Here is a 576,716-nt window from a genome sequence, read left to right as displayed (position 1 = left end):
TCAGATCTGGGCGGTGAGTGAGATGCCACTTAACACACACGCGCAGACACACAGTGCCCTACGGTGTCAGCCTTCACGCTGCAGGGAGGGGCATATGGGCCCGATAAATGTCTAAAGGACACGGCCCTGCCCCAGGGCCTCGGTGCACCCCCAGGATCACTGCCAAGAAGGCAGCAGGAGAGGGTGCGGTCAGCTGAGACCACTGCGTCATGGGGGCACAGGAGAGCCCGCTGGGAAAGCTCAAGGCCCCGTGTGCAAGGCGAGAGGATGTTCGCAAAGTTCGCGGACGATTTGGGATGAAGGCATTATCCGGTGACTAGGCTGGCTTGAATGGGTTCCTACTCAGAGTGCACAGCTGCCTTCAGTGTACGCACAGCTCAGCAAAAGGAATCAAGTCTCTCACATAAGCCAAGACTGTCCGTTTATCTGCATAAAATATTAATAGTAATAATAAACTAACAGCAGCTGCCATATGCCCAGGACTAGAGTGTGTGCTGGGGGCTGCTCTGGGCACTCACAGAAACACACTGCGGTAGGGGGTATGACCTCACAGTGCTGACGAGAAAATGAAACATCAGGGAGGCGAGGACGTGCCCACATTCACACACTTGCAGTGGCTGAACGAGGGTTTGGACGCAGGCTGCACCTCCGCGCTCTTAACTGCTCGGCCATCCTGCTTCTAAGTGCCCTTCACTGGCCAGGTGGCGAGAAGTCCCCTGCAGGAGGGGCAGGGCAGCGCCTCCCCGGGTCAGCCTGACCGCAAGCTTCCAAGGTAACGCCCACAAGTCAGTTATAAAGAATGGTAGGTTTTCATACTTGAAATCCGGTCCCTTTCCTTTCAAAGAAATCCCGAAGGACAAAATAAGCTTGATGAGATACCAGATAGAGAGGCCGCCTCTGCACAATACCTTCGGAGTGGCCAATGGACAGGCCAAAGGGACACGAAAATTTGGAGTAGAAAAGGTAAGTAATCTCACCTAAATTAGAGACAATTGGTGCTGGGATGGCACTGATGACAAAGTTAATACAGCATAACCAAGGGTCAAAAACAGTTCTAAGATACAAAGTTTTAAATGAAGGACACAAATAGTGTAGAGCTTCCGGGGGGATTTCAGACCACCAAGAAGCAGCAGGTACCGAAGAGCCAGGGATCTTTCAGCTCAACCTGCACAGACCAGGTACCTGAGCACCTGCTGCCAGTGTCCTTGGTCCAAATGTCACCATCCCCTGCGAGGATCTGCTACGCGAGGCCCCAGGGCAGTGCTGGCTGGTCTCTGCTCCCTTCCTCCCACCCCCTCCCAGCGGCTCCCAGATCCCTCACCCAGGGTGGGTGGCTGCAGGTGTGGAGAGGCCGACCCGCAGCTGTGGGTGCCCCTGCGTCTCTTCTGTGCTGTGGGGTAAACACGAAGAGACGGTGGTCCTCGCTCTCTGTGTCTGCCTCCATTTCTGTTAGCAACAGGTGCACCCAGAATTCGGCACACCTGTAATTCTCGCTTATCCTCATGAAGGGAGGGGCACGGCAGTACCCACTGTAAAGTCACAACTGTCAGCAGAAACTGACCATTCGCAGAGAACTCTAACTCCAACACAAACTGGAAGTGAACACCATTAACTTTAAAAATCAAGTTGGTCACAGCGGTGACATTAACTTCTAAAGCTCTTCTTGACACCTCTCTTAAACTTCTGAACTACTGGGTATTTCACTTTGGGGAAAAAACTCACTCAGCCATAGAAATCTAATCCCTTAACATGTTTTGCCCCCCTCTCCACAAACAATAAGCTTCTTGATTCTTGTAGTGGAATTACAGCAAGGGGTTTAGATACAAGCAAAAGCTTGAACTGTTACTCACACATCCGAATGTCTTTCAAGATCTCTTCACTCATGTAGCAAACAGGCACCGTGCTCGACACTGGGAACACAGCTGACAGCTCAGTCAGGCTCCTGCCTGTGGCATCTGCACCCTGCTGAGGTGGCAGGCACTAGACCACACAGCAAACCTGAGTGGGTCATGTGCTAAAACACAGTCAGAGCAGGGCAACGCGCTGGCCCAGGATGGGGAGAGAAGGCCTCTCTGAGGAGGAACCCTGAGTGAAGGTCCACTGGGTGGAAAGAACGTGGTCCTCTGGCAAGCAGGAAGATGGCTGCAGGCAGTGCCGTGGGCCGTGCGAGGCCCAGACGCGGGAGAGGAGGGGCGAGTGCCTGGCTGGAGCGGACTGTGTGGGGCACAGTGTGCAGGGGGCCGAGGTCACACTTCCAGGGGCTTCAGGCTGTAGGGGGGAGGGGCCGGGGCTGGGGCCTCCTTAGGAGTCCACAGCGGCAAGAGCGAGGTTTGAAATAGGACAGACCTGGCCTCAAATTCCAACTCTACCATTTTATAAGCTCTGTTACTTTGGGCAATTTATACAACTCACCAAGGTACACCTGGACAGGTCGCGTGTGAGGGTGACGGGAGGGGACCTTAGTCATGTCTCGCCTGGCACACAGCACTCGGCACACCTGACAGGTGCCGGAGCCTCTGCTCCAGCTGGGCCTGGGCGGCTGCAGAGGAAGCCCCAGCCCCTCTGCTGCTGCCATACAATGAGTCCTAAGAAATGCTTGTTCGGTCACTCGGATGACCAAGTAGGTATTTCCCAGGTATATTCGGCCTTCATCCACAGCTCCTGAAGATACTGCACAATCTTAAGGGTGAAATGGGTGCCTGGTCATGTTAAAGAGAGACTTTTGGACCCCACCCAAGGGCAGGGGAGGTTGAATCAGCCAATGGCCAATAATTTGGTCAATCGTGACTATGCAATGAAGCCCTCACAAAACCCCTTGAGATCTCATCGCTCTCCATGCCTGGGGAGACAGAATGCTCCCATGTGCCACCGAGGCAGGCCCCAAGCTAGAAGCTCCTTTATTTGGGACCTTGCTGTATGTCTCTCCTCATCTGGCTGTTAACTTGTATCCTTTATTACACTGGTAAATTTAAGTGTTTTCCTGAGTTCTGTCAATTGCTCTAGCAAATTAATCACACCCAAGGGGGAGGTCATGGATGGGAACCTCCAATCTGTAGCCAGTAGGTCAGAAGCACAGGGAACTGCCTGGGGCTTGCGGCCCGCGTCTCGAGTGGGGGTGGAGGGCAGTCTCATAGGACGGAGCCCTTAGCCTGGGAATCTGGCGCGGTCTCCGAGCGGAGAGCATCAGATCGAGTCGAGTTCCCGGACACCCTGCTGGTGTCGGAGAATCCCCTGGTGGTGTATATGTGGGAAGAACCCCCCTCCCCACCAACACACATTGGAATTGGGTCCAGGAAGCCGAAAAGAGTTAAGAACCTTCCCAGCTGGGCACAGGACTTCACTCCCTTTTGCCTCAGTTTCCTCATCTATACAAGGGGGAGGCAAACGACTTTCCAATGTGTCAAATGATGGCAGGAGACAGACAGATCAAGTCCTTGGGCCCTCAAGTCAGAAAGTCCACGTTCAAACTGCCATCCCTACTGTTCACCAGCTCACGGCCATGGCCGTTTACAAAGCCTTTCTGCCTCAATCTCCTCTTTTATAATGGGGATGATAGTATCCACCTCACGGAATGGTCATGAAGCTCAAATAAAGCCACAATGCCAGGCATCAGAGAGGCACTCTATAACATCAGCTATTCTTCTGAAACACACAGATCTGATATTGCTGCTATTGTCAGAGATTTACTGAGGTCAACAAAGCTGGGCTATGGACTGTGGGTAACAGAAAAAGCCAGGTCAATATTCCATTCGGTTATCCACGCCAATTAGTTCTCTGGCTGCTGCCATGCCACCCAAGGGGATGCGGCCCGGTTACGCTTCTTATCAGTCACTTTCCCAGCCAGCACCTGAAGCCACACGCAGATTCGTTAGGCAGGACACCAGGGCTGCATTCCCCCTATGGCGGTTTTCAGTGAAGAGATGGAGGTAAAGGGGAGGGAGGAAGGCGCGGAGCTGGTGGGTCTGTGGGTGGGTCTGTGCGTATTCACCCGTTTGCTCACTGGGCACCAGCTACGTGGCCGAGACATGGAAGGCCCATGGCAGGGGTCCTGATCTTCCTGGAACTTTCAATAGGAATAAACATGTAATTACAAACTGTTGTAACTGCTGCAAGGTTAAATGACAGGATAAGATGAAACAATGCAAGAGGCCTTGTTTGAACTGGGATCATGGAAGACTCCTCTCAAATAAGTAACTTTTAACACTGCAGGCAGGGCAGGAGTGTACGTGCTGGGTGGGATGAGCTTGAGGAGCCGGTGGGCGAGAAGGGAGGCTTGGGAGGGCTGATGGACACGGGACAGGACACAGCGATCGGGGAGGGCCGGGAAGCCGTGCCCCCCGTGCAAGCCAGCACTACCTGCCCTCCGTGCCAGGGACCACCGAAAACGAAGTAGATCAGGTGTGGTCTGCCCGCAGGGAGCTTGTAGTCAAGCATGAAGTGGTGGGTCTAGCAAGGGCATGTTGGGCTCTGGGACCAGAGGCTTCCTAAGGGTGAGGCCTGGGCTGCTTGCTCCAGAGAAGCCGATGTGCCCGTCCTCAAGAACTGCAGGCTCCGCGCGAGTGCTGACAGCATCTTCTCCTGGGCCACCACTGCATCCCCGGCAGCTGGAACAGTGGCCGCACATGACAGAGCAGATACTCGAGAAACACGTGCTGAGTGGACGAAAGTGGTGATGAGGACACCAGCGGGCTGTGTGCAGCAGCACAGGGAACGGATCACGAGGGAGGTCGTCAGCATTTGGAATGCGCTCTACCTGGTATGGAGATGACAGTGTCGTGGTGATGAAGATAGTTTAGTATCGCACAGGGTAGAGAACACAATCAACATTTTGAATGGAGAAGGGACAGCAGAAATACATTCATGCCCACAGGACAGACTTATGCAAGGTGGCCCTGCACAGTCACAGGCAAAAGGGAGGTGTTTTCAATACTGGGACAACCAATAGCCACAGAGGGGACAAAACTGAGCCCCTGCTGTGCACCACAAGAAAGAGTTAACTTCTGGGAGATACTTTGGATCCAAACGGGAAAGGCTGGACTGTAAAGCTTTCACATGAAAATACAGAAGAATGTCCTTATGACCTCAGATCTTCAATAAGACACAGAAACCACGAACCATAGAGGGGAAAATGCATCACACACCACAGAAGCCAGAAGAGAGGTTAGGCCTGGGGGTTGGTGCTGGGTGAGGAGAGGAGCAAGGGGGTCTCCTGGGGGGCAGGAAGGTTCTCAGTCTCCATCTAGGCACACACATGCACTCGGACATTCAGTGACAAGTTCCATATTGTACTGTAAGTTACATCTCAAGAATAATAGATACCATAAAGGAAAACAAAAGATAAAAACAGAACAAAACATGCCCCAGGTTGGGTGAGACTAATTTTAATACACATGAATGAATAAAGGATTTATAACTTGAATATGGAAAAAATTACTATGAACCAATAAAAAGTCAGAAAACGTAAATATAGGCAAAAAAAAAAACAAACCTGAACAGCTTTGTCACAACACAGGAAATCCAAACGGTCAACAAAACATAAAAATGTGCTTATTACTGATTGGAGAAATCAAACCACCACCAAATGAATGACATAATAAACCCACCAGAATGGTTAAAAGTTAAAAACCAACTGCATCAAGTGTTGGCAAGAACATGGAGCTGAGGAAACTCTCACACACTGATGGTGGAGTATAAATGGGCACAACCGAATTTGAAGTTTGTCATCACCTAGAATAAAGTCGAAGATGCAGAAGCCACAACACAGAAGTTCTGTAACTAGGAAAAAGCCCATGCTCACGTGCCCAGATCTGTGTGCTGTGCAGCAGTACCTCCAACAGCCCCAAAGTGGACATAAGCGAATGTCCACCAACAGCCGAGGGAATGAATAAATGCTCAGTGTCCTTGCCGTGGACTACATGGCAATCTGCACGCAGCCACCTCGGTGTGTCTCACAATCACGACTGTGAAAGACAGATGACAAAACAGTGCAAGCCATGATCTGACTTACTTGAATTTCAAAAGAGGCCAACCCACGGCACACCGCGGGGATGTGTGCACTGGAGCCGAGGAGTGCAGGGCGGGCGTGTGCCCGTCAGCTCGGCAGAGCTCTGCTGGGAGGCCTGTTTTCTGTCTTGTCCTGGACATTGGTTACATGTATGTCTGTTTTGTAATTATTTGCAACAGCACATATGTGCTCTTTCTGCTTTTTGCTATGAACCTTTTATTTCAAGATAAATGCAGTTTTAAAAAACTAGGGCTAGGGCTGGACTGAGACCTGAGTGTGGGCTGGCTGGCCAGATGCAGGTCCTGGGTCCCCTCACCCGGATGGCACTAGGAACTACTGCCCCCAACACCTCAAGCCTTTCTGGTTCTGTGGGTCCCACTGTCCTGCTGTTTCCCCACTGTCACCCACGATGTACCGCCCCTGCCACCTAGGTATCCGATGGCTGGGTAGGAGGGGGGTGGTGGCCTTCCCCATCATTTCCTTCATGAAGACCTGTTAGGGTTTCCAGTGCTTTCTACTAATGCCCAGAGGAAGTACCTGTCCTTGTTTATAAGGAAGCTTTAGGAGAGACATAAGTATTTTTTATTCTGACATATTTGTTCCTCTCAAAACTTGGGAAACTGTTTTGGCTTGTTACTGGTGTTTCCTACCCTTAACTGGAAAGTGTGGCTCTCTATCTGCACTTGACCAAGTCATTGTTCTGTGAGCCTCTATGTGAATGTGAAATTAGGCCAGTAACAAAAATGACAAGCATCCCTTGCAAAAGGAGCCTCAACGCACTCACGTGGAAACCTAAGGGCCGTGCTGGTCCTCGGCAAACTGCGACCCACCTCCAGTTTTGCCTGGTTTCTATCCACCAGTGGGGCTTTCACACAGCACGGGCAGTTCTCAGCTGCACTCACTTAGCCCTGAAGAAAAGGTCTGTCCGTTCCTCAAACAGCCTTGGCAGGCAGCTCACGGAAACCCATTGCCGCTGTCAGACGCGGGCAGGCAATTTCTCCCAGCCACACGGCACTGCCCGCTGCCCTGGGGTCCAAGCCCTGTCTCTCCCTCCGAGAATGGCAGAGTGGAAAGGGTGACTATATCCGAAACTTAGCTTTATTTTGACATTTTCTGGATTTGTGACCATTGTCTAAGTGAAGGGATTGTGTGGATCTACAAAACCACAAGGGGAAGAAAGCCCAGAGTAACTGGAGGCTTCCCTCCCCTTGCCGCTGCCCCGCGTGAGGCTGCCGACTCCAGGCAGAAGCAGGCCCCCCATTCCTCCAGGTTACTGCGGCCCCCCAGCTCGCCCCTGGCCCAGCCCGCAGCACCCGGTCCAGGAGACGCCTCCCCCAGCCTGTGGGTGGGTTTCACGCCTTCACTGTGGCTCCGGGCTCGGCGCACGGCTCCTTCACTCACTCAGAGGGCTGTGAGCGCCTGCTCCACGGAGCTCATTCCTTCACACACTCAAACACTCAAACTCACAGAAAAATGAGTGCTACAGAGGACACAGTACTTCCTGCTAAGAATGATGATCCCCAAACAAAACAGCCGGGGAGTTACTGTTGAACAGGGCTGAGGCGGTTCTGGCACACTGATGTTTTGACCAGACCCTCTTCTGTCACTGCTAAATTTGGCTAAGGTCATTTTAGACAAAAATACTGACATTAGTCAGGGTTAGCAGGAACATGTTTCTCTATGCCACAACCAGGCAACCCAGTCTCTCAAGTTTCTTAGGAAACATGTATTCTGTGTGGCAATGGCATTTAAGTACGTCAATTAAAAAAAGTTATTTATTAACATCCTAAACATATTCAAAAGCCACTGCTTTTTAATAAAGTGAATGTAAAAGGAAAAATGGCAAATAATTAAGTTTAGAAGAAAATGTACACAACCTAATAATGATGATGATACTAATTCAGCAGACACCATGTGCCAGCACGGCCCTGGGCAGGCACACGTCGGTCCCAAACTCGCAGCTCTTCTGAAGGCAGGGCTTCATCCTCAGCACTGCTGGGATCCTGAACCATCGGGAGGACAACAGCAAGTGGGACTGGCCAAGGTGCTGCGTACTAACGTGTACTAATACTAATTTCAGGACAGACGTAAGGTATGGGTACCCAGCACGCTCTGTGCACACAGGCTCTCTGCAGTGGGAGTGCGGCCGCACAAGGGCAGCGTTTGAAGGAACCTGTCATGCATGTGAATTTCAGGCTGTTTCAGACTTACTCCTTTGTGGTCTGATCTATATGTTAGATGTAAAATTTCTGAAATACAATGTTCAGAACTGTAAAAGCTCTCCTTATAATATACCTCACACTATACAGAGACCCTGGGGAGGACTTCAGAATGACTATGATATAAATAAACACTGTTTGAGAAAACACTTTTGAAAACCAAGTCTTTAGTCCATTCAGACAGTGGAATTACCGCTCAGCACTAGAAATGAAATGAGCTATCAAGCCTGAAAACACATGGAGGAAACTTAAACGCTTATTATTAAGCGAAAGAAGCTAATCTGAAAAAACTACGTACTGTGTGATTCCACCTATCTGACACTCTGGAAAGGGCAAAACTACGGAGTCAGTCAGAAGGGCAGGGAGGGATGAACTGAGGGTTTAGGGCAGTGAAAACCCTCTGTGTGACCCTGCAATGGTGGACATGGCATTACACATTTGTCCAAGCCAACAGACTGTAGAACACTCACAATGAACCCTGGTCACTATGGACTTTGGGTGACACGACATGTGAATGTAGGTCCACCAATTGTGGCAAAAGTACCAACCATCTGGCGGGGATGCTGGTAATGGGGGAGGCCATGCACGTGAGGGTAGGGAATATGGGAAATCTCTGTACTGCCCTCTCAATTTTGTTGTAAACCTAAAACTGCTTTAAAAAAATAGTCTTAAAAAAAAACCCACAACTGCTCCACATCACTAATCATCAGAGAAATGCAAATTAAAACCACAATGAGATATCAACCTCACACCAGTTAGGATGGCCACCATCCAAAAGACAAACAACAACAAATGTTGGCGAGGTTGTGGAGAAAGGGGAACCCTCCTACACTGCTGGTGGGAATGTAAATTAGTTCAACCATTGTGGAAAGCAGTATGGAGGTTCCTCAAAAAACTGAAAATAGAAATACCATTTGACCCGGGAATTCCACTCCTAGGAATTTACCCTAAGAATGCAGCAGCCCAGTTTGAAAAAGACAGATGCACCCCTATGTTTATCGCAGCACTATTTACAATAGCCAAGAAATGCAAGCAACTTAAATGTCCATCGGTAGATGAATGGATAAAGAAGATGTGGTACATATACACAATGGAATATTATTCAGCCATAAGAAGAAAACAAATCCTACCATTTGCAACAGCGGGGATGGGGCTAGAGGGTATTATGCTCAGTGAAATAAGCCAGGTGGAGAAAGACAAGAACCAAATGATTTCACTCATCTGTAGAGCATAAGAACAAAGAAAAACTGAAGGAACAAAACAGCAGCAGACTCCCAGAACCCAAGAATGGACTAACAGTTACCAAAGGGAAAGGGACTTGGGAGGATGGGTGGGAAGGGAGGGACAAGGGAGAAAACGGGGCATTACGATTAGCACACATAATGTAGCAGGGGCACGGGGAAGGCAGGATAGCACAGAGAAGACAGGTAGTGATACTATAGCATCTTACTGCACTGATGGACAGTGACTGTAATGGGGTATGTGGGGGGAACTTGATAATAGGGGGACTCTAGTAACCATAATGTTGTTCAAGTAACTGTACATTAATGATATAAAAAAAAACACAAAACCCCAAAAAACCCCAACAGTGCTTTATGATAAATAAAAAGCTTTTGCCAAAAAAAAAAAAACCCCACAACACTGAGGAAAAAAATCAGAATGATGTAACAATAAACAAATATTTCATGTAGTTTTTTATCGTTTCCAAGTTAAAAATACTTTCTTAGGTCAGCAAACTCATAACTGCCATGGAAGGACTATTAAGGTGAAATTATTTAGGCAATGATTTCTAGATGTTTTCCCAGGGATGTTGATATCTTAAAGTTGTACTCATCAGACAGCACCCCTTAAATTAACCAGCCACGAGGAGCTGATCCGAAACAATGAGAATTAAAGGCAATAAATGTTTGCATAAAGTTTTGTTTCTGGTTTCAAATGAATTTACACAGTGGCACCTAAAACAGTTACAGTAACCACTGAGAAGTAAAATTAAATAACACTGTGTCATCTCAAAGCCAGATGGCTAGTGACAGGAAGTCCAAGGAGGCAGCTTCCAAGGCCACTTGCAGGGTAAGTACAGCCCTGCCACGGTCCCTACTCAGGCTGTGCGAGAACGAGAGTGACAGGCCCACTGCAGACCACGTTCATACTGGGCACTTACCCTGGGAAAGGACAGACTCCCATTTTCTCACCTAAGTGAGAGTATGTCTCAAGCAATTTTGTTCTTAGTGCAAAAAGATAAAGCAGAACCTGATGCACTCTGACCTCCCAGAGGCAGGGAAATGGCTGAGCAAACCAGGCTTTGCAAGCCAAAGCAAAGGACTCTGTGGCTTGTGCGAGGACCCCAGGGTGCTCCTGGGAAGAACCTCGTGCTCGCCCTCGTGGCGCGCTGCCATACTGTTTATCTCCAGCCTGTCTGATTTTAGGGACGCAAGAAAATGTGAGACACGTAACTAAAAGCTTAGTAGACAATCTGACAATCTGAAGAAGTACAATTTGGAGCGCTTCATTTCAGTCTAATTTTAAAATAGTTTGACTATTTGCTAAATAAAACACCTGAACAAGGAAAGAGTCCCTCTTGTGAAAGCCTCCATAGGTTACATCTGACTCCAATGTTTGGCTTCAGGGCCTGGGGAGCTAGTTGCTAGGATACCATCACTGCTACATAAAAAGGGTCTCCTTCCTTCCACCACTTTGAATGGGTCTATTCAGGTGAGCCCTCTACCTGCATGTGCATGTGTGTGGCGCACTGAGGTACTTGTCCTGCCACTGTGCTGCACCCGTGCATCACCCCATCCTTAGCCCCACGCTGGGCGCACGGCACACGGGGCCCCAGGGGGCCGCTGCTCACGGGAGAAATTGTGTGTGCGCTGGTTTGCTTTGGTTGGCGGGGAAGAGTTTGCCCATCTTCACCTGCACTAGGTGAGGGGTAAGGGAATCAGTGAGAGGCTTAAAAAAAAAACAAATTTTACCATTGGGAAGCCAAACCCAAAGGCTATCTTTTTAAAGCAAAACAGCATTAAAAGGTTTTCTAGTTTTCAACTAGTATCAGTTCAACGACTGAAGAAATGATCAGTGAGGGTTTATCAGCTGTTTAATAAAGGGACACAAATAAACAGAAGACAGTCCCTTCCCCTCCAGGGGAGGAGAGGCTGACTTCCGTCACCACAAATCAGTCTAGCTTGTTCTTGAGCTTCCTGCAAAGGGAACCACACGGTATTTACTCGCTTTGAATCTGGCTTCTTCAGCTCAGTAATGTTAATGAGACCCACCCCCTGGTTGACAGGGCAGTTCATTCCTCTTCGTGCTGTGTAGTATCCATGTATGGACCGACACTGTTCGTATGTTCTACCACTGATGAACACTGGGGGAGTTTCCACCTCGGGGCTATTATAAATAAAGCCACTGTGAGCGCTCCTGCACACCCCCTGGTAGCCACACGTACGTGTTCCTCTTGGGGAGGTGCCCGGGGGTGGAACTGCAGGCCTGCAGGGCAGGTGTGTGGTTGGTGTTAGGAGACACTGCCAAAAGTTCTCCAAGGGATTTTCCAATCTGCATTTTCACCAGCCACGTATTAGAGCCCAGGCTGCTCCCCCTCCTTGCCGATGTCGCTTGTCAGCCATTCTGCCGGGCTCCTTACTCCGGGTTAAATTTGCATTCCCCAGACCCGTGAGCTGAGTGCCTCCCCTGCGCTCATCGGCCACCGGGATTCCCTCTTCTGTGAACTGCTGTGAGTCTTTTGTCCATTTTTAAAAACTGAAGGATTTTTCCTTGGTTTTGGTAAGAGTTCTTTGTGTATCATGGATATGAGTCCTTTGTAAGGTACCAGTAATGCAGATGTCTTTTCCAAGTCTCCCAGAGTTAGCATTTTTCAGTTACAACTTTCATGTCTTATTTGAGAAATCTCTGCTTGCCCCACGACAGTAACCATGTTCTCCTAGGAGTTCTTCTCCTCTTTTGTCTCACCTTTCACATCGACGTCTATGACTCATCTTGAATTAGCATTTGTGAATGGTGTGAGGTAGGGGTGGTGGGTTTTTCCCCACTACGGATACTAAATTGGTCCAGCACCAACTATGGAAAGAACCATTCTTTTCTTCCTGAACTGCAGTGGGCCTCTGCTGTGTGTGTGTGAATCTGTTTCTGAATTCTCTGTGAGTTTTACCACTGACTCACAGTACAATCACAGTTGAAAATTCACCTTTCTCATAGGGATTAAGAGCTCTAATAGGATATTTGTACAAGAACATTTATTTGTTGAGAAAGTATATGCTGGGCACTTCACAAATATGACATCTCACATTCACCATAGCCTGTGGGGCTGGGCCCTGTTTCACAGACAAAGAAGCTAAAACTCAATGGGTTAAGTGAAGTGCGTGGAAGTTATAAGTGGCAGAACTTGGGTCTGTTTAGCACCAGAGCTGACGATCCTGCCGCTCTGCCATATTCCCTCAACATAGGACACTGGGAAAAATACTGGTTATTATTCCGATAACCTGCAACGTTTCTGTATGCAACTGAAGCCTCAAAATGAGGTCTTACATCCTCCTCACCCCCTGCAAAAAAAAAAAGGAGAGAGAAAGGAAGGAAAAAAGAAAAGAATAGGAAAAAAAGCCCTGTTTGCACTCTCATTCTCTCCCTCCCCTCCCCCTTCCAATAAAAACAATATAAAAACCCCACATCAAGGACAGCTGATCAAAACATAGATCAAACAAGGATGAAAGAAAAATATTTCAAATAAAGTTCAGCTGTTTCTATTTGGAAACAACAACAAGAAAAAATTCCCACTTGCCACAATAAACTGACAAATAAGAAATTGACTCCATGGTAGGGGTGCTGGAATTTTCCGAAGGCGGCTGCTACTATGTCATTACTGTGGGTGACCCACAGTGAGCGGGCGGGTGAACAGCTGGGCTGGCGCCCCCGGAAGCAGCGGCCGCAGGAGCTGAGGGGCTCCTCCAGAGGTAGGCACCCCTTCAAATGCTGGTTTTCCCTGAAACTGGAAATCCCTGTTGGCCTCTAGAAGCTCCCCGAAGAAATGGGGCAGTAAGCCTCCCAGCCTCGCTGCTGATCTGGGGGAATTTTCCTCTTGTTTACTCTGAGCTGCAGGCCAGAAGTTCCTGTTTGCAAGGGTGGCCGAGAAAGCAGAAGTCTTTCACAGGGTCCTAACCACAGATTTCCCATGGACAGCAAGGACTGCCACCCAAAGGCACTGCGAGCCCTCACCCCCATCCCGTGGACGGCGCTTGTACGTGCACATGGCCGACTGATCCACAGGGATCAGAGGATGGAGGTATTTTTTATTAACTAATATTTAACATCAGCACCGATCCTTAGTCTAAGCATATCCAAAATATCTATTTCTCTTTAAAACAAAATACTGAAATTGAAGTTCATGAAAAGCTTGGCTGGTGTTAATTATCAGAAGAAGGGGTTAAAAACCGAACAAACCTGAAATAATATCACTGCCAAACCAAGCTTGCTTAATGAACAAAGGAACCACGGGGGACATTTCTCTTGTGCTTACAACCACTCCCCTGTCAAAATAAACACGCACACTCCACCAAGCTGCTATCTGTTCACTGTTTGACTCATTCATCTGTCCATCTGAGGAATACTTGTTGGACATGCACTATGTGCTAGACAGTGGCGTATGGCGTGAAGGCGAAAGCAGAGAAAACGGTCCTGCCCTCACGGTGCTTGGTCCAGAGGGTGACGAAGATGTAGACGCACACATGTTCAATGACAGACTGTGCGAGAAGGCAGAGGGGGCGCTCACAGGGGCGACTTCACCTCGACTGGGCTCCAGACACTTGGCTGAGGCAGAGAGGAAGGAAGCTGGCATGGAGTAAGGAGGGCCCAGCCAGGGCACAGTAGTGCAGGGAAAGGGGTCTGCCTAGAGGGAAGAAATCAGCTGCATCTGAGCAATGGAAAGGAGGGAGTGTCTGAGAACGCTAAATAAGGAGGAGTAGGACTTTGGAGAAAAATGAAGAGGCAGGTAGGGGCAAGATCACAGAGGACCGTTCAGGGTGTGCTAGAGACTTCCGATGTATTCTAAGTACACTGGGCGGCCACGGAGGTGAAGGGACAGGGAGAGCCAAGAGGCAGAGGGATGATTCCATTCTGGTTTTGAAAGACCACACTGAATGGGTGGGAATCAAAGACCACCTGGACACAAGAGCAGAAGGTGACAGGGGGGCTAGGAAGCCACAGCCGACACTGTGGCATGGAGGACACCAGCCACTACAGAGGGTGCAGATGCCATTCTAGAAACAGTGGAATTAACTCAATGCATATATATTGAAATGTTGAGATTGTGCAGCTATCCCAACAAAATGCTGGCATCAGGCACACATGTTCAAACAAACTCTACGAGTTCTCCACCTATGGCTCCACTTTTAAAGGCAATTTTAAAGGAAGGACTTTACGCAGAGGGAAAATGATCCCTGATATGTGAATGGAAATAAAGAAAAAGGGGTGAAGGACAGGGAAACTACTAAATATGTGAATAGATCTAAATGAACGCCGACTTTAAAGAACAACAATATTTTATGGGGTTTGAAAACAGATCTAAAATGTACAACAATAAAAGCATATAAGTTGGGGGATGCTAAAAGGTCCTGTGTTATCTGGGAAGGGGGTAGTTTTGAGGAACACTGGACTTTCCTTTAAGGCAAGTTAAGGATGTATGTTGTATTTTCCCAGGTAACTATTAATAGAAGGGAAAACTTATTTATTATTATTATTATTAATTATTACTAAAAGGATAAAGAGCTTTTAAACTAGAAAAAGACATTTAATTATATAAAACAAGCAACCCAAAAGAAAGCAAGAAAGAGAGGAACAGAAAATAAAGTAGGAAGGACAAATAGAGAGGCTTAATATCCTACAGCTGACCCTTGAACAACATGGGTCTGAACTGCCTGGGTGCACTTATTTTCAATAAATACATTGAAAAAATGGAGATTTGAGACAATTAAAAACATTTTCTTTTCTCTAGCTTACTTTACTGTAAGAATACAGTATATAATACATATAATACACAAAATAGGTGTTAACTGACTATTTATGTTATCAGGAAGGCTTCCAGTCAACAGCAGGCTAAGTAGTTAAGTTTTGGGGGAGTCAAAAGTTATACATGGATTTTAGACTGTGCAGGGGGTCAGCACCCCTAACCCCATGTTGTTCAAGGACCAACTATAAGTCGGTCAGTCATTACATTAAATATAAATGTGCTAAATGCAACAGCTAAAAGGCAAACATCTTTGAACTAGATTAAGAAAGAGACCAACTATACGTTGTTTACAGGAAACCCCTGTGATACAGAAAGGTTGAAAATGAGAGGACTGAAAACGTTATATCATGTAAATACCTATCAAAAGCAATCTAGAGTAGCTATATTAATATTAGGCAAAAATAATTTTTAGAGGTAAAGAAAACTTCATAATGGAACCAGGGCCATTTTTCAGGACCTATTATATACCTTTACCTAATAACATTGCTTCAAGACATTTAAGGGAAAATGCATGTACCTAACAAGAGAAACACCCAAATTTATAATCATAGGTTGATGTTTTAAAACATCTCTCTCTGTAACTGATAAACCAAAGTAAACAAAAACATCAGTAAAAATATAAAAACTTTATAAACTTGACCTAATGTACATGTATAAAATACTGCACTGTACTGAAGAATAGGTGTGCTTTCCAAACACACACAGAATGTTGACAAAAACTGTCCATATACTCGGTCATTAAGCAAATCTTGATAAGATTTCACAGGATGAAGAACATTATGAATATGCTCTTTGATCATGATGCATTTATGCTAGAAATCAATCTCTGAAAGATAACTAGGAAATACTATTTGTTTAGAAATTAAGAAATGCATTTCTAAACAACCCATGGATCAGAAAGAAGCCATAATAAAAATTAGAAATGTATGGTAACCAAAATCATGCAGGCCCAAATCCATGCAGTGGAGCTGAAAACGTGTGTGTGTGTGTGCGTGTGTGCGTGTGTGTGTGTGTGTGTGTAAAGCTGAAAATTAATCATCCTAGATATAATTAATGAAACTTGAAACTGCATTCAGTTGTCTCTGCATGATAATATCAGTAGTTATCTTGAGCCATTATTTAGATAATTAGTTTAAAGCAAATGGGTAATTAATGTCATTAGGAACAGATTTCCAGCATCAAAAAGAAGTGTTAAATCAAAGAAGTTAATTCCACATTTAAACTAAAAATACCAGCATGATTTCACGACATACTTCTTTCTAAAAAATACTTAATTCCTAGCTGATTACTGAAAAGGCCTAGAAGCAGAAAAGCAACTGGAGAGCATTCCTAGTATGAGATGAACTACAGATCTTCCTTGACGTATGGTGGGGTTATGTCCCGATAAGCTCCTTGTAACGTGAAAATATTCTAAGTTGAAAATGCATTTAATATGTCAAACCTACTGACACCATAGCTGAGCCCAGCCTACCTTAAATGGGCTCGGAATGCTCACATTAGCCTAGATTTGGGCAAGATCATCTCACACAAAGTTCATGGGGTAGAAAACTCAGTATTGTTTAGATGTCAGTTCTCATCAAATTGATTTTAGTCAATGTAATATCAATGAATAGCTCAATATGTGGGGATTTTAAACTGTTTTTGCTGGAGTGATTTCACGTGTGCACATATGTGAATATGTATATGTGTGCACATAAGCACACAAGGACTAATGTGCAGAATTTGACTAGCTGGTTCTAAAGCCTCTATGTGAAAATATAAATAACCAAAAATATGCATAACACTCTTAGAAGAGAGAAGACTCTACTGATATCAAGAAATGTTAGTAAGCAATGTACTTAAGATTGTGGTATTACAGGGACAGACAAAGAGACTGATGAAAAAGTAAACAGAGTCCAAATATGGACCCACATATCTACGGATATTTATGATAAAAGTGGCAGCACCATCAGCAACCATGTTTTTTTCAATAACCTGGCTGGATAACTGTGTCCATATGGAGAAATTAAGAAATAGGCCCCTAACTCACACCATACACAAAAATCAACTCCAAATGAATTAGAGGCCAAAATATAAAAGGTAAAACTAGATGGTACTAAGAAGAATATACAGATTATCATCATGATCTGAGGTAGGAAACTATTTCTTTAATATTTCTTTTGATAATATCAAGATTTGATATATCAAGAGATATAACAAAGACAATAATAGCAAAGCGTGTTACTTAGATATATATTTTAGATATATAAAAGCAACTATAAGAAAAAAGAGCTATGAAAGGGAATTGAAAAATATGAAGGGTGGAGCCAGAGATGGCATTCCCCCATCAACAGCTGGTGGCATTTTTAAAAAGGTGTACCGATGAATAAAAAATACAGGGCAGGATAAAATATAAGAATAGGGGGGAAATAAGTGAATGAGGGCTGAGGCAGGGTCAGGGTATTCAGGTAGCTCTTCAGAAACCATGCCTGTGGGCAGGAGCGGAGAAACAGCATGGGGGGGCCGTGCTGTGTTTTTACCCTGTGACCCGTGTCAGGTCCCCACGCGCTCTGGCTACTAGGACGGGCAGGGTCTGATTTATGGCTCACACCTAAAAACCGAATCCCTAGGCTCTGATGCTATTCATTTCTGGCCTTTCTCCATCATTCTCCCTTTCTCTGAAAATTTAGTATGTATCTCCTATCTTATGCATATTTTACATGCCTTTTCAACCTGGTAGGCTTTAACAAATAAAACTCCAAAGAATTACTGACTATGTACAACACTAAATGTAATACTTTTAACTTTTCTTGACAATTTAGAAGAGATTCCGTGATACCGCAGTGTTTCATTATCACTATAAAAACCAGTTATCTGGTTTTAAAAACCATATTATCCACGTAAATGTTCTCCATTTATAATTTTGAATGATTTCTCTGCCACACGAGCATGTTCCTGGGGTTTCTCTGTGTGTGTTCTGCCCCCTCCCAGTGACTCTAAGGAGGCAGCATTGCAAGGGGCTCGGAGTCTGGTGCACAGCAAGCGTAAATTCTGGGTCTGACTTCAGGACAGGCCCTTGGGAGTCTCACCTTAGTTATCTCCTCATCTAAAAAATGGGGATGATGATGACAGCACCCACATCATGGGGTTGTCAGGATTAAGTAAGGCAGGTGTGTAAACAGAGGAAGGACTCGATAGATGCCTGTGAGGGAAGAAGGGAATGAACGAACGATGCTGGCAGGACGCAGCCCAGGCAAAGCCCTGTAAGCCTGACTCCCACGCAGCCTGGCTGCAGAGCTGCGACGTGCCCTGTGCAATAGCCAGTGACCACTGATAACAAAGCTTTTTCACTAGAAGGTCAATTCAGGGAATATGAAAGTAAAACTGGGGAGGGTTCATTTTTCATAGTAAGTCATCTTTTTCATGAGGAAACGCAGCACCTGCAGCTGCCCCAGAACCTTCCTACCTAAGAGCTTTTCCCTCCCTTTCCTTTTTTGGGGACCTGCAGTGCCTGATCACAACACAGCACACAGTGCAGGGAACCAACCCTGTCGCCTTGGAGAGGAGCCTTCTGAGGCTGTCTTTCCGCGAGCTTGTCAGCTATCGCGCTCTTTCAAACAGGAGACTTTCCTCCATCGCTCATCAGCTGAGTGACAGCATCTTTGGCACAGTGATAAGTGTTTCTCAATCTACTTACTTTGAAACACATGTTTTTCATCAGCTCCTTCTCTCTTCCTGACAGACACAGCGAGGGGAATTGTTTTAAATGCCCCTACTCCTCTGTCCCTTGGTCTGAGGATGGGCTCCCCACGGTCCCCCACAGGGTCATACTCCCACGGCCCTTACTCAAGCCCCTCCCTGCCCCACAGGCAATCAGCACAAGGTCATGCAGAGCCGGGCAAGCAACTGGGCTGTTTGGCTTTCTCACCGGGGAAGGTCTTCTCACGCCTGCTAGCCGGTACCCCGTCCCAGGTTCCTCACCACTGTACTCGATCAGTTTCTGACAGTACGACTGCCTGGTGAAGTGGCAGGGAACACAGGACCGTCAAAAACGAGAATCCAGGGCCCCTGAAACGGTTCTCCCTGTTCCAGGGGGTCAGAGTGCTCCTGTTTCTATGAGGCCAAACCACTGTTAAAATAGTAGGACTGGATGTGTATACTCTCTATAGCAAAAAAAGAAAATTCTTCACATACACTCCAAGGACAGGTACACAGTTTAAAAAGGTGACGCTGGTGACATGCAGCACACAGGGGCCATGGATGAGCTGTTTGTGCCCCAGAGCTTAAAAGCACTTCCTGCAGGAATGCTGGATTAGAGGGTCCCATTCACCCAGAAAACCTGAGCTCACTACACTGCATAGGCTGCAGGAGTGACACTCCAGCACCCTGACTTTGAGAAAGTGGCTTAGTTCTTAAAAACAAGCGAACAAGAAAGCCAGCCCACTACACTTTGCAAATGAACACCAGGAAGGCCCCCCGACTGTGAGCGGATGCTCAGGGAGTCACATGCAAGGATACAGGGGTTACTGTCATCGATGCTGCAGCTGTCCAGGATCAAGGGAATGCCATCCAGTTCATTTACCTAGAGAGAAGGAGGATACAAATTACACAGTGAACACGGCCTGGGTGGGGTCAGAGACTGCACAGGATTTTTCCCCTTTTTTATTTCCTTACTCTTTGCTAGAATACTGTTTGTGCAATTACAGGTATCCCCCACTTTTCAAAAGTTCATGCTGTGTCACCGTATTAGTACCTGCTTTGTTAACTGAGAAAATCTAAAGAGGATTTTGCTTTTACAAAAAAAAGGTGAAAAGCCAAATTAGTGCCCAGTGTTTGCTCTGCAGTGGGCGTTAAAGCAGCAGCAAGCTCCCCTCCCGGGAGCCATGCTTGGCACGTCACGTCAGTGTCCAGCTTCCATAGTTTTGGACTGTCTGGGAGCAGCTGTACTTAATCTCGATTTATTTCAGCAACACGGGTCCCTAGGTATCAGAAAAGCCTTAAGAGAGCTTGCAAGGGTGTTACACTTAGTGTAACCGGATGTAGTTAAGCATGTTGACAGTGGCGGATGACATGACACTGTGTAGCATTGAAGCTGCCTACATCCACTGTTGGTACCATTTGCACACGCAGCGAACAGCTCCTGAGAGCGGCCGGAGCTATCACTGGTTCCGCTGGCAGCAGAGTGGTCCCCTTGGTCAGCATTCAACAGTGGCTGGAACAGAAGTGCGGCTGGAGTGGACTGATGGGTGTGCGGAGGGTGGTGTCTGTAATGCTGCCTTACACTCGAGCGGATCCAGTCTTTGTAACAAGCTGAGAGGGAGGCATGGGACAACGGCAGTGCGAGTCTCATGAGAGTGGGACTTAAAGGGGGTCATGGGAGGTCTGACGGGTTCTTAGGCGAGGGCAGCTTCACAGCTTAAAGTTACTGGTGACACCGCTGTGGCTGATCCTGAAGCTGCCAGCAAGTTCCCGGATCTGAAGAAAGCAACTGCAGAAAGCAGTCACTTGTAGAAGTAAGTGTTGAACTGTGATGAAACTACAATTTACTGGGGAAAATGGCCTAGCGAGGCATTTATTTCCGTAGAAGGAAAGCAGGCTGAGGGTCACAGCCTCACGGGGCAGGCTGACCCTACTGCCTGTCATCAGCACCCCGGTGACGCTTCGGCCTCTCCTCATGAGCCACTCAGGAAATTCAGGGGCGCACGCCGGGGGGCGTTTCCTTCATATCCACGCGGCTGGAATACTCAAGCTCTCTCCCCCTGAGTGCTGAGTTTCGATCTGTTGGGTTTTTTTTTGCTGAAAATAATGTAGAGGAAACTACCTTGGCAGTGAGTGTCCCCTGATTGTCAATCACTGTGCCACCCGCCCACCTGGCATTACCAAGCACAGCGGTAACATGGTTCACGTTCTTACCCCAAACACGACTCCGTTGCTGCCGCTGTATGCCCAAGGCCTAACAGCCGCAATTAAGGCTCATTACATGCAAAGTGGGATGCGTTTTATTGTGCGTGCAGAGTGGGCACCTCCACAGCATCTTTAGAGACATCTGGAAAGACCATATAAAACTGGCAATCACCAGCCCCTGGAGATGCTCTCAATAGGCTGACAGTCTCAGTAAGTAATGGCATTTGGAGGGAACTGCATCCTGATGCAGTGAACAACTTCAAAGGCTTCGAATCAACAACAATAAATGTGCCAGCAGTGATGCTGGCTAAGGAGACTGGCTTTGGGAAATCGACAGGGATGACACTGAGGCAGCTCTGGATCTGTGGCCAAGAACTGGCAGAAAAGAGCAGAGGCGACTGCAAGAGAAAAGGACACAAATCAAAACTGGCCTGGAAGGGAAGCTGTGCGGGACCTGAACGTGATCCCTTGTGTGAGATTTCTGCTACGACTACCAGCGCTGCCTGTGAAGATTGCAGAAAAGCATGCCTTTCCTTCTGAAAGGGCACAAGCTTCAGGGCAGGTCTGCAGGATGTCTGAGCGCCTTCGGAGACTGTGTGACAGAAAAAGGTGTGAGGCTAAGCAGTCAAGCACACTGCCATATTTCAGGCCTTCCACAGCAGCCACGTCAGCCGTAGCAGACGACAAACCTCTCCCGTGGACGCCGAGGCAGGCAGGCAGAAGGTGTGGACATTACAACCTGCCTGCCCTCAGGTGCTGAGACAACGATGAGATGTTAACACAGGCCCCCTCTCTTCTCTCTCCTGCACCTCGGTGTCCTGTCCCTCCCAGAACCCCAACCCCATCACCACCTCCTCTGAGCCTTCCAGGGGGCTTGCCGCAGCCCTGACCCTTTCCCAGGAAACCACACGGTACACACATCATCTCCACTTTTACAGGCTGTGTACTTACCACATCACTCCTGCTTTTACTGCACGTTAGTGTTACTTGGCATGATCTGCTAGGTTATTTTTTGGGCCTGGGAACGCCCAAGAATTTGTCCCTATAAATTAACGGTAACTGTTTCTTCGCTTTATGCCACTTCAGCTTACAGAAGGTTTCACAGAAAGCGCTTTACTTTTGCAGAGCAGGGGAAAATCTGTATCTGAGTCACCTACACTCACACAGAAATATTTAAAAACATTATTTTTCTCTTCACCTTTCTGCAAAAATGTTGGGGCAACTGGGTAGCTGTATAAAAGATAAAAGTGGACCTCTTCCCAACACTGTTTACCAGGACAAACTCCAAATGGATCTGAGTTCATCAGAGTTTACTAGTCCTCGTAAATGAACTCTTTTCCTAAGAGACAAGTAAGAAAAGCTTTTCTCAGACAATTCAAAATGCAGAAACAATAGAGAAAAGGTGTTAAAATTTGACTATACTTTTTAAAAAGGCAAATGAAAACTGGGAGAATTATCTGTACAATATCACAGGAAAAGGATTAATATTTTAACATATAAAGAACTTACAAAAATTGAGAAAAGACCAATAGTAAATAGTAAAATGAAATATGTAAACAGAAATGGCACAGAAAAAAAGAAATGCAAATGGACCATAGAGATACCAGAATACTTTCAACCTTGCTCATAAAATGAAAGACAGGCAATTTATTGTTATTCCTGATACCATTTTTCACCTGTCAGAAGGGCAAATAACCAAGTTTTACAACATATACAAGCAACAGGGAAACAGCCACCTCGATGCACTATTAGAGGGAATGTGAAATGGCACAACTCCCAGGGAGGGGAATTACAAATATCAAGTCTGTATGCTGTACACCTGAAACTAATATAATTTTATGTGTCAATTACACCTCAATTAAAAATTAAATTTATAAAGTTATAAAAACAGCCAATAGAAACAAATTAATCTGATGACATATAAACAAAAATCCTTTCACAGAATGACAACAGCACTCTGACTTTATGCCCTGGTGAGATGGACCCTAGGCTCGTAAAGAGCGGCACAGAAATCTCAAAACCGCATTCAGTTGTCTCCACATTATAATATCAGCATTGTTATCTTGAACCATTATTTAGATATTTAGCTTAAAGCAAATGGGTAATTAATATCATTAGGAACTGAGATTTCCAGCATCAAAAGAGAAGTGTCAAATCAAACATTAATTTTAGAGTTAAGTTCAAAATATCAGCATGATTTCATGATGTACTTTTCTCTTTCTAAAAAATACTTATTCCTTAGCTGTTTACTGAAAAGGCCTAGAAGCAGAAAGCCAGCTGCCAGGGAGCATTCCCAGTATGAGATCAACTATGGATCTTCCTTGACTTATGATGGGGTTATGTCCCGATAAGCCCCTTGTAACTTGAGAATATTTTAAGTAAAAAATGCATTTAATATGTCAAACCCACTGAGCACCACAGCTTAGCCCAGCCTCGCTTAAATGAGCTCAAAACGCTCACATTAGCCTGCAGTTGGGCAAAATCATTTCACACAAAGACTGTTTCATAATCAAGTATGGGTATCTCATGTGATGCACTGAATACCGTACTGAAAGCGGATGACAGAATGGTTGTCGGTGTATTGGCTGTTTATCCAAGTGATCGCGCGGCTGACTGGGAGCTGCGCTCACTGCTGCTGCCCAGCAACACGAGAGAGGATGTACCATGAACCACTAGCGTGAGAACAGATCCAAATTCAAAATTTGAAGTATGGCTTCTACTGAGTGCATACTGCTTTTGCACCATCACGGAGTCAAGAAAGCTTAAGTTGAGCCATTATAAGTCAGGGACTGTCTGTAGTCTGCACGCCCCATCCCACTGAGAGAAACCAGGTTTCCAGCTGACAGCGAGCACAGGCTTGTTGCATAAGAGTCACCGTTACTGACGGTTCTCAGTTTCACCAAGGCAGGGGAGAAGAGAATAAATATAATTTCTACAATTTCTTCTAGGAATTGGAGGTTGGGTGGGTCATGAATTATTATTTGATAGACATCTAGTGCAGACACTTTAAATGATTCCCTTCAATCCCAACAGGGTATTATTGGTTCCATTTCAGAGATCAAGGCAGTAAGGCTCACAAGTTAGGTGCCCTCCCTGTTGTCACCCCACTAACAAGTGTTACCCAGAGTAAGGTCTGGAGGCCACTGCAAGGACGGGGGAAAAAGTGAGAAACTGTACTAGCGACTTACGAGTTCTGCTCTGTCCGTACAGTCTTGTAACAAAATTTAGGCTTGAATGCTCTTTGTCTAGTTTAAAATTCTATTTTTCTGGTATTCCTTTCTATCATATTTTATAAACATACTGGTCCAGGACGCCTTGGCAGAAAGGTATCTGGCTCTTCACTGTAGATGTTTGAGAAGCACTGGCATGGAGGTTAGACCTCGCCTGAGGGACCTGGGAGGGTCATACGACCGTGTGTCTGAGAAGCACAGAGGAAGCTTTTATGGCCAGACTTGCAGTGGCTCCACCTGAGATTGTCTTCACAACTTCCCGATGCAGGCCTCACACCCCACTTCTCCCCCAGTAACCTGCCATGCACCTGCCAGTAGGACAGGGTTAACAATGAAGTCTCCCGATAATGAAGGAGAGCTGCGGCCAGATGCACCTGCCTGGGGGTGAAGAGGAGAGACCCAGAAAAGGAGCAGGGCCTGGTGGCTGGCACAGGGAGGAAGGAAGACCAACAGATCTTCACCAGCTGTCAGACAGGGTGTAACTCAAACCCTCCTGCAGCACGGTGCGTCTCCATGCAGGAGTGTGCCGGGTGCTGGGCTGATTTCCGTGCAGCTAAGGGACCACAAAGCACGGGGCTCCCAGGGGAGGCCTCCCCCAAGACGTGATATTTAGCTTGAGATGAGAAGAATAAACAGGCATTAAATAACAAACAAAGGGGGCTGTGAAGGATGTTTTGGGTCGGGGAGAACATGTGCAAATTGCTGGGAGATCAGAAGTGAGGAACACAAAGCGCTCCAGGACCGGGGGCAAAAGAGCAGAGGGATGCAGGGCGCGGGTGCGCGGGGTCAGGGTGGCACTGCAGGATGAGGGTGTGCAGCAGAGGGATGCACAGTGGAGGGTTGCAGGGTGAGGGTATGCTGAGCGTGGGGGGGGGATGCAGGGTGAGGGCGCACGGTGAGGGATGCACAGTGGGGGGTTGCACGGTGCGCAGCTGAGGGACGCAGGGTGGGGGCACGTGGTGGGGGGATGCAGGGCGAGGGCGCGCAGCACGGGGTCACAGCTTAGCTGTCCAGCACTTACGAGAGGGTGGCGTGGGGCACGTGACCTAAATTTTTGGTCAGTTTTCCTGCCTGTAAAATGAGGAAGACTGGGGCTACCTCAAAGGGGGACCGAGGACAGAACAGGTTCCTAGAGCAGCCACACAGAGTAGCTGCTCAGATTACTCAGCCAGTCATCTCCGTGCTGGTCACTGCAAGCTTAGCTGGCAGGGCGAGGAGTGGAGGGGCAGCTCCGGAAGGACAAGGGAATGGCAGGTAACTTTCACATGGCTGAGTTTACAGTCCTACTTTGAATTAGGTACAAATGAAAACTGACTTTCAAAAACCAGTTTTACTGGCAAATGAGAAATAAAAGTATCCAGGATCTATTAGGCAATGCAAACAAAATTGTTTTTCCTGGAGGGGGGAAATAGAATCCTCAGATATGCTACATGAGTAGGAGTTTCTTTGAATGAAACAAAATCACATAAAAACTGAAATTTAAGCAGGCAATAAGGGTGCATTAAAGAGCTCTTGAAAAATCACAGTATACTCGGGCTGTCACTGAATTGAGTGTATGCTTTCCTAGACAGGCATTTTGTATTCAAACCACTGCATTATGAAATGATATAAATACATTTTCACAGAAATTCGCTAGATGTTTATAACATAAATGATCAGTTCTAGACATGGACGATGGCAGCATTATGACAAATACCTAACTGTGCACTTAAGAACGAACACAGGCTAAGGTCACCTAAGAAGAACGCTCGGATACAAGCCCCTGAGAAGCGTCACCACCAGGCGTGAGGTCCCCACGGCAGCCACCCGAGCCCCTGCCTGTGGCACGGAGAACACTGAGACCCCAACTCTCATAACACCTGAGCTCCTCTGGGAAAAGAGCAGGTTGACAGAAAACAGCTTCAATTGTCTGGCTGCTCTGCCACTGAACGGCACACGCAAAAATCCAAAAACCTGAAGAAGGGCAAGGGTGCGATCCTAACGCGGGGCCGAACCTCCTATCAGACTTACAGTGAATCAAGCCTGACATTTGTAAAACCGTGTTCACCCACAGCTCCTCAAAACAAATGCACACAAACAGGTAAAGAGATCACCAGAGTACTGCTGAAGGGAGTACGCGATGACGGTGCGGCCGCTCCCACAAGGTTCCCATGGGGACGAAGCATCCCAGATGTGCTGACGGCTGACGCGGAGGGCTCGATCGCAGGGGCAGATGCTGGATGAAACGGACCATCCGGTACGAGACGCGCAAGCACTTGCCCGCAGGACGAGACTCAACTCCCAACAACGCGGAGAGAAGAAGGGCACTTTGGGGGCAGGCAGACCTACAGGGAATTCCAGATCGTCCTTTGGCTGTTCGACCTCGAGGAGGCTTCCGACCTTGACGAAGTCTACATTCCCTTATGTGTGAGCAGCGGGCCTTGCCCACCTCATGGGGCCGCATTTACACGAGTTGGCACAGTGCCGGCACATGAGGACAGTACTGTTTTCACCTGGTTCTGAGCTTTTAGGTTTCCTTTACCACCAACACTTGAAAAGGGCTGGGCAGAGTAATCCTTTACCAACCATGTCTTCCCTCAGCGAAGCTCAATTACATCAAGATTTACTCCTACAATCACAGCAGGTTTGTAGGTACCCTAAGTTGTTAGTGCCATGTTTTCCTCGACTTTCTCGTGAGCTGGGTGCACTTCTGGGCTATGATTTCCATCTGAACCCCTCCGCTGGCTTTCCTCACGCGACCATTCTAAGTCGCACAAAAATACAGCATCGTTTATCTCTGTACTGCATTTATTTCCATGGCGTTGTGTGCAGGGTAATACTGGATATTTCATGACTGAGCCACCACTTCTGTTCCCAGACCAGAGGGACAACTGACGGTGTCCCTCAGGGAGTAACATGGCCTGCGTTCTGCAGACGGTCTTTCTCTAGAGCTCAGGGCAGAAGTCGGGGCCAGTGGTTCTCAACCCTGGCTCGACATCGGAATCGCCAGGGGAGGATTCAAAGGGTATCACAGCCATGGCCCCAAGCACGGAACAGCTGATCAGCACCTCTGGGAGTGAAGCCTGGGCACCACTGTCTTGGACAAGCTCTTCGGGTGATTCTGAGATGCCAGTGGGTTGAGGACTCCGGACTTCGCAGTCCCAAACCACCCACCGAGCTGAAGTCTGTGAGACCTGCTGCGAGCCCTAGAAGAAACTCTGCCAATGGAACACGCTGCCCTTCACAGCCCACCAGCCCCTGTGCTGTTTTACTTCCAAAATGACCTTTGTTGAGATATACTTACACCCAGTGCACCATGCCTGCACATGTGCGACCACCGACAAATCACACAGAGCGTTTCCATCACCCCTCCAAGCTCCCTGGGCCCCTCGGCGACCACGGCTGCTCCTGCTCGTCAACCGCTACCTGCTCTGTCCCTCTCAGTGTGTTCTGTCTGTCCCACAGTACAAATGAGACCATATCAAGAAGGTGTTTGATGTTTCTGAGATTAATCCAAGCTGTTATCTGTATCAGGGGTTTGTTTCTCTTTATGTGGTTATGAATATACCATCACTTATTTATCTGTTCACATGTGGAGGGCCATTTCGGCTGGTCCACTTGTACCTGTATGAACAGAGGTGCTCTGAATACGCGTATCCATGTCGTTTTTGTAGATGTGCTGATACTGAGTAGAATGCCTGGGTCATCTGCTAAGTGCATGTTCAACTTTGTAAGAACTGCCAAGCTATTTTCCAACGGGATGGACTATTTCACATTCCCTCCATCAATGTAACTGAGTTACTGCAGAGCCTTCCCAACAGACTTCAGGTGGTATCACATTGTGATTTTCATTTCCATTTCTCTAATGACACGATACGGAGCATTGTCTCAAGCGCTTATGGGACACTCCTGTGTCTTCTTTTATAAAGTGTTGTTCAAACAGTTCACCTATTTTGTTAATTGGGTTGTTCTTTCTTACTTAGAGTTCTTCACATAATTTTGACATGAGTACTATATGCATTGATATATTCTCGCCTAGTCTGTGGTTTGTCTTTTCATTTTCTTAATAGTGTGTTTCAAAGAGTGTAACTTTTTCATTTAGATGAAGAACAATTTACCAATTTTCGTGACTACTGCTTTTTGTCTCCTAAGAAATCATGGCTTGCGCCACCATGTCCACAACGTTTTTCCTTCTGTGAGTTTTATAGTTGCAGCTTTCACATTTCCATCTAAGTCAATTTCGAATTTGGTGTAAGTTTAGGGTTGAGGTTTCTTTTTTCTTCTATAAGGATATACAATTTTTCCAGTACCATTTGTTGAAAAGATTATCATTTCCCCATCAGTTTATTTCTGGATTCTCTATTCCATTCTATGTATATATTTATGCCAACATGACTGTCTTAATTAGCCTTGTAGTAACTCATGAAAGAAGAAAAATTCTCCACCTTTTTTTTCAAAGTTGTTTTGGCTATTGTATTGGTTGGTAGGGGTGCTGTAACAAAGTGCCACAAACTGAGTGGCTTAAATAACAAAATTTACTCTCTCACCGGTCTGGAGGCTAGAAATCTGAGATGAAGGTGTTGGCAGGATGTTCCTTCTGAGGGTCGTTCTCTCTGTGCTCCTGGGGGTCTGCTGACAATCTCTGGTGTTTCCTCGCTTGTAGATCTGTCTCCGCCTTCATCTTCACGTGGCATTCTTCTTGTGTGTGTCTCTATGTCCAGATTTCCCCTTTTAATGAGGACACCAGTCACACTGGATTAGAGGCCACCCTATCCCAGCATGACCTCATCTTAACTGATACATCTGAAGCAACCTATTTCCAAATGAGGTCACATTCTAAATAACTTGGAGTTAGCACTTCACACGTGAATTTTGGGGTGACACAACTTCCCTAAAAGCTATTCTAAGTCTGTTACATTTACATAGAAAGTTTAAAACCAGCATGTCAGCTTTTACAAAAACAGCCTCCTGAAATTTTGACTGGTATATAGCATTCACTCCATAGACATGGGGAGAACAGGTATCTTAACAATATTAAACTGTCCCTTAAATGAATACAGGAGACCTCTTATTTAGGTCATTTCACTTCTCTGACCAGTGTTATATGACTTCCGGCATATATATTCTTGTGTATATTTTGTTAAAACTTATCCCTAAGTATTTCATGTTTTATGATGCTACTGTAGAGGTATTAAAAAACTTGTTTCCCTAATTTTTCTTTACTAGGTCTAGATAATATAGTTAAGTTGTATGTGTGTTTCATTTATATATTTATATATTTTTTCACACACACACATGCACACATCCTGTGACCACTCACAATTCCCTTATCACAGTAACTTTCTTGTAAATTCCTGAACACACACCATCTCACTTATGAATAAAGATAGTTTTACTCCTTCCTTTCAATACGTATGTCTCTTATTTCTTTTTCTTGCTCAGTGGATCGCTTAGGATCTCCGGGTTGGTGTTAATGAGCGTTATGAGAGCGGACATCTTCGCCCTGCTCCTGCTGTTAAGGGGGTGGGGGGGGCAGTCAGTCTCTCATCACAAAGTATGAAATTAGCTGGTGAACTTTTTTTAGTAGATGCCCTTTATAAAGTTGAGGAAGTTCCTTTCTACTCTTGGCAGGCTGAAAATTTTTATTATGAATGGGTGCTGAATTTTGTTAAATGCTTTCCCTCTATCTATTGAGATAATCTCATCTTTCTCCCTTTTATTCTGTTAATATGGGGGAATACAGCAATTTTCTAATGTTAACAGTACATGACTGAGATACAGTATTATTATTCATGATGCATTATCACTTTATATAGTACAGGATTCAGTAAATATTTTTAAAAGAATTCTCTGTGTTTCATTTCACGATTCTGCTCATGTTCATGTTTCTGTATTTCTTTTTTCTTTGTAAGGCTTTTGTCGGAATATTGGTATCAAGAGTGTTTCTGGCTTCATAAAACATGCTGGAGAGTGAGCGCTCCTCCTTTATTTTCTTAAAAGAGAAAGACCGGCTCTTCTTTCTTTCTCAAGTGCTATTAAAAGTCACTATTGAACTGTGTATGCCTCAAGGTCCTATTGTGGAAAAAGTTTTTAATTACATTTTAAAAAACATAGGGTATGGAGATTTTCTTTTTATTCTTAATTCAGTTTTGGTATCTTGCCTCTTGCAAGAAAATTTTCCATGCTTTCTAATTTGTTGAAAGTTTTGGCATAAAGTTGTTTATAATATTCCCTTATTATCCTTTTAATGCCTACAGCATCTGTAGTGATGGCCCCCTCTTTCATAGGCCGTTTGTATCTTTTTTCTTGGCAGATTTATTGATCTCTTCAAGTATCCAGCTTTTGATTGTACTGATTTTCTCTACCCTGTATCTGCTTTCTATTTCAATGATTTCCATTCCTATTTATTATTTCTTTTCTTCTACTTACTATGGTTGAATTTATTCTTGGTTTTTACTAGTTTTTTAAGTTGGAAACTGAGATCACTAGTTTTAAACCTTTTTTTGTTTTCTAATATAAGTATTTGAAACAGTGATTTCCAAAACACTATTTACATGAATCTCACTAATTAGGCATGTTGTGTTTTCATTTCATTCAGTTCAAAATATTTTCTAATTTCCATATGATTTCATCTTTGACATACGGGCTATTTAGAAGTACACTGTTTGATTGTCAAATATTCTGGGATTTTAAAGATACTTTATGGCTACTGATTCCTAATTCAACTCTACTGTAGTCAGAGAACATACTGTCTGATTTGAATTCACTTAAATGTATTGAGGTTTGTTTTATGGAATGTTCCATGGGTACTGCAAAGAATGTAAACTCTGCAGGTGGTACAGGGTTCTGTAAATTTTAATTGTTCAAGCTGGCTGACGGTGTTCAAGTTTCCTATAGTATTGAGTTTCTTTCTTCTTGTTCTAGAATTTGCTTAAAATGTTGAAATCTTTGATTATAATTAGAGATCCAATTCTCCTTTCAGTTCTGTTGGTTTTTGCTTTGTGCATGTGAGGTTTATGATGCTACTGTAGAGATACTAAAAAACTTGTTTTTCTAATTATTCTTTACTTGATCTAGATAATATAGCTAAGTTGTATGTGTTTTATTTATATATGTATTTTCACACACACACATGCACACATCCTATGACCATTCAAAATTCCCTTATCACAATAACTTTCTTGTAAATTCCCTAATACACACCATCTCACTTATGAATAAAGATAGTGCTATCAGCAATATATGTTTAGGTTATTATGCCTTTTTTTTCAACTGCAAAAGTTTTATTTTTTTAAGTATCAAGTGAGATTATCATACACAAACAGCTTCCAGAATCTCACATACACAAGTTAAGTCTTTTTGATAACTGGTCCTTTAAACATTATGAATTATCCCTCTGTGCATCTAGGGACATTCCTGTTTGAAGTTCCTCCAGCTTTCTCATAAGTGTTTGCATAATGCATTATTTTCATTTTCTTGCTTTTCACCTACCTTCATCTTTACACTCAAAATGTATTTCTTGTAGACATCATATAATTGAGTCTTGCTTTTGAACCCAGTCTAACAGTCTCTGTCTTTTGATTGGAGTATTTAGACCACTTGCTTTTAATGTACTTATCAATACAATTGTGTTTAAGTTTATTATCTGTTATCTGTATTCTATGTGTCCTAAACTGCTCTTTGCTCCCTTTTTCCTCTTTTCCTGGCTTCTTCTAAGCTAAGGACTTTTTAATATTTCACTATTTTCTCCACCATTGACTTATTAACTATTTCTCTCTCCTTTTTTTTTTTTAAGTGGTTGCTCCAGGGCTTAAGAGTACGTGTCTGTGGTCTATCTACAAATCATACTATTTCATATGCAGCATAAGAATCTTACAACTGTTATCTCCTCTTGACATCTGGGCAATCGCTCTTGTATGGTTCACTTCTACATACATTATAAACCTCAAAATACATTGCTATGATTGCTTCAAAGAGACCACTGTATTTTAAATAAATTTAAAAGTGAGGACAAAGGCATTTCATTTTTACTCACATATCTAACTTTTCTAGTGCTTTTGGTTTGTCTAGAACCAGGTTTCACTTGGTATCATCTTCCTTCAGTTTGTACAACTTCTTTTAACTCTTTTTGAAGCAGTTCTGTGAAAGACAAGTTCTTTCAACTTCTGCTTGTTTGGAAATGTCTTTATTTGGCCCTCATTTTTGAAGGATATTTTGGCTGAATGTTTAATTCTAGATTAACAGGTTTTTTTTAGCATTTTGAAGACGTTATCCCTCTGATTCATGTTTCACGTGATTTCCGGAGAGAAGGCTGCGACCAGTCTTCTCTTCCTTCTTGAATGGCGGGCAGACGTCAGGGAGTCAGGGGGGGACAACACCGCAGGGAAGAGACTCAAGCCAGACCCACGCTGTTCCTTTGTAAACATTAATAGAAAGGAAAAACTCCAGCTTGGGAAAGGAAAAGAGAGAGAATGTTTAAAAAGAATACAATGAAAAGAGACAAATAGGTATAGAAAACACACATAAAGTAATATTACAAACTTTAGGAAAAAAATTAAAAATCTAGGTGCAACGGCTATTTCTGAGAAAAGTAGAAAATGTCAACACTGACACAATAAAAGGCTTGACCAGAACAATAAACACTTAAATTTAAATAATTTAAAAATATGAAAATGACCAAGACACATATAAAAACAGTAAAAGACCCAGACAGCATTCCAAGCGAGTGCCATCAAATTTTTAAGGAACAGGTAACGTATTATGTATATAAGTTGCTCCAAAACCATAGAAAAAGAGAGAGAGCTTCCCAGATCGTTTTATGGGACTACTGTGACTTGGTTCCAAAACCAGGGTGAGAGACAGACCAGTACAAGAAAACTGCAGGCCTATTTACCTTACAGATACAGACAAGCCCCTCCCCACCCCAAAATTCCTGGAGTATTATTAAATTAACTCAATTAAACATGCTAGAAAAATTCATCCTGAGCTTAATGTAGATCAGAAAACCTGTAATTATCCTAATTTGTACTAATAATTATCTCAGTTTCACAGAAAAAGCATCTGATAATGTTTAGCACCTATTTTTTTTTTTTTTTTTTTTGCAGAAAACTAGAGAACTTTTTTAACTTGGAAAAGATTATGTGCCAGAAACCTGCAGTAAATATCACACCTAAGAGAATATTTAGGTAGATTCCAAGACCAGAAAAACACAAGGATAGTGTTTTGTTATTCTAATGTAGAAAATCAACTCAGGGAAACACTTCAATTTGAAAAGGTCTTTGGAGCAATCTGTCTCTAAAATCCAGAGGTGCTCAGGAAATCTAAAAGCTAGAGTGGTATGTATGCAAAGCGGCTCTGTTTTACTATCAGAACAGCAGCAGTGAAAGAATGAAAACAAAAGACAGCTATCGAGCTGATTTAGGTGAAGGAAGAGTGACTTTTTATTTTTAGGGGCAAAAGTTGCAACCTTAGAGGATGGATTACCCAGATATAAAATGGAAAATAATTAACTTGATGGTCAGGATAAAAACATCTAAAAGGGGAATAAAGATGCATCTAGTCCTAACTGTTCCTAAAGGGAATTTTAGAAAATCTTAGTTGTTACTAGGGCAGAAACTACGACTGGGGCCCTTCACGCCCAGGCGAGGGAGAGAAGCATGGCCTTGGCTCACAGGGATTTTTCACCCCAAGAAATAGTGAGGAGGCTGCTCCCAAATGTCACAGGCCACCAAACCGTCCGGACTTTGGGAAATGCTGGCGAAGCAGAGACCAAGCCTCTCTGCTGTGGTGTGCTAGTGGCACCAGATGCCAGGTGCTGGCGTCTGGGGACACCCTTTTGCTCGGGTTAACTTGGGAGGCTGCAAACTGGCATTTTTTCTTCCTTTGAGGCCAGTGCGTTGATGAGCCTGTGGCTCTGTAAACCTTTTTACGTTTTATAAGGGAGACCTATCAGAGATTTGGTATTAGGGTTTGTGAAACTGCAGGCCACCAACCCAGACTCCAGCAGAGAAGAACCCTGACCCTCATACAGGCATCACTGAGCCCCTCCAGCTGGGACCCAGCAGAATCAGAGACTGGGGAGGACACATTCGGAACTTCAAGGTCTTTGAATTTTAACTCATCTGAGCACAGAATCTGGCTTTAATGTCTTTGGACTTGAATTTAAAAGGAAATGTAATCTTTGGATTTACAATCTCCCTGGGAATTTGATAATGAGATAGAATTAATATTCAAATATAGAGTATCTCTTATGGGCATTTTGTTACTACAATGAATTTAGTATTTTAATATGGAATAAATTTTCTGCCCTGAGGTCAAAGTGATTTTGGAGTTAATTTAATGCATGTATTGGTCTGACCCACTTCAGAGTCTTCTGGGGACAAAATCTCCAGTTCCCACCAGTGGCTCAGAGAGACACAGGAGAGCGGTTGGTACAGGTGGGTGTAGGCCTCATCAAGGTGGGGGCAGAATGGGCCTGAAAAACCAAGTTTCCCTCCAAAGAAGGGGCCTGCCCTGGGCTACTACATGAGCAGAACAATAAGAAAAGGAATTCTGAGAGGGGTGGAAGATTCCTCGCCTCTCTCCATGTGTGGGAAGAGCTTTATAAACACGGTATCTGTTGGCTTCTCTAGGTCCTAGGCTGGCTCCTTCCCAGGATGGGGACGGTCAGGTGAGAGTCTGGCTGCATGTAATCCACAGTATATACAGCAGCTATTTATCTGCGTATCTGACTCTTTCATTAAACTCTGAGATTTCCAACTGTATGCTTCATTCATTCTTGCATCCCTTGCCTTGACCTTAGCTGTCAAGTTATTTGCTGAAAAAAAATAAATGCATGTGAAGGAAGCAAAATAGCTCCTATGACCGACCCCATCTACACATCCCCCAGGAGACCAGTGAACAGGTCCCTGTGCTCAAGAAACTTAGCAGGAGAGGGGGCACACCTGGGAGGGCATAAGCGAGAAATAAGTGAACAAATAAACATATTTACAGATGGTGGTAATTCCTATAAAGGAAATGAACAGGACGATCAACTAGGGAGTGACAAGGGAGGCTCCGTGCTACCTTCACGTGGCTATTTTCAGATTTTACTTTATTCTTATTAACAAAGCTGAGCATTTTTCCTTCTTATTCTTATTAGAAAGGCTGAGCATTTTCCACCTAAGTTTTGCAAGCTGAGGTTTTAGGAGACAAAGGCCTTTAATAGTAATATCTTGTTGACCAGCTACAATGCACTGTAGAGTTATCTGTACCTGAAGTGGGTTCTGAAACCCGAGTAAGGAGGAACTAATAGTTCTTCCAATGGGTGAACTAATGTGCTGGCAGGAAAGGAAACAAACTATGGGACAAGCATTTGCCCCACTTCCCACGGAGGACGGAGACAGGGCAGCACCTCAATGCTAACATCAGTGCAGGGCTGACAGCACCGAGGGCAGGGATATAGGGGGGGCGGGGGCCGAGAAGGGATCCACACATTCAGCGGCTGCATCTCATCAGCTAACTGCGCCCCAGACACTGCAAGGCCGAGCACCGTAGAAGGAAGAACACATGAAAATGAGCCATGGAGCAGCTCAGAGCAGAACCCAGGGGAGCAGTACCACAGGGCCCAGAGCAACAGCCCGGTAAGGCCGCGGTGCTCTCAAAGTGCTTTTGGAGCAACAAAGAAGCTCTCCAAGAGGAGTGACACTGCAACTCTGAACGCACCAGAAGTGCAAAGAACAAGGTGATCAGCAAAACTGTTTTTTTAAGTCACTACCAGATTCCAGGAAGATGAACCTACTTTAGCAGACATCTGCATCTGAATTTGGTGCCATTTTCTCAGGAATTCTCCAGCCAGCAGATAAAATCTTTGTTTAAAGGCTGAATGCAATAAGCTGGTTTTAAAGAAGCTTACTATATTCTGCTTATGAGATTGAAAAAAAAAAAGCTAATTGTTTTTAAGTGAAAAGGGAATGGATCTCACATGGTAGAAACTTGAATATCTGGTGAATGAATGTTAAATCACTGCATAGCTGCGAGATGTGTCTGCTTCAACACTCACCAATTACACAACAACCAGAAACCTTGGGGCTACATGTCAGAAAGGTATTTTCAACTGATTTGGAATGTAAAACATCTCCCCTGCCAGGAGGCTGCCCCCTCTGCACAGCACTGCCCCTGCTCCCAGCCCCTCACCTTCCTCACACTCCCACCGAACATGGGGCAATGGCAGGAAGCTGGAGTAGGACCCTGGCACTGCCACCCGCTCAGCCACATGCACTTAGATGAGGCACCTCGGTCTCACTGGAAACAGGCAAGGGGCTCTACTGCAAAGCAGAGGGTGTCATTTAGGCAGATGGTGAGAAAAGGGCATGCCTTGCACAACACCTGGCTTCTAGAAAGTGCTCAATAAAACAACAGATTAATATAATCTCTGTTCTACTAAAGGCATTTGTGTGGCATTCTTTTTAAAGAACTTTAAACTAGCTGAATCATAAGAGAAAAAAGTATAAGCATAGTGTTACTTTTCCATTACAGTAATTTCTTTAAAATAGTTTTAATCCAGTGAAATGTCAAAAGCTGACCAGTGAAATATCTGAAGAGCAAGAAGACAGACTTCTGATTTAAGCACAAGCAGGGGAATATATGAATCCCAAGGTGAACTTATCTCTGATACACTGGGGTGCACATGACTCCAGCCCCACCCCAGGTAGCAGCCACCTTAAAGTGCCACAAGACACAGCTTGAGGAAGTAGTCATACCAGGAAGGGATCAGTAAACCGTGTCAGTGGCAGAGAAAACAAAGCAGCTCAGAAAAGCTCTTTTGGCATATTTGTGCTAACACGCACAGCTACATTAGAACAAAAATATCCCATACAGCAAGTTTGCAAAAATATGCATTCCACCCCTGCTACTTTGGGGTGATCCCCACCCATAATGCATCAAACACAACGTCGCACCTCAGTGCCTAAACAAACAGAATCCTCTCCTGAGTGCATTCAGTCTTTAATTTTTAACCCGCAGACAGAATCTCAACTGCTTGTATTACGATGAGCTCCGTGCCACCATTAAATGTAGCCTTGGAAACTGTTTATCAACTTGCCCCTGGCATTAAGGAAAAGACTTGCTGGGAGCTCCAGTCTCATGTCACACATCCCTTGGAAGGAAGTGTGTACGAACAGCCCTGAGGCCACGCGTCCTTCTGTGCACAGGGAGGAATGAGGCCAGCAGGTGACTGAAGGGAAACCCCTCTCTGCCAACTACGAAGCCTGACTAGCTGACTGACAGCGTCACAGCCTCTGGAGTGTCACGGGGACGCCCCTGGACACCTTGCAGGCACACTTCACAACGAGGGGAATGTGTGAATAAAGATGACATGTCAGCAGCACGGTGAGCCCTGCCGGAGATCAGGGAACGGGAAGGAAGGGAGAGCGCCGAATGCCTTCTCGTGCCGACGTTTACACGCGAAGATTTGGTGCTCATGACCACTTTGCTGAGGAAGAACCGGAGCCCCTTTGTGACACACAGAGAGAAGGAGCTCTGCAAGGGTCAACCCATCTGCTCAGTACAGAGGGAGTAGCCGCAAAGCCCAGGGCTGTGCAATTAAAAAATGCACACTTTTTAAAAATCACACCATAGAATTATAGGAGGATATTTCTAATCTTTGGAGGAGAGATAAGGGCTTAGATAGCAGTAAATGTGCTAGAAAGCCTCAAAGTGTATGGTGAGAGTGCTCAGGGTTGGGGGGAGTGGGGCAATGAATGGTCCTGGGCCGTGACACGGTAGCCAGGCCCTGGAGCAGCCAGGACACGGCGATGGCACGGGGCCAGCCTCGCCAGCCCCGACCAGCCGGAAGGAACTAACTCTGCCCATGTCTTCAGTGCCCTCCCTCAGGATGTGACCACGAGCGTGGCGTGAGCGCAACAGCATCGTTCTCCGGCCCTTTCTCCATGATTGAGTTCCCTGTTTGCTAGCAGATGAATGCCTGAAAAAATTTCAATCTACAACCATTTTTACTCACTTGACAAAAATGTAAAAGGAAAGCTACTTTGTGACAGACCTTGTATTGGGAACGAGGCGACAAATCAGGCATACTTACTGCTCTTACTGAAGTCAGGATGGGAGGCGGATGCAGGAGAGAGAGGAAGGCCCTAGAGACGAGCAGAAAGCATGCCCCCTCTCCAGGTGTGGAGGAGCATGAGGCGCCACGGGGCACAGCAGGGAACGCGCCTGACCGACCGGGTCGCAGGCTTGGAGGCCACACTCATGAGTCTCAATTTCACCTTGAAGGCAAGGGGAAGAGTTTGCAGAGAGATCTGGGCTTCAGGGCACACACATATTTTATTCTAAAATTAACTTCAGTGAAGTACACAAATCTTCAGCCCACGGCTTACAGAGAATTTATGCACATGTGCCACCACCACCCAGATTGAGGTGGAGAATATTCCAGCGCCAGGGGCTCCCTCGTGTCCCTGACTAGCTGACAAGTCCTCACGTAACTGATACTCTCACCTCTATCTTCTTAGGTCACTTCTGCCTCTCCTGGAGTCTGGGGTGAGCGCAGACATACAGCGCGCTCTCTGTGTCCCTTTGCCAAATGCACTGCCGCCTATCACAGCAGCTCGTCCGTTCGCAGCGTGGGCACTGCTCCCATGTGCGCACGGCACAGTGGATGCATCCGTTCAGCGGGTGACAGGCAGAGGGCTGTCCCCAGCTTGGGGCTGGTATGATGGGGCTGCTGTGAACACCTGTGTACATAGCAGCAGGTGGACATACATGCTCATTTCCACCAGTCACACGCCAAGGTGGCTGCTGGTTTAGGAAAGTGTAAGATATGCAAAACCATCTTCTTATGTTTTATTGGAAACACTAGCGGATGTAACCCAGACTAAGATAAAGCAAGTGGGTCTTGGTCAGAGAGAATAAGACTGAAAACAAGATCCTTCCATGTTTCAATAGGATGGATGCATTAATGGGTCATAAAAATTTCCAGAGGTGGCCCATTTACTACCCACAATCCAGTCCGAGGAAATGCGCCCAAGCCTTGGCCCTCCTAAATCCGGGTAGGGTTTTGCCAAATTTGGGAAACTGTTTCCTTGAACGCTTTCTCAGCCCCACCCTCCTTCTTCTGTCCTTCTGGGACTCTGAGGGCAGAAGGTTAGACCATTTATCACACTTCTACCTTCCCTGAGGCTGTCATTCTTCCCGGTCTTTCTCCTTCTGTTGTTCACACCGGATAACTGCGTTCTGGCCTCAAGCCCCCCGATTCTTCCCGCTCACCCCCTCCGCTATGGTGCCGAGCCCATACGCACCGAGTTCTTGAATTTCATTTCAAGTTATTGTGTTTTCCACCCCTAAACTTCCCTTTGGCTTTTCTATCTTCCGTCTCCCTGCCGAGCTCCCTCAGTGCTTCACACGTCCAGGGCTCGTACTGCTCACTGGAGCCCTTCCACGCCGGCTGCCCTGAAGGCCGCTCAGGCTGGGAAGCTGTGGGCTGCCTTTCTCACTCCAGCTGAGATGCTCCCGGTTCCTGGTATAATGCATGATTTTTAATTCTGTTCTAAACATTTGGGGTTTAACGTCAAGAGACTGTGAACCTTGAATAAATCTCCTTTAGCTGGCCTCCTCTAACCAGGGAAATGGGAATGCAAGGCAAGGGGCCATCTTGCTACTGCCATGTTGGGGGGCCATCCAGGTCCCCCACTCGGCCTCTTTTAACACCAGAGATGTGAGGTGGGGGAAGGGTGCCTCCTCACTGCTGGGGAGAAGGTCGAGCCACAGCTTCGTGCCTGTGGTTCTCCAACAGGTGGGAGCTGCGGTCCTCCGCCTGGCCTCCACTGGCCGCCGGGCAGAGGACGGAGGGCGCCTTGTCACTGCTGAGTGGGGATGGAAGTCCTGGCCCCCCACCCAGTCTTCTCTGACACCACCCCGAGGGATGAGGGGTGCTTCCGTACGTCCAGGGGAAGGTGTGAGTCCCCGCTCACTTGGCCTTAGCTGGTAAGGGTGGGGCTACATTTTCCCCGCAGTGTTCGTAGGGCGGGCATTGTCTAAGGGTCTGTCTTGCTTTAGAGCAGGCTGTCCGGGGGGCTTCTTGCGTCTGCACCCACAGGCCCTTCTGGACCAACGGCTTCTCTGACGTCCAGTTGGAGATCGACGGGGGAAAAGGAGACCCAGGAAAGTCACCTTTGGGCCTCCCCTCAAGTCCCTGGGTCCCTGGGCAGGCTGCCCTGTTCTCTTGCCTTTCGGAATGTTCCTGAGTTCGTTTCACAGGACAGCCAGGGCATTCTGGCTGAGCGCAGCAGGAGGAATACCTCGACACCATTCTGATCCAGAACCGGAAGTCCAATTCCCAACACAGTGTTTCAAAAGGTGCCAGAGGATTTCCATTAGGAGGCAGAGAAGGAAGTTGATGACCCGCGTTTAGATTTCCAGGATGCACTTGTGCTAACAAAAATGACTGCAGTTAATGTAAAGTAAGTCATAGCCCAGCACTATTCATGTTACACGAGCTCTCTGATCGAGTCTTCCCAAGATTAGGGGAGCCTCTGAGGTAGGACTTCACGTCACCCCGTTTCCGAGGGGAAGCAGGGTCACTCCGCTGTGCATCGCAGGGGTGGGTTTGGACCTGGATCTCTCTGACCCTAGAAACAGAGCTCCTGACCGTCACACCACCTCGGCGCCGTTCCCCGTGAGCAACCCTCTAAAACGGGCAGTAGGGAGGCCTTTTCTCACACCCTGTTTCCTGTCTTCAAAACATACGATGCGAACACAGGCTCAGCAGCAGCGGCTTAAAATGATACCATCTGACCCTGTACCCATACAGGCCCTTTAGGTGGAATTTCATGTACTTGGAATACTATAGGTATTAAAGTCATAGATAATATTAACTTTATATTTTTAAGGGCAATGACTCCTGATCGGTAAAATCATTGGAGTCTATTTTTCCACTTCAATTCTTTACTAACTGGAGATCTTTCAAAAACATCTCACTTTTAACTACTCAATACCCTAAAAGTGAAAGTTCCAGAAGAATGGCATGTTTTCAAATAAAGTATAAATTTTTTTTTCTTTTTCTTTTCAGAAAGTGTATATGAATTTTATTTAATCTCTGCCAGGTCACAGACCACAAACTATAGATTTCAAGTCTTAGTTTTCATGCCTATAACACAGGCAATCTTGAATTGGTCATTTCACATCAGATATGCTTTTAGGTGTAAACATTTCCTACAGTTATTTGCCAAACGGGGAGCTTGACAGGAAAAAGGATACACTGCAGAAGCACCGCGGCAGCGACGCCCCGAGATCTGAAATCAGCCCCTGAGCTCCCAGGATTGGAGGCTTCCCTTCTTTTCCTCCTTAACAAAACAAACACAGCCCTCTCCCTCCCAGTGCATCTTCAGTCTTCTGAGTCATACTCTAGACTCTTAGGAAGTCGGACAGAACTGAAAGGCGCTTCGGGGAATCATGGGGCCCATCAGTTACACCGTCACCCACAGGGACGGGTTACAAAAGGAAATTGCCCCGAGAAAGACGGTGCAGACTGACTGAGAACGAGGAGAGCGGCCCCGTTACTCCAGTGTCACGCGTTCTACCCAAGAGACACAAAGACGCAGAGGCACAGGGTCGCTACGCCAGGAGGGAAGCAACGGTTTCTAGCGGGAGAGAAAAACGGCCACAAGGCCTCTACTTCGGGGCATCTGGTCAGAGAGAAGATTCACAAATCACATCGTTGGAGCTGAAAAGGACCTAGAGCACCTTGGTCTACTCTCCTTACTTTAGGAATGAGAACATTAGCAAAGTTAAGTTATTTTCCGCCCAGTCACACCTTCAGGGGTCCCCAGGCCCTCTGCCGTGGTGCCTTCGTTCCGCTCCCCATGGCCTCTACTCCGCTCCTGTGCGAGCCCGAGCCCCGCGGGGCAGAGCACCCGGGTCCTAGAACCCTGTGCACAGACCCCAATTTAATTAGGTCATCAATACAGGATAGTTAATGTATACAAAGAAGCTAGCATTAATTTCATATTTTCAAACTTCCACTTTAAAACATAATCACTACTCCAAAGAATATTAATCTAAGCTGACCCTTACATTCCTGAGTACCTTTCCTCCCATTCCTTCCTATATGGATTCAAAGACCCTCAGAAGTCCAAGGGATCCGAAGTCCAATGAGAATTTTAAAATATGCAGTGAGCATAAGATCCCAGGAGTCAACTCCAAGCTCCACGCCTATGTGTCAGAGGATCAGAGGCATCGGCATTTTTGCCCTTCCTGCTGTCACCTCCGCCCAAGCAGTCCTCTGTACCAAGAATACCCTGAATCCGCGCTGCGCTCAACGGGCAGGGCTGCTGTTTCATTCACTTTGCAGAGATTAGAGTTTCATGAGCCATCCTGTCTTTATACACCAGCTATGATCCTGTATACTCCTCACTACTGTTCGTTATTCACGTTCAGTAAACCCTTAGTGACCGTAAACTTGGAATTTAAGGGTGCCCCCCCGAACTGAGGTCCTGCTTCATTTCCCACATTAACCCCGCTATAGGAGCATTGTAACAATAACCAGCATCACTGGGCATGTATTCTACTTATGACTGCTTGTGTCAAGGTTCTAAATGTGCTCACGAGCATTCACTCATCTAGGTCTCCCTGTATGCACTAGCATGGTCCCCACTGAACAGGTCACTAAAATGTAAGCTCCGAAGGGCAGGTATTTGTGTCTATTTTGCTCACTACTGCACTTCCTGAGCTTAGAACAGTGCTTGACACATGACAGGCACACAGTATTCACTGAAGGAGTGTATAAATGACATTTACAGAGGAAAAATTAGGTACAAAGAGGTCACAGAACATGATCAGGGTCACTCTGTCACTGAGTGGAAGAGCTCAGACTCAAACCAGTTTTTTTCAATATCTGGGGTCAGCACAGTTTTCCATAAAGGGACAGAAAGTACATAGTCTAGGCTTTGCAGGCCACACGGTCGCCTGTGTCACGACTACCCAACTGTGCTGGTGTAGTGGGTGAATGGCCATAAACAAGGCCATAGGAATGGATGTGGCTTGTCTCAATAAAACTTTATTTACAAAAAGAGGCCTGCAGGCTATAATCTGCCAGCGCTACATTAAATTCTCACAATAATCAATCAAGGCAGATTTATGAGAACCAGCGCCTCAGCTATTAAGGGCTTCATCCAAGGTCACACAGCGGACAGCAAGTTCATGCTCTTCCCATTAAACCTCACAGTCTCTAGGAAAGGGAGGCCTGCAAATCTACTGTGCACTAAAAAACTTGCTTTTGCAATTTTATGCTACAGAGCAGAACCTCTTTTGCATCTTGAAATTGGAACCGTGGCCTCGGCAGGCTGCTGGAGCTCAAGTGCACAGACAGGTCTGGAGAGGTGTGCGCAGTTAATCCAAAATCTGTTTTCACAAGAAAATCTGACCTCACGTTAAGCACCGTGATCTGGCAACAATGCAAAGCCTCCATCTGGAAGACAGGCAGGGCACAGGATTGGCCATTCCTGTTCTCCTAAGGAAAACAGCCTGACCAAAACTAAACACTAACCTGGTTAAACGTGAGGCTGAACATAGCTGAATGCATTAATCATCAGACAGGATAATAAAGGAAAATATGCAAGCTCTCTCCCAGCTGTTTACCACTTATATTTTTCTTGGAACAGAAATGCATTTTATATATTATATGAACCTGTAAAAAACACATACCTGGTGAAATATTTGAACACATACTCTGCACCAGGAGTATTAAAACATGAAATATTCCATCATTATAAAAGAATTTTGAGTTCACAAAGGTTTAAACACCCACCCGACTCCAGCTATGGTAACAACTACATAACAAAACTAAACTGCACTTTATGCTAACTGGATAATCTTGATGATTATAGGCTATTCAGTATGTAACAAAGTATGACAAACTTCTGAAAGCTGGCCAACCTCAGTAAGTAAGGTATCACTTAGGAGTAACATAATAAATAGAAAAATCCAAATTAATTATTCCTCAAAATTAAAAGCCTTTGCTTTATTTAACGTTACTGCTCATATATATAATCATTCAAGTTCAATGCTGTCCATTATTCGACTGACATAAATATTCCTTGGCTCAAAAAGCTCGACTCAACACATTTACTGAGAAATTATGTGCAAATTTGTGAAAACAAGAAGCTGAGAAACAGCCCAGTCTCTCCATCAAGACATGCTTAAAAACTCCCATTTTTCTCAGACTCACTGGCACAAAAACCTATTTAATTAGAATATAAATGCTTAGTAGCAGTAGCAGTTAGTATTTTTGGGTGACTGTCATATACCAAGTGTCACTTGATGTACGGTACATATATTATCTTAAATGCTGCTAGCAACCCTGCAGAATATAATGCATGCATTATTTTTCTCCACTGAGGAAACAGGGGTTCACTGACTCTTGCCCCAAACCACACAGCTGGTAACTACCAGAGCCACTGCTCTTGAGCCCCTGGAGGAGTTAAAACCAGGTCTGCCTGGTCTTCAAGCCCACAGTTTCCTTCTACATTGTGAGCAGTTCAATTCCCTCACAGTAAGGCTCCAACTTTGAGGTCCAGAAACTCCCTGAGGTCTCAGGAAGCTCATGGACCCCTGCAAAGTGTCTCACACTATGGTACGTGAGCTTTCCTGAAAATGGAAATTTCTAAAGAAGAAAAAATTGAAGGATGGTCAGATGAAAAGTATCACCCCTGAAAAATGTCACCATGGTGTTGTGAGCCCTTTCAAAGACCTACGGCTCCCAGTGGTTCATGCAATTCTGAAAAAAGAGTGATTTATCCTTGCTTCTTTTACCATGAGAACAGAAATGCTCTAATATAACCCAACCCCACAGACTCTCAGCTCTCTCACCAGAATGGCAGGCACTGTCCATTCTCCCTTTCAGCCTGAGAAATACACAGTACACATGCATGAGTCACAGTCCCAAGACAGACACTCTGCAAAATGGTCCACTAAGTGGGAAACATTTATGCTTGCTTTTCTAGAAATAGAAAATTTCACAATTCTCTGGTTTATCCAGAGGGGCCATCACCATGCAATGAGGAACCTATAAACCACTCAAATACTCCCATCAACCACTGATATTTTTTCATACACACCACGGATCTTTGAATGTGTTTTAAGCAAAGACAATTATTTTGCAAACCTTCCTCAGTGACGCACATGTGAAAGTGCTTTATGACATGCAATGCACTGTAAAAAGCTTAGTTATCATTGAACTAATAAATGGGTGATTTATGATTAAGGTAAAACATGGTCCATATTTCTTAAGTTTTAGATGGAAAAAATGGAAACAAACATTGCAGCCTTTCTACTGTGGGTGTCTGTACTTCTGCAGAGTATCACCTGTTTACCACGGGACTGTACAGCACATCACATCTTGATTTTAAGGACATGACATGAAATGAAAACTAAAATTTATAAAGATCGTGTGACATGCACGAGATGGACAGCCCTGGGCTCTGATCAGGCAGAGGGGTGATGTGTAGGCTCGGGATGGAGCCCCCTGGCTGTGGAGTCACTGAAGTCAGTGCCCACGTGGCCCCATTTCACTTCCCGACCCCAGGTTTCTAACCAACAACAAAGGGACACTGATCTTACTGTAGCTTAAGGAGGCTTGTTGTGAGGGGCTGAGTGATATACTGACAGTGTCTATTGTTCGTATTACTGTGTCAAATAAGCTGAACATGCATGTTCTCCCATAAGCACTAAAGAAGAGATGAAATCTTTAAGCACGGAAACTACTCAGATGTTGTATTTCAAAAAGCTTTCTTCGTAAACAGTATTCCAAGTCATATTTGCATCATAAACAGTCACACCAAAGAGAGAACCGTGTTATTAATACAGACCAAAATTCCCAAAGCCATTTTGGCAGTCACCTAATTCTAACCGTATTTTCCAATATTAATTAATTGTAATAAAATAGAAACATTATAGAGTATTTCTGAATATGATTCAACAAGCAAATAAGTACATGTTTGCACAGAATAAAGAAAGCTAAATATGAACTTACTATAAGCTTTAGGCAAGTGCACGCCCCTTCTTTAAACCCTGTTTGTGTTTTCCAACTTTAGTCTGAATCTCTTATAAAATCTCAACGAAGCCACCTAACAGAGCCCTTAAGCTATCAGTCCCTATGTGAGGTCCTGAATGTGAGTGCAGGGACACGGACACAGGGCCCCCTTTCAGAGCCAGTGAGTTGCCAGCTGAACATAAAGAGGCATCCTGATGGGTCAGGCGCCAACCTCCTTTCGTGCACACTAAACTTCATACTGAGCACAAAGGCTAACTCAGACAGAACGAAGATCTGAATGTAAAACATAAAACCATGACACTCTAAGGTAAAAATGTGTGTGAAAGCCCTCATGATTCTGTCTTAGGCGGGGTTCTGCGAAAGACAGCACAATCCATTAAAGAAAACACTGATAAAATGAACATCAAAATGATGAAACTCTTGCTCTGCCCCAAAACACTAAGAAAATAGACAAACCAGACAGAGACTGAGAGGAAATATTCTGGATTACATTATCCAACAGAAAATGTATCCAGAATACATAAAGAACTCTCACAAGTCAATGACAACAACTAAAAAACAATTCAATTACAAAATGGGCAAAGGATGGAATAGACCCTTCACCAAAGAAGAGATAAAGATGGCAAATGAAGCACAGGAAAAAATGTTCAGCATCATTAGCCATTAGGAAAATGGCTCAGCATCATGAGCCAAAACACAATGAGATACCACCACACACCTATTAAAATGGCTAAAATAAAAATATAGACAATACCAAGTGCTAATCAGGATGTGGGGCGCTTGGAATTCTAATACATTGCTGGTGAAAATGCAAAATTGTACGGCTGCTCTGGAAAGTGGTTTGGCAGCTTCTTATGAAATTAAACACATACCATCATAAAATCCAGGGGTCTGATTCCCAGATAGTTATCCTAGAGAAATGAAAACTTAAGCCTATACACAAATGTTCAAAGCAGTTTGTGAAAACCGGAAGATGGGAACAGTCCAGATGTTCTTCAGGGGGAGAATGGATAAACAGCGGCACGTCTGCACGTGGAGTTATCACCCCACAGTAAGAAGGAATCAGATCTGCATGACCTGGATGATGCTCCAAGGAACTATGAGGAGTGAGAGAAGTCAGTTCCAAGATGTCACATATTATATGATACCATTATATGAAACTTCCAGAAAGATCAAAGTAGGGGTAGGAAAGAGATCACTGGTTGCCAGGGGTTACGGCAAGGGCGTAACTATAAAGAGACAGCATGAGAGATTTCTTGGGGGTGGTGGGACTGTGGTAGTGGTGGTTACATGAATCCACATGTAAATAAGAAAATTCAAAGCACTCTAAACTCATCCCCAAAAGTCAGTTTTACTGTATAATAATTAAAAAAGGAAAAAGGCTGAGAAGGCAGAGCTCTAAGGAGATGGAGGAAGTGGGCATCCGTGTTTTTCTCAGGGGGCTAGACTGCAGGAGGCGCACCAGCCAGACGGGAAGGTCCACCTGCAGGAGGTGGCCACCACCGGTTCCCTGGAACTCCTCCCCCCAGCAGAGCCTCAGTGCTGACCTTCCCGCTAGGACAGGCCTTGGTGCCCATCATGCAGGAAGCGGTAGGCCATCGGCCCACCTATGTGCTCCAGAGACCATGGAAATGTCTGTGGTCCCTGGACACAGAGGCCTTCTCGGGAGAGCTGCCACAGTGGCTGGACTGGCCCATGGGGCCGGTCAGGGATGAAGTCTCCCAGGAGGAAGCGGTGACAGCCCCAGTGGCAAGCTGAGGAGAAGACGGCCTGGGAGAATGGGGTCCTCTAGAGGTGGCCAAACTGTGCTAGCGAGCAAGTGGGAAAAAGGTCGCTCTGACAAGCCAGAGCAGCTGACCCAGCACTTTCCCAGGACTGATGACAGTTCTGCTTGGGAAGGTTGCTGCCTTCTTTTTCCAAGTGAACAGTGTATGCAAGGCCACATGGAGCAGTGAGGGAAGCAGCAGGTCATTCCCAGGCCATGAGACCAAAACAACTCACTGGCTAATGAGTCAAGGCAAGGGATGGAGAGAGTGAGGCTCCTGGCTCCTGGCCCTTAGCGTCCCTCCCCTGGAGAAGCCCTCTGATCTGGGCCAGGCCTGGCAGCAGTGCACTCTCACATTCCCATGTCTGCCTTCCCACGACGGCCAGGCTTCACTGGGTGCTTCCCATGTCGGACACATGCTGGTGGAGAGCCCCTGTATATCCCGGACATTCAAGGACACTTCAGAACCCAGTCTGGCTACCTTCCAGCGCACTTGGACAGCCCTCTGCAATGTTATTTAAATTTTCTGAACTTGTCCCATAGTAAGGAATGTATTTTATATTGAACCTAATACACATGCACAAACTCACACAGAAACATACACATGTGGGGACATAGAGTCACTGCATGTACTCATCACATACCCTCCCCACCTGCTTGCAGCATTTGTTCCAGCTGGCCACAATCATCTATTACAGTGTGTGTAGCTAAATCCTCACGTGATCCATGAAACCTTTTCTATTCCATTTTATCCTATCTCATTTTTTAAGATCCTGGCTATGTCCAATTTCATTGGTTTTATTTGACCTTAAAGGGTTGCAATTTACACTTTTTTTCAAAAAATTCTACATAAGGAATTCAAGCAGATCTCAGTTTCAATTAAACTTTGCTACAGCTGGTTTGGGCAAATAACTTCTATGACTTTGGTTCGTCATCTGTGAAACGGGGTGACCCCCTCTCACAGGTAGAGCGGACGCGTGAAGCTGCGGGCCTGATGCACAGGAGCTGCCGAGGAGAGGCAGCACTCTGAGCCCATAAACCCTGAAACCCGCCTCCCTGGCTCTCAGTCTTACCATCTGGGACGCAGCCTGCTCTGTGAAACTGCACCCGTGAATCCTTATTTAGAAATGTACTTACAGAGTGGCAAAGCACTTGTGGCAAAGTTTACTTTTCATTCACCCAACAGATCTATACGTTGTGTCCCATCAGAACACTCTTCCTATTTTTAAACTCCCTGACACTCACACAAGCTTTTTATTCAGAGTAGGCTGTGTACAGAGTAATCATTCATCGAATATTTTCTGAGTTCCTAGCAGGCACTGTACCAGGCTACTCAGGGAGACAAATAAAGGAGGCACGGCTTCAGGCCAGGAGGCCCTCCAAACCGGCTCCCCAGTCCTCCAGAACCCAGCCTCGGTCACTGTACTCCACCAAGTCTGTTCGAGATTCTCCCTGGCTGCAGCCAAGCTGCGACTCACTCTTTATTCTTCTCTGTACCTTCACTGGTAATGCATTCCTTCTGAATGTTCTCTATTGCCACATAACTGACACCCACCCTTCCTCAAGGCCCAGTCCAAGCATCTCCTTCTCCCGTCAGTCTCTGCTGTGGCTACACTGTGGTGCCTGCAGCCTTCTGTCCTACTCATGGGGCAGGACGCTAGCCTTTCATCTTGATTCCCCTACCAACCTGCCAGTGCCCTGCACCAACCAGATGGTGTGGGAATACCTGTTGTCTATAAATATGACACTTAAACACACAGACATTTCGTGTGTCCAGGGGCGGGGCACCGATCTGCACTACCAGATTCTGCTCTATGGGTGAAGCTGACTTCCATGTCCCATGGACTCCCCCTGCCTACCAAGGGCTTTCCATCGAAGGTCAACAATAGAAACAACTTAAAATGTTTTTTAACCAGTTTTTAAGATGGAAATTTCCAAACATACCACAAAGTAGAGTGGGAAGTCTAATGAACACCCACACACACAATGCCCAGCCTCACAAACAAGTCACCCGTCTTGTTTCATCTGTCCTCTTCCTGGGCTTTTTTCCCCAAGAGTATTTAAAATAAATCTCAGACATCATAGCACTTCACTGGCTAACACTTCAGTATTTCTAAGATACCACCTTAACAGAAACCACCAGAATGCCATTATTTTGCTTTGTAACATCAACTGTAATTCCTTAATATTATCTAATAGCCAATGTGCAAGTATCCATGAGCATCTCAGAAACATCCTTTTACAACCGGTTTGCTCAAAGCCACCCTCAAGGCCTACCTGGATCCCTTGGGTGGTCAGCTTCCGAAACTGTCTTACATCTGTGCCCATCGGTCCTCCCCTCCCTCTTCACGTGAGGCTTTAATGAAGACGCTGGCTGTTTATCTGGTACACGTCCTCACCTCTGCACTAGCTGGCTGCGCTCGTTAGTCTCTCTGGCACCTATATGGTCTTCAAGTGGGACTTCACCTGGAGATTTGATAAAATTCATTTCCCCAAGAAAACATCACAGAACCCCAGGAAGTACAGTCTGGCTTCTCCCTTTCAGTGGCCCATGCGTGGGCTCTGGGGCTGGGGGCCAATACATCCCTTGCAGAATTCCATGCCAACTTTCACCCTAGGTGTTGGCAGTTATTGCTGACGGCTACCCAAACCCAGTATTTCTTTAAGGGTTGCAAACGGAGGACTTCCTCACGACTCTATTCCTTCCTGCACTCAGATGGAGTTCTCCTAAAAATCAACTGCTTGATTTCAGACTTGAAAGGCAGGGTAAACACTTGACTCTTGCCCTTTATTTATCAGTTTCCATAGTAGTGAACTGGTGCCTTAGTTATCTTCAAGAGTAATGGAAGAGAATTCTTACATTTTAGCATTTCATCTTAGGTTGTGAACATATATATTCTTATGAATTTGATGTTTTTCAATCCCCTGCATTTTTCTTTTTTAATCCATAAACCACTGCATCTTTGGCAAGTGGACAACCCTTCAAGTAGGCACCTGTGTCCTTGTGACCGAGCTCCAAGTCCCCTTTGAAAACTTTCTTGCACACACGTTAGTCCAAGGTACATCGTCCCTATTTCCTGCCCTATGGAGAACCAAGGAGCCCCGGTTCCTTTTAGAGAGAAATGGTATTAAGGAAACACAATTTGGATGCCACAGGAGCTCACTGATTTTGGTCTTTTGCAGTGAACATAGCTAGGAAATATGTACTTTCTGGAAGGAAAAACTGCCAATCATGAATTCTTACTGCTATTTGCAGCTCAAACTTTATAACTGCTTTGCTTTTATATTTCTATCTTTCATGCTGAAAATCTTGCTTCCTAACAGCTTAAACGTAATTTCTTATTTTCTTCATCCTAAATGCAAAATATATGGCATGTATATATGTGTGTAAACATCTGTGTGTGTGTAAATAAATATTTCAGAACACCATTACCAATACTGCTAACAACAGAACACAGGCCTTAATTTCTCCATGGTTCTTTTGATACTAGTATATATCCCACTAGCACTACAGTCAAAATATGACAAGAAAAATTGCTTCACAAAACAAATGAACAAACAAAACAGAAACAGACTCATAAACACAGAGAACAGACTGGTGGTTGCCACAGAGGAGGGAGGTGAGGGCATGGGTACAACAGATGAAGGGGATAAAAGGGACAAACTTGCAATTACAAAATAAATTAATCACAGAGATGAAAGTACAGCATAGGGAACATAGTAATATAGTAGTGTATTCGTATGTTGACAGACGGGGACTACACCCGTCACGGTGAGCATTTAGTAATGCATACAATTGTTGAACCACCATGCTGTAGCTGCACACCTGAAACGAATATAATATTGTATGGCAACTACACTTTAATAAAAACTACGTCATCTGCAAAAAAAACAAAAAAATGACTTCAAATAATTATCACTGTGTAATAGTTGGATTCTTCTCTCCCTTTTTTCTCTTTCATTCAAGGGACTGCATTTGTAACTTTTTTCTTTTTGATTTGTTAAATTAAGTAAAACATACACATGATTTTGAAGTAAATACTATAAAGCAGAAGCCTTCAGAGAATTCTAGTTTCTATCTGTTGTCTACTCTCCTGTCCCTTCCTCTTAATGTTTTAACAATTAGTTTTTCAGTTTATTCAATGGTTTTTCTTCGAAAACATATGAGAAATGTGTGTGTGTACATACACATCTGTGACCTCCATTCATATTTCTCCCCCTGTATCAGACCACAGGGCACACTGTGAAAGCCTTCTGTCGTTGCTGTGCTCCCACAGTGATGCAGTGCTGGGACCACTCCACCGAGCACATGGGGATGGCTTCATTTTACCTTCACAAAGCACTGCATTTCACTGTATACTGTAACTCTCTCCTGAGGAACATTTGGGTTGTTTCTGATTGCTTAGGATTATAAACAACATTGCAATTAATTAATTAGTCTTGAGCTGGTCGGTCTCTGGGACAGATTCCTAAAATCAAGATTGCTGAGTCACAGAATAAATGCACATTAATTGTGCTGGACTCGACCAAATGCCTAGCCACAAGGACTGCTTCATTTCATTTGTCCACCACAACATGAAGAGAACCGTTTCTGCCACACACAGTCTTGCCCACTACATTTATTGTCAAATAGGTGAGAAATGGCATCTCAGTGTATAGTTTAGCATGCATGTTTTTTTTTAAGGGCGGGGTTGAGCATTATTTCCTTGGTTTGAGGACCCTTTGAATTTATTTTTCTGTGAATTATTTATATTTTTTATCCATTTTTATTTGGGGCTGCTGGTTTTTGTCTTCTTAATTTTTAGAAACCATGTAACATGGATGTTGGCTCTCTGTGACTTCAGCTGTAAATGTCATCCCCATTTTGTCTTTTATCGTTTGCTCTGCTGACTGTTTTGTGCATGCAAAGGGTTTATTTATTCCCTCATCCTCTAGCCTCGACTATACTTTCCTAAGTGACGTCTTTGTCCTTGGTTTTTCCTGCCAGCAGTTCAATCCTCATATTAACAAAGGGTTTGCTTTTGAGTATGTTTTAAGTATACTTATATTTATTGAGCTTTTCTCTTACTGCTTTCAGACTGAGCTACATAGGAAATTTTCTCTACTGTCAGTTTTTAAAGGAATTCATTCATGTTTTCCCCTTATTGTAGGATCCAGGCATTTTAACATTTATACTTCTGCCATTTTGAATAAATCTAAACCAGTGTGTAAGGGTGGGTCCAATTTTATCAAAAAGACACCGAATATCCACTTGTCCCTCTGCCACTTATTAAACAGCCCTTCTTTTCCCTCCAGTGATCTGAGATGCCTTCTTTATCATATATAAAATTTCCAAAAACAACTGTATCTATTTCTAGATTTTCTACGCTGTTCTATTAGCCTGTCTCTTCATGTGCCAATCAATACCAGACTGTTTTTAGTTGTGGAAGCTTTATGCTTTAGTATCTGATAGAACTCCTGGTCTTTTTTCTTTCTCAGATGCTTTGCTGGCTATAAGTGTTCATTTATGAACAGGGACGACCGAGGGTAACATCTAAATAAACCTTATAATCAAGTTATCCGGCCCCAGAAGAAAACCTGAGCATTTACTGAGATCAGACTCAGTCTGTGCACTCAGGTGAGGAGGGCCACCTGCATGAAACGGAGCCCTCCGATCTGAGCACGCGTGAGCGTGAACAGGGCTGTTTTCAGGGGGGTGCTTCCCTTCTAGTCGTGTCTTTATGCAACAAACTATTCTGAACAGCGAGATTAAGATTTGCAAATTGCTGGGAAATAACTTATGTTTGAAGAGTGACAGGTCACAGGGGAGAACTTGGGCACTGCCAGGGTACAAGCAGAGCAGGGAACAGATCAGCATTCAGACCCTCTACCCCAGTCTGCGCCTCAGAGCAACACCTTGCGATCTGCAACTGGGTTCAGAGGAATTACAATGCGCCCCAAGTCCTCGAAGAGAGACTTGTGTGAGGGGGCCAACCCTCTCTCTGTGAGCACTTATCAAAGTCTGGCTTTACTGGAAAGCCTGTGGGTTCCCAGCTCCGGGTCCTCTGCCACTGGCTCTCAGGTCTTAGCCTCTGAGTTTCTGTCTCTGAGGCTGATGGTCAGCCACAACCTGCCGCTTTTCATCATCCCTGCACTGAGTCAAGATTTCCTTCTGCAGCTGCTCTGGGAAGAATGGACCCAGGGCTAGGAGGATGATCTCCTGGGATCCCTGCCGTGTTTCTACTTAACTTGACATTGCTTTCCTATCAGCACAGCTCTTTAAAATTCCTGAAAAGGGTTTTTCTCATTTACGAAATAGAAAATTTAGCCTATAATCATTTAAACTGTAAAAAACAGGATTACAGAAAACCATGGCTGGTGAGCATTAACTGATGATAAATGAACAGAATATACTAAGGATGTTAGGCTGTTCATAATCAAATTCAAAAACAGACAATTCCCATGGTGGCTGGTACACTGGAGAAGGGCTGACATTTTGTGTCTGACTGAGACAGACGTGCGAGGAAGAGAAGTGTCAGTGAATTTCAAATAACTCCACAGCTTACTAAATTTATGTATGGTTTTGGAATTTTGTTACTTGTTCCATCCAGAGAATCTTGTTTGAACCATTATAAATAAATTTCTTGGTTGCTTAAAAGCTTGTTTAGACCCTCTTCACCAAAGTGTGCAGGGGTTTGATACCAGAAAAGGAGAAACCCTATCTCACCTTAAGCCCACCCACAAAGGGTGATGGGGAAACAGTCAACTGAGCTGCCACTGGGGAAGACCGAGGGTGACAACCAGCAGGCCGGACTGTGGAGTCGGAGACGGCAAAGCACACCTGGGTTAACCACCTGCAGAGGAGACACCTGCTGGGGTTCAGACTCACAGGTGAAGGGCATGGGATGGAGGGGAGAACAGGGGCACACATGCTGTAGGAAGGAGGCTGCTGAGAGCAGCCTTCCCACCACACCCAATAGATGCCCTGGCTCTGGGCCGACCTGCAGAAGCCTGGGAGCACCAGGCGCTGGCTGGAGCGGGGACAGGGAGGCGTTGGGAATTGGCCCCCAAGGGGAAGAATTCTCCTGTATGCGGGGAAAGGGAACGATGACTCCATGCGGGGACTTCAGATTCAGACGAAGCTCAGACAGCCTTGATACGAAGCACATGCTCTGCAGCAGGTGCGAGTGACTTGGGTGAGCAGTATAACTTGAGGCACTACAGGATCAGAGATGAGGAGAAAGGCCGCTGGGAAGGCCCGGGGGAAGCTGGTTGGCAAAATTTTGGAAAGGAACTCATTAATCTCTCCAGTAACATGTGGCCACCTGAGGAGGAAGGGGGCCTGCAGGACACTGGGGGAGGCAAAGGTGGGAAAGGGCCCACAGCCGCTGGCGTCCCGAGCCCTGCTGGGCTCCCTGCAGACCCGTGTTCGCCGGCCAGTCTGCTCCGAGGGCCTGCTGCCTGCCTGCTGCTGGTCTGGGCGCAGGGCAAAGAGCAGGAACACGGTCCTGGCCCGCCCTCACTGTGCTCACACTCAAAGAGCGCACGTGGGGATGGGGAGCAGACAAAACACATGTCCTAGAAATTCGCAGTGTGACAGATGGCAGTAAATGTGACAGAGAAAAAGGAAGTGGATGCCAAAGGAACAGGAGCAGGGAGGGGTTGAGGGAGGGGGGCTACAGTTTAAAGGGGGCGGGGCAGGAAAGGCCTCTGGCAGGATTCACAGGATCCTGAAGGAAGGGAGGAAGGGAGCTGGCACCTTTCTGGAGAATCAGGCAGAGAGAAGGGTAAGCATGAAGGCTGCAGCTGGGAACTGGACCAGCAGGGCAGCAGGACTGCCCGGGCTCGGCGCCAAGAGGGCGAGGAGGATCACGTCCAAAGTCCGCCGCCTGACACGTGAAGCCCTGCACTATCTTGGCCAAATCCTGCCTTGTCTCTTAGGAGCACCGCAGAAAGAACCCTCCGGCCAGGCCAGGCGCCTCTCGCCCTCCCATGCTCACAGCGGGCCATCCCGCTGCTAGGTCTGCACTGAGCCTCTCTACCTGAATATGCTTTTCCCCATCGTCCTGCCCACCACCCAGGGCACTGTACCCATGGTCGACCTTCCCGCAGTGGACAGTCACCAAGGTGGGTTAGGGAGGGGAGGACGGGCCCAGCAGGCCATTTTCTAGGCTTCTTTCCCAACTAAAACGCTGTGGTCAAGCCTCCTGCTCCAGGAAACCTCTTCGCTGCTCTGTGCACATGAGTGACCATGGTCTACACAAGTGCTTCCTAAACTTACTGGACATTCCAATCACGTGAGACCTTGTCAACACACAGGTGCTAATTCGGCAGGTCTGACGTAGACCCTGAGATTCTGCATTTCAGACAAAGCCCCAGAGGGTGCCTCTCTGCTTGGTCCAGGGTCAGGACCCTAAGTAGTGAGGGACCTACAGAGATGGAAGCGGGCCCAGGAGAAGCCATGCCATCATTCTCACATTGGGGTTTGTAGCCAAGATGCAGAGGGCACTACCTGCCAGCTGTAGGTCCCACAGCAGCGATGTGAGGCTGACTGAGGCTGACGCAGTCAGGCAGAGGGTGAGGCCTCTGAGGGGCCACTGGGCGGCTCTGGCTCCCGATGGCTGCAGAGTTCCGAGGGCCTGGAGGCCTTCAGTCCCTGCCGTAGGATTCCATGTTCTCAAAGCACCCTTGAAATACACGCTCCGGCCCAGCATTTTTGGAGCCCGCTTGAGAGGAATCAGAAGGAAGGGGCTTGAGCGGGACAAGCCTGGGTGTGCACAGGGGGGCCCGCAGGTTCAGGGGCACACTTCTGTTTACGGTTGAGCACATCAGGGTTAAGAAGACTGTTTTATTAAAGAACAAATACAGTGCAGACACATTCAAAGATGTCACATTCCAAGTGTGAGTATATATGTTAAGCACAGAACATACAACAGCCAACAAGACTACTGCTTACATTTACTTTTGACTGGAATAATCTGCTCCACCTGTTATCTGTTATTATAAAGATAAAAAGCAACAGTCATCCCTCTGTCTAGCAGAGGGAGGCATTCATGAATATCTGGCACCTACTCGCAGCCAGGCCCTCTGTTAGGCAAATTTACATACAGAGAAAAGGAAGCTAAGGTACCTGCTCCTCAAGAAAGAAATACAGCCCAGTCAAGAGAGACACACAAAGAGAAAATAATATACAAATAGCTTCCAAAATGCCTAGACAGAAGCCAGTGTGGACAGAGGAAGTTAATTTACTTTTTACCTTCAAGCCTTTCCCCTTTTCTGTAATTGTTCTGATTATATTACTATCTTTTATGTTTGATTTTTGTTGTTTATCTCACTGAAACCATAAAGTGAAGTAAAAAGATGTATTTAAATAGAAAATACATTTAAAGTCAGAAAAATCATGGAGTCAGAAGACTCTTAAAGGCTGACCTGGTCCAGTCACTTGCTTAAAATTAGGACCACACCTGCAACACCCCAGACAGATGTTTTTTTTAATTATACTTTTTAAAAATTATACTTTAATCCACTCAAGTACAAACAGCTTCAATCTGATTGCACTTAAATCAGCCACTTCTGTTCTAGCCAACATTTAAAAATATCTCTATCATGATGGCCTAATTTTTTTTCAGCTTTAATTAAAGACCATTTAGCCAAGCAACCAACTTTTGCCATTCCCTGGGGAGTAGCTGAAAAAGACAAATTTTTATCTAATTACTAATAAAGCCTAGGCAACAGCAGGGAAGAGGTGTTACGGTAAAAAATTAAAGAGCAAAGGCTTGTATAAAATGTCCCATTCACTGTATTTGGAAAGTTAAAAAAAAAAAAAAGAGGTGTTTTCTATCACAACTGTATTACAATATTACATTTAATTTTCACCTCTTACAAATAGTTTGTATTATACTGTATTACAATTTTATCAATAATCATTTTTGTCCCTAGTTTTCCTATGAAGGTTAGAAGGAAATGAACGTTAAACAAATACAGTGTTAAGTAAGAGCTTAGAGAAATTTAACTGTAAAAAAAAAAATTTATATTTAAGAACATTCATTTGTTCATCCCTAAAAATGTACAGAGCACTCACCCTGGGCAGGGCACTGTGCCAGGGGCAGAAAAGAGGGGGACGAGCAAAGGCATGGCAGGGGCTGCCTCGCAGCATTTGAGGTGCCACTTTAATCTGCGCTCAACATCCCCAATATAAATATGCTAAAATACCAAGGTAGTCCTTAAAATTGTAGGGCAACAATGAAGAGCTACCTTCTTTCCCAAAAGAATAATAACCAAGCACAAGACCCACCAAAAGAAAAACACCCTCCTGCATTCCTGTCTTCCTCAGATTCTTTCCTCTCCAATCTGTCCCTTTATCTCCAGTCTTATCACCACGCTCTTTCCTCATCAGGCCTCCAGCTCCTCCAGCTCCAGGTGCCTGTGGCCACCTGCTAACTGGTTCTCCAAGCTCTTCTGCTCTCATCAGTCAGCTAGGCGAGGCTAATGCACGCTGCAGCTAACAAACAACATGAAAAACCCCGAGGGGCGTGAAGCAGCACAGCTCATTTTTCAGCTTCTCTGACCCTCTGGTTCCTCATCTGCAAAATGGGAAAAACAGTATCAAGAGATTAAGTGAATTAGGCGGTAAGTACTCAGAACTGTGCCTAGCACTCAGTAAGCGCTCAGTGAGTGGTGACCGTTCTTACTGCTCTCGTCACTCCCGGGGAGCTGGAAGAGAAGCTTTGTGCTTACCCCTATCCCACCCTGGCCAGACCCTGTTGCAGCTCCCCGTTTAACCGTCTGTGTCCCCTATTAGACCATAAGTGACTTGAGAGTACAGATTGCATCGACTCAATTTTTGAACCCGAGCTTAACAGACAGTTTGCCAGGTGGCAGACACTTAGTGACTGTGAGCTAAGCAATGAATAACCCTGCACATGCTGGATGTACGTAGAGAGTACTGGCAATGACGACACACTCACGGCAGCATCTGGGCTGCAAGAAACCTGACAAAAGCTCAAGACGAGGGTCAGGTGCATCATCATCTGTGGACGGGAAAGCCTCACGGCTCTAAGACCTGAACCATGCCTCCACGTGAGCCAGGACCACCAGGACCACGAGCAACTGGGCTACTGCTCTCAGGGAGTGTAAGCAAAGGAATGCAGCTGGCTTAGCACACGTCTATCTCCAGCAGAGGAAAAGAATGCAATCCAGGATTCCGCCCTGTTCCTCATTCCATCCTCAGGGTCATTATTCCCCCACCCCACCCCCGGCAATGCTGCACGGGCATTCGAAGGTGATAAACATGTTCTGTACATCCTGATTTGGGCAATAGTTACACAGGTGTGTATATCCGTCACCCTTAGCAAACCCCTCGTTACCAATGTGTGCATCTGTATGCAAATGAGAGAGAGGAGCAAGCCTGGGACACCACCGACCTTCTGGTTTCCTCAGCTTCCAGCTCTCCCCAAAACTAGAGCCTTAGGAAGACAAGGAGGGAAAAATGTATGAACCGCTGGGCGAGCCGGGCCTCTGCTGCTGACACCATTAAACACCACTTGTCCTGGGAGCTTGGCAGTGTCCATGCCCTCGGCAAGCCATTCCTTCAGGCTCAGACCCACACGAAGGGCCTGGAATTCTCCGCCGGCCCGCTCTGTCCCCCTCCACACAGGACTGCCTTCTTGCTCTGTCATAAAAACACAACTTTCCAGACAGTTTTGGCCTCTTTCCCTTTTCAGCACCTTCCTTCAGGCTGAGAGTTAATGAAGGGCTAGGACCATTTCTTCCCTTCTTGTTGCCAGCACTTAGCCTAATGCTTGGCATACAGTATGCTCTTAATAAACACTTGTTTCTCTGGCAGTATGTTTTTAAAGTTACCTTCAAAGATAGGAAATATACTGCCTTAGATAAGAATGTTATTCTGAGTAAGAATAATGTCTAAATTACATTAAATCTTGGTAACTCTGTAAAGATTTAAATCCCTTCTTTTCGGGATATGTATGAATCCTACTGTCATGATTTATAAGTCCATAAAAGCCATATATTTACTGGGCAGAATAGACAGTAAGCCTGGAATGCATAACACAGCACTAGAGTCTTGCTGTAAAGATTACTGATGCCTCAGGCTTTTAAAAAACGAGATGTCACATGAAGCTGTACACCAGGAACTTGCCCTAAATATGAAACATTACATACTGTTCTATCAATTCCACTTTAAATTACAGCTCCTGGCACTCAGCTGTGAGTGTGTAGGCATGCGTGTATGCACAAGCACACAGGCCTGCGTGTGTTTGAATTAACACCTGGTAACCTAAAAACATCTTAAAGATAATTGTCAGAGCATGAAACATTGCACTAACTGAGAATTTCCAAGTTGTGGACTGGCACAGTAACACACCAAAAGCAATCTTGAAATTAGGTGTGTTATTCCTTAGCAAACATCAGCTTTTAAGATCAATAGTTCGAATCTAATGTTTTGAACCAGGAATGTCCAACACTAAAAGTGGGTGTATCTCAGGTCATGAATATGTAATTTCAAAAAAGGAAAACTTGTTTTTTCTGAGCTTCTACATGGATTCAAAATGCCCTAAGGTTTGCGGTGCTACATGTAGACACTGACAGGCAAGACACACAGGGGTTCACGCAACTCTCAGAGCAGCGCTAAGAGGTCAGCGGAGCGCTGGGAGCCTAGGAAGGCGGGCCGACATGGAGGTAAGAGGTCCCCTCACCACTGCAGGGGCCTCGCGCTGCTTTTCTAGTAACACACAGAACAAATGGTTAAGTCAGCCTCTGCTTACAAACTCGGAACATCAACTGGAGCTTGAATTGGTACATCTCATCACAAAGGCTGAACTCTGTGTTTTCTTTTCTACAAGTTCAAATAAGATTAATAAACAGTGTATGTACACAGACATCCACTAAATGCCACTAACAAGTGTGGCCCCAGTGAGAGACACTGACCAGAGAAAGTGTTTCAGTGCTTCACGTTCCGGTAAAGCCAAGCTGAACTGCTTATAAAAACTATTAAAAGAAAACAACACTTAAAAGAGAAGAAAGTACCAATTAACTTAGATGAGAATTTCTAATCACAATATGGCCTTAATAACTAAAATTTCAAAACAATTTGACTTGCAAGGTCAGTATACTAAAAATTCCTTGAATCCTATGTGCATGTGGGAAAAAAAACATTTAAAAAAATCCTATCCTGTTTCCCAATGCTGTACTAATGTTCTTTCTTCTATAACTGTTAGAGATGATTTTTCAGGATTAAAAACCTATCTGTCTACAGAGAAAACAAGAAGGATGGATTTCTTTCTCCCTTCAAAGTGCTGAATGAGACATCCACTCCTGCTTTCTGGAAAGGTTCTCCAGGGGCCCACGGGGAACAGCAAAACCCTATCCCAGTGAATTAGTGGGGGGACCCCAGCCCCAGCCAGGGCTCACGCCTTGCAGCCCCAGGAGTACGGGGCTCTGCTAGCACTTGGGTGGCACTGTGGGGATGGGGCAGACCGCCAGGTGGGGCGGGAGCCCACTGCTCAGCCACACTTCACCCATCAGCTGGTACTGCCCCTCTCCCACTGGAGCACCGGGATATTTTTGTTTTGTTTTGTTTTGTTTTGTTTTTGGTTGGGGGAGGGAGGAGGATGTAGTTGAAAGTTGTCAGGGTTGAAATTCCAGCAGGCAAGGGACACGCCCTCCCCGCGCCCCTCCCAGAGGCCCGACAGCGGATTGTTCCTGTCAACAGCACCCGCAGCCACCTCCCTGCTCAGACTCCCGGCCCTCCTCCCCACGCCCCCAGCCCCCGGCTCTCTGCTCCCCAGATGCAGGTGCAGACCCGAAGTCACTCCTTGCCGCAGGGAGGAGGAGGGCATGATGAGCCTCAAGAAACATTCGAAACTGTATTTCTCATCTTGGCCCCTGCCTCTGTCTGGTTCCTTCTTCCTCTGTTTTCATGCACCAGCAGCACAGGATTAAAAAGATAAAAATTCAACTCCAGTACCCCTCCTGCCCCCAGCTCTAAAATGGAGAGGACTTATTTTTAAAGTTTCCTGTTGGATTTTTCCAGTGGGTAAATTCAACATTGTCACTAAATCAAACCAAGTAAACAGCACTGAATCATTCCCAGCAATTAGTCTCACGTTAAACCAATTATTCAAATGTCCAGGAGTAACATGAGCTAAGCACAGCTTGGGGAAGGATTTGTAACACAAGATGTACAATAATACAAACAACACAAATAGTTCAACCTGAAAAGGACAATCACAGCAACCCCCCACCACCACCACCTTCCCCGCAATCACACAAACTTCTGAGAGGCCATCTCAGCTCAGGAGGGGAACACGGGTTCCCGCGGTGCTCAGCAGAGGGGCTGGAAATGCTGCCAAGGGGCCTCCTCAGGAAATGCCAGGCAAACAAAAATTGGAAATATCCTTTATGAAGTCCATCAGAGCAATTGAGCTATTTTCTTTAAATGTCAAAAGTTTATTTTTCTTTAAATGATTAAAGAACATATATTCTCTCTTCTTATGTATGTATATGTGTATACATATACACCATATGTATAGTATGTACTAGTAGACCAAGTTTTCCTTAATAAATATACCTCTTTGGAAATGTCAGTCTTTCAAAGCTGTACTCAGAAGATTAATTACTTAAAAACAGCCTGGATAAGCAGAGAGAAACCTATTTTAAATACAATTTACAAAAACTATCTTTATTCCTACCACACCTGAGAGATTGATACTGGATATTCGGCATGCATTGACTTGCAAAGCAGAAACTGAATCTGTGATCATAAATAAAAAACTGGAAGATTCATGTGGCTAACAATATCCCCAGTGGACAATTATCCCAGACTAGGCCCATGCTGAGTCCGGGCCAACCACGGAAAGAGAAACAGGCAGTTGGGAGGCCATGTTGCCTGGTCAAGAGTGTGGGTCTGGAGCCGGGCTGCCTGGGTTCCTAAGTGGCTGGTTTGACTACTGGCCATGTGTGACCGGGGGCAGGTTATTTAACCGATGGGCCAACATTGACAAATTTATAAGACGGGGGTAATTTTACCTACTCTAGGAAATGTGTTGACGATAAATGTACTGAAAGGGCTTAGACGTCTGTCACAGCGTGAGCATGATACAATGCGTGCTCCCAATATTGGGATTATTATTACTCTAGAAGTAGTTTACTTTTCTAGGGTCTTGAATAAGGCTTAAGATTTTATTTTCCAATCTAAATAAGTGGCCATGGTAACTAATGTCTTTTCTCCAAAAGAAAACGGAGGTCACTTCCAACTGCAGACAAATTACCACTAATGGCAGCACCAAAAGCGTGAGCATGTCCTAACCGTGCTACCGAGTTTGCCCTCAGGAAAGACAGACCTACATACACCGAGTATGTAAGAGACGGATGCAGGCTGAGATCATTTCCCCTCCAAGATGTATTTGCATTTTAACATAAATCTGAATGACAGGAAATGAAAGGCTAATAATGGAATTCCTAGTAAGATGGAAACTGGGAAGATGGAGGGGGCCATGGGGATTCAGGCGGCCCTTTGCTCACCAGAAGGGAAGCGCCGCACAGGCCTTGTAAGTACTGCGTAAGTGCGAGAATTCCTGAAGCAGACCTCGGCCCGCTCTGCTCTGAGGCTCGCCCAGCAGGGCACTGCATGTGGCCTTCCTCAGGGCCCTGGGCCCCAGCCTTCGTGATGCTGCTTTGCAAGAGAGAGGCAGCCAGTCCTTGTGGAGAGGGAGGGCGCAGCCATATGGCAGCTCGCGGTGGGAAGGGAACTGGCATGGACCCCAGCCTTCTCCCTCTCTGGCTCCCGTCCATGGGTGCTGCCTGCTCAGGAGCCTGCTCAGCGAGGCTGAGGCCCTGCTCCCAGAGCCACAGGAGCGGTTACCTTCTGGGAGCCTGGCCTTTCCTGCACACTGACCTCAGACAGGAAGAATGACATAGCAGACATGGGCTGTGGGATCAGACAGGGTAAAATAATACACGTCTATAAAATGCCCCACTCCAGTACACACAGAGGCCCTCACAGGAGGCAGCTATTAATGCCACCACAGTCACTAACAACTTGCTCCCCACAGCAAACATGATGCAGGCAGAATTACCTCACCTCACAGGGGAAGAAACCGAGCCTCTGAGGAGTTAGGTGACACATACACAGCTGCCTTGTTAGTAAGTACAGCATCTGGAACCTAAACCTTCACTCCCCCACATCAAAACTTCCCTGCGCACTGTGCTGAAGGGAGGGGTGTGAAGGCGCCAGGAACAGGCAGGCGGGGCGTGAGCTCCCGGTACCCGCAGCCCAGGGCTCACACCATCGCCCAGCAGCGCTGCTTGGCTGGCAGGCCTCACTTTTGTGCCTAACCCCTGGAGGGTTCAGGGGACCTGGGCGTCATTCTGCCACAGGGTGGCCTTTGTATCACTGAAGATGCCAGAAATCAAGAGCCAGAGTGGTAGCCAAGAGTGCGGTATCTGGAATCCAAGCAGGACAAAGCCCCCAGAAGCCGGGGTTTTAGGGCCACTGTGAGGGTGCAGGCCTTCAGGTTACCCAGGGCAGTGACAGGGAATGAAAAACTCCAGTCTACAGTGAGGCCCCACCACAGGCTGCCCCTTCAGGAAAAACTGCCCGCTAGTTCAATAAGGCTTGCGGTTTGCCCAGAGGCCACACGCAGGCCCCGGGCGACATGCACACTATGGGTAAGATAGTGAAATCCCTGGTCAGTTACTATAAAAACAGGTAAAAGGTGAGGAGCTGTGGTCCTCCAGGACCCAAGGGGACAGAACAAAAGCAAATCACTCTGAGGACAAGTCCACAACCCCGGGCCCAGGGACTCCCACCAAAAACCTATCTCCATGGGAGGTGAGGCTGCAGTGTGACTCCAGCAGCAAGAATCCCTGGGGGAAGGGGAGGGGAGGGGAGGAGAGGAGGGGACAGGAGAGGACAGGAGAGGACAGGACGAGGGAGGGGGAGACCAAGGAGAGAGATTACATCCTCTGACCAGAAACCATAACACAGTGTGACAGAGAAAACAAGCACAGTGGGGGGAAGAGTGGATCTGAAAAAGCAGCAAAGGCCACTCTCCGAGATTTTAATGAAGCTACAAAGACTAAAACCGTGCTAAGACTCACAACTCCTCCCTCACAGCCAAGAGCTGTCAGCCTGGCAAACGGCCCCACGTGGCCTCGCCCGCCAGCCCTCGGCAGCCCCACCCCCTGCCTGCCACCCCGCAGGTCCTTGGTAGGACTGGCACACAGCAGCAGGTCCACACACCTGCTCACAGGTGCTCTTCTGCCAGCGAGACCGACCCTCCCCTCCACCTGCCGCCTCCTTCTCACTCGTCCTTGAAGGCCCGGGTCCTTGAGGCTCTGCTCAAAGCTCCGCGGTGAGCCATTCAAGCACGGAGAACGTTTCTTCTACGCACTCTGAATACTTCTCACTCACCACTTACTCCACTCTGTTGACATGATCCAATTTTACACCCGTCTCCCCCTTACCCTGTGAATTCCTAGAGGGTAAACACGTGGCCAAATCCATTCCTGCACCCCCAGTGTCGAGAGCACCGGCAGAGACTCAGCACATGGGAGATACACGCGTGCTGGGCTCAGCCGAGTGCTCCTAACACGACGCCAAGCACCGCGTTCGTTCATATTTGGAGTCAACGTTATTCCAGACTTGACTCTCAACTGCAATACAGCGGACTTAAATTCAAGCTAAAAGCTACAGCTTGAGACTAAATATCACTTTTGGTCCATTAGGATGTGATGGGTGTGAAATTAAATTCTATCAGAGTAAGATAAGCAGTAGGTTTTAAAATGGGGGGCAGTCCGACAGTGACTTCAAGTGCTGGCGAAGAAGAGCCCTATAGGAATGTGACTTCGATCCTCTTAATTTTCATTTGCTGCCAGAAAAACACCAAAACACCAGATACGCTGAAGATCAAAGCTGTTTTACATGTGTGACAGACAGTTCCATTTTGTTCTCGTAGAAAAGGGAACATTCTCCAACATCTGAAATAAGAGCACTCCTCTCATTAAACCAAAGAAATGAAGCCTGGGGAGATGCAAAGAAATTGCCAACATAAAAAGTGCTCAGGTTTTCATTAGGTTGAGGGATGTAATAAAAATCTTGAACACTCAGGCGCTCAGCAAAAGCTGATGTACCCAAATCAGAACACCTGACAAATTTCTATTCCTTTTAAGGGAAAAAAAATACTTAACACACTGGAAGGTAACCTTTGCATTTTCTCTCCCCCACTGCCTTCACCTACCACCTACAACTCCTGTCCCAGGTATTATTTGTCAGCAAAATTATCCAAATCCTATGCTAATGTTTCACTTTTTAAAATCTCTCAATGAAAAATGTAATTGCAACTGTAATTGTTAAAGCCCGCAGAGCCAGGTTAAGGAAGGGTTAAAGAAGGGTTGTACAACTATGAAATACAGTAAAGAATTACTCCAGTCATGAACTAAGCACATTCTCTTCTTATTGCAGAGAAAAACAGGAATTCTAGACATGTGCCCTTTTCCTTTTTAAATAGTATCTTCTTCTTATTAAAGTAATTCACGTTTCCTATAAAGACTAAAAAAAGGATCTGAGAAAAAAGAAACTAATCCTTGATTCTACCAGCCAGAGATAACTGCTATTAATATTATAGTGCATTTCTGTTGGGTGATTCTGCCATGCACATATGTATTTATTTATGTTTAATATATATTTATCATAGATAAAAATATATAAAGCTACGGACTTATTAGATACAGTATTATGTCCACTGACGATGGTATCACGAGCATTGTAGCAATACAGTAAACATTCTCTGAAAATATATTTATTGGAACAGATAACAAATTACCATAATTTATTTAAACATTTCCAACTGATGGAAAAGTAGACTATTCCTAATATTATCAATAATGCTGAAATAAACCTAAGTATAAATACAGCTAATTACTTGCCGTATGTCTTACAAGGATTATTTAATTTACTCCTCACAACCAGCCTTTCCCAAAACTATTAATAATACTTTGGTTTTGACCGAGTAAACTGAGTCCCAGAGAGGCTAAATGATTTGCTCGAGGTCACCCAGTTATTACGTAGCAGAACCCAGATTCAAATCTATTTTGGCTGGTTAGAGCCTGAGCTCTTCATTTATTTATAGTCGTATCTTTGATGATCTTCATCATCTCTAATCCATAAAACATCCTTGGTCATTCCGAAAAATCAATTACATAATATTGTAGGTTCCCATGATTCCATCTTACTCTTTATTCAATCAAAATTTTATTTTGGTTTTTGCTACAGGTGAAGTTAGCTTTTTCCAAAGAGTTAACCAATTACCCCTGTTTCACTTTTACAACAGGTTTTCCTTTTTCCTCCAGGGCTGTTGGACTATCCCTGTCACATGTTAACTTCTTACAACTTCTCAGAAGTCTGTTTCTAAAGTACATTAACTATCCATTTCTGTACAGTGTTGATTATTTTAGCTTTAAAATATATTTTAATGTTGTTAGGACAAGTTCCCAAGTATTTTCATTTTTTGTCAAAATTCTGGGCTTTTATTCCACTCAGTGGGATTTTAATTAGCTTAGCAATAAACAGATAAGTGAGTCAAAAACAAATGCTCTCTTTACAATATTCCATATTCCCGTTTAGGAACAAAAGAGAGCTGTCAGTTTTATGTAGCTGGTTTCTTTCACCTACGTCTCAGATTCCTGTTATGGATACCGTGAAATAATTGTTTTTCTTATTAAACATAAATCCATTTAAAATCTCTGTTGTCTAGAATCATGATCATACAGCACAGTAAAGAAAACGGAGTAGCAGTTAAAAAAACTGAATTCCAGGCCTTTCAGCTGCTGAGTCATCATAGGCAAATTACTTCTCCAAAGTCTTCCTTTTGTTATCTAGGATATGGGTAAATTACGCTTCTCAGAAATATGCATGGCCCAGAAATGTAGTTCTGCACGCTAATCTCCAGGAAGTCACATGCTACTAGAACACTTTGGACCACAAAGGAAACAAGTCCACAAGAACTACGGAATGCAGCCCCATCAAGAACGACATCTGAAGTCAGTCCCCCATGCTCTTTCTTACAGAAGATGCCCACTCTGAGGATTCACACAAAATTGGTCAAGGATTTCAAAGGACAAGCTTCACACATCTCTTTTCCTGGTGAAGGTGGATGTGGTGGCATACACCAGGAAAAGCTTGGATGTGGAATCAGAATTCGGCCAGCTATCACTCCCACCATGTAACTGGACTGCTCTAGGCCGATTAACCAGTAAACCGGGCCCTCACCCGTGTCCATGAGTGCCTTGTGGGACATACCAGGTTTCCACCAGACACAGTATGTTCTGCCCTTTCAGCTAGTGAGGACAGAGTGGTGGTGGGACTCACAGGGAGAGAGCACAGGGCCCGGAGCCTCGTTAGTACGCAGCAGTAATAAGAAGAAATGACAATAAACTGGTACACTTTATATATTTAGTCTGATGCTTCCTTTTGAATAATGTTACACCTTCTGTACAAAATAACAAGCTGGTCACCCTATGACAGGACAAAATGAGCTTGGGGGTCTTTAAAAAGAAAGAAAACCTTTACAGCTGCAGCAAATGAAACCACAATCTGTGTCCTCTACATAGGAATTTTAAGTTCATTTACTGTAACAGCAACTGTAAGTTCAGGAAACTAATGGTGACAGCTTGATTTATGAATTTTGACATATTTCTTGAACTGGGATTACGTGACAAAGAAGTGGAATTCTAAGCAAGCCAGATCTTGCCTATACATTGAATCCTCAAATCAATAAGCTGGGGTTCTGTGCAACTTGTTTCTGACAGAGGGAAAACACAGTCTGACACAGGCCATATACCTGTAATTTAAAAGCTCCTTAAAATGCTCTCAAAATTGAGCTGGAACAGATTTTGGTATCCACATAGGAAACACTTCACCTCTTTGCTAGATAATAACAAAAGAGAAATCCAACTTGGAAAGCATTTGGCATAAAAACTGACAAGAAAAAAAAAGATTCTCATCCTAAAGAAAGTCCCCCACTTGTTTTCATTTTCACTTTACTTCCTCCAAGTCTCATCTATTGAAAATAAACACAGAAAATGGAATGATAGGGTTACTTTAAACTTTGTAAATAGCTGTGAAATGTTGTCTACAATTTGTATTAAAATACACGCAAAGGGGAGATCAGAAATGAACTAGATCTCCTTGTTCACAGTGAGACTGGTGGGGAAGAGGGGGTGAGGGAAGGAGGTGGAGAGAGAGGGCATGTAATCTAGTAGATACTTCATACACGTGATCATATTCAATCCTTCCAAACCTGCAAGGTGGGTACAACAGTCTTCATTTTACACATGAAGATGCTGAGATTCAGAGAGGTTAAGTTACTTGTCCAAATTTACACAGCTGAGCGATGTTTTGTAAGAGACAAATCTGGGTTTACCTAAATCTAAGTTCTATCTGGACTATGTACTATTACAATTCCAAGCCTTCTGTCTGCTGTAAGGTTCCTCCGTGAGCATCGTACATATTGATGGATCCTTATAAGCCAAGCAAAGACAGATGAGCAGTGACAGGGGTGCCCACCACTAGGGTGTTTTCAATACCCTACCTGGAATTTCCCAATTAGTCAGACACAGAATAATGGGATTAAAGCTTTCTATAAAAATGGAGAAATATGTACTGGGAAAGAGGGCAGATTAAGTTATTATCAAGCAGGAAGACCCAGGCAGAGGGGTTTCATGAAAAACTAATCATCAGGGGGGAAGCAGGGAAAAAGTGGTGGTGGTGGGATGCCCAGGAAGGAACCAGGCTTAGTACATTAAACTGAGTGACACCCAAATCAGATTTTGCATATGTCATGGCTATGCCAGTGGTCAGTCATGCGTGTGCGTCACCGTAAAGCCTCAAGTAAAAACAACAGCAAACATATACTGCAACATGCACCAGGATGAACAAGCACTGATGCACCCGCACACAGACTGAGGGTACAGGTAGAGTACAGGGCAGGGGAGCAGAGAGCAGGTGGACAGGGCGTGGGCGGCAGGGGAGAGAAAGCCTGTCTGCATTGACCTGAGAAGGTGCCCTAGAGAAGACACCTTGTGACCTTGAGTACCAAAGGCCAAGTTAAGGTCATTCAGGTAACGCACGCATGTCGGGAAACCTACACAGTCCCAGGATAGGCCAAGAGTGGGCATGGGGCACCGAGGGCCATGTGACACACCCATTTCACAGCAGCGTAACACTAGTCACACACCTGCTTCTCTGCAGAGCACCCACTCCACCAATGATCCGGGCAACTGACAAGTCAGCCACATAAAAAACCCACCTTTTTAATAGATGACTCTGAGGAATGGCCAATAGTTTAGTGTCTTTACCTGTTGAATGTTCCCACATAGCACAGATTTATTTCTAAAATGAAGTCATACCTGTAACAAAAGCTCTGTCTGTGCCTATGTCTGAACACATGAGATCAAACATGTATGAAGAAAAGAGAAGGAGGAGGAGACGGTGAGCAGCGTCTCCACAGAACCCTCAGCAGAATGAACTCAGCAGGCGGCGCGGCAGACGGCCCATCTTGGCGTGACGTCTTTGCGGAAAGAAGAAGGTGGGCAAGCTAGACCGCTGACCTAGCCATTCTGAAAACTGCATTTAGCTTTACAAAAAAAAAAAAAATCCATGTTTGGTTTTTCTTCTAATAAAGCATTCACTTAAAGAATTTATGGCAATAGTAAAGGAGAGAAGAATGGGGAAGAAACAAGTAAACCACACATTCTTTTTTCTAAGCAGCAGCCATTAGTACCCATGCGCTCTGGCAGCAGAAAACCAAAACGCAGTCTCCACCTCAGGCCCACAAAGGTTTAAAAGTAAAGTAATCACTACAGATGTAGCAAGGAAAAACCATGTAAGTTGTCACAATAACAAGGTAAGACTATAAGTCACTTAGGAATAAGAGAACCTCCCCACCATGACTTGGCAAAGAAAGTCCAGCGATTCCTTCGCCAGCCAGGAAGCACTACAATCTGTCACGTGCACAGACTCTGCATTCAAGACTCATGGGAAGATGCGTGAGACACTTTCCGAGCAGATTCAACCTGAGGCCAGGCGCCTTGACTGTCTTAAATAAAGGCAGCCCAAAGACATCAACAGAAAGGCCACCAGCCTTCCTCTTTCTATGGTGCCCACCCCTGCTGGGCTCGGCACACAGCCCAGAGGACCACATGACCCAACAGTTCCTCTCTGAAAGGCCTCCCCACACACACTTGTGTTAGCGCTACCGTTGCCCATGCACATGTCCTCTTCTATGGGGTAAATGGACGTTTTCACCCAGAATTTCCCACCTGGCCTTGGCCTGTTTGCACAGCAATGGGTATTTACCACGGCAAAGCCTCTGGTGGATACGGAGTAGGGGGTGGACAGTGGTGGCCATTCTCCTTCCCTCTGTTCCTCATGTGTAATTGGTCTGGTGCCCGCCTGTCACCAGGTACCCACCCATGGAATTCCTGCTAGAAGGGGCGGATGGGGAAGCAAGCGCACCATGGCCAGCAGGGATAGACAGAGCAGGGTCTGGCTAGCAAACCCTAGCAAGCTGTGAGCAGTAAAAACCCTTTCTCCCAACATGCCCTTCCCCTTATCCTCCTTTGGTATCATCACATTCATAGAGAACTTGCCCCAGGCAGAGAACCCCCTTACTCCCAGAGCTACACCTGCTGAGGTGACTTTCTCCAGAGCAAGAGACACGTGGCAGTTCCCATCAAGCTGAATTAAATCATACTTAAGTCTCACTGAGTCTTGGTTTCTTCACTTAGAAAATGATGATACTGTCCTTTAGCCCTTCCCACAGAGGTGTCATAAGGTGCTGATGAACTAATGCAGAGGAAAGAATGCTATAGGAGGGAAGGGGCCACACAAGTGTCGGGTGCCACCCAGGAGGTGGACACCACGCTCAATGCAAAGAATGATGTTGAACCAGACAAGCACAGAGACCCAGTGGGCTTAAATGTCTTCTGATCAAACCTCAGGGCCATCAGGTACTGCACAAAACTCTGGAGAAATGTGACAATAATCTGGGGCCTCTAGTTCAAAGAGGCAAGGATGGTCCTTAGGTGTCACTGGAGAAGAAGCTTCAGAGGAGGAGCTTCCTGCAACCAGGGCTGGGAACACTCCCATTGGATGAATGGAGGCATCAGAGACAGGTGGGCACCAGAAGGGTGCCCAGATTTGAACCAAACAGGAGGCCTAAGGGATCTGGCCAGCCTCAGTGACCCACATTTACCAGCCTCCAGAATATCCAGTCTCAAGTCCTTCAGGAAGTCTATTGTTAAACCTCTTCCTCCAAACCCCTGGAAGGCTCCCAAAGGAGAGGCACCATGGCACAGGGAGAGAGCCCAGGCCCAGGAGCTCACAGTCAGTCAAATCCAGTTCTACTCTGGACTCTGCAACTCACTAACTGGATGGCCTCTCCCTAAAATGTGCTTGGCAGACCTGCTCTGCAGGGCTGACACAGAGATTAAAGCTGATAACATGTAATTCACTAAGCACAATGCTGGGACGGAGTAGACACTGAACAAATCATCCGTCCCTTTTTTCTTCTGGGTGAACAATAAACTAAAAACTAGGCTAAATGACACAAAAGCCGTCTAACTCAGATGTTTAGTCTTAGATCCAAATTTCCCTTCAGGTCCCAATCTGGGGAGAAGTGGGACAGCCCAGCTAAAAGGTACAATGAGCACGCACAGCCAGGTGACAGTCATCTACCTCATCATCCATTTCTCCAAAGTGTCACCAAAGTCATCCGAGGGCTGGTGAACTCCGTCCCGTGAGGCAACAGTGAGCAAGGCAGTATCTGTCCCACCCAGTGGCAGTCAGTGCCTACAAGAATAAAGAAGCTTCTAGCACATCCACAATAAGATTGTGAGGTTGGGTCAGATTCTTTGGAAGGAGAAAAAAAATCTCAGAGGTAAAGCTTTTAGGTAAGGCCTTTTGTTGGCAGAGGTAGAAAGCAGGAGAACGAGGGGCATTCTTACACTCAAAGAATGAGCTCCTTCATGCTGTTGAGAGTGTTTGCTCAGAAGTCAGCACTGCTATTAGCAGCTGCACACGTGAAGGAACAAGCCGGTGACTTCCTGCGCCCCAGTGACCTCCCACAGCAGCACTTCGCACGCTCCGCATTTACCTAGGGTGCAATCTGACCCTGACCTCAACGAGTGACTTCATAAGCCTTTTAAGGGTTACTACATTCTGTTCCTGTAAGAGGCAACCCCAATTAACAACACAAGAAAAACTACCTCTTTTGTGCTCCCCAAGAAAGGCAGCTTTGGCCTTTAAAAAGGTAGTGTTGCTTTCTCTCACAAAAATTAGTCCAGTCATTTTCCAAGAGGGATGAGCAGTCTTCTACTCCTATCTGCATGAAGATGAGGAGAAATCAAAATGGCGATGCAACATGTGTAATGGAGCAAGTACCCGGCATCGGGTTCTTCACCACATCCTGCAGGAACCACTCACTGCCCACGCTGCGGAGCACACTACCCCAGAATTTACCATCTTAGGATGACCGTTCAGTGTTTTCTATCTCCGAGTACAAGGACTCTTTACTCTGTCATCTCTATCGAGTTGTTAGGCTCATTCAGTACAACTTAAATTTCATTTTGGATACCGTACTTTTCAGTCTAGGATTTCCATTTGGTTCTTCATTACAGTTTCTATTTCTCTGCTGAGATATGCGATCTTTTCATTCTTTAGAAGCATATATAAAGGATATCTGCCTTTATATCCTTGCACAGAGTTGCTATAAAATCCTTTCTTTCGGCCAAACCTGAGAGCTGTGACATTGCACAGTCTCCAGCATCTTTTTTCTCTAGGGAATGGGTCATATTTTCCTGTGTTTCAACTAAGTTTGGATTGTATCCTAGACACTGGGAATGCTATGCTGTGGAAACACTGGATTCTAGTATGTTCCTCTAAAGAATGCTATTTTTGTTTTAGCAGGCAATTATCTTGGTTGAACTTAAGCTGTAGACTCTAGGGTGGCAGCTCAAATCTCAGTACAGTTACTTTATCATTACCCTGGCTGCTTGGGGCCTGGCTGTCGAATGTGTGATTTGGGCGTCAGCAAGAGTTTAAGTGGCTGGTACACAGAATTTGGGGCTTGCTATTTCCTTTCCAGGATTCCCTGTGACACTTTCCAGTGGCTGTGATTGCTCCAAACTCTTCTTTGATTCTTGAATCTACTAGGACTGTAGATTTTCTTCCAGAGTTTTCCTTGCCCTGCATGGCACACACCATGCTGTTCCCTTCCTCCAAGTGTTGATTTGATTCCAAAATCTGCCTGCTTGTGTCAAATTTGAATGTCTTCCCATTGCTGCCTCTTGTCCGAGTTTGTAGTTATTGGCAGGAGAATTGGTCCAATAGTAGCTTCCAAGACCATTAACAGAAGCAGAACCTCCACGACTTTTTTGCCCAATATTTTACTTCTCCTCCCAATGTTGTGGGTCATAAATTCAGAAAGGGCTTTGCTGGGCAGGCTGTCCCTGATTCATCTGGCATCTGCTGGGCAACTAGGACATGGAGCTTGGAACTAAGGAACCGAGCAACTACCTGAAGAACCTCCAAGGCAGCTTCTCATGCACACACCTGGTGCGTGACACTCCCCGACCGGTCTTTTCTCTCCTCATTGCGTCTCATCCCCCAGTGTTTATCCATGTGGACACGGCCACTCACAGCGCAGAGATCTCAGGGAATCTGTACTTCTTACGTGGTGCCTAGATTCTAAAAGGCTAGAAATGGAACCTGCCAAACTAGCCAGGGGCTTCCCCGAGCTGGCAGAGGATCACTCCCACCGTATTTTATTATTCAAAGCAGTCACAGTGCTGCAGTCATCCAGATTCAAGAGGAAGAGAAATGAAACGCCGACCCTGGATGGAGGAGTGGCGAAGTGGCCTTGTAGGAATACATGCGGAACGAAAGACGGTTTCACTGCCATCTTGGAAAAATATAATCCGACACACGTATATTCAATATCTGATGAAGCGAAACAAAAGCCACCCAAAGGACGACTCTGGGAAGATTCAGGCAGGCTGGTTAAATGTGAAGCATGAGGTCCAATTCTCCCACCACCCTCTTTATCATCCTCTCATATTATTGATATAACGACCTCTAAGTGCTTCAGCACAGAAGAGTTTTCTAATGACAGTCTACTGAGTTTCCAAAGATTTAATACTTAAATATTATGTCCATTTTAAAATGCCTAGAAGAAATGCTTATGATTTACCCTCAGGCCCACTGAGTTACCCCCAGCTCCCGATCATCTGTAGAAGCAGGCCTCAGTGTGGTGTCTCTCCATGGCTGCCCCTCTCTGCCTCACCATCAAGTTCACAGTAGCTGAGGAGTTGGGGTTGTGCCAGTTAGAATGGGCCTGGGGTCATTTCACAGGAGAGAATCAGAGCTGTTCTGGGGCTTGAAGCTCTGCATTTGCTAGACTTTCCTTTCCAGGAAGGCAGCCAGCCTCAGAGGCTCTCTCTTGCCCCCTTTCCTGTTCTGCACAGTCATCACAACTAAGCAGGAAGGGCAAGAGATTTGGGAGAATGTCTCTGACATAACGGAAATCAATGTTAAAACAAGATTTGCTTTATAGAATTTACAGTATACCAACTCTTTAGGAATGCTTGTGTTACAAAGCTAAGTACACCTGTCTGATAAAAAAAAGGCCTCAAAATGGAATATTATTGCCAACATTTTTCTGCATCGCTTAGAGATTCAACTTGGGTCTGAGTCAAGCTGTATTGTCTTCACACACAACAGTGGCAGAAGCTTCTGATACATACGTGAATTCATATCGGCTGGGAATTCCAAGTGAGTGTGGGGTAGACCCTGCTTGCATTTGCTTGCATAAACAGGCACAGATCTAAGATTTATTTTTGTGTAGATAAGGGTCAATGACAACTAGAGGTCAGTAATTATCCCTGTCTTTGAACATTCCTAGGCTCTTTAAATGCCTGTTTCTATCAAGTATTCTCTAGATGACATAAGAGTGTATTTAAATGCACTGGCAATTCATAACTAAGGAGACTGGTTCAAACACACTAAAGACAAATGCAATGCAAAATCACAAAAATACAAACAAATATGATAATTTGTGCTTATTGGGGGGGAATATATACATACACATAAATCTTAGCTGCTTTCTAAGCACCTCGAGCTTTCATTCCAAAAAAGTGAACACATTCTAAATTCTAAGTACTATATTCTAAATGAAGCCACGTATGTATGTATCATGTATGAATGAGAAATAATCTTACCTTGTCTTGGTTATCTTTATTCTTGTAACACAGATTTCCAATCAGACGAATGAGATGAGACTTAAACCCCTCGGCCATGTTGGAGACGTCACCTTCCCCTTTTAGGCACCCACAGGTGCTGAAGACATTTGTGGTGTCATTGCCAGCTACGTGAATCAGTCGTAAAAGGTCTGTAACAGAAAAGAATAGACTTCATTTTCCATAGAAAATGCTCAGTATTTTGTCTTAGTTTTCACAAACAGATCTAATTTATTTTGATGAAATAAAACAAGAAAGGCAGAGTGCTGAAAACTCCCTTTAAATAATAATTAGAAGTCCTTTTGCTTAAAAAATTAACACATGACTCTAGTTCGGGGAGGTAAGCCACGGTATTGCCCTCGCTTGGACTTTCTACTTACCCGCAAAGAAAAGTTAGCTAAAGATTCTCCACCATCTTTCTTGGAAAAATGTTTCCAATTCCAACTTCTTAATGAAGGAACTCATGTGGCAACTAGAGTAGCCAAGTCTGAATGCAACAGCCTATCTGTAATGCGCCGTATGGCAGAAACCAAGAAGCACGTTGACTGTTTTCTCATTGTCCAGGTAACCAGAAGGCAGTGTGCATTCTCCATGGGGCTATTTTGGCTATATTTAGAAGAAATAATTCTACATTGTTATGCTCTACAAAAGGCCTCTAGGCATCCCATGCAATGGACAGTCTTCTAGGAGCTGAATTTAAATGTTTCTACATTATCTCATTTACCCCAACAAACCTATTAAAGGCAGATATTCCTTTTCCAATTTTATAATGAAGAAATCCAGCTCAAAGAAGTTAGCGATCTGGCAGAGGCGGGATGACAACCCGTGTCTGCTCCGGCTCCAAACACATGCTCTTCCCACAGTGATTCAAAACAAAACACCGGTATGAAACCCTAAGAGTGTCCCACAGCTCACTGCCAAGGCATCCGCCCATCTGGATACAATTCAGCTTTCTGGTGCCATTTTCGTAGTGTAGTGATTATAACGTTCACCTCACCATCCATCTTCCCTAGCATATGGGTCTCCAAAATAAGCACAATCTTTTTTTAAAGACCAAAATTGCAAACAGTGAATAACACCACCATAATAGGCATGTGTAAACACAAGAAACAGGTTCTACCTTAATTATTTTGCAAACAGCTTTTCAGCAAAGATGGTAATATCCCAAACAATGGCTTCTTGTTTAAAAGTTTTCTTATAAGAGTCGAATATATCATTATTATGTGTAAAGTACTATATTTCATGCCCCACAAATGTAACAGGGAAAAATTCGCTAACAAATTTGGTAAAACTATAGTCATATAAAAACTGCCATCATTACCACCGAACCCCCCATCATCCCAACTACTACCCATAAAACATCCACTATGTGCCCTGTGCTTTAGAAGCACCGCTGTCCTCACCCACCGAGCAGGCATCCTGAGTTAAACAGCAGGTAAGTGAGCTCTTACCAAAACACCGTGATTCCTCTCAAGAAGAAATAGTCCAAAAAAAAATCTCAAAAATATACCAATACAATGAAAGTAAAGGATCTGCATTTGGACTTATCTTATAGTGACCAGTCAAAGATTTCTTAATAAAAAACTCACCAATCACTCTTTCCAGCAAACCAGGAAAAACCTGCAGATAGCTGAGCAAATCGGTATTAGCAGTCATCTCACACAGGACATCAAGGAGCCTGATTGTAGCCAGTGCCTCCTAAAAAGAAAAGAAAACCTGGCTTTTAAGTCAAGCTAAATGATTTGACTGCCATAAATAACTGTGAGAGAATGAAACAGTCCAATAAATATTAAAGAGCCAGTGCTTGTAACACATCCAAAGAGAGAAGCAAAACTATGGGGACCAAAACCAGAGTATTAAGTGTGTACATGAGCGATCATTTTCACCAGGAGCAACATCTGCCATCAGAGTGCAAGACTCTGTGTCATTTTACATCTTCTCGGAGCAGAGAGTCAGAAAAGTTCTTACTCAAGCAAAAAGACCTTCCAACAGTGGAATAAATGTTCAACATTGCTAGCTATGTACATAACATTTATGCAAATACTTTCTTTTTAAAGTGTTTCCAGCAAGCAAGTTCTACTTTAGAGATACAAATACCCCATGAAATATATTAATTTCTTGTCCACAGGAATCCTGTAAAAATGCGGTGGTCAAAAAAACTCTGGCTGCAAGAACTTGCATTATTTCTGGGTAAATATAAACTCGTGCAGAATCTTGGTAGGTTGAAGAGATATTATTATTTGAAAATGTCAGTTCATAGAACTGCTAAATGATTTATTATCAAACAGACTACATGATCAAGAAACTACCAACAGGGGGTAGTCTGAACAAAATTTTTTTTTTTTTTTTTTTTTTTTTAAGAGTATCTTTATTTTATTTTATAACAGTATTTTAATGACCTGATATTGTGCTTTTTTTTTTTTTTTTTTTTTTTTTTGAGAGGGCATCTCTCATATTTATTGATCAAATGGTTGTTAACAACAATAAAATTCAGTATAGGGGGGTCAATGCTCAATGTACAATCATTAATCCATCTCAAGCCTAATTCTCGTCAGTCTCCAATCTTCTGAAGCATAACGAACAAGTTCTTACATGGTGAACGAATTCTTACAGAGTGAATAAATTCTTACATGGTGAACAGTACAAGGGCATTCATCACAGAAACTTTCGGTTTTGATCATGCAATATGACCTATAAACCATCAGGTCAAATATGAATATTCGTTTGATTTTTGTACTTGATTTATATGTTGATCCCACATTTCTCCTATTATTATTATTATTTTTATTTTTAATAAAATGCTGAAGTGGTAGGTAGATGCAAGATAAAGGTAGAAAACATAGTTTAGTGCTGTAAGAGGGCAAATGTAGATGATCAGATGATCAGGTGTGTGCCTATGGACTAAGTATTACTCCAGGCTAGACAAGGGCAGCAAAACATCCACGGATGCAGAAGATTTCTCTCAAAGCAGGGGGGGTGAGGTTCTGAGCCTCACCTCTGTTGATCCCCAATTTCTCACCTGATGGCCCCCCTGCGACTGTGCCTGTCTTAGGTTGTTCCTCCCTTGAGGAATCTTACCCGTCTCTGGCTAACCAGTCATCTTCCGGGGCCATACAGGGAAATGTAAAGTTGGTAAGTGAGAGAGAAGCCATATTGTTTGCAAAGGTTAGCTTTTAACTTCTTTGCAGATTTATGCCCTGTGGCTTCTATGCCCAGCACTTGTCTCGAGGTATCTTTACCACCTGGAGGAATTATGATACTCGGTAAATTCGATATGAGGCACGAATTCTATTTAAGGTTTGTAATTAGGAAGGAAGAAGAAAAGCTATAGATGTAGCATATGAAGGAAACATGGGAGGATTGATTATTTCTTTGACATATCTTCTTGTAGAGTACCTTAAGTATGTACAGGTTTTAAACTACTAACTAATTTGCACACACATATTAACATAATAGGAATACGGTGACATAAACAAAGCAAATCTATAATTACCAGCCATCTCCAGTGAAGCCAAGAAAACCATTTAGGCACCCTAGGCATTTGTGAAAATTTATCTATGATATGATGGATATTTTCGAACTGTACTTGAACCATCAGACAAATTAAAGCAGCCCATTTCTGGGATCTGTTCACATCCCATATGTTCTTTTAACCATAGATAGTCTATAGTCATGAGATTTTGGGGTGCTACAACTTGCACCCCTCCCAACTCCTGGTTGAGTTCCAACAGTACAGATCCGGTCAAATTCGTTGTCTCACTGTACGCACATGCCAGCCTAGACATCTCCCTCCTCATTCCTATGGCAAGTCCAGGAGACGGTGGGCTGGATGCAGCCACAACCGCAGCATCGTCCGGATCCCTGTGGAGGCTTTTTGATGATCATCCCCCGGCACGAGTCCTCCAGAGAGTGCTGATGCCGGAAGCTCCTCCTCATATCGTATCTTAGTTCATTTTCTGGGTATCCAAGCTAGGCCTTGATCTTCTGCCTAGAAACAAACAGACCCTTTGCCCACACTTTGACATGCCCTCTATACCACTGTGCAGAACTCATTGGAGGTCAGCACACAGTAACTGCTTTTTTTTTTTTTTTTTTTAATTAAGAGAAAGGAATATTATCAGAAAAGAGTACCTCCATAGCTGATCATCTGACACCCTTTAAGTGATCAACATTAAGGATATTTAAAGCATGCGTTGATCTTTGATTTACCAATAGTTTTATCCTGTTAAGGAGTAATCCCCCTTTTCTTTCTTTCTTTCTTTTTTTTTTTTTTAATTTTTAATCTACACTTACCTGAAGAATACTATGTTTACTATGCTCTCCCCTATATCAGGTCCCCCCTAACAACCACATTACGGTTACTGTCCATCAGCTTAGCAAAATGTGGTAGAGTCACTACTTGTCCTCTCTGTGTTGTGCAGCCCACCCTCCCCTTTCTCCCTCCCCCCCATGCATGCTAATCTTAATACCCCCCTTCTTCTTCCCCCCCCTTATCCCTCCCTGCCCACCCATCCTCCCCAGTTCCTTTCCCTTTGGTACCTGTTAGTCCATTTTTGGGTTCTGTAATTCTGCTGCTGTTTTGTTCCTTCAGTTTTTCCTTTGTTCCTATACTCCTCAGATGAGTGAAATCATTTGGTATTTCTCTTTCTCCGCTTGGCTTATTTCACTGAGCATAATACTCTCCAGCTCCATCCATGTTGCTGCAAATGGTTGGATTTTTCCACTTCTTATGGCTGAGTAGTATTCCATTGTGTATATGTACCACATCTTCTTTATCCATTCATCTACAGATGGACATTTAGGTTGCTTCCAATTCTTGGCTATTGTAAATAGTGCTGCGATAAACATAGGAGTGCATCTGTCTTTCTCAAACTTGATTGCTGCGTTCTTAGGGTAAATTCCTAGGAGTGGAATTCCTGGGTCAAATGGTAGGTCTGTTTTGAGCATTTTGATGCACCTCCATACTGCTTTCCACAATGGTTGAACTAATTTACATTCCCACCAGCAGTGTAGGAGGGTTCCCCTTTCTCCACAGCCTCGCCAACATTTGTTGTTGTTTGTCTTTTGGATGGCAGCTATCCTTACTGGTGTGAGGTGATACCTCATTGTAGTTTTAATTTGCATTTCTCTGATAATTAGCGATGTGGAGCATCTTTTCATGTGTCTCTTGGCCATCTGTATTTCTTTTTTGGAGAACTGTCTGTTCAGTTCCTCTGCCCATTTTTTAATTGGGTTATTTGTTTTTTGTTTGTTGAGGCGTGTGAGCTCTTTATATATTCTGGACGTCAAGCCTTTATCAGATCTGTCATTTTCAAATATATTCTCCCATACTGTAGGGTTCCTTTTTGTTCTATTGATGGTGTCTTTCGCTGTACAGAAGCTTTTCAGCTTAATGTAGTCCCACTTGCTCATTTTTGCTGTTGTTTTCCTTGCCCGGGGAGATATGTTCAAGAAGAGATCACTCATGTTTATGTCTAAGAGGTTTTTGCCTATGTTTTTTTCCAAGAGTTTAATGGTTTCGTGACTTACATTCAGGTCTTTGATCCATTTTGAGTTTACCTTTGTATATGGGGTTAGACAATGGTCCAGTTTCATTCTCCTACATGTAGCTGTCCAGTTTTGCCAGCACCATCTGTTGAAGAGACTGTCATTTTGCCATTGTATGTCCATGGCTCCTTTATCAAATATTAATTGACCATATATGTTTGGGTTAATTTCTGGGGTCTCTAATCTGTTCCACTGGTCTGTGGCTCTGTTCTTGTGCCAGTACCAAATTCTCTTGATTACTATGGCTTTGTAGTAGAGCTTGAAGTTGGGGAGTGAGATCCCCCCTACTTTATTCTTCTTTTTCAGGATTGCTTTGGCTATTCGGGGTCTTTGGTGTTTCCATATGAATTTTTGAATTATTTGTTCCAATTCATTGAAGAATGTTGCTGGTAATTTGAGAGGGATTGCATCAAATTTGTATATTGCTTTCGGCAGGATGGCCATTTTGACGATATTAATTCTTCCTAGCCATGAGCATGGGATGAGTTTCCATTTATTAGTGTCCCCTTTAATTTCTCTTAAGAGTGACTTGTAGTTTTCAGAGTATAAGTCTTTCACTTCCTTGGTTAGGTTTATTCCTAGGTATTTTATTCTTTTTGATGCAATGGTGAATGGAATTGTTTTCCTGATTTCTCTTTCTATTGATTCGTTGTTAGTGTATAGGAAAGCTACAGATTTCTGTGTGTTGATTTTGTATCCTGCAACTTTGCTGTATTCCGATATCAGTTCTAGTAGTTTTGGAGTGGAGTCTTTAGGGTTTTTTATGTACAGTATCATATCATCTGCAAATAGTGACAGTTTAACTTCTTCTTTACCAATCTGGATTCCTTGTATTTCTTTGTTTTGTCTGATTGCCGTGGCTAGGACCTCCAGTACTATGTTAAATAACAGTGGGGAGAGTGGGCATCCCTGTCTGGTTCCCGATCTCAGTGGAAATGCTTTCAGCTTCTCGCTGTTCAGTATAATGCTGGCTGTGGGTTTATCATATATGGCCTTTATTATGTTGAGGTACTTGCCCTCTATTCCCATTTTGCTGAGAGTTTTTATCATGAATGGATGTTGAATTTTGTCAAATGCTTTTTCAGCATCTATGGAGATGATCATGTGGTTTTTGTCTTTCTTTTTGTTGATGTGGTGGATGATGTTGATGGATTTTCGAATGTTGTACCATCCTTGCATCCCTGGGATGAACCCCACTTGGTCATGGTGTATGATCCTTTTGATATACTGTTGAATTCTGTTTGCTAATATTTTATTGAGTATTTTTGCATCTACATTCATCAGGGATATTGGTCTGTAATTTTCTTTTTTGGTGGGGTCTTTTCCTGGTTTTGGTATTAGGGTGATGTTGGCTTCATAGAATGAGTTTGGGAGTATTCCCTCTTCTTCTATTTTGTGGAACACTTTAAGGAGAATGGGTATTATGTCTTCTCTGTGTGTCTGATAAAATTCCGAGGTAAATCCGTCCGGCCCCGGGGTTTTGTTCTTGGGTAGTTTTTTGATTACTGTTTCAATTTCTTTGCTTGTAATTGGTTTGTTTAACTTTTGTGTTTCTTCCTTGGTCAGTCTTGGAAGGTTGTATTTTTCTAGGAAGTTGTCCATTTCTTCTAGGTTTTCCAGCTTGTTGGCATATAGGTTTTCATAGTAGTCTTTAATAATTCTTTGTATTTCTGTGGAGTCTGTCGTGATTTTTCCATTCTCATTTCTGATTATGTTGATTTGTGTTGACTCTCTTTTTCTCTTAATAAGTTGGGCTAGAGGCTTATCTATTTTGTTTATTTTCTCAAAGAACCAGCTCTTGGTTTCGTTGATTTTTGCTATTGTTTTATTCTTCTCAATTTTGTTTATTTCTTCTCTGATCTTTATTATGTCCCTCCTTCTGCTGACTTTAGGCCTCATTTGTTCTTCTTTTTCCAGTTTTAATAATTGTGATGTTAGACTATTCATTTGGGATTGTTCTTCCTTCTTCAAGTGTGCCTGGATTGCTATATACTTTCCTCTTAAGACTGCTTTCGCTGCATCCCACAGAAGTTGGGGCTTAGTGTTGTTGTTGTCATTTGTTTCTATATATTCCTTGATCTCTATTTTGATTTGTTCATTGATCCATTGATTATTTAGTAGCATGTTGTTAAGCCTCCATGTGTTTGTGAGCCTTTTTGTTTTCTTTGTAGAATTTATTTCTACTTTCATACCTTTGTGGTCTGAAAAATTGGTTGGTAGAATTTCAATATTGTGGAATTTACTGAGGCTCTTTTTGTGAGCTAGTATGTGGTCTATTCTGGAGAATGTTCCATGTGCACTTGAGAAGAATGTATATCCTGTTGCTTTTGGATGTAAAGTTCTATAGATGTCTATTAGGTCCATCTGTTCTAGTGTGTTGTTCAGTGCCTGTGTGTCTTTACTTATTTTCTGCCCGGTGGATCTATCCTTTGGGGTGAGTGGTGTGTTGAAGTCTCCTACAATGAATGCATTGCAGTCTATTTCCCTCTTTAGTTCTGTTAGTATTTGCTTCACATATGCTGGTGCTCCTGTATTGGGTGCATATATATTTAGAATGGTTATATCCTCTTGTTGGACTAAGCCCTTTATCATTATGTAGTGGCCTTCTTTATCTCTTGTTACTTTCTTTGTTTTGAAGTCTATTTTGTCTGATATTAGTACTGCAACCCCTGCTTTCTTCTCACTGTTGTTTGCCTGAAATATGTTTTTCCATCCCTTGACTTTTAGTCTATGCTTATCTTTGGGTTTAAGGTGAGTTTCTTGTAAGCAGCATATAGATGGGTCTTGCTTTTTTATCCATTCTATTACTCTATGTCTTTTGATTGGTGCATTAAGTCCATTTACATTTAGGGTGACTATTGAAAGATATGTACTTATTGCCATTGCAGGCTTTAGATTCGTGGTTACCAAAGGTTCAAGGTTAGCTTCTTTAGTATCTTACTGCCTAACTTAGCTCGTTTATTGAGCTGTTATATACACTGTCTGGAGAGTCTTTTCTTCTCTCCCTTCTTATTCCTCCTCCTCCATTCTTCATATGTTGTGTGTTTTGTTCTGTGCTCTTTTTAGGGGTGCTCCCATCTAGAGCAGTCCCTGTAGGATGCCCTGTAGAGGTGGTTTGTGGGAAGCAAATTCCCTCAGCTTTTGCTTGTCTGGGAATTGTTTGATCCCACCATCATATTTAAATGATAGTCGTGCTGGATACAGTATCCTTGGTTCAAGGCCCTTCTGTTTCATTGCATTAAGTATATCATGCCATTCTCTTCTGGCCTGTAGGGTTTCTGTTGAGAAGTCTGATGTTAGCCTGATAGGTTTTCCTTTATAGGTGACCTTTTTCTCTCTAGCTGCCTTTAAAACTCTTTCCTTGTCCTTGATCTTTGCCATTTTAATTATTATGTGTCTTGGTGTTGTCCTCCTTGGATCCTTTCTGTTGGGGGTTCTGTATAATTCCATGGTCTGTTCGATTATTTCCTCCCCCAGTTTGGGGAAGTTTTCAGCAATTATTTCTTCAAAGACACTTTCTATCCCTTTTCCTCTTTCTTCCTCTTCTGGTATCCCTATAATACGAATGTTTTTCCTTTTGTATTGGTCACATATTTCTCTTAGTGTTGTTTCATTCCTGGAGATCCTTTTATCTCTCTCTATGTCAGCTTCTATACGTTCCTGTTCTCTGGCTTCTATTCCTTCAATGGCCTCTTGCATCTTATCCATTCTGCTTATAAATCCTTCCAGGGATTGTTTCACTTCTGTGATCTCTTTCCTGACATCTGTGATCTCCTTCCGGACTTCATCCCACTGCTCTTGCATTTTTCTCTGCATCTCATCCCACTGCTCTTGCATTTTTCTCTGCATCTCATCCCATTGCTCTTGCATTTTTCTCTGCATCTCTGTCAGCATGTTCATGATTTTTATTTTGAATTCTTTTTCAGGAAGACTAGTTAGGTCTGTCTCCTTCTCAGGTGTTGTCTCTGTGATCTTTGTCTGCCTGTAGTTTTGCCTTTTCATGGTGATAGAGATAGTTTGCAGAGCTGGTACAAGTGACCGCTGGAAGAGCTTCCCTTCTTGTTGGTTTGTAGCCTTTTCCTGGGAGAATAGCGACCTCTAGTGGCTTGTGCTGGGCAGCTGCGCGCAGACAGGGCTTCTGCTTCCTGCCCAGTTGCTTTGGGGTTTATCTCCGCTGTTGCTGTGGGCTTGGCCTGGCTGGGGCTGTTCCTCCAAAATGGTGGAGCCCCGTTGGAGGGGGAGCAGCCAGGAGACTATTTATCTCCGTAAGGGGCCTCTGTGCTCCCTGCTGCCCAGGGGGTTAGAGTGCCCAGAGATCCCCAGATTCCCTGCTTCTGGTCTAAGTGACCTGTCCTGCCCCTTTAAGATTTCCAAAAAGCACTCTCCAAACCAAAACAACAGCAGCAACAATGAGAGAGGGAACAGAAAGAAAGAGAAAAAAAAAGGAAAAAAAAGGGGAAAAACAAGCGATTTTTTTTTTTTTTTTTTTTTGTCCTCAGGTGCCGGTCCCAGGCACCGGCTCTCTGGTCCTGCTGCCCTGTCTCCCTAGCACCAGGGTCCCTGTCCTTTCAAGGCTTCCAAAAAGCACCCACCCACCGGTCCCTCAGGGAAGGAACGCTCAATATTCTTTGTCCTCAGGCAGTGGTCCCACGCACCCGCTCACCAGTCCCGCCGCCCTGCCTCCCTAGCACCGGGGTCCCTGTCCCTTCAAGGCTTCCAAAAAGCACTCGGCAAAAAGAGAGAAAAAAAAGGGGAAAAACGCGCGATTTCTTCCGTCCTCAGGTGCTGGTCTCAGGCACCCACCCACCGGTCCCACAGGGAAAAATGCGGGATATTCTTTGTCCTCAGGTGCCGGTCCCAGGCACCCGCTCACCAGTCCCGCCGCCCTGCCTCCCTAGCACCGGGGTCCCTGTCCCTTTTAGGCTTCCAAAAAGCACTCACAGAAAAGAGAAAAAAAAAGGGGAAAAACGCGCGATTTCCTCTGTCCTCAAGTGCCGGTCTCAGGCACCCGCCCACCGGTCCCGCAGGGAAAAACGGGGGATATTCTTTGTCCTCAGGCGCCGGTCCCAGCCACCCGCTCACCAGTCCCGCCACCGTGCCTCCCTAGCACTGGGGTCCCCGTCCCTTCAAGGCTTCCAAAAAGCGCTCGCCAAAAAGAGAAAAAAAAAAAAAGGGGAAAAACGCGCGACCTCCTCCGTCCTCAGGCACCGGTCTCAGGCACCCGCCCCCAGGTCTCGCAGGGAGAAACGCAGGATATTCTTTGTCCTCCGGCGCCGTTCCCAGGCACCTCCTCACCGGTCCCGCCACCCTGCCTCCCCAGCAACGGGGGCCCGTCCCTCTAAGGCTTCCAAAAAGCGCTCGCCAAAAAAAAAAAAACCGCTCCGGTTTCTCTCCACCCGCCGGGAGCCGGGGGGAGGGGCGCTCGGGTCCCGCCGGGCTGGGGCTTGTATCTTACCCCCTTCACAAGGCGCTGGGTTCTTGCAGGTGTGGATGTAGTCTGGATGTTGTCCTGTGTCCTGTGGTCTCTATTTTAGGAAGATTTTTCTTTGTTATATTTTCATAGCTCTATGTGTTTTTGGGAGGAGATTTCCACTGCTCTACTCACGCCGCCATCTTGGCTCCGCCCTCTGAACAAAATTTTTAAATGCAATTCTTGCACAGATTTTGAACCTCAATTTTAAAGTATACATTGTCTGACAAAATGTGGCAGATACTCTGAATTTAAGTAATAAAGATAACATTCTTCAAAAGCAAAGTAAATTATTCCTTTTGTTAATTCTAAAAGTGTATTTACTGTTCTCTAGTTATAAGATTTAAATATTTAATATAGCATTCTGAAATTTTAAAATAAATAGCAGAAACAACTTATATTTTTAATCCCTTGTATTAATTTTATTTAATAGATTTCATGTGCTACTTAAGGTAAAATATTTAAATTAGGGTTAAAAAAAAAGGTAGGTAGATTAGAGATCTGAAATTAGTACCATTTTTAAAAGCCTCTTGAGCAAATACATTACTTTACATGGCTTCAGCATCTTCCTTTGTTAAATGCGCAGTCACCCAGATCGTCGCCCCCAGATGCCATTTTTCTTTCAAGAAACAGCTTCCCGGTTCTAGGTCTGGGGCCAAGCACGGATAAGATGACCCCGGACACCTTGTCATGCTAGATGGCAAGGGAGCTCTCAGAGACTACTGGATCATGCCAGGAGGGATGGGAGGCAGCCTGAGGAGGCTCCCGCCGCCCAGCAACGGCCCCTTAGACCATCAGGGAGAACTACAACTGAAACGGACTGCAAACAAATCAAGCGGCTCCAAAGCCATGACTTCATAATGATGATTTAAACCAAAACAAAATGACTCACTGGTCATCTTTGGATGATGCCACAAACCCAACTAATTACTCTGAAGATCGGTAATCAAAAGGGAAAATCAAACATCTATTCTGCCTTTCTTAATCAGAATGCACCCTGTACAACCTAATAGGTGATTAGAAGTTTCTCTTTATAAAACAATCCAATTAATAAAAAAATGAAGATACAGTCAAAAAGCATGATTTCGCAGGCCCTAAAGAATTCATGGATCTAGGTTACATGCCTTTTGATGAAAGTGCACTATCCCTAACACTAAAACATACCGCAAAAAAGACAAAGTAACCCAAATGTGAATAGGCTTCTAGAACTAGCTCTCATTCACAGGAAACGCAAGGAAAAGAAAATGTTAAACACTAGAATGGAGATATACGTATCAAAATCCAAACTACAGAAAGCTCTACAGACAAAACAACCCAGTTTCTTCAACAAAGAACTAGCCAAGGGGGAAAAAAAAGACACAGAAGAGGTGAAGGAAGGGGAGTCTGCATAGTATGGGTTTGAGACATGGCAACTAATGGCAATGCCCCACCTGTATCCTGAGTCAAAGAAATAAACAAAAATTATTAGACAGTGGTGAAATTTTGAATACTGTTTATCTGATACTAAAATTGTATTGTTAATTTTTTAGATGTACTAATTGTAATTTACGTATATGTAAAGGCTCCTTATCTTCTGGAGACACACACAAAATAGTTCACTGATGAAATATGTTCAAGCTCTGTTTCAACCCGGGGAACTGGCATACGAGGTGGGCTGGGGACAAAATAGAATGCTAATGAATAGTTAACTGCTGAAGCTGGGTGATGGAGTTTCAGTAAGTTCTGTACCTTAGTTTGTGTGTGAAATTTTCCATGATAAAAAGACAAAAATAAAATGAGTGTTGGAAGAGATGACCTAAAAATTTCCTTCTAGCTCCTAAATTCTAGGATATTAATTGAAATAAACCCAAAAGAATATTAATCTATGACCACCTAATACTCCTCAATTTTAATCACTAGAATTCTTTTATTAATAAAGTGTCTAATGAGATTCTGGAAACTAACAATGAAATAATAACCAGGAAAAATTATTCTCTTAAAAATAAGAGTCATGAATGTGATGTCCTCCAGTATTTGTATCATAAAACTATTTATTCAGTCAGATACTAGGGGGAAAATAGGCAAGTCAAAGGAACAAGATATTGACGTGGACAAAAGAGAGAAAAAATGATTCATCTCCTGTCTACATCATCTGTCTAGTTAACTTCACCTTTTATTGTCTTTCAGCTCTTTTACAACATTGTTAGTTGTAGAAAATTGTTAAAAATGTAAATGATTCTAGTCTATAGAAATGCAGATTGGTTATATCTGGTTGGAATGCAATTAATTATTGCCTTGTACATAGACCAGGGTTTGCATCTATTTGCAAGTTCATTTTTTAAAATCTGAAGTATAGTTTATTTTTTTATTGAAGCATAGTTGATTATTTGTAAGTTCATTTCAGCATTCCTTTATTGCATATAAATATAGGGCTCTTTGAATTCTCTGAAAGTTGCTAATATCTTACTGTTTCCCTTTGTAAAAAGTCAAAAATCCAGAAATGGATCCAAAAATATCTAAGAATCTAATATATGATATAGGTAGCATTAAAATTAGTGGAAAGGGTATGATTATTCACTAAGTGGTATTGACACAATAATTAAGAGCTAACATTTAGGGAATGTTAGCTATGTACCAGTCAGCACATCCAAGCGCTTGTATTAAAATAAATTCACTTTGCAGATAGAGAGACTGGAGCACAGAGTGACTTTCCAAAGACCACACACCAGGAATAGAAGATCAAGATTTAGAACCCAGCACTCTTCCACCAAAGATTATAATCTTGGAGAGCTGAGACAAAAAATTCATTTGGTTGTATACTTCACTCAAAAATAAATCGAGGTTACTCAGAAATGTGGACAAAGTACTGAAAGAACTAGAATATATAGGTGCATATTTCCACAATCTAAGTGGAGATGGTTTTATTAAATATGCAACAACAACAACAAAAAAAAACCATGGGGATAAAATTAAACAACGTAATTAGTTTAAAAACAAAAATTAAAACTTCTAAAAAAGGCCAATACCATAGATCAATTCAAACAAAAATTAACTATGGGTAAAAAGTTTCCTACATATGTGACATAAGATTAATTTTCTGAAAATGTTCATTAATAAACATATTTTAAAAGGTAAACCTCATATGAAAAAAAAATTCACATATACAATAATTCTTCCAACCTTAGAGAAGAAACTGAAGGAAAAATATAAATTTTCCTAGATATAAAAAGTTACGTCAGGTAACAACTTATTACAATATAAAATATCTACCATATAAGTGCCTCAAAAAGCTTTAAAGCTGTGATTTCACGAATAAGTTTTCCTTCCTTTTCTCTGTCTCCTAGAAAATTAATTTTGAGAACTTTTTGGAGCACAGCTCACTGCTCCTCCTGCTGGAAACAGAGGCAAATCTGTCTCCAGAAACGGAGCAGCCGTCCCCTCTTCTAGCACAGAAATGAGAAGAGAGCTCCGGGCCCCACCAGGGCGACTTAACATGGTCTGCATGACAGAACACAGAACACCAACAGCAGAGTCACCTTGAAAAAAGGATAGTCACAAAGAAAGAGTCACACTTCTCGTGGTAGAACAGTCACAAGCATGGCCTGAACAAGAGTTAAGAAGTTCATGGCATCCCACACAACTCTCCAGGAAGTGCTGTGATCAGGGCCGGCACCCCCCACCTTCCCACCTGGAGACGGTGGCTCCTGTCGAGGGGTGGTCCCTCTCACAGGTTCCCACTCTACTCATCATTCCTAGCAGCACGGAAATGGCTTCTCTAATATGTTTTGAACATGTCCAAATCAATGTTACTGAGAAATAACTTACGTGCAATAAATACATCCATGTTAAGTATATGCTGCAGAGTTGTGTCAATGTACCCAGCCATGAATGACAGTTCCATGACCCAAAACATTACCTCGTCTCCCTCTGCAACCAATCTCACCTTCACTTCCAGCCCCAGGTGACATCTGATCTGCTTTATTATCCATAAATTTTGCCTGCTATAGAATTTCACAAAAAGGGAATCACAAATATGTTCTTTCTGCTGCTGAATCAGAATACATCATTTTTACTGCTGAGTAGTATTCCAGAGAAAGAACAATTCTTATTTAAGACAGAAGGGAAGGAAGGAAGTAGGAATAGACAAAAAGAATTTCTGGACTGAAAGGGAAGGAAACAAAATTAGAGTAAGCTAGTTCTCATCTCCTAAGTAAAGAAAAGCCCTGAAAGATCTAGGGTAGGCTTGAGGATAAAAACATACATGAAGGGACAAACCAGGATAGTATATGATTGGAGATCTCCTATAAGAACAGAAGAAATAACTTTCTGGAAGGCAATTAGAAATGCATATCAAAAGCTTTAAAACTGGACATACTTTTATACACAGCAATTCCACTTGTAAGATTATGTCCTAGGTTAATAACCAGACACATACAAAGCAGTAACCATGCAGACAGGTTCCATAGCACTAGTTACAATAAACAGAAATAAGAACAAACTAACTGTCCAACTATAGAGTTGGACAAATGAATTATGGTGAATTCTTTATTTAGAATGCTACACTGGCATTTTAAAAAGACATCCACAATATACTGTTTTGTTCATCAACAAATACATACTACGAGTGTCTATGACGTACACAGTACTACGACCTTAACAGTCCAAACTTCCGCCCTCATGGCGCTTATATTCAGGAGAAGAAAAAACAGGAAGTTACAGACAGACAGCAACGAATGATTCCATCTTTAATATAGTTACGTTTATGCATATGTGCATGTAGGCATAAATATATCTGATGTTCTCTGCCTAAAAAATACGTTAAGTAGAAATTTTTTTTAGGTTAACTCTGGATGGTAGAAATAGGGGCACTGTTTTCCCTCGTCTGCATTTTCCTAATTGTTCTAAAATAAGGATACTTAGTCCATTTGGGCTCCTACAACAAAATACCACAGACTGGGCAGTTTATAAACAACACACGTTCACTGCTTACAGCTCTGAAGCTCTAAGTCCAAGCCCAGGGTGCCGCCACGGTGGGGTTCTGATGAAGGCTCTCTTGCTGGCTGCAGATGGCCCTGTGTCCTCCTCACATGGCGGGAGCTTTCCAGCGCCTCTCTGATAAGGGCGCTGATCCCGTTCTGGAGGGCTCTGCCCTCATGACCTAATTATCTCCCAATGACCTTACCTCCTAAAACCATCAGCTTGGGAACTAAAGCTTTCAACACACAAATGGGGGTGGGAAGGTTGTGCCCATTCAGTCCATAGCAGATACTTAGGGAATATTTTTTAAAGTTTTTAAAAAATAATGCTCATAGATGTTTTAAGGCCCTTGTCTAGCTCGGATTAACACATAGTCTACAGGCACACACCTGATCATCTACAATTGCTCTCTTACAACACTAAACTATGTTTTCTACCTTTATCTTGCATCTACCTACCACTTCAGCATTTTATTAAAAATAATGATAATAATAATAATAAAGGGAGAAATGTGGGATCCACATATAAATCAAGTATAAAAATCAAACGAATATTCATATTTGACCTGATTGTTTATAATTCATATTGCGTGATCAAAACCTAAAGTTTCTATGATGACTGCCCTTGTACTGTTCACCATGTAAGAACTTATTCACTATGTAAGAATTCGTTCACCATGTAAGAACTTGTTCGTTATGCTTCAGAAGATTGGAGACGGACGAGAATTAGGCTTGAGATGGATTAATGATTGTGCATTGAGCATTGACCCCCCTATTCAGAATTTTATTGTTGTTAACAACCATTTGATCAATAAATATGAGAGCTGGCCTCTCAAAAAAAATAAATAAATAAAAATAATGCTCATAGAGGACCTAGCTGACTTAGAAAACATCCCTGTTCTCTCTCTCATCTGAGTTTTTAATAAAAACTGTCCTCTTACCTCATCGTCAGCATGCTGCTCAGAGGTCAGTTTTAGCACAATTTTGCACTGATCCACAAAAGTGCTTGCAATCAACTCGGCATGGCTCAGAAACACAGGGATGTCATCCTTGGTTAGCGGTTCATCACCCACTATTTTGGCTATTATAAGGTCTAACAATGTAACCCTGTAAAACATGACAAATGTTTACATGAGTAGGAATATTGAAATTGTACAATGCTAAAAATATTTATAGAGACCTCTTTGTGAGAACATTCTCATTTTCAAATTCCTTACTTTGTTTATAATGTCTAGGTAGGCAAAATGTATTTTTTGGTGAATAAAATAAATCACTGACTACTATTTTTTTAAATCTTGATTTGTCTGATGTGACTTGGCCACAGGAACGAGCAACTTTTATATCCCTTAGTTTAGTCTGAGCACTGAAATAATACATTTCAGAAATGCTGTCAGATTAAGTTTTATAAGACATCTACAGTAACAACAGCAAAGCTAAGGGCACTAACACTTACTACTTAGGATTAAGCTATGCATTCTGCATATATTATCTCACTTAGTCCACACAAAAATTCCATGAGGCAGGCACTGGCATTGCCTCACACTAGAGACGGTAAACCCAGCAGAGCAAGGAGAGTTCACCTGCCAGTGTCACATACACGGAGCTGCCGTGTCAGGCTTCAAGCACAGGACAGTCTCTCACTCCTGGGCCAGGTGCCTTAGCCACTCAATTTACTGTGTTTCTCGTGAAGGCTGCTTTTTTATTTGTTCCATGATTTTAGTTTACGGAAACACCGATCTGAAGACCAGACCTGTGCCATTTTTTACAACAGTTAAATCATCAAGTAAATATTTCTATTCAACAATTTCCTTCCTTCTCCTGGGAAAAACAAACCATGCTCAGGGCACTCGAGCCAGTGTAAACCAAAGCGGATGCTTCTCAAAACCACATTTTTGATTTGGGATTGTATGTGTAATTCCCATTTATTTCTATGCCACAAAGGATACGAATATCTAAAATGCTTAGTAAGTGTGGGAAAATACACTTACATTAGGCAGGGATTATTTCTTACCAAAAGAAAAATAGGAACTGTTTACTGCTTCAAGTAGGAACTAAAACTATACTTTACTCTTCTAGTATTATGGCCACAGGATGGGAAAGATCGTCAGTCTAGAAAAATCACCCACAGACCTTAGCAGTTTTCAAAACTGCTAAAACCTCAGATTTCTGATGGCAATTACTAACTGAAAATAAAACACACAAATAATCCACTCAGCTGAGCACAAAAAAACAACAAATAGTTTGGTATTAAGATATTTTTGTTTTCTGTTATTCACATAAAATGTTAAAAAACGAATGGGGATCACGGGAAGATGGCGGCGTTAGTAGTTCAGAGGAAATCTCCTCCCCAAAACATATATATTTATGAAAATACAATAAATACAACTATTCCTAAAAGAGACACCAGTGGATGCAGTACAACAGCCAGGGTACATCTACATCTGCGAGAACTCAGCATCACACGAAGGAGGTAAGATAGAAGCCGCGGCCAGGTGGGACCCGAACGCTCCCCCACCCCAAAACCTGGCGAGAAGAAAGGAGTTGGAACAGGGAGGGAGTGAAAGCCCAAGACTGCTAAACAACCAGCTCTAGAAATCCGCACCCGGAACGCAGACAAAAGGTGCACGGGGTGCTGGATATCAGAGAAATGGAAAAGCAAAACCTATGGGCAGGTCCCCACAAATGGCGCCCCTGAGACAAAAGAAAAGCCAGTGATTTTGACAAGTCTTAAAGAGACAGGGACCCCACAGCTGGATGAAGTTGTCCCGGCAGCTGGGAATACCGGGGAAACTTAGGCACCCTAAACGGAGGCAATGCAGCTTTGAAGCCCCTCACAGCACTAAGCAGCCTGTCAGTCGTTCCTCCAACTGGCGTGGACCCCGACACATGGGCCCAGTAGCAGGAGAGTAGCAGCGCCGGAAGGAACCGAGAGCAGATCTGTGCGCCGCAGGAGAGGCTTGTGCTAGCTCACAGGGGCGCGACCAAACAGCCCGGGCGTGGCTCGCGCGCACCAGCAGCAGTGAAGCCAGAGCCTGGTAGAAGCCTGTGTGGAAGAGCCCCGCGCAAACCTGCAGCGGAGCCAGAGGGAGCAGGCGCGCTCCCAGCAGCCGACCGGAATCCCACTCCAATGCACAGCCGCCCACGCCAGACCCAAAGGCTGCTGCTGCCACACAGCTGCCCGGCAGGGTCGCCGCTACCATGGAGGAGCGCACCTGGCGTGCCTGCCACTCCCCGCAGGGCTCTGTGCTGTTCTGATGGACACCCCGCCCACAGCAGCTTAGGGGACTAACCCAGTGGCTGCTCCAGGAGTGCAGGTAACCAACACAGGCAGCGGAGAAGGGCAAGGCATCCAGCAAGCAGGAAAGGACTTTCTTCTCCCAGCTGACACACCCACAACCTGCCTACAGCCACTGCTATCACCATGAAAAGGCAAAAAAATCTGGTCCAGTCCAAGATAGTTACACCTGAGAAAGGATCTGCAGAGGCAGACCTAACCAGTCTCCCTGAAAAAGAATTCAAAATAAAAATCATAAACATGCTGATAGAGCTGCAGAGAAATATGCAAGAGCTAAGGGATGAAGTCCGAAGGGAGATTACAGGCGTCTGGAGGGAGATTACAGACGTCCGGAGGGACATTACAAAAGTGAAACAAACTCTGGAAGGATTTATAAGCAGAATGGATAAGATGCAAGAGGCCATTGATGGAATAGAAACCAGAGAACAGGAACACACAGAAGCTGATGCAGAGAGAGATAAAAGGATCTCCAGGAATGAAACAATATTAAGAGAACTGTGTGACCAATCCAAAAGGAACAATATCCGCATTATAGGGGTACCAGAGGAAGAAGAGAAAGAAAAAGGGATAGTAAGTGTCTTTGAAGAAATAATTGCTGAGAACTTCCCCAAACTGGGGGAGGAAATAGTTGCTCAGACTACGGAGGCACACAGAATTCCCGAGAGATGGGATCCAAAGAGGACAACACCAAGACACATAATAATTAAAATGGCAATGATCAAGGACAAGGACAGAGTATTAAAGGCAGCCAGAGAGAGTAAAAAGGTCATCGACAAAGGAAAACCCATCAGGCTATCATCAGACTTCTCAACAGAAATCTTACAGGCCAGAAGAGAATGGCATAATATATTCAATGCAATGAAACAGAAGGGTCTTGAACCAAGGATAATGTATCCAGCACGATTATCATTTAAATATGAAGGATGGATTAAACAATTCCCAGACATGCAAAAGTTGAGGGAATTTGTCCCAAGACAAACCACCTCTACAGGGTATCTTAGAGGGACGGCTCTAGATGGGACCACTCCTAAAAGAGCACAGAACAAAAAACCCAGCATATAAAGAATGGAAGAGGAGGAAAAAGAAGGGAAAGAAATAATCATCAGACTGTGTTTATAACAGCTCAATAAGCAAGTGAGGTCAGACAGTAAGGCAGTAAACAAGCTAACCTTGAACCTTTGGTAACAACAAATCTAAAGCCTGCAATGGCAATAAGTACATATCTTTCAATAATCACCCTAAATGTAAATGGACTGAATGCACCAATCAAAAGACACAGAGTAATAGAATGGATAAAAAAGCAAGACCCATCTATATGCTGCTTACGAGACTCACCTCAAACCCAAAGACATGCAAAGATTAAAAGTCAAGGGATGGAGAAAGATATTTCATGCAAACAACAGAGAGAAAAAAAGCAGGTGTTGCAATACTAGTATCAGACAAAATAGACTTCAAAATAAAGAAAGTAACAAGCGATAAAGAAGGACATTACATAATGATAAAGGGCTCAGTCCAACAAGAGGACATAACCATTACAAACATATATGCACCCAACACAGGAGCACCAACATATGTGAAACAAATACTAACAGAATTAAAGGAGGAAATAGAATGCAATGCATTCACTTTGGGAGACTTTAACACACCACTCACTCCAAAGGACAGATCCACCAGACAGAAAATAAGTAAGGACACAGAGGCACTGAACAACACGCTAGAACAGATGGACCTAATAGACATCTATAGAACTCTACATCCAAAAGCAACAGGATACACATTCTTCTCAAGTGCACATGGAACATTCTCCAGAATAGACCACATACTAGGAAACAAAAAGAACCTCAGTAAATTCCAAAAGACTGAAATTCTACCAGCCAACTTTTCAGACCACAAAGGTATAAAACTAGAAATAAATTGTACAAAGAAAGCAAAAAGGCTCACAAACACATGGAGGCTTAACAACATGCTCCTAAATAATCAATGGATCAATGTCCAAATGAAAATGGAGATACAGCAATATATGGAAACAAATGACAACAACACCACAAAGCCCCAACTTCTGTGGGACACAGCAAAAGCAGTCTTAAGAAGAAAATATATAGCAATCCAGGCATATTTAAAGAAGGAAGAACAATCCCAAATGAATAGTCTAATGTCACAATTATTGAAATTGGAAAAAGAAGAACAAATGAGGCCTAAGGTCAGCAGACAGAAGGACATAATAAAGATCAGAGAAGAAATAAATAAAATTGAGAAGAATAAAACAATAGAAAAAAATCAATGAAACCAAGAGCTGGTTCTTCGAGAAAATAAACAAAATAGATAAGCCTCTAGCCAGACTTAGCAAGAGAAAAAGACAGTCAACACACATCAACAGAATCACAAACGAGAAAGGAAAAATCAAGACAGACCCCACAGAAATACAAAGAATTATTAGAGAGTACTATGAAAACCTATATGCTAACAAGCTGGAAAACCTAGGAGAAATGGACAACTTCCTAGAAAAATACAGCCTTCCAAGACTGACCCAGAAAGAAACAGAAAATCTAAACAGACCAATTACCAGCAACGAAATTGAATCGGTAATCAAAAAACTACCCAAGAACAAAACCCCTGGGCCAGATGGATTTACCTCGGAATTTTATCAGACACACAGAGAAGACATAACACCCATTCTCCTTAAAGTTTTCCAAAAAATAGAAGAGGAGGGAATACTCCCAAACTCATTCTATGAAGCCAACAACACCCTAATACCAAAACCAGGCAAAGACCCCACCAAAAAAGAAAATTACAGACCAATATTCCTGATTGAACGTAGATGCAAAAATACTCAACAAAATATTAGCAAACCGAATTCAAAAATACATCAAGAGGATCATACACCATGACCATGTGGGATTCATCCCAGGAATGCAAGGATGGTACAATATTCAAAAATCCATCAACATCATCCACCACATCAACAAAAAGAACAAAAACCACATGATCATGTCCATAGATGCTAAAAAAGCATTTGACAAAATTCAACATCCATTCATGATAAAAACTCTCAACAAAATGGGCATAGAGGGCAAGTACCTCAACATAATAAAGGCCATATATGATAAAACCACAGTTAACATCATACTGAACAGCAAAAAGCTGAAAGCTTTTCCTCTGAGATCGGGAACAAGACAGGGATGCCCACTCTCCCCACTGTTATTTAACATAGTACTGGAGGTCCTAGCCACAGCAATCAGACAAAACAAAAGAAATACAAGGAACCCAGATTGGTAAAGAAGAAGTCAAACTGTCACTATTTGCAGATGACATGAAATTGTACATAAAAAACCCTAAAGACTCCACTCCAAAACTACTAGAACTGATATCGGAATTCAGCAAAGTTGCAGGATACAAAATTAACACACAGAAATCTATAGCTTTCCTATACACTAACAATGAACTAATAGAAAGAGAAATCAGGAAAACAATACCATTCACAATAGCATCCAAAAAAATAAAATACCTAGGAATAAACCTAACCAAGGAAGTGAAAGACCTATACTCTGAAAACTACAAGTCACTCTTAAGAGAAATTACAGAGGTCACTAACAAATGGAAACTCATCCCATACTCCTGGCTAGGAAGAATTAATATCGTCAAAATGGCCATCCTGCCCAAAGCAATATAGATTCAATGCAATCCCTATCAAATTACCAACAGCATTCTTCAATGAACTGGAACAAATAGTTTGAAAATTCATATGGAACCGTCAAAGACCCCGAATAGCCAACGCAATCCTGAGAAGGAAGAATAAGTTGGGGGGATCTTGCTCCCCAACTTCAAGCTCTACTACAAAGCCACAGTAATCAAGACAATTTGGTACTGGCACAAGAACAGAGCCACAGACCAATGAAACAGAATAAAGACTCCAGACATTAACCCAAACATATATGGCCAATTAATATACGATAAAGGAGCCATGGACATACAATAGGGAAATGATAGTCTCTTCAACAGATGGTGCTGGCAAAACCAGACAGCTACATGTAAGTGAATGAAACTGGATCACTGTCTAACCCCATACACAAAAGTAAACTCCAAATGGATCAAAGACCTGAATGTAAGTCATGAAACCATAAAATAAAACTCTTAGAAAAAAACATAGGCAAAAATCTCATGGACATAAACAAGAGTGACTTCTTCATGAACATATCTCCCCAGGCAAGGGAAACAAAGGCAAAAATGAACAAGCGGGACTATATCAAGCTAAAAAACTTCTGTACAGCAAAGGACACCATCAATAGAACAAAAAGGTATCCTACAGTATGGGGAACATATTCATAAATGACAGATCCGATAAAGGATTGACATCCAAAATATATAAAGAGCTCACACACCTCAACAAACAAAAAGCAAATAATCCAATTAAAAAATGGGCAGAGGAGCTGAATAGACAGTTCTCTAAAGAAGAAATTCAGATGGCCAACAGGCACATGAAAAGATGCTCCACATCGCTAATCATCAGAGAAATGCAAATTAAAACCACAATGAGATATCACCTCACACCAGTAAGGATGGCCACCATCCAAAAGACAAACAACAACAAATGTTGGTGAGGTTGTGGAGAAAGGGGAACCCTTCTACACTGCTGGTGGGAATGTAAATTAGTTCAACCATTGTGGAAAGCAGTATGGAGGTTCCTCAGAATGCTCAAAATAGAAATACCATTTGACCCAGGAATTCCACTTACAGGAATTTACCCTAAGAATGCAGCACTCCAGTTTGAAAAAGACAGATGCACCCCTATGTTTATCGCTGCACTGTTTACAATAGCCAAGATACGGAAGCAACCTAAATGTCCATCAGTAGATGAATGGATAAAGAAGATGTGGTACATATACACAATGGAATATTACGCAGCCGTAAGTAAAAGACAGATCCTACCATTCGCAACATGGATGGAGCTAGAGGGTATTATGCTCAGTGAAATAAGCCAGGCGGAGAAAGACAAGTACCAAATGATTTCACTCATATGTGGAGCATAAGAACAAAGGAAAACTGAAGGAACAAAACGGCAGCAGAATCACAGAACTCAAGAATGGACTAATAGTTACCAAAGGGAAAGGGACTGGGGACGATGTGTGGGAAGGGAGGGATAAGGGCAGGAAAAAAGAAAGAGGGCATTACGATTAGCATGTATAGTGCGTGGGGAGGGGTGGGCACGGAAAGGGCTGCGCAACACAGAGAAGACAAGTAGTGATTTTACAGCATCTTACTACGCAGATGGACAGTGACTGTGAAGGGGTATGCGGGGGGGACTTGGTGAAGGGGGGAACCTAGTAAACATAATGTTCCTTCTGTAATTATAGATTAATGATACCAAAATAAAAAAAAAATGAATGGGGTCCTCTAAGGCCAGAAAACCAGGCTTTCCAATTTCCCCAAGCAGGGTAACTCTCCAGGAATGCTGGAAGGAGGAACCCAAAAGTCTGCTCTAAAAATGCTCCTTTTAAGTTGGGGTGAGGCAACAGTTACTGCTAAGTGCAGGAAGTCATGACCCCTGACCTAAGGGAACTGAGGCCCTCGTGTACTGCTACTCACAGCCAGGTGAAGGGGAATGAGCTCATGGGGGAAGAGGACCAAAATCCGGGGCAGGCCCTGGAGGAGCCGGGAGAGACCAGGACAGAAAGGGCAGGCCACAGGGTGCAGCCTCAAGGTTGCCCAGCAGCAGCAAGAGGCCGAGGAGGCCGAGGGGACACACTGGGGGTCTGGAAGCCGGAGCTGAAAGGTAAGAGCAATGCCGCCTTCTTACAAGTTCCCCGGAGCCCCGCTTCCCTCGGACTTGGTGGGTGCACCTCCTCTCTGCCATGTGGGCAAGACAGGCGAGCTAAGGAGAGGGCTGTGAGTGCTTCTGAAGGGAAAGAGGGGAAAGTCAGAAACTGACCTCAAAAATATAAACCAGCCTCGAATATCACCTGGGAATAAATTACACTTCACTAAGCGACCCTCCTTATAGTAAGTCATCCGCCAAGAAAAACTCCCACCGGCTCCCACCGTTAAGGAGTAGGTCCCAAAACTTCAGTCTGCCCTACGGGCCCCTCCCAACCGGAGTGCCCCCTAACTCTCCAACCCCCTCTATTTCTAGCCACCATCAAAAACCACCCTTCTTGTAAAATACAAATCACACACAAGACATAAAACTCAAATAGGACATTTTTTTTCAAAACTATTTATTTCAATCATGCATTACATTTGCTAACCCCATTTCTATGCCAGAAAACATAAGTGCACTGAACAAATGTACTGTGTAATCAGGGAAAAATGGGATACAATGTGGAATGTTCTACTTCCAATTGCAGGGGAACTGCACTAAATACTTCCTTAAATATAACGGCACAGAAGTGGTCTAACAAATGCTACTCACTCACTGATTTATTCACCCAGGGGTAAAGGACACAAAGCAAAAAGACCCAGTTAAAGAGGTCAGAGAGACCAGTTTTCTAAAATTATTACCCATCAGTGTGGAAGTCTTGCTTCCTTTAACCCAGAAATCATCACCCAGGCTGCCTCCGGCTCACCAGACACACCCCTCGATCAGAGTCAAGCTTCTATCATTTTCTCCCACAGCATCTAATTCACTTATGATTAAATAGTTATATACGCTGCCTCAAAACAGGAATCATGATTCCTGTTTCATCAAACATAGGCAGCAATGCACACGTGAAGGATTTTAGGGGCAAATTCTACAGCAAAATTTGTATTTTAAAGTTATACTTAAATTGATGCAGGCTACAATTTTAAAAACTATGTGTGTTCCATCGTGAAATGGGTAATTTTTGTGACAGGACTGGAGTGAGGGGCAAAGAAGGGAAAAGAGTAAGTTTTATGAGCATTCTAGCACAGGAAATAATACTCTGTTATTTTGGAAATAAAATATCTTCAATTCAAATTCAAGGACTGACATCTCCAACAAATTCTGAATTTACGTTTGAACTACTCCGCATGTGAAATTTGCTGAATAGCATGCCACAACGGCCAAAACCCTATTAACCTGGACAAGCTCACCAAGATGCAGGCAGACAGCTCTTGCTGAATTTACCTCATTGGTCCCTTAATAAATTACAGATATAAAAAGTTAGTGTCTTGCAGGGAATAAGATCATTGATCTTGGCATCAGACTGGGTTCAAGTACTACCTCGGTTACCTCTGCAACCTGGGGCAAATCCCAGAAGCTATAAAGCCTCAGATCCCCAATGTGGAAGTGGCAAGAACAAGGCCTGTTTCACAGGGTCATTCTGAGGATTAAACAGCAGCGGCTGCAGGCTCCTCCCGACAGAACAGTGCTGCTACCGGGAGGAAAAGGCGTTAGGGGAGTAGCTGTAGTAGCGGCAGAAATAGCAACTCATTCAGGAGGGACAGTCACATGCCAGCCCCTCCACCCAAAAGCTTTCTACGTATTTCGATTAGTTACACATATTTCCACAACAATTTCACGGGGTGGAAACAATTATCCCCATTCTGCGGATGAAACAGAGCTCCAGAAGCATAGGAACTGACCCAGAGCAGTGGCTGGCAGGACTACCGCCGGGGCTAATCACTCTGCTATGCAGATTACAGACCCAATGACTATGGAAGCTGCTTTCCAAGAGCAGCTAGTTTAACATTGCTCCAATTCACTGGCAAAGGGGACCAGAAAATTGTGTAAATGTGGGCTCTCATGGCTGCTGAATCATACCACGGGAGCTGATTGAGTCTATCCAAAACCCCCTCACCAAGTAATCTGCCCAATAAATCACCAACACAAAGGCATCAATTACCTGTGACAACTCGGAGAAGCCACGCAATACAGGCTTGAGCATCTGCAAGCCAGCCCCCCACCCCACAACCCGTCCAAACCAGGGGCGGCACCTGCCTGCTCGCTGCTGCGCCCAGAGGACCTCCAGCAGGTGCTCAGTGAGTACAGCGCTGTTTTTAGGACAATCCACCAACATTCTGTGATATAGTGGCAGTGAACCCATCCAGACATTCCCTCTCAGCCTGGCTGCAGCTTAGCTGATTCAGACGTGGGTCCGCAGCGTTCCCCAGGGAAGCTCCCCAGCTCAAGCCAGGGCACAGAAACAGTCCGGGTGACTGTCCCCTCAGTTCTCACAAGCACACAGCACCAGCCCAGACACACAGGCAAGAAGTTAACTCATCACATACCCCTGTTGAGAAAAACGAATTATTTCAAACCTGTTCACCTGCCTACATACAGCACTGGCCACAGGACTGTCCATCATTGCCAGAAAGGAATCAGCAGGGACCCCACTGCCCTCCTTCCCAGTCCTCCACCCACCGCCACACACCAGCACAGACCCCGCCAGTCTGAACCCATTGGGCCCTTCATTCAACCATGAGCTCAGGGCCCCAGGTCACCCCGAAACCCCAGATGGCTCTGTGAGCAGTGAGTTCACCCAGTCCCCCTTCCTGGCTTCACACACCTCCGCATCTGGCAGAGCTCGTCAGGCATCACCCGCCCCCAGACATAACTCCATGAGGGCTGGGATCGCGTCTGGTGCGCTGAGGAGGCACTCGGTAAGCTTTTGTTGAATGAACCAAAACGAAGCGAGGCCTAGGAATGCCCCCTGCTCTCTATGAGCATCCTTTATTCCGAGCACACTCAACTTCTCGATGTTCCCCAAAACACACTCAACAATCCCACATCTCTGCCATTTTTTCAACTGGAAAACATCCACATTCTCTTTTTAACACATGCCTGGCAAAATCCTGCCGCCCTACAGGTCTGTCAAATGCTGCGTCCTCTGCACCTTACTCCGAAGGCCACAGCGGCATCTGTCCCCACCCTCCCCATCCCTGAGGCCCTCTATTTGTCCCTTTCCTGTGGCACCTTCCAAATAGGTTTTGCATCACCGTTACGAGGACCCTCACTTCCCCTCTCCCTCCTGGGTGTTCGTGACGTTCACAGGAAGGCTTCTGGTCCAGAGGTCACGCTCTGCGCCTGAGTAACCTGGGCATCTCCCCAGGGAACACAGGGAAGTGCCCTCTTCTGAGCAAGGAATCAACTCACTGGAATGAAGCCAATCAAAGGAATTTTGCTATAACTAAGCCCACAGAGGGGTAAAAAGTGTAGTTTTTGGTCAATGTTCCTTAGAAATTAGGATTGCTGCTGGAAGTCTGGCTGAAGCCATATTACCATGGGACCCACATCCCAAAAAATCTACCTCCCAGGGAAACTGAAGGCTTAGGCCACCACTCGGGTCTTCATTCCCTCAGTGAACACTTGCTGGCCGATCATGACATCCAAACCACTGTGCTCGATGGGACCTCAGTATCGGGGAAACACAGTCATCGGTGGACACTGAGGGGAAGTAAACAGGCAGATGAAGAGAACGATTTCAAATTCAATCGGCACGTGTTCACACAGTGTACTGGCGGGTGTCGAGTTTTCCGGGCACCATGCCAGTGTAATCTGCCTTTACGGCCGTCAGCCATTGGAGGCCCAGTGCAAGAGGATCCGCACAGCCTCCGCAGCCAGCCTGCCTGGCCTGAATCCTGGCTCTGCCATTCCCACGCCATGTGGCCTGGGGCAAGCCACTTAACCTCCTTTCCTCAGTGTACACGTGTACAACGTAGGGACAACCACAGGACGATCTTCTAGGGTTGATGCAATGAGTGAGTTAATATTTGTAAGGGGCTTAGAACGGTGCCTGGCATGCATAACCAAAGCTGTACACATGTGCGTTAAAGAAAAAATTTTAAACTGCTTTCACCGATAACATATTCACATTAGAGGCAATTCATCACCACGGCACAAAATGCAGCACACAATAGGTAGATATTCTCACCTAAAATAAGCATCTTGAAAAGAGCAAGGTCTTAGACTAGAATACCACCCGAATACCTCATTGTGCCTGGAGGGTCGGAACTTAGCATTTGGTGCTGAAGGCCAGCAGTCCAAGCTCTCCCCTGCCATCCTGGAACAGCCTCGCGGTGCCTCCCAGGAGTTCTGAGCTGCTCTTGGCCTCGAGCGCAAACAGAATACACCAGCCCAGGCCTACCTCTGCTGCCCCAAAACATCGGGGGCTGTGAAACGGTTTTGCCTGACAGAGTTACTCCAAAATGATCACACTGCTATCAACTACGTGACAAAAACGACGTTACTGAAAAATAAAAAGCAGGGTCCCCTTCTTGGACACTAGTGTGCTGGGCACTTTGGTGTTCTCAGCATTCAGCACATGACAGAAACTCGGTGAACGCAGGTTCAATTAAAAGTGAAAGGATGAAGAGCCACAGGAACAAAGAATCCGGCAACAGCACGCTTGGGTTCAGTATTCTCCAAGCTTTTTCAGCCAACACAAGAAATCTCATCGCACACCTCCAATATATATGATTCATAGATGACCCACAACTGTCAACGAGATTGCAAATATTATGAAAGTTTAGTTGCTTCCTTATTTTTAGATAAAAATACAAGCAGATGTCCTTCTATATTCCTGCCACACTCAGCAGGTTCGTCTTGCTGACGAACCCCACTCTGGAGTTCTGGGGAGGCTCCACACCCCACTCTGGAGGCGATTACTCTACTGGAGCAACTATAGCACAATAGCTGTCACCAAATAAAAGGAAGACTTAGGGCAGAGGTCCCTGTCCACAAATTCTGCTTGTGACTCAGGCAAGGTGACAGTCGGGGCTTTCCTCCGTCCCCGCCCCTGCTCCTCTGGCAGCTCTTTTCAGCAAGTTTCCAGGTGTCAGGAACCCAGAGATTCCCAAGTCACTGTCTGATACCATTTCCCCAGAACACGACTGAGACAAGGAAGCGGAGCCAGGCACGGCCCAGCTGGCGGTTACAGTAAGAAGCAGCAGGCTCAGCTCAGCACGGCCGCTGAGCAGAGACAGTATCTTGGCGCAGTCCCTGTACCGAGCTTCACCAGAGGTGCCGAGCTGAGCCAGGCCCACGGCTGCAAGCCGCCTAGTCACGGTCGGCCAGCCACCTGCTGTCCGACGGATTGACAAAGGTGCCACCGTAGGCTGTGTTTCAGTAAGTATTTGGTATTAGTTGAGAATTCTGTTCCCATACTGATTCCAGCAGGTATTAATGATGGAGACGCACAAGATTCAGTCTCTGTCCTTAAAGAAAAGCAGATTATTATGATAAACCTGCAGATGAGGACGTGAAGGCTTTTGTGGAGTAAAGTCAGAAAAGCCAGCAGAAGGCAGGTGGCCTCTAAGGGCCTGCAGAGCATGAGCGCACAGGCCCCAGGCGGCGGGGCGGCGGCTGGGCCACTGCAGCAGAGTGCGTCTGAGACGGCAGGGAGACCGGCGCACTGGGAGGAACTGTGCGGCTCCACTGCAGTGACGGGACGGGGGTGGGGGGACGCAGGAGCGGGCAGGGGTGACACCATGCCACACGGCGGAACTGAACTGCATCCGGCGACAGGTCACACACGCGGAAATGGCAGGGCGAGATCAAATAACAGAGGAAGCGAACAACAGAGGGAACAAGCCGACCTGGCTGCTGCCCACTTGTGTTCGCAGCAGGACAATTCGCAACAGCAGAACGGTGGAAGCAGCCCAAGTGTCCACCGACAGACGACGGATGAACGAAACGTGGCCAATCCATGCAATGGAATAGGAAGAACATCCTGACACAGGCTATGACACAGACGGACCCAACGACATATGCCAACTGCAATAAGCCCGTCACAAAAGAACAGACACTATGTGACGCCTCTTACAAGGCATCTAGAAGAGTCAAATCCACAGACAGAAAGTGGGATGGTGGGTGCCAGAGGCCGGGGAGGGGAGACAGGGAGTTGTTCAATGGAAAAATAAGAAGAGAAAGTGCCGGAGCTTGGTTGCACAACAATGAGAATAAGCTTAAGACTCCTGAACTGTACAACTAAGATGTTTATTGCATCACGATTCTGTAAAAGGCCATATAGCCCAAGTGCAGTCAAGAATGACATATAAACCAGAGCCGAGACAAACCAGGGAATTCCCACCACGCTGATGCAGAGGTGAATGTGCCGACTGGCCGCTGTGAACCAGAATGTGGAGGGCGGAGCCGAGAGTAACTCTGAGGTTTCCAACTCAGTAGAGGATAGTATACTAATTAGCATACTAGATAAACTTTTCATGAGTAAGAAAATTTTGTTCAGACAACTTTTTTTAGCACTTGCTATGTGCCAAACACTGTCTGGAAAAGGTGGACATCACAGAACAAAAAAATCACAACAAAAAATCCTGCTCTCACAGAGCTAACAATCTAATGGCAGCGTCATAAAACAGCAAGCAGGTGTGTGACACGATACGGTGCACAGTAAATGATGTGATGAAAGGAAAGCAATTCTCCTTTGGAAGAAATGCAGATGTGGAAGAGCAGACACTTGAGCAGAAACCTGCATGAAGTAGGGAAGCAACAGCTCCAATTTTTTATAAAGAAAAACAGAAAATGTTCAGTCTGTCATCCTCATTTGGTGAGGTCATGGATCAGTCCAGAAATAGATCCTCTGACAGGAATACGGAAAATAGAAACCTAACCAAGGAAGTGAAAGACCTATACTCTGAAAACTACAAGACACTCTTAAGAGAAATTACAGAGGTCACTAACAAATGGAAACTCATCCCATGCTCCTGGCTAGGAAGAATTAAAATGCAATGAAACCGTATTTTTCTTATACTCAGGTGGTCTTACTGCAAAGCACCTCACTAATGTATAGTGCTGCCCTCATATTACTTTAGGTCCAAAAACTACAAAATGCTTCTGTTTTCTGGGACAGAAGTATACATATGGTGGTGATGGCAAGGGGCACTGGATTGATAAACATGAGATTTAAAGAGACTTTTAAGAGCATGAACTTACTTTTTATTAAAGATAATAAAGAAGAAAAAAAACACTACTAAACAAGACTATAAAGGCATGCATAAAGCTGAACTGCTGGAATCCAAATATATAGAATTTCAAAACGATGCCAATTACAAAAATTGTGACTACAATCACAAGATTAACATTTTTTTAAAGTTGTTTGTCATTAGATTTGTGACTTCTGAGTAGGTTTTATTTTCCTAAGGCAACATTTCCAACTGGATTAGGAAACACATATACTATTGGAATGGAAAGAATACTGTGAATGATTTTATTCAATCCTCTAATTTTAAAGGTCCAGGAACTGAATCCACGCAAGGTGAAAAACTGGCTAAGGTCACATAAAGAATGACCATCACAAGGCACAGGGCCAGGTCCCTGGGCTCAGAGGGCATTGCTCTTCCTACTACAGTGGCAATGAGATTGCAGGCAGATACTGATCCTCTTTCAGTCTAAAACAGCTACCAGAAAACTACAGACCTAGGAGGGAATATCCCAAACCAGTACACCAGAGACAGGAACAAATGAGCACATTTCAAATATGCACCTGTAATATACAGCTGCATGGTTTACTATTATAAAATCAAGGGATAAGCACACCATTGTGTTCTTAACATACTTTAATATGCCTTTACTGAATAATGGCGCCAACCTGGATTCTGCAACCCTACATAAATCATAGCCTGTTGTGGCTAAGCTGTAATGTTACCCAACCAATTTAAAACCATTACTGACACAGAAACATGTATTTAGAGATTTTCTGCCAACTAAGAAACCACATGGTTTTCCAGTCATGTGTACAGGATACTCTATATGGAATGTGCTAAATACTCAAAACCACACTGGTTTTGGGGGTTACCTTTCTTGATTGCTCATTTTGGCATACATGGCTTTTACCAATTCCGGGCTTTTCAGAAAATGATCTGTAATAATCAAGAACCTAAGGAAAAAGGAGAAAATAGCTTTGGTTACTAGAGACATAGTAAAATAGACGTGGTTTTACCTACTTTATAGGCATATCTCACACATAAAGTCACTCCTTTTTATTATGCTTTTGATTAACTATAATCTTAAGATGTTTTAAGAGGTTCACATCCTGTTTTTCTGTTGGCAGCTAAAAGAAAATAAAAAACCTCAAAACACTTTTTTCCAATTTTACTTCTGAAAAGCTTATTGAAATGATTCAACGGGCGTACTATGGCTTTTGTCTAAGTGGAGAAAGGAAAATACTTCAGTAATTGTTCAAGGAGTAGAATAAAATTTAGCTACAGGTTCAGGTATAAAAAGAAAGCATATTAAATTGTTTTAGTCAGAAGTTAAGTGGTAAACTTAACCAGAGAAATGGGCATGTCACACTTTTTATTTAAACATATGCCAGCAACACAGTGATACAGCCTGGCTTGATTACCTGCTCTTTGAAAGCTCTCAGGTTTCCAAGAAAACATCCTCACTGTCAAGCGACCGCACTCATCTAAACTTAGAGATCAACTTATGGAAACCCGGAGGCCAAGATTATAAGCCTATTTCTTCAAAGTACCACTGTGACACTTAAAAAGATTGAATAGTATTATTAATTAATTCTGAATCGTATTTGCCAGAGGGCATCTGAAAACTGAAGAACTAAAGAATTCGCCAATATGCTGTTTACAGCCAAGGCTGCAGTACTCAGAGTGATTATAAAGCATTAAATATATCAGTTTATTTAATCACGTTTTATCAAACAATAAAACAAAAGTATGTCTGTCAGTATGATAACAGAACAAAGCATATTACCACAACACACTGGTCACTTCATATAAAAACTAAATCTAAACATTTATCTATTTCTTCTACAACTTTTGAAATAACTGATCAACATTTTGATGTATAATATTTCTAACAAGAATGAATGTTATTTAAAATTCTCAAACAATTTTCATATCAATTTAGGTAGGTCAGCAAACTGCAACAATAGAAGTTCATGCATTTCAAGCCAGGTACACAAAATTGTGATCCTGAATTAGCTCACTCATAATTCAGCTGTTTGGAGCTCAAAACATTTTTCCCACAGGAACATTCATTTAAAAACACAATATTCCAAGTACTGTATTCCAAGTACTCCAAGCTCTAACAGTGAAGGAAAACCCATACATAGATAATTCGAGAAAAATGTCTTGGGTGCAACATGCAGGCACACATTGTGGATTATCGAAACAACAGTTTTCCTAACCAGAGGGCTGGTGCGGAGCTGGGATGAAGGTCAGGAGGCTACAGTAGGTGTTCTGTAAAACCCTAGCTGAAGGAGGAGGGGGAGCATTTAAATTAGAAGTGACAAAAAAACGACTCAGAAACAGCATGAAGGAAACTCAGGGAACTATAAACTATAAAATACTATTAGGGTTTTCAACAACAAATGCTGGCGAGGATGAGGAGAAAGGGGAACCCGCCTACACTGCTGGTGGGAATGTAAAATAGTTCAACCATTGTGGGAAGCAGTATGGAGGTTCCTCAAAAAACTCAAAATAGAAATACCATTTGACCCAGGAATTCCACTCCTAGGAATTTACCCTAAGAATGCAGCAGCCCAGTTTGAAAAAGACAGATACACCCTATGTTTATCGCAGCACTATTTACAGTAGCCAAGAAATGGAAGCAACCTAAGTGTCCATCAGTAGATGAATGGATAGAGAGGGATTCAAGACTGAAGGCTTCTATCCTTGAATGCTACTGGCAAACAGCCCCCAGCTGCCAGCCCTCGTCTGAACTGTCCCCTGCAGGAAGCTGCTTCAACCAACACAGGAGCGTAGAAAAGACAGATGTGGTGGCCAAGCCTTCTTTTATGATACTGGTCATTAGTATCCTCGTTCTTTTTTCTTGATCAATTTTGTTGATCTTTTTAAAAAACCAACTATGCCTTTGTTAAGTTTTTCTAGTGTTTTTCTGTTTTGCATTTCATTGCCTTCTGCCTTTATCTTTTATTACTTTCTTCTTTCTACTTAGGATTTACTGTGTTCTTCTCGATTTTCATAAAGTAGAACCTTAAGTCACTGATTTCAGACCTTCATCTCTGATAGAAACATTTAAAGCTATAAATTTCCCTCTAAGCACTGCCTTAGCTTTATCCCACAAATTCTGTATTTTATTGTGTTGTTCAGAAGACTTTCTGATTTGCCTTATCGTTTCTTCTTTGAGAAATCAATTATTTAGATGTGCGAATTTCCAAAATTTTGGAATTTTTCTAGATTAGCATCCTGTTATGGTTTTCTAATTTAAGTATTATGGTCACAGAACATATCTGTACATTTTCTATCTTTTTCATATATTTACTGAGATTTCTTTTTTTTTTTATAGCCCAGACTATGGTCTAAGTTGGTGAACATAAAACATGCAGTTGAAAATGAAATGGATTTTATAAGTGTTGCCAGAATGTTCTATAAATATCAGTATTAAAATCTCCAAGTATCACTTCCAATTCTGGGCATAACAGGCTAACAATTTACCCTCCTACCTTAAACCTATAAAAGCAGACAAAATAAAAGAAACAATTTTCAAACACTGGAACATAAACCCAAGTCAATCAGGTTGGGGGATAAAAGGCACTTAGGGAATTTCTTCTTAAACAAATAAAATATCCTAAGAAATGTGTGATAAATGTGATTTGATCAGTATAGTTATAAAATCCTTAACGCCTAATAGCAGACAGAGACACACTTAGTGAAGGAAGGAGCACGTTCTCATGCTGGAATGTGTGCTGACGCGGTGGAACTGAAAAGTCTTCCACGTGGAGGGGTGGTGAGGTGGTGAGGGAACCGGGAAGGGGCAAGGGAAGAAGAGAACGGGTCACAGCCACTACGGCGCTCTTTTGCTATGACCACCAGCATCATCTGGGGCAAAAGGAAAGTGTATTCATATTTGACCTTTATGCAAGATAAATTCCAAATGCATCAAACACTTATACATCAAAACTGAAATGATACAATACTGGGAGACAACATTGGTAAAGGAAAGGCCTTTATAGCTACTACCAAAAATAGGCCCCCAAAAGGGCCTTTATAGCCATTGCCATATGAAAAGTCAAAAGACAAAGAAGTAGGGGAAAAAACTGTGTCTTATTTCAAACTATGGGCTAATATCCCTGATTAAGAAAATATTCTTACATATAAATAAGGAAAGGACTGACATCCTAATAGAAAAATGGGTAAAGAAAACGAGAATGCACATAAAGAAATAGGCTCTTGAGCATAAAAAAGATGCTTAACCTCATAACAAGAAAAATACAAAATAAAACTACAATGACACGATTTTAAATGCTGACAGGATCGACAAATCCAAACTCTGAGAGCACACCTGGCGAGCAGCGACGGAGGAAACCAGGCACTCTCAAAACCTGCCAAGAAGGGTGCACACTGGCACCATGTCTGTGAGGGCGTACAGTGGTACCACATCTGTGAGGGTGTCCACTGGTACCATGTCTGTGAGGGTGTCCACTGGTACCATGTATGTGAGGGTGTACAGAGGTACCATGTCTGTGAGGGCATACAGAGGTACCATGTCTGTGAGGGTGTCCACTGGTACCTCGTCTGTGAGGGTGTCCACTGGTACCATGTATGTGAGGGTGTCCACTGGTACCATGTCTGTGAAGGTATCCACTGGTACCACGTCTGTGAGGGTGTCCACTGGTACCATGTCTGTGAGGGTGTGTACACTGGTACCACATCTGTGAGGGTGTACAGTGGTGCCTCATCTGTGAGGGTGTCCACTGGTACCAGGTCTGTGAGGGTGTACAGTGATACCACCTCTGTGAGGGTGCACACTGGTACCATGTATGTGAGGGCGTACAGTGGTACCACATCTGTGAGGGTGTACAGTGATACCACGTATGTGAGGGTGTACACTGGTACCACGTCTGTGAGGGTGTACACTGGTACCATGTATGTGAGGGTGTACAGTGATACCACCTCTGTGAGGGTGTACAGTGGTGCCTCGTCTGTGAGGGTGTCCACTGGTACCACGTCTGTGAGGGTGTCCACTGGTACCATGTATGTGAGGGCGTACAGTGGTACCACATCTGTGAGGGTGTACAGTGATACCACGTATGTGAGGGTGTACACTGGTACCACGTCTGTGAGGGTGTACACTGGTACCATGTATGTGAGGGTGTACAGTGATACCACCTCTGTGAGGGTGTACAGTGGTACCACGTGTATGAGGGTGCACACTGGCACGTCTGTGAGGGTGTACACTGGTACCATGTATGTGAGGGTGTACAGTGATACCACCTCTGTGAGGGTGTACACGGGTACCATGTCTGTGAGGGTGTACACCGGTACCATGTATGTGAGGGTGTACAGTGATACCACCTCTGTGAGGGTGTACACTGGTACCATGTCTGTGAGGGTGTACACCGGTACCATGTATGTGAGGGTGTACAGTGATACCACCTCTGTGAGGGTGTACACTGGTACCATGTCTGTGAGGGTGTACACCGGTACCATGTATGTGAGGGTGTACAGTGATACCACCTCTGTGAGGGTGTACAGTGGTACCATGTGTATGAGGGTGCACACTGGCACCACGTCTGTGAGGGTGTACACTGGTACCAGGTTTGTGAGGGTGTCCACTGGTACCACATATGTGAGGGTGTACAGTGGCACCATGTCTGTGAGGGTGTACACTGGCACCATGTCTGTGAGGGTGTCCACTGGTACCACATATGTGAGGGTGTACACTGGCACCACGTCTGTGAGGGTGTACACTGGTACCACATCTGTGAGGGTGTCCACTGGTACCATGTCTGTGAAGGTGTCCACTGGTACCATGTATGTGAGGGCGTACAGTGGTACCACATCTGTGAGGGTGTACACTGGTACCACGTCTGTGAGGGTGTATACTGGTACCATGTATGTGAGGGCGTACAGTGGTACCACATCTGTGAGGGTATATAGTGGTACCATGTCTGTGAGGGTGTCCACTGGCACCATGTCTGTGAGGGTGTCCACTGGTACCACATCTGTGAGGGTGTACACTGGTACCATGTATATGAGGGTGTACACTGGTACCATGTATATGAGGGTGTACACTGGTACCATGTATGTGAGGGTGTACACTGGTACCATGTATATGAGGGTGTACACTGGTACCATGTATGTGAGGGTGTACAGTGGTACCACGTCTATGAGGGTGCACACTGGCACCACGTCTGTGTGTACACTGGTACCACGTCTGTGAGGGTGTACAGTGGTACCACATCTGCAAGGGTGTCCACTGGTACCACATCTGTGAGGGTATACAGTGGTATCATGTCTGTGAAAGTGTACACTGATACCACGTCTGTGAGGGTGTACACTGGTACCATGTCTGTGAAGGTGTACACTGTACCTCATCTGTGAGAGTGTACACTGGTACCATGTATGTGAGGGTGTCCACTGGTACCATGTCTGTGAGGGTATACAGTGGTACCTTGTCTGTGAGGGTGTACAGTAGTACCACATCTGTGAGGGTGTACAGTGGTACCTCATCTGTGAGAGTGTACACTGGTACCACATCTGTGAGGGTGTAGACTGGTATCACATCTGTGAGGGTGTACACTGGTACCACATCTGTGAGGGTGTACACTGGTACCATGTCTGTGAGGGTGTAGACTGGTACCACATCTGTGAGGGTGTACACTGGTACCGTATCTGTGAGGGTGTACATTGGTACCATGTCTATGAGGGTGTACAGAGGTACCATGTCTGTGAGGGTGTACAGAGGTACCATGTCTGTGAGGGTGTGTACACTGGTACCACATCTGTGAGGGTGTACACTGGTACCATATCTGTGAGGGTGTACACTGGTACCATGTCTATGAGGGTGTGTACACTGGTACCACATCTGTGAGGGTGTAGACTGGTACCATGTCTGTGAGGGTGTACACTGGTGCCACGTCTGTAAGGGTGTACACTGGTATCACGTCTATGAATGACAACTAGGACATGTTTGTCAAAATTGGAAAAGCATGTTCCCTTTGACTCAGTGACCGCACTAATGAGTTTACCTCCAGTCACACTTGCTCACAGGCAGGATGACACATGTAAGAACAAAGCTATTCACCGCAGCAGTTTGTAGTTATGAGACATTGGAAACAACCTACATGTCACCAATAAGGGACTGATTAAATTAATCATGGTATATTCATACAATGGAAGATAAAAGAATGAGAAGTACTTTCTATGCTGGTGTGGAAAGATCTCAAAATACATTATGCAGTGAAACAAAGCAAGAGGCACAACAGTGTGGCGGGAGGGAAGAAACAGCAGCTTACCTGTTTAGGGAATGGGGTCGGGGGAGCTAGGTGAACGGTGGAGAGAAATACATTCTGGTACCTAAACTACATGCATGTATTAGCTATCCCCACAAATTTAAATTTGCAATTTAAATAACGTATCCAGGCAAACTAATCTCAAATGTATTTCTGCTTAACAGACATCCTGCCATATGCTGGTGGGACAACCATTTGGGTAACCCTGGTTCATCAGCCTGCAACGGACAGTGGGTGAGTTTCATCTCGGCTGGGTGGGCCAAGTCCAGGCACTCCTCCAAAACACCAAATCATAGATCTCTGCCTCTCTTCTCAGACAGGCAAAGGAAAATAGAAACAAAAGATGAATTAATGTCACCTTCTATCATGGCGACTCAGGGACCCAATAATGCAGGTTCTCTAAAACCTACAATGCAGGCTCCAGCACCTCAGATCACGTCACAGACTGAACGTTGCCAAGGGAGGCTCCTCCCCATGGGCCTGCCTCGTACTCTCTTCCCACCCCAGCCCCCTTGTTACAGCAGGTAAATGACCAGACATGAACAGAGAGGGGGCCGGGGACTTCCGGGGACTTCGGCTGGTGTTTACATTGAGCTAGATGCTTACTTACATTCTAACCATTCCCTGTAAACTGTTCTGAGGGATGTGGGGAGTGAGGGGGTAGATAACAGACCTGCCAAAATTGGCTGGTTCCAATACAGAGAAGTTGACCTTGACTTCACCTCTGAATACATTATATACTCATTACCATACTAAAAATCACACCCCTTGGCACTATGACAGTTCCAAGGCAGAGCACCTAAGGACAAAAAGAGGGCATCACCCTGTTTCCCAGAAATCCCTTCCCTATTCTGAGAAAGCCCCATCCACCCTGATGAATATTCCACCCCCGCTTAAACTCCGGCTCTACACCACCCAACCCGGGCCCCACCAGCTGCCCGCCCCTGGAGCGCACCCACACTCCCTCGTTCAGCGCGGACTTCGCCTTAGTGACCTGCTCTCTGCCTGCACCTGCTCATGAGTTCCTTCTTGATCAGAGTTCAGAACCCTCTCTCAGGCTAAGGCCCCACCTAGTGCACAGGGAGATCTCCCCGGCTGGATTTCCTGGTAACACCTTCAGGCATGGTTCCCCCGTCCCCTTCAGTCCCAGGAAGGCCTCCCCTGCTGCCGCTGGCATGCTGCACCACCAGGTGCTCCTGTGCAGGTGTGCGCTGGCAACTTAGCGGAGCAAGACCCCAGCACAGCGCCCCATCCTCCCACCACGCCCCACACTGTCCCGCCACCTGGCTCCTCAAACCCAAACAGCTCCCCTGCCTGCCCTTGTCTCCCCACCACCCCACACACTGGGCCCCGGGAACCTGAAAGCCAAAACTAGCACCCAGCTTCCTGACTTCCATGGTTCCTCCTAGAATGCTCCCCTATTTAAAGTTGGCCCTTTGAGCAAGCAGCCTCTCTAGAAAGAAGTTTCAGGTAGACTTAAAACCTGAGTGAGGGTCTGACTCTGCTTGTTGCCGTCAGTTCAAAATGATGAGAGGTAAAATTCCCTCACTCTTCCTTTCATTTAGCAAATAGGGAAAAATGCTGAGTGAGTAAAGACAGTGCCATTTTCACATTAACTTTAGAACTATTTAGAGGATAAGAACAACTGTCACTCATATCCATTTTACAAACACAGGCAGAAAAAGGTGTCCTGTGTAGATATCCATACTAACAAATGGAATTCTTTGTGTGACGACCTATAACATACATTTACTATGTAACACTGACAACAAATAATACTACACGCACGAAGCAATGATGACAGACAGCCAATGGAAGGTAGGTTTCCTCTTGCAACTTTTAGATGGTAATTTAAATGTTGTCAATTATGTCTAAGTTTTTATGTGTTAATTGTTGGGATTGTTTGTCTAAATATAATGTACACTCCATTTAGTGGGCTACATAAAGTGACAAGTAAATTCTCAACTTTCACTCAGAATTCATTGCATTTACTTTCTTACCAAATCTACTCAAGGTAAACCAATGATGAAGATATTTATAAGGAGAAGAGACCCAATTATGTTCAATATTCTCTAAGTTACAGACTTCAAATATTGATTAAATTCTTTTGCAGAACTACAATCTGTAAACTCAGAAATTATGTGCTAATATTATATGGGGAAGGTGGAGTTCCTTCCACTAATCTGAAACCTAAAATGCCACAAGGACATTTAGAGACTATAAGTAATACTCAAATAATACTCCAACTTTATGGAAAATAGAAGAAAACGTTTGTGGGAGATGCAAATAGAGTCTATCAAAGGCAGAAGTCAGGGTGGAAGGGGCGTTAGAGAAACACATTTATTTTACAAAAAGAAAACCCTAGGAGTATGGCACTTCCCTACATCCTGCGTCTCACGTGCACGCGGCCCCCTCGCGTAGGCCACAGGAGGTCTGGCTTTTCATCTACTATTTTCTACCTCTGGGGCCAGAACTGACCCACCCCGCAGCCAGAGGCAGAGCGCCTCAGTTTAATCTTGGAATTCACCATCGAAATATGATTATAGAAAAGCAACGTTTACAAATCAAGGTGCTGATGTCACAGTTACCCTGTAAAGTTAGGAAGTGGGATGGCAAAAAATAGGCTTTCTCTAATTTTCAGGGAAGGATTCATATTTAGCAAGGTAACAATTTTGTTGGCAGCCTCTAGATATTTTGTGACCCCATTTTTGTTTGCCAAATGTAGAGTTCCTCTCAGATAAATCAAAGTATTCAGGGTCCTGCCTGCAGAAGACATCAGCTAACTATTACTACCCTCCACCCCTTTTCCTGTCTAATTCCATCTAGTGACCTTGGATATTTTAACTTGAGCTATCCTGAAGTAGACTGAAAATACTGCTCTTTATGACCTTTTACCCTTTCTTTATACAATGCTGCTGCTAAAAAATTGCAAATGGTTAAAATATACATCCAAGGTACTCAACAGAATGAAACAGAATTCTGCTACTTACAGAAAATTTCTCTAAGCAAGCTGACTCTGATTCATCCCTCATGTTTACAAGACATTTGCATACTGAGGTAGGTCTTCTAAATCAAGCACGCTATCATATTTTCATGTACCAACTTCTGTTTGCAAGTGGTAATTCAAATACAAATGAATGTTTAGAAAAATAAATTATTTAAAATCAGGTATAATTTCAACAGAACAATAAAGTTTACACTGAAAGGCCAAAACTAAAAGCTCCTACCTCACCTTTGAAATGCAAGTGAATCCCACCCAGTTGACCATCTGTGCCCTAAACCCGTTGACCACTATGTGGAAACACGCATAAAAACAGATTTTAACGAAAACAGGAGAGAAGCATTATTAAAAACAACAAAACTCTTGATGAATTTTATAATGATAAAAGGGTCAGTTCCTCAAGAAGTTGTAACAATTACAAACACATATATTATCTAACAACAGAGCTGAAATAAGTGAAGCAAAAACTAATAGACTTGAAGGGATAAACAAAATAATCCACTGTCAGTAATGAAGTCTAGACAACTAGACAGAAGACCATCAGGCAAACAGAAGACTTGAACAACACAGTAAGTCAAGTGGACCCCACAGACATCTACAGGACACAGTAAGTCAAGTGGACCCAACAGACATCTACAGGACACAGTAAGTCAAGTGGACCCAACAGACATCTACAGGACACCCCACCAAGCACAGAACACAGTGCTCTCAGGTGCGCATGGAACATTCTCTATTACAGACCAGATGCCAGGCTATAAAATAAGCCTCGATGTGTTTGAGAAGAATGAAACTACTGTTCTCCAACCACAGTGGAATGAAATTAGAAACCAGTAATGAAAGGACAATTTAGGAAATACACAAATCTGAGAAACTAAACAACAAACTCCTAAATGAATCAAACAAAATATCATAAGAGAAATTAGAACATAATTTGAGATGAATGAAAATGAAAACACAACATACCAAAATATGAGATACTGCTAACAGTTCTTACAAAGAAATTTATAAACCTCTATAAATAAGAAGGAAGACCTCTTAAGAAACGAGAAAAATAGCAAACTAAACCCAAAGCATACGGAACGATATGAGAATTACAGCAGAAATAAGTAAAATACAGAATAAAAAACTAATCTAAAAAATCAATGAAATAAAAAATTGGTTCTCTGAAAAGAGCAGGAAAGCTGACAAATCTTAAGCTATAGTACCCCAAAATAGAAGACTAAAATTACAAAAATCAGGAATGAAGAGTGCAGCCTTACATAAGTTTCTGCCAACCTTACATAAATAAGGAGGGTTCTAAGGGAATACTATAAATAACTGTGTGCCAACAATTACACTCATAGGCCAAATGGACTCCTAGAAAGACACAAACTACCAAGACTGACCCAAGAAGTAAATCTGCACAGACCCCGAACAAGGAGAGACTAAATTAGTGATCAGGAAACTTTCACAAGAAAAATGCCAGGACCAGATGGCTTTACTGGTAAAGCCTACCAAATATTTAAAGAATTAACACCAATCTTTCAAAACTCCTCCCAAAAGTAACACAAGGCAAAAAGAAGAGAAGGGTACACTTTTCAACTCATTCCGTGAGGCCAGTATTAACCTGATACTAAAACCTGACAAAAACATCTCAAAAAAAGAAAACTCCAGACCAGTATTTCTTACCAGCATAGACAAAAAAATGTCCAACAAAATATGAGGCTAATTCAGAAATATATAAAAATGATTATATACCATAAGACAGCGGGAATGAAAAGTTGTTTTAAAATAAAACAAAATTAATCACTGTAATATACTACACTAATAGGATAAAGAACAAAAACCTCAATAGATGCAGAAAAAGCACTTGATTAAATCTAATGCCCTTTCAGGATAAAAACATTCAACAACTAAAAGTAGAAGGAACGTTCTTTTTCCTGATAAAAGATACCCGTGAAAAACCCACAGCTATCATCAAACTCTATGGTGAAAGACTTGAGAGCTTTGCCCTCAAGAACAGGAATAAGACAGATTTCTGCTCTCACCACTTCTATTCAACATTGTACTAGAATTTCTAGTCAAAGCAATTAGATAAGAAAAAGAAATAAAAGGCAACTTGAATGAAAAAAGTAAAACTATATCTATTTGCAGATGACATGATCCTGTATACAAAAAAAAATCCTAAAAAAAAACTATTAAAACTAATAAAGAGTTCAGCAAGCTTACAGGATATATAATCAATATACAGAAATCAATTGTATTTCTATATACTAGCAATTAGCCATCCACAAATGAAATTAAGAAAATAGTTCCATTTTACAATAGCACCATAAAGAATAAAATAATTAGAATAAACGTAACTAAAGAAATGCAAGACTTACAACACTAGAAAAATTTACAAACATCACTGAAGAAATTAAAGGCCTAAGTAAGTGGAAAGATATCCCCTTTTCATCAATTAGAAAATTTAATCTAGTTAAAATGGCAATATTCCCCAAATTGATCTGCAGTTTCATGTACTCCCTAACAAACTTCCAGCTGCTTTTCTGAACAAACTGAAAAGCTGAACCTAAAATTAGTCCATAATGCAAGGGACCCAGAAAAGCCAAAAAAAATCTTGGAAAAGAGCAACACTGAAAGACACAGAGTTTCCAATTACAAAAGTTATACAAAGCTATAGTAATCAAGGCAGGGAGGTGGTACTGGTGTAAGAGGGAGAACAGACTGCAAAACAAACAAACAAACAAACTGCAGAGCCTCAGGGACCTCTGGGGTAACAGCAGAGCAGCCCTGATACCAGCAGAGCGCAGGGCACAGGGCACTGCTCCACCACGTCCCGCCAACCTCACGCACAACTGCACAGGCCACCCAGGCAGGAGCTCCACACTCGGTGGGCCTCCCGGAACTCGAGACGATGGTGGTCTAAGGCTTCGGAGGCTCTCCTAGCCCCTTGGAAGGCTGTCCTGGGACAGACCTGATGGGACATGGGGCTTTCCAGCCCACCCCCGCTCCAGGCATCAAGAAGTGGCCCTTCAGCAATGGGGCATCTCACAATTGTCATTCCGCTCATCCAGCCCCTTTTCTGGAGTGTGGGACAAGGACCACAGGGACGTGGCTTACTCTTCTCTTCCCTGTCCACGTAAGTGACAAGCTGGCTAAGTCTAAAAGTAGCCTGCTGTGTCTTCATGATCACAGTCACCCTCAGCCTTGGCCTTGCTGTGGCCTGACACGGAGTCCCAGAAGGAGAGAAGAAGGAGCGTGGGCTGAAAAAGTATTCAAAACAAATAATGGCCAAAAACTTCCCAAATGTGGAGATATGAACTGATAGATTCAGGAAGCTGAAGAACCCCAAATAGGATAAACCCAAAGAAATCCATGCCAAGACATCATAATTAAACTTCTGAACAGACAGGGAAGAATCTTACAAGCAACCACAGAGAAATGATGCATAATGTAAATGTGTACAATTTGAACACTAGTGAATTTCTCCTCCAAACAGATGCCCACAAGACACATACCAATCTGAGATTGTGAACGTCCCACCTACCGCAGCCGCGGCAGTGTGATCGGTGAACTCCACAAGTGCCTGTGCGCTCTCACGCCGTGCGGGGTCCTGCGCCAGGTGTGCCCTCCCTTCCTCGCCCACCTGAAGGACACTCCCGACCCTTCAAGGCCCAGCTCAAACCTCACTGCACCTCTTCCACAGGCCCCCTGGGTCCGCGGAGAAAACTGAGAAACACTTCTTATTGTGTCAACGTATGTTAACTTTTAACTTATCACTCAATTACTATAGTTCAATCTTTCACTTAAACCCTCCACAGGAAAGTGATCTGTCAGGATGTTCTTAAGCAATCACATTTCTAGCAAAATACTTACGGCCATTCTGACTCAGGCTGCTTTTGGTGAGCTTCTATGACATTAATTGCAATATTGAGGTTTTCTTCCAGTTCTTTCATTCTTTCAGAATTAAGTGATGTGAACAAAATCATTGATGAGTAGGCAACGATTTTTTTGTCTGGATGATTTAAGCAAGACCTTCCAAATAAAGAGAGAAGCATTAGCCCAATTTAGCAACATAATACAATATGATTATAACACATAAATAATAATAATCCCTTTAACAAATTCAGCACATACAGATATTTTTAAGGACCTAATGAAGAAGTAGAACACTTTGAAACCAGCACATTATTTACTGTAGAAATAGCAAATATAACGTCAGTTAAAGTCAGTTGCAACACAAAGTATTCAGTATTAAAGTTACAGTTGACATATGACTCAGAAGCAAAAAAACAAATATCTGATTAAAGAAAAAGATAAAATGATTATATTTATAAAGCGTTAAAGTGTTCATTCTTGTTAAAAAGAAAAATCAAAAGGCATTAAATGATACCTCTTTCCTTTAACAGTTATAAGGGACAGAATGCCTAAGGGCAAGAAATAGAACCAGGGGTCAAGAGCCTCAGGGCAAGTCCTAGCTTGTCTGCCTATCAGTCGTGTCATCTTCGAAAGGCCACTGACACACTGACTGTCAATTAGACGGCTGCTTCTGCACTACGGCAGAATTTTTTTTCCCCTTATACTTCATAATACTCTTCTGGAGGACATATTATCCTTATATTACAGATAAAAATGTGCTGACTTTACTTGCCCAAGGGCAAAAAGCCAGTACCTGCCAAAGCAGGAATTCAAATTTGGTTATATTTGTCTTATGAATACATATAGAGTGAAGTCACATAACCTCTTTTAGCATTTTCTGGTATGAAAATGGAATACAATCACAAGACCTCCTCAGCCTGTCTCACAGGCTTCTGGGGGCTCAGATCTGATGACGCATGTAAAACCACCACGTAACCCCTCCTGACCTCTCCGACTGCCCTGCTCAAAGCCTCTCCTCTGGTTTCCATGACACTTGAATTTATCCCAGTCAGGTCAGTTCTTACACTACGGTGTGCCTACCTGTTCCTTTATTTCCCCACCAAAGCATGGGCTTTTGGGGAGTGATGAATATATCTAAATTATCCATATTCCACACCCATCTAGCTCAGACCTGACAGACAGTAGGGTGCAAAATGTTTTAAAGAAATTAATTCTCAAAAATGAGTAATTGCTATTTCTTTAGCCTGAGTTCCACAAGTCTTCCCTTCCACTTAAGCTCTTATTGTTAAATCATAAAGATTTTACCCCTTCAACTCTAATTATGTACAGGAATCTGAGAGTCAGTTATGGACTCAGTGAGCTAGAGGCCACATCAGAGTGTACCTGATCCTGACCCATACTTCACAGGTAAGCCCAGAAATCCTACACAACCGGGGAAGGCAGCACAGAATTTAGGCGGCTGGTATTTAAAAAGAGTGTGGACTTTGGACCCAGACAGCAGCAGGGGGTTTATATTCTAGCTACACCATTTACTGGCAGTAATCTGTCCAAACAGGGACAGGACCGCCGCCCTGCAGAGCTGCTACGCAGGCCAGGGACAATACACAAGAAATTCCCAGCTCAGGGCATTCAAACAATAGCTTCTACTCTGCTGCCTATATGGTAGCCCGCACCAGAGACACCCCAGTCACTGGACACAGAGCCCGGCTTGAAGGAGAAGCCAGGCTTCCTCCTTCCAGACAGTGCCTTTCTTACTACCTGCCTCATGGCTCACCTTTTATCTCAATGCTTGATTTCTTATGAACAAACAGAGTGGTCAAAACAAAGCAGGAAACCACTGGGAGAAGTACTGTGAACCAACCTAGATACACAGACGGGCTGTCCACGTCTTACAGTTCTCCATATCTACCAAAACATGCAGCCCTGTGCTGAGAATATAAGTACTCAGTGAATAAATAATCATTAATTCACTGCCCAGACTTCAATGTTCTGTGGCTTTTTCTTGTCAACTGGATGCTTTTATTCTATTATAGTCAACAAATGGTTTTTGAATGAGAAATTGTTTTTCATTACAAACAGTCTTGAACAAAATATAATGTACTTTAACCCTATGTCCTTTTTTAGTTTTCTCTCTTAGTACACAAAAATAAAAAGCCTAATAAATTTATGATGGCACTAACACATCAGTTGCATATGTAAACAAACATATCTAACGTGTGCAAAAGCAGGGAAACAAACCTAGATCTGCGTCTAAACTGCTTTAAACCACAGCCTTGTAGCTCAAGCACAGGCAGCTTTTTTTCTTAGGAACTTTTTTCTTTTTATGTCCTTAACAATATTTCTTACTTTAACCCAAACTTTCATTTTTTTTAAAGTAAAACTGACATATACCAAAGGGCATAAATCTTAAGTGTACAGCCCAGTAAATTATTAGATATGTATATACCACCACCCAGATCAAGGAACTAAACGTTCCCAGAACCCTGGGAGCCTCCCCCACATCCTCTCCCAGCCAATACTGAACCTAGACACACCAAGAACAACCACTATCTTCAATTTTGGTACCAAAGGGTGTAGTTTTTCCTGGTTTGGGACTTGATATGAATGGCATGATATAACCATGATAGAAAAGGTAGAAAAACTCTTACTCACAAGAAGAGTTCTGGGAAAGCATGCACCCAAACAATAGACTGGGACTCTTCATTCCGAGAGGCAATGTTGCCTACAAACTGCAGGCCACAGCGGAAAGCTGAGGGTTTACAAAAGCAAAAATGACATTGATTAAAACAGTTTTTAACACACTGAAGAAATGCATCTTAATAAGAACTATTTCATGTTTTATTAAGCAGGACATTTCCATTATCTTCTTTTAACTATAAATGTCTTTCTCCACAGTGAAACTTTGGGCATGACATTCAATTTAAAATGCCTTACCACATCAGTGCGCTCTAAGCAGAATTTCTTAAAAAGGTTGTAAATGTAAAGACGAATATGCCTATAATTCGTATTTCACAACTGGAATATGTGCTCCAATTGAGGGAGAATTACTCTTTGACTGGATTTTTAAAAACCCAACTAACTACATGCCATTTAACACAGGTTATCTAACATAAGGCTATAGAAATATTCTACACTAAGGAATGTAAGAAGGTATACTAGGCAAATACCAGCCTAAAAGGAGGTCACACCCCTCTTAAAACCAGACAAAATATACCTTAAAGCAAAAAGTATTATTGGAGATTTTTTTAAAGTCATTTAAGAATACCTTAACTCACCAGAAAGATACATTTTAAAATTGGAATCACCTAATAATATGGCCTCAAATACACACGAGAGAAAAACTGGCAGAAGTATAGCGGAAACAGAAAAATTCACAATTAAATTCGGTAATAACACCTCTCTCAGTAACTTCTAGAACAAGTAGACAAAAATATCAGTACATTTAAAAGACTTGAGTAAGATTTAATAACAACATAGTTGACATACTTGGAATATCTCACCAAATGGAGCTGCAGAATATTGGACAACATCCAGAATGCTGACAGAATGCTGTATGCGAGGGTGTGGAACAGCAGAAACGCTCACACTCTCAGCGTGCAACCCAGCAGTCACGCTCCCTGGTATTTACCCAATGTAACTGAAGACTTATGTCCACACAAAACCCTACATGTGAATGTTTATAGCAGCTTTACCTGAAATTGCCGAAACTTGGCAGCAACTAAGATGTCCTTCAGCAGGTGAACAGATAAACTGTGGTCTCTAGACAATGGAATATTATTTAGCACTAAAAAGAAATGAGCTATCGAGCCACGAGAAGACGTGGAAGAAGGTGCGCATATTACCGAGTGAAAGAAGTCAAACTGAAGGGCTGCACGGTGTGGGATTCCAACTCGGTGCCATTCCGGAGAAGACAAAACAGCAGAGACACTAAAACAAGACCTGCGGTTGCCAGGAGCAGGGAGGAGATGACTGGGCAGAGCGCAGGCAGTGTCAGGGCAGTGGACACAGGTCGTTACATGTGTCCAAACCCGCAGACTGTGGACTTCGGGCAACTGTGATGTGACAAATGCACTACGCTGGCACCAGAGGTTGGCAGTCAGTGTGGCTGTGCATATGTGGGGGTAGGAGACACCTGAGAAATCTCTGCTTTCTTCTCAATTTTGCTGTGAACCTACAACTGCTCTAAGAAATAGTCTGTTTAAAAAACACATAGAACAGTAAAATAAAACTGCTTATTGACCCCAAAAAAAGATCTAAGTTAATTCCCAACTTAGTGTGAACCTGCGCAAGTTATTTAACCTTTGTGAGATCCAATTTCCTCACCATAAAATTCAGATAATATCTATTTTGCAGAGTTACTGCAAGGATGAAATGTGAGCTCACTGACATGGCTGAGCACGCAGCAGGGAACACAAACGCTCCTCTGGCCACTCTCTTTACCAGCACAGTGCACAATATGGACTTGATAAATATTAATTCAAAATGCCAGGTTTCCAAATGTTCAATGAAAATATGTGTTTGCTCCTGTGGTCAGAGACAGTAAATGGAAACCTTGATTGCTTACTATATAAATCCTTACTAAGAATCTTACTATTGAGACAGGTACTTTTATCCTTCTGATAGAGCACAGGAAACCAAAACTCACAAAAGTTATAAGTAACCTGACCAAAGTTACACACTTATAAAGTATCACAATTCTGGATTTATCCCTGTGATTGTCTCAATCCAATATGGTAAGAGTGTTGTCTCATGTTTATCAGAACATCTACTTGGTAATTATATATGAAGTTATTAATAAAAAAGGAAAAAATTATTTTAAAAACCAGAACATGCAGTCTTCTCAAGGACATAGAGCATATTGTAAAACAATTATTTCACCATATATTGGAGCAAAAGACAATTCTCAACAAATTTTAAAGGACTGATACACAGATAATATTCATTTACCACATTGCAATTATGCTTATATGCAATCATTTTGAGGAGATAAATCCTAAAATTAACTAGAAAATCTACCATTTAAAACTAAAAGATATACTTCTAAGTAACCCATAGGAACAAAAAAAGAAACATAATGGAAATAAAATATTTCAAAATAAATGTTAACAGAAATGTAACAAGCCAAAACTTTTGAGATGCAGCTAAAACAGTACACAGAGGAAAATTTTTAGCTTTAAAATGCATACGTTGGGAAAGAAGAACAATGAAAATAAATATGTGAAGCATCTGCTTCAAGAAATTACAAAAACACTAGCAAAACCACCCAAAAAATGAAGAAAATAAAAATAAAGAGCAAGAAATTATTGATATTGAAAACAATATAAAATGAAGACTCAACAAATCCCACATTCCGGTCTTCCAAAATCTCAATACTGACCAAACTTTGGAAAGACTGATCAAAAATGAGAAAAGGCACAATAACAAAGACACCAAATTCTCAGAAATGAGGAGAGGATACTGGCATCAGAAAAAAAACATGTTACAGACATCAGGAAAGAAAACAAGAAGATACTAAAATAGCATGTGTTTAAAAATTTAAATGAAATGAACAAAACCCTAAAACTAACAAAAACTGACTGCAAAACCTCTGTAAACGACTTAGGTAACACACTGAGGAAACTGAATTGGTAGTCAAAAATTTTCCTACAAAGAAAATCCTAGATTCAGATGGTTTCACTGGCCAGTTCACATTCAAGGAAGAAATAATTCCAGTTTATACAACTTGTCCAGAGAACAGAAAGAGAGTAGGCTCCTAAATCAACTCTACAAAGCTAGCATAGCTGTGATACCCAAGTCAGAATACAAACAGTATGAGAAAGGAAAATGATACCGCTCATGTGAAAAACACTAAAAATACGCTAACCAAATGAATCTGGTAATATAGAACCTGATGAAGGTGAATTTATACCTGCACTGAAAGCGGCTTTAACATTAGAAAATCAAAATTTATAGCTGACCACATTAACCTGTAAAGGACAAAATCATATGATCATCTCAAGTAATGTAGAAAATGTATTTGAGAAGATTTAACACCCATTAGTAATTAAAAAGAAAAACTAGTCATCCGAGAATAGAAAGGGTTTGAATCGATTTCCAGCAAGTTCCGCCAGTACCACTGTAACAATGGCTACAGTGTGGTTTCCGTCTCCTGGTTGCACCCCAGCTGGCAGACCAGGCAGAGGGAAAGAAGGGAAGGAGGGAGGAGGCAGAGAAGGAGGGTCCCAGAGAAAACCAGAGAAGGCACCAAGCACAGGCCTTAGAAAATGATGAGAGCTAGATTAATCAGCACCAAATTAGGCAAACGGAAAACCAAACTAGTTATTTTAACCAAAGAAAAAATTGAATATGATAACCAGCTAAACTAAAAATGCAACACTGAACTGACTGACCCAGAGATTAAGGCTCCAGGAAACAGCTCCCCCCCTTAGACCCGGGGCCCAAAGGGAAGAGGGCAAGGTTCCGGACCGCTGCAGAACGCTGGGAGGAGGGCCAGCGCTCAGCCAGTTCCCACGCGGCCGCGGACGTGACCCAGAAACCGCTTCCTACACTGCTGTACTTCGTGGTACACAGAACCGCCATGAACCCCGGCGTGCCCACCCCCGGCCCGGCCCGGCCCCAGCTCTGCCTGGTGTCCACGCCGAGGGGTCGGTGCCTACACCCCACCATTGGCTAACTCCTTCTAAAGCGGTCCTGCTGGGGCCGAGGCAATCCACGCCGAGGGAAGAGCCTATGATGAGACGCTGAGCGGACAGAGAGAGACACTTCTGAGGATTAACACCGGCATGAACCCCACACGGAGAACCGTGGAGGAGGCAGAGGTAATAATAATGACAAAAGTGTTTTGTTGCTCAAACACCTTACCAGGTGCTTGGCACTGTGTTGTCACTGCATTAGCTCATCTAATCCCCACAACAACCCGTGGCAGGCACGCATTTCTCCCCTGGCACCGCAGTGAACCAAAGCTCCGAAGGTCACGTAACTCGCCCCAGGCGGTGGAAGAAAGGCTGGCACACACACGTGGGGGCTCCTCCCGGGGGGGCAGGAAGCAGGCCACAGGCCAGAGAGATGAAACGGAAACTCTGGCTCCGCTAAAGGAAGTCCCACCAGGCAGCGACCAGGGGGCATTTTTAAGGGCAAAAGGATTTCTGAAGCCCTAAACTTTCTAGACCTCTGGCTTTGCTAAAGGAAAGGGGTGGCCTTCAGATCCAGCCCCAGGTCCCGTCCCCCATTCTCAGACTTTCCCAGGATCTAGGCCATCCCTTCAAGCCCTGGCTGAGTGCAGGGCAGGCTGCAGCTCCAAGGCCTCAGAGGCAGGGGAGCTGTAAAGATAAAAAGGACACGCGTGTTACGCGCCTCTGCTACTCACTCACAGCAGCTCAACAAGTGATTGTGGCCAAAAATCAAAACACTGAGATAAAAAAAAGTATACAAAGAAAATGATGAACCAAGAACCTCAAAACTCAATTAAATTCATATTATAATCTAAAATAAAGAAGGAGAAGACAAAACTGCAAGTACACATGAATTCCTATACATACAAGTATTGAAAAATGACTTAAAAAAAGTCAAGTGTTTATCTAATGTAGACTGCATAAGGCAATGTTGTTTTTCTATTCACTTTTCTGAGTCTTTAAAAACTGCTCTAAAATGAAATTATAAAAAATGTTTCTAATAAAAAAACCTTCACTTTTAATTCAGTTTAAAATGACATTTATATCGTTACTGAATATTAATATGCAAATCCTTGTTAAATTAATTTAACACACAAAAAAAGCAACAATATAATATAAGCTGGTCTGAAAACCAAGTGACCCACCCGACAATTCACGAGGCATCTAGAAGCTCGCACTCTGAATCAGAGCACAGTTCTGGGAAGGAAAAGGTTTGAAGCCGAGACATAAGAAAAGAAAACTCCAGACAAGTACAAATGACAGTTTACTTTTACCAAACTGCTTATCGACTGATCTTTATGTAAATATTGCAAATGTAACAAAGCCCCTCAAAAATCCCAACCTTATTTTTACAGAATAAAAAAGAATAAAGGCCAAAAACAACACCAATAACTCAATTAAAATAACTCATGCTTGTGTTTACATAAAATTTGATGAGTATAATATATTCGTCACACCACTGCAATTATTCTCTGAAAATAATACTCTAAATATTATTTTGACAATGTAATTATAGTTTTTACCTCAAGAGTGGTAACAAAAAGCTGGCACAGATACCAAGAATAATGTTCTCACAGAGAAACAGTCAAAACACAATACAGGCACTTTATTAGGAACCAGAATGCTTTTTAAAAGATTGGTATTAGGTTTGAACTAACAGACTATAAAATTTTTTTAAGTTGTTTTGTTGAATCCAAGTTTCACTGTTGAATTCCGTAAAATTAAGTAACATGGTCAACTGCCTTTTTCAAGCAGCTCGTGAGAAGAATGTGTATATTCCTTCTTGCCTCAGTTGTACCCTTCCCACTCTGCCTAAACACAAGTCATCTAATTGAAATTGACACAACTGAAAATCAAAGAAGACCTAAATAAAGAGAGATGTTCCATATTCATGGACTGGGAGATTCAATATCCCTAAGATGGCAATTCTCCCCAAAATCGATCTACAGATTCAACGTAATCCTTAGTATCCACCATATATAAAGAACTCTTAGAACCCAGCAACAAAAAGAAAACACCCCAATTAAAAACTAGACAAAGGACTCAGACATTTCCCCAAAGATGACTTACAAATAGCTAACAAGCACATGAGATGGCCAACATCACCAGTCATTAGGGAAATGACAAACAAAAGCATGATGACATACCACTTCCCACCCACTGGGACGGCTACAGTCCAGAAGAAGGAAACCAAATGTTGGCAAGGATGCAGAAAAACGGGAACCTTGTACCTGACTGGAGAAAAGGCAAAACTGCGCAGCTGCTGTGGGACATTTCGGCTGTTCCTTAAAAGGTGAAATATAAAACCGACCCAACCATTCCACAGCAAGGTATACACCCAAAAGAACTGAGTACAGGCACTCAGATAAGCACATGTGCACGCATGCTCACAGCAGCACTATTCTAAAGGGCCACATGGTGGGACAACAGACGAAGGGGACAAATGACCCAAATGTCCATCAGCAGGTGAGGGGTGACCACGTGCGGCGCGTGCATGATGGAACAGTATTGGTCATAAAAAGAAAGGAAGTGTGATACATGTTACTGGCAGGTGAACCTTGAAAATCATGCTAAGTGAAAGAAGCGAGACACAAAAGATCACTAGCTCTATGATTCCATTTATATAAGAAATCTGGCAGAGCTAAGTCCACACGGACAGAGGTGGGATGGTGGTAGCCAGGGGTTCAGGGCAGTGGGTTCAGGGTTTCCTTTTGGGGTGAAGATATGTGCAGTTAGGCAGAGATGGTGTCTGCACAATATTGTGAGTGCCACTAACTAAATGCCACTCAAGTGTTCACCTTGAAGTGGTTAATTTTATGTTGTACCAATCTCATGTAGAAAAAAACACATATACATTAAACTGATACAATTGCAGCTACTTATATTGTGAACAGCTCTTAACACACCTAACATAAAGGCGGTCCCCAACGCTCTACCCTCTGACTGGTGGAGCCCGATGAATAGCCAGGCCACCAACCAATTCGTTCACCAATGACAAGCTGATGAATAAAAGTTTTGGAAATCTGGTCCTTTAAATTTGTTAGATCATCTGCTTGGTTCAGTGAAGAAAAAAATTAATCCTGTGAAAAAGAAAGGATGAAATATTCTTTATCATCTGTCATAAACACTAAATAAGAAATCTCTTATAGTAGACTTGGGATAAAGCAAAGGGATAACGGTGTGAGGGGGACATGGAGTCAAGGGAAGACATGCTTAAGATGCAAAAGAGAACACACTACACGCTGATGAAACGACAAGTAAAGAGGGAGAAGTGATGTTGCCTGACAGGAAGAGGATAATTTCAGGCCGAGCGTTTCTGAGCCGCCGCGTGGGGGAGGCACTCGGGCCCACGGGGAGGGCCGCTCTGCCCTGACAGTCATTTAATCACAGCGTCGGCACAGCACTTCCTCTGGCGTCTTATTTGGGAATCCATCATTACCGGAGAAACCAACTTCTGCCCACCACGGCCCTGCAGCCATGCCAGGGACACAGTATCCACCATGTCGGTGTTTTTCAGCAGTTTATAAAAGGTAGCACATTCTGAACTCTTTCAGAATTACCATACCACACACAGACTTCAAAAACAGCTGTCTTGCCATGCAACAGACTGAAATTGGCTATTTTATTGCTGAATTTTGATCCCCTAATTGGAGCACTGAGGTTTCTGTTTTATTAGAAAATGGAGATACAAAAAATATTTTTAAATACATAGCACCTTAAAAACACCTTTCAACTAAATCCTACACTTATCAATTTCTTGAGAATACTCGAGAAATTATTACTGTTCAAAAAACAGAGCGGTCTGTGTGCAAAAACACTAAGAAGTCACAGGATAGAATGAGAATTGAACCGAGCGCGGCAACAGCTCTAACAGCTCACTTAGCCTGTTTCACACTGTACCTGTTTCTCGGCCTGTAAACAGAGACTGTCACCTCTACCCACCCTTCTACCTTCTGACAGCAGCATGCACATTAACACTTAGATAAGTATGCCTCACTTTCCATAAGAAGTCTACACATTAAGAACTGTGTATAAATCAATTTTATAAATCAAATTGTATTTTTAAATACAGCTGGGGATTTCTCATTTAAAGGGAAGTATTTACTGAATTATTATTAAAAAGAATTTTTTGACCAATAATCTAGTACATCGTCTTGTATGTTAGATATTTACATTAAGATTTTCTTCTTCAATGACTTAAGTTTATCTGTAAATATTTCAATTCCTTTCCTTGGATAGAGAGATCATGTTAGAATTCTATGTTTTTTCAGTATGATGTTACAATTAACCTCTGTCCAAAGGAAAACAGTTCATGCTAAGAGTTCAAGAAGCAAAAATGTTCAAAAAAGTCTAGGAAAAATTCCTGGTCTTTAAATTAAGAAACTTTTTCTCTTAATCCCTTACAACAGTCATTAACAATCAGAGGTCACTTCCCCGGTCACACTGTGTACTTGACTCACTTAACAGGGTCAGTCTCAGGCTCCTCTCACCGCAGTGCAGACACCCTGAGGGCAGCGCCCGTCTGCTCGGGTCACTGCTCTGACCACACCCAACACATGGAGCAGGGCCTGCCATGCCCACACATGTCGATGCTGTATTACAGTAGAGTTCTGTTGTCACCGTTTGGGAGGCTGAATGTGAGACCAAGGTGTCCGCAGGTTGATTTAATGACCTCGCCCCTTGGCTTGCCGACGGCTGTCCCCTCTGTCCTCACGTGGTCTCCCCTCTGTACCTGTCTGTGTCCTAATCTCATCCCCTTATAGGGACACCAGTCATAATAGACAGCCCACCACACAGCCTCATTTTATCCTAACTGTCCCTTTAAAGGCCTGTCTCCAGATACAGTTCCATTTAGAGTAGGTGGGGTTGGGACCTCAGCGTATGGATGAGGGGGCACAAACCGAGCCCACGGCAGAGGGAGGAAAGGAACTTGTGACAACTCCCTTTTACAGTAATTCTTTAATATCACTAACGAAGTTTCTCTGAATCATGAAATACAGAACACCTGCTTTAGTGATGATGTAATACCAAAAGTCTGGGTTCTTAAACTCTTTTCAAAGATACAAATAATCCATGAATCACACTGTAAATTACCTGTCAAGAGGGCTTCCTGCTCCACTCGAAGCTCACGAAAGAGAAGAATCAAGCCAACAGCCACACCAATTGTATCCAAGTTCCTGCATGAGGGTGTAGAAACAAGAAAAGGGAGACACATTATTTCCTTTTAACTTGCATTTCAAATGGTGCCACACTGGGTGGTGCTTCAACTACTGGTTCCCATGGGGACAGAACAAGGGCCCTCCAAGGCGTCCCCATTTAATCCCCAAAACCTGTGGAGGGATATACCTCACATGCAAAGGGGGCTTTAAGGTCCTGAGGAAATTCAGGATCTTGAGAAGGGATGACTACCCTGGATTAACTGGGTGGGCCCAATGTATTTACAAAGGTCCTTTTAGGACGAACGTAAGAGGCCCAGAGCCGGGCAAGGGGCCATGAGCCAAGGAAAGTAGGCAGCTTCCAGAAACTCTTAAAGGCAAGGAAAATGATTCCGCCCTAGAGCCTCCAAAGGAATTCCACCACTTAAACCCATTTTAAGACTTCTGAATTTCAGAACTATAAAACATGTGTACTGGTTTAAGCCACTAAGTTTTCGGTAATTTGTCACAGCAGCAAGAGGAAACTAATAGAGATTTGAGTAGCAGAAATGGGGTGCTGCTATAACAAACACTAAAAGTGTGGAAGTGGCTTTGGAACTTGGCAATGGGTTTCAAGGACTGTAATAGAAATAGCCTATATTGCCTTAAACAGACTGTTAGAAATGTGGACATTGAAAGCACTGCTGGTGAGGCTCAGAAGGAAATGAGGGATATGTTACTAGAGACAAGAGACAAGAGGGAAGGTATACAGTATACCCTTTGTGTATAGTAGCAGAAGTGCTGCAAAACCATGTATGTGGATACTTAGCTGACTAGCTTTCTAAGCAACATGAAGGTGTGTAACCTGATTTCTTCTTCTGCATGTAATAAAATGCAAGAAGCTGAGATAAACGTGATTAAAAAGGAACCAGGTCTTGATATGTAAAAGTCTCAGTCTATCCAGATCGCTAAAGTTGCTACAACTAGAATATTCACCATCAGGTGATTCCCTGAGTTCTGGAAATTGTTCTATTGAATTATCAAACCCAAGCGATGTCATGGAGACCCCTGAATTTGTAGTCATATGGCCAGAAGGGTAGCCTGGGTACCCCATTTGCAGCTGGCATCTTAAGTGGGGCTACTTTGTGGGACTGAGTCTTTTAAGTTATGGAATCTAACCCTGCTAGCTCCAGAATTGAATTTTTGGACACCCAGCTGGTGTTGGAGAATCAGAACTGGTCAGAAAATACAAGAGACTTTTTCGATGTGATTAAGTTCACCATTTTGAGATGGGGGGATTATTCTGAATTATCAGGGTGGGCCTCAGGTCATCATAAAAGTCTTTATAAGGGAATGCAGGACGGTCAGTGTCAGACAGGGAGTGGAAGATTCTATGGTGTCGCTTTGGAGACAAGCAACACAGGTGCCTCTAGGGGATAGAAAAGCAAGGGAACAGATTCTCTACTAGGGGCTCCAGAAGGAGCCGGCCCAGCTGACACTCTGACTTTAGGTCAGTGCAACTGACTTTGGGCTTCTGACCTCCAGAACTCTGAGATAATAAATTTCTGTTGTTTTAGGCCACTAAGGGTGCAGTAATTTGTTGTAACAGCAAAGGATACTAATCCAGCTCCCTACCCACTTTACTTCCCCTCAACGGGAATCAGAATTAAGCCAACATAATTACTCCTAGAGGAAAAGTGGGTGAGGGTCGCGGAGCCTGGGCCATGGCTCCCCCTCGCGCGGCCTCCGTGTGAGGCTGGCGTCCGCTCCCCCACCCCTCTCTTCCCGCTCCTGCCTCTACCCAGGCAGGATCTCCAGGTTACCAGGCAAATGAGGCCACTGCCTATTTCTGTATGGCCAAACTTTTTGAGAAAAATGTAATTTCATGGCATGAAAATTTTATGAAATTCCAATGTCACTTTCCCAAATGAAGATCCATTGGAACACAGCCACACATGTCCACTCACATATTATCTGTGGCTGCTTCCACACTGCAAGGGAAGAACGAAGGACTTCTGACAGGGATCACACAGCCTGAGCAATCTGTCTGGCTCTTTGCAGCACGAGCACAGTGACCCCCGCAACAGGGTTCTGCTTACATGGCTCTGAGCCCTTGGAGCACCCGCTGAAATCTCCTATGACTCAGACTGTTTGCTTTGCAGTATTATACCCAGTTCCATATATCCCAGCAAAATGTAAGCCCAGTCCGCACAACGATCAGACACAAGAAGTAAAAAGATCTAGGACTTAACAGCATCTTACCTTCCGACTAACTCTTTAATAACGTAAAATAGAACACCAGAAAAATACAGATTGGTTGCAATCTGAATCTTGACAGGCTCAGAAACACTGGCTTCATGAATCCCTGTTGCATTTCTGACAAGAAAAATGCTTTTTCCAGGAGCCAATAAAACAAATGGTTGGAATTTTTCCCAAAGATCAACAGTGAATAATAAAACAATCATAGAAGGTAAGAGGGAGAAAAACTAACACTTTTAAATGTTCATTTTCCTTTCAGCCCAAGTTGCGTGCAAGAAAAAACTGCCCTGACCACAACATGGATGGCCCTACCAGGGGATAGCTGGCATTTTCTTTCTCACGATTTATTTTGTGCTCTTTCAATTTTTATAGTTTACATTTTATTTTTGCACTCAGAACAGAAAATAAAAGTGAATTGTTTTTAAAGAAAGTAATATCGTAAATCCTTACTGCACGATCATTCCCGAGGCAGGGCGGAGACAGTCGGCGTCACTGAGCACTACACACGGGAACTGCCAGGCATCGCACACAGGTGACCTGATCTAAAACCCACAACAATCCTGTGTGCAAGTTACCGCTTACCCTATTTTACAGACAAAACTGGTACCTGGAAAGGGTAAGGCCCGTGTACGGGGCCGCATGACATGTCAGGGATGGGGAAGCCACACTCAGCGGGGCCACTGTGGGTCTGGGGGTAGTTATGGAGACTGCTTCTGGGCCCAGCTGCAGAGCCCGGCAGTCGGGAGTGGGAGAGAGCGTCCCCAGGCTCTGTCACTTACTGAATGAGTGACTCTCAGGCAAGCTCTCTGAACCTGCATCCCAGTGTCTTCTTTTGTGAAAATGGGAAAATTGTGACATGCTATGTCTTGAGTTTGTTCTAAGCATTAAACCAGATACAACAAGTCAAGCTCTTGGGGCAAAGACTGGTGCGTAGGGTGGGCTCACCGAATGCTCACTTCCTTCCCCAGGAGGCTGGCAGAGAACTGAGCTAAGTCTGCCAGCCCATGGGCAAGGCTTCCGTGCTGAGGCTCTCCTTCCCCACCCCCGCCACTCTAAAGGGCCTCCCTGCCTGGAAAAGGACAAAATAAACTAGCCTCTGGCCCACTGCTTCTAGCACGCAACTAGTAATGCTCTTTACGTGTTAACTGTTATTATCAAGATGAAGATTGTTTCTGTCCATTTTTCTGCAAATGGATGGCAGGTCGTTCACTACTGAAATTAAACAACCCTAGCTTTTTTCTCCTCTCCTTTGATCTTAAAAACCTCATTAATCATATCAAAGCCTCAGGTATAAGACTGTCTAGGCGGCACAGGGAGCCCCCCAGGTGGCTTCTGGATCAGGCCCCCTTCACCCATCACAGGAGTGACCGCGAAGCCTGGAGGCTCTGTCTCCACCCAAGCCCAGGAAAGAACAGCGAGCGTGCTCTTTGTGGCTTCTGACTTCTCAAGTTAAAATTTTTAATGAGAAGTAGATTCCATAAAACCAAAAAGGAAAGGTGCTCAGTTCTGGAGAAGAGAGTAACATGTAAAAGAACAAGAACAGCACTTAGCAATCCCCTTGCTCATATATTTAACCACCTTTAAAAATGTGCACATTATAAAATAGGTGGAAATACAGCTTGCAACTTTACACGATCTTAAGGAAATCTTGAGATAGATCATCTTAGAAATTTAAAACAGATGTTCTTTGTTCAAGGTAAACACAGGGTAGCTAATTAAAACACTAAAATAAAATTAAAACTTTTACAGCTAAGAAAAGTGAGGTCCAGAAATGCATATGCATTTAGGCAGGCAGAATCTAGGGTCACAGAATCAAAATTAAGTTCAAATTGCCATGTTACATAGAAAACCAAATACCTCAAAACATTTTAGAAATACAAAGAAGAAACCTAAATAACCCCTCATGTTAAGCAGACTCTATTAAATGCTGTGCCATTAGATATTCATCTAAGATTCTCCAGTGGAAGGCCTGCAGAGAACTTCTCACCTGGAGACATCCCCAAAGTCTTGTAATACAAATGGGTGATCTTACTATAATGCCAAAGCAATCTGTAACAGGTCAACTACATGATGGAACTCACATGAACATACACAAAGAAATAGGATCAAAGGTATATCTGTAACTACAAACAACACTACCTGATTGAATTTTGGTTCACAGAACACTCTATGCAAGCATTTCGGAGACATCTGAAGCATTCTGTTATTAACTGCAGACTGGAAGCCAGATGCTCCACTTGGGACGGATCTCTGCAGGCCAGCTCAACAGCATGAGAAGACTTCTTTAAGATATCCAGGACTCTTTGGAAGATAGTCCTGGGCGCTGTTTCTCTGAAAAAGGATAACATTGTTACACACCAGAAAAAAAGAATCTAATTTCCCCATGGCCTGTTCAGAACACCGCTTACACTTATTTCTGTGGGGAGGTAGGCTAGCCTGTCTGTTCTGGCTCCTTAATTCACAACACCAAATAAAAGAGCTACATATATTGTGCGTGTAGCCAGACACTTCTTATCAATCTTTTCACGTATTATCTCATTTAATCTTTGCATTAGCCTTATGGAGCCCATTCTGTCATCTCCATTTTAAAGATAACTGGAGCAGAGGAGTTTAAGTAACTTGCCGTATCACCGGGCTGGTAACTGGCAGACCCACAATTCCAACCGAGCAGTCTGACTTTAGTACCGCCACTCCCTAGAACACCTCAAGTCCCAGCTTCAGATGACTGTTTATGCTTATGGATCTGTCCTTAATCAAAGCAGAACAGCTGCAATCGTGTTCTAGATGGAGACTATAACCATGTCCCCTGTCACCCAATATGTATCTAAATTACAATTATGAAAAATAATATTCATGAAAGACTGCCAGGGAGGCAAATATACTATCCATTCTCTAGAAACAGAAGCCAGCAACATGTGCTCTGAGCTTATATATATCCAACTACATAGACAAGAGGGAGAGGAGGCAGGGAGGCTGACAGCACGAGACTTTGGGGGAGAGGGGCTGAGTGAGAGCCCTCTCCCACCGAGATGTACGCCCGGGGGAGAAAAGGAACCTGCGGCTGCTCCCTCCGGGCATCCTAGTTCCCACATGCCTCTATGCCAGGAGCGCGGTTGGCATTCACTATCTATCATTCCAGAGCTGTGAAGGTAAGAATTTTTTTGTGCAACATGGCACCTAAATGCAAGCCAACTTCCCCATTCTGTGAATCGCCTAAAGAAACAGCAGTCTGTTTTAATGATAAAAGAAAAATTGCTATGTTGGACAATTAAGAGATTCTCACAGATCAATTCTGACCATATGAATGCTCTCCCTTTACTCTCATTGCAGAAACAAAGCACCTACATATCATCCTTGGCTTAATAAATTAGACCAGCAGGGAGCTTCCCGTTTACACAGAACTACTGACAGAGTCACCCCAAGTTACTGTGCTTGCTCAGGGAGTCACTGCCCATCGCCCCTCCCCTCCTTGCACTTCAGGGCCATGAGTACTCATGCTCCAAGTGCTGGGGGTTTATCTCATGGAAAGACTATGTGAGTCACATCTTTCATCACGTTTTCCTCTCGGTCTGGAGTCAAACCTAGGACCTGTCTTTAACACTGAACCCGCAGCCGGACTCTTGAGCCCTAACCTGATTTTTCCTATTTGGCTGTTTTCGCTTTTCACCAATTTCCTTCCTTATCTTTTATTCTATTTAGCTGCATTTATTTTTTTAAGGCGCCTCAAATGAGGCTTTGGAAAGAGGCAGAGTATAAATTAATCCCATAAAATTGGGAAATCACACATAAGATAAAATAACTTAGCTCATCTCCCCCAACCAGCTCTCAATGTGGATCAAGAAGCTTTAGCTCGGTATCTGTGACTGAGTGACCACACACAGAAGTGAAAGTTCAAGGGGACAGCATTAATCCTGCCTCAATAACCAGATGAAACAAGTGTGCATCATTTCGGTGACAATATGCCACAAAAAAGACATCTGCCAACACACCCAAGATAACGTTAAGGAGTACATAGAGCGCAGACAGTAATACGTTAAGAAAATATCCAAGAGTTTAAAACATTTTGAAGAGTGCCAGGAGTGACAATGAAGATTTCTACAACAAAGAATAAATCTAATTACCTCCACCTGCCCCATCGCATGAAGTTTTAATAACACTATTTAATCTACAGTCAAGTAAAAGGAGAGCTCTACAATTTGAATCATCTACAGGAATGCCCCTTCTTTCGAGGACGGCTAAACCATGCGTATTTGCACCTGTGATAAGAATGCCTCTACGATTTCTTTCCGTTGGCCCTTCGAAGTCTACCTCTCCCAAGGGCAGCATCTTCCCACTGTGAATGGCCTTCCCTGATGTCACCAGTTGAAATCTTAACATCTATTTGACTCAATATTAACATCTACACACCAAAAGCTTTGGAATCAAACTATGGGGTAGATTAAACAAAACAGAAGAAAAGCACTGTTCTTAGGAAAACTGGATACTGATATTCCAGCCATTGAACAATTAGTAGATTCCTGAACCACCCTGTGAATAATGCCCAATGTTACCTGTTGATCTGTCATATATGTATGGACTATGCATTTCTCCTTTCTCACACTTCAGTCAAAAGAAAAATGTTTGACCGAGCTAAGGCCAACCAAGATTCCTGAAATCCCAATAACGAGTAATAGCTACTAAAGAGTAACCATGGCAGCATCTATTCGGCACACAGTTCACATTTGCGGAACAAAGAGAAAATAAATTGGGACTGTGATCACTGTCATTTGCTCTCCTCACACTGCATATACCCTTGGATTCCTGAGAACATCAAGCATTTGCAATCCTGTGTCTGCTCAAATGTGTATCTCCCATCAGAATGCCCTTTCCATACCATCCCCACCCAAGATTCTGCCTGGAGAATTTGCATCTCCCTTTAGGCCTTTTGAAAGCTCACAGCCCTGATGAAACTCCTCCAGTAGCCAAGGTGAGCCAGTTCCCGTCTCTGTGCTCTGCTGGAAGTCCGTCTGTAAGACTGATCTAACACGTACCCACATCAGATTATACTCGTTTATGTCGTCTATCTCCTCAGCTAGCCTATAAAACCCTGGAAAAATGTATTTTTTACTCTACCTCTAGGGTCTAGAACTGGCATTCACTAACTGTATGCATTCAATTCAAGTTTAAAACAGTGATGGGACTATTCACATACTCGTTACATAATCCGAATCCCGAGCACAGCCCTGAGCAGGTGCCCGGCCTGATGTGGGCCATGAAGCAGCATCTGTGCAGTGGCAACGGGAGAAAGGGAGACACCGAGCCACCTGCGCACCCTGTGCACTTACACGGACAAGTCCACAAATCCTGGACTCAGAAACTTGAAAAATGGCCCTATTTTAAGATGTAGATATCTTATGATTGACATTTAACATCTAATTTGTCCTTCCCTACTAAATGACACAATGGATACGCTAAAAGCAGTGGTTGTGGGAGGTGGGGATAACCCAATTAACCATGTTTTAAATTTCTTGAGAGCAGAGTCTATTTGTTAGATGTCTGACTCCCTCTATAAAGGGAGGGAGAAAAAAAACCCTTTCCTCAAGAGCCATATAATAAATAAATACAGATTTCATTCACCTTATTTTTATATACCACATTAACAACTATCATCAGTTAAGAACAAAAAGGCTTTAACTTACTAAGAGTGAATACTATGAAAGCATTCAACTGTCTTCTGTACTTCTCTCCCTTCCCCATGGCCGGGAAAGAAAGCTACTTGGCATTACAGATCCAAAGGGGTCCTGTGCGCTCTGTCTGTAAATTCTATGTTCACTGTCAGCTATGCAGCTAAATACGTATGTGTAACGATTAACAACAGTGAAATAGCTGGTAAAGATCAGTCAATTGTTCCTACGTTACAAATGTTATTATTAACAATAGCACTGTCATTTCTGCTTTAACCAAACTAACACAAAATACTCACAAAGCCTTTAAAAGCTTAGCTACTTCATTCACGGAAGGCAGAAAGTACTTACAAGGACAATTAAAATTCAACCGTTAGACACTCCTATTAGACAGGAATGTATACCCTGAAGACAACGTATAGATGAAATGTTACACTGCAGAACAACAAAAAAGCGCCTTTGAATTATACAAAAGGTAGAATTTCTTTTCTTTCAAGTTTGAACAGATCTGTAGGTTTAATCTTGGCAGGTCTATTTCAGTAAAATTAAACTACCCGTGATTATATGTAACAGGTTAGAAGAACACAACATCTACACACATTTTACAGTTAACTCATCAGGTAGGACCTCCTCCTGAAAAGGAAACTAAATGCTAGCCACTGTAATGCTACAATTAAGACTTTCATACTTGTTAAAAGATTTATTCTAATACCTTAGATTTAATTAAAAACTGGCATCTGTGGTTTAGAGTAGTTTAACCACTGTCACTGAGAAAAACTATTAGAATACACACAAGTGTGGAGATTAAAGTAACAATCACTGGTTGCTATTCAAAACCATAAGCCCTGCTTACAGACTTGACTGGGCTGGATTCAACAAAAACAGAAAATACGCACGTTATCATCTCCTGCCAGAAATGGCCTAGGGCAAAATTTTGAAATTCATCCTTGCAGACCTCAGAACTCCTTCCACTCCCTCCCCTCCTGTCACATCCAGACCGTCCAGCTGCCCCCAGCAGCCCGGACAGATCCATCTGCAGGCTCGGCAAACTTCTGTAAAGGGCCAGCGAGTGACTATTTTGGGCTTTGAGGGCCTGACAATCTGTCACAACCTCTCAACTCTGCTGTCGTGCACAAAAGCAGCCAGAGACGAGGGGAACCAAACGAACATGGTGCATCTAATAAAACTCTATTTATGGACACTATTTATGGAAAATTAAAGTTCATGTAATTTTCATGTGCCACAAAATTTTTACCGTTCTCAACCATTTTAAAATGTAAAAGCCATTCTTAACTCACAGGCCATAAAAAACAAAAAGGTGAGTGGCCAGATTTGGCCCACGGACCATGGCTTGGGGACCCCTCCCTTAAAGAGTTCCAAACCTACTAGTTCTCTCCCCACTCCCAGATAATCCCCCTTTCCCACTGACCCCTCCATGGTCAAAATTTATCTCTCATCAAAACAAATAACTCAAATGCATTATGCCAAATGAAAGAAGCAAAGAAAAGGTGAAAATGGCATAGAGGCAGAAAAATAACCCACTGGAAAGTGTTGGGAACAGAAGTGGGTATGAAGAGAAACCTGATGAATGACAGGAAGGCCGGACTGTTCTGTAAGCGGTGCTATGACAACTGGTATCCATACGGGAAAAACTGAATTGGATCCTTACTTAAAATAACCACACAAAGAAAAGAACTCCAGATGGGTTAGGAGTATATGTCAGGCAAAACTATAGAACTTTGGAAGAAAATAGACGGAGACTGTCTTTATAAAATTCTTAGGTTGAGAAAGATTCTGTATATTACACCTTATTAAGAACCTTATTAAAAACCTCACTTAGTTCCTTCATATGCTACATCTGTAGCTTTTCTTCTTCCTTCCTAATTACAACCCTTAAATAGAATTCGTGCCTCATATCGAATTTACCGAGTATCATAATTCCTCCAGGTGGTAAAGATACCTCGAGACAAGTGCTGGGCATAGAAGCCACAGGGCATAAATCTGCAAAGAAGTAAAAAGCTAACCTTTGCAAACAATATGGCTTCTCTCTCACTTACCAACTTTACATTTCCCTGTGTGGCCCCGGAAGATGACTGGTTAGCCAGAGACGGGTAAGATTCCTCAAGGGAGGAACAACCCAAGACAGGCACAGTCGCAGGGGGGCCATCAGGTGAGAATTTGGGGATCAACAGAGGTGAGGCGCAGAACCTCACCCCCCCTGCTTTGAGAGAAATCTTCTGCATCCGTGGATGTCTTGCTGCCCTTGTCTAGCCTGGATTAATACTTAGTCCATAGGCACACACCTGATCATCTGATCATCTACATTTGCCACCTACATTCTACCTTTATCTTGCATCTACCTACCACCTCAGCATTTTATTAAAAATAAAAATAATAATAATAATAGGAGAAATGTGGGATCAACATATAAATCAAGTACAAAAATCAAACGAATATTCATATTTGACCTGATGGTTTATAGTTCATAATGCGTGATCAAAACCGAAAGTTTCTGTGATGACTGCCCTTGCACTGTTCACCATGTAAGAATTTATTCACTATGTAAGAATTCGTTCACCATTTAAGAACTTGTTCGTTATGCTTCAGAAGATTGGAGACTGACGAGAATTAGGCTTGGGGTGGATTAATGATTGTACATTGAGCGTTGACCCCCCTATACTGAATTTTATTGTTGCTAACAACCATTTGATCAATAAATATGAGAGATGCCCTCTCAAAAAAACCTCACTTAGAAAGCGACATCGGAGCATAGACCCAAAGGCGGCGATGAAGCGAACTGTACCTTCCGGGGAAAACAGCTTGGATGGAAGGCACAAGACAACGGGGACTGTCCCGGAAGCCCCCGGCCAGGTGAGACGGAGCCCAGCCGCACAGGCTGACAGGCCTTCACCCTTCTCCCAATGCCAGGCCGGGTGTGTGTGTCCTCTGAGGGGCAGGAGGTGGGGGGTTCTGAGGACAGAAGTGACCTCCTCTGACTTCCTCTGGAAGGATCCCCTGGCTGCTCTGTAAAGAACTGACCAGAGCGGCTGGAAGAGAAGACAGCAGGAGACCAGCTGGGACTCTATTCTTGGAGCGACAACAGCAGAAATAGTGAGCGGAGACTGGACTCTGGACACATTGTGAAGATACAGCCAATGACATCTGATGATGACCTGTCATGATGGGTGCCTGAGAAAGGGGACTGAGGATGACTCCCTAACTTCAGCCTGAACAATAAATGGAAAGGGGTACTTGCTGTTTACTGAAACAGAGGACTGCCTGGGGGGTCAGGAGCTCAGTGGGGGCTGGTTCAATGTGAGGCGCCTATCAGAAACGGTGGAAGTGAACAGACAGGCCTGGAGTTCAGAAGCAAAGTCCGCCAGAAAAAAATACAACCATCACCAGCAAATGGAAAGTAGTAAAGCCGCTAGGTTGAACGAGGTCACCACGGGAGTAAGAATGCCAAATGAAAGCAGGTGAGTAAGTTATCTCTTCAGGTAGAAGAGAGACGTGGTCTGAGGAATGAGCTCTGGGCCCCGAGAAGGAACAGCCTATCAGAGAGGACAGTCAGAGGCAGCGGCTTTCTAGAAGCCAAGGGAAACGTGCTTCAAGGGGAAAGAAGGCGTCAGCTACATCAAACTCAGCTGAGAGGTCAACTAAGCCAAGGATTTGAGATGAAGGCCACGGGGCTTGGCGATGTGGGAGGGGGCTGGGAGAAGACAGATGCCGTCAGCGAGGGTGAAAAACTCTTCGGAGAAGCTTTATAAAACAGAACAGGAATAAAGGGATTCTGGTTCAGGGAAATGGGGGTAGAGATTTTTTCTTAGGATGGGAAAAGTTACAGATCTATAAACTGATGAGAATAATCCAATGGAAAGAGTAAATTTCATGTTTTAAAAAAGAGAGGGAGGGGAAAAAGAGAATTCTTGGAGCAAGGTATGCAAAAGGGAGTGGATTTAGCGCAGACCCGAGGGCAACGCGGTTCATCCATACTAGGAGAAAAGAAGGCATGTTATTAGCACAGAATCAGGTAGGTGAGGCAAGAGGGTCATGGGAGTTCCTGGAAATTTTCTGGCTGCTCCAATTTTCTCAGGAAAATCGGAAGCAGAAAGCAAAGAAGAGGGAGCAGCAATGGAGATTTAAGGACAGAGAAGGGCATGGAATAGTGGATAGGAAAGCAGGAGATTCAATGGACCAGGGAAATACAGTAGGATCACCAGGCAGCTCTAAATGCCTACCCGAGGTTAGTGATCAATTTAAAGAAAGGCCAGTCAGTGCGGCTGTGCAGTAATCAATTTAAGTGAAACCAAGCAGCACGGTTATAAAGTTTTTCTTCAGCCTTGTGCAGTTGTTTGGGGGCAGGAAAAAGGAAACAGCAAGCTGGAGTTAACTGGAGTTTTTACCCAGAAAGCATAACAAAGTTAAGGGTCGAGAGAACTGAGGATGCATACAAGGAAATACTTTCATTACTGATCCCCACACGTAAACGGGATTAAGAGGGAAAATGTAAATATAAGGAACAGGAGGGTCAGCAAACAGGGAGCGGCAGGATGACTAGACTGTAGGTCCCGGGTGGGGGCAGGGGACCCCGAGAGGGGATGGGGCAGGCAGCCAGAGTGGGACTCTTGACCTGAGACAGTGGAGGCAAAGCAGGGATCGTGAATGGTAAGGTCCGGAGAGCACGTGGCCGTGTGCCATTAGATGGGGTGGAGGCCAAGCTCACCGAGGGAAAGTTGAGGAGCTCAAAGGCAGAGTGCTGGCACGATAATTTAGGTACACAGTGAAATAACCAAGATCTAAGACAGGAGAAGTACTGCAGAGTCCACAGCACACCAGAATGGAATTCTTCGAGGCAGAGGCGGAGTGACCCGCAGAGCTGTGAATGGCAAACCCGGTGCAGGTGGCACACGGACGGCATCAGGCGAGGAGCTGGAGGCAACAGGTCTGGAAGCAGGATGACAATCAGGGAGAAGAACGGCCGAGCTTTACGCCAAGCAGTCAGTCCGTTAGAGGCAGGACAGAAAACAGCCTTCACTGTGCAGCCCTGGGAAAGGCGTGACCTCAGAAGTGAGCCATGTCTCACTGGGACCAAGGCGAGCGTTCAGAGAAGATGAGGACACAGAGAATTTAGCTGAGGGCAAAGGGACGAGGGGACAGGAAAGGACCCCTACAAAGCCTTGAGGGAGTCAGGAAATAACAGAAAACCAAGGCGTTTACCACATAAATTGGAAAATCAACTTGTGAATTCCTAGCAAAGACCCAGCTGAAATTTCATTTTGAATGTCACTGAAAGCACAGGTCAGTTTGGGGGGAACTACTGTCTTTATGCTATCGAGGTTTCCATTGGTGTCTTCTTTAATATCGTTTGATAAAGTTTTATAATATTCAGAATGTTAGCCACTAACACTTAAATTGTGCTTATGACATGCAAGGCACTTTCTAAGCAATGTAACGGGACTAGCACCTACTTACAGGACGTCCTAACCTTGGTATGACTTGTGTAAGCTCCGACCGCCAGGCAGCTGACTCAGCCCAGAGTTCGTGGGGCGGGGAGGTCCCTGGCCTCTGATCGAGTTTCCCCACCCACAGCCCAGTGGCCACACCCTGGGTCTGGGCGCCACCACAAAGGGCTGCAAGAGTGAGAGCGAGAAACCCCTCTGAGGGGGCAGCTGCCCGCACTCTGACCTTACTTCTTTCCATTTTCTGGCTCAGACTTGTTCCTGTCTTATTTGTCCTTTTAAGCTAATTAAATGTGAAGGGAGGCTCACACTGACTGACCACACATCTGTACTTGAAAATTAAGTCAGGACCCCTTACCAAATAGTTCCATGTGGTATTCCAGCTCACAGCATAGGTAAAAATAAAAGAAACTATCATCGCACTCTAAAAAGTTACTTTTTTAACTTAATTGATGTTCTCCTTCAACAAAGTTGATCTGAGTCATGGTTGAGTCAGGATGCCATTTGGCACCCGTGGCTAAGCTGACAACTCATGTGGGTTTTGGGGGATTTTCATTTTCATTTTTCGTTTTGTTTTTGGTGTAAAGACTTCTTGGCCGGAAGCTCAGTAATGTTTGGGGAAAACCTGGATGAATGTGTGTACACACAAGATGGATGGGTTTATTTTTGAGTTCTGCAGTATACTGACCTCTAACATACTCAATCTATTCCCTTTCTTTATGAAAGTGAGTCAATATATTCATATAAGCAATTAAGAATACCAAGACTTTTTTACCTCTTAAAATCATAGTCACCTGTCATATTTGGTAATTTCCTATGCCTTCCTTACTGGAGTCTTTCCTCTATGCTTTCACTTTACCTCTAATGACTCAAGAAAATTAAGTACTCAAGGAAATAAGATAATCATCAAGTGCTCATTCCGTGCTAGGTCTTAAACGGGTATTGAGAGTACTGAGGTAAATAAGAATCCTCGGTTGCTCTCATTCCAGTGGGGCTAATAAGTGGGTAAGTGCTTACACTACTTCAGGGTAAGCATAAAGTGCCAAAGGGAATACAGGGCACAGGCACCTAGAAGATCAAAAAGGTTTTCAGAGGAGGTGAAACGGTAATTAAATCTTGAGAGAAAGCCAGGAGTGTGTGTATGAGCAAAGGAATGAAGGCAGGAGGCACTTACAAGTTTAATACCACAGCATCTGAACTATTCCCACTTTAGTACTAAATATACTTTTATCAGCTAAGGCTGCAGTACTAAGCACAGAGCGCAGCACACAGTGCTAAGAAGTGATCTCGTTACAGCCATGGGCTCCTGGTGGCTCTATCCAGGTCAACGTGTCCTGAGCACCCAAAGTGCACCACAAGTTGTGCTAGAAAGTGCCATGAAGAAGACAGCCCCATCGCGCCACCAAGTCACCATCAAGTAGAGGGAAAGACATGCAAGGTGCTATTTCACTGTGAAACAGCAGTGGGGCGAAAGAGTTCACACCTTGCACACCTCCCCTCCACTCCAAACAATGCAATTACATGATTACAGTTAAAAATTAGAAATACATACAGCTCAACTGTAAAACAAGGCAAATATCTCCATACGCCAAGAATGGGATGGAGAAGCTCAGCTACAATCAGGTCTGAAAGCCAGAGTGGGACGTGCTCTCAGCATGGGCGGTGGCCCCTGCAGCTCGACTCTGCCAGGGTGATAGGAACCCAGCGAAGCCAGTGGCAGTCAGGGCCGCTCCGTACAACGCTGCTAGGACGAGACTCCCGCGCCCGAGGGAGGAGCTGCACGCAGCGCAGGCGGGCGTACAGGTTCTGCGTAAACTGTGAGTCCCCAGCATCAGCAGGAAGCCAAGTCAGCAGCACAGACAGACCTGCTCTGAGATACGGGCCAGCCTAACTACCAGACACAAAATGTTCCCAATAGCACCGATGTGAATCACCAACAGAGCTGATTCTAGGCTAGTCACTGGGGAGACAGGCTGAGGAAAAGGCAAAGCCATTATGCAGGGGTCATCCCAGAGAGGGAGAAAATACAACAAATCTCTCACGCAAGGAGAACTAGCAAAGTAAAGGTTCAGAGAGAAAGACTAACCCTATGAAAACTGGCCCCTCTCCTCACCACTCCCAAGGCCCCACCTGCAGAACTCGCGCTTCCCAGCCCCACATCGCTGGACTGCACTGGACTAAGTCCTGGGTCCGAGGTGAAGAGTGCGCCCATCGGGACCACAGAAAGGGATCTGGTACACCTTGATCCGGGGCCACAGGATGGTCACTTGGGGAGCCTCAAGCCCGTGTGACCAGCAGGCAAAGAAAGGAATTACTCCATTGGCAGGAGGCCCTCACCAAGGGGAGCCAGGGCTGCTCCTGCAGGATGGGGGCAGGGAGGAGTGATCTGGGACTTGGGGATCAGGGGGGTGTCTCAGTACTTCCATGTTAAGGGACACCATAAACAGGCAGCCAAGGGCTCACATGCCCTAGCGTCAGAGCCCACCTAGAGTGCTGGCAGAGTAAGGGAAATCTGGAACGGAGGGTGGAGAAGGGAGGCAATCACTACCAAGTGCGGCCTCGGGACACCTGCCACAGTGGGGACTACAGCTTGCTGCCCTGACACTCCCGCCAGGGTCTGTTCCTTTAGACTCCAACTGGCTACAACCTTGAAGAGCCCAGGGAGAGTGGACAGGGTCAGGCAAGAGTGAGTCTAAGGAGAGGAGCGCACTGTAACAAACCCCTGGGGCGTCCCTATGCTCAGATAATTCCGAGGCCCTCCCCTCAGGGACACCCATGGGAACTGGGTCCCAGGTGCCCACCATGGTCACTAGCTCACTCGGGCACGCTTATGTTGGTGGTCTCGGTGCCAACCTTCACCTCTCCTGCTGGGGTTATCTCCGACTAAATTACTTCACCCAAGTCCTTATCTCAGATCCTACTTTTGGGGAAAAAACAAACTTTAACACTCAGGTATACAAGGGGATGGGTATAAAGATGGTCTCTGCAGTGCTGTTCAAATCACCAAAAATTCAAGTCAATCCAAATATCCATCAGTAAGAAAAAGGGGGAAGTATGATGTATGCCTAGGATGGTGTACTTCACAGCGGAAGTTAATGAAGTGCTTTACAACAAACAGCTTTAGTGAATGATCTGGCTCTCTAGGCATGGAAACTGGCAGCACTCAAAAATACCATGCAAAACCTTTAAATAGAATTCGTGCCTCAGATCGAATTTACCGAGTATCATAATTCTTCCAAGTGGTAAAGATACTTCAAGACAAATGCTGGGCATAGAAGCCACAGGGCATAAATCTGCAAAGAAGTAAAAAGCTAACCTTTTCAAACAATATGGCTTCCCTCTCACTTACCAACTTTACATTTCCCTGTATGGCCCCGGAAGATGACTGGTTAGCCAGAGACGGGTAAGATTCCTCAAGGGAGGAACAACCTAAGACAGGCACAGTCACAGGGGGGCCATCAGGTGAGAAACTGGGGATCAACAGTGGTGAAGCTTAGAACCTCACCCCCCCTGTTTTGAGAGAAATCTTCTGCATCCGTGGATGTTTTATTGCCCTCGTCTAGCTTGGATTAACACTTAGTCTACAGGCACACACCTGATCATCTACATTTGCCCTCTTACAGCACTAAACTATGTTTTCTACCTTTATCTTGCATCTACCTACCACTTCAGCATTTTATTAAAAATAATAATAATAATAATAATAATAATAGAGAAATGTGGGATTCACATATAAATCAAGTATAAAATCAAACGAATATTCATATTTGACCTGATTGTTTATAGTTCATAATGAGTGATCAAAACCGAAAGTTTCTGTGATGACTGCCCTTGTACTGTTCACCATGTAAGAACTTATTCACTATGTAAGAATTCGTTCACCATGTAAGAACTTGTTCGTTATGCTTCAGAAGATCAGAGACTGATGAGAATTAGGCTTGGGGTGGATTAGTGATTGTGCATTGAGTCCCCTATACAGAATTTTATTGTTGTTAACAACCATTTGATCAATAAATATGAGAGATGCCCTCTCAAAAAAAAAAAATACCATGCAAATAAAAAAATGCAAACTGCAGAGCACAGGGCATAAAACATACAGCACAACACTATGGAGGAGGGAGGACTGGGGTCTGGAAGTGACAAGAGCCCCCCACTATGATCCCTGCCTCCAGTATTCCCACCCTTGTGTGTGACCCCTGGGGTCTCCCCTCCCGTGACGTTGGAACACACAGTAGGGAGGGCATGTCATTTCCAAGATTATAGACACTCCAGCTTCCATCTTGAGCGTTCTCTTGGGTCACTCGCTTTGGAACAAGCCACCTGCTGTGTCATGGGCAGCCCTAGGGAGGGGTCCACAGGGTGAGGAACTGAAGCTTGCCGTCCAAAGCCACATGCTCGAGCTTGGAACCAGTCCTTCTGCCCCAGTCAGGCCTTCAGATGACGGCAACCTCATGGAAGACATTAATCAGATCCACCCAGCTAAGCAACTCCAGATTCCTCACCCTCATAAACTGTGTTCAATAATAAATGTGCGTGTCTTTAAGCTGCTAACTTGTGGGGTAATCTGTTCAAATACAGAGGATTTTAACAGTATCAGTAATGTTTTGATTTTGAGAGAATGAGACAAAACTTTAACATTTGTTGATTTTATGAAATACCTCCATGCTTGTGAGATCATCTGTTATATTCAGGAAAGGCATTAACGTTACTAAATATTTGTGGTTTTGATTTGTCAAGTTTAAAAATAAGCAAACAAGCCAACAAAAACACTAGGACGAAAGCTAATGAAAAACCTCAATTTCCTTTTTCCTTAAAGTGTACAAACAGGGTTTTTTAAAATGTCAGTTCCTAAAACACAGTCATTTCATGCAAAATCATCTATATTCCTCTGTTCAAATCACAACACACTTATTTTCAAGTATTTACTTTTTTTACTGGAAACTCATAGCTTTTTAAAATCATTGAAAATTGCTAAGATACCTTTCTACCAAGGAATTAAAATTTTGGCAAGAAATTACTGAAAAACCATTTTTCTTACACTGACTGAGTTAAAATGTTTTTATCCCAAAATTCCAGAGACAGTTCCAAAAGGCTATTAAAACAAAACCTGATCATGGAACTCAGATGAAATTGAAAACTCTATGAGCATTATTTTAAAATATGCAAAACTCCCAAGAATGACCACACATTTCATTTCTTTTCACTCCTTACTCTTGACTAGAGCCTGCAATGATACATAACACTGGTGTTTGCAGGGCAAACTATCTACCAGGCACCATTCTGGACTCTACATACACAGCACACTCTATACCTACATCAACTCTAAAAGGTACCCATTTTACCAATGCGAAAACTGAGCCTCAGAGAAGTTAAAATATTTGCTGGTTCATACAGCTAGAGAGTCATCATACTTGGATGTGAAACTAGAAAAGCCTTCCCTCACAAAAGCCTTTTTCCCCTGAAACTCACTGCCTGAATTCAAAAAGGTGTCGATATTTCATACTGGTGTGTTTCCGGGGGTAAAAAAGGAGAAGGGGAAGAATCCCCACAAAACACAAATTGCTCAAAGAAAAAAACAAACTATTTCAGTCACTCTATAAGAGAGACCCACAGGGGTCTATATTATTCAGACGTCACAAAAAGCTGCGGTAAATTCCCCGAGAAAGATCTCAGATCCCAAACCAGTCAGGTGACAAGATACTCTGGCAATCCCTGCCATGCAAGACCCCGAAAGCACCCTTAAGTTGCACCCCTCAGTGACACTGGACTGGAATTCCACCAGCCGCATCTATGTGCTCCCCTTGTCCTTCCTAGATTACTTCCATTGTTTCCTAATTTGGTCTTAGACATTTCATTCATTCACATATCACCTCGGCTCATTTCAGGCTCTGGAAACGGGGACCACACTGTCTGGCATAGATTAAGCGGAAACAAAACCACTTAGTTCCCCATAGAACGCAAAGCCTAATTCTCTCTTAACAGAAAATTTTACAATTCGAAACATTGTCTTAGGAGTGATAACTCAAACAGTGAGCAGAAAAGGCCAGTGGTATTTCCTCATGCTAGTGAGATTTGGCTGAAAGAAGTTTTGGGGGGTAAGGTGAGAAGGGTAATAATTTATATGCAGAAAATTGAGATGTAACTTACATAAAGACACAGTATCATAAACGTGTAAGGAGTTGTAACAGATGCATGCACCCAGGCAACCAGTGCCCCCATCCAGATACATTTCCTTTACTCCAGAAAATTCCCTCCTGCTTCTTTCCAATTCCCAACCTCCTTGACAACCACCATTCAGATCCGTATCACCATTAATTAGCTATGCCAATTACGGAACTTCTTAACAGTAAGATCATACATACTTCTGTGTCTGGTTTCTTCCATTCAGTATGCTTTTGAGACAGCCCTGTCGCTGTGTGTACTGGTGGTTCATTCACTTTAATCCACGAGTGGTTTTGACCATTCCCTCATTGACGGACACTTGAACTGTTTCTAGGATTTGGCTGTTATTAAAGCTGCTCTGAGCTTCCTTTACAAGTCTTTGTGGACCTATGTTCTTGTTTCTCTTGAGTAAATACCCAAAGTCGTAGTCAGGTCTATGTTTTAACTTTATAAAACTGCCAAGTGTTTCCCAAAGCAGCTGCACCATTTACACTCCCACCAGCCAAGTGTAAGAGTTCCAGTTGCTCCACATCTTTGCCAAAATTTAGTGCTGTCAGTCATTTTAATTTTAGCCATTTGAATAGATGTGCAGAGGTATCTCATTATTTGCTTTATATGCTCATTATTATATTCTTATTTCTAACAACTTTGAGATATAATTACATTGCATACAATTTAACCATTTGAAGTGTATAATTTGATGGATTTTGATATACTGCATTATTAATTCTTTAAATTGTTGTAAAGTACACAGTAGTCCCCCTGTGTTTGCTTTCCAGGGCTTCAGTTACCCATGGTCAGTTGAGGTCCAGGAGCAGATACGTCCTCCTCTGACCTATCGTCAGCAGATCAACAGTAGGCTAAAACCTCATGACGTCATTCACCCCACTTCTCATCATGCAGGCACTGTATCATTTCACATCATCACAAGGGTGAGTACAGTTAAGATATTTTGAGAGAGAAAAAACAGACCACATTAACATAACTTTTATTACAGAATTGTTATAATTGTTCTATTACTTGTTATTGATGACAATCTCTTACTGTGACTAATGTATGAATTACTTTATCACAGAGGTATATGTATAAAAAAATAGTATATAGAGTTCAGTATTATCCACAGATTCATGCATCCACTCCAGACAGCAGAACATATCCCTGGCTGATAAGTGGGGACTAGTGTATATTCAACAAATTTTGCCACATTTGTACAGCCATCACCACTAGCTAATCCCAAAACTCTTTTGATACTGGAAATAGAAATACTGTATCCATTAAACAATAACTCCCTCCCTACTCCCACCCCTTGCCCTCCACCCCCCACCAACCCCTGGTAATCACTAACTTACTTTGTTTTCCATTTGCTTATTCTAAGAACTTCATACAAATGGGATCATACAAGTTTTTCCTTTTATGTGGGGCCTCTTTCACCTAGCATGTTTTCAGGGTTCATCCATATTGTGTATGTATCAGCACTTCACTCCTTTTTATGACTAAATAGTGTTCCAAATAGACACACACACAGTTTGTTTCTCCATTCATCTGTTGAACACTTGGCTCATTCCCACCTTTTGGCTGTTGTGAACGCTACAGTGAGCAACGGCACGCCTGGAGTCCCTGCCTCAGCTCTCTCGGGTGCGCACCTATGAGCCGAGTTGCCGCGGCATATTCCATGCTCAGCGGTTGGAAGAACCACCGAACTGTTTTCCACAGCAGCTGCATCGTCTTACATTCCCACCAGCGATGTACAGGGCTTCCAATTCCTCCACATCATCGCCAATGACTATTTTTCTTTTTCTTTTTTGGTAACAGGCATCCTAAAGAGTAGGAAGTAGGAACTCATTGCTGTTTTAATTTGAATTTCCTTAACGGCCATAGCTATTGAGCACTTTATCCCGTGTTTGTTGACCATTTATGTACTGTACCTTCCTTTGTAAAACATAGTTTTTTGTCCAAGTTTTAAAGTGGGCTGTCTTCTTGAGCTGTAGGAGCACTTCAAATATTCTGAAACAAGTCCTTTGTGAAATTACGTATTGCTAATACTTCCAGTCTGTGGTTTGCCTTTCCATTTTCTTAACAGTTCCTTTTGATGAGCAGAAGTTTTTAATTCTGATGAAGTCTAGCTTGATAAAGTCAATTTTTTCTTGAATGGTGTTACGTAAGATAGTTAACTACACTCAAGGTCACAAAGATATTCTCCCATGCTCTCTTCTAAAGTTTCATAGTTTTAGCCTTTATGATCTATGTAGAAATAGTTTTTGTGTGAATGGTGTGAGGTATGGGTCAAGGTTCTCTTATTCCAATTAGATACCAAATTGTTCTACCATCATTTGGTGAAAGTTTTTAGACTGATTTTGGTTTTGAGTTTACAAATATTGTGCAAAGGGAAGATACCTGGAAATGGCCTCAATTTTTTATATACAACATTCAGCATTCAATAAAAAAGTTAGGACTAAGTGAATAAATACAGAGGACAAAACTGACAATAGAAAATTACCAGGTATATTCTTTGGAGCAACTATATTTTTAAACCCGACAAGTGGCGCCCAAACAGGGACCTGAAAGCTTGTTGGGTCCCTTCCCTGTCTTTGACCCGCAGATGAGGGAAGAGACGCGATTGTTCGTCGAAGATCTTAAGGACCATCCAGGGGACTCAAGGCGTGACAGCGCAAGAGTCATGCCGAGAAGGCATCTCTTATTTATTGATGAAATGGTTGTTAACAACAATATTGGGGTTTCCATGCACAATCATTAATCAAGTCCAACTCTCAACAGTTTCACCTTCTGAAGGATAACGAACAAATCCTCGTGGTGAACGAACACAGAAACTCTTTCTGTCCTGGCTACTGTTTCTATCTTGACTACAATCATGAACCATAAACAAACCATCAAGGCAAAAGTGCTTATACATATGACTTTTATACTTTATATATAAATTCCATATAATTCCCACAAGGACTAAGTGAATAAATACAGAGGACAAAACTGACAATGGAAAATTACCAGGTATATTCTTTGGAGCAACTATATTTTTAAATTCTTTAAAGTAACACTATTATGATAAATATAAAATGAATTTCAACAGAGTAACTATTTTTTAAAATTGAACAGATATTCTACACTACCTCAAAAATACAATACCTAATGGATGACATATGGATACTGACAATGGATGACAGTAGATGATGGAGTAGATTAGCAGAAAAGAGGACTAGAGACTTAGAAGGCAGATGAGTAGAAATTTTTCAAACAAGGTCAAAGAGAATGTAAAATACAGAAAAAAGCCTCTGAGACACATAAATGTACTGAAAGGTTTAACACACATGTAATTGGAGTCTTAGAAGGAAAGAATAGGTGCAAAGCAGTATTTGAAGAAATACTGGCTAACAATTCCCCCAACTGATAAAAACATCAAATTCAGTAAGGATTATCCAAACAGGATATTCCAAACAAAAAACCAAACATCTCTTGTTTTCATGGGCAATCCACTCTGGAAGGAGACAGAAAATAAGTAAGAAATCACTATAAATAACGTATGTTGGAACTATACATAAATAACTACACAGGACGTTGGAATGTACTCTGTTTTTTTAAAAAAACAAAACTGGAGTTTACATGGTAAAGGGGTTCAGAAATATGAAGAGAAGTATTTTCACTATTTATTAAGATGAGTAAAATCTTGAAGGAAGTCAACAGAAGAACCTGGTTTGACTAAACACAGACTAAAGGAGAAACCATAGTGACAGAAGCTGAAAAGAATTATTGCCTACATGAGTATGGAAGAGAAAGACCAAGCATGCAAATGAACAACGAGCTATACAAACAGCAATTCCACAAGAATGTGCTGAACACCCACAATTACCAGACTATGCTAGATGCTGGGGATACAGTGAATGTGCTGAGCTCACTTTATTAAGGAAGCTTACCAGATGGAAGAGCAGCGAGGCGATACCAGGGTAAGTATGAGAAGACTTTACAGAGAGCTGCATCCAAGCATTGCATTATTTCATGAATACTCAAGAACCAGAACATAATCCACTCTACAGAAAAAATAAATTACAGAGCAACGCTATCCAAAAGAACTTTCTACAGTTAACTACTCCATCTCTGCACTGTCCAGTAAGGGAACCACTAGCCCCATGTGGCCGCTGAGTACCTAAAACGTGACTGGTGCACGTAAGGAACAGAATTATTGATTTTACTTATTTCTAATTTAAATAGTCATGTGTAGCTAGTGGCTACTTAACGGACAGCAGAGATGTACAGTATGACAACCATCTCACTTGGCTCTACACTCTAACAGGGGGTCTGGATATATCATGAAGATAGATGACAGAGAGACATATCACAAAGGTAACTAAAGGTTTAGAAAACCTACAGGAAAAGGTCAAAAGTAGAATTTTTAATGTATTTGTCCGGAAAGAATTTAACATGACCTGAAAAGACTCACAGCACAGCAAGAAAAGACATCACTTGTTAAATAAATGCTAAAGATGCAAATATGTACATTAAATAAAAAGAATTAAACACATTTAAAATTAAAAGAATTATCTTCCACAGGAAAAAAAATAGCTTATTATCTTAGTACTGACAATTTATCACCATAAGCAATTTTCTATGGATTTGAATGATTAAGATAGTATTTAAGAGGTAGTTTATAGGATCCAGACCACAAAGGATTTAGATTGGTATATTAATGATCTGTAGCTATATTACAAATTACGCCAACGCTTAGCAGTTTAAAATAATACCATTGTTGGTCTCACACAGGTCTGAGGGTCAGGAATCTGGGATTGGCTGGAAAGGGTCTCATGAGGTTGCACACATGGCTGAAGGCTTGACTGGGACTGAGAGGATCCGCTTCCATGATGGTTCATCACAAGGCTGCTACAGGAGGCCCCAGTTCCTCACCACAGATCTCTCTACAAGAATGCTTCAGTGTCCTCACAACATGGCAGCTGGCTTTGCAAGAGTGAGTGACCCAGAGAGCAGAGAGAGCAGAGAGGAAGCTGTTAATGCCTCATGGGACCCAGTCTCAGAAGTCACACACTGTCCCTTCTGGCAAAATCTACTATTTAAAAGCAGATCATTAAATTCAGCCCATGCTCGGGGGAGAGGAATTAACCTCCTCCTCTCAAAGGACAGAGTATCAGAGGATTTAGGGACATATCTAAGACCACTACAACGGAGTATGAGAATTTCCCCTCACTTGGGGGTTGCTAAAAATTGTAATGAAATCCTGGGATCCCTTGCCCTGGAAACCCAAATATGAGAATAAATCATCATCTTTCTGATACAGATTCCACTGCCTTCTGTAGGCAGGAGATTAAACACAGTTGGGTTCTTGGTTGCTTACAGCCCTGTTCCTTTTTAACAGCAGGTGTAAATCAATGGCATCTACTACGCATAAAACACGGTGCTGTACATATAACATTACAGATTCTCACAATAATCCTGCCAAGTGGGCAGCTTCACCCCCACTTCCAAGATGAGAAATCCGAAGTCCAGAGAGGTAAACCAGGATTCCTGTCCTAGTCTAGCTGATTCCCAAGCCATAGTTCCTTCCACTCCATGCCACTTCCTTCCATTACTCCAGCCACCGCAGAGAGCAGCTGATTTTGTAGCATCAAACACCTGGAAGGACTACAAAATACACTACTTCAGCTACGATGCTTATCTTCTGTTCCATCAGTTACTTTCTCACCTTCCTTGGTCTGTTTTTGTTGTCTGGTGTCTTCTGCTCGCCACTCTGAGGCCTCCTTTGGTTTCACTTTAGGCCCCATTCAGCTCCTGTCTTGGCCCACCCTCCGTCTAGGTCCATCTGCACTGGCGGGGTCCTCTCAGAGCCGCTGGACTCTGGCCTGATGCCCCAGGAGACCCTTCTGAGGGACGGCAGGCAGTCTGCCCAAAGATACACGAGAAGTAGTAGCAGACAGGACAGGACTGGAAGCGAGTCCTTACTAACCCTCAACAGCTCTCCGCACCACCACACAACTATGTCTCCCCATCCCAAGACCTGCACATCAGTTCACCTTCCCTGGTCTCCAAAGTCTGCCTGAACAAGGATTGTATCCTAGAAAAGCTAGAGCCCAACGTGGGAACCGCCTTCATTTCCTGTTCTCCCCCAGCAGTCCAATGGGTCCCTGAATCCTGTCCATTCCACCTTGCAGGTAATTTTTCAGGATTTTTCCTATCCATCCCCCTAGACAATGTCCTCATTTGGCATTTCTTTCACTTGGGCTTCTACATCAGCTTTTAAAAAGTCCCCTGCCTCTAATTTATCCCTCACCATGGCAGCCAGAGACCTAATATGTAGATCTTAACATGCTGTTCCCTCGAAAAAAACTTCCAAGGTTCCCCATCAACTCCCCTCACAAGACTATCAAAGCCTGTAAACTGGCTCAGGGTCTCGGGATTTTATGCTACAGGTTATAAAAAGGGATCTGATGTTTGAATTTCTCCTCTGTCCAAGACACCTTACCTATGTTGTTGCACTTAATCCTCAGGGACCCCACCAAAAAATAAAAAAGAAACAGCATATGGCCCCTTTGCATATACTGATCTTAGCAATTAGCCCTTGTCTGTGAGTCACACAACCAAGCAATCTGAAGCCTTTCATGGCCTGCCAACCCATCCGGCAGATCCACAAGCTCCCTGTGTGTCAGACCCCCATTACCTCTTGTCTAGACCCCCATTACAATTTCTTTACACAGCAATTTCCCTAACACACTTGAAAAAACAGGATCATGTCACGTTCATCTTTGCACCCTCAGCCCTTAGCGAAGAACCCGTTTCAGAGTAGATGCTCAACAAACGGCGGATGGCTGATAATTGCATAAAAGAAGGGTCTGCCCTGGTACAGATGTGCTGAAGCAGTAACTGAAACACATCTCGCGGGAGTATCACATTGACTAACCTATCTCCCAAAAAGCCCAAGGGGTTGAGTCCTAACTTAAAGCACTTTCAATAGTTAACACTTCTACGGGGATCTGAGGTAGCAGACGTGCTCAGATGAAGGAGTCTAGCCTAAAGACCGGAAGACCTCTAGAGAGCACCGCGCCCAATCCAAGCCTAGCTGTTCCTTTCTTCTTTGCTCCCTCTACTCTGTACATACCCCCATGACTGCAAAATTGCCTGCAGGCTCCCCAGAACAGGACTTCCCAGCAGAGGACTCTGTAGTTTACTTCGTCCCCTAGCACAAAACCTGGCACATGGGGGACAGGTCGATAAATGTACTAAATGATAATAGTATCAGCTAACATTTACTTAGCACTATGTGTCAGGTATGCACCAAGGACTTAATGTACATTACCTCATTTAATCCTACCAGGGAGGTACTGGTCAACCCCATTTAACAGATGAGGAAACTGAAGCCGAGGGAACACCAGAAATCAAACAAGCACTAACTGAGGGCGTCACATACTTTATATCTTCACATGCTTTATTTCATGTATTCCTCTGTACAATCCAGCACGAAGTTACGGATTATATTTACGTTCTTAGGCAAGAAATCTAAGGCTTAGAGAAACTGGCCAGTCATGCACAGCTAGTATGGCCAGGGACCAAAGCCTGCTGCGCACCTTTTTACCTGGCTACCCGGCCTCCCAGCGGCAGGCGGGACTTGAGCGGTGACTCCGCACTCCACAAAGCTCTGGCCCACGGAGGGCCAAGCCTGGGCCGACAGGCAGGCGGAGTGGAGCGCCGATCCAGCCCCCGGGCTTGGTGACCGGTGTTCACGCGACCGCCCACCGTGCACATCCGCACCGCGTCTCCCCCCGCCCCAGTGTAATAGATGCTCCGGGACTCGGGGGCAGCCTCGGCGGTCCGCGCCCAGCGGCGCCTAGAGCAGCAGCTCGCGTTACGGGGGCGCCAGCCGCGCGCTCAAGTGACACACCGGGCGCACAGCGGCCAAGGGCTCCCTTGTCACGGTCCCCATCCCGCGCCCGTCTTCACGCCCGCACTGGCGGGCGGGCCGCAGGTGTCAGCCCCCCGGGCCCCGGCGCGGGACCGGATGCGCGGCCCGGGGCGCTCGGCCGCCCGCGGAGGCCTCCGCCCCCGGGGTCCCGGGAGGAGGGCGGCCCGATCCCCCGCGCCGCGCGCCGCCGGGCCGTTACCGATTCCGCTGCTCTTTGAAGAGCGCCGTCAGCGCGCGGAGAGCCTCCAGGTCCTGGATGGGCGCGGGCACCATGACGCCGGACAGCCGGGCGGGGGGCGGCCTGGGCGCCGCCATCTTGCCGCCTGCAGCTCGGGCCGAGCGGGCGACGACGAGGGGGCGGGAGAGGCGCACGGCAGCAGGAGCAGGGGGAGCGGCAGCAGCGCGCCCGCAGACGCCTCCGCGCCGCGGCCGCCCTTCGCCGGCGGAAGACCGAGGACACGCCCCGGGTGGGAGGAGGCCGGCGTGGCGCGGGCGGGGGCGCGGGCGGAAGTCCCGCCTACGGGGCGGGGCGCGAGCGGAAGTCCCGTTGCGCGGCGGGTGCGGTCGTGGAGCTGGGCCCTCCAGGGAGCCGAGGGCTGGGACGCCCACCCTGCTGCGGGTGCGGGGTGGCCGGTGTCCCCGCACGCACCCTGGGAGCTGGGGCGTCTGCCACCAGCTTGCGAGTCTCCGCCTGCACGCCCAGTTCCCAGTACTTAGTGACCACGAACCGCCGCCAGGTCACGTCCCAGGCGCTTCACGTAGGGGAGAACGCGTTGCTCCAACTCATCGAGGGCTTAAAATAAAATTAGTAGTAAAGGAGCTAAATTCTGCATCAGGAGGGTAAGAATATTTTTCTAAGGGAAATGAATGTATTTCCTGGGAATCAGATGGTTCTCAGGCTGGTAGTGGTAACTCACATTTTTCTTTCCCCTGCCCTTTATCATTCACGTATACTTTCTTTGAACAAGCATTATTGCCAAGTCCTGTGCTCGCCAGATGCTCCCCACCCAGAAGGGACGCAGGCCCTGTTGAAAGAGGTGACAATTGCTGTGATGGAGGACTGTGCAACTGCTGTGGGACCACTTAAAATGAGCGAACACATACTATGTAGATTTGAAGACTAGGAGGTCGTTTATAATGTGCCATTTTTTATGTCCTTTGCTAAATACAATTTAAAGACAGCAAATACCAAAAGATACGTTAGAAAAATGAATCAGGCACATCGAGCGAGGATATGTAATCCAGCCTTACCCATTGACCTGACTACATAGTCACTCATTTTGCAAATAGTTCTGTGTGCCTACTGCGTGCCCAGCATCAAAACACCAAGCAGCACCCAAGATAATTAAAAACGTTTAACAATCAATCCTTAGACTAACAGCAAAATCCCCAAATTTTTCCTTGAGGAACAGGGGATAGTAAGATATATTGTCATAGATAGAGACTTTAGCCTTGGTTTTCTCTCCTCAATTGTAAAACAAAAGTAACTGCTGCAATTCTTCCAGTAAACATTCTCCCTAATATTCACGTTTATTGCCTGGAATATTGCAGTATCATCCTGATTGGTTTCTTTGCTTCTACTCTTGCCTCCCTACACTTCAGATTCTTTAAAAATATCTGTCAACATATCCCTTAGCCCAAAACTCTCTGAAGGATTTCCATTTCACTCAGGGTAAAAGCCAAAATTCTCCCAATGGAAAAGTTCCTAAATAGCCTGCCTCCCTCCTCCTCCCCAGCCTCTGATCACCTGGCCTCTTACTCCCTCGTGCTGAACCACGATGGGCTGCTTGTTCTCAGCCAGGGGAGGTACCCGCCTGCTTCAAGACTTCACGCGTGTTCTCCTTGTACGTGGAACACCTTCCACACTCTCCCAGCAGACACTTGCATGGTTTGCTCCCTTCCTTCCTTCAACTGTCCGCCCCAGTGATCTCTTACTGAGTCTTTAAAATTGTAACCCACACCCAAATACCTGATCCTCAAGAACCTTTCTCCATAGCACTTAACGCTTTCTAAATCATACTTTACTTATCCATTTTGTTTATTGTTACTGGTCTATTTTGTTTACTGCGAGAATGTATTCCAGCACCTAGAAAAGGACCCACTATGTGGTGGTGGCTCAATACATTTTAGATGAATTAATGAACAAATGATATTTTTAAAAGATACTTTCAGAAAGGAGGAAGGAAATGGCATGACTCCAGGAGAAGTACAGCAATCCAGAAAGTACGGAAAGAGGGAAGGGGGGGAAAACACATAAGAAAGGAGATTAATAGGACAGATTAAAGTATTGACAAGTATGAGGAACAAACGGATATAAATTGGTCAGAGTGCGTGCTATTCAATGCCCGGAATTGACTAGAGGATTTTCAACCTTGACGGACCTGACAGAACTAAGTTAATATTTCACTTAGGCTAAATGGCATTTTTTGATGTTACGTGATTGTTTGCCATAGATGGACATGCCACCACATTGACATACATGACTTAAGCTTCAGATGAAATTCGTGATATAAACTGCCCACAGAAGAACTGGATCAGCAATGATTCAGTAATCAAGAAGTGAAAAGAAAGGAAATCAGGGAAGGGGTAAAAAGGAAAGCAAGGGAGATAGTTGGTATATTGCAAGACAAAAAAAGTTTGGACCAAGTGCTGGTTTGGACAAGGAAAAGAGAGAGGAAATAGGTGGATACTGGTAAAGAGAATAGAAGATGAGTAACAGATGGGTAGGAAAACTCTTTCCTGTGGGGTCCTTGTCTCTAACACTTTCTCCTTCCATCTCTGCTTTTGATCCTCTCACTGGAGAGTTTATGCTAGTGCCACCTACTCCACCATGTGTCAGTCGGAAAAGCTCAGTCCACGCCCCTCTTTTGGCACTGACTTTCCATAGTCAACCTTGTATACTATAGATGTGTTTATGTACCATCTGCCTGTGTCTGAGGTCCCTCAAGGCAGGGATTCTGTCTTCCTCATTCCATCCAGGACCAATCTCAGTGCCTTGTGCTTAGAAGCAATGCTATAAATATTTGGTGAACTGAAAACTTTGGAGAGAGAAGGAAAAAAAATACCAGAATAGTGTAGTTAAGAGCAGGGATGGGTAAAGTACAGCCTCTGAGCCAGATCTTTCCCACCACCTACTTCCATACATTTTACTGGCAACTGCTTCATTTACATGTTGTCTATGGTTTCTTTGTTGCTACAGTGGCAGAGCTGAATAGTTGTGACAGAGACTGTGTGACCTACGAAGCCTAAAATATTAACTATTTGTCTTTTACAGGAAAGGTTAGCCAATCTCTGGTAAAGAGCATGAGCTCTGACATCAGACAAACCTGCTTTCATCTCCTAGCACCTGACCTTGGACAAGTAACCAGCTCTTTAAGTCTTTTTGTTTTTCACTTGTAAAGTGGAGTAGTCATAATACCTTCTTAATCAGGTGGTTGGTTGGACTTGATGAGATAGTCCATGTCAATCCAGTGCCTATCATATATTTAGCTCAGCTCAATAAATATTAGCATTGAACTATGTATGGAACGAAATTGAGTAAATAGGGGAGAAATTGCGTAAATAAGTGGACGAGAATGTAGAAAGCTGTTAGGTAGTTGAGCAAATTAGGAACACTAGGGAGCAGGTAGGTGTCTACCTGCAGCACCCAGAATGGTAGTGCATTTAGACATATGGCAAATGAAAGAAGCAAATGAAAACCATCTTTGGAGAAAGATGGCATCTTAGGTATCAAATTATTCCTATAAATAATCCTCAAATATGGTGAATAGCACAAAGATAAGTAGGCCTACAAGGAAACAAGACATTATGAGAAGAACCAGCAGGGGCAACATGCAATAGAAACTAACCCTCAAAGACTTAAGATAATGGCAGGATCAGATGTACACAATGAAAGAACAATATTTGTTATGTCCAAAGAAATAGGACATGATTCAAAAGCCCCAGCAAAAACTGGAATATAAAAAGTGAAACCGCATATGTATAAAGAAAGAAATAGAAAATCTGGAATTAAAAAAGAGAATAGCATGGTAAGAACTTGATGGATTTAACAGCAGGTTAGACCTAAAGAGAGAATAAATGAACTGGAAGATACATCAGAAGAAATTATTCCTTGTGAATTGCTAGGAGACACAGAAAATAGGTTGAGAACATCTAACACATATCACTGGAGTCTAAGAAGGAGAGGAGAAATGGGACAGAAGCAATACTTAATAGCTGAGAATTTGCCAAAACTGATGAAAGATTCCAAACCATAAATTCAAGCTCAACGAATACACAGCAGAAGAAATAAGAAGAAATCTATATAAAGATACATCACAATGAAATTGCAGAAAAAGACAAAATCTGATAAGCCACAGGGAAGAAAAGTTGACTTATTTATAAGGGAATGAGGATCTGATGACATTGGGTTCTCTAAAGAAACAATAAACATTAAAATAGTGCAATGCTATCTTCAAAGTTCTGCAAAATATAAATAACTGCTAAAAGATCCATGCTCAGGAAATACAAGGGTGTGAGTAAGAGAAGTAAACAATCCCAAGTGGAAGGTAAGAGACACAGGGAGGAATGAAAAGCAATACAGATGGTCGACATTTAGCTTCATCTAAACAAATACCCAAAACATGAAGCAAGAGTCAACAATGTGTCACAGGTTAAAATAAAGAATGAAATATTTATCACACGGCTGTGCTCTAAACCATCATGACAGCACCCAGGGACTTTCTGCCCTGTGGTACCCCAGCTCATGCTCCCAGATCTCTCAAAATGCCACCTCTGCACAGGCAACAAGAGAAAAAAAAATAAACAAACTGAACTTCATGAAAATTTTAAAACTCTGTGCAACAAAAGATTCTACCTACAGAGTAAAAAGTCAGCTCACAGAATGGAAGAACATATTTGCAAATTACATAACTGATAAGGTTTTAATATAAAAAATAAATAAAGAGCTCCTAAAACTCAACAGTAAAAACAACCTGATTGAAACATGGGCAAAGAACTTGAATAGACATTTCTCCAAAGAAGATACATACAAATGGCCAATAAGCACATGAAAAGATGCTCAACATCACTAATCAGTAGGGAAATGCAAATAAAACTACAATGACATACCACCTCACACCCATTAGGATGGATTCTATTAAAAAGAAAAAAAAACAGAAAATGACAAGTACTGATATTGGTGTGGAGAAATTAAAACTCTTGTGCACTATTGAGCAGAAAGTAAAATGGTACAGCTGTTGTGGAAAACAGTGTGGCAGCTCCTCAAAACATCAAAAATGAAATTACCATATGGCTTAGCCACTCCACTTCTAAGTATATACCCAAAAGAATTGAAAGCAGGGTCTTGAAAGGCTATCTGTGCACCCATGTCCACAGCAGCATTATTCACAACAGGTAAAAGGTGTAAGCAACCCACGTGTCCATTGATGGGTGAATGGATAAGCAAAATGTGATATATCCATACAGCAGAATATTCTTCAGCCTTAAAAAGGAAGGAAATTTGATGATATGCAACAATATGGATGACACCCGAGGACTTGAGGACATGATATTCAATGAAATAAGCCATTCACAAAGGAGACAAATACTTACATGAGGTCCTTAGAGTAGTCAAAACCATAGAGACAGAAAGTAGAATGGTGAGTGCCAGGGGCTGTAGCGAGGGAGGAATGAGAAGCTGTTTTTAAGAGTTTCAGATATACAAGATAAAAAGAATTATGGAGATGAATGATGGTGATGTTTGTACATTATGAAAATGCATTTAATACCACTGAACTCTATACTTAAAATTATTAAAATAGCCAACTTTATGTCATGTGTTTTGCCGCAATGAAAAAAACCCCACCTCTGTGGGCACAGGCCCAGGGAGATCTCGTTGCCTGCTTCACACTTCCCGACAGCAAAGATCACGGAACCCTGAAGGTCAGAAAAGAAAGAAAAAACACTGATAGTCAGAAAGGAAGAGAAATCTTTTGAGAACAACCTGCAAGGCCAGAACTGCTTTATATGAAATGAGCTTTGTTGAGTGGATCAGTACCAAACAATATTCAAATTTTATTTTCATTCCTCTTGCTTGAATTTGGAATTCCTCCACCGGTATTGACATTGTCTGGTATTGAGCCCTTCATTATAAACAGTTCAAGCCACACAGGAAAACTGCCTGCTAAAACAAACACTCAATAGAGAAAAAATAACGCAATCCAGAATCCCTACAACTTGATATTCATAATAGCAGGATGAACTGCAAAAGTTACCTGAAATACAGAGAACAAGAAAATGGAACACATTCTCAAGAGGAAAGAAAATCAGCGGAATCATCCGTGCAATGAGCTAGATGTTAGAATGGACAGAAACAGCTCTTAAGGCGAATGTAACAAAACTCAATGAGTTGAAACAGAACATGACTTTAGTGAATAAAAACCTCAAGAGAGAAGTGGCCAGTCTCAGCAGAGAAATTTGAACAGGCAAAAAGGACCAATGGAAATTGTAGGTCTGAAAAAGACTGACAGAAGAGAGAATGAGATTGAGAAGAGACAAATAGATTGATAGATACATCGTTAAATAGATCAACAGATCAATTACAGACTGATGATAGATAAATAGAGAAATAACATTTCCAAAGATAACAGAAAAAGAAAACAGTGGGGGAAAAAACAATACACAGAATTTCAGGGACCTGAAAGGAGATACCAGATGTTCACATATAAGTGTAATTGTAATAACAGAAGGACAGAAGAGAGAGAACAGGACACACACAAGTATTTGAAGAAAATATGGCCAAATTTTTCTAAATTTGATGAGATAGAAATTTGCAATATAAATGTTAAACTGACACCAAACAAAGTAAATACAAACAAGGCTATGCCAAGACACCGCACATGATTGCGAATCAAAGAGAAAGAACCCACGTGGAGTGTCAAGGGGAAAATAACATACAGAAAAGCAATGATCTGAATAATGGTTGAATTATTAGAAACCATGGAGGCTAGAAAACAGCGGAACAACTTCGTGAAAACACTGAAGGAAAAGCTGTCCATCAGGAATTTTATATCCAGAAAAAACATCATTCAAGAATGAAAACAAAATAAAGATATTTTAAGATAAAATGTGACTAAGAATTCCTCTCCACCAGAACTGCACCTGGAGAAATGCGGAAGAAACTTCTGTGGGCTGAGGCAATTATGGCAAATAGAAGCTCAAGTCCTCAGAAAAACTGAAGAGTATTAGAAATGATAAATATCTGGTGAATGCAAATGACCACTTTTTTCCTTTTTGCTTTTCCTTCCTAATTGTTTTATAAACCACATAATGGTTTATAGCAAAAAAGTATATCATTTTCTTGTGAGGTTTATAACGAATGTAGGTGTATTAACTGTAACAACAAAAACAAAGAGACAGAGGAGGTACTGACCTGTATTGCATATTGTAGTCCGCATTCTTTGGGGCAACAACTGAGAAAAATGCGAGGAAGCATAGTAAGATGCCAACGGGAAACCTGAAATGGAATTCTAGAAACCATTCTGAATGAAAAAGCAACAGAGGGGACAAAGACAGATGAGATAAACAAAACAAAAATAAAATGATGGACCCAGCCCAACCACATCAATAATTACAGTAAAAGATAATGAAATAAACACTCTAATTAAAGGTTGAAGATTGTTGGAATGGATTTTTTTAAAGACAACCATATAAAGACAGGTTGAAAGTTAGTGGATGGAAAACAGACAAACCATGTAAACATCAGCATAAGAAGGTCAGAATGACCATGTTAATATTAGATAAAAATGGATTTCAAGACAGAATTTTTTACCAGGGATAAAGAGGGACACTTCACAATGAGGGAAGAGCAAATTCTTCAGGAAGACACTAAGTCAAAAATGTGTATTTGCCCAATAAGAAAGTTTCAAATACACAGAGCAAAAATTGACAGAGTTAAAGGGAGACAGACAATTCCACAATCATAACTGGAAATTTTAACAGTCCTCTCTTAGCAGTGGCTAGAACAAATAAAGAAAAATTAACAATGATATACAATATATGAACAATGTTCTCAACATTTTTTACTTAATATTATACAATGACACCAATGATAGAATGGACATTCTTTTCAAGTGCATGTGGGTAGGACCATATTCTGGGCCATAAAATAAGTCATAATACATTCATAAAGATTGAAATAATACAGAGTATGTTCTCTGACTGCAGTGGAATTATGCTAGAAGTCAGTAAAAATAGAATAACCTGGAAAATATTGCAAGTATTTGAGAAACTTAAACGTCTAAGTAATCATTGGATTAAAAAATAAATCACAAACATTAAAAAAAGTTTTGGACTGAGTGGTAATGAAAATGTCCTATCAAAATATATGAAATAAAGTAAAAGCAGTGTTTAGGAGAAAATGTATTCTTATATATCTAGATTGGTAAAAAAAGAAAGGTCTCAAATACATTAGCTAAGCTTTCACCTTAAGATACTAGTAAAAGAGACCAAACTAAACCCAAAGCAAGAAAAAGGAAGGAAATAATAAGGATAAGAGAAAAAAATAAATAAAATAATAGAAAAAAAACAATGTGGAATATCAATAAAGAAAAAGTTAGCTCTTTGAAGAGTAATAAAATGGATAAGCTTCTAGTTGGACTGATTAAGAAAAGAGGACACAAATGTCCAATATTAGGAATAAAAGAGACATTACTACAGGTTCTACACACATTAAAAGAATAATAAGGGCATGTTATGAACAACTTTATGGCGATAAACTGTGAACACCTACATGAAATGGACAAATTCTCTGAAAGATTCAAATTACCAAAACTCATCCAAGACAAAATATAAGACTTGAATGACCTAATATCAATTAAATGAATTGAATTTATAAATAAAAATCTTCCCATTAAGTAAACCCCAGAGTGACATGGCTTCAGTAAGTACTATCATGCATTTAAGTAAGAATATCAATCTTACCCAAACTCTTTCAGAGAATAAGAGTGTTACACTTCCAACTTATTTTATGAGGCCAGTATTACCCTGATTCCAAGACCAAACAAAGACCTCCACAGAAGAAGGAACTACAGACCACATCCCTCATAACCATAGATATAAAAGTCCTTAATAAAAGATTAATGAATCAAACCATATATAAAAATAATACATCAGGATCAAGTGGGGCATAGTCTGGGAACACAAGATTAGTTTAACATCCAAAACTCAATCAATATGATTCACCATATTAATAGAATAAAAGAGAAAGTCATATGATCATTTCAATAAATGCAGGTAGAAACATAAAATTCAGTATACTTCCTTGGCAAAAGCTCCTCAAAAGCTAATAATAGAAGGGAACTTTCAAAAGCTGATTAAGAGCATCTACCAGAAAACAGACACAAAACATCAAATTCAATGATAAAAGACCCATTGCTTTCTACATAAAATCAAGAACAAGGCAGGGATGTCTGCTCTTGCTATGTCTACTTACCATTTTACTGACAGTCCTAGTCAAGGCCAGAAAAAGAAATGAAAGACATACAAATTAAGAAAGAAGGAAAAAAAGCCCTTTTTGCAGACTCCTTAATCATGTATATAAAAAACCCTAGTACATAAACACAATGGAACACTATTCAGCCATAAGAAGAAAACAAATCCTACCATTTGCAACAACATGGATGGAGCTGGAGGGTATTATGCTCAGTGAAATAAGCCAGGTGGAGAAAGACAAGTACCAAATGTTTTCCCTCATCTGTGGAGTATAACAACCAAGCAAAACTGAAGGAACAAAACAGCAGCAGACTCACAGACTCCAAGAAGGGACTAGCGGTTACCCAAGGGGAGGGGTGGGGGAGGGCGGGTGGGGAGGAAGGGAGAAGGGGATTGAGGGGTATTATGATTAGTACCCATGGTGTAGGGGGGGGTCACGAGGAAGACAGTGTAGCACAGAGAAGACAAGTAGTGACTCTGGCATCTTACTACACTGATGGACAACTGCATTGGGGTATGTGGGGGACTTGATAATGTGGGTGAATGTAGTAAGCACAGTGTTTTTCATGTGAAACCTTCATAAGAGTGTGTATCAATGATACCTTAATAAAGAAAAAAAACCCTAATGAATCTATCAAAACACTACCAAAACTAAGAAGTGAATATAGCAAAGTTACAAAATACAAGATCAATATATGAAAATCAATTGTATTTCTATATAGTGGCAATGAAAAATTACATTCAATTTAATAAATGACTTCACTTACGATAACATCAGAATTATTTAGGACTAAATTTAATGAAAGATGTATATACTTGTACAATGAGAATAACAAAACATTACAAAAGGAAATTGAAAAAGACCTAAGTGAATAGACGTGACATGTTCATAGATTGGAAGGCTTAATATTGTTAAGACGTCAGCCCTCCTCAAATTGATCTATCGATTCAATGCAATTCCAATTAAAATTTTATAGACTTTTAAAAAGACATTGGCAAGTTGATTTTAAAATTTATATGAAAAGATGAAGGACCTAGAATATCCAAAACAATTTTGAGAACGATGACCAAAGTTGATGGATGTAAACTATTTGATTTCATGACTTAACTTTAAAGCTACATTCATAAAGACAGTGTGGAACTGGTACGTAGAATAGAAATGGAATGGAATAGAGAACACAGAAATACACCCACACTCATGTGATTAACTGGTTTTGACAAAAGCATCAAAGTATTTCAAAGGAGAAACAGTGAGATACCAATAGGCACACATTAATTAGGACAAAGGGGAAACACCTACCTCAATGCACCCATTAATTAGAAGGACCAAAGTTCAAAGAAGTCACCGATGATGTGGAACTGGGATTCCTACTTGTTGCTGTGAGACCACAAATGGGTTTGGCTACTTCACAAAAACAGGGCAATATTAAACATACACTTACAACATGTCCCAGCATCTCCATATACACAAAGTATATGTATATGTCTTTCGACACAAAGATGTATACACAATGTTCATTGATAGCATTCATAACAGCCCCAGACTGGGAAGCAACCCCAGTGTCCATTTATTGATAGATAAACAAATGATAGCATACTCACACAAGGAATATTACTCAGCAATAAAAAAACAAACCATTAACACAAGCAATAATGTGGATAATCTCAGACACATCATGCTAAGTGACAGACCTCAAACACAAAAGACTGTGTACCGTATAATTTCAAAATTATAGGAAAAGCAAAACTATAGCAACAGAGGTGGCAAGTAGAGGGGAGAGGGGGGCGTGTGGAGGGGCCTGAGGAACCGTGTCAGGGTAAGGGAGCTCTCCTCTGTCACGGCTGTGGTGGTGGTTCCCGTCTATACACAGTCACCACAACTGTTCAAACTATACACTTTAAAAGGTATATAATGATAGCGAGTGAAAAAATTCAACAATAAGAAAAGCATGGTTGTCCATAAGTCCCTAAGCTCTCATCATCTCTGTCTACACGGACAGGAGCCCCTTTTGATTGGATGGAGAAGGGAAAATAGCCACATTGGTTCACAGATGGGATCGCCTGGTGTGGTCCTAGCCTCCAGTGGCTGCTATGACAAATCACAGATTGAGTGGCTTGAAACAACACAAATTTAGTGTCTTACTGTTCTGGCGTTCAGAAGACTGAAATGGATCCCTGGGCTAAAATCGAGGTGCTGACAGGGACGGGGCTGCATTTCTTCTGGACACTCCAGGGGAGCATCTGTTTCCTTGGCTTTTCTAAGGAAAGTTGTAGAGACCACCCACGTTCCTGGGCCCACAGCACCTGCTCCATCTCCAAAGCCAGCAGCACAGGGCTGAAGGCTAGTGTCCTCCTCACGGTGCCATCCCTCAGGCCCTCTGCCTCCATCACGCCCCCCGTTTGTGACACTCCTGCCACCCTCCTTCACTTATAACCACCCCTGTGATCACACTGGACCCATTTGTATAATTCAGGAAAATCTCCTATCTCACGATCAACTGCTTAGTAATCTTAATTCCATCTACAGCCCTAATTGCGTCTTGTCATGTAATTAAACATATTCACAGGTTCCAGGGATTAGGACGGGGCCGTCTTTTGGGGGCCGTTATTCTGCTCACCACCTTTGGTAGGTGCGAGCCTAAAGGGGAACGTGTCTGTAGTGCAGCACCATCCAGGGGCAGCTTTGAAAGACAGAGGGAGATGAAATTTTAAGGGGCTGAGCTTAGAGTGGCAGAGAGAGGAGTGACCCACGGTTAGAACAGATGGAGACCAATGAGCCGAAGTCGGCTTGGTCACAGTCTGAGAGAAGAAATACTGGAAAATTGGGAACAAGATCTGCGGAAGAAGATGCGAATGGACCTAAGAGTATGGGCACCAAGAAAAGAGAGCTTTGTGTCCCGAGCTAATGCCCATATGTGTCACATGCTGCTCCACCCCGGGGCAGGGCCCAGGCCATGCGTGGGCAACCACACGCGGAAGCTGACCTGCCTACCGCCTCTTCAAATGTTCGGTCTTCCCCTCCCCCGGTCCTGCTTCCTTCCCTCCCTGCAGGCGTTGATCTCAGGAGCACTTCCCAGTAAGCCTCCTGCGCCCAGATAGCTGTTCCCAGCACCTTGGGACCCATCCCGGGACAGGATTCGGAGGGGCTGGAACTAACCCGCCCCCATGCAGTCAGGGTCATCTTTCCACCAATCACGGAGGAAGGCAGCTACTGGGCCCAGCCCCTAGGAACCTGTTTCCTAGACACACCCCACCACCCTCCCACGTGAGGGCCTCACTAATTCAGCCCCCTGAGCTCATCAGCACACAGAGCACACCTGCTCCAGGTGTCAGGGGGCTGGTTGGCTGGCAGTGGTGTCCATGCAGAGCCCGGGGGAGGCGGACGACGAGCCGGTAGTGAGTGAGGACAGGGGGCCACGACCCCCTTCCCTTCGGGGTCTCCGCTGCCCACCCTGTCTAAGCCAGTCTGCTCAGTTCTGGTCGTTGAACTCCGCATCTTCCTTTGCTGGCACTTACACGGTCTGAATTCGTTTACTTGTTGTCTGCCTGTCCTAAAACGTTAGCTTCATGAGGGCAGGAGCCCTGCCTCTCCTGGTTGCCGCCCAGTCTTTAGCATCTAGCACAGGCCCCGGCTCTGTGGGGGAAGAGCACACATTTGAAGGCACAAGGCCTCCTTTAACCACGTACAGGCGGTGGAACCGGAGGCCAGTCACGGAGTCTCTGGTTCCTAATCTGTAAAATGAGAACGGAGGGAGGCGGTCACGAGGGTCAGCGAGACAGCACAGTAATGAAGCATCTAGCATGTGCAAACACAGAGCAGAGATCCCGACAGGTGGGGGTGCCAGGGTCATGGCGTTCTCCAGGCTCCCCTATTTCCTGCGTGAACCGAAGGCAGGGGGTGGATGCTGCAGGTTTGGAACAGACGCCAAGAAGGGGAGGAGGTGGAGCTGCGTGGTGCCAGCAGCTGCCTCCGCTCCCCATGGCTTTGTGGGCCCGACATCCTCGGCGGGGCTTCCTCCATCCGGTGCAGGAGACCGTGGGGGCTGGAGCAGACAGGTGCTGTGCGAATCCCCTGGCGAGGTTGGCCGGATGGTCAGGAGGAAGGACACGGGGGCGGGGGAGAGGGTGCTGGCAGGAGGCTGGCTGGGAGGATGTCCTGTGTGGGCTGGAGGCTGGAGATGGGGTGCAGGCAGTGCTGGCCCACGAGGGAAAGGCCGGGGATTGGAGGTGAGGCTGAGGTCAGTGGGGATGTGGTGGCTCAGAGGAGCGAGAGGATGGGCAGCGTCGGAAGCTGCGGTCAGGGAGTGGCACCCAGGGTGCAGTCCACGTGATGACAAGGCCCAGGGTGTGGGCGGCCAGAGGGAAGCCGAGGTCGAGGCCACCGGGCCATGCACGGACCAGCAGCCCCTCCCGTCTCTTCTGCTCAGGCATGTCCCCCACTCCGGGGACCTCGGTGCCCAGTTCCTGGGGCACTGCCCCCCGCAGATGACTCACAGATGTGCATCTCTGCCCGCCTCTTACCCTCAGGCCCGCCTTCCACTAGCATGCGAACGAGGTCCCACCAGCGCTGACAACTAAGTATTTCTCAAGTGGAACTTACTTCCTTTCTACCAAGTCCTTCCCTTGTTTGACCACCCTCAGTGTCTTCCCAGTCCTCCGCTTTAATGTCATTCACTTCCCTTTCTTCTTTGCTGGCTCTGCTCCCACCGTCCAGTCTCTTATGAATCCTCATGAATTATTTTGTCCATAATGGTTCTAAGCTAAGCCCCTTCTTGCAATTTTCAGAGCCATGAATGGCAGCACAGATCTGAAAAGTGAGGGTTGAGAAAGGGCTGAATCCATGGTGGGTGGGGGTACCCAGGACACAAGCGGGAAGAAACCGGCAGATGGGGTGGAAACTGCACAACTTCGCAGTCAGACTGAAGTGGGTTCTAGCTCCGGTGTGGTTCTGCCAGCCCCGTGGAGGCCCTCAGACAAGCCACTCCTGTCCGCCTCAGTAAATCGAGAAAAACAATACCTCACAGGGGATATTGTAAATATTGGTTGAGATAAGCTGTTATCGTACCTGAAGCACAGTAGGCACACGATGCATGCGATCAAGGCTCCTTCTGGTCAGACACCTCCAGCTGCAGCCTTACCCAGAGGGCACTGCATGGTGGGATAGGCTCTGGGCCAGCGCAAGCCCTGCTCCGTCCCTGACTGGCCGTCCAGCTAGCAGCCCAGTCTCACTGCCCTCATCTGTAGAATGGGGTTACTGATGTCTGTCTTGCCCGTGGCTCAAGGCTGTTGGGAGAATCAGATATGGTTACATATGTGAAGATGCTTTGCAAACAGTGATGTTTTGTCTCCAGTAAGCTGGCTGACTATTGTCCCAGGCTTCTTAATATGTGCCTACTGCCGGCATGTACCCCGTTCAGTCTGGGTCTGAGGAGAAAACTCTTCCTTAAATGCTGTTTTATGCATATCGCTCAGAACCTTCACAGTGCAGTGTGTCAGTAGAGGCTGTGGTTGGGAGAGCAGCTCCGGGGCCAAGCTCCTGTGCCCAGACTCTGCCATCAGCACCACTGGCCGCACCCCCTGGACGTGTAATGTAACCTCGATGTGACTCCGTTTCCACAGCTGAAAGGCAAGCGAGGACAATGGTGTAGGACCACCTCATCTGGTAACTGTGACCATCCAGTGAGAGGGTGCGGAAGCTCTTAGAACAGTGTCTGTCATATACTAAGTGCTCAATAAATTTTAGCTATCATTATCAGACCTCTTACATATTCACCCCACTACCTAAAAAAATGCCCACATATTCCCCCCAAATGCACAGAGGTCTCTGTCTCCCTCACAATGCTCTCTTACAATGTTCATGCAGCTTGGTGTCTGGGCTGCATCCACAGAGTGACCCCCACCCCCACCCCCAGAGCACCTGTGCTTCCCAACTTTGTTTTCGGTTATTTTTATGCTGCACACAAACGCCACCACCACAGGCAGTACTGCCCAGAAAAACTGTTAAGTAATTGATGGTTTAGCCATTTGTTTTACCTGGGCTTCTGGAAGAGGAGACAAGGGTACACGGCGTGGGACGGGAAGTGAGACCAGGGCAGGCGGGGGTTTGGAGCAGCTCCTGTAACTTACAGGAGTCCCTGGCCGCCCCTCTCCAGCCAAAAGGCCCTATTTGCTTTGTACAGGCATCTCTGGTCTCTGCCTCCGGGCCATAGCAGATGCCTTTCCCACACCTGGGGTGCCCCCATGCCCCTTCCAAGCCCCCTTATGCCCCATCAAGGCCGTCCAAGCCAGCCCCTCGCCAGCCCCAATTCATCCCCTATGCGGACACCCACTCCCTCCCTTCTACGCTGTTTTGATTAGAATTGTTATTGGTGTTGAAAGTGTCCCCTTGTCTCAGTTATTTACGTTTAAACTGTTTCTTTTGCTGCTTTTCCTTCCATGACATCGACCACAAACACCCTCTGCCCTACCATGTGCTTTACTGTGCGGTGACGGGAATAGGAGGTGGGAGCTACCCAGGGCTCCTGGATAGAAGGGGCAGGAGTTCCGGGGCCACCCCTGAAGGGTCGGGGGCCACGCTGCTGCCGGAGGGGCATGCCCAGGAGGCTCACGAGGCCAGGCTGGCCTCTCCTGCTCTGCCAGCTCTCGCAGGGGGCGTTTCCACAGCGCCCTCCAGGCGCTTTAACGGGGCCATACTGTGGGGTTGTGAGCACTGTGGCAGGACACCGGCGATGGAAGGTCCCCAGAAAGGGGAGGAAGGTCACTGAGAGGAGAGAAGACCATTTAGCAGAAAAGTAAAACTACCTGTCATGGAGAATTCTGGCATGTTGGTGCAGGAGATGGAGAGGAAAATGTCAAAAGTCTGAAAAAGCTTTTCTCTGTCTGGGGCACCAGCAAGCAGTCATTCGAGACCTCAGAGTGACACCTAGTGGACGCCTGGGGAACTGTTCCCTGCAGACGAGGCTCACGGAGGCGCTTCTGTGGAGCTCGGGACACTAAGAGCAAGGAGCCCCGGGCCAGGTGCTTACCTCCCGGGGCGCGCCTCCCTCCGCGCTGGAGGGCTCTGGGTTCCAGTCCTGGCTCAGACACCAGCCCAGAGACAGGCCAGCAGCTGTGTGTCTGCCGGGAAGCGGGGACAGGCCTCTTCCGCTCTGGCGTTCTGGGATTCCCACCCTCTGCCCGCCCCCAGCCTCACCAGGCACAGCCCCTGCCTCCACTGTTCCGGCCCCCGCAGCCAACTGGCGTGAGCTCGGAGGAAGGGCAGAGTCCTGGGCATAAGCCCACCTTAAAGAAGCCTTGATATTGCCCCTGGCAGAAGCCTAAATCCCGTCAGGATGCCCAGCTCTCAGAGCAATGCTTTGCTGGCAGCGGAGCTCCAAGAAAGATCTGTTGGAAGAAAGCCCTGAATTCCAGCTCCGTCTAAACATAAGCCCCTTGGGGATGGGAGCTGAACAGTTCTAGAAGGTTCTCCGTGTTCCTTAGTCAAAATTGGCCTCTCTACACTTTCACTCCATTTGTCTTGCTTCAGCAGCCTTCTGAAGCAATTCCGAGTATCCTTTTTTTTTTTTTTTTTTGAGATGCCTGCAAAGAGCTTTCATGTTTCCTGTAAATATTGTCGTTTGGGCCTAAATGTGCCCAACTTCCTGCATTCTTTAGAGCAGTGCTTCTCAACCAAGGACGATTTTGCCCCTCAGGGGACTTTGGCGGTGTCACACCTGGAGGAGGGAGGCCGCTACTGACACCTGGCGGGCAGAGGCCGCGATGCCTCGCCCTGCGCTGTGCTCGGGAAAGCCCGCCCCCACCGCCCACGCCCAAAGAACCGTCCCCCCAAAGCGCGCTGGTGCAGAGGCTGCGGAGCCCCGCGTGAGAGTCCCTTCTGCGGACCCTCCTCGTCGCTGTCCTGCTGTGTTTCTGCTGTGACGTGGTGCAGAACTCCCGACCAGCTCAGGTCCACCGGGGCTCTTGGGGTCCATGCCCCGGATGTCTCTTAGTGCAACCTGAAGATGACAGACATCAGCCTCCCTAGCAATCCTTTGCCTACATGGTCAGTATGTCCTTAAATGTTTCTGAACAAAGAACTTACACATTCAATAAAAGACATGCATTAAATAAAAGACATGTATTACCTAGAAAAACCACTATTATTTTCACACCCCAAAATATTGGGTAAAATGAACATTCCTATGCAATGGAATCAGTTTTAAATGATTACCCTCCTATACATACTTTTTTAAAAAAACTTTCCTCTTAACAAAGAAATGGTGAAGCCCAGCCGAAGCCCTCCAGAGCAGGCAGAACAAAGAGAAAAGATGCTTGTCAAGTAAAATATGAAAGGCGTGCTCCAAGCTCCCCTAATTACATCTTGGAAGGGAAGCTTTGTCCTATTGACATTCAGGATCGTTTTTCACAAGCTCAGGTTACCCCCTTGAAGATTTTTAGGAAGTTTCATGATATGGAGACATTGTTGAAAAATTGGCTTCTTGACTTCTGCTCAGCAATCAGATACAGAGATCAAATCCATTCCTGCCCACTTAGACAGCTTAGAGCAGTTCTGGTTATCTCGGGCAAAATGAGTTTGCAACTTTTAACTCTGACTTTCAAGGAGCCAAGTGGTCCGCCCTGATGGTTTTGTGTGCTGTTCTCACAAAGGACCTCTGAGGAGGCACGGCTGAATGCGTGGGTGGCTCTCTGATATCCGACTGATTCTGGATTCATAAAAATCACAGTATTTAAGGAGGAAACAAATGCTGTTTTTATTTTTATAAATTGGTAGCAGAGGAAATAGAATCTCTTTCACCAGATTCTTAGGTCTTTTCCTTTAGAATACAAAATTCTAAAGGAAATTGTGGGTTACACTTGCTCTGTTCTGTATTTTAAATGTTTGCTTAAACTACCATTAAAACTTAATGAAATCAAACTCACTTGGCTCTGTCAAATCTTGATTTATGCACATCTGTTTATATGCTTGCAGAGACTGGAGGAACAGACTGTTATTTCGGGTCAAGATATTAAGTAGACCTCCTGTTTCTGTGCTAGGCCTTCATTCCAGAGAACAGGAGTGTCTAGCAAATAAGAATATATTATAAATCACATTTTTAGTGAGAATGACAAAACCTAGTAACCCTTGCCTTAGGGAACCTGTCCAATTTGTCAGTTAAAATTCAGCCTTCTGATATAAAACGAGCCCATTCATGTTGTGTGCGGGCTGACCCCCCTGGGGAAGAATCTGTTCGGGAGCTGTCAACACACAGACGGGGGTAGTAACACAGGTGGAATGTGGGACCTCTGCAGAGAGGTCTGCAGTGTTTCCTCAGTTTACCCCCTTCGTCTTTAATTTTTCACCCATCAGGGCCTTTCTCAGGACCACGCAAAACACAGGACTCCCACCCAGGGGAGCTTTTGCTACACAAAATTACAACACAGATTTGAACCTGTTACGTTTATGAACAGGACAATGGAAATATTGAATCTAAAAACAATAGTCAAAGTAAAAAGCATTTCACGGAAAGGAGAGGATGCAGACAGACCCATTTCCATCTTTCTACATTTGGGTCTACACTAGACAGGCCTTCCTGGGATAGGAGGAAGGAGTGGGTTTTGATTCTGTATCTGATTTGATCTCTGTATCTGATTGCTGAGCAGAACCCTGTGATTTATGATTCTGAAGTGGCTGGAGCTCTGAGAATGTGCTGTGAACGGGTTCACCAAAGGGCCTAGCAGGCAGCCAATGAACAGGAACTTAGTCCTTAATAATGACTCTTTGGAGAGGAAAGATAACTGCACTCACTAGGCGTCTAGCCCCACAGCCCAGCACTGCTTCCTCGGTGCCCCAGACGTGGTATCCACACTGAACTCCACTGGCCTGTTCCCCGGGCCCAGCAGCGCTCAGCGCAGCCACCACCAGGGCCAGCACCAGCCCTGGATCAAGGCCTGGGGTGCTGTCCGCAGACCCCCAGCCTCAGGATCTGTCGCCAGTCCAGTTGGCTGAGATCACACCATCTGGGCCCACCCCAAACTGCCAAGTCAGGATCTCCATTGCCTGGCTGACCTGGCTGTTCACTAAATCAGGAGCCAGCCTTCCTTTCCACACCTTGGCCTCATCCAGGGGTGGCCATCCCACGTGGCTGCCCCTCACACCATGGGGCTCCATGCTACTGCTGTGCCAGATTAGAACACAGATTGGAATCTGTGACTTACATGAGCAGGACAACAGAGCCTATGAGGCCCCACCTCTGCCACGTTCCTACAGACTTCACTCCCGCCCCGTCTCCTCCACCTACTGCTGAAGGCCCCTCTGTCCGAGCCCACAGGCCGCAGCGCCATCTCACAGATGGGGCCCGGGTCAGACCTCACACCCACCGCCGTTTCCAGGGCCGCTGCCCCTTGGGCCTCACCCAGTGTGGCCCCAGAATGTGCGAGGTCCACTAAGCCCAGACTTTTCTGCTACTTGGAAGAGAAGGACATCAGGATGGTACGTGAGGTTGGCTGGGAGCACGAGTGGGAGAACACGGGGCATTAGAGAGCGTGGTTCTGGGGCCCAAGCAGCTTCTTCCTAGCTGTGTTGCTTTGGGCATGTTGGTTAACCTCTCTGAAACTCAATCTGCAAAGCAGGGAAAGGAGCACCTCTCTGCCTCTTCTCAAGGGTGAAAGTGCTCTGAACATGCCTGGGCCTCGGGAAGGGGAGGGCGGTGCTGCCCCTCTCTCCTGCTCTCCTCCTCCCATCTGGGCATGGGCTGTGTAGACAGTAATCTGCATGGGGAGAGTGTAGACAGTATTCTGGTACTGGGAGACATGATGCCTGGTGGCCATCAAGGCTGAGTGTGGCTGCCACAAACACTAAGCCCCCGTCTGACTCCATGGGCCACACGGTCCCACATTCTGGGCCTCCCCAGCTTGCAAGCCCCATATGGGCCTTCAAAGGTGCAGCCACACGTGTGTGTCTCAGAGCAGGGGCCAGTGTGCTCAGGAGGGAAATTGGGACACTGCTTCTCACCAGTGCTTCCAAGCCCCCTTGTTTGAGACAGGGGCCCCTCCCACAGCCCTTCCTGCCCAACGCCCAGGACTGCCTCCAGTGACGCTGACGCACAGCTTGGGCCATGCCCCTGCCTGGCCCCAATACAAGGTCCTGACCACAGACCGTAAGTTCTGTGAGTCCACATTCACGAGCGCACCGAGAGCCACTGTCCCCACCATCCTGAGAAGAGAAAACACACAGGATGTCCCAGGCCCCGTTCCAGGGGTTTGAGGAAAGTTAGGATGGGTTTGTCCCCAGAGACCTTAGGGTCTGACAACGGCTTTCTCCTAAATAGACCTCCAAGGACCCAGAGTATGACTGGGAGGAGGGGGAAGGGGAAACAGAGGCCCCCTCTTTCCCTCCTGCTGATCCCACCGAGCTCCCGGGACCCGGGGAAACGAGTGCCCTGGGCACCCTCACATCCACAGCCTTGCTCCCTTGGCTTCCTGGGCCTCTCGGAACTTCTCGTTGCTCCTCAAGACCCGCCTCAAAAGCCACCTCCTCCAGGAAGCCTTCCCTGGTCCTGCCCCTTATGCCCCATCAGCATGAACTGCCTGTGCCTCTTGCTCCCACCTGGTGTTCCAGGCACCTCTGGCTTTCGCGTGCCCGTGGCTGTGGCTTTCCTGTCTTCCACAATGGCTCCTCCCTGCGACAACTGTTTCCTTTCAAACAATAGATACTTAGGGCTTGATCTCCCCGTCACGCATCTCACTGGGTGGTCCTCATCTCAGTCATGCGAGAGCTCACCCCCAGAACAGAGGAGATGCCCCAAATCTGCTGGGTGATGTGAAACCCAGGGTGTATCCTCCTTGGCCAAAAGGGAAGGGATGGACTGGGTGAGGCCTGAGGTGCCTCCTCAGTTAAAGTTCTGTGGAGGCCCTGAAGGCCGCGTGCACCTAGAACGGGCAGGTGGGGGGCTGTTGCCCGCCAGGTTGCAGCTCTGTGGGCCTCGGCTTCCCTTACTGTCGTAATGTCAGCAGTACCCGCAGATCCACCCAGGCCATGCTCTCAAAAACCCTTCAAGGGACGTGCCATGTCTCCCTGGCTTGTGGAGGAGGACACCAAGGCACAGAGAGGTGAAGCAGCCTGCTCAGGTCACACAGCCGGGAAGGTGCAGCTCCAGGAGTCCCCCACGGGCAGGTGCTGTCCGTTCAAACCCCCAGCTGTCCCAGGCTTGGCCGAGCAGGCAGGGGCCTGTCTCCAGCCTCACGCTCCCTGGGGGGCAGTGATGTGAACACAGTTCAGCTGGGTATTTGCAACCCTGAGAGAAAGAGGAGGCCGTTCCTGAGGGGAGGGTTTTCTGAAGGGGATCTGGATCCAGGAGGAAGGCCGAGGAGAAACCCAGCTGGGACAGTTCACCCCCCGCTGACCTCTGCAGTGACCCCCAGGCCTGGTGGGCACCAGAGAGAAAATGCTGACTCACTGGGGCTGGCCTGGGATCACAGGAAGTCACAGCGCAGCCTCCCGGGGCGTTCTGGCCTCGTGCTGGCCCCAGCCTGGGCCCCCTGGGTTTCCACCAGCGCATGGACCTTCCCCGGGTCTGCACCCAGCAGCACCTGCCGCTGGCGACTCACACCACCTCCCTTGAGCCCTGCCACTGGGCCACGAACTCTGGCCACTGAGAAAGGCACCACTAAATCCGACGTAACTGTGGGTCAAGCAGGGTGGCTTTGCCTCTACTGAAATCTGTTGAACCAAAAGGTGCTTTTGTGTTTAAGTCAAACTGTCCTTAATGCATTTTCCATTCTCTACAAAAACCACAGCCGCCAATGGAAAACAAAGCCCCCCGAAGCACGCTTCTCGGGCCTGGTGTGCCAGTTTCTTTGATCCATTAAAATCCGGGAGCGAGCCCTCCTCCGCCTCTGGAGTGGGGCCGAGAGGGGATGATTCTCCATGAAGTGGCCGTCCGAGTGTTTGCTGTGCGATGAAAGAAAACTTTTGAGAACTTAGAATAAAGAGGGAATATGTAAGTCTCTCCAGATCCCATCAGTAATAATATTAATGAATTAATGATTTACTCAAGTTTTATGTCTATTTGCTTTGCTATTCACAAGCATACATCGTTTCCTTAGAAACCTTGACATCAGACCAAACTTCATCTCTGAGAACCAAAGGGCGCCTCTCAAGGAAAGGCATGCAGCTTCTCTCGCTTTTTTCAGTGTTTGCAAAAGGGAAAATGATGAATTGATATAGTCCAAAGAGCCATTTTTCTTCTTTCCTTTCCTTCCCATTACCATTGAAATCTGACATTTGAAACACCTACTGTATCAACACCTAAGCCTCCCACTTTCCTCCCCAACAATGCCTTGAGTCTTAACCAAATATCATGGCTCTCAAATAAATCTGTGTCATTTATTTGTATGTGTGTATGTGCGCGCGCACACATACATGTATATGCCATCAACTTACCAACATGAATGTTGATTTATTTTCTCAGTTGACTTTAAAACTTTAGTAATCTTATTGCCCAGGTACAGGACCGTGATGCACACTTAGTAAGTGTTCACAAAGGGTTGGTTGATGAGCATGGGAAGTTCTGGACTTGCTGAGTAAAAAGCCCATTTATCCACAATAACTCAAAAGGCAGCAAGTCAAATTTCCCTGGTGCAAATACTTATAAAGGAATCTGGTCAGACAGACAAATTCAGATGGCTAAGAATGGAATGAATATAGATTAAGGTTCACACCCAACTTAAAGCACGTTCTTTGATCTGCCACTGCTGCTGAGAATATTCTTGTAAGAGGATTTTGTACTTTCCCTTTTGGGGGACGGGCTGTAAAAGAAATGGAAGAGAGGGAAGGGGAAGCCCGCTTGCTGGGGCAGGGGACTAAAAGGGGAGGTTGATGTTTTCAACAAGCAGATGCCTACGAGGCCAGAACAGCTTCCCCACATCAGCGGAGATTCTCATCTGATAGATGCCCCTTTTCAGCAGTAGCTGCCCTGTCCTGGTCACAGCCAAGGTGAGCCTCTGTGGTAAGAGGGCTCAAGGAAGGAGTCAGTTGCTTGCACCAAAATGAGGGTGTTGTAGGGGTAAGACAGAGCCCTTGGCCTTGGGAAACCCCTGGTCTTGTTGGCTGGGTCCCCAGACACAGATGAAATGGGGTGCTGTTATGGAGATGGGAACACACAAGGGTGCAGATGCATTTGGCCTGAAGGGGTTTGGAAAAGCATCACAGAGGCTGAGCGAGGCCCTGACGGTGTACAAGTCAGGAGAGATGACATTGTTTCGTGACAAATGTCTGATTCCAAAACCATCACTTCCCTTCCCACATTAGCAAAATTCAGCGAGGCAAACAGCTCCCCAGTGCCCCATGTGTTGCTCTCCGGACGGCTATAAAGGCCAACGAAGCCCTTGCTTCCTACCTACATGGGTCAGCATCGTAGGTATTTGGGATATAAACTTAGGGTGAGTAGCTCCAACTCTCCTGATTGGAGTTCAAATGGGAAAAAGCAGCTCTTCCACATGGCCCATTTCGCTGAATACCAGCTGTCCCGGTTTCCTGAAATTAACCGGGGGTCTGAGGTTTTGGCCTGGGAAGGTTAGGACCTCTCCAGGGGAATCAAGTTGGCCCAGGGCCCAAACCATGAGAAACCACTAAAATTTTCCACTGCTTTTACCAAACGTGGCCCTCGCTTGTCTACAATATGACCCAGGTTTTGAGGGAGTGAGCCTACGTTGCTTAAATGTTTGTAGGGGAACCTGAGACCACCTGACTCACACGCTCAGGGTTTCCGGTAAAAATGTGACCGACACTTTTTAGACACTGTTTCCATGACAGAGCAGGCTACCTGCCTGGAAGTACGGGGCAAATGGGCAGGGAACAGTAGCTGGCTACAGGCGGCGGGGAGCTGGAATGCTGTCCACTCCTACCAAACATTACCTGACTCTCTCCCTGTCTGACCTTCAGCCACTGAGCAAAGAACAAGGCCTTAGAAGGCTGGAGACTGGCCTCAGCTACCGTCTTGGCTTCTCACCCGACTGTGATTCTGCAGAATTCTCCCCACATCTCTGTCGCCTCTAAAAAGGCTGGGCTAATCTGAACATATTCCGAAGGGCTTGTAAATAAGAGTCAGAAACAGCTGCTTACAACCCCTCAGTAAATGAACTTCGCCTTGGCTTCCTGCAGTTCATCTGGTTGGGTGAAGTCCGTGTAAAGTGGGGATCTACAACATTTCTATATATGACACAGGCACGGAGGATCCGTGGTCCTGCAAAGCCTTTCTGCGGCCTGCTTGCGCTGTCATCAGTGCCTACTTGGGACTAAGTACTGAAGAGAATATTTTGAAAGCACAGCAGGAGCCTGGCTGGGAGACCTCTGCCCAGCCCCCAGCCACCCAGCATGAGTTCCAGTCATTTAACTCTGGTTTTCCCTGGGGACCCTCACTTTTTTTCTTAAGGACTTTTATTGTGCAAACTTCCACTGGACATTTCAAAAATGAAGGATCCAGTGTAAACAAAGCAGGTGGTTTGAGAATATAGTGTCTTGATTAAACCCCTTCTGAGAGCATGCATTTTAAAAAATACCAAGAGGCCCCAGAGCGTGGGAGCGGAGGGCAGAGTCTGGCCCCGGTGCACCCACCTGAAAATTCTGGCGCTGCTGCTACTGATGTGTGACTTCAGCTCCATGAAGCCACCTTTCTGTGCTTCAGTTTCCCCATCAGCTAGCTGTCTGTGTTGTAAGATTTTGGCTCTCTGCCCTGCTCTCCTCATCTTCAGGCCACTGAGCTGGCGTCCACAGGTCAGCCAGGCTGGTCTTACTGTGAACATTTCTCCAGTGCAGTCTGCCTCAGTGGGTGTCAGAGTCACTGCTCGTGGGATGCAGTGATCGGCTGGCACCTTCTCAGGTCTGGGCACTCATCAGTGCAGTCCCTCATCACGTCTTGGTTTCCATGACTAATATTTTCCAGGGTCGACCCTGAACTACATGCTAAGGTCGCTTCTTGAGACAAAACAATAGAAACACATTCTTGCTTGTGTGGTTTGAAGTTAGGTCACAGTCCCAGGCCATCATTCAGTTAGGAAAATAAACACTGGTGCCCCCACCCACCCAACCCCCGGCCCCCAAGGAAGGGAATGCAGGCTGAGAACCTGAGCACAATGCCTTTCTTTTTCCGTTGCCTTTTCTGGGGGATGTAGAATCCCTTTCAAGGTGGTATTAGCCAGAGGAAAATAGACAACTTCCCCTTGACTCACAGGAAGAGGGACAGAGTGGGCACTTCTCAGGTGGGGGCGGGCCCGGGACCACTGCTGCAGGACTGGTCTGCTCCGGTTGAGTGGGGAGGATGCCAGGCCTGGGCTGCCCAGGAGTCCTGTCCCCTGTTCTGCCTCTGTGTGGAGCCCCCTTCCGCCCACACCTTTCTCCTCCTCCTCCTCCTTTTTCCCTTTGCCCCCTTCTTTTTAGCAATACTCCTTTATGTCTCTGCGGGCAGGACCTCTCTCCTGTTCCTGGGACATTCCCTTCTCAGCATAACCTGTTCTTGTTTGGTGAATGCCGTGTCTTCCCCCATCTCTCGAAGGGGCCTAACCAGAGTTTCCTGTTGACAGGGTGTTGCTGTTTGGCTCCTGCCCATTCCCTTCCTTCTTGGTTATCAGGAATTCTATTCGTTCACTTTGTCCTCGGAAGGCAGAGGTGGTCCTCCAAGGCCGTGGCTCCTGGTTCTTACACTTCCTAAGGAAGCATCCTCGAGCGGAGGTGGAGCCCTCTGCAGGTGGCGCGGCTGAACCGGAGGGCTGCAGTGCCGAGTGCCCAGGCGGGCCGTGGCTCCCTGCACGTCAGAATATGGGAGGCTGGTCTTTAGAAGACCAATTTTTTAGGGGGAGAGTATGGGGCAAATACCTAACCACTTAGGGTTCTCAGTAAGTGGGGGGCTGACTGTTCCAGACTTTTGAACTGATCTCCAAGAGACCCACACTCAACCTGCTTCCACCAGTACAGCCTGGGCAAGTCACAAACCTCCTAAGCCTCTGTTTTCTTGTCTGTAAGGCGATAATTCTAGTTGCTGAGTCGCTGACCCTGCTCCCTCTGGTCTATGTAGCATCATGCAGGCCAGGCACCACACTGCCACACGCACTGTTCATCTGTCTGACCACCCCCCACGTTAAGGGGAGTCACACCAGGTCTGCAGGACCCAGGGGACCTGTGGGCACCCGAGGCTGCGTGTGCCGCTTTTACACAATGCCAGCTTCTTCCCTTCGTGGTTTCATCCTTTGTCTGCTGCACAAGTCCCTCCCAGACATCCTCACCCCCCACCACTTCCTCAAGGCCAGACCATATGTGATTCTCCCTAATTGCAATTTACCTCATTTGCATGTGGCTTTTTCGTTCTAATTCCCTGAACCTAAGTGACTGTGTTGCCAGGGCAACTGCACTCTGAGAGCTCACTGGCTGTTGGGGAGACCCTGGCATTCTGGGTCTGGCTGCAGCTGTGCTTTGGGCCCCCTGAGAAGCCACGGTCTGTGGTTTCCTCCTGCTTGTTTTGTCTGCTTCTCCACCAGGTCTTGGTGACCTTTATGCATGCCCCAGACTCCTGGCTGGCTCGGAGTCCCGCATCCCTCCGGTGAGAAGTGAACCCCGTTCTTATCACTCCTTCCCACCAGCTGCGACGGCCTCTGGGAGTCACATGACGGTAAATGAGACAATGCGCATGAAGCATGGGGCACTGAGCACACCGTTGCCTCTGGATGGGTTAGAGCAGTGCCTGCTGTTCTGCTCCAGGGGGTCCAGTCCACACCCGGAACCCAGTGCCTGTCTGTTGAATCCCCGGCTCTGACCACCCGCCTCCTGGACTCAGGTGGTTGCTGCTTCTCATAGCCTCTCGGTCCCTTCTCGCTCCAGCCCTCGGCGGTCTGTGCCTGGGAGGGCAAATGCTTCCTTCCACGCCACCCCTCTGCTTCCTCTCTTTTTTTTTTTTTTTTGAGAGGGCATCTCTCATATTTATTGATCAAATGGTTGTTAACAACAATAAAATTCTGTATAGGGGAGTCAATGCTCAATGCACAATCATTAATCCATCTCAAGCCTAATTCTCGTCCGTCTCCAATCTTCTGAAGCATAACGAACAAGTTCTTACATGGTGAACGAATTCTTACATAGTGAATAAGTTCTTACATGGTGAACAGTACAAGGGCATTCATCACAGAAACTTTCGGTTCTGATCACGCATTATGAACTATAAACAATCAGGTCAAATATGAATATTCGTTTGATTTTTATACTTGATTTATATGTGGATCCCACATTTCTCCCTTTATTATTATTATTATTTTTATTTTTAATAAAATGCTGAGGTGGTAGGTAGATGCAAGATAAAGGTAGAAAACATAGTTTAGTGTTGTAAGAGAGCAAATGTAGATGATCAGGTGTGTGCCTGTAGACTAAGTGTTAATCCAGGCTAGACAAGGGCAATAAAACATCCACGGATGCAGAAGATTTCTCTCAAAGCAGAGGGGTGAGGTTCTGAGCCTCACCTCTGTTGATCCCCAGTTTCTCACCTGATGGCCCCCCTGCGACTGTGCCTGTCTTAGGTTGTTCCTCCCTTGAGGAATCTTACCTGTCTCTGGCTAACCAGTCATCTTCCGGGGCCATACAGGGAAATGTAAAGTTGGTAAGTGAGAGAGAAGCCATATTGTTTGAAAAGGTTAGCTTTTTACTTCTTTGCAGATTTATGCCCTGTGGCTTCTATGCCCAGCATTTGTCTTGAGGTATCTGTACCACTTGGAGGAATTATGATACTCGGTAAATTCAATATGAGGCACGAATTCTATTTAAGGGTTGTAATTAGGAAGGAAGAAGAAAAGCTATAGATGTAGCATATGAAGGAAACATGGGAGGATTGATTATTTCTTTGACATATCTTCTTGTAGAGTAACTTAAGCATGTATAGGTTTTAAACTACTAACTAAATTGCGCACACATATTAACAGAGTAGGAATACAGTGACATAAACAAAGCAGATCTGTAATTACCAGCCATCTCCCGTGCTCTGCTTCCTCTCTTTAAGACAGCTTTTAAATTGGAAGCTCAGGTGGGTCTAACTGAGCTACAGCTTAATTGGGGTCCTTGGTTCACAGCACACTCTGCCCAATGAATCAATGAATCAAAGAGCCACACTCCACCACCTTCACACCCTACAATTGATTTCCGAGATGTGAATTTTTAGGCTATGTCACAGCTTAACTGGGAGAAAGAGGGCCAAGGACAAAATTCAGTCAACAAGCCATCAGTAGCCCCAGGCCACGTGGTGCCATGAGTCCCACACTTTTCCCTACAGTTAGGAAGTAGCCCAAATGGTGTAACTTTCTCCATGGGCCCCTCAGAGAAGGTGTGAAAACGCTATGAAATTAACAGAGTGTGCATGGGGATGTCATCTATGAGGCACTAATTCGAGCTCAAGTGTATAAACTCTGGCTCACTCTCACCTGGAGAGACTAATTAGGTGTAGCGAGTCCCACAGTGTGTGGACGTACCCAGAATTCCTGCACAGTCCTGCTTCTGACAGGGCAGGGGTGAGGGGAGTACAGTGGGGGAAGAGAAAAGCCCTTACAGTCACTGTCCATAGGACAAATGGGGTGTAAAAGGTTGCATTTCAAAACACTTAAGCAACAAAGAGAGGAAAAGAAACTGCCTTTTAATTCCAGCCCAGCTTCTCACCAGCTTTGTGATCTTAGTCAAGTCATTTAACAGCCTGACGATGTCATTTTCTCACCTCTTACCCAGAATCTAACAGATTCTTAGTAAAAATTCTGGTTAGGCCCACATCCATAGTTCAAATGGAGAGAGCGTATAGTAAATTATAAGCATGGCTGTGATTACACATAAGGACAGCCAGCTCATATTTAGGAATGACTCTGGGCCAGGCTCTGTGCTGTTCATCCAATACCTACAGTGCAAAGCGTGCATCACTATTTCCACTTTATCTACCAGGAAATACACTCAGAAAGTTGAATTGATTTGTGCAGACCCACACAGCCATCAAGTAGGTGGCTACCTGATCTCAGATCTGCCTGGCCCTGCCTGACGTCCCCGTGTTTTCACTCTGGCCGTTCACCTGCTGAGAGCCGTGTTTAAATGACCGCAGCTGTATCTCCCTAATGAGATGCGAGTTTTACTCCGCGTGCCTCCAACAGCTATGATAGCATCACCAAAAAAAAAAAAAAGGCTGCCAAAAAGTCCACCTTAGGGTATGCTGGCAGCGAGGCCCAGATGCTGTTGTCGCAGCAATTCATGCTGCCCCAAGTCATGTTATTTGATTTTTATGTGTTTTGTTGACTGAATTACTCCTGCCGTGAAGTACGACCACTGAACTTGAAGCAGTCACAATGTGATTGCCACAGATCTGTTCTGCTGAAGTGAGTTAATTTACCTTTGAATCTCTTTTGAGTGTCTCCTGAGTCATTTTCAGGCTAGTTCTGGAGAGGAGACAAAACCCTAGTAGTCCCCACCTCGGTGGCGCACCGGCCACTCGGATCCGGAGCTGCCTGGGTGTCTGGAAATATTTTACAGAAGCAAACATGCCTCACTGCAGTATTTTCATTGATTTGCTATATCCCATTTCATCAGAGGTCTGGGGGTTTGTTTTGTTTTATACTGTCCCAGAAAAGGAATTCAAGGGCGAGACCTACCCAGATAAGCAAACCTCTGATGCCACTCCCTCGCCATGAAATGTTTGTGGCCGATGCACTTGCAGATAAGAGATGGGTGCCAGGGGAGTCAACAGGGTGGGAGGGCAGAGCACACATGGCCTCACCTCATCCTGCTCGCAGGCCTGGGGCGTCGCGAGGAAGGGTACAGAATTTCAAAATGTCACATTTCGGTATCTTCAGTAATTGTTTTCAATGCCCTTTGAGGTCGTTGGCCTTTTCTGTTTTGTTTTTCCCCGATTTATATACCTCCACCGTAAATCAGGAGAGCTGGGCTGTGCTCAGACCTGGGTCAGAGTCCAGGGTCTTCTCTCCCTAAAGGTGTGAATGTGGCAAGGGCTGGGCCTCAGTTTCCTCACTTGTCAAGTAGAAATTAAAAAACAGGACCTGTCCTGAGGATGAGAGGCTATGTCCGTGCATGTCTGCAGCGCCCGGCTCAGAGCAGCTGCTGTTATTCGTGTGACCGCCCTCGCCCCAGAGCACTTGGGGTGTGAGAAGGGCCTGTTATACTGCGCACTTGCCCACCTGGCACTGGCCTGGGTGTGTTGCGGGACACAGAAGAGAAGGATAGCAGAATCCTTCCTCGGAAGGAGCTGAAACCAATTTTGAAGACACAGCTTAAGACAAATCAAACAGTACGAATATGGCAGAGGTATTCTACCCTGAACAGGGGTTTCTTCTAAGCTGCTTGAAAATTAAACCCATCCCACAGCTGGCACACGCATTCCTCAACTCTCCAGGCTTCTTTACTTGGTGGCCACGCCCACCTCCCCTGTCCGACCTTAAAGAGGGGTGGGTGTGCCACAGAAGAAGTATTTTTCCCACGCATGTTCCATCCTGGAGCCTGGCAAGCATTGCCAAAGACGACTCAGGTAGACGTGTTGTCAGGCTGCGGGGGGTCAGGCCAGGCATCCACCCCTACTCACCCGTGCAGCTCCCAGAAAGTTCCCGGGCTTGTCTCCATGGGAATCAGGAGACGGAAGAGAAGGAAAGAAGCAAAGGGCTTGCATCCTGCCCCCCAACTCCAGGAGGATGTGCGTGGAGGATGGAGGCAGAGGAAGACCAGCAGGCATGAGCAAATATGAGCAGTGCCAAATACTCGGGTGGGGGCTGGGAGGACGGCCAGGGACAAAATCGGTGTGCCCATTCCTTTCAGGAGCTATGGTCTGTACAGATTACAAAGTTATGTAAATAACAAGACTTACTATATGGTTACAAAGTATGGTAAGTTCTAGAAAGAAAAAAATGAAGGGGTATGATACAGTTATAAAGGGACCTGATTTTAGTTGGGAGATGGGTCAAAATAGATAGCTTTACAAGGAACATTTAAAGGAAGACCTCAGGAGTCGGAGCAGCCAGGTGAAGAGGGTCAGGCCAAGCACACTAACCGAGGGAACAGCATGAAGGAGCCCAAGGCCAAGAGCTTGGGGTGTCTGGGGAACTGAAAAGAGGCCAGAGTAGCTACAGTACTGTGAGCAAGGGAGAGGGTGGCCTGATGCCATACTTTCATATACATAAACATATATTCTCCATTGAACAGACCCACCACGTGGTGAATCCTGTGTTGGGAACTGAGAACCGATTCTGTTTTTAAAACTTTGTGCAATGGATAAAGAAGATGTGGTACATATACACAATGGAATATTATTCAGCCATAAGAAGAAAACAAACCCTACCATTTGCAACAACATGGATGGAGCTAGAGGGTATTGTGCTCAGTGAAATAAGCCAGGTAGAGAAATACAAGTATCAAATGATTTCACTCATATGTGGAGTATAAGAACAAAGAAAAACTGAACAGCAGCAGAATCACAGAACCCTCGAATGGACTAACAGTTACCAAAGGGAAGGGGACTGGGAAGGATGGGTGGGAAGGGAGGGATAAGGGTGGGGAAAGAAAAAGGGGGCATTATGATTAGCATGTATAGTGAAAGGGGGCACGTGGAGGGCTGTGCAACACAGAGAAGACAAGTAGTGATTTTACAGCATCTTACTACACTGATGGACAGTGACTGTGAAGGGGTATGTGGGGGGGACTTGGTGAAGGGGGAGCCTAGTAAACATAATGTTCTTCATGTAATTGTAGATTAATGATAGCAAAAAACAAAACAAAACAGAAAAACAACTTTGTGCAGTTGTGACTGGTCAGGATTTGAATCCCGGCCTGGCTACTTACACGCCTTGACAGGAACCTTTGCTTCATTCTTAGAACTTTGGTCTCCTGTCTGCCATGTGGAGATAGTAGTTCTGGCCTCAGAGGAGGGGGTTCTGAGTTGGCTGAGAAAATGTGTGGGATGTGCCTGGTATGGCATGGGGCATGTGGTGGGCTCTCCTTAGATGGGACCTAGTGTCCCTGCTCCAAATAACCCCCTCCTGCCTCAGCTTGGGGCCACTGTGTCCAAACTAAAAGGGCTGCTTAGTAATGATTGCCACTTAGCTTCCTGGGGACCTGGGTGAGGGCAGAGGGCATTATTATTGCGGCCCTTCTGGAACCCCCGCCCAACAAACACAAAAGCACCCAGGGTGAGTGGGGGACTCAACCTGCCCCTCATTTAAAGGAGGGAGTTAACAGAGAAGCTGAAGAAAGGATGTTTTGTTTTGTTTTCAAGGACCAGTATAAATATCTGGAAACCTGTGCTGCTGCGTACCTGTTCTGGCAGCGTCTATACTGAGGCAGAAAGACACGTGAGAAGATGGCATGGCCCCCCAGGAAGACACGCAGGCGTGTGCAGCATTTCACGTTGTTGGAATAGAGGAGACCATGGAATAACCTCTTTAAATTGTTGAAAGAAGAAAAACAAACCCTGCCAACCTTTTTGAAGAAGATACTCTTCAGAAATGGAGGCTAAACAAAAAGGTCCTCAAACAAAAGCTATGGAGAACTAGTCACTGGCCAATCAGCACTAAGAGAAACCCCGCAGCCGGTCCTTTATCTTCCAGGAGGGAAGCCCCAAACTGCAGGAAGGGATGAAGAACACTTACAAGGGTAAATATAGGGTAATATTAACCATGTAAAGCAATAATAAATGACCAAATGCTAATGCATAATATCAGTGGCACCAGGGAGCCATGGAACATTTACCAAAACAGACCATGTGCTGGGCCCCAGAGCGAGTCCCAACCGATTTCAAAAGGCTGAAATCACACCGAGTGTGCTCTCTGACCACAGCACAATTAAACAAAAATTAACAACAGAAAGATAATCAGAGAATCCCCAAGTGTTTGGAAATTAAGCAACGCACTTCTGAATAAACTCATGGGTCAGAAAAGGAAATCACAATGGAAACTGAAAAATATTTTGAATGGAATGATAATGAAAATAAACATATTAAACTTGTGAGAAGCAGCTGACAAAGGATGTGAGTGAAAATGTTTACTCACAAATGCAGTAATTAGAAAACAAGAAGGTTGAAAATCAATGATGAGCTTCTGTCTCATGAAACTAGAAAACCCCCCTAGCAAATTAAACCAAAAGAAAATGGGAAGAAAATTGTAATCAAGACAAGAGTAGAAATCAATGAACTAGGGACCAAACAACAGAAAAAATAACCACAGTGAAGTTAGGTGTTTGGAAAGATTAATAAAATTGATGATTGCATCAGGGCTGACCAAGGGAAACACATTTTTTCATCCCAATCTCAGAAATAACAAAAGGCCATCACTATAGATCCTGATGACATTTTAAATGGAATGGTAGGATATTATGAACACTTTTATGCCAATAAAAAAGACAACCTGGAAGAAATGGACACATCAGTAAAAACTATGATTTAGCAAAACTAGTACAAAAAGAAATAGAAAATCAAAATAATCCTGTACTGTTAAAAACAATGAAATCTGTAATTAAAAATCTCCTCACAAAGAAAATGGCAGATTCAGGTTGACTTCACTGGTAATTTCCCAAACATTTAAGGTAGAAATCATATCAATTTTATACACACTCTTACTGAGAACAGAGAAAAAGAGAATACCTTCCAACTCATTTTATGGGGCCACCCAAACCCTGATGTTAAAATTTGACAAGGGCATTACAATAAAAGAAATTTATAGGCTTATATCTCCCATGAATATACATGAAAAATCCTAACCAAAACACTGGTAGATCAAATCCAGAGATATGTTAAGAGGACAATATTTCATGACCAAATAGAACTTATTCCAGAAATGCAAGGTTGGCTTAACATTTGAAAATCAATTGACGTTTTTGTCATAGTAACAGAATAAAGGAGAAAAAACATATGATCACACCCACTGATGCACAAAAATATTTGATAAAATTCAACTTATTCATGATAAAAACTGTCCACCAATTAATAATCAAAAGAAATGTATTTAATCTGATAAAGAATATATATTAAAAGCCCCACTACGAATGTAAATGAAACTTTTAAGCACTTTCCTCTTCTCTGCTATAGCACTTCTGTACAACATACTAGAAGTCCTATCCAGTATAATAAGGCTAAAAAAAAATGTATAAAGAGTGAAAAGGAAGAAACTAAAACTGTTTTTATTTTCAAATGACATATTATGTACATAGAAAATCCAAAATAATCTATAAACTATTAGAATTAATAAATGAATCTAGCCAGATCACTGGATAAAATGTCAATATATGAAATGTAGTTTATTTCTATGTGCTGGCAACAAATGACTAGAAAATGAAATTTAAAACAATTTATTATGGGAGTACAATATAAAATACTTTGCAATAAATCTTTTAAAAGATGTGCAAGACCTACACTGAAAACTACAAATATTTCTAAGAGAGATTAAGGAAGACCGAAATAAATGGTGAGCTATACCACATTCACGGATTGGAAAGCTCACTATTGTTATGATGTCAATCTTCCAAATTGATCCATAGATTCAATGTAATCTCATCCAAAATCCCAGAGGTGTTTTTGTAATGGATATTGACAAGCTGATTTACATGATAGATATGCAATATATTTATATTGGAAAGAACCTAGAATAACTGGGACAATTTTGAAGAACAAAAAGTTGGAAGCCTTACCTTAGCAAATAGCAAGATCTTCCGTAAAGCAACCATAATTAAGCTATGATAATTAAACAGTGGGATATATTTTGGGAACAGAAATAGATCCACACATATATGGCCACTTAATGTACAATAAAAGTACTTAAAACAGCAGAGGAAAGGACGGCCTTGTCAATAAATCGATGTTGAATTAGATGTCCATGTGGAAAAAGTAAATCTTGACCCCTACCTCGTAGCATGCGCAAATATGAATTCAAGATGATCTATGTTCCTAACAAGAAAGGTAAAGCAACAAAGCTTCCAGAGGAAAAAGGATAATATCATCATGACACTCAGGTAAGCAAAAATTTCTTAAACAGGACATAAAAGCCATTCACCATAAAAGAGAAGATTGATAAATTGGACTTCATCAAACTAAGAACTTCTGTTCATTAAGAGAAGCCAATAAAGTGATTGAAAAATACAAGCTATGGACTGAGAGAAAATGTTTATGTGCATCCAATAGAGAACTCATCTCCAGAATATGTAAAGAACCTTTACAAAGCAATAAGAAGATAAGCAACTTGATTAAAAATGAGCAAAGACTTGAAGAGGTACCTCACAAAAAAGTGTATCAAAACAACCAGAAAGTAAATAAAAGGAGCTGAACATCATTAGCCATCAAAAAAAATTCAAGTTAAAACTACAATGAGATGCAACTCGGTTGGTTAAGAAAGCAGTCAGCCATACAGCCAAGTTGAATGGCTGAAATGAAAATGGCCATGGAGTGGGGCTGTGGAGTAAGTGACACCCTCATACAACGCTGTGAACTGGTCCAACCATCTGGCCTACACTGAGCCAGTAATTCCACTCCTATATATACGCGCAATAAAAACTGTTGCTTGTGTCCCCTAGAGGGCACAATAAATCAATGATAGTTTATTCAGACCATGGAATACTACATAGTAATGAAAAAGAATGAACTCCTGATATACCCAATAATGTGGGTGATCTCACAGACATAATATTGAATAAACGGAGCCAGATACAGAAGAGTGCATACTACATACTTCCATTTATATTAAGTTCAAGGATAAGTAAGCTGTGACGGAAGCCCAGATACCTCTGGGGGGCTGGGCACTGACAGGGAATGGGCATGGGGGAGTTTTCTGGATACTGGAAATGTTCTATATCTGGGTGATGATTACATGAGTATATACAAATGTAAACATTCTTTAAGCTGCACACTTAAGATTTATGCACTTCACTGTACTTTAAACCTCACTTTAAAAAACTACCAAAGTGTGGAAATCACCTTTCAAAGAAATTATTGAAGTTGGAAAAAAAAAGATATTCTATGAGCCTGATGAAGTATGTTTTTAGTAATATTACTTTATTTTTGTAGGGGAACAGCTCCATTCTAGCTTCAGAATGTACCCAACATAAGTCACATGGACAAGGCACATGGACATGGACACAGCTGGTCTTCGTCTCGTCTTGTGGCCCTCCTGGACCGTAAGAGCGTGGGAGGTTTGTGTGGAGATGTGCAAGACCATTTCTCACTCTTTACCCTGTCCGCCAAAGAGACTCTTGTGAGACAACAGGTGAAGCAATTGGATATCCAGTTTTTCTCCCTACCTCCCATGTTCTGAGACTTCCTGCCTTGACCCCCAGGGGACAGCTGCAGGCTCCAACACCCTTAGCTGCTGTCCAGAGCTGGCTCCCCAGCAGCAGCGCATCCTCTCATCTGTGTGGCAGTCACCTGGCCCCTTTTGTTGTTGCTTGTACCTGTGGCTAAGCTCTACCTTCTCTGTCTACGTCAGTAATAAACCGTCCAAACCCCAAAGGGCCCATTGTTCCTCACTGATGGTTCTGCTGGGCCTTGGCCTCACCTTGTTCTGTGCTCGCCAATTCTTACGTGTAGAAAGCGGATCATTCATATTCCAGAAGAAGAGAAGGGGTCCAGAAGGGACCTGGTATTTACTGCAGGCCGTGTGCTCGGTGCCGCCGTAGGCAGTACACGTATAGCTGAATGGCCTCGTTACACAGTCCTCTGTTTCTTTGGGACTTGATTACTTATCTGTTCATCTCATTATTATCACCTCCACCTGCTTTTTTGGGTTGCAGCCTGCCGTACAGCAGAGACTGGACAGCAGAACATTCACATTGAGCCCTTGGGAATTGGCCCATTTGACTCTGCAGAACACCAGCCCGATAGTTATGAGTGGGGCTGGGCCACTGTCCCTCAGGGTCTGTCCTCCATGGTGCAGGGAAGTCTGTGGCGGATGAGCCGAGCATGCAGGAGGGTGTCAGGAGTCTTGTCACCGAAATCGGCAGGACCATATCCACCACGTGCTGGTAGGGAGGCAGGCAGGGGTAGGGGACCAAGTACCAGGTCCCATGCTAGGAGCTTTCACACATAGCATTAAGGTGCCCATATCAGTCCCAGAGGAGTTTAGCAACTTCACCCACATCACACAGCTTGTTGGTGGCAGTGGGCAGAAATCCAGGCCATCTGGCTGAAATGTGGCTCCACAGTCCAAGCTCTTCACCGCTGTGCTTTGGAGTCAGTAGCCAAGGAAACGGTGTCCCTGCTGTGCTTCAGGCTGACCACCTTCACCCCTGACTCAGGGAGCAGCCCACAAGAGCCCCCAGGTCAGGCTCAAGCACCTGCAGGCTCCGAAGTCACCAGCCAACCTTTAGTGAAAGGGTGTGGAGGGTCCCCCAGAAGGCCGACAGACAGCCCACAAGGCCTTCTCCAGAGAAGCCTTTCTCCAGGCCCGTCCATCACCAGCCAGGGTTAAAGCACAGGGCGCACACAATCACCCCACCCCCCACCCCGTCTTCCTCCTCTCCCAGAGAGAGATTGCTGCTTTTTCTTTCTCATTGCCCCCATATTATTATGGTACCCCCCCTCCCCCAGCCGTTGACAAGCAAAATTGTGGCTGATGATATAATATGACTAATAACGGGGAAGCAGTGTGAATACCCAGAGGCCAGAGATAAAATAAAACAGCGATGACAGTTACTGCTGCCCCTGAAAGCCTACCTTTACGGCGCTCCCTCCCGGCGAGGCCAGTGGGCCGGGGAGGGGCAGCACTGCACCAGCCCTGCCCCGTTGCTGCTCCACAAAGGCCCGGGTGCGTGCGCGTCAGGCCACCGTGGGATGGTGTTAGCTGCTCCTGGGGGCGGGCCAGCATTTGTACGACGTCGCCTCCTTGGCGCGGTCTGGAACACAATTAACGTGGGTCAGAGGGTAGATAAATCAAAATGGGAAGCTTATCCCTCCACTGAGAAAAAAATAGCAGAAATTGGCCTAGAGCACGCTAAGACAAAAGTTTTACGATGTTCGTTTTCAGGTGATTTCTTTTTTTATTAGCCAGATTTTTTTATTGTGGCAAAATACATACAATATAAAACAATGCTTTAGCCACTTTTAAGTGTGTGATTCAATGGTGTGCAGTACATTCGCACTGTGCGCGGCCGTCACCGCTGCCCATTTCCATGACTTGCATCTTCCCAAACTAAAATTCCGTCCCCACTAAACAACCCCTCCTTGCCCCTCCCCGACCTCCTCGCACCCACCCCTCTGCTTCCTGCCTCTGTGACTCTGACCCCTCGAGAATAATGCCCCAGATAAGTGGCATCATAGAGTATTTGTCCTTTTTTTGACTGGTTTGTTTCCCCAAGCATGATGTTCTCAAGGTTCATCCGCATTGTAGCAGGTGTCAGAATGCCCTTCCTTTTCAAGGCTAAATACTGTTCCTTGTATGTACAGACCACATTTCACTTACCCATTCATCTGTTGATAGACACTGGGGTTGCTTCCACTGTTTGGTGATTGTGTCAGGTGATTTCTATTATGATATTCTCTTCATCTTTTACAAAATTATTTATAATGTATGCCTCATTTTAAAAAAGGATATGAGATGACTTCCCTTAAAAAACATGCTTTAGAACAGTATAGAGTAAGAAAATGGAGATCCGAAACAAGGCAAGAAGTTAAATTTTAAATGTCCCCTAGGGTGCTATTCAATTCATTATTGAATTTAGATTTGAGCTTCCCAGTAGCCAAAGTAAGAAGGGATATGCTAATTCTTAGGATTCTAAAAGCATATAGTGATTTTATTAGTAAAGTTGAATTATGACTGACTCATTGTTTGCAAAGAGTAAAGATTGGTTCTGCAACGCCAGAGTCTACAAGAACTGGATGGAAGACGGCCTCCCTGTCTGTTTGTGGTGGAAAGCACGTAGGAGGGCTCCAGGGGAAGAGTGCGAGTCGGCGAGTCCCTTCATTTCAGAGGCGCAGGCTTGTCCTTTGCCAAATGGTAATAATGGTAATGACCTCCCAGTGTTGACTGAAGGTGGTGTCTGCCAACTTGGTGGTATTTCTCTAAAGAAAGTCTCCTAGTCCAGTTGGAAATGTCTTTTCTTCTCCAATCTCCAGCGGACACAGAGCACTGGATGGCTCCCATCTCCAAGCTCTGTGTGCACGTCCCCTGTGGTGCCCGCCCTGCCCCTCCCTAAACACCCACTGTACACAGGCCCCAGGCTGCTGACCCACCAGGCTGGGCCTTACCTCCAGCCGCATCCATCTCACTGCGGCATAATAAACAGAAGGCTTGGCAGGAAAGCCACCGACCGACCTAATAAACTTTCTCATGTTTCCCTAGGTTAGTATTCTCTGCCAAATTTTTGTGGCACAGAAAGAAAAAAAAAGCCCTTTTTTTTCCTTCAACGGAACTGAAGAAGTCTGGAATGTAGAACATGCCCCTAAATCCCAATGGATTAATTATGCTGAAATGAATTTCTTCTTGTTCACCAAAAACACTACTGTTATCAACAGTGAGTCATCACTGGCACAGGCCAGAGTGGGCTCTCCTGAATCCGCAGTGCCATTAGCATGTGGTCTGAGGATGCCCAACACTTTCTCGGCTGAGATTGGCTCCTGGAAGGTCCTCTTTGCTCCTAACAGGAAGGGCTCAGGACAAGCAATCTTAACTAGGGACCTCCGCTCATCTAGGGAGACATGGAAATAGTTCCTGTGTGCAGATGCAAACTCTTCCCACTGAGGCAGGCAGGCTCTGCTCTCTAGAGCAAGAATTAGACGCCTGCTGTGTGGACAGCAGTGTACCAGTCAGAGAAGAAAGGATGTCCAGGGGAGAGCCTTCTTGGGAATCAAGATTTCTCCTAGGTTCTCCCTGACTTTGCCCGCTAGGAATACAGAATAGGCTTTTGCCTCTTAGGAATGATCCCAGATCACTGGCTAATGAACAGACCAAATGGAATAGTTTGCCCATAAAGTACAGGTGTGGGCGACGTGGGCGGCGTGGGCGGGGCGGCCGGCGCGTGGGCCTCTGAGAGCGAGGGTGCTGTGCAGGAGCCCAGGCCGGGGAGAGGTGGTGAGCGTTGCCATCACAGTCGGCTCTGCTGAGCACTTTGGTTTCCCATGCAGGATGCTGGAACTGGCCACTATCCCGAGCAGGGGCATCAGATGGCCGCCTCTGCTCCATGACATTTCCATAGCTTCTGGGTCCCACTCTCCAGGTGAGCCCCTCTTCCTCAACCCAGTTCCACAGCCCCTGCCTCGGCTACTCCCCTTCCTCAGTTCCACAAGGGGCACCTGCCTCTCCCCCTGCCCCCACTTCCCACCGCAGCCTGTCCCTTTTCTTAATAGTCTTACCCAAAGCTAGGGTTCCAGGACAGACTTTGGGTGCATTCAGGATGTAGGGGTGAGAGCGGGTCCTGGAGGGGGCTCTAGGCTTCCCCGTAGCCTGGGCTTCGGCACCAAACCCTAAGGTTACCCCAGGCTCACAGGTAAATGGACACAAGCTGACTATACACAGAGACCATTATTGTGCTTTGTTCCCGGATGACCTGCAGAGGGAGGGAGATGGCAGCACACAGGCCAGCAGCATCATGGTGCTGAGGCCCCCCATGCCTATCCCTCTGGCACCCACAGCTGTGTCTGCCCAGATGGTGGGAGAGCAGAGCGGGGAGAGGCCCTTGGAAGGCTGTGCCTGACAGACGGGGCTCCAGAAGCTGAGCATGGTGGTGATGGTGGTGGAGGCCACGCTGGGGCACATCTGGTCCAGACAGCAGCCCCGAGTGACAGCCCGGCTCCTGAACCTGAGGCCCCCTGGGTGGGGGCTCCAGATGTGACCGCAGAGGTTGCTCCGTGCCCAGGCCTAGCAAAGGGGGAGCCTGGCGACTTTCCAGGGGTCCCTGCACCTAACAGCCACCATCGCTGGGTGCGTTACCTGCACGCAATCAGCTATGCAATTACCTAGGCTGGTTGAGGAGAGCAACCATCAGGTTGTCAAGATGGGCCGTGGGATAAGAGCATTTCCCACTCGGCAGAGTGGAGCACATTCCGGTCTCATTTCTAGATCCCAGAGGACCGGCCGTGCTTAAGCACCTAGTACTCTGGGGATGGCCCAGCGTAGGCACGTAGGTACAGTTTTAAAACCTGAACTGCAGTTACAGAGGTCTCTGTCCGACAGGCCCTTTGTATCGTTACTGCCACCTCTCCTCCGAAAGCTGGCAGTGTTCGCACAGTAGGGCAGCATGGAATTTAAAGAGGATGGGCGGCCTTGGTTCAGGTCGGAGGCCAGACGGCAGGAGGAGGCAGCTGAAATGGCTCCTGGTCCTGCTGACACAGATATCCCATCAGAGAGGCCGGTCCATTCCGTGCGGCGGGGCCCGGGGGACCTGGCTGGGTCCTGGGGTTTTTTGATGAACTCTCTCCTGGAGAGGCTGAAGTCAGAGGATGGGAGAGACGGGCAGGTGAGGAGGGGTGGGTGTGGGTTAGATCTCAGAAATAACACATGCCCGGAGACTCCGGGGTATCTGGATTCCGGGGGGATCAAGAAACCCCCTAGAAACTCATTGCCCTCTTCAACCACCACCGCCAGCTGCGCCCGCCTTCTGCCATACTGACGTGATGGTTGTCGGATGGCACTGCGGTCCTGTGTCTGGGAGCGTTGCAGCCACTCCTGTCTATCTGCAGTGTCTTAGTTCAGGAGCCCACAGCAAAGTACCAAAGACTGGGGGGCTTGAACCGCAGATGTTTGTTTCTCACAGCTCTGGGGTCTGGGAAGTCCCAGATCAGGGGCAGGAAAGTGCACTTTCTGGGGAGGACTATCTTCCTGGCTTGCAAATGGCCACCTGCTCACTGTGTCCTCACATGGTGCAGAGAGACAGATTTCTGGTGTCTCCTCCTCTTCCCATAAGGACAATGACCCTATCAGATCAGGACCCCACCTCCATGACCTCATTTAATCTTAAGTACCTCCTAAAGGCCCCATGTCCAAAGGCAGTCACATTGGGGGTGAGGCTTCAGCATGTGAATTTTAGGGTTGGGGTGCGGGGAAATTCCATCCACAATGCAGTGTCTGTATATCTTCCATCCAATAAGCATTTCCTGAGAGCCTGTTCCCATGCCGGGCACTGCACAGGGGTAATCCAAAGAGCACAGAAGTGAGTCCCTGCCCTCCAGGCACCCCCTGCCTGGCAGGGGACAGACACAGGAATGGACATTTAAAGTGCAGTTCAGCAAGCAAATGCCACGGAAGGATCCTGAATCGCAGCAGAGAAGGGAAGAACTGATCACACCTGGGAAAGGAGGTGTCTCAGAGAAATGGGCATTTCTTTTCTGGTGTTTTTTAAAAATTATAGTAAAATACACATAGCATAACCTCATGTTAACCAGTTGTAAGTGTACAATTCACTGACCCTAAATACATTCACAGTCCCGCTGTATCTCTACTCTGTACCCAAAGGGTTTTCATCAACCCAATGAGAACTCTGTGTCTACTAAACACCAGCTCCCTGTAACTCCTCCTCCCCGCAGCCCCTGGAAACTTCTAATCTGCTTTCTGTCTCTGAGAATCCTTTCTTATAAAGGGGATCACACACTATTTGTCCTTTTGCGTCTGGCTTATTTCATTAAGCATGATGTTTTTAAGGTCCATTCATATTGTAACATATATCAAAATTTCATTCTTTTTTATGGATGAATAAATTTCCTTGTGTGTACAGACCACATTTTGTTTATCCATTCATCTGTTGATGGACACCTGGGTTGCTTCCACCCTTTGGCTATTGTGAGCAATGCCGCTCCGAACGTGCATGTACAAACATCTGTTGGAGTCCCTGTTTCAATTCTTTCGGATCTGCACCTGGAGCAGCCAGCACTGGGTCTCATAGCATTAGGAGAAGCTCACCGGGCAGAGGAGGTGGGAAGGTTATTATTCCAGGTGGCAGGATCTGTGTGTGCAAAGGCTCAGAGGCCTGTACATCAAAGCTAATGAGTTCTTGGATCCTGCATAGAGGAGGTGGGGGCGCTGGGAGGAAGTTGGGTTGGGGCCCAAATGTGAAGGGTCCTGCAGCCACACTGCGAGGCTGGTGTGGGAGCCCCCTAAGGCTCCAAGACTAGGGGGAGCGCCATCTGATCTTGGTTTGGGAAAGATAACCTGACAGCTTCAGGGAGGATTGGACAGTGAGGGGAGGAGCCTCAGGTGAAATAACTTGCTCTTGGGAGGGAGTGAAATGAGGTGAATGAATGAATGAATGAATGAACTAAAGGGAGCCCATAGAAGGAATGGGACCAGAGGTACAGTGTCTTGCAAACGAGGCAGAGGATTGAGATCAAGTATGCTTTCCTCTAAAGGAGCAAGTCACCAGGATGCAGCAGGCCCGGGGGTGGGCGGGCGCAGCCGTAGTGGGCGAGAGGGGTTTGGGTATTTGGAGACCTCATGGACGGTCCAGGAGGAGCTGTGCTGGGAGGAGGCCTGGGCAGCAAATTTATTTCCTGTGGCAGCAAATACATCACCCGGAAGGCAGCTCATGGAATTACAGCACTGGACTCTAAGCGCCTGCAGAGAATCAACAAGACACAAGTCAGAGTGACATTTATCTGCAGGGAGATCAAGTCCAGGAGGTTTTAATGATTCAAAGTAATCACTTCAGCCTGTCTTGTACCGTTGACCCCTTTCCATACCTGACTTCATGTATTACAATACCATCGCTTAAATGACACTGATTCATGCAGGAGTTGCCATAGATATTAATAAAGAAGCTGTGTTAAAAATGGATCACTCATCATCACGTGCCCAAGTCTCCTAATGTCCCATGATGCTTAATTATTAAACGTGACACCTTGAACCTGCAGTGGACACTGAATCTCAATTAAATCCTGCAAATGGAACACGGCTGCCCTCTGTCCTCTGTGCTGCTTGCTGTCCCTGAGGACGTCAGATTTCACGGAAGCAGTCGTGTGGAGGTGGATATTTTCCCGTGCTCTGATTCTCCCTCCTGGCAACAATTCCCAGGAAAACAGGTGCCCCGGATGGAGCTGCTCTGCTCGGGACGGAGACCAAGGGGACACGGAAGGTGCCTGCATCCACACTCGAGTATGCCTTATTGTTCAGAAACATGAGAAAGCAACAGTATTGGCTCGCTGTCTGTGCTCTCAAGAAATATATAAACCAAGAGATATGTTATTATTAGGGCAGGAACTTAAAAATGACCTGTGCACACACGGTCTCAGTCTCCCAGGGCTGCTGGAACAAACCACCTCAGACTCGGTGGCTCAGAACAGCAGATACCTATTCTCTCGCCCTGAGGGAGGCCCTGAGGAGGCTTCTTCCCTGGCCTCTCCCCCGGCCTCTGGGGCTTGTTGGCCAACTTCGGTGTACTCTTTGGCTTGTGGACACATCACTCTACTCTCTGCCTCCTCTCCACCCAGCCTTCCTGCCAGGTCATTGTGTCAAATCTCTCTCTCCTTTCTTTCATAATGACACCAGAGCCCTTAGGTTTAAGGCCTGTCCTAAATCCAGGATCATCTCATCCTGAGATCCTCAACCTGATCACATCTGCAAAGACCTTATTTCCAAACAAGGTCACAGTCCCAGGTTCCTGGGGTTAGGACCTGGGCATATCTTTCTGGGGGACACTATTCAATCGCTTACATGCTGATAAACTGTACCTTCTGACAGCAAACCTTATTTCAATCACCAGAGTGGGGGAGGGGGCAGCCTCCCATCTCTCCTCAGTCCTGCTGCCCTCCTCTGCCCAGACTTGGGAGCTGGTGCCCTGGGGTCCTGTGCACGTTGTCCTGCCTGGCCCCTAGTTCTGGCTCAGGTCACCCAGTCTGTGAGTGGCGGGAGCCCTGCCTGGAACCAGGCGACCATGTCTGGAAACCCAGGTCAGGCAGTCCTGGCACCCCTCGGGGAACGCATTCGAAACCCATGTTGTATAAGGGAGGTCTGTGTCCTGGGTGGTGTGAGCCCAGGAGAAGCCCCAACTCTGGGAGACAAGTTTGGGTTGAGGTTTGAAAGATAAGGGGTGACATGTCCATTTTTTGTATGCCATGAACACAAAGTAGGGGTGGTTTTGTTAAACAGTCCCAGGGTGAATCCTTTGGTAAATGAAAAATTCCTTTTGTTAAGGAAATACAGTTGACCCTTGAATAATGTGAGGGTTGGGGTGCTGATCCCACCACAGTTGAAAATGCAAGTATAATTTTTGACTCCCCCAAAACTTTAACTAATAGCCTACTGTTGTCCCAAAGGCTTACTGATAACATAGTCGATTAACACAAATTTTGTATGCCATATGTATTATTCTTACAGTATGCAATATTCTTACAATAAAGTAAGCTAGAGAAAATTTTTTCAAATTGTCACACATCTCCAAAAATACTTCCAATGTATTTATCAAAAAAATATGCACATGTAAGTGGGTCCACAGTTCCAACCCATGTTGTTCAAGGGTCAACTGTACTTACCTTCTGCTTAGCACCCACACCCCATCCCGGGGAGCTGGGATGCTGTCTTCTTTATCTTTGTGTCTCCCCCAGAGAGACACAAAATGCTTGTTGAGTTGAAGCAGAAATATAAGCCACTTAGAAAATATTAAGGAATCGTTGTTAATACAGTTAGGTGCAACAGGTATGAGGGTTTTAAAAAGTCCCTATCATTAGAACTTTAGACCTACTGTGTAACAGTTCTTGTGCTGTTTTACCTAATCACCCCATTTCATCCTTACAGCCACGCCTGTGAAGCACGTGGGGTTGTTTTCATTTTGTAGTGAAAGCTGAGGCTCTGCAGCATTAAGGAATGTACTCAAGTGGCTGGGTCGGAACCTGAGCCTGCAGAACCCACAGAGCTTTTCTAATGTTAAATTTACTATCTCATCAAATCATCGTTTCTTGGAAATGCAGATCGGTCCTGCAAGATGGCCGCAGTAGGACCTGGACAGCGGTGCCCCTGCATTTACTGCAAAGCATTCCAGCGGTGCCATGTTTCACCGAGGGCAGCTTCCAGCTGAGCCGCTGAGTGTGGGAAGGACCCTCTCCCGGGAGGAGCCGGCATTCCCGTCTTCCCATGGCGCCCCACCCAGGCCTCAGGCTCAGCACTGCCCACTCCCGCAGACTTGCCCCGACGCTGCAGTGGGAAGCCGGACCGCAGTGGCCACCCGGTTTCCTGCTCTTCATCCTGGGGTTGCCATTCCTGCAAACAGACCCCAGGCCCCCCCACTTCCCGGCCAAGACCCCAGTTCACTGGCATCCAGAGGGTTCAGATGGCTCCCAGGGCTGTCTGGCCTCACATCAGTTCTGCCCGGTCCTGCCAGGTCAAGATGCCCAGGCCCCAGTGGGCCAGATGACTGGCTGTCCCAGGCCTGGCTTTGACAGACTGGGGCCCCAAATGAGTGACCCCAGGAATGCTGGGAGTTCCCAAAGGTAGCTAGTGACTGTGCTCTGCTGAGCGGGAGTGGTGCCGGCGTGAATTAGCAGCACACCAGCCACATGGAAATCCCAGAAGGGTGAAGTCCTGCGAGGGGCTGAGAGCTCAGCCAGTGCCGGAGTCCAGGCTGCTGAGCTGAGCTGAGGCATGGGGGTGGGCGGGGGAGAGACCTTGGGCTGAGAAACGGGGTCAGCACCTAAGATGGGATAAAGCCCAGCGAGGATTCCAAGGAGAGGCATGTGTGGACACCAAGGGCCCTGATGCTGAATCCCTGCAGGCCCAGAGGGCCTTGGGGTCAGGGCTGCACCCGGCTTCACCATGAGCTGAGGGTGGTGCTGGGATGCCCTACAAATCCAGTCCACCCACTGCTCTTCTGACCCAGGATTTTAGAGAGAATGGAGTGTGAATCTGACATGCTGAGTTTGAGTCCCCTCTTGGTCTTGGTTGTGTGACTCGGGGCTGTTGGCTTCTTGCTGAGCCACTTGCTCAGCTCACCCTTAAACTGGGGGTGACCACGCCCACCTCACTGAGCTCCAGGAGGAGTAAATGAAGCGCCACAGGCCCAGCGCGTGGGGACCCAGTGCACACAGGTGGTCATGTCTCCTGGCTGAAGAGACTCGTTATTTCTCCCCAGCGACTTCTAGAAGGGATCAGAATGCCCGCAGGGGACACCATCAGAAGTTAGAGCTCCGTGACTTGTCTAGCAGCGCTGGACGTGGGGCATGGAGTGGGCTCGAGAGACATTCCTCAAAGGGCAGGCATGACATCACGTGGGAAGCTTTCCCAGGACACATGCTGGGCTCCACCCCAGGAGGAAGGTCTTGGGGGACATTCCCAGACCTTTTGCTAAGGGAGAGCCTCTTCTTGAAAGACTCACACACAGGCCATCGGGAATACCACAAAGCTGTTTATTTTCCTGCCTACGATAGAAAACATGGATGCAGGGTGCAGAGAACAACCAGCCGTTCCCCTGGTGAATGTCCAGGGGCCACACACGAATCTGACAGGCTGTGTCTTTACCAATGGGTTTTTCTGTTTCAGCAAAACTGCAGTTCACCATCTAAGTGCTCCCAAGGCACTGTGCCGTGCTGCTTTGGGGTAGAATTTATCAGCCCTGCTCTTTATCACTGGGAGACAAATCGAATTGGCAAAAAGTACCAAATGTCACATTCCATACAATCAGGGTGAGCACTCATCTTCTCGTGGCATTTGGACAGGCTGGCCCCTGAAAACTGTTTCTTCCCTTTGTCCTTAGCGATGCCAGCCCACAGGCAGAGAAAGGGAGCTACATTTAACCACTGCATTAAAAAATAAGCAAGGTTTTCAACTAAACAGTTGAGTAATTGGACCCTATTTAAACACCAGAATACATCAGAGGGACTTATTCATCTGGCTCAGCTTAGTACATGTCAACCTAACACTACAAATACATAAAAATAAGAAATGTCTTAGGGGGTACAAACAGGGACAGGGCATAGCCTTGGCAGCAATGACTTGGCCTGGGGGAGCAAACTTGGCTGTGCTGTCCATCAGCCCTCAGAACCAGTACTCGGAGACAAAGATGTGGACGTTGACAACATTTTGGTGGGATACCACACCCCCGACCACGTAGTTCATCTCTAGCTTCAGGACGGCGTGGAAAGGCCCCACGATGGGCCGCACTTGGCGCACGACACCTGGGGAGAGAGCAGAAAGGGCTGAGACCTCACCAAGTCCCATTGTTAGCCAGAGGCTTGGGTCCCTTGCACAGCCTCTTCCTCCCAGGGGTCATCCCTGGGCTCTGCCTCCGCCTCCAGGCATGAGTGGCAGTGAGCCCACCACAGCCATCTACCCGACAGGAATGTAGGGAGCCAGGAAAAGGGCCTGGCATGGTGTGGATGCCCAGTACACACCCGGCCCCTGCCTCCTGCCCACTGTGCCCAGGTCTGACCCTTTGGAAAAAACAAAGCAGGTGTGATGCCTCACTTTGTAGTACTGGAAACCCTATATCCAAGCAGAGCAGCCCCCATGGGACATGGCCCTGGAGCCCTCACAGGCCATGCCTCTGAGGAGGGTGGCACCTCAGCTCATTGTTCAGTGTTTGTGGTAACAGGTGAGCCAGAGGCAATTCCAGCCCCAGGGGCTCGGAGTGGGTCCAGCACGAGCAGTGGGGATGGCCAGGACAACCAGAAGGAGGACGGGGCAGAGGGGAGACAGGTGTCAGCTCTGGGGAAGCAGGAGCCTGCTGTGTGAAGTGGCGTGGGTGCAGATGGCTGTGTCTGGACCAGGGCAGGGGCCACGCACAGGCTATGACTGGTTGCCTCCTCTGCTGGGGCACAGAGCCCGGGGCACAGACCAGCTCAGCTTGGCCGGGTGGAGGGGGAGCACCCCAGGTGTTCTGCAGATGGGCAGGGAGCCGGGCTGTGCGCTAAGAGGACGCTGTAACTCTCCCCAAACCTGGGCCTGGCCTGCTCGCTGCTTCCAGGCCAGGCCCTGCTGGCACCACCTTGCTTCTGCAAGGCACCCAAAGGCCCAGGGAGAACTCCTCTGCACCCTGGATGAGACGGACAGGCCCAGGGTGAGTGCTGTCATCCTGGCTGTGCTATGGGGACTGCTGTCCTTTCTGAGCCTCAGATTTCTCAGCAAGCAAACGATGCCGTGTGACCCTGCGCTTCTACACCAGACGGTCCCGATGACCCAGCACAGTGTCTGCCAAAGGTGTGAGCTCCAGGTGTGCAGGGCGACCTCCCTGCCAGACCGAGAGCTCAGCTCTTCACCTCCATACACATGCACGCCTTCCGCGGTGGGCGCCAGAAGCTGTTCTCAGTGACAGGAAAACTAACAGAGTCCCGGGTGCAAAGCCGGAGGAGGGCCCAGTAAAAGTGTCGTTGCTCTGATAGAAGCCTGCACATTGGCCAGCGGTGCGGAATGGAGGTGAGGAAGGCTGAAGAAGTCAGGGAAGGCTACTCGGAGGAGCTGCCCCCAGCTGTTGATATTTAGGAATGAATGATCTCCAGGGTCCCTCCTCCATTCCACCTGCTCTTATGTTAGGGGGTTTGCCCAAAGCCATTGGGCTGTAGGGGTGTGCTGGTACCTGCAGAACAGCTGGCTCTCTGGTTGTCCTACGTGACGATGTCTATGGCTGATTTCAAGCTACCAATGTGACATCGCTGAAGACGGGTCTGGGAGAGCGCATTACTGGCTCCGTGCACCACACATGCTTGTAAAGAGCATGCTTGAAGCCTACAGCTCCACAGCTGTGCTGAGAAACAGCCACCAATCATTTGCTGCAACAAATTGCCAATTCCAGGCTGGTTTCTACAAACAGTGCCATCACTGACTTAGGCAGCGTGCAGGGGCAGTGCGGTCAGACCCTTGGTGCCCACCCTGCAAGCAGCAGAGGCTCCGGGGAGACTCAAGGGTCACGCTGGCCTCCCACGCTAGAGGCTGGCTCCCGGTCAGGAGCACCAAGTTCATGCTCAAAAGGGGAATTTGGGCGCGCCGTCCTCCCTTTCACCCCCTAGGCTTATGTTTCAGAAGTGCAATGCCCAGCAGCCGGGGTGGAATTCCAGGCTATTCTAAGCAAACAAGGGCTTTAGCTCTGATGGCGAGATAAGCACAGGCTTCTGCGGGCTGTCAGCACCCTTTCTCTGCCCCTACCCGGCGATGACACTGCAGCTTTGTCCTGTTGGAACGCCCACGAACATCTTCAGCTCCCACCTAAAGACGTGGGCCTGTCACCACCCTCGGTTTGCCAGCGGCCCCTGATGACTGGCCCCTCCCTGGGCATAGTCTGACGGGTCGGCTGGGCTCACGGGGGCAAAGTCACACTCGCCTCCCACCCCCATGGGGAGCACTGCCCCATGCCTTCCTGCCCCCTCAGTGCCCCCATCGATGTCACCTCCTCCTCTCCCAGAGACAGGGGCTGCCAATGGCACCCAGCACTCTCAGTGGTCTGGGTTGCCTGCTGGCTTCACCCACCCTAGGGGCAAAGAAGGTTATTAACTGCAGGCCTCAGAATTCCAGAGCCTTGAAGGAAAGAGGCCGGAGGCTGGGTGAGCCTGAGAAGTACTGCAGACACAGGAACAGTGGGAGTGGACAGGGTGTTTCTGCAAGCTATGGTCAGATAGGTATTCATTCCTGCATATCATTATTCTGTTTCTGAGGCATATAATTAATACATAGTATATATTAGTATATAGTATTATTATAAATAAAAAATATCTAATATAATTACATAATATAAAATACATAAATGTATTTAAAATAGATTTAAAAAATCTAACATATATATATATAAAAATATATTTTAAAAATTTACTTTGATACATATCTATATATTGTTTCCTACAAATGTAATTAATATTACTATTGAATATGGTTTGTATATTAATATGTGAAATATATTTGTTATATTAAAAAGTATCATGAAATAATTTTAGTATACACACACAAGTTTAAATACAAATTTCTTGCCGCATGTGGAGGCTTTGAGAGCATCAACAGTTCAGACCCACAGAAGTTTCTGGGCGTACCTCTAAGCACCAGGCACTATTAAATAAGTACAGACAGAGTGATGGGCTATGCTCGGGGGGCTCAGTGTGGGGACAGAGACTGTGGCCCCGGGGGCCAGAAACAGCAGCGCGGCTCCAGAGGAGTCATTAAATTTTCTGAGTCTCAATTTCCTCTTCATGCAACAGGGATTAAACATAGCAAACTTCAAAATCAGAAAGAAAATAAACACAAGGGCCTCCCCCTTTGCCCTCCTCACAAATGACTCCTGGATATCAAAAAGCATCCCAATATTTAAATATGATCTGGTTTTCAGTTAAAGGACAGCTGAATTCTGCATAACTGAAAAACAGAGCAACTGCTGAGGATTCTTATTGGACTGATTTTAAGGTTTTTTTGAGAAAGAAACGCCCTGAATGTGGTGATGTTTGTATCTCAATACACCATACTAGTGTCCTTTCCACGGCTGAGTCTCTGCAATGGCCAAAGACCAGACCCCATGCTGTAGGCTGACTGTTCAGACCGCAGGCAGTGAGGGGGCACATGGAAACCTGAAAGGGGGTGAGGGCTGCTTGTGAGAAGGGCCGGGCAGGGGGTAGGCCCAGTTTCCGGTGCAGGTCACACTCGGCACCTGGGTTTTCACGGGATCTTTGGGAAAAGACTGAGGTGGAACAAATAGGCATGCTGTAGAGTTAAGTGGGGAGCCATATGAGTGCACTTAGCAGGTGTTCAAGGAATGTACCCCTCTTTCTGCCTCCCCACAATCAGCCACTCGGTCGCTTCCTCTGACCTGAAGTCATCGTTGACTCTCCAACTCCATCCATAATCCTAGTCAACCCAGGGCTCCCTTTTGCAGGCTGTGCCCACTCAGGGGACCTGACCACTACTTCTCCAGCCCAGCCACACTTCCCCTGGAGCTCCGGTTTGGGTGAACATGATCCCTCCATTTCTAGGTTAGCTCAAGCTTGAGTTCCACCTCTTAGTCCTTATACCTTGACTGAAGACCAGCTTTCTCCTAATCTCACATCTTTCTTCCTGTCCCTCTATCTACCCACCCACCCATACATCTGTACACACATTTACCCATCCATCCCACAGAGGACAGCCTGCACAGGGGAGGCTTAAGGAAAATTCTACCGAGGAGCTGATATTTAAATTGGATTTTGAAGAATATGTAGGCGCCTAGGAGGCAGGGAGGACAAGTGTGAACCCCCCAATGTATGAAGGTTCAGGCCAGTTCTAGGAACAGTGTCCATCATAGGGGAGAAACAGGCAAATGGGAGGTGGTAAAGGGCTGCTCCGGGGAGCCACACCTCATCAGCCTCACAGAACCAGGAATCTGGGGGGCGTCTTTCCCACCGCCGATTCATTCAGAACCACTGATGACCTTCCTGCTGCGGGGAAACCAAGGAGGGAAGAAGAAGACACACTTGCTGCCCACACGTGGCATCAGGAACATGAGAAAGCCTCCACCAGCCATCCCAGTCCATCTAGCCACTCGATTCTGCAGACAAGCAGCTGGCTTCGCTGGCACTGGGGACCGGCTGGGCCGCTTACATCTTCTTTTGGGAAACCTCCCCACCCCACATCATGCCACCTGTACCTGGTGTCCCTCGGCTGGAACACCGCACCTGCCAACTGCAGGAAACCTCCCGCCCTCCAGGGACATGGTCTGCATCTCTGTCCCACTGTCCCCAGCCCAGGATCTGGGGCAGGACACAGGAGGAGCTCTGTCCTGATTACTGAGTGGGGTGAAGGCAGAGGAAGAGAGGAGAGAGAAGGGGAGCAGAAGGGGAGGAAAGAGGAAGGGACCTCAGTCCTGAGGCCACCCCGCCATCCAGGAAGGGAGGCAAAACTTTGTCCGGAAGGAGAGGGGAGCCACAGAAGGCTCTGAGCCAGAGCAGTTTTACTTGGAAAGACACTCTAGCGGCAAAATGCGGGACAAAGGGAGGGGAGTCCTGCCTGGCTTGTCCGTCGTACCTGTGGGGCATTTACCTGCTCAGCTTTCCAGAGCCCCAGAGGAAAAAAAAAAAAGGCAACATTGCTGAGTTCAACGGTGTTGATCTTGCAAATCCTCGTCCTTGGCATTTCTGCTTCGGGTCTCAGACGCTGCTGGTATTCCTCGGCATGTCTGTGCCTCTTAAAGACATAATTAGGCCTTTTTTTTTTCCCTTTGAAAAATGTAGCCCCCCTCGGGCACTTTGCCTTCTTGCCTTGTCCCTGCTTTGTGAGCTGGAGCTGAGGGGCCGGAAGTCCGGGAGCCTGAACGCGGAGTACATGCTGGGAAACTCAGCCGTGGGGCTCCGGGCTCGACTCTGCGTCTCTGATGTGAGACGCTGGTCCACAAAGAGACCTGGTGTCCCGGCCAGGGGTTCCTGCGCTGGTTCCTTGCTGAGCAGCAGGGTGACCCTGGTAAAGTCACCCTTCTTGTGAAGTTCACCCTCCAACCCCAAAATCCTGCAACTCTAACTCAAAAAGTAGAACGGTGTGAACAAGGTTGTTAAAGACTATTTAACAAGCCAGGTGGTGATTCCGGAGACTTGGTGATATCTCATGCGGATGGATTAATTAACCGTGCTTTTTAAAAGAGATTCGAGTCAGGAAAGAAGGAGGTAAGTCACAACATCAACATCATACAAGTCAGAGGCGGTCACGACCTGACACCAGGTCAGAGAGCCGTCTGCTTTCCTCACTACCACCAATCCGCGTCCCCGCTGCAATGCAAGTCCAGAGGCCAGTGGCACTGTCTTTCTCAGCTACTCCGGCACCTCTGGCTCTTGGAACATAGTATGTCGTTGGTCATACTTTATACCTGACACACGGGAGTCACGCAACCAACAGTCGGGAATGAATCAGTGAGCCAAAGAGCACGGCATTCAGCACAATTTACAAAGTCAAAAATTTATCACCCGAAAATGAAAGTGTTGGGAGAGAATGAATGACAGCCAAAGGCCACTGAGTTTTTGGGTGTTGGCCACTTGGAAGGAGAAGGAAGACAACCGAGAGCCTGACACACTGTCTGGCCTTGGTGGCCACCATGCAGAGCCACAAGCAGGGACGAAGGTGGGATATGGATCTGTGTGGACAAGATGCTGGAAAGGAGAACGCAGGAGCTCAGAGGAGACCCACCTGGTCTCACCAAACACAAACTTAGGTCAGGATGAACAGCAGAGACCAAGGGCAGGAGGAAAAATCAAGAGCACAAAGAAATACTGGCATACATGCCAAGGAAAAACTAGAGAAGGGGTGGCTGGGGAAGAGGCACACAGCAGGGGACCGGGAGTCGTGGACCCCAGGTGCCCATCGCTGCTTTCGGTCCTCACCACAGCCTGTCAGGAGCGACCTCCACCTTCCCTTCCCAGATCACACAGCTCACGGGAATGGACCGCATCCAGACGGGACTGACCCCAAAGCCCAGCTCCTCCTACGCCCCTGCACCTCCCTCCTCACAGTGCCATGTGATGCTCTCAAGGGACTGGAGAAGGGCAACCGGCTTGGGGAGGAGGGCAGGTGTGGTGGGGCTGCCCTTGGCTGAGTCATAAACACAGCAAAAGTGGACACAGGGCGAGAGTGGCAAAGAGAAGTTGTAAGTAATCACATCAGTAACTGGCAGTGAAAAAACTGAGTTCGGAAACCCTGTCTTCTCTTCTCGCTCTGAAAACCCAGGTAGGAGCTTGGAAGGAAGGTCAGGTGTCTGGGCTGCATATTTAAAATACCAAATGGTACTCAACATCTCTCCGCAGTACTCATCACCCGCATCTCTCAGTTACTGTAAACGTGCTCCACAGTCTCCCGGGAGCTGAACCACCAGTTTGGATGGAGCACCTGCAGGCAGCTGAGGAAAGAACTCAAGCCCCAGGGTCCTCTTTCCCTCTGCAGCAGAAATATGGAAAGAAATGTCAGCTTTGTACTGAATTTTCAGCCCTCCTTCCTGATAGGGTAACTAACATTTCTACAGCACTTTGTCACCATGAAACCCGCTCCCCTCCAGTCTCCTTCCCCCTCATCCTGACCCCGTGTCCATGGTCCATGGAGGAGGGAACAGGTGAAGTGGGCTCTGAACATCATTAGGGAGGCCGGAGCCCGTCACAGCCCCTCCACCGAGCCATGCGGCCTGGCAGTTTCCTGGACAGGATTTGCCATCCGATGCACCTGCTGTACCCAAGTTGCCAAAAATGTGACTGACTGGACAGGAAATCATATCCACTCCCTCTGTGGCCTTCCTGCTGGACCAGCTCCTACCCGCCTGCCTGCTGGGTCCTTCACCCCGGAGACCCAAACTCATCAGCCTGCTCAAATCTCTCCAGATGCCCCAGAGGGCAGCTCCCACACAACCTGCCCCCCTCCCCCAAGCCTGTTGCCCTTCTCCAGCCCCTTGAGAGCTTGGAGTCCTCCTGGACAGGCCGCCTGCTGCCATCCCTCACACGCAAACATTGTCTGGTGGGCACGTTCTGTCCGCAAGAGCCTTCAGGAGAGCCTCTGCTCCACTCCCAACCTCACCGTCACAGTGACCACTCACAATGCCCTCCTCCACCCCCGGCATGCACCCTTCCACTGCGGCCACAGCCGGCCCTCTAGAGCACCAGGCGGCCTTGCTAGCGTTGTGGCTCTGCTTAAATCTCTCCTCACCCACTACAGCCCCCAGGCTCGCTGCAGGTAAAGGCCACCTTGCCGTGCTGATTAGGCTCTGGTCACCCTGCCCAGCCCAGATTCTCGGCACACTCTGCCCCAGTCACGCCAAATCCCTGGGAATCCCAAGGAGAGCAAAGGCCACAGAAAGGCAGGATGTGTAAAGGCCTTGCTAACTTGACTTGGCTTAGACCTGGGAATACCAGAGGGTGACAAGCCCTGCCTGGGCTTTCCAGACACTAAGGCTATACAACCTCTTTCCTCAGAGGCAATTAAGGGCTGGGGAATGCAGAATAGGCACCCCAAACCCCATGCCTATGGCTGGAGCCAAGTGCCCTCTCTTCTCCACTCCTTTGGCAAACACGCAGTGTCTGTTCCAGGCACATGCTGGGGGCTGGGGTTACAAGTGCTGGTCTGGCTCCTCATGGAGCTCTTGGCCTGCTGGGGAAGACAGACGTAGATGACAGGGCCCAGAGGCTGGTAAAAGGTAAGCAAAAGCTTCAGTATAGCCACGGAGAAATGTTCACCCCAGACCGGACACCAGGTACTCATGGAAGCTTTGCCAACGAGTCTCAAGCTGACCCTTGGGACAAGGTGGCCTGGCAAGAAATAGTTTGGAGGAGAGCCTCCGAAATGCAGGGAAATACAGATGCAGAGAAATTTTAGGACTGGGCTGGACCTTGAACAGCAGGAATCTGCCCTGCCCAAGGTCATATAGGAAGGTCATAGCAGCAGGAACCCCACACTGAGTCCCAACACTGCATGCACTCCTAACTCATGCTGCCTGAGCCTGAGACCTCTGTGCCTCAGTGTCCTCATTTGGAGAATGGGGATAATCACCTATAGAGTTGCTATAAGGAGCATACAGAACATTCTGGAAGAGTGCCAGGCACAAAGCAAGGGACACCAGGGGGTGAGCTGCTTATTTAACAACTGTGAAAATTGGGACCCGCTTCCTTGTGTCCTGGGCCTCGGCGGCAGGTTGAATGTTCCCAGCAGAGTCTATCTGGAAGCAGCTGACGCGGAGGCTGTAGGATAGTCTCCATGATGGTGGGGGTCGTGGGGGTCTGGGTCCTTTATGTATTTATGGCTGTCAGGTTAGGCCATCGGGAGATCTGTATCATCAACATTTTTTTCCCTAATTTTGCACAACATGCCTCTACTGCTATTTGACTAAAACACTTCAGTTCTTTTAAAAAGAGCAATTTGTGAATGTGCACGATGATATCAAAGGCTTTTCAAAAGGTGCATAACAGCAGCAGTTAGAGGGTCACAAATCATTCTGGCTGGACAGAGATGATCCCCAAGAGAACCTCAAGAGATGCTAAGAGGCTGCTCTGGGCTCCTTACCCCCTTTACGACTCTGGAAGTCAGCAGCTATGTGCGATCCTGCAGGCTGCCAGGTTTCAGGTCTGGGGGACTCCCTAGTGGGTGTGCGTGTGCATGCGTGTGCATGAAAGAAAAACAAGCAGGGTGACAGAAACGGGTATTGCACAAATGAGCCCATCGTAGGTCCTTGCCTCTGGGAATTCACAACTGGAGGAAAAGGAAGTCAAGCAAAAACTCTCAATGACATGACCACCGCGTCCTTCCTGTGCGCAGCCTGTCTCTGCTCCATCCACAGCAGATCTAGGAGGAGTCCGCAGCGCTGCAGCACCGCCAACCAGAGCACCTTCCCTCCACCGCCTTGTGGGGCTGGCCTTGCCAAGGTCACCTGGGTGTTGCTGAGTTCCATGGTGGACCCTTGGTCCTCATCTGACTAGACTCAGCAGGCGTGACATGGTGTCATGACATTGTGGAGACGGGACCGCCTGGATACACTGTCCCCTCTCCTAGAACATCACAGTCCACCTCCGCTCCCTTGGCGGCCCTGCTCATCTCCCCGACCTCTGAGCACAGGAGGGCCACCCTGGCTGCTTCTGTCCACACACGCTCCCCTGGTGAGCCTGTCCGGCCCTGGGGCTCTAACCGCCATCCACACGCAGACATCTCCCAGGCCCATTTATCCCAGTCCATGTTGCCATGAGGCGTACGGGCACCTCAATCTTCGTGTCCACAGTGAGCGTCTGCCCTCCCCAAAGCCGCCGTGTCACAGCCCTCCCTGTCTCAGCCTGGGGCCACCCGTCTTCTCTTTTTCCAGGCCGAAACCTGCGGAATCATCTCTGCCCACACCCAGCTCGTGAGCAGCACCGTCACCACCTGCCGATTATTTGCCGGGGCCGTCACGCCTTCTGCTGGAACCGGCGGCCGGAGCCGCCACCCCCTCCAGCTGCCTGCTTCTAGCCTCAGCAGCACCCAGAGGGAGCCCCCACGTGTTAGGTCAACTCACTCCTCATCTTGAAGCCCTCACTCAGCTCCCACCCTGCCCAGCAGAAAAGCCAGGGGCGTTAGGACGCCTTAAGACCCCACCCGCCTCATCGCCCCGCCTCGTGCCCTGCTGCGCCCTGCTGCCACTCCTTAGGCCCCCTTGCTCTGGTGCACACACAGGATGCCTCTGCCTCAGGGACTTGGCATGTGCAGTTCCTTCTGCCTGGGGCTCTCTGCCTCCAGATGGCTGCAGGGTTCATTTCCTCAGCTCCTTGGGCCTTAGACACACCACCAGGTTTGAAGTTGCTCCTTTACCGCCACCCCTCTGCACAGAACTCACCACCATCTGACTGTGACTATATCATGCCTGTGTCTAGTCCGCTTCTACTCTCTGGACTAGAACATGTGCACATGGGGATTTGCGTGCCGGCCTCGGTTGCTGCTGTGCCCCCTAGAACAGGGCCTGCTCCACAGGCACACATACTGTTTGCCCTAAGAATGTGTATGAGAAAAGAGGGTTCTGAAAAAGGACCACCTAGGGCCCATGGAAGCCCACAGGGAGGAGTTGCATACTCTGCCTATGGAGGAGTTGATGGCTGACCTGGGCTTTGAGGGGTGGATAGGAGTTCACCAAGAGGAGAAGGAGGTGAATGTCATGGTTGAAGTCCAAGAGAAGAGAGAGACTGTGGAATATGTGGCCTGGGGCACAGGCTGGTGTGGCAGGGGCAGAGTAGAGGGGAGAGGAAGGGAGAAGGGTGCTGGATTTTGAGGAGGAGATGGGGAGGCCTGGGCTGAGGATGCCTCAGGATTTAGAACCCAGCAGTCCCAGCAAGAACTGGCTGTAGGGCCAGAAGGAGGGGAGGGCCCCCAGCTTCCAGCTCTAGGAACCAAGTGGCTGGTTTCGCCATGACATGGAAGCACATCTTGCTGGGACCTGGAAGCACATTGCTAGAGTAGAGGAATGCTTCGGCTGGCTCAGTGGCGTGCGCACAGGGCCCTGCAGCCAGGGGAAGACGTCTGGGAGGCAGGGGCACCTGCGTGTCTGAGAAGCAGGCCAAGCCTCACACATGGGGGTACAGTGGGGGCTGTGAGGCCGTAGGAGACATGTGAGAAAGGCAGCATCTTGGGGTCCCAGGACTCACAGCCAGCCTTGTTAGGAGGTCACAAGAGGGGCGTCTGTCCCCACACTGTCCCTGGACTGGGCCATATAGCCAGCTACTGGCCCTACCCATGAGCTCCCAGTGCTGGCAGATGGCCTGATCTCAGCCACCAGAGGGCACTGCTGGACTCCCTCCCCTGGGCCAGGCCCCCTGGTGTCCAGGGTGAATGGACATACTCGTTCCCACCTCTTGTCCCTCTCTATGCCCTCCCAGACTCCCCGCATGGCACTGCGACAGGCTGTGACACTGCTGCCTTTCACTGGCTGGGTGTCCCTCCATGTCTTCACGCACCAGAGATTTGCAGCCGCACTGACTCGGGCACGTGTCTATGGGGACCAAGTAGGCATTGGGGTGCGAATTCACAGATGCCCACCGGGCCAGTGAGTCTTCCAGCCCTAACTGGGTACCACTGCCCACCAGCGAGGCAGGCGTCTTGAGTTCTGTCTCCTCCCACCCTCCTGCTGGGGCTGTAACAGTCCATCTACACCGACCCCACCGGACATGGACACAGGGCTGTCCGGCCTACCAAACCGTTTAACTGTGCCACCTCCTCAGAGCAGCACCACAAAAGCCTGTCCAGGGAGGGCTCAGACCCAGCGTGGTGGGCCTTCTGCCTGGAGCCAGGGTGTCCGCCTCACGTGCTCTTCTCTCCCCCACAGTGTCCCTTCCCCGAGGGGGCTGCTGGCACAGGAGGCACACCCTGGCCAAGTCCTGAGCCGCCAGCCTAAGATCTGGCCCGGAACGCTGATCTGGGCGTGCCGCGCGGTGCTTGGTGGGCAGGCTCCCTCACGGCGGATGCCTCGGGCCCCAGACAGAGCCGTTCACCCAGCTTGGGCCGCCAGGGGCTGCTGGGCAGGGGCAGGGAGGCCCCTGCGGCCTCAGTGTGCCTCATCTGGGGGGCCTCAGAGTGGGCGCTGTGCCCCAGGGAACCCCCGAGCCCTCCTGAGTCCAGCCCGAACCGGAGGGGTGCCGGGGCGTCACCGGCTGTGTGATTGGGGCTGACCTCTGAGAGTTTCTGAGTCTAAGAAGTCAGGGGCTGCGAGCCCCGTGCAGGGCTTCGGAGGGTAAAAGCTGCAGTCTCAGGATGGCTGCACGCTCAGGCAGAGCACTAGGCCAGGGGCCTCCGACCCCTCCTCTGCTCCCTGGGGTCCAGTATGGGGAGCACAGAAATATCTGCCCCCTAGCATCCCCCATCTCGTCCCCTCTGAGAGACGCCCCCACATGCCCTCCGCCCCCCACCACCCTAAGTGACTGCCGGCCTGAAGGTGAAGTCAGGCCGCAGCCCGTCCCAGGCCCGGAGGCAGCTGGGCCATCACCCTGGGAAACAACTTGGCTGCTAGCCAGGGTGTGGCCCCGGGGTGACGGGGCTGTGCCTCCCGAGAAGAGAAAGCGCCTAATCCCTGGGATTTGGCGTGAAAGCCGGGACAGGGCCAATCACTCATCACTAGGCAGGGACAGCCGCACTGTTGTTTTTAGGTGGAATTTCTGAATCTCATTCGTAATGTGTACTGATCCCGGGCCAAGCTTTCCGAACCAGGCTGGAGGATGGGGTCAGCCGCGCACGGTTAACCCCTTAAGAGGTAATGATTGTTAAGAGGTGCTCTGGGTCCTGCTATCTGAGATGGCTGATGGTGACTTGAAGCCAGGTTGCTGGCTCTCGAGCAAGCTCTTTCCTTTGAATGAGGCCTCGCCTGGCCAGGGGCAGAGGTACAGCTAGGTTGGTATCTTATCTCACAAGCTCTTGTACTAGGACGGCTGTGCACAGTTGAGTAGCTTGTGCACTGCACATGGAAGAGGCTGAGGATGGTGCCCACCTCAAGGGTTTTGCAGTGCACAACATATTCAGCTATACATGGCAGTCCTGCCACACACCACTTCTGTCTCTGAGACATTAACAGGTACGAGCCTACTGAAAACCACCATGTTCACCTGCAGGAACTCACCACCTCAGGCCACAAGACGTGCCTATGAAATAGCTCCTAGACAGCTGGAGCCACTGTGGGGTAAACAGACCTGGCACAGTCCCGTGTGCCTCACTCTGGCCTGTTGTCCCCTCAGGGGCCTCTGAGTTCTCCCCAGTTCTCACCTCCAAATGCTTTCCTCACAAAGGCATTTTCTCCCTAACTACCTACCCAGCTATGTTAAAATATGCACACTTCCTCTTATCCTCATGCCACGGAAAGGCAAGTATTGTTACGGCAACATTGCTGAGAAGGAAACAGGCTCAGAGAGGCCACCCCAGCCACCGGTATTTTACAAACAGTAAACCTGAAATAGTAGTATCCTTATAGACTCACAGATGAAATTAAGAATGCTATTGCAAAATGTAAACATTTTTTAGTTCCCTTTAAGAGGAGGATTGAGGGTATTGCATGAGCAGCAACAATAGTCAAATTTAGAGGCTCCCACACCACACTTCGGCATAGACGATGTGGGAGGTGGGGACCGTCAAGCCCATTTTCATGGAAGCCTGTCGGGTTCCTGTTCCTATTGACCTTCCGCACCTATTGTGCACCAGGCAGTGCTCAGAGCGATCACAGGATCCTTTCACCTAATTACATTAATGGGCGTCTGTAATTAGGGGATAGCCCTCCTCCTCATACAGGCAACCGCCTCCACGGTGAGCTGGACACTTGAGGGATCCTCTACTCACTCAGACTTTACTGAGGGCAGGACTGGCCTCCATGCTGCCCAGCCAGCCGGGCCCAGGCCAGAAGCAGGGACTAGAACATTTCAGTTTCTCAGGGGACCCAGGCACCCTCAGAGCCACCAGGGAGGCTGAGGAGCTCGAGGAACGGAGAGACGTGGCATCTTGCCAACCTACTTGCCGATTGCAGCCCTGACTCCCTAGCTTGGGGACCCTGGGCACTTTAGTTTTTTCTTATTTAAGCAGTGATGCCAGCCCAGGGTAGCTGACCCACAAGGCCGCTCAAGGATCCAAGTGTGTAGAGCTCAAGCAGGGCCCTGTGCACAGGGATGAGTGATCTCACATGGGGCCGCCAGGCAATGCCGCCACTCCCATGCAAAACCATGAGCAGGCTTTCCAGACCCTGCCCCTGGGGCCAGGGTGCCCTCAGGCTGGGAGATGAGGCCAGGCCTTGATACTACAGGGCTCTCCTTTCTCCCAGCCAGCGAGTGTGAAACATCTCAGAAATCAAAGCTGGTGCACACACACTTGTGTGAGTCCCCATCTGCATACACATGCACACACGTACACACTCACCTCCATGTACACGCAGCCACACACTCCCTACACATCCACACTGAGTCAGACCAGGGGGCTTTCCCAAAAACAAGTTCCCAAACTGGAGTGGGGTCTGAATTTCTTTTCAGATCTGCAGGTTATAATTAAAGCATATTTCCAGCCAGAGAGGATCCTGCCCAGCCTACAATAATCTCCCTAAATTGCAGCGTCTGCCTGAAGGGGGTGCAGCCCGGCCCAGACTGAGCGGCCCTGCCCTGCAGCCCTGGACCACCCGGCAGCCCTGCTGGCAGATGGGCAGGAGGCAGGCCCGGGGGTCCCAGGCAGCAGCCCCTGGTGCAGCCACCTGTGTAAGCAAGAGCGAGTGGACACTGGCCGGGTGAAGAACCAGAGGGGGACGCTCCATGCTCCAGGACCCTGCTCCTACCCTCAGGACGGTGGTATTTGAACCCCACCTCTTGACCATATAGACTTAAAGGGGTTCTTTACTCACAAAGGGGTGGCCCAAGGCCCCAAGCCCCATCCAGGATCATTGCAACTGCCTAAAAGGAGGTGCTTCACTCCCTGTCCTGTGTGACTGGGGCACAGAGCCCGGCTGGGAGACACCAGCCAGTGTAGACACCAGAGAAAAACAGGGCTGCCCGCAGGACACAGGGACGGGAGGCACTGGAGATGGGTGGTCCTGGGTCTAACTCCGGTCCTCAGATGCTCCCCAGCTGAGAGACCCTGGGGGGCAGCTAAGTTCCTCTGGCCTCGGTCCTCTCATCTGCTAAGTGGGGACAGTCACGCCCCGTGCTGCAGGAGGCTGCAGTGAGATCCAGTAGCATAGGCAGTGCAAGACCCCCAAGGGGCATCATGGACCCCAGAGTCCCGGTGGGCCACAGAAGGGAGCCCTGGCCCTTCGGCCCCTTCCAGCTTCTCCCCTCGCCCCCACACTGGTATACCCTGGGTTCTCCAGCAGTGCCACACTGCATGGGATGCCTTCCCACCTCCCTGCCTCTCTTCATGCCACCCCTGGGCTGGGAATGCCCCTTTGCCTGGCTCACTCCTACTCAACCATCAAGACTCAACCCTGTGTACCTCCTCCAAGAAGCCTCCTTGGCCTGCTCCGTGAGGCCAGCTGGGCTGCCTCTCTTCTGCATGTCCAGTGCATTCCACATGGTATTAGAAGGGTGTGTGGTTTGGCGTCTGTCTCTCTCTGCAGGCTGAGAGCACCCAGGGGTGTGGGGTATGTGTCTCTCAATAGTCTCAGCCTCCCCAGAGCTGACCCAGGGCCTGACCACGGGTGGCCTCAGTCTTACTTGGATGGCAGGGGTGGATAGGCGATGGAGTGACAGTCTCAGCAGGAGCCCCAGGTACATGGGACTCAGCGTGAACCAGGAGGAAGGTGTGGAGGAGAGCTGATGTTTGGGTGCATGAGTGTGTGTGTTGTGCATGAATGTGTCTGTGTGTCTGTGTGTGCGTGCATGCCCATGTGTGTGTGCCTGTGTGTGTGCACACAGCCACAAAGATAAAAGCCCAACCTGCACTTGACACGTGGGGTGGGAGATCCCGGGGCCAATGAAGAGTGTGACAATATTCCAAACCCCAGAACTTGTGGATGTCACCAGTGAGACTTGCCGACCTGCACCGGCATTTAAGGCAAAGAACTGAGCGAGACTCAGGCTAAGTCACTCCGCGGTTTGCATGGGAGCGATTGTCTCGGAGCTTCAAGGCCATCACTGCTATGAGTGAAGAACCACTTCAAGTCTATATGGTCAGGACGTGAGGTTCAGACACTACCATGCTGAGGGAGGGAACATGGTCTTGGAGCACGGAGTATTCCCCTCTGACTCTTCACCCGGCCAGTGCTAAGCCAGCCCAGGGGCCACCTCCTCCCTGCAGCCTGCCCTGATTTGCCCAGAGAGGGGCAACCCACACTTTGCTAAGTGGAATCTCTAGTCCCTAGTATGTGAGTTGAGATTCATAAAATTCAAGCATCCTGGTGGATGTCCCTTATAAGTAAAAATAATTAAAATTAGAACATCTTTAAAACTACTAGCTAGCTAGCATTGCCAGCCCAAAAGTAAACGGAAAAAAAAGATAGATTTGCTAATTGTTCTTTCTGTGGGTTTTTTTAGTTAGTCTTGCATTATGAAAAGGAAGGCTCTACTTTTATTAAAACAAGGACAAACATGGAACAACAAATGCCAGCACCTTGGGACAACACCCCTCTGCATGATCCTGTCACTCTCTGGGGACGGTTAGCCCCCCCTGGAGGCAGAGACTGCATCCTCTTCACCCAGCACATAGTAGGTGCTCAGGAAACACCACCCAGTTAATGGGTTAGCCCTGGTGCCCTCTGGGCCCCCTGCCGACTCTCCACAGCCCAGGGCTTGCTGCCCTCTCCCAGCACAGCCTCAGGGGAGCGAAGCCAGGGTGGGCATGCGTTCATATCTGAAAGGAATCTGGGCGAGAGTCAGACTTGTTCATTGCCTGACCTCTGAAGCTGTGACACAGGGACTGCCACCTTACAGTTTAAGTGAAAATCTCACGGGGGCCAATGCTAACACCCTGGGCAACTCCAACCCTGATGGGTTCTTTTGTGCTTGTCCTTGTTTTAATAAGAGTAGAGCTTTCCTGTTCACTATGCAAAGACTAAAGAAATGCAGAGGGGGGAGCAATTAGCAAATCCATCTTTTATTTGTTTACTTCTGGGCTGGTAGAGCTAACTAGTAGTTCTAGGGATGTTGTTATTTTTATTATTTTTATTTTTAAGGGACATCCACCAGTATGGTTGAATTTTATGAATCTCAACTCATACACCAGTGGCCAGAGCAGCTGATTCCTCTCGACAACAAGAAGTGGAGAGGTAACAGCATAAGGGGCTGTGCATGGTGTCAAGACTCCCTTGTGTTGACGGCCCTTCAGAAGGCTGCTTGCCCGCTGAGCCTGCGGGAGCTCGGTGGGGCCTGCGTGTCTTTTCCACTTGGCCTTCAGTAAATATCCGATTGCATGCTCTATGTCAAATGCCTGGTGGGGAGACAAAGTCCCAGCCCTCCCAGCGCTCATCCTGCGCATGGCTGATGTGACCACACTCTGCGTGTCCTTAACCTCATGAAACATCTGTGGGATCTTGCAAAAAGCTGCTAAATCAATCCGGTCGGCTACCATATGGGCCAAAGCTCAGACGGGCCATACACCAAATCAACCGGCGGGTCTAAAAAGCAACTTAAGCTGAATGCTGTCCAATTCCTCTTGGATATGGAGACGGTTTAACAGAAACACTGGTAAAGCTGACCGTCATCATAGATGAATTTTTTTTTCCATCCTTAGAAAAATAGTTAAAAATAAGGGGTGAGCGTGGAGGACGGCAGAGGGGGCCGAAGCTCGGAGGTCTGCGGAGTCCAGGAGGGGCCCCCCTGTTTGTCATCTCTCGGGAGCTATTACCTGAAAGACCCCCTTCGCAGAGCAGTCCCTGATTACAGCCTGGACCCTGCAGAGCAAAGAATGAATCTGGGGCTGGATAAGGAAGGCTTTGTAGTGGCCTGAGAATACCTCAGGCATTAATAGAGCATTTTTGCACAGGTTGAAAATGCATTCTTCATTTTTCCTTGACAGCTGGTTAAAGAGGAATGCAACAGGCCGGCTGTGCAGGGCTTTAGAAAGACAGCAGGCTCAGCCCAGCTTCAGAGCCGCCTTTATCCCTGCGCAGAACTGGTTTTTAAAGGCTACCTTAGGGGAAGGCCTGACCTTTCTAGGTTCTCAGCCGATGTGAGGTACTTTCTTCTTCTGCCGTCTGGGGGAGGCCCGAGCTCCCCGGCCCAGGGGTTGGGCAGATTGTGTGCTAGTTCTTTTCCTGGGACTCAGACTCTAAGCAACTTTGGCCAAACCAGCCCATCATCCATGGGCCCCAGTTCTGGCGGTCGGGGAAGACGGAGCTTCAGGCCTGCTGCACCCCCAGCCCTGTGGCCCAGGACAGGTCCCTGCCCTCTCTGGTCCTCGTTCCCTCATCTGTTAGGTGTAACTCATCTGTTACAGGGTTGTGGCCATGACGAACACGTGCTCCGGGTATTCACTATTAGTCACTCCTTCACATGCATCAAGGCTCAGCTCGACCTCACCTCTTCCAGGAAGCCCTCCTGACCCCCATATTCAGTGTCCACAAAGGGCATGGGCTAGAGCAGGCAGCGGTTCCACCAACACCTGGAGTAGGTACGTGTCCCTTCCTGGATATTGCAGGAAGCCAGGGGCTGCTTGGTGGTTCCCAATGGGCCTGGAAGCCCCCCCAACCCCTGCCGGGGTGCAACAGATGGGAAGCTTGAGTGGCCCCAGAAAATGCTTTCTCTGTTTCCACTGATGGAGAGGGCTTCTGGCTAAGGTTGATTGAAATGAGAAGAGCATGGGTGCACACCAGTCTGCAAACACGGGACCTGCAGTGTCGGAGGTGCTGGGTCGCAGGTGGTCGTTGCATCAGTTCCACCCTTTGGCCAAGCGATACAAGCACATCCATGGATTTGTGAGGATGGAGGTGTATGGGAGGTATTTGTGAGGCTGCGGGGTGATGTGCTCGGCGATGGCTCCTGGGCTCCCAGCCAGCGGCGGGATGCCCCGCTGCAGGCAGACAGGCCCAGAGCGGCAGCGCCAGGCCCAGGTGTAGGGCCGTGTGTGCCAGGGCTGCCCCCAGAGGCCCAGGAGCTCCTGGGCTGCACAGAAGGTACTTGGGGCAGAAGCAGAGAGGGAAGGAAGCGGGGATAAGGAGGCCCAGGGAAGAGACCCCAAGCAGAGAAATAACGCAGCAGCTGGTGGGTGTGCAGACAAGAGCTCCGCCTGAAACACAGCCTGGGTCCCACCTCAGGGAGAGTTGTGCCCTCTGGTCTTAGTCCTCCGTACTGGCACCAGGCAAACTCCAGGACCCCAGCCAGGTGGACATTCTACAACCACACCGGAAGTGGACGAGCCCACCGGGGAGGCAGGTCTACATGCAGATGAACTCCCAAGGACCGGCCAGGGCCTCCCACGCACAGCACAGGGGGTGCAACTAGGCAGTGAGAGAAGCTGCTCAGCCGGTACTTTCCCACAGTCCACTCCCAGGAAGTCCATGCGGGGTGGCCCCATGGTCGCCCCTCAGCCCCAGGGGCTCTGTTCTGATCCCCCCTCTATCTGAGAGGCACCTGGAGAAGAATGGTGAGCCCTCTCACCTCTCTGGCTCTCAGCTTCCCCCTCTACAAAAGGAAGGGGTGCAGGAAATGGTCTCCAGGAGCCTGCAGGCTCTGGCACACCAGAATTTTCTGCCCCAGTGGATGGGAAGCTGAGAAGCAGAGACTCCCAGGTTGGTTCTGTTTGGAGTATGGATGCCACTAGAAAATGTGCTGGTGGGCACTGGATCTGAGCCCAGACGCTGCCCGACCCTCTGGCATCGGTCACCCCAGGAAGGATTTAGCTGGGACCGAGTACAGGAGCAAACACGGCATGGAGCCCACCCCCAAGACAGCCCTGGCCATGGGGCTTGTTGCAGTCTCTCCAGGCATGCCTGTCTCAGCATCACGTTTTGATGATCCTGTTTATGGGGCTGTCTTTCTCCCCTGCTGGAATGCAAAGCCCTCGGGCAGGGACCGCATGGTACTTATTCATCTGTGCATCCACAATGCCCAGCCCAGGGCCTGGCGCAGGTGGGGGCTCAGGAAGGCGCAGAAATGGAAAGAATGAACAAGTAAATCAGAAAGTTCTGATTCCCGCTCCTCTGGTTCCAAAAGCTGAGAATTACCCCAGGGCAGCCATGGTGCGGATGCCCTGGCAGGCCCCACATCACAGGCAGCAGGAGGTGGGTTTCTGTGCACAAGTGTTGCAGGTTGCTCACCATTCTCCCAATCCAAGCCAGACAAACCCTTGACCCCACCTCCGCCTGTCCGGCCTCCTCCTCAGGCCCCGAGGTCCCTTAGGGGTCTCTTCATCCGAGATGGGGGAAGCTGAGGCTCAGAGCGAGCAGTGACTCAAGGGCAAGCAGCAAGTTTCCTGACTACTGACAATCAAACCTCACTCCCTCCCCTTGGAATCCCAGCAGGACTAATGGACCATTAATTGTAATTAACTAATTATTCCTGCTGCCAACTAGCGGAGGAGGAGGCTGGGGGTGGGGAGCCCCTAAATGAGTCAGTCATGTTTACAACATGCAAACCCATTTAAGAGCTTGTAAAGTCGCTATAAATGGCTCTTGGCAACAGGGGAAATAACGATTCCCGGTCTCCATCAGATGCCAGTTTAACAACCGTCGGGTATGGGACAGACGGCCCGGGATTCTAAGATCCAACAGCGCCACCTAGAGGCCGTGTCCCAGAACGCTCCGCGCCGGTCCCGCCGCTCCGAGGTGCGGAGGAACGCCCCTGTTCACCACCTCACGAATTCAGGGCACAACAGACCCCGAAGCCCACTTCTCCCCGTTCACAATGGGGAAACTAAGGCACAGGTGAGGATATGGCCTGGCCCTCGGTTGCTCATCTGCTTTGAAAATGTTCAGAGTCTAAATCTAAGTCCAAAAGGCAAATGGGAACGTTTTCATTCGCCCATGAACTTAAACTCTTTGAAACATGGCAGTTCAGGAAAGGTACTGTTCCCAGACTCACTCACCTCTCCACCTGGGCCTGTGCGTGCCCTTTCTCCATCCCCCCCACATCCCCGCCAGCCCTCCTCTGCTCCACGGCACTGAATCACCAGGGGGAGGCTCCATATCAGGGGTGGATGCCAACCCCGCACTCTAAGGGACAGCCATGCGGGAGGGCACAAGTGGACACACAGCCAGGCAAGCCAGTTCCAGCCAAGACCAGAGCCAGGCTCCAACTGCCCACCTGCCATTCCTTCTGCTGGGCCACAGGGATAAGAAATCGCACCAGCCCCCTTTGACAGGGGTCTGCGTGAGCCCTGGGACGGCCCGGCCCTGAGACCACCTGTGTGATCTCGTCTTAACTTCACGGTCCTGAGACACAGAGATCTGGTTAATCCACTCACTTACAGGTGGGGAGACCAAGGCCCACGGGGTCACCCTGGAGCCCACCGGGCAGCCGGGGGCAGATCCCGAGCAGGCTCCACCCTGGGTGCTCCTTGAGCTGGGACTGGCTGGGGGCGTGGGGGTCCCGGCTGGGCCCTGAAGGACAAGTGGGACCAGCTACAGGAGGGGGACTCAGGCAGGAGCCAGGGCAGTCCAGGGAGGCTTTCCCTCCCTAATGGCACAACAGGTCCCGGCTGAGCAGCCAGCAGGGGCCGAGGGGGCCCGGATGCCTACCCACAGTCATGCCGTCCATGTAGCGCTTGATGATGTCGAAGGAGTCCCGCAGGTTGCCTTCTGTTATGTCGAAGATGATGTCAGCGTGGTTGGCAGGATACACCGGCATGATGGCCCGGAGAAAGATGATCTCTGTGAGAGAGGGGCACAGCGTGGGAAGGGGTGTGGGGCCGGACCCCACCAGCCCCAGAAGTGGAGAAGATGGAGGAGGGGTCTTGAGGGGCTATACACCACAGCCTAAACCCTTTTCGTCAATGGGGAAACTGAGGCCTGCAGAGATTTTTAGATCTTCCCTGAGGTCGCTGGAGCTTATCAGGGGCAGTGCCAGACCTAAGAAGTAATTAGTGATTAGCCATGAAGCTTCATGAGGCCGGGGAGACAGGGAAGGGGGATGGATGAGGGGGCAAAGGTGGAGAGGTCAGAGGGACAAGGCAGCGGGCTGGTGTCCTGCCCTAGGGTGACTCGGGTCAAAACCACTTCTTAGGGTGGGCTGGGCAGTTTGGCGGCTGAATGCCTCTCCCAGACCACCCGACGTGATGCAGGGCAAACTGCGCTGGGCTGGGGGCACAAGGCCCTGATTCTGCCCAGGCTCTGAGGGTTCTTGGGGGTGTCCTCTCTCCGGGCATCAGTTTCTTCACCCTTAAAGTGAAGAAGGCAGACCCCTGGTGCCCACTAAGTGTCCTTTCAGTGCTACAGGTCAAAGTCTGGATTTCCTGAGCCCAAGATACTAACAAGTGTCTTTAGCCACATTTACTTCCCTGTAGAACCAACTCCCAGATCATCCCGGGCTGAGAAGCCACAGAGCTGGCCCCCAAGGATTTGGGAAGAATTGTATGTGGTTTGGTAGAACCTGTCATTCCACACAAGGCAAACACCACTCAGTGATTTTTTCCGATCCAAGTCCGTGCCACCTGCAAAGATTCTGGGCTTCCCCTTCCTAGAGGAAGGAGTCAGCGAGTAGGGGGCCCGGAGGCCACTGCTCCCAAGGGCACCCAAGCCTTCGGGGAGCCTCTCTGGCCTTGCCCTGCCCCCACCAGGTTTCTGCTCTGGTTGTGCTCCTACGTCACCCTGCAGGGTGCTGCCGTGGCTGTCCCACAGGGGGTGGTCAAGCTGGCCTAATCCTCTCCCCTGAGGGATTCAGAGGGCCCTTCCTGTTGCAGTGTCCCAGAGCCTGGCCTGAGCCGGAAACATAGCCAGCCCAGGCAGTGTTTGCTGAATCAGCCATGGTGAGCTCTTCCCAGGAGGGATGAACACTGCAGAGGAAGTGGGTGGCTGCCCACCGCCAGCCCTGACACCTGGCAGCACTCCTTGCAGGCAAGGCGGACAGAGCATCCTTCTGCTGAGGGCCAGAGAGTGCTGCCCTGAGAAACGGGCACTGTGATGGCAGGTCCACCCCAGAGAAACGGGCACTGTGATGGCAGGTCCACCCCAGAGAAATGGGCACTGTGATGGCAGGTCCACAAAGCAGGCCCAGAGCTGCCTACAGGGAAGGGGCGGGCATGGGAACCCTGGCCGTCTACTCCTCCTGGGCTCCCTGCAGCCCATCTGCCCCTCAGTCTCCAGGGTGCAGCCCTTTGGGGCCTTGGAGTTGGAGCCCTGACACCAAGTTCAGGCTCAGCCTCTCAAGCCCAGCTCTGCCACTCCAGCCAGAAAAACTTGGTTTAGTTCCTCAAATGCCCAGAGCCTTCGCTCACCTCCAGAACTTTCTAGATGAGTTCTGTTCTGTTCGGTACCCTCTGTTCTCCCTGCTCCCTACTTCTACTAGATTACCTCCTATTGACCACTTAGGCCCCAGTGTGGAAATCACTTCCTCCTGGAGGCCCTCCCTGACTCCCCAGTGACTGGCATAGAGCCAGTGCATAAGAGCTGTTTGCTGTAGGACTGCCAAGAGACCCCTGAACTGAGAACCAGGAATAGGCTGGCACAGTGCTGGGCATGCTGGGGACATGGAGGAGGTGGAGGCAGACCCCCTCCTTCCAAGGAGCGGCTCCTTTGGGCCAAGATCTCAGCTCAAGCCCTGGGAGGCCAGGGAGGGGGCTGCCTCACAGAGATGCTTCTTTAGACAATAGCCTCCTCCGGGACTCCCCATGCCAATTCCAGGCCGTGGGAGTCGGCACTCACCTTCCGGGCGGGTGAACTCGCGGAAGGTGGGCAGTGAGACGACAGTGTGGGAGATGGTGTGCACCGGGTCCAACACGCAGGAGACGTCGCTCGGGCGGCAGGACTTGATGCAGCGGACTGTGTCTGTCTTCTCCTGGCGGAGCCTGCAGGGAACCACAGCACAGAGGTGGGTGGGAAAGTCGGAACCGCAGCGCCCACACAGGCTTTGGGAGGAGCGGCAGGTGGCCGGGTGGGGAGCCCCATCCCAGAGGCAGCTCCATCCGAGGACCAAAGCAGCCTCTGCGGCCTGGCTCCGGGCCTTCCTGAAAACTGGACCAGGACCCAAACACCAGAGACACCCTCCAGTTCCCATCTGCTCTGGCTGTGGGTAAGCAAAGCTTTGCTATTCGCCAACTGTACAGACTGAGCTTCAGTTACAACAATTGTAAAATGCGTTCATTCATTCACTCGCTCTGCGGGTGTGTTTGGAGTGTCTGCTGGGTGCCAGGCACCAGGGAAAGCAAAGCAAATGGTCGTGCCTTCCCAGAGCCCTGAGCTAGGGGAAGCCCGGGGGAGTAAGGGAGGGAACACACAGAGTACCCCGCCTGGTGGCCAGCGCGCAGGAGTGAGGTCTGCAGGTCATGGCATGGACGGGAGGGAGGAGAAGTTGAAGTCTGTAACGGGTCTATGTTCCAAGCATTGCGCTAGACTTAGTTTTAGAACCATCATCATCACGTGATTTTTAAAAAATATCAGTATGAACTCACAGATGTCAACTATTTGATGGATTTAAATCCATTACAATTATTATCTTTTGTTGGAGCTCAAGTTTTCCCATCTTCAGCCAGAGGGAAAATCAGGCTGGCTCCTGAGTCCCTTCGACCCGGCCCTAGGAATCTGTGATAGGCCTGCTCTCCGGCCTGACACGGTGGCCCAGCCTTGTCTGGTACTCTGACTGCCCCAGCCATTTCTCCAAGAAGTCTTGGGCTTTTTGTTTTGCATTGTTTTTTAGTGGCAAATTGCATTGCAATCTGGATACCAGGCATGCTCAGGGCTACTGCATTGGTCCTTGTTTCTAAGCCTCTTCAGTGGACATTTTTAAAAAGAAAATACATGGGGAGTTCATACTGATAACTCTTGATTCAAATCAAGAACCACACAGTTCTCTATTACAAAGGATTCTTCTCTTCTATATTGCAAATCTCTTCTCTATTACAAAGGATATATTACTTTCTTCCATATCAGAATCCTGGTTCTTAAGAACACAGGAGATGATAGCCTATCCCATCGTGAGTTATTTAATTTATTTCATATTCTGACATAGTAGTCTCAGAATAGCAAAACTAAAATTACAATAACATAATTACTTAAAATAATATTTTTGGGATGTGTTTTGTTTTACCTACAATTTTTAAATAGATGCACCATAGCTGCATTGTCTGAGCATATAGTGCTTCATACGATACTTTTTTCTCGCTTAGTTGTGGTCCTATGAGTAACCGTGCTTAATGCTTGTATGTTAATAATAGTTTGCACCCTTTGTACACACAGGTCTGTTTTGTTGGGTATAAATCCTTGGCTCACCTTTTCTTAAATATCCTAAGCATTTATCTTCCTCTGGCGTAAGTGTTGCTATGAAAAAGTCTGATGATAATAAACTTTTCCCCTTATAAGTCACTTGCCTTTTTTTGCCTATATGTTCATAGGTGGTTTGTTTTCTCTTTTCTTTAAAGTACAACAATATCTTGGTGCTGATTTCTCTGAGTAGATACGTTCAGCTATGTTGTGTGTTCTTTCAATATGGAATTTCACATCCTTTTTTTTTTTAATTTCTGGGAAGTTTCTTGAGTTACCATTTTTAGTGTTTATTTTGTTGCCCTGTTTTGAGTGAGTTCTTCAGAGGTGTCTATGATCTATACTCATCTTCTTGGCCTCCCCTCAGCACCTGTCACTTTGCCTTCTTATCTTTTTTTCTAACTTAAAAAATGTTTCTTCTTTCTGGTTTCTCTTTTTCGTTAAATATTTATTTCTGAAATTGCTTTTTGCTTTAATTTTAAATCACTTCTAGTTTTGTCACTTCACTTCTCAGTTTTTTCTAATTCCGACTTACATTTTCCTTCCACTTTTGATGGTTTTCCTAATGCTTTTACTTTGTGTTGATACAAGTTGCCTTTTCTATCTCGTCTGTGAGTGGATCTTCCTGTTGTACTTTCATTACCCAGAGGGAGGTCATTCTGGTCCTTGTCAGCCCACAATAACTTGTATGGATTCAACCTTGATACTTTTCGGCTCATCATTTTTAGGTGAAATGAGTTTTCCTGAAATTTTAGACGGAGCCGTGGTTCACGGCGGGTTTTCTGAGTTCACGGAACTCCCTCTCCTGTCACCATGGGCAGCTTGCTTTCCGATATTTCTCTACATTCCCCTGCATCTTCTTCATCTATAGGTGCCTCTATATTGCCTCTTTAGATATCACAACCTATATTGCTTCTTTCCTGCTCCACTTTCCACTGTTGACCCTTGAACAATGCAAGGATTAGAGTTGCTCACTCTCCACAGGGTCAAAAATCCCTGTATAACTTTAACCGCCCAAAAAGTCACTACAAATAGCCTGTGGACTGGAAGCCTTCCTGATGAAATCATTAACACATTCTATATATTTTACATATTATATACTATCTACTGTATTCTTACAATATAGTAAACTAAAGAAAAATCTTTTCAGATTGTCACAAATCTCTAAAACATTTCTCCAATAAATTTTTTGAAAAATACTCCACATATAAACAGACCCACACAATTCAAACCCATTCTTTCCAAGGGTCAAATGTACTTTATATCCAATAGTTTTGCTGGAGTGTGAGATGCTGACCTTATGGGAAACCCTGCTGGCTCAGCTTCAAGAGTTCTTAGGGGCTAAACGGTGCCATCCCTTCTCTCCTTCCGTGAGTTCCTTGCCCACACTGGCCACTGGAATGAGCAGAACGGCCCCCAGTCTCAGCTGCTGTTCCAAAACCGATCTACCGCACTTCCTAGGGAAAACCTGTTGACTATTTTGGGGTCCTCACTGCTTTCCTGAACAGATGCCAGTATCATGCAGGTAGGCACGAACTGTACTGGGGGACTCATAGGGGTTTTGTCACCTTGTTTACTTGTAAATGTTTTCTATGAATTTCTAAATTTTTTATCTAGTTGTTCAGTGTATTTTTTGGCTGGGAGCCAGAGAGCTTCAAACACTATGCTACGGCCTCTTCCCGGGGTCTGCAGACACTGCACCCGGCATCTCATTTGACCTGCCCAGCTCTTCCCTCTCCACCACCCTGCCTCCTGTTTAGCTCATAAAATACCCCGCCTGTACTTGACAATTACAGAATGCACTTAAATACAGGGATTTCTGAGATGAGGCTAGAGTAATAATCTGACCAGGGCTGACTGATCCCAGGAACCCCGCCCTCATCACAAGTTTTAAGCAGCAGGGGCAGAGCATCAGAGAAGAGGGCAGAGCCAGACGCCTGGGTTCGAGTCCCAGCCCCGCCTGATTCCAGCTGTGCAACGTTGGGCAGGTCAATCATCCCCTCTGGGCCTCCATGTTTCCACTGTAAAATGGGGACCATAACAGTCCATCCCCAACAAGACTGCTGTGAGGACTGAGTTGCTTGGACAGGGCCTGGCCCACAGGAAGTAGTAAATGCATTAGCTGTCATAGTTACTATCATTACAATGATACTAATGATTGTCCTTTCCCCTCGGGAGCTTGGCTAGTACAGTGACACACTCAAAAGGTCTACAAGTCAGGCGCTCTACATATCTGGCCCTGCTTGGACACGTCCAGACCCTCTGAACCTTCATTTCCCATTTAAATCAAGATCCAAATGAATATCCAAGTACCTTCCAATGAACGAGAACCAACACTTAGTGACTACCGACTGCATGCTAGATATGGTCTCCTGTGTAATTAATTGCATGCAATCTTCAAAATAACCCAAGGTGGGTTTGAAGCTCTGAGGGCAAATGAGTTATCAAAGATCACAACTAGTAAATGGCAAGGAGGACATTCAAACTGTTGCTTGTTTTTTTCTGCCCCATATGAACTCAGCGGCATATTAGACTACGGCTATGTAGCCACAAGGAACAGCACCCAGGTAATTCAGGTATCACCCCCCACACACGCACTCGGGCACACACAGAGAGCCATCTGAGGTGCCCAGCAGGCCCCCTTACCAGGCAGGGAGCTCCACAAACAAGGGAAGGTGAGGACAGCTGGATGCTCCGTTGGCAGGAATGTTGTGCAGGGACCTTGGCCGGGTATGTAAGGTCACTGGACGGCCTCTAACGCCCCTTAACACTCCCCTTTAACACTCCCATGGACATAAAGGCGGAGGGCTGCTCCCACCCTGGGTTGTCTGAACCGTGATGAGAGAGTAACTGAGAAAAATGACTGAGTGAGTCCCTGCTGTGCCCTGCTGCCTTCTCAGGAGGTAAAAGTTGAGTTAAGCCTTGAAAACACCATCCATCCATCCGTCCGTCCATCTGTCACCCACCCATCCGTCTGTCCATATATTCATTCATGTTTACTGTCTCTTCCACTGGCCAAATACTGTGAAGTCACAGAGACTGGAGACACACTCCCTGCCCTCAAAAAGGCCCTGGTGCGGTGAGGGTGAGGGAAATAACAGCCACAAGATGACAGGGTGAGCGCTCTGATGGGGTATGCCCGGGGCTGGGGGAGCACCACGCAGGAGGGGCTTCACTCAGGAGCTGACTTCCGAGCTGAGCCTTCAGGGAGAATGGTGGTTTGCAGGATGGCGTGGCCCATGGTAAAGCCAGGGGAAGGCACATCCCTGCATGACCAGAACACGGGCAACGGGGTGAGCTGGAGTGGGAGGAGAATGGCGAAGAGGCTGAGGCCGGCGGGGCCTTGAGGGCCATTCCAGGGGAGTTGGGCCTTTTGTTAGTAAGAGAAACACAGAAGGTTCTAAAGAGGAGGGACGTCACCAGACTGGCCCTTCACACAGGTCCTCCGGCTACAGCTTGGAGCACGCACTGGAAGAGGGGAGGCGGGAAGCCCGTCCGGACCAGAGGTGACCAGGGAAGTATTGCTGGCTGCATGGGAGGCCTGGAGACGACTGGCGGGAAGCGTGCGTGCTTCCGCGGCCCGTCACCCGCTGCCTCTGCCATCAGGTTTGCAAGATAGAGTTATCTGCATGCTTGTCTTCCTCACAAGACGGCGAGGCTGGGGACCCCACCCTCACATGTGATTGGAGGAAGAACCTTAGGATCATGCCGGGTCCTTTACTTGATTCCTCTGTGGCGTTCTGCCTTCCCTCCTTCCGGTTTCTGCTTGGAAACAGTGCTGGCAATCACAGAAATGCTAGAGAGTAGCATAAGCTGATGTGGCAGAAAGCTATCCATTCCTCAACAGATATGGGCAGAGTGCCCACTGTGTGCTAGACACCTTGCCAGGAGCTAGGGACGCAGCACTGATGAGACAGACCCGGGTGCTGCTGTCACAGAGCCTTCTGCGTTGTGGGGAAGATGGATACAAAACACAGATAAACGGGAATTGCACTGTGATAAGAATCATGAAGGACTGAGAGGAAACAACTCAAGGGTACCCAGGAAGGCCTCACTGAGAAAGAACACTTTAAGCTGAGGTTTTACCAACATTCAGGCCAAGGGTGCAAAGCACGTGCAAAGGGCCTGAGGCAGCAAAGAGCTTGGCAGCACGGCTCAAGGAAAGAGAGCAAGGGGAGAACAATTTGAGTTCAGGCTGAAGGTGCAAACATGGACCAAATTATGCAGGGCTTTGAGAGGCACGCTGGGGCTTGTGATGAAGGCTTGGCTGGAATCACGAAGGACATGAAGAGAGGGAGGTGGGTCGAGGCCCATGCTGAAGGTATTGTGCCAGAATGGAACAGTAGGAGCGGTGGAATCAGCAGCTGTGGGATCTTGGGCTAACTGCTTGCCCTCTCTGAGTCACTATGGGGATGATACACCTGCCTTGCAGGACTGGAGGTAATGCAGAGGAAGGACCTGATGCACACTTAGTGGTTTCCATGAGCAGCACATGCATCGTGCTGTCCTTGGCCTCCTCCCAACACAGGGCTGGGATCCTCAGTGAGGCAACTGACCTCACTTGGACAAGAGCCGCATCCAAGATGCTGCCCGTGTTCAGCATTTTCCCACCAGGGGCTCAGGCTTCTCGTCCAGACAAACAGAACAGGAGGCTCGATCTCAGGATAGAGCTTTCTCGTCTCCACTGAATGCTCAGCTCCAGGAGGCACAGCAAGGAAAGCAGGCCGGGCCTGAGGACCGGGTTCCGCGGCCTGGCTCTGTCCCCCACAAATAGGCTGTGTAACGTTGGCCAAGCCCTTGACCTTCTCCAGGCCTTGGTTTCCACATTTGTAAAATGCGAGGGGATGGAGCTCAAGAATCTCCGAAGACCCTCCTCAGTCACCTCGTCCTTTGGGTCAGCACAAAACGGAGAAGAGATCATTCATCAGAAATGATACCCTGAGCCTCGTTCTCCTGCCCCCAGGCTCCCTGGTGGCAGGTGAGGTGACCCCCGCTGACAGGGACTCCCAGGCACACACCACCATGTGGAAAACACGGTGGCACCTTCACCCCCTGGGGGCACCAGGCAGTGGCCGATGCTCGGCGTGGCCTGGGGTGACGAGCAGCACAGACTCCCCACCACGCCAAATAAAACCCAGGCACACGAGGCATGCTGTGTGGGATTGCCTGCTCCAGCTTTATTAAAATCCCGGAGGGAGGGTCAGGAAAGCAACAGGAGGGAGCCCCCCACGGCCCAAAGCAAGTGCTCAGAGCTCTGCGGACACAAAGACGTAAAGCTTGGCCACAAAGGAGCTGACGGTGCCGTGGCGATAGAGGTCCATCTTGACGGTCAGGAGCAAGTCCCTGGGCTCAGGGACAGGCTTGGTGAGGGCCACCACCCCACTGTGGTGGCTCACCTTCCGGGTGGTGAAAAAGCCCTCCTCATTGCCGTCGGTGATGGCCAGCTGCATTCTGTCCCCGGGGACGGCATTGGAGGGGCCCATGCGGAAAATTACCGCAGGTACTTGGATGTTGGTGGGGAAAGAGAGGTGGTAGTAGGTTATTCTCAGAGGCAGCTTGGGGCACTCCTGAATCTCATGGCAAGGCAAGCGCTCGCAGCGGCTGTAAGAAAGGTGGACAGAGAGACAAGAAGAGGGTTAGGGCGAACTCAGCAAGCGGAGACACGACAGAGAGCGGGGGAAGCAGGGGCTTGCTGTGCAGGGCCTCCCGCCCCCCCCTGGCCAGTTCAGCCGGGAAGAGCACCCCTCACTCACCTGGGGGAGGTGCCGTGGACCTCCGGCCGCTGACTCAGGCACTAGCCTTGTCCAACACCCTCAGGGGGTGCTGGGTGGCTGGGGTCAAGGGCTGCGCCTGGAGGGAGGTGTGCCCCTCCTCATTGGCAGAGCCCCACCCTGGCCACTCACCAGGCACACCCTGCCCTCTGAGTGTTGTCCGGGCTCCTGGCCCCTCGCCCAGTGCTCAAGGAGACACAGGGCTCATGGGCAGGTTGTGGAGATGCCCCTGAAAGTGATCACCTCCACCCAACCACCATGGCTACTGCCATTTATCAAGCGCTGGCTATTCACCACTGTGGATTCTCTAGCGGGGTCACTACAGCTGCACTGTGCGGATGTGTTGAGCACCATTTGTCCGATGAGGAAACTGAGGCTGAAAGAGGCAGTGACCTCCCCAAGGTCACACAGTGAGGTAAGAAGCCAGATTTGTGCGCAGACAGTGAGGCAGGGTCCCCAGCCCCTCGCCACGGCCTGCACTCCAGGCCCAGTTCCCTGCCTGGGACCACAGGACCAGCCAGGCTTGGCGTGGAGACCAGGACAGGTTCCAGCCGCCTGTGACAGGTGGGGACAGGGACTATCTTTTGCCTTCTGAATGCCAACACCCCTTCCTAGGCAGGCACAGATGCCTTAAGGGGCAAAGCCGAGGCAGGACTCGGCAGAGCCCGCCCCGGCACGTCCTACCGGCTTGACGCGGCTGGGACTCTCTAGGCAGAAGCACGTACTGCCCTCGCCTTCCACATAGCGACCTTCCAGCCTTTCACGTTTCTGTGCCTTGTGTGGGCTTACTCGGACTCATTTTACACTTGGCATTTACTGAGTGGGGTCCTTCTTATATCCTGCTCCCGGATTCCTTCTTGGGCACAACAGGAGTCCTTTCACCTACCGACCTGAGCTCTTGGAAAGGATGGCCTGGAATGGGCTCTGCCGTACTAAATGCATGTGAGGGTCAGGAACGCTGAAGGGGGTGCCTGGGAGGGGCCCAGAGGCAGGGGGTGGGAAGGAGGAGATGGGCTTGGGTGTGGCTGCAGGGCAGTCACCCAGTCCCGGAGCCTCCCAGGCCCAGCCAAACAGGAATGCTCCTGCTGATGCGGGAGACACACGGGGTGGTGCCCGGCACTGTGCTGGGCACGCCAGGGCTCCTGCTTCCACAGTTCACTTCACTGTCCCACATCATTATCCTTATGGTACCAACAGGAAGATGGAGCTGGTGAGAACACCGTCACTTCACACACACACACACACCACACATGCGCGCGCCAGTTGCTTCAGGTCTGGTCAGCAGGTGGCGCCAGAGTCTCCTTCATGCGAATTAAGCTTTTGCACTTCCCCAGTGTGGCCTGTACCGTGTCCAAGGACAGGGCTTTGATTTGCCAGCTGGAAGCATCATTACCCCAGTCTGTGTGGGAGGCAGGGAATTGGGGTGTGCGTGATGTTCGGGTATAGCTCCTGCAGCCATTGCACACGAGAGTCTGATGCTCCCTCCTTGATGTCTCCAGACCCCCAACCCAAGCCATTCACCAGAGCACCCCAAGTCCTTCCTCACAGTACATGTTTTTGGGCCTGGTTCCTTCTATACCGCTCACCTCCAAGGGTGGGGCTGTGTCCCTCCGACTTTATCCCCAGTGACCACAGGCTCGGCACCTACTGTGTGCCTAGCAAATGTGCACACATAAATACAGCCGTCATTTTCCGGTCAGGTCCAACTTCCACTACCCTATCCTGCCTGGCCCCAAACCTCCTGGAACATCCCCGAAGCTACAGCTGCTGCATCCGGCAAACTGCCTGTCGGCCCAGGAGTGGCACCGTCTTTGTCAGCGCGTATTAGGCTTTGAGGAGGGACGGCCATCACGGCAACTACCGCAGAACAGAGCAGGGCCAGGTCCCTGGGACCACACGCCCTGGCTTCCCTCTCATGGTGCATGATGGAATGACATGCCCAAATTTTTCAGTTCAACGAATTTGATGCAAGCCCCCCAAGTTCTGCAGTTACTGAAAGCCACCACACACCAGAGAAACAAGGACCTGAAGGCCCAGTCCCTTCTCCCGGGAGGCATGGCCACTCTGGCTACCCCCGGTCCGTCTGATGCCTGCAGCCGTCCGTGCTGGCACTTCCCTGACTCTCACGCTCTTGTCCTTCTGGAGATGCACCCCAGGAAGCGGCCAGGCTCCACCCCCTCCCCACCAGTGTGGCACCCTTGGGCCAGGAGCTGTGCCTCGGAAGCTGCCCCGCCTCAGCCTTGCTCTGGCCTCCAAGACCATGACTCTCAGGGGCTGGCCCCACCGAGGGGGTAAAGAGGATGTTTTCAGTGTGATCCCAGGCTCCAGGACATGGTGAACACCCCTCCTGTGGGATGGAGGGGATCGTGTGGTCGGTCTTCCCGGCCTGGTTGGTCTGTGAGGCCCAGGCCTGTGGCCTGTGGTCCAGCCTGCTGGGTCATTCTCTAGTTACCGCCCCTCAGCCACTGGGACACTGCCCAGGAGGAGGATGTGTAGGGAGACAGAAGGCTGAGGCCCGGGAGGCGGCGGGGGCAGACGGAAACGGAGAGAGTCTGAGACCTGCCTGCCAAGTCTCCTGAATGTTAACTACAGAAGTGCTGGCCACTGGGTCCTGGAATACAACTCTTTCAGATTTTACTAACTGCTTTCTGAAGGTCAGACAATAAATTCTTCAAAAGGATTTTTGAGGAGGAGGAGGAGGAAAATGGGCTGTAAAATAGGAAACTGCAGGCTTAGGAGTTCTTAGTTTGGAGAAGGTAAGCCCCCATCACCTGGAGCTCCGGCTGGTGTCCAGTGACGGCTTGTCACTACGCTCACACTAAGCTCCTGTGGTTCAGAGTGATTTCCCTGACTGTGAAGGGGCAACCAGGATAAGATCCCCATGGTCCTTCAACTTTGGGTTCCAGGCCCGGCACCCACTTCCTACACCGGACACTGGAACCCTGGCTGGTTCATGATTCCTCAACAGGGATCCACAAAGGAGAAAACTGCAACCAGATGGATTCTTGCGGGCACACAGGCCCTCAGGAGCCCACATGTTGTGCCAGCTGAGAGCCAAGCAACTGGGCAGTCACAGCTGGCAAGCTGCAGAGCTAGAACAGCGACAGTCCCCTGAGGAGCGCTACTCTGACTTGCTGTGTCCCCAGGAAGAGAGACCGGATGGCTAATTATCACCCTCCTCGCCGCCTCCAGCCCTGACCCTCACTGTCCTCCAGCCCTTGGCAAGCAAGTACTCTCAGCCCCGTGTTGCATGCAGAAAGGGCCCCTGGGTGGCCAAGAGACCCAAGGCCTTGGCACTGAGAAACAGGCGCCAGGCCCTGGTTGCTCCCCTCTCCACACAGCCTTGCAGGCTGTGCCCCGCCCCAGACACCAGGGGCACCCCCATCTTCCCTGCATCCGTACATCGGTCAGTTAAGAGCGCCTTGGGGTGCCTAGCACGCTGCACCAGGGCTGAACCCAGGCTGAGCTTCACGGAGGGGCTCTGCAGCACCATCACAGGTCCCCCTGCAGGAACTGGAGGGTGACATCACCAACCCTGGCACAGCTGAGTATGGAGGCTCCAGAGCTTAAGGGACCCACTCAGGGTCAAGGTCCCTGGAATGGACTGAGCTGGGAGGCAAACCCAACGGGCCTGACTTCAAAGCCAGCATCTCCCCAGAAGGCCACAGCGCCCCCACGAGGCTTGAGAACAGCACAGCGGCTTGGCCTGGCCCTCCTCAGGCCAGCACCCTCAGTGCGGGGTCCGCCCCATGCCCGGCTCTATCCTCCTGCACCCCTGCCCAGGGCACTGGGTGGCACTGGTGAGCAACATGTGCATCAATCCCTCGGCCATCTTCCTGGAGGGCCACCTGCTTGGGGCCTCATCCTCCCGTTTCCTGCCTTTACGGTGTGTGGGGGTCCAATTCCTGCCCTTACTTACAGAAAATGATGAGCCACTAACTATCAGCTCCAGGGACAGGCCGACGAATCCACAGCATGGGGACAGATCAGGCCCGGAGCATCCACCCCGACCCTGTGCGCAGGGGTCCCTGCTGACAGCCCATTTCGTTGCGGGGAACTCCTTCCTGCCCCTGCTCGATGCATGACCACAGCTCGACTCCAAGCCTGCCCGGCTCCCTCCTCTCTGCACATCTCAGCTCCACCCTCCCCTGAGCATCGCCTACCCCAGGCACTCCGCCTCCCGCCCAGCCAGGTCTCAGCACCTCACTCTGTGGCCGTTGCTGCCTCTGCACGTGCTCTTGGGAGGTGCAGTGCAGGGTATGGGGACTTTTGGGGCCCACTGTCTGCCCAGGTGCCTGCACATAGTAGGCTCATGGTCCGCAAATAAGTAAATGACTTTCCCCAGCACTTACAGTGGCACTGGATTCAGCAGTATGAGGGGGCAGAGCCAGGTCTGCAAATTTCAGCCACAACCTCAGAACTGAAGCCAACATGCCCACAGTTAGGCTAAGGAGGCATGAAGACCCCTGCACAGAGCGGTCCCCTGCAGTCCCTTCCCCTTTTGGTTTCATGGCTGTGTGTGAGTCAAAGTCGATGTCAAACAACAGCCAGTCTCCCAGAATCCTCAAACCCTGACACAGACAAAAGGCTTGGGAGCAAGGGAACTTATGACAGCAGGGCCTCACATGGAGGACACAGAACTGTTCTGACGGCTCCACAGAGCGCCATCACTGCCCACTGGGCTGCTGCACAACCCGCAAGCTCTTTGGAATGCTGCACACTTGCAAACCCAATTCTGGAGTGGCTTTTCCCTAACTGGGGCACAGGACAGAAGCGACGTGTCTGGTTTCCAGGCAGACAAAAACTCATGCAGTGGGGACAGTGCAGGCCTTGGGGAGGTGGTGAGGCCAGTGGAGGCCCACCCCAAATGCTGGGAGGAACACAAAGGGCTGCCAAGGAGATTGTGCATCAGAGCAATGGCACTTGGCAAGTAGATGGCTGGGCTAAAACCACAACCCTGGGCAGCCAGCCCTCAGTGCTGAACAAGTGAACACTGAGGCAGGGCACATTGTCTAAGAAGGCACTGACCCTTGGTGGGCAGAGCAGGCTCAAGGTCAAGAGGCCAAGGCGCACAGTCAGCCCAGCTGCGTGCTGGCTTTGCACATTTCCAGGGGCTAGAGGCAGGGGTCATGAGTCCAGCTCCTGAAATTGGCTCCCAGCATGGAGCTTGTCCTCAAACTACTGAGAGTGGTGCTAAATGAGACCTGCTGAATAAAACTGGGGGCCAGGTGGGGCGTTGTGAGGACAGAGGGTCCTCCCTGCTCCCTGGGGAAGGTGCTCCTGGACACCCAGGTGGGCGTCCTGGTGGCCTGGGAGGGAATGGGCTCCCAAGAGCAAACAGACACTCAGCTTTAAGCAGATGACAAGGAACCTTCCATGCTGTTCCCGCACAGCCACTGGGCTGGACGGAATCAGGCTTTCAGGTAGGGCTGCCTAATAATGATGCCCCGACAGGCCACAGGCTCACCCGAAATCATTGCCACCTTCCTCTGGGCCAGAGCACATTCTGGTGTCTGTACCTAACAGGTAAGGAAACCGAGGCCCAGAGAAATGAGGCCTGGCTCCCCGCACAGGCTCACCTGAGAGCAGGCCCGTGACCTTCAGTTCATTTGAATTCACTACCTTGGTTTTCTGCAACCAGTTTTGCTGGCGTTAGGGGCCTGAGAACCAGGGGTCCTCGGTCTGATACCCCCATATGGGTGCAGCCAACCAGGCTGGGAGCCGTGCCCCCAGGAAGGCCCACACAGACAGACTAGCGCAGGCTGAGGGACTTACGTGTCTGCGGAGCGGCGGTAGTTCTTGGGGCACTCGAAGGCCAGGCAGCGGAAGCCGCCCTGGATGTTGAAGCAGGTCTCGTTGATGGAGCAGTTGTGGATGCCGGTCACACACTCATCAACGTCTACAAGAGACCCCAGGGCAGCACGGTGAAGGCCAAGGCCCCCAAGCCCCCCTCAGAACCCCCGAGGTGGGGGTGCCCAGGCTTCCCACCAATGGGAGCGTGGGGCAATCAGGCCATCCATGCCCCCACTGGCTGCTCCAGCAAGATTTATATTCATAGAGCTTATTACCCACAGTCGCTGGACGGAGCCGAACAGTGATTACAGCAGGCACCATACAAAGGCCCTGGGAGAGCACTACAGAATTCTCTGAATTCTGTAACAGTTCAAGGACACAAGCACTGTCACCATCCTCGTTTTAGGGAGGGGCTCACAGAGGCTCTGCGCCTCACTGGATGTTTTAAGTGGCAGTGCCGAGCTTTGAACCCAGCACACTGGTGCCAGGGTCTGTGCCCTAATGAGCCAGCACCTCTCCGTGGCTGCGAGCCCATCGCCCTTATCTCCTGTGCAGCATGTACGTAACACCCAGACAGGGAAAGGGCAGAAGTGACTACCCCATGTTACAGAAGAGGAAACTGAGGCTCAAAGGGGTGTCTGGGGGGGTGACATTGGGGCTGGTCCGTGACCAGGCCTGGGGCACTGTCACGAGAGGGTCCTGGGTGGGCACGGGGAGCTGCCCCCACTTCCACAACTCTCTGGAGCAGCCAAATGTGGGGTCCAGGGGACACCGCCAAGCCTGGGAGGCATGTGTTAAGAGGTCCAAACGCCCCATCACTGGGGGCAAACCCTGAGCCTAAAGGCCGAGGCTCAGGAATGTGTTTTGCTGTGTCTGGCAGGACCCCAGGCTGCAATGCAGGAGCCTGGCCAGGAGCAGGGAAGTCATCTGCTCCATGAGAAACACAAAAACAAAGCGACTTCCATCCAGAGCTCTGGGCAGGCTGAGTGGGTCCCTCCCAGGAAACGCCACGGTTCCCGCCCGCCTAGATCAAAGTCACCTTCTTCATGAGCAGAAGTGACATCTGCAGAACACAGGGCCCTGGGAGCCTCTGGGCTGACAGCTGCGCCGAGGGGCCCACGAGGAAGGGGCTGGGCCGACCCAACCTCTGGATCTAGCCTCTGGGGCTGTTCCCAGAGGGGAAGGGACATGTCCGTTCCAGGATCGCTCATTCACAAATATCTACTTACACCCCGTCTCAGCGACTGAAGGGATGGCCCTAGGACACATGCCGACCCCTAGTGTGCTCTTAGGTACGGGCGCTGAGTAAGGACGGAGGCCACCGGCCCCTCATTAGGCCTGTGCTGGCGCAGACCCCCAGCCCCAGAGGGCCCTCAGAGTCACAGTGTTCAGACCTCAGGGCTGGCATCCCCTTGGCTCCTAGGGACAGAAACCTCCACCATCTGCTCACTGTTTGCCCTTAATGACTGTGGTGCCTGGTGGGCAGCAAGGGCTCGCCAAGGGGCTGAGGAGAGCCTGAGCAGCAGTGGGGTTGGGGTCTCCGGGTACCACCTCCCTATTCCACCCCTGGAGGGCAGGCGGTCAGCCCCTGGTCCAGCCTCCCTCGGGCTGCTGAGGGCAGGGCGGGACGGCTCTGAACCCCGAGAACAAGCATTGCAGGTGTGGGACAACAGGGTGCATGTGGCCCCCAGATCAGGGAAGCACATCCCCCCGACAGCACAGGGTGCCAGGCACAGTCTGAGCAGCCCTGGCGAGTCCCACGAGGCTCACCTTGGCAGTTGCGGCCGTTGGGGGCCAGCCTGTATCCGGACAGGGGGCAGCTGCACTGGAAGCTTCCAGGGATGTTGATGCAGCGGTAGGAGCAGATGTGGCCCCCAGTGGGCAGGGCGCACTCGTCAATGTCTGTGATGGCAAAGCCCCCCCTCAGCATCCTGTGTGCACCCCGGCCGGGCTATGTCCCCTCAGTGGGCCAGGCTGAAGCAGCTGCAGAGACTTCTGGTGTCAGAAGGGGAAACTGAGGCCCAGAGAGGGGCGGGGCCCAGCCTAGGGTCTCACAGCAAGTTCATGGTGTGCAGTGTGTATGGATGGGGGAAGGAGGCAGAATGGGCAGCCGGGCAGAGGGGCAAGGCCTGGGGCTTCAGAACAACAGACTGCACAGGTGCCCAGCAGGCTGCAAGCACAGCCTGACGCTAAATATAAATGTATTAATAAGAAATACACCTTACATGGAAACACAAACAATCATAGTAACAGTTGTTGTTTAAGCCCCTACCTACAGTGTGCCAGGCACTTCTGAGTCACCATCCAGTTTAAGGCCCCATAGGCTGGCCAGTCTGGGATTAACCCCTGCCAGGCTAGAGGAGGGCACCCCACCTGGTGAGGGGCTTCAGAAGGCCAGAGGCAGACTGCACGTCACGGGTGTGGGGGGCCCCTAAGCCCCCTCCCCACCCTGGGTCACACTTGACTACGAAGGCCTTCCATAGGCAGCTCAAGGTCCCGGCTGCCAGGGCCATCACACCGCCAGGAGTTCAAGAAAAATCCATGCGTGGATTTGCTCCTTCCTAAACCTCACGCTCGATGACGGGACAAGTGTATCCAAATGAATCTCCGTTCAAGGGGAAAAAGCAAACCACCTGCCAGCCTGAAAGGGCATAACTAGAAGGGGGTGAGGGTGCTCCCCGCTCAGCCAGCGGGGTGCCCTCACCTTCGCAGGTGACCCCGTCCACGTCGCTGAGCTGGTAGCCTCGCCGGCAGTAACACTGGTAGGAGCCGTACACGTTGGCACACTCCTGGCTGCAGGGGCTGCTGTTACATTCGTTCACGTCTGAAAGAGAGAGGGTCCCCACACGCCACCGCTCAGTGCCTCGTCACTTGCCCCTGGAGGGGCCATGGACACAGCACCCCAAGTTAACACACATGGGGAGCCAGGGGACCCACTCTCTCAGTGGAGGCCTGGGGACCCACCTGGGATCATCCAGAGGGAGAGAGGTTCCTGCTGCAGCCCCCCAAAGCTGAAGGATCTGGAACCCCTCCCCACCACTCGCGTCAGGATGACAGTGAAGCCTCCAGGCTCGGCTCCTTCCAGTTTGGCCCCAGGAGGAAGTCTGATCCCGCCCCCATGCCCCACCCTTCACCCTCTCTGCAGATGGGGGCCCTGCTTGACCCAGTTAATAAGCCAGCACTCCTGTGTATCCAACACTTAGAACTCACCCAGCCACTCAGCAACTCTGGACTCTCACTCATTCATTCCCTTTGTCTAGAGCGGGGATCAGCACACATCTGGCCCACCACTTATTTTTATGAATAAAGTTTTATTGGAACACAGCCACACTCATTTACCAGAGTCTATAGCTGATTTTGGGCTACACTGGCAGAGTTACGCAGTTGCAACAGAGACTAAAAAAAGCCTAAAATATTTACTATGTGCCATTTAGGAAAAAAGTTTGCTGACCTCTGGCCTAGGGGCTGCTTTTCACATTTGCTTACTTCTAATTCTTTGCAGAGCAGAAGGGGTGAGCCGCCGGTGAGCAGCTGAGAACATCCACTAGCCTCTCACCCCATAGCTCAGCCCAGCAGCCCCCACAGGCTCAGCATGGCCACCACCTGGTCACCTGTTCACTTGCTTTCTGCCCAGGGCAGTTTCTCAACATATCCTAGACACACTCCCTGAAGGCAGGAGCCATGTTCTTGCTACACACCTTGGGCAGGTAGGTGTGTGTGTGTGTGTGTGTGCACGCACACTTTACAAGAGCTTAGTGGAATAATATAGCAAGGCTGGCCAGTCCCGGCTTTGTGTCCACAACATCGACCATGATGCATATATGGACAGCTACTTCTCAGTCACAAGGAGTGACCGGGGACAGCATCAGCCTGAATGATAATGACAATACCAGCAGTCTCCACACTGCCAGCACTTTAAACATTAGTGTCCAGCTTTTATTTCTCCTTGACACATCACCCCTGGCCCCACGAGGACCCGGATGCCTCCAAAGCCCACGCTCTTAGCCATATCCCACACAGCTTCCTCAGCCAGGGTGTGAAGCCCCACGTGCACAGCCTTGGCTTGTGGATGTCACCAGCCCTTCCAGGGCCCAGAGGGACCGGGGTGAGCCGTGATCCATGGTAAGCTGTCTCTCACAGCCACTTCTGCACTGATGCAGCACTTAATTCACGCTCAGGAAACAGACATGAGTCTGCAGAGCAAAGGCGGCACCCTGCAGAGGAGGCAGAGGTCACGGCCCCCGCCCCCGCCCTCACCTTCACAGGACCGGCCGTCAGCCGACAGCCGGAAGCCCCTGGTGCAGCTGCAGTAGTAGGAGCCCGGCGTGTTCTCACACTTGTGGCCGCACAGACGCCCGGGGTAGCGCCGGCACTCGTTGATGTCTGCAACAGAGCAGAGCGCCGGCTCAGGGGCACGTCCGCCCACGGCAGGACACACTCTGCCTCCTGCCAGTGGCGGTAGCTTAGCACCTTGGTGTCCACCCCCCTCAGAGGAGAGAAGGCGGTGACGCATCTCAAAGGCACAGCGATCGGCAGGGGAGCTGGCGCCACACCCCAGCCTGCCTGCCCTTGGGCAAGTCTCCCACTCCTTCAATAACGGTGTGCTGGGCATGGGCCCACCTGCCAGCTCTCTACCCCAGAGCCCAGAGGGGCCTGACACAGTGGCCAGGGGGGCAGGCAGGACAGGTGCCACCTCCCCCGACCACACTGGCTTGGGGATGGCAGGCGGCGGCCAGAAAGGTCTGTCCTTGCTCCTGCTGGTTGGCCACCGTGCTCTCTGGTTCTTCCGACCATGGACTATGTGCACACATGCAGGTCGCTGGTGAACCCCTAAAATCTCTAATTTTGGGCATGTGTAGAGTGGGCTGGAGTCTCATGAACACTTGAAGGTTTTGGGTCAAGCCGAGCACCTGTTCTGCAGGTGGGGAATCTGGCTCACATGGGGAGGGCAACCGCAGAGCTGCGGCTACAGTGGGGGTCTCCTGACCCAGGGTCTTTTCCCTCGGACTGCCTGCACCCGGGGTTTTCTGGTGAGGAGTGGGCCATGGGCACTGCAGCGTGCCACAGGCTGGATTCTCTTTGGTCCTGCCTGGCTGGGCCCCCAAGGCCTGCAGGGACGCCCACATACCCACACATGTCCTGCTGATTCCATCGAAATAGTAACCAGCCTTGCATTCACAGCGGAAACTTCCAGGGGAGTTCACGCAGAGGTGCCCTGGCCCACAGGGCTCCGAGGACGGCGAACACTCATCCACATCTTGCAAAGGAGAAAGACACATTGAAAAATCTTTAGTGGTTTTTTTCCCTAAGATGATCAGGAAGCAAGAGAAAAAAAGGAGCAAACTAACATGAACACCGATAAAGCAGCACCACTTATCCTTCAACATGATTTCAGAGCACCTACTATGTGCCGGGTCCCAGGCTGGGGAGACAGCTGACCTGGATGCAGCCCCTGCTCTCAGGGGACTCCTGTTTTGGCTGGCCAGCAATGCCCCTAGTTAAGGCAGGAAGTGCCCAATGACCCAGGGGACATGCGGAGCAAGTGCTCTGGGATTATAGAGAGGAAGACCCCTTCCAGCCGGCAGGGGCCTGGGCAGGCTGGGTGCAAGAGCCGTTGCTCAGGATCCCAAGGAATGCAGGCGCAGGTGGGCAGAGAGAGAATAGTGTAAGCAAAAAGTCACAGAGAAGGGGCAGGGCTTGTCTGGGGGGGCGACAAAACCTATTCCATCTGCACTGTAAGGTTTGTGAAGGTGGGGCCAGCTCCGAAGGACTGAATTATAAGCAGGAGCATCTGTCCTCTGTCACCAGTGGGGAACTGTCACCAGTGAGGGCTATGAACAGGGAAGGATGAGGGGGTCTCAGCTCAGGACCAACTAGGCAAAATGAAGAGGAAAGAGCTGAGGGTGGCATTCTACTGCAGTGGTCCAGGCAATAGATGATGAAGACCTATGCTCGGAGGTCTGGGATGGACGGGCAGGTGGAAACAGCCTCACTTTGAGAACTTGCTCTCCCCTTCCAGAAAAGGGAGGGGTGTGCTGGGAGAAGACAAGAGCGCTGATTTCAAACAGACATTGCCTTTTTTAATACCAACCAACACAACGGGTTCCCTCCTCATTGAGATGGTAGCCACGGCCACAGTTGGGCACATTCTTCTGGCATGTATAAGAACCCTCCGTGTTGATGCAAGTCTGCCCAACAGGGCATGGGGCACTGATGCTTAAACACTCATTGATGTCTACAGCAGGGAGAGACGGAGATGGCACCGTTACACAGGGAAGGCTTCCCAAACCCAACAGCCAGATCTCTAAAGAAAACCCACTTCCCTCCTCTTTGCAAAACCACAAACAAGATGTACAACTGTGCCCTCAGCCTGGACCACACAGCGGCCTGGCTCCCAGATTTCGCCAGCACACGCCACCTTAAATACCACCTCCTGGTCCATCTTCCTGCCTGAAACCTTCAAAACCTCCCTGCCTGGTCTGAAGCTGCCTGCCTGGCTGTCAGAGCCTTCCACGATCATGGGGCAACGTCCCTTCCGAGTCCTACAGGACTCCAGCCCACAGCGTGGACTCAGATATCCGGGTGCCACTGACGTGGAATATGGAGCATCTTTACTGAGCAGGGCACAGGGCAAAGGGAGACAGAGAGAGAGCTGTGCCCTCGTTGTCGGAATTCTTGCCCAGCAAGGCTCTGGGCTCCTCCAATGACTAGCTGGGCCCTTCCTGCTCCCAGCCTCTCTCTGGCCAGTGTCCCCTGCAGCCCAGGCTGGAGCCCTAACGACACAGCTACACCTCCCAGAGCGGACCCTCAGGTCCCACCTCGCCTCTATTCACGTCGTCCCTGCCTGGGAGGCCATGTCCCCGTGTGCCTGGTAAATAGTTTTACAGCTTGAGTGCCACCTTCCTGCCCACCCCCATCTGGCTGCTTGGCTGGCTCTGACTCGGCCAGGCCGGGAAGGGCTGCCCACCCCACATCCGCCGCACGGGTCTCCCCCCCCGCCTGTGCCCAGGTCACCCATCTGTCCACTTCTCCGGCTCAAACACAGCGCAAAGTGCACAGACTGAATCCCTACTAGGTTCAAACACTTACAAAGCATCTGGGATGGGGGTGGAGGGAGAAGGGAGTCATGGTAGAAGATCCCTGAGCTGAAGTCAAAAAAAAGGATCAGCTGTGCTGCTCTCCTCCCAGCCCGGCCCCCCTCTTGCCAGTTGAAGGATCAGCCCAGTGCCCTCCCTCCCCTGGAGTCAACCCTCTTGTGCCAGCCAGCACTTTACAGTTTACAAGAGTTTTTATACTCATTCCTGCCCTTGACCACCACGGTGAGCCTGTCAGTCAGTTGGGACCAGGATTACTGTCTGCATTTTATAAGCAGGAAGCTCCCTGACGGCAACGCTGGAGTCAGGGCCCATTCAGGCCTAGAACGAGAGTGTCTTGCCTCCAGCCACTCAAGATTGGGAGCGCATCACACAATCTTGCTCTCAGGGCTCTCCTGGGAAAGGCCTTGATGATCCCAGTCGGAAGGGCCCGTTCGCTTTAACCCGATGCCCACGCAACCCTTCACTGCCCCCAGGGCCCACAGACCTCCGAGATTAGAGCGGGTGGCAAGCCCTGCTCTGGCCATTTGCCCATCCTCAGTGTCATGGGAAGGGCTCAGAAGGAAAAAAATAAAAAGCCAACGAAAATGTAATAATACCCTCAAGGCCCTTGGTAACCAAATCCCAAGATCTAGAACATTCTACATAGGTCTCTGACGTCTAAAAACCCTGTCCCATCCTTTGCGCTGGCCCCGCAGGCAGAGCTCTGCAACTACAGGGCTGTCTGCCGTATGGCCAGGCAGTGGGGGGGGAGACACAGACAGGTTCTGGGGGCCCAGGAAGGGCCCGATGGGTTCTGGCCCCATGTGAGCCAGCTTCCCGCACAGACCTTGCCGTCCTGGTGAGTGAGGGTGCTGTGGGCAGAGGCCCAGGATGCACGCAAAGGACTCTCCCAGACACCCTGAAACTGTTTTCCAACTCAACATGCTTATATTCGGGATGATGCCATTATTTTAAAAGATGACAGAAAGGTACGAATGTAAAATGATGTTAAAATATATCACTAAGTGGTGAGGAAAGAGCAAGTGGCAGAACAGTCGGGACCCACTGCATGAAAGACTGGAAGCCTGGAGGAGCAGAGCCCAGGGGGGCTCATAGACGGCACCAAGCAGGCAAGAAACTTCCCTTCCCATGCTTGCGTTTGTTTTGTAAATAAAGACATATATGTATATAACTTTTGAAATTAAAAAAGATAACTTCAAAAAGAAAGAATCCTGAATTTGGTTACAAGGATTGTGGGCACATGAAAAGGGGGACCCCCCACCCCCCAGTGCTGAGGTGAGGGGCAGCTCTGGGAGCTGAATTTGGTTCACTGAGGACCCAGGTGCTGGCGGGCTGGGCTTCAACGGGCTGCCCTTCCATCTTCCCCCTGCCCAGCACTGTACCCCTTAGAGGGAAAAACCAGGGCTATGTGGGGACTTGCAAACGGTTCTTCTTTATGGAAATCGGGGCTGATTTTGCCATGAGTCAGGGTTTCCACTCCCAGCAGATGCAGCCTCCTCTGTGGGGCCCCCCGCAAGCACACTGCAAGTCCCGGCAGGACCCTCCCTGTCACCGGCCCTGGGAGAGCAGTCAGCCTCCTGCTCACCAGCCCCTGGGCTGGGCGATGACAGCCCCACTGGCAGGAGGCTGGCAAGGGGCCAACCAGAGCCCAGCCGAGGCCCCCACAGCTCAGGTGCCAAGACAGGGGTGGGGTCAGACGGGGCCCCTGTCCTGCAGGGTCGCTGTTCTACTTGTCTTTAAATATCCTGAGGTGGTTAAAAAAAAAAAAAAGCCAAGAGAGAGCTTTCAATCCAAACTACCGTTTCAAATCAAAGATCAGTACATACTGATCTGAGAGAGAGAGAGAGAGAGAGAGAGAGATGAGACAGAAGCTCACCGTCCCTTGCTCACGGAAGGGCCGGCGGCCTTTCGAGGAGGGCAGTGGGGCGGCAGGAGCGGGTGTGTTCTGACTGGGGGATCTGCAGCTCAGATCAGGGGAGAAGTCCCTCTGACCTCAAAGGCAGGGCCCAGAAGCTTCTGCTGAGCAGAGGGCAAGACCAGACCAGCAGACCTGGACTCAAGGGCCAGCTGCCAACAGCGAGCCAGGTGGTTACCCTGGGCACCTCCAGGACAAAGAGGAGCCCTCTCCTGCCCCCAGCTGACTCCCCTCACCGTGCTGGCGCCCTCGCCCCCTGCCCCTCACTGCTTCTCCAGCTTGAGCAGTGCAACCCAGACCTATGGGTACTGAGTTCACATGGGATTTCCTTTCATTTCACATCCATCTTCCTCTGATAGCAACACGGTATTTTTTTAAATTGTGAAATATATGTAACATAAATTCGCCCATTTTAACCACTCTTAAGTGTACAGCTCAGTGGCATTAAGTGCATTCACACTGTTGTGCAACCATTACCACCATCCATCTCAAGAACTTTCTCATTTTCCTGAATGAAACTCCATGCCCATTAAAGACTAATTCTCTGTTGCCCCCTACCGGGGCCCCCTGGCCACCCCCATCCTATTCTCTGTCTCTGAATCTGACTACGAACACAGAGTATATTTTGTAAATATTTTTTTAATATACCAGGCTCTTCACAATCACCTTGTTTAATCCTTGCCTCAAGTCTCTGAGCCAGATACTACGATCATTCCCATTTTATGGAGGAGGCCTCGGAGGCTCAGAGGAAGTAAGTAAATGACCTTAGGCCCCTCAATTAAAAACCAGGTGTCGCTGACTCTAAAATTCCAGCTCTTTTGTCTAAACCAGGGGTTGCTAAACTATAGACAGCTCTGGGGATAACCCCAGCCTGCCACCTGTTTTTAGAAATAAAGTTTTACTGGGACACAGCCCTGCCCACTTGTTCTGGGATTTGCTTCCCCATCTGTGGCTGCTTTCCAGTTACAACAGAGACAATGGCCCACAGTGCCAGACATATCTGCTGTCCAGCCTTGTAGAAAAAGCTTGCCGACCTCTGTTCTAAACACTATGTGGCCCACGACATTCTAGAGACGTGGCCCGTCACTGGACTGCCTAGCCTGCCTGGCGAGCCGCATGGCCCTGGTGGCAGCGTCTTACCAATACAGTTGCCTAGAGCATCTTGTATAAAGCCACTCTTGCACTGTAGCTTGGGTCTGCAGCGGAAGGATCCCAGAGTATTCTGACAGATAAAATCGGGGAGGCAGTTATGAATACCACTCTCACACTCGTCAATATCTGGTACATCATAAAAAAAGGAAATGGTTAGCAAGAGTCCTGCCAAAAGCATCATACAACACTTTAAAATCACAAGAAAGTTTTTTTTTTAATGCTCATTACTCCCAACTATAACCCAAAACATTCCAATCGAGAGGTCACTCATAAAAAGGGCCTTAAGTTAGCCAAATCGTATTCACATTGCTAAAGACTTAACATTTTTCCCCCCAAGGCTTTTAGGAGACAAACTGTTACATAATGAAGCCCAAGCGTTTCCCTGGCACTACGCGCCTTTAATTTTTTTTTCATTTTAGGCTCACTGCATGTTTAGTTTAGATCATAGAGCAATGATCTTAGGGGCAATAAACACTGTCCCCATAAACTTATTCATTTTGGAGTTGTTGCAATATTCCAAATACGTACAATGGTGACTGTCATGATCGGACATGTTGGCTGACCTTCCCCTGAAGTTCATGGCTGTCAAATGTTCAAAAGCATAAACTCAGCTGGCTGGGCCCCTGGGTCCAAACCGCCCAGCGAGTCTGCAGGGGTGGAGTGGAGTGAGCTCGCCCAAAGCCCTCTGACGTCAGAAGGGCGTGCTTTGCTTTTAGAGTTACCCTCGTAATTCAAACAACATTTCTACACAAGTGGTTTTGTCGTTCTGAGGGACTGGAAGCCCTCAGAAGAAAACTATGTTCTAATAGATCCTCATCAAAGCCTTATCTGCCAAATAGCATCTATGGCTTGGCAGGGAAAGGCCGGCAGCCAGAAATGTCATGTTTTTATGAAGCGGAAGGGAATATGCTTTGAACTTCAAGGAAGCCTGGAGTCAGATGGAAGGCAGCTGTTGCCAAAAAAATAATTTTGTTTGTAGGAAGCACATGTGAGCACCTCAAGTTCACCCTGGTCTTGTTTTTAAATGATCATGCTCTGAGCCTTTACAGAAACCCAAACTCGCTGTTGTCATTAGCTGGGTTTTACGGCAAAGGTAAATCTTTACTAACAGAACCGACCAGTGCCCCAGGAAGCCATAGGGGGAAAGATACCACCAAGCCCAGACCCCGGGGGCCCAAGGCTGCCTTTCCCGTCACACCACAGCTACTCCTGGGAGAGGGGGTTCAAGGCTCGGAACATGTGCTACCTTTGCAGTCATTGTCCTCGGTGAGCTCATAGCCAGTCCCACAGCTGCTGTCTCTCTGGCAACGGAACGAGCCCACTGTATTGATGCAGGATTCTCCAAGCCGGCAATTGTGGCTGCCCGTGATGCATTCATTGACATCTAGGGAAGATGGAGGCAATGCGGGAGGAACCAGAGAACCGACCCTCACGCCTCATCAAGAGGAACGTATACAGATCCCCGCAGCCCCCAAATTCCCCACAGGCACGGATTCGGGCTGTGCACCAGGGTGCAATCCTGGGCATTCACTATCAAATCCAAAGCAATGGTTTGTCTACCCTCTTAAGCCTCAGATCTACTGCACTTTCTGAGCACCCACCATGCAAGTACCAGGCCCTGGACTGGAGTCACGTGATCCGATAAACCCCTGTACAGGGCTTTCGTCCGTCACCTTCCTCCTCACAGGTGAGGGGCTGAAGGACGTGCCCAGAGCCACTCAGCAGATCCTAGAGTCAGAGCCCGGGGAAATCCTAAACCCAGCCCTCCTTCCCAACACGGTGTTCACGTGCTCCTGGGTGGGAAGGCCGGAAAGCCATGCTGGGCCCCGCCTGGATGTCAAGTAGAGGCAGAGGCGCTCCACAGCGCAGCCACCTGGCGTCCTGCTGCCAGGGACACAGTGACGTTTACCTTCACAGGAGACGCCGTCGGGCAGCAGCTGGTAGCCCACAAAGCAAGAGCAGACGACCTCCTCCCCTGCGTCTCGGCACTGCTGCTTACAGGGCCCGCCGCCTGGAACCAGAGCAAAAGTGTGCCAGGGGCCAGATGCACACCAAACGCCTTTTGGTTTTCCAGCTCTGTTTGGACTGGGCTGGAGGAAACGGCCTCAGGATGGACTGGCACAGACAGGCAGGCTCCCTGCCCGAGCCCCACCACAGCCCTTACAGCACCCCACCCTTCCCAGGGGAGACCCCCAGGGCCTGGCTCTGGGCACCCCTGGGCTGCTGCTTCAGGTCCTGGCCCCCACGTCTGACAAATTGGGCAGCATGTAGGGCTGTTTCTGCAGGTTGTCGGGGGCTGGAAGGAGCAAGGCCGAGAAGAAAGTATCGCGGCCACCCAGTGTAGACAGGGAGGCAGCAGGCCCCACGAGGAAGGCCGGGCCCTGACGAGCACCCCCATCTCTCTGGCCAGCCCACTGCCCCATCCCCACCAGCACTGCCTCAGCTCCACTATCCCATCACCCGGCTCCCAGAGGGTCCCTGGTACCCCCTCTGCAGCCATGCTTCCTGCAGGGCAGCCGGTATGATGCTCAAAAGAGCAAACCTCATTGAGACAAGTCTCTAGCAGGTAAAGGTTCTACGAGATAAAGTTCTGGCTGCTGCCCAGGGCCGGCTACAGGGCCTGCCCCTCCTCCGGCCTCCCCCATCCCACAGCCCGGCAGCCCCGGCCTGCCGTGTGGGTCTGCATGCCTCCACGCTCTGCTGTCCCCAGTTCCCTTTCAACGTTCCTTTCCGGGCTAACCTAGCCATCCCCTCCCCCAGGAAGACCCTCCCGCATCCCCCAGGGAGGATGAGGCTCTGGGCGGCTCCCTGCCCTCTCTTCCCTGCCCAGGCCTCCGCGCAGACTGTCCCTGTCCACCGGCCCTGTCATTTTGTGATTAAACTGGCTCCCTAATTAACGCCCAAGCACGGCTCAAGCTGCTGGAGGAACCTACGGAGCAGACCTGCCTGTCTGGACGTGCGGGAATGTTCCCTGAGAGAGAAGTGGTTTTATCACTTGGAAAACAAAGCAGTGAAACCCTACTTTACATTTGCAAACGTCTCCCTTGTGAGACAAAAGGCCATTACCAAGCACAGCTGGGGCTCAGGACACAAAGTCCAGGGACACTCCCCTCTCCCGCAGGCCTGCGGGAAGCTGGTGGTGCTGGTCACTGTGATGGCACCAACTCACACGGTCCCTGCCCTAAAAGCCCAGGAGTGCTGGAACCACAGAGCAGCTTACAGGTGATGCCCAGCCAAAGGGCCCTTCCCAGGGGAACCTGAGCAACGTCAGAGGTGGAGCTCCCAGTGAGACTGGCACTGGCTTTGCTTCGGGGTGAGTTACCCCCCAGACGGACGGCCCAGTGGGGCCGGTCTCACCTCTGCAGCGGTCATTTAGGTACGGGTCCTCCTGGTCCTCATCCACCGCGGAGATCTTGGCTGTGGGGAAGGAGACGCACAGACAGACGTTTACTCAAGGACAGTGTCCATCTCATCTCAGGAGGAACCACACCATCTCACAGCTATCAGGCAGTAATGCCCATTTGTCCAGCTTACACTAGCTCAGTATTCATTTTATCCTTCTTAAAAATAGGATTACATTCATAAATGCAGTTAAGTCTCTATAAGACCTAAGACCCATTATAAGAGAAAGAGCACTGGCACAAGGGTCTATAGCAACTTGGTGCTGAGTGAGGTTACGGAGTCCAAATTACTCAAAAATTTCAGCATGAGCAGCCACAGCCCTACTATAAATCAAGTCGGATCCCCCAAGCCTGGAGTAATGCACCGGGGAAAAGCTATTCTCATTCGTTGAGATGCATCCCCCTAAGACATTGCAGTCCTGACCCCCAGCACCTGGGAATGTGACCTCCTTTTGGAGAAGCATCTGCAGATGATCGAGGTAAACTGAGGTCATTAGGGTGGGTGCTAATCCAACATGACTGTGTCCTTATAAAAGGAAAACTGGACGCAGAGACGGACCCGCACAAAGGAAAAGTGATGGAAGGAATCAGAGAGAAGGCCATCCACAGGCAGGGGACACCCGGGCCACCAGCAGCTGGGGGAGGCCTGAGCAGGTGCCCCCTCACAGCCTCAGGAGCTAGCCCTGCCTACACCCTAGTAGGGACTTCCGGCCTCCACGTGGTGAATACTTTTCCTTGTTCAAGCGCCCCCTCCTCCCAACCCTGCCAGTGGTTCTTTGTTCCGGCAGCCCCAGGAAATGAATTATTTTATACAGGTTGCCTCCTGCAAAGCTCTACGTAGGACCAGTTATATTCTCACTCCCAGTTCATTCAACAGCGGGGTTTGAGCATCTGCTGTGAAGCTTGAGGCTGAGGCACAGGCAAGGCCCCTACTCGTAACAGAGAATTTACCAGAGCCACGGGACAGAGAGGGGCCGGTGGAGTGCAGGGACCCTAACTTCATAGGGTGGTATTCCGCTGGAAGTTCTGGCCTGAGAAGAAAACGGACCAGTCCTTTCCACCTGCATGGAGACAGCCAAGGCGGGAAGAATTCCGAGAAACACTGGAGAGCCAAGCCCTCTGACGGTGAGGCCCCTTCCGCGAGACAGAAGGGCAGGGACCACAGGTCAACAGCAATCACAGGACGCAGGGTGGGAAAGCGTAAACCCAGGGGTTTGCACGGCACAATCACGTCTACACGGGAGAAGCCAAAACAGACAGAATAAGACTGAAAGGAAATATGGCCCAATGGAAACAGCATTTATCTCCGTGTCAATTTCCTCTTCCTCCAGCTTTCAGTATCCTCTCAAATGAGCACAGAAGACATGTACACTGGAAAATAACCACTGCTAGGAAGAAATATATTAGTAATTTCAATATCACATATATACAGTTGACTCCTGAACAACACGGGGGTTAAGGGTGCTGAGCCCCACCCCGTGTGGTAGAAAATCCACATATAACTTTGGCTTCCCAAACACTTAACTATTAATACCCTACTGTTGACTGGAAGCCTCACCAATAACAAACAGTCAATGAACACACATTTTATATATGGATTATATACTGTATTCTAATATATAAAGCTAAAGAAAAGAAAATGTTTTTTTCAAGTTGTTACAAACCTCCAAAAATTATTCCAACGTATTTGCTGAAAAAAATCCATATATAAGTGGACCCACACAGTTCCGACTGTATTGTTCAAGTATCAGCTGTCCCAATTATGCACAGGGCATTCTTTTTTAGGGGTTATGTATGGTAGGGGTCCCTAAATAATTGAAAGAACTTTCACCTGGGGAGGAACTGAGCAAAAAACTTTTAGGGTTTGAACCCTCTCTTCTAGTTCAGGAGGTTAGGAGCACCTTTGCTGGGTGACTGAATTGGGGGATTCTTCATTCACTTGGTGCATTCAATCCAGGCAAAGTCCCAAGTCCCTCCCACGTGCCAGGCACAGGCCAGGGTGTCCAGACCCCATCCTCCAAAGGACTTACAGTGACAAGGCCAGGAGGACTGGTGACGAACTGTTTATCACCCGTATATGAGACATCAGATTTCCATGGCATCCTGTGCAAGCCCAGGAGCCTGGCACGGTAACAGCACTATTCCTGGTAGGAGACAAATCCCAACCTGAGCCTCCCCACCTCCGTCTCCCAATCTGCAGAATGGAAATAACCAAGACGGGCCCTAGCACAGGCCTCCCCAAACGCTCTGTGGTGAAGGAGCAGAGTTCCTTCCCCAGGCTCAGAACAACAGCTGGACAACACAAGAGAAAACAGAATGACTAGAAAAACAAAGTTAAGAAAATAAATATCCAAACTTCCATTTTTAAATTTAAATTAAACAGACATAAGTTGCTCTATCAAATGCTTATAGTTTCTAAAAAATTCCTCTGTTTCTGTACTTGTTCTGTCGCGGGCCAGCACTGGGGTCGGGGACCCTCCGCGTGACCTGGCGGTAGCACCCAGTACACCCACAATAAATGACAGAGGGTGGGGGGAGGCTCGTCAGTGACTGGGTGAGCAGCGAGGGTGGGGAGTCCTCAGAGACTCTGAGGAACGTCTGGGGTGAGAGCTGAGGCAGATAAAAGACAAGCAGGAAATAAGACATCTGGGGCAGCAGGGAAGTCCAGAGATGGTTATTAAAACAAGACATAAATCAACAAAAATCCTCCCTAGAGGCACAAAAGAAACACTCCACCAGGAAGAATAGTTTGGGTTTGTTTAAAGCGAGAATATCATCTCTGATTTCAAAAGTCAAGGAGGGAGCCAGAGCGTGGTTCCAATTCCCCTTGATGACTGAGGTATCCGAAATCACCCCCTGGCACCCAGAGTGATAATCTTGAGAATTAAAAACAAGAATGAAAGACCGGTCCATTTGACCCATTTGCCTGGGATCACAAGGCCACAGCCATAGGTGGCCCAGCACAGGGACCACAGGTCTGTGAGCCCTCCCTTCCTAAGCCCTTCCCGCCCCTTACCCATTTTTAACAGTGGGAAAGGAGCTCAGAGTGAGAAGGGAAGGGGCCCAAAGTCACACAGCAAGCTCGGGGCAGGAGGGCGCCTGAGATTTCCCAGGATTATCTAGCGTTTCCACTATGGCACAGGAGACCACTGGAAGAGTTATTGGATAATCAGGAAGTTTCCAGAACTATACGCCCCAAGGCGTTGGGATTCATCTGGCCTTGGAAAAACAGAGGGTGGGGAAACCGGAACGGGGGACACACAGCTGGGAGCTCTCTTCAGGCTGCTTGTAGGGCCACTTGCCCCTGGCTAAGTAAGCACCTATTACTTGAAGGAACATAGCCTGCTTTTACCAAGTGGCACCCTCCCTCCCCCAGCCTCTTGTCTACCCATCATTGGCTCCAGATGGAGAGAGAGGGCACTGGCCAGGGGTCGGGAGGCCAGCGTTCTCCATGCTCCATGTGGCAGCCCGTAACCTTGGGCATCAGGTCCTCATCTGAGAAAAGAGAGCGAGGCCTGGAACCCAGCTGCCCAGGGCTGTTGGAGGGCAGGGAAGAACCGTGGTGACGAACGTTTACAGAGCCAGGCTCTGTGCCAAATACTTTATCCTTGTTCTTCCATTGACTCCTGCCAGCAACCTTATGAAGTAGGATCAAAATTATCCCTATTTCACAGATGAGGGAACTGAGGCCTGGACAAATCTGTTTGCCTGAAATACACATTAGGCCCGGGACAGGAACCCTGGTTTGTCAGATCCCAGAACCCAAGTGCTCAGTCTTGCTTCAGAATAGTGGTTCTCAGACAAGGCAACAAATATGAGATGGCTCTGACACCTAGAATCAGTTAAGGCAAAATGGTAAACATGTGCCCAAACCACCTGTGGTGGTTCATTCTGTGCCAGCTTCAGCAAGCCACGGTGCCCACATATTTGGCCAAACACCAGTCTGGATAGTGCTGTGACAGTATTTTTTAGATGAGATTAACATTTAAATCAACAGATTTTGAGTAAAGCAGATTGCTCTCCACAGTGTGGGTGGGCCTTGTCTAATCAGGGGAAGACCTTAAAAGACTGACCTTCCCCAAGCGAGAAGGAATTCTGCTAGTAGATGGCCTTTGGATTCAAGCTGAAACATCAGTTCTCCCTGCATCTCTGGCCTGCTGGCTCATCCTGCAGACTTCAGACTTGCCAGCCCCACAATTCTGTGATCCAACTCCTCAAATCTCTCTCTCTCTCTCTCTCTCTCTCTCTCTCCACACACACAGACACACAGACACACATTCCATTGGTTCATTTCTCTCAAGAACTCTGACTAATGCAGTGCCCTGGAGGGAAGCGAGAGGGAGTTACCTGTTTCCTGAAGGTCCCCAGTGTCCCCAGGGGCAAAGTCCGTAGTCTCCTGGCCCTTGACACAGCACGCTCGGAAGACCAGCCCACACTGGTAGCCAACCATGAGGCTGTACTCGCAGCTCTGGCCCTGCGCCTGGGCCGCCCTCCCCAGCAGGCAGCAGTGACAGCACCTCTGCAGACACAGGCGGAGACCCAACATGGAGAAGCCAGGCCCCGTGGGCCTCTCCAATCCCCCCATGCCCGCTCACCCTGACAGCAATGACACATGCTGATTCAGCTATCTCTTCTAAATGTTGGTGATAAATAGAGAAGCAAGTCAAGTCCCAGGTCCTGGTTTTGAAAGGAAGCTTAAAGGGGCTTGCACCCCGCACATGCTCTCTAATTCCTGGCTGCCCCCTGCCAGCCCTGCCTTGCCAGCTTATACACTTCCAGGAAGAGACAGCGATGAGGGACCCTCACCCGCTATGGGTCTATTGCTTTTTGTAAGATCTAAGATTGCTTTATCATAACTGGAAGAATAAATATGCACCTTGTCTCTTTCCTCCTGAGTTAGGGTGGTTCAGACAAGAGGAATCACATCGTGCTTGTAAAAAGCACAAGAACCTTAGGACAGTTAAATCAGTAAGCGGGGGACAGAGTCACTGCTTGTCACCTGGACCTGTGTTCCCAAAAGTCACACCTGAATCCTGGGGACATCACCCTGTCTGACACATGAAAAGCCCATTTTAGTCTTTACTACCCTAAGAAAGGCACAGAACTTTCCAAAATGTCCATAGCGGGAGCCAGGGAGGTGTGGCTTCACTCGAGTCTCTGCTGCTGGGCCCCCCATCTGCTCGTTCTAGAAGGCCCACTGCCAGACGGGGTGTGGGGGGGTGCTCGTCACCTCCTCCACCTTTCGGGGCATGAGTGATCCTTCCTGGAAACCTACATCACTCATCTGCTGAAGCGATCTGTTCCCACTCCTGTTAGAATGTTCCATGCCTTTCCACACCTCCCTTCCCCCCAGTCTGGGGACATGGGCTGAGCTGTCGGCCAGGCAGACGGCGTCTGCAGAGCCCCAGCCCTGCCTGGTGAGGCAGCCCCTGAATGCCCTAGGCCCTGGCTCCCGGGGCCCCCTTGGCCAGACCACCCCACCCTCACCCCAACCAGCACCCTCCATGAGGAGGCCCCTCCAGGAAAGCGCACAAAGGCTCAGGTGGGCAGAGGGGCTCTGGACCCCCACTGCCCAATCTGTGTGAAGAGAACTTCCCCAGGAAGGAACCCACAACCCCCATCCTGGAATCCAGGCTTCATTCTGATTCCTGCTTCTTGAAATTACTTCATGGACTTCCTAGGTGGGAATGGGAAATGTTTCTTCCAGGGAATTAATTTTCGCCACCAGTCGCCTCCAGCGGAAACTCAGCTGACTGGCTTTTCCAAACCTGAGCTCCTCTGGCTGGGCTTGTTTTCCCCCTCGCAGGCAGTAAGGGAGGGACAACCTAGTTTCTCTGTAGCAGCATTCAGACTAGGGAACACTCTCAGGATCTTGTCCACACCACGCAAAGATGGACACCTTCCACCATGCCCGAGGCCCTGAGTGACCCGGCCTGGGCCTGGGGGTCCTAGGATGGATTATGTCATTTACTCACAGCTTACTTTAGGGGCAGGCCTCCCTCCGAGCCTGATGGACCCAATCCCAGCTCTTCCTCACTAGACCCCTCCCCGCTGACCCTGAAAGGACCACTGTCAGGGCTGCTGAGAGGCCACGATGGGAAGTGAGCCTCTCTGAACCTCAGCTTTCTCTTCTAGGGAGGGTCGTGGAGGTCATGTGTTACCAGAGGCCTCAGCAGAAACCCATTCTAAACTCTGGGCTCCAACTAAGAAGCTGAAGGGCTTCTTGGGTGGAGTGGGAGTGCCTACCTTGAACTGAGAAGAGGGTTCTAAAGGCCCAGAGCCCAGTCACCCCTGCCCTGATCTCTGCTGGAGGTCCCCAGGGCAAGACTGGGTCACTTCATCCCTATCTCCTCGGTGTGGTCCAGGGTTAACTCACCAAACTGGAGGAGATAGGCAGATGTGAGTGGTCCCTCCTGCCTCCCAGGCTGGGCACCGCTTGCTGCTCTAAAGGACAGGTGGCCAGGGGCAGGTGGTGCAGGGCGAAAAGTGCCCCAGGCCTCCCACTGATGGACAGCAGCTGCTGAGCTGGGTGGGGGATGGGGCCTCACCTTCACGAACGTGGCCTCAAGGCTGGTGTTGTCCCCGGGCGGCGTGGTGCAGCTGTCCTGCTCGTTAGCCAGGTTGATGCCTGTGGCGCAGTGCAACTCCTGCAGCTGGTTATGGCAGCACTGCTCCTGAACCATCCTGCAGGCAAAGGGGCAGCTGGGCCAGGGCCAAGGGCTCGGCAGGGGCGGGGCCCGCCAGGCCGCCCCGTGGAGAGGTGGGTGTGGCCGTCTCTACGTGTCCCCTGCTTCCCAAGCGCCCCCACTCACCCACAGACACACAGAGACACCCACACAACACTTGGCATACAGAAGGTGCTCAATAAGTGTTTAATTAGAAAGGCTGACTACAGGGTGGTGGTGGTGGAGTCGGGACCTAGTGGCAGCTGCCAGAGCCCCAGCTCGCCTCTCTGAGCCTCACCCATAATATGTTCCCACCTACTTAGAAACCGAAAGCAGCTGACTGCTGCCCCTGACCAGGCCCCGCATCCTTCACCGACTTGAATTCTTCTTGACACTCATCCCCACTTGCCAGACTCAGAGGGAACACGTCCAGAGGGGTGGCACAGCTGCCCAAGGCCACCAAGTGAGTGACATGGCAGAGGTGACGCCAGGCTGTGGTGTCATCTCCTGGCCCTGTTAGCCTCCAGGAGGAAGGTCCTCGTATCCCAAGGACACACGTGCATAAAGGACTGTGTGTCCTTTAGCAGAAAGACCGTCACCTGCCAGAATCAGCCCCTCCGACACAGCTCAGGGTGGTGAAGTCTCGCCCTGCTGGCAGGCGAGCAGGCAGGAAGTACCAGCAAGTCACAGGTGTGGCTCCCACCAGACCCAAAATAACCCCGGCTCTGGCCAAAGCCAGCAAGGGCGGGAGGAGCTGCCCGACCCACGCTGTCCAGGGAGGGTGAGGTCTACCGGGCCTCCCTGTGCTGCTAGCTCGGCTGCCTCTGCCCGTGGGCAGCAGCCCCAGCCTGCCCTGCCCCCCCACCACCCTGTGGGGCTTTGGGCCCAGCTTCACCTGTGATTCCAGAACTACCCTCGGGCTCCAGGATGGACTGCCTATACCACAGTGGTACCCCTTTCATCCATGTTTTCAGTGGATTTGTAAATAACAGGCTTTTCACTAAATTGCCAGGAAGAGCAACCAGATATGCAGCCACCTGTCCATTTATTCGAAGATAATAGCTGAACAGAAAACAGTTAAGTGTTGGTGAGGAAGTGGAAATGCTGGAACCCACAAGCAGTGCTGGCCGGAATGTAGAACGGCACAGCTGCTGCGGAAAATGGCACGGAGGTCCCTCAAAAAATTAAAACAGAACGTCCATGTGATCCAGCCATTCCACTTCAAAGGACTGAAAGCAGTGACTCCGACAGATCCTTGCATAGCCACGTTCACAGCAGCACTATTCACAGGAGCCAAAAGGTGGACCAGTCCAAGTGTCCACTGAGGAGTGGATAAATAAAAGGGGTCCAGACAAGGCAACATGGTTCAGCCTCAACAAGGAAGGGAATCCTGACAGGCTACAACATGGGTGCACCCTGAGGACACCTCAGTGCAATGAGCCACTGACCAAAGGACAAATCTCAGTGACCCCACTCGTATAAGGAACCTGAAGGGGTGAAATTCACAGAGACAGAAAGCAGAAGGGTGGTCACCTGGGGCTGGGGTGGGCATAAGTGGGGGTTGGTGTAATGGGTATGGAGTTTCGATCTGGAAAGATGAAAAAGTTCTGGAGATGGATGTGGTGATGGCTGTATACCAATGTGTGTATTGAACTGCACACCTAAAAATGGTTAAGATAGTAAAATTTATGTCACATGTATTTTATTGCAATTTTTAAAAATTTGGCTCTGGCCCTACTGTGGGCCAGGCCCACACGGAGTCTTCAAAGACGCAGAGAGGCATCTCCGGGTGGGGAAGAGCCTCCCATTCCCAGGGGGCTGACTGGCCCTAGTTACTGAGCTCCGCCCTGGCAGCCAGGCGGCGGGCAGGGCCCAGGATGGGCATCAGGACTGCTGCATCCGGATCCCTGCTTCCCTGCTACCGCCTGTGGACTCGGCCCAGAGATCACCCAGCTTGCTTGAGTCCTTCAGATCTTGGCTCAAACGTGTCTTCTCAGGGAGGCATTCCCAACGGCCCTACCTAAACCTGCAAACCTGCCCCACCCAGGAGACCCTGTCTCTCGCCCTTCTCACAAACCATCTAATTTGTTGGTTATCATTTGTATCCTCTGTGGAAGAGATTTTGTCTGTTTAGTTCACCAGTTTACGCCCATCTCATCCAGATCGGGGCCTGGCGCCTAGCAGGTCCCTATGAAGGCAGGAGTTGTGGGAGTGTTCACTGGACTGAAGGGCAGCTGCCCCGGGCCCTGCCCTAGGTTTAGGCCTGCTGTGTATACATATTTCCAAGAGACTCGCGGGCTTAATGAAACATGAGGCTTAGGCTAATTGAGATTTGGAGCCTAGGGAACACTGGCCCCTGCGGGAGGCTAGGTGCACGGCGAAGAAGCGTGGGGCAACATCAGAGCTGCCGCCTCCTATGCCCCCAAACGCGCCAGGTGCTCAAGGCAGAAACTGACTGCACCGGGCTAGAAGCTGTGTGAGCAGAGGTGCCGGCCCCGCCTGAAGCCCTCTCTGATCACTCCCTCACCACCCAAGCCAGCCCCACAGAGCCCCGAGGGACTTCCTCCCTCAACTCTGCCCGGGAGGCTCCCCACCCAGGTCATCCCAGCCCACCTTGGCCGCAGCTAGAGCAACATCTAGGATCAATAAAGACATGCTGAATGGGTGAAAACTGAGCCTGACAGAACACCACTTGGGAAGAAGACAGTGGCCCTGGAACGGAGTCACCGAGTGGTCAGTGATCCTTGTCCCTTGCATCTTTTATCCAGTACTAGTAGGATGATCTTCTTAATCAAATTTGGTTTCTGATCTCTCTCCTGCCTTCATTAAAAACGATGCCACTGAATTCATTAGAAAATCCTGGGACTGGGCGTCCCCGCGCGACTGGTCACACCAGCCCATGCAGCCTGTCTGTGTCCCAACACGGCAGCTTGACTTGGGGCTCGGAGTCCTTTGCTGTTTGCCGTCCTCAGCCGCTGGACCAGGCAAGCACGGAGGGCTGAGAGCGGGGCTCGTTCTCCTGAGCATCCCCCCGCGGCAGCACCCAATGCCTGCTGCATGAATTCAAACCCAGGTGCGTTTAGATGAGCAACATCTCCCCAGGCCTGGTCTCTGATCTCTGCAGAGTATGTGGGGTTGGGACCCCGACATCAACAGAGGAAAGGGGAAGGGGTATAGGGGAGGAATGGAGGGGCAGCAGAGCCCCGAGGCGCACAGGCAGTGACACCGTTAGAGCCAGTCAGCTCAGCGGCTAATGAGCTAAGAGGCCTCGGACACACTGCAGCTCCTGCCCATGAGCTCCCTGGGGTGGGCCGACGGGCTTCCTGGGCCTCAGTGAAACAAAGGCTGGCCACCCCCAATCAGTGGCCTGTGAGTGGTGCTGAGGGAGTTCCGTGCAATATGCTAACTCACCCTATCTGGCCAGAGTTTGACAGGCCCCATGTGTTGAAGTGAGCTCCACAAGAAACAAGCACGGGGTCAAAGAGAAGCCTGGACTAGCACCCACATTTCCCACAGGGAGAGAAGGAATACCCTCTTGGCCATTCAGATGATACTGCATTTCAGGAAATCTGTTCCTAACCCACGTTTGCTATTTACCACTGACCAAAATGTAGATTATAAAACAAATGTTTGCTGCATAGCTGAAAAGGTACTGTTGACCCTTGAACAGCATGGGGGCTGGGGGCACCAACCCCTGGCACAGCCAAAAACCTGTATAACTTTGATTCCCCAAAAACTTCACTACAAATAGCCTACTGTTGACCAGAAGCCTTACCAGTAATGCAACTAGTTGATATATGTATTATATACTGTATTCTTACAATAAAGTTAGAGAAGATACAATGTTTTCTTCAAATCATCACCGAAAATTTTTCAAATATATTTATTGAAAAAATCCACATAGAAGTGGATCCATGCAGTTTAAACCGGTGTTGTTCAAGGGTCAACTGTACTTTCCATGTAGTCTGGGGCCCGTTGGAGATTAAAGATACTCCCAAAGACGCTAGTGCGTAGAAATCAGGAACAGATTTAGTGACTAAAATCCAAATTCACAAGCAGAGACGAGAAGCCACTGAGTCTCTCTGACCTCAGTTCCTCCATCTGTATATTGATTGGGGGGTTCAGCTGGCTGACGCCTCACTTGGAAAATCTTTGATTTCGGTATTACCAAAACAGTGGCTCCCCGTTAGGAGCTGAACTGTGTCCTCCCAAATTCTGAGTGGAAGTCCTAACCCGTAGGACCTCAGCTGTGACTGCATTTGGAAATGGGGTCTTTAAATAGGTAATTAAGGTTAAATGGTCATTAGGGTGGTCCCCAATCCAATCTGATCAGTGTCTCTCTAAGGAGAGATGAGGACCCAGAGGGAAGCCTGTGGAGGACACACAGAGAAGACGGCCACCTACATGCCAAGGAGCAAGGCCCCCGAAGAACACAAGCTACCAACACGCTGAGCTCACATTTCTCCCATGCAGAACTTCAAGGACACGAATGTCTGCATTTAAAGCCCCCAGGGGTGGCACTGTCAGGGTGGACCGAGCAGGCTACTTCTACCGACCACTCTCACTATCTGGCTATGTGGTGCTGGCTTCTTCCTCACCTCTGTCACCATCACAGCCCCGAAAGGCAGGTATCATGGTCCCATTTTGCCCTTGGGGAAACCGAGGCTCCGAGCTGGCTCAGGTCACACAGCCAGAATCCTAGCCCAGGTGGGTCCACCTTTCCAGGAGCAGCAGCCTCTCGTCGGCAAGGTCAGTAAATAGCATGCTTGGCGCGGACCACCCAGCTCCATCCGACCCCTCTGGCATGTCTAGCACTAAGACACTCTTGGGAGCCAGAACCCCAGCTCTCAGTCCTCAGATGCTGCACATCCCACAGCAAGGTGTCCAAGTCGTCTCAAACAATCCGAGCATCCTGTTTTCTCTTCCTCTTAGGCCTACAGGGCTTTTGACTTTTCAAGAATTTCCTCAGTTGAGATTTACATCCCTCATCATGGCTAGCGGGCAGCACGCTGTGATGGATGCCAGCACAAGGAGGCAAATAAGCCTTCCTTGCACACTCCTGTGGAGCTCTCCACCCAGCGCCCCGCAGCTCAGGGTCAGCACAGCTTAGACTTGGATTTAGAGGAGGAAATAATGCACGTCAAATGGTGGAATGCCTTCTACCCTCGCCTCCCTGACATCTGCCCCCTAGACTAGCAGATCTGGGTCTAAATCCTAATGCCATCACCTGCCAGGTGTGTGTACTGGGGGAAGCTCAGTTTCCAGGTCTGTAAAATGGAATTAACAACAGTTAAATGATATAATGTGCATTGAATGTGCAGCACAAAGTAGGTGCTTCATGAAGCTTTGCGGTTATTTTTCCTGTTTTTTTTATGGTGATGATCAGTATTACATAAATGATCAGTCATTTATTCTAAGCTTATGTTCTTCTAAAACTTTGAGGGACCCTGGGTCAGTTCAGGGAGAGATGAACCAACAGGTGGTCAGTATGTTGGTTACTGCGTAAGGTAAACAACTGTCTGGGGGACCGCCCTGCTCTGGAAGGGCTCCTCTGAGTTTCAGGGTCTGAAGGTAGCCCACACTTTTATTTGCAAAGCACAACTAGTCATGTGATCTCACCCCTCTCCCCCACAGCTCCCTGTACATTAGAAGGAAACTGCCGTGGCCATGGGGCCCAGTGGTGACCAAGAGGGCTGCAAAGCCCGACTTTCTTGCAGCCCAGTGAAGGGGACAGATGCTCCCACCAACGCAGGGCAGCCCAGAAAGGGTGAGCCATGTCCTGCCCAGGGATTGTGGGAGCACAACAGGGGCAGGGGTCGTCCACAGCCTGGGCAGATGCGACCCTGGGCACCCAGCTTCTCCTGGGGTTCTAGCACACACTGTCCCTTCTTCCCCCACTCTGCTCTAAGAGAACAAGTCCTGGGAAGACAGTGGCCCCTGGTGAACGTACCTGCACTCCTTAGAGTCTGAGGCATAGGGCAGTGAGCAGTCCCTGTGCTGAGTGGCCATCCGATGTCCATCTGCACAGCAAGCCTCCAGGGGGATGTCTGCACCCACTGTACAGGGGAGAGAGTGGTGACTGGCAGTGGGTGACCCACCCTCCTCCCCCACAGGTCTGGTGACATGCAGTCCCCCTTAGGGGGCCAAGCACACCCCCTCCTGGCTGCACCACCTGAGCACCCACTTCCTCAGATCCCTCTACAGCATCAGTCCTGGAACGGCACCGCTGTTCCTTAGTCACTTGACAAACACACTGAAGACGCACAGGGTTTGCACACACCCTGCTCCTTCCTAGAAAGGCCCAAAACCTCAACCACCACCTTCAGGATCCAACTCTGACCGGCTACGGCTCAGCCCTGGATCCGTGCTCACCCCGGCTGCATCCCTGCTCTGGCCACACACCAGGAACTCAGAGACCCTGCCCAGACGGGTCCCTGCCCAGACGGGTGCCTGCCCAGACGGGGACCCTGCCTTCACAGTCCAGAAGGCAAGAAAGACAGGCAGGTGCTTCTGACAAAGGGGTGACTGAGCTGCCACCCAGCCCAGCAGTCATGGCATCCAGGACCTGACCAACCTGACTCACAGGGTCAGCGATGGCCTGTGCTGCCAGAGACAGACAGTGTATAGATAGTGGGGCAGTCTGGAGGTTCCGAGGAGGACAGGACCAAACACTGGACAGCCGAGGAAGCTGCTCCGGAGGGCGGGGACCCAGCCTGGCGAGTGAGGCACACACGCGGAGCACGGAGGGGAGAACGGAAATGGGGGCCTTGCAGGCAACAAGCCACCCGGGCGGGAAGGGAAGAGCCGGCATTTCCGGCCCAGCTTCTGGGATTCACATCTGCGCTCTCCCTTCATCTTCCGGGCAGCCTGTCGGGGAGGTGTCAGGCCTCACCACAGAGAAGGACAACAGCCTCTGGGGGTTTCTGCCCTTGATCTGCCACCAGACCGCGTCCCGGCTTACAAAGCGGTCAGGAAGATGGAAGGCTCACGTGGTTGGGCAGCTGGGGGCAGCCCAGCTGAGCTGGGAGCCCAGGGCCTTCCAGGCTCCTGCTGGGCTCTCATCCTCCCCCACACTGCTGCCCCAGTGGGCCCTGGCTCAGGGGAAGGAGAGGACCCCACCGTGCCCCCAGAAGGTGCAGCCCGGGCCCAAGATGCCCACAGCAAGAGGGACTCACGTGACTGGGACAAAGAGCACCTCCAGCCACCGCAGCGCAGGACGCAGCAAAACTGGACTTCCCGAAACCCCACGCTCTTACTGAAGCCGCTCCAGCTCAGCTGCCCGCGGGCCCACCCCTCCTGGCTTCTCCAGCCTCTCTGCGGTCCTGGCCCGCCACCTCCTGCCACCTAGTACCCACCAGCCTGGCCCGGGTGGCCCTCCGCACCCACATCACGCCCTGTGCATGGGGCCCGGCCCACCATACCCCACAACTCCATTGGCCTTGCGCCCCCCAATCCCCAACCACAAACATCTTGAGAGCTGGGCCTGTCTCTCCTTATACTCCTCAGCACAAGGCTGGCACCCCATCTCGGTGTGCAGAATACCCCAGGGATGAGCAGCGGCCCCCAACTCCCTCAGACCCCCTCAGAGAAAGGCAAGCACAGGGGACATCCAGCCGCCCCCCACGGGTGAGAACTTGGTGCCCTGAGCTATTGAAACATTTGGAAATGATTCTCGCTGGGGAATCTTATTCTCAGCAGGACAATCAAATGTTGTCCTCTGCTCAGTCCGCAGACGCGGAATGTCCCTGGAATGCTCCAAGCAGCCACAGACCTGGAACGTGTGCAAAGCGGAGCTGTCAGGAGGCCGTGTCCGGCTGGGATCAGCCCTCAGCCAGCTGGGAGCCTCACAGATCTCGGGGTGAGCACACCCTCCTGGGACATGAGGCACCCCATCTGCAGGCCCCCATCTGTCAGAGGCCATGGAGAGCCCACCGGGGACCAGGGCCAGGCTGGACAGTGACAAGGCCGAGGCGTGGGGAGCAGGCCCAGCAGGGCATCATCGTAATAAACAGGCCAGACCCGCGATGGGCCCCGCAGAGAGGGCCCCTTCCCTCACCACCTCCCACCCCTCAAGCCCTCACGTTTTTGATGCCACCTTGCCAGACACGGGGCACCACCCTATGAGCAGAGGCGGCATCTTTCCCAACCCAGTCCCCCCTCTCTTCACATCCATGTCGGTTCTGGCATTTCACTATCGGGAAAAAACAGCTCTGGGTTGAACATCTTGTAAATCTTTATTTCTAAATCTTTGTTCGATTACCGCTTAGGCCAAAGCCCCTGAAGGAGAGGAGCGGGGTCAAAGGGCAGACCTTCTCAAGACTCCTGACTCAAGCTGTGCGCTGCTGTCCCAAGAGGCGTCCCCGCTCACACAGGGTCACCAGCTGGAGCGGGATGACCAGGGGGTTCAGACCCGGGCCCTGTGGCCCCCGGGTGGCCTGCTAGAATGGGGCTAACTGGCCAAAGCTTCTGGGCTCCTAGTCAAGGCTGGGCTATCGGCCTGGGGACGAGCTGCAAGCTCCAGCCTAGAGTCAGAGGGCACTCGGGCAGTGTGCCAGCCCATGTCCATCACATCCCTCTGAATGCTTGCGGCTGCCCTGGGGGACACTACAGAGCAGGACGTGGAGGGAGGTTTCAGCACTGGGCACACTCGGGTCTGAACCCCTGTCCCACATGGCAGCCCACTGCTCTGGGCCAACTCCGGAAGCTGCCTGTGTGTCGGGTCCCTGATGGGGGAACTGGGGCTCAGCCCACCATGTCACAGGGCTCGCAAGAAATGAACAGAAAGTGGGCACAAGGCAGTCAGGGGGGTTTCTACCTCCTAATTCTATCCCCCTTCGCTGCTGCATTTTAAACTGTGTGCCTTGGTGCCCTGCCACCAGACTGTCACATCAGGGCTGTAGGTATAAAGCCTGGACTCCACACAAAATTATGAACAAAAGGAGCTGAACAGGGTCAAGTCAACAAACAGTGAAGTGAACATAGATGCTAAGGTGTCTGCGTTCCCACCCAGGCCATGCCTCACCCCCCAAAACCAGGGGTGGCCTGCTCTGTGCAGTGGTCACTCAAAGCCCCTGATGCTCTCCTGCCTACCTCTCATCCCTCACTCGTCAGCCTAGGCACTGGTCCTCTGTCCCACCCTGTCACCTCCCCACATCCACACATTACCCAGTTCAGTTGGGATGTCCCTTAACATCGTGTGTCCCGCCCATCTCTGCCATCTCCACTGGCACTGCATCCTTACTGAGCGCTCTCTCTGTGCCGGGCACAACACAGCACTCGTGAATCTTACTTAATTCCCACAAGAACCCAGTGAAGCCAGTTCATTATGTTCCCCATTCTGCAGATAAGAAAACTCTGTCTCAGAGAGGTTAAGTGACTAGCTGGAAGTCACACAGCTAGAGGGGCCAGTGAGGGACAAGGCCTGGCATCAGGTTTGATTCTGGCAGCCTCCAAAGCTGCTCTAGTCTGCCTCCCCTTGAATTAAAAGCTCCTTTAGGCCTGGGATGGTACTCTCAGTACCCCACAGCACCCACCCACACCCGGCACTATCAGCAAGGCTCAGCATTAGTTAAACAGCACAGAGCAACAGGACCGTCCTTAAAATGTAGAGTTTGCTTGCAGGGGGAGGGAATGACCTGAGGGACAACACTTGGTGGGAGTGGGCAGTGGCCAAGGGCAGGGCTGCTGAAGAGCCATCTGCCTCTCTGCTGTCATGGTCAAGATGACAGCAGAGGAGCCATCTGCAGCGAGCTGGTCTTTAAAAGACTTGTGCATCCAGTCCAAGAAAAGGTCTCCTATTAATTTGTTCTGAAACAAATAAAGCCACCCTTTGGACAGGGCAGGACAAGGCAGTCCCAAGCACAGAGGCCAATGCCACTCTCACCGGGGACACATCTCTTCCAAGATACATTCCAATTAGAAAGAGATGTAAAGAGCCGTCCTCACTGTTTCCCTACGTGTCCCCTTTGTGATAAACAAGCTCTGGTGATGAAAATCAAATGGTCAGAAAGGGAGGTGTGGTGGCCCAGGGAAAGAGTGGACGGGGCCTGGCTGGAGTCCCTGCTTTGTCCCTGATGTTTATTGGGGCAAGTGTAGTCCCTATAAAGGTTTGCTGTAACCTGAAGGTAGAATATGAAAAATCATTACCTACTGTGTTCGCATTCAAAAGACCCAATTTGCTCCTCTACTAAAACCATGTTGAGTGGGACAGTCCGGGTCATGTCCTGGGTGTAATGACTATAACACATGCTCGGGGTAAAACCAGTTTTAACTCCCCCATGACTGTTTTTGAGAGCTGAGCACCTAACAGTAAACACTTTGTGTAAGATTTTATTGTCACAAAAGGACAAATCCTGTGTGATTCTACTTATGAGGCCCCTAGAGGAGTCGGATTTACAGAGATAGAAAGTAGAATGTGGTCGCCAGGGGCCGGGGGTGAGGAGTGGGGAATTCGTGTCTAATGGGGACGGAGTTCCAGTTTGGGAAGACGAAACAGTTCTGGAGAGGATGGAGGGGTGGATGCCCAGCAATGTGAATATGCTTAATGGCACTGAACCCGACAGTTAGAAATGGTCAAAACTGTTAATTTTATGTTAGGTACATTTCACCACAATAAAAGATAAACTTAAAAAATTCAATGTTTGTGTGCCATTTTGTACCACTCTCATGAGGAAAGGAATCGGATGTTCTGCCAATTAACCAACCTGCCTTTTTCAGTTGATGTAGTTGGAACGCACCAGCTGCACAGCGTGGAGAGGACTAATTGGGTCAAGTATACTTTCGAACCTTCTCATAATGCGATTTGGTAGTGAATGTGAAATTTTACATGGCGAGCACATGAGACCCCAAACAGGAACAGATAAAATGTTAAGTAACAAAGTAAACTGTAACTTTGCAACTAAAATAAAGACGATTTAAAAATTTTAAAAAGAACAACAAAAAAACAAATATCCCCAGAGATCATGCTTCCCCAGAGGGTCTCGGGCAGTGGCAGGTGGAGGGTGGGAGGGAGGGAAGAGACGCAGAGGGCCTGCTGTCCGCACACCCGGGCTTTGGGCTCAGGCGTCACTGCGGGCGCTCAGCTTGCTCGATGTACCTGGTGGTCCAGTCACCCAGTTACCTGAGAGCCGGCGTCCCAAGCTTTACGCCCATCACCAAAGCTGGGGGCTACTTGCCCACAGGGGCACCTCTCCTGTCCCCACTCCTGGATCGGTCTGTCGATGCCCCTTCCCCACTCATCCTGTCACGCCCTCAATGTGGTGCCTTCCCAAGATGGCCCAGCCGCAACCAGGCTAATGGGGGGAGCAGCTGGGTGCAGTCATTGTCACCGGGGAGTGTGACAAGCCCTTAGCAGAGGGGCCTGCTCACCCCCAGAGCCAGGGAGGAACCCAGCAAAGATGGAGGAGAGGCTTTCTGGAGGGGACAGGGTGCTCCCTTTCCAGCGTGACTTCCCCCGACCACACACAGTAGGAACTCACCAGTGTCAGTGGAAGGGGGGAGCAAGGGGAATTCCCGGGCGATAGCCTCATTGTGCCACTGGACATACAGCTGAGCCAGGGGTGGGTGGGGGCAAGAAGAGAACTGGGGACACCCCTATCTGACACTACATCTCACTGGTACCAAGGGTTTCGCTGTAACTGATGGCATGCCACCCCAGGCCCCCCCGCAGTCACAGGCCCCTCCAACTGGCAGCACCCTGGATGGGCACAAAAGCAACCAATACCCCATGCACAGAGCCCACCGCATGTCCTAAACCACATCAGGAAAGCAACTCACAGCAAACGAGGCCACCACTGATTCTATCCCCGACTCCAGGGGGCAATGCCAACATCTACTGAATTGCTTCAGGTGACCCCATGCTGGCCGCCCGCCCACAGCCATAGCCGGGTGTGCGCTCTCTTACGGCAGAAGCAGGGCCTCGTTCCAGGCTGCAGTTGTCTCTCTCAGATCAATTCGCTCTTCTGAGAGGCTTTATCTGAACACAGTTTTAATCTCTGGTTCCTGTAATCTGTGTGGATTAGATCCACAAAACATAACACGGAGCAGAAACCAAAAAGAAACTCTCCTGCCAGACCTTTCTAGCCTTTGACCCTGACAGTTCAAGGGCAGGCAGGGTTGTGGGGTAAAACTGCCCAGCCCCAAACCTGGCTCCACCTCGGAGTCACTTCTCTCCCACTGTCCAATGGGAGATGAATGAGATAATCCAGACAGCTTAAATCGGTACCTGACCACGGAAGAAATAGAATCTTCAAAATAAAATAAATGCAGGAGCTGTCGCACCATTATGGGAGAAGATTCCTTTCATAAGAATCACACGCTCTCCCAAGCGACAGTCACCAGGGGGCCACACCCCACCACGTCTCCTCTCTTCAGGAAAGAGATACACCTGCCTGAAGTCACCTGTGGGCAGGTAGACAGAGACAGCCTGGTTCCCAGGCATCAGATACCATTTGTCACCCACAACAGCAGCTATATTTCTTCCAGGTGAATTAAACCTTTGTAAAGATTACAGTGCAGACCGTGAAAGACAATGACTTTGATGGATGCCAAGGGCGTGCTATGTGTGCTGAGGTACGCTGAGGCTCATGGTCTGGAGAAGCACGTGTTCTTGTCAAGTGGCAAAGTTATGCACATATGCTCTTCCCAAGACTATAGAGGCCAGATGGCCATTGGTGGAGGGATTCTGCACTGCTGCTTGGGTAGAAACTTCCAGAATGTCAGCTGTAAATGTCACATGGACTTTGGGCAATACCTGATTGGCCTGGGAGCCACTCCTATGCAACAGCTAGTGTGCAATAGCTCGCGGGGAGGAGCTGAACTGGAACAGGCCCAGGGCTGGAGCCCAGAGGCTGTGGGTCTGGCATTACTCCACCACCAAGAATGTTGCTACCTGGGGCAAGTCCAAGCCTCAATTTCCTCATCTGTAAACTGGGCAGAGGAGCTGAACTGGAGTTAAGCAAAAGCTTTCCAAACTCCACCTCATGTACGGACACTGGTTTGACAAAATTTCCACTGCACTGCAACAAAATTAGGAAGAAAGGAAATGACTGTGGCACTTTCCCACAAAGCCAGTCTGATCCCACGTAAAAGAGACCTTGTCCTTCCAAAATGTGGGACATTAAAATGCCCTTTACGTATACGAAATGGAGAGATCTGAGATGGTGGTTGGTTGGGTCTCTGTTGTATATTTTAATATCCTCGTTTAGCAAAATAAAGTTAACAAGCATCTGTGCATAAATGAGAAGTGGGGAAGGTGTGTCCTCAGAAGCTAGCTGGCAAGTCTCTTCATTTCCTCTGCTCAAGCTCAAACCTCAGAGGCAGCTGAGGGGCCCGGGTGTTGCAGAATGCGAGTGGGGTCCTAGCGTGTCCCGTGGGTTTCCTGAACGCCACTCTGCGAGGCTTACGCTGCACAGCACTATCTGAAGCTGCAGGAAGAAGTTGGAAGCGATCCATGATGTCCAGAACCTGCCCAACTGGGAGCCTGAAACGCAGCAAGATTCCAGCCAAGGAGATGCCAGTGGGAAATCCCCACCCAGCAGAACCATGCGACACTCGGCTCTCCCCGGCTGGGGGCCTCCCCTCCGGGGCCCGTGCCTGTGGCCGTCTGTTCTAACTTATCTATATTTTCAAAATGCCCCTTTAGGCCCCTTCCACGTGCAGGCCCTGGCCTGAGGACAGGAAATAGCCCAGGGAGACTTCAGGCAATTGTCACATGGCTGCAGCCCAATGCCTCAGCATCCTTTGCAGGTCTGCCCTTCAAGGCCACCCAGGGGGAAGCAGTAGTGCTGAAATCTGCTCTTAGGCTGCAGGCACTGTCCCCCACTGGGCTACCTGCTCCTCACCAGCACCCAGACAGAACCAGCCAGCAGGAGGCGGCAGGAGAAGAATCAGCAGGCACGTGCCTGGGGGGGAGGGGAACATCTCCCACGTCGCTCCCTGCAGGCAGTGACCTCCTATGACCACAGCCAGTGGACACATGGGCCATCCTCACCCCCAACATCCCCACAGCATCCCACCCTGCAGGACCCATGTCTCCTGGTTTCCCTTTCAACTCTCTGCCACCTGCCACGTGTCCTCTGCACCTGGCCTTTGGAAGTGGGAGCTTCACAGGCTGGGTGGTCTGGGTCCACTCCTGTCCTCGGGCTAGCTCATTCACACCCACACTATTTCAAAGACCTCCTCCTCCAGGAAGTCCTCCCTAAGGGCCACCACGACACACACACACATATATACACACGGCAGTCCCACTTCCTTCCTTGCATGATCCCTTTGTGCCCTGAATATCCCAGTACTTAGCATAAATGATTAACCATATGTGTACTTAGTGCCACAGGGGCTGAGACAGGCTCTGTCTCATTCTGTACCCTGCCCCATGCCTGCCCAGAGCAGGCACTCAATAAATGTCTGGAAGAATCAATGAACAAATGATCTCATGTGATCCTAGCCACTCGATGAAACAGAGGAGCAGGGACAGATTAAGCAAGTTGCCTGAGGCCACAGAGCAAACACAGGGGTGGCATCAGTGCCTGGCTCTGCCGCTAAAGCTCACACCCACCTGCTCTAAACAGCCAAAGGAAACCGGCTTCCCCCTAAAGCTGGACTTAGAAAAATCAAGACCTTTCTATAGGAAAGACAGGCTGCGATGCCCCATCTGAGCCTGACCTCACCCAAGCCCAGACCAGTAATTAGCAGTCACCATCCAGCTAGCTGCTTGTGCCAAAATAAGGGGCCAGCCTGAGTTATTCCTTCTCCCTCACCCTCTACACCTGATCCCTGGCCAAATCCTGTCCACTCTAACTGCCAGCCTGTCCAGGGCATCTTTAGCCCTGAACCCTGAGGGAGCCTTTAGGCTGACTGATTCTGCCTACAATCCATGCACCATGCCACAGTCGAGTGTCTTCTAGAAATACAAGTTAAATAATGCCACCCCCCATGTAAGTCCTCCATGGCTTCCCAGTGCACATAGGATAAAATCCACAGTCTGCACCCTAATTCTTAAGGCCCTGCATTGGCCTCTCCCATCTTGGCCGCCCTGTCGGGCACCCTCCACTCCTCCCCCTTTACTCCTGCCCCAAGGCACGCGCCTTCCTCCAGGCACCCCAATACACCTGGTCCCACCTGGGGGCCTTTAGGCCAGCTGTTCCCTTTGCCCTAATGGTCTCCCCAGGTCTTCTCACAGATGACTCCTGGCCTGTCACATCTCAGATGAAGACAGAGGGTGACATCTGAGGGATGAGGCCACCAGCCCGGGAATGCCAGGAGCTGGGATAGGTAAGGGCAGATTCTCCTGTAGAGGCTTCAGAGGGAGCGAAGCCTGGTGACACCTCGATACCTGACTGGCTTCCGGAATGGTGAGGATACATTTCTGTTGTTTTAAGCCGTTTGGTTTACAGTAATTTGATCTGGAGCCACAGTGAACTCACGCAGCATGCTCCTTGGGGCAGGGACCTCACCTTCCCCGGGTCCTAGGGGCCTAGTCCAGGACTGACTCCCCAGCCAGCACTGTTGGGTAAATGCATGGACAACCTGACACGTGATGGATGCATGACAAATGTTTCCTTGGGGCCAGGCCAGGTTCACAGGACATGCTCAGGAAACTTCTGCTGAATAGAACTGAAAAACAGCCACTTCCCCGTTCTGGGCCTCAGTTTCCCCACCTATAAAAAGAGTGTACTCGAATGACTTCACTCGTTTGTAGAGTATAAAAACAAAGTAAAACTGAAGGATGAAAACAGGAGCAAACTCACAGACTCCAAGAAGGGACTGGTAGTTACCAAAGGGGTGGGGAGGGAGGGAGAGGAGGGAGAAGGGCTCTAAGGGGCATTGTGATTAGCACACACAACATAGGTAGGTCACGGGGAGGGCAGTGCAGCACGGAGAAGACAAGTATGACTCTACAGGGTCTGACTAAGCTGACGGACAGTGACCGCAATGGGGTGTGTGGGGGGACTTGCTTATATGGCTGAGTGTTGAAACCGCAATGTTGTTCAGGAGAAATCTTCACAAGATTGTATATCAATGATACTTAAATTAAAAAAATTTTTTTTAAAGAGAGTGTACTAGCAGATGTGTGGTTTCTTGATAGACAAACCATTTCTTCCCAGATTCTCCTTGGGGGCCCCGCTGGACCACAAGGCTGGTTTGGTTTTACCTCTTTGCTACCAACCAGGAGGTGTAGGGACCCAGAGGGCCCAGACCCCCATCCACGTGGCATCCCCTTCGACTGGCCGCAAGCGGGCAGCGTAGTTAACAGCCACATCACAAAGCCTTCCCTCGGGGACAAGGAGGCTCTGGGCCTGGTGGAAGGCAATGACAGAGCTGGGCAAGAATCCGGGCTCCGGGCTCCTGGCACTAGCTATGTGCGCCCAGCCCTCTGGCAGGATCACCTGGCAAGGACCAGGACAGCGTCCTGACAGATGAAGCAGGAAGGCGACCTCAACAACTTCCAGGGCCGTCCTCTTCAGAGGCGGGGCCCACCCTGCTGTGTCTGGGACCCTGGACAGACGGCCAAGAGCACTTTCTTCCATAGATGTGCCAGGAAAGAGGTGACTCTCTCCACCCTGCAGACAGCTCCAGACCTCTTCTACATCCTGCAGCCAGAGCCAGTGGTGCACCACCTCTCCCTGCAGAGGGAGGGGCACCTCGACTTGGGTCCCCAGGACTCTCACCCAGATGGCAACAAGGAGGACCTGACTCAGGCAGGGCCAAGGCCAGACCCTGGCTGGACGCCCCAGCAAGCAGCCCCTGGTCTGACCACTGCCCCCATCACAGGATGGGCTCACTCTCAAACCTCAGCCCAGGCAGGGGCTGCCACCTCAGGGGTCACTTTCTGTCGGGCCAGCTGCAAGCCTCTCAGGGCCCCAGGCTGTGGTTCCCACTTCTGTGGTCCCCCCGTATGTGGACAACACTTGTTCTTCCTAAAGACCTCTCTTGTGCACACACATACCACTCCTTTAAGGGATTAAAGTGCTCCCCAGCCCGCTTTTATGTCCCCTCGTTAAGTTTAAGGCAAGACAGTCAAGTGATCAGGAACACGGGGTCCCACATCCCGGCCCTCTATTCACTACTGAGCAAGTGGCTTAACTATTCTGGGCCTTAGTTTACACATCTGTCGGATGGAAATAATAACAGTACCTGCTTCATAGGGTTGTTGGAAGAATGAGTGAGGCCCGTGGAGGAAGGGCCAGGTCTCTCTTCTTCCCTGTCATATCCTCAAGACCTTGAACAAGGTCTGACACAGAGCCACCCCTCAGCAGATATTCAGGGCACAAATGACCAAATGCCTAAGGAGACCAGCTGAGGCCACTCTGCACAGCCTATACCAACACAGCCTTGGTGCTCAACAGCTGCCGGCCCTGTGGCCCTGTTGGGCCTCTTGCCTACCTCCTAGCGAGAGAAATTCAGTATTAGGTAGAACTTTCAGAGCAATCTGGAGGAAAAGGATCCTGTCTGACCCTAGGAAGGGGAGAGCACAAATAACAGAGGATAACAGTTAATCACTGGTATTGTCCATCCCCCTGTTCCCTCCCCCAGTCCTGAAGGCAGCCTAAGGAGGAGGTTCCATTCTCTCCGTTTTACAAGAGAAAACCACCAACCATCCCATGGCCTTTTTCAGAGGGATGACAAGCAAATTTGTTTTCAGTCCCACAAAAGCCCGCAGCAGCCAGCCAGAACCCACAGAGCAGTGAGCCATGTGCTCGCCCCTCCACCCGCCCCACACTCCACAGTCCAGCAGGGGACACGCCGCGCCAGGAGAGGGCATGGGCCCCAAAGAAGAGGCCCTGGCACTGCCCCTGAGGCACCCCAAGTCTCAAACTTATGCATCCGTCGACCCAGCAGGCCCTCTGGCCCAGTCTGTCCCCCCACACTGGACTGGGAAGCTTCCAGAAGCACAGCGCAGGCCACATGTTTGCAGGCCAAGTCCTTTCTCCCCTTTGTTCTCCCTCCCGGTGACTTTTCTCTGTAATCAGTCGGAAACCCTGCCCGCTGGAGCCAGAGTCCAAGAAAATCTTGGAGAAAACACAATCGTTTTTCCCAACACGCTCCTCTTCACTCCCTCCCACCTCCACTTCTCTGTAAAGCCCAACAGGGCAACAGACCCTGGACAGACCCCTTGGGACGGAAGGTCAACGCCTTTCTGCATTTCGGGGGCTGGGTCACCAGACTGAGTTTCAGCAGACTACCCAAGGGATGCCCCCCTGAAGGCTTTTTCCATCATCGTTTTTTAAATGCACATTTCCCTGAGGACCCCACAGCTCTCTGGAGGGTGGGAACCGTGTCACCTGCAGCGTCACAGGGCTTCAGGGAAACTTCCAGCTTCCGAGCCAGCAGCCTCGAAAGGAACCAAGCAGGCCTCAGTCCCTCTCCCCAAACCCTAGCAAACTTGACCAAACTCAAAAGAGGGACTTCCCCAGAAGAAACAAAAGGCCACAGGTAATCAAGGTGTTCACACCACAGTGTGCGATTAAGAGGCTTTTTTTAATGCTTTAAGTTAGTATCTTCTCTATGAGGCCTGTTGTAAACCATCAGTCAGGGCTGGCCTAGCCAGTCCCGGGCACTCCTTTAAAGGCAGACACTGCCAGGCTGTGGGAAACCTTCTTGCACAGAGGTAGGAATGACGGGAGACGGAGGTTCTGGGGACTCAGGCGCAGGAGAGTTCAGCTAGGCCTTCTCTGGGCCTCCTTCCTCACCGGTAAAATACAGAGAAGTTTGGAGACCCCTTCCATTTCCAACAGGAGTCTCCTGGCATCCCCAGTCTGTGTCCCACTCTGGGCTCCCACTCCAGCCAGTGGTCACCTGAATGGCCTTCCTCCTCTGCCCACCTGACCAGCTCCTGCCCAAGGACCGTCTCCTTCCATAAGTCTCCTGTGAGCCTGGGGGACCAGGATGGCTCTTGCCGCCAGCACTAAGCCCTGTACCTCTCTGTGCCATCTATGCCATCTGCCCCACCATATCCCCTAGGACATGCCCAGGATGGAGCCATGTCTGCTGCAGGGAGGGAACCAAGAAACCTCCGCAGGGCCCTCCCCCAGTCCCCCAGCCTCTCCCAAGTGACCTTTGACCAAGGAGAAGGGTGGTCACCAAAGAGTTTAAAAGAAACTAAACTAAGCCAGAGATAAAGGATCTGGGATTCCAAGGGCAGTAGGGGCTGTTGTCTGAACAAAGCCCCCAGAAGGCGGGCCTAGCTAATGACTGCTGAGCCAGGGTCAGCAGAGAGGTCAGAAGCCATGGCTCTGCTCTGATCGGCAGGGCCTCGTGGTTACCCCAGAGCTAGGTAGGCCTTGAGGATTCAGGGAGAAAGAAGGGCACAGCTGGGTCACCCTAGTGCTGTCAATCCCGGGGTTGCGGCTCTGTGCCAGGGATCTGCTAGTAGAGGCTCCAGCAGTCTTGCCAAGGAGTGGGTGGCTTTAGAAGTGCCCTGTGTCCAGCTGCAGCTGAGGATGGAACCTGGCAAAACCTGTCCGGCCTCCGTCCCGCCGGGGAGGGCAGGCAGGGGTCTCCCCACACACAGCTATCAACCTGGAAACAGCAGACCCACTCCCTTCCTTTCTGATTCCTTCGTGTCCACCCCCTACCCATGACCGGTTTTGTCTCTGGGCAAATTCCTGTTTCCAGTCTGAGTTTTCTCACCAGCGAGCCGGGTACGCCAACTCCGACGCGGGGTGGAGGTGGGGGCAGGGGGCAGGGAGAGCGGACGTGCCCAGGGCGCTCCGGGAGCGGGGCCCTGCTAGGCTGGGCGGGCGCGAGGGGGCCTGCGGGAGGATGTGGCGGGGGGCTGGGGGAGAGCATCTTTAAAACAAGCGCCCCAAGTCACGGAGGCGCCTAGGCCCCAGGCCAGGGCGGGTGAGGGAGGGAAAGGTCGCCAGCCCCGGCGGGGCGCGGCTCGCTCGGCGCGGGCCGGCGCAGGGGCAGCCCCGGGACTCGGGGAACGCGCGGCCGCGCGGCCGGGCGGGAGGCGAGGCCCCTACCTGGGGCCGCCAGCAGCGAGAGGCCGCCGAGCAGCAGCAGCGTCAGCGGGAGCCGGCGCGACGGCGGGGCGCGCTCCATGGGCGGCGGCGGCGGACAAAGGCGCGGCGGCTGGTGGACTCGGGGCGCGGCGGCGGTGCGGGCTCCACGCTCGGGCCGGGCCTCGGCAGGCAACGCGGGGCCCCGGCAGCGCCGTTCAATTATCCCGCCCCGAGGAGGGCGCGGCGGGGGCGGGGCGGGGCCGCGGGGCCGCCCGTCCCCCTCCCGGACGGCTGCGCACGTCACCGCCCCGAGGGGCGCACAGGCCCGAGGCGGCGGAGGGGGCAGGGACCCCGCCTTCCCGCCGGCGGGGGCCGGAGGGGGGACACATCCGGGCAGCGCGCGCCCCCGCCCCAGCGCGAGGGAAACCCGAGCCCCTCCGCGCGCTGGCCCGAGGGGCGGGCTCGGCACCGAAGCTCAGCGCCGCCGGAAGCCGCGGGGGGCCGGGGGGCCGGGGGCCGGAGGCGCCCTCGGGAAGAGTCGGGGGGCCGATACGGGCGGACCCTGACGCCCGCCCGCTGGGGGCGCTCCCCGTGGGACGCGGCCCGCGAGCAAAGCCCTGCTGCCGTCCTCCGCGCGGAGCGTCGGGGTCTGCGGGTCCCTGCTGACCCCAGGCAGGCGCGGGCTGCGACCGGCTCTGCCGTCCGGGTACCGCCAGTCGGGCGCGGCAGACAAACCGAACCTACATCCCAACTCCAGCGAAAAGTGAGGAACCCGGGACACCAAAGTCCAAAGGAAAAGATGCGTTTCCCGGAGAGGAAGCAGCCTTCGCTGGGCCTGCAGAAGCCACTTTGTGTAGGAATTCATGGCAGCGACCAGTTGGTGGTTCCTGAGGATGGATCCGTCTGTTAGAACCATAAACAGATTTATTTTTAAAAGAAAGAAAAGTCATTGATAATGGGGGGAATGTAGTAACCACAGTGTTGCTCATGTGATTGTGTATCAATGATACCTTAATTTAAAAAAAGAAAGAAAAGTGAGACTCGTGAAGGGGGAGAAACAGAGCCCTGGGATGGGACCCACAGAAAACACCTCTCAGCTGAACGTGGGATCCCCTGGCCCAGCAATCCCGCTCTCAGGCTTATGCCTGGCAGATATGCCTCCCCGTGTGTCTGCGGGCACCAGAAGTGAGGCACGGAGTGGTCGTGGCAGTACTGGTCCTAATAGTTACCAGTTAGGAATTGCCCAACGGTCGCCAGCCCTAGAGGGAAACATGGTGGGGGTGTCAGCCTAGGAGCCCGCCACAGCTCTGTAAGGTTAATGCTGCACAATTCACCCTCCAACAAAAAAGGCTTGTTGGGGCTGCCTGCAGAGAGGCCGGAAGTCATGGCTCTGCTCACCTCCAGCTGCTCTGATTTGCAGGGCCTTGTGGTCACCCCGCAGGAGCTCTCACAGTCACAAGGGACAACAGAGCCGGACCTTAAAGGGCATGCTGCATTATTCCATCTCCATGAAGGACAAGAACAGCTTAGAAGTCAGAAGAGTGATGGGCCTTGGGGTGCATTAATGACTGGAGGGGACACAAGAGAGCTTTCTGGGGTCTTAGTGGTTAAGATCTGTTTTTTTAATCTGGGTATTGGTTACAAGGTTGGGTTCAGTTTGTGAAAATTTATTAAATTGTTCACTTACATGTGCCCTTTTCTGAATGAATGTTAGACTTTAAAATCAAAAACAAAAAGACAAAAAATTTGTTTCCCAAAGGATGCCTTGTAAGTCTGAGGTTTGTGGACAGCCCAGGAAAGCTCATAAAAGGGACCCACTTGCTAACTGTCCAAGATTCTCTAGGCTTCCCAGAAGCGGTGACATGAGACTGGCCCTTGAAAGATGAGCAGATGGTGGGAAGGGTTTCCTGGGCAGAAGGAATAGTATCTGCAAGGGCATGGAAGCACCAGAGACCCTGGGCAGTGCAGGAAAATGCGCTGGCCCACTTTGACGGGATGGTGGGGGGTGGCAGAGCAGTGGGTAGTTCCTGCAGGCAGTCGAACAGGGGGTGGGTGGGGAATTCTGACTTGGAGACTCACTGGTGCTTTAGTATTAAGTTGATTTTTTAAGCCCTGTGAGAACAAGGATGCCCTGGAAGGAGTTTAGAGTTCAGAGGTGGTGTAGTGTGTGCACAGTACATTATTTCATTAATTCCCACAACTGCCATGGGAAACTTCAGTACCCCCATTATGTAGATGAGGGAATCGAGGCTCAGAAAGGCAAGATCACTGGTCATATTCTCAGGACTAGTGATTGGCAGCACTGGGATTGGATCTAGGTTGTCTGACTCCCTGTCATGAGCTTGTCTGAGAGTAACTTGTATCAAGTATTCTGTTTCCCACTGAACACTATTGCATAAACATTTCCCCATTTTATTTAGTATCTTCATTGCACATCTAGTGAGTGAAAATTATGAAAGGTGTATACATGTTTACTTAACCACTCTCCTATTATGGAACATTTAGGTCATTTAAATTTGGGGGTCAGGGGAGCAGTTATAAATCATGCTGCAGTGAGCCCAGTGTGTTCTACGCCCAGCTCCTAGTATGGATGCACTGCGAGAGAACAGCTACACCCAGAAATTAACTTATTCACATTCCTGGAGAAAGACAGAAACCACCTCCTCTCCCGCATTGAGTAACATCTTTGTTTAATCTGGGCTATTTCCACAAGGCAAAAGGAATGGGCGTCTTGTTTCAATGTATCATTAATCATCATCTGACATATCACAGAGGTTGGACATTTTTCATGTGCTTCTTAGCCATTTGTATTTCTTCTTTTGTGACTTCTTTCATAACCTTTACTCACTTCTTTTTGTAATAACAGAATTGTTTATTATAGTACAAATAAAGAAAAGTTGTATGCAGTGTCCAACAATAGCCTATTTATGGTATGTATGATTAGATTTGACTCCATGATATTCAGTGATTCAGTGGAATATCGTACTATTGTTGAAAAATCCCAAGTACAAATAGGATCTTTGTGAACATAATAGGATTATGTAAAAAAAAAAAAAAAATTTGAGTGTGAATATATAGGTCCATACTGCAATCATGACCACAAAAGCTGTATCCATGTAGCTGAAGATTAAAAGGGAACTAAATGAAAGTGGAGGTTGTGTTTGACTAGTGAAAATGTGGTTATTTTTCATTTATTTTTAGGAAACAATTGAGACAGGGAGAAATAATTATGCAGAAACCTGAAGTAATGTAATTCCTATACCTAAACTTGACCCTGAGTTCCGTGGCAACCAAAGTAAAAATCAAATTATGATCTCTTATACAGTTCCTGTTTTCTGACCAAAGAAAGTGCACCATCTTATCAGGAGGGACAAAGTCCTTTCTGGCACTAAGGTCTAACCATTTCTTCTGGGTCTTTATGTAAGAGTCAAGATACTTCCTGAGCGGCACATTCGCTTGTAGTTTGCAGCAGATGGGACTGACCTTCAGAGGGTTCCCATGGGAGGATTTAGGGACCTAGGAAGCCCCCTGCCATCTGAACCCCGGCTGCGGGCAAGATGACACACACCCCTTGGGTTCTGCTCCAAGCAGGAAGTCATTCATTATGTTCCATTGTGACAGTTCAGCTGTCTCCCATCTCAGAGGAGCGGAACAACTGGCGCTCTCTCCAGATAACAAATAGCTCTCCATTTGTCTGGGAGATCACTGTTGGCACAGGTGGACTGTCTTTCCCCCAAGTCAGAAAACAAATGCTGCCCGGCTTCTGGAGGAGAAGCCTCCTGTGGTTCTTCTGTGTGGTGTAACTACCCACACTGGGTGGTTTTCTGAGGGCAGCAGCTGTGCTGGTGGCTCCCCAACCCTCCAAGTGCATCTCAGCCCTGCACCCCTCACTCACTGGTGGCAGCCCCCGGGCCTTTGCACGGCCCCTAGAACACTCAAGGCCCCTCCTCTCCCTTCCTGCCTCTTTGCTCAGCCAACTCCTTCCTGTCCTTTGGGTTTCAACCAAGATGCCACTTTTGCCAAGGGCTCCTCCTGCCCATGCCAGCCTAAGGCCCCTGACCTTGATGTTCCCTGTCCTGCACAGATCCATCCCCTTTACTTCACTTTTCCCACCTCATACTCCTTTATTTCTTTGTTAAAGTGTTGATTTTCTCATTGCCCACTAGCCAATGAGCTCCCTCGGGCCAGGGTCTGTGTCTGCACATCGTTGGTGTGCTGTACACCCTTGTTGGGTACGTGAAGAGAGAAAGCTGAATCCCTGGCAGCTGGCAGCGCAGCATGCTGAGAAAAGCACGGCCCTGAGTCAGAGCCATGCACAGTGACAGCCACCACTGGGATCGACATTGTCCTTCCGTAATGCGGCAGAGGAAATGACAGCTTAAGGAGGTGGCAGAGCTGGGCCAGAAGCCCAGTGAGTCCCTGACACCCAGGGTGGTGCCCCGGTACGCCCTCTGCCAGCATGGGATCCCACCGCCTCCATTCTGGGCCGGCTCCCCGTTCCCTCTGCGTCTCCTCTCCACTCTACAGTAAGATCTATTCCTAGGAAGGAGCAGGCTGTAAGCAGGATGGCAAATGTGGAAAGATTTCCACCCCTTTGAGTGGGCTGCCAAAAATTAGAGGTTCCAAATTGTGTCACATACACAAAACATGAGAACCACTGGGCCTTCCCAGTCCTCCAGCAGACATCTCTCTTCTTAAATCCCCATACCCTTGAACCTGTGCCTCCCACCCAACAGGTGCCAAATCAGGGCTCTCCTGGATGCCACTGTCATTCTCACCATTAAGGGGGTGTGGAGTGGCCACTCTGTGATAGGCCCGCGCTAGGATCCCCCGGTACCCTCCTTGCCTTCAGGGGTCCGCCACATCTAGTCATCAGGGGCAGCCCCTGACTGGAGGCCCATCTATACTTCTGTCTCTGCCATGACATCTAAGGATGTTAATGTCCATGTGACCAGTGCCCAGCAGGCCTCGGACCTGTGATCTCATTTCACTTACACAGCAGCCATGGGGAAGGCATGTCCTCCCCACTGCATAGCCCGGGCTCCACAGTGAGGGAACCAAGATCATACAGGAATCTGCCAGCCTCATGTGGACCAGTGGCACAGCCAGGATACAACCAAGACATGCCTGGGTCCCGAGCCCATGAGGTTCTCACCACGCACGGTGTCCATCTGGCACCATACCAGGTGGTTGGTTAGTATTAGAGGCTGCCTTCTGTCCACCCCAAGATCTACCTGGTGACGTTCTAACCCCCTTAGATTGTGATTGTATTTGGAGATGGGGCCTTTAAAGAGGTAATTAAGGTAAAATGAGGTCATTAGGGTGGTCCCCAATCCAATATGACTAGTGTCATTATGAAAAGGGGAGATGAGGAGACAGATAGACATACACAAAGGGACAACCGTGTAAGGACACAGGGAGAAGACGGCCATTGACAAGGCAGGGAGCGAGGCTCAGAAGGAACCGACCTGCTGACACCTTGATTAAAAACAGTGGACTCTTTATCCTCCAGGACTGTGAGGCAGTTTCCATTGTTCAAGCCACACAGTCTGTGGTACTTTATTATACAGCCCTAGCAGAGGAACACAGGTAGAAAGAGAGGGGCAAGGAAGAGGTGCTATGTGTCACGGTCTGGGACATTGTAAACAGGCATCAGAACCAGGGAAGGAAGGGAGATGGAGAGCGCAGAATATTCCAGGGCATTCCAGAACCGTCCTGGGAGCAGGCTATGGATCAGAAGAATTATCAGGGCAAATTCAAATAAAAACCACCACCATTTATTTGTATGTTAGAACATAGCTCTAGAGGTGCTATACTCTGCTCTAAAGGCTGATATTGTACCACCCAAGGGGAGGCCCAGAAAACAGAAAAGTCCGATGAGATCCTGTCTTTGGAAGGGCGTGGCATGGAATTTAGGCTGTCCTAAGAGTAGCTCAGTACAAGTGGAAAAAGTGATTGTCAAAAAGATTAAAAGCATTGGAGCTCATGCAGTTAAAGAAAAAAAAAAAGAGCTAATACACGGCTGAAGCAAAAGTGATTTTGTTGTGGCGAAATCAGAGCACTCTAACTGGTCAGGTTCTGGAAAAACTGCCCCCTGAGGCCCTGGGGCAGCGGTGGAGTCTGGTTCTACCTTGTGTTGGGCTTTTCTTTGTTTCAGGACAGATTTGCATTCCTTCTGCTGTTAGCCACAGATGGGCAGCTATCCCTTTGCCCCCTTAGTTTGAGGAATTCCCCACTGGAGTGCCTCAGGAGCAGCCCTGCCCTCTCCCCGCTGCAGACCCTAAACCCTCGCTTCTCCCACACCAGCCTCCCTTAACCAGCTGACCTGTAACCAAGGGGAACCAGCCCCCCGTAACCACGTCAGACTTTGTAGTGGCAGCTGGGCATGGAAACAAGCAGAGTTACTGGTGAAGCCCTTTCATTGTCTCTTAGAAGTAGCAGCAAGAACAGTGAATTCTTGGGGTCAGTGAAGCCGTGGCTTCGGGTGTTGAATGACCCTGTAACAGGCACCAACATCAGCTGACTGGTTTTGGAGCAGAATTTGGCTGTGGCCCTGGCTGTACTCCAAGTTATAAATGTCACTGGTCTGGTCTAGCTTCTAGGCTTTGTCTGTCATATTCCTGACAATTCTACAAGCTACCCAACACCATTTCAGTAAGTTTCTTTCTATTTACATCAGCCAGAGTTGAATTCTGCATCTTGCAAATGAGAGTTATGATTAACACTGGGATTGTTAAAGAATTACAGGACTGGAAATTCCCTCTAAAGATGGTGGACCCTGAGAACAGTGCCCTGATTTCATTGTGTCTGGATGTAATATTTGAACATGATTTTGGTTGCCTCTGGTGGGGGTTAAGTTAGTAACTTTGTAACTGTATGTGAGCTAGTTGGGTTGAGTTGAGCAAGAACAAGTCTGTATAGAGAGAGAAAGAGTGTGTGGGTGTACTAAGCAGCCAATGGGTGGAAGGCAGTGGGCACCTGTGGGGAATTACGTGCACCCCATAACTCCTTCCTTTTGAGGAAGTGCACCCTTTGTTAAAATTTTGCAATTTTTAGAAGTATAGATCTTGCATCTTACTTCTATACTTCTAAATACTCTCTATTTTTATTGTCATTCCAAATGGAATATTTCTTCCATTATGTTGTCTAATTCATTATTGCTGACCTGAAGGGAAGCTATAAGGTTTTATATATTCATTATGCATAGGTATACATATAGGTGTATTTATTGCCCTCAGATTTATAATAGAAACATAAACATGACAACTAGTGTATAAGAAAGAGGAAGAGTTAAGATCTATGACATTTCCCCACTGTGGAATATTATATAACCCTTTACATTTATAAATATGAAGGCTTTTGCAACAGAGGTTCTTATTTTTTAAATAAAACAAAAATGAAAGCAGAACTTAAAATTGCATGTATAATAGGCTTTGTGAAAATATATTTAAATGTGGAGAAATACTGGAAGAAAAAGGTATGTATCCTATTATCACTAGGACAGTGGCATTTGTTGCTCTTTCTGCACTGAATATTTTTTATTCTCTACATGTATGACTTTTTCGTTAAGGAAAAAAAAAATCTAAAATAGGACCTACCAGTGTATGGTTCTACAGAACTCGTTTTTATGAAGTCACCTTAGGAAAAGCAGCCATTGTTTCTTTGTTTTGGTTTTTGTCTTTTCTTTTCTTTCTTTCTTTCTTTTTGTTTATAATAGACTTTAAACTGTAACCACATTGCAGAAAATGGAGAAAAAATTACCCATATTGTTATCTTCTTGACACAACTAGAATTGTGGTAGATTTATTTCCAGGATTTCATATGCATAGTTCACATAGCTGATCTCAGAGTACATAGTTCTGTAACCTTATTTCTTTAATTAACATTTTATTATAAACATAGTCTGTGTTGCTATAATGTCTCCATAGCCATTCCTTCCAGGTGGGCGAAAAAATGCCATCAAGTTGGGGAAACATGGTCAACTCATTTCCCCATTAGATATTCAGGTTGATTCCAGTTTCTCTGCAGTTGTAAGAAATACTGCAAAGACTGTTTCTTTGTTCATGAGCCCTTCCATATTTGGGATTATTTCTTTAGGACAGAGTCCCAGAAGTCAGATGAATGGTCAAAGGGCACATACTGCTCTAATGAACATCGCTTTCTAAGTTGGCCCAGCCACCTGCCGTTCGCTGGAAGGACAAATGGTTCTAATTAAAGGCCCAAAGTTTCCTCACAGGTTCCAGCTGTGCAAAGTGGGGAGCCACTGGGGTCTTTGCAATCGACGCAAACTTACCAGGCTAAGTGGATGGTGCAGGGAGGCCCCATAGGTAGTGTTTCTCTAAAAGAAACTCAACAGTCTTTTGTGTTGACTCATGTTTTAGGAAAATCTGTATCGCTGCGAGCCTTGCACAGTGCCTGCTTTGCCTAGCAAGGAGCAGGCCCACCGGGACTGCCCTAGAGCTGGGCTTGCGAGTGGCTGCCTCCATCCTTGCAACTGTGTGGCCGCTCAGAGTATATGAAGTGCTTACCTCTCTTTTTACCTCAGATTGTCCCCATCCTACAGGTGAGAGCTGAGGCTCAGATGGGTGAAGGGGTTTGCCTGAGATCACCCAGTAATTAAGCAGCAGAGCCAATGTTCAGTCCGGTCCTTCCCTCTCCAGGGCCACTGCACAACCAGTCCACATCGCACTGGATTCACTCGCTGCACAAACATGGAGCACAGATCTGTGCCGGGCCCTGTGCTGGGGCAGGGGTCCCAGGGGTGTCAGGCCCGGCCTCATGGAGCTGCTCACAGTCTTGGGGAGACCAAAACCAGTCACCTCAGTCCCAGGGAGAACAGGGGGAGCCCTGAGAAAAGGTGGGCTGCAGGGAGCAGGGGGCTCTCAGTGTTGCCCAGCACCAGTTTGCCAGGTGGGCAAGGAAAGAGGATTAAACCAGGAGAGGAGAGCACGCCATGCACTTGGGCGCGTGGGACGTGGGCCGAAGCCCCAAGACCCTCAGCTCCCCATCCCCTGGATGGAGACGTGTGCAAAATAAACCCTGAAGGAAAACGATCAGGATCCCCCCCCAAACCCAGAGCCCCGTGGCCACCCATCTCACACCTGGCCATGTCTCCTGATGGCGAAGATCAAGCTTTGTCCTTGCAGAACTGCTTCACCGAGGCCTCAACCCCTCACTGGCTCACGACCTTAGGCAAGTCACTACCTGCTCCGAACTTCAGTGGCATCTTTGTAAAAAAGGATATTGACATCACCCCCATGCTGTGTTAGGAGGATTAAATTAAGTAAGGTAGGGAAGTCTCTAGGCCTGAGCTTAGCGCAGGGGGTGTCTGGTCAGTGTTAGCTGTGATGGAGGAGAAAGGGCAGGGAGGAAGACAATGCTGGGGAGAGCCAATCTTGGAAGACTTCATGGAGGTGCCAACTGTGAGCTGGAAGGAGGACGAAGAGTTCCCTGGGCAGAGATGGGAGGGAGAGGCACCGAGGCAGAAAGGCAGAGGTTGGGAGGGTAGCCCAGCCTCTCCAGGCGGGCCTAGCATTTCCATTGTTGTTTTCAGCCATATCCAGGTATCTTTATGGAGCCTGACCCAGGGAAGCCCTGTGCCACGTGTTGGCACACTGTCAGCTCTCGCCGTCCTCCCAGACGCCGCAGGCTGGTTTACGGAGGAGGCCCTGGGGGTGATGCACCCCTGCACCCAGGCCGCACACTCTGCCCTGGTCACAAGCGGCCTCCTCCTGATGCCTCACGCCCGTCTGCTGGCCCCTGGCTTCTGCCTCGGCCTTTTCCTCGCTTTCTTTCCAGCTGCGTGGCTTTGTCCCTGTTTGTTTCCCACTTCCTCTCACCATGTGACCTTGAGGTGGGTGTGGCCAGAAGAAGACTTGCTTGCACCACAGGTCTTCCCACAAGATAGGCCAAGTCCCTGGGCCGTCCTGGAGGGCTGCAAAGTTTGTGGCTATGACCATGGCACTGCCCAGGTTCCAGCAGGCCCCAAGCCCAGCCCTGCCTCCCATGGTGCCTGGGACAGTTGGGCAATAGCAAAGGAATCTTGCTGCATCTCTGCTGGCTCCCCGCTGTCTGCAGGACTCTGCCCAGGGCCTCAGACTGCTGCACGAGGCCCCTGGGACACATGGCCCTGCCTGCTTTCTTCAGCTTCGTTTTCAGCTCCTTCTCTTTGCATTCCCAGTGAGTTGCTCACTCATCCATTCACTCAACATCTATCTGACTGAGCACCTACTATGTGCTAGGCACTGTTCTAAGTGCAGATGTGAATCAAAGAAAATCCTGCCTCCATGGAACCCATGCTATGTGGGACAGGGGTTCCATTCAGACATAAGATGGCCTTTCTCTCCTGTGGCTGCCACCCCCTCACCTGCAGCCCCTTCCCCTCCTGGCAAAGCCATCCCCCTTTCAAAAGGTGCCCCAGGTTTCCCGGCTCTCTTAGGAGCAGCATGATGACAGGGTGGCATCTCAGCACTGCCCCTCCTAGCCCACCCCAATCATAAACAGAAGCTCGGCCATCTGGAGGTCCTCTGACGCAGAGTTGGGGCACCTCACTGCACAATGGGCTCCCACGTCTCCTTCAGTTCTAGAGTCAGTCTTAGCATAACACTGCAGTGTTTACTTGGACACAGGAAAAAGCCTGTGTCTTGGATTTCACAATTTACAAGGCTGACTGCATTTATGACCATATTTTATGTGCTCTCGTGTTTCAGACCACCAAACGCCTTGAACTCTCTCTGGGATGTTGGGGAGTGAGTTTGGGCCCTGGTCAGTGGTCTGCCAGAATGCGTTGGGATGCATGCATCCTCTCCCATTGGCAGTCACTGGCCCCCTTGGGGCCGTATCCCCTGGGTCCTGCACTCCCCAGCCTGTGCTGGCATTCACTGTCTGCCTGTCTCTCTCATCACAGGGTGGGGCTGTTCTTGTTCATCTCAGGGACCTCAGCTCAGGGCTTGCCTGGAGAAAGTTCACATTTGTGCTGCCTTCGCCAACATCTGTGGTCCCATGTAAGCAGAGGGAATGAAGGGGAGGGCCAGACTAGTGAGTGAGTCTAATCAGATCAGCCCGGCACACCCTGAGCCGTGTGTGTGTCCCTCCGCCATCGCCCTGAGCCTTCCCGGCCGCCTTTTGTACATGCCATGGACTCCGTGGCTCACATGCAGACTCAGCCAAGCACCTGCAAGCCACACACAGCAGGCCCTGAGCCCTCAAACAACCTGTGAGCCAGGAGCAGCCCACTTTAGAGGTGGAGACACTGGGGCTCAGTAGTGCCGGGGCCTTACCTGGTGGTGTCACACACCCAGTGAGATGCTGAGCCTGGTGCTGCCCTTCCCCAGCCCTCCCGGCTCCAAGCCCAGACCTCAATCCAGTAAAGCACCGGAGAGGATGGGCGGGAGACTTGAATGAGTCAGTGTGATTAATCCTTCCCAATTTTTTAAAAAGGAGGAATACAGGGACCAGAAGAGATATGCGGATTCTCTGAAGGAGAAGGAAATCACCTGGCGTAAATCACAATGGGAAGAGTGGAGGGGCAAGAGCCCATTGATAAGAACTGGGATCCTATCTTGCAAGCCCACTTTAGGCAGATCAGCAGAGCCAAGCCTGCATTTCCAAAATGATACTTTTGAAAATTCTAGGAATCACATTTTAATCATATTACAGGAAATCAAAAGCACAGAGAAAAATTGACAATCCCACCACCTCAACCCATTAAGCTCATTTTCCATGTTCCTCTCTAGTTCTTGTTCACTTCATTGGAGGATTTTTATAGTTGTAATCATGGTATAGATACAATGTTAAATTTTTTTATACTTAAGCATTTTTTTTAAGCCAATGTGTAGATAAACTATGTAGGGGACATTCTTTTTATATGTTTAAATTGGAGTAAGTAGTAGATGATCACAGGCTAGTGTTCCCATAGTATCAATTAGAAAAAGCTGGATAAATTGCAAAAATCATATTATTTCAGACATGAAAGAGCTGCCGAAGCAATGAGGCTTAGATTAGATTAGATTCTGGCATTGGGAGACCCGGATGTGAGCTGACAGTCTCCAGCCATTGTTTTTTCTGAGGATAGGGGATTGGGCTGCCCTTGACAGCGAGGCTCTGCCAGGAGAAAGAGAAGCCAGCAGATGTTCAAGTAGTCACGTGGGAAAGTGCAGCAAGGGACTCTCAGGGAGTTCAGAGGCTCAGCCCATCTTTCCTGGTGTGCTGAGTTCTGGTGCTGTGCAGGGATCTGGTGCTGTGCAGCGTGCTGAAAACCGAACTCAGAGAAAAATCTGAAAGGCGGAGTGGGGCTTAGGGCACAAAGACAAGCCAGGGAGGAGGCCTGCCTCAAACCCACTGCCAGTCTCCCCACCACACATCTGCCAGATGTCGAAGTTCCTTGGGCAGGACATGGGAGAACAGGGCTAGAATCTCTGCAGGGCAATGGTAACTCTCCTGTAGCCTTTCAGGGCTAAGGAGACAAAGTCCCACCAGAACAGTTTTTTATTTATCATTTTTCACTTAAAAACAGGAATATTTCAGGAGGTGAGGAAGAACCATCCCAGAGGAAAATAAAAGTCACCAGGAGCCTGCTTACTTTCCATGTACAATGTCCAGCATTCAATTAAAATTACTAGACATGAAAAGAGTGAAGAAAATATGACAAGTAATGAAGAGAAAAAGACTGGCAAAGGATGCACAGCCACAGCTGATCCAGATATTGAAGTGAGCTGACAAAACTTTGAAATAATAATGATTCATATATCAAATAAAATAAAGGAAAATGTAGGCAAAGTAATGAAAGGTAGGTTTTCAGTAGGAAATTGGAATCTTCAATGGAAAGGTTTACCAACAGATTAGACACAGCAGAACACAACAAAAAATGAACAAAGCCAAGTGAATAAAAATATGTAAATTGAAATACAGAAAAAAAGGAAGATGGGTTAAAAAAAGAGGGGAAAGGTCGTAGTCAAAAGGTCTAATGTACATGTAACTGTAGACCCAGAAAAAGAGAGGTGAGGGGGCAAAAGCAGTACTCAGATTACAGCCAAGATCTTCCCCCAAACATGAAATGCACCAACCCACAGATTCAAGAAGCTCAATTTATCGTAAACAGGATAAACCCAGAGAAAACCATGGAGGAGTCAAACTGCTGAAAACCAAACTCAGAGAAAAATCTTAAAAGCCACTGGAAATGGGGAAAATACATGATCTTCTGAAGAACCTTAACAAATTGGGGTGGACGAGGAGGGGCAATGGGGAACATAACAATACTCCGTGCCACTCACAGAGACACAGACGCGTCAGACGCTGTCCCCACAAAGGGGGGGACAGGCCAGGAAAGAAACAGAGGACTGCAATGGCACATGATTGGGACACAGAGACCCAGAGGAGACAGGCAAGGCAGACAGGGGGACAAGGAGTCTTCCCAGAGACGGAACATCAGAGTGGAGGCCTCGGAACAGGCGAGAGCCACCTAGGGAAAAGAGGAGGGTGTTGTAGGGCCACCAGCAAGTCCTCTTGGCACCAACCAGCCACCTGCACCCCACTGTCTGGGGCATCCAAGAGTGTAAGGCCCCTCTTCTTCAGGATCCCCCTGAACTTCTCATGGGAAGCCACCACCCCCAACAAGTTCTGAAGGAGGAATGGGGAGCAGGGCACAAGCCCTACCCAGGAACTTAGCGGCATCAGATCTCTCGTCTTCCTCTTCCCAGAGTCTCTCCCTTCAAGCGAAGCAGCTGCTTGGATTTCAAGGCGCAGTCCCTGCTCAGAGTCCACAGGTCCGTCTGGGAGCCGGAAGGCACCACAGCATCCTTTGCCCCAAGGCACGGATCAGACACCTGGTGCCCCACTCATTTAATACACCTCTTAGCATCGAACATTCTCAAATAATCCACTTAGCAGACATCTACTGAGCACCTGTCTCCGCTGGACACTGAACCAGGGACTGAAAACTAAAGAATGAACCATCCCAGGCTTGCCCTGGGGAAGATTCTCAATGAGAAACCCTTGGGGGCCAACCCCTGGGTAAATGGCTTTCAGGCCCATGTGCTGTGATGCTATTTCCTATTTTTTTCTCCTCTAATGGGGTTGCTTTAGGAATATATTTGGCAAGCACATTTAACAACCTGCACGGCCCCCAGCACATGTTCATTATTGGCATAAAAGAACATTGGAACTACAACTATCCAACTATCCGAAATGCGTGAAAACATTTGGAGGTACACGATCTCATAATTTCATGCCAGTTTTCCAGTTTAAGTTTTGGCAATTCAAAGTCACAATGGGGATATAGGCCAAATAAATGAAAAACCAGCCTAAAGTAAAAAAGAAAAAAAAATGTGTCTGTATTAAGACCATCATTATCTATGCAACACTGAACTTGAAATCAAATCCAAGACATTCCCCGGAGAATGTGTATACTTTTTATGGCAGGTTTTACACATGCCTAATCTTTCTCTGCACATGAAGACCACTTTAATAAAACCTCCCCACATACTCGTGTTCTAGAAAGAGAGCATCTGTTGGCAATTCTGAGGTCTTATGACTGTATTCCAAAGCCAGGGAAAATTCAAAATATATTTTTTAAATTTTAATGGAAAAATGAAACCGCCTGTAAAGATACGAGATCTACTTTAGAGAGACAAGTAAGAATTTGTTCATCGCTATATAAAATTTTTAAGACTTTGGAACTGATTTTTAAAAATTGTTTTAATCACCAAAGTCACCGTGGAGACTTAAAATGCGGGCTGTGTTGCCTGCATGACCCTCTGTGCGATAACAAATAAGATCCAGTGCTTTAAAAACACCACACAGAGGCCGCTCATTGCTCACATGTGTTTGGAAAAGAGTCTGTTCCACATGTGCAATTTCCCCCCAGGAGTGAATCTTATCCCTTCAAGCAACGAGCCTTTGTTTTTTCATTCTGACCATTTTGAATGGAAAGATTTCCAAAATGTAGAATCCATCTCCTTGCCTTTAGAAACACAGTATGAGCTTATTTCACTATGTTCCCTCTTATGGTTTCGCCATTATGCTGATGGTACACAGTTCTGAATCTTCAAGGGCAGGACTGTGCCTGGCTCATCCTTTGGCACCCAGTACATGGCCCAGCCCAGGACGGACACATGGAAAAGCTTTGCTGATTGACCCTCTCTATGGGTGGAACTTAGAAGATGAAGAGACAGGGAGGGCAGCTCCAGCAGTCTAGGGTGAATGACTACAAGTACTGTGAACGTGGCTCAATAAACCTGTTCCCCAGAAGCCAGGGCATATGAGCAAGGACCAAGACAGCCCAGTGAGACACTTCCAACTCATGCACACTTTTGACCTGCTAGCCAGGAAATGCTGCCCAAATACTCTTCACTACCAGCAAGAGTCCTAACTGGGCCTGGACTGATGAGAACCACACCAGGCATTTCCCACCTGCCTCTACGTTTGGATAAGTATCTACCACTTTGCTGGGTGAATAATGGCTAAATAATGCCATTCTGCACCTTCTCCCCTTTTTAAAAACATGCTAATGCTTTATTGGAAGTTTGCAATTGCAGGGGCGCAAGAGAGGAGAGAAGTGAGGCAGGGAAGAAGGGTAAATCCCTGCAAGGAGAGCAACAGAGCCATATATACATTTTTAATTTCTAAATATGCCAGGGCTCGAAAGTCTTCTCTGTCATCTTCTCCATGTCTTAGCAAAATAAGGAATTGGAATGGTTTATAGGTTTTCAGGCCAAAGGTCTGCAGGAAAGATCCAAAAATATGTTTTTCAAGTTTGAATTTGAGTGCTTTGCTTTCTAGCCACAGACCCCACCACTCCCTATAGCCATCTTGGCAGCTTCACTTGTTTATATTACTGGCCCACCCTTGAAGCCACTTCAATTTGTAACTCTTGGTTCTAGAAGCACAAATTAATTCATTCCACGTATACTAAATCTCTACGGTATTGGTAGAGGGATTGAGAGTTGAGGAAAGATTCAAAGATTAGTAAATGAATTATATCAAAGATTTAAGAAAAAAATAATACCAATCTTATACAAATCCTTTCAGAAATCAGAAGAGGAAGGAATACATCTCAACCCATTTCATGAGGCCAGCATTATTCTCTTACCAAAACCAGACAAGGACATCATAAGAAAAGGAAACTGCAACTCAATATCCTTCATGAGTAAAGACAAAAACAAGATCCTTAACAAGATACCAGCAAATCAAATCTAGCAACATATAAAAAGGCTAACACATCATGACCAAGTTGAAGTTATTACAGAAATGCAGGCACATATTTTAATATGCATATTTCATTTTTTGAGTGATTATAAAGTATATACCGTTTACATTTTGGGTCCACATGTTCCTTGCTAGTATATAGAAATAAAATAGAATGCTGTGTGTTTATCTTATATCCTGAGATATTGCTGAACTTGTTTATTCTAGGGCTTTTTGTTTGTTTGTTTGGGTTTTTTTTTATAGATTCCTTGGAATTTTCTATGTAGAAAATTATGCAATCTACAAATAAGGACACTTTTATTTCTTCCTTTCCAATCTGTGTGCCTTTTCTTTTCTTGCTTCAATGCACTGGCTCGAACTTCCTGCAGTCTATTGAATAAGAGCGCCGCCATTCCTGATCCTAGGGTGGTTCTAGGGGGGGAGCATTCAGTCTCCCACCATGAAGCATGAGGTTAGCTATAGGGTTTTGTAGGTGTTCATCAAGTTAAGGAAGTTCCCCTCTTTTCCCATTTTCTGAGTTTTTATTATGAATGGGGCTGAATTTGTCAAATGTTTTTTCTGCATCAACTGATAATAATCATATGATTTTTCTTCTTTAGCCCATTAATGCGTGGATTAATTAATTTTCAAATATTGGACTAGATTTCATCCCTGGAGAAAAACCCATGTGGTCAGGGTGTATAGTTCTTTTTATTCATTCTAAATTCTACTTCCTACCATTTTGTTAAGGATTTCTACATCTATATTCATGAGGGATATTGATATGTAACTTTTGGTTTCCTTTTTTATTATACTGTCTTTATCTTGTTTTGACATCAGGATAATGCTAACTTCATTAAAAGAATTGGAAAGTAGTCCTCCTTCTGTTTTCTGGAAGATATTGTATAGGATTAATATTAATTCTTTAAACATTTGGCAGAATTTTTTCAGCAAAACCATCTGGGCTTAGAGGCTTCTTTTTTTAGGACTTTTAAAACCATGAATTCAATTTCCTTCAAAGTTATAAGGCTGTTCAAATTATCTATTTTATTTTGGGTTAGTTGTGATAGTATGAGCTTTTTGAGAAGGTGGTCCATTTCATCTAATGTGTCAAATTGGTGTGTGTGGAGTTGCTCGTAGAATTCCCTTCTTCTCCCTTGGAATAGTGATATTCCCTGTTTCATTCCAGATTTTGGTAATTTGTATTTCTCTTTTTAAGAAGTTTTCAGTCTTGCTAGGTTTGTCAGTTTTATTTTTTCAAAGAACCAGCACTTTGTTTCATAGATTTTTCTCTACTTTCTCCTTTTCCCAATTTCATTGATTTCCTGACTTCTGCTTGCTTTGGGTTTATTTTGCTCTTCCCCTTATAGAATCTTGAGGTGGAATTTTACATTATTGATTTAAGACTTCTCCTCTTTTCTTTTTTCCCCCCCTCTTTTCTAATGTAAGCATTTATTGCTATGAATATCCCTCTCAGCACTGCTTTGGCTGTGTCCTACAAATGTTCATATGTTGTGTTTTCATTTTAATTCATCTCAGTGTATTTTTTTTTACTTCCCTTGAGACTTCCTCTTTGATCCAGGGATTATTCAGTGCATTGTTTTTACAGTGTTTGGAGATTTTTCCTGTTCTTTTTATTATTAATTTCCATTGTGATTAAAGAGCACACTCTGTATGATTTCAATTGTTTTAATTTTTTTGAGGTTAGTGTTAATGCCCAGGAAAGCCTGGTCTATGTTCCCTGGCATTTGAAGAATGTGAGTTCTGCTATTCTTGGGTGGGGTGTCCTATAAATGTTATTTAGGTTATGCTCCTTGATGGTATTATTGAGTTATTCTTTATCTTTGTTGGTATTCTGTCCAGTTGTCCTACCAATTGTTGAGAAGACATGTTTAAGTCTCCAAGTAAAATCATAGATTTGTCTATTTCTCCTTTCAATTCTATCATTTTTTTTGTTTCACATATTTTGCAGCTGCATTCTTTGATGCATACACATTTTAGGATCTGTATGTCTTATTGGTGGATTTGTTCTTTTATTATTATATATTCTCTATCTCTGATAAAATGCTTTGCTCAAAAAGTCTACTCATCTGATATTAATATAGCCACCTGCTTTCCTTTGATTGACATTTGCATGATTTATCTTTTTTATTTTAACCTGTCTATAATATTGTAAATGAGTTTCTTGTAGACAGCATATAGTTGGTCATTTTTAAAATTTGCTCTGCCAATTTCTGTCTTTAATTGACAATTCTGTCTTTTAATTGTCTTTAAATGGTAAGTGACCGTTTATATTTAATGTAATTTTGATATGTTAGGACTTAACACTTCCATTTTGTTTTTTGTTTTGTATTTGTTCTACTTTTTGGTTCTCTGTTTTCTTTTACCTGTCATCCTGCGGGTTACTTGAACTTGTTTTTAGAACTCCCCCCAGTGTTCTGAATACAATGTTTTGTGTAATTTATCACAGTCTGCTGGCGTCATTGTACCAGTTAGAGGGAGTAGCGAAATCTTATCTCTCTTCAGCTTTCTTTGCTCACTCCCATTTATAATTGTCTTAAATATTTTCTCAACATATATTCAGAACCATATTAGACAGTTATAATTTTTGCTTGAATGTCAAAAAATTCAGAAAACTCAAGAGGAGAAGGAAAACCTATTGTAGTTTCCCATATTCTTGCTTATTCCTCATGTTCCAAGGTTACTTGCTTTACTCTTTCCTCTCTGTGTAGGAAACTTCCTTTAGCAATAATTTTAGGGTAGGTCAACAGACAAAATTCCTCTTAGTCGTCCTTCATTTGATAATGTCTTGGTTTCCTCTCATTTCTAAAGACTATTTTCTGAATATAGAATTCTGAATTTTTCTTTCAGCCCTTGTTAAAGAGGTCTTAACACGCCACTTCCTTCAAGACTTCATGATTTCTGATGAGAAATCAGTTGTAAATTGAATTGTTTCCCCTAGAGGTAACGTGTCGTTTCTCTCTCATTGCTTTCAAGATATTTCTCTTTGTTTTCAGTTTTTGGAATTTTCACTATGATGTGTCTTGGGGTGGATTTTTTGCTTGGATCATATCTGGAATTTGCTCAGCTTCTTGAATCTACAGGTTTATGTCTCTTACCAAATATGGGAAGTTTGTGGTTATTTTTTCAATTCCAATTCCATGCTCATTCTCTTCCTCTTCTAGGACTCTGATATGCCAAATATTAGATCTTTTGTGATAGTCCCATGAGTTCCTAAGGCTCTGTCCATTTTTCTTTCCAGTTTATTGTCTCTTAGTTATTTATATTGGCTAATTTCAAATCTTTCTTCCAGTTCACAGATTCTTTCCTTTTTATATCTTCTACGTCTCTTCTGAGACTTTCTATTCTTTCATCTCTTTCTAGCATGTTCAGAATTGCTTGTTGAAGCATTTTGATCACGGGTACTTTGAGCTCTTTGTCAAATAATCTAACATCTCTATCATCTCAGGGTTAATATCTATTTATTGTCTTTTTCATTCAGTTTGAATCTTTCTGGTTCTTGGCATGATGAGTGATTTTCATTTGAAACCTGGACATTCTCACATTACATATGAGATTCTGGATCTTATTTAAATCTCTGTTACAGCTGGCTTCCTCTTACATTGCTCTGGCAGGGGAAAGGGGGGCCCTGCCTCATTACTGGCAGGTGGAGATAGACGTCCTGGTTTCCCACTGAGTCACACTGACACCCAAAGTGGGGTGCTCCTCATTTCCATGGGGTGGGAGTAGGGGTTCTAACTCCCCAAAAGCCTCCACTGAAAACTCTCTGGCTGGGAAAGATAGAAGTGCTTTGCTACTTCCCCTGACCTAGAGCCGCGGGGTGGGGGCAGGGTGTCCTGGGGCCATGGTGTGAAGGGCCTGGTGCTCTACTAGGGCTCCCCTGCCAAAACCCCTCCCTCTGGGGAAAATGAAAAAATGCCCTGTCAGTACCCAGTGGGGGTAGAAGTGTAGACTCCCCGTGTGTCTCTCTGAGCCTGTGGGAGAGGGGCCTCATTACTGCCTGGTGCCCATGCAGCCTTCTCTGTCATCAGTCCGGGGGGTGTTGGGGTGCCTCAGTACAGCCTCATGTGGGTGTTGGTGGGGCCAAATTTGCTTGTGTATATTTACTAAAGCTGCCCTTACCTGGTCCTTTAGCTTAGAAGAGCAGGCTTTGGTTTATCTGCACTGCTGGCATTTCCAGATGCCAGCTTCTTTGGCTCCAAGCCCAGGATAATATGAGACCACAGGAAACCCAGGGAGCTCGCCACTGTGCTGTCCTTTGGGTCCCAAGGTCCCGAGTCAACCCTCTTGCTTCTCTCCGCCTTTCAGAATCTTCCGATATTGGTTTATATTAAATTTTCAGAGGTTTTAGTTGTACTTAGTGGGCGGAATACAGAAAAGCACATCCGCTTCATCTTCCCAGAAGCAGAAAATTCTCTCTGTGCTATTTTTGCAACTTCCTGTGAATCTGTAACTATTTCAAAAAACACTAAAAAATTCTAACATAGGTGTTTTACCAATTTGTTCAAGTATCAGAATGCAAGGAAGATATTTTACTAAAAGAAGAAACCTATCCATTGATTCCAGTCTGTGTGTGATAAATTCCAAAGGACAGCAGCCCAGAGTCAGGAGCAAGTGTGTGCTGAGCTCCCCCCAAGTGGGTTTATCAAGGCAGCAGGGCCGCGAACCGCACCAGTGGTGCCCAGAGAGACAGAGCTGGGCAGGCGGCTTGGACAGACGTGGGGTGGGGGTGGAGGGCTGTCTCTAAAGATTATGAAGCACTTTTCAAATAAAGGGCATCATTGCTGCTAACCCGTGGGGGTCCTCAACGCCTGGCTTCGATCCCGAGGCGGCTGCAAGCCCAGGAGGCACACACCTGTACAACATCACAACTGGGAAGGCTGCACCGTTGGCCCGACCCATCTCTAGGGCAGGAAGTGAGGCCACAGCCGCACAGCTACAGCCAGGCGCGTGGAAGCTCCGCCCATGGGAGGCAGTCCGGCTGTGTGGGAGGCTACACTGGAGGAGAGGCCCACTGTGGGGGCCCAGCTGGCCAGCCCAGCTCCAGGCTGGAGTGACAGGAGCATCTGGAAAGCATCACTCGCTTTGACCTGTCGATGTTTAAAAGCCAGGCAAAGCTGAGCACAGCCAGGGTTGCGCCCGCCCAGCCCCCACCCCAAGCAGAGCGGCACTGGGACCTTCACGTTAGCTGCCGCGGGATGGCCTTGGGGACAGCCTGAGCCTCTTGCAGTCAAGGACACTTTGACTCATCTTTAACTCGCAGAACGTAGGCTGATTCCATGAAAACAGAAGCTCACACCTGTTTAAGGAAAACTGGAAATGAATATTTTCCTATTCCAGTTTTTCTGTCATTCTAAGCCAGGCTATGGGATGACGGCTGGGGGCTTGGGTGAAAGTAGAACGGAGGCCCTGCCCCGAGCTATGTGCCATCTCATGGAAGACACAAAGCGGAAGGAGTGCCAGGTAGACAAGGCGCGCCCACCCTGCAAGGAGGCAGCTCAACAAAGCCTCCGAGGAAGGGAAGAAATCCCTCCCTCAGGGTCCCTTCTGTGACTCCGCTTTCCCTGGATCTCCTACCCCACTGGCCACAGCTGCCACCCACCCTCCGCATGTTGGACTCCCAGGTGCTTGGGGCTCAGTCTCTTCTCTTCTCCTTCCACTCTCTCCTGGACCAATTCCTCCTCTCCTGTGGCTCCAGCTACCACCTCTTTGCCACCTGCTCCTGAATTCACAGTGCTCCAGCCGAGCCCTTCGCTCTGAACCCAGGCAGCACATGCATCCAGCATCGCCTCTTGGGTGTCTCAGGGGTCCTCAGGGCTCACAGGCAATAGACAGTGAATGTAGAGAAGCTGCAGGGTGTCCCATCACAGTTCACGTGGTGCGGAGAGCAGGACCCAGAGGAAGGAAGGAGGGAGCTGTTCTGGAAGAGACCAAAACCACTGGTGCTCGAGTTGAAAGACGAGGAAGAGGTGCTTGCCAGGCAGACTGGGTTGGGAAGGACCGTCCAGGGGAAAAGCCAGCCTGTGCAAAGGTCCAGAGGTATGGGATGTTTCTGGAGTGTACTGGAGCAGAGTGGCCGGGGTGACAGGCAGGACCCTAACCACGGAGCTCCAGGAGGCCAGACCCGTCTGCTCTGACATTGCAAAGGGGGATGCCCCAAAGCCTTGAGCAGAGTGATGGGTCAGATTTTTGTTTTCAAAAGAAGCTTGGCCCCATGGTCCCTGTATTCTCAAATGACAACTTTAGTTTCCCCATCTGTAAAATGAGGACAATAATAAAACCTACCTCATAGGGTTGTGGTGCAGATCACAGGTGGTAATGCAATCAGACATACTTTGAACAGTGCCTGGCATAGAGTAACTACAGATCAATGTGACCGGCTTTATTCTTACATCACTGTTATCATTGGCCAGGCCCTGAAGCTAAATGGCATGTTCTGGGAATGCGGCCTGTGCCCTTGTGATTGATAGCCTCCTAATGAGGAAGTGAGGGCTGAGCCGAGTGAATGAAGCTGTATACTGCACACGGATGCCAGGCCAAGGGATGAACGGTGGCCCAGATGCTGCCCACTGCAAGCTGGCCAAGCCGTGTGCCTGGGCATGGGACCACGCCTATCCGGACAGCGGGCACCTTTCCCAATTTGCCAAGCTCTGCATTGAGACAGGGACTGCAGGGCTTCTCCTAATTCACACCTGAAGTTCTAAGGGCCACTGGGGGCAGTGAAGGGGACTTCATTGTCGCTTCCATTTGGGGAGAGGCCTGGAAGCTAAGCCAACTTCTCTGCTTGGCGGTAGTGGGCGGGATGAATTAGGAGGGTGGTACCTCCTCGAGCTCCCAGGTCGGGACCCTTTCCATGGAGCACACTTTCGGGAGCAGTTAGAGTCCTTGCAGAATTCCACGTTAAAATAAAACCCACAGAACTGCAGAAGTGAATGTCCCAAACATGTGTCTCCTCCAGCGCTAACCTGAGCGGCATGTTCCACACAGAATGCAGAGTCCAATAAACCAGGGTCCACATCTCAGGGTCCCCACACCCCTATGGCTGTGGCTTGATCCCTAGGGCCGGTTTTCTCATCTAGAACATGGTGTGGCCATAAGAGCTCCCACAGCACATAGCAGACAGGAGCCTGAAATGGACCAGTTTGGGGATGGCAACTAGCAGAGTGCCTGGCACGGAGTGGGTCCCCAGGAATAGCAGCAGTGCCCTGTCCCGCCCAGGTGGGGAAAACATGCCCCAGGACTTTCTACTGACACTCGAGATAGGTTTGAAGGTTGTGATTTGGCCAGAGGTTCATTTTAATTAGCTGGCAGCAGGGAGAGTTGATTCAGGAGTGTGAGCATTTGATGATTCCTCCGGGTGGAAGGGAAAAATACTAAATGATAAAAACAAGCTGACGAACATTCTTGAGGAAAAAGAGAGAGAGAATCCTGTTAACAGCACTGCCTAAATATAGCAACGTGTATTTTTGTAGATGGCAAAAATGGTGCCCAAGCTGGGGAAGAAAATACTGCTTCTTGCCATATTTTCCATCTAGCTCTTTCCTGAATCAAGGTGGCCAGCCACTTCTGGAAGCATCCATGATCCTGGAAGCTGGACTCTGTCTGGTGCAGAGGGACAAGGCTTAAACAATTTTCCAGCCCTTCCCATAAAATCCAATAGAGTGGCCCAACCTCCAGGTCTTGGGCTTTCTCACCTCCAGGGGGCTCCTTTTAGTCTGTATTTTGAAAAGGAAAAGACGGACAAGGCTCCACAAAGGGCCCTCAGAGGCAGCATTTTAAACAATGCAAGGCCCTGAGCACCCCCAAGCCCCTAATTGGGAACAGGCAAGCGGAGGCGTCCGCAGGGAGTCAGGCATGCAGTCTCTGACAGCGGCCTCCCCACCGAATTCTTTCGTTCAGATTTCGACATAAACCCTAACAACGCCATGCAGAACCGATTACACTGCACTGCACACAGGCGGCCGTGGCTGGCTCCAGCTGGGGTGGCTGGAAGGGGGCGCTTCAGGTTGGCCTCCCCTGCGTGGGTCCGGGAACTGCCTCGCCCAGAACCCATGCCAGCCTTCCCAGGGGAAAACCACACGTCATTTATTGTGAGTTCGCTGACATGTTGGAACGTTTCATGGGTGTTCAACAAATTGTTGACCACAGAGCTGACGGCTCATAGGGAACAGCAATAATATCAGCCATTTGGAAAAGTGGGGAGGGTCCATTTATGTCAAATGAAAGGATAGTGAGGACTTCCCCTCCCAGATACCAACGTACGGTTGCCCAAGGGCCTTTAGTATGAATCCCAAAGACAGTGCTGCGTGGGGAGGCCAGGGCTGGCTGGGGTGGGGGCTGTTGGGTGTGGAGGCTGGTTGGCATTTGATTAAATGATTCATGCCTACACTCTTTTCAGCAAACATCTGTTGAGCACCAATGTTGTCCTAACTTTGTTCCAGGCAATGTGCAACCCAGTTCTCTGTCCTGAGCTCTGGCTGCTCACAGGTGCAGAGTGGGTGGCTGGCTCAGGTCGTTGCCCTTGAAGGGAGAAGGGACAGGGAAAGTGCAAATGCAGGGTGCTGTCCAGGGGGGATGGTGCAGGCACCCACAAACCCCCAGGGCATGCTTCCCAGAGGGAGACCACCTGGCTCCACCATACACTGTGTGGCCTTGGGTCAGTGATGTAGCCAGCTAGAGCCTCAATTTCTCATCCACAAGTGGGCATAACCATGGTGCATGGCTCACAGTTTGTTGCCATGATTGAAATATTGCAAACGTAGGACATAGTAGGGACTCTGCAAGCATTAGCTATTATTACGATTCTACCAAAGACGTCGCCAAGTTGGCAGTCCTCACTGAGCTCTTGTTAGCTTTGCCCTTTGGGTGTCTTGGGGCCGGCTGGAAGGGGAGCCATACTAGAGAAATGGGGTCTCTGCGTTCACCCAGAAAACATTGATTTCCTGGCTGCCTTGTAAGAACAAAGCAAAATGAAGCAAATGCACACAAATCTGTTCTTCATCAGAGCCCCTGGAGGCTGGGCCAGGCAGGCCTCCCTGCACTATGGAGATGCTGGCGCAGGCCCATGCCACCAATCCCAGGTGGGGTGAGGCAGTCCAGGTGGTCCCTGTGCCCCATCGGGATTCCCAAGGGCAAAAACCCAAGTGAAGGGCCACTAAGGTTTGGAAAGAGGGTGTGGGAGAGCTTGCAGCCTGCCTTCTCAGACTAATGCCCAGCTCTGCCCATCTACTGTCCTGCTAATGCTCTGCCACCTCCCGCACCCCACGGGCATTGGTGCAACCTTTTGGCCTCCTCAGGAGTCACCGTTCTCAGCTGACCCTGTGCCCCTCAGGCCCCTCCTGGTTACTTTGCTTCAGGTTAGTCCTAACTACTCATGCTCAGAGCCCCACGGAGCCAGGACTGCATCTGGACCACTCCATTCCGGGGCCTGCCCAGCACAGGTGCCAGAATCTTGCCACCAGACCATTAGTTCCATTATCCAGGACGTGAGGGACAGGAGAGAGGAGCAGTCTCACCCAGAGTGCCCTGGTCCCAGGACATTCCCAGAAGGTCCCTATTGTACTAAACCCTAGATAGGAGTTTATGTTGTTACATTTTTCATGAAAGGTGGGGTGCAAGTGGAAAAGCAGATGGATTCAGGTTCCAATTTTGCTACCAAAAAGGGCCATAGCCAAATGGGAACTGGGTTTTTCAAAAGATCACTTTGGCAGGAGGGGTGGGGAGCGGGCAGTCCGAAGTGGCAAGAGGCTGGTCCAGACCGTGGAGGAGGGTCTGGACAGGGGCCCGGGAGTGGGGAAGAGGGGACCAAATCCTAGGTAGGAGGCCCAGCACTTGGCTGATGTGGGGGCGGCACGGGTGCTGCAGGGGGCACCCGGTGGTGGTGCTGTTCATCCAGGAGGAATTCGCGGATAGAAGAGCAGGTTTGAGGGAAATGATGAGCCCAGTTTGGACATGCTGGTTTGAAATGCCCTTGGAGGTGGGACATCTGGGCAGAGATTTCTAGTAACAAGAAACAAAGGAGCTCGGAAAAGAGGAGGTGTGGACGGGGGGTTTAATGCGGGCTGCGAGGCGGTCACTAGCAACTGGTGGCCGCCTTCACCCGACTCTTCCCGACGCCTGGATGGAGGAGGAGGCAGGAGGCCGGGGCGTTGCGACATTTGAGGTGATTTATGGGGAAAACGTCTTCTGTGTTTGTTTCTCGCACTGCCTTCCAAGAGGGAATCTAAAACCCCGCATTCTGATCCTAAGTGTAATTTCCAGTCATTTCCACCGACAACATTTGGTTCTTATTATCAAAAGATACTCACACAGATGGAGCATTAAAATTTGGCTTCAGTGGATAAAGAAAACAAGATAATCTAAAGTATTGCAGCAACCCTCAGACATTTATGGTTCCAAGAAATAGTTGTTGGATAACCTCTAGAATATCCATTTTCCAGTGTGTTTCTGGGTGGAAGAGAACCAGCCTACTTGGGAAATTTCAGGCTGTTCGTCCAAACTTCCAACCAGGATGCCCTTAGGGACAAAGACCTGGGCATTTTCCCCTGGTCCCCCTGTCAGGCACACAGACACTGCTCGCTAAGGGTTTTTTTGACCGAAAAAAGGAACATCTGAATGCCACACATCAAAACACACTAGTTTTTCTCATGTGACATTTCCTTCCACAGGTTTCAAGGGCTTATTACAGAGAGAAGTGGCTTTTCTAAGACAGACAGGGAAAAATATGTATATATAACTAATGTTTTGAACTTTAATGGAGAACTTTATCCTTCCTCTGCCATATTCTATATTAACAGTTTAGGGTTCATTCATATAACATTACTGGCTATGTTGGCAGTTAGCAACTGCACAGTGGGGTGATGATTTAATAACGTGGGTAACTGTTGAACCACTGTGTTGTATACTTGAAACCAATATAAGGTTGTATCTCAACTATACTTCAATTTTAAAAAATTACTGGTATAGTGTTCATTCATGAACATTGGCTATCTCCAAAGTGTATTTTTTGCATAATAATAGCTAACATTTATGATGTTCTTGCTATGTACTAGGAACTATAATGAACTTTTCTCTTTTAATTCTCATAATTTTGGGACAATGATGTTCTTACCATTACCATTTCATAGATGTGGAGATGGGGCATTGGGGAACTCATTCCTCCAGGGCCACACAGTTGGAGAGAAGCAGAGCCCGTGTTTGAGCCTGGGGGTGTGACCCCACAGCCCGCTTGCCCACCGTTTCCAAGTGCCCCTGTGCCCCTTTATGGACACCTACTTACTTCTCTTGGTAACCTTGAGAGAAAGGTCAGTGTTGTGATCACATTTTACAGGTGGGGAAAGCGAACCAAACACAGAGGTAGAGCCACTTGTCTGCAGTCACGTGAATGACGTGAACCCGGGTCCGAGAGGCCAATGTGCTCTTTATCTTCCTGCAGGCCCCAGGACTCCGTTTGCCCCACCACAGCCCCTGGATCCTGTCTTTGCGCGAGGGCTACAGGAGCTCCATCAGACAACAGGCCTCCTTTGAGTCCCCGCCGGACACCCAGGCTGAGGGGGGTCCTCCCCAGGGACCCGCAGGACCCTCCAGGGCCTCCATGCAATTGTGGCCATGCCAGGCGTGGCTCAGGGAACCCTGGAGAGGAGAAAAAGACAGCAGACCACGTGCACTCCTTCCGCACATGGAAGCCCAGACCCCAAGACCAACATCGGCCTGCAAATATCTCTCCCACACCACTCACATCCTGCTCACGGCCACAGGAAAGGAATCAGGAACCTGGTTCAATCTGTCCCACTTCTCGAGCTTGCTTGCCTAGCGGATTTGCGTCAAGGTCAGGGAAGCCTCTCCCCTCCTCCCTATTCAGGGCCCAGCCAGCTCCCTGCCTCCCCCTCCCCAGACCCAAGAGGGAGCACCGAGGTCCTCCAGTTGTCCAGGATGCTGCCGACTGTGAGGCGAGCACTGGCGCCCACCCTCACTGTCTGCCCCTGCCTCACTGTGGGGTCATGGGATCCAGGAGAGGCGGTTCCCAGAGCCCCTCTGTGGGCCCATGTGAGCCCAGCCAATGCAACAGGTACATCTCCAGTTTACAGATGGAAGGCGGAGTCTACTGGGGCTTTGGGAACTCAAATAATGGCACGGGGCCCTCCGCCTAAAAGTGCAGACCACCCTCCCAAACACTCTCACTAACCCCTTCCTAACCTGCTGGTTAGTGCCCATCACCATCTGCACCCGTCATCTACACCTTGTTCATCTTGTTAACTGTTGTCCCAGAATGGAAGCTGCATAGGGACAGGAGTTTGTTTTGTTTTGTAATTCCATTGCCCAAAACAGGATCTGGGACATGTAAGCATCCACTCAAAATCTGTGGAATGAATGAGTGACTGAACAGCCACGCCATCCTAGACCCGTAGTCGGGAAAATCCTCCCAATCCCGGGTACATGCTCTGACCCTGACAGTCTGGGTGTGCGTAATTGGTTCGGGAACCTGACTCCAGATCTCGATAACTTGCCGCCCTTAAATGCCATTTTGCGGCATTCTAGACTCCGTGGGCTCTGATTCCGGCTCTGGTCACCTGAAAACCCAAGGAGCATATTTTTCAGAGCTTCATCCAAGTCACCGTTAAAAACATTGCATAGAAGAAAGTGGCTCTTGCAGTCATTTTCTTAGGAGTGTTTTATGTCTGCTTGAGGTGATCTTGTCCAAGTATTTATTTGCTTGTTTATTTCTGTCCCCTACTAGCCTGCACATCTTGTTAATTGCTGCAGCCCAGGGGCCTAGCACTGTGCCTGGCATGTTGTGGTGTCTCAATAAACATAAGTAAATAAAAGAACAGTTCTCTCCCCCAATAGAATGTGAGTCCTCTGGGGCAGAATCCATGTCCAGCCACCCTTTGAATCCTCAAGGAAGAGGCGTGAGGTAGTCAGACGCTGGTTCTGAGGACAGAACGAATATGAGCACCAGGGAGGGTGTGATTCAGGTCATGCTCTGCCGGCCGCTTACAGGTCCTTTCCTAGTGGCTCTCATTACCCCTCGGGTGCGTTGTTCTCCACACCCTGGCCTGGCCGGCCATGCTCTCTGATACCTGGGGACACTTTCTGGGTACCACCACAGGGCCATGCTGCCTACAGCTCCCTCTGCCTCCCAGGAATGCTGTCCTTGGACATCTGGGGCCCTGACCCGGATCTCTAACAGGAGCCCGGAGAGCTGAGCTGCCGCTCTCTCTGTTCTGTTACCAGCCAAGCCATTATAATTGGGACACCCTGTGTGCAGGGCTGTCATTGCCCATAGGGTGAGTTTTTCCCGGCAGCTCCTCAGTCATCATACCAATGGGTCCCCAGTGGATTCATCCCACATGCTCTCTAGACATGCCCTGAGTGGGCCTGAATCCCGGGTGGACCAGCTCAGGCTCAGGCTTGAAATTCATGCCACGTAGTTCATTAGTCAGCGCAACAAGTATGTGTCGTGCACTGTTCAAGGCTTTGGGAAAGGCAGCGAATGAAGCAAAGTCCCTGCCCTCAAGGAATTTTCATTCTAGTGGCGGGCAAAGGCCAACCATAAGCATACATATCAAGGGCTGGGGCTGGTGGAGAAAAATAAAGCAGGGCGGGAAGAGTACCATGGGATGGGGGAGCAGGGGCGTTGCCGTTTTATGTAGGTGTCAGGAAAGAGCCTCACTGAGAGGGAAGCTTTTGAGTGACAGAGATGAAAGTGGTACAGTTGATCAAATGGATATCCAGAGAAAGACGTTTCAAACTAGGAGGACAGCAAGTGCCAAGGCCCTGAGGCGGAAGTGTATTTGGCATGTTCAGTGAATAACAAGCAAGCAGGTATGGCTGGACCCGGGTGAGCAAGGGAGAAGAGGTCTGAGAGACGGACAGCAGGTATTGAGGTCATTTGGGACTTCAAGGCAGCTGGGTTCACTCTGAGTGTGTTGGAAGCCATTGGAGGGTTTGAGCAAAAGAACAGATGATCTGACTTGCATTTTAACTTGGTCTCTGTGGCTACTGTGATGAGAAAGAATGTGCATGGACCAGAGAGAAGCAGGGACACCAGGGAGGAGGCTAAAGCAATAATCCAGGCAGGAGGTAACGGCTTGGACAAGAGGTTAGCCATGAAGGTGGTAAGAAGTAGCCAGATTTTTTATATATTTGTAAGTCTGCACTGATACTCCAAGACCTGCTGTCACAGGTCATACCCACAGCCTCACACCAGCCTCATCTATCAGCCTAGAGAGCCCAGAGGCACACAGGGAAACAGGATGGCCAGGGGCTCTGGGGCCTGCAGAGGGGGCACGCACTCGAAACACAGTGCCACCTGCTGGTAGACATCGGCACGGGCCAGCAGCAACTGGCCCGCCAGGCACGCACCCGGTAGCAGGTATGTTAGGGCCCCTCCTTTGGCTTTCTTGTTGGGGTTTGGGGGGGTGTCTTTGTTTTTTTCCTGAACATTTCCATCACTCCAGAAAAGCTGCCTCATGCCCTTTGGCGGCCAAGCCCAGGGCCCTCTCCAGGCGAACAGGTAAAATAGTTCTGCTTCTAGAACTTCAAGTACGTAGTATTGTGTTCGTGGAATCTCTTGAATCTGGAACCATGTTTCTGATTCTGGTTTGTGATTCGGTCATTTTGTCGGGTATATGAGCAGTTTGTTCCTTGTAATTGGTGACTGGTACGGGTATAACATTGGCTTATCTGGTCACTTGCTGATAGATATCCTGGTTGATTCTGGGTATGGGTTATTATGACTAAAGATGCTGCGAGCATTTCTGGAAGAGTCTCTCTGTGCACGTTTCCCTTTCCCTTGGAATAGCTGGTCATAGGTTAGGCATATGGTTCACTTTGTTAAACATTAAATGTGTGGTTACACGTATAATTAAGTGTGTGGTTAACTTTGTAAAAGTTGTCTGTTTCCCACTGGGTGGATCAAGGTCCCCGTTGCTCTGTACCTTGGTCACCCTTGGCATGGCCCGTCTTTATAATTTTAGCCATTCTAGTGGCTGTGTAGTGGTATCTCATGAGCTTTCAAAAAATTGATATATAATTCACATGCTATAATATTCACATTTTTAAAGCACACAATTCAGTGGTTTTTCATATATTACCAGAGTCATGCAACTATCACTACTATCTCATTTCAGAATATTGTCATTACTCAAAAAAAATGCAAAAAAACATGAAACCCCTTAGTCCCTAACAAAATGCTAATCTACCTTCTGTCTCTATGGGTTTGCCTATTTCAGACATTTCATACAGATGGAATCATAATTCATCCCTTTTGTGTCTGGATCCTTTCACTTAGCATACTGTTTTCAAGGTTCATCCATGTTGTATTGTAGCATGGACCAGTATTTCATTCCTTCTAATGGGCAAATAATGTGCCCTTAGAGGTATACACATACACATTGTGCTTGTCCATCATCTGTTGATGGACATTTGGGCTGTAGCCACTCTTTGGCTGTTATGAATGGTGCCTCTCTGATCACTCATGTACAAGTTTTTGTGCAGGCATGTGTTTCTAATTCTCCTGGGCAAATACCTGGGAGTGGAATTGCTGGGTCACGTGGTGACTCTGCTCCACAAATCCCAGCCTCCTCGGCTCTCTGACTGAACTCGTCCCCCTCTGCGCACTGAGATCAGTGCCCTCTGCTCGGGGTGCCCCCTCACTCACATGCCAAGGTGTGGTCATGCCTCCAGGAAGAAGTCCTGGGTGATAGTGCTGCTTATTTTGTCTCTCTTCTCTTGGAGATCACAGTCCTGCACTGCTGTCCAATGTCTGAAAACAGTTGTTTTGTTTATTTTTTCCAGTTTTCTGTTGTTTACAGCAGGAGAGATAGTAACATCGAAGCGGATTACTCCAGCAAAGCAGGAAACAGAAGATCTGAAGGCTCTTTTAAATACCTGTAAGCAATGACTTCATTAGCTAAAGTCTAGGGACATCCAAATCTGGCTGAAGGCTGCTACTGTTAATCTTGGCAGCTTGTTTCCTTGTGTGTTTGCAAGTTTGGTTGAATTTAATCTGGGAGAATCCTGAGGAGTCTAAATTGGGAGGGCTTTGGTCCTGGTTAGCTTCTACCAGGTTTCGTGGAGGCAAAATTAATCTGAGGACACTTCAATTTAATTCCTTTACTGGAGAGCTCCCTTACCTGCTTGAAAAAAATGGAACCTCTGGGGCTACCTAAGAGAAGCATGTAGGTGTGAATTCTCAAGGGCTGACGCCACCATCACCACGACCCCAGAGCCTCGGGGAAGACTCACTGGTTTCCAACAGCCTCTTTCTATCCCACCCTCTCACCAAAGGTGTAGCCACCATCTCGGGTTCCCAGATTTTTGCACAGGTCTTAGTTTTGAAGTTCCCCTTTAGGGGGGCTTCTCATTTTTCTCCTGAATAGTGATGGCTAGAGCTCTGGGTTCCTATTAACAGCCTCTGCCACCAGGGCAGCCCCAGCTTCTATTTCCTGTTGCTGTTCACTGTTCCAAATCCTGTTCACTTTTCTTTTTCGTATGTGTGACTTTTCATGGTTTTGTTTCCCCCCTCATGAGCTCAGCAATGCAGGTAAAAGGCTTGGTGTAACTCATCCAGGATCTAGGTGACTTGTAGTGGACAGGCTTTTCAGGAGATCCAACCTGCCATACGCGCCATTTCACTGGAGACAGAACCCCTCCACCTAAGGGGCTCCGTCTGCGGAAGGTGGGGACAATAGTCCTGACTTCTGAGGGTTGTTACAAAGAACAGAGATTCTTGACAGGAATGTACTTAGCATGGTGCTCGGCACAGGCAGAGCACGAGCGCAGCACCCCTCAGGGTGTGCAAGACAAGGTAAAAGCTCTGGCTCACGCCCCGGACAAACATCCAGGAGAGTTAGGCCCGGTGCCCAGGGTAACAGTACCACCTCAGCCGGGGGTGTGGGGCTGGGATTATGTGCAGAGCACCGCAGTGGGAGTCAGCATGACCTGGGTTTGAATCCTCATTCTGCTCTTCCCATGGTATGACCGCACGTTGGCTCTCAAAGCCTCAGGCTGCTCATCTGACGGTCAAGATAATAAGTGACCACCTGTCTGTGTCACAGCACTGCCGCAGTGCCATCATTTTGAAGAGACTTTTCTACAGCAATACAGCAGGGAGATACCAGCGGTGAACAAGGACATTAAGGACTTAGGCAGGTAGGATCAGAGAGAGGGAGGCAGCTTTTTGAGGGTACAGTCTGTGCACAGTGGCGTGTGTCCATGAAATCGGCTGGCTCATAGCAAGGGTGCGGGGTCACCAAAGGGTGGGGGAGGGATGGGGAGAGCCAGGGCTTTGGGCTCAGATCACATGAGTTGTAGCCAGTTCCACCTGTTGTAGCTACATGACCTTGGGCAACATGCTGACCTCTGTGCTCACTTCCCTCATCTGCACAATGGGGATGAAAACGTGGTGAGCTGGTGCCCTACGTGCACTTAGCCAACTTTCTGCCCAGCACAAAGTGAATGCTCGATCAGCAGGAACGATTCTGTAGTGGGCACATTTTGAAGGAGGAAGGATGTGGCACAGGCATAAATGGGCTGTTAAAGATGATGGAGGAACATTTTATGCTGTTCAAATACGTGAAATAAGTATGACCCCCCCCCCGGAAGTCATTGGCCCTTTACTGCCCCCACAGTCACGCCTTTTCCAGGATGTCACAGAGCTGGACCACACAGTATGAAACCTTTTCAAACTGGCTTCCTTCACATACTGATGTGCATTTATGTTCCTCCATGTCTTGATAGCTCATTTCTTTTTAGTGATGAGAAATATTCCATTGTATGGATTTACTTCTCAGCACTAAATTTTGTTCTGTTCTTTTCTCCACTCACCTATTGAAGGACATGTTAGTTGCTTCCACATTTTGGCCATTTTGACTAAAGCTGCTATAAACATTGGGGAGCGGGTTTTTATGTAGACATAAGTTTTCACTTATGTGGGTAAATTCAAATGAGTTCTGAATCCTATTATTTCTAACTTTCTGTGTGGTTTTGGTTTAGATGTGTCCTTTGGAGCAGCATATAACTGGAATTTTTTAAAGGCTGCCTGTGGAGAGATAGGTAATGAAGTCAATACAGCAAAATATTCATTGTAGAATCTAGGTGGTATGTGTGTGTGTACATACTGTACAATTCTTTCCTTTTTTCTGTATATTTGAAAATTTTTCATAACAACATGCCGGGGGAAAAAGTGAAACAAAATAAAACAAAATCCTCTGGAGTCTCCTGTGAGTAAAATTGTAGCGAGCAGTTCAGAGGAAAGAAGTGGACAAGGCCCCCTGCCTGGACCCTGGGTCTGCCTTGCAGCCAGGGTAAGTCACTTACGCTGTCTTCTGTTTTCCCGCAGCAGGAATCACAACAGCCAGTGGTGTTGTCACAGGTGCGGTGAGAGCCCCCCGCTCCACCGAGGCTGGAGACTCCTTCTCAAGGTTCCTTTTCCCACTTGAGAATCAAGGGGAATGTGTTGCGTGGCTGGTCACCAGCAGAGGGCGCGCTTAAAGCAAGCAAGCGCTCAAAGTTTTCAAAACTGGCTTTCCTTTAGGAGTATTTTTTACAAAGATGCAAAACTCAGAGTTAAAGCAAGCCTCCCCATATTGGGCCCAAAATGCCAGGCGTATAAACTTATTGCTGACAGCTGCAGCAGCCCGAGGGCCTCCTTCCCTCTCACCTGGGCCCATCAGCCCCCACTTGTGATCCCACCTCCTGTGCTTCCCAAGGAATTTATTCCACATCGGTGTCTCCTGCTGACTGCGGAGGATGCTAGCACAGGACCGGAAGAGCACTCCATGTGCACGAGTGAGCTGCTCACCCCCACTCTCCTCGCTATCTCCCGGCTCAAGTGCAGGAGGATTATTATCAACCTATATGGACTGTCACTCATCCGTCGCCAGCCCCCGCCCTGAAGCATGGATTGTGCAGCCTGGGCACCAGGTGCTCCTCTGCATTCCCCCCATTATGGGATAAACTGTGTTCCCCAAAGAGATGCGTCGGAGTCCTAACCTCCAGTACCTTAGGATGTGACCTTATTAGGAAATAAGGTTATTGTAGGCGCTATTCCTTAAAATGATGTCATTAGGGTGGGCCCTAATCCAATATGAATGGTGTTGTGGATAAAATGAAATTTCCTGTGGCCAGGATTTTCACCTGGCCCTGGTTGGCTAGCTCACTACACACGTGTGGGCAATGCGTCATTATTGACTCTATAAAGAGCCTTGCCCAGTGCTCGGGGTGACGCGGCGGCAGGGCTGCAGGAGAGCAGAGCAGAGGCTGGAGTGATGGCAGTGCCAAGAAGAGAGAGGCCCAGAGGCGGACACCGGCTTGCTGTGTGCAGACTCGCTCTGAGTGAATGAGATTTTAGTGACTGACCTGCCACCGTGGAAATAAAGTTGGGTATAACCCTTTCACCTCAAGAATGTTCTTCTGTCATTTCTTTGGTCACACTGAATCCATAGTGAACTTGTCTGGGGATGAAACCCATTGGCAAGACAGGTGTCCTTATGAAATGAGGAATTTTGGACACAGACGTGTGCATCTGGAGAATTCCGTGTGAAAATGAAGGCACAGATTGGGCTGATACACCTATAAGCCAAGGAACAATAAAGATGGCCAGCATGCCGCAAGAAGCTGGGAGAGGCAATAAAGGCATGAACAGACTCTCCTGTAGAGCCCTCAGAAGGAACCAGTCCCACTGACACCTTGACCTTCTCCAGACTGTGAGGAACCATAAATTTCTGTGGGTCAAGCCCCACAATCTGTGGTAGTCTGTTATGGAAGCCCCAGGAAACTAACAGACCCCTAGCCCTCTTCCCCAAAGAGGGTGTACTTATCACTGTCATCACCCAGGAACAGGCCTTTCCCACCCTTCAAGAAACAGGAATATCCAGGGCTAGCAGCTGTGGCGATGCATAATTCACAGGAGACCCATTTCCAATGGAGGATATGGACGTTTTCTAAGTCCAGCAGGAGCCTAAGTGCAGACAGAACTGCTCAACTGCCTACAGACGGCAGAAACTCCATGGGCATCCTGGGAGCAAGGCCCCTTGTTCCTCTGTCTATCAAAGGAGGATAAAAGCCCAGGTCTACACAGATGTCATGAAGGGAGCTTAAAAGAGACCATCTGCTTGAGGCCCCCAGTGAGAGCCCCACGCCCCAGGGGCCAACAAACGGGCTTGCCTGCTCCCCAGTAGGAGAACATCACAATTTGTATTTCAGCTGCAGCACCTGAGGCAGCCCCACCTCGCCCCACCTCAAGCTGTGGGTGGTGGCACTACCAGACTAACTCAGGTTTGAACGCCGTCCCCTTTGGATTGTAAGTTCAGACGCTTTACCATTCTGGAAGCCCATGTGGGCCTGCAGGAGGGAGGCGGTCGGCTTGTCTCCATAGTCGGCCTCCCTTGGGCTGCCCTGCTCTGCTGCTAGAGCCGCCCTTCTGAAACGTGCATGCCGGACTCGGTCACTCTCTGGCCAGCGGCTCCTCACCAGTTCTCCTGGTTCGAGTCCACAGCCTCCTTGATCTGGCCCCACCTGTTCTTCAGCAGTGGCCCCAGGTCCCTTTCCTCCCACCCCACCTGCGTGGGCCCCAGACCCTACATGCCAACCACAGCAGAGGACGTCCCCATCACCACTCCTCTCACCCCTGCGCCTTCGGTATGCCAGCTAGGGAGTCCAGCCCCAGCTGATCCACCCGGGAAATGCTGCCGATCAGGCTCATGTTTGCATCATGTCAGCGGAGTGTTTTGAGCACGGGAAGAACGGGAGTTGCGTGGAGACCAAGAGGGAGGGTGAGCTAAGTAGCTTGCGTGGGCGTATCTAGTTCTGTCTCAGCGCATGATAAAGTGCTTCCGAGAGCCACCACTTGTCACTGGCCCTGTGCACATGGCTCCCCAAGAAACTAGATGGAGAGGGAAGTGATAACTCAGCAGGATCCGCTCACCCTGGGCCTGGGAGTTTGACATCCATTGCTGCTAGACATGGTCCCCCTACCCCACATAAAATGCCCCCGTCATCTCCCCTCTGGCAAAATTCCAAGTCACTCTTCAAGACTGAGAATTGTCTGTCCTAGGTATTCTTCCATTTTTTGTATCATTACAGAACTATTTCCTGGTCATGGTTAGCCAGCCCTGTTTCCCAGCCTCCTTTGCAGCCAGATGTGGTCACATGACTAAATTCTGGCCAAAAGGATGTGAGTGAAGTGAAATGTATACTTTCCAGGCCATGCCCTTGAAGGCAAGGCCCCTTTTCCTCCCCTTTTCTCTTCTGCTGGCCTGTTGGTCCATGATGGTGGGAGCTGGAGCGGCGTTCCTGAGCACAAGAGGGGAGATGACGGAGCAGGGAGGCATGCTGCACAGCAAGAAATCAACCTCTGCTTCATTGAAGCCACTCTCGTTTTGGGTCTCTGTTACCAGGAGCCAGGGGACTGAATTGGCTCCCTTCACTGGAGAAGTGACGGCCAGACTCCCTGGGGTCAACCCCAAGTCCACCACTGCCCATCAGCATGACTTAGGCAAGTCACTTAACATGCCTGTTATCTCAGGCTCTTCCCCTGGAGCCTGAGTAATACAAATACCCACCACTGGCTGCTGTGAGGATCAAATGAGCTAATTCCTTAGGAAGCATTTAGAACGATGCCTTGCTCAGTTAGCACTTGTGAGTTGGCTGTTACAGTGGCTGAACCTGGAGTCTAAATAATACACAGCCCCCCCTCAGATGGTGTTCTCCCTCTAGAATGTGCTTTGCAGGGCCATGTCCCCTGCATCCAGAGCTGCTCTCGAGACAGTCTCTGAGCTGAGCTGAACAGAAACGAATGTTCTTCGTGGAAGTACAAGGAGAGGTTTAACAAATGCTTTGTCCACAGTAGAAAAAAGGAGTTGAAAGGTGCTTCTGGAACAAGGAGTGCATTTCTTTTAATAAATGTGGCTCTTCAAGGTCACCAAGTTTTATACAGAAATCATTCAGAAGGAAAGAAAGGGTGTCTTTTTCATTATCGACTTCTTGTATTAAACTGTGTGAAATAATCTTCAGTGGGATTATTTGTATACAGTTCCTTCATGTATTTTTTCCTGATAATAAAACAAGAAGAAACAATTAGCAAATACATAGCTTCCTAAATATTATTCTTTTTTTTTTAAATAGGGAAATCCTTTTATCAGGGTGTTATCCCCACGATACAGAATGTATTCCTGCTCTATGAGCTTGAGGGAGCAGGAGAGGGGTGTTTGGCCATGCACTGCAGTTAGACTGAGGATAGTTTAGGATTAAATCTCCATGGTGGGACTGCAAAGGCATTTGTCCATTCCTAGACTCAAAAGTGACCAACCAAGGATGGACCCATCAGTAAACAGACATCTGATTGGAGAAAATAACAGTGGGGCCCTTCTGAGTTCAAGCCAAGAGCTTCATGAATAGATAAATAAGTAAATTATGTGTTTTTTAGTGACAAGTTCACCCCCTGAGCTGCATTTGAAATTTTCTGTGGCTGGAACTCTGAACTACTCTTGGAGTCTGTCTGTAATGAACAGGGGGCTCCAGGCTTGTTCTTGGCAGCCTGCGGGCCCCTCCCAGCAGTGGGCAGCCTGCAGAGTCCGCCCCCACCCCTGAACACGCAGCCTCGTCACAGAAGCCTTCCCACTGAGTGCCCTCCCCGGGGCTCCCTGCGCCCTCCACGCGCTCCATCACCAGCACCCACGTCTGGGACACTGGGGGTTGACAGTGCCCACATCAGGACCGCCCAGGGAGGGGTGTTTACAGGATGAATGCTCAGTGGAATCTCAGTCGCTTGGCCTGTGTAGGGACCCAGCAGTGTCCAAGCACTTAACTTCTGGCTTCTCAGCTCTGAGCCCTTCTCCCCTTTCTGTCTGTATTCCTAACCAGCAGGCTGTGCCATAGCTCAAGCCACTGCTGCTGTTAAAGGGCCTTTGGTGCCATACACACTAGGGCCCTCCGGGTGGGAAAGACTCACCGAGGGTGGGCCAGGGGGCCAGGAAAGCATGGTGCCTGCTCTCCACAGCCCCCAACTGGCCTGATCGGCCTTCTGCTGCCCTCCAGCCCCACGCGCCCCTCCTCCACCCCAACCAGCCCCGCCCAGCCCTCACCGCTGAAGCTGCTCCCTGGCCAGGCGGACGTTGATGCCGTCCAGGGCTCTGCGCATGTCCCGCTGCTGGCGCCACTGATGCCGCTCAAACAGCAGAGTGGCGCGTGCCCCCTGAACCCTCTGCCGGTCCCAGTCCAAGTCTCGCTGGCGCCCTTCTTCCCGAAGCCTCTGGAGGGAAGACAGGTGACTCACCATCTGTCCCCAGATGCAGAGAAGACCCGGGGGATCACCCAGGAAAACCAGCCTCTCGTTTTACAGATGGGGAAACTGAGGCTCAGAGGTGGGTGGGTAGGTGAGCAACATTATGCAGGAAATCAGAGGAGACTCCCCCACCTGCCATCATTCCAGGTGGCCCAGCTGCTTCCCACAAGGGGGGCGGTGTTGGCCGGCCCTCCGAGGCCTGGGGGGACAGCAGAGACTCAGTTCCAACGGCAGCGCCCATATGCAGGGCCCTGGCGTGTCTGGGCCTCCGCACCTGGGACCCTACCAGTGGGGTGCGTGGCTCCACCTGGCTGAACACTGAGATCACCTGGTGGCTTCTAGAATGTACTGATGCCCACCCAGAGCCATGGGCGCACGATTTTGGGGGTGCATTTCTGCATCTCCGATCATTCCTCATTGTCTTCCAGACCTATCAATAAAAACCACTGAGCCCTAGAAGAGGAAGTGGATTAATGCAAAGGGAAGAGGTCACTCCTGAAATGTGAGCAGTTTTGTCAGCCACCCTGTGTGTGAGTTACTTTGTCAGCTCACCTTCTGCAGACGAAAAAGAAAGCAAAAGCAGGGGGCTGGGCCTCAGGAAGAGCACCCCTTCTTCCCTTCTGGGGGTCTTAGCTCAGGGCTTTTTCTCACCAGATGTAGGGATAGAGTGCCCAGTGGCCCTGCAGGCCTGGGTCAGCTTGCAGCCACCAGGTGCAGATGGGCTGGCAGAGGCTCCAGCCCCTTGCCCGGGGACCGAAAGGCAGGCTGGTGCCTGGCTTCACCACCCGCAGGGCAAGTCACTTCGCCCCTCTGAACATCAGTTTTCTCCCCTGTAAAATGAAGCTTTCTTCCGTCAAGAATACAGAATGACATGGGATGACTGAAAGAGACACCCTAACTATTCTTTGCATGATCTCAATTTTCTAAATTATCTCCATGCATAGAAGAGGAGACAGGAGGAAAAGACATTAAAAGGCATGTTGGGGGGAAGAGACGGACATCTTTCTGAGTGATCAGACTTAATGCGGGTTTTCTCCCCTTTGTGCTTTTCTGTCTTCTTAATTTTATAGAAAGATTAGAAGTCAGACAAAAGTGCTTTCAGAACAGATGGCCGACCTTGCCTGCAGACAGGCTGGACTGCAGGAGTGAGGATGGAGCAGGGCCTCACGAGGGCACCAACATTCCTGCCGCCTGACCCCAAGCTCAGGGCACTTCCCACCTTGCCCCACTTCCCTGCCCTTGGCCCCTAAGCCCCTGCAGCCTGTCTCAGAGGGGCTGTTTCCCTCCCACACACTTGACCCTCTGGCCGGGAGGTGAGCTATCCCACCTGCTCCTCATTTCCTGGGCCAGGCCATGGCCCCCACCCTGCACCTGCCTCTTGGAAGCTCCTGCTGACCACGGCACCCACCACCCCACCCGAGATGGTCATCTGCTAACCCTTCACTGGTTTGAGAACTTCCCCAAATTCCCTTCCTGCCATAATTCTGAGTGATCTCAGCATATATGACCCCCCACTGGCTTCCCCATGATCTCCCCTCCTTTCCATAGATCTGGTGCTGACCTGCCAGCTGCCACACTGTGGGCACACCCCACCCGCGGTCCCCAAGCCCCAGCAGGCATCGGAACCCCTGAGGGGCTGGCCAGGCCACAAACACTGGGCCTCGCCTCAGGGTTTTTGGTTCAGGAGGTCTGTGGTGGGGCCTGAGAATCTGCATCTCTCTCTAGGAGACTGCCTCTACCCTGGCCTCATTACCAGTAATGCCCCCTGCCCTGGTCTCACCTTCAAGTGTCCCATTCACCACCATTCTGGCCTCTTCAGCTCTTTCTCCAGTTCTCTGATTCTAACAGTTGTTCACCCCTGTAACCTCCAGTCTGCTGACCACACACTTTTCCACTGGCCCTGGCCTCTCACTAAGTCAGACGTGCTGGGCAAGCCCTGCCATGGTGAATCCTAGCTCTCCCCGTACAGCTGCGCACCTGACTGTGCTCACTGGGGCATGTCAAGCCTCCAGGGGACACTTGGCGCTGCCAGGCCATCCTGCCCCTTCCCCTAGGCCATGCCTTCCCAGCTCTCCGAGATGACCTTCAGCGCCTTGTTCTCTGTCCTCAAATCCCCTACTCAGCCCCCTTACCCTCAGCTGCTGGTCTGCCTTCCTGTTTCACCAGGAAATAGGGGCTCCAAAAGAGAAGCCCACAAGCTGCCGGGGGACACACCGCCACCCCTGTGGTCGCAGGTGGTCAGTCTAGCCACCCACCACGCCAGGCCTCATCTAGGGCTCCGAGTCCCCTGCTCTCCTGCCACGCGGGACACGGCTCCAGCAAGCCTCTCCTGGGGCGCCAGTCTCCCCTCTCCTGCTTCCCTCTCATGGGATGGTAAGTATGCCTCTACTTATCAGAGACAAACAATCTTCCCAACTTCATGTCCCCACTGGGCACCACCTGTTTCTCTGCACCCCTTACAGCAAAGTGCTCAGAGTTCTTTGCATTTGCTTCTCCACTTCCTTCCTGCCAGCTTCTCTCCCAAGCCCACCGGCTGTGGCCACTCCCCTCCACCAAGGGTGATCCCGCAGAGGCCCCAGTGAGCACCCAGTCGGGAGGCCCACCGCAGCATCTGGTGCGGGTTCCCTCTCTCCTTCCCAAGCCCTTCCCCTCACTGGGCCTCCACCATGAGCATCCCTGTTACCTCCTGGGCTGCCCCTTGCCACCCCTTTGCTCTTCATAAATGGCAAGGGAGGAGGTCCCGTGACTCAGTCCTACACTCTTGCTCTCTGTTCCCCCTTCCTGTGTGGTCTCATCCAGGGTCATGCTTTCAGTACTCTGTGTGGCCACGGCTACATTTATGTCTCCAGCCCAGGACGTGTTCTGAACTCCAGACTATATCTAGCTGCCTACTGGGCTTTACTTGGGAGTTATGGCAGAAAATACTACTTCCCTGCAACCCAGCAGGTATTTTTCTTTCTTCCTTAAAAAGAATCACCAGCACTTCACTGCCTAGAATAAACACTACATTTCCCAGCCTTCTTTACAATTAGGGGCAACCTTGTGCCTAAGTGTTGTCCAGTGGAATGCAAGTAGAAGTGTCTTGTGAAACTTCTAGGAAATGTCCTTAGAGTGTTTTGCCTCATTCTTCTGGCTAGCTGGAATATGCACGTGATGGTGGAGCTCAGGCAGCTATATTGTACTAAAAGGTGGGAGCCACACCCTGAGGATGGCAGAACATCAGTGAAGGACCATGGAGCTGCCATACCAGACCTGGACTGTTTTCCTAAGGATCAGTCTATACGCTAGATAGAAAATTCTGTTTTGTTAAAGTGCTGTTATTTGGGGGTTTCTGACATGTTCAGGCATATGAAATCCTAACAGATATAGATATCTAATGGACACTGCATACTTAACATGCTCAAAATTGCACTGGTGATTTCCACTCCCCAACCAACATGCTTTTCCCACCATCTCCCCATCTCTGTAGATGCCAACTCCATCCTTCTGGCTGCTCACACCAGAAAGCCTGGAGTAATCCTTAATTTCTTGTCTCTCATATGCCACACCCAACACTTGAATCAATCCTGTTGGCTCTGCCTTCAGAATAGATCCAGAATCTGACCACTTCTCAGCACGGCCACTGCAAGCCTTGGACTGAGCCAACGTCACCTCCCAACTCCACCCCTGCACAGCCTCCCTAATGCTCTCCCCTAGACCCCCCCAGAGGCCATCCTCTCCCAGCAGCGAGGCTGATCCTGATGCAGGCAGATCACAGCACCCCTCTGCCCAAAACCCTCCAGGGCATCCTTCTCCATCACAGAAAAGGCCAAAGTCTCCCTGGCGGCCTGCTAGGACCTCCGACTCTCGGGATCCCCCTGCCCCTCCCCTCACTCCACTCCAGCCACGCGGCCCCTCACTCTTCTCTGAACAGGCCCAGATGCCCCTGCGTTGGGGCCTCTGCCTTGCAGCTCACCCTGCGTGGCCCTCCTTTTCCCAGGTACTTTTAGGGCTTTCTCCCTTTCCTGCCACAGATCTTTGTTGCAGTGTCACCTCTGTCCCCTGACACCTTCCTCATGCCCAGCATGTGCCATCCGTTGACCCAGCCTGTCTTCCTCCTGAGCCACACTGTACACATGTGGGGTTACTAGGCTGTTGTCGTTAAGCCCCCCATCCCCCCACCCCAGAACATAAACTCCTGAGGCCGAGTGTGACAGTGACCATGGCTACAGGCACGCGGGCACGGCGGCACGTGGCACTCAGGGGCGCCTGTGGGCTCTGTGAGTGGGGAGGGCAGGCACCAGCTTCTCCTGGACTTGCTGCTTCTGAACCGTGCGGATCTGCTCCAGCTGCCCCTGGCTCATGCCCTTCCAGCGGTCGGGGACCACGCGGTGGGGCCCGAAGGAGCTGGCTGCCTGCTGCGGGTTCTCAGAGAGCAAGTCCCCACGCAGCAGGTCGGAGATCTCCGCCAGGTTGTCCTCTTGTTCTTGCTTCTTCTGTTGAATCTTCCTTTCGGCTGACTCTGAGGCCTATTCAGGGAGAGACATTAAGGAAGATGCTTCAAGCGACCCTGGGGGACTGAGGCACAGGCCAGCAAATCACACGGGGGCCTTTGAAGGAAGAGTGTGCTGAAGGGCCCCGGGGAGGGTCAGGGGGTGGGGTAGGCCTGTCGCGCTCCGTCCCCTGCTGCCTGCATGACGCTGGGCATGCGGGCTGGGCTGAGGGCATCCCTACCCATCAGCTGTGTGCCTAAAACCTGCAGGGCTTTGTCTGCTCTGATTTGCCCGAGCAGGGAGCTGTCTTCCTAGGTTAGGTGCCATCTCCCACCAGCATGGTCTCCCCCACCCCTGGGCAGGGCTCTGCGGCCCTGTCTGTAGCCCTGGTCACCCCTGGGTGGCTGCAGGCCACACAGCACACTCAACAGAGTGATTCACAACAGTGGTGACTTAAAGGGTGAAAGTGCACTGCTGCCCCTCAGCTCCCAATGCACAGCAGCCACAGGCTCCGGGTAGAAGCAGATTCCTGGTCGAATCCCTGCCTAAGTGAGGGCGCTAAGTGGAGGGAGCAGGCCCCGGCTGTGTGGCCTGGAGCAAGTCGCCTCCCCTCTCTGGGCTGCAGTCATCGCTGTAAAGTTAGAAGGTGGATTAAGAGACATTTCTCACTGTTATCAGTTCTCTTTAGTGAGGAACCGACAGTTCTTTGCAAGGTGTTTGGCACATGGCAGGTGCTCGTGAGGCGGCCAGCTCAACTGCGTCGCAGAGGCACAGGCCGTGCAGCTGGACAGGCCTGGGTTCACATGCTGGGCTGGCCACTTAGTACTTGGGTGTCCCTAAGAAAGTCAGCTGCCCTCTGAGCCTGTTGCCCTACCAATTAATCATGCCCTGTGGTAGGGCTGTTGAACAAAGTAACTAATTAGAGCAGCTAACTAATTGTCACTGGGATTAAAAATAATGGTATCACTGAGTCTGGATAATGTGCCAGATGGTCCAACATGTTACATGTATCACCTGGTTTAGTCCCATAACAACTTTACAAGCGAGCATGATAGCCATTCCTGCTGGCCCCTAAATATTTCCGGGGCTCTTTCTGGGCATGTGGCAGAATCATACTCCCCTGCTGCTTTGCATGAGCAGGGCCCCGGGGCCCACTTGGCCAATGAAACGTGAGCAGAGATGATTCTGGGAGGTGCAGAGATCAGCCACAGTCCCTCTCTGCTGTGCTGCTGAAGTCCTCCAGCCAGCAGCTGCTCTGTCCCAGCACCTGGGCTCTGGGGTGCTGAGCCCCTCGGCCAACCCACGACCGACATGGAGCATCAACTTTGTGTTTTGAGCCACTGAGGTGTGGGAGGTGTTAGCTCATTCTGACTGCATGGGTGGGTGTTATCCCACCCTACAGATGGTAAAACTGAGGCACTTAAGGGGCTGTTCCAAGGCTGCAGGCAAGAGCCCAGTCTTGTATGCACGCAGCTGGGCTCCAGATCCTGCACACTAAGCCCCGACCGCACAATGCCTCTCTACTGAAACGAGCACCTGAGACCTGGAGGCTCCCCAGTGTGCGCCTGCCCTGCTGACCCAGATGGCCTGCTTGGCGTTTGCTCTTGAGGACAGTTATCTAGAACCCTAGTATTAATGTCCCAGGCTAATGAACAAGGCCTATTTCTAGTCAGGAACAGAGCTGCAGAAGCCAAAGGTGGCTTTCCCTGGTGCAGGGGCATTCATGATGGCACTGACTTGCAGTGTCCATGCCAGGAGTAGGGGCACCTGACAGTGCCAGCACATTGTAGGTGCTCACTCAAAATTTTATGGGACAAATGAATATATTGATGAGTGTAGCAACCCAGTTCCCCCAAAAACACACCTGTGCCCAGCAGGAGGGCTCTGTAAATATCTGCTGACTTGACAGATGAAAGAGTGGATGGATGGATGGATAGATGGATGGATGGATGGATGGATGGATGGATGGATGGATGGATGGATGGATAGACAGATGGATGAACAGCCAGTAGCAGACTATGAATCAGGAGCTCTGCCTGCCATTAATTCTCTGGGGGGCCTGAAGCAAATAGCCTCTGCTCTAGAGCATCCTCTGCAAAGTGCAGGGCCAGGGCCAGATCTCTAAACCCTCCTGCAGCCTGCTGTGGGTGGCCTGGCCTCCAGGTGCCACCATCTGCCCTTTGATCCCCTCATCTCTGGAAGTTAGCCCGCCTAACTCCTCTCCTCAGCTGTTGAAAACCACCATTCTCTCTGGCCCCTGGTCCATCCTCTCTAGAAGTTCTGATCACATAGCCCCAGCAGTAGAACGTTTTTAAGCTAGTCTCCAGTATATTTTGTTCGCAATATGGTACTATTAGACTGTACAATTAGCATATACTTCATAATACACCCACACCCACATACAGGAGTTTACAGTTATGTGGTTAAAAATAAATATGAAGCAGAGTTCCAGTATTTTCTTCCTGCTTGGCAATGGGTCATCTTGCTCACTGTGCTTCGCAGACCATAGTTCTGGTCAACCAGCTAATCTGATAATGAATCCAGGCCCAGCCCCGACCCCACCCAGGAAATATGATGGCACTTGAGAAGAAAATCAGGAGGGGCTCTAATACACAAAAGGAATAGAGAACCTGAAGCAACTTCATCACAGGGTCTGGGTGGGGAAGCATTTTGGTGAGGAAGGTGGGCAGAGGTTGGAGAGGGGGCGCTGTCAGGAGACCCCCGGAGGAGGCGCTAACCATTATCACAGTAACTGCCCCCACTGACGAGCGCCCGCGGACCTGTCCTTGGTGTGGAGGAACTCTTGACAGGTGGGAAAGAAGAACTGAAACCAGGACCGGGCGCAGAGCAGTGCTAGTGGTACCTGCCTAGGTGGATGTCACTGTCCTTGTTTTAAGAAGAATCTGAGGTTGAGAAAGGTGAACTGACCCCTCAGCCTGCACGGCTGGCTTTGTCAGTCTTCACACCCAGATTCAGTCAGGAGTAGGGCCTGGGTGTCAGTCACCCCAGAACTGGGCAGGCCCTGGTAGGGCTCCGTTGGGGTTCATGGTGTGATGCAGTGAATGGGCTGAGCCTGGGGCCAAGGAGGTGGGGGCGCCCCGGGGGAGCTGCTATGAGCTTTCCTCCCTTAAGGCAGGGCCCGGGGCCTACCTGGCTCTTGTTGAATTCTTTCACAGACGCACAAACTGCCCTTCTGGTAGCACTTTCCAGAGTTTGTAAATGCTTAGCTCTTTCATCAAACTGCAGCCTCGTCTTCGCGTAGAGTTCCTCTGAAAGGAAGCAAGGCGTGGTCAGACCTCGCGTGCCCACCCAGAGCTCCTTCCCAGGCATGCACTGCGCCCCACGGAGTGTCCATTCACACATCCACTTATCACGCCCTCATCCAGAGTAGGGGTGCCTCAGGAGGCCGCTGGGAGACTTAGTTAATTCAAGTAAAGCTCTTCGATTGGTGCCCCGCCCCACCTGTCAGTGATCACTACCATGGACTGGTAATGTCTGCTGGGGGCCTGGGAAGGGAGCACAGTGGGTTCCTTGCCATCTGTGATCTATCAGAGCCTGCTACATCCTTACAGTGAGGATGGGCTGGTGGGAGGCCAGACAAAGCTCTGCCCTGGGAACCAGACGGGGTTCCCCAGAGGGGGTGTCAGGTAAGATATTCATGGAGTGGCAATAGGACTTTACCAAGCCAACAAGGAGGAGGGGGAGAAGCAGAAGGGGTCCAAGTGGAGCGTGCAAGCAGCAGACCATAAAGACCTGGAGTTAGAGCAGCTCCTGTCCTGGCTCTGTTAGCCTGGCTCACGAATCCCAGAAGACCACCAAGGAGCCAACACCAATGCAAAAGCAAAGAGCCTTTATTCAAGCTAGCTCGAGCTCAATCTCTCATCTACACCAACGCAGTGGCAAGATGCCAGAGAAAGAGAGCGCATTTTCCCCAGAACAAAGGTTTTATGGGTTTCTAGGGCAGTTTGGTGGTGGTGGGGGGGTGATGGCCGTGGCCCTGGCTGATTGGCTGGGCCTGGGGGTAGTTAGGGGGTGATGAGTCGTGGCTTTGGTCAGTTGGCAGGGTCCAGGGGTGGTGGGTGTTCTTGCTGACTGGAGGGGAGAGAGGGACTAAGCTCCGATTGGGTGAAATAGGATCCAGGTCCCGATTGGCTGAAATAGGGTCCAGGACCGAATTGGCTGAAATAGAATCTGGGAGCTTGCCCTTTCACTATTACCCAACCTTTCTGAGCCTTCGGCCCTCACTGGTGAGGCGGGACAACCACCTTGCAGGGTTGTTACATTTTTTGAAACGTCATTGATCAGAAGGTTCTGCATACAGTGTGCACTGCAGTCCGCTCAATATCTCCACAAGCAAAGACGTCGCTCTGTAGCACTGAGTTTCTACCCCTGTTCCCCTTCAGCTGGGTCTCTTACCTTTGTTCAACTCGTCAGTTAACACGGAGCAATCAAGGCCACACACTTGGCTGGGAACGTGGTATACACTTGTGTGTAAACATAAAGGGCTTTTCCCATCCTCCTGAACTATTGCCTGGAGGTGAGGGGTAATAAACACGTGACCCCAAAACAGACATGAATACAAACTGGGACGGTGCTTTAGAGAGAAGGGATGCTGAGAGAAGGTGTGGGAAATACCTGGCTTAGGTAGCTGGAGGGCAGGGGTAAGAGAGCATCTCCAGGATGAAGCAACATTGAAGCTGAGACCTGAGGGACGGAAGGGGCTGGGTGCACAGCAGGTACAACGCGGCTGACATGGAGGAGGGGCTGTCAGGACAAACAAGTGAAAGAAAGCCAGGCTGGCTGGAGCATAGCGAGCCGCGGGCACAAGGTGACGGTGGAGGGCTGAGCAGCGGCCCCAGCATGCGGGGCCCTGCTTGTTGGCTGTGAGAGCATTTTGCATTTTATTCCATATGTAAAGGGAAGCCAAAGAGGGTTTTAAGCTCTGATTGTGGGGGTGACATTGCTCAACTTGACCTTGTGTAAAAAGTAGCACTCTGATTGCTGTGTTGAGGATGGTCCGGGAGAGGGGCAGAAAGTAGAAAGCCCTTTGTGGTCTGCCCAGGGGAGAAGAGGTGGCAGCTTGCATTGCAGTGGTGACAGCAGGGATGGAAGGAGTGGCTCGTTCAAAATATATTCAGAGGAGACAGAAGGAACAGGAGTTGAGGGTGGCCGCGAGACAAGGGTGGGTCAGGGATGACTCCCAGGTTTCTGGCTTGATAGGGAAGGAGGTGTCACTGAGCGTGGGGAGAGAGGGGCAGATCCAGAGAGAAATTCAGGGCTACTTTCCCCTTTGTTGTGAGATGTCCAGGAAGCAGTCCAGGGCTTAGACAAAGGTTCCCAGCCAGAGATGGAAACGTGGAGCACCTGGGAGGTGGACAAGAGTTTTTAAAGCCCTATGAGTGGATTATTTCAATAAGTATTTCTCTATGTGCCAGGACCTAAGGATAAGGCAGTGAATAAAACATAAAATCTGCCTTCATTGAGCTTAGGGTAGAATACTGGGGAGAGGGCTGTCAAATACATAAGCACACACTGTCTCTGTGATCAGTGCTACGGAGAAGGAGAGAGCTAGGAAAGGGCTGGAGCAGGTGGGGTCCGGGAGGGTGCAGGGCGGCGTCTACAGCAGCAGTCAGGGGAGGCCTCGCTGGTAAGCTGCAGAAGTGAGCGGGACACACTCATGTTCTAGGAAGATCGAGGAAGCCAGCGCAGCCGGGACGGAATGATTGAATGAGCAGAAGGACAGGAGGAATGAATGAAGGGCAGCGTAGTAGCAGATAGGTCCACACAGTGAAGGCCTGTTTGGACTTGAAATGAATCTGAGTTTTATTCTGAGTGATATGAGAAGCTATTGGAAGGTTTTGAACAAAAGATGGAGCTTAACTTTTAGCAGGACCATGATGGCTGCCGGGTTGAGAGGAGCTTGCAGAGGAAAAGGGCAGAAGCAGGGAGGCCAGTTAGAGGCCTTTGCCATAACCCAGCCGGGATGTTGGCCACTTAGAGCGGAGAGGTAACGGTGGCGGTGACAGGTGGTTGAAATGGACGTGATTCGCTGCTGGCCTGGAGGCGGCGTTTGAGGGAAGGAAGGCGTAGAGATGACCTGGGGCCTGGGCCTGGCAGCTGGGGGAGAAGGGCCGCCATGAGGGAGGTGGAAGGTCGGGTTTGGGGGGAAGAAGCAGAGTGTCTCCCTGGGCTTGTACTGACTTGATGTGTTGTTAGAAATGTAAGAGCAGAGAGAAGTCTGGAGGCAACTGGATTTATATGTCTGGATACAAGGAAGAGTCCAGGCTGGAGACACAGATTTGGGAAATGATGCCTATAGGTGATACCTAAATCCATGAGACTAGCTGCAGTGACAGGGGTGAGCGTCGTGGAGAGAGGAGAGGTCAGAGAGCACTGCCAGCACCACCACCAGAGGGTGGGAGGACAGGGAGAAAACAGGCAACAGGGGACGCACTGCGGGCAGCGGCCCGGCCTGAGCCCCTGTGCTCCGGCTGTGGCTGGAGCTCCGACATAGCGCCTGCTCAGAGGGGACTCCTGCCCGAACATGCCTGACTCGAGATGTCCAGGTCCTGGCTGCAGGCTCTGATGTCTCTTTGCCCACACGGCCAAAGCAACACATTGGTGGGACTTAACAGACAAAATGAAACACGAAAAGAAAGGGTTGCTTTGCTGAAGAAAGTACTGAGAACAATCTGTCTGTCTTGTTTCATTACCTGCACAATTTTGGTCAGCACTGGTGTTCTTCCATTCCCTTTGCTGTTGCAAGGACCATTCTCTGTTTTGTTCCTGTTGGAATTTTTTCCTCTTATAGAAGTTTAAGTCCTCTCCCATGAATTTCTGCATTCCTGATATTGTATTCCGAACATCAGAATCTGACTGCCGAGCTGGAACATCTTTCTTAAGTGCTAGGGGGTCAGATAGGTCAAATTCACGGCGAGTTTCTGGCTTCTGAAAGCTCTGCTGGAAGTCATTGATGGCTTTACAGAGGTTTTTCCTGTCTCTCTTTTCCCGGTCTTCTAATATGCATGTTATTTTGTCATTTTGCCTCATTTCAGCAGCTAGAAGACACATAACATATCCATAAGCTTAAGATTCAGAGGACAAAAAAATTTTGAATGCACTTTAAAAATAACTTTTAGTGTTTCTAAAAGCAATCCAACCCTCCAAAAAGGTAACACAACCATTATAGGACTAGTATCCTGAATATACAAAGAGTACCTACAAATCAATTTAAAAAACCGAACAACCCAACCAAAATATGGGCAAAGGAGAAGAATAGGCAGTCACTGTAAAGAAAGTGGAATGATCAATAAACTTGTGAAAAGATGATCAACCTTACAAGATGGGAAGCATCTAATGAACTGGCAAAATATTTAAAATGCTATAATAGCATGTATTAGTAAGGATGCAGGGAGACAAGGGTTCTCATTCACTATTTGTGGGAGTGTAACTTGGTACACTTATAACTTTGGAAAGCAATTTGCCAATATCTTACAAAACTGAAAACCTGCATACCCTATAGCCTATCAATTCCATCTCTAGGTATCTCACTCATGCCACAAGGGAACATATGCATGGATAGTCAGTCATTGCAGCATCATTTGAAATTATAAAAAACACTGGAAAAAAATCTAAACCAGCCATCGGTAGGGGAATGGATAAACAAATTGTGGTTAATTCATATAATAAAACATCATAAAATAATTAAAATGAAGGTCCTATATGTAGATTGCTAGTTTTCAAAATGTAATATTGAATAAAAAAAGTTGTAAAAGGATTCATTCAATGTGATACCATTTGTGTAAAATTTTAAAACACACAAAAAACAATTTTATATTGTCATGGATACATATATACACAGTAGAAGTACAAAAAACATGCATAGGAATGATGCACATTTTCAAGATGGAGAAAGAGGGAGTTGGTGAGGTGGAGGAGAGGTTTATATATATATATTAAATGCTATATATATATGTGTGTGTGTGTGTGTGTGTGTGTGTGTGTGTGTATGCATATGGAGTGGATATATATGGATACACACACACATATATATAGCATTTAACTCTCAAAAAGCAATCTTAAAATAAGATATCTAAAGCCAATTTGGCAAAATCTTAACATCTAATCTGGTGGTAGGTACATATGTGCCTGTCATATTGCTTTTGTAAGTTTGAATTTTTTTTAAACTAAAAGTAAAAAAGGTAAAACGTTTAGAAAATATAGAACAATATAAAGAAGATAAACATCACCTGTAATTCCATCATGCCAATATTATCACTGCTAACATTTCAGTATATTTCCTTTCCATCTTTTTCTAAGCATATTTTTAATATATTTTAAAACTTTATAAACTCCATCTTTTTCTAAGCATATTTTTAAATATATTTTAAAACTTTATAAACATTACATATACAATTTTGTGGCCTGCTTTTTATCTTTTGAAAATCCTCATGGTGCTTTTAGAAATAAGTTGAAATTGTTGCACATGATGTAGGAAAGTGAATTCTGCTTGACATTTTTATGTAAGAACTGAAACACTATTATTTAAACCATATCTAGCTCTGAGTCGGTTCATGTGTATAAACTGGTAGTGAGTGCATGTTATCTAGTGTAAATAGCTCTCCCCAGTTAGAAGATCTTGAACTTTTTGTCAGAGAATGTGTGTGTGTAAGGTTTTTCATATCCAGTTTTCCAAGAAAACAGAGAAAAACATACATTTATCCTCACAATTTATTTCCTACAACACATATAAAATTCAGTAGTTGTTTTTTCTTTTTACAGAAGAAGAATCAGCACATTAAGTTAATTGAACACAAGAAATTATGAAATATTAGGAGAAGGAGGAGCCTGAAAATGGTGAATTTCTACATATGTGAAGAAATGAGGACTGGAGTCTAAGAGCCACATAGCCCTAAACCCTAGATAGGTTTCAGGAAAGGCTCACCAAAGGTTTCTTGTCTGGCTCTTTCAGTTGCTTCCTTTATCTTCTGGTCACGAACCTGAACATCCCAAGCTTTTGTGTCTCCCTGGGAATGGAAACAAGAGGAGTTAAAGCCAGATAATTATATTCAGCTGATAACAAAAGTACTCTTTTGTAGCCGTGCTCCACTGACGAGTTGTCATAGGTACACATCAGATCTTTTCATACCTGGATGCCTTTGCTTCTAGTTGGTTCTTCAGCCTGTCCTCCTCCCTTTCTCTTAGCTAATGGATTCTCATCCTCAAACCACTGCTTAGGCATCACCTCCTCTGGGAAGCCCTCACTGATTTCCCCTCCAAGAACCCAATCTGTGCTCCCCGCACCCTGTGCTCCCTTCCTTCTGAGCACTGATACCACTGCATTTTAACGCGAGCCTTTTAATGCCAGCCTCTTGCCCATGAGCTCTGCAAGATCTGCTATATTCATCTCCTGGACCCAGCTCAGCTTGCCAGAAAATAGCAATTCCATGGGCATTTGCCAGGGAAGGAACCCTGGCAATGTAGAAAATCTGGCTGAGAAAGAGGAAAACACTATTCTAGTCTCTGCTTTCCACTAACTCCAGGCAAGCTCCCTTCCTGGGGCAGGACTCAATTTGCCTTTCTGGAAAGTGATGGTATTTGGTCTAAGGCCTTTCGGGTTCTCAGCAAAGTTATACAACACACTAGTCTTCCTCCGCAAGGCCTGGACCAAAAGTTTTATTCCCGGGGTTCATGTCCTCTTCTCTTCGCCACCCGCCTCTCTTGTCCTCTGCCTGCCTCTCCACATTCCCTCTTGATTTCTTTCCTTGGGGCCTCACCCCGATGATCCTGTTCCTGGCGTTAAAGATCCGTTTCTGCCTGCACAGCTCCGTTTGTCTCCTCTTGGCCAGGCGAAGGTCCTGCACCAAGTCCTGGGGCTGCACTCCCTCCATGCCTGGGAATCGCAAATTCTAAGAGGCTTTTAAGATATGTGCGTTAAAGGAGAAAAGACAACAAAAATAAAACAAGCTGTAGCCCAAGCGAGGCTGACTCTCCGCGAGGCTGGCTGGTGGGCTAGGAGCCTGCTCCGCCCTCTTTCCATCCAGCCCTCTGCGACCCCGCCTGGGGTGCGGAGATCCGGTTTCCTCGGAAACGTAAACAACCTGTTGCTAAGGAGCGGCGCGGCGCTCGCCGAGTTCTCACTGTCCTCTCGCGAGACGGCGGGAAGCCCTTCCCGCGCTTTTCCCCCCTGAGGGTGAGAACGCGGTTGTGGCGCAGCCGGCGCAGCCATGGGTCGCCTGGAGCTGCTGCTCGTCGAGAACTTCAAGTCGTGGCGAGGCCGCCAGGTCATTGGTCCCTTCAAGAATTTCACCTGCGTCATCGGCCCCAACGGCTCCGGTAACTGGGACCCTGCCCGCCTCCGCCCGCGAGGGTGGCCCCGGCCTCATTTTGCGTGACGGGACGTGGGGGCGGCCACGCGGTGGGCCCCCAGCGACTGTGCCCGCGGGCTTCGGCCAGTCCCCAGCCCCGGCCTCGCCCTCCACGCCGGGGGCCCGACCCTCGCCCTCGCCTTGGCCGGTGCCAGACCCTCAAACGCCCCCTGCCCACCCTACCCCCCCACGCCTGTCTGACCCCCACCCTCCACCCAGGGGCCCCGACCCTCGCCCCCCACCTGGGCCCACTCTTCCCCCTGCCCAGGAGGCCTGACCTACGCCCCCCCACATGAGGGTGCCCAGAAGGCCCAGACAGCCACTAAGCACCGGAGCGTCCAGACTTCACCCTCCGCCCTGCCCCTCCCCCCGGGGCCCCCCTGGGCCCTCCCCCCCCCCCCCCCCCCGCCTCCTGCCCTCGGCCCCACGCACCTGCCCTCGCCTCCCTGCCCTTCCTCATCCAAACATTAAGTGGGGGCACCTCTAGAGGAAACTAAGGGCTCCGAGGGGCCGAACAGCCGTTGGGATTCAGGGCTCCTCTGCCCCGGGAACCCCGCGAGACGCCATTTATAGGGCGTTTCCCGAGCCCCTGTTCAACCCTCGCAAACGGGTGTCACCTCGTTTTGTAGTCGAGGACACTGAGACGCAGAGGGGCGGCCTGGCTTTCTGAGGTTGCCCCGTGAGTTCCTCCGAGCCTGGCTAGGCCCCCGCCGCTGGGACGCTGGGGTGGGGGCCCGGGGCCCGGGGGGCGCGGGGGCTGCAGGGACCGGCTCCTTGGATTTCCCCCCGCCCCGAGTCTTCCTTTCGGCCCTCGCGGCCCGCGTCTCCTTTCTTAGCTCGGAAACCACATCTGAGTCACAAGATAACAGTTGCCTCCATACATTTGATCAGTACGAATAGGACACTTAAATACGGGCTTTCTTGGCACACCAGAGTTGGAGTATAATTATTGTGGAACTGTTGTTCAATTTCTGCTGCCCTATAAAATAACTGCTCTTTGATATTTTCTTTTGTGCGTAGTATATGTGAAAGAATACAAGGGATCAGATTTCTAAGATTTCTTAGATTTTGTAGATATATTCATGTATTTGAACATATCCTTGCCTCTCCCATGTATTTCCTCGTTCACACTTTGTTATCAGAAAGCATTGAAAAGATAATTACTATAAACATTTGCATTCTTACTGTAACTAACCCTCTCCACCTATTTATCAGAGCCCACCTCCAGTTTATTTTCACTTTTTAACGGGAGAGTATGTGAAGGGTTGCTCAATTGTATTTTGTAATTCCAGCAGTGCAATACTTCAGTATCTGCACAAAGTCTTGAACTTAAGTCAGCCTAAACTATGTGCCCTAAACATTATGGTGTTTTAAACTTTTTAAATCTAGTGCTAAACTTCAGTTTCAAAATAATCTTATTTTCTTAATTCAAAAATACATCTTGTGATTAGCAACATACCTTAAAGTTAATGTGAAAATGCATTTACAGATTCCTCTTGCCCCTCTGCCTCCAGATCCACATGCCCTGTAAGCTCAACTCCCCTCTAGAGAATCACTGGTCACCAGGAGACTGTACTTGGGACCACATAAAGCCAGTCATGTGTTATTTCAGTATTGCCTTCAATACCATACCACAACAAAGGTTTTGTGTGTACTTATTTCTGAATTCCGCCTGAGCTGTTCACATTCTTTTTGCTCTGTGAAGGCCAAAATTCAATATGGTACATCCATGACCAATTTAATGGGCATCATTTCAGTTGTATTCATTTGGAAACTTGTTAGCAGATCACCTTTTTAAAAAATTTTACAGAATTATTGGCACATTTGGGCAGATTTTGTTAAACCAATTGATAATTTTCTGTTAGGCACATTTATGTTATACTTTTAGTTAGTTGGTTATATTTTTTGTTAATTTCTTCTTTTCACCACATGCCCAAACTTGACATGTTCTCATTTGTTTGTTTTTAGTAAATCTGACATTAGGTTTTTTGTGGGTTGTGGAAAAATTTCGTTTTTAATCTTAACTTCATGTTTTGCACTCAGATTCAGCAAATAGTTGCAACAAATAAGACAGCTCCTACTCCCAAGGTATAGAGAATGTAAGAAAATGACTCACTAATTTAAATAGAAGACTAAATAACACTGTTCGTGAAAATTTAAACAAGGAAAATGCCACATCTTATTTGGGGAGGTATGGATAGGAAGAGATAAAGATGAGGGAAGGTTTTCTAGTGGAGTTTGGCATTTGAGCTAGACTCAAAGAGCACAGAGTATTTTTCCAGAGATTTGTAGAAGTCTATTTGTGGGACAGCTAATAGTCCAAACTGACAAGAATGTGGTGCACATGTAGGGAAGCAGCAGCATATAACGTTAGAATCCTATTGCATAAGTCCTTGCCAGAGTGAAGTTTGTATTTAACTTTATGGAAAAAATGTTAGACTTGGAAGTATAATTAGCAGGGAAGTACCACGAGTGTGCCTGAGTCTGAGGCCATCCTCTCTCCTTGTGCTTTTCTGTCCACTCCTCAAGTCATTTCTTTTTAAAGATGATTTTAAATATCATCTTTCTTTTTTGAATTGTATCTTTCACCCTTACTGGATAATTTTCCTTGGCATAAACACATACATGCATTATTAACATTCTTAGGATATTGAAGATAGATGTGTGAAAAGCAAGTCCAGTGCAATGTTAATTGTAGAATTTAGTTGCAAATACATGGATGCTTACTATGAAATTCCTTAAACTTTCTTGTATGTTTGAAATTTTCATAATAAAATGCTTGGGGAAAAAAATCCCTCAAAACTCACTCTCTCCTCAGGCTATGTCCCCATTTCACTTATCAGCCTGGTGAGATTTTTTTTAAAGCAGTTGTCTATAGTTCCATTCTCTTAATCCTCTTGACTCAGTTTTCAGCCCAAACTTGCACTGAAGTGACACTTGTCTGGGTCACTTTGACTTGTATCTTGTAAAAAGTCCACGATCAATTCCCTGCCCTCACCCTGTTTAATATTTTAGCAGTATTTCATTCATTTAGAAGTAATTAAGTGCCTACTGTGTGCCAAAGCATTGTTCCCATCAGTGAACAAAACAGATAAAAAAAATCCCTGCCCATGTAGAACTTACATTCAAGTGCAGAGAGATAGATAACAAACTAAATACGAAAAATATATAGAATATTCAAGTGTTAAGTTTTAAGGAGAAAAATAGAAGTGAGAGGGGAATAGGAAATGCCGGGAGTGTTTTCAAAGAAGTTGGCAAAGGAAAAGCATTGCTGCCAAGGTGAAAAGGTAGATCACATCTCACCTCTCCCTCCTTTAAGCCCTTGGCTGTCTGGACTTTCTTGACTCTACCAGCCAAGATTTCTCCTGCTTCTCCCCCAGATCTCTTAAGCACTGGAGTATCCCCCAGGAATATGTCCTGTCTCTTCCCTGTGTTCTTTCCCCTGGTGATTTCTAGTTCATAGCTTCAAATACCATCCTTATGCTACTGACTTTCAAAATTTTATTTCAAACCTATAAAATCCAGTGTTTAGTTTGCTCTTTTTCTAGCAGACATCTAAAATAGTGTGATCAGAAAGAGTAGTTAATTTTCTCCCCTCACCTCCAACAACATAATTGTTCCTTCCTAGGTCTTACTCGCTCATGAAGAAGCACCATTTTCTCATTCATTCAGACTAGAAAGCCAGAGCAATTCTTGACTGCAGTTCTCTTCCTTCTATACCCTACTCCCCTTATCCAGTCGTCTGTAAATCCTAATGACTCTACCTCTGAAATTCATCCTGAGTCTAATTGTTTCCTGCCACTCTTTGCTGCTATAATATATAGTCAAGGCTGCTAGAATTCTCATTTTTTAGGCTATTGCTATAACGTCCTAACAGGTCGCTCTGCTTCCTTTCTTGTCTTTCTGCAGTCCATTCGCACAGCAGCAGCCAGAGTGAGCATTAAAAACGTAATGAATCTATAAATCAAAATACTGCCCAGCTTAAGACACTCCAATGGTTTCCCCCTGCACCTGGGATAAAATCCATATTTCTTCCCATAATCCACAAAGCCCTTTATGATCTGCCCCTTGTGTATTTCTTTTCCCCTACATTTACTATTCTTGGTTAGAATTGCCTTTTTTGCCTCCCTTACACAGGCCAAACTCATTTCCATTTTCAGGGTCTTAGCGTTTGCTGTTCCTTGGACTTAAAATGCTTTTCTCCTAGTTTCACATGGCTGCCACCTTAATGGGTTCTCCTTCACCCTTGATACATTCTCCTGTCACAGCCTGTACACTACCAGTCATGCCAGTTCTGCCTTCTTAACAAACCTGTCCTGTTCTCTCTCTTCCCACTATCACTTTATTTCAGACTCTCATCATTTCTTCCTGGATTAAGGTAATAATGTTTTAGCTAAATTCTCAACCTTTGGTGTTACCCTACTTTAGTCCATGTGCCACACTGCTATGACAGTAATCCTCATGTGTTCCTGCAAGAAAGATCCATTTTATGTCTTGATAGACAAGGAAAAGGTATTTGAGAAAATTCAACATCTAAAAAGCTGATGGGTTCAAGTTAAACATTTTTTGCTAAACTGCATCACAAGTGATGTGTAGTTCAAATTGTGTACATCACATGACATGATTATTTTACGATTAGTGAGTCTAGTGGATTAGGGTGGTGACAGTGATCACTCCATTGTACACTTCATTTCTCCCCTTCTAACCTTTTGTCTCTGTGGATTTGCCTCTTGTGGACATTTCACATAAATGAGGTTGTGCAGTATGTGACCTTCTGTACCCAACTTCCTTCATCTTAGCATAATATGTTGTAGCATGTATCAGTACTTAATTCCTCTTTATTGCTGAATAATATTCCGTGGTAAAGATACACCACATTGTGTTCATCCATTCATCTGTTGATGGATATTTGGACTGTTGTGGTGGTTTTCAATAATGCTGTTATGAACCTTTGTGTACAAGTTTTTGCGTGGACTTACGTTTTCATTTCTCTTGGGGATATACCTAGGAGTGGAATTGCTAGGTCAACAGTAACTATATATTTAACATTTTGAGGAACTGCCAAACTATTTTCTAAAGTGACTGCACCTTTGTACATTCCCACTGGCAATGGAGGAGTGTTCAAATTTCTCCAACCCAGTTGTTACCATCTGGCTCTTTCTTTCAGCATCCTAGTTGATGTGAAGCAGAATCTCACTTCGGTTTTGATTTGCATTTCCCTGATGACTAACACTGTTAGGAAGGAAGGAACTCAGCTTGGTGTCGCAGGGAAGTCAGATGTAGTGAGACAAGAAGCTAACTCAAGAAAGCAAAGTAAGTTTTAATACACTTTGCATAGAGTAACAGAGCGGGCCTGCCTAAAACAAGACAGTCCCAGATGCTTGTTCTGAGGCCTCTTTATTTTTTTATTTTTTTAATTTTGGTACCATTAATCTACAATTACATCAGGAACATTATGTGTTTACTAGACTCCCCCCTTCACCAAGTCCCTCCCACATACCCCATTACGTTCACTGTCTATCAGCATAGTAAGATGCTATAAAATCACTACTTGTCTTCTCTGTGTTGCACAGCCCTCCCTATGCCCCCCCACATTATACATCCTAATCGTAAGGCCCCCTTTCTTTTTTTCCCCCCCTTATTCCTCCCTTCCCACACATCCTCCCCAGTCCCTTTCCCTTTGGTAACTGTTAGTCCACTCTTGGGTTCTGTGAGTCTGCTGCTGTTTTGCTCCTTCAGTTTTTTTCTTTGTTCTTGTGCTCCACAGATGAGTGAAATCATTTGGTACTTGTCTTTCTCCGCCTGGCTTATTTCACTGAGCATAGTACCCTCTAGCTCCATCCATGTTGTTGCAAATGGTAGGATTTGTTTTCTTCTTATGGCTGAATAATATTCCATTGTGTATATGTACCACATCTTCTTTATCCATTCATCTACTGATGGACACTTAGGTTGCTTCCATTTCTTGGCTATTGTAAATAGTGCTGCGATAAACATAGGGGTGCATATGTCTTTTTCAAACTGGGCTGCTGCATTCTTAGGGTAAATTCCTAGGAGTGGAATTCCTGGGTCAGATGGTATTTCTATTTTTAGTTTTTTGAGAAACCTCCATATTGCTTTCCACAATGGTTGAACTAGTTTACATTCCCACCAGCAGTGTAGGAGGGTTCCCCTTTCTCCACAACCTCACCAACATTTGTTGTTGTTTGTCTTTTGGATGGTGGCCATCCTTACTGGTGTGAGGTGATATCTCATTGTGGTTTTAATTTTCATTTCTCTGATGACTAGTGATGTGGAGCATCTTTTCATGTGTCTGTTGGCCATCTGAATTTCTTCTTTGGAGAAGTATCTGTTCAGATCCTGTGCCCATTTTTTAATTGGATTATTTGCTTTTTGTTTGTTGAGGTGGGTGAGCTCTTTATATATTTTGGATGTCAACCCTTTATTGGATCTGTCATTTATGAATATATTCTCCCATACTATAGGATGCCTTTTTGTTCTATTGATGGTGTCCTTTGTTGTACAGAAGCTTTTCAGCTTGATATAATCCCACTTGTTCATTTTTGCTTTTGTTTCCCTTGCCTGGGAAGATATGTTCATGAAGAAGTTGCTCATGTTAATATCCAAGAGATTTTTGCCTATGTTTTTTTCTAAGAGTTTTATGGTTTCATGACTTACACTCAGGTCTTTAATCCATTTCAAATTTTCTTTTGTGTATGGGGTTAGACAGTGATCCAGTTTCATTCTCTTGCATGTAGCTGTCCAGTTTTGCCAACACCAGCTGTTGAAGAGGCTGTCATTTCCCCATTGTATGTCCATGGCTCCTTTATCATATATTAATTGACCACATATGTTTGTGTTAATATCTGGACTCTCTGTTCTGTTCCACTGGTCTTGTGGGTCTGTTCTTGTGCCACTACCAAATTGTCTTAATTACTGTGGCTTTGTAGTAGAGCTTGGAGTTGGGAAGTGAGATACCCCCTGCATTATTCTTCCTTCTCAGGATTGCTTTGGCTATTTGGGGTCTTTCGTGGTTCCATATGAATTTTTGAACTGTTTGTTCCAGTTCGTTGAAGAATGCTGTTGGTATTTTGATAGGGATTGCATTGAATCTGTAGGTTGCTTTAGGCAGGATGGCCATTTTGACAATACTAATTATTCCTAGCTAAGAGCATGGTATGAGTTTCCATTTGTTAGTGTCCCCTTTAATTTCTCTTAAGAGTGTCTTATAGTTTTCAAGGTGTAGGTCTTCACTTCCTTGGTTAGGTTTATTCCTAGGTATTTTATTCTTTTTGATGCAATTGTGAATGGAATTGTTTTCCTGATTTCTCTTTCTGCTAGTTCATCGTTAGTGTATAGGAATGCCACAGATTTCTGCATATTATTTTGTATCCTGTAACTTTGCTGAATTCAGATATTTGTTCTAGTAGTTTTGGAGTGGATTCTTTAGGGTTTTTTATGTACAATATCATGTCATCTGCAAATAATGACAGTGTAACTTCTTCTTTACCAATCTGGATGCCTTGTATTTCTTTGTTTTGTCTGATTGCCGTGGCTAGGTCCTCCAGTGCTATGTTAAATAACAATGGGGAGAGTGAGCATCCCTGTCTTGTTCCTGATCTTAGAGGAAAAGCTTTCAGCTTCTTGCTGTTAAGTATGATGTTGGCTGTGGGTTTGTCATATATGGTCTTTATTATGTTGAGGTACTTGCCCTCTATACCCATTTTATTCAGAGTTTTTATCATGAATGGATGTTGAATTTTGTCGAATGCTTTTTCAGCATCTATGGAGATGATCATGTGGTTTTTGTCCTTCTTATTGTTGATGTGGTGGATCATGTTGATGGATTTTCGAATGTTGTACCATCCTTGCATCCCTGAGATGAATCCCACTTGATCATGGTGTATGATCCTCTTGATGTATTTTAGAATTGGGTTTGCTAATATTTTGTTGAGTATTTTTGCATCTATGTTCATCAGGGATATTGGTCTGTAATTTTCTCTTTTTGTGCTGTCTTTGCCTGGTTTTGGTATTACAGTGATGCTGGCTTCATAGAATGAGTTTGGAAGTATTCCCTCCTCTTCTATTTTTGGAAAACTTTAAGGAGGATGGGTATTAGGTGTTCACTAAATGCTTGGTAAAATTCAGCAGTGGATCCATCTGTACTGGGGGTTTTGTTCTTGGGTATTTTTTTTATTACTGATTCAATTTCATTGCTGGTAATTGGTCTGTTTAGATTTTCTGTTTCGTCCTTGGTCAGCCTTGGAAGGTTGTATTTTTCTAGGAAGTTGTCCATTTCTTCTAGGTTTTCCAGCTTGTTAGCATATATATTTTCATAGTATTCTCTACTAATTCTTTGTATTTCTGTGGGGTCCGTCGTGATTTTTCCTTTCTCATTTCTGATTCTGTTTATGTGTGTAGATTCTCTTTTTCTCTTAATAAGTCTGGCTAGGGGTTTATCCATTTTGTTTATTTTCTCAAAGAACCAACTCTTGGTTTTATTGATTTTTTTTCTATTGTTTTATTCTTCTTAATTGTATTTATTTCTTCTCTGATCTTTATTATGTCCCTCCTTCTACTGATTTTGGGCCTCATTTGTTCTTTTCCCAGTTTCAATAATTGTGACATTAGACTATTCATTTGGGATTGTTCTTCCTTCTTTAAATAGGCCTGCATTGCTATATACTTTCCCCTTAGAACTGCCTTCGCTGCATCCCACAGAAGTTGGGGCTTTCTGCTGTTGTTGTCACTTGTCTCCATATATTGCTTGATCTCTATTTTAATTTGGTCATTGATCCATTGATTATTTAGGAGTATATTGTTAAGTGTCCATGTGTTTGTGAGCCTTTTTGTTTTCTTTGTACAATTTATTTCTAGTTTTATACCTTTGTGGTCTGAGAGGTTGGCTGGTAGAATTTCAATCTTTTTGAATTTACTGAGGCTCTTTTTGTGGCCTAGTATGTGGTCTATTCTGGAAAGTGTTCCATGTGTACTTGAGAAGAATGTGTATCCTGCTGCTTTTGGGTGTAGAGTTCTATAGATGTCTTTTAGGTCCATCTGTTCTAGTGTGTTGTTCAGTGCTGAGGCTTCTTTTATGTGGTTTTGGCAGGGCCCGGAAGTCCTTGATTGACAGCTGTCAACTCTCTAGGCTTGTTCTGATTGGTGAAATAAGGACAGGGGCTGTACTGTGCTTGTGCTTCTGATTGTTTCTTAATCTGGGGAGACCATGGACATTTCTTGAGTCACTCTTGGACCCTGTGGCTTCATATAATTAACTGAGTCATTTCTGGCTTTCTCATTCTATCTGATCAACTCCCTGAGTCATCTTTGGGGGGCCCTTTCTACTTTTCATTGCACTCATTTGTGTCTTTCTGCCTAACAAAATGATTGTTGGGCATCTTTTCATGTGACAGTAATTTTTAAAAATTGAATTCATATTGGTATTTTCTGTTCAGGTTTAACATCATGTGTTTTCACTATTCTTGATTTTTGTCATTGTAAGTATTTTTTTCTTACTCTAAAAATCTTCATTCCTAACATCACTAATATAAATTCTCATTTGCTCTAGCCTACAATATAAAGAAAACTCTTAAAATACCAGTATCAATAACATTATAAATAATAAAGCTACTAAAGGAAATTTAAATATCCTTTGTACTTCTTTAGGTCCTGTCTTGCCAATGGGTTTCAGCCCCGGGCAAGTTCACTATGGAGTCGATGTGACCAAAGAAATTGACAGCAAAATGTTCTTGGGGTGAAAGGGATATACCCAACTTTATTTCCAGGTGGCAGGTCAGTCAGTAAAATCCTGTTTACCCAGAGCAAGTCTGCATGCAGCAAGCCAGTCTCTCCCCTTGCCTCTGGGCACCTCTGTCTGCACAGCTGTCCTTCCTCTGGGCCCTTCTGTCCACACAGCCGTCCTCTGGGGCCCTCTGTCCATACAGCCATCCTCTGGTCCTCTCTGGCTGCACAGCCATCCCACACAACCGTCCTCTGGGCCTCTGTCCTTGGCGCTGCCACCACTCCAGCCTCTGCTCTGCTCTCCTGCAGCCGTAGCATCCTTGCAGCCTTGCCACCATGTTGCACCCAGAGCACTGGGCGGAGCTCTTTTTATAGAGTCAACAGCCATGTATTGCCCATAGGTGTGCAGTGAGCTAGTCAACCACGGCCAGGTGAGAATCCTGGCCACAGGAACTCTCATTTTATGCACGGGTTCTTAGAATGCTTCCAACTAAGAATGTACAGACAGAATTCTGTGATCTGAAGTCCCTTGAAATAAGTCATTTCTCAATATAGCTGTGTCAACAATTTAATATTCAGTTTGTTTCTGATTGTTTTCATTTATGGGATTTTTAAACTTCATTTTTTTAAAAATGGATAATGCATGTACATATTTCAAAGGTCAGAACTCTCAAGAACACACACACAAAGAAATCTTCCTTCTACCCTTGCTTCTGTGTCAGGGTACAAACAGGGAACAGGTGGTGCTCTCAATTTAGGACAATCTGAGGAATGTTTATTTACAAAAGGGACTAATTACAAAGGTGTGGGAGGACTGTAGGGGAATCACAGGGCCTGCAGCAGGGGAGCTACCACTACCCCTGCACCCAGAGGGGAAGGAACTTTGAAAGAGCAGTGACCTTCTGTTGAAGGACACAGCAGTCAGAAGCCACTTCATGGGGAAGGGAGTAGGGAGTAAATACCCTGACTTCATTCTTTTCTGCCACCGGATCCCCATTCACTGAATGGAACTAAAAGCCAAAGGCATGAAAGCCTTTTGATACAAGGTAGAAAGCAGAGAGAGAGCCTGTTGGTAAAGGGAGAATGGGTCAGGAGAGGCAAACAACATATCCAACTCAGTTTCTGTGTCCTGCTTTTAACCTTTTATAGATGACCATTAGTTTATTGATTATCCTTCAGTGTTTATTTTTGCACATTCAAGCAAATGTGTATTTTTCCCCCATCCCCTCACTTTTTCTTTATATAAAGCTTTGTATTTAGTTTTTTACTGGATATGCTGTGAGGCACTTTTTTCATTTTATTTTCATTTATGTCCTCTGTTCTTTTTCTGCTATAATTCTCCACTGTGTGGCTGTGACATAGTTGTCTCAAATAGTCCTTTAATTTTTGGACATTTGGGTTTCCAATCTTTTTCTCTTAGAAACAACCTATAATGAATTGTATAGTTGTGTATTTTCCATTGTGTGGTTGTACACATGTATGAGGAAGATATATTTGTAGAAGTAGAATTGCTGGCTCAAAGACAAATGGATTCATAATTAGCTAGCTATTGCCAAATTTCCCCTCCACTATGGTCATGTCATTTCATACTTCCAACAGCAATGTGTGAGAGGGCCTGTTTCCCTCCTGCTTCATCAAAATAATATGTTCTCAAAGTTTTGGATTTTTGCCAAGCTAGTAAGTTAGAAATTGTAGTCAATACAGTTTTAATTTACGTTTCTCTTAATATGACTGAGTTCAAATGTCTTTTCATATAATTAAAGACCTTTTGTATTTCTTTTTCTCTGAATTGATTTTTTTATATCCTCTGCATATTTTCTGATGTTTTTTTGAGGAATCTCTGTAAAATATCTAAAAAAGTCACTGATATTCCTAAAATCCTTTAGTGGCCTCACTTCAGTATGAAGTCAAATTCTCTCTTACCATTCACAACCTTGTAAAAGCTCTGCTCATCTACATAAAGTGACTTGCCACTTCTTACTGGAATGGTGCCATGACCTCTTATTCCTTTGTACTTATGACCAAGCTATTCTCTTTTCCTGGAATGGTATGTTTAGCTTTGGCAACCCCCTCCCCAAACTTGTAATTATCCTTTAAAACTTAGCTCAGAATCGTCTCCTGCAAAGCTTATGCAGAGCCTCCAGCCTCTAGTAATTAGTGTTTCTCTTAAGTGCTTCTATAGTTCTTTGTATTAACTTTATCTTAGAACTTATAGGTTACAATTTCCTGCTTTTAGTGGGAAGAATATAGATTTTGGAATCAGACATCTAACTCCAAAACATATCATTTGTTTGCCCTTGAGCCTCTGCTTCATTTATGAAATGCAAATTAAATATCTACCTCATAGAATTGTTGCAAAAACTAAATAAAATAACACATGGGATCTTTGGCACAAAATGGATTTCAATAAAAATTGGTCATATTCCCCACTGTAAGCACCTTGGGGAGAATCCTACCTATTTTTTGTCTTTTTAGCCTCAGTACCTAGGAGAGTGGCTGATTAATAGGTGTTCAGTAAATGTTTGCAGAATGAGTGAATGAATTTGAGGAGGCAAGGAAAGGAAGGGTGAGCACAGCGAGGAGGCACTGAAGGAAGGAGGATTTGACCAAGTGAAGAGATGGATAAGAAGAGGCAGAATGAAGAGATACACAGAGCTGGGATCAAAACGATCTTAGCATCTGGTTGGGCAAGAGGACAAATAAGTGGAGAATATTGAGGTTTTGAGATAGGAGAGTGATAGCATAATTTTTACCTTAATTTAAGGTATCGTTGATATACAATCTTATGAAGGTTTCACATGAGCAACATTGTGGTTTCAACATTCACCCATATTATCAAGTCCCCCCCCATTGCAATCACTGTCCATCAGCATAGTAAGATGCTATAGAGTCATTACTTGTATTCTCTGTGTTGATAGCATAATTTTTATACCTTTGATTATTTGATCCATCCTTATCAAGTAATGATAGCCTAAAAGATAACTCCTCCAAGATTCATTATTTTCCTGATGTTGGTTTTGAGTTAGTCCCTGATCTGACCATTACCGAACTTACTTGGTTCATTTTTTTATTTATTTTTTTCAACAGATGGTTGTAGACTAACACTAACTGGTAGATAGGCTCTTAATAAATATTTCCTGACCATCCTATCTGAAGTTGCCTTTCCCAGTCACCCTCTATTTCATCACCTATTTTATAACATCATGGTACTTATGTATGGGATTGTCTTTTTTGTTTACTGTGTGACTCTTTTAATAGAAGATAATACTTATTGGTCTTGTTCTTTTGCTGAATCTTTAAGACCTGTCACATAATATGTGTTCAATAGACATTAATGAAATAAATGAACTTGGGTAGGGAAATGTTTATTTTTGGCAGATTTCAAATAAGTCTTGACCAAAAGCAGTTTGTGCTTAGTTCTGTTACTTTTAGACTTAATAATTCAATTCAAGGAATGTTCATTTTGTCCTGTATATGCACTGTCTTACAATAGCTTTCAATCTGTAGGTTATCAGTCGACCCAAAAAAGCCTCATTTCCATACTTATTAGTTAACTGAGACTTATCTAAATAAATTTACAGCATTTTTACCACTTCTAGTTCTTTTTGAAAGGTCACATACTTCTAAAATTCAGCCATATCTCCAGTGGCTACCAGTATTTTCTTTGTGTTACTTTCCCCCCTTCTGGCACTGGAAATTTAAATTGTTCATGGATATAGGAGAAGGAATGTGTTAAAGAAGAAAAAGTAAATAGAAAACCTAGTAGCTAAAATGACACTGCACCTCTGAAATTGTCTTAGAACTATGGGCTCATGCTTAGATAACAGTTTGCCATTTGAGTCACAAGTCCCCAAGACTACCCCCAGTTTTGGTGATTTGTTAGGAGGACTCAGCATATAGTTACACTCAGGACTATTGTTTATCACAGTGGAAGGAAACAAAGCAAACTCAGCAGGGAAAAGGCTCATGGGGCAAACTGAGGAAACCTGGTTTGAGGCTCTGTGAATCCTCCCCTGGTGGAGTCACGTAGGACAGGCAACAAGTTGTGACAGCACATGTGAAGTGTTGTCTCACGAAGAACCTCATTAAAGACTCGGTGCCCAGGTTTTTAATGGGGAATGGTCACATGGGCACCGTCTGCCTAACATATACCAAAATTCCAGACTCCTAGAACGAAAGCAGGTGTTCAGCATAAATCGTGTCATTTGCACAAACAGTTTAGGCACAAGGAGACATTCTTATCTGAAAGTGGTGGAAACCCTCTCCAAATCCAAGTCCAAATCTCTAGATGCCGGCCAACCTTGTAAGCAGGTCTTTCAAAGGATAGAGGCTCAGGCTTGCTATATAACTTCTGCACCACCAGCTCATACCAATAACAAATATTCTAGTGGCCTTAGTCTAGCCCTTAGGAATATCCTGGATATAATTACCTAGTTTTTAAAAATATTTGATAGTTACTGTTTATAAAATGGGAATAACTGAAACTCAGAGAAGTTAAATGGTTTGCTGTGGTATAATAATGGAGAGAGCCAGGGTGTAAGTCCACATATTTCAATCCTTAAATTTAGACCATTTAGTATTCTATCATAGCTGCATAGAAAAAATCAGTGATCTACGTAAAATTGTTCAGTCACATGCATTTTGAGTGTAGACAAGATGTACTAATGAGAACGTGTACTGTCTATATTTCAGTTCCATTGGTGGCTTGCTTCTTTGGCTCTGGGCAAGCTTTTTATTAAGAATGAATAACTTCTCTCTTTTCTTTCCCAGGAAAATCGAATGTAATGGATGCACTTAGTTTTGCAATGGGAGAGAAAATAGCCAATTTAAGAGTAAAAAATATTCAGGAACTTATTCATGGAGCACATATTGGAAAACCTGTTTCTTCTTCTGCAAGTGTAAAAATTGTATATGTGGAAGAAAGCGGAGAAGAGAAAACATTTGAAAGGATTGTTCGAGGTATCTTTTAGTAGATGTTTGCTTGTGAGTCATTTGATTTTTCAAGGGTTAAGTCTGATTATCTGTTCTTTCTTAAAAGGGTGTTTTATTATTCCACTGGCATAGTAACGAGAGGGTCTTTTTTTTTTTTTCTTTTGGATAGCAAATCTCAGAATTGTTTGGTTCTCCACTGGGGCTCTTTCAGTCTCCATCTCAGTAAGGATTCCCTAGCCTGCTTTATTTATTTGTTAATAAACTGTCATAAATTAATTTTTCACATCTTTATTGAGGTATAGTTGACAAAAATTGCATATAGTTAAGGTATACAACTTGATGTTTTGATATACATTGTGAAATAATTTTCACAAGCTAACTAGCATATATCACCTCACATGGTTACCATTTTCTTTTGTGTGTGTATGGTGAGAACACTTAAGATTTACCCTCTTAGCAGATTTAAGTATACACTACATTATCATTAACTGTAGTCACATTCCTATATATTGGATCTCCAGAACTTATCAGTCTACATAATTGACACTTTGTATCCCTTGATCAACATCTCACCATTAACCCTTCCCCTGGCTACCACCATTCTGCTCTCTGCCTCTCTGAGTTTAACTATTTTAAGTTCCACATGTAAGTGAGATTATGCTGTATTTGTTTTTCTGTGTATGGCACTTAGCATAAGGTCCTCCAGGTTAATCCAAAATGTTGCAAACGGCAGGATTTCCTTCTTTCCTTAAGGATGAGTAATAGTCCCTTGTTTTATCAACTCATCCATCAAGAGACATTTAAGTTGTTTCATATCTTAGCTGTACATAATGCTATAATGAACATGGGTGTACAGATATTTTTTTGAGATACTGACTTCATTTTCTTTGAATATATACTCCAAAATGAGACTGCTGGATCATAAGGTAGTTCTATTTTTAATTTTTTGAAGAACCTTCATACTGTTTTCTATAATTCTGTACCAATTTATGATTCCTACCAACAGTGTACAAGGGTTCCCTCTTCTTCACATTCTCACCAACACTTGCCTTTTTTATTTTTTATTCTAGTAGGTGTGATGTGACATATTGTGGTTTTGATTTGCATTTCCTTGATGAGTCCTGATAGTGAGCATCTTTTCATATACCTGTTGGTCATTTATATGAGCATCTTTTGAGAAATACAGGTCCTTTATCCATCTTTAAATTGGATTATTTGATTTTTTGATATTGAGTTGTAAGAGTTCCTTATATATTTTGGATATTAACCCCTTTTCGGTTATGTGGTTTGAAAACATTTTCTCTCATTCCATAGGTAGCCTTTTACACTCTGGTGATTGTTTTCTTTGCTGTGCAGAAGATTTTTAGTTTGCTGCAGTCCCACTTCTCTATTTTTGCTTTTGTTACTTATGTTTTCGGTATCATATCCAAAAAATTGTTGCCCAGAGCAATGTCAAGATGCTTTTTTCTTGTGTTTCCTTCTGGTAGTTTTAGTTTCAGATTGTATATTTAAGTCTTTAATCCATTTTAAGTTAATTTTTGTAGATGGCATGAGATAAGGGTCCAATTTCATTTTCTGTATGTGGATATCCAGTTTTTCCAACACTGTTTATTGAAGAAACTATCTTTTCCCCATTTTGTATTCTTGGTACCCTTGTAGAAGATCAACTGACTGTAGATATATTGATTTTTTTCTGGACTATCTATTCTGTTCATTGATCTATATGTCTGTTTTTATGCCAGTACCATCTGTTTTGATTGCTGTAGCTTTGTAATATATTGTCAAGTCAGGAAGTGTGATACTTCCCGCTTTGTTTTTGTTCCTAACCAATCTGCCTTAGCCTGTTTGGGTTGCTATAACAAAACACCACAGATTGGGTAGCTTATAAGCAATAAAAATTTATTTCTCACAGTTCTGGAAACTAAAGTTCAACATCAGGGTGCCAGCATGGTCAGGTGATGGTTTTCTTCCAGGTGGCAGACTTTCACTGTATTCTCACACGGTGAAGGACTGGGGAGCTCTGTGGGATCTCTTTTATAAGAGCACTGATACCATTCATGAGGACTTCACCTACTAATACTATCACCTTTGGAGATTAGGATTTCAACATAGGAGTTTAGAGGGGACATAGACATTCAGACATATTTAAAATTGCAATTCCCCATACACAGAAATTTTCTACCCCTTTCCCACTGCTTACATGATACTTATTTTATTTATGTATGTCATTTTTGTCTGTCTTCATCATCGAATATAAGCTCCTTGAGATCTGACTTTTGTCTGTTTTGTTCACTGCTGTAGAATGCTCCTTGGCATATAGTAGACAATATCTGTTGACTGATTAGATGGGTTTATTAACAAACATGTATATAATTGCATAACTGGCCATTTCCATAAGAAAAATAATATTATTATACTTTGAAGTTGATATATGTCTGGACTTTTTACCTCCTATAATAGCATTTATTTTATTATAGCTGGATGCTCAGAATATCGTTTTGAGGATAATCCTGTGAGTCGTTCTGCTTACACAGCTGAGTTAGAAAAGATAGGCATAATAGTCAGAGCACGGAACTGTCTGGTTTTCCAGGTAAGAAGCTACTGTAACTTATTTGATTCATGAGTTTGAAAATACATCACTATATTTTAGTACATTGGTATGCTTTACTGTCTTTAAAAGGGAACTGTAGAGTCGATTTCAATGAAAAAACCCAAAGAAAGAACCCAGTTTTTTGAGGAAATCAGCACTTCTGGAGAACTTATAGGAGAATATGAGGAAAAGAAAAGAAAGTTACAGAAAGCCGAAGACGATGCACAGTTTAATTTTAATAAGAAAAAAAATTTAGCTGCAGAGCGCAAACATGCAAAATTAGAGAAAGAAGAGGTAAGGTGTCATGAAACTGTAACCCATGAAGTGCTGGATACAAAAGGTCTGTGAGAATTGCTAGGTGCTGGCTTGGGGTTACTAAAAGATTTTGTTGTTAATTAAGACAAATAAAGCCCGATACTCATTAAAGGTAAAATTTTTAATGTATTTTCCATTGTTTGTTTTTTTGTTTCCCCAAATAAGCAGGAAAACTGAACTACAAAATTGTCTGATTTTCTGAACTAGAAATAAGCTTGATGGGTTTATATCTTATATGACAGAGGCTTTCAGACTAATAATAAACCCATTACATGTTAATATAAGTAACATTCTTATGAAAAATAACTACATTTTCTAAAACTAAATAATTAGAAGGGTAGCATTGTTTTATATTTTTATAATCTTCTTAATATCGGCTTAATAGATGAATATTCATACCTGCCTCTGTATTAAATTTTATTTGTGTTAAGGCCTAGCAGCTTACCTCCCACTGGCATTTGCACCATCAGAGCAGATGTCAATACAATGAAAAAGGTAAAATCTTAGTATTATGAAAATAGTTTTGACCTAAAGGGGTATTGGGGACATCTTAGGATGCCACACACACACTTTGCAAATTGTGTCCCATAGTATTTCTTGGTGCCTTCACAATGCCTAGTGTAGTGCTTTGTATGTGGTTGGTAGTCATTTGCATTTACAGTGATCTTTGTGAAATGCAAATCAGACTGTCTTTCTCTTGCATAAAACCCTTTCATTGCTTCCCACTGCTCCAGAGTCAAGTCTCCTTGTCCAGCCTGCTGATCTGGCCCCTACTCGCCTCTCAAGCCTCAACTCCCTCTACTCCACCACCACACTGATCCTTTATTATTTATTGAACATGACTTTCTCCCTCCCAGCCTGGAGGTTTTTCTAGTCCTCTGCCTGCATAGGCGTATGCCTGAGTTTTGCATGGCTGATACTCTCTCATTCAAGTTTTCATAAGAAACCGTTCTCTCTGAGGCAGGCATTTGCTCTCCATGCCCCGAGTCTACATTAGCGCCCTACTCCCTGGTACTTTTGTACCATCCTACCTAGTTCCATTGGCAGCATGTATTGCTGCTGTGTGGGATCACCTTGTTTATTGTTTGTTTGCTTGCTTACTCTCTGACTCCTCCTCTCCCCTCTCCTCCGTTAGAATGGCTAGAGTCTAAGCTTACCGGAGCAGGGCTATTTCTGTCTTGTTCTCCACTGTATACCCAGCATATAGAAGAGGGGCTGGCACTGCTCTTAGGCAATCAATAAATGTTTGAAGAAAAGTGGATATGTTCCTCATTAGTGATGTTTCTATGTATCTTCATATTTTTATAAGCATGTATATAACCTTGTTTTTTTTTCAGTGGAAAGGGGTGGTATCAGTGAAAGTCAGACCATAGTATTCACAATATCCTGAAACAGCTTATAGAAATACAGAATTGCAGAATTTAAACATTTTGAAAACAGCATAGTCCAACTTCCTAATTTTTACAACATCCTGGCCGATGGCTGTTTACCTATTATTTGGAATACTTCATTGATTAGGAGCTTTCCTCTCACAGTAGCCCATTGTTTTATTCACTTCTTAGTAGTATAAGTACTAAGGAAATTCTCCCATTTCACATACTTAGAACTTTAACAGTTTTATTAGTTCTATTTTAGTGGAAAAATTACATCCTTATAGTAGGAATTCCACCTGGGATCATTGAATTTAAAGTTGTGAGGATTTTATAAGTCATATAATTTCCTTCATCTTATCAATGAAGAAACTGATATCAGAAATGTTAATGAACTTGTCAGACTCTGAGGTCAAGGCAGAAATGGGACAAGGATCCAAGGTAACGGGTGCTACTTCAGTGTTCTTGTCACCATGCCGCTGAGTACATGAACATAAAGTTACGTATCAGTTTACTTGTTTATCATAAAAGTATATCCAGAAACATTCTCCAAATAATGCTACTTTTGACAGGAATGCTATTTCTCAGCGACAGGAATAAAAATTCACTAGAGATAATTTGTTAGTATTATAGCTGAGTTTATGAGAAGCCATATAAAGTAAATATACTCCCTTTTAACTATTGAATTGTACTCTTTTATAGGCAGAACGTTACCAGAGTCTCCTTGAAGAACTGAAAATTAACAAGATACAATTACAGCTTTTCCAACTGTATCATAATGAGAGGAAAATTCATTTTCTGAACACTGAGTTAGAGCATGTGAATAGGGATTTGAGTGTCACAAAAGAGTCTCTTTCTCATCATGAAAATACAGTTAAAGCCAAGAAAAAAGAACATGGAATGCTAACTAGGCAACTGCAACAAACAGAAAAAGAATTAAAGTGAGTGTTTAAAAAAGTTATTAGCAGTTGGATTTTACATAGATTAACAGAAAAAAATATAAGCGACATTTTTAAAGTTGATTTTTTAAAATAAACTTTTTACTTTGGAATACTTTTAGATATATTGAAAAATTATAAAGCTAGTACAGAGTTCCCATATTCCCACACTCAGTTTCTCCTACTAATAACATCTTATAATATGCGTATGATACATTTGTCAGATTAATGCACTACTGTTGATATATTACTATTTACTGAAGTCCATACTTTATATTCTCTTAGTGTTTACATGATATCCCTTTTTTGATCAAGAATACCACAGTACATTTAGTTATCATGTCTCTTTAGGCTCCTCTTGGCTGTGACAGTTTCTCAGGCTTTCCTTGTTTTTGATGACTTCGACAATTTTGAGGAGTATTGGCCCTAGATTGGAATTTATCTGATAATTTTCTAACAATTAGACAGGGTTTATGGGTCTATGGGAGGAAGACCTCAGAAGTAAAATGCCATTCTCATCACATATCAGTGATGTCAGCGTCTCATATATGTTATGTGATATATCATTTATGTAACATCGTAATATTAACATGACATCACTGTTGATGTTGACCTTGCTTATTGGTAACCTCCCATTTCAAAATGAGAAATCTGGCTTCCGCAGTCTGCCATTCATTTGCTTAATTGTTCAGTTCCAGTAATCATGTATGGCAGTATCAGAACTGTTAATCAATATCCTTGTAGGAAGCAACTTTATCAAATAGGGTACAATGTTTATGTACAATTCTTTTTGCTTTGAGTTGAACAGGCTCCACTCATTTCCAGAGTTGCTTAGGCTAGCACTTTCTCCCCCTATCTCTTAGTAAGGTCCCTTCATACGTTTATAATACAATTAGATTCTTCTGTCTCATTCTGTGGATCCTTTGGCCACCTAAGTGTTTTTTTAAATCTTGCATACATTAAGGTTCACTCTTGGTGCTGTAAAGTTTTGTAGGTTTTAATAAATGCATGATGTCATGTTCCACCTTTACAGTAAATAGGATAGTTTACCACTCTTAAAATTCCACTATGCTTCACCTATTCAGTCCTTCCTCCAGCTTCTGGCAACCACTGTTCTGCTTATCGTCTCTTAAAGTCAGGTTTTAGAATTTATTTTTAAATGTATGATTTCCTAAAAATACTTTCTTCCCTTTGTATATTATAAACTTTAATTATGTTTAAAAGCACACTTTATTTTGTTTTTAGATCTCTTGAAGCACTTTTAAATCAGAAGAGGCCTCAATACATTAAAGCCAAAGAAAATACTTCTCACCACCTCAAAAAGTTAGATGTGGCTAAGAAATCAATAAAGGACAGTGAAAAACAATGTTCTAAACAGGAAGATGACATAAAAGCCCTGGAGACAGAGCTGGTTGATTTAGATGGTGCTTGGAGAAGCTTTGAAAAGCATATTGAGGAAGAAATCTTACATAAAGGGCGAGACATTGAACTAGAAGCCAGTCAGGTGAAAAAGGCAACATATGGGAAATCTTTTATTTCTATTGTTTCAGCTTCTCCTTGTAGATATAAAAAATTTAAAGCACAACCTCTGTTTCTGATATCTTAAGAGATTGTCCTCAGAATATATGGGAATTAATTTAAATTTTTCAGCCTGTATGTAGAATCTAAATGTAATCTTTAGGCTATTTTTCCTTTAAAAGATTAGATAGCATTATAACATCTATGAGTTAAAGTCATAGAAAATACATAGAAAAACAAGATTACATGGTATCATTTTTTACTAAAAGGTAATTATGTATTAACCTTCTAAGGCAGTCATTTCTTTCATGAATATTATGAAAACTTAAAAGATATATATGGCTTTGAAAAGACATGATCACTTAATTGGAGGGAAATTGATGACTTAAGGAGATTTAAAATGTTGAGTGATGAATGATGAATATCTAATTTAGTTTATAAAATTTAATTTAAATAAATTGATAGCAGATATCAAAAAATTGTAATTCAGTTATCAACTATTCTCAGCCAGATTATCATTTATCTTTAGATTTTATAATAATCTTATATCACAATATATATACTATTTTTTTGTGACTATGTAAACAAAAAATATGTAATTTTCTCTGAATTCCTCTTGCTGTGGACTATTAGTGAGTTTTAGTCCCCTTCTCTTTTAAGAATTTGATACAGAGATCTTATAAAATTGATTTGGAATGCCATATTTATCTATCTAAACAATTTTAAATAAGATGTTCATTTTATGTACACATTATATGGAGAAGATGGCCATTTATGATCTAAGTTATATAAAACATAATTCTGATGAGATTTATTATCTGCTAATAAAGAATACCATATAAAAAATTTCCTCTTATGCTTCTTTAGTGAGTTTGCAATGTGTAAATGCTCTTTATACAGCTGGACCGTTATAAGGAACTTAAGGAACAAGTAAGGAAGAAAGTGGCTATAATGACCCAGCAACTAGAAAAACTGCAATGGGAACAGAAGACTGATGAGGAGAGGCTGGCATTTGAAAAGCGACGGCATGGAGAAGTTGAGGTACCTTTGTTTGTGCAGTGATGATTTAGAATTAGTTTCATGAAGTCGTATTCCCTTTTCATATTAGCTTTTCAATATATAAATGGATTTGCATCAAACATAAGCAATTAATATGAAAAATTCTGGATTGCCTGTTAGGCTGCTCAGTGCCATTTTAGCTGGTCTTTTGTCATGGTCTAAGATGTAAGTGGTGCCTTCATTCATGTAGTCAGTAAGCATTTGCTACACAGCTGTGTCCTGATAGGCAGGGCAGATGATAGAGTCTCTGTTCTTATATGTACTGTAGTCCAGTGAAGTTAAGAGGATAGATAAGGGGAAAAAACAAGTAAGTACCATAACAGAGGTAAATGAGAATCGTTTGGAAACATTAAGGACATAGTCCAAGAGGAGCTTAGTGGTCTACGTGGGAGGTAACCTTCAAGAGAACATTGTAGTGTTCTGCTTAGAGTAAGGTGGACCTAGCTTCCAGGTGGTCTTGTTCTGTCACTGACCTGTGTAATCTTGGTATATAACTAAATTATTTAACTTCCCTGCCTCTGAGTTCTTCCTCTGTATGATGGACAGAGGTATGTCTACCTCACAGTGATGGGCATGTTGAATAAGATGAAAGTGGGTGTAATTATAGACATCTGATCTTTCCCTTAGCCCATAATTATTTTTTCTAAAGACTGAGAATTGGGTTGTAAAATTCAAAAATAACAAATTCAAAAATAACAAATCATCATATCTTATGGGGTCTACAGGCCATCCTGAAAATGTGACCACCATTTCCAGCAAGAACTGTAGTGGGGAAATGGCTCTGAATGACATATTACATGTAGTTTATAAGTGGATATTTGGAATTTAGAGGAAAAAACACTTATTGCTTACTTGGACACTTTACATTCATTAGCTCCTTTAGGTCTCACAACAATATAGGGGTGGTATTTGCTGTAGGGTACAGATGAAGAAACAGGGTTAGAATTTCAAAGTGAAATATGTTGCTAGAAATGGGTCTGACACTTCCCAGGAACAGGAACAATAGTAGCATTATAATGTGTTTATTTGTACATAACTATATACATACATGTTTACAGCACTGTTGTAAACCCAATTTATTTAATCCTCAAATAACCTTATGAAGTAGATATTAGCAGTAGTATTATGTTCTCATCCTGGTTTTTTTCGATTCTCTCCATATTCTGCCTTGGTGATCTTTATTCTTGTAGCTTTAAATACTATCTGCTTATGACTCCCAAATTTGTATTTATCACTCGCTATCTTCTATATGCAAGTTTCTCAGTATCTCCATTCTGAATGTTGAATAGACATCTCAAACTTAAGTCCCAAACTGAACTTCTATCTTCACATCCAAATGCCACATATAATCTTTCCCCTCTCAGGTGATGACAATTCAGTCTTAGTGGTTGCTCGGGCCAAAAACCTTGGAGTCCATCTTTGACTCTTGGGGAATTCTGTTGGCTCCACATTCAAAGTATACCAAAAATCTGATAACTTCTCTCCACTTCTACAGTTAGCACCCTGTCCGAGTCATCTTGTTGTCTGTTTTTAGCAGCCTTTTAGGTTTCCCTGCTGCCCCTCTTTTTCCTCCACCATAGTCCCAGAAAAGCAGCCAAAGTGCTGCTTCTAATGTCTAATTGTGACCACTCCCCAGTGCACATGAAGTTTAACTCCTGAGTGCCCTATGTGGAACTGCCTCATCTGCTCACCGCTCCCAAACCTCCTTTTTTTCTACTCTTCCCCTTGCTCTCTGTGATCCAACTATGCGCCCACCCCCAGGACCGTATCAGTTGTACCCATGCCTTTGCCGTGGCTTTTTCCTCTGCCTGAAACATGCTTTCCCTGCATTTCTTCATTCTTAATTCCCTCACTTCCTGCAAGTCTTTTCTCAGATGTTGCCTTCTCAAGAAGGCCTGTCATGACTACCTATTTAAAACTAGTCCCCTCTGCACAGCTGCCCACCTTACCTTACTGTTTTCCTCATAGCGTTTATCTCCTAACATGTTGTCTGATTTGCATATATTTGCCTGCCTTCCCCCCAGAGTGTAAACTCCACAAGAGCATGGGTGTTTGTTTCGTTCCCTGGTATATTCTAAGCACTTAGAATAGTTCCTTATTTAGAGCAGATACCAATTAATATTTGTTGAATTAATGGATTTTACAGATGAAAGAATCGAGGCACAAGGTGGTTAACCTGACTAAACTTATCTGGAGGAATCAGGGTTTGATTCCAAACATTTTGTCTCCAGAATGAATCTTCTTAACCCCTATACTTAATCCTATCCATTCCTGCCCATCTCTACCACCAGACCTTGGTCCTTGAGAACAGGAACTCTATCCTGTTCATCCTAGCACATGGTAGCCAGGGTTAGATATTTATTGAATGAATTAATCTGATAGAAAGTTAAGAACTGTGTATAGATAGATGTTTAAGAACAGTCCCATTGGAGTTTGAAGTTACCAGAGTAAACTAGTAAATGGTGGAGCCAGAATTTGAACCCTGATTTTCTTGAACCTCAAAGCTCTATAACTATACTGTATTTTCCAAATTGAAATTTGCTCTATTTTTATGTGGTTATATTTGATATATTTCAAATTTAGAACAATTTACAATATTACAGTAAATATAATTATTTACAATAATTATAGTAATTATTTCTTCGACTAGGCATATAGTAAAAAATTATTTGTTTGGAATTGTTGTAATTGATTTTAGGTTTCATTTCCTATTTTAGGAAAATCTAAAACAAATTAAAGAACAAATAGAAGATCATAAAAAACGAATAGAGAAGTTAGAGGAGTATACAAAAACATGCATGTAGGTATAGTTTAAACAATTCCTTGCAGCTTTCTTATATCTCAAGGGTCTGGTTTATTTGTGGTATATTCATTGAATGAATGCTTCCACTGGATCATAATGTTCTCACTCCTCCATTGCTTTTCTCACTTCATTGCAGATAGTTAAAAATTATACTTAAACGTATAAATAAATAAAATATTTAAGCTTTGAAAATATAAACGTTTACCACTGGTAGAACTTAAAAACTCTTAAGTATTGATATTTTATAATAAAAGTTATGTCATGAAAGCTAGTGTGACCTTAAGTAGTCCACCACTAAGAATTTCTTTTTAACTGGTATTTACTTACTATAAGCTCATAATGTATTTCTCTGGTTATAGTAATCCGTCCTTACTTTTTTAGTATCCAGAAATGTGTATCTTCTGAATCAACAAAGACCTGTCAGAATCTCTTCTGCCTGTTTAATGTTAGGTTTCTTTGTTGTATTTTACATCGCTTAAAGTTGATACAACACTGTTCCATTCCCTTGCAATGCCAGACCAGAATATATTGAACGTTGCAATTCCTAAATTCTGGGTTTTATTTTTGCTGTATAATTTATTTTTGTTATGTAGGGATTCCTTGAAAGAGAAAAAACAGCAAGAGGAAAATCTAATGGATGAAATTGCAAAGACAAAATCAAGAATGTCTGAAGTGAATGAAGAGTTGAATCTTACTAGCAATGAATTGCAGAATGCTGGGATTGACAACCATGAGGGGAAACGCCAACAAAAGAGAGCAGAGGTTCTCGAACACTTGAAAAGACTTTACCCAGATTCTGTGGTAATTAGAAATTTATAGTTAATAAGGCTGAGCTTTCTTATTGGGATTTAAAATTCTCTTTATTAGGAAACAAGTATTTCAGCAAGCTTTTAAGTTTTGTGTTTGATTATTTATATTTAAAATATAGCACTAAGTAATTGGGATAAAATGTAAATAACTTCTAGCACTGTCTATAGGTAAGTAAATACTGAGGAGAAACATGACATGGGTACATTACCCAGAAAGTCCAAGTTATGACTAGTATCCCCAAGGCCACGGAGTAGTCTGATGCCTTTTCCCCCTAGACACACAGCCTCAGTCCTCATGGTTAAAAATATATTTTCAGTAGATATCATTGGCATTTTTGAAACAATGAATTTTTATTTTCTAAACCTGACTGTGCATCCAGTATTGCTTTTGTATTTCATTAGCCCAGATATGCACTATCTAACCTGTTGCTTGAGATGTCAGCTTCACAGAATTAATTTCCTTTGGTTTTGCATCTGGCATTCACTCTCTCGGCATTAACACCACTGTTCTCTATACAGTCTTGTTTTATGATATCCTGTTTTCAGCTTCTGACACTCTTAACCACTTGCACTGTTTGAAACACCTGTTGTTGGCCTCCACAATACCACATCCCTGACTGTCTTCCTGTCTCTCTGGCCACTCATTTTCATCTCCTTTACAACATTCTTTTTGACTTTGACTCTTAAATATTGGTCTTGACTTCTGCATAATGATGGAGGAGTAAGGCTGGGCCACAGGATCCTTCCCCTAATATTAAGCAAAATGAAAAAACGAATTAAAAAAAACTCATTCAACAACTAAATGAGGAAAGGGACTCATACAGCTAATGTCGTAAACTTCAGAAAATGGTGATAGTCCAGGATTAAAAAAAAAAAAAAAGAACTTATTCTAACATTCATTCCTAATTCTGCAGAAGGTAAACTGATAAACTGATTAATTCCTGAGAATTCTCACCTAATATCCCTAAATCTAGCAAGAAATGAACTTAAATGTATTTGTTTCCTTTTGATTAAAAAACTAGTGACTCAGAGAACTTGAAACCTCTGACACTCTCAGATGTGAAGGTTTTAGGGCTCCTCATTCTTCATTAAATTGAGATTCAGATTCAAAGCCCTCTCCCAAAAGGATTTGTCCTCCTCCCCCAAGGTAGAGGAAATATATGTATGTATATATATAAGCCCCTGTTACACACTCTCAGAGCACTCTGTGTTGTATCACAATGTCTTTTGCAGCTCTACCTTGTGCATGCTGTAATTATTGATTACTTATATTTTTCTTCCCTACAAGACATTTTGATCAGTAATGTTTATCCAGTGTCTAGCTCAGTACCTACATGTAATAGGTGCTTCATAGATTCTTATTTAATAAATAAAGGAATGGATGAATATTATTTAATTACTGTAGCTTTGTAAAATATTTTAATACCTTGGTAAGGCTAGTCCCTCCTCATTACTCTTTCTTAAATGAACTGTGACGTACCTAAATGGATATTTCTTAATGAGACTTAGATCCATTTGAATGTGACTATTAAATTATGATGTTTATGATTTTATAAAATTATTTTTGGTCTATGCTGCTTTGTTACATTAGAAAATAATGAATTATATCTTCCTCACTAATGTATTTGTTTCTCTTTCCTTTTTTGAAACCTGCTAAGTTTGGAAGACTCCTTGACCTGTGTCATCCTATTCATAAGAAATACCAGCTGGCTGTTACTAAACTTTTTGGCCGGTATATAGTTGCTATTGTTGTCACCACTGAAAAGATAGCAAGAGATTGTATTCGATTTCTGAAGGAGGAAAGAGCTGAACCTGAGACATTCCTCGCTCTAGATTACCTTCATGTAAGAAGTTTGTGGTGTTTAGTGGTTTATTATGATGAAATCCTGTCTTTTAGAGTATTTCTTTATTGTCAAAAACTAAGTGATTGGGAAAAAATCGTAGCTTGGATGTTGATTAATCATTCAAATAACTGGTGTTAATGAATTGGCAGGCAAAGAATAACAAGTGGGTGCCGTCTCTCCTGATGTCGTATCACTCCTTCCTAATCTAGTTTTGTCATAATTTTTCTTTGATGATTTTGAGGACATTATTCTAACAGTACATCATTCTGCCTACTACCCAACAATTTATTTTGTTTTGTTGCAAGGCATAGGGTATAGATACGACATTTGTCACTGTGAAATGCCAGCCCAGAGTCTTGATTGTAAATATGTGTTCCAGTAAATAAGGCTCAGCTCTTGGTGGAGCAGGCTAACTTTTCAGCCTTGAGGTGTGTATTGAGAGTCCCTGGAGTATCCAGAGTCTAAGTTCCTGGAGCAAGAACTCTGTCATAATCTTGATCAATTTCCTTCAGTGATTTTTTTTATTGCCTACTAAAGAAAATTACCTGCTTTGTCCAGCCTTCAAAGCCCTGAACTGCAGGCAGTGTGCATAGTGGTTAAGAACACATGCCCTAGAGTTGGACTGACCTGAATTTGAATCTCAGCCCTACTTCTAATTTGTTTTTACTAATTTGTTCTTAATTTTTCTGCACTTGAGTTTCTTCATCTGTGAAGTAAAGGAGTCGTTCTTACCTTGCCGATTACTGCAAGGAATCATTTCGTACAGAACTCCTAGCACAAGCCTGGCACAGAGGAGGAGGGCTCAGCAAATGCTAGCTGAATACTAACGGTCCAGATTTACCTTCTGCACGTCCACATTCAGCTTATATCTTCTGCCCGCTAGAACTACGTACCCAAATTCATCTGCCTGTTAAAATCCTGTTTTACTTATTTCATGCTTAAGAATTTTCTCAAGGCACACTCATTTTGTAAGTCTAGTATAGGTGTGTATGAAATGTAAAGAAAATATTCCTACCAGTTCTTAATGCCCAATTCTTTCATTGTAATTAGATTGTTCCATACATACAAATTTATGTAAATACACACTCACAAGTATATATATACAGATTTTGGTTTTTTACAGGGCTTTTGCTTTATTTTACAAAATAAGATCATACTTGCTGTTTTTCAGTAATACATTGGAGGCAATTTTTTAAAGCTATTTATAGACCCAACTTGAGGCCATGTCAAAGAAGTTTTGAAGGCTTCCCTGACCACTGAAGCCTGGAATGAGCTCCATAATGTCAGTGGGTGATATCTCCCACTAGCTTTCATGATTTGGGGAGCAGAGAGCACTTCTCATGCATTCACATCCCAACTAGCTAGTTGACAGTCAAATCTGGAAATTATATCTTTTGGCTTTTGGTGAGGTGTATTTTTTTAAAGATATTACATGAGCCAGTGGTGGATATATAGTTCATCAGGTTCTTGTCAAACTTTTATTGTATATATGTGCATACTATTAATCTTTAGCCGTCATGCTTATGTATGTTTTTGAGAATATATTACTTATTTTTTATTTTAGTATATCTGACATATCAAGTATTTCTTAAACCTTTTAGATCAAGCCAATCAATGAAAGATTAAGGGAGATTAAAGGCTGTAAAATGGTGATTGATGTCATAAAGACTCAGTTTCCTCAGCTGAAGAAAGTAATTCAGTTTGTGTGTGGAAACGGCCTTGTCTGTGAGACTGTGGAGGAAGCAAGGCGTATCGCATTCAGTGGACCTGAAAGACGGAAAGTAAGAGACTTAGGTTGCATTTTGTTTTACTTGATGTGCAATAACTGCCCTTGCTGAATCTCATATTTTCTCTGTACTTACATGTATAATGCATGTGTCTTTGATGGCAGGAAGGACTTTTGGCGCTTGTTTTACACTGGGCTAATTCTTCCATAGCTTAATGGAGATACTGTTTTACATGTTCAAGATGTTAACAAATTTAAAGTTATAGAAATAGTACAATTAAAATGAGTTATTGAACACTAATCTCTCAAGGAAATAATTTTGTTTAAAAAAATAGATATTATTTTACTCTCAGCTGAATAGAGTTTGTATTTTTAGTTAAGTAGTGTGAATCTCCTCAAATTCTCTGACATAGTTAGACAATGTAATAATGAAATATTGCATAGCACCTGAGGGCATAAGCCATGAAGTAAGACCAGTGATGCTACTTGGTGATTAATTATGTGACTTTAGGCAGGTTTCTAAACCTCTTTTAGTTTGCTCATCTGAACTCCAGGAAATAATAGTACCTATTTCAGAGAGTTATAAGATCAAATTGAGTAATAACACGCAAAATGCTGTTATAGTGCCTAGCAAATAGCTCTACAAAAGTTGTAGTCATTTTTTTACTAGTTGGTTTCCACATTTTATCTGGAATGTTCAGAACTGCAGATTAACACAAATCAGGCTATTTTTATGAAAGATAGGAATTTCCAGTATTAAATTTATTGACTTCCATAATATGAGTAATTTTTCAAACATTTTATTCAAACATTTAACACTTTTCTCAGCAAAAATCTTGATAATGTAATCACTGTCATTGATTTCTACATACTAAATTTAAGCATGTGTAATAAGTGAACTACTAAGATATCTTCCTTATTTTGCTATCTAATTACACTAAAACTTATTTTCATATATATTTGTAAAATATATTTTGTAAAATTAATTTTTGAAATTTGTGGTATCAACTTAAAGAAGTCATATGAAAACTGTTTATTCCTTCCTTCACTCAACAAGTATTTCTGATTTATGTCTTCCCAGTAACATGCCTTACCCTCTAGGCTTTGTCTCGTTTTTTCAAATTTGAAATCATCTTTGTCTTATTTGTATCTTAAGTATATTCCAGGGATTTTTACCTTCTTCCTATTTTTATTATTCCACTTAAAGGATTTTCTCTGTGTTTTAGGATGTGTAAAACATTTGGATAGATGTCACATTTTCACAGAAATCATCCAATATCTTCAGTTTGTGCTTTGGTTTTCCATGGACTTGATATCTTTCCACAGACTTGATACTACATTATCCAATTTTCTTTATTCAGACACTGCAAATGACATCACAAAATGATATTTTGGTCACTTTACAAATGACATACAGTATATATCAACCACATAATATAAATTACAGAAATTCTTCTAGCTTTAATTTGGTCATCAAGATTTTTATGACCCAGTCCTTAAATATTTTTTAAATTTATATAGCAAAATTTTAAAATTTGGAATCTCTTTAAATAAATGTAGGTGTTCCATCCATTCTCCTTAACCAAAAAAAGTTATTTGCTTCCTTTTCCCATAGGCTGGATGGTCGTTACTCTAAGACATAAATACAGAAAAATCTATTTATGCTTTGCCCTTTTAATATGGTATGGCAAAAAAACAGACCCAAAAAAATTCATTAACTAGCTGGTAATTTGTGAAAAGATTTTTTTCTAAAAATTTCACACATTAAACAAGGGAAAATAAAATTCAGGGTATAGTAAGTTGGAAAAACTGAGTATCATCTGGAATAAAATATAGTTGAATCTAAATCTCATACCTTATATCAGAATACATTCCAGGTGGATTAGAAATATAAATGGAAAAAATGAAACTATAAAGGTACCAGGAAAAACCATGGGAAATTTTTCTTAAGCTCAGAGATAGGCCTTTTGGATATGACAAAAATTCCTAAACATAGAAAAGATGGGTAAATTCACATAAACATAAAAAATTTCTTCCTGACAAAAACCACCATAAGCAAAATCAAAAGATACAGGAAACGAGGGAAAATATTTGCAACTCATAGTAAAGAACAAATTCTCCTACATGTCAATAAGGAAAAGAACAAAAAGTGTAAAAATGGACAAAAGATATGAATAAACTTATTTTCATGAGAGGAAATACAATTGCTGTTTAATATGAAAACTCATCTTCACTTAAAATGTAGGAAATGCCCGTTAAAACAACTGAAATACTGTTTTCACCTGTCCTGTTGATCAGTGTCAAAAAAATTTGATAACACTTTATAGGGAAAGAGGTCCTTCTGTTCACTGCTGGGGAGTGCAAATTTGTACACCTCTGTGAAGGGCAGTTGTACCAGTTGTTCTTTTTAGGAACTTTGCATACAGATAAATTCACGTGATATGAAATGATGTATATACAAGATTTATTCAGTGAACCATTGTGTATAATAGGAAAAACTGGAAACAATCCTTGCAAGACTAGTTCAATAAAATTATTATGTATTCATATACTGTGACACTATACAACCTTAAATAAGAATGAAGCTCTTTATATACAAGTATGAGACAATCTCCAAGATATATTCATTTAAAAAAATAGTAATAAGACTAGTGTATACTATGCCACCATTTGTGTAAAAAATGGGGAAAGAAGAGATGTATGCATGTATTTGTTTATGCAGAGACATTTCTGGAAGAATATGTAAGAAATTGATAGCTTTGATTACCTATGAGGAGGGTAACTGGGTGGTGGACAGGGGAGCCAGGGAGATTTTTCCTCTATACTTTTTTGTATCTTTTGGATTTTGAATTATGTGGATATATTTACACATTCGGAAATAAAAGAAAATATTAAAGTATGTTAATTTTTCATATCAGTCAAAGCAACTTAAAAAATATGTATAATCTGCATAACACAAAAATTACAGGAAAATCTACCATAGCAGTTTTATAACACTGAAACAGTATTTCTTGAACCAGTTGCAGTTTGTTCACTGGAAGGTTGCTTATCCCTCAGAACAAATTTTAAAGCCAAAGAATTCATTCTTTTTCTAGTCCACCTCTCTAAACTTCTTTTTTTTCCCTAAACTTTTATTTAATGTTGTTTAAAAATTCCTCCAGTTCCCTGTTTAATATGAGGTCCCAGTTGGGCCAGCCAAGGAATTTCACAGGAACATAAGCCCTAAAGTAGGCATAGGATTATAGCAACTAATGTAAACTTAAGTTAAGGAAATTGCAGGCTGGAAATAAAAATTATAGCCCTTCCAGGACAGGAATTTGACTATAAGTCAAATGAAAATAGGTTATTTGATACTACATTTACTTTTAGAAAAAATAAATCATTTTAATAAACCCAGAAACTATTTTAAAAAGCCCCCTAAGATCCATAATTCTATGAACTTGCCCACTGTGTTTTTAGAATTGAAGGAGGTATGTAATCTGGTGGTTAAGAATATGCACATAGATGTTTGACCAACTTGGATTTTAGTCCCTGTGTATGGCCTTAGTCAAGTTACTTAATATCTTTAAGCCCCTATCTATAAAATGGAAAAATGAAATACCTCCTTCATGGGGTTGTGGACATAGAATGAAAAAGCACATATTGTACTATGTCAGGTACATTACGTGCAGTATTATGGTTGAAGTAACAACTGCAGCTGTCAAGCAGCAATAAAGTAAAAAGGACCTCAGAAAATTATCATTTGTTACCCTGTGCAAAGAGGTGAAGTTAACTTGCCCAAGTGTCAGAGCTGAGAAGAGATAGTTGGTATAGATTCCATGTGTATCATGGCAGATGATTAGTTCAACATCCTTGGTGCATTTCTCTCTCTTTGCTCCATGGATTCTTTGCTTTCATGTTATGTTTTTTCTTGTACATCAAAAATTCAAGTTAGTAAACATTCAGCTTAGAAAATTCTGGAAAATAGAACTCAAAAAGGAAAATAAAAACCATCCCTAATTTGTCCCCTAGAATAGAGTTGCCATATAAAAAATATGGACATACTTGGGGTTAAAAATGATTCCTTGTTTATCCAAAATTCAAATTTAACTGGAATCCTGTATTTCTATTAGCTAAATCTGGCAGCCATACCTAGTAAGATCTAGTAAGTATTACAGTATGTATGCTAATTATTTATAATCAAGGATATCACTCTTAACCATTGTAGGTAGAGTTTTTACATGCATAATTGGGTCTTCACTGTAAGATCAAATATGTAACTTCAATTTTTGTACTGGTATCACTTCTATATTTTAATATATACTGTTAGATATAGGTATTAGCCTTTTCCCCCAAAATGGTTACTTATATGTTCCAACATCATGTATTGAATAATTTTTCTATTTTCTGCTTATTTAACTGAATTCAGTATTATCTTATTATACTAGTCTTAATTATTAATTATACTTTGTTCTTTTTTCACCTAGTATAATTTACCACTGTTGTTTGTAGCTGTCTTATTGTATATTTATATTTATAACAATCTTTATTATAATCTGCAAAATCTAATTTAGGAAATATTCAAGATATATAGTATAAATAAATAAGTAAAATGTTAGCCCACGGTACTGTAAAATCAGTTTATTTAAAACCAAATTTGGGCGGAGCCAAGATGGCGGCATGAGTAGAGCAGCGGAAATCTCCTTCCAAAACCACATATATTTTTGAAAATACAACAAATACAACTCTTCCTAAAAGAGAGACCAGAAGACACAAGACAACAGCCAGACCACATCCACACCTGCGAGAACCCAGCACCTCACGAAGGGGATAATATACAAGCCCCGGCCCAGCGGGGCCCAAGCACCCCTCACCCCAGCTCCCAGCGGGAGGAGAGGAGTCGGAGCGGAGAGGGAGAGGGAGTCCAGGACTGCTAAATAGCCAGCCCTCGCCATCCGCACCAGAGCACAGACACAGTGCATGTGTGGGGTGCTGGAAACTAGGGAAACAGGACAGTAAGATCTGTGAGCGGGTCCCTGCAGCCGGCGCCCTGGGGACAAAGAAAAGCGAGTGCATTTTGAAAGTCTTAAAGGGACAGGGACCCCACAGCTGGACAGAAGCATCCCGGGACACTTAGCCCAGCAGCTGGGAATCCCAGGGGACTCCGGGCACCCTAACCCCCTGGGCAGCAGTGCACCCGGAGGCCCCTCACGGAGATAAACAGCCTCCCGGCTGTTTACCCTCCAATGCAGCTCCGCCATATCAGAGCAGCAGCCTGAGGCAGGTCACTACCACAGCAACCACAGAGCTAAACTCCATAGCGGCCGGGCAGGAAGCAGAAGCCCCCTCTGCGCACAGCAGCTCAGCACAAGCCGCTAGAGGTCGCTGTTCTCCCAGGAGAGGAAGGCCACAAACCAGCAAGAAGGGACGTTCTCCCAGCCATCACTCGCGCCAGCTCTGCAAACTATCTCTATTGCCATGAAAAGGCAGAATTTGAGACAGACCAAGATCACAGATTCAACCCCTGAGAAAAAGATAGACCTAACCAGTCTTCCTGAAAAAGAATTCAAAATAAAGGTCATAACCATGCTGACGGAGCTGCAGAGAAATATACAAGAGCTAAGGGATGACGCCCAGAGGGAGATTACAGAAATGAAACAATCTCTGGAAGGATTTATAAGCAGAATGGATGAGATGCAAGAGGCCATTGATGGAATAGAAACCAGAGAACAGGAACGCATAGAAGCTGACGCAGAGAGAGATAAAAGGATCTCCAGGAATGAAACAATATTAAGAGAACTGTGTGACCAATCCAAAAGGAACAATATCCGCATTATAGGGGTTCCAGAAGAAGAAGAAGAGAGAAAAAGGGATAGAAAGTGTCGTTGAAGAAATAATTGCTGAGAACTTCCACAAACTGGGGGAGGAAATAGTTGCTCAGACCACGGAAGTACACAGAACTCCCAACAGAAGGGACCAAGAAGGATAACACCAAGACACATAATAATTAAAATGGCAAAGATCAAGGACAAGGACAGAGTTTTAAAGGCAGCTAGAGAGAGGAAAAAGGTCACCTACAAAGGAAAACCCATCAGGCTATCATCAGACTTCTCAACAGAAACCTTACAGGCCAGAAGAGAATGGCATGATATATTCAATGCAATGCAACAGAAGGACTTTGAACCAAGGATACTGTATCCAGCATGATTATCATTTTAAATATGATGGCGGGATTAAACAATTCCCAGACAAGCAAAAGTTGAGGGAACTTGCCTCCCACAAACCACCTCTACAGGGTATTTTAGAGGGACTGTTCTAGATGGGAGCACTCCTAAGACAAAACAGATGTCACCAGAGAAAATAAAATCACAGCAAAGAAAGCAGACCAGTCAAATACTAACTAAAGGTAAAAAGTAAAATCAACTACCCACAAAAGCAGTTAAAGGAAACAGAGGAGCACAGAATAAAACAACCAACATATAAAGAATGGAGGAGGAATAAGAAGGGAGAGAAATAAAGAATCACCAGACAGTGTTTGAAACAGCTCAATAACTGAGTTAAGTTAGTTAGGTACTGAAGAAGCTAACCTTGAACCTTTGGTAACCATGAATCTAAAGCCTGCAATGGCAATAAGTATGTTTCTTTCTATAATCACCCTAAATGTAAATGGATTGAATGCACCAATCAAAAGACACAGTAATAGAATGGATAAAAAAGCAAGACCCATGTATATGCTGCTTACAAGAGACTCACCTCAAACCCAAAGACATGCACAGACTAAAAGTCAAGGGATGGAAAAAGATATTTCATGCAAACAACAAGGAGAAGAAAGCAGGTGTTGCAGTACTAGTATCAGGCAAAACAGAGTTCAAAACAAAGAAAGTAACAAGAGATAAAGAAGGACATTACATAATGATAAAGGGCTCAGTCCAACAAGAGGATATAACCATTATAAATATATATGCACCCAACACAGGAGCACCAGCATATGTGAAACAAATATTAACAGAACTAAAGGAGAAAATAGAATGCAATGCATTCATTTTAGGAGACTTCAACATGCCACTCACCCCAAGGGATAGATCCACTGGGCAGAAAATAAGTAAGGACACGGAGGCACTGAACAACACACTAGAACAGATGGACCTAATAGACATCTATAGAACTCTACACCCAAAAGCAACAGGATACACATTCTTCTCAAGTGCACATGGAACATTCTCCAGAATAGACCACATACTAGGCCACAAAAAGAGCCTCAGTAAATTAAAAAAGATTGAAATTCTATCCACCAACTTTTCAGACCACAAAGGTATAAAACTAGAAATAAATTGTACAAAGAAAACAAAAAGGCTCACAAACACATGGACGCTTAGAAACATGCTCCTAAATAATAAATGGATCAACGAACTAATTAAAATAGAGATCAAGGAATATATGGAAACAAATGACAACAACAACACAAAGCCCCAACTTCTGTGGGATGCAGCAAAAGCAGTCTTAAAAGGAAAGTATATAGCAATCCAGGCATACTTAAAGAAGGAAGAACAATCCCAAATGAATAGTCTAACATCACAATTATCAAAACTGGAAAAAGAAGAACAAATGAGGCCTAAAGTCAGCAGAAGGAGGGACATAATAAAGATCAGAGAAGAAATAAACAAAATTGAGAATAAAACAATAGAAAAAATCAATGAAACCAAGAGCTGGTTCTTTGAGAAAATAAACAAAATAGATAAGCCTCTAGCCAAACTTATTAAGAGAAAAAGAGAATCAACACACATCAACAGAATCAGAAACAAGAATGGAAAAATCACGACAGACTCCACAGAAATACAAAGAATTATTAAAGACTACTATGAAAACCAATTGTTAACAAGCTGGAAAACCTAGAATGGACAACTTCCTAGAAAAATACAACCTTCAAAGACTGACCAAGGAAAAGGAAGAAACACAAAAGTTAAACAAACCAATTACGAGCAAAGAAATTGAAGCAGTAATCAAAAAATTAACCAAGAACAAAACCCCCAGGCCAGATGAATTTACCTCGGAATTTTATCAGACATACAGAGAAGATATAATACCCATTCTCCTTAAAGTTTTCCAAAAAATAGAAGAGGAGGGAATACTCCTAAACTCATTCTATGAAGCCAACATCACTGTAATACCAAAACCAGGCAAAGACCCCACCAAAAAAGAAAATTACAGACCAATATCCCTGATGAACATAGATGCAAAAATACTCAGTAAAGTATTAGCAAACTGAATTCAAAAATATATCAAAAGGATCATACACCATGACCAGTGGGATTCATCCCAGGGATGCAAGGATGGTACAACATTCAAAAATCCGTCAACATCATCAACCACATCAACAAAAAGAATGACAAAAACCACATGATCATCTCCATAGATGCTGAAAAAGCATTTGACAAAATTCAACATCCATTCATGATAAAGACTCTCAGCAAAATGGGTATAGAGGGCAAGTACCTCAACATAATAAAGGCCATATATGATAAAACCACAGCTAACATCATACTGAACAGCTGAAAGCTTTTCCTCTGAGATCGGGAACTAGACAGGGATGCCCACTCTCCCCACTGTTATTTAACATAGCACTGGAGGTCCTAGCCATGGAAATTAGACAAAACAAGGAAATACAAGAAATCCAGATTGGTAAAGAAGAAGTTAAACTGTCACTATTTGCAGATGACATGATATTGTACATAAAAAACCCTAAAGACTCCACTCCAAAACTACTAGAACTGATACCGGAATATAGCAAAGTTTCAGGATACAAAATTAACACACAGAAATCTGTGGCTTTCCTATACACTAACAATGAACCAATAGAAAGAAATCAGGAAAACAATTCCATTCACAATTGCATCAAAAAGAATAAAATACCTAGGAATAAATCTAACCAAAGAAGTGAAAGACCTATACCCTGAAAACTATAAGACACTCTTAAGAGAAATTAAAGAGGACACTAACAAATGGAAACTCATCCCATGCTCTTGGCTAGGAAGAATTAATATCATCAAAATGGCCATCCTGCCCAAAGCAATATACAGATTTGATGCAATCCCTATCAAATTACCAGCAACATTCTTCAGCGAACTGGAACAAACAGTTCAAAAATTCATATGAAAACACCAAAGACCCTGAATAGCCAAAGCTATCCTGAGAAGGAAGAATAAAGGGGGCGGGGGGGAATCTCACTCCCCAACTTCAAGCTCTACTACAAAGCCATAGTGATCAAGACAATTTGGTACTGGCACAAAAACAGAGCCACAGACGAGTGGAACAGATTAGAGACTCCAGACATTAACCCAAATATATATGGTCAATTAATATACGATAAAGGAGTCATGGACATACATTCAGGGAAATGACAGTCTCTTCAACAGATGGTGCTGGTAAAACTGGACAGCTACATGTAAGAGAATGAAACTGAATCACTGTCTAACCCCATACACAAAAGTGAATTCGAAATGGATCAAAGACCTGAATGTAAGTCATGAAACCATAAAACTCTTAGAAAAAAACATAGGCAAAAATCTCTTGGACATAAACATGAGTGACTTCTTCATGAACATATCTCCCCGGGCAAGGAAAACAAAAGCAAAAATGAACAAGTGGGACTATATCAAGCTGAAAGCTTCTGTACAGCAAAGGACACCATCAATAGAACAAAAAATTATCCTACAATATGGGAGAATATATTCGTAAATGACAGATCCAATAAAGGGCTGACATCCAAAATATATAAAGAGCTCATGCACATCAACAAACAAAAAGCAAATAATCCAATTAAAAAATGGGCAGAGGAGCTGAACAGACAGTTCTCCAAAGAAGAAATTCATATGGCCAACAGACACATGAAAAGATGCTCCACAGCACTAGCCATCAGAGAAATGCAAATTAAAACCACAATGAGATATCACCTCAAACCAGTAAGGATGGCCACCATCCAAAAGACAAACAACAACAAATGTTGGTGAGGTTGTGGAGAAAGGGGAACCCTCCTACAGTGCTGGTGGGAATGTAAACTAGTTCAACCATTGTGGAAAGCAGTATGGAGGTTCCTCAAAATGCTCAAAATAGAAATACCATTTGACCCAGGAATTCCACTTCTAGGAATTTACCCTAAGAATGCAGCACTCCAGTTTGAAAAAGACAGATGCACCCTTATGTTTATGGCAACACTATTTACAATAGCCAAGAAATGAAAGCAACCTAAGTGTCCATCAGTAGATGAATGGATAAAGAAGATGTGGTACATATACACAATGGAATATTCAGCCATAAGAAGAAGACAAATCCTTCAATTTGCAACAACATGGATGGAGCTAGAGGGTATTATGCTCAGTGAAATAAGCCAAGCGGGGGAAGACAAATACCAAATGACATCACTCATCTGTGGAGTATAACAACAAAGGAAAACTGAAGGAACAAAACAGCAGCAGAATCACAGAAGCCAAGAATGGACTAACAGGTACCAAAGGGAAAGGGACTGGGGAGAATGGGAGGGGAGGGAGGGGTAAGGGTGGGGTAGAAGAAAGGGGGCATTACGATTAGCATGTATAATGTGGGGTTGGGGTAAATGGGAGGGCTGTGCAACACAGAGAAGACAAGTAGTGATTCTACAACATCTTACTATGCTGATGGACCGTGACTATAATGGGGTTTGTTGGGGGGACTTGGTGTAGGGGAGAGCCTAGTAAACATAATGTTCTTCATGTAATTGTAGATTATTGATAACAAAGTTTTTAAAAAAACTGAATTCGTGTTCTTTCAAAATTTGAATATCTCTCCGATATTCTTCAATTAAATTCTTTGTAAGAATATTCTAGCCAAATGAAATTTTTTCTTCCTCAAGTACTTCCTTGTAATGTCTGCAGTTCCCAGGCTTTTCTAATTACAACTCCTAAATATTTCTCAAATGTTTTTCCTGTTTTTCACCCTGGGTCTTATTGGCTGATTTCATACCATCACCTTCAGTTTTGATTGGAACTAACCCATGTCCAAATAGTTGCCAGAATGGTGTGCTTAAAGGTCATATCTGATCATTTGTCCCCTGTTTGCTGTCAAATCATTCCTTGCTGATCCCACTCAGTCTCCTCTACAAGCCCATCTGTCTTCAGTTGCATTGATCTACAGTCTTTCCATGATGGCATACAAAGAGCCACCCTATCTACTATCTTCATCTCTAAGTTGTTCCCTAACTCTTGCCTTGCTTTATAGGAATTCCAAATTCTTTATGTCCCTCTCTCCCTACTGCACACACACCCAGTCTGTACTCACCAATGCCCCACCTCCAGCTTTCTACCACTGCCCTTTCCTAGGCCACCTCCTAATTATCAGTGTCGAGACTGCAGTTGCGTGCTTAGTATCCCTCGCCCTTTTCTCTTTATTAACAAAACCTGGATCTTACTGTGTAACAATCTAGGAGGGGCCGTTGGATGTAAATGGCCAGTAGGCCTGCCAGGAAAATTTCTTTAATAGAACCTTTTACCTTCCTTCCTTCTTCCTTGAAACAGACGCAATAGCTAAGAGCTCTAGGAGTCACCTCTAGACTATAAAATAACTTTGAAGATTGTCATATAAAAGACACTGACATATACATCACAAGTGACACACAGTGTAAATGTAAAGTAAGCTTTATTGAGAACAACTTAAAAAACAGAAGCAAACGAGTCTGTGTGGTTCTGAGCCTTTATTCCATTGAGGTGTGTTTTGGCCAGGCAAAAACAGCATGAGCTAAAAGTGTTCCTCGAGGGAATCTGCCTCCATACCAGTTTAGATATTTTTTATTTTGCTTTGTTTTGTTATCATTAATCTACAATTACATGAAGAACTTTATGTTTACTAGGGTTTCCCCTTCACCAAGTCATATGACTTTAGATTTTATAGGAAGGTTGGAGGAATAAGCTGAGTATGTAACAGTGGGCTTGCTGGTCAGGGAAACTGCCTTCCAGACTACAGCCCACCAATAGTAGTTCAGTTTCCATGGCATCACCACAGATACCATCAGGTACCATTGCAGTTGGTATCCTAGGGTTCTTCCAAAGAGCCAGTTCAGACCTGATGAGCAAACAAGCTAACAGCTGGGAAGAAAGGGAATCCCCAAGGCCTTCCAGCAAATTGCCTGTCTCCCTAAGGAGTAATCCAAGTATTGAGGATAGCAGAACAATATTATAGCAAGAGTCTGGGTTTTTGTTAACTATGGAGCCACCATACAGACCCTGGAACGCTGACCTCTGTAATTGTGAGAGAAATAGACTGAGTTTTCTGTTAAATATAACTAATTTAATTCTAATTAGTTCTTCTATTATGGTGAAAGCCTTACTCTTTTCAGGAAGCCTGTGGACTTCTGGGCTGGGTTGGGAACCCCCCAGTTTGATGCTCCCAGATTACTCTGAGTATGTTTTTGTCTTCTTGTCATTTTGTATTGTAATGATGTGTTTACATGTTTCTGTTCCTACTAGCATGATTCCCGGTTGATAGTCAGTAACCATATTTCACTTCCTTTGACCACGTCAGTCCCCAGTAGAAAATGTCTCAAATGCAGGGAATCTGAATGAAGGAATGAATGAAACTCCTATTTATTGGCTTTTTAAAAAATCAGTTTACATTACATGGTTTTAGTCCTCAACAGATGGTCTCCTGCTTTGGCTAATTAATTGGAAGTGTAAAAAACATTGAGAATTGCTTTCATTTATTCCATAATGTGTATGCTACTCACAGAACTATAAACTTCAAATATTTTATACCTTTGACTCCATTTCAAATTTTTTCTTGGTCCCTATTCTCTATCCATTTTGGAGAATGTGATATTTTTGATATCCTAAAGTTACTAAGTTGTTTTAGTGTTGTGATGTCAAATTCTTCAAATCCAGGATTCTATAATGCAAACTACTTGATATTAAATACAAATATCCTTGATTTTTGCTTCTCAGTATTGAATGTTTGGAACTAATACAAATTTATTTTGAACCTTTTTAATTGCTGCTAATTTGTTGCCTAGAATTGTTTTTGACCTTAACAAAACAGGTTTTGTATTTGTACTTTATTTTTTGGCTGGTGTCCCTTCATAAACTAGGTATTTTATTAGTAAGGGTAAGTGGTACTTCTCATCTACAAATTCTCAGCTATAAAAATTGCCTTGCTATATCCTATTTTTATCTTCTTTATGTGCATTTCTCCAAGGTAAAATATTTTTATCTTTACAGACAGTAGCTCTTGATGGAACATTATTTTTAAAATCTGGGGTGATCTCTGGAGGGTCAAGTGACTTAAAATACAAGGCTAGATGCTGGGATGAAAAAGAGTTAAAGAATTTAAGAGACAGAAGAACCCAGCTAATCCAAGAATTAAAGGTAAATCCATATTGTAAAAGTAGATATTAAGTAGAATAAGTGTATTTTTTAACTTTTTTCCTTTGGCAATAAAGTACCATACCTATAGTTTCAAAATAAATTCAAATAATGCAAATTAGAATAAAACAAAAAATAACAAATCTTTCCCTTACCTATCCTTACATCTCAGTGGTATTTACTAAGCAGTTTGATACATAGCCTCTGGACATTTTCTCTGTATATGCTAATATATAAATTACGTTTCCTATTTGTTTTATAACAGACTTTGCTATAAATAGTGTTTCCAGAAAGATTTTTTATTTAATGTCATAGCATGAATATGTTTTCATATTAACATATAGAAAACCACTTTATTTTTAATAAATCCTGCCTGGTATTTTCATTGTATAGATTTTGTTTATTTAGCTAGTCTCCAACAACAAACATTTTGTTTTTTGCTATTACAAATAATGCATCATTAAACATTCTTTACAGAGGGAAAATAACATAGGACCTAAGAATATAAATTCTGTAACCATACTGCCTGTGTTTGAATCTTGGCTCTGCCGTTTATTCACGGTCTGACCTAGGACAACTTACCTAACCCCTTTGTGCCTTAGTTTTCCTGTCGATAAGAGACCAGACATCATCAGTTAAAAAGTAAACGTGGTAGTGATGTCACAACCGAGGCTCTCCCACCGCCATGTGTCCAGGTGCAGCAAGCTGATGAAGAAAGAATCTGGAATACCTGCAGCTAGTCTTATGCCCTGAAGTTCAGAATATCTGGGAAAAAGATGGCAGCATGAGAAGTGAGGCAGAAACCTCCTCCCCAAACCACATGTTACATTAAAATACAGCAAATACAACTAATCCTAAAACAGTGACCTGAAGACTGCAACAGAATGCCTACATCTGGGGAAAAGAGAAGACCTCAGAAAAGGGCAAAGTAGCAAAGCCATGATCTGGCAGGACCCAAGCCCTCCCCGTACCCCAGCTCACAGGGGGGAGAAAGAGAAACAGAGCTGGGAAGAAGTAGAAGCCCAGGACTGCTGAACACCCAGCCCTGGAGATCTGCTCAAACCAACATTACATGGTGCTCTGGAGATTAGAGGGATTAGAAAGCAAAGACAGGCAGAATACTCAGAGAGACTGAGATTCCAGCCTCTGTGGAGAACAGATACCCACAACCAGCTGCTTCAGGACAAAAGAAAGGCAGGCACTTTGAAAGACTTCCAAACAGCGAGAGAGGTGCTAAAAGGTCAAGGAGTACACAGAGCTTGCTGCTCAGGAGAAAGGACAGGTAGTCAGAGTTATTCTGGCACCCTCAGCCGAGCAGGTTGGGAACTTTCAGCAGCCTCAGACACTCCATCCTCCTGGCTGGCAACACAACGCCAAGGCCCCCAGTGCAATATACAGTCTGCCACTCCTCCCTCCCGGCAGGTACTGATCTGAACACATGCTGCCCCTGCCATCACGCCATGCCAGCTAGAGGGCAGCCCCATCTATTGGCAACTATATAGGTGTAAAGCAGAGGCTCCTCCCTGCACATCTGGCCCACTAGACTTGGCAGTGGAGGCAGGCACTATAGCCAGGAAGTAGGAGAGAGCTCTTTCCTCCTGGCAGGTGCTGGTGCCACATGCCTGTGGCCCCCACTATCACTCCAGATGCTGGGCAGCTCCAGAGAGTAGACTTCCTGGGAACTACAGGGTGCCACCTACACAAAGTTATTCAACAGTAATCATTAGAAATATAAAACGGCAAAAGAATTTTGTGCAAATAAAAATCCCACAAACACCAGAAAGAGGGCTAAGTGAAACTGTAATTGCCAATCTTATTGATAAAGATTTCAAAATAAAAATCATAAACATGCTTATGGAGCTACAGAAAAATATTCAGGGTCTCAGGGAGGACTTCAAGAAAGAGAAACTTTGAAAAATACACTATCTGAAATGACAATGGAGGGAATTAAAAGCAGATTAGATGAGGTAGAGGAGATGGTAAATGAAATAGAAATTAGAGAACAGAAAAACGAGCTGAGGCACAGAGGGAAAAAGGATCTCCAGAAATGAAAGAACAATAAGAGAACTGTGCAACCAATCCAAATGGAACAATATTTGCATTATAGGGGGTACCAGAAGAAGAAGAGAGAGAAAAGGGGGTAGAAAGTCTCTTTGAGTAAATAGTTGCTGAAAACTTCCCCAGTCTGAGGATGGAAATAGTCTCTCAGGTCATGGAAGTGCAGAGATCTCCCAACACAAGGGACTCTAGGAAGACAACACCAAGATATATAATAATTAAGATGGCAAAAATCAATGACAAGGAGAGAGTATTAAAAGCAGCCAGAGAGAGAAAAAAGATCATGTACAAAGTAAAGCCCATCAGGCTATTTAACATCAGACTTCTCAGCAGAAATCTTACAGGCCAGAAGGAAGTGGCATGATATAAGGCAATGAAACAGAAGGGCCTCCAACCAAGAACACTCTACGAGGCAAGATTATCATTTAAATTTGAAGCAGGGATTAAACAATTTGCAGATAATCAAAAGTTTTGGGAATTTACCTCCTACAAACCATCTCTACAGTGTATTTTAAAAGGGACTGCTATGGATGGGAGTGCTCCTAAGGCTAAATAGCTGTCATCAGAGAAAACAAAACCACAGTAAAGGAAGTGGGCCAATTAATTACTAAGCAAATGCAAAATTTAATCACCTACCCATAGAGTCAGTCAACAATACACAAAGAGTACAGAATATAATACCCATTATATAAAGAGTGGAGGAGGAAAAAAACCCTTAAGACTGTGTTTGAAATAGCATAATAAGTGAGTTGTTAGACAGTAAAGAAGCTGCCCTTGAACTTTTGGTAACCATGAATCTAAAGTGAGCAATGGCAATGAGTACATATCTATCAATTATCACCCTAAATGTAAATGGACTGAATGCACCAATCAAAAGACATAGAGTCACTGAATGGATAAAAAAACAAGACCCATCTATATGCTGCCTACAAGAGACTCACTTCAAACCCAAATACATACACAGACTAAAAGTGAAGGGATGGAAAAAGATATTTCATGCAAATAACAGGGAGAAAAAAGCAGGAGTTGCAGTACTTAGGCAAAATAGACTTCAAAACAAAGAAAGTAGCCACAGACAAAGAAGGACATCACATTATGATAAAGGAGTCAGTCCAACAAGAGGATATAACCATTACAAATATCTGTGCATCTAATATAGGACCACCTAAATATGTGAAACAAATACTAAGAATTAAAAGGGGAAGTAGAATGCAATAGTTTCATTTAGGAGACTTCAACACACCACACTCCAAAGGACAGATCAACCACACAGAAAATAAGGAGACAGAAGCACTGAACAACACATTAGAACAGATGGACCTAACAGACATCTACAGAACACTCCACCCAAAAGCCCCAGGATACACATTCTTCTCAAGTGCACATGGAACATTTTCCAGAATAGAACACATACTATGCCACAAAAAAGAGCCTCAGTAAAGGAGGATTGGAATTGTGCAAACCAGTTTCTAGGACCACAGAGGTATGAAACTTGAAATAAATTATGCAAAGAAAACAAAAAAGTCCACAAACACATGGAGGTTTCATTCAGCATTTAGAGAAAATCTAATACCCATCCTTCTTAAAATTTACAAAAAGAAGAGGAGGGAGTACTTCCAAACTCACTTTGTGAAGACAGAATCTCTCTAATACCAAAACCAGGCAGAGACACCACACAAAAAAATTACCAATATCCCTGATGAACACAGAAGCAAAAATACTCAACAGAATATTAGCAAGCCAAATTTAAAAATACATCATGATCAAATGGGATTTATTCCAGGGATGCAAGGATAGTACAGTATTCAAAAAGCTATCAATATCATACACCACATCAACAAAAAGGACAAAAATGTGACCATCTGAATAGATGCTGAAAAATCATTTGACAAAATTCAACTTCCATGCATGATAAAAATTCAACATAATAGGTATAGAGGGCAAATATCTCAACATAATAAAGTCCATATACAACAGACAGCCAATATCATACTTAACAGTGAAAGGAAAGGACTGGGAACAAGATGAGGATGCCCACTCACCACTTTCATTCAGCATACTTCTGGAGGTCCTAGCCACAGCAATCAGATAACAGAAATAAAAGGCATCCAGATTGGTAAGGAAGAAGTTAAACAGTCACTGTTGGCACATGACATGATATTGTACATAAAAAATCCCTAAAGAATCCACCCTGAAACTACTAGAATAACTGAATTCAGCAAAGTTGCAGGATACAAAATTAGTGCACAGTTGCATTCCTATATACTAAATGATGAACTAGCAGAAAGGAAATCAGAAAACAATTCCATTTACAATTGCATCAAAAATAATAAAATATCTAAGAATAAACCTAAACAAGGAGGTGAAAGACCTATACCCTGAAAACTACAACACTCATGAGAGAAATTAAAGAAGACTCCAATAAGTGGAAATACATCATGCTCATGGATAGGAAGAATTAATATTTTCAAAATGGCTATCCTGCCAAAAGCAACCTATAAATTCAATGCAATCCCTATCAAAATTCCAACAACACTCTTCAACGAACTAGAACAAATAGTTCTGAAATTCATATGAAACCACAAAAGACCCTGAATAGCCAAAGCAATCCTGCAAAGAAAGAATAAAGCTGGCCAGATTGCACTCCCCAACTTCAAGCTCTACTACAAAGCCACAGTGATCAACACAGTTTGGCTTGTTGTCCATTCACCCACAGACCCATAGATCACTGGAACAGAATAGAGTGCCCTGATGTAAACCCAAACATATACAGCCAATTAAAATACGATAAAGGAACCATGGATATACAAAGGAAATGACAGCCTCTTCAACAACTGGTGTTGGCAAAATTGGACAGCTACATATAAGAGAATGAAACTGGATTACTGTCGAACTCCAAACACAAAAGTAAACTCGAAATGGATCAAAGACCTGAATGTAAGTCATGAAATCATAAAACTCTTAGAAGAAAACATAGGCAAAAATCTCTTGGATATAAATATGAGCAACTTTTTCCTGAACACATCTTCTTGGGCAAGGGAAACAAAAGCAAAAATGAACAAATGGAAATACATAAAAGTAAAAAATTTCTGTACAGCAAAGGACATCATCAGCAGAACAAAAGGCATCCCTACAGTATGGGAGAATATATTCATAAACAGTATATCTGATAAGGGGTTAACATCCAAAATATATAAAGAGCACACCCAAAAAGCAAATAACCCAATTAAAAAATTGGGTGGAGGATCTGAACAGAAACTTCTCCAAAGAAGAAATTCAGATGGCCAACAGGCATATGAAAAGATGCTCCACATTGCTAATTATCAGGGAAATGCAAATTAAAACCGCAATGAGATGCCACCTCACACTAGTTAGGATGGCCAACATCCAAAAGACAAGGAAAAACAAATGCTGGCAAGGATTAGGAGAAAGGGGAACCCTCCTACCCTGTTGGTGGGACTGTAAATTAGTTCACCCATTGTGGAAAGCAATATGGAGGTTCCTCAAAAAACTAAAAATAGAAATATCATTTGACCCAGGAATTCCACTCCTAGGAATTTACCCGAAGAAAGCAAGATCCCTGATTCAAAAAGACATGCGCCCCTATGTTTACCACAGCACTATTTACAATAGCCAAGACATGGAAGCAACCTAACTGTCCTTTAGTAAATGATAAGAGGTGGTACATATACACAATGGAATATTATTCAGCCATAAGAAGAAAACAAATCCTACCATTTACAACATGGATGGAGCTAGAGGGTATTATGCTCAGTGAAATAAGCCAGGCAGAAAAAAGACAAGTACTAATGATCTCAGTCATTTGTGGAGCATAACAACAAAACAAAACAGCAACAGACTCTAAGAAGGGAATAGCGGTTACCAATGGGAAGAGGGTGGGGAGGGAGGGTGAAGGGGATTAAGGGGTATTATGATTAGCACACATAATGTAGGTAAGTCATGGGGAAAGCAGAATAGCACAGAGAAGACACAGTGACTTATAGCATCTTACTATGCTGATTGACAGTCACTGCAATGGGGTGTGTGGGGGGCACTGGATAATATGGGTAAATGTTGGAACCACAATGTTCCTCATGTGAAACCTTCATAAGATTGTATATCAATGATACCTTAAATAAATAAATACATAAATAAACCATGTAAATTTAAAAAAACTTGGCTAAATGTCATTTATAAGAAATCGTCTTAAAATTGAATGTTGAAAAGTATGGAATGAGCACCAGACAAACACAACAAAAAAGGAAACAGGAGTGACAATTTCAGACAATGTGAACTTTAAGGTTAAAAATCCTCATATATAGTAACCTTTCAATAAATATTTATTGAATGAACTGAATAACAAAGGACATGATGTAATAAAAGACAAGCTCACCATTTTAAGCCTGTTTTGTAGCACATAGCACCTAAATATGTAAAGTGACAATAATTAATTAAAAAATTATTTTGGAACATTTCACTATACCTTTTTCAAAATTGGACAGATCTCATAGACTGAAACATTAAATAACAACTTAGAAAAATCAGTAATGCAATCAAGCTTAAATCTAGATTCTGTCACTTAGCACTGTGACTACTTACATGCTTTGATGCTTTAGTTTTCTCATCAAAAGAATGGGGAGAAAAACACCTACTGCATAATAGGGTTAAGAGGATTGAGTGGTTAATAAATGTAAACTTTGTAGAATAATGGTAAGTAGTCAATAACTGAGATATTTAAAATATCCCTGAAACATTAATAAAAACTGATCAAATGCTTGTCCAAAATGGAAACCTCAATCGTTTTTTAAAAGTAGAAATTGTTTTGTTATTTTGAGAATAATTTAATAACATTAGAGAGAGTGACCAAAAGAAATCTTTGTTCACATAGAAATTAAGAATTGTAGATAAATTTGGGATCACAGAAGTAATCAAGAGGCAAATTACATAGTGTCTCCAAAGTGATGAATAGGAAGTCTTTGGGATACAAAAAAATACTATGAAGGAATTCTTTTCTGAAATTAATTAAATAGAAAACAATTCAAAATAGAAAGGGACAAATGAATCTAAAAGCTGGTTATTTTGAAAGACATAAAATGGATAAACTCTTTGCAAATCTAATGAAGGGAAGAAAAGTGAGAAACATACTTCAAGAATAAGAAAATTAAAATAGTTTCAAGAGGCTCTTGCAAGCAAATAACTAGAAAAAAATGTAAGACCTCTAAGAAATGGATGATCTTCAGAAAAATATAAATTACCAGGATAGACCAGAAAAATAGTGGGACATTTGAAGTTAGGGAGTAGCAGACAATAGGATAGTTGGCTGATCTCATCTAAGTGAAATCACATAGTACGTGTCCAGTCCCCATCCACAACTTCTTCCTTTTTTGCTTGCTTCTTTTATAGGATCGTAACAAACTAAAACAATTTGATTTCCCAGATTTCCTTATACCTAGTGTTGGCCATGTTACCATTTTGGAGATACAAATAAAAGTGTTGGTGTTCCCTTTTGCATTTTTCTCTCTGACTGGAACACAGTCAAGAGGCCTGGAGGCACAGCAGCAATCTTGCACTAAGAGACAGCAAGCATGAGGATTAAAACCATTGTACTAAATTAGATGCCAGTGTTGAGGAACTGCATCTAAACTGCCTTTGTGTGAGAAAAATAAACCCGCATTTTTTTAAGCCATTGTTGAGTAATCTATCATTGAAAAAGGACTCCAGGAACGTAAAACAGTGAATCAGCTATGGAAAACAGTATGGTAACTACTCAAAAAACTTGAAAAAGAATTACTATATGATGCAGTAATTCTACTTCTGTATATATATCCCAAGGAATTGAAAGCATAGTCTGGAAGAGATACTTGTACACCCATGTTCATAACAGCATTACTCACAGTTGCAAAAAATAGGAGCAACCCAAGTGTCCCATCAGTGGGTGAATGGACAAACAAATATGGTATATACATTCAGTGGAGTATTGTTTAGCCTTTAAAAGGGAGGAAATTCATGTGCTACAAAATCAATGAGCCTTGAAGATACTATGTTGCATGAAATAAGCCAGTCACAAAAGACAAATACTATGTGATTTCACTTATATGAGATCCCCAGAGGAGTCATATCTATAGAAACTGAAAGCGGAATGGTGGTTGGCAGGGTCTGGGAGGAATAGGAGAACTGGGAGTTGTTTAACATGTATAGAGTAACAGTTTTGTAAGATGAAGAGTTCTGGTGATGGTTTGTACAATGTGAATGTACTTAAACACTATTGAACTATATGCTTAAAGATGGTAGATTTCATGTCATGCATATTTACCACAATTAAAAGACTCTGGGACCAGATGGGTTTTACAGCTGAGTTCTATCCAATATAATTCTAACAAAAAAGCCATTTCAGATCATAGAAACAGATGGAAACTTCCCCGTTTATTTTCTAAAGCTGATGTAACTTTAAAATCAAATATTACAAAGATACTTCAAAAAATAAAACTAAAGACTGACTGCCCTTGTAAATATAAATGGATCATTTCTAAGTCAAATGTAAGTATAGAGAATTCAGTAAAATAGGAAAGAAAAATACATCTGACTATGATTTGTTCCAAGAATACATAATTGTTTCAATATTAAGTGATCAGTCAACATTACATTAACAAATTAAAGGGAGGAAAAGATAAGATCATACATATAAAGGCATTTGATAAAGTTCAGCAGCTAGTCCTAATTAAAGTATTAAATAAAAGAGTAAATGGAAGTTATTTAAATAAATAGTTCTTACCCCAAACTGACAAATAATTGGCTTAAGTGGTGAAACATTAAAACTATTTTTTAAAAAGTCAGTAAGTAGAGTTATCTGTTATCACCATTATTTAATGTGGTCTTAGAAATTACAGTAAATACAATTGGGCACAAAATGAAGTAATTTGTATAAATCTTTGAAGAGAAAAAGTAACTTTTTGCTGATAATAAAATTGTAGTTTAAAAACCACTAGACTTAATAAGATGATGGGAGGGATACATAAACTAGTTTTTCTCTGTACTATTAAAAAGCATCTAAAAATGGAAAAATATTCTGACAATAGGAATAAATGTAAAGGCACAGTATTTTTAGAGAACAATCTTAATGAAGGACAACATAAGACAACTGAGAGGGAAGGTATCCTATATTCTTGTGTTAGAAGTCCTCCAGTTAATACATAACTTGAATGCAATTTTAATTAAAATATTACCAAGGATTTTTTCATTTGATAAAATTATCTCCTAATTCTTACACATGAAAAGTTTTCTGAGACTTGTCAAAAAATATGTGACTAAAGAGAATGATGTAGAACTTCTCTTAACAGCATACAAAATACTATGAAAAGCCATTGTAATCAAGTTGATACAGTATTGGCATAGAAATGGACAGATAAATGAAACAGGGGGAATTCCAGAAATCGGTCCCTGTATATTTGACAACTTAGTATACCACAAAGATGATGTTTTAGTTTAGTAGGAAAAGGATAGATTATTCAATATGATATTGACACATCTAGAGAAAGTAATTTTGTGCCCCATATTATGACATAAAAGTAAATTCCAGAAAGATTAAAAACATGAATGTAAAAATTTTTTCAAATGAGGATAAAAGCCATTGTAAGCATTTTTTTTTAAGTTTAAAGTGAAGACTGTAAGTTCTATACCATCAAAGAACTCTTTACATGAAAAAGACATGGTAACATCTGGGCAAAGGCAATAATTAGGCAGTTCACAGGAAGAAAAAATCCATATGGCTAGTAAATGAAAAAATGTTCACTGCAGAATATAGTACTCAGGGGAATACAAATTAATTGAAGATTACTTCATACTTATCTATAAGACTTGGAAAAATATGTGCTGTTAAGAGATGTAAAGAAACACATACATTATTTATAGAAATGTGAATGCTTACAGCCTTTGGGAAAGCAGTTGGTACCAGCTTTTAAATTAAAAACAGGAATACCTTTGACCCATTGATCTCACCCTGGGGAATCCATTGCATGGAAGTAAAAGCACTCACACTTAAGGGTTTATAGACCGCTATGTTGGTGAGCATCGTTTATAGTGGCAAAAACTTGGAAACAAAGTGAATGCCCATCATTAAGAGACTAATTGAATAATTTTGGTACAGTCACACTCTGGAATAATATGCAGCCATTAAAGGAATTAATTTAAGAGTTATTAGTTGACCTTTTTGAGTGAGAAAAGCAGGAGGGAGAAAGTATGTTCAATATGATTCTAAATTTGCAAGACAATACTAAAGCAACATATAGGTGAAATATATACATATATTCATAAAAGGACTTGGAGTAAAACTACAGAAGAACATATTTTAGAGAATAGGGTACATGAAAGGAGAAGCAAGCATGAGGCAAACAAAAAGAGATGCACTAGAAGGAAGACCATGTGTCACATGAGCCCATTCGTACCATTTACATGCCTTGGGTGGGACACACTCCCCATTCCTCATTTTTCATGCCTGCTTCCTGTCACCAGATGGCTTATGTACTAGTTTCCCAGTCTTTTATCAGAAGAAGGGAAGATGGACTGTGTGTGTGGTTATATGAGAAAATCAGTGAATTGACGTATCTGACATGGGAAAGTGCTTTCTATTGTAAAATGTTCTCATATTTCTCTTCCTTTTCAGGGTTTAATGAAGACACTTCGCAAAGAAGCGGATTTGAAACAAATACAGACTCTAGTACAAGGAACTCAAACACGACTCAAATACTCACAAAGTGAACTAGAAATGATTAAAAAGAAACATCTTGCTGCTTTTTACCGGGTAAAATAGACTTAAAGTTTGACGCAACTTAGAACCAGGACATAGAATTTCAGGAATTATATTTATATAGTACCATGTAATTTTACACTTAACCCATGATTGAAATTATATTCCTTTAGTTACTTTATTTTTATGGTTGTCAATCTTGTTATACATTTGTACCTCAGTTTATCTCATGGATTCCCTTCTTATTTGAAAAGATACCTGTCATGTATTTTGACTTTACTATATAAAGCTAAAAAAGCCATTTTAAAAAGAAATTTTTTTGTCTTATAATTAGGAACAATCTCAGCTACAAAGTGAACTACTAAATATTGAGTCTCAATGTACAATGTTGAGTGAAGGAGTCAAAGAACGGCAACAAAGAATTGAAGAATTTCAAGGAAAGATAGATAAGGTCATTGATGATATATTTACTACTAAATGGCATGAGGAGTATAGTTCCAGAACAAATACCAGATTTAGGGCTTCTTGACTATGTGCTAAAAGATTTTTTTCTAACCACTAAGTTTTATAGGTTTTATGTATTCTTGTTAAGTTTAATCGCCAAACTAATTTCCTTGTGTCTTTTGAGAACTCCTGTTGCCCATCTCAGGAGACAATGACTACTGTATAGTTACTCTTCTCCCAGCCCCTCCTAGCCCGATGGAAAAAGTACAGCCTCTTTCTTTTCCCTGCTGCCCTACACACCAGGAAACAATTTTGTCATTTAGATTATCTTAACCCAGGTTATAAGTAACCTTAAAGTTACTTATTCACTCAGTAATTATTTCTTGAACATGTATTATATATACCAGGCACAGTGAGTGGCTCTGGGGCAACAAAGATTTGGCCCTCTGGCCTCTGCTTACAATGTGATAGGAACTCTCTGTTTTAAGCATTCCACTGTTGCTTACCTCTTAATCCTTAGAAAGTTGTTTGTTACACCATCACTCAATACTTCCACCTGTTGCTTTTAGTTCTGCCTTTTATCACATATTTAGAAACCACACTAATGTTGCTCCTTAGTTACCTCTTATCCCGGTTAAATAGCCCTAATTACTAGTCATTTACATTTATCACGGGTTTAAGACAGTTCTGGTAACCATTCTCTGGGCGCTGTTTGTCGATGCCCAGAACAGAACATATGGTCAAGACACTATCTGACCAGTCAGAATACCATGGGACTCTACACACAGAGCTGTAACTTTCTGTGGGTTAGAGTACCTGCTTGTCTAAATTTCAACTTACCAGTGCTTCAATCAGACCACATTCATATTTAACGTGTATTCAACTGAAGTCTGAAGGGTTTTAACATGTCCTGCTGTTAAAACAGGTCCCTCTTATTGTATAATTGTACATGAATGCAGAGCTTTAAAAATACTGAAGTTAAATGTTATTTTGTTGGATTTGGCGTACTCTAGTTTTGCCAGATCTTCCGAGTGCCCTAGTCCTCTTGGCTTGATACTGCCTAAGACTCTTCAGTATTACTCATGTAAAAAGAATATTTTGTTTGTGTAGAATGTTATATTTTGGTGTGGCTAATGTAAATGAAATACTTCTAATCTTGTGTTAAATACTTCATAAAGCCAAAATAGTAAGTCTAGTTATGAGCTTTCTTGTTTAGTTTTTAGAATAGAAAGTTTGAAAATAGATGGATATAGATTATGAAGTTAAATGAAGAGACAGCCCCAGCTCCTCAGAGTACAATAATGCTGTGGGGGATTCGTTTTCAGCCTAATCACGGAAAATCTTGGTGGGAAAATCTTAGATTTAAGCATTGTCTATATATCTTAAAATTAATTATTAAACCATCTCTTTTGGAAATAATTTTAAAAGGTTGAAGATGCTATTTTCCAACATTTCTGTGAAGAAATTGGCGTGGAAAATATTCGTGAATTTGAGAACAAACATGTTAAACAACAACAAGAAATTGATCAAAAAAGGTATTTTTATTAGAAGATGTTGGTAAGCAACTTACACATCTGTAAATGTAACTGTTACTTCATAACTTAAGGGTATTATGCCTCAGGTGGTCCTTATTTCAAGTCATTAAAAAATAGTAAACATTCTTATCAAGAGATCTAATTTTTTATTCCATAAGTTTTTAAAGAGAAAGCACAAATTTAAGAGAATGGGGACATAATTACACAGTGGTTATTAAAGGAATAAGACAGTGTTACTTTGTTCTCGATAAAGATCCATATATATGGATGAAATTGATAATTTTGAGGAAACAGTCTATTACCAAGATAGAAAAATTGAAGGAAGCCAGTTATCATAGGAAAAGAAAATAAGAAAGCTTCTACCCCTCCCATCATTAAATTCACCAGGCACCTATGGTTTCACAGATGAATCGTCCCAGGAAACTCTAAAGGTGGAGGTAACTTTAAAAGTTAATATATAAAAGGTTAATAAAATGAATGTTCAGTATTTGCATCATAGTGTGGAAGAGGAAGAAACACATCTTTTTATGAAGTGAACATAATATTGATGCCAAAATCCAAAACAGTACATACACGTACAATAAGAATATAAATAGGTCCCAGCTATAAGTAACCAAGTAAGGTAAGGTTATGTAGAAACAAGCAGCACGACACCAGCGACACAGTATGGCATCATCTCGTAGACTTCCTCCTGGAAATAAAAGGGTGGCTCAGTGTCAGGAATTATTGCTGTAACTTGCCACATTTATGGTGGAAGGAGAAAAATCACACAATCAACTCTACAGGTGATAAAATGGCATTTGGCAAAATTCAGCATCCAATCTTGATTAAAATTTCTTAAAATATGAGTCAGTACTTGTGATATGAGAAAATACATTTCCTTAAATCAGCATGGTATTTTCATGGAGTAACACCAGAAGGGTTCCTAGTAAAGTTAGAAATGAGAAGATATTTCTTACGAATAATTTCTTTGAATAATTTCTTACTGGATAACTGAGAAAAGCAGGAGGCACAAAGTATGTTCAATATGCTTACCGTTGAGGATTTGGATTAAAGACAGCAGCATGAGAGGTGAGACAGAGGCTTCCTCCTAAAACCACATATAATATGAAAATATAATTAATACAACTAATCCTGAAAGAGCAACAGGAAAGAGGACCGAGCCAAACTGCATACACCTGGAGAAAAGAATAAACCTCATGGAACTTACCAAAGCCGTGGCCCGGCAGGACCCACGCCCTTCCCCCACCCTGGCTCACCGGTGTGAGGAAGAGAAATGGAGTGGGGAGGGAGTGGAGGCCTGTGACTGCTGAATACCTAACTCCAGAGATCTGTTCTGGGAGCACAAACCTACATTACATGGTACTTGCATGGTTCTCTCGTGATTAGGGGGTTGGAAAGCTAAGACAGGCAGAATTCCTGGAGAGACTGAGATTCCAGCCACTTGTGGAAAGCGGGGATCCATATCTGGCTACTCTGAGACAAAAGAAAGACAAAAGAAAGGCAGGCAGTCTCACAGACTTTCTAACAAGGAAGCCCTTAGCAAGACAGCTGCTAAAGGGGCAAGGACTGCACAGAGCTGACTGCTTAGGAGAAAGGACAGGTAGACAAAGTTGTCCGGGTGCACTCTGCCCAGCAGGTTGGGAGCTTTCACAATCTACAGGCACTTCAGCTTCCTGGCCGGCTACACAGCTCCAAGGACCCCCTCTGTGATATGCAGCCAACTGCGCTTTTTTCCCAGCCAGCCCCACCTGGTTCACAAACTGGCAAACTCTACCTTGGTGTTAGGCCAGCCAGAGGGAAGACCTGTCTACAGCAACTACAAAGGCAAAGCACAGAGGCTTATACCTGTGTGCCCGGCCCACTGGTTCAAGCAGTGGAGGCAGGCATAGCAGCCGGGAAGCAGGAAACAGCTCTTTCCTCCCTGCAGGCATCAATACCACTCCCCTGCGACCCCCGACATTGCTTCAGGGGCTGAGCAGCTCCAAACAGTAGAGCTCTGGGCACTAGAGGGCGCCTTACACAAATAAGAAACGTCAAAGGAACCTGGTTCAAAGTAAAATTATTAATACAACTCCTGAAAAAGATTTAAATGACATCAACCTCATGAATCTTCCTGAAAGGGAGTTCAAAATAAAAATCATTAACATGCTCGTGGAGGTACGGAAATATATCCAAGAACTCAGGAATGAATTCTGGTCGGAGATCCAGTCATTGAAGAGCACAATGGAGGGTATTAAAAGCAGACTAGATACGGTGGAGAAGATGATAAATGAAATAGAAACTAGAGAAGAGGAATACAATGAAGCTGAGCCGCAAAGAGAAAAAAGGATCTCTAAGAATGAAAGAATATTGAGAGAACTGTGTGACCAATCTAAACGGAACAATATTTACATTATAGAGGTACCAAAAGAAGAAGAGAGAGAAAAGGGGGTAGAAAGTGTCTTTGAGGAGGTAATTGCTGAAAACTTCCCCAGTCTGGGGAAAGAGATAGTTTCTCAGGCCATGGAAATGCACAGATCTCCCAACACAAGGAACCCAAGGAAGACAACACCAAGACACATAGTAACTAAAATGGCAAAGATCAAGGATAAGGCAGACAACTAAAAGCAGCCAGAGAAAGAAATAAGATCACATACAAAGGAAAACCCACCAGTCTATCATCAGACCTCTCAGCAGAAACCTTACAGGCCAGAAGGGAGTGGCATGATGCATTTGATGCCATGAAGCAGAAGGGCCTTGAACCAAGATGACTTTATCCGGCAAGATTATCATTTAAATTTGAAGGAGGGATTAAACAATTTCCATATAAGCCAAAGCTGAGAGAATTTACCTCCCACAAACCATCTCTACAATCTATTTTGGAGGGACTGCTATAGATGGAAATGTTCCTAAGGTTGAATAGCTGTCACCAGAGGTAATAAAACCACAGTAAGGAAAGTAGAACAGCTACTTACTAAGCAAATGCAAAATAAATAACATGCTCCTAAATAACCAATGGATCAATGACCAAATAAAAACAGAGATGGAGCAATATATGGAGACAAATGACAACAATAATTCAACACCACAAAATCTGTGGGATGCAACGAAGGCCAAGAGGAAAGCATATCGCAATACAGGCCTACCTCAGGAAAAAAGAACAATCCCATATGAAGACTCTAAACTCACAATTAATGAAACTAGAAAAAGAAGAACAAAGGAGGCCCAAAGTCAGTAGGAGGAGGGACATAATAAAATTATTTTGTTTTAATAAATAAATAAAATCAAGAAGAATAAAACAATAGAAAGGATCGATGAAAGCAAGAGCTGGTTCTTTGAGAAAATAAACAAAATAGATAAACCCCTAGCCAGACTTATCAAGAGAAAAAAAAGAGAGTCTACTCACATAAACAAGAATCAGAAATGAGAAAGGAAAAATCACTACGGACTCCACAGAAATACAAAGAATTATTAGAGAATATTGTGAAAAATTGTATGCGAATGAACTGGATAACCCAGAAGAAATGGACAACTTCCTAGAAAAATACAACTTTCCAAGGCTGACCCAGAAAGAAACAGAAAATCTGAACAGACCAATTACCAACAACGAAATTGAACTGGTAATTAAAAAACTACCTAAGAACAAAACTCCTGTACCAGATGGCTTCACCGCTGAATTTTATCAAGAATTCAGTGAAGACTTAATACCCATCCTCCTTAAACTTTTCCAAAGAGCAGAAGAAGAGGGAATACTTCTAAACTCATTCTATGAGGCCAGCATCACTCTAATACCAAAACCAGGCAAAGACACCACAAAAAAAGAAAATGACACACCAATATCCCTGATGAACATAGATGGAAAATTCTCAACAAAATATTAGCAAACCAAATTCAAAAATACATCAAAAAGGTTATCCATTATGATCAAGTAGGATTTATTCCAGAGATGCAAGGATGGTACAACATTTGAAAATCCATCAACATCATTCACACATCAACAAAAAGAAGGACGAAAACCACATGGTCATCTCCATAGATGCTGAAAAAGCATTCAACAAAATTCAACATCCATTCATGATAAAATCTTTCAACAAAATGGGTATAGAGGGCAAGTACCTCAACATAATAAAGGACATATATGACAAACCCACAGCCAACGTCATACTTAACAGCGAGAAGCTGAAAGCTTTTCCTTTAAGATCAGGAAAAAGACAGGGATGCCCACTCTCCCCACTTCTATTCAACATAGTACTGGAGGTACTAGGAGGTCCTAGCCATGGCAATCAGACAGCACAAAGAAATCAAAGGCATCCAGATTGGCAAGGAAGAAGTTAAACTGTCCCTGATTGCAGATGACATGATAGTGTACATAAAAAACCCTTAAGAATCCACTCCAAAACTACTAGATATAATATCTGAATTCTGCAAAGTTGCAGGATACAAAATAATATGCAGAAATCTGTAGCATTCCTATACACTAACGATGAACTAGCAGAAAGAGAAATCAGGAAAACAATTCCATTCACAGTTGCATCAAAAAGAATAATACCTAGAAGTAAACCTAACCAAGGAAGTGAAAGACCTATACTCTGAAAACTACAAGACACTCATGAGAGAAATGAAAGAAGATACCAATAAATGGAAACACATCCCATGCTCCTGACTAGGAAGAATTAATATTGTCAAAATGGCCATCCTGCCTAAAGCAACCTATAGATTCAATGCAATTCCTATCAAAATACCAACAGCATTCTTCAATGAACTAGCGAAAATCATTCTAAAATTTATATGGAACCACAAAAGACCCTGAATAGCCAAAGCAATCCTGAGAAGAAGAATAAAGCTGGGGGAATGATGTTCCCCAACTTCAAGCTCTACTTCAAAGCCACAGTAATCAGGACAATTTGGTACTGGCACAAGAACAGAGCCACAGACCAATGGAACAGACTAGAGAGCCCTGAAATAAACCCAATCATATATGGTCAATTAATAGATGATAAAGGAGCCATGGACATACAATGGGGAAATGACAGCCTCTTCAAAAGCTGGTGTTGGCAAAACTGGACAGCTACATGCAAGAGAATGAAACTGGATCACTGTCTAACCCCATACACAAAAGTAATCTCGAAATGGATCAAAGACCTGAATGTTAGTCATGAAACCATAAAAATCTTAGAAGACAACATAGGCAAAAATCTCCTGAATATAAGTATGAGCAACTTCTTCCTGAACACATCTCCTCAAGCAAGAGAAACAAAAGCAAAAATGAACTCATGGGACTACTTCAAACTAAAAAGTTTCTGTACAGCAAAGGACACCATCAACAGAACAAAAAGGCATCCTACAGTATGGGAGAATGTATTTGTAAATGACACATCTGACAAGGGGTTAACATCCAAAATATATAAAGAACTTAGATGCCTCAACACCCAAAAAGCAAATAACCCAATTAAAAAATGGGCAGAGGATATTAAGACACAGTTCTCCAAAGAAATTCAGATGACCAATAGACACATGAACAGATTTTCCACATCACTAATCATCAGGGAAATTCAAATTAAAACCACAATGTGATATAACCTCACACCAGTAAGGATGGCCAGCATCAAAAAGACTAAGAACAACAAATGCTGGCAAGGATGCGGAGAAAGGGGAACCCTCCTACACTGCTGGTGGGAATGTAAGCTAGTTCAACCATTGTGGGAAGCAATATTCAGGTTCCTCAAAAAGTGAAAATAGAAATACCATTTGACCCCAGAATCCCACTCCTTGGAATATACCCAAAGAATACAACTTCTCAGATTCAAAAGGACATATTCCCCCCTATGTTTATCGCAGCACTATTCACAATAGCCAAGATATGGAAGCAACCTAAGTGTCCATCAGTAGATGAATGGATAAAGAAGGTGTGATACATATACACAATGGAATACTATTCAGCCATAAGAAAGAAACAAATCCTACCATTTGCAACATGGATGGAGCTAGAGGACATTATGCTCAGTGAAATAAGCCAGGCGGAGAAAGACAAATACCAAATGATTTCACTCACATGTGGAGTATAAGAACAAAGAAAAAACTGAAGGTACAAAATAGCATCAGACTCAGAGACTCCAAGAAGGGACTAGTGGTTACCAAAGGGGAGGGATGGGGATGTGGAAGGGTGGGTGGGGAGGGAGGGAAAAGGGAATTGAGGGGTATTATGTTTAGTACACATGGTGTGGGGGATCACGGGGAGAACAGTGTAGCACAGAGAAGGCAAATAGTGAATCTGTGGCATCTTGCTACACTGATGGACAGTGACTGCATTGGGGTATGGGTGGGACTTGATAATAATGGGTAAATATAGTAACCACATTGTTTTTTCATTGAAACCTTCATAAGAGTGTATATCAATAATACCTTAATAAAAAAATTTTAATAGAAAATAAAAATAAAATGCAATTTTAGCTTTAAAAAAATGCTTGCTGTCACTTAATAAGATGTTGGTAAGCAACTTACACATCTGTAAATGTAACTGTTATTTCATAACTAAAGCCAATTATGCCTCAGGTGGTCCTTATTTCAAGTCATTCTTACTTCAATCATCACTGCTCTAAAGAGATCTAATTCTTTTATTCTATAGTTTTTAAGAGAAAGCCCATAATACCAAATAAGATGATACTAGTTCTTAGAGCTAGACAGAAATATAAATAAGGTGTAACAATTTGGAAAGGAGGAAGTAAAATTTTCACTATTTGCAGGTTACATATGATATATATCTAGAAATTCCTAAAGAATAAATGAAAACTTAGAAACAAAAAAAAGCATTGAATAATGTGGATACAAATATTAATATGAAATTTTAAATGAAAAATCAATTAAAAAATTTATAGCCTTTCTGTTCTACATACAAACTACCAGGGAAGCAATATATTGGGAGCAAATACTCCAATTAAAGAAGAAAAAGGTAAAATACTTAGTACTTAGAAATAAACTTACTAAATCTCAAAACAATATGTAAAGAAACCTTTAACAAGACTGAGAGAAACTTGAATAAGAGGGAAAGATACTAGTTCTTTCACAGGAAGACCCAATATTATAAAGAAATTGGTTTTAATTTAATCTATAATGTAAATATCATCTTAATACATATATAGACATATTTTTTAATCAGATAAATGGATTCCAGAGCTCACATTCAGACCTAGGCAAGGAAAATCTGAAAAAGGTAATGAGAAATGACTAGAATTCCCAGATATTAAAACATAGCATAAAGCTGTATTAATTAAAATCTTGAGGTACTATCTCACAAAAAGTCCAAAAATATATTCAGATCTATAAAGGAAATTTGATTTAATATAAAACTGGCATTTCATATCACTGGAGAAAAGATACTTTTCTGTAAATCATGGATTTGTTTTCTATAAATCATGATTTCTATAAATCATGATATGGTATTTCATATCACTGGAGAAAAGATACTTTTCTATAAATCATGTATGTGTTGGGATACATGTGTTAGCAATCTGGAAAAAACCTACAGGGATCCCTGTCTCATTCATTAGACTCAGATTAATTCCAGCTGAATCCAAGATTTAAAATAAATAAGATGAAGGCATAAAAATACCAGGATAAGTCATAAGGAAATTTAAAAAATAACCTCGGATTAGGAAAGGCCTTTCAGTATGACAGAAAGAACCCCAGAAGCCAGGAAAGAAAAGATTGATAAAATGCAAGTGTATAGAAATTTTTTTTAAAATGTACTTACTGATTCTCTGTCTAGTTGTTCTAACAGCCACTAAAAGAGGAGTGTTGAAATTTCCAAGTAGGGCTGACTCTTGAACAAGGTGGGTTTCAACTGTGTGGGTCCACACTTATATGTGCATTTTTAAAAAGAAACATACTAGAAACATTTTTGGAGATCTGCTACAATATGAAAAAACATTTTCTTTTCTCTAGCTTACTTTAAAAATACAATGTATTATACATATAGCATAAAATGTATTAAATGACTTGATGTTATTGGTAAGGCTTCTGGTCAACAGTAGACTATTAGTAGCTAAGTTTTGGGGGAGTCAAAATTTATACATAGATGTTCAATGCACAGATAGTCTGTGCCCTAGCCCCTCTGCTGTTCAAGAGTCAGCCGTGTTCTTTGGATCTGTCAATTTCTTCATCTAGTTCTGTCAGTTTTTACTTCTTGTATTTTAAAGTCTTGTTATTAGGTGCATAAATATCTGCGATTGTTAATGTCTTTTTGCTGAGTTAATCCCTATCATTATCCTCTTTTATCCCTGTCGTATTCCTTCCTGAATAGATTTTATTTCTAAGGAATTCTGCCTGTCACTACTAATTGAGCATCTCATAAAAACCCAACTGGAATTCTGATGGGACTGCATTGGATTTATATACTTATTTGGGGGGAACATCTTCAAAATACTAAGCCCTCTGATCTAAGAACATAGAATGTCTCTTCATTATTCTGATCATCTATATCTTTTATTAGAATTTTAAAGTTTTTCCATTGAGATCTTATGTGTTCTTAGTTAAGTCCCAGATATTTAGCAGTTTTTTTTCTTTTGTGAATAGTATCTATATTTGTGACACTTTCCTAGTTGGCTTCTACTGATATAGAAAATGCTATCAAATGTTAGATTGAGCTAACCTCATAACTTCGCTAAACCCTCTTATCACATCCACTACCTTAGCCATTATGCGTCCTAGGGTGCCACTGACACCCACTTAGAGATGAAGAGCAGGCAGCTGAACAAACCAGTTAGGAGTTGGCGGGAGAGGCCCAGACTGGAAGTATGCATCTGGGGGTTATCGGTATACAGAGAGTACTTGAAGTCAAGTGCCTGGATGAGACCACCAGTAGAATGAATGTGGGTAGAAAAACGATTCCAGGCGATGTTAACAAATTGAGGAGCTGAGATGGATCTAAGGAGCAATCGGTGAGAGGACAGGAATAGTATGGTGTCCTGGAGCCAAGAGACGAGGCATTTCAGTTGTGCATAGCCTGTACGTCTGCCTCTCGCAACAGAAATAAATTCTCCAAGGGTTCGTTTTAACCATTCCTGCAGGCAGTGTGGTTAGCGGTGAAGAGCGGGGACTGCCTGAGTGTGTCACACGTTGCTCCACCACCGCCTAAGTGAGCGGCCTTAGACAAGATGCTTCACTCTTGTGCTTGATCTCCACATCTGTTGAATAGAGAGTCCCACAGCTTCAGTGAGCTAATTCATGTAGAAGTATTTATAAGTGTCTGGCAGAGAGTGACTTTTCATTAAACATTACTCTCTTTTTTTTATCATTCCTGTTGTGTTGTATTAGTAGTATCTGACATACTATCTGATAAAATCAGTGCTTAAAAGTGTTTGTTGAATGAGTCATGAGGGAGAGAAAATGGAAAGGGTAAACCACAGTCCATACTAGAACTCTTCAGGAGGAGTTTATCGCATTGGCAAGGCAGGAAAGAGCATAGGAAGGAACATGTTCTTAAATCCCTCAGTTTGGAGTTTGGGAAGAATAGCTTTATTTTTTTAAAGCTGACTAAATAAGAAAACCACATAAATTGTGATTTAAAGAAGAGGGGATAGAATTTATGGGTTATAAAAGATTTAAGAAACATTCATGTGGAATACGTGGATCTTGATTCAAACAAACCAGTTTTTTGAATTAATGAGACTCAGGAAATTTGGCATTGATAGCAATCTGACATTAAGGAATTATCATTTCTATCTACAGTAGTTATGCTTATGTATCAAGTCACTTCACTTTCAGTGATACATACTAAAATATTTACAGATGAAATATGTGCCGTCTGAAATTTGCTTCAGATAATCCAGTGGTGGGAAGGAGTGACGAGGAGGGTCACAGACACGAGTCACCGTGGATCGGTGATGATTACAGCCGGGTGATAGGGGAATTCATTTTAGTATTCCTTCTGCTTTCGCATCTGTTTGAGATTTCCCATAACAAACAGAAAAAAAAAAAATTTAAGGACTCTGTTTACCACTTGTAATGCTTGACTTTTTATACTAGATTAGAATTTGAGAAACAAAAAACTCGGCTTAATATTCAACTTGAATATAGTCGCAATCAGCTCAAGAAGAAACTGAGTAAAACCAACACATTAAAAGAAACCATCCAGAAGGGCAGAGAAGAAATCCATGACCTCAAGAAGGTAATCGCCATGGCCAAGTGCCTCACCATTGACACGATGACGTCCCTTCATCGAGTAAACACTTACTCATCTCCTGAAGTGTCCTAATAGTGGGGCAGACTTGAGAAATACTTGAAGTAAAATCAACACGGTTTCATGAATTACCATGTGTTGAAGTGGGAGGAGAGGGCAAGGGCGGATGCTGCGGGTGACTCCTGAGTTTTAACTCGGGTGATCAGTGGACAGGTGGAGGAGCGTAAGGAGAGAATACTCTGGACTGTGGAGGTGGAGGTGCCTGTGTGATACAGATGGCAATTTCCAGCCAGTAGTTACACAATACATAGATGGGGGAGAAGTTCAGGCTGGTTTATGGGAGCCAGTTGAAACCCTGTGTGAATGGTTGACTCCCAGAGAGGGGGACAAGGATGAACTGTGAAAGGAGTGGTCACAGGTTCTGAAGAGAGCCAGAGGGAAGGTATCAGAGAGGCCCCCACTTTGCAGGAAGAAGTGAGGAAGGTTGTCAAAAGAGAAAGTCAGAAAAATGTCTGTGTAACTTCTAAGAGGTTGTAGTAGCAAGAACGTTTTCATTCAGCAGCGGGGACAAAAGGCAGAAAGCAGCCCGCCGGGGAACGCGTCCGCAGCGCAGGACAAAGGCAGGCGGGATTCCTGTCCCAGGAAGTGCAGAGCGAGAGTGGGGCACATCCTGTGACGGCTCGCACAGCGCTCAGGGTTTATCTCAGAGGGACTGGTTTGCTTTTATTGATAATAAGATATCTGTTGACCATATTAATGTAAAAGATTGTGGGTCATCTCCAGGCTGAAGAAAATTGTCTGCAAATTGTCCATGAACTTACGGCAAAGCAGCAGCAACTTAAGGACATATTTGGCACTCAGAATTCCAACGCTGAGAAAGTCCAAGCTCAAATTGAAGAGGAACGGAAGAAGTTTTTGGCTGTTGATAGGTAATTAAAAACTTTATCAATCTGAAAGACCATAACCAGAGTTTTTCAAATATGTTTATCAACAATTTGAAATTTATTCTAGGTAGGTTTATTATTTGAATATGTATCCTTTGTTGCTTTTGATCCCCTATCACACCTTTCAAGCATTCTAACTTGGGGCCAGACCAATCGGTGGTTAGTTGTAGAGTGAAGAGTTCCTTTGACAGATGAAAACATGGACTGTATAAAGAGTCCCTTACCTAAGTCCCTCTTGACACAGGTACCTTCCTGTTCTACAGTCTCCCTCTGGTCTGTTTATAGCAGATGAGGGGTAGATTCTGGAGCCAGAATTCCTACTTTCATATCCCAGCTCTGCTACTGACATTTCCTCATCAGTAAAATGGGATGATAATAGTGCCTACGTAACACAACAGTTGTAAGGATTAAATGACTTCATATGGCATTTAGTGCAGTGCCTGGCACACACTGTGTGTGCCATCCTAGTGGTGGTGACACCTTAGCTACCTGGCTTGTTGCACACCAGTGACATCGGCATTCTCATATGACTGATACGGCCATAAGGAATCAGGTAAAATGTGCTGGTTTTGCTCAACCTCTTTGCATTTCACGACTTCCCTCACTTTTCAGAGATTTCGGTGTTTCAAGATACAGCCAGAAAGTCTTTGTCTAATATTTTTTTTAAGTGGAATTAAATTTCATTTACTCCTCTTTTTGCCCTTGTATTTAGTTTAAACAGAACCACATCTTTGTCATCATATTCTTGAAATCCCAGTTCTTATTTTATTTTTTGGTCCTGTTTCGAGGTTCTCTTAAAAATCTCACCCACATTGTTTAAACTGGTAAAAAGACCCCTCACTTAAGATAGAAAGCATTACATTAGTGATGGTATAATTACTAAGAGACTATTTCTCTTGGTTTGGGATTCTAAAGTGCAGAGCTTTTCTAAGGGAGAAATGCAGCTTGAAAAATTACAGACTTAAAAATGAATTAGGACAGCACTGCATTGTTGTTAGCCTGGTTAAAGTGATAACATTTATTACTGAAGAGCGTTCTCTTGGATTGACTGACTATATTTATGGCCTTTCTCAGGAGTGTTAAGGTTCAAATTATAAGTTACCAATGAGATAATTCTAGAACTTAGAGCACTCACAGGAAAAAATATTTTTATGTAAGTTTATAACACATATTTTTCTTCTTTGGTGCAACTTTACATTATGAGTAGAATATAATCACTTTTTCATATCTGTATTTACAGGAAAGTGGGAAAATGCCAAAAAGAAGTTGTAGTCATTCAAACTTCTCTCGAACAGAAACGGCTAGAGAGGCACAATATGTTGCTTGATTGCAAAGTTCAAGACATCGAAATAATTCTTTTATTGGGGTCACTGGATGACATCATTGAAGTGGAGGTATTCTAGCAAGTGATTTTCTTAAATAAATGCAGTTGTGTAGAAATCAGTGTGAAGCCCTTTGGCTGCTTAATGAAACCCAGCTCTGTAGGCTCTTCCTCTTGTTCTCAAGCCCCGTTAGGGGCAGAGATGACATCTTCTCCTGGGAAGAAGGAAGGGCAAAAAGACCATCATTCCAGAGGATTGGGCATTTCACGCGGTCCGCTTATTCCTCCTGCTAGCCCATATCCCTGTAGCTCCACGGGATAGGCCGGAGTTTTTTAGATCTACATTAGATACCCAAGAGAAATCAGAGAATTAAAGCAGTTGGACTTAAGGACATTTGGGGAGGTGGTGTTAGCCACAGTGCACTGCAAGCAAGTGGCCACCTGGCACTGGCAGCCCCTGCACATTGCAACATCATACAAGTCTGTAAAGGGTGGTCTCGCTCTGCACCTTCATCAGCTCCTCAGGTGATTTGAGAATCAACAGCTTCACTGAGCCTGCCCGGGTGGTGAGGTAAGAATGGAGCCCCAAAGAGCCAGAAGCTAAAACCGAAGTGCACTAATGGCAGACATTTATCTGTCTGCCTTTTCTCTCTTTCGCACTACACCTGCCTGTGTCCCACAGTACCCCTGAGGTTTAGTTCTGTTTCTTACGTTAGGGAGGCACAGCTGTACAGTTCAGAAAGGATATCTTACTATTAGCTAATCCAGAGGATGCTGAAAATAATTGTTGTGCCTCTTGAGTCATCTCTGAGGTTTTACTGAGTATGTGAGTCTTTTCCCTGGGGTCTCCCATCCACATTCCTCATCCCCTTTCTGCTCTGTCCCTGGACCATTCAGTTCCATCCAGTTTTCTACTCCAGAGAGGCCTTCACTCTTCAGAACAAAGCATCTATAAAACAATTTTTCTCTTGCCAGTATTGACCATGTCTCATGGCATAATTCTGGTGTGATATTATACTCAAAAAGTCTGCTTTTTGCTATTTTAGCAGAGATCACATTCCACAGAGGAGACAAGGAAAGGAGAAAACCTTACCTGACCACAAGTGACATAAACGCAACTCACATGGCTTTAAAGGGGGAGGAGAAAAGGGGTAAAGGGATAGGACTGGAATGGAGGTTGTCTCATGCATGACCCAGTCCAGGATTTGACCACCAGGAAGTCTTTCTGGCCCAGGATATACTGGTTTTATCCTCTGCAATCAGCTTTCCCCCCCACAGGGCTACAGCTATGTAAACACTAGCTTTGACCAGAGGAGAAAGAGAACTCCCCTCTGGTCTCTGCGTTGGGAGAATTCTGGGGAAGAACTCTGATGGCTCATCCTGGGTCCTGTGTCTACTCTATGGGTGCGGAGAGAGGGAATGGAGAGGCGTCTATTAGCAGCAGAAATAGATGGGAGCAGAAAAACAAAGCTCACTACAGAGAGAGAGAGAAAGGCTGTTTAAAAGGCAATGATGGCAGAAGCGGTTTGCCATGGAATACAGGGAGAAGCAGCTTCAACGGCCGACATCTGAGTGGGCGCTACTGGCCGTGCACTCATGCTGCTGCTCTGGTCCTCTTGCTGTTTTAGTGAACCTTCAGAATCACTTGCCATCATGTCCACCGTGAATATGAAATTATTTACTTCTTAGCTTGAAAAACTCTCATATTCATGGTGGTGTATCTCGAAGCAGGTAGTAAGACCTTTAGCTGAACTACTACCGAGCCGCTGTCTGAACGAAAAAAGTGATAGTTCTGCTCCTCTTTGATGCCCAAGCCACGCTGGAACACTGCCTTCATTTTTTTAAAAAGCATGATGCTTTTTTAAAAGATGCAGACCATGTCATACAGGGAAGAAAAGGCTTGGGAACGTGGCCATTCTCTGCCAGGGGAAAGAGGAGTGTCACAGAAGAAGAACCACACTTCATCTTCCTGGCTCTAAGGGGGCACTGAGGCTAGGGGGGGAGGCTACAGTCAGGTTTCCTCTGCTGTGGGCACTTTCTACGAGGAATATGAGCGGGCCTCTCGTGGTGAGTTCCTGGATTAGAATTTCATACAAACATCTCACAGTGGCCATGTAATGGGGAGGCTGTATAATAGAGTCTATAAAGTCCCAAATAGATAAGGCATTAGGTGTAAATTATCTCTGTCCAGAGGGCTAAACAAGGATTAATGGGTAGAAATAATTATCTTAACATAATTGTAGGAGTAGTTTTACTGGGAGGTAGGACCTGAGATTTCTCTTCCACTGGAGGTGTTCAGACAGAGGGTAAGTCACCTCCATCTGCCAGTGTTCTTGTAGAAGATTCTTATAAAGTGAGGAGGACCGCACCAGACCTAGTTCTTGAATCATGCTGTGCGAGTGAAGCACCGGGGATCCTGTCGCCTGAGAGTATACATTCCGAATGGCTCCCGGGTGGGGCCCACTGACCACACTTTGCGTAGCAACGCACCAGCCGACTCACGTCAAAGTGCAACATGGACTGTAACGTCCAATCACATAAATAGGAATCAGGAGAGTCAGGGATTCAGCATTACATTTTCTATTCAAGCTCAACTTACATGTGAATTGTTTCAACAATATACATAAATCCCAAAAACAGTTTCATTGAGTTTGTTTTAGCTGAGAATATCTAGAAAGGCGTGAATGACACAGGGTTTTTTTCCTCTCTTACTCTGTGAATCTTGGTTTTCGGCATCAGCATTACACTTACGCCGAGACTGCAGCCGAGTGAGCGCTCATTTGTTCCTTCTTTGCTCTTCCTTCCTTTGTTCAGAGTGATATACATTGAAATTGAAATATAGGTGACTCCTGAACAGCGTGGGGGTTAGGGACACTCACTCCTGCATAGTCAAAAATCCACATACAACTTTTGACTCCCCAAAAATGCAACTACTGGCAGCCTACTGTTACCCAGAAGCCTTGCCGATAACATAGTCAATTAACACATATTTTGTATGCTCTATGTACTATATACTATATTCTTACAACAAAACAAGCTAGAGAGAACAAAATGTTTTTTCAAATTGTTGCAAATCTCCAAAAATGTTTTCGATATACTTATTGAAAAAATCTATGTGTAAGTGGACCTTCATAGTTCAAACCCATGTTGTTCAAGGGTCAGCTGTATGTTGTCAGTCAGGACACTAGGCACCAGAATACAGCAATGAATATGGCTGCCAGAAATCCTTTCCTTCACATTCTAGTGGGGCAGAGAGAGGCACACAAACAAAATGGTAAACAAAATATTTATGTGCTTGGTGGTGACAGAAGCTAAAGAAAAAATGCTTGAAAGGGAATAGAGGACTGGGGAAGGGGAGTTTGCAGGCTTAGATGGAGAGGCCATGGGCAGCCTGAGGGAAGCAGCCGGTAAGCAGAGAGGAGGCGGTGCAGACATGGAGGAGAAGGCTGCCCGGGCAGCACGCAGGGCCTGCCCTGAGGTGGACGTGTGCCTGTTCTGCCCCAGAAGGCCAGTGTGCTCCGAGCGGAGTGAGCACGGGGGCCAGACGCTGGGGCCCGGTCATCATGGCCTGGCAGGCCACAGTCAGTATTTTAACTTTGAATCTGCGTATGGTGGCAAACAACCAGAGGGCATGGAGCAGACAGACGAGTAGAGCTCACCACTGCAGATAACCATATGGGCTTCCTATGTTTTCCAGCTGGGAACTGAAGCAGAAAGTATCCAGGCAACAATGGATATATATGAAAAAGAAGAAGCCATCGAGGTGGACTACAGCTCTCTAAGGGAGGATTTGAAGGTAACTGACTAACGCATGGTCATATTGAATATTTAAACAGTAGTTCCTCGTTATCTGTGGGTTTGTTTTCCAAGGTTCCAGGTGCCCACAGTGAACCACGGTCCAGAAGCAGGTGATCCTCCCCTGACTAGCGTCAGGTCAGTACTAGCCCCACACTGCATCACAGCATCTGTGTCACCCCCCTCACTTCCTTTCTTCAGAGGGGCATTTTACCATCTCACATCATCACAAGGGTGAGTACAGCATAGTGAGATATTTTGAGAGAGACCACATTCACATAATTTCAAGTGTATTATTGTAAGCTTTATTTTATTATTACTTAATGTTAGTCTCTCAGGGTGCCACAGGTCTGTATGTATAGGAAAGAGCATATTATCTATAGCGTTCACCACCACCTGCAGTTTCGGACACCCACTAGGGGTCTTGGAACGTATGCCCCACTGATCAAGGGAGACTGCTATACTTAAAAATAATTTCTAGACCATAGAACATAAGTTTAGGGAGGAACAGTAGATGTCCTAATGATTTCTGAATAAATAGTATAAGTAGGTTACCTTTTTAGGTGTTTGTATCAGTGTCTCTCACAGAGTGTCCAGGAGGACACTAGTCCCATGAGATGCCTGCTACGGTCAGCCAGCTTTTTGAAAGCTACCCTCTTCTTGGTGATTCGCAAAGGTAATTAGATTCTTTGGCAAGTCCTGCAGTAGGCGGAAGTAGTCAGCACACTCCAGCATCCGGAACCGACCCTGTCAGCGTCCCAGGCGGTGCTGTCCATGGGCAACAGACGCTTCCCAGCCCAGAGCACAGACTTGGGTGCAGCTTCCTGGTCTCTGAGCTGGCAGCTCTGGCTGCTTCTCAAGGATCCTACAGCACATATTTCATTGTGTTCTGACCTGGCCCTGAGGCTGCTCTTCTCAGGGGGCACACCGTAGCCATCCGTGGCCTTCTAGCCCCGTGACCCTCCAGAGAGGAGAGGCTGCTCTTTGCAGTGCATGGTACTGTTCGGAAGATTGAAGCAGTTTTTCCTACAAAGCTCCAGCACCTGTCCCCTCATCACAGTGGCCTGAAGTGGGTCACATGTTCATTCCTGAGTGGTCACTGCTGTGGGTGGGGTGGACTTAGCCTTACACCAAGGTACGTGGGACCCATGAGAGAGAAATAGTCAAACATGGGCTGTTAGGAAGGGGGAAACGGAGAATGGACACGAAGTAGCAATATCCACATCTTGTCATTTCATGTGTATTTTGTTAGGTTTCCCAGGCTCTTTGCATTTGCGGTACCTTTAGGCCATCAGAAAGTAGCTTTGTCTTTTCTATAGTCTGTTTAGTGCTTTCAGATTTAGAAAGTCCCCCCCCCACTTCATTATATAAGTAAATACTTATATTCTGTTTGTGGTTTTGTCTTCATTCACCTGTTTTGTTCAGCTGAAACTTAGTATATGGTGTGAGTTAACTTGTTTTTAAAAAGATACTGAAGTTAACTAGTTTACTAACATTTTTCAAATAATTCTCTTACCAATGAACTGAAATATCACCTTTATCAGCCCCTCTGGGCGCTGAGGAAGTTTTCCCGAAAGGTCCTGCCCAGACGCTTACCGCCCTCGCGCCCCTCCTCCCTCTGGTTGGCTTGACTCATCCTCCCGTCTCAGCCCGAGTGTGGCCGCCTCCGGATGGGCTGGGTCCCTTCTCGCGGCCTCGCAGTACTGCGCTCGCCGTTGTGAGCATTTCCAGTGTTGTAAATGCGTGTGCCCCACTTCCCCCCAGCCCTTTGAGGGCAACGACAGAACAGCCCTCAGCGAGTCCTCAGTGTCTAAGACATAGTAAATGGTCGCTATGTGTTAATGAACGAGTAAATGAAGGTGAAATAGCAATTGTTGCTTTTTAGCCAAGTCAAGTAGTGCAGCGCACAGAGCGGCATCTGTAACGCGAGCCGTGCAGGAGCGTCCGCCCGGGCGCTGCGCGTGGGGCCGCCCGCCTGCGTCTCCGAGCGGGCTGTGCGGGCAGGCGGAGCCCGGGCGGGCCTGACCGCCTTGGAGCTGCGGGCCTGAGAGGCGCTCACCGCGGCCGTTCTCTGCCCGTGCCAGGCTCTCCAGTCTGACGAGGAGGTCGGGGCCCACCTCGGACTCCTGCTGCAGCAAGTGGCCTCCCAAGAAGACGTGCTGTTGAAGTCGGCAGCCCCCAACCTGAGAGCCCCGGAGAGCCTGAGGGCTGCCCGAGACAAGTTCCAGGAGTCCGCGGACGGTGAGCCCGGGCGGCAGGGGCCGGCGGGGTCCACTCCCGGGGGTCGCGGGTTCTGATTTCTGCAGCACTTACCAAGTGCCCCTGCATTGTATCTTTGTTTTTATGTCACATGTCATATACTGACGTGTACTTTTAATACTGAATCACTAATGCTTCCTTTTTGAAAAGTGTTCCGTTTTAATTTAGAAACAGGTGTATGGCTATTTTAGAGCAGGTCAGTGTATTTTTCTTACCAGTGTAATAGGCATATTACCCTTTCAGAGCCTGTCATTGTTTAAAACCAGCCTATTGGGAAAAGGGCTCAACTCTAAGAGCCATATCCTTAGAATGAATAATTGAGGTATTTTGAAAGTAGACTTTACTCAGGCCAACCAAACTCGAAATCCAGTTTAAAAAATTTATGCTTTCAAGTTGAAATAAGAAGTCAGCCCCTCAATGGTCTCCAAAATAAAGAACATTGATTTTCTCTTAGCTTTTGAAGCAAGCAGAAAGGAAGCCAGAATGTGTAGGCAAGAGTTTGAACAGGTGAAAAAAAGGAGATACGATCTTTTCAGCCAGTGTTTTGAGTACGTCTCAGTCGCAATTGATCAAATCTACAAGAAGCTCTGCAGAAACAACAGTGCCCAAGTATGTATTTTTCACCCCCAGATATTAGTGGGATTTTGTGTTATTGGCGGTGGTTTTTTCCTGGGTGAAATATCCACCACATTATTTGAGTGACCTGCTATTGGGCAAAGTAGGTCCAGGAGGATTCGTTGTGACGGCCCGTGTTCTAGAGCCCGCGCACTCTGCCACCGCCCAGCAGCCTGGGCACATCCAAAGCTCTCTAGCCCCGTTTCTCCACCTAAAAAATGGATGTCAAGTCACTTGGTTTCCAAGTTCTCTTCAGTTCTGGATTCTGTTGTCTGGTACTAATTCGATTTATAGAACTGCCAGTGTCCTCTGGTGGGGAAATGTAGAGGATCTTGGGAAGTGGTTGAGCTGGGTGGGGCCTGGGGAATCAGTCAGAGTAACAGGAGAGGGACCCAAGTTAAGGATTCACCCCCACATCCGTGCACTGTAATAAAGGTCTCTCTGCCGTAAACCACTGCTTGGGCCACTGTCAGTATCCCTCGGAGGTGCTGTGGGACTGATGTGGACCAGCAGGGTAGATCGGGCCTGACGCATCTGCACTAGCCTCTTTCTCATTGTGTTCTTTTATGAAAGAGGTGTGTCTGGATCAGATATTTAAAATTTCAACCAAAAATAATTTGCTTATTTTCAGTAAACTAGTAAGACTCAAATAAACCTATTTACTCCTTGAGGGCAGGATTCATCTGTTTACAGTGCCTGGCCCATAGTTCAACAGACCAATGAGTGGATGGATGAGGACTGTTTTTTTTTTCAAGACTGCAGCACCTGCTGCTGAGGTTTGAATGGCAACCTGGTGGGAAGGCCTGACCCTGTATGGGTGTCAGAATGTTTTCCCTCTACTCCCCATCCAAACGACCCTGTTGTCTCTAAGTACATGTGGAGGTAAGTGCATTACTTACAGACTTTGGTATTTTGCCATAAAAACAGAGGAAAAACCTAATCAATGGAATATTTTGCACTCGAACTCTTGCAATTTCAAGTTGAAGTTTGCTGGTTGCTTTTCTAATATCGCTAAATAAAAACATGTGTTTTAGGCATTTCTTAGCCCAGAGAACCCCGAAGAGCCTTACTTGGAGGGAATCAGCTATAACTGTGTGGCTCCAGGCAAACGGTTCATGCCAATGGACAATCTCTCAGGGGGAGAAAAGTGTGTGGCAGCTCTGGCTCTCCTGTTCGCTGTGCACAGGTAAGGTCGCAGTGAGCTGTCTGACTTCACGTCAGGGCAGAGGCCGAGTGACCTTCTTACAGGTGATCTATTAATTACTTCTCTTTAGTCATATTTACCATATGTGATACAACACTATTTTCTTCAGCCAGATAATTCAGGTTAAGTTTTAGATCTATAACAATTCAGACAGCAAATCTAAGAGAGAATTCAGTCTTTAACAGGTTTTTATTCAGTTTCAGTTATTATCAGTAGCTACTAAAATTCCAGCTTTATAGAAAAGAAAGAAATGTTTGGAATGGCCAGTATGACATCAAAATTGCCAAAAACAGCAAAAACAAACCTAAATAAAACAAAAATACCCAGTGTCCCTAGTCCATATTCAGAGAGCTACTTAGTAAAGACTTTTAAGCAAGGTTTCTTCTGAAAAATTTGTTCAACCTAATTTTCACCAATGATGGTGGCACTGTTTCTAAAATAAATCAGGAAAAAGTTAGCTGAAATTAAGGCAGTTAACTTTTAACATTCAAAGCATTAGATGACCATGGGCGCTATAGATGCCGCAGCCCACTTTCCCCGGCAGGAAGGTCAGCACAAAAGGCCAACTGTTTCTCACTGGTCTCAAGAAGAGACAGGAATACGCACTACAGGAAAGGAAATGGGAATGCCATGATGCAGGGGGCCGTGGGGACAGCAGCAGGCAGGAACCTGAGCGGGAGCCTGTGCTGAGTGAATCCTAGCAGAGCAAAAATATACTGGGGTCACCCCCATGCATTTATTCAACAGATTAGTAAATGTTTACTGTGTGTCAATGGTGGTATAGGCACTGGGGAAGAGCTGTGAGCAGAACAAAATGCCTGACTCAAGATATTTCATTTTAGTAGGGAAGACAGATGATAAGGCACAGTAGCAGGCTAAGTCTCTAATACATTATTAGAAAATAACTACATTTTCAGAGAAAAAAAAGCAGGGAGTGGAGATAGTATCAGGGGAGGGCGTGCAGTATTAGAATGGTCCAGGAAGGCCTATTTCAGAAAGTAACTTTGACCAAAGATTTGAAGGAATTAGGGGAGCAAGAAGTCATGTGGAGTGTTCCAGACAGGGACAGCAAGTGCAGAGGTCCTAAGGCCAGAGTGAGCCTGGCACCTGTAGAGAATAGACTGTATGCAGCAGTTAGGACACTACTGTCGCCATCAAGGTGAAAGACAGTGAGGTGGACCAGGGTGAATGCAGAATATCAAGCAGACAAGCATGGGACATGGAGGAGTCCGGGCCAAGGCTACGGGTTTTGGCCTCAACGGCTAGAGTAACAACAGCCATTAACTGAGCTGGCGACCACGGGAGGGCCCAGGTTTGGAGGGACAGATAGGGAGTTTGGTTTGCGATGAGTTTGAGCTGTTTATTAGACACCCACGTGGGACTGTTGAGTAAGCTGTTGGGAGTTTAGTCAGAACTATCAATGGAAGTATGGGAGCCATCAGTACATGGATGGTGTGTAAAACCCGGACATCAGGTGGGATCACCAAGGGCGCTAATTCAGGGAGCGCTCTGAGCTCCGAGCCCGAGGGGCTTGGCAGTGTTCACACATCAGTGAGATGAGGAGCTGGCAGGCAGGACAGGGCAAGAGCGGGCTGAGGCAGGCAAGCAGACTGTGTCACCCCTGAGGTCGGGGGACCGGCAGGACCACCACCCAGATCCTACAGCAGGTCACAGGGGCTGCAGCCTGAGAACTGAGCATCAGGCCTCACCACGAGGAGGCCGCTGGTGAGCTGGACCAAAAAACGGAGCTCATTTATTCTGAACAGTTAAGCCTCTTAGCTAAACAAATAGGAAGTTGTAACTTACTTAATTGTAATATTTTTCTAGTTTTCGGCCTGCTCCGTTCTTTGTTTTGGATGAGGTGGATGCGGCCCTGGACAATACTAACATTGGCAAAGTAAGTTTTTTCTTGCTTTTAATTTCCAGTAGAATGTCTACATTCAAGGATTGTATTCTAGTCAGAAGGCAGTTTACACTGAACAGGGTCTGGTAATTGTTGATTAAAAATCAGATCTGTTAAATATCTAAAAACAGGATGGTTCAGGGGAGTAGTTCCAAAGTTGAGATGCTCAGTGAGCTGGGGAGCAGAGACACCGCCCAGTCAGGGTCACCGTGCTGGGTCCACAGCACTGCAGCTGGGGGGGCCTGCTTCCCCCAAACCTACTGAGGCCTTGTCAACGGGGACCTGTGGCAAACAGGACCAACATTAGCTGCTTATAGTCAAGTCCAATAACATATCTAAATAAAATTCCAAAGGAATTAAAGTTTAAGTCTATCCAGTTACTGCAGTTGTGCACAATCTTTTCAGTATTCAAGACAATGAAGAAACTAAGCAGTTTTACTCCTGAGTCCAACTTGCAGTCAGCCTTAGAGCTCAGGGCACAGATACACAGCCACCCGCAGGAGACAGGCACTCAGGCACACATTGTGGCAGGTGACTTTTTTGACAGAATGGGGGCAGCCATGAAGCCTGGCTGAGGCAAAGACCAGTAGTGCCCATCACTGCCCAGAGGAGGGGGCGCTCTGGCCTGCAGCTTCCCTGTCATGGCACCACCAGCAGAGCCATCCTTTGGTGGAGATGAATTAGACTCCTGGCTCTGATTCCAGGCACATGCATCTTCCAGAAGTGACGGGGCTTTGCACTTACAGCTGTGTACGGGGGGCTGCCCTCATCCTGCTGGCATCTCACCCTTCGTTTGTAAGTTGGCACCTGGTTTATACGTCTTGTGAGCTTGGTGGGTGAGCCCTCCCCTGAAAGAGATGCACTCTTGGAGCGCCACCATGGCAGTTGGAGTCTGAAGCCGACCTGATTTCTTACTGTGCTGAGCCCACATCAAAGGCCAGGACAGTCAGGCACCTGCTCGTGGCGTGCATGTGCCTCTGGTGCGTCCCAAGTTGTGTTCACCTCACCGCGCGCGCTCTAGGACCCTGCCTGTGCACGCCTCAGCAAGCATTAAGAGCAGCAGCCAACCCCACATCCCCAAACCTAGAAAACCAACCGAGCCCTAGACAGCTGAACCCTGAGGGCAGGCACGAGCCAGCCTATTGGGGGAGGCAAGGGGCAAAGACAACAGATGCACCTCGAATGAGGCCTTCTGCCCCAGCTAATGGCCCCCTGGTCTGGCTCACTTTGGAGGCTCCACCCCTGGAAGATTGTGGGTACTTTGTATCCCATATTGTGTGTGCGTGTTGCAGTGGGTGGGACCTATCTTTGTGGGCTGCCTCTTCTCAGTAGCATTTAAACCATCGTATGTTCTAGCGAAATGCCACTAATGTGTATGTATTAGTGGCATCTCCAGGTACTGGTGTTGAGATGCTTTTCTGTGGACACCCATCCTATATTAAAACCTCCCAAGTTCCAGTTTCCTTTGGAGACTGATGTTCCTGGCACTCCCTGGTGTACTTACTGAGTGTGCGCAGCTGTGCAGTCTGAGCAACTGTGAAGTCCTGTCTCCTCCACCCCAGTAAACACCCCGCGACTTTAGTCCCACATCACAGTGGCTGTCATTGCCTCTGATGCTGCAGCTCCTTCTGCCTGTGACCTCAGCCTCGTGGCCAAAAGCAGTCTCCCCGTCACCATCTGTCTCAGCTGCCGACACTGCTCACCCGAGGCCACGTGCCTGTGCCCAAAGCTTGCGTCCTTAGTATCCTGGGTGCGGTCAGGACCAATTCACGTGGAAAAGACCCATTCTAGGCCCTCAGAGATCCAGAGTTGGCAAGGGTCTTGTTAAACTGTGGTTTGTGTGTAAGTTCTTCATCATTTTCCAAGTTCTGAATGGAGTTTGTTCACCCAGACCCACTTCTCTCCAGAGTCTATTTTGTTCTTAGTCTCCATTCCTTGGAACTGACCTTCCTGAAGGGGCTACAAGTTCACCTCTACCCAATGGACTTGATTACAGATTGTGAAGACATATGTAATTGCTACATGTTCCCCATCTTCAGGCTTTGAGTTGGCAAAATAGGAAGTTCATGTTTAATACCAGCCCTCCTTCACCCTCATAAAATATCTGAATGGTAGTTTTTGTTTTATTAAGGCTGACTGAATATTTATATATATGATCAAGTTAGAGCTTTATTCTTTAAAATATTCTTAGAGTTTTAGATCATAGATTTAATGAGGTTTGTATGTTTTACTAACCTGTTATTTTAGATTCTGAGCTAGTTTTGTTTCTGCAATTGTAGTGGACTTACTGGATTACCAGAAAAGCAAGCGAGTGCCGTGTCACCTGAAAGGGGCAGACTCACCGTCCCCAAGGCCAGAAACAGGCCTTCCTTGCTATGAAATGTGTGCTTTTTATTTCCTCCCAGGTTTCAAGTTACATCAAAGAGCAGACTCAAGAACAGTTCCAGATGGTAATCATTTCCCTGAAAGAGGAGCTCTATTCCAAAGCTGATGCACTGATAGGCATCTACCCAGAGGTGAAGATAAGGAAAGGGGCAGAGGGGTCAGACCACCTTACAATCCCCTGCCGGATGGAGTCTGTAGATACTGTTTGATTTGTGCAGTTGATAAATATAGGCGTAAATGGTTTTTTAATCAAGTAAGACTTAAAAGTAGCTACTCAGTTATTTTTCTATGGCAATACAGAGATTTAAGAAATACTTTATGTGAAAAAGCAAACAAAATTGCAGAACAGTGTGATATAGCTTTGTAAAATAATAGCACACATTAACTGACACAGAGTAAACTATTCATATCGTATATCATTTCTGTATTCAATGTTTTAGGCAAAACCCAAGTGAATTGTGGTAGAACTCAGAAACCATTTATCTTTCCAAAGTAACAGCAATTGAAAAGTGCCAGAGGCATTTAGCTCTCCGCATCTTCTACAAAATGGAGATGTTTGTATTTGTGGCATCTCCAGATACTGGGTGTTAAACTTAAGATGCTTTTCTACTGACCCCATCCTATTAAAATTTTCTAGTTTCCTTTTGAGACTTACGTTCCTGGAACTCCAATTAAAAAAAAAAAAAAAAACAAAGCAGTTGATCAGAAGTTCCGAGTTGTAAAGTAACTTAGAAGTTGAACACACCTTTCTTAAGCCATTCAAAATAATTACCTGAGCTAATGGAGTAGAGCAACTAATTCAAATCAGTCTGTTTTGAGACAGTTAGGTTTTATTTCCGGCAGTTTCCTTTAAGATAAAAATTAACTTCCCTTCCTGTGCCCACAAAATGCTAGGGGAACCACTAGAACTGTGCCTCTGGACAAATGGGAACTCATACACTGCAGGGAGGCCTTGACCTCTTCCTAGGCTCTGGCTGGGGTCTGCAAATCAGACTGGCAGAAGACAGGTCAGCTACAGAAAAAGGGTCCTTGAACATAACGCACCCAGGGATAGGAAAACGGTGGCCAGAACTTGGGGCTTATACACTATCTTAGGCTAAAGGAAGGAAACCGGGTTGGGCTTGAGTCAGGGAGGACAGTGATAGGAAAGTGGCCAGGAGAAGTACAGTAAAGAAGGGCTTTTAGTAGTAAAGTTTTTTATGCAAATTTAAGGAGGGCCTGCACTGATAAGAGTGGAGAGTGAGTCATCTTTTATATGAATAAATTTCTTTACAGAAGGAAAACCTGAACCATTTTTTAGAGCTTTTCCTGTGTCTGCTGGTTCTCAACAGCCTTTAGCACCTAATAGTCCGTAAGCCAAAGAGGCGTATTTTGGGGTGGCATATTCTGGTACTTTTTATGAGATAATACAAAAAAAAAAAAAAAAGGCTGATATAAATGCAGACAAATGATACTAAGGGGGTTCCTTTTTAAATGCAAATCAAGATTCACTAAAGGCCTTTATTTTATGTTTAACACTTTTCCCTAAGTAACTGACTTTTAATTACCTTCTCTCCATTTCAGCAAGATGAGTGCATGTTCAGCCGAGTTCTGACCCTGGATCTTTCTGCATATCCAGATACTGAAGGCCGAGAAAGCAGCAAGAGACAAGAGCCCCTTTAGGACCTGGCGGGCCCTTCAGCAACTGCCGGCCGAAGCGCAGACAGCGCAGTCACAGCGCTCCGGTTCACCGCGGTTCAGTCTCACTCTGATTGAGTAACAAACTTCTGGAGAAAGCAGGAGAGCCTTGTGCCATTTAAGAAAAAGCTTGATTGTTATCAGTCAAAGACGCTGTAGCTCACTTTCATTAAAGTGTGTTAGGTAAAGTTTCCTGAGAGTTAGCTATGAATGAGTGAGTTATTAAAAAAAAAAAAAGGTACAATTTGTACCATAGTTTTAACTCCCATTTTGAAAGTCAGTCAGTCAGAAAAAAATTTGAATTCTCCATCATCTTCACTCTGGTTTGCCTTACACATTTAAGTAATCTTTAAGGGAAACTTGTTTGGTTTCTAAATACACTAGTTAGAGGGTGTTGAACCTGGGTTTTATGGGAAATTATTTTAGAGTAACTTATGTCAATACTGAAAATACCAATAAAAAGTAAAGATTCTAATTTCAAATGTCTCCAACCTACAACTTAAAAACAAACCAAAAAAATTTAAGGTGAAACTGAATGTCTGATTCAATACAATCCAAATGTTTCTAAATATAATTTCCATTAAGAAGGAAATATTGACTTCTCCACTTAAATACACGGTTATGGGTAGGAAAGAAAGTCACAAGGTTTTTAGCAAGACATCTTTTCCATTTCAAAATGGAGTAAGAAATTCTAAGATGCTGGTAGTCTTCTATTTAAGGTCCAAGTGCTGACCACAGAACAGCCTCCTGAATTAGTGGCACTGGTTTGAACAGCCACTGTTTCACGTGAACAGAATGCCCTCTGTGCCCAAGAAATACCGTCATGAAAGACCTGCTTCCGGCCCCCAGCCAGCTAACCAACCCCTGTGACCGCAGGCAGGGGGGCCGCTGGAGCTGTCCTGGGGGCCTTTTCCTGTACTGGCAATACCGTCACCCAACCACCAACTTCTTCTTCTGCCTGTGAAGACATCCACTTAACACTGAAACGCCCCCTTAGTGCCACATGAGCCCAGTGTAGACTCTTATCTCTGCCTGGCCTGGTCACTTTCATAACGTGGACTCCTAGACTGCTGCTGACAGTTATCAGGCAACCTACCACATTTCTGAAAACCACCCTGCTGTGCGAAGGCACAGTGAAGAGCCCCCGGGGCCATGGCAGTGCACAGGGGCACCATGCTCCAAAAAAGGGACAAGTAACCAAGTGAAAATAACAGCCAGTTTTACACCCATCAGATGGTTAGGAAATAGAGAAATGCTATAGTAAATACAGCACTGCATCCCAACACCCTCCGGTCGCTCACAGAGGGGGCCTCACCAGGGGCAGCTTGCTGCGTAGAGCTGGAAGGAGGTCGTCTGAGGGAGCTGGTGGGTGTCTGAGGTGCCAGGTGGGGCTTGCACTGGCTACAGCTGGTGTCTTCCCACACAACTCTGGTCTCCTGGGTGCAGCCTACACACTCACCTAGAGCAGGGGTCTCTAAGGGCCAGAGGGCTAGGCTTTAGGGAGGCAGGCAGCAAGCGGGCTATGAAGTAGGTACCTATACAACTACTTAAAATGTAACCATTTAAAAATGTAAAAACTATTTGGCTTGAGGCAGTAAACAAACCTGGCCATATTTGTCACCCCCTGAACTAGTCTCAGACAAAATTATACACAAAGCAAATGAGTTATGCTCAAATTGCTTTTTCCCTAATACATCAATCATATTGGAATAAATTTGCATTTAAAAATAAGCATTCCAGCAGAAACTGACTGCAGACAAGACTCACTCATTGCAGCAAGAAGGCCGCAGACCCTCCAGCATGGCACCCCAGCTTGTCCTCAACTTCACTTTCTAGTTTTATATCCCATTCTACATCATTTTCACACTTGTAATTTTGCCATATACCCTGTGTCTGGCTAACATTCGGATCAGATATTCATCTCTGATTGCACTTTGTAAATGTGTCTTTAAAAAAAAATTTACAATGTTTGTTTTTTAAGAAATTTAAACAGTCCATTTTAAATTGCTTGATTTCACAACTGAGTGGCAACTTAAGGTAAAAATGCTCATGAAATACATTATACCAAGCATTGTCATAACTGAAGAAAAGCTGAGTGTATGAAGTTAGAGTTTTGTTTATGATCAGAGTAACATAAAGGATGTGTTTTCCATGCTCAAAAAGGGAAGAAGAAGGCCTTCAGCAGACCGGGCTTCTCATTCCCAACATTCCCACGTCTCGTCTCCTATTCTGTAACTCTACATGGGTGCAGAGCTCCGGCTTTCACAGGAGTGTAAGGGCTTGGCAGGAAATGTCACCGCAAGAACTGGCAGCCTGTGAAGTGGCCGCCAGCCTGGGCACACGCAGAGCCCCAGCACGGCTGTCCCTGCCATGGGCAAACCTTGGTGACATTTAAAGTGCTGCAGGCCCTTAACAAGTTTTGCCTACATCACTCTGTGTAAATCCCCTTAACATGGGCCATGGAAGAGAATTTTGAGGGGTAAGAACTGGAAGTTTGGACCTCACCCCATAGAATAAACACTTGAAAGCTTAAACTAATACTCTAATAAGGGTTAAAAACAGTCTTGTGCTCCACTTGTAACATCCCAGTTCCCAGTCGTTACATGGGCTGCACAACACCGCACTGCACGTTTGAAAAAGCCTCTGGCTCTTCATGACTTCGCTTGGCAACTGAACTGCTGCTCTTTCCAACTGAAGCTACTAAAATTACACTTCTAAAGAAGCCCTACTGATTGAGTCATTCTTTTTAAAAACATACCATTCTCACTAGCAGAGTTTCAGTGCCTCAAGTATCGATTTGTTCTTTACTATTTAACAATGTAACATTTAAAATTTTCCACAGTAACAGATATTTCCATGTAAAAATATAAAATATAAGTGTCTAGTTTCTTATTTCTCTCTTTGGCAACTACTGTTGCTTGGCTAGTCCTCGCCCCTCCTCCCTCCTTTTTATTAGAAAAAATACCACCTTGACAAAGAGAGTGCCGACCGGGAGCCGGGAGTCCCGGGCGCATCCCGCTTCCGGCCGGCGCTGGTCCCTGAGGTAGTCGTCGCCAGTCCCCACAGACACCTGGAGTGTGTGTGCTGCACCTGGACAGGTGGAACTCTCTTGCCCAGCCTCCGAGGGCCACAAGCCCGCGTGGCTCTTCTGGGGTATTTGAGTGTAGAAGTGAGAGACCCCGCACGAAGTTCTCGGAACATTCCTCATCGTTTGCGTATGGCACTGTGGTTTTACTGAAGGCTGGTTTTCAAGTTGTAGGTTTTATTGGTCTCAAAGATTTCAAGACCCTCCAGCATCATCTATTTCAACAAAAAGAAAGGAATACCAAAAATTATAAGTTTACTTTAAAAAGTTTTTGCAAAAGGATCTCTATTTCAGAAACTGTTTACAGTTTTTCTTATGTGCTGAAGACCTTGGAAATGACTCCATAATGGAAACAGTAGCCATTATCAAGAAATGGCTTTGTGAGTTATAAATACCATCAGGGAACAAAGCAAATTGGAACATCAGGCTTGCAAAGATCTACGAAAATCTCAACCCATGAATATGGATGGTCTTTCCTCTCCTAGTGGACTGGGAGGCAGATGGCACGTCGGATACTCACAAGATGGGAGGTGACTGAAGTGGACACAGTGAAGGCTCGGAGCCCGTGCACAACGGCACACTGGCAGACGGCAGCCTGCCACGCTCGGAGCCCTGCAGCCTGTGGTATGGGAAGCAGACTGAGGAGAACCTTGGTCTCACCCACAGGCACAACAGGACAAAGCTTTCTGCAAGAAAGAGACCAGGGGCCTTTCTCTGTAGACGTGATGGCCTGGGGAGAGGTGGGCTGTTGGCACCTAGGGGGTCTTGGCAGCCTACTGGATGGTCTGCCCGCTGCTCTGCAGCAACGTCCACCAAGCAGTAGGCCTTGCTGCCTGACACACACACACACACACACACTATTCAGAGGTCGCCACTCGGAGAGAAAAGCTATGTATACGAATAGCAGCAGCGCTGTCAGCTGAGAATAATCACTGGGTCCTGCCTTCTTAGGTGTCAGCAGGGGACTGAGGGGCCTCAGACCCAAGAGGTGCAGGAGGACAGGGACTAGTGGGAGTGAACCACTTGCCCCGGGGGAAACAATTCAAAGGTTAGTTTTGTTGTTTTTAGTTACAGATGTCCCTACTAGCTGATTCATAAGACTTCAAAGATTTGCATCCTGAATGCTATCAAAATGGAATTCTCCCTCAAAAGATATGTGCACTGATGTTGTACAAAATTGAAAGGAGAGGATGTACAATCTGCTGCCCTGGTAGCACAGCCATCCTCCCCAAAGGCTCGCCGACGTACCTCCCCTCCCCCAGCTCCGGAGGGCAAGGGGCCGCAGCCTCAGCCATCCTGCCAGCCACAGGCCACGGCTCGCTCTGCCAGCAGCCCTCTTTTAAAACCACCTTATTTGTGTATTTTCTCTGACAGTTATTTGCACTCATTATGGACTTTGTAATCTCCATGTTGAAACATGTTCCAACAGTACATGTTCCCGATGGTATAGAAGGAAAATGGACCTGAGGAATTAAATGTTAAATGCTTCATAGCTCTAACAATTCTTAATGGGTTATTATTATATAGGTGTTTAACAAGAGTGTTTTACTGATTTTCTTATTTTAAGTAATAAAAAAATACTCTGTTATCAGAAAATCCTCTATCCCAATGTTTTTAGGAACGGAGTAGAGTCAGGTAACCAGAAGCCTCTTGTGTCTGCAGATTGGAAAGGTATCAGTCATAAAATAGCAGGTGCTAGTGCTATGAAAAAAGAATAAATCAGAAAACAAGACTCTCAGAAATTAATAACAGTGTCAAAATAAAAATTTAACTTAAAGGCTAGAACATTATTCTGAAACTCTCCCAGGAAGTTTCTGAAAAGTTGAATGTGTAAAACAAAAATTAAGACAGAAGAGAAAAACAAAGACAGCAGAAATCAATCCACAAGGTCCCAACTAGTACAAGTTCAAGGAAGAGGGAACAGAGAAGACAGAAAGAAATAATCAAGGAAACTATAGATGGCTCCAGAACTGCAGAAACGGGGGGAAAGTTTAGCAAGGTATATAAAAAAGATTTCCACTTAAATACATCCTCACGAAATTTCTAAGCATCAAGGAAAAGAGCCTAAAAGCTAAAGGGAAGCAGTACAACCTGCTGAGAATGGGGTTGGCAGGAGACCCCTGCTTACGGCAATGGAGTCCCAAGGGAAATCACGGACCAGGAATCCCAGGCACAAGCCAGCCAACCATGGAGAACAAGACCCGGCAGCGCCCACACACCCTCGGGAGCTGGCCCTCCACACCTGGGCAGCGGGAGCTGCAGGAGGTCCGGCTGTGGGGTGGGCAAGATGCCCTGGGCAGCAGTCCCAGACAGCAAGGCCAGGCCTTCCAGTGGCCAGAACGCAGTGGGAGGTCAGAAGACCTCGGACCGAGGCGCAGTAGAACTGAGAATGCCCAAGCTCAAAACACTGTGGGACGTTTTTTGGACAGTGGGGGGGAAAGGAGTCTAGACTCCTCAAAAAATAACACAAGCAACACCATGTGTAACAAAATATGGGAGCGTAATTAATGGGATCTAAGGAAGAAAACACTGACCCAGGTACTGAGAATGTGTCCTGCAACTGGCCCAGGATGCACATTGCCGGACCCACTAACACATCACACAAGTCAGTAACCAGGAAATACGTGTATACTGATTAATAAAGTAAATGCTTTTGTTTTCCAATTTTTACACTCAACCTGTTGACAGGCTGGAGGACAGCTTTCCTTCCTGGCCGGGACCATGCTGACCACCAGGGCCATGTAAGCACCAGGGGCCCAGAGAAGGGAGATGAGGAGGGCATGGGGCGGGGAGGCCCTCAGTCTGGTCCGCGCAGCGGGGCCAGAACACTGGGCCGAATCCAGGACGGACACCGGGACGCAGCAGCAGGGCCGCGTGAGTGGGCCGGACCTCCTTCCCTGAGGCTGCAGAGACGATTTAAAAAACATGCTTAAAGAACTTGTGTAGATCAGTGCCTGAGTGGTTTAGGGAAATCTCATTCAGTGACAGAGGTGGCAAAAAAGTGACTCCCAGGGGTTTTTCTCTGCAGATAAGGTGACTTACGTCAGGAGAGTGGTCACCCTTGCAAGTGGGGTGGAGGCAGGCAGCTCCCCACGATGTTATTCCTGAACTGGATGCGATTACACAGGTGTGTTCAGTTCATGAACATTCACTGGGCTGACATCATTTGTGCACATTCTCTGTGTATGTTTTTCTTTAATGAAACACTAACTTACATAAACAGACATTTTCTAAAGTGGGCACCTCTGAGCAGCAGGAACGGTCTGTGTGCATCATCCTCCCCTAACAGCAGGGGCAGAAAAACAACGCACCACAGTGGAGAACACCCACGAGGCAAATCCGCCATCAGCTGGGACGCAAAGGAACAGCCGGGTTGTACCTGATCGCCTGAGTTGTTTGGAAACTTCAATTCCATTTTCTTCTAACTTCCTCTTTGCACAGTCCTGACAAGCATTACCTAAAAGATAAAAACTTTCATTAAAAAGCTTACCTATTCTAGTAGCCACCCTCCAAGGACCAGTTAATAAATCCAGCTTTACTGAAGCGCCGGCCTGACAAGCCGGCCGTAGGCTGCAGGCTGTGGCCGTCAATGCTTTTCGCAAAGGAAGAGCTTCTGGGAAGCGGCACAGACACGAGTCCCGTCACATGGAACCAAGGCCGCAGGAGGCGACGGCCAGGTTCTGGGTCCTAACGAGCGGCCCGCCCGCCACCACCCGGGCTCTACTTGCAGGTCTGCTGAAGCAAACAGGCAGAGCAGCCAGGCTGTCCCCTGGCAGGGAGCACCGTGAAGGCACTGCCATTTGTCACCTTGGTGGGGCTAGGTGTTCAATGGGAGAAACACCTTTATGATTTTACACACAGTGGCAGGAAAATAACGGAACGTGTAAGCAAAAAACAGGCTGGTAAAAATGAAGACGTGCTTTACCTAACGGTGTGGTGCTGTCCACGCGGTCGGCATCTGGGGAGGAGAAGAACAGTCAGCAGGGCCGGGCCAGCTGCTTTCCCTCCTGGGGCGGCGGTGGGGCCACTCGGAGAGGCAGGTGGCCCTCGGCTGGCACGCCGGCCCTGGCAGGCCCCGCAACCCCGGGCTGCTCCGCGCCCTCCCCACCCAGGGCCGCAGTGCAGACTGATGAACGAACGCGTGAAGTGCCGGAGCCGGCCTGCTGCACGGGTGGCGGGCCAGGGCCGCTGTCGTCGCGGGCACAACACTCTCCGACCAGGCGCCTCACTGACGGAGGTACAGACGCCCTTTAGAACACAGGCACAGACGACATGCCCAAAGATCTGCCAGCCCTGGGGCAGCCTGTCAGATCCACTCAGCTGCCAGTGGGTGGAGAAGGGGCCTGTGGGGACTGAGCTCATGCTGGTTCATGCCGGGTTCTGGTCCTGCGCAGCTGTGGGTGAAGGCAGGAGGCCAGAGTTTGGAGCAGAGGTGAGAACAGCCACCCCTTTCCAGAGCTGTGCATACGGACCTGCTCGGGCACACACGGAGCTGTCAGTCCAAGACCCCAATCTCAGCACCAAAGTTCCTGGGCACTAACTGGCCAAGCTAATCACCTTGAAGCTCATCTCATCACCTCTAACATCTCTCTAGTCGTGGGGGTACGTGGCTAAAATTGAAGTAAGGGCAGGACTGTAAAACGCAAACCGCGTGTGACAGCTCAAGCAAGGGCCAGTCCCCTTCCCCAGAAACTGACAATGCCCCCAATTACCCTTCGATGGAACTGTCACCCACATCGGCCCACTTTGTGGTTAGCAATTCTGAACAGGACTAGTGGAGAAAAGCTGATTATCTGAGCATTCAGTCCCATGACCTTAGCACTCCAGCCATCTGTGGTGAACCCACGTGAGCGTGTCTGGGTTTCCTATTACAATTAAACCACAGTCGGTACAGACCTTTCCAAGTTTACTGCCATCCATGTTTCATGACACCAGACTCAAAGCCATTAACTGCCCTCATGTCAAGATGGCCATCGAGAAACTGCTCTGCTATCTCAATCACTCCCTGGCAGATGAACAATTCTTGGCCCCAAAGAAGGGCCAAGGAGAGTGACTTAAAAAGGGGTGTCATACTCAGAACAGGGAAAAGATGCTGTATGAAAAAAGGAATGAAAGTCTTTATGAAATCATTTTGTGCCTCTGCAGTTTTAACATTTAAAATGTGGTGACCGCACGAAGGCGTGAGAAGCTGCACCTTCCGGGTTCTCGGCCCCCAGCTGCGGAGGCTGGCCGGGCGGTCGCCTCTCTTGGATAAGGCAATCTAGGCCTGTGATGGGAAACAGGAATCAGTGTGCACAACTGCAAGCACAGCTTCTTTAAAGTTCTATTTACAGACACATCATACCATTTACCCCAATCTTTTTTAAAAGTACACAGAGACATCTTTTAAAAAATAACTGGAAGACTGGTTTCATCTCAATTTTATCTTATAGTTAAAATTATATCTCCAAAAAAAAGAAAAACTAGAAGAACTCTATTGGAAAAAGTAAAGAAGAAATCCCGTACCTGGACTTCGCTGTTTGCAGATCTGACTGGCAAGGTCTTGCATGTATCCCGGGAAGTGGTCAAAACAGTCCCCGTAGGACACGACTTTGATTCCGTGCAGGAGCATGTCTGCCTGATGCTTGAAGAAGTGGTCCTCGTCCTCCTTGAGCGCCACCATGTAGTGCTCCAAGTCCACCTTGTTGGGCACCGAGTAAAGGAAGAGTGCCTGGAATATCTGGTCACGGAGGGTCTCTCCACAGCCCACAAACAGGAAGGACCTGGTGCGGTACAAGTTCTGGAGAACTTCCTGTGAAGACACCAACGGGGACCTCGGAATGCTGACCAGAGGAAGCAGGATCTGAGGCCCAGCCGTCGCCACATGTGTGCACTTGACCCCGTCACTCAGGAGGCCCTTCCCAGGGCACACTGGGAGCAGCGCCTGGAAGGTGGCCCCAAGGACAAGCAGGCCAGCCAGGGGCAGTCGGCCTGCAGGTGGTCCCAGGGCCTCTTCATGTCCGAGCCAGGTAACTGCGCCAGGCCCCCGACAGACCCAGTGTAGACACCCTCCGGAGGTGAGGCTCGCCTACCACCTTACCCTCCCCCCACACCCCCCAAACTATCTTGTCAGTGCCATCACTCAAGTCTTTTGGAATTACTTAAAATTTTAAATTCCTAACACACAGAACAAGGACACTAAAATTTTTTCAATTCAGAACTGGGGGCACGCAACACCCTGACATTAATGGATCTCAGTGGGTCACAGACAGGGAACCTTAGGAGGCTCATGTCAGGAGAACAGGGTTTTGGGGAATGAGGGCAGCATAGCTGAGGGGACCAGGGACAGTGACCCAGGGGAGTGGGCACAGGGGTAGTAGACAGTGTGGGGTCGCTCCAGCATGTAGTAGGGGGTGTCACTCATTCAGACATCCACAATCTCAGAGGCTCCCTCTCAGCACAGATGTTCTTAAAATCCTGATATAAGAACCTAAATCCACTGCTGATGCAAGTGAAAAGCCTAAGCCGGAGGCTCCACTGTGCCACACCTGGGCACATCTGGGCCATGCACCAGGCCCGGAGACAAGCTCCAGGGATGAGAGCACCCAGCCCTGAGCTCACCCGTTTTCCACACTCCATTTCACCTAGGGTACCAAAAAATGCCTCACAGAGAATGAAATTTTAAAACTAGGTTTTGAAAGCTAGAACTAAGCAGAGACAGGAGAGGCGATGCCTAAACAAACACAGAAAAATGATGGGTCGGGAAGAGAGGCCAGAGAAGAACATACAGACAGTGCAGGCCTGCAAGTCAGGCTGAAGAAATTCACCTGTACCCCCAAGCCAGAGCCCCCGAAACGGCTACTGAGCACCTGTTCAATGTGCCAGGCCCTGGACACACAGCTGAGAAGTCACCCTGCCCCCAGCAGCTGCGACCAAAGGGCAGGAATGCCCAGAGGCTGCCATGAAGGCCCAGGGTACAAACAATGATGCCTAAGGTGGTCGTACCATTACTTCTGGGTCTTGAGTGACATCTTTATATCCCGACGGATCCAGAACCATCCCGCAGGGGTCTGTGTACAGGCCGTGAATGTGGAGAACTCCGTATCTGATGTGCCCTCTTGCCCACTGAAGGACCTATCAAAGCCAAGCCAAAACAAAGGGGGGGGAATCTGGTTATTATTTAAAATAGATACAACAGGAAACCAAATGCATGGTTTTCCAAACCTATGTTGGAAAGACAGAAACATTTCAACTTTACCTTTAAACCTAAGAAACTCATCTGTTCACACTAATTACTCCCATATCAGAAAGAGCTTCTTTAAAGATAATTACATAGAAAATATATTTAACATCTGAGATTCCAGCAAACTGTTGGGACTGATTATTTAAGGGGGACTTTCACTTCTAAGTTACATGTTATATTTTAATTACTGCCATGTATATATTTTCTATACCCAGAAAAAAATGGAAAAAAAATTCATCAAATAGCTCTTACATTGATTGACATTTCAAGACACAAAACAAAGGTCTTTAAAAGGATGCCCATCATGTACATTCCATTTTTCATGCCAGGGTTTTTACCATTGACCAGCAGTACTGACAACACCAGACAGACAGAACAACACTGGCAAAGAACTCATACGAAGCAGCTAGCATTTCTGCATGATGCCATCAGCACTTTAGTTCCAGATACCATGCTTTATTTGTAATAGTGAGTAAAACCAGGTGCTCAGACAGGGAGAGCAGGCATTCAATCCCGGTCCCTAGTGCTCACGAGAAGGTGCGGCTCCACCTGAGCACGGCCCTTGTCTGCCAGCCAGGCTCCCTGCCAGGCACCGTGCCAGAAGCTGCCAGCCACAGGCTCTTGCGGTTTGAGACGAGCCCAGCCTCCCACTCTTGTGGGTCCTGAATGAGCATACGCTCTATACGCGTCAGCTTCCTCGTGCCCAGAGCAGGACAGACGCCTGCCTCACGAGTGGCCCGGACGACCCAGGGGGCAGGACTAGTTACTAACAGTAACAAAATCTTTAGGCAAATACACAAAGGACATAAACGTGTCACAAAAGCAATATTGTCAATAAAATAAAGCCACAGCCAACCTTAGTAGTAAGAGCAAAGAAAGTGTAAAATTTTCACCTATCCAATGGGTGAAATGTATTTTGTTCTGGTTTTTTTTGGAAACATATATAGGCAAGATATGGCAAGTGGATACTTCCTTACACAGTCGTTTGGAGTTTAAACTGGGAAATCTTTCTGGAAAACAATTTGGTGATTCCTAGTATCTGCCTGAAATATTCATACCCTTGACCCTGAACCTCTTCTAGCAATTTATCCTAAAGAAATAAACAGAGAAATGTAAGGATTTTCATTGCAGCATTATTTACAACTGTGAAAATGTGCTAACAAAAATAGAGGAAGGGTAACAATTGTAATTTAGTCACAGTTTTATTGTCTTTTAAAAGCATGTTTTTAAAACAGCTTAATGACAGGCAAATGCGCCAAGTACACTACCAAGGAGGAAAATCAGGACGAGAACATCACATTATGCTGCAATCCCGATCTGTTGAAGGGGGAGTACAGATTAACTGAAACGCACAGCACAGGACTGCCAGGGACTGTGCGCGTAACTGTTCTCATCACCACCCACACTCCCTCCCGTGAGCAGCGCGGATGAGCGCAGACTGCAGGACAGCATGTGCGCAGGGAACGAGCCGGCAGCAGAAGGCCCAAGGGGGGAGCTGACGGCGCCCTGGCCGCCACCGACACAGCTGTGGGCTGCAAGCCCGCCGGCCCCCCGCCCAGCCCCCCACCCTCACCTTGCTCTTGTCCTTCAAATCCAGAGACTCCATGGGCTTGCTCTGCTGCTGCCCGAAGATCTCCAGCAGGTTGTCGTAGTTGGTGGTCAGGACCAGGGTGCCCTGCTCCATCAGGCTGAGGATGGACTGCAGCACCAGCGGGTTCTGGATGTGCTGCTCCAGGCTGTCGAACACCTCCATCAGGCAGTCCTGGAAGAAGCTGGGCTTGGGGTCCCCCGTGCGCTGCGGAAGGGGGGTGCGCGTTACAAGAACATCGCTCAACAGCTATGTGAGCAGGTCACATTCTGGCTGCCAGAGACAAAGGGAGGGAGGCAGGCGCTGGGGGCTGAGGAATGAAGGTAGGAAGGACACTCTTGTCCTCATGGAGTTTATTAAAATTCCAGAGGCAGGAGACATAATGTACAAGTATGTGAGGGACACATTGACCATGATAAATTCTACAGGAAAAGTAAAGCAGAGAAAGGGGGGCAAGTACTGCTGGGGGCAAAAGGTGGATGGTCAGAGGGCCTCTGATAAGGAAGTTCATGGTCCCTGGCGAGGATGTCAAGCAGACGTGAAAGTGCAGGTGAGCAAGCAGCCCTTGGCACAGGAGGATGAGGGCGGTGTCGGCAGGTGAGCTCAGAGGGCTGACTGGAACCACACCACGTGGGGCCTTGAGGACCATGGTAAGGACATGAGCTTTCCCTCCGAGGAGCCACAGAGGCACTGGGCTTTCTTGGTGGTATACAAAATGATATGCCTTAATGGCACCTCAAATTAGGTGACAGACAGTGTGGCCGTACTGCAGAGACCAAACAGGACAAGAATGAGACTGGCCTCTGGGTGTGGCACCAAGTGCCACTGGTACCTGGGGCAGGGGGGTGAAAGCCTGGCTGGGGTGGGATCGAGGGTAGAGATAAGCAATAGGCAACAGCAAACAGAAACAACTCTTGTGAAGAGCGGCAGAGAGATGGCGTGGCAGCTAGGAGGGCGGTGGGGTGGGGGAGGCCTTGGGCACACCCAGTAAGCCCACCTGGCCGAGCCACAAGCACTAGGGCCACGGGCCATGCCCTCTGCCCCTCACCCCTTTGCCAACATTTGCCCAGGGGCATCCACCAGAAGTCACACACACCCCAACGCCCCGTGCCTCCTGTCCCTGTTGATGCTGTGTGTCACTACAATCAGGTTATCACTCATTCCGTGGCACTGGGCACCCCCTTTTCTGCTGCTCCAGGGTGCCTCCCCATCCCTAAAAACCCTGCCACTGTCAGTGGGCCTGCCATCACACCTTCCTCTTCTGTGAATGTTCTCTTCCTCCCCCAACTAAGAACAGGCCACCCCCCAAGGACTGCACAGAGCTGACTGCTCAGGAGAAAGGACAGGTAGACAAAATTGTCCGGGTGCACTCTGCCTAGCAGGTTGGGAGCTTTCACGATTTCCAGGTGCTCCAGCTCCCTGGCTGGCTACACAGCTCCAAGGACCCCCTCTGTGATAGGCAGCCTACTGCACCTTTCTCCCAGCCAGCCCCACCTGGCTCACAAACCGGCAAACCCTACCCTGGCATTAGGCCAGCCAGAGGGAAGATCTGTCTACAGCAACTACAAATGCAAAGCATAGAGGCTTATACCTGTGTGCCCGGCCCACTGGTTCAAGCAGTGGAGGCAGGCATAGCAGCCGGGAAGCAGGAAACAGCTCTTTCCTCCCTGCAGGCATCAATACCACTCCCCCGCGACCCCCGACATTGCTTCAGGGGCTGAGCAGCTCCAGAGAGTAGAGCTTCTGGACACTAGAGGGCGCCTTATACAAACATGAAACGCGAAAGGAACCTGATTCAGAGTAAAATTAATATAACTCCTGAGAAAGATGAAATGGGCCTCCTGACTCTTCCTGAAAGGGAGTTCAAAATAAAAATCATCAACATGCTCATGGAGGTACAGAAAGATATTCAAGAACTCAGGAATGAATTCCGGTCGGAGATCCAACCGTTGAAGAGCACGATGGAGGGTATTAAAAGCAGGTTGGATACAGTAGAGACAATAAATGAAACAAAAACTAGAGAAGAGGAATACAAAGAAGCTGAGGCACAGAGAGAAAAAAGGATCTCTAAGAATGAAAGAATATTGAGAGAACTGTGTGACTGATCCAAACGAACAATACTCGCATTATAGGGATATCAGAAGAAGAGAGAGAGAAAGGGACAGAAAGTGTCTTTGAGGAGGTAACTGCTGAAAACTCCCCCAATCTGGGGAAGGAGATAGTCTCCCAGGCCATGGAGATCCACAGATCTCCCAACACAAAGGGCCCAAGGAAGACAACACCAAGACACATAGTAATTAAAATGGGAAAGATCAAGGATAAGGACAGACTGTTAAAAGCAGCCAGAGAGAGAAATAAGATCACATACAAAGGAAAGCCCATCAGGCTAACATCAGACTTCTCAGCAGAAACCTTACAGGCCACAAGGGAGTGGCATGATGTATTTAATGCAATGAAGCAGAAGTGCCTCAAACCAAGATCACATTATCCAGCAAGATTAGCATTTAAATTTGAATGCGGGATTAAACAATTTCCAGATAAACCAAAGCTGAGAGAATTTACCTTCCACAAACCATCTCTACAGTGTATTTTGGAGGAACTTCTATAGATGGAAGTGTTCCTAAAGTTTAATAGCTGTCATCAGAGGTAATAAAACCACAGTAAAGAAAGTAGAACAGCTAATTACTAAGCAAATGCAAAATTAAATTAACTATCCCCAAAGTCAATCAAGGGATAGACAAAGAATACAGAATGATACCTAATATATAAAGAATGGAGGAAGAAGAAAAAGGAGGAGAAAAAGAAAAGAACCTTTAGATTGTTTGTAACAGCATATGAAGTGAGTTAAGACTCTTAGATAGTAGGGAAATCAACCTTGAACCTTTGGTAACCATCTAAAGCCTGCAATGGCAATAAGTACATACCTATTGATAATCACCCTAAATGTAAATGGACTGAATGCACCAATCAAATGACATAGAGTCATTGAATGGATAAAAAAAACAAGATCCATCTATATGCTGCCTACAAGAGACTCACTTTAAACTCAAAGACATATACACAGACTAAAAGTGAAGGGATGGAAAAAGATATTTCATGCAACTAACAGAGAGAAAAAAAGCAGGAGTTGCAGTACTTGTATCAGACAAAAGACTTCAAAACACAGAAAGTAACAAGAGACAAAGAAGGACGTTACATAATGATAAAGGGGTCAATCCAACAAGAGGATATAACCATTATAAATATCTATGCTCCCAACACAGAAGCACCAGCATATGTGAAACAAATACTAACAGAATTAAAAGGGGAAATAGAATACAATGCATTCATTCTAGAAGACTTCAACACTCCACTCACTTTGAAGGACAGATCCACAGACAGAAAATAAGTAAGGAGACAGAGGCACTGAACAACACACTAGAACAGATGGACCTAACAGACATCTACAGAACTCTACACCCAAAAGCAGCAGAATACACATTCTTCTCAAGTGCACATGGAAATTTTCAAGAATAGATCATATACTAGGCCACAAAAAGAGCCTCAGTAAATTCAAAAAGATTGAAATAGTACCAACCTGTTTCTCAGATCACAAAGGTATGAAACTACTAATAAATTACACAAAGAAAATGAAAAATCCCACAAACACATGGAGGCTTCACAACATGCTCCTAAATAAACACTGGATCAATGACCAAATAAAAACAGAGATCAAGCAATATATGGATACAAATGACAACAATAACTCAACACCACAAAATCTGTGGGACACAGCGAAGGCCGTGCTGAGAGGAAAGTAAATTGCAATACAGGCCTACCTCGGGAAAGAAGAACAATCCCATATGAACAGTCTAAATGCACAATTAATGAAACTAGAAAAAGAAGAACAAAGGAGGCCCAAAGTCAGTAGGAGGAGGGACATAATAAAGATTAGAGCAGAAATAAATAAAATCGAGAAGAATAAAATAGAAAGAATCAGTGAAAGCAAGACCTGGTTCTTTGAGAAAATAAACAAAACAGGCAAACCCTTAGCCAAACTTATCAAGAAAAAAAAGTCTATGCACATAAACAGAATCAGAAATGAGAAAGGAAAAATCACTACAGACACCACAGAAATACAAAGAATTATTAGAGAATACTATGAAAAATTATATGCTAACAAGCTGGATAACCTAGAAGAAATGGACAACTTTCTAGAAAAATACCTTCCAAGGCTGACCCAGAAAGAAACAGAAAATCTGAACAGACCAATTACCAACAACGAAATTGAACTGGCTAATCAAAAACCTACCTACGAACAAAATGCCTGTACCAGATGGCTTCACCGCTGAATTTTATCAAGCATTTAGTGAAGACTTAATACCCATCCTCCTTAAACTTTTCCAAAGAGTAGAAGAGGGAATACTTTTAAATTCATTCTATGAGGCCAGCATCACTGTAATACCAAAACCAGGCAAAGACACCACAAAAAGAAAATTACAGACCAATATCCCTGATGAGCATAGCTGCAAAAATACTCAACAAAACATTAGAAAACTGAATTAAAAAATACATCAAAAAGATTGTCCATCATGATCAAGTAGGATTTATTCCAGGGATGCAAGGATGGTATAATATTCGAAAATCTATCAACATCATCCACCACATCAACAAAAAGGAGGACAAAAACCACATGATCATCTCCATAGATGCTGAAAGAGCATTTGACAAAATTCAACATCCATTCATGATAAAAACTCTCAGCAAAATGGGTATAGAGGGCAAGTACCTCAACATAATAAAGGACATATATGACAAACCCACAGCCAACATCATACTTAACAGCGAGAAGCTGAAAGCTTTTCCTTTAAGATCAGGAACAAGACAAGGATGCCCACCCTCCCCACTTCTATTCAACATAGTCCTGGAGGTCCTAGCCACGGCAATCAGACAACACAAAGAAATAAAAGGCATCAAGATTGGCAAGAAAGAAGTTAAACTGTCCCTGTTTGCAGATGACATGATATTTCACATAAAAAACCCTTAAGAATCCACTCCAAAACTACTAGATCTAATATCTGAATTCAGCAAAGTTGCAGGCTACAAAATTTATATGCAGAAATCTGTGGCATTCCTATACACTAATGATGAACTAGCAGAGAGAGAAATCAGGAAAACAATTCCATTCATCATTCCATCAAAAAGAATAAAATACCTAGGAATAAACCAAACCAAGTAAGTGAAAGAAGGTAAAGAAGACACCAATAAATGGAAACACATCCCATGCTCATGGATAGGAAGAATTAATATTGTCAAAATGGCCATCCTGCTTAAAGCAATCTACAGATTCAATGCAATTCCTATCAAAATACCAATAGCATTCCTTCAACAAACTAGAGAAAATCACCCTAAATTCATATGGAACCACAAAAGACCCTGAATAGCCAAATCAATCATGAGAAATAAGAATAAAGCTGGAGGGACTACCCTCCCCAACTTCAAGCTCTACTACAAAGCCACAGTAGTCAAGACAATTTGGTACCAGCACAAGAACAGACCCATAGACCAATGGAACAGACTAGACAGCCCAGATATAAACCCAACCATATATGGTCAATTAATATATGATAAAGGAGCCACGGACATACAATGGGGAAAGGACAGCCTCTTCAACAGCTGGTGTTGGCAAAACTGGACAGCTACATGCAAGAGAATGAAACTGGATCAGTGTTTAACCCTACACAGAAGTAAACTCGAAATGGATCAAAGACCTGAATGTAAGACATGAAACCATAAAACTGTTAGAAGACGACATAGGCAAACAGCTCCTGCATATAAGCGTGAGCAACTTCTTCCTGAACGCATCTCCTCAAGCAAGAGAAACAAAAGCAAAAATGAACTCATGGGACTACATCAAACTAAAAAGTTTCTGTATGACAAAGGACACCATCAACAGAACAAAAAGGCATCCTACAGTATGGGAGATATTTGTAAATGACATCTGACAAGGCGTTAACATCCAAAATATATAAAGAACTTACACGCCTCAACACCCAAAAAGCAAATAATCCAATTAACAAATGGGCAGACAGTTCTCCAAAGAAGAAATTCAGATGGCCAACAGACACATGAAAAGATTTTCCACATCACTGATCATCAGGGAAATGCAAATTAAAACCACAATGAGGTATCACCTCACACCAGTAAGGATGGCCAGTATCGAAAAGACTAAGAACAACAAATGCTGGCGAGGATGCGGAGGAAGGGGAACCCTCCTACACTGCTGGTGGGAATGTAAGCTTTCCAACCATTGTGGAAAGCAATATTCAGGTTCCTCAAAAAGTAAAAATAGAAATACCATTTGACCCCAGAATCTCACTCCTTGGAATATACCCAAAGAATACAACTTCTCAGATTCAAAAAGACATATGCACCCCGATGTTTATCACAGCACTATTTACAATAGCCAAGATGTGGAAGCAACCTAAGCGTCCATCAGTAGATGAATGGATAAAGAAGATGTGGTACATATACACAATGGAATATTATTCAGCCATAAGAAGAAAACAAATCCTACCATTTGCAACAACATGGATGGAGCTGGAGGACATTATGCTCAGTGAAATAAGCCAGGCGGAGAAAGACAAGTACCAAATGATTTTACTCATTTGTGGAGTGTAACAACAAAGCAAAACTGAAGGAACAAAATAGCAGCAGACTCACAGACTCCAAGAAGGGACTAGTGGTTACCAAAGGGGAGGGGAGGGGGAGGGCGGGAAAGAGAAGGGGACTGAGGGGTATTATGTTTAGTACACATGGTGTGGGGATCATGGGGAGAACAGTGTAGCACAGAGAAGACACACAGTGGATCTGTGGCATCTTGCTGCACTGATGGACAGTGACTGCATTGGGGTGTGGGTGGGGACTTGATAATATGGGTAAATGTAGTAACCACATTTTTTCATGTGAAACCTTCGTAAGAGTGTATATCAATAATACCTTAATAAAAATTTTTTTGAAAAACAAAAACAGCCACCCCCTCCCAGAAGCACTTCCACCCCAGGACCAGTGGGGGTGCAAGGTTGCCTTGCCAATGGGTTTCAGCCCCAGGCAAGTTCGCTATGGATTCAGTGTGACCAAAGAAATTGACGGCCAAATGTTCTTGGGGTGAAAGGGTTATACCCAGGTTTATTTCCAGGTGGCAGGTCAGTCACTAGAATCCCATTCACTCAGAGAGAGTCTGTAGGCAGCAAGCTGGTCTCTGCCTCTGGGCCCCTCTGTCCACACAGCTGTCCTCTGGGCCTCTCTGCACAGTCGTCCTGCACAGCTGTCCTCTGGGCCTCTGTCCTCAGCACTGCCACCACTCCAGCCTCTGCTCTGCTCTCCTGCAGCCTTGCAGCCCTGCTACCCTGTCGCCCAGAGCACTGGGTGGAGCTCTTTTTAGAGTCAACAGCCATGTATTGCCCACAGGTGTGCAGTGAGCTAGTCAACCAGGGCCAGGTGAGAATCCTGGCCCCAGGAACTCTCATTTTATCCACAAGGGTGCACCTGGCTCACTGTCAGGTCCATCTGTCTGTGCTCCCATCACAGTTCCTGGTGGCTGTCACACTCACTGATGACATGTTCTGCCCCAAGACCTCTAACTCCTGTCTCCACCCCCATCTCAGCCAGCCACACCTATGGTCACATCCCCAGTCATATGACTCCTGTGAGTTCCATGTCCCCAGAACCTCGGATCCAGCCTCTCCCTCCCACCTGCCCCACCCCCACCGGCTGGCCTCACTCCCCCCAGTGAGCAGCTCAGACTCCACGACTCATCACCACAGTCACTTCTCTAAGTAAGTCCCCAGCTTCCCTGCCCCTCCAGGGCCTTGCAGGTAGGCCCTGGCAAAACCCCAACCCCGACACCAACCGTCCACCCACCCCACCCCTGCTCTCAGCCTGCTGAACACGGCTGGGGCAACACAATCATCCTCTGACTCTTCCGTGATGGACGTTTTCAAGAATGCACAGACGTAAAGTGCAGGGAGGCTGAAGCTCCAGATGGTCACCCAGCAGCCTCCTCCATGCAGGCCCTCAGTGAGGCCAGCGACCCTACACCACTCTGACCGGTGCCTCTTCCCCGGCCCCCCTGACAGGACTCAGCCCCTATTGGTGAGGACCAGAGAGCACCTGTTTCAGGCTTTGCCAGTCTCACAATCTGTTGCAACTCAACTCAGCAGCGAAGCATGAAAGCAGCTGTAAGTAATGAGTAAATGACCAGGCATGGCTGTGTACCAATCACTGCATTTATAAACACATGCAGCAGGCCAGGTTGGGCTCCTGGGCCTTAATTTGCCAATCCGTGCTTCACGATGCCAGCTGCCCCTTATTAATGGAACACGGAACTCGGCACAGTAACCCAGCTAAAAGCACTTCCCAGACTCTGGCAAAGCAGCACGTGCAGCTCTGGGCAACGGGATGAAAACACGAGTGGTACCGTGACTCCCACGTCAAGCCCCGAGGGGATGAGGCAGGATCCCTCCCTCCCTTCCCCCTTCCCACCACTGGTACCCGGACATCACCGATGGCAGGAGTCGGGGCAACGAAGAGCACAAGGCAGCAGCTGCATGAGGACGGCCCCGCAACAAACAGGCGCCCAGGCGCCCAGGCGCCCACCCGGCCAGCCACCAGCTCTGCTGGGGCCGCCTACCCAGACCCGAAGGGAGACCCAGAAATGCAACCACCCTCTGGCCGACAGCTCCGGTGTCCCTGAGGACCCCCACGTGCTTGTTCTCACCCTTCCTCCCCGGTCCTGTCTGCTCCCCACGCAGCCCTCGGGTGATGGTGGCTGTGCTTCTTCAACAGAGGTCCCGCCACAGGCTGCACGTCAGCTGGGGCCCCAGCGTTCGTGCCTACGCGCGGCATGAGCCTGCATGTGGGGCCGGCCGGGCGCCTAAGGTGGGCCCGCTCCTGCTCAGGGTCTCTTGAATCATCCCCCGCTTTCCTCTCCACTAGATCATCTCCAGCTGCAAAGACGCTGTAACTTCACCTTAAAATGCTTTAGGGCCCACCTGTCATCTGGACCAAGAGCACACCAAGATACCAGACATCAGAGCCAGGCACCCCCCAGGGAAACCTCAAGTCCCTGTGTGGAAAGGACTTACAGGTGACATCTTCCGGATCAGATCGTGGGCGACAACCAGCAGGTCCCGGTCCTTCAGCACTTTCCTGCGGAACTCGGCGACGTCCCCGGGGTGCAGCACCTCGAGCTGCTCGGCAGCCTCGATGACAGCCTCGATGCAGCTCCTCCACGAGCACAGCGCAGGGATTCCCGGGGCCACCGCGGCACTGACCCCGGTCCCAATGACCAGGAGCAGCTCCTGGGGCTGTTTCCGGATGAGGCTTTTTAAAAACTTTCTACTTAAAAAGAAGGCAGGCAGAGAATGCAAGTCAACATGGAAGTACTTCAGCCAGAAAGGGAAGCAATGCCCTCTGGGAATATATGCCAGGCATTGGGCCATGCGGCTGGTCCGGGACTCCCATTCCCCCCTGCTTTAAACTACTGGAGGATAATGCCTGTGCGTCATTCCTTTTTGTGTGTTTATTTTACACGTTCTGTCCTCATTCCATAAACAACTTGGAGACAGTTGTGTCTTAGTTTCCTTGAGTCCCCCAAGGTATTATCCACACATTTAAGTGACATACATTTGTGAACAAAAATTTCCTTATTTAATTCCTCTGAAGTTGCAGAGAGCTTGTAAATACAAACTGTGATGACAAAATGACCTCTGTTTGCAGTGACAGATAAGATTTCTAGCAAAATGCTGGTTTTCCCCAATTTACCAATCCCAGTCCATTCCAGGTTAAGCACCACCCCCCTTTGCCTACAACACTTTACAAGCATAATCTGGGGTCCACCTAGAGAATTCTGTGAAGCGGGGCACTCCTGGTCTCAGATGTGACCCTCCCATCACTTGTGGCTTGGATCAGACACCAGGTCATGGTCACTTTCACAGTGTAAAGAGAACTGCCTTCAGGAACGTTTCTCACATTGACACAAAGGCCGCTGAGATGCCCCCTGACCCGAAGGTCTCGCTTGGCTCTCGCCTGTGTGGCACCAATAACACAGGGGACCCATGACAGATGCCACAAACACAGATGAATGTGTCACGGCCTTTATTTACCTTGATTTTTGTTCACTTCTATTTGTTGTCTTTTCCTCTGAATCCATCTGTGAATCCTAAAGGAGAAATTAGTCAAAAGTGACTTCCATTCCCCAGATAAAAGTTATTTTGCTAGCACCCTGCAAGAGAGTTAAGGCTGGAATTACAATCAAAGGGCCTGGATCTTTAAATCCGAATACCTGAAAAACTTCATATATAAGAAAATATACATCCAAAATGCCTCTAAGCCACTGTTTCTCATTCTGTGTGGTGACCAGGCCAGGCACAGGTGGCTTCCTCGTGCTCTACACTGGAAAGAGAGGGAAACCAGTATACACCCAGCCTGGTTCTGCGGTGGCCTAACCGCGGGCTGGGGCAGGGGGTCCATGCCATCCCCTTTGTGACTATGCCAGAAGAGCTTCCAGCTGAATGAACATAAATGACTTAGCACAGACAGAAGAAAATGCCAAGTAGCCTAGCACAGCAAAGCCAAGACTTGGTCTTCCAGGGGGCAGATCCGTGCTCCCTGGGGTAGAGTGTTGTATTTGGGTTGGAGCACCATGTGCTCTCAGAGGTCAGGCCTTCCCGGGCCTGTACTGAAAGCCAGTCCAAGAAATAAAGGGTCAATCCTTAGCTTACATAAAACAGGAATCTTAAACCAGCTAAGTGTGTATTGCCAAACTATCTCCATATTCTACAATTTTTCCAGAATCACATTTTCCCCCAGTTCTAGAGCTAATATTTACTGTAAACAAGGAAATATACAAAAAAATAAAGTTTAAAAAGTCCATAATCCAAAAAAAAAGTCCATAATCCTACTAACCTATGAGCCATAAATAACTGCTAACATTTGTATATTTCCCTCTAGACTTAAAAAAATTTTTCTCATCCTTTGAGATGGTAGTTCATATCCTTTTCTCATGGATAATAAAGTACTTCCCTTGTAAAGATTCAGAAATACAAGTGTAACAGCTACATACCTGAAATTCTATCTTACTGATAAGCCATCATTTACTTTACCTATATCCCTAGTGAAAAACGTTACTGTGACACTCCTGACAACCATGTCTGTGCACCAAGCTCTTTATTTTGATATTATTTATTTAGGAGAGAATCCTGAGCAGAGTTGCTGAGTTACGGAATATGGGCACTGTGAGGTGCCTCAGCACATACCGCCAAACCGCCCTCCAGAAAGACAGTCAGCAGAGTAGGTCCTGTTTGCCATATCCTAGCCACACTAATTGAAAACCACCTTTTTACATGTATGATTTCTCCTCCCTCGATTTGAAACAGGTAACCCAAAATTTTCCAGGGTAAGAAAACAAGGCTTCATCAGTCTATAAGTATCTTTAGATTTTAGAGCTAACTGGGTGGGATCCCAAAAATATCCCTGGAAAATGTACACACAGCTCTGTGTAGGAACTCATGTACCCTCCCTCCACCCCTGGGGAAAGGGGCTCAGAGCTTCCAAACTCCCAAAGCTGCCCGTGGTCTTCCTCCAAATGTTAAGAAACCACAGTTCACAGGTGACGAAGACGTGGCTCCCACGGGAAAGGCCGGTAGAGTTCAGGCAGTGCTCAGTCAGCCCCCATTCCGATCCTCCTGCCCCCGGCTAGCCAGCCCCGAGATTTCAACGACTTTAATATAACGGCTTTTAAGAAACAGAAACAAACATATATATAATTCTCAGATATATTTTGTCTTCATCTGCAGGTCCTAAACTGCTTCAGAGCCATGAAGGTGAATTAAATGAGTGTCTCATTATTGAAGTGACTTTTGGACCCCACCCAAGGGTGGAGGCTGTTTGCCAGGAGGATCCACCCTGTGATTAGAGGGTGGGAACACAGTCCCACCCCCAACTCAGGGAGGGAAAAGGGGCTGGACGTTATTGAGTTGCCTACAGCCAATGACCTAGTCAGGCAGGACTGTACACTGAAGCCTCCATAAAACCCAGGAAGAGAGCCCTGGGTTCCTTCTCAGAGCCTCCACTCTCGCGGGCCGAGGAGCCGGCCCCAAGCTCCCCAACGACCGAAGCTCCTCTGTTCGGAACCCCAGCCCTTACCTCTTCACCTGGCTGTTCGTCTGTACCCTCTATCACAGCCTTCAATAAACTGGCAGCTGTTTCCCTGAGTCCTGTGAGCAGCTCTAGCAAATTAATCAAACCTAAAGAGGCTGCTGGAACCTCCAACCTGTAGACCCCACAGGTAACATCCCGGGGCCTGGCACTGGCCCAGGAGCCGGGGAGGGCAGTCTGATAGGACTGAGCCCTCAACCTGGGCACTGACACCATCTCCAGTTAGTGTCAAAACGGAGTTGAATTGAACTGAATCCTCAGACAAGCTGCCTAGTATTTTACGTGGGGGGAACCCCCCATGCTGAAATTGGGTCAGGGAACCCTAAAAGAATGACCTAACTGTCCACCAATCCTCAGCTTTAACAACTATAGAGTATGAACTCTTGCTCACCAACCAAGTTTTAAAAGCTCAAGGACGCCTCACGTGAAAGTTGCTTCCTTGGACGTTCACAGCGCTGCGTCCCGCGGCTCAGGCGCCAGCCTGCCTGTAAGGCGGCCCCAGACTTCATTTCTCAACCTCCCAGGGTCAGTCCTACTTAAAGTTACTGTGAGATGCTCATCAGCTGACCAGTTGCCCCCCAACACCCCCAAAATAACCCACATCACTTTGAAATAGTATAGGAAGGACTCTCTCATCATCTCAGTCTTTGCTACACATTTTCAAATTCTTTCTAAACAATCTCTGGTCAACCAAAGACTTAAGAAATGACCAAAACTGTTTCCATGGCAAAGAACTTTACAAATCTGTATCTACTTCTTCCAATTATTGTTCGACTGCTTTTGAGTCTCTATATATGCACATTTAACAGTTACAAATGAAAAACCTAAATATTGCATTCACACATCTGCAAAGAGTATGAAGATTTAAGCTTTCGTGGGCTGGACCTGACTCCAAAATTAAAACTCCAAAGTCTTCCAAAAGAACAAGTTACACACACCACCAGTGCCGAACCCCGAGTCCCAGCCTTCCTGCAGTGTCATTGTCCTCCGGGTGGCCTCTGCCGGGTGGGCGCTCACACTGCTGAGGCCCAACAAGTCCGGGGCTGGCTCCTCAGCAGCTTAAACAGCATCACCGGGGCTCCAGCTCACCAGGCAGACGCGCCTCTAGACTTCAACAGACACGTGGTCGTTTAAGGAGCAGAGAAGCCAACGGGGAAGTACCAAGTTAAATTAAAACTCAACACAATGACTCTGTAATCAACTGCATAGCTGCCCATATTTAGACATTTACCGTTTGTTATAACTCTACATGTTTAAAGACATTACCTCATTTCCAGTTCTTTCAGCAGCAAATCTCCCCTTGTTTTTAAACCAAGGTTCAAGGACATTTCCAGAGCAATCAGTACTGATCCTAGGCTCCGGTGGGACAGCAAACCCCTGGTTCTGCTCCCATCCCCAAAGCCATTTTTCTAAGCCAATCAGATTCCAGAAAAGAGTAACAAAAGCCTTGAGAACTTTCAGAAGCTGCATCTTGCGGTTTCCTTGGTGATCATGTCGTCAATACAGCTCGCAGGCCCAAAGCCAAGTCATCATAGCAACCAATTCTTTTCAAGGACCTATCAGTATTTTCTGAAGGCAAGATCAGGCCCCAGCACAGACTGGTATAAGCATTTCCTATTCTTTTTATCTAAAGCCATGAATAAAAGTCTTAGCAGGATGTTTTCTGCTTAAAATTGGAGATGATGAGTACTTTATGAACTGGCTTCAGAGTAGCCCAAGCTGCCTTCATCGTGGCACCCCAGCAGCCAGGGCTGCATGGTCATCACACGGGGCGCAGCACGAGAGAATGTGGCCCACGGTCAGCAAAGCCAAGCCCCCAACCCCCAAGCCCACTGTGCCCAATTGCTAAGAAGCCCCCACCACCTTGCCTCCAGACCACACCCTCGATAGTCCCGTCACTCACAGATGATTGTGTGACTACTTTGGTCAACGAGGTTATCAGCAAGCCAGCAAAGTGGGATAAGCCGTCCGACACGCAGCCTGCCCTCCAGGAACTCTGCCTGGTAAGGCCCAGTGTAGCCTCCCAGGAGGGTGGAGAGCGCCTGTGGGGAGCCAAGACACGTGAGCCGGCACCCCAGCCCGGCCCACTCAGTGCCAGGCAGGCAGCCGGGTGACACAGTGCAGGGCAACTCTGGCCCGGCGCGCTGAAGACCTGCGGAACTAGCCCAGGTTTGAAACGCCTGTTCCACAGCCCTTCCACACTGCCACAGAGAGCAGAGAGGAGGAGAGGAAGGGAACGGGATCAGGAGAAAAAGGGGCAGGACCAAGGAGGGAGAGTCCGCAACATTTACGGGGGAGGGAGAGAAATGTCTGTCAAGATTAGTGATTCTTAAACTACCTAATAAGAAAACTTAAAATGAATTATTTTCTATTACAAACTACATTTTTCACTCAACAGACAAGTGTCCGCAGGCCGGCTTTTAACTCACCTGTAGTGGGTCCATAGAGTACTGGAGTAAGATGCCCCCAGAATTTGTGGGAAAAGTCCGACACGGTTCACTCTGAGTACAAGTGACTTGATTCACAGAAAAGCCCAGCAACACGGATGGCCTTTGTATAACATACCATCAATATTACCACACTACCACTGTTACAATAGGAACCCACCCTAAGAAATGATATATAAATCATTTGTACAAATGGTCCTACTCACGGGAGATGGGAGACTTGGAAATATTAGTGCCACATTGAGTGTGACTCATGGAGCCAGTCCTAAGGCCTGAACTGTCCTTACAGGAGGTCAAAGCCTGTCACCTGTACTGGCCGCAAAGGCAAGTCTGAAAGCCAGGCAGGCACTGCCCAGCGGGGTCCGTCTCCGGAGCCTCGGGATAGGCAAGTTTCTGAGGAGGGCACATGCTGGTTGCTGACACGTCTTCTGCCTTCCCTCCAATCTGATCTCCACAAACTGCCTTCTTCATTGCCATCTGCCTCCGCATGTAGACTTGGGACGGAGGCCACGGAAACAGAGCTCACTGGGCAACAAGAGTTGTTTTCAATACACCTGACAGTCATCCCTCTAACCACAGCAAATCATCCCGGATCTGGCTGGCAGCTGTACTGCTGGCAAGTTTGATCAGCATGATTAGGTAACCCTGAGCCGGCAACAAGCCGCGTACAGACAAAAATTAAGCTTACAGAACTGCAGATGGGATGGTTAGTCCCCAAACCCTAACAGCTCCAACCGAAGCGGCACTGGAGTGATGGCTGGGAAAACACAGGCTCTGAAGTCAAGGAAACAGCACTTCCCCGACTGCGAGACCTCTCTGAACCTCCGTTTCCAAATCTGTCAAATGGGAATTTCATCATCCACATCAATGAGTGGATTGTTGTGGAGAGAAAGTGAGCTGTCTGAAGGGTACTTAGTCAACTGTAAAATGTTTGTCTATTACTGTAAACAACCTCAGCAGCCAGCTCACCTCCCTCAGCCACAGGGGGTTTTCAATTCAACACTACTTTTCCAAGGCTGAGTCACCACAACTACATATGAATTTAACCACAGTCCTGGTAAAACTTAACCTCAGCCATTACTAGTAAGAGATCTTCGGGATGAACTGTTTTTTTAAATTTACAGAAAATACAAACCTTAATTTGAACACATGCCACTTAGTCAATCACTTTCTAGTCAATCAAAATAAAGGACAACAGTAAAAAAGTGCTTATTTTGTAATGGTCAAAATGTGTTCATTTGCTTCTTAAAACCACTGTGTCCAAGCAGAGTTGCCTGGCTCTATATTCCCAGACAGAAAACAACCAAACCCACACTAATAAAATATTCAGAAGTCACAGTTTAGTTCAAAAAGTAACATTAGTACTGACCCTTTCTACACCCTTATTAATTTCAATGGAAAGTATGAAGCACTTACTTGCATTATCTCATTTAATCCCCTCAACCCTATGGAGTGGCCATTATTACTTCTCACCTGGCCAAGGCTGACATTAAACCATTTTAAGAGGCCAACCACCGTAGTAAATACAGTCTCGCACATTTTCTCTGAACATTAGTGCAGCTCAGAATGGCAAAGAACTAGATTTGGCATTAACTAGAATGCTGCCAACGGCTTAAGTGTCCACTGTTTCACAGCTTGTCCAATACAGGTGACACATCACGTTAAGTAACTTAGGTGGACTAGATACTTCACGATAAGCCACTAATGGTAAAGGACACCAACACAGTGGCCAAAGGCAAGCTGAACTGCCAGCACTTAGCCAACCCAAGAGGAATAAGATGTTCCACAAGTAAACCTTCAATGGAACTTAAAAATAGAGCATTTTAGAGCTGAAGGGATCCAAAGGAATGCCAAATACCCTAATTTTATAAGAAAATGGAGACCCTCAGAGGTAGGGATTTAATCAAGGTCCCCCAAGGAGTTAGGGGCCAGCTATGAACTCACCCGTGGCTCATGTCCCATCATCTTGCCACTATCTGAGCACTACCTGGTCCACTGTGACTCCAAAATTTCACCTAAAGCACTCACTTCTACTTTTACCACCAAATCTTTATAAATAACGAGGCACACAATTTGACTCATCTGCAGTTTCATCTGCTTTCTTACACGGTTCATTCTCCAGAAATGCTGAGAAACAGCTGCCAACAGGAAGATACAGGGGGACAGCAAGAAGCAGCCTAGGACAAAACAACCAGCTCACAACAGTTTTGTTTAGTCTATTTTGGTTTAATCGCACAGCTATCCACGTTAAGGTTAGCAAGAAGCAGATAAGGAAGGCGGGGCAGGGAAATCATGCCATCCTTCCAAAGGGCTTCATTCTCCCGGCAGGGAGAGGCTCCGGGCCATTTGGAGAAAGGAAGTGAGATCTGGCAGAGAGAGCCTGGGCTTAGAAGTTAAAAATCAGGAGCTAGTTAAACTACTTAATGTGATACTAAATTATTTATTCTCTCTGAGCCTCTATTTCCTTTATCTGTAAAAAAGGAATAAGGGTTGATGAAACACTACCAGGGGCAACATTTAAAGGAACAAAGCCCGGAAGAGTGTGCTTCCCCTTCTATTTATTACCCTATGTACGTGATGGGGTCCTTTCTGGTTTGAATTAATCAAATCTAAATGAAACTTAAAATTATGTTCTTCGTTCGCACTAGCCATATTTAAGTGCTGGAGAGCCACGTGTGGTGAGCGCATTGGGGAACAGAGACACAGAACAGAACCCCTTCACCACCACAGAAAGTTCCACACCCTCTGCCACTGCTTAAGTCCTCACTTGTCCGGCCACTGACAGCCACCCGCTCCCAGCTGCAGCCCTCCGAGGCCCGCACGGGCGACAGTCCGGCAGGACACACCTGAGCTTGCCTCTCCGTCAAAGGCTCTCCATTTCCTCAGGACCCCCAAGCCCAGCGCCCCACCCCCGCCAAGGCCTTGCTCCACTTCTGAGAATCAGCCTCTCTTCACCCTCCCCGTGCATCTCCTGTGTGGACGCTGGGCTCACCAGGACACGCACAGTCAACCCTGATGAAGCCCCAGATGACCATCTGCCTTTTTGGGCAAAAAGAGAAAACCTCACCTACAGGAAGTAAGGAGTTGAAGAGTCAATCCCCAGGCAGAAAACTGTAGGCTTGAAGTGGGAAGAGCTGGACCACCAGCCTTTTCGGTCTACTTTCAGAATCTGCACAGCCACGCTCGAGGAGGCCGCGGTCCCCTGATCCTGACCACCTCTACCTCTACGCGGCCTTGCTCCTTCCAAACAGCCTCCCCGCCAGAGCCAGCGATTCCTCAAGATCACAACCGCCATTCCCACCCCCCTCCTTAAACCCCTCAACCGGCCCCGCTCCCTGAAAGAGCCAAGTCCTGGGCTTCTGAAGCTCCTCAGGCCCCGGTCCCGTGGTCCCGACTTCCCTGACCGGCAACCGGTCCTGCTACCTCCCCACCCAAAACCTGCACTCAGCCACACCCACCACCCAGTGCCTTTCATTCCCGTCTCCTCAGAAGGCTTCCCTCACTCCTCCCCGCCCACTAGCCAACTCCTATCTTCCGCTGGCCCGGAGCAGCGTCACCATTTACTCAAGGCGGTGGTAGAAGCAGTGATTCAAGAAAGGGCCAAGGGCCTGAGTCTCAGGGGACAAGGCTGGATTCCCCCCACTTATGATTCCCTCCAAAACCCTGAGAACCTCTTTCATTAAGGGAGACAATACATCTCCAGCCGTGCCCCAGGATGAATCTGTGCTCCAGACACACTTCTCGGTTTCCAAATTGAGGTGCGCTCTCGGGGCAGGCCTCTCTGCCTTTCTACATACTGTCCAGCTGCCAGAAAGACCCTGGCAAAATTCTTAACCAAGAATTCAAGAATCAGCAACCTTGCTACCCGTCACTTCTCCTCCCCTCCAACAGCCCTCAACACCCCTTCCTGAGAATCCAGCTCCCCCCCCCAGCTGGGCCCATGCCCCTACACCTAACTGCCACCACATAACCGCCCCACTCCAAGGCCCGAAGGGCAGACACTGTGTGGTCTCCAGCTCCAGGGCCAATCCTGGAAATGATCAGGCACTTCAAAATACAAGGTTAGTCCCAAGATTGAAAATATGAAGCCAGAGAACCTCAAAGCACCTGATTTGCCCTAACACCCTCACCCCACTTACTTAGCTCTGCCTCCACATCAGATCTGTCTAGACTCTCCTGTCCGGCCTTGTCTCACCAGAATATTGTAAGTTAAACACTCCCTGCTTTGGCCTCAGTGCTAGACAAACACAATGCAAACACGGGAGCTGGGATCACTCCCCCTACCCACCCGCAAGGTTACAAAGGGTCGTCACGTGACCTATTATATGCCTCTACTTCTTTTATATTAAGAATTCACAACTCCAGAAGACTTTCACGGACACCCTGGGGTCAGTGGACCTCAGGTTTGAGAAACCCAAGCCCTGAGATAGGCCTGGAGGGGGAGCCCAGAGGGAACTGAACCCTCAGGGCAGGTGATAAAGAGGCAGAGGAGATGCCCGGGGATGGCGGCCCAGGGATCTGGGGGGGCTGGGGGTTGATGGCACAGAGGGCCTGGTGGCCCAGGGGGTTCTCCGGAGCCCTCGGGACAAGGAGGGGAATTCTGGGACGGTCTCAGGGGGTTCTGGGGGAATCCTGAGGGGGTGTCTGGGACAGAGGGCCCCTGAGGGGGTCTCAGGGCCATGAACGGGCAGGAAGTCCTCAAAGGGTTTCGGAGTCTACCAGAAATCCTGAAGGATTCTGGGGTTCATGAGTCCTGCCAAGTGGTAGGGCCCAGAGGTGGCCGGGGACTTCGATAGGGTCTCTGGGGGTAGGGGTCCGGAGGAGACTGGGGCGAGTCCTGAGGGGGCCGGGAGGGATCCCGAGGGGGCCTCGGCGGCCAGGAGTCCCCATGGGAAGGGGTCACTGTGGGGTCCTTGAGGTGCCGGGGGGCCCGAGAGTCTTCAGGGGCCGAGGCGGATCCCGAGGGGCTCGGGGTCCTCAGGGCTCTCGACCTGGACCCCCAGGCCTCCCAGAAACACCCGCTCACCTGCGGCGCCGCCGAGACGCGGTCCGAGCTCGCGCCCCCGCCGCCGCCTCCCGCTCAGCGGTCCACCCAGTCTCCCGAGTCTCGCAAAGGCCGCGCACCGCTCGCGCTGGGCGGGGCAGGGCAGACGGCGGCTGCGGGGAGGGGCCTGCGCGCGCACCGGGGCGGGAGCCGGAGCCAAGACCGCGCGCACGCTCCGCCGCGCTCAGCCGCGACTCCCACGGTAGCCGACCGCGGCGCGCCGCAAAACTGCCCCCCGCACACCGGCGCTGGCCGCGCGAGGGTTCCGCCCAGAAACCAACGGTCCTGCGGGGGCCTGAGGCCCCGCCCTCCCTGGGAGCCCCGCCCCGCCCCGCCCCGCCCCCTGGAAATCTCCGGCGCAGGCGCGGTCGAGGACGCGGAAGGATCCCTCTTCTGATCAGGCCCAGTGCGCGCGCTCTGTTCTCATCTGCAAAATGGGCGCGAGCGCGCTCTGCCGGGGCGTGGCGAGCACCAGCACGATCGGAAGCGCCCCACGCTTGTGCACACGTTCAATCCTCGGCCCAAGGTGGGCCCAGATCCGGGCAGGTCTCGCGTCTCCAGTAACGCTCTGCTTGCTGAAGACCCCTGCCATCTAAAATCGCGAGTCCCTTCCCCCAGCCCTGTGTTTTCTTTCAGAGTTCTTAACCCCTCTCAGAGATTACGTACACTTCCTTTTTTCTCTCTCCCCGTGAGAACCGGTACTTTGCTGGTCATGTCCACCCCTGGGTCCCCAAAGCAGGAACTGACTGCGCACGCGATGCCCAAGTGTCTGAATGTGTGAGTGTCCTCATCAAGAAACACTGTGCCCCTGCCCCGAGGCTGAGAATAGGCCAGCTTGGGTTCTGATCCCCTGAGGCCCTGTGGCTTGCGCGATTGTGCCCCAGGTTTCGCATCTGTAAACTGGCGCTACTGCTAATACCACCTCCTGGGGTGGTTGAGGATTGTGCACAAATGAGCTTGGCACAGGGCACACTGCTGCATGAGTGTCCCCTAATAATCTTATTCAGGTGCCCCCCTCCCTTCCTCTGCCACTGGAAATCTTTCTCTTCCCTCAATAAGATCTAATCGGATCACAACTTCCGCTAACCAGCCTTCCCAGATGGCCGTCCCTGCCCTGCCAGAGCCAGCCAGAATTAATGATTACTTCCTCTCTCCTTAGCACATTTTTTTCTCTGCCTGGTTTTAAAGTTGGCTGTTAACACACACACCCCACCCCTCACCTCCCCACCCCCACCCCGCCCACGTGGAAGCCTCACATTTATGAGGGAAGCTGGTCTTACCAGTTTCAGCAGCCTGTGAACTTTTGGGGGCCCAGGACAGAGCCCAGAATCCTGTGGGTGCCAGCAGCTCAGAAATGAGCAAGGCAGAGGGGGCTTCCTGTGTGGTGCCAGGCACGTTCATGAGGACTTTGCTTATGTTCCTTCATTTAGTCCTCAGAATAAGCCTGTGCGGAAGGTGCCATCATTATTACTCCAATTTGACAAAGAAAAGCCAACGCCCTGCCAAGTTACCCTGGCAGTCCCATGCCCCACCCACACTTTTAACCACCACTGCGTTCGGCTCCCCACCCCCTGACACAGGCAGGCTTGATAGGCAATGCTCTGTGCTGAGTGCTGGTCATCTGCACCTGCGCTCAAGGAGCTCCCAGGCCACAGCATGGACCTTGATAAGCAGGACTCTATGGGCTAGGTGCTGTCAGAGGCCAGACCCAAGGGGCAGTGGGACCCCAGGGGTGGCGGGTCCCAGGGTGGTGGAGCTGGAGTAATCAGTTCGGCCCCAGTTGAGATACAGGCTGGAGGGCTCAGCCCCTCCACGCAAAAACTCAGCCAAGAGGCCTTACAAAGACAAGGCCAGGAAAAGGGATGCCTTAGGAACAAGCCCGCCTCTCCTCCCCTATATGCAGGAGAGACACAGCTTCTCAGGTTGCAAGGTGCACTGCCACCTGGCTGCCCTGAGCAACCTCAGCGGAGATAAGGGGACTGCGAGGTGCTGGCTTGGGCTGTACACTGCCACATATTGGGTGCTTCAGGGTGTAGGTGCCCGTGTCCTAGCCTCCACCCAGGTGGCATGAGCGTGTCTATTCAGCATGTGTGAAACAAGGGAATAAATATGTGTGTGCGTGAGACAAGGCTCAGCTGCCAGATTCTAGGGCCCAGACTCCATTTCTATACCAGTGGTGCCCAGCATGCAGCAAGTGCTGCCCAGGGAGACACCAGTGTGTCTGGGACGGATGTGCTTGTGTGTATGTGTACACATTACTGTTTATTGCACACTTACTGGGTGCCTCGCACTCAACTCTTCATACCATATCTTACTTCATCCTGTGGTCACCCTATGCAGTAGGTATTATTAGTCCCCCTTTAATGGTGAAAAATAGACACAGAGGACTTAGAGTAACTAGGCCAAGCTGAAACGTAGGCGTTTGCTTGAAATCGCTGCCGGAGGCTGTCTGGCTACAGAAGGGGCATTGCACTGTCAGAAAGGAGAGAAGGGACAGTCACAGACAGGGCCTAGGAGGGGTGCTCCAAAGAATGAACAGGAAAAACATCAGGAACCAGCTGACAATCCTGCCAAACCAGACAGGAAGTTACTGTTTTACTGTGTGGGAAGACCCACATTGCAACACACAGATGCCCTGCACTGGCATAAAGGCCGGATATACAAATATATGCCCTTGGACCACACCCCCACAGATCTCGGTACGCCCTCCCGCTGTGCATATATGCCCTTGTTACGCAGACATGCTGTTGACACTAAGGGAAAAAGAGTTCATTAAGCCTTTTAGGTCCTTGCTGTCCCAGCCTCCACATCAGTTTCCTGCGGAAGCCCTGGTGCTGCTACCACCTCTGGCAGGCTGGCAGGAGGGCTGTGTGGCCAGCCCTGGGTAGCAGTGGGGTGTGTGGCTAGCTGGATGGCTTTGCCGACAGAAAGGAGGCAGGGAGCTTGGCAAGCGCACCTTGGGAGAGTCTCTCTGCCCCACCCCCAGGGCATGCCTGGCTCAGGCCTCCACTCCACTGGTCCGGAAGTTAGCAACCGCTGCTCTGAGGCCTCCACTCACCAGTGCACATCCTCTGCCCCACAGCAGCCATGGTGTGGCCAGCGGAACCTGCATGGGCACTGAATGAACACCCCCCCAAAGTGTCCACTGTGCTAGGAGCTGAGCACATGACAGGAAATCCCGCCCCTGCCCTCATGGAACTGACAGGGTTGGAGGGGAACTCGGCATAAACTTATCTGCTGGGGTGATGAGGCTATGCAGAAAAAGGAAGTTGGGCAAGAATCAGATATCACTACAAAAATAAGAGGGCAAGACACAGGGAGAAATGTGCAAAACATACATCTGACTAAGGACCCAATCCAGAATATAGGAAGAACTCTTAATAAAACTGGGCAAAAGATTTGAATACATGCTTCACCAAAGAAGATACATGGGTAGCAAATAAGAACCCAAAAAAACACTCAACATTATTATTCACAGGGGAAACGCAACTCCAAACCATAACGAGACACCCCTACCCACTACTAGAAAGGCCCACATGCAAAAGACTGAGCGTGTAAAATGGTGCCCAGCCACTCTGGAAAATAGTTTGGCCTTTTCTTTCAAACGTGAACATGTACTCACATTCACACAACCCACCATTATCACTCTTGGATATTCATCTCAGAAAAATGAAAACTAAGTTCATGTGAAAACCTCACACACATGTTCACAGCAGCTATATTCATAATAGTCCCAACCCAGACATCCCTCAACGGGCGGGTGCCGCAGCCAGGTGGGTGAGCACAGCCCACAGCGTGCAGGGCAGGACCCCGCAGCTGCGTGAGAAGATTTTGACTCCCACACCTGCTGAGAGGCGTGCGGGGCAGAGGCATCCCCAGGACCCCAAAGCTGGCATAAGGGAGGAACTGGGTGAACCAGGCATCTAGGCTGCCCAGAACCTCAGCCTTTGCCTCTTGGCGATTTGCGTGTCCAACCTCGATTGTCACATGACCCACTGATTGGTGGGGGGATAATGACAGCGGGCACCTCTCCAGCCAGGTAGGGGCTCTGAGGAGAGGGCTCCAAGGGAGCTCGTGGAGTCAGTAACCAAGGTACTCCTTCCTGAGGGGTGCACAGGGCTTGGGACAGAGGTCCAATCAGCACCTTAGCCTCTCTCTTTACAAGTAGAGGTGCTGCATTGCTGGTAAAATTTAGAATTATTAAAGATGGAGGAACAAGAAAGATACACGACATCCCAGGAAGTTGTTACTATTTATTGAGCATCTATCTACCAGTGACGGGGCCATGGATCACAACCAATGGCTTCAGGAGCTCTGAGAAGGGCATCACCTCCTCCAGGAAGCCACCTGACTCCTGATTCTGCCTGCCCTGGTTGAGTGGGGAGGGGCTCCTCCCTGATTCCTACAGTACCTCTAGCCTGACCTGTGTGTTGAAGTCCAGACCATGCTCTGTCCAGGAGTTTGCTCTGATGATTCCTCTGCATTTCTGTTCTTCTGACCAGATGGGTGGTTCCAAGGGTTCCATTGGATTGAATTGAATGGCATCCCTTTGTGACTGAACAGATCTCAGAAAAAAAAATTATCACCTTTTTTGGGGTAACCTTCCCAAGTACCCAGACCCTCTTTGCATACATAAGGTCAGGGGTCAGGGGTTCATGGTCAGAGAGGTTATTTCCTTGTCTTGAGTCACACAGCATATCTATGGCAACCAGCTAATTAATGACCCATGACTGGAGTGGGAGGGAAGGTTGAAGCAGCCTCTGGGTAGAGGTGGGAAGCTCGGCCCTAAAGGCTGTGACATCCCAGCCATGGGAGAGGGGCGGGCATGGGTCCTTTGGAAGCTGGGAAGTGAGCTGGAAAAATTGCTCCTGTGCATATTTATAAGTAGAAGTTTCTGTGAAGCCTGAGTCCAGCCCAGAACTCATGAGCCAAGCCCGGCATCACCCACCCACCCCCACCCACCAGCTTGGGTAAGTCTGCCCCAATGGATCGGAGCTGGCTGGAACTTAGCAAAGGCTTGGCTTCCCCACTGAAGGATGGTGGTTTACCCTGTCTGCCCTGGTGCTGCATCAGAGGGGTGTGGGGGCCACATTCACCGGGGACCCTTCACAGGACTCCAGAGAGGCTGCTTCCTCTGCAGAACTGGGGGGACACAGTTAGGGGACATATTGAGTAGCTCTGTCACTGACTCAGTGACAGCAAGGTTCTGGGGCTGAGAACAGAGGCCGGAGACAGCGTGGGGTTACAGAGGGGAGCTGGAAGTGGGGCTGGGCTCTGGGCTTTCCAGTGAGCTCCATTCCTGCCTCTTGGGCTGTCCCTCCTTCCGGTCTCAAAGCTGAAAGGGCTCTGTCCTTTGCTTTCTCAGTATTACCTGTTGAGTGACCTCCGCCAATCCCAGGCCTTCAAACACCATCTTTGCTCGGCACATCAGAAAGCCTTCTGTGGGTTTTGCTGAAATATGACTCCGCCAAGACCAGGCCAACAGATTCGGCTGGTGACAAAGGCCCAGAAACCTTGTTAGACGCAGACAGCGTAAGAAAGATGAGCGAAGGGGCACTGCTTGTCCCAAGGCCAACACTGAACTGAAGGGGCAGGTGACCGCCACTGAGGGGCCGGGCCCTCTGGTGCTGAGAGCTTTCCTCCTGAGCTAGGCAGCTGCACTGGGGGAGGGGGTGCTGGGGGATGGGGGCGGGTGACAGGAAGCCTCAAACCTCAACAGAACCGGGGGAGGGAAACCGGCTCCTGTCATCCCAGGAAGATGTGGAGGCAGCAGCTCCCACACCATGTGCTCTCATGTTCTGGAAGGATCACAGACTCAGAGCAGCTGTGGGGCGGCCTACATGGCCTATGTGGATATGTGCAAGGGTGTCAGGGCCCCCGGCTTGGAGCTGCTCCCCGCAGTGGCAGTCAAACCAGAAGTCTCAGTGGTCTGCAACACAAGGTTATTTCCTGTCTGCGTTGCCTGGTGGAGCGCTCTGCTCCCTGGGTCTTCATTCTTGCCCCGGGTGGACGGAGCGGCCGGCGGGAGTGTGTGTTCTCTTGCTAGAGGGATAACAGCAATGGGGAACCACCCACTGGCTCTTGAATAGCTGCTCAGAAGTGGCCCCAAGCCCCACCTGATGGTGAAGGCAGGTAAAACCCTTTCAGCACGATGAGCAGTGACTAACCGAGGGTACCAGTGCACTCTGCCCCTTCAACTCTGCCCCACTCTGGCACCTTCAGCCCTGGTACCTGCAGCCCTCTCCTCCCAGAGCTCCAGACCCGGCACCCACCTGATACATTGTAAGCAGCACATTTATCTTACACTGAAGTCCTGATTCCCCCACAACCCAGCCTGCCTGTCAGCATTTTGGTTGAGGACACCACCAGGTACTCAGTGGCCCTGGACCAAACCCTTTTGCCAAACTCCTTCCTCCCCTTGCTCCGGGCTGAGTTGGCGGATGGAGTCCCAGAAACGGATGTCACCTTTAACCTGCCCTTTAACTCAGTCTAGACACTTCTGCAGAGCAAGGGGGCGGGAGTGGAAGAAGGGATAATAATGACAACTGACATGCACGGCTCCATTTTACTCCACAGCCCCTTTTTCACAAATGAGGAAATCGAGGCTGCAAGAGACAGATTGGCCCATCTCAGGTCTCTCGGCTAGCAGGTAGGTCAGACCTGTCTGATTCCAGAGAGGCTGTGCTTTGCCCACCAAACCAGCAGCCTCTCCCTCTGGAGTCTCACAGGGCCAGAGGAGGGCCCAGTGCCCTCTGGGGAGGTGACTCACCACCAAGGGAGCTGGGTCCCACCTGAGCAAATGGATGGGGCCATCAATCATTCGCTCACCTACTCACGGCCCGAAACATGTCTTCCCACCTGCATTCAATCAGCTCAGGCCCTTCAGCTTTTCGCATCACAAGCTGTTGCTAAAGTCTCTCAGTAGCTGGAAATTATGTTCACTGGGGCCTTAATTAGCCATGCCAGCGGAAAGAGGGCTCAGCACCCCGACATGGCCACCGACCCACTAACTCCGATGCAGTTGCTAACAGAGAGGGGCCTGAAGGTCCTGCTTTTTGAGTGGGGGAATGGGCAGAGACCAGGGGTGCCCAGACCCATAGAGTAAGGATGGGGCCGTCTCCACAGCAATGTCTTACTCCAGCATATTTTCATTTTTTTTTGTACTCCAATATATTTTGACATTAAATAAATACAGGCTACCCTGCTGGTAGGAAGGCGAAATGGTGCCGCTGCTGTGAGAACAGCTTGCCTGTTCCCCAGGAAGGTGAACAGAGAATGGCTGTGTGACCCAGCATTGCCACTCCTAGGAGTTCGAGCAAATATGTGAGTATGTTCGCAGCAGCACTGTTCTAAGTGGCCAACGAGTGGCACAACAGCCAAAAGGGGGAAACAACCCAAATGCCCATCAATGGGTGAATGGTAGATCCACACAACAAAATGAAAGCATGAAGTCCTGATACCACAATGCCCGTGAACCTCAGAAACACTGTGCTCCGTGGAAAGGCCGGGAACAAGCAGTCAAGTGTCGTGTGATTCCATCGATATAAATCACCCACAGTAGATGAATCCATGGAGGCAGAGAGCAGACTGGGGGAGAGGGGAGACTGCTTAACAGGCACAGGGGTTCCTTTTCGGATAACGAAACATTTTGGACCTAGACAGGGGTGATGGCTGCACAACACTGTGAATGCACCAAATGCCACCTAATTGTTTGCTTTAAAATGGTTCATTTTTATGTTATGTGAATATCACCTCAATTTTAAAAATAAACACATGAAACAAAATGTCATGAAACAGAAAGCAAACTTGCGTGAGGTTTTAATGATGGCAGACTTCCAGGAAGCTCTGCCCACACCCCGCTGCTCTCTCAGGGGGACGTGCTGGCAGGGCCACCCCAAAGGTGGCAGGGCTGCGGTGAGGAAGCCCTGGGGTGGGGGAAGTAGGAAATCCAGTGCGGCCCAGGCCAGCTTCATGGAGCTGGAAAGCAGTCTTGAGGGATCCAGGTGGTGGTCCAGCATGCATCCAGGCTGGGAGCTCTCTCAGGAGCAGTGCATGCCACACACTCTCTTCCCCCCCACCCGGTTCTGACCACCCAGAGATTCATCTCTTGACTCTGCAGCACCAGCCACCCTAGGGTCAGGCTTCTCCCGACGTGTCCCCGCCCTCAGGCTGCATCTTCTCACACCTTTGCCTCCTGACTTCCCAGCTTCGGTTCCCGCTAGTGGATCTGTGTGTGTCTCAGCACACGTGCCCCTGGAAGAGGAGCCGGTGGCCTCAGAGCACCCCGTCAGCCTGGGGGGGCTGTCTTCCATGCAAATGTTAGGTAGCGTTCGTGCTTTTGCCAACCCTGCTCTGACAGATGTCTTCACCTTTCATTGATGGGAAGTGAACTGTGCCTCGTTTTGCACACCCGCAAAAGGGAAGTGGTCTTGCTACTTGGTTCAGAAGACAGGACTGAGTCATCTGAGCAGAGACCTGGCAGGCTTGGTGCTCCCTCTCTGTGCCCCAAAGCCTCTTCTGCCCTCCTGCCATGAGGTTCTCAGGGAAAGCTGGGAAGGAACCCAGGTGCACATGGCCTTGAACATTTATATCTGCCTGTTTTACAGATGAGGAAGCTGAGCCCCAGAGAGAAAGCAATGTGTGCTGGGCGGCAGGAGGAGCGGCCACAGAGCCACACGCAGGGCCCAGTTCGGCTTCCAATATCTCACAGCCAGTGGGCCCCAGCGCCATCTAAGGACTGCACGTACAGCAGCCCCTCAAGACCCCTACAGCTCCCTGAAGCAGTTGGGGAGGTGCTGGCTTCCCCACCTCACAGAGGCCACCCCCAACCTCTAGGGAACAATCCCACCCTCGAGACAACAGCACTCATTCATCTTCTCACCCACTCATCCTGTGAGCCTTTATTGAACTCAAGCCTTGGGAAGAGTTTATTATGAGTTTCCGTGGAGTTAGACGAACCTGCTGTTTCTCCTCGGGTGGGGCCAGGGGGTGAACTGAGGCTGCCCGCACAGCCCGGCAAGGCCAGTGCCCACGGGTGCTAGGGTTCAGCCCTGGAGCTTGCTGGCATATGCCTCAGCCCTGTCCGGGGACAGCCCCCGATTCACAGACGTGTACGAAGGCTCCGAGGTGCCCAGGGACTTGGGGACGGCCTCCTGCGTGATCTGGGAGTCGTGTGTCGCTGCCCCCTCAGAACCTCCCACGTCCCTGAGTAAGAGGATGAAGACAGCCAGAGTCAGGGGCGCGGAGAAAGCCCAAACCCTCCCGGCTGGCCGGGGGCCTTTCTGCTGAGACATTGCTTTCCAAGATGTCCTCCCAGGCATTCATTAAAAAAAATAGTCTTTCCAGAGTACTTACCACGCGCCAGGCCCTGGGGTGAGCAAAGGGTCACCCTTTTGGAACTATGTCAACAATTCACAAGTCTTACTGTGAGCTGGACACTTGGAGGTCATTGTCTCATGCCCCCCAGAGAACTAAGATTGTGTGGGGAGACAGACCACGTCAGACAAGGACCTCAAGGTAGGAGCCACAGGAGGGCTTCCTGGAGGAGAGGGCAGTTACTGTAACCCTACAGGAGGAGAGCAGGGGCAGAGAAGGGCCTTCCAGGAATTTGAGAGGAAGGGCTGGGAGTGTCTGGCGCAGCAGTGGAAGTTGGGTGCAGCTGGAGTTGGGGTGGGACAGGAGGAAGGGCACATGAAAGAGCCAGGCTAAAGCCAGGTAGCAGGGACCTTCAGTGCCCAGAGGGAGGAGGGGACAGAAGCATGTACTGACGGCTCCCGGTCTGGCTGGACCAGCCAGTCTCTTGGTGCCTAATCTCATCTGTTATCCATGTGTTTACTCACTTAAATGTCAGAGGGCAATCTGACTTCCAAGTTCACTGCCTCCAGCTCTCCCCAACCCCTTCCATATCTCTTCCTGCCTGGCTAACTCCTACACATCCACTTAATTTCACCTACTCCAAGCAAATTTCCTAAATGCTCTCCCCGCCACCACCCCCTGGGGCAGGCACCCCTCTCCCTCCTCAAAGCCTCCTGGGGCTTCCTCACCCTGTCCCATTCAGCCCTGTCCTGATGACTTTGCCCTGCTGTTCTTCCTCAGGGAAGCTCACCCTATGCTCCTGGCAGGATCTGCCCTGCCCTGCCCTGTGCCCCCAGGTCCTGCGCACACCTTGATTCACCCCGTTTCATCCTCCCAGAATGGGTGGATCATGTGCACACCTGTCTCCCCACCTGTTGGCTTATCTAGGCAATCCACAGGAGACCTCAGGTGCTAACTCATGTAGACACACAGCAGAGACGTTAGTAGAGTCAGGGGACTGGGGCTCCTGGCCCAGCTCTGTTTTGACTGGCTGTGTGGCCACGGGCCACCCTCTCCCTCAGGTCTCAGTTTCCCCATCTGTACTCAAGCGGGTCCACTTTAATGGCAACAAAAGCTAAGGCCTAAGTGAGGGGCCCTCACAGCCCATACTGAGTCCCTCCTCCACACTGAACGGCCTGACCTTGGACCCCTCAGGACACCGGACCCACCCCACCCAGGATGGAAGGCCGCGCCCTTGCCACCTGGGAAGACCCTCCCGGAAGAGTGTGTCCAGTGCATCCCCGAGTGCTGCCCTCCGGCTGGTGGTACTCACACGAGGCTGAGGATGATGGCGCCAGCAAAGGCTATCAGCAGGACGAAGGGCAGGGAGCCCAGGATGGACGTGATGACGATCATGCCACCGCTGCGCCGGCCTGGCCACGTGTCAATCGCCAAGTACGGGGTGACTGACGGGATGCAGGCCCAGTTACTCCCCGGACACTGTGCCCCTCAGCTTTCTCCCAGGGGTGCACAGCGGTCCCCCCTGCCCTAGTGGCCACGAATCTCAGGGACAAAGCAGACTCCCAGTTCAGAGTCTGTCTTCCCCCAGGGATTGGGTGTGATGGCCTTGTTTGGCCCCAACTTTCTCCTGTGTGCGTGCGTGCGTGCGTCTAATGGAGGCTCTGACCTGGCCAGTATCACCCTTTTGGGACTAAGTTGACAAACAGTTATATAGGTCCTACTGTGAGCCAGCCAATTTCCCGCCATCGTACCCGGAGTCACATCCCACAGGACCCCCGTTCTGCAGATCGCTTGGTGCAGTTCCCGGAGACTGAGCTCCTGTTCTGGGCACCTGGACTCCAGACGCAAGCGCAAAGGTCACGCTGTCCCCGCAGCCTGGCTCCAGGCCCTTCCCCAAAGAGAGCTGGGCTTAGTGCTTATGTCTGGATTACCCAAAGGGACCCTGCTAGGGAGGCAGAGCAAGGATTTTCCTCCCACTTCTCAGATGCAGAAACTGAGGCCCTGCGGGGTTCTGACAGCAGTGAGGCTCAGAGGCTGCTCTTGAACTCAGGATGCTGGGTCCCAGGGCAGTGCTGGGACCACAGTGCACGGGCGTGGCACAGGAAAGGCTGGTGGGCCACACACATGCCCATCTATACCCTTTACTGGCTGTGTGACCTTGGGTAACCTTTCAGGGCTGCTACGGGCCCCATAAAGCTCTGGGGTAGTGGCAGGGGACTCTACAGGAAAAATCCTCAGCTCCGTGCTGGGCCCATCATCCCACAAAGTCTCATCTGGGGGGCTGAGCTGTGGTGAGGGGCTGGGAGAGGAGCCCTAAAGTTAGGGTTACACGCCTCCAAAGCTACCCTTGGAAATCTCTTCCATTGTTACTTAGATTCAGCAGAGATGATTTTGTGTGTATGAACCTCAGATCTAGGCAGATGCCTTCCCTCCCCTGGGCTAAGCTGCCGCTTCTGGAGCCACTTCCAAGGTAGGGATGTTTGTTGTTTTGAGGACTCAACAAAGAGGCTGGTTAGGATCTAAGTGCAGGATAAACTCCATGCCCCATGGAGACAAATGCACCGTGAGGGCTGGGAAATGCCATCTGGCTCTGACTTCAGTTCCACCTGCCCAGCCAAACCCCCATCTTCGTCCTCGTAACACCTGGCCTTCAAGGAAGGGAAGGAGAGAGAGGGATGAAGTTTCAGGTTAAACTATTATAAGATGTATTTTCCTCATCAAGCCAATGGCCTGCCTGCATCTGGGGGACTTTCAGAGGACAGCCCGAGTCTGCTTTCCCAGGTTCCCTGAGGACTGCCCCCCAGCCCGCTCCATCACTTACGCCGGTTGGTGCGAATGGGGTCGGACCACAGGGTCTGGTCCTGTACCAAGCCCGTGGACATGTTGACGAGGACATACTTGAACCTGGAAAGAGACAGAGCAAGGATGACTTCTATGCATCCTGTGACTCCCCGAGCCCCAGGGAGCTGGGAGGGACTAGGCTGGCTGGTGTGGGGGTGGGACTTCCAGGGGATGGAAATCTAGGTGGCCACAGGGTGGGCTCCAGGCAGCAGGACAGTGCTGGACTTTGCCCATATCCCACCCACCTTAGATGCCACCTCGTCCAGGAAGCCTTCAGTGACAGTGGCCCTCCTCGGGGCTCTCCCTCTAGGATCCAGCCCCTTTTTTCTGTTTTATATAGATGACATGTGTAGCATATTTACTGAATATTGACTCATTTGTCCTCCTTGCCCTCCACTACTGATGGCCTGATTCTTGGTGTCCCAAAAGGGCCTTTAAAAAGGAATAATATCCACTCCCATCCCTACTGCCCTGGGAGAGGGCTACACTTCATATGCAGAAAATCTCAAACAAGTATTACTAATCATAAAGGAAGATCAGGTGACAGTATGACGTCCTGTGACCTAATTGAGGTCTTCTACAAAAAGTGATGGATGTGCTGAGAACTAAGAAACCAACCTGCCCTGGCTTAACACTTTTTAAAAAATGAAGACCCTTAAAGTCTCCGTAGCTTCGACTGTTTTGTTTAATCCTATTTTGTTTAAACCTATGTCTCTAGGTTTGAAGATAAAAATTCCAGAGGCTGGGATATGAGCCCTGTGTCCTCTAGGTTGGGTGGGCTTTGAGATCAATGAGGAGGGAGGGGGTTTTCCCACATTAAGAACAAGGTCAGAGGTAAGGGGTTGAGAGTGGAGAAGTGGAGAGCAGGACTGATGTCCTGCCCAGAGCTGAGGCCCAAGGAGGGGCCTAGAGGATGGAGGTGGGTGGTGGTCTGGACCCCAGACGCAGCCTTGAGGATGCACAGGCTCCAACCTGGCGTCTCCACAGTAATGAGAGTAGGTGTGCCTGAGGCTTCGGCTCCACGTAGGACTCCTGACCTGGCTCAGGGCTGCGATCTGAGCTCTGCACAGAGAAGATGCTCAGGTAATGCATGTGGAAATGGTTCAGGGACCCACTGTGCTAGGGTGGGCCACTAAAGGGCGTGATGGAAGGAGGCAGTAAAAGCAGGGGATAAGGTTGTAGCTGAAAAAGCTCCGATGGGGCTCTAGTCATGCAGGGCTGCAGCTTTCCTGAACTTTTCAAGACCCCTCTCCCTCTCTGGGCCACAGTTTTCTTCCCTGTCAAACAAAGGGGGTTGGATGAGTAACGGCCACATGGGTGATGGGCCAGGACCAGGTGCATAATTTGTGGGGCCCAGTGCAAAATGAAAATGCAGGCCCCATGTTAAAAAGTTAATGATTTCAAGATGGTAGTAGCGATGCTTTAAGCCAAGCAGGGGTCCTTTTGAGCAGAGCACAGTTGCACACTCCAGAAGCATGTCCCTGCATGCTGCCTGGGATGGTCCTGGCCCAAGATATGTGGCCTCTCATACCTCAGCCCTCCAGCTTCTTCCTGAGACGGGGATGGGGTACAATTGTGGCTCTCCCACATCCACTTACACCTACCTGTATTCCGTGGCCATCGACAGGGGTGGATTGCAGAGGCCCTGGAAGTTGGGGTCGGACACGCAGGTCACATTGGCACCCACCCTGACAAGGTATGCGCTCAGGATCTCTGAGGCCTGGGACACATCCCCAACGGCATCCAAGCTGGGCAGGTCGCTGCAGGGGGTCAGGTCAAAGGCCGCGGCCTTGTAGGGGCCTGTTCTCCCTCCCTGTGTTTGCTGGAATGTCGAGCTCAGTGGGGTGTTGGTGTCGTCCTGCACAGAGGCATTCCTGGAGCTGGCTGTAGAAGCATCCCAAGAGTGAGCTTCCTAGTCACCGCCCTTAGTCATTCACCAAATGCCCCTGAGCACCCTCTCTCAGCCAGGGCTGAGCTGGGCCCTGGAGTCCCTGAACAATGGAGGAGACAATGGGAGCATCTGCCCTGCTTCTGGCTGTGCCGGCCTCTCATCCCACTCACCCTGTTCCAGGCCTCTAAACCTCCCACCCCAGCAGACTGGGAGAGCCTTGGATTTCCCCTTCTGGAAATGGGAAAGAAGGGTCATATGGTACAGGGGAAACTGGAGGCAGACGGGCCTATGTTGGGTCTTACATCCCTTCTTTACTTGCTGGGTGATATTGGGCAACTCACTTTACCTCTCTGGACCCTGGTTTGTGAAATAGGAGAAAAATACCCCAAAGGGCTCACAGACTGGACACGGGCAGGCAGGCCATATATGTCCGCTAAAAGAATAAACTGATGACCTTGAGTGAGCTGTTGTAAATGACTGCTCACTACTAATGTAAGAGGCTGTCTTTTTCCTTCTCTCAGAAGCCCAGGATTGCTGCCAGGGAATGGGTGTGGGCTGGGCCAGAGCCTGCAGGCACGTGTGCTCGGCTCCCCTCACAAACATCAGTCTCGCACACCGCATCAGGAAGCCCTGGGAAGGGCGTGGGCTTGAGGACCAGACAGATCTGGGTCCACTCTCCAGCTCTCAGAGCTCCGGTGGGTCACACCGACCTCTGAGCCTTGATCCCTTGCTCTGTGATGGACATCGTAATAGTTACCTTTCAGGCTGGTTGTAAATGTTGGCTCTAAGGTGTGCAAAGCACCCGGTATGCTGCAGACACCCAGTGACTAGTGTTGCATTATTCCCCCACTAGACTGAAGGTCCCTCCAGGGCAGAGACATATCTGTGACCACAGTGCTCAACACAGGGCTGACAGAGCAGACACTGGCGCGTCAGTGAGGTGCATGGGGCAGTTTGATCACAGAGATGCAGCCGCCCTCTACCTGCCTCCCTTCCTCCTCCCTGCGGACAGGTTGAAGCCCCTTTCAGTGCAGCCCAAAGGAAGTAATACTCTTACCCAAGTCAACCAGGACATAGAGGTAGACCTCATAGGTGCCACTGAGGGCCGCTGAGCTGTCAAACATGCAGAGGGGCTTCTCCAAAGCCACAGTGGTGAGGGTGGGGTTGTTGGTGGCAAAAGTCACACTGGCCAGTTGGGGCTGGAGGTTCACACCTGGAGGAGGCAATAAAGACAGGAGCTGACCCCCAACAGAACTGTCCACCCCCATGGGAACTCTCTACCCCCCTCTCCCCCATTACACACACATACACACCTGTTCACAGTTACTGAGCACCTGTGTACAGTTACATGCTGGCGCTGGGGTTCACCCTCCCCAAGGGCCGTCTCAGGAATTGCCTCAGATGCAGGCAGCATCCCCACCCAACCCAGCCATCCGGGCCAGAAACCAGGCAGTCCAGTCAAACTGCTGCCCTCCCTCTCCCCCAACAGACATTCAGTCGCCAGAAGCCCACCACCCCTTGTGAGCGTCTCTCTTCCGCCCAGCCCAGTCCTGGAGTTCCATTTTCTTCACTTGGACCTTACAAACCAGCCCTCCCCTCATTCTCTGCCCTCTAACATGCAAATCTGACCATGTCACTCTCTGGACGGGCCCATTCTGCAGCCCTCACTGTCCAGCCTCTCTGGAGAGGCAGCAAGGGCCTGAAATTCTGGGCCTCCTCTGTCTCCTGCCTCACCCCTATCCCTCCAGCCTCACCCCACGCTCCAGCCTCACTGTTAGACAAGGGACAGGAGGTTCCCAGGATAGACCCTGCGGCCTCCCGCCTCCTGAGCTTGCACATGCTGCTCCTTCCCCTGAAATGTCCCTCAGTCTCCGCTAGTGTAGGCCATCACCGTGAGTCCAGTGCAGTCCCTTCCCTGCTCTCCCACAGACCCTGTGTGTCCGCCTCTTGCAGCATCCATCACGGGCGCCCTGCCATCCAGGAGCCCGGAATCCCCACCAGAAGAAGCTTATTAAACTTTGTTTGCTATGACTATCTTGGGCCCCGGAGCCCGCACAGGGCGTGGCACAGAGCAGGGGTCCGTGCCTAATTCTTGAGTGAATAAAGTAAGTTCCCGTTTCCAACACTATTTCCCATTCATGCTCCCCCTCGGGACTCGGGAGGGTCCGGGCCCGGGACACGCCCAGAACACAGCTGCCCGCCCTCCCTGGGCACGGCCCCCACCCCTCGGTCCTCGCTTACCCAAGCCGAGCCGCAGGCAGCCGAGGGCCAGCAGGGCCCAGAGCGGAGGCATCGCCCGGGACGAGCGGCGGGAGCGCGGAGCGGGAGGTCCGGGCAGAGCGTGCGCCGCGCCTCTCCAGCCGATGCACCTGCGGGCCCTGTGCGCCCCGCCCCGCCCCCGCCGGCCAATCCACGGCCTCCTCACGAGCTATTTGCATATGCCCCGCCTCGGGCTCCGCGGGCTGGCGAGGGGCCCAGCGTGCAAATCGGTCCTCTCCGGCTTAGCCAAGTGCCTACTGCGTGAAGGGGGCTGGACAGGGTTTTCAAGCAGTATCCCGCCTTTCACGGAGACCTTGGAAGACAAGCCGCCTCCTCTTTGAGCCTCAGTTTCCACACTGTAAAAACGGGACGCTAATTCCTACAACTAATTACGTAAACCCTACTGTGTGACAGTCACTGGGCTCTTGTGAAGTTGAAACGGGTGACCTGTGTAAGGGCCATAGGGGAAACCGTCAAGTCCCTGTGCTGTGAGCTATCCAATGACCTCCAGTTTGACCCTTCCAGTTCGCAGGTGCAGCGCCAAGGAGTGGGGAGGCCGGGGACTCACTGCGCGTGGACGCCCTGGAACCGCCGAGGGAGTCCTACCGCGCAGACCAGGATTGCTCCAAAAGGCGTGAAGCGTCCTGGGAGGCGTTTGATAATAGAGACGGGGGCCCCACCTGCGCTGGATGGCGCCTTCCGGCGTCAAGAATTGTGCATATCTGAGTACACCTTAAATATTAGACGTTAGGAAATAAAAGTAACTCAACAAGGATGGGGGGGAAACTGTAATTGGAAATCAGCAGAAACTAATCGATCAGTGAAGGACGTGGGCAACATGCCCAGGAAAGAGACTATCCGAGCGACTCTACTGGAAGGGCCTAGTAGTCACGGCACCCAAGTAGTCACTCCCTTGCCCTTGGAAGCACTCTTGGATCTAACACCATTCCCCAGAAAGAGGCAGGCGACTCCAGGGCTGGGACAGGGAAGGTTGAGTGGAGCCTAGAAACAGAAGTGCCAGAAGATGACGGGGCTGAGTCGTCACAGAGAAATCTTGAAGGGACCCCCGATGGCCAGGTCAGGGGAAATCTGAACACAAAATAAATAATGAAAGTAACACGTTTCGTCCATTGGATAAGATACAAAAACATGGATCAAACTGATACTTTAGAAAATGTTTTAAAAGAGAAGGGAAAATTCTTCTTGAAAGAATGACAAAATAAAAGTCACCGTTTTATTAATATCCTGTTAATAACTGACTCAAGGAAGAATTATCTCAATGGATGTTAAAACCACGAAGGAAAGATTTTCTGGGAACGAGATATGCAGGGATCTGGGGATGCCAACTTAAAGAAATGATCAAAAGTGACATCACCAATAATGGAACAGACTGACCTCATGTGCATGCTGGTGTCATGGCTCTGAGAGCATTCAGTGGCATCTCGGTAGTGTCCCTGTCCAAAAAGTCAGACTGGAATCTAATCAACACAAAACAATCAGACAGATCTAAATAGAGGGGCTTTCTGAGGGCAACTGGCCTGGATGCTTCGAACACACCAGTGTCATGAAAAACAGAAGCAAAGACAAAACAAAAGGCAGAACTGTTTTTGCCAAGGAGACTAAGGAGACATGACAACCGACTGTATCTCAGGACACTTGGTTAATGCCTGGCTGAAAACTACCTGTAATGAACACTGTCACAGTTAGCATGACAACGAGAGAAGTTTGAATCATGGAATGTGTATTGGATAATAATGCTGATTATTACTATATAATAATTTTACATTTAATATAGTGATATTATATAATAGTGTTCATTATTAAATGTTAGATTTCCTGAATGTGAACACTATGTAGAATGAACTACATGCCGGATCGTCATGGGTGAGGTGCACCATGTCCAAAACTAACACACACATGTATGGAGAGACAGAGACAGAGAACGAGAGAGCTTATGCACAAAGTGTTAACAGCTGGGGAATGCGGATGTGCATTGTACTGTTCTTGAAATGTTCCTGTAGATTTGAAATTTCGCAAACTAAAATGTTTTTAAAAACCAGAAGTGCGGCTCCTCTCTCTGGGCCTCAGTTTCCCCTCTGTAAAGTAGAGAGGGGGTCTAATTGCCTCAGCTCTGACCTGCCAAGGGTAGATGATCAGATCTGTATCTCCAGGGAATGGAAAGCACCCCAAAGATAAGGAACCTTGAGCAAGGGGAGAGGTTTTCCTCCAAGAATTTTTAGGGACTGACATTTCTCATCCAGCGATTGTTTGTCAACCTGGAATTTATCAGAGGCCTGCAGAGTTGATCTTGAAGGCTCAGCCCAGGAACCTGTTGTCTTCTCCAAGATGCTGTAGTTTATTTTTAAGAAAAAAACCAAAAAGTCCTCTGGTCTCTTGCTGTGCCCAAATATAGAGAGAACAGCTGGGGGGAAACATTAAAATAACAATCTGCTGAGACCCAAAAAGATTCTGCAAAAAAAACACCTTGGTTTATAAACAAGTGTCCATTCCACAGATGCTAGCTTTTGTTTGGCGTGTTCTGTAGAGGGAAAAATGCAGGAGAAATGGGGCAAATTCACTAGGGAGACACTCCTGGTGGAGTGCATGGGGGAAAGCGGGAAAAGGAGTCCCTGATGCCACCAGCATCCTCACACTGCAGCCCAATGCCTCCTGGACATTCCAAAAATATTTTTGCAAAATAAAAAAAACGCTCTTTTAAATTCCCCTTTTTTTTGATCAAGCAAAATTCCAGGGCTCTGAGCTTCAATATGACTTTAGATCTGTTTATATATCTCAATCCATCGGGCAATCTTTCTGAACCCTGGCCCAGATGATGTATTTGTCGGGAGGCCGTGGGACAGGAAGTTCTGTGATGTGAAAGGTTATACAAACCCCAGCCCTGCACAGGCCTCCTTTGAATTTGAAACACGGGGAATTTATGGGTTGGAAATTCTTGACCCAGAAATGTTTCTCCAAGCACCAGAGAGGTCTGAGCCGGTTTCCACAACTCTCTCCTTTAGAAATCAGAGAAGTTTCGGGTAATCTTCACCACTTGCCTTTAGCATTTGCTACATCCGAGATGTGCTACATAGAAAGCCAAGCTTTTCAACACATTGAGATCCAGTCACTTTAAAGTGAAGCAAAACAAAACGAACTACAAGCAAAGAAACCCAAACCCCATCCTCCAGGGCTCAGCTTCACCCCCTGCCCCAGGCTGTTCTCAGCAGACCCCTCCTCTGTCCCAGGCTCTGGCCCCTGCCCTGCAGAGTGTCCCCACCTTGGTGCTCCCAAAGGGCCCTGCCTCTGCTTCTCTCTGGGGCAGCATCTGCCTCTTTCCAAAGCCTTGGTTTCTTTTATGGTAAGTTGGAGATAATCAAGGTGCTGCCTTGCAGAACAGAGCCACAGTGCATGGCCGTGGGGTGACTGTGCTCCACGACTGGGGTGCTGGGCAGTGGCTGGGGGTAGACATTCTCTCCCACCACCCCCAGGCTGTCACCCTCTGCCCAGCCCCATCAGGCTTGTCCTGCCTGCCCCCAGCTGCCCAGTCCTCCCTTGAAGGACCCTCTCAGTAGAATCCAACCTCACTCAACAGACTGTATTGAGTGCCTACTCTGTGCTGGGCACACCAGTCCTCCTAGTGACTTGACTCCATGTCGTCTCTTCCTTTCCGCTCCTGCTGTGCTGCCTGGCACAGTGTATTAGTGCTAGGGCTGCCCTAACAGGTACCACAGACGGGGGCTTGAGCAACGGAACTGTTGCTCCTCACAGGCTGGAGGCTGGAAGTCTGAGCTCAAGGTGTCAGCAGGTTGGGTACTTCTGAGCCCCGCTCCTAGCCTCACAGATGGCTGTCTTCTCCGTGTCCTCACATGGTGTCCATCTGTGCACATATGTGTCTTAACCTCCCCTTCATACAAGGACACCAGACACCAGTCATACTGGATTAGGGCCACCCTGTCCTCATTTTACCTTAATCACCTCTTCAAAATTACCTGTCTCCAAATACAGTCACATTCTGAGGTCCTGGGGGTTAGAGCTTCTACATATGGATTTTAGGGGGACACACTTCAGCCGTAACACATGTCCTCGGCTCTCATCATGCCTTCTCGCCTGGACAAATGACATAATGACAACCGTGTTCCCTGTGTTAGGGACTGTGCTAAGCATTTTACACATATTAACTCACTTAGCACATCCAGTCTGGGAGGCAGGCATGATTATGTCCATCATTTCACAGATGAGGAAACTGCGGCTCATAGAGGTTGAGAAAGGCCGGCTAGATGGTGAGCTCTGTCCTGGCAGGAACTGTGTCTCTAAGCCCAGCACCCAGCACAGTGCCTGGCACTGTTATGTTGGACAGATAGACCTGCCCGGTACCAGGTGGGAAGTAGGGAGGCTCATTTTAAACCAAGGTCACACGACACCAGTGTCCCCACCCCAGCCACCACACAGACCTGCCTCTCCGTGGTCTCCTCGTTCACGTGGCCCTGCTCCCACGCATCTGCATCCAGAAGCCAGAGTGGCATTTCTGTAGTGCAGACCCGGTCCTCCCTTCCCTCATGTAAAACCCTCCCAGACTCCTGACTCCCCGCAGAGCCCATGCTTTTTAGCCCGCGCCCAGGGTCCTGCACAGCCAGTCAGCTCCTGGCAGCTGCCCTGCCACCCGTCTCTCCCCTCACCCCTGATTCCAGTCCCACTGGACACTGGCATGTCCCCAAGCTCACCACAATCTCTCTTGTCCTTTATGACCCCAAAGACAAGGGCCTTCAAGGTGCCTCCAACTGAAATCCGGAACCATGCGTTCTCGGGTCCCCCTGACCCTGACCGCCGCCCTGAAGCCCTTATGCACCTGCTGAACCCACTGCCTGGGGTCCCCATGCTCAGTGCTCCTCTATGGGGCCCCATGTCCTCCGAGGCCACCCCAAACCCCTCTTCCTCCGGGACGTCTTCCTTCTGCTGCTCCAGCACATGACCGGTGTAACTATGATGACGCCATGCCCATGGTGTGTCTTGTTCCCTCAAGTGCCAGAATAAAAGCCCCTCCTGGGATGAGATAGGGTTTTTTTTTTTTTATTACAGTGACTCCCTTGCTCTGCCCTGGGCACATGCCCATCAGCGTCTCATGACTGAATGAGTGAAAGAATTTTTAAATTAATATAAGTAGAAGAAAGGAGGCTTTTTCAAGGTGCCAAGTCATCTTGGTTTGCACCAGATGCTCTTCCGGAAGGAGCTGTGGCCTGGCACGGGGTGGGCTGGCTGAGTGGAGGCAGGGGAAATGCTCACACTGGGGATGCAGTTTGAAGGCTGAGCCACCAGAACTTTGCAGGGAGATGGGGTGGGGGTATGAGTAAGGTGGCCCCAAGTTCTGGCCTGAGGAAACCAGAAGGATGCAGTTGCCCTTCACTGAGACGGGGCAGGCTGCAGGAAGAGCAGGTGTGGAGTGGAGAGGGGCTCAAGCTGTGGTCTTAGACCTTCTAATTCCCTTTTCACAGCTGAGGCTCTGAGGCTCAGAGAAGGAAAGTGTCCAGGCCAAGCCTCCCAGCTGCCCAGAGCAGTGGTCACACTCTACTGTTTTCCACTCCCAACAGCATCCACTCTGGGATCCATGAGGCCTCTTCTCTGGCGAGGGGCCATCACTGGCTTTGGAGAGTGCATGGGGCGAGCAGCAGCCTCTCCCACCCAGTGCCACTAAGAGGCAGCATGGACTTGCAGCCTAAACTTCAGGCTATCAGCTGCCCAGTCCCATGCTGAGGACAAGGGACTGAGGGCAGCAGACCCTCTGAGTCCTGGAGAAGCTCCTGGAGCCCCTGTGTCAAGGCCAAAGGGTGGTATCATGAGGCAGAGGAGGGTCAGGATGGCACTTGACCCCCGCCCCCTTGCTGTGGGCAAAGGGTGAAGCTACTCCGGTTGAGCAGTGGCAAACTGGTTTGTCCATCTCTGGAATGAGGCCCGTTTTAGACATGAATCTCTCCTTATCTGTGCAATCCAGAGGCTGACAGGCACGGGGGCCTTTCTACCCAGCCCCGACAGCCTGCTCTCCTTCAGCCACACGGCCCAACGTGGCTTAGTCTCTGCCCCCTGGCCCCTCACCCTGGGCAGGGACCCCTCTGCAGGGACTCAGCACCTCCCTTCATCCCCTCAGCAGTCTGGGGAGGCGGTCAGGGTCACTCCCACTTTACAGAGGAGAAAACAGGGCTTACAGGCCGTGATAACTTCCCCCTCTCCTGCCAGAACTCCTGAGTCCCAGGCTCCGGGCTCTGTGCATGACCAGCTACACGGAGTGTGTTTCAGGGGTTCTGGGTGGGGGTGGGCACTGTGGATGGAGGGGATGGGTGGGGCCCCCTGGCCCCCTGGAGTGGCTGCACATCGGGAGCCTGGACTCCAGGCCTCAGTCTGATTTGACTGCCACTCACCCGCCACCACATGGACCCCAGGCCCTGCTCAGCCAGCTAGGAGGGGCCTCCTGATGCATCCAGATCCAACCCCACAGGGTTCTGGTGGGGAGACTGAGGCCTGGAGGGAAGAGCTGGGGGGAAGCCCCACCAGGGTCGGCTCAGAACCCTGTTCCTGTCCTGGTTCATGCTGTTTCTCCATCTACACATAGGCAGGCACCCTGTTCCCTTTCTGCTGCCCGTCCCAGCTCAGAAGCAGACCATCTCCGACTCGGTCTTTTCTGACACTGCCCCCAGACGCTAGCGCCTGCATTTGAGCTCCCCGGTTCTCTATTTCTTGTCCCTGTCCTAGCTCAGCCCCTAATAGCCACCACCCCAAAAGCCTGACCTGCTGGTTCACATGCCCGTGAATACCTGGGGCCTCCCAGGACAGTTCCCTGGGGAGCTGGGGGCATCCAAGTTAAGCCCACGGGACTTGCTATCTACCAGGTGGGCTGCAGCCTTGCGCCAGTCACTTCACCTCTGTACTATGTCCTCATTTGAAAATGATCATAATCTCTCCCTCATGGACCTGCTCTAGGGATTTAATAAGCTGATGTGAATAACAAAGGACTCAAGGTTAAGGATTCAATGTTGATTGAATGAACTGGGGCATTTGCTTGTTTAACAGGGTTTTGCTGTGGACAAATAAGCCCATTGCTTGGGGACGGTCTTCAGGGAGAAGCTGATCTTTGGCTGCTCCGCGGATCACTCGGTATAGTTGAGCCCCTCCTTTCTCCAGATCTGCACAGCCCAACTCTGTAGCCACATGTGGCTATTTTAAATTTGTTCAAATTAAATAAAATTAAAAATTCCGCTCCTCAAGCACACTCATCACATTTTAAGGGCTCGGTAGCCGTGCGTGGCTGGCAGCTGTCCTCCTGGAGAGCTCAGGGCTAAACAAGCCCATTCCACACAGGTTTTATGGGACGGCACTGGTCTGGAGGTCAGGATGGCTGTCCATGGAGGCAGTCCACTGGATTCCACTTGTTGGTTAGGCCGTCTGTGAGAATGGCTGCTTGTTGGATAAAGCTCCTCATTAATTCCCTCTTTCAAATGGATATGCATTCCACAAGTGTTTATGAAATGTCTGCTACTGTGCACTAGGAATGCAATTATTCAAACAATTATGGGAGAAAACAGCCCCTGCCCTCAGGATGCTTATATTAGGAAAAGGAGACATTTGTCAAAATCCACTCAAAACCACATCAAAAGGACCCACATCCAAAGGCAGTGGTGATCTGGCTGGGCTCCAGGGATGAGGCTTGGCCAACAGAGCTTCTGAGCCTGGGCAGGAAGGACGTGCGCATCAGAAGCGGTAATTCACGAGAAGGGGGTGATTCATCAGAAGGGGTGATTCAGGACTGCACGCAGAGTTAGGAGACCCACACATGCACAGAGGCAAACCCTTTCACCCCAGACCTCCAGGGGCAAGGAGAGCTCTGCTAGAAGGTGGGAGACCCAGCATCTGCCTTCGTAGCCTCCAGAAGAGCCAAACACTTAGCCAAAAAGTAGGGAAGCGGCCTGAACTCACTCTCCCCACCTTATCCAATTTCCAGCCAGGGCCCCCGTTGGCTGAACCCAAGGGAAGACGGGGAGGGAGGAAAGGGGCCCATTGGTGCAGCCCAGGATGGTCAACAGGCCCAGCTCAGGGTGGGGAGAAGGCAAGGGTGTGGGGTGGGGCACTTGGAGATAGCCTGGTCTTTGCCCTTTGGGGCTGGATAACTGAAGGTGCCACAGAACAGTGACAACTGAAGGGTCTCCTCCCCAACTTCTGGATTCAGCTTGTAAACTTTAGATTCTCATGTGACTCTAGCAGATGTGAACACTTGGAAAAATGTTTTTTCTCATGGAAAATTTAAAATACACACAGAAGTAGAGAGACTAGGATATAGCTATCATTCACCTCCCCAATGATCAGCATTTTGCCAATTTTGTTTCACATCCGCTGTCATGTTTTCATAGGTAACACCTCTTCCCCCAAGAAAGCTGAGAAGCCAGAAGCTGGGCTTCAAGTCTGGAAAGGGTGGAGAAGGCAAATAGGTCCCTTCAAGTCCCAGGCCCTCAGGCTAGGAGACTGCGGGCCCCTCAAGAAACAGAGAAGGAAGGGGAAAGCTGACATTGCTGAACAGCAGAGAAAATGGAGTAGGGAGACCCTGGTGTGGTGTTCAGGGGCCCAGAGCCCAGCCCCAGCAGTGCCCCTAAATGCCACGTGATCTAGACATCTTAGTCAGCTCAGGCCACCATAACAAAATGCCATAGGCTCAGAGGACTTAAATCACACTTTTTTCTCACGGTTCCAGAGACTGGATGTCCAGGATCAGGGATCCGGCTGCTTGGGTCCTGGGGACAGCCCTCTTCCTGGTGTGCAGATGGTGGCCTTCTGTGTCCTTACATGGCCTTCCTTCGTCTGCACAAGAGAGAGCGAGCACTCTGGTGTCCCTTTGCAGAAGGACACTGTCCTGTGGGATGAGGGCCACCCTAATGACCTCATCTAACCCGAATTACCTCCTTGTAGGCCCATCTCCACACCTCTGCCCTTAGGCACTGTTGGTGCGGCCCAGACTCCCTCATGCATTCATCTGTCCATCCATTCATTCCCGCCAGCCCACATGCACATCCTCTCCTCAAATCAGGAACCTGACTCCAACCCTAGGTGAAGAGTCTGGGCCCAGGAACACCACTCCCCGCCATCACCCCTGCCCTGTACCTAGGAGCTCTCAGTTAAAGGGACAGGAAGAGGACAAAAGCGCCATGTATTCCCAGGTGTGGTCAGGGTTACTCAGGACGCGCATGAGGAGAGAGGTCCCAAGGAGCCAAGGACAAGCTGCACGAGTCTGACCAGCCCTGGAGCCAGGCCTGCCTGCTCCTTTCCACCCTCTGCCCTGAGCAGGGGATGGCCAACCTATACCCAACAGGGGCTCTTACTGCTAACCCTCTGGCACTTCACTGGAATGGCCTTTTCCTGAGGGCTCTGCCGGCATTGTCTCCTTCATCTTCCTGAGAAGTGGGGGTGGGGTTGCTCTGCTATTACCTTCCCACTTTACAAATGAAGAACCTGAAGCACAGAGAAGTTCAGTAGCTTGCCTAAGGCCACACAGCTGACCAGAGTCAGAGTTGGGATTTGAATGCAGTCTCACTCCGGTTTGTACCATGAACCACCTATGTGTGCCTATGTGACTCTGAAGCCAGCAGGGACCCTGGGATATGGGAGGCTGAGTGTTTTCTGGAGCGTTCTGAAATCTTGCTGGCCAGACACACTGGTCTGCAGGGCCAGCCACTCCTGCAGGGTCAAAAAATATGAGTAAAACAGATTATTATAGGGACAACTGGAATCCTCTCTAATTTATTAATCGTGAGAAAATAAATTCCAAACATCTCTGAGAACTGTTTTATGGCTCACAAATTATGTCTCACAAATGACCTGCCTTCCCAGCTGAACACTCCCCTCAAACAGGAGGCAGCAGGCAGTGCTGCCTGCTGCCAGGGAGGGTGGTCCTGGCAGAGACCAGCAAAGGCCTGACTGGGAGCTGAATGCTCAGAGGCAGTTCAGGCCCGGAGGGCGGGTTCCAAGGTGCTGGAGGAGGAATGGTCAGTCCGCAGAAGTCAGACATGGGTGGGGCTGGGCAGGAGCCAGGGAGCCCAGGTACTGGGCATCTGTGGCCGCTCAGGCCCTAAGCAAGGGTGCACTGGGGGCTGGGACTTCCACAGCCAATGACCCAGGAAACCTGAGTGGGGCTCCCAGCTCCCGGTTTATTCACCTGAAAACCACTGCCCGAGTTGCCCTTCTGGGGTCATCCTTGACCCCAAGCCCACCCCTGCCCAAGGACTCACTGTCACTGTCCTGGGAAAAGGAAACTCACTGACAATGTGGACAAAGCCCCAGAGGGCCGGGGGAGACAACCGGCCCAGCCTGAGGCCCAGGAAGGCTTCCTGGAGGTGTGGTATTTCTACTGGGCCTGGGTCTTGACGCGGGTAGATGAGGTGCACGGAGAGGGTTTGTGGAGCGGTGGGGACGGCAGAGCCCCCGCAGCAGGGCCCTGCCCGCGGAGCGCCTCGCTCCACCCGGAGCCCCTTCCCGCCGCCTAGTGGGGCCTCGAGCTGGTGCCCGGCGCCCCCTGGCGGCGCCCCTGCCCGCGGTTCGGAAAGGGTGGGTGCGGCGCTGGGAAAGGAGCCTGCGCCCACCTCGCGGCTGTTTTACGCGAGATCTGTTAGGATCCGAAGAGAAAGAATGAACTTCTACGTAGACGAAGATGTTTTAGCATATAATTTAGCATATAATCGTCTTCATACGAATGCAGTCGTAACATCGTTTTCATTTAACGCATGTTACTGTTATTAGCTATGGAGGAAGGATCCCAGCGAGGCAGAAGTGCTCAGGGCCCAGGAAAGTCAAGCTTCAGCTCCGTCTGGGCCCACGCCCTTGGGCCCGGGCGCTCCAAGGTCAAAGGGGCTACCCGCTGGGTGTGAGGTTGGGAGGATTTGGGGGGGAGCCCTTGTCCCCCAACTACCCCCTTCCCACCCAATCTGCAGGCAAGACACCATGCCCCGTTTTTCTTCCAAGTTATGCAACACAAGCTACGGAACCCCTCCTGTGTGCCAGGCTCTGGACCCCAGGACAGGGCAGTGGACGGCACAGAAGCCCTGTGGAGCCTCATGGAGGTCACATTTCTGTAAAAGCGGGGACACAGTCTGTAAACCAGGGAAGGTCTCATGGGCTAAGGGGGATGAGTGTAGGCAGGAGGCTGGAGTTGGTGAGGGGGGCACCTAGTAGGAAGGAGCACTTTTGCACAGGTGGTCAGGGACCCTGGGAGCTGAGGCAAGGAGGAGGGAGGGAGGGAAGCATCGGAGGCTGGGGAAGAACACTGCAGGCAGAGGGGTGGGGGCAGGGCGGGCTACCGAGACTAGGGGGGGAGGGTGACAGGCAACAGGTCAGCAAGGAGCCCCGGTGTAGGGTCTTGTCAGCCCAGGGCGGACTTGGACTCCTCCTCTGCACCGGAAGGGAGGGCGGGGTCTGGCTGTTAGAAGGCCCCCTCCCGGTAGGGTGGATGACAGGCTGGCTGGAGAGGGGGAGCAGAGAGCCCAGCTAGAAAGCCATGCAGTGGCCCAGGGGCATGTGCCCGCTCCCTCCTAGGGAGCCCCTCTCCCTCGGAGGCCACCCCATCAACTCTCCCTGGTCCTCTTGCTTCTGGCCCTTCTTCCATGAGGCGTGTGAAGGACCAAGTGTGCACATACCTGTCAGACATCCCACCTTGTTCCTTAGGGCTCACAGCAAATCCAGGAGGAGTAGATGCGGCAGATCCTCCACTACTTTGAGGACAAATACCTTTGAGGTTCATGGTGACCAAAGCACAAAGGCAAATAGTGTCCATTTGTGTTATTCACTCGGTGCACAAGAATAGTGAGCAGTCAAAGGTGAAAGATTCCCCTAACTCCCCAAGATAGCTTGGGTGGATTTGGTTAAAGCACAAGATCACAGAGCTCTGGGCAAATTCTGGGTCCCAGGATGCAACCTGTTTCTAGAGCTTTTGAGCTTCTGTTTTCTAAAGGATCTTGGTAATTAACAACTCAGGAAAAGAAGTGGGAAGAGGAGGTTTATCCTCAAGGATTCCCAGAATACTGTGGCCCCTAGAAAGCATCGAGCCTACTTCCCCCTTAGAGATGGGGAAACTGAGGCAGGGAAGAGAGGAAAGGATATGGCTAATGCTGTGCAGGCCAATTGTGCAAATATTTACCAACAGCTGACTGGTCGAAGCCCAGAGCTACAGTAAAGCCCTGTGCCCTGCTCCCCGCTCAGGGGGAGGGGGAGAAGGGATGCGCAGGCAGAGAGTTTGGCTCACATCGAATCCAGGCCTACCTGGCTCTGGGCTTGGCATCACACACCCAACAACCCAGCCCAGAAATAATGTACAAAGAAGCTTTACACAATTCCTGCTGGCCTCCTTGCGCCTTCACCCCTCCGACAGTTCCCTACAGTCTTCTGTAAAATGGGATAATGATACCTCGTGTAATGATGTGACATCTGTCATGAGCTCCCTGAGCCAGAACTCTTCTGTGATGAAGTCCAAGGCCTGGTGTTTCATGTTGTTAACCATGCCCGACAACCCTGGGATGCAGCCAGACTGAGAGGGGCTTTGTTGGGCCGCCTGAGAAGACTCTGCAGAAACAATCCGTGTCTTCCCTGCTCAGAACCCAACCCCAGCTCCTTTACACCCCGGGTCGCAGACTCAGCTGCCCTGGGAGACAGGAAGGTGACCCAGTGTGCACAGAAACCAGCAGAGTCAGGCCAAGGTAAGCTGAGGAGCCTGTGCTGGGCCCAGAGGGGCCCTGGGGTGCTCAGCTCCAGCCTCCTACCTCCAAGCGAACCGGAAAAGCTATACACAGCCAGTACACGTAAAGTCGGAAGTACAGATTTTTTTAAAAAATTGAAACCACCCCATTTATTTATTCATTTATTTATTTATTTATTTTGAGAGGGCATCTCTCATATTTATTGATCAAATGGTTGTTCACAACAATAAAATTTTGTATAGGGGACTCAATGCACAGTCATTAATCAACCCCAAGCCTATATCTCAACAGTCTCCAATCTTCTGAAGCATAACGAACAAGTTCTTACATGGTGAACAAGGTCTTACATAGTGAATAAATTCTTACATGGGAAACCACCCCATTTTTAAGATTGGCAACTAATTGACAGATTTTTGAGTTAAAATTGACATGTAATAAATCATACATATTTAAGATGTACAGTTTGATGAGTCTGGACATAGATGCGAACTTTGGCGTCTGTATGTATGAATCCATCACCACAGTCAAGACAATGACCACTCCAACCCCCCCCAAAGTTAACCCATGATTCTTTGTAATCCATCCTTCATCCCCGCCCCCCTCCACCCACCTGCAGCCACACAGTCTGCTTCTGTTGGTGAAGATTTTATCGTGGTTTTTAGAATGTCACATAAATGGAATTATATGTTATGCTCTCTTTTTCACCTGGCTTCTTTCACTCAGTATAATGAATTTGCGCTTCATCCACGTGCTTACATGTATAAACAGTTAATTTCCTTTCATCGTTGAGTAGTATCCCATTGTAAGGATGTGCAATTTATTGATCCATTCACCTGTTGGTGAATACTGGGTCACTTTCACTTTTAGTCCTTTAGCTATTAGAAATCAAGCTGCCTTGAACATTTCTGTGCAAGTTTCCTGTGCTTTCATTCTCCTGGGTAAATCCCAGGCGTGAAATAGCTGGGTCATGTTGTAGGGATGTGTTTGACTTAAAAAACCGCTAGATTGTTTCCCAAAGTGGACGTCCATTTACGTCCCCAGCAGCAGTGTGTAAGTTTCAGGTCTCTCCTCCCTTGTGCTTAGAACGGTTGGTCTTTATGATTCTGGCCAGCCCAGTGTGTGTGTGGTGACACCCTTTTCACATTCCCCAACCACTAATGACGCGGCACTTCATTTCATGTGATTATTTGTCACCCTGTCTCTTCTTTGGTGAAAGGTTTTTTCAAATCATTTACCCATGAAAAAACAAGTTGTGTTGTTTTTTTCCTTATTGTCTTTCTATATTCTCCCTCGTATGTTTTTGTTGCGGGTGCTTTTGGCCCTGAGGGTGACAACTGGGTTCTGGGCGAGTGAAAAACAATCATACTCCTTTTATGTAGAAAGCACAGATATACATACAGTGCAGAAATGGATATCTGTGGTATTAAAACTTCATGGGAGCTTAGGAAACAAATGTCTTGAAAGGATCCTTGGTGGGCGGGGGAGGCTAAAAAAAATGGCTGAGCTGAGAAACATCATTTCAGATACAAGCCTTCTGTTAGATATGTGTTTTGCAGAAGCAAAATTTTAAGTTTTGGATAAAGTCCAGTTTATCAATCAGTCCTTTTATAGTTCGCACTTATTGTGTATTATTTTAGAAATCATCACCTAATTCAAGATCACTGTTTTCTCTTATGTTTTCTTCTGGAAATTTCAGTTTTAACTATTCCATTTAGGTTTATGATCCATTTCACAGACCTAAAAAAAATTTTTTTTGTGTTAGTGTGAGGTCAGAGTCAAAATTACTATTATTATTATTATTTGTATCTGGATGTCCAGTTGATCCGAGGCTGAAACTTTTCTTTCCGCACTGAATTGCTTTGGCATCTTTGTCAAGAATCAATTGACCATATATGTGTGGGTTATTTCTGGACTTGTAGTTCTGTTCCAACCAACTCAAATGTTTCTAATATTCTGTGTGGACCAAAGAGAAGCCCATCTCTGGGCCTCCTGCTGGGGGCCTGCCTGTCTTCTTGCCTCCCGCGGAGACCTCCTTGCTGGCCCCTGACCAGGCACCTCCTGCCTCAAGGCCTCGGCTCCAGCTCTAGGGAGGGCTCAGGGCAGAAACAGGGCTACAAGGGAGCAGAGGACACAGGAGTGGACCTGGTTCAGGGATTCTGGGGCCTCCCCGGGGAGCAATGGCTGAACTGGATTGAAGGATGAGAAGGCACAAGACAGTGCCAACTGGAGGAAGCAGCAGCCATGGGTCCCATGGCTCGAAGGACAATGACCCATTGAGAAACAGAAAGAAGGCCAGTGGGAGGAAGGGCAGGGAGGGAGGAAGAGAGAGAGGCGCAGGGGGGCAGTGTCCTGCCACCATCAGGCCAGGGTTTGGGCCTGGATCCCGGGGCGGTGAGATAAAGCAGGGAGCTGAACAGGGAAGTGCCATGTCCAGATCTGGATGTTGGAGAAATCACCCTGATCCTGACTCAACAGCCAGCTGGTAAAGAATGTTTTGGGGACAGTAAGAGAAATTTGAATGTGACTGGGGTTTAGAAAGGATTAGAGGATTAATGTTAATTTCATTAGGGGTGATGGTGACATTGAATTCTGGAGGAAAATGTCCTTTTTCAAAAATCAGTGCACATACTGAAGTGTTTAGGAGTGAAGGTTCACTGTGTCCAAGACTGACTTTAGAATATTAAGGAAAAAGATGAAGAAAATAAAGCAAGACATTAACAATTGCTTAAATCTAGGTAATAGGTACAAAGGGAGCCTATCATTACTACTCACTCTGCTTTTGGGTTTATTTGGACTATTTCATATTTAACTTCAAAAAAAAAAAAAAAGAAAGAAAGAAGGAAAGATAAAAAAATCAATGATAGAGAAACAGGCAGACAGGCAGATAGGAAGATGACCCTTGTCCAGCAGATCCTGGAGACCCCATGAAGAGGCTCTCTGCCATAGGTGAATTCTACAGTGACCCGCGGTGCCCCTGTACCATCTTCTTTCCTTGAGTGTGAGCAAGATTTGTAATGGAATATCACTCCCATAATTATGTTACATTAGATGGCAAAAGGGAATTTTGGCGGTGCAATTGTTTTCCTAATCAGTTGAATTCATCAAAAGGGAGATTATCGGGGTGGGTCTGACCGAATCAGGTGAGCTCTTCAGAGAGGGAGTTTTAAAGGCAAGGGAAGTGGACAGATGCAACCCTGTGGCCTTGAAGACACAGCCTCCATGAGTTCAACAGCTACAAGGAAAGGAATCCTGCCCACAGGAACATGAGCATGAACAGGCCCTCGGGGCTCAGGTGAGACCTCAGCACCAGGATGTCAGACTGTGAGACTGAACAGGGACCCAGTTTTGCAGGGCCTGCACTTCTGACCTATGACAACTGTGAGACAACAAGCTGCTAGGTTTGAGATGACTTGTTACGCAGCAGCAGAAAGCAAACACATGTTAAAAGAGTGCAGGCAGAAGAGCCAATGGCTTGGATTAGGGCAGCGACAGTGGAGATGGTGTCAAGTAGAGGGACTTCGGTGCTCAGAAGTCGCCATGGTTTAGAGAGGAGAACGAGGCAGAGGACATCTGCCAAGACTCCTGGACTTCTGGCTTCAGCAACTGAGATGAGAGCCCGCAGGGGAGATCTTGGGGCAGGATGAGGCATCCCTTCAGGCATCTCAGTGGACTTGTGCAGTCAGCTGGGCACAGGGAGAGGTGAGGCAGACACAGCAGTTGTTGGCACGTGGTGGTGGCTAGTGACATGGAAGGGAGGCTGGTGCCAGATGGAGCCTCGAGGACCTGACTCTGGAAGTGCTTGGAAGGGGCGGTAGCCGGGAAGGCGGGCAAGGGAGAGGCCTCCGGGCGAAGGGCCGTGGGATGCAGGCTATACATCACACAGGCCACCAAGCCTGCCACTCTGGCCTCTTCACTACCTTTAGACTCCATGTCCTTCCCCATTTCCACGGTGACAACCCCAGCGCAGGACTCCCGGCCCTTCCCTTGGCCCCCGGCAGCAGCCTCGACCCTCTCACAGGCCTCCCTGACTCCAGTCCCTGCCAATTCTCCATGGTCATCCTTACACACTCAGATCTGAGATCACATTCCTGCTTGGAGTCCTGGAAGCTCCCTGGGCTCTTGCGGAAGCTCTGGGGGTGGGGGTGGGAGACAGGAACCACGTCTGGCCCATCTGCCTGCTGGGTCCTGGGTGGGCACCGGGGACAAAGCTGTAGCTACACCTGTGGTCGTGATATTTCTGTGGTCTGTTGCCTGCAGCCATGATGAAAGGAATACTAAATTTAAGTTAGAAGGTAGTGAAAATAAAGATGTGATTTTTTTTTCCCCACCCAAGTCCACCCCCCATCATCAGGACACGTTATTAATTTTCTTTCTTTCAACATTTACCTCCTTTGTGCAGGCCCTATGCTGGGGCCTGAGAAGACCAGATCATATTTGGGCATCTCTCCTGGTTTTGGAGGCCCTGCCCACATCATTTTAAATGTCCCCTTATTAAGGGTCCTTTTTTTCCAAGAAAAAGAAGTTACCAAAGGATTTTTGTAATTTCACCCTTGACTCTGCCTTTGATAACCCTGCAGATACCTGCCCTCTCTGTGCCTCAGTGGGCTCCTCTGTGAAAGAGGGATATCGATGTTCTGCAGTCACAGAATTCCATGTGTGAAATCATAAAAAAACAGCACCCTGCACGTAGTAAGTCCTGTGTACGTGTTTGCTAAATAAGACAAAACACCAGTAACCTTAAATTTCTGATTTCTTATCAACTACCTGGCATATTCAGAATTCTTGCTATGTGAGAAAATTTCATCTCTAGAGAGTCCTCAAATGTAGAGAAAATGTTATAAGATGCCAAATGAAAAATAAACGTCTGTAGGTATTTAATGAAGCACCTACCAATTTTAATTCTGCCTATTTATTTCTGCATCTTGCTGTAGTACACAGCATTGGTTGTTAATACGACTTCTATCACCCCAGGGCCGAGGCTGTGTGTTTACGGACAAGGGAAATGGCTTCTAGGCAGGAACTCTGAGGGCAGGAGCCTGAGAGAACCTGGAAATGGACGGCAGGCTATCTGGCTCTCTGTCCTGGTTCACCGACCTGTCCCCCATAATACTGGAGTTGGAAAGGCCCACAGGGACATCCAGTCCAGCCTCATCATTGACAGATGGGAGGCCCAGGGCTCTGGAGCAGAAGGGACTTACCCAAGTTCCCCTCTGCTGGTCTCAGGTGTCTCTCCTGATCATGGCTCCTGCTCACGTTCAGCATAGCAGTCAGAAGAGCCAATGACTCGGAGCAGGCATCTCCCTTCAAAACTTATCACCCATATCCATTCTCCAGTGGGGCTTCCCTCCTGAGACCAGAAATGGGGTGAGTTAATGCCAGATGGTATATGTGCTGCTGTCTCTTTCATCCTGGCTACAGGAGGGTGCGAATCCCAGCTCCAGGTCCAACTTGCATTTGAGCGTTACTCAGCCTCTCTGGGTCTTGCTGTCTTACCTAACACATGAACACAATACTAGATGCCTTCCAGAGCTCAGGATTATCGCTGTCCACATTCGTGAGGCTGCCGACATAAAGCAGTTTCTTAACAAATGTCAGTGTGGATCTCTCAACTCTCCATCTCTTTAGGTGCTTTCTCTTTCAAAATCTCTGAATCTTTTCTTCTCAACAAGGCATCCCGGCCTAATACTAATTTGGAGGTTACCCACTCCAGGGGAATTTTAGCAGGCATCTATTTTTTTTTTTTTAACTTTTACAAATGTTATTTTATTTAATAATTAAAATAGAAATTGGGGAGCGCTAATAGTTAAAGATTTAAGGGAGCTGAGAGTTAAGGAATTCACCCAAATTCACATCACTGTAGTGTCAGAACTAAGATTAGAAATGAAGCTGTAGATTAATACTATATACTCTTAATCAGTATTCATATATTATTCCATATTTATAAATAGACAATAATACTATTACCTGGGACACATATAGAAGATACTGTACATTTATGATTACCCTGGAGATATCCCTTGGACAATAGCAACGGCTAAAAAGTCCCTCTTACCATGTCTTATCTCCCTAAGGCACAGGAAGGCAGACAAAACCCATCAAGAATTTTTCCTTGGCATTCTTTAACAACATTCTCCAAGACATACTCCTCTCTGCCTTCCTCAGCAGGGATCTATTTTTAAAAAAAGGTGGAATCCTAAGGGTGGAATTTCTGACAACATCTGAGAGTGAGAAAACACTGTGTGTACGGAAGGTGGATGGAGGGAAGGGGCTGAAGGCTGGGTGGGGGAGGTGGTGGGACCTTCTTAGGTAGCCACCCCACCCCCCCACCCCACCCCACCCCACCCCACCCCCACCCCCCTTCCCGCCTTGGGAGAGGGTGAGAAAAACCCAGCGTTGTAGGAACTCTTAGAATCTAGATCTGGGGGGTGGGGAGTTGTATTTAATTTTCCAGATGAAAAAAAAGGTCTGAGGAACAGGGATTCTGGGCAAAACGAGTCACCAGCAGGAAGTAGTCAGGCTGGGAAGCTGCTAACAACACACTCACATGACTGTGAAAAGTACAGACTATCCGGGTAGATGGCAGAGCCTCTGAATGTGCCCCTTGGGAACCTATGCTTAACGACCCAAAGTGGGCTGTTTACATATGACCCACCCTGCGGAACTGTCTTTTCCTTTTGGGGACCAAAAAGGAAAGAAGAGCAATTGGAGTCCAACTACAGGTTCGCAGGATATTTAGGCCGGGAGGATCTCAGCTATCATGCAGCCCTGCATACCATTATATGACAGTGAACTGAGGCTTAGAACAGTGATGGATGGCAGCCAGGGCCTGCAGCTGAACTGGCAGCTTCTCTAGCAAGTCCCTGGCCTTTCGGCCACTTACACAAGGGGAGAAGAGTTCTGTGGGGGCAGTTTTTCTTAACACCAACTGGCTCTGAATAAAATCACCTCCAAACATCTAGAGATAAAAATGTGAACCATCAGCACCACTGTCACAACCTCTTGCACAAGGGAGGCATTTAGAACAGCAAGAAAATGAAGCAACTGACCTATTAAAGCAAATGGGCTGTGGTTGATTTTTTTTTTTTTTTTTGCTGAACTTTGTTTTATTGTTTGCAAAATAAACCTCCAGGAGGAAGTGCATGAGTTGAGAGCTTATGGTTGCTTCTTGTATTGGTTTTCTATTGCTGCCATCATGAAGTGCCTTTAAACAACACAACTTTACTATCTTAACAGTTGTACAGGTTTGAAGTAGGACTGGGGTCTCACTGGGCCAAGGCAGGGCTGTTCCTACCTGAAGGCTGAGGGGAGAATCTGTTCCATTGACTTCTTCAGCTTCTAGAAGCTGTCTGCATCCCTTGACTTGTGGTCCCTTCCTCCATCTTAAAAGCCAGTAACATTGCATTTATCTAATTATTCTGTCTTCACAGACCTTTCTGACTGGGGCTAAGAAAGTTCCATTTTTATAATGTATGTGAATAGGTGGGTCCCACATGTATGATCCATCTCAAAGTCCATACCCTTCATCACACCTGCAAAGTCCATTTTGCCATGTAAGGTAACATATATTCACAGACTCCCAGGGTCAGGTTGGACATTTTTGATGGCTGTCATTCTGCCTACATAATCTTTTTTTTCTCAGTGGTCTCTAAAAGTACATGTCACTTCTTTGCAGAAAAGAACGTTCATTGTCATGGGAAATACGGCTAAAGCAGAATTTTTTCAAGGGTTTTAGATCTTTTTATTTTTAATTCTATGTAATGTTGTGAATATTTACATAAAGTGCCTAACTCACAAAGTTATAGCTTGGTTTTTATAAACTGACCACACCCATGTAATCAGCACCCAGATCAAGAAACAGAATATGCCCTGTGGCCCCCAGAAGCCCTGCTCATGCCCACTTCAAGTCCAAAGGATAACTTGACATTTGTTGACATTAAAAAACTCCCCATGTGGACAGTACCTGGAGTATTAAGATAAAAGAGGAGAGAGTCCAAGTGATGTATTTTCTGGCACCTGTCCAGGGCCCAATGCTGGGGAAAATGGGATGGAGTTGATTTGATGCTGGTCCTATGGCACAGAATCTATGGAGGTAACCTTGGCAGGGCAGGAAGCAAGTTGGCAAAGCAGGTAAGAACACAAATGCATTGGCCAAGTCTAACAGGGAGGCTTCCTGGGGAAAGTGGGCCTCCAAGTAAGCACAATAGTGGAGAAGAAAGGATTCCAGGCAAGAATTTCATGAACAAAGGGAGCAGGCAGGGGAACTGATGGAATTTGAGGAAATGTAGTGGGAAGTGACTATTGGCCTTGCCAAGCTCTGAGTCCTTGCTCAGCAATTCCACCGGCCAGAATCCCAGTGGTCCAGACTTGGAACTGGAGGCCACGACTCTCAAGCCAGTGTCCTCATTTTACCAATGGGGACACAGATCCAGGCGAGAGGAGAGCGAAACCTCTGGCCCATCATTTCTTCATTAACTCCCTCACTGCACACTTGGATACAGCTCTGCCCGTGCTGGGGATGCCAAGGGGTCAGACACAGGCCCTACCCTAAGGGCCTAGTGGCAAAAAACTATGGGTGAAGCCTGTAGCAGGATCCAGATCACCTGTTTCCCCCTCCAGGGCTGTTCCCATGCCCCACCTGACAGGCCTCCCTACTGCCTCTTCCAGGACTTCTCTGCTTTGCTATCATATGCCTCTCATTCATTCTTCATTCATTCATACCACATTATTTACTGGGCATCTGCTACCTGCCAGTCAATATTCTAGGAACCCAGAATACAACCATGCAGAAAACAGCCCCTTCCTCAGTGGGGGAGTCAGACAATATACAGAACACACAGCTCTACAGTCAGAGGAGGTCAGTGCTATGCTATGAAAAAAACTAAAAAAGCAGGGTGAGAGACGGGAGAGGGAGAGACTGTGGTGTTCAGGTAAGGCAGTCAGGGAAGGTTCTTTGTGAGGAGGTGAGACTGGGACCCAAAGGAAATGAGGAAGCTGGTTTCACGAGGTGGGTGGGGTGGGGTGGAGAAGAGCCCTTCAGACAGAGGGAGGGGGTGGGGCCTGAAGGCAGGACCCTCCTCCGTGGGTCTGAGAAGTGGGGGCATGGGTTGGGACTGGTTTAGCTGGGTGGGACTCCCAGCACTGTCTTTCCCTCTCCATCTCACCCTGTCGTGGAGGTGGGCCACCAGGGAGGGCGGAGGTGAGAGAGCCTCTGAGCTGCTTCCCCTGCCCAGCTGAGCTCATACACACCTAGTCAACAGCTGGGAGGACCCCATTGCACTGCTAGGGAAACTGAGGTCAAGAGCGTTTCTCAACACCCTGCACTGTGCCAGGCGATGGAGTCAGTGGGGGGCGGGAAGGTCTTTGCTATCATGCCCACTATGAGACCTCTTTACGGGGGGTGGGGCGGTGACCTCTTTCTGGGTTTTGCGGGGTAAGTTTCAGGGGAAACCGGCCTTGGCAACTTGATGGAGAAGAGGAGGGCGGCAACCCAGGCGGCCGGCTGACAGTCAATCTCGCGCGGGGCAGCTGCGCGGAAGGAGATAATGGGCCGAAGGTGCCGTGGGAGAGGCCCAGAGACACCGGTGGGTGCCCGGGGCGGTCTCGGGGAGGGCCGAGATGGAGTTTGGGTCTGGTGAAGGTGGTTCGGGGGCGCAGGTGCCACGGAGAGTAACAAGACTGCGCGGGAGGCCGAGGCAGGAACCCGAGGGCAGTTGGAGGAAGAGAATGGTGGGCGGAGGCCAGCCACGGAGAGTGGGCGGGGCCAGACCGGGCCTCGTGGACCTGGCGGCGGAAGCAGGGAGCCTGGTAGGTTGGGGGCGGGGCCTGGTGGGTAGTGGGCGGTGGCTGGGGCCGGGGCCTGGAGACCGGACGGGTCAGGGCGGCCTGGTGAGTAGGAAGGTTCGGGCTGCGGCGGTCCGGTAGGCCGGGGCGGGGCGGAGGTCGGAGGCCTATGGGCGTGGCAGTGGGCGGGGCCTAATAGGCCAGGGCAGGGGCGGTGCCCGATGGGCGTGGGCAGGGCTTGATGGGCCGGGGCAGGGGCGGGGCCCGATAGGCCGGGACAGGGGGTGGAGCCCGGTGGGCGTGGGCGGGGCGTGCGAGGCGCGCGGGCGGCGGCGCGGAGGTGCGCTCGCCTCACCAGGCGCGGCGGGTGGCGGCGGCGGCGACGCGCGCACAGGCGGACTGTGGCTTCAGTGGTGCTCGCTGCGGGCGGCGCCGGCGCGGGGGCGGAGGCGGGGCGCGCCAGGGGCCCCCGCGGGCGCGGCGCGGGCGATGAGCCGCGGCCCGGCATGGCCTCCGCGCGGCCGCCGGGCCGGGCCTGCGCCTCTGCGCCCGCGCCCGCGGGGCTCCGGGCCGGGCCGCCCGCCCTCCCCTCCGCCCTCCCCTCCGCCGCCGCCGCCTCCCCGGAGCCTGCGGGCGGCGCCGAGGCCGAGGAGCGCTCGCTGCAGCAAATGCTGCGCGCCATAGCGGAGGAGCGCAGCCTCCTCAGCCTGCGTCGCGAGGTCTGCGGCCTCGGTGAGTGGGGCCTCCGGGGTCCTGCGCGCGTCTCCCAGTGTCTGTGCCTGTGTGTGTCTCGGGGGCCCCCTGCGTGTCGCGTTCTACATGGGCCCCCGGGACTCCGCGTCTGGGCTTTTCCTGTGTCCCTCTGCCCCCATCTCTGCCTTTGGCCCTGAGGGGCCTCGCACGCGCGTGTCCCAGTATCCCCGTTTCCTGGGCCACTCGGTGTCTCACCCCGTCCGTCCGGTGTCCGTCCGTTCGTCCCCCTTCTCTCTCCATGACCCACCCGGACCTCTCTCGTTCAGGAAAACCTCCCTGGGGCCTCAGTGCCGCCGCAGAGTGTGGGAGCCGTGTTCGGGGAGACCCTCAGCCCATCAAGGCAGGGCCAGGCCCCCTGCCCCGCCCGTGCGCCCCCGCCCCGCCCCCAGCTTGCCAACCAGGGCCGTGTCTCGGGCTGCCTGAAATGATGCCTTTGTCTTCCCGCACCCCTCCACCCGCCCGGTTCCTCTCCTGCATCAGCTCTAACTGGCGACCTGTTGGGCCGCGGCCCCCCGGAACCCACCCTCCCGCCCGGCAGAGAGGGCAGCCTGCTCTGGGCGTGAGCCTGCCCTGTGCCACCCTAAGTCAGACCTGGTGGGGTGGGGTGCCTTTGATCGTTGGAAAGAGCCTAGGGCTGCAGGTGTGGGTGGGGTCCCCCGGCCTGGCTGGGTGTGAGGTAATGCACTGACGGGTGGCGCCTGGACTGAGGCGGGCCCCCCCCCCTGCCACGTCTGGTTTGTCATATTCTCCAGAGAAGACCCCTCCCTTCTTCATGTAGGAATGACTTCACATAGTTGTCAGCCACCCCCCACCCCACCCTACCCTCATGCCCACTCTGGGCTGGGCATTTCGGAGGGGGCGACAGCATTGTGGAGAAAGGGAGTGTCAGGCTTGAAGAGTCTACCAGCCTCCTTCATCCCTGGGGAAACCGAGTCCAGAGAGCCATATCCACCCTATCCCCACAGCAGCACGGATGTGGCCGCCCCAGGGATTTAGGCCCCTCCGCAGGCCACGCCCTGGAGCCGGGGGAGGAGAGGCAATCAGTTGGAATCCAGGCAAGCTTATCATAAGACACTTCCCCTCAGTGACGAGGTTCCAGCCTTGCTCTGCTGGGAATGAAGTTTCCTCTTGGGCAGGGGTGGGAGTGCCCACAGAGTGCGTGGGGATGGACGAGGACTTTTCTGAAAAGGTTCCACAACTTAGTTTTGAACAGAAATTGTGGATACTCACTAATTCAGCAAACATTGACTGAGCACCTACTGTGTGCCAGGCTGCCTGCCAGCCAGCCTGACAAGCCACCTGCCACCTGGCACAGGATGTCTGAAATGTGAGGGGTCTGAGGGACCATCTCCTCTAGGCCCCTCAGTTCTGTTTGCGCAGCAGATCCAGGGAGCCCTCCCTGCGCCCCTGTCAGCATGTTGCTACTGTCCTCTGCCTCTGAGCGTCTTCTCTCCCAGTCTGCCCCAAGGAGCTGCAGGCCCATCCCTAAGAACAGCAGTGAGTTATTCCAGCACCTGGCATTTACAGAGCACCTACTATGTGTCAGGTGCTTTATGCGTGCTGTCAACTTGATACTGACTTTGTCAGAGAGGACTGTCATTCCATTTCACCTGTGAGGAGCCCGAGGTTCACAGAGGCAAGACGCTTGCCCACACAACCAGCAAAGAAGTGGCACAGCTGGGACTGACCCTTGGTCAGTCTGACTCCTTCCCCTGCGCCCCCCTCCCCCTCCCCTGCCAAATGTCCCCAGCCAGGCCTTGCTGTGCCTGCTGTGCTGCATCTGGGGAGGGGGGCTGCCCTGTACTAGGCTGAGAGAGCAGAGTCTGGTGGTCTCATTTTTACTGCATCTCCTTTCCTGCCTCCCATCCTCCCTTACACACAAGGTCTCCCTGTCTCCCCTGCCCCTGAGCCTCCCTAAACTCAGGCCCTCAAGTGCTCTGATGGTCTGCGCTTTGATGCCACCTGTTTTCTCTACCTGGAAAACTACCCCCTTCTCACCTGTCCTGCAAGTCTCCCTTCAAGCATCAGCTTCCATGTTGCCACCCTGGGAACCCTCCTCTGTTCCCTGTCCCACTGCCTGTGCCCTCTTTGTACTGGGTATGTGTGTGCTGGAGGAGCAGGGTGATTTGTGGCTTTGTAGTGTGGTCTGTGAGTCTGTCTCCCAGTTAGCAGGTGAGGCCCTCAAGGACATGGCTCAGTCGGAGTCTCCTCAGTGCCCAGCATGGGGCACATACAGTGCAGGTGTCCCCACACTAAGCAAATGAATTAGAGAAGTTAGTTTGTGACCTAGGAAATGAAGGGCGTGGATGGCTCAGCAAAGTGGAATCTTAGCTTCCTCGAAGGGCTCTTGTTGCCCATATCTTCGTTTTTCAGATAATACTTATGATATTCAGAGAAAGGCAAGCTCAGTGGTGACTTAACATCCAAAGTAGAGTAAGGACCCCGCGGTTGGCCCAGCATCCAGACATGAACCCAGGATGCCAGCCCGAAGAACTTCAACATCCCTACTTTACAGCTGTGACAACCTGTTAACACTTAAGAATTAATTTACCCTTCCCAGATTTTTGTTGTTCGGTTAAAGCTTGGGTTATTCAGAACTGTTGTGTGTCCTCTGAGGTTGTGTTGAAGGTGTTGAGGGAGCCCCTGGTGGAGACACTTGGCCCTGGACAAGTTGTTGTTTGAGAATCTGTCTACTGTGGCCTCTACGGTAGAAATATTTTCTGAGCATTTGCTCTGAGTCAGGCAGGGGGATCGGCCCTGATCGGCACGGTTGAGCTGGGGAGAGAAGCCACATGCACAGGTAATGTGGCTGAAGTAAAACCCTGCTGGATGCAGCCAGGGCTGTGGTCGCCCTGAGCAGGATTTGGTGTTTTATCTGTAGAAATCTGCTTGTGATTCCAGGTAACATATGAACCAGGCTGGCTGGCTGCGGTAGGTTCTGTGGGGTTACAGAATCTCTGAGCTGGGAAGAACTAGGTGGTCCAGTGCCAGATATCGGGTGATGCAGACATCTGGCCCAGAGGTGGATATAGCCTGACACTTCCTACTGGGGTGGGAGATTTTAGTAGGAGGTGTGGCTGGAAGGGAAGATTGTGGGACCTGAGAGTGCCACCCTTTGGGCCTTGGTGTCCTCATTTGTAAAGCGGAGATGACAGATCTGTGAGGCTATGGGAATTGTATGAGAAGCAACAGGCACAACCTCCCTGACGTCCTGAGGGGTAAATGAGATGCACAGGACTGGGTGCAGCACCAGCCCTGGCCCAGAGTCAGACCCATCCCCTACTGTTGCTGTATTTATTATGAACGATACAAAGTGCCTGGCCTGGCGCCTGCACATGGAATAGGGGTTGTATCACTGTCTGGAGTTCTGACTGCTTTGCAGTCATGGGGCACAGTTTTCCTGAGTTCCTTTGGGGCCCCAGGCCCTCCAGCCCCACCTACAGCAGGCAGGCCGGATCTGGCCAGTGCTGCTGGGAATAAGTGTGACCGTTGGAGTGGTAGCAGTACCTCTTTCGGTTCCTGGGCCTATTTTTAAGGCCTGTGGGTTCCGGCCTCTGTTTCTGGGGCTAGAGTAGCCTGGGAGGCTGCCTGTAGCTCTTCCTGAGACAGGGACTCTGTGGCCTTTCAGAGAAACCTGAGCACTTTGGACCTCACATCATGAAGAGACAGCTGCAGGGATGTCTCTGCAAGGTGAGAGGGTAATAGCTGTGTCGGCACCCTCTGGTGCAAACACGGGGCCTGCTCTGCCCCTGCTATGTGGCCTCGGACAAGTCAGTCTCCCTGTTGAGTCTGCTATCCTTATTTATACTTGCTTCCTTCACTGAGCCACCACTGCTCCTCTGACATGGCCTCGCTTCCTCTGTGTGTGACTTCCTCTCCCTCACCTCCCGGGCTCCCCTCCAGGGCTCTGGGCAGTGGCTCTGCATCCCCTGTGCCAGCTCAGGGTGGGCTGTTCCATGAGAGTGGCCCAGGGAAGAGGCGTGGGGGCAGTGTGGGTGGTTGATCAATAGATAGGTGTCTGTTATATGAAAAGGGTGGTCATTTCTTGGGGAAGTCGCCCTTGAGTGGTGCACACCTCATCAAGGGCTGGGCCTAGGCAGAGACAGAGTGGGGAAGAGAGCAGAGAGGGTTCATAATCTGTTTTTCACTGAACGCTGTACCGCTTTGGGGAAATCACTGCAGCTCTTTGGGCCTCCATTCTGTTGGTGGAGTAGGACTGATTATTGCTCTGCCTCCACCTGGGGCAGAGGTCGGCCTCCAGACCTAGAGCATCAGAAAGTTTCATGGAGGCAGCCCGTAATAGGTGCCAAAGCCCTGGGTCAAATCCAGGGGGCCTGTGGGAGTGGCCGCAGGCCACATCCCCACTCCAGCTCTCAGTGTCCTCCCAGGTGAAACGGGAGAGAAAGGTGAACTGGGACCACTGCTCGCAGCCTGTGGCTCTGGGATACATGCTCCCCAGTCCACACTCTACTGTTCACAGCCTAGCCCCTTGTGCAGAGCAGGGCCTGTCACACCACCTCAGAGAGGGCCTTGTGTGCTTTGCTCCAGGGCCAACAGAAATGAAACAGGAGGAAGCAGAAACAGGAACCATCATGCGTCCTGCCTCTTTCCCAAAGGTGGAGCTGAGAACCCTGTCATCCTACTACCCAGAGCTGTGGCTCCACATTTGGGCTGCATGTCTCACACCCCCAGAGCACCGCACCTCTGTTGGCAGGTCTGTCCTGTCGTCTCCAGTGGTTGTGCCTTGGGTGATCCTGAGACCGTGCCACTCCAGGAGGGTGGGGCTCTAGGCTTCCAGATTCCTCCTGACCTGGGGAGGGGAGCTGCCCTCATTTTGAGGCCCTTCAGCTCCTGCTCTGCCCCTGGGAGTCCTTGCTCCTGCCCCCTGCAAGCAAACTCTGGGGAAGCGACCCAAGCCCGCTCTGCCTGTTGCACCGCTGGGGCTGCAGGCATGAAGTCACCTCCACCAGAGGTGCTGGGCCCGGAAGCCCTCCCTGGAGGTCCAGCGAGGCCAGTTCTGTCCCAAGGAGGGTTGGGTTCCCAGCAACCACCAGCCATCATTCTGTGTCAGGTATGTGCCCTTCTGTAGCAGCCCTTTGATGAGGTGTGTCATCCCTGTTGGCAGAGGAAGACGAGGTGCAGTGAAGTTAGGGCCTTGGTTCAGGGTCCCAGCACAGTCAGTGTGGGTTTTGGACCCGTCCTCCTGAACTCAAGGCTGTGGTCTGTCCTTTCTCACCCTGGCACCCCCCTCTCTCTGAGGAGAGGCATTTGGTGTCTATTTTCTGTGTGGCTTCGCTAGGTCTAGTGTATGGGGAAGACCCTGCCCCTGGTTTTCACCGGCAAGGAGGTCTTAGAGGAAGCGGGAGTCAAGGAGGAGACGGGCACTCTGAGGAGGAAGCTGCTTTGCAGGGGAGCAGTAAGAGAAGGGGCCCCCTGGGGGTGGCCAGGGGCATGTCTAGTTTTGTCGGGTTTCCAGAGGGAGCACCGTAGATGACACTGATGGTAGAGCAGGTGAAGGGCCAGTTGTCCACTGGTGTTTGCCCAGGGCCCAGGGTGCCCTTGATCCTTGTTTCACGCAGCATGTCATCAGCTTTGCATCTTGGCACATCAGAAGCACTTAACAAACGTTGGCCTGAACTCAGAGGGCCTGTGGGGAGCTGGGTGCTGGGACTCAGCAGTGAGCAAGTCAGGCAGTCCCCTGTGCCCTGGGCTCACAGTCGGGGGTGCTGGTCCAGCGTGTGCCTCATTCCCAGCTCTGAGCCTACCTCAGTGAGAGAGGCATGGAGTGGGTGAATGGGCACCCTCACGTGGCCTTGAGTTCTACCCTCTGAGTCTGAGTATCTGCACTGATACGGCAGTGAGAGCCAGCGGGCTGTGCGCACCTCTTGCAGTGCTGGTCTGGGCTTCTAGGCTTCAGTGCCGTGCCTCATGCCATGTAGTGCTCTGGGGTGGAAGTGGGAGGAGGCGGAATGTTGACTCAGTGACCAGGGCGGTGACTGTGTGATCTCAAGCCCAAGCACCTGGGGAGGATAGGGGGCAGGTGGAAGCTGGGTGGCAGGGTCACGGCTCTCGTCTGGGATGGGGAACCTTGTGTGGGTGTCTGCAGAAGCCTGAAAGATTACTCAGGAGGATGGCTGCTCCTCTTGGAGGCCCTTCTCTGTGTCAGAGCAAAGCAGTGAGTCAGGAGTTTGAATAAGGCCACAGCGATGGTGAGCTCATGGGTGGTGGGAGTTCGAAGGCGGAGCTAACATTTGGCCTGCTCTGTGAGCTCAGGCCAGATTGAAGCCATCCGGGAACCATCTGTGGGGAGGCACATGTGACCTGGGATGACGGCCGCAGGCCCGGGGGGTTTGCGGGTGTGCGGTTTGGAGAGTCTAGGGGATCGCTGCTGGGAACTGCTGGCTGCAGACCACTCTGGTAGGAACCCCACCCCATAAAAGTGACCTTGAGGTCAGGGGTCAGGGGGCCTCACACAGTGCCTGGCAGAGCGGGCTCTCAGAGTTGGAGCTGACTGAACCCCACCTGGATTCCAGTCCAGTTTTGATTTTGCCAGGTAACCAAGGCCAAGGGCCTCAGTTTCCTCAACTATGAAATGGGTTATTAGATCCCTGATGTGATCTGAGGGGTATAAAAGCACTCTAAAGATGTCACGACATTGTGCATATGTAAGAAGTGGTCATGAATAAAGTTCTTGCTGATGGCAGCTTTGGGGTGAGTCTCAAAGCTGCTGTGGTGTTTGGTGTTCTCTGAGCCAACTGAAAGCTGGAGGGTTTGTCATAGCCACAAATTTATTTGTTCAGCATTTGCCGACTCTCTGTTGTGGGCTCTGTCCAGTGCTGGGTAGCAGGTCACCCTGCCTGTGGGGAGGGACACTCAGGTAGTTAGGAACCAGTGTGACAGGCCCAGAGCACAGAGCTAAGAGCAGGTTTGAAAGGCAGATCTGGGCTTTAGTTTGGCTCTGCTGTGTGCTTACAGGTGACTCAAGCTGTGGGCCCCAAGTTCCTCATCAGTTAAATGAACATAGTAGTTTGACTTCACTTGATATTTATGAAGATCAGATGAGGTGAAGTAGCAGGTGGGTGCTCGGAGGTAGAAGGTTCTTGGGTAGAGGTGGCATATGGGTTAGGAAAGGTGGGGTGGGGGGATGGACCCCTGGGAGGTGACAGCTGAGCTGACTCACATGAGCCCAGGTCAGAATGGGCCCTAGGCCCTGTGGTGCGTGCAGCTGACTGAGTGGGGTGGCAGGCTGAGGATGCCCAGGGTGTTTGGTCAGGGGAGAGGGCTGGGGACCACACCCCAGACTTCAGGGGGCTGTCTGGGAGGCCAGCTCGTCTGGTAGGGGGAGCCTGGACTTTTTTCTGAAGAAGGCAGGGAAGCGGACACCATCTCCTTGCTCCGCTGGAATCCCCCCTGCTCACCTCAGGCCGCAGCAAAGGCGGGCCAGGCCCTGGGGTGGCTCACGGGACCATCCAACTGGTACTTCTCAGCCATGTGTCTCCTAGGGCAGCCCGGGCCTCCCTGAGCAGAGTCTTTGTCTTTTGTGTCCCCAGGGAGGCTCCTCAGCCAGGGAGGGGCTCTGAGAGGCCCGAGCTGGTGAAAGGCCTATTGAGGGCCACAGAAGCCTATTCACTGCCCTGGGTGCCCCACGGGGAGGCAGCCAATGGCCGCCTCAGACTCTCCCCAAAGGGGCCAGTGACCCCCGCTTTGGGAGGAGCCAGGCCGGGCAGAGGCTGCTCCCGAGCCAGGTGACCCTGTGGAGGCCCTGGGCCCAGACAGCCCGCAGATGGGGTGGGTGTCACACCTCTGCCTGTCCATTCTTCCGATAGCAGAGAGTCTCCATCTCCACCCCTCCCGCCAAACCATCCAGGTTCCCAGTCCTCTGAGGATGCACAAAACCCCCCAATCCAAGGAAGCCTCTTGAGGATGGGTGCTTTCAGCTCTGGCTCTCACTCGGCGTCCTCGCTCCTGGGGCCTATTCTAGCCTCACCAGGCATCCTCCCTCTTTGGGACCTGGAATGCTGCTCCCCCACTTTGCCCACATACCTCATAGGGTTGACCACTTAGGTGAAACTCCCTCCTCAGGGAAGCCTCACTGACACCACAGATGGGGCCAGTGTCCAGCCCACCGGCCCTCCCAGCCCGGACTGAGCCCATAGCCCTGCATGTCCTCGGTAGTTGCTGATAAATCCTGCCACCCTCTGAAGCTCCGGTGGGTCAGGGGTCATGCTAGATTTTGCCCGCCATCCCACACTCAGCACTGAGCCCCCTCCTCTGAGAGTGGTGCTTAGCTCCAGAGTGAACAGGCTGGGGATGAACGGGTTCAGGTACCAGCTCCATCCAGCTGTGACCTTGGGCAACCAGTGTCCTCATTGGTAAATAAAACCTGCTTCATAGAATGGCAAGATTGGGGGTGTCGGTGTTTAGCACCACAGTGCTTGGCACACAGTAAACCCTTAGTGTTATTTAAATGAATAAATTTACTTATAAATACACTACAGATATTTGAAAAATGGCAAAAAACTGTAATTCCACTACCCTTAACAAAACCACTGTGAACATATCGTGCACTTCCTTCCAGTCTTTCTTAGGCTTTTTTTAAGCCCTCTTTTTCATTCAAGTATTTATTTATGTATAACTTTGTGGCCTGCTTTTTGTTGCTTTTTTTTTTTAACTTACTATCATAAGCATTTTTCAAGTCACTGCATTGTTATTTTAAATGCTTTTGTTACTTTTTGAATAGGTAAACATGTTCAGGGCACCAAAATGAAAGGGTATGAGGAGATCCCTAGAGAGAAAGCCTAGGCACCTGCTCAGCACCAGCGTGGTTCCGTCTTCACGGGTATCAACTAACTGAAACCCCTCAAACCCCGAGAGTGGGTTCCATTCTTACCACCATTTCCTAAGTCGGGAAACAGCACTGAAGCATTTGGGATGGGCACGTCCTTCTTCTGTCCTCCCCCAGCCTCCCATGCCACATGCATGTGGGTCATTTGAACTATTCTTGTTACCAGTAAAAGTGTCAAATATTGTTCTGCTAACTTTTTCCACATACTTTCTTCTAAAGTGCTCTCCTGATGGGCCCAGCTGGAGCTGTTCCCCTTTCTGTGCAGTAACTCACTCAGTGAATGTAGTCTCATTTCTGTATTGCTTCCCTATGGATGGGGCCATCCAGGGCTTTGCAAACAGTGCTATAATAATTGTGTAATTTTAAACATGTGGGAGTAAGACTTTAGGAAAAAACCCTCAGGAATGGAACTGCTGGGTCAAAGGCCTACGCATCTGTGATTTTTGTCTGTGGGGAGATTTCATCAGTTTACCTTCCTGCTGCCAGATCTGAGTCTCCGTTTCTCCACAGCCTTTTCAGCCTGGTTGGTGTGTCATCAGGTGTTTTGATTTTTGCAGATCTGATAGGTGGAAAGTAAAATTTTGTGGTTTTCATGTACATTTCTCTAATTGTGTGAGGTTGAGCCTATTTTCCTGTTTTAAAAGCCGTTTGCATCTCCCTTTGCTTCTGTCCTATTGACTTATTATTTATGAAGGGAATTGACCCTCATTTAAGAGTTCCAACAGTGTTTCCAGGATGTTGTTTGTTTTCCTTTGTTTATGGTACGTCATGGTTTTTTTTCCCCCTATAGAAATTTTTAATTTTTATGTACTTTGATATATCATTCTCTACTTTGGTAGCTTTTTTGTTCTAATTAGAAAGACTTTTTCCTCTCTGAGACAATAAAAAAAAAAATTTCTCATGATTTATTTCATTTTTTAAAAAATGATTTAACTTAAAAGTTTTGATCTTTTGGGATTTATTTTGGTATGAGCAGGGACCCAACCTTATTTTTTTTCTCAGCTAGCCAGTCATTCCAAGCCCAGCCATAAAAGAATCATCTTCATCCTACCGATCTGAACGGCCGCCTTGATATAAACTAAATCACCATGTGTTTTAGTTCTATTTCTATACTTCCTATTCTGTTCCATTGATCTGTCTAATTCTACACCATTACCATCTTGCTTTCAGTAATCACTTAGTTATTTCATTTATCCATTCAGTTAGCCAATATTTATTGTTTCCTGTAGGCCAAATACTATTCTAGGAACTACGTATACAGCAGTGAACAAAATGATCAAAGAGGAAAAACAGTCATACTTTCACAGAGCTTCTATTCTCTTGGGTTATCTTGGTTAAAACAGATTAGTTCTTGTAGGACAGATGTTGGCGAACTATGGCCCCAGGCCAATTCTGGCCTGCTGCCTGTTTTTGTAAATAATTTTTTATTGGAACACAGCCATGCTCATTTCCTTACGTACTGCTATGGGTTATTTTGTAATTGGGCCAGGACTGTATGGTCTGCGGAGCCTAAAATATTTTCTGTCTGGACCTTTATGGAAAAAGTTTTCTGGCTCTTGTACTAGGAAAAGACTGAAAACAAACAAAATAAATAGGTAAAATATATATGATGTTACATACTGACTGCCAGGTTCTATGGAGAAAAATAAATGCAGAAGTGGGATGGAAATGTGGTTTGGGGCTTGCTGTTTTGACAGAAATGAACAAATTGTAAATTAGCAAATATGACCAAGAAAGCGGGGACTGAGAAGTTCATGTTGGAGTCAGCCTCTGATGAGATAACAGCTAGAGGGCAATGTGGGGTCCAGGGAGGATTTTTGGTTTGTTTTAAAGTTGGGTGAGTCTTGAGTGTTCTGTTTGTTAGGATTCTTTGTTAGGTTACAAGTGCAGAAACCAATCCATAGTAGCTTACTTAGACAAAAAGAGAAATTGGCTGGCTGTCTGCAGGGTGAAGACTGAGACCCCAAGGCCCAGTGCTAGGGGCTGAGTGGTCCCACTCTAGCCCCGCTCTGTTCTGGACTTCTCTCGGGCTGTTTCTCTCCCACAGGTCGACCTCCTCCCTGTGGCAGGACAGAGGTGCCCACAGCCCCTGACTTTTGTGTGTGCAGTACTGAAGGGTTATGGACAGTTTGGGTTGACAGTGACATGAAGATTTAGCTTCCTAGTATGCTTTAATATCTCATAGGAATTGTGTCCCTATATCATCTTTGTGAGTTTTTTTGGCTTATTTTAAAACATTCTCTTGGCATTTTCTATTGGGTCATGTTAAATTAATAGCTCAAATTAGGTTTGCCCCTCTATGATTTGAATATTCCTAGCCAAGAACTCAAGAACTCAGTAACCTTTTCAATTGTTCGTCTTTTTTTTTTTTAATGCTAAACAGAGTATTTCTTCGCATTTTATCTTCTAATTGGGAATATTGGTTTACATTAAAGCTGTTGGTTTCTGAATGTATTGGTGGTTTTGTTACCAGATGCCGTATGACTTCTGTTGTTTGAATACTTTTTCAGTTGATTTATTTGCATTTTTCCAGGTCAGGTGTAATATCCCCTAGTAATGTTAATTTAAATTTTATAATTTCTGTTATTCTTAATATTTTCATTGTCTAATTGTAGTGTCTAGTACTTTTAGAACAATGCTAATAATAGTGGATTTTGATAATTGTAACTTTTTCTAGTCAAGATGTATTTCATGTTTAAGGAAGTATCCCTTTATTCCTATTTTATAAAGAATTTTAATTTTTAAGAATGGGTATTAAATTTTATCAGTGTTCTCCCCACATCTGTGGAGATAATTGTCTGTTATTTCTCTTTTGATCTGTAATAATATAGTGAGTATATGAATAGATTTCCTAATATTGGACCATTCTTATATTCCTGAATTAAATCCTGCTTGGTCATGGTATATACTTTTAATGGATTACTGGATTCTTTTTAATATTGTATAAAACTAAAATGTAAATAAAATCTAGTAAGATTTTTATCTTGATACCCATGTTATTAGCCAAAAATTTCTCATGTTTGTGTGTGTGTGTGTGTGTGTGTGTGTGCATGCGCGCGCGCACATGCATGCTGTTTTTGGAATCAGTGGTATACTTCCTTGTTTAAAAGAATTCATACATTTTGTAGGCTCTAAAAACACATGAGTGGCATTGGAGCTATCCATTTCTTGAAGATCAGGCAGAATTATCTTCTTAGAAACATCTTTTCTATTATTCTAAAGCATGTTTTTTAACAGTAGCTCTTGGAAAATTTTCTCTATTTTAGTACATGATCCTCCTTTTTAATGGCTGTAAACTACTTTAGGGTGTTTACATAGCCTGTTTAACATAAGTGGTTTAATGGTCTAGAAGAGGATTGGCTTTCAAAGAATGCCTTTTAAAATCTAACCCATGATTATTTCAAAGATCTGGGTAATGGAAAATGATTCACATGTGGCAGGGGAGGCTACTGGATGCCTGTAGGCCCTTTGGAGCTGATAGATACAGGGTTCCTTGTATTTTCCATCTTCATTATTTGTGGATTCTGTATTTTTAGACTTGTTTGCTTGGTAAAACTTATTTGTAATCCCAAATCAGTATTTAGAGCACTTTTTGTGGTTAACTGCAAACACCCACAGTAGAGGAAACTGTGAGTTGCTCAATGTGTGCACATTCCTGGCTGAGGGTGAATGAGGCAATGCTCTGCCTTGTTTCAGCTTTTACTGTAAACAAGTGTCCTTCTTGTGGCCTATTTAGTGCCATGTATTCTGCATGTTGAAGATTTTGCTGTTTAAAATGACCCCAGGCATCATGCTGAAGTGCTGTTCAGTCCCAAGCACAAGGCGGGGATGGTCCTCATGGAGAAGGTGTGTGTTAGAAGAGCCTAGCCTGAGTTGCAGTGCTCTTGGCCTTGGTTTCAGTGTTAATAAGTCAACCATATATTAAATAAACACACATAAAACAAGGTTATGCATTGACTGATGAAAATGTTGTGACCAGAGGCTTGTAGGAACCTAACCCTGTATTTCCCATAGGAGCAGTGGTTCAGTGTTTGCTAATTCAGTGTTTGTGGAATGTAACGCTGCTGCCTTGAGACCCTACCCCAGCAGAGAAAGTGGGCTTGCAGGCATGGAGCTGTCCGTGGTGCTGCCCGAGTGGGTGGCTATGAGATGGATGCATTTCTCCCATAAGTCTATTCACTGCCTTCAGATGGCAAGCGGACAGGGACTGAGAGAGTTCTGGAGTCCAGGGAACTCTCTGCTGGGGTGCAGCTCCCAGGACTTATGACCCAGGGGATTCTTGCTGGGCAGACTTTGGGAAAAGATACAGGGAGAAAGAGGCAGCACTGATCTCCAGGCTTCACAAAGGTCCAGTTACCTCTCGTGTGTTTATTAATGGAGTGACTGCACCACGTGGTCCAGGGACACTGAAAGGTCTGGGATCCAGTGACCTCATCTGAGCTGGCCACACTTACCAGCATCAACATGCAAAGCAGCATTGTAGACAGCCCCCATGAACCCACAGCTGTCAAACAATTAATTAAAGCAACCTTGAAATAGAGACTTTTATTTGAGCCTGGCTGAGGGCTTACAAGCCCCTGGAAACATTGACTCCCATGGATAGGAGAATGTTTCAAAGAGCTCAGGTCATACAAAAATTTTTATATCCTCAGAGAGGCAAGAAAAATTTTCTAAGGGGTACTTTCCATTTATATGAAACATGCAGTGCTTAAAAAAACAAAAGGTTGAGGTTGATACACATCTTGGCACAAAGGTCAATAAGGAGAAGGGCAAGTGTTCTTGCTTATCTTCTGTCTTTGAGAAGAAATTGGGACAGCAAAGGAGAACAGTGTGATGGTATGTACTTAGCTTTTAACTTGGTTTTAGTTAACATGTTATTATGGAAAGAAAATTTAAGTTTTCAAGGGTGGCCATTTTGAGACTCCCAGAGTTAATAAAACCTTCAATACTTACTTAGGTCTTTGGAATTTTTTGTTGGTCAGCTTTTCTTTAGTTGCTTACAAAGGACTTTCCTATCAGCCTCTCCCCCAGTCCTCGTTACTGATTCCAAGAGGGTGGCAGGTTAGACCCATGTGACAGATGGAGTCCCTGGGATTCAGACAGGTTGAGTGAATTGGGCATCTGGCTAGGGAGGAGCAGTCAGGACCTTAACTCAGGTATGTTTGACTACAAACACTACCATTGCACTGTGCCTGCAAGAGTCAGAAATCTAACTCAACCTTGACCTTCCCAGCATTTGGACTTGGAGTATGAGTCTCTGTCTGTCTTCCTCTCTTTCCCTCCTCCTACAGAGAGGACTCCCTTCTCCATCATCCCCTTCACTCTCTTATGACATCCATCAAAATTGTACATTCCCAGAAAAAGTTGTATGATCTTACTATTAAAAATATCAGACAAAATAGACTTCAAAACAAAGAAAGTAACAAGAGATAAAGAAGGATACTACATAATGATAAAGGGCTCAGTCCAACAAGAGGATATAACCATTCTAAATATATATGCACCCAATACAGGAGCACCAGCATATGTGAAGCAAATACTAACAGAACTAAAGAGGGAAATAGACTGCAATGCATTCATTTTAGGAGAATTCAACACACCACTCACCCTAAAGGATAGATCCACTGGGCAGAAAATAAGTAAGGACACACAGGCACTGAACAACACCCTAGAACAGATGGACCTAATAGACATCTATAGAACTCTACATCCAAAAGCAACAGGATATACATTCTTCTCAAGTGCACATGGAACATTCTCCAGAATAGACCACATACTAGCTCACAAAAAGAGCCTCAGTAAATTCCAAAATATTGAAATTCTACCAACCAATTTTTCAGACCACAAAGGTATAAAAATAGAAATAAATTCTACAAAGAAAACAAAAAGGCTCACAAACACATGGAGGCTTAACAACATGCTACTAAATAATCAATGGATCAATGAACAAATCAAAATAGAGATCAAGGAATATATAGAAACAAATGACAACAACAACACTAAGCCCCAACTTCTGTGGGACGCAGCGAAAGCAGTCTTAAGAGGAAAGTATATAGCAATCCAGGCACACTTGAAGAAGGAAGAACAATCCCAAATGAATAGTCTAACATCACAATTATCAAAACTGGAAAAAGAAGAACAAATGAGGCCTAAAGTCAGCAGAAGGAGGGATATAATAAAGATCAGAGAAGAAATAAACAAAATTGAGAAGAATAAAACAATAGCAAAAATAAACGAAACCAAGAGCTGCTTCTTCGAGAAAATAAACAAAATAGATAAGCCTCTAGCCCAACTTATTAAGAGAAAAAGAGAATCAACATAAATCAACATAATCAGAAATGAGAATGGAAAAATCATGACAGACTCCACAGAAATACAAAGAATTATTAAAGACTACTATGAAAACCTATATGCCAACAAGCTGGAAAACCTAGAAGAAATGGACAACTTCCTAGAAAAATACAACCTCCCAAGACTGACCAAGGAAGAAACACAAAAGTTAAACAAACCAATTACGAGCAAAGAAATTGAAATGGTAATCAAAAAACTACCCAAGAACAAAACCCCGGGGCCGGACGGATTTACCTCGGAATTTTATCAGACACACAGAGAAGACATAATACCCATTCTCTTTAAAGTGTTCCAAAAAATAGAAGAAGAGGGAATACTCCCAAACTCATTTTATGAAGCCAACATCACCCTAATACCAAAACCAGGCAAAGACCCCACCAAAAAAGAAAATTACAGACCAATATCCCTGATGAATGTAGATGCAAAAATACTCAATAAAATATTAGCAAATAGAATTCAACAGTATATCAAAAGGATCATACACCATGACCAAGTGGGGTTCATCCCAAGGATGCAAGAATGGTACAACATTAGAAAATCCATCAACATCATCCACCACATCAACAAAAAGAAAGACAAAAACCACATGATCATCTCCATAGATGCTGAAAAAGCATTTGACAAAATTCAACATCCATTCATGATAAAAACTCTCAGCAAAATGGGAATAGAGGGCAAGTACCTCAACATAATAAAGGCCATATATGATAAACCCATAGCCAGCATTATACTGAACAGCGAGAAGCTGAAAGCATTTCCTCTGAGATCGGGAACAAGACAGGGATGCCCACTCTCCCCACTGTTATTCAACATAGTACTGGAGGTCCTAGCCACGGCAATCAGACAAAACAAAGAAATACAAGGAATCCAGATTGGTAAAGAAGAAGTTAAACTGTCACTATTTGCAGATGATATGATACTGTACATAAAAAACCCTAAAGACTCCACTCCAAAACTACTAGAACTGATATCGGAATACAGCAAAGTTGCAGGATACAAAATTAACACACAGAAATCTGTAGCTTTCCTATACACTAACAATGAATCAATAGAAAGAGAAATCAGGAAAACAATTCCATTCACCATTGCATCAAAAAGAATAAAATACCTAGGAATAAACCTAACCAAAGAAGTGAAAGACTTACACTCTGAAAACTACAAGTCACTCTTAAGAGAAATTAAAGGGGACACTAATAAATGGAAACTCATCCCATGCTCATGGATAGGAAGAATTAATATCGTCAAAATGGCCATCCTGCCCAAAGCAATATACAGATTTGATGCAATCCCTCTCAAATTACCAGCAACATTCTTCAATGAATTGGAACAAATAATTCAAAAATTCGTATGGAAACACCAAAGACCCCGAATAGCCAAAGCAATCCTGAAAAAGAAGAATAAAGTAGGGGGGATCTCACTCCCCAACTTCAAGCTCTACTACAAAGCCATAGTAATCAAGACAATTTGGTACTGGCACAAGAACAGAGCCACAGACCAGTGGAACAGATTAGAGACTCCAGACATTAACCCAAATATATATGGTCAATTAATATTTGATAAAGGAGCCATGGACATACAATGGCAAAAAGACAGTCTCTTCAACAGATGGTGCTGGCAAAACTGGACAGCTACATGTAGGAGAATGAAACTGGACCATTGTCTAACCCCATATACAAAGGTAAACTCAAAATGGATCAAAGACCTGAATGTAAGTCATGAAACCATTAAACTCTTGGAAAAAAACATAGGCAAAAACCTCTTAGACATAAACATGAGTGACCTCTTCTTGAACATATCTCCCCGGGCAAGGAAAACAACAGCAAAAATGAGCAAGTGGGACTATATTAAGCTGAAAAGCTTCTGTACAGTGAAAGACACCATCAATAGAACAAAAAGGAACCCTACAGTATGGGAGAATATATTTGAAAATGACAGATCCGATAAAGGCTTGACGTCCAGAATATATAAAGAGCTCACACGCCTCAACAAACAAAAAACAAATAACCCAATTAAAAAATGGGCAGAGGAACTGAACAGACAGTTCTCTAAAAAAGAAATACAGATGGCCAAGAGACACATGAAAAGATGCTCCACATCGCTAATTATCAGAGAAATGCAAATTAAAACTACAATGAGGTATCACCTCACACCAGTAAGGATAGCTGCCATCCAAAAGACAAACAACAACAAATGTTGGTGAGGCTGTGGAGAAAGGGGAACCCTCCTACACTGCTGGTGGGAATGTAAATTAGTTCAACCATTGTGGAAAGCAGTATGGAGGTTCATCAAAATGCTCAAAACAGACCTACCGTTTGACCCAGGAATTCCACTCCTAGGAATTTACCCTAAGAACGCAGCAATCAAGTTTGAGAAAGACAGATGCACCCCTATGTTTATCACAGCACTATTTACAATAGCCAAGAATTGGAAGCAACCTAAATGTCCATCGGTAGATGAATGGATAAAGAAAATGTGGTACATATACACAATGGAATACTACTCAGCCATAAGAAGTGGAAAAATCCAACCATTTGCAGCAACATGGATGGAGCTGGAGAGTATTATGCTCAGTAAAATAAGCCAAGCGGAGCAAGAGAAATACCAAATGATTTCACTCATCTGAGGAGTATAGGAACAAAGGAAAAACTGAAGGAACAAAACAGCAGCGGAATTACAGAACCCAAAAATGGACTAACAGGTACCAAAGGGAAAGGAACTGGGGAGGATGGGTGGGCAGGGAGGGATAAGGGGTGGGGAAGAAGAAGGGGGGTATTAAGATTAGCATGCATGGGGGGGAGGGAGAAAGGGGAGGGTGGGCTGCACAACACAGAGAGGACAAGTAGTGACTCTACAACATTTTGCTAAGCTGATGGACAGTAACCGTAATGTGGTTGTTAGGGGTGACCTGATATAGGGGAGAGCATAGTAAACATAGTATTCTTCATGTAAGTGTAGCTTAAAAATTAAAAAAAAAAAAGAAAGAAAGAAAGAAAAGGGGGATTACTCCTTGATAGGGTAAAACTATTGGTAAATCAAAGATCAACGCATGCTTTAAATATCCTTAATGTTGATCACTTAAAGGGTGTCAGATGATCAGCTATGGAGGTATTCTTTTCTGATAATATTCCTTTCTCTTAATAAAAAAAAAAAAAGCAGTTCCTGTGTGGTGACCTCCAATGAGTTCTGCACAGTGGTATAGAGGGCATGTCAAAGTGTGGGCAAAGGGTCTGTTTGCTTCTATGCAGAAGATCAAGGCCTAGCTTGGATACCCAGAAAATGAACTAAGATACGATATGAGGAGGAGCTTCCGGCATCAGCACTCTCTGGAGGACTCGTGCCGGGGGATGATCATCAAAAAGCCTCCACAGGGATCCGGGCGATGCTGCGGTTGTGGCTGCATCCAGCCCACCGTCTCCTGGACTTGCCATAGGAATGAGGAGGGAGATGTCTAGGCCGGCATGTGCATACAGTGAGACAACGAATTTGACCGGATCTGAACTGTTGGAACTCAACCAGGAGTTGGGAGGGGTGCAAGTTGTGGCACTCCAAAATCTCATGACTATAGACTATCTACGGTTAAAAGAACATATGGGATGTGAACAGATCCCAGAAATGGGCTGCTTTAATTTGTCTGATTTTTCTCAGACTGTTCAAGTACAGTTGGACAATATCCATCATATCATAGATAAATTTTCACAAATGCCTAGGGTGCCTAAATGGTTTTCTTGGCTTCACTGGAGATGGATGGTAATTACAGATTTGCTTTGTTGATGTCACCGTATTCCTATTATGTTAATATGTGTGTGCAAATTAGTTAGTAGTTTAAAACCTATACATACTTAAGGTACTCTACAAGAAGATATGTCAAAGAAATAATCAATCCTCCCATGTTTCCTTCCATATGCTACATCTGTAGTTTTTCTTCTTCCTTCCTAATTACAACCCTTAAATAGAATTCGTGCCTCATATCAAATTTACCGAGTATCATAATTCCTCCAGGTGGTAAAGATACCTCGAGACAAGTGCTGGGCATAGAAGCCACAGGGCATAAATCTGCAAAGAAGTAAAAAGCTAACCTTTTCAAACAATATGGCTTCTCTCTCACTTACCAACTTTACATTTCCCTGTATGGCCCTGGAAGATGACTGGTTAGCCAGAGACGGGTAAGATTCCTCAAGGGAGGAACAACCTAAGACAGGCACAGTCGCAGGGGGGCCATCAGGTGAGAAATTGGGGATCAACAGAGGTGAGGCTCAGAACCTCACCCCCCCTGCTTTGAGAGAAATCTTCTGCATCCGTGGATGTTTTGCTGCCCTTGTCTAGCCTGGAGTAATACTTAGTCCATAGGCACACACCTGATCATCTGATCATCTACATTTGCCCTCTTACAGCACTAAACTATGTTTTCTACCTTTATCTTGCATCTACCTACCACTTCAGCATTTTATTAAAAATAAAAATAATAATAATAATAAAGGGAGAAATGTGGGATCAACATATAAATCAAGTACAAAAATCAAATGAATATTCATATTTGACCTGATTGTTTATAGGTCATAATGCGTGATCAAAACCGAAAGTTTCCGTGATGACTGCCCTTGTACTGTTCACCATGTAAGAATTTATTCACTATGTAAGAATTCGTTCACCATGTAAGAACTTGTTCGTTATGCTTCAGAAGATTGGAGACTGACGAGAATTAGGCTTGAGATGGATTAATGATTGTACATTGAGCATTGACCCCCCTATACTGAATTTTATTGTTGTTAACAACCATTTGATCAATAAATATGAGAGATGCCCTCTCAAAAAAAAATATTTAAAGTGATAAAAATGACAAAATATGAATAAAAAAATATTTTAAAAAATACTGAAGGTAAAAAAAAAGGACAAAATTCCCTATAGTTCAGCAGCTCATCATTCTTGTATATTTGTTTCTAGTGTTTCTATGTGATTTATGTAGTTGGAGTCAATGTGTCTACAGCTGAACATTCTGCTCTTTCACCAAACATTATATTACACACATTTCCAAGTATCTACTTTGTCAACTTCATTGGAATACAATTTATGTAAAATAAACCGCATCCATGTAAAGTGAACAGTTTGATGAGTTTTGATGGCTGTACGTGCCTGTGAAACCACCACCACCATTAAGAAACAGAATATTTGGGGCATCCACCCATTTGCTTGTTGTCACTATAGTTTTGCCTTTTCTGAAGTATCATGTTAGTGTGATCATACGGTATGTAGCCTTTTATGCCTGACCTCTTTTGCTCAGCATGATAATTTTGAGATTTATCCATAGTACTGTCCGGATGAGTAGTTGGTTTCTCTTGCTGTTAATAGTTCTTTGACTGGCTATATCACGTCCCATGTGTCCATTCTCCTGGTTTCTGACTGGAGCTCTTATGAATAAAGCTGCTGTGGATATTTGCATACCAGTGTTCATGTGGACATGTGTTTCATTTCTCTTGGGTATGTACCAAGGAGTGGGTGAATCAATGGAAAATATATATTTAACTTTATAAGAATTTATCAGTTTTCCTAACTAGTATTTTTAAAATACCACATTTGCCCTCTTAAAAATGATAGCTTGTTCTTTAAATGTGAATTTTTGATAACTAGTGAAATTAGTATTTTCATGTATTTTTATTAACCAGTTATGTTTGCTTTTTGGTATTTTCTGTTCAGTATTTTACTCCTTCATCTGTTGGGGTCTTATGGATTTTCTTTCATAACTTGCTGTGCTCTTTGTATATTATGGATGCCAGTCATTTATTGTGGATTTCCCTCTCCTTGTTCCTCTGATTTCAGCCATGCTTCTCTTGAACATGAGGAGAGTCTTTAATGTCCAGGGCAGCTCTTAGCCTTCGTGATTTCTCTTCTTGCTGTTAAACTTGGAGTGTCCTGGGTGTGGAGATGATCTATGCCATCTGTCCTATCCGCGTCTCCATGCGGCACCCACGGCCCCCTCCTGGAGTTGTTCTGGCAGTTCTTGATCCTGAAGACCTCTCCCCATCTCAAGAAAGGGCTTTTGCCTCCTGTTAGAGTGAGGTGTGTCGGGGCTTTCTTGACAGAGTAGGAGTTTCTTCCTGCTGGCTTTGTCATATTGGTGCTAAAATGGTAGTAATTATAATATCTGTGTGAACTTCCACAGCCTGTGGTGAATTTGTAAGCCCCTTGTTCCTTTCAGAGCTGGCTGGTCCTGGGTCTCCTGACCCACACATGCCAGGTGCCCAGTGGCAGCAGGTGCTCCGGAAGGCTGGGTAGGGTCCTGTCTGGACGCCCTCTCCTTTTCTCGCCCTGCTGCACCTCCCCACGCCCACCTTCCCCTTGCATCTCTGGGGTGGTTTCTGCTGCGGAGTCGTTACTGGGAGCTCTGGAGAGCAGGGAAGGTGGGGCTTCAGCCCTTTGTTGTGTGGTGTTTGGGGCTTCTTTGGAAGACCTTTCTTAAGTCGGGGGTCTCGTGGCTGAAAGAAGGTGGCAAATCTATGTCCCGTGCTGTGTGTGGGTGCGCCCAGGCTCAGGGCGATGGTCCTTGCTGGGCCACTTCCCTGCTGGGGGCACCTGGGCAAATCGCCACCTCACTGAGCCTGTTTCCTTTTAAGTTGGGATAACGGATTTATTCAGCTGCCCATTTATTGAGTGCCTGCTGTGTGCCTGGCGCTATCTGGGTGCTAAGATCTGATGGTGATCAAGACAAAGTTCCTACTCCTGGGACACTTGCCTATGGTGGGAGACAGACGGCAGCCACCTGAAAGGAGGTGATGAGGGTCATGAGTCATGATGGCAGAAAGCAAGGTGATGTGATGGGGAGAGCCCCAGGAGCACCTTGGCTTGGGGTCAGGAGAGGCTTTCTGAGGAGGGGACCTTCAAACTGAAGGTGGAGTGACAGTAAGGAGCCACCTGTGCAGAGGCCCTAGGCAGCGAACCAGAGGCTGGCGGGGGCAGGTGTGAGAGCGCCCGAGAGGGGCAAGTGCTCGCAGCCTGGGGCAGGGGCCAGCATGGCCGGAGAGGGCAGAGGGGCTGCTATGCAGTGCTCTGTCAGAACCTTGCACTGATGGGAAGGTTCTAAGGGGACAGGAAAGATCTTTGAATAAAGATCCTGAAGATCCTGTAGCTGTGGGGGGTCGGGAGGTTCGGGGTCTGGGTGGGAGCGGAAGCTGCCACTGGTGTGGCTGGTGTATCAGCGGGGGCGGCACTAGGTTGGGTCAGGTGCCAGTGAGGTGGGGAGAAGGGAACTGGCCCCCGGAGGACTTGCTGGTGACTGTGTGGCTGCTGAGAGTCTCAGCTGGAAGCATATGTGTGGTGGGAACAGCGCTGGCCTGGACGTCCCCCTGAGGTGGTGGTAGGTGTGGCCCCTAAAGGGTAGGGGGTCTGCTGGAAGGGTGACCTCTGGGCTGTGCAACCTGAGCGTCTGCATCAGGAGTAAATACTGCAGGGCCCTGGTTCAGGCTCTGAGGGCCTGCAGACATTTCTCATCAACCAGTGTGGATGAGTGTGAAGAAAGTGCTTTTTATCATTGTAAAGCAGGGAAATGAGACCCCTGGTGTGGATCCCGCTGGGCCAGGTCCTAACTGGGCACATGGAGCAAGAGAGAACAAATTGGCGCATGCTTTGTGCCACCTCCCAGCACTCCGCTCCTAGGAAGGAGCCCCTCTGGGCGAGTGTACTCCAGCTGCCTGCTGAGCCGGGCATACTGATGACGTGGTTCCTTCCTCTCTCATGCCTCACATATTCAGTAGCCTGAATGTGGGGGTCTGACAGAACTGAGGGCTTTCTCAGTTTGCAGCTCTGTGAACTTGGGCATGTTCATTCACCTCCTGAGAGGCAGTTTCTCCCTCTGTAAAACGGGGCGGTGGTAACAGAGAGCCAGGGAGTTTCCTGAGACAATCTACACAGAGCTTCACATGGGGCAGCTGCCTAACAAATCGCTCTTGTCATCATCACCGGGATTGTCTGGGCACCCAGGGTGTCACCACCAGGTTACTTCTATTAGCAAGGTGCAGAGAGGCCACCTGAGAAGGACAGTGCTTCATCCAGAGCGGTGACGCTGACAGTGAACTTCTGCCTCCCTTTGGCAGGTGGTGGGAGTTCCAGCCTGACCCCCTGATTGTCGTGTCCAGAGCTGCTTCTGTGTTCCCTGCAGGGCCGTGAAGCAGAGGGCTGGGCAGCATTTGCGTGTTTAGTCTAAAAGGCCTTCTGCTGGGCTCTGAGCTCAGGAAGCTAAAAGTGAAACAGTTACATGAGAGTTTGGATTTTATCCAGTACTAACACAGCACCTTGCTTGATTAGCAGGGGCTCTGCAGTGGTTGGGCATTGCCTCTTGTAAGAGTGTATCAGGAATTTGCAAGTGATGGCGCAGAAGGAGGCAGACAGGTGTTTGGGTTCACCTGGTGCCTGTGAGCCTGGGTTGGCAACTATCAGTCCCACAGGCTCCTGGCTTTTGCTCCCTGAGGCTGACATGCAGGCTCCTGATGCCTGACTGATAAGACCCCCTTCTGTTTTCCTTCCTCTGGGAACATGGGAGTGGGCAGGCCCCAGCCTACCCGCAGCAGCCCCCAGAGGGCAGAGGGCAGGGCTGGTTTGGAGGCCCTGTCTCTGGTAGTGGTGTGGCTGAAATAAACACAGCCTGGGGTTCTGCATGGGACTCAGCCTTCCAGAGCCTGATGGCTGATCCCAGGAGGTGGGGGCCATGGCTGTGAGCCAAGGGACTTGGCAGTCCTGGGTGGGCTGCTGAACTGCCCTTGAGGGTAGGGAGGGTCCGAGCACTAGCTGGCCATCATGGTCTCCGTCTCTTAGGGTGGGTGCGCATTAGGTCAGGGCCTTCCAGCACAGAAGTACGAAGACTAGGACACAGTGGAGGAGAAAGAAACCAGCAACAACTTAATATTTTGAGTTTGTAAGAAATAGCTCTGTGGTGTATCTTGAGATTTTGTCAGATCTGTTTAGAAGGGGAGGGAACCTACCTTTGTTGATCCTGGTCTGTGTCAGGCAGGGGCTCTTCATGCCTTTAGTCTCAGCCAATCCTGGGGATCAGAGAGGCCAAGCTGCTTGCCCACTGTCACATAGCAAGAGCAGAGCTGGAGTGGAAACCCGGGTCTTTTCTACTCGAGCCTGAGGGCTTTTTCTCCACGTGTGAGCAAGATTGTCATAAAGATTTATTATAAAGAAATACCATTTGTAATAAAAAGAAGAGCCCTGTGAAAATAGGTCTGCTGTGCTGTAAGGCTCCACCGTGCAGGTGAGGTGGAGTGCGTGGCTTCCCTGCTTCCTGCCTACGGCTGACACCGGTTGGCAAAGGGGCGGCTGTCCCTTTAAGTCGGGTTCTCCTTGGGAATTGCCGCAGCCTGGGGTGGTGATGCTGGCTGAGGGTGGTGCCTACCTGGCGGATCTCCCCTTCATAGCCCTTCCTGCTCCCTCCCTGACAGCTTGCCAGTGACGCACCCCTCATTAGGTCCTTCCTTTCCCACTGAAGCTGCTGATTCATCCACCAGTGGAGTCGGCTCAGCTGTGGGGCTGGGAGCCAGCGCTCAGGCCACCACTGGGTGGAGGAATTGGGCCTCGCTGGGTGCCCCAAGGGGGCCAGTGAAGGAGAAGAGGCCTCTGTAAAGCCTCTGCAGATTTTTGACCAGAAATGCAGATGGGGCTGGGGTTGTAAGGCTTGGCCATGGTCACAGGGCAAGGGCCAGGCTGACCGGTCCCATCTCACTCCTCTCTGGCCTCGCTCTACAGGGTGCTTCAAAGATGACCGCATCGTCTTCTGGACTTGGATGTTCTCCACCTACTTCATGGAGAAATGGGCACTGCGGCAGGATGACATGCTGTTCTACGTGCGCCGGAAGCTGGCACGTGCGGGCAGTGAGAGCAGCTCTGACGGGCGGAAGGTGAGCGGCCCCCCAGCCCCAGCTGAGCACCCCTGCAGGGCCTGCTCTTGGCATGCATGGTGGGCTTCCCTGCAGTCCTCATGCATGTCAAAAGGGACAAACCATGTTCCTTGAGCACCTAGGTGCCAGGAACTTTGTGGACATGGTCACACATGCCAGCTGACGGCCGGCTATGCTGGGCATGTACGCAGGCTATCATCAGTCTCCACCATGACCCCTAAAGGCTGTGCTCATAATCACTGTGGTATCTGAGGAAACAGGCGCAGAGTCAGGTGATTTGAGCAGTGTCTCCTAATTAGTAGAAAAGAGGTGGGACAGAGATGTGGGCCCAGCATGCAGGGTCCTCCCTGGCCATGTGCAAGTGACCTGCTTGGCAGTGGTGGTGACACCTCCTGCTTCCAGAGCTGTACCCTGTGTCACACAGTGCTAAGCTTGTTGCCTCTTGGTCTCTCTGTGTCCCCCTGAGAAAACCAGATAGGGCAGATGGGGACACCAAGGGCTCAGAGGTGACATGACTCCCCTAAGGTGTTTAAGCCACCAACTTTAAGTGTGTGAAGGAGTTAATAAAACAAACCTTGCATGTTTCCTTCTGTTTTTGAGAAGCTTTACTAGTTTGTAAAATGTTAAGCAATCTGTATACCAAACGTGGAAATGCCTTGTTTTCCTTTAAACACAAAAAATGGGAGGGCATTGGAAGCAGGAGGCAGGTCTGGAACAGGCAGCCCGCCAGGCTCTCAGTGCCCTGCACCTGGCCTCCAGCCCCGGGGCTGTGGCCTGTTAGTTGTGGCTTGCACGTGGAGTGCGTGGAGCCCTTCCCCTGCTGGATGTCTGGTCTTTGAGCCTGACACACGTGGGATAGATTTTCTGCAAATGGGCAGGCTTGGTGCCTGCTGCAAAGGAGACACAGTGACTTGCACACTGGCAACCACGGAGGTGGTCTGGCTGGGCTGCGTGACCTGCAGGAAGACCCAGGACTTGGCCTGGGCCCTCTGGCAGTCATCTGGTGTCTGCAGCAACTGGCTGTGTGCCTCTGTGTTGTCACTGGGGCCAGCGGGCACAGGACCCAGAAGTGCATCACAGGGACAGTACAGTGTGGTTGAGTGCAGTGACCAGAGCAGGTGAGGGTGGTCAGCAGAGACCACTTGGGTGAGGGAAGGGGAATAGGTGCTCCCAGCAGAGGGGACAAGGCCCCCTCTACAAATGGTAGGCCTGACAGTGTAAAATCCCCACGCACTCAGGTGGTTGCTGGCGCCTCTGTACAGCTTGGGTGTAGACAGGTGAGGAGCACGGGGGGTAGGCAGGCGCCGGGTCCTGAGGAGGCTGAAGATCACACACACAGGAGTTTGGGTTTTATCCCCAGAGCCCTGGGAAACCACCGAACTCTGTACAGCGAGGAAGGGGGTGTGGCCAGTGTGCCAGCAGTGGGTGGAGAAGGGACTGGAGAGGCCCCAGCTGAAGCAGGGGAGGCTGCTGGGGGTGGGGGTGTGAGCCGGGGGAGGGAGCTGCTTCAGAGGAGTCGGATGGTGCCACAGAGGCGGGCTGGACCAGCAGGGCTTCAGGGGATCCAGTGGGAGGCAGAGGGAAGATTTGTCCTGACAGCCAGGGCTCTGGCTTGGGCCCCGGATAAAATGGTGCCATCATAGGAGGGGACACAGGATGTGTGGCATTAGGTGTCGGATGCATTGTCACCAGATGATGGCGTCTTCCAGACAGTGGGTCTCCTGTCTGAAACCCAGCAGAGAGCTCGGGGATGGAGGCAGAGATTCAAGGCCATTGGCACCAAGATGGTACCTGGGTCCTGAAGGGTACGTGGGGAGTGGAGGGAGAACTGGAGGTGTGACAGTCAGAGAGGACTAGGACAGGGCTCTGAGCTGGCCTGATGGTGGGGGGACCAACAGGAGACCCTCGGTGACTGGCCAGGGGAAGGGGACTGGAGCAGTGGGCATGGCCCGTTTAAAGAGCAGGCCCGGCCCGAGTGCAGAATAGGGTGCCCAGAAAATTGTGTGGGGATAGGTTGACCCCCATACTCCCCAGCCGGAAGCCTCCTTCCACATCTCTGAGGAACCAGTTTGGCAGCACGAGAAGGGGGATGGGCCATTAGATCTGTGACCGGAGGCTGTGGAGGCCTTGGCGCAGTGGTTGTCGTGGTGGGCAGGGACTGGCCGCTCTCAGTCTGGACAGGGGCTGCCCTCTGGGAGGGGGGAAGAGAAGGCTCCCGTTATTGGTGGCATTTGGAGGGCAGGTAGTGGTGGAGAGGTCCGTGAGCTGAGCACCTGCGGGCGCCTGGCCTGGGGCTTCGCAGTCCCTTTCACCATGCTCACCATGTCTGGGGTGCAGCTGGGAGAACAGCTTTGTCTCCCCAACTTGCTGTGTGACTTTGTCAAGTCAGCTCCTTTCTGGGGCTTAGCCCTTCCTGGAAAGGGGGCCTGGGGAGGAAGCTTGCTAAGGTTAAGCCCTCCCTCACGCACCCTGAGAGGTTCGGGGTGATGTGACCACAGTAGTCCCCCGGCAGCTGGTGAACCTAGGGACCTCACTGCCAGTGACCCTCAGTACAGGTATGTGCTCCTCTAGCCCCAGCCCTGCTCTGCGGTGAAGACGCCCCTCCCGCTACAGTTCACCAGCAAGGACTAGCTGGGGGGCTCTCTGCCCAAGGGCAGGCAGCCAGGAGGCGCAGGGCTGGGGACCCGGCCTCTCCCGTTCTGGCCTGTCAGATTGCAGACAGTGGTGTTTTGTGGAATCTTGTTCTTTCCCCAGAAGAACTGTTGTGACCAGAGGCTCTAATGAGGACGGGTGCATCTGAGGCACTCTCGGCTGGCCCTTGAATTTCAGTGCCAGGAGAGGCCCCCCGTTCTGGTCAGGGAGGGTTTTCCTAGCCTTTCTCAGCCCTGAATTCTCCAAGAGAGCAGGTGGTAGAGGGAGAGGTGAGGTCTGCATGTTCCCAGAGAGGCCAGGTCGGGAGAAGAAAGGAGCTCATGGATAATGGCTCCTTCACTGCCAGGAAGAAGGTCCTGGACCCAGGACTGAGGAATTTATAGCAGGGGCATGGGGCCATGTGCAGACGTTTCTGAAGGTTGGGGGTGTTGAGGTCAGTGAGGGGAGCATGGGGCAGTCCAGCTGTGCTAGAATGTTCCCCTGAAACACCCTCATAAGCTCTGTGTAGGTGCCCTCCCCTGCACTGGGAGAACAGAAATGACTCCCACCTGGCCTGTCCTCAGGGAACCCCCGGGACAGACAGCAGCATAAGCAGTGACACAGTGGGGAGAGCTGAGGGCACCTGGAAGCCCACAAAGAGGAGGTGGCATCTGGCCCAGTGTTGTAGGACAGAGGATATCCCGAGTGGAGATATCCCGAGTGGAGAGACCAGCACGTGCAGGGGAAAGGGGTTCCAGGCACACATATGTCAGAGCACCTGCCATAGTGGACTGGGTGGTGTCTGGCTGTTGTGTCTGGAGGGTGGGTGGTGGGTGGGAAGCAGTGATATAGGGAGACTTCTTGGGCCTAAGGGGTGTTGTGGGGTGGGAGGGGCAGGTGGGGAGACAGCTGTTCCCGGGCAGCCTCTCTGCCCCCACTTCTCAAAAGAACAGAAAGGAAGGTCCTGGACAGGCGCAGTGTGAGCCCTGCTGTGGTGCCTGCGCACTGCACATCCTCTGCGGCAAGCCAGCTGCTTCCCACCCCCTCTCCAACCCACAACCCCCCTCCCGATCCCTCATCTCATCCGAGCTGGTACTGGTCGCCATAGCAACCTGCTGGGCTTCCTGCGCTAGGCCAGCAGTGCGGGGTGGGGTGGGGCATGGGCCCGCCTCCCACAGGTCGGGTGAGAGCAGCAGTGTGGGTGTGACAGGATGCTGGGACCCCTACACCCTGCTGCAGGGTGCAAGGGACACCCTTGGATGCTTGCTTCTTAATTAAGTCTGGATTCTACAGCTAGAGATTGAGGGTCAAGGCTGGAGTCCGTGTCCGTGTTAACTCCTGCAAGGTGCGGTGGTCCAGCAGCCAGCAGAGCGCCAGGGGTGGCAGCGGGCCGGGACTCACCTCTGTCCTGTGCCTCGCAGCCAGCTGAGCCCGAATCTGCGGCGGTGGAGGTGGAGGTGTACCGGCGGGACTCCAAGAAGCTGCCGGGCCTCGGGGACCCTGACATTGACTGGGAGGAGAGTGTCTGCCTGAATCTCATCCTGCAGAAGGTACAGGGCTGTGGTGGGAGGCAGGGCTCCTGGAGGGGGGCTGTTGGCGGCCCTGAGGGACAGCGACTCCCCCACACACACACCATGCTTCCCTCCTCCAGCTGGACTACATGGTGACCTGCGCTGTGTGCACGCGCACTGATGGGGGGGACATCCACATCCACAGGAAGAAATCCCAGGTACGCCGTGGGGCCAGGAGCCCCGAAGGGCCTGGACTGCCAGCTCAGCCCAGAAATGGCAGCCCTCTGGCTGTCCAGTGTTCATCCTGGGGAAACAGCCTCTTCCTCACTTCCCTGTCCCGAGGGGAGGCTCTGACTCCAGAAATCCATTCAGCAGCCAAGGGCTAACCGGTCATCCCAAACGGCTCCGTCTGGCTCTGGCCTGGCCCCGCACAGTGTGACCATGGCGACCTGTGCCTTGGACACGCTGCCCTCACTGAGTGGCCCTGGGCCTGGCGCAGGGCAGCCTCACCCAGCCCTCAATCTCCTTGCTTTCAGCAAGTGTTCGCATCCCCCAGCAAACACCCCATGGACAGCAAGGGGGAGGAGTCCAAGATCAGCTACCCTGACATCTTCTTCATGATTGACAGCTTCGAGGAGGTGAGCGCTGGTGCCAGTAGGTTCCTGCTTCCCCTTTGGGGATGTGGAGCCTCCCTCCTGGCCTCGCCCCCTTCAGCATGGCTGGGAGAGGGTGGGTCATATTCCCGTAGGTGAGGCTCCTGGGCTTCCTGATGTTGGCCTTGGGGCTGGTGAGCTCACCTGCTCTGAGCCTCCTTTTGCTCATCTGTGAAATGAGCATCATGGCGTCTGTCCTGCTAACCCATCAGGGCTGAAGATCAGATGGCCCCAGTGACGCGGGCAGGCAGCAGGAAGTCAAGCCCCCTGCAGGCCATTCTCCTGGGTGGGCAGGTGGGCAGTCACCCGTGAGCACCCCTGAGCCTCTCCCTGTACGCAGGCCCCAGAGCTCAGGGCAGGGGTGGGCTGGCGGGGCTGGATGCCTGCAGTTAGTGTAAAGGAGATCCTAGAAAGGGGGCCAGGCAGCCTTTGTCCATCGGTCAGCACCTTAGCCGCGTGCGTGTGATGAGGGACATCGTCCTCCCGGTGGCCGTGCGGGTGTGTCCTCTCCCAGGCTCAAGAGTCACTGTTGCTCCCCCCAGACAGTGCCCCACCAGCGCTCAGGCAGCTCCTCTTCCTGTGCTGGTTTCAGCAGGGTGGTGGGAGAGCTGGTGCCTGGGGCAGATGTCTTCGCATCTGTGTGTCAGTGTTCTCACCTCGGAATGAAGCCTGGGCCAGTGAGAGGGTGGTGGCCTGGTAGCCACGCGGCTCTGGGGTGGGCTGGTGGGCGGCTGGTAGTTGATGTCCTCATCTCTTCCTTGTGCCCCGCCCCAGGTCTTCAGCGACATGACAGTGGGAGAAGGAGAGATGGTCTGTGTGGAGCTGGTGGCCAGTGACAAGACCAACACGTTCCAGGGGGTCATCTTTCAGGGCTCCATCCGCTATGAAGCGCTTAAGAAGGTGTATGACAACCGAGTGAGTGCAGTGGCGACTAGGGCCTAGGGGACGCCCCCTGGCCTGCCTCTTGTCACTGCTCTGAGCTGGGACTGCCAATCCTCAGGCCCCCGTAGTGCCCAGGGTCCCCTTAGGCCATGCAGGACCCACTTTATGGTGCATTCTTCCTGGCATGTCTCAGCCCTCAGGCCATCCTCGTGCTGGCCTCGTGGACTCAGAGAGGAGAGGAGAGAAGTGAGGAAGGTGGCCTTGGGTCCCACAGGGCAGGGGCTCTTCCCATTCCCAGCCTGGTGCTGGGCCTGCTGTGGCGGGGCTGGGGGGTGGTCATTGGGCATGTGAAGAATGTCAGCCAGGGACCCCAGCAGTCCAGCACTACCCTGCCTCCCAGGCGTGGCCGGGTCAGGGTGGAGGGGTGCTTGGTGTCCCTGGAGGTAGGTGGGCAGCCCCTGGGGACTGATCTTTGAGGATGGTCTTCCTGGCTGCTCATGCTCCCAGGGGAGACCACCCTTACCAGTTGACTCAAGCCATCTCTCACCTGTCCGCAGGTGAGTGTAGCTGCCCGTATGGCACAGAAGATGTCATTTGGCTTCTACAAGTACAACAACATGGAGTTTGTGCGCATGAAGGGGCCACAAGGAAAGGGCCATGCTGAGATGGCAGTCAGCCGTGTGTCCACAGGTGACACGTCCCCCTGCGGGACTGAAGAGGATTCCAGCCCAGCTTCACCCATGCATGAGCGGGTAAGGGCTTTGCAGCTTGGGGCAGGGCCTCCCCTCTCCCTGTCTCTTATCTTCCGGGGAGGTAGGTATCATCATCCCCACCTCTCTAGCAAGGAAGCCAAGGTCCAGAGAGGGCAAGTAACTTGCCTGAGGTCACACAGCAAGTTAGGGTCTAGGCCAGAGCTCTTTCTGCTTCCCTGAGCTGCTACCACAGCTAGGCTGAGCCAGGGCAGTGGGCAGGGACGGACTGGGAACACAGGTGGTCCTAGTGCCTGCCTCAGTGGACCTGATGGCTGACCATGGACACATGACTGTGACTGGCCTCCCTGGTGAGTGACATGCGGGTGGTGATGGTCTAGCCTGCCTTCCTACCCAAGGCCCAGAGCTGCCCAGCTCTTCTCTTTGCCTGGCCCGCTGTTCAGAGAGTGTCTGTGACCTGCTGGTGGTCCAGCAGCAGCCCCGTGAGTAGGCATAGACATCCTGACTGCAGACCTGGCACCCAGGCTTGCCCTGGTCATGCGGCCCTCACGTGACGTCACCAAGCCTTGAGTCCTGCTCTTCACTAGGTATCGTCCTTCCCCTGGGGTGGGAAGCTGAGGCCAGTGGTACCTTTATTCCTAGAGCCTTCAGTGGGGCCCGGGGCCCAGGCAAGATTAAGTCTCCTGCCCACTGGCAGCTTTTCCCTGCTTGGGTTTTAACGAGGGTGCTGCTCAGAGCTGCAGACCCTGGAAGAGGGCCCGTGGGTTAGCGCACCAGGGCAGGGAGGCAGCCTTGGCCTGCCCGTCTCTAGGAGATGGTTTGTGCAGAGACCTCCGGGCATTGCTGCCTGTGTGACCTTGGGACAAGTCTCTTCTCTTTGAGTCTCTGTTTTCTCAAACAGAGTGGTGGAGGGGTGCTTGGTGGGGAGGTGGGGAGGTGGGGAGGACACCTGCTTCCTGCGGTATGGGGAGGCCCTGATGAGCCACTGCACATCAAGCACCTGGCTCGGGTGTGGCCCTGGCGTGCTCCCCAAGTCACAGCTGCTGTAGTTACTGTTTGGTGCTGACCTGCTTGGACAGTAATGCGCTGTTTACATTCTCAGAGTCATTGCCCCATGTGCCGAGTGACGAGAGTGTATTTGCTCTGCTCTTAATTCAGTAATAATATGTTAGCCATGTGTCTCTCCAGGTAGTTAGATGGCAGTTTTCTTTCTCTTCTTTATATCCTCTTCTTGTTTTGTATCTTCTACAATTAATGTATTTTATAAGCAGATTAAAAAAATGATTATTTCTCTGAACATGGGTGACAGTTCCAAGCTGGGACCTTTCTTATCTTTAAAATAGAGGTTTATATATTTCTAAGCTCATTTCTGGGATAAAGAGCCTAATTTTTCTTCCTGGTCCAACATTGCCCTGGGAGCGCTGACAAAACGTGTGTTGAAAGTGCTTGTGAAGATGTGGCCTGTGCCCTGGGTTGGACAAATCTGAAAAAGTGGCAGTTCTAACCACTTGTTTGCTGAATGATGACATGTTACTAGACCTGCCCAAGCCTCAATGTCCCACCTGTCAAGTGGGAGTGATGACCTCTCCCTCACAGGGTGGCCGTGGTGGGTGAAGGAGGTGGTGCATGGCTCAGAGCAGTGGGGAGGCCCAGGGTCAAGGGAAAGGACTTGGCAGGTCACGCAGCTGTCAGTGGCAGGGCCTGACCTCCTGGGGACTGCTCAGACCCTGCCACCTCTGTGCTCACTGTCGCTTGTCCCCCTTTCCCAGAGGGGTCATTTGTAACCAGCTATGACAAATGCAGACTCTGTGTGTATTGTGGTTTCTGGTGTTTGTTTTTTATCTTTTAAAAACCTTCACTGGCTTGTGGGAGGACCGTCTGGAGCCCAGCGGCCGCCGGACTTTGGTGGATGTCGGAGCCGTGACGAGGAGACTGATGGGGCTCCCGAAGTCTCAGTCCCAGATCACCTTGTTCCTCAGATTCTTGTTTGCATGGGGAGGAGGGAGGAGATGGGCCACGTTCCCTCTGCCTGGAACGCCCTTCCCCCCCTTCTTCACCTGGCGAACTCCTACTCGTCCTTCAAGACCCAGCTCAAGCGGCGTCTCCTCCAGGAAGCCTTTCCTGACTTCCCAGGCTGTTGATCCCTTTTGCTCTGTGCTCCCCTGAATACTGTGGTTCCCTTTTTCTGTCTCAGCAACCAACATGCAGTCTGTGGCTGTCACTCTTTGAGCAGACTGTGAGCCCCTTGCGGGCAGGGGCCAGCGTCATGTGTCTGTCTGTCTGTCTGTATAGTACTGTGCCCACCCATCCCCAAGTGGGTGTGGAGAATTTTTGCTGATGAAGCAGCATGATTAGAAGACAGAAGCATAGACTAGTCAGCCATTGCACTTCTGTGCTGGGATGGGTGCAATGGGACAGTCTAACCAAGAGGGGAAGTTAGTGTGAAGAGCGTGGCATTAGGAGGCAGAAGACCTGGGGTGCATTCCCAGTTTTGCCACCTTCCTGCTGGGCAACCTTGGGCAAGTAGGGGTCACTGTCCCACCCTTGTCTCCTCACTTGTCAGATGGGACGGTACCAGTTCCCCTCTTGTGGGCTGGTCAGGAAGTTCCTGTGGATTTGTGTGCCATGGCAGGTGCTAGAGCAACGTCAGCAGCCTGTCTTACTTTGTACCTGAACGATCCCCTAGCCAGTGTTTGAGGCCTGCCTGCAAGAGGACAGCCTGTTTTTTCCTGGGCAGAGCTGGTGGGCAGGCCACTCTGCCTGTCTCTCAGCTGAAACCATTTCCCAGTGCCACTTAGCCCCAGGCAGGCGGGGTCAATGGCCACAGCCTGACTTTGCTGTCCAGGCCAAGTGTTTTCCCCAGGGCTCTGTGTCGGGTTTAGCTTTAGGGCAGGAGGAGTGTGGGCCTTGGGACCCCTGGCGGTTGGCGCACTGCTCTGGTAACTTCAGTTCTTTGTTCTCAGGTGACCTCCTTCAGCACCCCCCCAACTCCAGAGCGGAACAACCGGCCTACCTTCTTCTCCCCGTCCCTCAAAAGGAAGGTGCCCCGGAACAGGATCACCGAGATGAAGAAGTCCCACTCTGCCAATGACAGTGAGGAGTTCTTCCGGGAGGACAACAGTGGAGGTGACCCCAGCCCACCATGCCCTTCATCTCTTGGTTCATTCATTCATTCATTCATTCATTCATTCATTCACATTCAGAGTGGGTGCCATATGTTGGGGTGGGATGGAGCTGTGACCAGACACCAGTCCCTGCCTTGAGGAGCCCCAGTGAGAAGTCTCAGGGTTCAGAATGTGAGGCTTGGCTTTAGGGCTCAGACCCCCCAGTGGAGCTGTCTACCTGTTGCATGTGGTGGTGCCAAGGGCACAGCCAGCTCTCCAGCCCTTGGTGACTTCTGGCCACTGGTGTCACTCCTCAGGGCCACCACTGGCCAGCTCACCATGCTCTGGCGCCTCCAGCTGGGGTGTCCCTCAGGGCTCCCCTGCTCCCCCATGACCTGCGTGCTTCCCCTCACCAGGCCTGTCTCCCTGGAGGCCGCGCAGGCCCTGGGTCTGCCCTGCTCAGGGTCTGCGGTCTCCCATCCAAGCCGCACCTTCCCACCGCTCTCCCCGCGCTCTCAGCCCGCTGTCAGCCATCAGCCGGGGAGCCGAGGCACGTCCTGAGCGCAGCGGCGAGCCAGTGGGAGGTTTTAGGCAAGGGATTGACAGAGTCAGATTTGGACATTCAAAATCCCGTTCAGTGGTCCATGCAGAGCCTGGACTGGGAGGACAGGGGCGGCTGTTGGAGACAAGGTGGGAGTTCCAGCCAGCCCCGTGCCAGCTGAGTGCAGCCAGCTGGGCACCTGCACAGCAGGACCTCCATGTGTTTGCTGGATGACTCAAATGGTTGCTGACAGCACAGTGGCCCCAGGCAGGGAGCTGGGGCTGGGGCCTTGGGCAAAGGAGATGATAGTCCCTGTCCCTGGTTGCCGGGACCCAGTCGTAGAGCGCCTGCTGGGTGAGGCCCTGGCCAAGCTGGGAGACCCCAGCACTGGCCTTGATGTGTTCTTGTGAGCTGGGCCACGTCCTCCCCACCTCCGCTCCTTTCCAGGTCAGTGGGCGAGCACTGCCTCCCTGGGGGGCCCTGAGACTGGGTCACGGTGCCAGGTCATTCCGGCCTCACCCGAAGTCCTGGGGACTAACGGTGCTTTGTTGTAGTGACAGGGCCCCAGGGAAGCAGAGAAGTCACACTTGCAGTCTACCAGACCCCACAGATGGGCCACTCCAGGACTGTTCCTGATGCCTCAGTGGGATGGGACGGGCCCTGAGGGCTCAGGGGGAGCTGGACAGGCAGGAGCAGGGTGGGGAGGGGGCATAAGGGAGCTGGTGCCAGAGCACCTGGGCAGGGGGTAGAGCTGGGCAGGCGGAGAATCCCCTGGCATGGAGGTGTGCTGCTCCTCCCAGGAGACCTGCTGCCTGGGCCCTGACCTGGCTCTTTCCTCTCTAGCCCATCTGCACAATGCCACCAACCTGCGGTCTCGGTCCCTGTCTGGCACGGGGCGATCCCTGGTGGGGTCCTGGCTGAAGCTGAACAGAGCAGATGGAAATTTCCTTCTCTATGCACACTTAACCTACGTCACTTTGCCGCTGCATCGGATTCTAACAGGTAGCGCTTGTTGATGTAGAAAACAGTGCCCCTTCTCTGTAGCCAGCCAGCTCCCGAGCCCATTTGGGGTGCCTGACTCCATCCTGTTTCAAGTCTGGACGCCATCATAGGGTTTCCATGCAGGGTGCTTGGTCTCCCTGTTCAGACTTCAGGTGGGGCCTCTGGGAACGCTGTCCTCCATAGATAGCCCTTTCCAGGCCCCTCCTGTCCCCTCCTGTTCTTTTGAGTGGTTGCAGACCCCTGGGTGTTTGCTGCTCTGGGGGTGAGGCGAGGCTCAGCCTCTCGCTGGCAGTGCTGGGCAGTGGGTCCAGAGTCAGGCCAGTCTGTGCTCGAGCTCCACTGCCCCTTGGCCTTGGCTAGACTGTGCAGCTTCTGCAAGCCCACTCCTGGTCTGACCTGGGGGTGGTAATGGCACTGCGGTTCTGTGAGGGCGGGAGAGGCAATCGTGGGAGTCACTTAGCACACGCTGCCTCAAGGGGACATGTTGTCGCCTTAGCTCGGGGGGTGTCGACTCCCTCTTCCTGTCCGCCCCTTCCTGCCGCCCTAGACATCCTAGAAGTACGGCAGAAGCCCATCCTGATGACCTAGCCGTGTGCGGAGCCCGCGCCGAGCCCCCAGCCCTGCCCGGCCCTGGGAGTGCTGCCAAGTGCCTACCTGTCCACCGCCACCGGGGTCTTCTGTGACAACCCAGCGCCGGAGCTGGAGCCAGGCGGGGCCACTCGACTCCCGGGGCCAGGGCCCACGCCACGAACACCAGCCCAAACTGAAGTGCCTCTTTCTCCTCCCCTGCTGGCTCTGCTCCTGCCCCTGCGCCCACCGCCCCCACCCATCACCCCCCAGCCCCTCTCTGGAGAGCCCTCTGCACCCAAGGAGGACCAGAGACACCAAGAGGCCGTAAGAGAGAGCACAGGAGCAGCCGAGTCCAGAGTGTGTCCATACCTACTGACCTGAGGTTCACGTCCCGGCAGGCAGCAGGGGGAAGCCACCTGGTGGGCAGCACTCAGTGTGCCCACCTGTCAGCCCTTTCTTAAGGAAACCTGGTGTAAGGTTTTGTGCTGCTGTACTAGGGATCTTCAGCATCCGAGTTAGTCCTGACTCGTTCATCCCTTTACCCCCGGGGGATGAATGGGTCACCATGGGGAGGTGGGAGCATGGCTCTTTGATGGTTTTGTCCTGGGCTGGGACTACCTCACCCCATGCTCGGTTCCAGAAGGGCCTCAAGCTGAGCAGACAGGCCTAATCCTGCCAGAATGGCCTTTGCTTCCCGCCAAAGAGCACCACCCACACATGCACCTCCAGCTTGGAGACATCCCGCTCCGCACCTCGGCTGGCACGACCCGTAGGATCGGACTGTGAGGGCAGGTGGGAAGGCTCGGTAGCCACGTAGAAGACAAAACCTCTGCCAGAGGCAGATAGACAATGTGGGGTGGGGTTAGCATCCTCCCAGGAAGGTTCTGGGTAGGACCCCTATCTGCTCGGGCTTGGGGAGGGGATTGGGTGTTCCATCTCCCCTGGCTTCCTGGAGCTTACTGCCTTTGGGTGAGTGTGCTGGTCCCATTTCTCAGACCAACTCACTGAGGCAAAGAGGGACTGGCTTCCACACTGCTGGCCTAGTCGGTCTGTGGAGGCCTGTCCAGCCACATGCCTGCGGCAGCTTTGTCCCCACTGGGATTTCCATCTGTGAGGACACGTGCTCTTTTCAAGAGCAGAAGCGTTTCCCCTACCCACTGGGAACAAACGGGAAGCTGGGTCACTATTGCTGTGCTGTTCTGTTTGAAGTCCCCAGGAATATTTGAAGTGTTTCTGCTGTGCATTTAGAGATCCTCTGTGAGGGGAGAGAAGGAATTGGAGGGCTTGTTCTCCGTCTGGTTTTATTCTGTGTGCTCCAAGGGTCTGTGCTGGGCTCTGGGAACAGGGGACTACTCTGGGGCTTTCTCTAGATTTTGTATGCTATTATTAAAGCGAGCTATTGCATTTCATTCTGCCTCAGTTTGCCCACCTGTAAAATGGGGCTGATACCACCTACCTCACTGAAGTCTCCAGGGTTCCCGTGCACGGCCGGGTCAGGGCACGCTCGCCAGCCATTCTCCAGAGCTTGGGTCGGGAGTTAGACTGTTGGGGTGTTTACTGACCCCAGTCACCCAGCCCAAAAAGACGTGTGCCGGGGTTAGTTTGAACGTTCTCAGATTCTCCAGCAGTGCTCAGCAGCTTGTGCTCAGCTGTATCTCAGCCCTCTGCATGATGTCACCTTCCAGAGCAGTGTCTTAGGGCAGCACAGAGTCAGATCTTACCCCAGAGCGTTGGAGCAGAGCCTCGGGGAGCTGTGTGCATTTGCGTGTTCTCCCGGGAGCCAGACGCTGCCCCCAAGTCTGAAGGTGGCTAAAGCACACAGCTTTTTCTCCAGAACTTTTTTCCTCTGGTCATCTGGGGTCTGCAGACTCTGGAACGCAAGGTGGGAGGCGTGGAGCGCGACATGTCTTCCAAGGAAGGATGGGAGCTTCGCGGGCCTCCCTCTGCTGTGCAGTGGGGGCACGAGGGCCTCCTCACTGGAGCCAGAGGCTGGCCACGCGCTGGGGCCCAGCCACCGCTCCTGCCGGGGCACTGCGTGAGTCAGGCTCCTTCTCTGAGAAGACATGCCTATGCTGTGCCAAACTCGCGGGGTCACTGAGGGCCAGTAGCAGTAGCGTGTGAAGGTGCAGATCTGTGTGCTCCAGTGGTACTTTAGAGACCACCACAGCCTTGTGACGCATGTAACCGCTGCACACAGTGGCCTGGTGGTGGGTATTCTGCACCTTGGCAGCACTTAGGATGTGCAGGCCCTGTGCTAAATGTTCGGGTCCTGTCATCCTCTCTATCTCACAGGTGAGGAGACTGAATGGCAGGCAGTGACAGCAGGCATCCAGCCCAGCCCCTGGCCCCAGGCCCCAGCCCCCAGAGCCATGGGGATGTGCTGTTCCCCTGGGCAAGTGTCGGGTGGAGTCGACCTTTCTCAGTCTTTAAGTCCTCTGAAGGGTACTTCTGATACTGAATTTAAGCCATGCCTAGAGGCACTTGGTAACTAGACAGCTGTTAGCCCGTCATTGAAGTTGGTTTTTTCAAAGTGACAGATGATATCAGTAATGCATGACGGCCGGGACCAGGGTCCTGCTGCGTCCTGGTGTTGCTGCAGTTTTACTTTCTGTATGGCTTTCTGTAATTTTTATGGGAGCATGCCTGTCTCGTATAATGCAGGGATGGCCAAAGCATGCATATGTTTCTTATGTGGGAACTTGAATTAAGTAGTTTTCCTTTGAAGAAACTGAGGTGTCACATTTTTGGACGTTAATAAGAAAGTTATCTTTTTTCTTTTTCTTTTTTTTTTTTTTTTTTAAATGTCATGGCCCTAGAGGCTGATGAGTGGTGCATCGTATCCATCCCCATCTCTTTTCAGCCCCTGGAAGTTCCAGTAGTGTCCCTCCCATGTTCTGATACCTTCCGGGAACACCCAGTCACCTATAAAAACAGGCAAAGCAAGTTATCTTGAAGGAGAATATTATTTAAAACATAGGTAATAGAGGAGTGGTCAAAAGAACCAAGAGAAGCAAGCTTCTCTATGGTCCAGTCAGCTTGGAGATGGGGTGGGATTTCCGTGAGTCACGTGCTGGCTGACGTTTGGACTCTTCAGGGACTCTGAACAAATGGGAAGTCAGGTTTCTAGCTACATGAAATAATGACAGTAATGGCATAACGGGATGCTCCTAACAAGATTTTTTTCAAAAGAATCTAGCTAGACTCAAAAAGGGATCTTTTTTTGATGTTTAATCACAAATAAACTAATTAGTAGACTAGTGGAAGAATGAAGTAAAAACTTTTTTTCCCATTCCAGGGGGAAGGCCTTCTGCAGTTGGTATGTTCTGACTGACTTGGAACATTCGTTTGACAGTGTCATAATCTAGTGGTTTTAAATCATTGGCCAAAATTCTTGGAAGACTTAACATACTGAAAATCTGCCAACTTTCTTATGAGCCCTAAGAGGTTTCACTTCGGTATATAATCTGTTCAGTTTTTCTGTATATTTTTTGTGCGGTTGGTATATATTCTGTTCAGTTTAGTTGCAATTTACTTTCGTATCGTTTCAAAAACCAAGTAGCTTTTGACATTACATTGGTCCTTCCTGTTCAGGCTTCCTTATCTTTGTTTCAAAAAGCGGAGTCCTATTTAAAAAATAACGTCCCTTAAAGACTCTAAGGGATGGAAATACAAGTGCCGGCGCCACGGGTGAAACTTGAACAGAAGTAGCCCATGCAGGTGTCGCGGCAGCCCCCACAGGAGGCGCAGGTGGCCAGGCTCCCCGCCACCTCGGCCGGTGACCCCGCGGTCAGTGAGGGGCTCTAACCTTTGTTCCGTGTCACTGACGGCCATGGCCCTGACATGACCTTCAGTGGAAAAGGAACCCTCTGGCCCGTCCTCTGGGCCCCTGGGCCACACAGCCTGGAGAGCTCCTTGGGGCACCACACACCGGAGCCGAACCACTTGAACACCGGGTGGCCTGGGGGTTGGGTTCAGAGTTCACGCGGGTGGACCTCAGAAAGGGAGGAAGCCCCCAGACGTGCGGAAAGAGTTCGTGTTTACAGTTTTCTACTATTCCCAAGGCACGAAGGCATTTTCATTGTGCGGAGCCAGCTTGTGCTGAGTGGGTCAGAAGTGACGCGGCGCTCCAGGCCTGCTGAGCGGCCCCTGCCCCCCCTTCCTTCTCCCCTTTACCTTCCGTGCCCCACTCTGGAGAAGGTCTGCCAGTCTTATTAGATGTGAACAGCAATCTTTTATGGTTCCAAATGAATTCTATGTCTGAGAATAAATCTGCAAAGAAAACCTGTTGAGAGGTTTCAGTACTTGGAGGCTCAACTGAAGAAATTTCTGCAAAATACAATTTAGCAAAAACACCATGATGGCATACATTGAATATATTAGGATCCAGTCATCAGTGATATTTCCATAAATATTAGCAGCTTCTGGATGAACCGTCTTCCACAGGCAGCAGAATTCATTTCTCAGCAGTATTTGTGTTTGGCTGTTAGCTCAGCTTTGATTTTGCCTTTCAAAAGTTGATTTGCATGTTGGATATTAAATTTGTTTTTATTGTTTTCCTCTAATGAATCTGTACTTATTTTTTTCTCTAATGGGTATTTCAGATTAAATACTCTACAGGTATTACAGCAATGCAGTACTTAGTGATTGAACCTTAATATGCCCCCAGCAGTACCTTAAACTCCACAGTTGCAGCTTTTGCACAAGTTATTTTTTTGAAATGGAGACTGGCAGAAATGACCCACTGGCCTGGCTGTGGCAGTCCTGGGAATCAACGGGGTCAGGGGACCAGTGTCATGGTTTGGCCAGATGCTGTATTTGCAAAATTGAATCCCAAGAGGGCTGGCTTCAGGGTTAGTGCTTAGCCCCATAAAGTAGTATATGCCTTCTCTGTTGTACTATAAAATTTCCCAAGCTTTTTCTAGAGAACCCCTTAAAAGCCCTCAGAAATGGAAAAACTAGAAAAAAAGTCAGGAGTCCTGAGTTCAGGTTTGGGCAGGCTCCCAAGCAAGCTGTTCTTCTGGAAGGTGGTTTTGGACTGTGGCTCTCAGCTGCCATGCGGCCCTGCAGTTAAACAAGCTGATGTTGAGCACGTTTGCACATTTGCAGGCTGACTATGGGAGCTATTGCAGGTTCACCATAGGTGGGTGCAGCTGTGGGATCCTCTCAGGTGGACGTAGCCCCGGGGTCCTCAAGCACTGAACCGTTCTTTCCACGATATATGAATTCTAAGTTCTGTCACAGGTAATGGACATTAAGTAAGGCCTAGGACTGCGGAATGTCATGGAACCAAAAATGAGTGAACAAGTAAAAAGAGGGGTCTAAGGGAACACATACACAAATCTAGACGTAGGGTCGGGCTATCACAGCATGACTCGGAAACGGTCATGGCATTAGAAATATCCGAGCCAGAGTTTTCTGGCCCAGCCTCGTTGAGGGCAGACTGTACAAGTGGTGGTTATGAAGGAAGCAGTTTATTAGGCCAAAAAGACAAATTTCTTCCATCCAGATCGAACCCCCTTGTTAAGGAGGAGGTCCTCCTAAGACAGTCACCTGGAACATAGGAGATACTGGGGTTGGAAGTATCCCAGAAGCTTCCTGCAATAACAGTTTATTAATTGTTCACTGTTGAAGGCTAACATTTGTTTTAGTTCCTTTGTTCTGACCTAGATGAAAATTCAGGAGCTACTGTTACACCCTAGCTTAGAAGGAGATGTTGACTGGAAGGGAAAAGCCTTTGGGATTTTATGCCGGGAGGAGGGGGATGTAAAATAGCTTACTCCACAGTGACAAGGTTCGTTGTATAGATACACGTTGTATAAACATGCTGTGCTTTGTGCTTGCCTGTTAAAATGGCAGAATAGTTGCAAAATTTATACGAGAAGGGGAAATGTTTTGGGCAATGATAAAACAAAAGGTGTCTTCTCTCGCTCACAGCTTCACCGAACTCCGTCCTGCCTTGGCCTCTACATAAACCAATGAGTTTCCCAAGATATTTCTTTTTCTGTATGTGGATTAAAGGACTTTCATCTTGGAATCTGCCTTTAATGAAAAATTAGATTGCTCGATTTTTAAAAAAACATGTTTTCTAGAGAACTTTAATGATTATATTTTGAATAAACAATTTTGTTCAAAAGATTTTATCCCATTCCAGAGAGCAGTGAGGCTTAGTCCATCAGTGGCACAGGCAGACCTCAGGTGGCCCCGGAGCGGCCCGTGACCTCTGCCCTGACTGCGTCTCCTCAGACACACCATGGATCCCAGGCCTGGGTTTTCTCAACCGTAAGGTGTAATCACCACCACCTTCCCAGGCGCAGAGGCTGAAGGGAGACGTGTATGTCCAAAGGCTGGCATAGTTCCTGGTACCGTGATATCATTTCCCCCAGAAATGTGCCAAAGGGGTATTCCAGGGGTCACCCCTAAACAAGTCATCGGGGAGCACAGCTGTAGCCCAGTTCTTTGATTTGAGCGTGTATCAGTCACCTGGAACAGTCAGGTGGCTGGTCATGAAACTACTCTGGATTGTGATGGTTGCACAGCTCTGTGAATGTTGTAAAAATGCCTGAATTGTACTTGAAAAGGGTGAATTTATGGCATATGGATTATAGCTCAATAAAAACAAAACGACAAACACGGGCCCCACCCAGGGTTCTGGTTCAGTGTTTGGGGTGGGGCCCTGGAGCTCATATTTCTGACAGGTTCCCCCCAGGGAACTGCTGCCCCCCAGGACCACACTGGAGAGGCGCTGTTTGGCCCAGCTGTCCCCCCGAGTGCCTGAAACGGGGCTGGTGCCATGCGGGCAGGCTTCCTCTCTAAGCTAGTGTCAGGTCAGTGGTTTCCTTTAGACGTTGCTGGTTCGGGGAAAGTGCTTTCATGGGTTAGTCAGTCTTTGCAGTATCTACCTCACCAGGAGACACTGCTTATAAACTAAGTACTGAATGACTCAGGAAACTGAAGATATGAACCTGACTCCAAAATACTATTATATTACTATGCCCTAACAGTCATTTAAATCACAAAAAATTCAGTACATAAACTAAAATAAAGCCCCATATATATGTGTGTGGACAAAAGTGAAGGTTCCTGTGGCCAGGTTCTCACCTGGCCCTGGTCAGCTTGCTCACACGTGTGGGCAGGATGTTATTGACTGTATGATACAATGAGCTCCGCCCAGTGCTCCGCATGACAGTGGCGTGGCCGCACGGCTGCTGCAGGAGAGCGGAGGCTGGAGTGGTGGCAGCATTGGGGACAGAGGGGCCCAGAGGCAGAGACCAGCCTGCTGCGTGCACTCGCTCTGAGTGGACGGGATTCTAGTGACTGACCTGCTACTGTGGGAATAAAGTTGGGTATACCTTTCACCCCAAGAACGTTCCATTGTCATTTTTCAGTTTCATTGAATCCTTGGTCAACTTGCCCAGTGCTGAAACCCATTGGCAAGACTATGTATATATAAAAAGGGTTCAGCTTTTTGTCTGAGACAGAGCTGGGCACAGATCCCAACTCCATTACTTATCTGTCATGGAAAACCTGCTACGGAGCCCACCTGGGGGGTTTGCTGTCCCCACAAGACAAGACACACAGTGCCCAGCACATCACTGCACACAGTAGCCAATGAAGCATCCACCCATTCTAATCTGCAGAAACAGGAAGCCAACAGAAATTTGGTTTGAAAGCAGCCTCATCCTGCCTGCACACACAGTCTGATCATACCCAGGTCAGCCTCCTCCAGGCAGTCCTTCCTGCTTCAGCACAGGGCTCTGGCACTGCTGCTGCAGGAGCCCTCTCCCCTGAGTCAGCCTGACTTGTCTTCATGCCAGGTGCATCATGGGAACGTCAAAGCAGCAAACATTGATTCTGTTTACTTTCCATTTATTCACATTTCATGGATTGTTATACTTCCTCAGTGGGACCATTCCAACACTAACACAATTCAAGATTACATTGTCTGACAATTCAAGTATCTTCATTTTAGAAAACATTTTCCTATTTAAGACAGTGAACAATCTGTCCATTTGATTACTAAGAAGTTTTACATCTCCGTTACCCTTGTGTCTGCATCAGATGCAGAGTCCTAGGTCCCTACCATGATTGCCACTAGCCAAGAACATACAAGTGGCCTTGTGCTCCGAACACAGGATTGGAAGACCAGTTTGGATGGGCTCCTACCATCACCTACCAGTACTACAGGATAAATCAATTTCTACTTAAAATCCTTACTTCCAACATGGGAAAGAATACTCAGGGGTTTGGGAGCAGGCTATTAGTTCGCAAAGCCTTCACATACTTTATGCTTGCATTTTGACTTCTGAAATGTAAGAATAACTGCCAAATGCTCAAAAACAAACAACTTGTTTACCTGTAAACCAAAAAATGCTTTCTCAGTGAAAACTTGAACTCCTAATGGTAAGGTGGAGTATTAAGTGTTTTCTTCACTACCCCAAAGGAGGTAGATATTTTTGGCATGCAGCATATAAAAAAATACGATTTAGAATTGTAAAACTATAATCCTTTTAAAGAAAACCAGTCCATAAATGGTCAACCTGTCCTTCCATGAAAAACAATCTAAACTACTTTAAAAACTGGACACACATTTTCAGTCTAAGTCTAGTAACAGACAGCAGAACATTCAATTTTTTGCTTACTGGGAATGCACAAAAGGATGAGATGGACACATACCAATTTTTAAAAAAGGCCACTGGGACACTCAATGTCAAGATGCAATACAATCTGATTTACAGATATACATGCCTCATTTAGGCCATATATGACATACTTTATAGATTCTCGAATTAAAGATGAAACTTTCAGTCCACATTAAACATGTTAAAGCTAAACTGCTAATATTTTGTTAGGAATAAATTAATCCAGGGGGGGAAGAATTTAGCTATCCATACAGTGGGAAAGTAAAGGCAAGCCCTACAGAGGGCAAGGTGGCCCCCTCCCCCAAATAACATACAAGCACTTAGATTTTACAGTACAATTCATACATAATGGACTTTTTTATACTAATACATAATTAAAGTGGAGACCAACAAGTTCCTAAAGCGTAAGAGCAGTTTTAAGACAATGTCACATTTGGAGTTGTGGTACACACATTTTCCCCTGTAATTTTCACTAACAGTGAGTCTTAGCAGCAAGAATTTGCTGGGAATGTTAGGAAAAAAGAAAGCCCCACAGATCCACTAATTTAAAAAGAAACTATTTTTACAGGAGGTGTTAAAAGGTAATCCAATCATGATCTTCTCGTGCCATTTTCTGGTGAACATTCCACTCCACATGCAAAGGCTAACAACACAATGCCCACTCACAAGATGTGTGCCCAGGGACGCCCACCACCTTGTTGGGAACATGGGCGTGTGTGGCTAAATCGTACCACACTGCACTCAAGTCTGTCCCTGGGCTCCCTCTTCCTCTAACAGCTGGATAAAACAACAGCGAGGAGTGCAAGGTCTGCACTACTGGAACAGCAGCAACCACCTGATGACTATAAACCACAACAAATGCACGAATAGCCTCAATTCTGAAAAGTAAATGCAGACACAATGGCCACTTCCTCCCTGGATCTACAGTACAGCTAAGTTTAACCACATCTATTATGGCGTCAGCACGCCTCTGCACGGCACCCACATTCGCCCACTGGAAGCAGACAGCATAGTAGTACGAGGGTCCCATGGGAAACATGGACCCAACTATCTTACCAGAAGTACCCGAAACCTAAAATATTTGATCATAAAATGGTTTCCCCACCCCCTTTACATCTAAAAATTGTAGCTTCTATTAAAAAAAGCAACTGTACTATCTACATTTTGACTACTCTTTTCTAAGACATTATGTCCTAAAGATCACAATATGCAAGTGTGAGCCCTCAGGCATGGACCCTGAGCCTTTAAAGATCATCTGATACCAGCACTGAAGATGATTCATGAGGAATGATGATGTGGACACTGAAACCTTAAAATCTACATTTAGTTCACGTGCCCAGAGTCTTCAAGGAAAAAATGTCAGTTACCTAACAGCTACGGAGGAGTGACATGGATATCCTCGTGTACAGACATGGCTCCCATCCAAACAAACTATTTTACTCTTAAAAAAGTAAACAGAAATTTCAGGTATCAAATGTAGAAGACACTACTGTCTAATGTTAAAGGCAACATTTATACACATAATTTTCTCTTCCATTACCTTATTGCATGATTCCTGGTTAATTCACATGGCTCGTGTGTGTAACAGCTCCTATGACTTTTAGTAGTAGTAGTTTTTAGGCCCAGAGTTCACCAGGGCGCAGGCCACTGAGAGCATGTTCTCTTCCTTCCGTAGCACGGCTCAACCCTGACCTAACTTTCTTTGTAAGAGTTTACTGTCCATGGTCTGTAAACTGTAAACTACCAAATTTGTGCTTTTAAACCTCGTTTCTGGCAATCCCCCTCTAGCCCATTTGTCTCTGGGGGGGGGATACAGAAGTAACAGCACCTCATGAATAAAACTATAAAACCAAATCGACAAAAAACAAAGAACAAGCTACCTGTTACCTTTTAAAAGGAAAAAGCAGTTCCTGAATCACAGTAGAGCAGTCTACAAGGTTAAAGGCCAACACTCGCAAATAAACAGCTAACAACTCTAAAGCTGAAGGTGAACATTTGATCACATCTCAGCTTTAAAATACCACTTAAAAAAATGCAGCAAAGAACATCTGCCCCAGCATGGCAGCACACAAATCGGCCCAGTCCACCAGAGAGAACGCTACAGGAAAGCTTCCTTCCGGACACACACCGTTGGAACGCAGAAAACCTCGAAACTATGGATGGGAAAAGCCTTTGGGAAATCTCATTAGTACCCTGATCTCAGTCCATTAAGAAATCACTTATGGTCAGTTTAATAAATGAATATTAAAAAGCCTCCAAAAAATTTCATTCAAATGTATTTCACACATTAGATAGTTCTTAAGAAAGGAGAATACAGTTTCTTAACACTTAACACTTAAAATTTTTATTGGCCACATTAATCATCCTCACAAAAGTTTTAAGTTATCTTAAGTTCTCAGAATGTCAAAGTTAGAGAAGAAAAACTGCCTAGTTTAAGGGGTGGTGGGGGAGCAGCAGCCTGACAGCAATTCCTCAAAGTGTGCTCAGGCACCCCTTTTCTCCAGTAAGATTCTGTACAGCTCGTCCGCATCCTCACTTGCTTTTACACGAATTAACATAGTGACTGGCGTGCTGGCGTTCTTCTCATCAACGGGTGGGTTTGGAACACAGACAATAAGCACGTTGTTTTTCCCTGTTCGGGTACATGGCATATTGGGTGGAACCTGAATATTCAGCAATATGTTGCCTGCATTTAACAAAGGAAAAAATACATCAAAATCATGCACTATAGCTTCATGAAACTATAGCTTTAATATGCTAAACATTAACTATTGGAGCAACTTATACTTAATGGATCTAAAATTGAAAGCTACCAGAAATGTCATAAAAAAGGGCACTGGGTCCCTGATACAGACGCCGCCAGCACGGTGGCCCTGGGAGGACTGTGAGGCCTCCAGCAGGCTTGCGCTCCGCCTCCAGGTGAAGGAACTGCTCTCTGCCCTGCCCTCTGCCTGTCCCCGGGCGCAGCCTCTGGCAGGATGGTTGCCCTTTCTGAATACCATACGCCCGTGCACTGAAGGAAGAGCACGTTGGCACAACTTGAGGCTTCACCATGTTGTCCAGGCAGAGGAAGAATGGCCATGCAACAGAATGTGCCATGAGGCCCGTGTGGCTCCGTGGGTGAGCTTGCTTGCTGTCCCCGTGCTCCTGCCATGGGCCTGTCAGGCCCAAAGAGGACAGCCTCCCGGAAGCTGCCACTACCAGCAACCACGTCCTGTCAGACAGGCCGCCACACCAGGCACCGCCCCTGCTCCTTCCAGCGGCTTGTTGCAAGGGAAAAGCTGAGGGGTGTCGGGTGAAGGATTATTTGCTACATAGAAAGGATTCCATGGTTAAGTTCCATTCCATGTTTATTAAACCATCCAACTTACCTACAGCTTCTAAGTCTTTGTTATTCTAGGCTGCAGCCCTTAACCACCTGTTTTCTCACACTAATTACCCCTGTACTCAACTGAATGTATAACCAGGAAGTACAGGATGATCTCGCCTGAATGAACTCTATGCTGTTTCAAAAAACACATCAGTATCTTGAAAATCTCAAGGACTGAAATCAGCAAGGTCAAAGGGCTTTTACATACCATGTGGTTATGATAATTTTGTGCCACTAGCAAAAAAAAAAAAGATACCCACCTAAATTGGTGTCTGCCCGCACTAAAAGTTGTGTCCTCTCATTTGCTGTAGGTTTTAAATGCAGAGTACCTACACCTTTCTCTTTAAATTCTTTTTCTTTCTTGTAAAATAGTTTACACCTATGGGAAAAAAATAGGCACATTCAGACACTCAATGACAAATCAAGTCACACGGTTTCCCAACAACCACTGTTCACACTTGTGTGGAAAAATCTGTACTAGATGAGAGGAAGCTTCAGGATAAATCTTTGATTGATCCAGACTGGGTCCGGCATGAACCAGAGTAAGAAAATGTGGTTATAGAACCCCTATTTTTTACAATTATTAAATAGTAGGCCCAACACTTTTTAAATAGCATTTTCTGAAAACTATCCTTTCTCAAGTCAGTCCAAACTAGAGCTCGAGTCCCCACACCTCTCTGATACGCTGCCCCGGCCCCGAGCCCCAGGGAGACGACCCGGTCCTCTAAGGACACAAACAAGATGCAGGACACTCTGCTCCCATCTCTCCTCCTCTTTTTCTACTTCTTATTTCTGAATTCTCTTCAGGGCACCTTCAATTTGTAACCTCCCAAAATGCTGAAATAAATCTGGAAAACATTCTTAAGGCCTAACTAATGGCAATGTCATTAAACATCTTCCCAGCCTTCCAGGTCCCACGTCTCAGGTTATTAATAAGCCAATCAAAACCACTGTCTGCTCCTGATTTATTCTGATTAGGAAAAAATTCTCAAGTTAGTGTCACTCCTTCATGTCATCTGCATAAATTTAAAAGGAACTGTAGCCTCTTTCAAAAGTTCTCAAAAATAAGTAATGCTTGGACGCCCTAGGACATGGAGATTTATGTTACGAAAACTGCTGACTCGGTCTGAAATCTTTGAATTAAAAAACACATCTAAGGAAGCTTCTAAAATGGCACAAATGTTCTGTAAATATCTTTGTTAGAAAGTTTTAATTTCATTGAGAGGTGAGATCATTCAGATTTTCTATTGAGCTTTCTTTGAGAGTAGCAGTTCTTACTTAAAATAAAAAATATAAAACAGTGCCCATCCTGGGGGAAAGATACAGCCTTCATGGAGAGGGGCGGTTACTGTGCAGAACATTCGGGCTGAGAGAAAACCCACAAAGGGCAAGAGGGTCTTCAGGGGGGGAACAGAGACGCCTCCTGGGTAAAAGCAGAAATAAAACCCAACCTGAAATCAGTGACTAGGTAACTTTCTTTGTGGGGGGAGGAGGGGAAGGGAAGGGAGAGAAAGGGAGAGAAATCGGAGACTAGACAGGGACTGCGGGTCAAAGAAAAGCCTGTCTCTAAAGGGCTTACAAAGTAGAGAAGCGTGCAAATAACAAGAAAGTGCGGAGATGCTCAGCAGGACATTTCTAGAATTGGTTTGTTTTCAAGTAAACAGGCCAAGAATTCTTCCTCATTCTAGTTCAAAGAGCAGGCCCAGCCCAGCCCCAGGGTGGGGTGGTCGGTGATTCCTCGGCACTCTCTGAAAGCCTCTTTACCAAGGAGGTTCCAGCGACTCTCACTCACTTTTTGGAGTAAAAAGCATCTTCTTCTTTTACTTCGGTAACTACAACTTTGGGAGGCTCATCACTCTCTTCATCTCCACCTTAAAAAACAACAAAACACTAGCTCAGTAAGATTCAAATCATGGACTTGAAAACGTGATGAAAGTCTGACTGCCCCTCACGGCAACCTAAAAACCCCATGAACGCTGAGAGACTGAAAGCACACTCCTCAGTGGAGAGGGGCTGGGTACACTCACTGGACTTTATTTGGTGAAAAATAGTATTTTTAATGAGAACAATTTAAAAATGTTAATCCGCAGAAAGCCTTGCAATGAATAAATGTCCATGCTTATGACTTGGTGTATAGGCAAACTTTCGCAGAAAAATAAGCAGTCCACACTTTTACACTCAGATTACCCACTGGAAAATGAACTTCTCAGCTAGGCCTCTAACACCTTCACCCCCAAATGTTCCTGTGACCATATCAGCATCATGCCAAGGCGTGATCCATGTCAGCAGTAGCCAGACAGGGAAAACAGATACACCTGCTGACAGGCACAGTGTCAGAGGAATCACTGCAGAGCCAGGGTGACTTAAGCTGGGTCCTAACTGCCACCCCCGAGGGAGCCTGAAGGCCCTTCCACCCACTCCAGCGTCTCACACGAGAGCTGGGCACCACGGTCTCAAAGAAAAAGGCAGTCATATGAAACTCACAATTAAAAAGCAACTCTAAGAAAAACAATTCTGATGCTCGAACAGTTTAAGTCACAAGAGTTAAATTTTGGGAGGGTCTCTCCTGAGACAAGCTCTCCACGGCAAGCCTCAGGCATCCGTCATTTTAAGAAGCTCTCCAAGGCTCTGGAGCCTCCGCTGGGACACCCACAAGACGAGCAGTAAGGCCTTACTGAGCGGCACCCACCCAGAGGGACGACGGAGGCTCAACTCTTATCCAACATCCCTTCCAGGAACGCTCAGCTGCCGCGCCCCTGGGACTGTCGTGCCCAGGACAGGTGCCGTGCTTGTCTTCTTTAGGACAGAGACGGAAGAGGAGACTTAGTGATGCTTTGCCTGAACGGCCCTTGCCTCACAATACACTTGAAGGCAAAGAAGAATAGTGATGAAAGGTTAGCTCCAGGTAGACAGAATTTTCAGATCCTTTTTTCTTTCTCAAGGGTCAGATGTGTTAACACCTCCCGAGAGATGTACTTTTAACTGCTGACAAGTATCTTCAGCCATTTGTTCACAGCCACCAAGTGATGGAGAGAGAAGATGTCACTCGGCCCTCTGAGAGAGCTACAAACTATTTCCTATCGGTTTGTGCTGGCAGTTTCCTTTAATGCGTAAGGTTTCTAGGTGCTATTTAGCTAAGATAATATTGTTACTCATTCGCTTATTTGGTGATAAAAAGGAGAGTGAGGAGTTGGGACAATGCCTGGCTTGGGGTACTGATAGTATATCAGTACATAAGGGAGAAACTTCTGGAAAGGTGGCTGTAACCCAGACATGTTTTCAGGAGAACACTGTCAATCTATTCCCCATGGCTTTATGTGTAAGTCCCCACGCAACTCTACTTATAATCAAATCACTGAAATACAAACAATTCAGTGGATATTCATTACAAACTTTCCCAGTAAAACACAATTTTCAGAGCAGTTAATTCACTCAGTATTTTCAACATGGAAAGCCACGTTTGATAATTTTACGAGTCACGGTGCTGAATATTTCTGTTATTTTTTATTTTTATATTCTTAATCCTTACAATGACCTACAAAGTAAGTTTTATTTTCTTTCACAAATAAGGAAACTGAGACTTAGAGACAAATCCACTGCCCAGGATCACATCTAGGAAATGACGAGGTCACAGTATGAATCCAGATCCACCTAGATGACAAATGTGTGCTTTTCCTACTAACCACTAAACTTACACAAATCGCAACAGACCTAGGTGGACAAACACATTTACCTTTGCATTCATTACTGCCTCCTTCTGCTTGGCTCTCCAGTGCTTTAGTGGGAGATGGTGTAGACACAGGTTTACTCTGGGCAGTACCTTTGCCAAATAAACTGGAGTTTCCAGAAGAAAATGAAAATCCAAACAGGGAGCCAGAGTTCAATGAACCCAAAACAGAACTATCTATTTTCTTGCCAAAGTTAAATGAGGCACTTGTTGCTCCAAGCGATGGGTCCGTTTTCTTTTCAGATGCAGCCTCCACCCTCTTTTCAGACACATCCTCAGTTCTGGTGCCATGAAACAGAAACGTTGATGCTTGCTGTAATTTTGTTGAAACCAATAGGGAAGGAGACTGTGTTTCAATGGACATTCTGTGAGTTTCACTTTCAGAATGACTGCCGCCACCACCGCTCCCATGCTGCTGTTCAATACTTGCCAAGTGTTTCTCATAGTCCTTAAAGATAGGTGTCAGGTCGCAGAGTGGGTTCATGTTCACGTGCTTCACTATCCAATCCCGGACAGAACAGTTCAAGGCAGCCAACTGCTTGTGATAGGCGTTCACATGGCGGGCTGCACTTGTGGTAAGGCCAGAGCAAGAGGGCTGCTGACTGTCGCCATTGGTTTTGGGATCTGAAATCTTTTTATCAAACAAGGATATAGGGCCATTTGCAGCAAAAGATCCTATAAGAAATTACAAAGTTTTAAGATCTTGTTTAGAAGTTGACTTAATTAAATCACCTAGATTTTTATGTCACTCTGCCTTATTTCCTGCTTTTATTGTATCCCATTTTGGTGACAGTTCAAGAAATATGCACATCTAGTATTTAGGAACTGGTTATCCAAAAATCAAATCAAACTTTATACAAGACCATTACCTGCTACATGTTTGCATTAAACCTCTACATTTTACAAATAATCTTTTCCTTCAAAGGGATGCCCATTTCACCCAGAATCGTCAAAATATTGTTAGTATAAAATTTAAACCCCATGGTTGTAGGGATGAACGTATATTAGTGGAGTTAAAATCTTAACAGAAAGTGCTTATCCTAACATACCAAACATTCTGCCAAACTAAAATGAAACAGCACACACTCAGAATAACGAGCTGGGTGTAATCCCACAGTCAGGGGCATTTCCCAGAACGGAAGACTTTAACCCACGATCCGATTCTCTGTTATCACGGGGGTTCTTGACTAAGTCCCTCAAAACAGGATCAGGCCACAACACATCCCGGGCAAAATAAATCTAAGCTGGACCCGTCAATTCCTGATAGGTGTGTGCCACCCAGCAAAACCCCCGGTCCACATGTAATGAATGAGGGGATGGGGAGGCAGCCTTTGCAGAGGGCCCGCTAGGAGCTCCCTCTTCTCCTTTGACCCTTAGGTCGATTCTGAGGATCACTTTCACTTCACAGTTGAAGATTTGGAGGCTCAGATGTTAAAGAACTTTACCAAGGTCACAGCTGGTAACTGGCAGGGCAGAGAACAGAACCTAGGTCTCTGCTGGCTCAAAGCCTGTGCTCTACTCACTTATTCCAATAGCCTACATCTCACTCATTTCCATCCCTGTCTTTATTGTCCTGTTTTTGCTCATAGAGTCCCAGGGCCCGGGTAAGTATAAGAAGAACAGGTGAGCAAAGTCCTTTCTTATAGCTTATCGTTAACACAGATGTTCTTGCAGGAAGGGGAACCTACTTACCAAAGGCTGCCTTGGCCTCGATCACTGCCCTTACAGTGTTCCCATTCGACAGGCCTTCCAAAGACTTCCCTCCAGCGCCATTACCAAATCCAGAAAACCCTCTTCCTCCAGAAGGTACAGCCAGACCTTTAAAACCTTTAAAGGCCCCTCCACTATCAGACTGAAATATAAAGAAAGAGCACACATTAGATAACTCTGCTTTTATCACCGAATAAGCAAGTGACAATATTATCTTAGCTAAACAGCACCTAGAATTCTTATGCAACCACCATTAAAGAAAACTGCCAGCACAAACAGAAATAGGAAATGAGATACTTTATTCATGAGAGCCTTACACTTCAAAGCTGCCTCCCTCAACAGCCAAGAAAGATAATCATAATTTATAGTGAAATATAATTTTTAAAGATAGAGGTAAAAAAGACTAATGCAATACATTTATGTACACATGACAGCCTCAGAACACAGCTAAACCCCAAATGAAAGATTTTTCATGTACTTACTCGGACAGACCATTTGCCTAAGGAAGTTGCAGAAACATCAAGTTAGGTTGCCTGAAAGCATTTTACCCACCTACTTGTAATTTCCTAGGAAGTTCGGCAGCTCTCAATCTGCTTTCAGCCTAAAGAAACTTGAGAAGTTGACTCAGTCTCAAATCTAGATTTTTCGTTCCAGAGGTCACTTTTTACTTCCATTTTCTCCCTGCTTCCTCACACCTCTAACCCAAGATGCTTGGAAACATTTCGTATTCCTTCTAAAACTGCTCCCCGCCCCTAGAACTTTCAGAGAACAGTTCCTCAGTTTACAGTGCCTTGCTAAAGTCATTACAATTTCTTTAATAAGATCTTTCTGTAACTCCAAGTAGTGGTTACACTATAGGGGGGCGATCTGCTTCTTAGACCAAATATTCAAGAGAGGCTCTAGGAAATATCCTCAAAAATACACCATGGAATACACGCTTCAGAACATTCAAGAGCACACACAAACCTTATGTTCTTACATAAATGAATTACAATCATAGTCTCATAAAATATTAAACTGCAAACTCTTCATTTTCTAAACAGGCCATTTAGCCTAATATTATTGCAGTTTTCAAAAAACACAGAAGTTCCAATCACATTTATAGAATTCCAGATGCATACTGACCACTTATACACTTATAGCAATAAAATTAGGCCAAGATTGCAAAATATTAACTTACATGAATTTTAATGCATGTAATAGAAATAGCTTAGGTTCTAATACTCTAAATTTTGATTTTTAGTGATTCAAAATACAAATGCACCACCTTACTTTTGTTAAATTATTATCACCTTATAACAATGATTCACAGACAAACTGTAAAGCTACACGGGGCCCTTCAGAGCCTTTTATTCTGAATGACTTACAAGCCAAATGGTAATCACAGCTATTTTGGAAACTGCTGACAGCAAATTGTCTCTAGAATCATAATCATCATAAAAATTCAAGAACCACTGGGTTAAAGAAAAAAAGAATGAGAGACATTCAGAAAAATGAGAGTAAGAGCTGAATGAGAAGACAGCCATTCGGGCCCCATGAGAACTGAAAACAGCCCTGCGCTCCCCATCTCTGTCATGTGTTTTTTTTTCTCCACGGCACTTAGAGAAAAATAAATACCGTATGTTCATGAATGTCTCTTCCACCATTGGGATGTAAGCTCCACAAGGCAGGGGTACTTTGGTCTATTTCACCCACCACTGTCTCTCCAGTACCCAGCTGATATGCTGAATGAATGAACAAACAAATCAACTATATGGGAAAAGCCACATTTCAACACTAAGTGGATGATACAACAAATAATTTCTCTAGTATTCAAGTTCTGATGGCAACTTGATGTTAGAAGTAGATTTCAATCACCCATGCGTACTTCCTCTCTCTCTTAGTGGAGGCCTCTGCCTACCCCTTCCTTTTTTGGGCCAGCTTTGGATTGTGGTCTCCATGGTTTCCATCTGTCCGCCTCCCTTCATCCAACAGCAGGGCCACCCCCCTTCCTGCGACCGACCTCAGCCTCTCCTTCGTTGTGGGCTCCCTCTCTCCTCCAACCTCTTGAGTGGTGAAAATTCTCAGAGCTATACCCACCTCGCAGCCCTGCTGCTGTTCTGGGCAGCCAACCAGCATCCCGGTGGTCTTCCAGAGAACGTCTAAACACACCTTAAAATGCATTTCCAGAACTCAACCAATCACTTCCTTCCTAAGATGGCTAACCCCGTCTGTCCACCAGAGAGCCATCAAATATCACTAAGCTCAATACCTACATTCCAACTAGTCACCAATCTTAAGAATAAAATTAGACCAGAAAAGAAGTTGGAATAAAAAAAACTGAACAGAGCCACCAAAGAACATGTTTTATTCCAAACTGCCACCTGGGATGTTCAAACCAGCTTCTCCTGTCTGACAGCAGACAGGCCACCAAACAGCACTCCCGCAACTACGACATACGTGAGGCTGAGAGCTGCACTGGGGAAGGGCTGTTAGATGTGGGGCCACTGCTTAATACTGACACATGATTTCAACTCAGGAGTTACAACTCCTCTTTTATCCTAAACACAGAAATGAAGCATTTCAACATCACTAAGGACCCTACCTACCACACCTCAATCCCAGGAAGCGCGCGGGCCTGAGGCCCTGACCTTTTCCTTTCTGACTCCCATCTGATGCCTGCTCCCTTGCCTTTGCATCGCTATACTCATTTTTCCTCTTCATACTGTCACTCAACTCAAAGTCGTATCTTATTTCTGCAACTGAATAAGCTCCCTTTAGAGTGCAGATCTCCTATTATTATTCTCTATCTCCCATGGTCTACACCAAAGGAGTTTAACAAAAGGAGTAAGTATTTTAAAGAGCATTTATTGATCTGACAGCTTCCATAGGTTGAATACTTTGCAATTCAAAAATCAAATTACTGTTTAATACCGAAAGCTGTAAGAAAACACTCACTTCAAATCCAACATTCCTACGCTTGGCTTTCTTTATGGCTCTATTCTTCAAGATTTCCTCACTGGCCACGGAGAATGTTCCCACCTGCAGAAGTGCACAAATTAAATAGCAGTAAGATAAAGCCAAAAAGGAGATAAAGATGCTGAACAAAAAAGCTAGACCAGACAAACTCATCCAATATCTGCTGCTTGCAAAGTGCTGGTAATCCTGGTAGCATAAATCATGGAGAGAGCACATTAAAATAAAGTTGCATCTCTATTGACCTGGGGAATTTTTAAACTAGCTTGGTGAATCAGAAATCTGCTACAATCTACAAATCCAGGCTTTGAATCACAATCCAGACAGAAGAGCACATGTATGAAAGTTTTGACAAGACTAAGACTTTCAGAACTTTGGTGCAAAACTACTTAGGACCAATTATTTAAATATTCCAAATAATATTAATCAAACTTAGAATATAAATAGTTTTAAGAAACATAATCTGTTCCTTAAAGGCCAGAAGGTACCTTACAAATCAGCAATAGTTGGTACTGGAGCCAGTTCTGAGACCCAGATGCCCACATCTTACTATTACAATTTTCAAAAATAAATTTTATTTTTACACACACATTATTTTTGAGCCTTGCCCATTTGCCGATCATCAAAAAGACCACTGAGGTGCCTGAGACTCAGTGGGCCTGCGGAAAGCCACCGCTCCCCCCCAGAATGAGGAAAGTGCTATGTCTACTTAATCAGAAACCTGCTGGAGATCTTTGGCTTTACTTCAACCCTACTTTCACCTTGTAGGACTGGCATAAAGTATTTTCCGTAAATAATTCTCATCTATAGCTACTTCAGATAATGTTAAACTTAAAAGAGAATGCTACACCCATAGAAGGGACCATTTGGCTACACTTGCCCCAAATTAAATGTCATGTCCTTCCATCCTCATTTCATTAGAATCTATCCAAATGTAAATTCTTTCATTCCTGAAATATTTTAATGTCAGAGTAAATTGTCATATGGTAGTCTAAATCTTACCAGGCCCAGAACACAACAGCATAAGACCTGGAAAATAGTTGCCAAAGACTTGGTTTAAAAACACCAAGTCAGTTGGAAATGTTAAAAGCTGTGCCAAAATAAGAACATACTTGTGATATGGGTTTTCCTAAACATTTTAGTACATACATTTGTAAAGGAAAAAATATCAATTTTAGAAAATAGATTCAGAAGGAAGACAGCAGTCTAAGAATAAGCTTGGAAACACTTCTGCAGATTCTTTGTTTCTTTTTAACTTGGCACTATTTTATTAATTTGCAAAGCTAACTTGGTTATAGATTTCCTTAGTGAATTGGCCTCGGAACATCAAACTGCTGATGAGGCAAGGCACTAGAAATGCAACTGTGTTCTCCTCTGTTAGAGACAAATTAAAAGATTTCCTCAGGGAAGACCATTTTATTTTGTTAGGAAAGGACCTAGGCCAATCTAAATTCTATTACTATTAACACAATTGGTTGGGGGCAGCGGGGTGTGTGTGTATGTGTGTCTCAGATCTTTAAGAATATGAAATAAAGCAGGCCTCCAAGAAGCATTAGAGTTGAGGGAGGCAACCTCCATCTTCTTAAATCTAAAAGACCAAGCCGGGGGGGCCGCTTCTCAAGCCTGAGCACCGTCACTATGCTAAGTTTACAACTTGATCATTTACTTACTGTTCAGTCTTGGCTAATACATGGTTTTAAAATACTTCAAGTGTATGAAATTCAGGAGGAACATGTCTTTATGAGGGAGTAGAATGTTTAGGGAATAGGTGCTAGTGGAAAAACCCACCCAAATGTAATTAATAACTTCTAAACCAAGGTCATAGGAAACCATACTATTTCCTATTCAGGATCTTCTTAAATAGGCCTTTTGGTTCCCCACAGATCTTCATGAGGAACTCTAAAATAAACTTGAATTTAGAAGCAGCAGGAAATCATTCTTAGGGAAGTTACTTTTTACCTCTTCTGCTTCATCTTCTTGATCCCAATTTCTATCTGTTAATTCCTTCTCGGCAGTTCTTTTGGCCATTTCTTTGAACCTAAGTTAAAAGTAAAAAGGTCAGAATTTGAGAGTTTCTCCTTCTAGACAAGACGTAACTTTCACAAAGAATTTTTAAAATTCACTCTAGTATGAAATGAGATAAAAAGTCATTCCTGATACTAGTGAGAACTGCCTTAATGAGAAGTTTACCAAGGTGCGGTTAGGCTCCCGGCATTACAAACCCAGTAAGGATTCAGGAAGGCAGTATAGTCTTCCTAAGGACCACTGGCCCTCTCTTTGAACAACACTGAACCAACGTCATTTGAAAAAAAAAATGAAACACCGATTGATTTATTTTTAATCTATAACCTTAAGTACTGCATATATAACCAACAAGTGCTCAACTAGCTTATTTTATGCGAATTACACTTACAGTCTTGCTACAGACAAGCAATTTTTAATATTTAAAATTCTCTTAGATGATCCCAAGAAGTCCCTCCTTAAATAAGAATTTTAAAAGAGCATGGAAATACCTTCACAACATGAGTCCTCTTAGGCCCCAGACAGTTGACAGAAATACATTTCCCAAGATTGAACATTTAATTACACCAAATTGTATAGTGCTAAGCTAGGACATCTCTTAAAAGTTCAAAATGTAATTAATATGAATGTGTTAACATTCTGAGAATTTATAACCCTTCACAAATAAGCCACCCGTGTACCTCTTCAGAAACCACTACGTTACAGGGAGGGTAGGAGTAGGGTGACCCACAGTACTCTTTCTGACACGGATACAGGCACCTCTCCAAAGAGGGTGCTCGCATCTGTCCATTAAAATCAGCAATTTGCTTTCTAATCCTTATCATATCCTTTGCTATAAAAAAAAATCAATCAGTGGAGAGTTCCACTTTGAGTGCCATGCTGTCTTCCTCCCTAACTCACCAGGTAAATGGACCAGAAAACTCCACTTGTACTACTACCCACCTTGCCCAGGAATTTATTGATTTGTTCATGGTTCCTGAAACCTGGCCAGACTCCTTTCTCATAGTCTTTTCCCAGTCTGATTTGTCCTCAACATCAAACCCACCAGAGTAAGTTCCTGGACCTTCATGGTCATTAAGACACAAAGTCACACATCACCTACTGTTCTTTGGTATCTATAAAATAAAATTCAAATACTGAGATCCCCAAGTCTTCCAAAATCTGACTCCCTATAATTGCATACGGGCTTTTCACCTTTTAACAATAGCCTAACAATGCATGAACTTTCTTTATAAACAGCTGCTTTTTTTCTGACTACAGAATAAGTGACTTTATAAAGTCCAAGATTCTAAAATGTCAAATATGTGACCTAATAAACAATGCTTTTCAGGCTTTACCTGCAACTCCTTTAATGTCTCCCCCCAAACAGTCAAGTTTTGCTATTAATCTTTGTGATCCAAACAAAAACAAGGTACCTTTCTGACATAATTCCTTAGTGAACTTCAACTGTTCTAGAGGCCAGGTCCCTGCATGGATTCTTTTCCTATGTCGTGGCCAACATCTCCACGAGAGGGCAGAAGAGGTGAGAAGTTGAAAGTCATTTTCCTATTATTATTATTAACTGGGAAAAAGGGGTGGAGCTAAAAGTGTAAAAACTGTTAACAGGAGTAAATCTTTAGCAGCTAACTCATACCCGCAAGTGAAGAGAGGGCTGGCACAGTAAAACAGCCTAAATTAACGCTGCTGCCTCTGTAGTCTACCATATTTACTGAACAGTGACCCAACCGGACTGCAGAGATCTTTGTTCACGGATGTACTCCAAATGCCCCAAAGCTGCCCATCTCGTAGGTGTTGGATTGGTAATATCGTGTACTACATAACTGAGAAAATACAAGATGCTGCCATCCCAGTTTTGACATTTTCTTGCGGGAGACCTTGGGCAAGTTATTTAATTGTGACTCAAGTTTCTTCATCTGTAGAACAGGTGTGAAAATTAAGTGCAAAAATCTTAGTTTAGACCAGTGCCTACTACACAGGAAGGGCTAATTAACAAATATTATTGATGAAACCAGCTTTGTTAGAAGCAAAGGCTATATAATACTGTTTTTCCTCCAAAACTTTAGAGGTGTGGCGTGGAAAAGGAGAGTTAACTTGAATTATCAGCCAGGCTTCAAAATCTATTTTAGCAAATCCAGCTTCAAACTATATTTTATTTCAAACAATAAAGCTTTTTACATAAGAAATGGGGGAAAAATCCACATAAAGTACTGAGAACAAGGCCTGACACCTAGAGTCTTACGTGCTATTACCATTAGGAATTTAAAAAAACGTTTAGGCCTGTGGTTAAAAAGGCACTAAATTAAGAAATAATTCCTAGGTATGAAGCATAATGATAGGAAATTAAAAGTTTCAGAAACTAGAGAAAGCTTTGTTATTTGTGCCTGATGTAGTAACGCGGTCTCTGCCGGCCGGTGCGGCCCTGCTCTTGGGCTGAACCTCAGCCAGCATCAGTTTACCCTGGTGGCAAACAGGTCTGGCCGTACTTGACAGCGCGGTGCCCAGAGAGACAAAGGGCGGACCCTGGGGCCTGAACCACCCGGGGAGAGCGCGATCTCAAAACTGTTTCTAAATGGAACAGGGTGCGACAGTGATCAGTGGCCCGGGCTGGCAGTGAGGGGTGGGGCCAGGCTATAGAAGGGGCGAGAGAAGAGAGAGGCGAGGTGGCCGAGGGCAAAGAAGCACCGCGGGGAAGTGAACCAGGAAGGCCACGCCAGGACGCCCTGCCCGCTCAGCCCCCGGCCTCCGCCCCGAGCCCCGCTTCGCGGAGACGCGGCTGCGTCGCGGCGTTCGTGCCGCCCCACCCTTCCCGGCTTCCCCAACGCCCGGCACGCCCAGCTCGGCGCCCCAAGCCAGGGCCGCTCACCCCACGTCCTCCTTCCGAGGATGTCCCGTCCGGGCTGGGACCCCTCACCTAGGGTCCCCCGTCCAGATCCCGGTCCTGCACTCCGACTCGGCTTCCTGCTCCCCAGGCCTGCGGCCCCCACCCCGCCCTCCTCTTCCCAGGGCTGCCCTTCCCGGCCTGACGCCCGGGCCTGACGACGGCGCCCCCTCCCCAGACCGCCCACCCCGACTCCGGGGCCCCCCGCCCCAGGCCGGGCCCCGCACACCGGCTCCCGCGCTCGGCCTCTTCCGTACCCGCCGGCTTCTCCCCTTCCCGGCGGCCGCAGCGGCACTAGTTGGGTCGTGGATGCGGCAAGGCCCGGTTGCGCGACTGCAAGCAGGTGCGAGGTCGCGGCCGCAGCGCTCGGTGGGAAGCGACTGCTGGTGGCCCGGCTGAGCGCGCCCGGTCGCTTCCGGTGTGTAGATTCTCGAAGGACTTCGTGGTCAGCAAGCCCTGGGTCCCCAACACCATGTCCCCCAGGGCCTCGGCTCTCTGTTCGGTGAGGGGGAGAACCGACCGCTCAGACAGACACCGCTGGAAGAACAGTACCTAACACGCTCCAGGCCGCCATTTTATTACTCGACTCTAACCGTCAAAACCGACACGGAAAAAAGGGAGGAAAGAAACGCCCGCGTCCAGCTACTGCGCAAGCGCGCTAGCTCCTCGCTCAGTAGCTCCTCCCTCGCGAGCTCGCGGGCGTCACACCGCGCATGCCCCCCAGCGATTGAGGCAACCGTCGCGGAGGCGCGCGTCCGTCTCAAGCATGCGCGCATTGTTGCGTTCGCCGGCCCCTGCCGGGGAGCCGGCACCGGCGGCCGGAGCTTACGCGCGTGCGTCACGTGTCGCGGTCCGCGTTTGAGGCGTTTGTGCGCCGGCGCAGTTACTGGGCCGAGGGGTTAAAAAACTTGCGGGTTCTTTGCCTCGCGCATCAGGCCGCGAGAGTGCCCTGGGCTGCGGGTGGCGCCCTGCGGGATGAGACGAGACAGGCGTCCGGGAAACGTGAGTGAATTTGGGAGAGCGTATCGTCGGGTGCTCGGCGGCGCCACCGCGTCCCGACGCCTACCTCTGCCCGAGCGCCCGCGGCGTGCCCGGCTGCGGCGAGGTCAGGAAGGCCCGGGATTGCGGAGCGAGGAGGGGCAGCCTCTGTGTGGATGAGGAAAGGCGGACCAGGCGACAGCCAGCTCGCGTGTCCGCGGAGAGTGGCCAAGAGGCGAAGTGACCGACCCCAAACCGCGCACCTAGTTAGGGTCAACGAAGGTCTGCAAACGCGTTTCTGAAAGAAACTAACACGTGTGTTCAGTGTGAGGATCTGTGTTCCTCTGCTTTTGTTTGAATACCCCAGGATATATTCCAAATACTGCGGTGTAGTACCCCTCACGGGATAGTAGTGGCTTACGCTGTGCAAAGCAATTCCGTTCTGCCCAACACTCCTTAGCTAACGGCTAATGAGAATATTAGCCTTAAGAACTGGCAGTTACACCCATTATTAACAAATTAGGAAACTCACTTCAGTAAAGGAACATTCCTAGAGCAATGGTTCTTAAACCATTTTGGTGGGGGAAGGGTTATACTTGAAAGGCTAAGGAAAGTTTCTTCATGTGTCCACGCGTGTAGAAAACCAGTTTGCATATAATTTCAGGGTGTTAACGACTGCTTCCTAAAAGCCCCTCCATGGACCGTAACGTTAAGGTCTTCTCAGCGAGAGACTAAGTTGCACACGTAAGGGTTTAAAAAAAAAAAAGGTGGCCCTGGCGTTGGACATTTAAGATAAAATCAGATTTACGTTTATTTCCCTTGAGACAAAAACACAAAACACCGATGTTGCCAGGTGTTTGTTCTTTTTCTGAGGTTGGATGTGAAAGGGAACAGCCGGCTAGGGAACTGTTAGATGTCTGTCTTTCACACTTGCCCTGTGAACTGGTTGGAGTAACGTGAACTGTATGGGTAACTAGTCAGAGAACGTTAGACCTAGTGTGTTGTAAAAAGAGAGAGGTCGTCAGTGGCGCAGTCTTCAGTGTTTTTGCTTTTACCAACAAAAAGCGAATGTATGGTACAGACGCTTCAGAGTGATGACATGACTCGCCAAAGCCATCCAGTTTAATGCCAGAGCCCAGGCCTCACTTCCAGCCAGGCATCCCTTTGCACAGGCCCTTTAAACAAACATTTAACGCCTGCTGTTGGTGACTCCACAGATTTTGGGTGCCAAGCCCCAGGTGGCCCCTCGTCTCTTTCAGCTGGCCCAGGCCGGCTTTTCCCTACCTAAACAGGAGCTGTTCTAAACTTTCATCACTTAAACGTTTCTAGCCATGGGCTCCCTGTTCCACCCCCCAACCCTCAGTTTCCCCTCTTGCTTCACCACCCTTACAATACAAAATAGGCAGGCAACTAGTTACCAGAGGAACGAGCCCTTCTCCTTTTTCCTAATTGAGAGAAACATTTCTGAGCTCCCTTCTGACCAATAGCTTTTGAATCTTTATATTTGGTTCTGTCTGTATTAAGTTAATTCTTTCCAAACTTTCTAGTGCCTTTTTAGAAGTGGAATGTTAATTTTTGATTTTGACATCAGAGTGTGAACACTAGGCAACATGCTGTGTGATATATAACGTCTAGGTTGTTACCATATAAGGGACAGTTTAGATAGTGATAGACTTTCATGTATTCAGCATAGCAATGTGGCAAGTTAAAATAACTTTTATTCTTGCAATAATATGATATTTATTTTGCTATGGCTAAGCAAAATGATAGATAGTTCAGGTTCCCTTTACTAACCAAAATGTAACTGAGATTCAGAGGTTTTGGCCTCTGTGGATAAAATGAAGGTTCCAGTTTCAGCTGGCCCAGGTTCCTCATCCGGCCCTGGTTGGCTAGCTCACTACGCACATGTGGGTAATACGCTTGTATTGACTCTATATAAAGAGCTCCACCCCGTGCTCTGGGTGACACGGTGGCACGGCTGCAAGGCTGCAGGAGAGCAGAGCAGAGGCTGGAGTGGTGGCAGCGCCGAGGACATAGACTGGGACGGCTGTGCAGGGAGAGACCCAGAGGCAGAGACCAGCTTGCTGCGTGCAGACTCACTCTGAGTGAATGGCATTCTAGTGACTGACCTGCCACTGTGTAAATAAAGTTGGGTACAACCCTTTCACCCCAAGAACATTCTACTGTCACTTCTTTGGTCACACTGAATCCATAGTGAACTTGCCCGGGGCTGAAACCCACTGGCAAGACAGCCTCCCTACCATAAATAATATAATTGCACTGAGTTCTTGTAATTCTAGCTAAAAGAGAGCTGGGATGCTTCAGCTGAAGCAATTTTATAGATAAAATTTATGATTTCCGGTAAGCTTTTGAAACATGGCCCAGACATCACGGCCTGCCTTTGCCCCTTCATAAATTCTGAAGCAGGTCTGTCTGATCTCAGTACATTTGACTTCATAACAAAAAGCTAACTGTCAAACTGGGATTCAGCTGGATTTTCTTGAGACTTTGAGCAGTGCATGACTTATTTTGTCCTGCAGATTCCAATACACTAGGCACGACTCAAAACATTTTATAACTTTTTTTTCATATTTCAGGCTTCAGTGCAAAAGTATTAAAACTGCTGGCTAAATTTTCTAGAGTTGTTATTTTCTCTTGAGACATTACTCACTGAAAAGACAGTATATAATATGTTTAAAAAACCTGTTCAAGATACCATGAATTGTATAAAGTAGCATATTGTATCATTTTTCTGGGAATAAAATTAACTGACAAGAATTAAATAATAAAGGAAAACCACCAAGAGATATCATGGGCAATGAAGGCAGACGCAAGAGTTGTTCCAAGTTCCAAAGACAGAAATGACGGCAAGCAGAAGCGATCAGGAACGTATTCACAGCATCGACCTCCAAGGATGAATGGGTTTTGTGTAAATGGGAGGAAGTGGGGCGTGGCAATGGACCCTTGGAACAGGACATAGAGGCATCAAGTATTAAAGGTGTACAGGTTTTGGAGAAGAAAGTATGGAAACTTAACAGGAGCAGATTTCCCATGTCTTAGAGGAGATCCAGCTTGTTCTTCTGTTCCCCTCCATGTCCAAACATTTGGAACATGACCCTTTTCTCCTTCCTGGTTGCTTGTACCTACAAGTGATTAACAGTTTTCGAGGACTACTGTTTCTGAGCACTTCTGTAGGTGCTGTTGAGTGTGGTGTCTGGCCTGTAAGGACTCAGCAGTAACGTGATGGGAGCAGTCATCAGTGAGGTTTGTCACAAGCCAGCCTATAGTCCTCTGCACTTGGTTTTGTCATTACTTCTTTGTTTTGACCTGCTTGTTGCTTTAGCCCTTTGATTCCTCATCTGCTTCTGTTTGTGCCTGGCCCCCTCTTTCTTTCTGCCTGTCTTCCCCTTCCCTGCCACCCTGTACCCACCTTACCCTCCGCCCCCCCCACTGCCACATACATTTTCATCAGGTTTGTGACGTCAGTGGACCCTTTGAGTAAGGAAGAGGAGGGGAATAAATGCAAATGCATTTAGCAATGTACAAATGCCCACACACGATGTGACTGCCTTGTGACCTTGGATTGCATTACTTGGAGTGTAATATTTAAAAACAGGAAGGTGGTATTTGCCTGCTGTGAGCAGTTGAGACCACACTTAGAGCAGGCGCAAGGAGGGTAAAAATGCAGGGTTCTGGAGATGAGCTGCCTGCATTTTACCGTTGGCTATCGTCTTATAGTTTTGTGACCTTGAGTAAGAGCTTTCGTGACTGTTTACATAGTTCCAAAATGGGGAATTATAATAGTTACCTATCTGATGGAGTTGTTGAGATTAAATTGAAGGAGTAAAACTGAAATGCTTAGAACGCTTAGAACGTGGCTTGGCACATAAGTGCTTGATAAAAATTAGTTTTTATGATTACTCAGCTCTGGGAGGCATTCTTTAGAGAATACAGACAAAATGCAACAGACTTTGAGGATCTGACAAGGGGACAGGCCTTGCTATCTAAGTGACGGCTGTAGGAATCAGACGTAAGACTAGAAAAGGGAAAACTCAAGAGGACCAACTTTTTTTCACATATTTGGAGACATTTCATCTCATGTTTATCATCTATTACATTCTGTATGGCTCAGAAGTAAAAAGGGCTTTGTAATAGTCCTGGAAGAAAGTGGGATAGAATTGAGAGTATAATTTCATAATCAGAAAGACTACAGTTTGAATTCCAGGTCTCTCCTTGTTAGCTGTATGACCTTGGAAGTTTACTCAGTTTTTTTTTGAAACCTAGGTGTGAAATGGAAATCATAATGACTTATACTGATGTTTCCGTTGAAAGAGGATGGTTCATACTGGAGCAGAAGGGCACCACCAAATGAATTTATGATCCAAGATCAAGCCCTCAACTTTGCAGATGCAAACTTCTATTATTAGCCAGAGATGATTTTGGTGACAGACTGACCCTAATATATCTCTTCAAGGGTTGTAGTGGGTTGAATAGTGGCTCCCAAGAGATACGTCCATGTCCTAACCCCTGGAACCTGTGAATGTGACTATTTGAAAAAAGGGTCTTTGCAAATATAATGAAAGACTTTGAGATGAGATATTTCTGGGTGGCCCCTAAGTGCAATAACAAGATGGCTTTATCAGAAGGAAAAGGAGAAGAGGACCTTGTGTAAATGGAGGAAGAAAATGGGGTTTGCAGCTATAAGCCAAGGAACACTTGGTGCTACCAGATGCTGGCCGAGAATGCTCCCTCACGGCCTTTGGAGGGAGTGTGTCCTTACTAGAATTGTGAAAGAAAAAATTTATTTTGTCTTAAGCCATCAAGTTTGAGGTAATTATAGCAGGAAACTAACAATCACTTGAAAGAGTTTACTTGATAAGAGAAAGCTATCTGGCTTCATTGATGATAAAAATCTAAGAAAATAATTCATCAGAAGAAGGTGTTAGCAAAAACCAGATAGGCTGGGTTTGGAGAATATTGTGCCATGTGAATTCATTCCTACCCAGATGAAAGAACTGAGGGCCCTGGAGGACTCCATTGCTCTGGTTACTACAGAAATGACCGGTTCGGTGGGGCAGGGGTACTTCATCATAGCCACTTCCTGGCCCCAGTGAAGTCTCTCTCAAGACTCACCTGTCTTTGCTGCCCTTTAGCATTTACCAGCAAACACCCAGAAGAGTATCAGTGCCGAGAAATGCTCTAAAGTACAAGGTATAAATGGTCAAATAGATTTGGGATGTGCTCTCTGCCTGGTTTTGGACCTTGAGAAGCACCTTATTGTATTAAGGGAGCTGTGAAGTTATGATACTTAGTATTACTTATACTTCCAGAGAAGTATCTACTGGAAAGCATAAGTCATTTAAAGTAACCAAGATTTGCGTGAGTTTATTTGTACACAGAACCTTTATACAAGATAATACCATATTGGAAACAACAATTACACTCCCCAGGTACCTTGATACTGGGAAAAAGAGGGTCCTAGTTAACAAATTCAAGTCAAATTAATAAGAAATCCAAAACAATTATAAAATAAATTGGTAATCCTTTTATACTTTACTCATGTAATAGTTTCCTAGGGTTACAATAACAAATTACATCTAGGCTCTAGGGGAGAACACACTCTGAGCCTCGTCCAGCTTGTGGTTGCTGCCCCAGCATTCCTGAGCTCGTGGCTGTGTCACTCTGGTCACTGCCTCCCTCACATCACCTCCTCTGGATGTCCTTTTCCATGCTTTTGTAGGGATGCTGTGATGGCATTTAGGACTCACCTGGATTATCCTCATCTCCAGATCCTTAATTTACTTGTATGTGCAAAGACTTTCCAAAGAAAGTAACATTTACAATTTCCTGGGATTAAGTCTTGATATCTTTGGATGGCCTTTATTAATCCTATTACAGTGGGCCCAGGAAACAGAATATTCCTCCCCCCATTATGTTTTTGCTTTCTCATTTGTTTGTGTTTATATTTTCTAGCAGATAATACATGCTATCGGTCAGTATTTTAAAATATAAAAGAAGATGAAGAGAATGATGTATTTCTTGATCTGGAAGGGTGTCATATGGATATTTTTCCTTTCTGATGATAATTCGTTAAGCACTACCCTTGTGATTTGTAAACTTTTCTCTTTATATTAAACTTTGAGTTAAAAAAAACTTAATTAGTGCAGTGACTGTAATGGGGTATGTGGGGGGACTTGATAATAGGGGGAGTCTAGTAACCATAGTGTTCAAGTAATTGCACATTAACGATATCAATATAAAAATAATAAAACTAAAAAATAATAAAAATAAAATAAAATAAAAAAGCTTAATTAGTGAAAACCATAAAACATCTTTCCATCCTGAGTTTTCTTGTGTCCTCTTCCGGCTGTTTCCCTCCTTTTCTGTGCTTACTATCATAAGTGCTTTCAATTCACCAGCAAGGCTACCCTTGAGCTTTTCTCGGAAGGCAGGTCTAGTGGTAACAAGCTCCCTCAACTTTTGTTTGTCTGGGAATGTCTTAATTTCTCCCCTACTTTTGGAGGACAGTTTTGCCAGACAATAGGATTCTTGGTTGACAGACTTTTTTTTCCTCTTAGCACTTTGAATATATTGTCTCCTGCCTTATAGCCTCCAAATTCTCTGATAAGAAATTGGATAATTCTATTGAAAACCCCACATAATGTAACAATTTGCTTCTCTCTTGCTGCTTTCAAGATTCACTCTTGGTCATTGTCTTTCAAAAAATTGGATTATATTGTGTTTTGTGGGTCTCTCTGAGTTCGTCTTCCTTAGAGTTTGTTGAGCTTCTTGAATGTTTCTATTCATGTCTTCCATCAAATTTAGTCAATCATTATTTCTTCAGATCTCTCTCTCCCTTTCTCTCTGTATTCTGGGAATCCCACAGTGTGTGTGTTGACCTGCTTAGTGGTCCTACATGTCTGTTAGGCTCTGTTCATTTTTCAGTCTTGTTCCTCAAACTTGACCATTTCTAGTGTCCTATGTTCAAGTTCACAGATTCTTTCTTCTGCCTGCTCAAATCTGTATTTGAATCCTTGCAGTGAATTTTTCATCTCAGTTATTTACACTTTTCAGCTCCAGAATTTCTCTTTGGTTTCTTTTTAGGTTTTCCATTCCTTTATTGATTTCCATTTTGTTTATACATCATCTTCTTGACTTACCTCACACTTCCCTTTAGTTCTTTGAGCATCTTGAAAACAGTTGTTTTAAAGTCTTTGGTGGACTTTTTAAGGTCTTTTCAGGGATAGTTTCTGATAATTTTTTTCTTCTTCAAAGGGGCTTTTCTTGCCTGCTTTTATGCCTTGTGGGTTTTTTGTTGAAAACCAGACATTTGAATCTAACAATGTGGTAACTCGGGAAATCAGATTCTCTCCCTTCCCCAGAGTTTACTGCTTGGTTTGTGTGTTAAGAGGCTGTCTTTTTGTTGAAGATCAGCCTGAGATATAAACTTAAGGTCTTCTCGGGTCTTTTCTGAGCCTTTCTCTAAGCATGCATGGTCACTTTCTAGTTTTCCCTGTATATGCAGTTATTTTTTAATGTCCTTGTCTTTAATGTCTAGTTCTCAAAAGGGAAAAAAGAAAACTGGAGCAGGGAAAAAGAGCACTGGCCCTTTAAAACCTCTGGAGGTCATTAGTCAGAGGGCGAGGGGCAGCAACCATGGCTTCCTGCCTCTTTCTCCACCTCTGTGATCAGAATCAGCAGTGACCAGAACTCGGACCACCGGTATTTGGGAGACAGGGTCCTTTTTGGTCCTTTTTGCCCACCACCTGTGTGCAACTGCTCCAGGAACCCAGCCCTGTGAGTTGGGAGTGGGTAGCTACTACTGGGTAAAGAGCTGAAATTGGCCAAAATTAACCACAATTTACTGTCCAAGCCTTCTCCTAGAAGTTGCAAGCCTTCAATGGACTCCAAAGTTCCAAAATAGTTTCCTTAGCTAGATTTGGCCAGTTCAGTCACTGTGTAGATGGGGAGACAAATCCTGGTGCTTTCTGCTCTACCACCTTCACATAATTTTTCCTGATATCATTTTATGAATTAAAAATTCATACTGTGTGTACCCTTTGGTGCTTAACCTTTTTAAGTGTACTTTTTGAGGTGTATCATGTTGTTATATTTAGGTCCTGGTTGTCATTTTAACAGTATATTTTTCAGTTATCTATTCTATTCCTATTTATTCATTAATTCACCTACACAGTGACTAGTGTGTGGCCTGCACTCATTCAATGTCAAGAGTTGTTACTGATGGACATTTAGAAACAAGAGTTTCTATCAGTTATTATAGATAGCGGTTCACTAAATATCCTTATCGAAGTCTTTGTGTTCACATGCAGGAGAGAATTTCTAGGATAGGCTCCTGCAGGTGGAATTACTGGGTCCCAGACATTTAAACTTTAGTAGGTGTTGCTAAGTCACTTACTCCCCAGAGTCTCTTTTCCAAATTATATTCCAACCAGCAGTGTGAGGAAGTCCCTTTTTTGCAAATCCTCATTACACATGGACTTACCAGACTTCTTTTTAAAACATGAAATACTCAGTTTATAATGACATGGGGAGGACAAGATAAAGAAATTCCATGAACTCTGTATCCAGATTAAGAAATTAAACTGCATATACAAATGAATCTCTCCCTGTTCTCCTTCCTGATATGATTCTCCTTCCTCCTCCCTGATAACATCCTGAATTCTGCTTATAATTACCATGTAGGTTTTCATAATTTTATAATACTATTACACATTATCCATAAATATATCTTACAACATTGACAACATAACTTGAAACTTTATATAAATTATAGCAATCTACATAACGTTAGTCACGTGATTGTTTTGCACAGAACTTTATGCTTTTAAGGTGCTGAAAACGATCGTGAGAACACTGATGATGCCATCAGACACCTTGGAATATTCCAGATATTGTTCTGTAATTTGTTCATCATAGCTGCAGTCCAGTGAGTAGGTATACCTCAGTTTATCCATTGTCAGATTTTCACCATTACTGACGATTGTAGTCAGTGTCCTACAATACAGCCTGTGGAACAGTTTTACTGTATGTATGGTTGTAGAATTCGTGGGTTATCCCTTCAGCTCTGCTTGATGATGTCAGCGGCCTCACCAGCTGTTTGTCTCACCCTCTAAGTAATGTGTCAGAGGTTCTGTTGTTCCACATTTTCACCCAAACTTGAATTTGTTCAGTTGAAATATTTTTCCAATCAGGTGGGTGTGGAAGAGAACCTCATTAGTTTGATTTGCATTTCCCTGATTACTAATGAGAGTGAGCATCTTTTTTTAGCCTTTGGTTTCCTCTTCTGTCGAGGGCCTATTCATATTTTCCCTCATTTTTCTGAAGGAATCTTTGGCTTTTTTCTTATTCATCATAGAAATGCTTGATACATTTGGATGTATTGCAAATGTCTTCTACCTTGTAGCCCAGCTCTTCCATCTGCTGTGGTGACTTTTGTTGTAACAAAGTTTAAATTTTTTTTAATGTAGTCAAACTTAACAACCTTTTCCATTATGGTTTGAGTTTTTGCATTTTAAGCTCTTTCTTACCTCAAGATTCCAAGAGTCATCTACTTCTATTTTTTTCTTCAGTTCAGATTTTGCTGTTTTTCTTTTCTACTTTCTTTTTATTCTTCTATTTTCTTTTATTTCAAGTTTGGCTGTTCCCTTGTAGGTCTTTAATCTGCCTGGATTTATTTTTGTGACTAATAGGAAGCAGTTCGACTTAATTTTTTTGTACTGAAAACAGTGTCAAACCCCATTTATTAAATCCTTTTACTTTTGTAATGCCAGCTTCTCATGTATCATGTTTTCATGTTCACATGAATATGTTTTGTCACTCTCTGTTCTGATTCACAGTATATTTATTTCAGTACCAATAGCTTGATTATAGTAGCTTTGTAATAAGTCTTGATAACTAGCAAAGCAAGTCTCCCACATTATTCAAAACATTCTTGGTTCTTTTGCCTCTTTGCTTTTCACACATTTTGGAATTAGTTTACAAGTTCTTCAAAACACCCTATTGAGATTTTGTGTGAAATTGCATTTAATATTAACATTTTATATTAGTTGAGGAGAATTCTCATCTTTAAAATATCATGCTTTTTCATCCATTTATGTTATTCAAAAAGGTTTATGATTTTACACACCTTTTTGACTTATTCCTAGAGACCTTAAATACTTTGTAACTATGGTAAATTGTACCTCTTTAAAAATTACACTTTCCAGCTATTTGTTATAGACATGTAGACACATAATTGATTTTTGGATATTCACCTTAAATCCTGCAACCTTACTGATCTCTACCAAAGGTTTGTCTTTGATTCTCTTTAATTTTCAGTATAGGAGACTTCTGCAAATAATGACAGTTTTGTTTCTTCAGTTCCAGTATACTGTGTGTGTCTAACAGCATTGGTCAGGGTGGGGTGGAATGGCACAGTGGAGGGGATGTTCAAAATACTGCTCAATCCTAAATTATTATAGTTTCTGAGTTCTTTTTTGAAGTTTGAGTCATAGTCATTTTGAAGTTTCTTTTAAAAAATTCTAATGATATGGCCATTTTTTGTTAATTTTTGTTACTGATTTCTATTTTTGTGAAATTGAGTTCAGGAACTGGTTTTACTATATCTCTTTTTGGTATTTGTTGAGTCTTGTAGTAGAACTTAGCATATGGTCAGTTTTTACAGATGTCTGATATGTTCTTGGAAATATGGTATATTCTCCAACTTTGTCGATCTGTCCATTTCTCCTTGTAATTCTGGAAAATTTCGGTTTATATATTTGATGAATATGTTGGTAGGTCAAAAGAGATTACAAATTTTTGTACCTTCATGAAAAAATTATCCCTAATGATATTTTCTGTCTTCTAGTTTTTTCTGATACCAAGGTAACTGCACCAGCTTTTTTTTTGGTTAATCTTTGCCTTGTAAACCTTCCCCCCTACCACCCCTTTAGTCTCAGTCTTTCTAGGTACTTTGGTTTTAGGTGGGTGCATGTAAGTGCATTCTTCTTATCTCTGTCTTGTCTCTGACTCTGTTTTGCAGTGGTAACCTTAGTCTGTTTACAGTTACCCAGGGCCTATAGACATACATATGCATTCATTTCTACCATCAACTTTTGTACTTTCTACTGTGCATGTTTTCTTAATTATTTATTTATTATCTTTTTAATTTTGGTATCATTAATATACAATTACATGAGCAACACTGTGGTTACTAGATTCCCCCCATTATCAAGTCCCCCCCACATACCCCATTACAGTCACTGTCCATCAGTGTAGTAAGATGCTATAGAGTCACTGCTTGTCTTCTCTGTGCTATCCTGCCTTCCCCGTGCCCCCCACCCATGTTATGTGTGCTAATCGTAATTCCCCTTTTTCCCCTTATCCCTCCCTTCCCACCCATCCTCCCCAGTCCATTTCCCTTTACTCTACATGTTTTCTATTTGATTTTTTTTTTTAAACTCTTGTCTTCTTTTGTATTGATTGCATTTTCATTATATCCATTCCTCCACTTCCACCCACTCCACGTGTTTGGGGTTTTGTTCTGTTTCCATATTTAACATTCATTTTTGACTTGCCTGAAGTTAATCAGTATCTCTCCTCTCCTCTCATCGTGAGTAACAAAATGCTTTAATCCAACCCCCCCCAATTTGATATGTCATTATTGTCAGTTATTTTATTCCACCTCATTTTTATATTCACATTAATAATGTTGATTGTTTGCCACATGATTGCCAATTTGTTCACATTTCTTCCCTTCAGATGTTTTCTTTCTGAAATAAATCTTGTAGTGTTTCTGTGAAAATCTTTATAGTGCTAATCCTTTAGTTACAGAAAAAAACTTCTCCTTCGTTGTACTGACATTTAGCTGGGAAGGGAATTCTAGGTGAGCATTCTTTCTCAGTAGAAAAATCTAATTATATTCCTTCTGTGAGCAATCAGGGTGTGGCACAGCCTGGTAGGAGGAACTGAGGCCTGAGGCCATGCCCATGTGACACCAGAGCTGAAGATCTTAGCCAAATCCTTTGTATTTGGAGTCACCAAATAGCACAATGTTTGCACAGTAGGAGAGTCCACAGTGTATGTACATCAGGACGACACATGGGAAATTTTTAAAACACAATATTCCAGTTCAGCAAGCATTTTTTGCAAACTTCCCATATGCTAAGCAACCTGGAGGGTATACAAGGATGTCATTCTTTGATGGAGGGAAGTTCAGTCCCGCCAGGGAAGTGGGGATATCCCGCAGCATTTGTCCATTACACGTTAGCATCCCTGCCAGTGTTCGAGGTCTAAGAATGCTTGGAAATAGAAAACCCATAAGGCTATCTCTGAGCTGTGAATGTGCTTGTGTATTGATCGCCCACAGTGGTACATAAGCAAACATTCTATCCTGGCTGGGGAGGCCCCGGAAAGCCAGCCTGAGACAAGGGTGTGCACATACCTAGTTATTTTGGGAAGTGTTTCCAGAGATCGAGAGTGTTGACACATAAGGAGGAAAGCCCGGAAAAGAGTGCATCCTCAGACTGTTCAGCGGAGGTCAGCACCCAGTTCTCCAGAGAAGCAGAGCCAAGAGACTTACAAGGAATTGGCTCTTGCGATTACAGAGGCTACAAAGTCCAAAATCTGCACTGTGGGCCAGTGGGCTCAAGACCCAGGAGAGCTGAAGGTATAAGTGAGGTCTGAAGGTCATCTTCCTGAGGATTCCTTCTTGTTTGGGGAGGTCAGTCCTTGTTCTCTGCAGGACTTTAACTTCTTGGATGAGGCCCACCTATGTTACGGAGGGCACTCTGCTTTACCCACAGTTCACCACTTTAATGTTAACCTCATCCAGAAACACTCTCCAAGTTGACACGTAAAATAAACCATCACAGGCTCAATCCCCTCGTACCTTCTAGTAGTGTGCGGAATGTGCCTCAGATGGAGCCACCCGGGACAAAGAGGGAGCCATTGTCCACAGTGCCTTGGCCCATGGCCAAAGACTTGTCCTTGGGATGCTAACGATCATTTCCCAGTTGTGGAGCATGAATGCTGGGCAGATTGCAGGTGTCCCACCCCGCGGTGTCACGGCAGCCCTGGGCCACAGCGAGGCCACGTGCAGCAGGCTACAGCCAGGTGGCCTCAGCACCAGCTGGGGTCAAAGCTGGGATGAGGAGAGAAGGGAGAACGTAGGTGATGCCTAATTCCTTCCAAGGACCCTAGTTTCTCCTCACTGAACACACTACTTCTCCATTTTCTGATGGAGAATTTTAGACTTAGTGTTTTTTCCACTCATGGCAGGAAAAATAATTTACTCTTTTGTTACTCTGCCAGAGTCATCAGGCCCTTACAACCACACATGCTGCAGTTTTGCCCTCCCTGACAGTCATGAAGCCTTTGTGGGCTAGGCCCCGCCCCCTCGTTCCTGTTTTTTCAGTTCCTTAGTCCTTATTAGTACTTAATAAATGTGGCTGGAACGAATGAACAGGATTTTCTTTCTGACTCTACCAGTACTTCATCACCACAAGGGTTCATTCTCACTGCGCATTTAAAACTCTGTGATTATGTCTTACCCCAGTCCCTCAACCCCGCTGGCCCCATTTTCTCATGCATAACACGAGAGAAATTTTACCCACTCAGAGGTTTACTGCTGGCTTAAAGGAAGTAGTGGCTGTGAATGTACTCGCTGCCTGTAGAGTGGAGTACAGATGCAGCTATGATGGTTATTGTGGCAGAGGCTGCTGGTTGGCCACCAAAACATGCTCTCGCCATCTTCCACAGGATCAGACTTGCCTTTGGGCTCAGCAAGAGACAACAGTTCCATCTCCTCTGTTGCTGGTGTGGCCTTGGGGCCAAGGGCAGGGATGTGTAGAGGTGATGGTACAGCCTCTAGGTCCTTCATGACCTGGAGGATGAGCCTGGCCCGGAGTTGGGCTCGCTCCCCTCTTGTGATCTGGAATATGAATGTTCTCTCCTCCCACATTTACCCCGGGAGGAAGACAGTGCCTGGGGGGTCAGCACAGCACAGAGGTGAAAGGGGCCTGGGTCACCAGCCTGAACCTTGGAACTGTCAGGTGACAGGGAAATAAGCTTTCCTCTAAGCCACTGTATTTTAGAGTCTGTCTGTTCAGGAGCTTGGCCTTTGCCCTGTTATGAGTATAGTGTCAATATGGACCTCATCTAATTAATACTTTCTCTACCTTTGACATTAAACTCATGTTGAGCTAGAATCTTGTGGCCTTATTTCTTCTCTCAATTACGTTGGAGAGGGCAGAAGAGATTGAGGACTTCACTGTACCACATGGGTGAAGGACTGACCTTGCTTTTCCTGGAATCACGAAGAATAATTCCAGATAGAAACATTAATTTCATCCCAAACCATCTGCATTGTGAAGCCTTGGGCAGAGAAGGTGGGGCCGATGTAATGAAATCCTTGCTTTGCTTATTGTAGCCTTGGCTAGGCTTCTTCGTGAGTCAGCACTTATCACCCAGAGGTGCCTGGAAGTTGGAGCCGAGGTTTTCCTAGAGTGGGAAAAGCCCAATGCACTTAGAGGTAAGCTTACATTCTGCATTACTACTTAGTGAAGTAGCTTAATCTTCCTGAGTCTCCTACTATTTTTTCCATCTGTTAAATGAGAACGCAGCTATCTGATTCCCAGGATTCCTGGGAAGATCACCTATCATGGAGACAAAAGGACCTAGCATATTCCTGAGCTTTTCATACATTCTTCACAAATACTGATTTTTCTTTACTCATCCTTGCTCAAGAAGAATGGGGGCGGGGGTGTGTGTGCTTCATTTAAAGTACTTGCTTGAATTATTTTTATATCCTGCTTTCTCAGGAGTATTTGAGGCTCCCTTCAAAATGTATGTAATTAACAAATAAAGGCTACCAAATGCTTTCACAATCCTTTTGAGACACATTTGTTTTTATCTGATCCTGAGAGAGAGTGTGTGTGTGTGTGTGTGTGTGTGTGTGTGTAGGTAGATTTAATTCATTATGAAAGAGAAGGTGCTAGAAGGTAGTGCTCCTTAGCATGTGAAAGTACCCCTGAAACCGACAGGAGGGGAGGGAGGGAGGAAGCCAGGGGCCCTTCTGACATCTCGGGCCCAGCAAACAATTGCTGGCTTGGAAAAGCCACAGTTGATCTTGAGCGAGGCCAGAGGAGCTCGCAAGGCCCAGGAGGTCCACCAAGATGAGGGTGTTAGGGTCACATTTTAAAAGTCTCTGTGTCTAAAGCTGAAAGGCGGGTAATTTCTAGGACCAGGCAGCTTCCCAGGGGCCCAAGGTGTGGGGTGAACGCTTAGTGCTTCCCTCTCATCTCCACTCCCTTCCTTCCTGTCTCCTTTCTCCCTTTTCCTCTGCTGGTTTCCCTCAGCACCTCCCCTGCACCACACACACACTCATTTGTGTTCAAAGCAAGGTTCAATCATTAAGTTCATATTAAATAGTAAGTGCATCAGGTTCTAACTGATTGAGATAGATTCACGAGGAGCAACCGAAGACCAGACTATCATTGTCATTAACAGGCCAGCAAGTGCCCAGCAACCTCAGAGAGCAGGGCCACCAGGCGCCACCTCACTGAGAAACTGAATGGGCTGTGTATTTTTTCCTATATAGTAGAAGTATGACTCCTTTCGGGTTCCTGGGCCCAATTTCAATGTGTGGGGGTGGGTGGGAGAGGGAAAGGGTGTCTTCCCACACAGCACCAAGCAATTCTCGAACACTAGCAGGGTGTCCGAGAGCTCAACTCAGTTCTGATGCTGTCTGCCTGGAGACAGCCTCAGGTTTCCCAGGGTAAGGGCTCCGTCCTGCAGGACTGCCCCCCACCCCCTGCTTGAGATGCCAGTTAGCCTGTGCTTCTGACCAACCGGCTGTAGATTTGGAGGTTCCCTCAACCTTCTGCTTAGGTTTGATTAATTTGCTAGAGGGGCTCACAGAACTTGGGAAAACTCGTTGTTTACCAGTTTAGTAAAGAATACAACTTAACAGCCAGATGGAGATATACTTAGGGCAAGGTCCCAGAATAACAGCTTCTGTCCTCGGGGAGCTTGGGGTCTGGCTCCGTGGCACCCGGAAATGTCTGGTTGCCCAAGCATGGAAGCTCTCTCTACAGAGAAGCAGGGCGCAAGAGAGTCCTCTGCTTTTCCCAGGAGTTTCTGTGAGGGCTTCACTGCCTGGTCATGATTGACAAAATCATTGGCCGTTGGCTGATTCGGTCTCCAGCCCCGACCTTAGGGGGTGGGGTCCAAAAGTCCCCTTTCAAGACACCCATTTCACCTTTAATGATCTGAACTATGTTGAGTAACTATGGATTAAGACCAAATATACCTGGAAAATATTTATTTGGTCATCTGAATAACCAAGTAGGTATTTCTTAAAACACTATATTGCAGGTCCCCCCTATCACTCCCCTTCCTGTCACCCCCATAGCAGGCAGAAGCTGACCAAACAGGCTGGCCCGATTGGTTGGGTGTGGGGGAGCAGTGGACTGAGGGAACAAGGAATGAGGGTCACCTGTGAATGATGCTGCCAGTCGGAGGAGGAGGGGGCAGGGAGGTTGGGGTTGGGGCGGCAGTGTTCAGTGCTGCTGCCTTGGGGTAGCGCAGGAACCCGCTCCTCTGCCCCTGTGAGGAGGAGGTCCGAATGGGTGGGTGGGGACACTGGGAGGGAGACTTAAGGGTTGAATTGTCTCTCAAAGTCCATCTATTTCAGTCCTAACCCCCTGTAACTCAGGATGTGACCTTATTTTAAGCAAGTAGAGTTGTTGCAGTTGTGATTAGTTACGATGAGGTCCTACTGGAGCAGGGTGGCCCCTAATCCAACAAGACTGGTGTCCGTGTTTAGAGAGGAAGTGAGGGCACAGACACACACCTGGGGAGAAGGCCATGCGAAGATGGAGGGAGAGATCAGACTGATGCGTCTACAAGGCGGTGGGTGCCCAGATCACTGGCAAACTACCAGAAACTAGGGGAGAGGCCTGGGACACATTCTCCCTCACAGCTTTCAGGGGGAACCAGCCGCCCTGCAGCACCGTGATCCTGGCTCCAGGACTGTGAGACTGCACTTCTGCTGTGCAAGCCCTCCAGCCCGTTTCTCACAGCAGCCCCAGGAAACAAACCAGAGATGGGAGAAGGGACACAGCCAGGGAGGATCCCTGGAGAGCTGTGCACCAGGAGTGGGTGGGCCCGCGCAGGGGCACTCCTGCCCTTCCTCCCAGCGCTGCCTTCCTCCTGCCACTTCCCAGATCTCATCCTCTGCCCTGGGGTCCCTGCTGTAGGGGGAGCGGGACACTGTCTGTGGGCGACTCTGGTTTTGGGCTCAGCTAATTGCCATTTGAATGCAGAGGCGAAGGCAAGTGAGCCGACAGCTGACTTGCACAGCACCCTGAGGTGGTGTGTGCAAGGCTGGCCTGACCTGCACTTCTTGCCCAGGGTTACCTGTGATGGGGACTGTCTGTGAGAATTGTACACCTGCCCTGCCACAAGTGGAAAGCGCAGGAGTGTGAGCCTTGCTTGATGGAGCTCCCCACACACCTGGGTTTTAAATATGGTGAGTTTTTGCCTGGCTCATGGCCTCAATGGTTCTTTCATCTCTTTGAAAGGCACTGTCCTATTCATTCAGGTGACAAGGCCCTTCAGTGCTGCCCACCTTGTTCTGTTCTTTGTACTTCATAGTACCCAAATGAGCCTTCCCAAAATATGCAAATTTAGGAGGACTAGGCTAGAGAAGGGAGGTCTGGGCCCCAGGGGCAGCACAGAGTCACTGCAGATGTCTCTCCTGTGAGGTCTCCTCTCTACCTCCCCTCATCGTCCCCTTTTACCCCCCGCTTCCACTGAAGAGGAGTGGAGAGTCCAGCTCCTTCCTCTTGGGCTTTGCACAGTGCCTGGACGTGGCAGGCCGGGGAACCCTGAGAGCCACTTATAGGAACATTCACTCGTTCGGCACCTACCAAGGGGCCAAAGACTGACTTAGGTGTCCTCCACTCCTTGACCCACCAAGCCTCTTATTATGTGATCCTTGAACCCAGGGAATTATTTCCCCTAAATCTGGCCCAGTGCTTGGCACCTAATGTTCAATAAGCATTCAATTTATTTGAACCAGTCTTGTGACCTGGGACAACTCATTTTATGTGCCTGGGCTTCCTTCCGTCCCTTCTCTGCCAAGTGAGGGACTTTGAACTTGATGCGCTTTCCAAGATGCCTTTCAGCTCAAGTTTTCTTGTTTAACGTGTTAATGTCACTTTTTAATGGCTTCTCATCACCAGCTACTCCTTTCATCCCCATCCCCAGCCCAAACTATCAGCATAGCCAAGGGTTTGGGAATACTCATCAAACCTTACAGGAAACAGAAGATTTCTCATATTTCATTCACAGCCATGATTATAATCATGGTTCTTAGCATTTGACTATTTGTTGATGTGCTGGAGATCCCCAAGACTACTCTCAAGTTCAATATTCACTTGAAAATTATTTACAATAGCCGAACTACGGAAGCTGCCTAAGTGTTCATCGATAGATGAATGAATACAGAAGATATGGTACATATATACAAAGAAATATTACTCAGCTGCGAAAAGAATTAACTGTCACCATTTGCAGCAACATGGATGGACCTAGAGGGTATTATGCTAAGTGAAACAAGTCAGACTGAGAAAGAAACACCATATGATTTCACTTACAGGTGGAACTAAAAGACAAAACAGAAAGACTCAAATACAGACAACAGACTGTTTGCTACCATAGGAGAGGAAGGAGATGGCTGAAATAGATGAAGAGGATAAACAGGTACAAACTTCAAATTATAAAATAAATTAGTCACAGGATGGAAGTACATCCTAGGGAATATAGCCAATAATATTATAATCTTTGTAGGGTGACAGATGGTAACTACACTTACTGTGTTGAGCATTTAGTAATGTTTGTAAATGTCTATTCACCCTGTACATCCTAAACCTACATAATATTTTGTATATCAAGAATATTCCAATAAAATAATTT

General features: G+C 46.9%; 8 protein-coding genes and 3 long non-coding RNA genes across 33 annotated transcripts in view; 4 read left to right on the top strand and 7 right to left on the bottom strand.

Moving 5' to 3' along the window:
* ATXN10 (ataxin 10) overlaps window positions 1–162,433 on the bottom strand; it is a 169,936-nt gene extending 7,503 nt beyond the window's left edge. For 2 of the 9 annotated variants that reach the window (XM_073214033.1, XM_073214034.1), the window contains exons 1-10: window positions 162,143–162,425; window positions 138,884–139,075; window positions 134,445–134,527; window positions 125,332–125,428; window positions 122,677–122,835; window positions 109,398–109,478; window positions 93,338–93,503; window positions 78,014–78,122; window positions 76,407–76,576; window positions 19,146–19,233 (exon numbers count right to left, since the gene is read on the bottom strand). In XM_073214033.1, the coding sequence (XP_073070134.1) occupies window positions 19,195–19,233; window positions 76,407–76,576; window positions 78,014–78,122; window positions 93,338–93,503; window positions 109,398–109,478; window positions 122,677–122,835; window positions 125,332–125,428; window positions 134,445–134,527; window positions 138,884–139,075; window positions 162,143–162,258 (1,212 nt within the window). In that variant the 5' untranslated portion in view covers window positions 162,259–162,425 and the 3' untranslated portion in view covers window positions 19,146–19,194. Of the gene's footprint in view, window positions 4,754–19,145; window positions 19,234–19,735; window positions 19,800–32,499; window positions 32,779–38,407; window positions 38,592–58,645; window positions 58,697–76,406; window positions 76,577–78,013; window positions 78,123–93,337; window positions 93,504–109,397; window positions 109,479–122,676; window positions 122,836–125,331; window positions 125,429–134,444; window positions 134,528–138,883; window positions 139,076–162,142 lie in introns of those variants that run through there. The other 7 variants (XR_012121638.1, XR_012121639.1, XM_073214029.1 and 4 more) reach the window with 7 other exon arrangements.
* Window positions 162,434–209,678: 47,245 nt separating this feature from the next.
* Window positions 209,679–287,728, bottom strand: FBLN1 (fibulin 1). Of its 2 annotated transcripts, XM_037006785.2 has the most exons (17): window positions 287,275–287,728; window positions 273,258–273,363; window positions 267,191–267,326; window positions 264,990–265,161; window positions 260,599–260,658; window positions 259,151–259,252; window positions 258,488–258,625; window positions 257,230–257,367; window positions 253,169–253,312; window positions 252,206–252,334; window positions 251,335–251,460; window positions 249,782–249,901; window positions 248,848–248,979; window positions 247,060–247,183; window positions 233,960–234,102; window positions 231,839–231,970; window positions 209,679–210,467 (listed from the first exon to the last, which is right to left on the bottom strand). In XM_037006785.2, the coding sequence occupies exons 1-17, from the start codon at window positions 287,351–287,353 to the stop codon at window positions 210,328–210,330; spliced, it is 2,121 nt and encodes a 706-aa protein (XP_036862680.2). In that variant the 5' UTR covers window positions 287,354–287,728; the 3' UTR covers window positions 209,679–210,327. The 2 variants fall into 2 exon arrangements, with proteins under 2 accessions (XP_036862680.2, XP_036862679.2); XM_037006784.2 differs by lacking the exons at window positions 209,679–210,467; window positions 231,839–231,970; window positions 233,960–234,102 and adding an exon at window positions 240,664–241,114 and having other exon boundaries at window positions 287,275–287,472.
* Window positions 287,729–325,330: 37,602 nt separating this feature from the next.
* Window positions 325,331–342,371, bottom strand: RIBC2 (RIB43A domain with coiled-coils 2). 5 transcript variants are annotated; one of them, XR_012121636.1, is made up of 8 exons: window positions 340,992–341,269; window positions 340,160–340,241; window positions 337,929–338,273; window positions 334,366–334,484; window positions 331,024–331,251; window positions 326,876–326,942; window positions 326,544–326,710; window positions 325,331–325,511 (listed from the first exon to the last, which is right to left on the bottom strand). XR_012121636.1 is itself a non-coding variant. In XM_073214026.1 (8 exons), exons 2-8 carry the CDS (start codon window positions 341,103–341,105, stop codon window positions 325,433–325,435), a joined length of 1,134 nt encoding a protein of 377 aa, XP_073070127.1. In that variant the 5' UTR covers window positions 341,106–341,123; window positions 342,200–342,371; the 3' UTR covers window positions 325,331–325,432. The 5 variants fall into 5 exon arrangements, 4 of the variants coding, with proteins under 4 accessions (XP_073070127.1, XP_073070128.1, XP_073070126.1 ...); XM_073214026.1 differs by lacking the exon at window positions 326,876–326,942 and adding an exon at window positions 342,200–342,371 and having other exon boundaries at window positions 340,992–341,123; XM_073214027.1 differs by lacking the exon at window positions 326,876–326,942 and adding an exon at window positions 342,200–342,371 and having other exon boundaries at window positions 340,992–341,107.
* Window positions 326,687–331,015, top strand: LOC140843665 (uncharacterized). Its single transcript, XR_012121637.1, has 3 exons — window positions 326,687–326,822; window positions 327,172–327,273; window positions 327,814–331,015. It is a non-coding gene; the product is annotated as an uncharacterized lncRNA (long non-coding RNA).
* Window positions 341,337–423,822, top strand: SMC1B (structural maintenance of chromosomes 1B). Of its 2 annotated transcripts, none has more exons than XM_073214024.1 (25): window positions 341,337–341,550; window positions 356,094–356,282; window positions 358,733–358,845; window positions 358,936–359,139; window positions 361,233–361,471; window positions 362,714–362,972; window positions 363,887–364,027; window positions 366,763–366,845; window positions 367,442–367,649; window positions 369,316–369,501; window positions 371,103–371,282; window positions 384,445–384,591; window positions 395,306–395,443; window positions 395,724–395,840; window positions 397,262–397,368; window positions 407,374–407,515; window positions 408,311–408,456; window positions 409,712–409,865; window positions 413,490–413,588; window positions 415,672–415,828; window positions 416,301–416,455; window positions 417,496–417,647; window positions 419,493–419,562; window positions 421,974–422,084; window positions 423,572–423,822. In XM_073214024.1, the coding sequence occupies exons 1-25, from the start codon at window positions 341,442–341,444 to the stop codon at window positions 423,710–423,712; spliced, it is 3,747 nt and encodes a 1,248-aa protein (XP_073070125.1). In that variant the 5' UTR covers window positions 341,337–341,441; the 3' UTR covers window positions 423,713–423,822. The 2 variants fall into 2 exon arrangements, with proteins under 2 accessions (XP_073070125.1, XP_036862683.2); XM_037006788.2 differs by having other exon boundaries at window positions 423,517–423,654.
* Window positions 422,182–456,642, bottom strand: FAM118A (family with sequence similarity 118 member A). 5 transcript variants are annotated; one of them, XM_017665923.3, is made up of 9 exons: window positions 456,495–456,642; window positions 445,671–445,726; window positions 444,651–444,906; window positions 435,511–435,732; window positions 433,700–433,828; window positions 432,221–432,506; window positions 430,641–430,673; window positions 430,095–430,172; window positions 422,182–426,930 (listed from the first exon to the last, which is right to left on the bottom strand). In XM_017665923.3, exons 2-9 carry the CDS (start codon window positions 445,715–445,717, stop codon window positions 426,911–426,913), a joined length of 1,071 nt encoding a protein of 356 aa, XP_017521412.1. In that variant the 5' UTR covers window positions 445,718–445,726; window positions 456,495–456,642; the 3' UTR covers window positions 422,182–426,910. The 5 variants fall into 5 exon arrangements, with proteins under 5 accessions (XP_017521412.1, XP_017521415.1, XP_017521411.1 ...); XM_017665926.3 differs by having other exon boundaries at window positions 444,651–444,903; window positions 456,495–456,641; XM_017665922.3 differs by lacking the exon at window positions 456,495–456,642 and adding an exon at window positions 455,197–455,484.
* Window positions 456,643–464,099: 7,457 nt separating this feature from the next.
* UPK3A (uroplakin 3A) lies at window positions 464,100–471,639 on the bottom strand. The gene is made up of 6 exons (XM_017665918.3): window positions 471,503–471,639; window positions 470,319–470,474; window positions 468,975–469,254; window positions 467,351–467,433; window positions 465,842–465,974; window positions 464,100–464,418 (listed from the first exon to the last, which is right to left on the bottom strand). The coding sequence occupies exons 1-6, from the start codon at window positions 471,552–471,554 to the stop codon at window positions 464,259–464,261; spliced, it is 864 nt and encodes a 287-aa protein (XP_017521407.1). The 5' UTR covers window positions 471,555–471,639; the 3' UTR covers window positions 464,100–464,258.
* A 13,239-nt stretch (window positions 471,640–484,878) lies between these two features.
* Window positions 484,879–498,294, bottom strand: LOC140843663 (uncharacterized). Its single transcript, XR_012121634.1, has 3 exons — window positions 494,968–498,294; window positions 489,438–489,586; window positions 484,879–485,976 (listed from the first exon to the last, which is right to left on the bottom strand). It is a non-coding gene; the product is annotated as an uncharacterized lncRNA (long non-coding RNA).
* On the top strand, window positions 494,399–538,092 carry KIAA0930 (KIAA0930 ortholog). 2 transcript variants are annotated; one of them, XM_037006790.2, is made up of 10 exons: window positions 494,399–494,751; window positions 519,704–519,855; window positions 523,908–524,036; window positions 524,138–524,215; window positions 524,534–524,635; window positions 525,425–525,565; window positions 526,090–526,284; window positions 529,206–529,368; window positions 530,731–530,889; window positions 531,437–538,092. In XM_037006790.2, the coding sequence occupies exons 1-10, from the start codon at window positions 494,526–494,528 to the stop codon at window positions 531,475–531,477; spliced, it is 1,386 nt and encodes a 461-aa protein (XP_036862685.2). In that variant the 5' UTR covers window positions 494,399–494,525; the 3' UTR covers window positions 531,478–538,092. The 2 variants fall into 2 exon arrangements, with proteins under 2 accessions (XP_036862685.2, XP_036862686.2); XM_037006791.2 differs by lacking the exon at window positions 494,399–494,751 and adding an exon at window positions 498,435–498,462.
* Window positions 538,093–539,308: 1,216 nt separating this feature from the next.
* NUP50 (nucleoporin 50) lies at window positions 539,309–557,351 on the bottom strand. Of its 4 annotated transcripts, XM_017671359.3 has the most exons (9): window positions 557,018–557,350; window positions 555,298–555,383; window positions 553,820–553,898; window positions 551,843–551,926; window positions 548,888–549,047; window positions 547,202–547,870; window positions 545,261–545,339; window positions 543,729–543,847; window positions 539,309–542,784 (listed from the first exon to the last, which is right to left on the bottom strand). In XM_017671359.3, the coding sequence occupies exons 2-9, from the start codon at window positions 555,306–555,308 to the stop codon at window positions 542,582–542,584; spliced, it is 1,404 nt and encodes a 467-aa protein (XP_017526848.2). In that variant the 5' UTR covers window positions 555,309–555,383; window positions 557,018–557,350; the 3' UTR covers window positions 539,309–542,581. The 4 variants fall into 4 exon arrangements, with proteins under 4 accessions (XP_017526848.2, XP_073070123.1, XP_017526849.2 ...); XM_073214022.1 differs by lacking the exon at window positions 551,843–551,926 and having other exon boundaries at window positions 557,018–557,351; XM_017671360.3 differs by lacking the exon at window positions 555,298–555,383 and having other exon boundaries at window positions 557,018–557,349.
* A 156-nt stretch (window positions 557,352–557,507) lies between these two features.
* LOC140843664 (uncharacterized) lies at window positions 557,508–572,623 on the top strand. The gene is made up of 2 exons (XR_012121635.1): window positions 557,508–557,762; window positions 559,680–572,623. It is a non-coding gene; the product is annotated as an uncharacterized lncRNA (long non-coding RNA).
* Window positions 572,624–576,716: the final 4,093 nt, after the last annotated feature.

Source organism: Manis javanica, chromosome 10, assembly GCF_040802235.1.
Source record: "Manis javanica isolate MJ-LG chromosome 10, MJ_LKY, whole genome shotgun sequence".
Classification (NCBI taxonomy): Eukaryota; Metazoa; Chordata; class Mammalia; order Pholidota; family Manidae; genus Manis; species Manis javanica.
This window is presented reverse-complemented; position numbering and strand designations above follow the sequence as displayed.

Bases quoted from the DNA above. Each gene is read 5' to 3' on its own strand.
- FBLN1 (XM_037006785.2), bottom strand. From the start codon at position 287,353: ATGGAGCGCGCCCCGCCGTCGCGCCGGCTCCCGCTGACGCTGCTGCTG. The intron at 267,327-273,257 runs GTACGTTCACCA...CTTTGCCTGCAG, and splicing joins TCAGACTCTAAGGAGTGCAG to GATGGTTCAGGAGCAGTGCT. The intron at 257,368-258,487 runs GTAGCACATGTT...ATGATGTACCAG, and splicing joins CGAGGACAATGACTGCAAAG to ATATTGACGAGTGTGAGAGT.
- RIBC2 (XM_073214026.1), bottom strand. From the start codon at position 341,105: ATGGAGGGAGTGCAGCCCCAGGACTTGGTGCAGGACCTTCGCCTGGCC. The intron at 340,242-340,991 runs GTGAGGCCCCAA...TTCCATTCCCAG, and splicing joins CCAGGAACAGGATCATCGGG to GGAGACACAAAAGCTTGGGA. The intron at 331,252-334,365 runs GTAGGCCCCGGG...CTCCCTGAATAG, and splicing joins AAGAATTCAACAAGAGCCAG to GCCTCAGAGTCAGCCGAAAG.
- SMC1B (XM_073214024.1), top strand. From the start codon at position 341,442: ATGGGTCGCCTGGAGCTGCTGCTCGTCGAGAACTTCAAGTCGTGGCGA. The intron at 362,973-363,886 runs GTGAAAAAGGCA...CTCTTTATACAG, and splicing joins TTGAACTAGAAGCCAGTCAG to CTGGACCGTTATAAGGAACT. The intron at 413,589-415,671 runs GTAACTGACTAA...TGCCCGTGCCAG, and splicing joins CTCTAAGGGAGGATTTGAAG to GCTCTCCAGTCTGACGAGGA.
- FAM118A (XM_017665923.3), bottom strand. From the start codon at position 445,717: ATGGATTCAGAGGAAAAGACAACAAATAGAAGTGAACAAAAATCAAG. The intron at 444,907-445,670 runs GTAAATAAAGGC...CTTCTTTTTAAG, and splicing joins AGAAGTGAACAAAAATCAAG to TAGAAAGTTTTTAAAAAGCC. The intron at 433,829-435,510 runs GTGAGGGTGGGG...TGGCTTTGATAG, and splicing joins ATTTGAAGGACAAGAGCAAG to GTCCTTCAGTGGGCAAGAGG.
- UPK3A (XM_017665918.3), bottom strand. From the start codon at position 471,554: ATGCCTCCGCTCTGGGCCCTGCTGGCCCTCGGCTGCCTGCGGCTCGGC. The intron at 465,975-467,350 runs GTAAGTGATGGA...GCATCCCGTCAG, and splicing joins CCCCATTCGCACCAACCGGC to TCACCCCGTACTTGGCGATT. The intron at 464,419-465,841 runs GTGAGTACCACC...CCTCTTACTCAG, and splicing joins GCCATCATCCTCAGCCTCGT to GGACGTGGGAGGTTCTGAGG.
- KIAA0930 (XM_037006790.2), top strand. From the start codon at position 494,526: ATGGCCTCCGCGCGGCCGCCGGGCCGGGCCTGCGCCTCTGCGCCCGCG. The intron at 519,856-523,907 runs GTGAGCGGCCCC...TGTGCCTCGCAG, and splicing joins GCAGCTCTGACGGGCGGAAG to CCAGCTGAGCCCGAATCTGC. The intron at 525,566-526,089 runs GTGAGTGCAGTG...ACCTGTCCGCAG, and splicing joins AGAAGGTGTATGACAACCGA to GTGAGTGTAGCTGCCCGTAT.
- NUP50 (XM_017671359.3), bottom strand. The intron at 549,048-551,842 runs GTGAGTGTTTTC...TTTATATTTCAG, and splicing joins GTAGGAATGTTGGATTTGAA to TCTGATAGTGGAGGGGCCTT. The intron at 545,340-547,201 runs GTAAATGTGTTT...TTGTTTTTTAAG, and splicing joins AGGCAGTAATGAATGCAAAG to GTGGAGATGAAGAGAGTGAT.